We start from the raw sequence: 512,407 nt of genomic DNA, 5'->3' as shown, positions 1-512,407 counted from the left end.
TAAATCCAGGAGGACAGTGGGTACAAATGTGGCATCTGCCCAGGGAGTACGGCGAGACAGACCTCAACTCAAGCCAAGGAACTTTTTCTCAGTGAGAGCTAACTGGGGCTACTTTTGGAGGAGTGAGCTCCTTGTCGCTCCAAGGGGGCAGGTGGAGCTGGTTGGCAGTTGGTCAGAGGTGCTGGCCAAGGCCTCCCGCTGCATCTGGGGTATTAGATGAGACCATCTCTGCAATACTCTTTGGCCTCAAGATGCTACAGTAACAAGGACAATAACACACCTGCCGCCTTTTGAACTTTACTAGGTGCTGTCCCGCATGTTACATCATTCTACGCCTCTCAACTCAAAAGGTAGACAACAGGCACAGAGGAGATCAACCACATCTTCCCGGATGCATTCCATTTCAAAATTCTATCCTATGCAGATGGCTATCAGACCGGGTTCCCAACCTGGGATTCAGCTAACAGCACTCAGTAGTGTTTTCTCCCTCTCCCTCTCTCTCTCTGCGACCCAGATTCTCAAGGACAGGAAGGGACCAGGGAGTAAGGTCAAAGCACCATACTTCTCTAGCCTTGGTCAAGGTTATGAAGGAGGGACGGGAATCAAGGGGACTCTCCCCCAGGAGCAATGTCTGTATCCAGGCATCTGGAGACTTGGAAGGTCTCCACCTGGGCGTTGCCTTCCTAAGAGTTCCCAGGAAGAGCCAACCAGGGACAGATACCTTTATGTCCTCAGCCATAATCCCCCAGCCTGGTCTCTCTCTCTCTCTCTCTCTCTCTCTAAATCTCTCTCTCTCTGATTATCCCTCAAGCAGCTACCATCCCCTTTTGGGACCTGGAGTTGGAAGGTGGTGATCTGTAATCCTTGTTCCAATCTTCTTGCCCCATCCCTCTCCCAAGTGAGAAGTATACGGACAGGGATGACTTCCCTCACATCTCCTGTGAGATGCAGGTTGCTGTCCAGAGAAGAACTCCAGGCTCGGAACCAGAAGACCTGGAGTCCTGGCGCCGATGAGCACTCTTTGACCTCTCTGAACCCCTGTTTATTTAGCTAAAATGGGGATAATAGGCCAGCCTCAACACGCATTGGGACAGCTTAGGAGATAACGCACCTAACACATGGTAGTTTGTCTATAAATGTCTGCTTCCATTTCTCCTTCTCTCCTTTCATTTCCTTCCTTTTCCCTGGATTATTAGTTTCCATCTTGGTGATGAGGGATCCCCGGACCTTAGAAGAAGGCAGTCTGTGAAGATATTCCTAGAAATCCAGGGCAGAAGTTTCCAATATTTTCAAAGCTAAACAGAACCATCCCATTTACCCTAAGTAAGGTTCCCAAGGCTAAAATGTCAAGTTTCTTTGCTCTGGACAGAAATTATACCACATTGCTTACTTATCTCATGCTGATTAGAACTTCTTATGCCAGTTTTATGTTAGCTGTTGATTAATAACATAGAGGGATCCATTATTACTTAATATATGTGGTTTGCCAGATAGACATGTGTCTTTATATCTGATGGGTGCTCCTTTCTCTCTGAATTCCCCTTTTATGACATCAACCAGACAGAAGCATAACCGCCTGGAGATAAAAGTGGCCAGCATCCACTAGGGCATACCATGTGGCAAGCACTGGGCAAATCACTTTACCCTTGTAGTTACACATTTAATCTTTTTTTTAAGATTTTATTTATTTATTCATGAGAGACACAGAGAAAGAGGCAGAGACACAGGCAGAAGGAGAAGCGGGCTCCCTGTGGGGAGCCTGATGCGGGACCCGATCCCAGGACCCCAGGGTCATGCCCTGAGCCAAAAGCAGACGCTCAACCACTGAGACACCCAAGCACCCTGCATCTAATCTACTTAAGAACCTTATGGTGGGGAGTGGAGGTGGGAAATGTTGACAACTCATTTTATAGATGACTGAACCAAAGAGGTTAAATAACCAATCCAAGGTCAACTGAGCTAGTAAGCGATAAATCTGGAAAAGAGAACTAGTTTGTCTAAGTCCAATGTCCATGTGGGTAACTCCCATGTCATGTTGGCAACTAGCCATATGTCTCTTTCTCCCATTGGGAGAAGATGTCAACTCCCAGAAAATAGGGACAGGTTTGTTTGTTGTTGTTGTTGTTGCATTAAGTAGCCTCCACACCCAGCATGGAGCCCAATGCAGGGCTTGAGATCAAGATCTGAGCTGAGATCAAGAGTTGGACACTGAACCACTGAGCCCCCGGGGTGCCTGGGGACACAAACGTGTTAACATTATATGTCTAGTCCCCAGTGTAAGAAGCGCTTAGTAAATACTTATTAAATGAGTCAATGAATGAATGAATAAACAAATGAATAACACTAGGAATATATGGAGCAAATCATAAAGAATCTCTGGTGGTGAGAAGATGTACAACCTGCAAATTAAACCCGTGGGATTTGATTCGGTTTGGTCGCCATTCATTTGCTTCTAACTTCTCACTGGGTTACAAGCTATCATTTTAATCATTGCTACTAATAATACCCACCCCTTAGCTGAGCACCTACTATGTACTAAAGTTTTTTGTTTTGTTTTTTTTTACCTAGAGATATGTTATCTCTTCAATCCTCCTAAAAGCCCTCTGCTGTAGATTCCATTTGCTATCCCAGAGCTCAGAGAAGTTAAGTGATTTGCCCAAATCACACAGTGACTGGGAGAACCAGTATTCAAATCTGGAGTCTGTGACTACAAAGCGTATGCCTTTTTGCTGTATGCCTTTTTGGCGATGGCTAACTATGTCTGTCAGGTATCAGCAAATACCCCACACCGCTATGCCATTATCAACTACATTCATTTCTAGAATTGTTAGCAATACCTCCAAAAGTTACTTTACCTTTCATTTCTTGTCTTTTTTTCCAAATTACTCCAGTAAAATTCTAATCATACATTTTTAAAAATACAGATAAAGCAAAAGCACCCCCTCAATCTCTACTCCCTGCATCATGGGCACAATCCCACACTCCTCCCTGAGGCAAACTACTATTATGAGCTTTCTATGAATCCTTTTGGACATTTTTCTGCGCATTTATGGATATGCAGAAACATGCCTCTGTTTCATGTTATTCCCATAGATGAGATCACATTGTACATATGATTCTGAACTTGCCTCTCTCCTTACTCTTTTTAACTCTCACATAATTTTCCAGTTTGGTTAATCAGAATTTTTTCATTATGTACAAACATTGCTGCAAGGCACATGTGTGCCTATTTAGGCATTTATGTGAGTGATTTTCCTCACTCACATAAGGAGACTTACCTACCTACCTGGAATTACCAGATCAAAAGTCATGATGAACCCCTTTCGTCATAACAGATACTGACAAATTACCCTCAAAAAGTATCATGCCATTGTACTTTCCTACCGAAAGTGTGTGAATGTAGTCATTTCTGCATATCCTTGCCAATGCTGGCTTCCGTAAATCTTCATTATCTGCCAATCTTATGGGCAAAAGATTATATAATAATGTGGTTATAATAAGCCATTTCCCTGAATGTCAGTGAGGTTAGGGATATTTTCATATTCTTGTTGGCTGTTTGTATTCATCTACTGTGAATTTTATATATCCTTTGCCCATTTGTCATTGGCTGTTCACCTTTTTTTACTGATTTGGAGGAATTCTGAACATATTCTGGATATTTTTTTTCATATTCTGGATATTAATCTTTTGTGTGTTAGATACAGTGTCTTTTCTCCCAGTTTATTATTTGTCTTTTAATTTGAATAATAAAGTACTATTTATTCACAAGTGTTTTAAGTTTTAATCATCTGTCTTTTTACAGCTTCTGCATTTTTTTATCTTCTCCAAGAAAGGCCTTTGTCACCCCCAAATTCACTAATGCATTCTTAACAGTTTTTCCAAAATTCTCCCAATATTTTTACATTTTTGATTTCTCATGGTTTGCTTGTTAATCTAGTAGAAGTCACTTTTTTTGTATGGTATGAGGGAGGGATTTGAATTTATTTATTTTTTCAGATAGATAGGTAATTGTTCCCAAATCATGATTCCTCCATTTTTATGGTTGATAATTTTTATAAATATACTATTTTATGGATGATAAATTCCTATATACATTACCTAGAATTATTTTTGTTGCAAAATAATTTTTTTAATTTTTTTTTTATTTATTTATGATAGTCACACACAGAGAGAGAGAGAGAGAGAGAGAGAGAGAGAGAGAGAGAGGCAGAGACATAGGCAGAGGGAGAAGCAGGCTCCATGCACCGGGAGCCCGACGTGGGATTCGATCCCGGGTCTCCAGGATCGCGCCCTGGGCCAAAGGCAGGCGCTAAACCACTGCGCCACCCAGGGATCCCTGTTGCAAAATGATTTTTAAAAAAACCCTCAAATGGTTTTTTAAACAAAGAGGGGTGAATTCGTTCATATAACAGAGATGTCCAGAACAGCAACTGGTTTGGGGAGAGGCCTTGAATAAAATCAACTAGAGCAGTAGAGGATGGGGCGACTTTGGCAGAGACCCAAGTGGGAAGATACGGAGGGGAAGGATAGTCATGCAAAGAAAGGAGAAATGTGTAAAAATCCCAAGAGTGTAATAAGCCTGGCATGTTCAAGAGACCAAAGAAAGCCACAAGGACCAGCCGGGTAGGGAAAGAACTGGAGAGGTTGACAAGCCTCAACCCCCCTGAGACACGGAAGCCACACCAAGGAGCTCAATTATATGTTCTCTTTGATTCCCCCTGCTGTGGGAAGGATCTTATTTACACTTTTAAAGAGATCATCCTGGTCACTATTTTGAAAATGGGTTAGGGAGAAGGGAAGAGGTAAAGGCAGAAGACGGGAGGCCGAGGCCAATTGGGAGGTGCTGCCATCTTCAGGGAGATAAATGGTGGTGAATTGGTCTAGAGCTTTGTCAGAGGAGATACAGAAAAACAGTCAGGTGTTTGGATATAATTCATTGAGATGAAGTACTCAAGGGGGAAAATAAAGAATTCTGTTTTTCCCATGATAGACAAGACTGACTATTGGTTTTTTTTTAATTTTTATTTATTTATGATAGTCACACAGAGAGAGAGAGAGGCAGAGACACAGGCAGAGGGAGAAGCAGGCTCCATGCACCGGGAGCCCGACGTGGGATTCGATCCCGGGTCTCCAGGATCACGCCCTGGGTCAAAGGCAGGCGCCAAACTGCTGCGCCACCCAGGGATCCCCTATTGGTTTTTTTTTTTAAGTGAAATATCAAGTAAGTGGTTGGACATATGAATTTGGAGCTCAGCATGGGCATGTGATTTAGGAGTCACCAGTTTAGATGATATTTATAGTCAACAGCCAGAATGTATCAGAGAGCACTGTAAAAATCTAGAAGAACAAAGCCAAAAACCTGATAGAAAAACCTGAAAGAAATCACTTTAGTTCATTTTTTAAAAATCATCAAAAGTTTTTCAAACATATATAAAGATACTCAATTTCATGCAAATTAAAACCCCAAATGAAAATACACTGAGATACTGTGTATCAACCACTGATTGACAAAAACTCAAAAGCTTGAAAACCTACCCTGTTAATGAAGCTGTGAGAATAGGCACTTTTTTCATTGCTGTCAAAGGTACAAAAATGGAACAGATGCTATGGAAGGAACATCTGGTAATATTTAACAAAATTATGTATTAATATGGATTTACCTCTTGATCCAATAATCTGGGGAGGGGGGGTTGTTTTTTTTAAGATTTTATTTGTAAGTCATCTCTATACCCTGGGTGGGCCTCAAACTCACAACCCTGAGATTAAGAGTCGCACACTCCACTGAGCCGCCAGGCGCCCCAGATATAGTAATCTGTTTTATAGGAAGTTACCCTGTGGATACACCTGTAAAAAAGAAAGAAAGAAACAACAGGTTTATTAATTGTGGCACCATCTTTAATAGCAAAATATTAAAAACACAACCCAGATGCCACCTACATGAGAAAATTGTTGAGTTAAAGGTAGTACAGCTACATAATCAAGTACTATGTAGCCATAAAAGACAATGAAGAGGAGTACTGTGTACTGTTATGAAATGAATGCCAAGGTACATTGTTAAGTGGAAAAAAAGCAGAGGTCAAAAGAGTATACTGTGTGCTACATTTTTTAAAAAGATGTATTTATTCATGAGAGACACAGAGAGAGACAGAGGCAGAGGGAGAAGCAGGCTCCTTGCAGACAGCCCCATGTGGGACTCGATCCCAGACCCCGGGATCACACCCTGAGCCAAAGGCTCAACCACTGTGCTACCCAGGCATCCCCAGTGTGCTACATTTTATTTTAAAAATGGTGGAAGAAGCCTATATATTCTGTATTTCCTAATTTTTATTACAGTTTATTGAAATATAATCCATATAATATGAAACTCACCATTTTATTATTTTATTTTATTTTATTTTATTTTATTTTATTTTATTTATGAGAGAGAGCACACACAAGCAGGGAGTGGGGAGGGGCAGAGAGAAAAATCTGAAGCAGGCTCCATTCTCAGAGCAGAGCCCAATGTGGAGCTTGATCCCAAAACCCTGGGATCAACACCTGAGGTGAAATCAGGAGCTGGACACTTAACCAAAGTGAGCCACGCAGGCACCCCAAAAGTCACTGTTTTAAAGTATACACATCAGTGATGTGTAACATATTAAAGAAGATAGGCAACTGTCACCACAATCAATTTTAGAACATTTCATCATCGCCAGAAAAAAAACCCCATTCTCATTACAATCACAACCGATTCTCATCTTCCTCCAGCACCTGGCAACCACTTCTTTATTTTCCACATAGGTAGATTTTCCCCTTCCAGACATTTCATACAAATGGAACCATAAATATGTTATCTTTTGTGTCTGGCTTCCTTCACTAAGCATAAATTTTCCAAGAGTCATTTGTGTTGTAGCAGGTGTTGATATTTTGTCTCCTTTTGTGGCCAAATAAGATTTTCTTGTACAGATATGCCACATTTCATTTATTCATTCATCAGTTGAGGAATATTTGGGTTATTTCCATGTAAGACTGTTGTGAATATTCATGGACAAGTTGTATGGGCACATGTTTTCATTTCACTTGGATCTAGAACCATGAGGATAATTACTGGGTCACAGAGTAATTCTGGGGTTAGCACTTTGAGGAACTGCCAAACTGTTTTCTAAAGAGGTATACCATTTTACAATACTAGGGTGTATGAGGGTTCCAAATTCCCCACACCTTTGCCAGCATTTGTTATTTACTTTTTCTCTTTTTTTAAATCTTAGTCATCCTAGTATGTGTGAAGTGGTAGTGTATTGAGGCTTGCAGTTGCATTTCCCCAATGCCTAATGATGTCAGACATCTTTCCACGTGCTTACTGCCATTTGCATATCTTCTTTGGAGAAATGTCTGTTCAGATACTTTTGTCCATTTTTAAATTAGGTTATTTTTCTTTATATTGTTGAGTCATAAGAATCCTTTTTATATTCTGGATTCAGGTCCCTTATAATACATGTGATATTTTGGAATCAAGAAGTGTGAGGGGCAGCCCGGGTGGCGGTTTAGCGCCGCCTTCAGCCCAGGGTGTGATCCTGGAGACCCGGGATCAAGTCCCATGTGGGACTCCCTGCATGGAGCCTGCTTCTCCCTCTGCCTGTGTCTCTGCCTCTCTCTCTCTCTCTCTCTCTCTCTCTCTCTCTCTCTCTCTCTGTGTGTGTGTGTGTGTGTGTGTGTGTGTGTCTTTCATGAATAAATAAAATCTAAAAAAAAAAAAAAGTGTGAGGCTTCCAGCTTTATTCTTCTTGGTTAAGATTGTTTTGGCCACTCTGGATTCCTTGAATTCCTATATGAGTTTTAGGATCGGCTTGTCAATTTCTTCAAAGAAACCATCTGGGATATTAAAAGACATCATATTGAATCTTAGACCCTTCTGAAGAGAATTGCCACCTTAACCATATAATATCTTCCAATCCATGAATATGGTATGTTTTTCCATTTATTTGTCTTAAATTTGTTTCAACGATGTTTTACAGTTTTCAGAGCATAGATTTTGCTCTTCTTTTGTTAAATTTATCCCTCCGCATTTCATTGTTTTTGAGCTATTGTTCGTGGAATTGACTTTTTTTTATTTTATTCATTTATTCATGAGAGACACCCAGAGAGAGGCAGAGACATAGGCAGAGGGAGAAGCAGGCTCTATGCAGGAAGCCGGATGTGGGACTCGATCCTGGTCACTCCCTGAGCCAAAGGCAGACACTCAACCACGGAGCCACACAGGCATCCCATTAATTTCATTTGTAGATTTTTCATTGCTAGTGTATAGAAATACAACCGGGTTTTATCTATTAGTCTTGTATCCTGCATCCTTGCTGAACTCATTTATTAGTTCCAATGGTTTTTTGGTGGATTTTCTTTTTCTTTCTTTCTTTCTTTTTTTTTTTAGATTTTATTTATTTATTCATGAGAGACAGAGAGAGAGAGAGAGAGAAGCAAAGACACAGGCAGAGGGAGAAGCAGACTCCATGCAGGGAGCCCGATGTGGGACTCGATCCCGGGACTCTGGGATCACACCCTGGGCGGAAGGCAGACACACAACCACTGAGCCACCCAAGCATCCCATTTTTCTTAGGATTTTCTATATACAAGATCATGTCATCCGAGAATATAGTTGCACTTTCTTTCCGATCTGGATGTCTTTTGTTTCATTTTCTTGCCTAATTGCCCTGGATAAAAGTTCCAGTCTGATGGTGAATAGAAGTGATGAGACTGGACATCTTTGTATTACTCTTGATCTTTGAGGGAAAGCTTTCATTATTTTACAAAGTAGTACACCTACCATATACCACTAAACATAATGTCTTAGACATGTATCACTTAAGAAAGAACATGCAGTGTGAGCACTAAACACATATCTACAGACATATATCACTGAACACAATAGCATAGACACTATATACCACTTGCCTGGTGCATGTATCGCTAAACACAATAGCACACACACTGTGTGTGACGAAACAGTGTTTCATACAGTAAAACATGGATCATGCACCACTAAACACAGCATCTCATGCATACATTGCTAAACACAGCAGTCTATGCACCACACACCATTAAACTCAGAGTCTCATCCATATATCATTAAAATGTAGTTTTTCATAGATCTCTTTTATCAGGTTGAGGAAGTTCTTTGTATTCCTACTTTAACAGGCAGTTTTTTTTTTCCATGAGAGGGTGTTGGATTTCATCAAATGATCTCTCTATGTGTCTATTGAGATGATCCTGTGGTTTTTTTTTTTAATCTAATTGATATGGTGTATAATACTAATTGATTTTCAGGTGTTTAACCAGTATTGCATTCCTCGAATAAATGCCACTTTTTGTTTCGCTGAATTTGGTTTGCTAGTACTTTATTGATGATTTTTGCATCTATATTCATAGGAAAATTTGGTCGGTAGTTTTCTTTGTTGTGATATCTTCTTTTTGGTTTGGTAGCAGCCTTATAGAATGAGTGGGGCAGTACCCTCACCTATCTATTTTTTTAAAGAGCTTGTGAAGTATCAGTGTTAATTCTTCTTGAAACATTTAATAGAATTTATTAGTGGAGCTATCTGGCCCTAAGTTTTTCTTTCCAGGTAGTTTTTTCTTATTAATAATTCAACCCCATTGTTTGTTATAGATCTATTCATATTTTCTATTTCTTCATGAGTCAGTTTCAGCAGTCTGTATCTTTCTAGGAATTTGTTCATTTCATCTAAATTATCTAATTTATTGGCAAACAATTGTTCATAATATCATTTTATTATCCTAATATTTCCATAGGTTGGTAGTAATGTCCCCTGTTTATATTTTTTTAATGTATTTATTCATGAGAGACATAGAGAGAGAGGCAGAGACACAGGCAGAGGGAGAAGCAGGCTCCCTGTGGGGAGCCCAGTGCAGCACTCGATCCCAGAACCCCAGGATCCCAACCTGAGCCAAAGGCAGATGCTCAACCACTGAGCCACTCAGGTGCTCCCTTGTTTATATTTCTTAAACTCATTAAGGATTTGTCAATTTTGCTGATCTTTTCAAAGAACCAACTTTGGTTCTATTGATTTTCTCTATTGTTTTTCTATTCTCTGTTTCATTTATTTTCACTCTAATCTTCATTATTGTCTTCCTTCAAAGTGCTTTGGGTTTCATTCACTCCTATTTTTCTCATTTCCTAAGGTATAATTTTTGGTTATTGCCTTGAAATCTCTCTCTCTTTTATTTATTTATTTATTTATTTATTTATTTATTTATTTATCTTTAATTAATTATTTTTTTATGATAGTCACAGAGAGAGAGAGAGAGAGAGAGAGGCAGAGACATAGGCAGAGGGAGAAGCAGGCTCCATGCACCGGGAGCCCGACGTGGGATTCGATCCTGGGTCTCCAGGATCCTGCCCTGGGCCAAAGGCAGGCACTAAACCACTGCGCCACCCAAGGATCCCTCTCTCTCTTTTTTTTTAAATTTTTTATTTTTATTTATTTATGATAGTCACAGAGAGAGAGAGAGAGAGAGAGAGAGAGAGAGAGAGAGGCAGAGACCTAGGCAGAGAGAGAAGCAGGCTCCATGCACTGGGAGCCCGATGTGGGATTCGATCCCGGGTCTCCAGGATCGTGCCCTGGGCCAAAGGCAGGCGCTAAACCGCTGTGCCACCCAGGGATCCCCCCCCATCTCTTTTTTTAATACAGGCATCTAGAGCTATATATCCCTCTAATCACTCCTGTATCTGTAGTCCATAAATTTTGATATGTTGTATTTTCATCTTAACTCATTTCAAAGTAATTTCTAACATCCCTTGTGATTTCTTTTTTTGACCCATTGGTTATTTAGAAATGTATTGATTTCTGAATTTCTGATTTTTGTGAATTTCCCAAATATCCTTATGCTAATGAAGTCTAGTTTCATTCCATTGTGTCGGAGAACATACTATATGCAATTCCAATTCTTTCAAATTTACTGAGGATTATTTTATAGCCTAACACAATGTTATGGTCTAGAAAATGTTCTATGTAAACTTGAAAAGAATGTGCTTTTGTTGGGTGCTATTACATCTAATTGGTTTATGATGTTCAAGTCATATATTTCCTTGTTGATCTTTCTAGATGCTCTATAGATTACTGAAAATGGGGTATTGAAGCCAACTATTATTGTTCAATTGTCTCTGTCTTCCTTCAATTCTGTCTTTTTTGTTTCATTGGGTCTCTTTTATTAGGTACATATATATTTGTAATTAAAATGCAATTAACCTTGGGCAGCCCCGGTGGCCCAGCGGTTTGGTGCCACCTTCAGCCGGGGTGTGATCCTGGAGATCCGGGATCAAGTCCCACATCAGGCTCCCTGCATGCAGCCTGCTTCTCTCCCTCTGCCTGTGTCTCTGCCTCTCTCTCTATGTCTATCATGAATAGAAAAAAAATTAAAAATGTAATTAACCTTTTTATTATTATAAAATGCCCTTCTTTGTTGCTAGTGGCAATTTTTGTTTTAAGGTGTATTTCATACAGTATTAACACAGTCATCCTACTTCTCATTTGAATGCTATTTGTATGGACTACCTTTTCCACTCTTTGAATTTAAATGGCTCTTAAAACAGCATGCAGTTCACGATTTTTTCTTTTATCCATTGCCAATCTTGGTCTTTTGGTTGGACTATTTCATATATTTACATTTAATTAATTGCTCATAAAATGGAAGAGGAAATTAATACATCTATAAACACAGCTTTATAATTATTTATTCAGCTAGGACTTAAAAATTACAAACAAAAAATAAATATTTGCTTATACTTATGTAGTTACCTTTATTGGTATTCTTTATTTCTGTGTGGATTTGAGTTGCTGTATAATGTCTTTGCATTTCAGCCTGAAGGATTCCTTTTAGTATTGTCTGCAGGGAAGATATGCCAGCAACAAATGTTTTAGTTTTTGTTTATCTGAGAGTGTCTTAATTTCTCCTTCATTTTTGTGGGATTATTTTGCTGGATATGGAATTTTAACAATTTTTTAAAAAGATTTATGTATTTATTTATTCATGGTAGACAGAGAGAGAGAGAGAGAGAGAGACAGACTCCATGTCGGGAGCCTGACGCAGGAGCAGGACTCGATCCTGAGACTCCAGGATCTCGCCCTGGGCCAAAGGCAGGCACTAAACTGCTGAGCCACCCAGGGATCCCCTTTAACGATCTTTTTGCTTCGGCACTTTGAATATGTCATCCCACTGCTTTCTGGTCTCCAGTTTCTGATGAGAAGTCAGCTGTTAACATTTTTGAGGAATTCTGGTATGTGATTTTTCTCCTGCTGCTTTTGAGATTCTTTGGCTTTTGTTTTCATAAGTTTAACTGATGCAGCTAAGTATACATCATTTGAGTTTACCATACTTGGAATTAGTTGAGCATCCTGGATGTACAAATTAATGTATTTCATCAAATTTGGGAATTATCTGGCATTATTTCTTTAAATGTTCTTCTCTCTCCTTTCCTTCTGGAATTCCCATTATTCTGTGAAGTTGGCCTTACTGGTGTTCGGCTAATAAATGGACAGAGATTTCCTTAAATTTCTTGAAGCAGGGATCCCTGGGTGGCTCAGCGGTTTAGTGCCTGCCTTTGGCCCAGGGCACGATTCTGGAGTCCCAGGATCGAGTCCCACATTGGGCTCCCTGCATGGAGCCTGCTTCTCCTTCCTCCTGTGTCTCTGCTTCTCTCTCTCTCTTTCTCTCTCTCTCTCTCTGTCTAAAATAAATAAATAAATAAATAAATAAATAAATAAATAAATAAATAAATAACTCTTTAAAAAAAATTTCTTGAAGCACTAAGATTCCCAGCCTTTGACATGAGGTTATGTGTGTGTGTTCCGTCATGACTTCAATGCTACAACAGGTAGTTTATGACTCTGCTTTGCCCTTAGTTTCATGCTTGTACAAAGTCTCAAGGTCAGTCAGAAGTGAGAGATTGGTGGGGTACCTGGGTGGCTCAACAGTTGAGCATCTGCCTTTGGCTCAGGGTGTGATCCCAGGGTCCTGGGATGGAGTCCCACATCGGGCTCCCTGCAGGGAGTCTGCTTCTCCCTCTGCCTGGTCTCTGCCTCTCTGTGTGTCTCTCATGAATAAATAAATAAAATCTTTTAAAAAAAAGAAGTGAGAGTTTGGGGCCTCTCGGGTGTTTCTTAGACGTGTTCACAGCCCTGTACACGCAGGTGTCCTTCTGGAGTTCCAAGAATGAGTCAGAGAATATCAGAGCCCTCTGTGGACATCTCATTCCCTAGCTTTGCCTTTCAAGTTCTTTGGTCGGCTTCTGGTTAGCTCCAACTGGTATTACTACTTCTTGCAGCTATGATGTTGAACCATCACAACTGGTTTTTTTTCTTTCAACAAATGCCCCGGGGATAGCCTGTTTGCTTAGAATAAGCTCTGAGTCAGTTCAAATAAAAACAAACCCTAAGACTGGAGATTTTTAAGGAGCTACCAGACAGATCACATGGTGACAGTTTTCTGTATTGGGGATTTGGGGGCAAGTTCAACCCTATTCTAGCCCCTCTAATGGCTTATAGCCTGGTGGCTTTCATAGCTACTATAGTTTCAAGTCTACTACAAAGATAAAGAGAGGAGGGGTGAGAAGAGAGTAAGCTAAAAATGCCAGAAATCCTTCATTCTTACCTAGTTTCAGTCATTTTTCTACAATAAATCCTTTTAGCAAGACTTTGGTGAATTTCTAGAGTTCTAAAACAGTTTATTTTGACCATTTATTTGCCAGTGCTTTTGATGCTTTTACAGAGGAACAGATTTTCAGAGACCTTTACTCTGTCTATGGAAGTGCTTCTACCTGTATTCATTTTCCCAAAAAAGAAATCAGGATAAACCAGTCTAATAAAAATCGCAACACAGAGAGCAATTCTTAAACTATCTTGGGTAGATTATAGGGTAGAGTAAGTACACAAATATGTTGATTTTGTTGGGAACTAGGATTCTCACTGCAAAGAAAGGAAGGTACAAATACAGGAGGACAAAGGTGTAGCAGTATTGGATGAAGTTGGATTGGTCATATTAATAGTAGCATATGATCTCTAAAAATGTATATATTTTTTAAGAGTTCATGATTTTTGCTCTGTTCATCAGAAGGGCTTAGAAGCGATGATACACAGCAAACACAACTGGCACTCAGTTTATCTGAAATTCAATGCCCCATTAGAAAAAAAAAGAAAAAAAAAAGGAATATTTGGAGACATGGTTGATCCTGGGCAGAAAGGCAGGGAAAATAGAAGGTGAGCCTGAAACACATTTTGTGCCAAAAAGCAAAGAGGAGAAGACAAAGACTTGCAATGACATGGATGGGACTAGAGAGTATGATGCTGAATGAAGTAAGCCAGTCAGAGAAAGACAAATACCATATGATCTCACTCATATGTGGAATTTAAGAAACAAAACAAATGAAAAAAGAAAATAGAGACAAACCAAGAAAGAGGCTCTTCACCATAGAGAAAAAACTGATGGTCACCAGAGAGAAGGCTGGTGAGAGGATGGGGGAGACAAGTGATGGGGAGTCAGGATTGCACTTGTCCTGATGAGCACCAGGTGATGTAGGAAAGTGTTGAGTCACTATATTGTACACCTGAAACTAATACCACACTGCATGTTAACTACAGTGGAATTAAAATAAAAAATAAGAGAGACGCCTGGATGGGTCAGTGGTTGAGCATCTGCCTTCAGCTCAGGGAGTGACCCCAGGGTCCTGGGATCGAGTCCCACATCGGGCTCCCCGCAGGGAGCCTGCTTCTCCCTCTGCCTGTGTCTCTGCCTTTCTCTGTGTGTCTCTCATGAATAAATAAATAAATTTAAAAATAAATAAATAAAAACCTGATGAAAGTAATAGACACCTTCTTGAGAAAATACACATACACACATATCATTTTAAGGGGTTCATGGATGCCCTGAAATCCATTCATGCACCAAGTGTAGAGTGTCTAACTTACAGTCCAGATTGGAAAAATAAAGTTACGAAGTTAATTCAAATCATTTTGTAGATACAAATATGCTAGAAAACATTCATAGCAGCCAATTAAAAGAATAACGATTTGTTTCTTGTTTTAGCAGTCTGTGGCAAGGTTGGGATTGAAAGCCAAACAAACCTTGGATTCTAAAGCAGAGCAGCCACTACATGTTGGCAGCTTCTCTCCAATTGATCTGATCAGAAAATCTTGGGCAAATCGTGAATTCTTCAGGCTAACTGCCGTTTCTTCATCCACTTCAACAACTTCACCTTCCTGGATGGTAGCAGGGAAAAAAAAACACATATTAAGAAAAGCCACTTTAATCTCAATAAAGAAAAACATGCAAAGATTTTACTAAGGAGTGACATTTCTGGAGAAAAGGCTATGCCTTCTGATATGATATTCTCTTTTCTTTTTCTAAAAGATTTTATTTATTTATTCATGACAGTCACAGAGAGAGAGAGAGAGAGAGAGAGAGAGGCAGAGACACAGGCAGAGGGAGAAGCAGGCTCCATGCAGGGAACTTGATGTGGGACTCGATCCTAGGTCTCCAGGATCACACTCCGGGCGGAAGGCCTCACTAAACTGCTGAGCCACCAGGGCTGCCTGATATTCTCTCTCTCTCTCTTTTTGTCTTTAAGATTTTATTTATTTATAATCAGTTTTCTTCGGTGGCAAAGCAAAAAAAAAAAAAAAAGTCATACACAGGAGTGCCTGGGTGGCTCAGTTGGTTAAGCGGCTAACTCTTAATTTTGGCCCAGGTCATGATCACCGGGTTGTGAGTTCAAGCCCCATATTGGGGTTCCAAACTAGGTATGGAACCTACTAAGAAAAAAATAATAATAACACCACACATTATACTATAAATATATATATATATACACACACACCATACACACATATATGAAATTTGTGATAAAAGTGAGAAAGTATTTACCAATTAATAATTATGGGTTAATTTTGTGTCTGGAATGGGGATAGATGGAAAGAGAGGGTTTTGCTCTGCACTTGGCTCATTTCAACTAATCTATGTTAATAATAATATTAATAATGATGATAAAAGTGATAGGTCACATTTAAGGGGAGTCTACCATGTGCCAGATCCTAAGAACCAACAAAAAATTTTTTCGAAAGAAAGAAAGCTAAAAGATAAACGGAAATGTCACAAGGAAGCAGGAGGCAGCTTGCAGTGACTCGCGCTAGCCAACCAATGGCACCGTGGGCACCAAAATAAGCAATGATGGGGGCACCTGGCAGGTTCAGTCGGTGGAACATGCAAGTCTTGGTCTCAGGGTTGTGGGTTCAAGCCCCATGTTGGCTATAGAGATTACTTGCAAATAAAATCTTAAAAAAAAATAAAACACTGAAAAAAGGTGAACCTGGATCTAAATCATAAGTAAACAGTTAGGTACATGTAAATGGAGGATTCCTCCACCTTGGCACTGCTGATGTTTTGGGCTGGGTAATCCTTTGTTGTGGGGATACTTCCATGGACTGCAGGATGTTCAGAAGCCCATCTGGCCTCTCCGCATCACATGCCCAAGGTATGTGGCTACGGACTGAATACTGTGTCCCCCCAAAATCCTTATGTGGCTATCCTAATCCCCAAGCTGATGGCATCAGGAGGTGGGGGCATTTGGAGGTTATTAGGTCATGGGTGCAGTCCTCGTGAATGGGATTTTTGTCCTTTATAAAAGGGGCCCTACACAGCTCTCTTCATCTGAGTAACTATAGCAAAACGACAGGTGTCTGCACCAGGGAGCAAGCCCTTCACAGACACTGAGCACCTGCCAGCCACAGCCCGGAAGTCCCAGCCTCCAGGACTGTGAGAAACAAGTATCTGACCTTATGAGCCATGCAGCCCATGTTATTTTCCCGTCTCAATCCCAAAGGATTAACACGCGCTCCCTCAGCAGTGACATTACCAAATTTTCCCCTAGGGGGCCAAATTACACAAACTGAGAAATGCATTCTACAAGCCAGAGTGGGCCCTTTCAAAAAGTCAACGTTGCGTGAGCGGGGCGGGGAAACAAAAGCAGGGGAGGAGTTTTCTGTTTTACAGCAAGGGAGACTAGAGATACAAGGGCCAACTGTAGTTGATAAATCTTGATTGGATCTTGGATTTAAAAAAAAAAAACTTGGGGTGCCTGGGTGCCTCAGTCAATTAAGGGTCTGGCTCTTGACTTTGGCTCAGGTTATGATCTCAGGGTCTTGGGATCGTGCCCTGTAGCCTCTTCACTCAGTAGGGAGTCAGCCTGAGATTCTCCCTCTCCCTCTGCCCCTCCCCACTCTCTCTCTCTCAAATAAATAAATAAAACCTTTGAAAAAACTAAAAGAAAAACTTCTATAAAAGTCAGATGGTGGAGATTTGGGGAAATTTGAATATGCACTATATATATTAGTGATACTAAGTGATTATTCACTTTTTTAGATGTAATAATAGTATTGTAGTCACTCAGGAAAACCTTTATTCTGATCTTGGGACATACATGCTAAACTACTTAAGGGAGCAGTATCATGTTCATTGAAACTTGCTTCCAAATGGTTGGGCAGAAAGTAAAGTGTGTGGGGCAGGAGGACAGGTGAGGAAGAGAGAGACAGAGAGAGGGAGAGAGAAAGTCCAAATGTTGGCAAAATGCTGATGAGCTTCGTGAAGCCCATAGGGGTGTTCATAGTTAGTATTCACCCAACTTCTTGGTAAGCTTGAAACTTTTCAAAATAAGTCAAGGAAATACAATCAAAATATATAATATATGATAAAAATCATAGAGAAAAAAACATTAGACAAGGAGGCTGGAAATCACTGAGGGAGAGGAGGTCGTAGAGGAGAGAAGACCCCAGGGAAGTGAAATAGGTTGAGAAAAGTCAGGGAGTGTGAAGTCCCGGAACCTCCAGAAGAAGTTCTTTCAACAATACAAAGGGCTGCCGGGCAGCTCAGTAAGATGCCAACAGAAAATGCAACAAACATTGGCTTTGGCAAGACAGAGGTCTACGGTGACCTTGACGAAATGGGGAGGACAGGAGCTCGATTGATGTGGTTTGTGGGAAGGACAGCATTGAGCAAGGGGAGCACACAAATAGATGGTCCTAAAGAGGAGCTTTGTGTGGAGATGGGAACAGAAACGTGAGGCAATAGCCAGAATGGGAATGGCTAGGAGCATGTTCTTGCCCTGCTTGTGATTCTGGAGGGGAGTGATGGGAGGATGGGTCTCCGTGGTTGAGGGAAGGATTGAGTAGCCTGTGGGGGGTGGGGGTGGGGGACAGGGTGTGGACGCCACCCCTGAGGGGCTGAGGGGTGGTGGCATCCTCAGAGCAAGTGGAAGGGTGGCCTGGGTGGAATGAGGGGCTAGACTCCTCTGGATGCACCTGTCTTCTCCAGGGATCACCACCCAAGGCACCATGGGCTGAGGGGGGAGCTGCTGGAGGTCTAAGGAGGAGAGAGGTGAAGTCGAAGCTCAGCAGGTAGCAACCTGGGTTTGGAGGAAGGCACAGGATAGTCCGGCCATGTTGCCAGCTCAGTTGTGGACAATGAGCGGGTTCCATCAAAGTACAAGATCATTTCCTCCTACAACAAGTTACCGTTTGGGCGCCAGTGCAGAGTGAGAGGATAGCTGGGGTCTGCCAGGGGTGTCGGATTTCTTTCATCTTTATTGACAGCCCAGGATCCAAACCTCTTTCCTTTATTTCCTATGTGTGGATCCCCTTCCCCATTGTAACAGTCTCCCTGAAGAGCACGGCCCTCCTCCCACCAGACAAGCTCCCACCGCCAGATATTTGTTTCGCAGTGTCCCATGCAGACGGGAAGGAGCGTGTGACCCAGGGCAGCTAATCAAATGCACTGACTCAAGTTTGGGGTCAGGAGCCCAAGAAGACACAGAGTTGGGGGCTGCAGAATGGTGTCAGCGGTGGCAACCAGGCCAGTGGTCGCCTCCTGTGAGCAGTGAACCATGTCCCTGCAGCCTTTACCCTCCTGCCCCCCAGATAGTAGCAGAGACGTCTTCTCCAAGGTGGGTTCTATGCCAGACCTTTGCTTGTGGTTCTCACCCCGTAACCTCCAAGCTGGTTCTCCAGCTCTCCCAAAAACTCTGTGAGCCAACCAGCGTCTACGCAGCGCAGATGGCTACATTTATACAATGATATGTCTGTGATCATAAAACCGCGAGGTTCACCGACAGATTGAGCGAACAAGTTCAATTTCCTATAACTAGTGTGTTTTGCGGCCTAAATTAACAAACACGGCCTGCCGTGGTAATGATGTTTTACACGTTTTATGGGTATCCAAAGCCTTGTGGTGAAAGCTTACATTCCTGTGAGATTAGCCAGGAACAAAAAAACCTCTTGTATTCTAACAGATGGCTATCTCACAGAACCTCTTCGGTTCCTTCTCCAAGAATGCCAGTAAACACGCTGCGAGAAATTGCCATCGTGATGAAAAGGAAGCAGGCATGTATTGTCTAATCATAAATTAGATCTCCGCTGAACACCTGGCTGGTCTCCAAAACCCCTAACTCCTTCTTCCTTCTCTAAGATGACAATAGCCGGAACAACTCTCACGTCCTCACACAATTCTGGTAAGAATGTGTTTCCTTTATAGCCTTCTCATTAAATACTCTTGTGACCAATAGTTTCTTTTGATTTGATTTTTTTAAAAGATTTTATTTATGTATTCATGAGAGACAAAGGCAGAGGAAGAAGCAGGCTCCCTGTGGAGAGCCCAATGCAGGACTCGATCCCAGACCCCAGGATCACACCCTGAGCCAAAGGCAGATGCTCAACCACTGAGCCACCCAGGCGTCCCTTTCTTTTGATTTTAAAGGAAGCTGATTACTGAATATAAGCTGAATCTTATAATTTTGGGTCAACGTTACTAGCAATGGTCCCTTCTTTGCCATCTCTTCCCCCTTCTTTCTTTCCTTCATTATTGTCTCTTTACATTGGCTAGAACCTTCCGATCATCATTAAGTAGCAGGAGCAAGGGGCACCTGGGAGCTCAGTAGGTTGAGCATCTGACTCTCGATTTCGGCTCGGGTCATGATCTCAGGGAAATAAATAAATAAATAAATAAATAAATAAATAAATAAATAAATAAATAAATAAATAAATCTTCAAAGAAGTGAGACAAATGAAGAATGCCAGCCTCCCAAGAATTTGAAGATTGAGTCTGAGTCTGAAGCCGCACAGGTAATTCTTGAGAGCTAAGTTGGTGCTGGAGTTTTGATGGTAGCTAATCTAAAGCCTGTCTAGGGTATTCCACAGCTATTGAACTTTATGAGTTCCATTTTTGTAGTAATCTTTGAGGGTAGTAATGATATTTTTCTGTTTGTATAATGTCAATCATTTGGTCAATGAAGATGGACCTTAGATTACATTCAACAACATAAGTTTTAGTTAAGAAAAAATGTTTTAACTGAGTTTTAAAAAACTTTAATTTAAAAATTGAAGCTTTGGGGCAGCCCCGGTGGCGCAGCGGTTTAGCGCCACCTGCAGCCCGGGGTGTGATCATGGAGACCCAGGTTCGAGTCCCATATCGGGCTCCCTGCATGGAGCCTGCTTCTCCCTCTGCCCATGTCTCTGCTTCTCGTTCTCTCTCTCTGTATCAATGAATAAATAAATTTAAAAAAAATAAAAATAAAAAAATAAAAATTGAAGCTTTGTAAAATAACTTTTTCTCACTTATACAAAAATTATAGTTAACAGGGTGAGGGCAGAGAAGAGCATTCCGAATGGAGAAACCGGAGAGCCAAGGGGAGTAAGTGCCAGGTTTTTCTCTGGACTGGTTTTCTTCCAAAGGGCATTTCTGTCCAGGGTAATGTGACTGTGCTTGCTGGGCTCCAAGTAACCCACTTTATAGTTACAGGGCAGAGGACCAGAAGGAAACTAAGTGTGAACCTTAGATCTGCCCTCGCTTGTTGGGTTACTTTGGCTAAGTCACCAAGTGCCAGGAATGTTTCTTGTCATGGATCAGTCCATCCATCCATCATCCACCCATCCTTCATCCACCTGTCCTTCATCCACTCATCCTTCATTCATCCATCCATCCATCCATCCATCCTTCTCTCCATCCATCCATTCTTTTCTCCTTCTCTCCATCCATCCATCCATTCATCACCCACCCATCCCTCTATCCCTCCATTCATTCATCCATCCATCGTCCATCCAATATTTAAAGAGTGATTACTACCTACATACACTATTTTAGATACTGGGAATACCCGCATAAAGAGACAATGTTCCTGCTTACTATGTAGTGGAGAAATGTAATATGTAAGCAAATAAATAAATAAAAAGGCAATTTCACACTGTGATTGGTTCTATTTAACAAACCACGGTAGGGCAGGAACATGTGGCATGGTGAGGACATGGATGCAGGTGAGGATGCTCCTAGTTGAGGTGGTGGGGGAAAACTTCTCAGAGGAGGTGATGTGGGAACTCAGAATGAGCTCCCCGTGCTAATGAGAAGGAATCAGCCAGGTGAAAGGACGAAGAACAGTGTTGGGGGGACCAGAAAACCCTGAAAAGAAGAAAGTCACAGCATGGTACAGGCCAGAAGGAGGGACAGTGCACTGGAGCTTCAATGAAGGTGTGGGGAAGCTGTAGGGCATGGCATAGAGGAGCTTGGGGGGCATGTTTTCCAGTGGACTTTCTCCTTGGCTTTCCTGGAACTTGTCCAGTTTACACGACTGTGCAAGTCCTTTAAAATGGATCCTGCCTCTTTTCTTTTCAACGGTATTTGGGTTCAGACAGCAAATTATACAGTTGCCCTCCCTTTAGGGCCACAGCAAGGGCTTTGAGTATTTCCTCAGTGCAGGGAGATGCCACTGAAGGTTTTAGGCAGGAGAATCGAGGACCTCATATGGGTGCTTCCTGCAGCTACAGCAGAGTTTTCTCCACGTCTGAAATAAGACATAGCTGCTGCCATGGATCTGGCCTCTATTTCCAGGGATCTGCAAGATGATCCACATGGGTGTGATTTTGTATTAAATCTAAAATGGTTGAGGGGCACCTAGGGCTCAGTAGGCTAAGCAATCTGCTCTTGATTTCAGCTCAGGTCATGATCTCAGGGTAATGGGATCAAGCCCCACTGTCAGGCCCTGCAGTCAATGTGGAGTCTGCTTGAGATTCTCTCTCTCTCTCTCCCTCTGCCCCTCCCCCCCTGCTCGCTTGCTCTCTTTCAAAATAAAAATAAATAAATAAAATCTTTAAACCTACAATGGTTGAAACATGCCCCGCGTGGCTGATGTATGTTCCACGGATTGGTGGTAGCATGCGAGTGCAGAGGTCAGATCATAGCCAGTAGGGCTGGTGTACCAGGTGTCCTTCCAGAAGAGGGTAGAGGCCCACCTGCAGGAGCGGGGGCACGGGGGGGGGGTGCACAGCGGCTGCCGTGATCTTTGCCCCCAGTATATTGTGATGTACTGCAGCTACACTGGGCCCAAGTTACATGGGTTTTCTGTTTATAGCATCCAGTATAGAGACCGGAGCATGGGCTAGAAACCTATATCGTCTGAAGACATTTGAGTGGGGAGTATCCGTTTCCTGTCTCCTCCATGAGGAGGATAATTATGTGGCCTGGGGACTGCCGGGCAGATCAAATCCCACCTCATCCGTGTCCCAGACAGTCCCTTATGAGTGTCCCGCCTAGGGGGCCTCCTTGCTGGCCTCCCACCCCCAGCTCCCTAACATCCTGTTTACTCTCCATTCCACAGCTGACAGAGTCCAACATCGTGACCCCGTATGTTTACACATCACCAGACGATCTCCATGCTAAGTCTTGTCACCACCTGTCACCAACCTCACGGTATTACTGACCATGCTCCCTGTGCTCCACACTGCATCCCCATGACTTGTGTATTTTCTAACTAGCAGTTTGCACCTCTTGATTCGCTCTACCTCTGAACAGGTGGAGACATGGCAGGAAAAAAGGGATAAAACAATGTTTTGAATACACTGTGAGGGAGCAGGGGTGGCGGGCAGGGAGTGAAGGCAAGATGGTCGGCCAGGAGGCGTGGGTGAGGGCCCAGAGTTACAGGGAGGAGGGTGATACTATGGAAATGCATGGAATTCTCCCCTTTTTGATACCTGTGTCTGGCTGTAGGTAGTCCATTGGTCATTTAGGGCCTATGGCTACTTTGAGGTGTGTCACCTAATGTGCATGACCGATGGGTGGCCATGGGGTCACTGTGAGCGCTTTCTGCATTTCCCCGCAAGCCTGTTTGCAGATAAGTGGCCTCCAGGTCCCCTGCCCTCTGGCCCCCACCAGTTGGTCCTCTGGGGCTGTGAGTCTGTGTTTTGTTTTGTTTGTTCATGTGGCCACGCCCCCCAGCCAGGTGTACAAGGCCATCAGGACGAGGACGCTGCCACCACACAGAGCCCAGCCTCACCTCAGTGTCCAATATCCAAACCCCTCCAGTCCCCGAAGGCCAGCCAAGCCCATGGGTCCCACCCTGCCAACCTCTCCTGGGTCTTCCTGGCCCTGGGGACTTGCGCCTGGGTGGGAATCCGCCCAGCAAACCTTCCCTGCCGCCTCCCATCCCAGATCTGGGCTGAAGACCCCTGAGGGCCCTTGTCAAGGTATTTGTAGTTTCCGGGAAGATGTTCTGCTCTCCACGCCTTGAAAGCAGGATGTGGGTCTAAAACCAGAGCCTCGATGGCAAGTGATGCAGAGCATTTTCTCATGTGCATGTTGGCCATGTCTGTCTTCCTCTGTGAGATTTCTCTTCATGTCTTTTGCCCATTTCATGATTGGATTGTTTGTTTGTTTGGTGTTGAGTTTAATAAGTTCTTTATAGATCTTGGAAACTAGCCCTTTATCTGATACGTCATTTGCAAATATCTTCTCCCATTCTGTAGGTTGTCTTTTAGTTTTGTTGACTGTATCCTTTGCTCTGCAAAAGCTTCTTATCTTGATGAAGTCCCAATGAGATACCACCTCACACCAGTGAGAATGGGGAAAATTAACAAGGCAGGAAACAACAAATGTTGGAGAGGATGTGGAGAAAAGGGAACCCTCCTGCACTGTTGGTGGGAATGTGAACTGGTGCAGCCACCCTGGAAACTGTGTGGAGGTTCCTCAAAGAGTTAAAAATAGACCTGCCCTACGACCCAGCAATAGCACTGTTGGGGATTTACCCCAAAGATACAGATGCAATGAAACGCTGGGACACCTGCACACCCCAATGTTTCCAGCAGCAATGTCCACAATAGCCAAACTGTGGAAGGAGCCTCGGTGTCCATCGAAAGATGAATGGATAAAGAAGATGTGGTCTATGTATACAATGGAATATTCCTCAGCCATTAGAAACGATAAATACCCACCATTTGCTTCAACGTGGATGGAACTGGAGGGTATTATGCTGAGTGAAGTAAGTCAATCGGAGAAGGACAAACATTATATGGTCTCATTCATTTGGGGAATATAAATAATAGTGAAAGGGAATAGAAGGGAAGGGAGAAGAAATGTATGGGAAATATCAGAAAGGGATACAGAACATAAAGACTCCTAACTCTGGGAAACAAACTAGGGGTGGTGGAAGGGGAGGAGGGCGGGGCATGGGGGTGAATGGGTGACGGGCACTGAGGGGGGCACTTGACGGGATGAGCACTGGGTGTTATTCTGTAAGTTGGCAAATTGAACACCAATAAAAAATAAATTTATTATAAAAAAAAAACCAGAGCCTCGATGAAGAGACTTCCGGAAATGTTTGCTGCCTGAGTGAATAAAGGGATGGAAGAGTGGAAGACTTGGCCTGGGCCAGGTCCCTCAGGCCTCAGTTTATCGGGGTTAGGATGCACCTGATAGGAACCCAGTCCTTAGGGACGCTAGTCCTCTGCACAGCTCTCAGCCTCGCCTCTGGCTTGGGGTTTGGCCTCCTCTTCCTCTGGACCACTGGGCCTCCTAGTACACACACCTTCTCTCCCTCTGTCTGTCCTGGGGTGTCATCCTGCAGCCCGAGCACAGCACAGCTCTTGGTCTTTGGCCTGAGCCCACCTAGGAAGCCAGCCAGCCTGCCAGCCAGCCAGGTTATATTTAGATTTCTGCCACCACCTGACGGGGTCATCCGTGAGTCGGGGCACAGAGGTAGCTGTGGCATTTCAGGAGTAAGCCGAGGCAGGACCAGGGCAGCGAGGAAGTGGATGGGGAAGTGGGGGCTCATCTAAGTGAGTCACAGGGCAAGGATGAGAATGTGTGGCTTCCATGGAACCCAGGGAGAGGAGGTCAGACCCCAGGCTGCTGCTGGTTTGCAGTCTCCAGCAAAGCTGCCCCGGGCACAGGCACTCGAGTTGCAGACACCGTGACTCCATCGACAGCACCGCGGGCACCCACGGGTGCTCCCACACAAGTGCCGGCTTAACTTTTCCAGAAAGTCCCGAGCTATTTTCCAGAGGGCTCGCTCTGGTTTCTGTGCTTGCCGGGAGGGCGCGAGGGGGCTGCTCTGCTGCGTCCCACCAGCGTGTGCACAGCCAGGTGCCCTCCGCTCAGCCACTTGGCCACGGTGCAGATCCCTCACTGAGGGTCGCTTTGTATCCCTGTGGTCACTCAGGGTGGCGAGGGGATGCCATGGGCGTGTTTCTGGGTTGATGATATGTCCCTTCAAATATTTTTTCCATCTTGTTTTCTTATTGTGAAGTTATGTATGTATGTATGTATGTATGTATGTATTTATTTATTTATTTATTTGCAAAGAAGAGCTTGAGCAGGGGTGGGGGAAGAGGCAGATGGAGAGGAAGATGCAGACACCCTGCTGAGCAGGGAGCCCGATGCAGGGACTCAACCCCAGGACCCCGGGATCATGGCCCAAGTGGAAGGCAGACGCGTCAGCCACTGAGCCCCCTGGGCGCCCCTTAGAGTCTTTCAAATACTCCATACACAAAGCTTTATCCAATATCTGGCTTTCCAATATTCTCTTCCAATCTGTTGTCTATCTTTTCAATTCTCCTAACGGTGTCCTTGGAAGAGACGTTCTCATTCTGAGCAAGTCCAATGTATGGATTTGGTTTTCTACAGATAGCACAGGAGCCAAGAAATCTTTGCTGAACCAAAAGGTCACGAAGATTTTGCGCTAAGTTCATCAGTTTCATGTCCTACGTTTTAGTTCTGTGATCCATGTCGAGCACTTTGGTTTGGTTTTGTTTGTGTGGTTCTTGACGTCCTACAGTTTCCACGCTATTCGTTGAGAAGACCGTCCTTTCCTTCTGCACTGAATAACCTTCGCTCCTTTGCTGAAAACCAACCATCCACATGCGATCCATGTCCTGGGTCACGGGCCCTCAGCTTTCAAGTACCTGCATTCAAATCCCATCACTGTCACTTATTAGCCTAACCTCCCCTAGATACAGATATGCCACGCAGTGCCTCAGCCCTCTCATGTGTAACAGTGACTCGCTAATGATTCTTACTGGAAGCGTTGTGGGGGTGATTAAATGAGGTAATCACATTAAGTTTCTGGAATACTGAGTAGACACACAGTAAATACTAGCTGCAGTTTTTATCTCCACTTTTCAGGGGATGTGAGATGAGCTTCGAGTCGTAAATAGCTCTCCTAAGTGAGCGTTCAGAAGTGGTACGGGACATTTCCAGGTGACGCACCACAGGAGTCTGACCCCAGACCTCAGAGCCTCCATCACTCACATCATCTATCCTGTACATTTTTAAAAATATTTTTTCTGAAGAGTTTTGATCAGGAATGGATGCTGTATTTTGTCAAATGCTTTCTCTGCATCTAATGAGAGGATCATATGGTTCTTGGTTTTTCTCTTGCTGATATGATGAATCACATTGATTGTTTTACGAGTGTTGAACCAGCCTTGCATCCCGGGGATAAATCCTACTTGGTCATGGTGAATAATTTTCTTAATGTGTTGTTGGATCCTATTGGCTAGTATCTTGTTGAGAATTTTTGCATCCATGTTCATCAGGGATATTGGTCTGTAATTCTCCTTTTTGGTGGGGTCTTTGTCTGGTTTTGGAATTAAGGTGATGCTGGCCTCATAGAATGAATTTGGAAGTACTCCATCTCTTTCTATCTTTCCAAACAGCTTTAGTAGAATAGGTATGATTTCTTCTTTAAACGTTTGATAGAATTCCCCTGGGAAGCCATCTGGCCCTGGACTCTTGTGTCTTGGGAGGTTTTTGATGACTTCTTCAATTTCCTCCCTGGTTATTGGCCTGTTCAGGTTTTCTATTTCTTCCTGCTCCAGTTTTGGTAGTTTGTGGCTTTCCAGGAATGCGTCCATTTCTTCTAGATTGCCTAATTTATTGGCGTAGAGCTGTTCATAATATGTTTTTAAAATCGTTTGTATTTCCTTGGTGTTGGTAGTGATCTCTCCTTTCTCATTCATGATTTTATTAATTTGAGTCTTCTCTCTCTTCTTTTTAATAAGGTTGGCTAATGGTTTATCTATCTTATTAATTCTTTCAAAGAACCAACTCCTGGTTTTGTTGATGTGTTCCACAGTTCTTCTGGTTTCGATTTCATTGAGTTCTGCTCGAATCTTTATTAACTCTCTTCTTCTGGTGGGTGTAGGATCTATTTGCTGTTTTTTCTCAACAGACAACATTATTATTATTATTATTATTCTGTATGTTGGTAAATTGAACACCAATAAAAATTAATTTATAAAAAAAATAAAAAAATAAAAATAAAAATATTTTTTCAAAGATTCTACCTATTTATTCATAAGAGACACAGGGAGAGAGGCAGAGACACAGGCAGAGGGAGAACTAGGCTCCCTGCAGGGAACCCGATGTGGGACTGGATCCCAGGACCCCAGGATCACACCCTGAGCCGAAGGCAGATGATCAACCACTGAGCCCCCCAGGCATCCCTTGATACTGTGATTATGATGGAACTTGGTGGTTTTCTTCATGTTTCTTGTGTTTTGGGTTCATTGAGCTTTTGGGGCCTGTGAGTTTGTAGTTTTTATGAAATTTGTAAACTTGCATCCATTATTTCTTGGAATTTTTTTTTTTTTTTGGTGCCTCTTCCATTTGGGACTCCAGCACACATATCATAGGCTTCTCAGAGTTATCTCACTCTCGGCATTCATATATTTTCAGCCTTTACTTCTCTGTGTTCCGCTGTGGACAGTTCCTCTTACCATGTCAAGGTCACTAATTTTAGATAATTTTTGTGTTATCTAATCGAGGGATTCCATTCAGTGTTGTCATCTCTAGAGGCATGGCTTGGGTCATGGATGTGGGTTCTCCATATCTATTTAACATGCATTTGCCCCTAATTCCACCACTGCTGTCATTTCTGGGCCTGTTTCTGTCATTGGTTTGTGCCTCTTTCCCATGTTGATGTAAAATTAATTTTTTTTACATATTAAGGGAAATAACTCTTGTCACATAGCACAGATATTTCTCACAATTTTTTGTTTGTTTTTTCTGTTCCCTATCCCTGAAATGAAACTCACTCTTATTCTTGCTCCAATCTCCCTTTCCTGGCTCCATTTTCCTTCAATAATCCTTAGCACCACCCAACACGTTATATAATATCTGTGTTGTCTCCTCACTAAAAAACAAGCTGTATAAGGGTAGAGATTTATCTGTTTTATTTACTGCAATATCCCGCCGCCAAACATCAGGAGCAGAGCACATCCTAAGTGTCTCTAATAAATATATTTTGGGAGGAAAAAAAAAGTTAATCTTGTTTCCATTATTTTTGTTTTCATTAAAATCAGTCACCTTTAGAAAGTCTTGCTCATTTCAAGAATACTTGATTTAATTTTTACATTTAAATGTTAAAGCCTCTGATCCTTTTGTAGCTCATAAATGTGATGATTATGTGTTCACGCCACTGTGTGACATATGCCGCCCTCAAACCTTGTTACGACTGCGGCACATTACCCATTTGACGTGAAAAAATAATAAATAAATAAATAAATAAATAAATAAATAAATAAATAAATAAATAAAAAATATTAAAGCCTCTTTGATATGAATTTTGATGTGTGAAGCATGATTCTGGTTTTATTGGTGAATCTTCTTCCTTCTGCCTTGCTCCTGGCAGCCACCATTCTCCTTCCTGTCTCAACTAATTTGATTGCTCGAGGTTCTTTATAAAAGTGAAGTCACATGATATTGTCCTCTAGTGACTGGCTTAGTTCACTCGGCATAATGTCCTCAATGTTCATCTGCGTTGTAGCAGGTGTCGGAATGTCCTTCCTTTCTCAGGTGGAATAATATTCCACTCCGTGGATATAGGCCACATTCTGTTTACCTGCTCCTCCGTCGGTGGACACTTGGGTTGTTTCCATGTCAGGGCTGGGGTAAAGAATGCTGCTATGAACACAGGTGCATGAAAGTTTCTTGAGACCCTATTCTTTTTTTTAAAAGATTTTATTTATTTATTCAGAGAGACAGAGAGAGAGGCAGAGACACAGACAGAGGGACAAGCAGATTCCCTGCAGGGACTCCGATGTGGGACTTGATCCCAGGACCCGGGGTCACAACCTAAGCTGAAGGGAGATGCTCAACCACGAAGCCACCCAGGTGTCCCTGAGACCCTAGTCTTAATTCTTTGGGGTATATGCCTAGAATTATAATTGCTAGATAATGTGGTGGTTCTGTTTTTAATATTTGGAGGAACTGCCACACCGTTTTCCAGAGCAGCTGCATCACTGTACATGCCCACTCTCAGGACACAAGGATCCCAATTTCCTCACATCTTTTTTGACACATCATTTTCTGGGGGTTTTGTTTCATTTTGTTTTTTAAAATTTTTTTTTAATTTTTATTTATTTATGATAGTCACAGAGAGAGAGAGAGAGAGAGGCAGAGACACAGGCAGAGGGAGAAGCAGGCTCCATGCACCGGGAGCCCGACGTGGGATCCGACCCCGGGTCTCCAGGATCGCGCCCTGGGCCAAAGGCAGGCGCCAAACCGCTGCGCCACCCAGGGATCCCTCATTTTGTTTTTTAATAGTAACCATCCTAAATGGTGTGAAGGTATCTCACTGTGGTTTTTTGTTTTGTTGTTTTCTTTTTTAAAGATTTTATTTATTTATCCATGAGAGACACAGAGAGAGAGGCAGAGACACAGGCAGAGGGAGAAGCAGGCTCCATGCAGGGCGCCCAACGAGGGACTCGATCCTGGGTCTCCAGGATCACACCCTGGGCAGAAGGCAGCGCTAAACCACTGAGCCACCTGGGCTGCCCCTGTTTTGTTGTTTTTTTAAGTAGGCTCCATGCTGGGCACGGGGCCCAACACAGGACTCGAACTCAGGAACCCCCACCCCATCCCAAAATCAAGACTTGGATGCTCAACCGACTGACTAAGCCACCCAGGCGGCTTTGATTCTCATTTCCCTAAATGATCAATGGTGTCGAGAATCCTTTATGGGCTTGTTGGCCATGTGTGTATCTTCTTGGTAGAAATGCCTATTCAATCTTCTCTCCATTTACGAATTGGGTAATTTGGTGTTTTTTGCAGTAAAACCTATGAGTTTTTAGTGGTTGGAATTTCTATTATTGTGCCAAGTGGAGTGAAACAGTGGGAAGAATAAGCACCGTGCATGGTGAGGGGGAATGGAGAAAGGACTTCTGGCCAGCACCCCTTTCCTGGTCAGGGCTTTCAGCTCCCAGCTCCACCTGCTGTCTCCTGACCCTGCCCAACCCCCCCGGACCCCCTCCCCCCAGGCCGAAGTGTCCAAGGTTCCCGTGGTTCCTCTGGGGAACCCCAGGTCAGTGGGGGGCAGGCACCTGCCACAGTCCCTCGCAGGGGGGAGGGCGCCACCTACCGGGGAGACTGAGAATTTGTCATTTCCCTGAGAATCCAGGCACCAGCTGGCCAGAGAGAGAGGGAGAGGCAGGGTTTGGCCTCCACCTGCCCGGCTCGATGGTTTTGAGATGATCTTCAGCTCTGTGGGCACTGAAGTGCCTCCTCCCCGCTCTCAGCTTTGGGGGTTTCAGGGCGGAGATCACAGGGGGCCAGAATGTCCCCCAGGCAGGAATTCTCTCACAGGGTCCTTTCTGGCTCCAGGTCTGGTCCACTGGCTTGGCATTCAGGGCCTCCCTGCTGTGGGGATGGGGCAGCACCTGACTGAGAGGCCTTGCTGTCCACTCCAGCCCTGTGCCCTTGGAGGCTGCAGGGTCCAGCCTTGAATCCTGGCCTCACCTTCCCAGGCTGTCCCTGAAGCCAGCCCTGGGGTCTTCCACATCCAAGTTTCTCTGCAGAATTCAGCAGGGACTCAGGTCACGGGTAACAACTGAATCCTGAAGGCTCCAGCACCTCCTGGAAATGTGGGAGCCCTTCCCCTTGGTCTGGAACTACTCCTGATGCCCAGCCTCTCCCAGAGGCTCCATTCACCTGTTCTTCTCTCTGACCCCTTCGCCTCGGCCCTGCCTTCTCTCACGTCAAGAAAACTTTGTTTCAGGGGAGAATAATGCACTGTGGAAATCCTGGAGGACCCCCCCCCCCGCCCTCTGGGTTTTCTGGTCCCAGTTCCCTGTGAAGCACAGACACCTGGTGGCAACCCAAAAAGAATTATTGTCTGTAGAGATGGAAATGATGTCCTATGCTGTGCAGGGTGAATTGACTCTCTTCCTTGCCTCCCTAGCTCTGGGGAAAAACCAGTCTGCTGTACATTTGTGCATTCACTGCCATATTCCTCATCGATAAGTGTGTCTGTTCCTTGGATATGCTTCCTTTTCCTTTCTTTCTTTCTTTCTTTCTTTCTTTCTTTCTCTTTCTTTCTTTCTTTCTTTCTTTCTTTTTTTTAAATGACAGTATTATTGACTGTATTCCCTATGCTGTACTTTTCATCTCTGTAATGGGACTTTCTTTTCAACCTGTTAAACCATCTACTTGGTTCCCTCACTGATTAGCAAGTAGAATAAAATCCTCAACAGGCAGGGCTGCTGGAGAGCTCAGTGGGGTAAGCAACCAGCTCTTGGTTTTGGCTCAGGTCATGATCTCAGGGTTATGGGATTGAGCCCAACATGGGCTCTGCGCTCAGAGGGGAGTCTGCTTGAGATTCTGTCTCCCTCTCCCTCTCCCTCTGCTCTCTCTCTCTCTCTCAAACAAATAAATAAATCTAAAAAAAATCTATAACAGGTGCTCATTTTTGTGTCTGCATGAAATTCATGATTTTTGCCTTTTGTTGAAAATTAAACACTCAACTGGGTAGGTCCCTGCACCCAGAAAGCCCAGCCCTCCGGCACTGAGACCCCAAGGGTCACAGCTGGGGACCCGTGCCTCCCCTTTATGTGCCCCGTGGGCTCCAGGAGAGACATCCTCTCTGGTTCCTGGTCCCCACAGGCTGCAGCACAAGTGGCTGGTCAATAAGACCATGAAGGCGAAGCTGGGGTTTTTCTGGATGTTGGGGGAAGGGGCTTGCCCTGAAACTGACTGTTCTTCCCTAGAACGGCTCAAGGGCAGCTTGGCCATCCCTGCACTGGTCACGGGGTAAAATGGTTGGGTTTTCACGGTTTTGAAAATGCTTGAGCCTTTTCCAAGAAAAACGTTGCTGTGGGGGGAAGGGGAGAGTTTGTGTTTCGTGGGGACAGAGTTCTGGGGACAGTCAGTGGCGACAATGGCAGGACGGTGGGAATGTGTCAACACTCCTAAGCCACGTGCTTGCAGGAGTAAGAAGATAGATTTTACATCACGTGCATTTTACCATGATAAAAAAAAATGAGAGCAAAGTGCTCATTTCAATGCTTTTTTGGGTGGACTTCTGTGGAGAAAGCTGAAACGGGCAAGATTTCACAGCTTCTCAGAAATGGAGCTTCTTATGCAGGTGACGTTTAAAAATAAGCCTTCCTCCTCCATTTCCCCCCACCCCCAGCTTTCTACCCAACAGCACACAAGGACGTGGCCTACTATCTAGAAGGTTCCAGGGAGCAGCATGGAGGCAATGAGAGGGAGCGCCAGGGTGAGGGGACACCAGTCTGTCCACATGACACCTGCTGTTGTCATGAAAGGGTTGCTTCGATGACTGAGGACAGAAAACTTCATGAGCTGGCCAGCAGGCCAGAGGAAGGGAGGGCTGCGGGGTGTGGAGGGGGTGCTCAGTCCTGTTGCTGTGGTAGCTCTGGCTGTCAGAAGTCCAGAACAGGTCAGCAGGACCAGTTCCTCCTGAAGGCTCTAGGGGGGAATCAGCCGCTTCCTGCATCGTCCTGACCGCTCACTTCCCAGGTCACAGCTGCTGACTCTGACCTTCCCGCCTCCTTCTTGGGAGGGTGGGGACCCTGGCAGTCACCAAGGCCCCACTTGGGTCAGCCAGTACAGTCTCATGTCTCAAAGTCCTTAACATACACCTGCAAAGTCCCTTTACCCAAATAAGGTGACATTCTCATGGGCTCTGGGGTTTGGAGGCCTTCCTGTGAAATGTGGGGGTGAAGACAGGCCTGTTGGGACTCCCCATGCCCTCTCGTGGGGATCTTCACCTCCAGGAATGGGGACAGTGGATGGGGACCCACTCATCCGCAAGAGATGGCTGCCTCCTGCCCACCCACCCCCAAATACCCGCACACCAACCTTGCCTCTGGATTGGGGTGATCCCACGTCGGTGACCCCGGGGCAGGGGGCAGGAGGGCAAGGGGCCTGCCTGGCTGTGGTTGGGGATAGCAGAGCAACTCCAACAGGCTCAGTGAGGACCCCCAGTTCCCATGCGTGCTCTGGCCTCCCACAGCCGTCAGAGCTCTTTGGAGACATGTCCTTGGGGCACTTGGGACTCAGCCAGGTCCTGGGATCAAGTCCCACATTGGGCTCCCTGCCCATCATCCCTACTTGTCCTTCTCCCTCTGCAGCTCCCCCTGCTTGTGCTCTCTCTCTCTCTGTCAAATAAACAAACGTTGTTTAAAATAAATAAATAAAAACAAGTTCTTGTTTTTGTGATTTACAAACATGCCTGACATCCTCAGACAATTAAGAGAAAACAATTTAAGCCTCTAGAAAGCCCATCAACTCAGTGGCAACCACTGTGAACATAGCCACGTACATCCTTCTTGACAGATTTAAGTATGTGAGTTTGTAACATTATTATATGGGCAGCTTTATAATCTGCTTTACTCACTCAGTAATAGGTCGCAATCATTTTTCTACAGCCATAAGTGCAGAATTGCACATCTGTTTGTATCGGCATTGTAGTGCCGTGTAGAATAACATATTTACGGGGTCACACAGTTGACTGCTGAATTTCTCTATAACTTTTCACTATCATAAACAATACCTTTGTATTTGTTGGTTGAGGTATCTCCTTAGGGTAAATTTCTTGCCTTTTTTCCTTTTTTTTTTTTTTTTTTTTTTTTTTTAATTTTCAGAGAGCCAGGGGAAGGAAGGGCAGAAGGAAAGAGAGAATCTCAAGCAGACTCTGGACTGAGCGTAGAGCCCACTTGGGGCTCGATCCCAGGACCCCAAGATCATGACCTGAACCAAAATCAAGAGCAGGACACCTAACCAGCTGAGCTACCCAGGCATCGTCCTTACAGTAAATTTCTAAATGTGGGATTACTGAGCCAAAATATGCTCATTTTACATCTGGACACTCGTACCGGTTAAATTATACGCCCCACCCCCACCCACACACACAAAGATAGACTGAAGTTTCTAAGCCCTGGTACCTGTGAACGTGACTTTCTTTGGAAATATGGTCTTTTCGGATGATCAAGTTAGGGGATCCTTAGGATAGATCCCGATCCAGGAGGACCAGAGTCCTCCCATAAAGGAGGAACTTGGACACAGACTCGAACACATGGAGAGACGCGAGGACAACGTGAAGATGGCCACCTGCTGACAAAGGCACGCGTGATGCACTGCCAACCAAGGATGCCCAGACGCCTGTCCTCTCCAGAAGCTCAGAACAGGCTGGGGAGGAGTCTACCCAGAGTCACAGAGGGGGCGTGGTCCCACCCACACGTGGATTTTGTACAGCTAGACTCCAGAACTGTGAGGCAACGCATGTCTTTCAATCCGCCCAGTTCGTGGTGCTTTGTCGTAACAGCCCAAGGAAACTAGTACAGATGCTTGTGGCCAAACTTCCCTGCAGGAAAGCCTCATCATTAGGTTCTCATCAGAAGGAACCGTCAGCATACACGTTCCTTCCACCATTGGTGAGATGCAATCATTTTTCATATGTTCGCCCACTGTTTGTATTTCTTCCATGGATTGCCTGTCTGTACCCTTTGCCCATTTTCTTATTTTTTTTAAAAAGATACCACGCATTTATTCATGAGAGACACAGAGAGAGAAGCAGAGACACAGGCAGAGGGAGAAGCAGGCTCCACGCAGGGAGCCTGACGCAGGACTCAATCCCGGGATTCCAGGACCACGCCCTGCGCCGAAAGCAGGTGCCAAACCACAGAGCTACCCAGGGATCCCCTTTTGCCCATTTTCTATCAGGAAATTCCTTCTTCCTTCCTTTCCTTTCCTTTCCTTTCCTTTCCTTTCCTTTCCTTTCCTTTCCTTTCCTTTCCTTTCCTTTCCTTTCCTTTCCACCTTTCCTTTCCTTTCCTTTCCTTCTTTCCTTCTTTTCTTTCTTTCTCTTTTGACAGAGAGATGGCATGTGCTCCTGCATGGGGCCGAGGGCAAAAGGAGAGAGAGAATCTCAAGCAGACCCCCTGCTCAGGGAGGAGCCCAACATAGGACTCGATCCCAGGACCCCTGAGATCGTGACCTGAGTCAGATGCTTAGCCAACTGAGCCAGCCGGGCACCCTCCGTTTCATTTCTTCTTAGCTCATAAGAGATGTTTTCAAATCAGAAACACTGACGGTCTCCCCACTTTTCTTCCAATAACTGCTCCCCATCTAGACACCCATCTTCCAAAGATGCATCTGGCCTCTCATCCTTCAGAAAATTTAAAATCAAATGTTACTGATGCCTTTTCTGGTGACCTCTGGCTTTGCAGCACACCTTACAAGTCTTTCCCCCACCCAGGGTAATTTTAAGAAGAAAAAGTATCTGCATTTGCTTCTGGGATTTCTCTCATTTTGCGTCTTGAAGCTAGATCTTTGCTGGTCCCAGATGCGTTTTCCCAGGAGGCCAGGCTCCAGGGGGTGTTTCCTGGAAGCGGCCAGGCAGGGCTGCAAGGTGAGGAGCCCATGTCCTCCACGCTGACCTGGAGCACCACCAGGAGCACATCCTAGATCCCCAGGGCACGACCATCTATTTCTGGGCTCTGCTGTGATCGTTATCCCACTGTTGTAACCCACTTACTTGTCCTCCCCAGCCGACCGTGAGTCACTTGAAGACAGGGACTGGGTCCTACTCGGCCACCAGCACCCAGGGGGGCTCCCTGTAAATGACCGACCGCACAAGAGAGCACTAACATATGGTGCCGTGAGCACCACCGCCACCCTTTCCTGGGGTCCCCCCCCCCCCCCCCCCCGTCCAGACACACAGCTGCCTGTCACCTCCAGCTTGCCTTTCAGGCTGGGCAAGAGCACCCCCACCCCCGCCTCTGAGAAGTCCACCTGGGCACCCCGGCCCATCGGGCAAAGCCCTGGCAGGTCATCCAATCACTTCACGGGACAGACAATAATTCTAGGCCCCTGAAAAAACACCAAAATGGGAACTGTTGCGTTTGGTTTTGTTGTGTTTTTTTTATTCCTTCCAACTTACCGTGATTTGATACTTCGAACCACAGGTGACAGAGCAACGCACCGCATGGGAAGTGGCTCAGTGTGAGGCAAGAAGCAAGGATACAACAGGAGAGCATCCTCCCTGTCTCTGGGACCCGCAGCCTGCTGGGTGGGAAGGGATCTCAGTCCAGACTGTGCCGCATTGAGCGAGCGCCTTCCCCCACGTCCGGTTCCCCGCTGCCCCCTGAGCGGAGCTGGGACCTGCACCCTTCAGAGGTCACGCCCGCTCAGAGGGAGCGCCCGCCCGGCTTCCAGCGCTGGGTTAGGGAGCCTCCCTCCCCCGCCCCCCGCCCCCCACCTCGTCAGCAATTTGGAGACTAGAAGGAGCGAATCCCGGCCCTGGGAGCGTCGTTTCTGCCCCGGGGGCCCCACGCAGCCCTTCCTTCAATTGCTGAAGCAGCACGAGAGCAGCCCCTCGTTCTGCGCGGGACCGGGACGCCGTGTGCCACCTGGATGCTACGAGGACACGGAACCCTGGGCAGGGGGACTAGACTGCAGTCCCCCCCCGGTGCCCCTCCAGTCTGACGTCTCGGGTTCTGCGGCGTCCGAGGCCAAGGTCTCGGGTGTCCAGCATCCCCGCTCCCCCGCCCCCCCAGAGGGCCGGGCCTGGGCAGGTGGAACCCTGGGAGGCAGGCACCGCACGCGGCCGGCAGAGGGCGCCCCCTTCCTCGCCGAGCCCCGCGGCCTCCGCTCCCCCAGCCCCGCCTCTCCGCCGCCGCCGCCCTCCCCGCCCCAGGCCCGAGGAGGAGTGTGGGCAGCAGGAAAAGCCGCAGGTCCGCCGCGCAGGGCTGGGGCCCAGCGTTCCTCTCCGGCCTCCTGCTGCCTCCAAACACTCCAGCGGGTCTGCCCTGCTCCCGCCACTGCGTGACCTCCTGCCTACACACCGCCAAGGCCCAGGCCAGATGCCTCTGCGGGAGCTGTCAGCCCCGCCACGCCTGTGCTCCCACGGGGCCAGCACTCCTTGCTTTCAACAGGAATAACCGGTGTCCTTCTGTCCTGCAAAAACTGGGCTCCACGGCCACCGGCCAGACTGCGACTTGCCGGGCTCCGAGCTCGGACTTGTGAGTGCGCGGGCACCCAGTGACGGGCGTTGAACCCGGCCTGCGTCCGGTCATGCCCTCGCCGACCTCCCACGCGGGAGAGGCTTCCCTGAGGGCAGATGCCGGGTCTCAACCTCCCCCGGGGCTCCCGCCCCTTGCCGGGACCAAGTGCGTCATTTCTCTCCGTGGATGGCTTGGCTTCCTTTCTTGGTGGGCACACACCTGGGTGCCCTGTCCCCCCAGGCCAGCTGACTGTCACAGCACAGCCTCCACGGCCTAGTCCTAGGGACACCTTAGCATCACCAGGGAGCTCACTTCCCAAAAGCAAGGAAACTGAGGCTCAGGCAGGGGAGGGATGTACCCGGATCTCTGTGGGTAACTGCATGTAGGATCCTGACCCCTTGGACCCTCTCCAACGCCCCCTCCCCGGGGGCCGCAGCCTGTTGTGCTGGGTTCCCCTTGGCAGGCAGCAGGTATGCTGAGAATGCTGTCACCTAGCTGGGGCCAGCCCCAAGCGCTGCTGAAACCACATGGGATGCAGACCCAGAAGTCAGGCCTGGGTAGCACAGGCTGAGCTATTCCCATGGAAGCATGTGTTTACTTCTCCAACGATCACTTTAAATTCGCTTTTAGGGAGTGTTTGGAGCAGCTCAACGCTGGCTCGATCTGAAGAAAGAGCACAGGTTCTGCATGCTCATGGGCACACAGGGGCTTGGAGTCCTTCCCTGGCCCAGGAGCTGACTCCAGCTGTAACCCCCCGCTCAGGTGTGCTCGCCTGTACCATGGAGGTGATCACCCCCCAGGCCAGGGGAGATGCGGCCAGGCAGGGCACAGAAGGCGCTGCCACGGTGGGCGCAGTGCCTGCAGGTGCTGGGAGTTAGCGGCTGTAACCCCTGATGCAAACATGCTGCCCCCCCCCCCCCCCGCCGGGTGCAGGCCCAGCCTGCCACTGGCTCGAGATGGGCCACAGTGGCGCTGTCTGCATCGTGGAAATTTGCAAAGCCGGTCAGATCAGGAATCCTGTTTCCTGCAAGCCGGTGGGTAAGCATTTACCAGAAAGCCCAGGGCAGCATCATTACCCCTGAGACTCAAAATAACCTCTGTCCCCGGGGCAGAGGTGGTACACACCCATGTGGCTATTTTTACTGCCAGGCTGTTCCCTGAAGTCAGAACGGTCAATTCGACAAGACAAAACGATAAAACGACAAAATGGTTCACGGACGCCCCACCCTGGCCACCATGGTCTGCAGCCCCAGGGCGATGCTGGCGACTCTCTACCCCGTTTGGTGGAGACCCAGTCCTGCCAGAATGGCCGGGGCGGGGGGGGGGCGAGTGGATGGCTGGCCCAGTAGCCCCTAGGTGCCCAGGTTTCCTCCAGCGGCTCCCACAGGGATGCCCTGTCCCACCTGAGCCCGTGTCGTGCCCGGGTCTCTGGGTGGGAGCCAGCGTCCTCACTCTTTGGGAGCCCTATGGGGGCTGCTGCAGCCAAGGATGCCCACACAGGCTCATCTCAGGGACCCCACAGCACCCCGTCCACGCCGGTGATCCTGCCCCCCACCCCTGGATGGCTGTCTGCCGGGCCTCGTGGAAGGAGGGTCTGGGTCCTAAGAGCCTGGGGAGGCAGCTCCCCTGGAACAAGGACGGGCTGCTGTGCAGGCGCCTGGGCCTCCCCCCACCGGAGGGCTGAGCAGGAAGGGGAAGTGTGGTCTGGCTGGGCTCACTGCTCCGGGGTGGGCGGGAGGCCTGTGGGCGAGGAAGGTGTCCTGCCAGCTGCGCCGGAGCCACCACACTCGGGCCCCTGCCATACCCTCAGCTGCTCACGGATGGACACCCTTGCTACCCAGGTAAGCATCCGGGCCCGAGCCACCCGAGGGGTCACCCGTGGGTTGTAGCCCAATCTCTGGGTGGCCTTGGCGAGTCCACTCTGCCACCCACCAGCTGGGTGACCTCAGAATCACTGCACCCCTCTGGACCTCCATTCCCCAGCGTGTGTTGGGGGGATGAAGAAATCTGCGTCTCGGGTTGAAATGACACAATGACGGGCAGCGAGCTGTGTTACCTGTAGAGGGGTGGTTCGCCCTCTCTGGACTCTGATAGTGAGAGGACCCCGATGGGTGTGCACTGGGGGTAAGGGGGCGAGGCAGTGACAGTGCAAACTTTGGGCTGCGTCGTGGGGCCCGTGGAAAACACCCTAGGGGCCACACGCTATGGCGCCATCATGCGTGTGCATCTGCTGCATGGGGACTGGTAAGACATCCCGTGCTCCCACGGCCCTGGGGTCTAGCTATGCTGGGCTGGCCTCAGATCCCCGTCAGCCATCTGCTGCCACCCCGGGGGGAAATCACCGCAGAGGGGGCCTGGCTCCAGCCTGATGTTTCCAGTTCCACTTTGTCGCTCATCACTGGTCCCGAGGGCCACTGCCTTTCCTGGCCCCTCCGCCAGACCAAGCGTGCCAGCGTGTGAACCTCCCGGGGAGCTCTGGAGGTGGGACTCCCCGTGCCTGGTAAGGACAAGACCTGGCGGCTTCTCAGTATTTCTTAGGATCAATGAACATGAAAACTTCAGACAAACAAGGGGAAGGGATGAGCCCACATTCCACAACCTCGCAACAAACAACATAGAGTTTGGGTTTTTGCCTCCTGGTTTTTCGGCAGAGAGCGTAGCTATTTTGAGAAGGTAGCACTGTCTTGTTTTGATTAAACAAGTTCTAGAGGGGACCTACGGGCCTCAGCGGCTGTCACCAGGCATCCTCAGTGCCCCCCACCCTCGGATGATACAAGCACCGTGGCCAGAGAGCCACCCAGGGACAGGGCTCCCGGCACCAAAGCCAAACAAGAAAGGCCAGCAACAGTGGGAGACAATTTGACGGGACCCGAGGAAGGATTTATGGGTTGCAGAAATCCCGGGATAACTCAGTAGGAAGCTTGAGTCATCCGTAATTCCAAAAGATTCTGAGGAGGACATAGCCAACGCCGTGGAAACACCACAAAGGCCACCTGCTCAGGAGGGGCAAGCAGAGGCTCTTTTAAGATGTGATACCTGGAGTCTTGAAACCGTGTTGGGTTCATGCTTCATAGCGAGGCTGGCGGCAGAGCTAGAGAGGGGGATCGATCGTACTCCCGCACAGTGGAAGGTCTGCGTCCTGGGCTTTCTCCCCACAGGCCCTAGCCGCGCACCCAGGTGTCAAGGGGAGACATGGCACCGCATGGGCACGGGCCCTGCTCTGCTCCCTCAGGGTCTGGGGTTCCTGGAAGGTCACTGGGTTTCTTCTCATCTTCCTGCCACCCGATTGCTGCATGCGATCCACTGAGTGGCTCTTGCGCAACTCCCCCCATCGCCCAGTCCCACGCGACAGGTGGGATGGCTCCCTGCCTCTGTGTGTGCTCAAGTCAACACGGTTCTGCATCCAACTTTTACTTCCTTTGGATTCCTTCTCAGGCTGTTATCTCTAGAAACGATATTACGGGATCAGAGGCAATGACCTCTGTGTGTGATTACTCTTTGCTTCCCCGTCCCCCTGGCAAAAAAAAAAAAAAAAAAAAAAAAAAAAATTAAGTCTGTTTATTTATTTAAGCAATCTCCACAACCGGACACGGGGTGGGGCTCAAACTCACAACCCCCTTCTCAAAATCAAGAGTCGCATGCTGCACCAACTGAGCCAGCCAGTTGGTCCCAAGAATCTGAATGTGAGCAGAGGCACAAGAGAGAATAATTTCAATTGGAAAAATTAAAAGAGATAAAAAGCTGAAATTAATTTTAATAATACATTTAACTTAACTCAATATATCCGAAGTTATCCTTCCCGCATATAGGCCATATAAACATTTATTAATGAGCTTTTTTTTCCCGTTCTTCTCTCTGCACGAAGACTTAGAGACATAGCAGGTGCTGCCCCAGGCAGGGCAGGCCTCATTCAAGGGGATTTGTGTCCCAGGCCACGAAGCCCTAACGCAGAGGGCAGGTGAGGAGCGGGACCCCATCTTCCTTCCTCCCATGGAGGCTTTGTTGGAGGCCTCTTGCAACTCCCACTAGGACACCCCAACACACCTGCATTCTCTCTGAAAATTTTGGGCCTCGCAGCTGTCTCAAATCATTAATTTCTCTCAAGGGGAAAAAAAGCCAGCTGTTTCAATACCCAGGACTTGATCATTAGTGGCTCTGGAAAGAAACAGAGGGCCTCATGCTCCCTACTTTTTTTAACACACTCAGCTAGATGAGGCAGGAAAATGCTGCTGGGAAGACATGTCAGAAAGAAGGTTCATGAACTGTTTCACGTATGCCAGTGTTTATGAGTGTGTAGCCATCTGCCTACACTATACAACTTGGTTGTGTAGGGGTTTTTTGGCGTGCTTTATTTATTTATTTTTTTAAGATTTCTTATTTATTTATTCATGAGAGACACAGAGAAAGAGGCAGAGACACAGGCAGAGGGAGAAGCAGGCTCCCTGCAGGAAGCCTGATGCGGGACTCGATCCCAGGACCTTGGGGTCATGCCCTGGGCCGAAGGCAGATGCTAAAACTCTGAGCCACCCAGAGATCCCTGGTGTGTGTGTGTGTGTGTGTGTGTGTGTGTGTGTGTGTGTGTGTGTGTGTGTTTAAAGCAAGTGCTAAATAAACCCAGTCTCTGGAATTCCCGGTAAGGGGACAGTGTGACTTCTGTCACTGACTCCCCAGAAATGCCTTTTGGGGAAGTGAGAGCCAGGGCTGGGGCTGGGTCGGTGACTGTGCTCAGCCACCCACTGGCCCTGAGGCCACTCAGACTTGCAACATGCTCGCTGGGAGGGTGAGCATGTTGCTGGAGTGGAGGAGGAGAGACCTTTGGGAGGCTGGAGCTCCATCCCCAGGTTCCACAGGGCCTCTGTTTCCCTGCCGGCTGTTCAGTGCTTATAGCCGCCGCTGAGATGGTAGGTGGACAGCCAGGTGACAGGCCGGGCTGGGTCACTCTGGAATCAGGGTGCAGACTGTAGATCTAAACTGCCTGCCTGCCTGTATCCTCAGAGGGGAAGTCCAGCCACAGGTCAGGGGAGAGGCCTGTGGGTCATTCATTTGCATAATCCTAAATCCCTCTGGATTACTTACTGGATCCAGGTGAGGTCTGGGCTCTGCAGATAGCAGTAGAGAGCAGCCCTGCCCAGTGGAGCTGACTGGTCCGCATGGGTGACAGTGAACCAGTGAACCACAGGACGGACAGCAAGCCCCTAGGGCAGGGGCAGGGGCAGGGCAGGGTCAGAGAGTGTGGGCCCAGCTGGAGGAGGAACGCTTCCCTCCCAGCAGTGACAACTTGGGGTCTGCCTCCCACTCTGCCCGCCTAGCACCCGCCAACCTGGCTCCTACTTCAGAGAGAACAGGGGTGTTGGCTCTCCCTGCTTTCCACCCCCTGGGCCCCAGCATGCCCCTCTCCATCCTCCTTCCCTTCGGGCTGGGAAGAGGTCTCTCTTCTCTGTATTGCCTTCCTGTCTCCTGTCCCAACACCTTCATGGTTTAGAAGCACCTTGAAGCCCCTCGTATTCTCAGTGAACCATCTTTCCTCTGCCTTCACTTCCAACCGCTTTCACCTCTTGGGTCTCCATCACTCTGATGGTGGAGCCCCCATCAGGATCTCATCAGCCACAGAGGTCATGGGGTGCGTGAGATCCCAAGTCTGTCCTGAGGGCCGGATGAGCACTGAGAACCCCTGACCAGGGCTGGGCCTCTAGCAGGAGGATGAGCTACATAAGACAGTCTTTGCTCCTATGTCACATTCACTTATATCCTCTGGGGACTCTGGATACGATCCTAGGATGCTCCCCGCACTGGCCAACACCCTAGGGAATCCAAGGAAGCAGTCCTATCCCCTGAGGAGCCGAGAAGTCATTCGCACCCTAGTACTGATCAGGTTTTCTTCCTCAGAGTCTGGCACTCACCGGCAAATGAGTTTGAACGGACAGGAAGCAGGGGGCGGGGGTGGGTGGGGAGCATGGGACTTTTGCAGCAACTTGATGACACAATTTCAGGCATTGTGACAAGCAAACAGGAGAGGTGTTTGGTTCGAGGAGTCTTTTGGAGGGGCTTGCACTCCACCATGCCAGTGCTACGACTGCCCCTGACTGTGGGGTTGGAGGAGGCAGGGCAGGGTGTGCAGACAAGCCTCCCCTGGGCTCACCCGCCCCAGCTGTGGGCTCTGCTCCCTGGCCGGACACGTTCCTCCCTGGAACTGTGCTCATTAAAAGGACTAATTGCTGGGCAGCCCCAGCGGTGCAGCAGTTTGGTGCCGCCTGTAGCCTGGGGTGTGATCCTGGAGACCTGGGATTGAGTCCCACGTCGGGCTTCCTGTATGGAGCCTGCTTCTCCCTCTGCCTGTGTCTCTGCCCCCCACCCCCTCTCTCTCTATGAATAAATAAAATCTTTTAAAAAAATAAAAATAAAAGGACTAATTGCCGAGTCCCACCCTGGACCCACAGATAAGAACTGGGAAGGGGCCTGGGACCCTGGCATCTGCATTTTCATGCATCTCCCAAAGCCCCCCGTTCGGCAGTCACACATGAAAGCTCCACTGCTTTCAGGGAGACCTGGGGTGGGGGGTTGGCTTCTGAATTTTCCACTTGCTAGCTCTGCGACCCTGGGCCACTGACTCAGACCTAAGCCTCTGCTGTCTTCTCTGTAAATGGGCTTATAACCAGAAGCCGCTGTTGTGAGACAGAGCGTGCAGAGCACTTCTGGCCTGGGCTACGTCAGCACGCAGAGCGTGTTGCTTTTCTGAGACGCATTTTCATACTGCGGTTCTTGCTGTAGGGAACGAGACGTGGCCCACGACTGAGGCCCTGCTGGAATTGGAAGCCCTCGGGTGAGGGTTCTGCTTTCAGTTCTGTTGTGAAAAGAAAAGCATGCACCAGCTTGGTGTCCACCCCGCAGCCTAAGAGAAGCATGAACTCTGGTCCAATGGCACTGACCTGGAATCTTGGGTCAGTCAACTCCCAGCTGCGCTGCCTCTAGCAAATTGCTTCACCTCCTGGCGCCCCATTTCTACTGCGGGTGACAACAGCACCTCCATCGGGGAGGTTGTAATAGGAATTCAGAGACAAAGCGCACGTCACTCAGGGAGAATTTTATGAAAACAAACAAACAGCCACCTGGGTGGCTCAGCAGTTGAACATCTGCCTTTGGCTCAGGGCATGATCCCGGGGTCTTAGGATCGAGTCTTGCATTGGGTTCCCTGCGAGGAGACTGCTTCTCCCTCTGCCTGTGTCTCTGCCTCTCTCTCTATGCTTCTTGTAAATAAATAAATAAAATCTTAAAAAAAAAAAAAAAAAAGACAAACAAAACCACGGTGGCCAGGCCCCACCCCAGATCAGTTAGAGAGTTGGATGTAGAGCAGACAAGCAGCGGTCTTTCAGGCTCACTGAGTGATTCCAAGGTTCGGGCCGGGTGAGGGTTGGGAACCTCAATATCCTTTCAGTTTTTGCCCAGTGCCTGATACGTGCATCCAAGCTCCTCGACAACTAAAATCTGAGGGGCGCTCCCATGGTGCCTCTTCCCTTCCTTCCTCCAGGTGTGGTGTCCACCAGATGCTCCCCCAGGTGATGTCACCTGAGGTCCGGCCTGCAGCTCCTGATCTCCTCCCAGCAGCAGGGACCCTGGGTCTGCACACCTGTGCGCTTGGCCCCTCTTCCTTTGCTGTGCTCTGGGACTGCTGACCAGGGCCCACGATGATGATTCCTCTTCTGGTCTATACAGGGCCAAGGGTATCCCCCAGGGCCCTGCCTCACCTATGAGCCCCAGTCCTGCCTCAAGAACCTCCTCAGACTCTTGACAACAAAGATATTCCCTCCCGTGGGGCAGAGACATCTCCCAGAAATAGAGACCCATGTCTGACCCCAAGCCTCATGACAGGTCCCTACTGCTTCCTGATGAGGTCAGTGACCTTGGGCCCCAGGCCATGGACGTCTGTCAAAGATAGCAGAGCCCCTCCTCACTTTTCCTCCCTTTTCTTCCTGACTTTCTATTTTATTTTATTTATTTATTTATGACAGTCACAGAGAGAGAGAGAGAGGCAGAGACACAGGCAGAGGGAGAAGCAGGCTCCATGCACTGGGAGCCTGACGTGGGATTCGATCCCGGGTCTCCAGGATCGCGCCCCGGGCCAAAGACCGGCGCTAAACCACTGCGCCACCCAGGGATCCCTCTTCCTGACTTTCTAGTGGCAAAACACAAGCATGAGCCCATGGAAGCGCTTGTGCGGGCGTCTCATCCTGAGGTGAGAACCCGAGGTGGTCTGTGGGGTGACCCTACACGGCCCCAGCCTGTGATGGTGTCAGACCACAGCCAAGGGGGAAGTGATGGCGCAGGTGGAATTGAGGTGGCTGCTCAGCAGCCGGGGAGACAAGATCATCCTGGGTGGTCTGGGCAGGAGACAGAGTCCAAAGAGGAAGAGGAAGCAGACATGGCTACGGAGGGACTGCCAGGGACATGCCGCCCAGCTGGTTCCGGGCATAAGGAAGGGGCCATGGCCCAGGAACACAAGTGGTCTCTCGAAGCCAAACAGAACAGGGAGATGAATAATAAATAAATAAAATATTTTAAAAATAGTTTCTTTTGATTACTAAGCCGACTGAGTTCAGTTGGTAAAATTTGGCAATGCTCATTTTATTTTTTTAAGAAAAAAATAAAGAAAAAATAATAAAAAAAAAAAATAAAAGAGGGACAGAGGGAGAGGGAGGAACAGATCCCCCTGCTGATCTTGGAGCCCCATTCAGGGCTCGATCCCAGGACCTCGGGAAAATGACCCGAGCTGAAGGCAGATCCTTAACCAACTGAGTCACCCAGGCTTCCTTATGTGGCATTTCCTTAAGTCCAGTGCCCTGTGACCTCCCTGGACCCGGCAAAACCAAATTTCATGGGGCCCTCCTGAAAGCCAAGTTCCCAGTCTCCATGCTTCTCCTTTTTCCCCTCTGTTCTTCTTCCTCTATTGTTTTCATTGGCACATCCTGAAAAGGTGATTTACGATAAAACCTCTGCTCAGTGCCTGCCTGATGGTCAGGCTACCTGGTTAGCTGACAGTTCACCCCGTTAAGACTAAATCCCCAGCACACCCACAACGACCATGGATAAAAGGCAAAAGCATAATGCTTATTGAAAAGTTGAGCAAAAAATCTGCAGAACGATGCACGTACAAGACCACTAGTTACACACAATTGGTATGGCCAAAAGACGTTCTATTTGGTCAAGCCAAACCTTCACTAAAACAAACAAACAAAGTTTGGAACTGAAAACCCAAATTACAGTAGAAACAACATCAAACATCATAAATGAAGACACGATGCCGGTAATATAAACAGGTACTTAGAGAGTGAGCCAAGTCAGAAGTCTTTGTAGGAATCAGAGCCTTAGCTTACTTTACCCCCGTTTCCCTGACTGGGTCTCCGTTTATTTTATTTTTTTAAAAGATTTTATTTATTTATTTATTTATTTATTTATTTATTTATTTATTTTTATGTATGATAATCACAGTGAGAGAGAGAGAGAGGCAGAGACACAGGCAGAGGGAGAAGCAGGCTCCATGCACCGGGAGCCCGACGTGGGACTCGATCCTGGGTCTCCAGGATCACGCCCTGGGCCGAAGGCAGGCGCTAAACCACCGAACTACCCAGGGATCCCAAGATTTTATTTATTTATTCATGAAAGACACAGCGGGGAGAGAAAGAGAGAGAGAGAAAGAGAGAGAGGCAGAGACAGGCAGAGGGAGAAGCAGGCTCCATGCAGGGAGCCTGACATGGGACTCGATCCCGGGACTCCGGGATCACGCCCTGGGCCGAAGGCAGGCGCTAAACCACCGAACTACCCAGGGATCCCCTGGGTCCCCGTTTATATTGCTAATATTATTCAGAAGCATGAATTGGAAGTGGCTCTGTATGAACATGCATGAGTTTCCATTTAGGTAATACCAGGGATATGCCAGGCCTCAAGGATCTTTTTTTTTTCAAGATTGTATTTATTTATTCATGAGAGACACACAGGGAGAGGCAGAGACCTAAGCAGAGGGAGAAGCAACCTCCCTGGGGGGAGCCCGATGTAGGACTCGATCCCAGGACCCCGGGGTCATGCCTTGAGCCGAAGGCAGATGTTCAACCACTGACCCACCCAGGTGATCCAAGGATGATTTTTTTTATTTATTTATTTTTAATTTTTATTTTATTTTATTTTTTTAATTTTAATATCCAAATAGAGTGCTCACGCCCTGGATTAGGGGTGCCCCGTCCCTCCCCCGAGAGCTCCCTGCATTCCTATTCCTAGGAATCCCACCTGCAGGCTGCTCCCCACTGGCAGGGGCCTCACGGCTGCTGTTTTACCCACACATACATTACCCCTGGTTGGAAAACCACCACCCACATGTCATTACTCCCCGGGCTCCGTTCCTACAAACTTTTATTGTGCAATTTTACTGCAGATTTGATGGTGACAAAAGATTACAGCACAATATGACAGGGGGCAACAGCTTCAGACTGAACATTAGTCATCACTATCCTATGAGAGCGTTGGTCATCTTCCACCGCGGGGACCTTCCAACAATCCTCAAACCTTCTGCTCTCTTGTTTCCTTTTCTTATCTTTTTTCCCTCTTTTTCAGCCCAGCTTTACTGAGATATGATTGACTTCTAACATTGTGTGGGTTTAACATGTAGAGCGTCGCTGGCCGGCACCGCTGCCATGTTGTAGAGGAGGACACACCGATGCTCAGAGGGGCTTCAGGACCCTGTCTGAGGTCTCCCAGCTGCGCAGGGGGAGGGTTTGCCCCAGCCAGCGCCTGCCCAGCCCCTAAGCAGAGGTAGCCCCTCCACATGGTAGACAACAGCCCCTCCACATGGTAGACAACAGCCCCCCACCCCTCCCTGCCAGATGCTCTTGCTCCTGCATCATCCCTCTGTCTCCATTCTCCTCAGGGTCTCACTGCGATGGATTGGTGGAGGGACAATTTCTGGATCATCTTAGCTGTGGCCATCATTGTCGTCTCCACGGGCCTGGGCCTTATCCTGTACTGTGCCTGCAGGCAGCTGCTTAGACAGGGTAATGGTGGTATCCCCTGGGGCAGGTGGAGGGAGCAGATCTGGGGTCATATCCTTGTGCATCAGGGATAAGATGATTTGTTCTGGGCCTGTATCGGCTGAATTTTGGGTAAGCATCATGTGCTCTGGGTTTGAGTCCTAGCCCTCCCACTAGCTTACATCTCTGAGCCTTGGTGTCCCCATCTGCACAGCAAAGGGAGGGAGGGTAGCTCCTGTCCAGGAACTCCGCAGGCCCCCGCAGGGTTTGGGTAAGGGCAGAATCTGTTTCAAGGCACAGGATGCTCCAGCGCTTTCTCTCTCTGGTGTGGCTGCCGGTCTTACCTCCAGGACTTAGGAGATAGCTCAGACCCAAGGAATGTCAAAGGTTGTCTCAATTCCAAGCCCATCAAGTTGTACACATGTTAAATACATGGGAATATATACAGCTTTTTTGCAAGCCCATCATTCCTCAACAAAGTGAGTTTGTTTTTTTTTAATCATTTATTTATTTATTTATTTATTTATTTATTTATTTATTTATTTATTATTTATAAGAGACACAGAGAGAGTGGCAGAGACACAGGCAGAGGGAGAAGCAGGCTCCCTCTCGGGGAGCCTGATGCGGGACTCAATCCCAGGACCCCGGGATCACACCTTGAGCCGAAGGCAGACGCTCAATCCCTGAGCCACCCAGGGGCCCCCAAAGCAGGTTTTTTACAAAAAGACTGTCTTAATGCATGAAAAATGAGCTTAGTCCGTGACCAACACGTTGGCCACCCCAGTTGCCTTCTCTAAAGTCATACTCTGAATTTTCCAGAGTGCAAGCTGCCTTGGCCAGAGGTTGTTGGCATCCTCAGAATATAAACGAGCAGCTTCCTGAAGGCCCTACATGAACTTTAGAGGACCTACGCACAGGTTTCCACTTTGCTGTTCACGTCCCGAAACATGAAATCCTTGACTTGATTTGATGGTGTGTTTTCTTGAGACCCTACCCCTCTGTTGACCTGCAGAGGGTAAAGACAGTGAGAGGGGTGGCCAGCTCCCCTGGGGGGTCAGCCTGGACAGGGACCCCTCACTGCCCTGGGCCTGCCCTGAAAGGTTAGAGCCACACAAGGAGTGAGACCCTGTCATCCTCCTCAACCTCTTTTTGTAGATAAGCCAGTTAAGGTTCAGAGAGAAGCCAAGCCTCGATGAGGCCACAGGAGTTGGGGGCAGAGTGGGGACCAGAACTTGTATCCACCAGGCTGAACATTAGTCCCTTCACCCCTTGGCAGGAATTGGTTTTTTAAAGACAAAGCATATTCTGGGTCCTCTGGTCCTCTGTCCACCTGCCTTCTTAAACTGTTTCCTTTTTAGATACGGATGAAAGCATGACCCTAAAACAAAAACCTTACCCCATTCTCTTTTATCTCAACCCACTGTTCTTCACATGTATGTTATAATTAGCAGTAACGTGTAGGTCCAGCACACCACAGTTTATGAACGGCTTTTCTCATTCTTTCTTTCATTTCCCCCCCAACCACACTCTGGGTTGCTCATTCCACCACTATTTCTGGGCACTGAGGAAGCAAGCAGGGTCCACCCTCGTGAATTAGCCAAAGGCCGGGAGACTTAAAGTCAGTCTCCATCCCTTACCTGCTCCGTGTCCCCACAGTGGTTCTTCCCAACTCCACCCCAAAACACCCTGAACACACTCAGTGTCTGAGGGCCTCTGAACTCTAAAGTCACATCTTCTGCTAATTCCTCCCAAATGAAATATGCTTATTGGATTCATCTTAGGCAAGAAGTGGGAAATTGCCAAGCCCTTGGAAGAAAAGCGAAGAGATGATGAGAAGATGTATGAGTAAGTCAGGGGAACTGGTTGGTCTTTTCCATCTAGAGAGCCCCGCGCTCACACCCGCCCCTGCACCTGCACTTCTCCGCGGGATGCCCTTGACGCCTACTGCGCCTGAGCAGCCAGTGAGCAGTCACATGTGCCAAGTCCCCCTGCACCAAGGGGAAAAGGATTCGGGCTTTTGGGGCCTTGGGGCACCGTCTGGGGCTCCGCTCTCCATGTCGTCCTGGGCTCGTCTCATTTCGTAGAGGTCACAGGTCAAGCTCTGTGCGCTGGGCCCACCACTTAGGGTTAGGCCTACCCTCCTGTCCTTTTCAAAATTTTATTTTTAAGTCATCTCTACCCCCAAAGTGGGGCTGGAACTCACACCCCTCCTAGGTCAAGAGTTGCAGGCTTGCTCTACTGACTGAGCCAGCCTGGTGTCCCCACCCTCCTTTTCTTTAGATGGATCACAAGTGTAGTCTGTTTAAGGCTGGGTGCTTAAGGAAAATAGGTCCCTTGTTCTACTTCTGTATTTTGTGATATATTTGGGGCTTTTATGATTGCTATGCATTGGGCATAAACCCAGGTTCACCTTTAGGGTTGATGACTCTCTCGAGAAGGACTCACAGGACCCAGAAAAGCTACTGTAGTCACACTTACGGGTTATTGTAGTAAAAGGGCACAGAGTAAACTCCTCAAAGTGGAAAGTGTGTAGGGTAGAGCCCAGGAGAAATCAGGGGCAAGCTTCCAGGAGTCCTCTCCCAGTGTGATCTCACGGAGCAGGCTTTCTCCCAACGTGGGTGTGTGGCACCATGTGCAAAGCACGGCCAGCCAGATAGGCTCACGGAGCGTTGGTTCCAGCTGTAGAGTGGATAATTCACCATAGCCTCCAAAAGGGCTGGAGATGGAGTGTATACTATCCAGTGCCGCTTGGCTTCTTTGGTGAGCTGTGTTTTCTGAGTGTCATTGCGTGTGGTTGTAGGCAGCCCACCCTCGCTCCTATAGTCTTCCACGGTGGGAGTGCACCATGACGAATTTATCCACTCTGTGGCCAGTGCACACCTTAGCGGTGTGCAGTGTGGGGCTGTTGTGCATGGTGCTGGGATGGATATTCGGGCACACGTCTTCTGGCGAGCACACGCAAGCCTTTCAGCAGAGTGGGCCCGCGGGCGTGGACTGTGGTCACGCAGGTGGGCTGCGGTCACACACTGTGTGCACAGGTGGCTTCAGGAACTCTTGTGTTTCTGCAAATCAAAGCGCACCTGGTGCTTATTACCTCCCCTGCCTGAAGCTGCCTGGGAAGGCATGCTCCATGCTAAGTCCAGCTGGTCCCCGGGGACAGAGGCATCAGCTTCTTTACAAATGGTATACAAAACCTAGAAAAGGCGATGCCTCCTGCTTTCAGGGACCAGGGTCTGAATGTTCAGCGCTGTCCTTCTTCTTCTCATGCTGACCACCAGCATGGTCAGAACCACACCCTGATATCTCTCTCTCTCTCTCTCTCTCTCTCTCTCTCTCTCTCTCTCTCCAGGAATGTTCACAATGAACCGCTGGTTCAGTTGCCCCCTCTGCCACCCAGAGGTCTGCTTTTTCCAGAACACACATGTAAGTATCTGTCTCTGATCGCAGTTTCCTTCGGGGTAACAAATGTATCTGAATATCTCAGCTCAGGCTGCCCAGGTGATTTAAGCAATAGGAATTTTCTCGTGGTCCTGGAGGCTAGAAGTCCAAGACTGAGGTGCCAGCCAGTGTGGCTGGGGATGCTGGGGTGGGTAGGGAGAGAGGGAGGGAGGGAGAGAGACAGTGAGTGAGCTGGTGTTTCTTTTTATAAGGAGACGAAGCCTATGAGATCAGGGCCCCACCCTTGTGACGTCATTTAGCCTTCATTACCTCCATAGAGGTCCCGTCTCTGACACAGCCTCACTGGGGGCTGAGGACTTCAACATATGAATGTTGTAGGGATGCAAAACTCAGTCCAGAACCCTGGAATCTGCAGATGGTAGCATCCTTTTGGAAGGGACAGACAGGTCGGAAGGGGGGCGGGGTAAGCAGCAACGCTCCCAGCTGTCGCTGTGTAAATTCAAACCCCTGCTTGGAGCATGAGTCAAAAGGAACGTGGGGGTGTCACTGGGCCTCCTGCACTGGCCGCTGGAAAAACTCCACCTGGTCCCCTTGACTGGAATGTTCTTCTCTAAGCTACTTACATAGGGGCCTCACTTCATCCTTCACAAGTCAGCTCAAATGTCGGCATCTCGTGGCGCCTAGAGGGGCTGAGTCAGTTAGGTATCCAACTCTTGGTTTCGGCTTGGGTCACGATCTCAGGGTCCTGGGATCGAGTCCTACGTCTCCTGCTCCCTCTGCCTCTTCTCCTCCCCCTGTTCTCTCTTTCTCAAATAAATAGATAAAATATATATTTTTAAAATGTCAGCACCTCAAAGAGGCCACTACCGCCCACCCTCTGTAAAGCGAAGGCCATTATCCAAAATTGTCTCATTTCATTATTACTCAGTTGTTTACGACCCGTGGAACACAAAGCCCTGGGAAAACAGGAGCCTTTCTTATCTTGCTCACCATGCCTTAGCCACCGCTGAGAGCAGTGCCTGGAGCTTAAGAACTCATAAGAACATATTGCTCGCACAGATAAATCCTAATATGAGCCCACATTCATTGAGCAGCCCTGTGCGAGGCACCTTACGGACACCATCTCATGCCATGTGCTCAACAACATTATGAGGCAGGTTTGTGGTTATTCCCCTTTGGCAGATGAGGACATGGAGAAACAGAGATGTTCAGTGACTCACCCGGGGCCACACAGCATGTGACAGCTCGGGCCTGGGTAGGAACCAGGGGTCTGACTGCAGTGCCCTGCGGGAAATGAAGGGTGGTCCTCTCTCAGGCTCTCATGAGGAAGACGAGATTGTGGTAGAGCTGCTCTGGTCCCATCTGAGGAGAGCTGGCTGTCTTGCTTTCCTTCCCCGTGGCCACTTGGGTGCTTGTGCTACATACCTGTTCCCTAATTCCACGTTCTGCAAACACCACCATCCCCTTTCCTTCTGAACAGAGATCTGTGCCTAAGTAATTACGGGAAATTCTGGAAAACACTGTAAGTCACTGTGAGGGATGTGCCAGAGAGGAAATGTGGTTTGCATCACTTCCCCATGAGAATGAGGCTCCCACACAACTCTACTCATCTGGGTACTAGCTCAGGTCGGCGTGTTGTCTACACTTCTGTTTCATGGTTCCCATGTCATGTGTGTAGTGTGCAGGCAGAGGGACCCGGGAGCCAGGGTGTCTGACCCACATCTGCCTTTCACTCACTTGCGGGATCCCGAGGCTGGGTCATGTCTGCTCATCTACAACTCCCACAGATGGGGTCGGGTCCACCAGGGAGTGGGAAGGTCACCTGGACCCATGGAAATCACGCTGAGTCACTTAGTCAAAACCGCGTAAACACACAGTAGCTTTGCCTCTAAGGATTTATTTGCATGTTCTAGTCCCACAGGAACCCCCAAGTCAGCCGTCGAGCACATACTCACTGGTCAACAAAGTGAAAAACAAGAAGACGGTTTCCATCCCGAGCTACATTGAGCCTCTGGACGACTACGATGATGTTGAAATCCCCGCCAATATGGAAAAGCAGCGCTTCTGAGACAACCGTTCCTTCTTTTTTGACAAGCCCAAGGGGGTTCACCTGGCTTTTTAAACCAATCGAGAATGAGTGAACTGCCATAGGTCATGGGATCCTGAAAGCCGGTGCTCACATGGTGGAGCTCCTTTAAAATCAACACCTCCTGAAGCTCAGAGCATCGGCATCCAGCAGAACCCGCGCTGAGGATCTGCCCTACAGACCTGGAGGGCTCAGGCCTTGAACTCCTGTCCACTGGTTCCCTCAGGAGGACCTCTGGGGCCTGTGGCTCTCTGACCCCCTGAACCCATGAGAAATACTCCTCCCCCTTCCTCTCTCTTGTTTGGTTTTAAGTGATGCTACATTTTGGTGTCTGACTCCAGAGCCTTCAGGCTCCCACCCCCACCTTGGCCCCCCCGGGTCCTGCCCACCTCCTTGCAGCTTCTGCAAGAGTGAGTATGGCTCTTGCTTCATGTGAACCAGCCCCCCAACATGTACCCCAAACCCCAGTGCCTCCCCATGACCTTGGCCAGATGGACCTCAGAGATTCAGGTTCTCACCCATCTTTTCTTGTGCTTCCCACTTGTATCGTAACAATCAACGGGGACAGATGTGATCTTGGGGGGCCAAAGCACTCATGTTACATGCAGCTGTGTCATTTTGCACTATGTGTGGGGTGAGGGGGTACAGGAAAGGCAGGTTTCCCCAGGGAAAAACCATGGGGAAGAGGAAAGAAAGGGACAGTGAATGGGCAGATACATATGTGAGTCCCTTGGGTGACCTTCTGTGCAAACAGCAGCAAGGTCACCGCCCTGTCCTGCTGCGGAGTGCCTGTATCCTCTGGAACCCCATCAGTCCCCTAGCGCTGGCTGGCAGGGTCCCCGGGCTTGACGCGTCCTCAGTGGACCCGAGGCGCTGATGGCCAAGCCTTCCCCGGGGAACCCGGCACCGAGCAGGCTCGCGGGGAGAGCACTGAGGGCCTCGGGAAGGTGAGGAGGGCCCCCTGGGGCTGAGCCCCTCCTCAGAGACAGACATGTGTGCCTGCCGCTGCCAGCTGCTGGGATGGCCTCGCCGCTGCCTGCTGCCCTACCAGGGGGGACGGACAGTGGACACATGCGCTTCCTCTCACCTATATCCCAGGACGTGTGGATGTCCTGCCGCCCGGGGTCACCACCGCCTTGCTGTGGGGCATGGCCCTGTGGCCCCTGAACTCATGAGCCAGAGAGGACTCCCTCCCCAAGTTACAGGGGAAAGATTAATATGCCAAAGGACAGAAGAGTTTGGTCCGCGTGCTCTCCCTCTTACAGATGTTTGGCAAACCATCCACGTCTACGACGGGAGTTAAAAGCAAATACCAGGGACAGGTTACCTCCTACCTCCTCCCTCCTCCCTGGTGTCTGGGATGGCACCATCTCCTGTACTCCTGCCGCACCACCCCCCAGGCCATACCCAGATGGCTGCTCTTCCGCGGGCTCTTCCCAGTCTGTGCCCCAACCCTGCTAGAAGAAGGAGCAATGGGGCCACCTCTGTGGGCTCAGGGTCCCTCTGCTCATGACTCCAGCTATGCCTCATCCTGAGTCCCAGACCTGCTGCCCCAGGAACCCTCCCCCTCAAGTTCAACATATCCTGAAAGGAACCAGAGCCCACCCCCAATCCCAGACTCCTTCTGCTGTGCTACCTTCTCAATCCCTGGAGTCAGAATCTGGTCCAGGGTGTGGGGTCCTCTGCTCGGGGGTCCTCCAGCAGCCCTGCAGGCAGTCTCCTGCCCCTGGCATCTCAGCCTCCGGTCCCCTTTCTACACAGCAGCCAGTGGTTTTCCCAAGGGGACATCTGACCACCCCATTCCCTTGCCTAAAGCTCTTCTTCACCCATTGCCCTCAGAAGAACTCCGAACTCCTTCATATAGGTTATGAGATTTGTCAAGATTGGGTCCCCAGGTGTCTCCTGCAACCTTCTCCTCCCCACCCCCTTGCAACTTCCAAATTTTTGGCTCCAGTCATTTGAGATGACCTGGTCTGTAGTCCCTCTTGCCCCTATTGTTATGCGCAGCAACCTCCCACCTATCTAGAATGTTCTTCCCACCCTCTCATCCCATCTCTGCTTAGAGCCTTTCCTCTGAGGTGCTCTTCCCATAACATTAGCACCCTAGGATGATCTACTTACCCGTCCTTCTCCCCTACTACATTGACAGCAACGTGGGGACGGTGTTCTCTCCATCCATCCATCCATAGCACACTTCCCAGACACTTCATGGATACTCAATAAACACGGCAAATGAATGATCAATTGAATGAATGTATGAACTTGGCCTTTTGGGAGCACATCTCCCTCTGTATTACAATGGCCTGATCACTTCCCCACCCTTCTTTCTAATCCAGGGCTCCTCTGGGGTGGAACTTGGCTGGCTCACTGCCCCATCACTAGCACGGACTCTGGCACGTGGTGGGGCCCTTAGTAAACATTTATCAGATGTTGAACATTGGCCAGAAAAAACCTACCAATCAGTTTGATCAAAGCAAACAAGCAGTTTCTCTCTGAGCCTGTATGATTTAGGGGAGATGTTATACTGGGTACCTGTAATAAAGCCTTTTTTTTTTTTTAACCAGTTTGGTTAAAAAAAAGAAAGTTGTTGCCAGTTTGGTTGATAGCATTATCAAGATTTGACGGGGCCTTTTTGTGGATTCTAGCCCCCTAGGGGCCCCCAGGCCCAAACTCACCAATAAATAAAGGTAGAAATAAGACGGTTCCCATTCTGAGCATATGGAATCTAGAGGTGACCATGATGATGGCAAAATCCCCACAAATATGGAAGACCGCCATTTTAAAACACCCCTGTTCTGTCATCTTAACTCTTTTGGAACAGGTGGTTCACTCATATCACAAATAAGTGGGGGTAGTCCCGGTGTTGCAGCGGTTTAGCGCCGCCTGCAGCCCAGGGCGTGATCCTGGAGACCCTGGATCGAGTCCCGCGTTCGGCTCTCTGCATGGAGCCTGCTTCTCCCTCTGCCTGTGTCTCTGCCTCTCTCTCTCTGTCTCTATGAGTAAATAAATAAAATCTTTAAAAAAAAAAAAACAAATAAGTGGGCTATAGTTTTCTTTAAAACAGTTAAGTCAGGGATCCCTGGGTGGCTCAGTGGTTTAGCGCCTGCCTTCAGCCCAGGGCGTAATCCTGGAGTCCCGGGATCGAGTCCCACATCGGACTCCCCCACATGGAACCTGCTTCTCCCTCTGCCTGTGTCTCTGCCTCTCTCTCTCCGTGTCTCTCATGAATAAATAAATAAAAAAAAACACACAAAAAAACAGTTAAGTCTGATTTTTATGATACAAGAAAGATAGTTTTCAGGGAATGCTCAGGAATCACCAATCACAGAGTATGTGTATCAGTCAGTACGATGTGGACTGCAAGGAAAATGGCCCAACAACGAGGACTATTATGGCCTCACAAGACAACAAGCCTATAGGTAAACACTCCAGAATTCAGCAGGCTCCAAGACTCAGGAGCAGGGGCTGACTTTTCTTTGATTCTCTTAGGTGTACAATTCATGGTGCCAAGGCAGCTGCCACAGCTCTGGGCATCCATCACATCCCTCCACACGATAACATTTGAAGTTACAAAAGATCGGGGCAGTTCCTCCCAGATAGCTCTTTTAAGCAGAGAGGAAAGCTTTCTTAGAAGCCCCAGTGGCTTTCCCTGATGCATCATTGGCCTGGACTGGTTGGCACACACGCCTAGCTGTGAGAGATGCTGGGGAGTGAACCACGGGCGATTTTCAGCCTGTTCTTGCTGGAGCTGGGCTTTGCCATGAAGGGAAAAGGGGGCAGGCGTTGCTGGATGGGTGACCTTGGGTCAGTTCACTTTCGGCAAATGACACTATTCATTATTTGCTCTTGTTCCCGTTACCATGTTAGAGGCATTGGGGGTTCAGGGTTCCGGGGGTTCACCTTTTTTTAAAGATTTTTATTTAATTATTCATGAGAGACACACAGAGAAAGGCAGAGACACAGGCAGAGGGAGAAGCAGGCTCCCTGCAGAGAGCCTGATGTGGGACTTAATCCCCAGACCCCAGGGTCACGACCTGAACCTAAGGCAGACGCTCAACCACTGAGCCACCCAGGTGCCCCCAACCTAAGTACATTTTTAAAAAAATTTATTTAGCATGAGAGAGAGAGAGTTGAGGGAGGGACAAAGGAAAAGAGAGAGAGAGAGAGAGAGAGAGAGAGAGAGAGAGAGAATCTCAAGCAGACTCTCTGTGAGCACAGAGTCCACCATGGGGCTCAATACCAGGTCCCCAAGATCATGGCTGGGGCCGAAATGAAGAGTCTGACACTCAACTGACTGAGCCCCCCAGGCACCCTTCAACATAAGATAATTTTACCTCCAAAGAAAAACTGCCAGCAAATGCTGAGTTATGCTTCAGGATATGCACACAGCAGTATTTAGGGGAAGAAATACGGGTGTTTGTGATTCACCCGAAATGCATCCAAAGGCAGGGTGGCTGAAGAGGCCACAGGGGAGGCCTGAAATGAACGTGGACCTTCCTGCCACCACTCCAAGTGCAGACAGGTCTGGGTCCACCCACCTGCATCCCACCTGCTCACCCACTTCCTGGGAATCGGACATGGGGGAGTAGGTACGTGTGGGTCAGAGACTGAGGCTGTGGCCCGACTCTCTCTCCAGGCAAAATAAGTCCACCTACATGGTCAGCAAATGTCTCAGGCCCGCCACAATCCAAACCTCTCAACCAAGGACAACCTTTCCTGACCTTGCCGTGTGGACCTCTCCAGAGCTACAGGGACCAGAGTCAGAGTGTGGTCCTGGGGGGTGGGGGGCCCGGCCATGCTGCCAGGGTGGAGGACTCTTGTTCGCCTCCCCAGGATGCAGTCTGCTCCTCCCAGCAGAAGCCCAGGATTTCCCTGCGGGCTCCTCTTCTTCCTTTTCTCTCAGGTGGTACCACAAGTGTGGGGTCTCGCCCCACCCCCGCATACACACACCCCCACCTCGGGGCTCGAGCCTATGACCCAGCCTGGCCAACCAGAGGCTCTCGCTTCCTCGGCCCGGTGACTGGTTGATGCTGGGAGGACCAGGGCAGGTGTTCACTTGCTGTCAGAGTGGATTTTCTAGAACACCAGTTTGATTAGGTCAAGGCCCCGCTTAAAACTCTTCAGTGGGGTGCCTGGGTAGCTCGGCCTACTGGGCTTCTGGCTCTTGATTCCAGGGGGGTGGTGACCTCAGGGTCATGAGATGAGCCCTGCATAGGGCTCCAGGGTCAGCATGGAGTCTACTTGAGGTTCTCCCTCTCCCTCTGCCCCTCCTGCTCATGCTTTCTTTCTCTCTCTCAAATAAATATCTTTAAAAAAAATTTTTAAAAATCTTTCAGTGGCTCCCTTGTGCCTAGACAACCTCCAGACTCCTTAACATGCCTGATAACCTCTTCCCGCTGGCCTCATTTCAGCCTCCAGTCCTCTAACTTGCAGCACCCCCACCCCCCGACCCCTTCCCAGCATCAAAATGATGCCAAGGCTTTGCATATTCCTTCTTTCTGCTGGGACCATCCTCCTGCTTCCCTACCTGACACAGTGACTCAACCCTTAGCACCCAGCTGCAGCCGCACATTCTCGGGGAGGTGACCACCCCCTTCCACCGAGGCAGGCACACTCTTCCTCACCAGCCCTCTCACACTTCTCACAGTGCATAACTACCCCCACTCTCCACAGTTTACACAGCTTTCGTTCCCAGCACAGGCCAGGCCCCTCCAGGGTGAGGGTTACATCTTCAGACGAATCTCGATTCCAGTTCGCCCAGGATGGTTTTGGCTTTTGTGGGATGTCCCTGTGGGATAAATGGTGCCCTCTCCATTCTCCACGGCGTCCTGGTTTGCATGATAACTTATATGTTCACCGTACTTAAGCAGCATCTGCAAAGGTAGTTTTCCCGGGAATGCGTGAATAAGAGATCCTTCCTAGGGCTCATTTCTTCTACCAATTAAAGAGCTGAAGTAGATAACCTCTGACTTCTCCACTGCTCACATTGAATCAAGTAAATCAGGAATCTGAAAGGCTAAATCCAGCAGTTCTGATTCAGCGCTCCCTGGAAAAGGACCCTCTACATAGAATCAGAGAATTCTGCATTGCAACAACCTATTCACGCTTGCATCAGCACCCAAGAAACCTGGGGGCGCCTGGGGGGCTCAGTGGTTGAGCATCCGCCTTCAGCTCAGGGCGTGACCCCAGGGTCCTGGGATCAAGTCCTGTATCGGGCTCCCCACAGGGAGCCTGCTTCTCCCTCGGCCTGTGTCTCTGCTTCTCTCTCTCTCTCTCTGTGTGTGTGTGTGTGTGTGTGTGTGTTTCCCATGAATAAATCAGTAAAATCTTAAATTAAAAAAAAAAAAAGAAACCATTACCTGCTATGACCCCATAAATATGTTAGATCCTCCTCAAGACATTTCCCACAGTGACCCCACCAGTGGCTGCATGTGCTCCTAACAGAAGAAAACCAATTTTTGTGTGTTCTCAAGATGCATGTGGCATCAGTGGCATCGTTAGGGCCCAGACATGCATCCTGAGCTGTCAGGTGCTCCCATTCCTCACCTGTACCTTCCGCCCTCCCCAAGGGCACGTGCACCTCTGCCAATGCCACATGGGGAACCAAGCCGCCCCTAGGTCAAGGCCGGGCGGCCAGAAGCCCTCCACCACTGATACACAGGCAGCAAGTGGCAGCAGCCACATTTCATGTTGGTAGAGTAAGGTGTGCCAGTTACTCTGTGCCAAACCGTGGTAAGGAGCACACGATGGATACTGTGCCATCTCGATCCTCCAACTGTAAGACTCAGTGTCTTTACCCACACCTTATTGCCAAAACTCAGTGCAAAAAAAAAGACAAAACAAACAAAACTCAGTGCAGTTAGTGTTAGATCAGCCACAGTTGAAGAATTTAAATATTCCATAATCGGGAAATAATACTAAATTGCATAAAATACCCTTGGTCACTTATTAAGTGATCCTTACACTAATAGCCCGTGAATCTTTTTTTAAATTCGATGCCTTGGCCTTTTTTTTTTTTTTTTTACAATTGGGTATCAGTGGAACATGGCTTTGGTTTTAATAAAAGTTTCAGAGGGGCACCTTAGTGGCTCAGTTGGTTAAGTGCATGCCTTCAGCTGGGGTAGTGGACTCCAGGTCCTGGGATCGAGCCCCAAGTCAGGGCTCCCTGCTTGGCAGGAAATTTGCTTCTCTCTATCTCTCCCTTGGCCCCTCCTCACCGCTCATTCTCTCTCTTGCAAATAAGTAAACAAAACCTTTTTTTAAAAAACTTGCAGGAGGTGGCATTTACCAGAAATGAAATTTCCCTAATGGTTAAAAAAAAAAAAAAAAAGAAAGCTTATTTGCATAACTTGTACACTTCTACCTCCCATGAGACACCAAACAAAAATAAATTTTCCAATACATTTCATGTTAGCTCTCTACAATGCAAATCTCAGTGACCCAAGACAAACTTCCTCTGAGGACATTAAAAATAAATAGTACCTTGCCTTTCCCACTATTGCTTAGAAAAGATACTCAATCGACATCTCATAGATCAAATCTCTGGTGTCTCACTAACCTAGTTTAAAATAATTCCACAGTGATACCTGGGGGGCTCAGCGGTTGAGCATCTGCCTTCAGCTCAAGGCGTGACCCCGAGGTCCTGGGATCGAGTCCCTAATCAGGCTCCCCATAGGGAGCCTGCTTCTCCCTCTGCCTTAGTCTCTGCCTCTCTCTCTCTGTCTTTGGCTTGATAAATAAATAAAATCTTTTTTAAAATTAGGAAACATCTTCATATCTACTTCTGCAGTGAACCCAACATTGACATCATGTTACTACGCCAGGATCTGCCCATCCATAGGGAACCACGGGATCCACAGGCGCTGCACTACCGCTGCTTTGCTCATCACTGTTCTTTCACTGACTTAGAAAGCGTGGGCACATGGTGGGCATTCAATAAATATTTGTGGAAGTGAGAGAGGCAGTGAGGGAGAAAGGGCGGAAGTATAAATAGTGTCCTGAAACTCGCTTTAAAATGTAACTTGGTTTTATAGCCTTTTTTTTTTTCTCACAAGGTAGACTTTTAGGTCACAGGTGGGAAGGGCCAAGAGTCATGTCATTCTCGATATCTGGTAAGTTTATTTTCTGTCGTCTGAAAAGAAAAGATTTAAGACATTTTGAGCTATTAAGTCACTGCTGGCAACAAACCAGTGCCACCTAGTGGTCCACACAATTCTGGGCGAAATGGCCTCTGCTGTGAAGAAAAAAAATAACTGAATGTTTTGCCCGTGTTTGATTTGGGGGTTATTCAGAGAACTGAATCACTTACTAAAACACCTTTCTAGAAACAACATAACCATTGTTACCACTGTGATCTGATGTACATGAGAGGGTTTTCTGTGATCTGATGTACATGAGACAGTTTTGGTAAATTTGTTAATATTTCTCAGAGCAAGTGGTAAAACCAATGATTAAAAAAAGTAATAGGAGCAGCCCAGGCGGCTCAGCGGTTTAGTGCCACCTTCAGACCAGGACCTGATCCTGGAGACCCGGGATTGAGTCCCAAGTCAGGCTCCCTGCATGGACCCTGCTTCTCCCTCTGCCTGTGTCTCTGCCTCTCTTTCTTTCTGTGTCTCTCATGAGTAAATAAATAAAATCTTAAAAAAAAATAAAACAAAGTAATAGATCATATTCTTTGTTTAAAGATCATTTTAGGGACTCGTGGGTGTCTCAGTGGTTGAGCATCTGCCTTCGACTCAGATCATGACCCTGGGGTCCTGGGATTGAGTCCTGCATTGGGCTCCCCACAGGAAGCTGCCTGCTTCTCCCTCTGCCTGTGTCTCTGCCTCCCTCTGTGTCTCTCATGAATAAATAACATCTTTTTAAAAAAATCTCTTTCTTTCTCTCCTCTTTCCCTGACCTTGTCTGGTCTCTGATTTACATAGCGAGAGATTTTTAAAACTGCATGCAGTATGGGGCACCTGCGTGGCTTAGTCAGTGAGGCATCTGCCTTCACCTCAGATCCTGATCCCGGGGTCCTGGGATCGAGTCCTGCATGAGGCTCCCAGCTCACAGAGAATCTGCTTCTCCCTCTGCCTCTGTGTGCACTCTCTCTCTCAAATAAATAAATAAGATCTTAAAAAAAAACTGCATGCAGAAAAAGACAGGTGTGCATTGGAATTGCTCAATAAATGTTTGCTGCTGATACACATATAGAAGCCCAGTAAGTCTTGTGGAAGGGAAGGAGAGAGGATGGGGTGCCTCCCACCTCTATGATCCTAGAACATTAGAAGCCACAGTGAATCATGAAGATTTCAAAGGCCACCTAAAATCACTGCAGTAACAATGAAAATATTCGAGTGTCCTGAGCCTTCATCAGTAAGGAAACACTCCTGCCCTAAAGATGACTGCTGGGGCGGGGATGTCCTTGTTTTTTTAGATATTCATAATCTTTTTTTTAAGGTTATATTTATTTATTCCTGAGAGACTGAGAGACAGAGAGAGGCAGAGACACAGGCAAAGGGAGAAGCAGGCTCCCTGCAGGGAGCCCAATGTGGGACTCGATCCCAGGACCCTGGGATCACGCCCTGAGCTGAAGGCAGACGCTCAACCTCTGAGCCACCTGGGCATCCCCTAGATATTCATTATCTAAATCTCCACAATTATGAGTCTAGGTAGAAAAATGTCATCAAAATGTGAAAACCGTTAACCATCAACTAGCTTCCATTTAGTCCCCTTGTGAAAACTCCTTCCCACTTAACAATCACTCAGGTCTACCTCCACCTGTCACGCTGGCAGCTTGTCTCTCAGGGGATGTATGATGAAGTAAAAATACTGTCAACGGGGGATCCCTGGGTGGCGCAGCGGTTTGGCGCCTGCCTTTGGCCCAGGGCGCGATCCTGGAGACCCGGGATCGAATCCCACGTCGGGCTCCCAGTGCATGGAGCCTGCTTCTCCCTCTGCCTGTGTCTCTGCCTCTCTCTCTCTCACTGTGTGCCTATCATGAATAAATAAAAGTTAAAAAAAAAATAATAAAAAAAATACTGTCAACGACAATTTATCACAAATTAAAGTGCCGACTCTTCTGACAGAAGAAGAAATCCATCACCAAGTAGGTAAAAGTGATGGGAAAATGGCTTTAATCGTAAGTGAAGCCGTTGATGGACAGATGAGAATATGATGGAGCAAATGATGCTTCCATTTGGAAGCATCTGTTACCACATAATCAGTTACTCCCAAATTTACTGGCTGAAAACAGCAATCACTTTGCTAGCCCCTTCACGTCTACAGTCAGGAATTCGCAGGGAGCTGGGCTGGGCAGTGCTGGCTCGGTCTCAGGGTCTCAGGTGGCCACAGTGGGATACAGGCCCCCCTCCTCACACCCAGGTACTCCGCCCAGGTTAACCCCTGACAGGTGTCTGATGCCCTTGGGATAAAGCCAAAGAGCATGCATGCGCTCCACGCCGTCACCCACGCTGGCCCAGGGTGGACATCGGCCACTTTCCCTGTCCCAACAGCTGTCTCAATTTTCGGGAACCCAACACCTGCCTTGTCGTGTCATCACCTGAGAGGCCTCCTAGCAATGTGGCTCCCTTCCCCATCCCCGCGGGAATCCAAGCCCCCCCATCAGAGCACCTCCTCCGTGGGATACAGGGATTGCTAGGGGCTGGACGTGTGACCCACGCAGAGCCAATCAGCATCCTTTTCTGTGTAATTGCCACACACATTCTCCCACAAGCCTGAGCACTCAAATCTACCTCCGCAGACAGACTGTATGAAACCAACACAGAGACAACCAAAATAAAGAGCTGGAGAGAAAGAAGTCCTTATGGCTGGTTTAAACTCCTGAATTCTGGCCTTCCCAGAAGTCAGTCTACCCCTGGACTCGCTGTGTGTCCCAATGAGGTGTCTGTCCTCATCGGATGGGGGCCCCCAAATGTGAGGCGACCATCCTGTGAAGCTGGTGGTGCAGGAGGTCACAAGAATTCACCGGAGGCAGAAGAAAGGAGATAGGAGTTTACTGAATACACTGCGAGGGAGCAGGTGCAGAACAGCAGAGGAGAGGCTGCCTGCCAGGAGGCAGCGGGTGGGGGCCAGTTTGAAAGGGAGAAGGTAAAAAAAAAAAAAAGGGGGGGGGAGAAGGTGAGGTCTGGGGACAAATGGAATTTCCTTTTTTGGTAACTGTGCCTGGTTGTAAGGATCCCATTGGCCAGTTAGGGCTTTGGGCCATTTTGAGGTGGGTACCTTGACAGACAAGCCTGTGTTCAGCCAGGGGGTCACTGCGGGACCCTTTCTGGGTTCCATGGTTCAAGCCTGTTTACCTAAACAGGCAAAGCCTCTATATTCCCCCCTACTGGTTGATGATGATAAATTATCTGCAGTGGCTTCTTCCTGCTGAATGTGGGGTGTAGAGATGTCCCTCCTGAGCTTCTCAGTCCATAGAGGGGATGGTCCTGTGCAGTCATAGATCAGAGCATGGTATTACATTAACACGCCGCTAGGCCATTTGGGTGAAATTCCTTGGTGGTCAGGTCTATGGGTTTGGGGAGGGGACCCTCCTGGTACGGGCTGCAATCCCTGTTGAACCATCATTCGTATATGGAATTGCTGGATTCTAGGAGAGATAAGTTGCTTTTTATGATTTTATTTATTTGAGAGAGAGAGAATTTGTGCACAAGCAGGGGGAGTAGCAGGGAGAGGGAGAAGCAGGCTCTCCGCTGAGCAGGGAGCCCAACGCGGGACTCGATCCCAGGACCCTGAGCTCATGACCTAAGCCTAACACAGATGCTTTACCTACTGAGCCACCCAGGTACCCATAGAAGAGACAAGTTAAACAAAGAGATTAAAGAGAAGGGACCCCTGACCTCAGGGGTCCTAAGAAGGGAAGAAGCCAAGAGAGCCATGAACAGGTTTCTTTGCAGGAAACCCATCCTTGTGTCACATGGTCTGGAAGGAGGAAGCCCAAAGCTTACTATGAGAAAGACAAAGCTTGTCCCCCAAAGGGGTGATGATCATATCGTGACAGCAGGACACTGTGGGGGGCGGGGGTGCCAGGGTGTGGGGACAGCTCCTGGTAAGGTATGATTTCTGACCAAGTACATTCAGAGAGGTCACCCTGAAGGAAAAGTTCAAGAACGAAGTCTAGGAGAAATCGTGAGTTTCAGGAGGAAAATATTCAGGGAGTTTTTCTAAGATAAAAGAGAATAATGGACCGTGAGAAAGTAGGGACAGGGACAGGCCGGATGCATGGTCCCCTAGGCCTCTGGATGTGCATCACCCAAGTGTCATTTGAAGAACAGGTGTACATCTCCAACAGGCTAGCAACTGTGGCTTGGTGGAGGGCTCCTCATCTGCAGTCAGGGGGTTCTTGATTCTGGAAAGATGGCTCCAAAGGGACAAGCCGTGAAGTTTTACACCGCTGTTGGAGGGGTCAAGAGAACTTAGTATGGCCTGGCCCAGACAGCTTCAAGTGGCTTTTTGTCCTGCAAAGAGTCTTGAGGTCTATGCAATCCCCAGATGTAGGCTCTGGATGTAGGTTACCTGAGAAACACGGGTCAGGTTCTGGATCGTACTGGTTTTGGTGGTCGTTAATGGTGGAGACTATTCACCCCAGGGAGAGGACATTGACAGATGACAAAATCTTCTACTCCGAGAGGTGAACCAATCATTACAGGGAAGGGAGGGATTGGCTTAAACTGTCAATGTGAATATTCATGTTAGTTAGAAGCCCTGTACCATTTTTATGGAAATCTGGAGTCCATACACAACACTCTTGTTTTTAGAAAGCATAGGTTCCTCTGTGAGCTGCAGTCAGGATATTAAGGGCCATTCGGTTTTGGAGGGCCACCTTTTGAATTTGTGGGTGACCTTGAGATGGGTTTTATTAAAGGTGGCTGTCGTGTACTTGGCTAAAACTTCTAGTTGCAATTTTATGTCAACAGAGGTGGCTTCTAGGACAAACACAGCAAAGGGATGAAACCATCAGGAAGCTTCTTTGGGGCACCTGGTGGCTCAGCGGGTTAAGTGTCTGCCTTCAGCTCAGGTCATGATCCTGGGGTCCTGGTATCGAGCCCTATGTCAGGCTCCCTGCTCAGCAGAGAGCCTGCTTCCCCAACTCTGCCTGTCCCCTGGCTCCCCTCCATGCTCTCTCGCTTGCTCTCTCAAATAAATAAACCTTAAAAAAAAAAGCCCTCTTTGATGTTTAGCCATAACAATATCCTAATTACAAGGACTTGCTGGCAAGTGGGAGAAGACTTTTCTTTTTTCTTTTTTTTAAAATTTTTTTGGAGAAGACTTTTCTAGGGAGCTATGGGCATCCCCAGGTGCATCAGTCAATCCAATCACGAAGACAGTGGGGTTACCCTTATTTCCACAAGTCCGTAGTTAACTCCATAGAGCACGGTGCGCTCTGGCTTGTAAGGAGCAATTTTGTCATCCCAGCCATACAGAATTGGTCAAGGTGCTAGGTGAATTATACAGATTGTTGGAGAATCCATCCCATTTTCCAGCTGTTCAAATAATCATATCCCCATGGGGTCCTGTTATCCCCACAGAATAACAAGCATGAAGATAGTCTATACACGAGCTCCTGCGGCAATTTCTCTGAAGTTGACCTCAAGTTGTTGAGCTTTGGCAAACAACAAGCATTCGAAGACCATGAGAACTAGAATTTAACATCTGCAAAGGTGTGTTACTGAAACATAATTTTTCTCTCTAAAATTAAACCATTATTGGAGGCACCTGGGTGGTTCAGTTGGTTGGGCATCTGCCTTCAGCTCAGGTCATGATCCCAGGGACCCAGGATGGAACCTGATATCAGGTTCCCTGTCTACTTCTCCCTCTGCTCGTGCTCTCTCTCGAATAAGTAAAGTCTTTGGGACTAAAATCTACCATTATTTTCAGAGATAACCAAATCAAGACTAATTTGTCCAAAAAACAAGTACAATTTTAATAAACTTGGCCTAATTATTTGCACAGGCTCAGCAAGAACAGTGATTGCCTGTATAGATCTTTTATTTTATTTTTATTTTATTTTAATTTTATTTTTATTTGATTTTATTTTATTTGTATAGATCTTTTAGAATCTCCTTTGCCGGAACTTTTTATGAGGAATCTTTTTTTTTTTTAACGATTTATTTATTCATTCATGAAGAGAGAGCGAAGAGAGAGGCAGAGACACAGGCAGAGGGAGAAGCAGGCTCCATGCAGGAAGCCCGACGTGGGACTCGATCCCGGGTCTCCTGGATCACATCCCAGGCTGCAGGCAGCGCTAAACCACTGCGCCAGCAGCGCTAAACCACTGCGCCACCGGGGCTCCCCTTTATGAGGAATCTTGATCAAACTCTTAGTAGCCTCTCTAGGCCAGAAATCAAGCCAAGTCCTTGCCATCAGACATGATGCCAGCAGTACAGTACCTATAGATCTGGGTGAATTCCTCTTCCCAAGGTCCTCAAAATAACCTGAGGCTCCTCCACCTGCCAGGAAGTGACATCCTTTACTCACCTGGTGAGGCTGCTGGGAACTCTGTAACCAGGTATCAGGCCAACATTTTCAAGGGGTTTTATTGGCTTCATGTTTCATAAAGTCAACCTTACTTCTTAAAGGCTGTCTGGTCATAGCTCAGTCTGTGCATGTCTCTCTCAAACAGGATATTTCAGTGAAAGCCTTGGAAAAATAACCAATATTTCCAAGGTTGTCCTGTTTATAAGAAGACCAGATTCTTAGCAAACTTAGGCAAATGACAACAACTGCTAGGAAAGAACACCCCCAACCCCCACCCCGGAGACTGTGAATTTCAGAGTGTTCAGGTAAAGAGAAAAGTAAAATGCTTCAATTTGTTCATGAAATTAATACTTTATCACATTTTTGTAAGTCATAGCTATCTTAAGAGAAAGTTTTCTTAATCTGAAAGAGCAAATACTATTAGAGAGCCACCAAAATTTCAAGCAAGAGTCACAAAAACATAATCATCTTCCTCAATTTATTTAGTCCCATGTTACTAATTTTTATTCAGTTTGAATGTAATCTTTTAGTTAGTTCTGGAAATTCTTATCTATCTTAATTTTAATGGGTTTTTAAAAATATTATTTATTTGAGACAGTGAGCACAAGAGAGCATGCAGAGGGGCAGAGGGAGAGAGAATCCCAAGCAGATTCCGTGCTGAGCAGGGAACCCAACGCGGGCTCGATCCCAGAACTTCGGGAACATGAGCTGACCTGAAGGCAGATGCCCAACAAACCAAGCCACCAAACCTTAGAAAGTTTTAAAGCACATGCCTATGTAGGATTATAGCTCATGAAGGACAAAACAGAAACTTTGGGTTTCCTGGGCAAAGAGGAAAGAAAACAACTTTGTTTACATTTCCTTATCAAGAGCAGACCAATCATCCAAGAAAACTGTCTTTTGAACAGAGAGAAAGCAGAATTTCAATTGTACACCAGTGTACTTTTAAAATCCGCTCATTTTCAACCTTAGTCCATCTCCACCACATGTAAAATTCCTTTCCAAAGACTTCCCTTCACGAACCTTCTACAAACTTTCTTCTATAGTCTGATTTTGTCCCAAGCCATTACTCTGCAAACAACCTATCTCCTTTAGGACAAAATTACCTTCTTTTACCTTCAACAAAAACATATTCCCATTCCTCATACTTTTCTTACACATGCAGAGTTGCTTCCCTTATTCTCGTCAAAGTTAATTACATTCAGGAGAATTTTAACTTTTAGAAACCTTAGTCTCCCGTGGAAACTAAGTAGTAACCAACTGTGAGTCATTACGGCAGTACTCTTTAGATGGTACATTTATAAATCAATTAAGCCCAAAGCATGTTTTCCAATACTGACATATCCTGTTTCTCTGCAACAGGAAGCCAAAAGCACAAACCTGCGATCACTAATCGATGCTTTAGCACTCCATCCTATTTGAAAAAGACCTAAGTGTCCAACAAATTCAGTCCCAATTTTTCACTCAAGCAAGCCTTCAAGTTTCAGGTTGCCAAAGGCTCTAAAGGCTATCTTTTTTTTTTTTTTTTAAGATTTTGTTTATTTATTCATGATAGACACACACACACAGAGAGAGAGAGAGAGAGAAAGAGAGGCAGAGACACAGGCAGAGGGAGAAGCAGGCTCCATGCCGGGAGCCCGACGCGGGACTCCAGGGTCACGCCCCGGGCCAAAGGCAGGCGCTAAACCGCTGAGCCACCCAGGGATCCCCTCTGAAGGCTATCTTAACAATGACCCATGAGAATACTGAGAAAGACAAGATTCACCGTCATTTTAAGTCCCCTTTTTTGCTGACAAATTGTAACAGAGATCATGAGCTTAACTGACCGTCAGTAAACCTTGGTAGAATAAAATGTCTCATACTTAATGCTGATAACTCTAAAGATGGGTCTTAATTAAACCCAAATTATGTTTCACCTGGGTCCGCTTAAAATGCAATCAATTTGTTCCCCATTGTGAGTTTTCACCTGGGGCCCTGGTGGGGCAATCTGATGTGGGTGGTGCAAGTCCCAGGGGATGTTCTTCGCCCTTGACTGTGATGGGAGGAGCAGCTACCAATGGTGCTGGAAGCCCCAAGGATGCTCTAGGAGCCAGGGATGCAGGTGGCGTCCATGGTGGTGCAGACAGAGTGCGGGAGAGGCAGACGCTCAACCGCTGAGCCACCCAGGTGCCCCAAGGATGCCTGGTTTTATTTTTATTTATTTATTTATTTATTTTTATTTATGATAGTCACAGAGAGAGAGAGAGAGAGAGGCAGAGACACAGGCAGAGGGAGAAGCAGGCTCCATGCACCAGGAGCCCGATGTGGGATTCGATCCCGGGTCTCCAGGATCGTGCCCTGGGCCAAAGGCAGGCGCCAAACCGCTGCACCACCCAGGGATCCCCGGATGCCTGGTTTTAAACCTCATCGGCTCCAACAGAGGAGCAGACACCGTGTTTTCCCGCCAACAAGAGGGAATAAAACAGCGCAGGTTGGGCCGGCATAGACAGGGGACTTCCCCCAAACAAAAGGAGTTTCAGCAGCTACTCGGGAATGTTCCTTAAAGCTCCAGGCCCAAGGTAGACTAACCATAGTGGCCCCAATGATCACAGTCATGAATTAGGGAAACGAATGAGGGGGAAGCCCCTGCATCTATTAGGACGAGGAACAGCGAGCCAGCCACTGTCCAGTATGTAAGGAGAGGGGTGCGTATTTAGCCTGGTTGGCAGCCACACATATTCTGCAAGGGGCTCCTGAGTCAGGGTCCTGATTGACGACCAGGACTGCAATGAAACACCTATGCGGCTGCTGACCATGGGGAGGTGTTTCAGCGAAAGACCAGCCGGAGGACAGCGTGAGAAGACAGCCGGACCCGATAAAGGATCAGACCTATACAAGGCGACAGACTGTTGGGGCGTCGGCGTCCCATCCCCCAGAGGGATCATGTGATTCAAGGCGACTGACTTGTAGGGTGTCCCACAGCACTAGGGGGTCCCACAAGAAGAGGGCAGTGGCAAATGGCCTGGCGCTTCCCGTGGGGGCATCCCCTGGCAGCAGTGACAGCTAGACCCCCATGAGGCCCCGCCGGGTGGGAAAGAGGAGGGGGACTCACCCCTCAGCCTCGGGGGATCATGTTTGCCTGCAGACCAAGGTGGTGGCTGGAGCCAGTTGCGGGGTACTCTGGGAGCAGACCTTCTGTCGGAGTCAGAAAGCACAGGGCAGGGGCCCTTCATGCTCTGGGGTGCAGTCAATCTGACCTGTTCACCCTCAGACCACACCGGGGGGGGGCCTTGGCCTTTCTGTCCTTTGGGGGGCACTAGGGTGAGCCTCCTGAAGGGCCAAGAATAGCAAGTCCCTCTGAAGTGAAAAGGGGACATCCCTCACCCTCCTGGACCAGGGCAGTCTGGCTGGTTCCCGCCAGGGCTTTGGATCTTCACCCAGAAGTCACCGAGGCTGGAGGCCATCAGTCCCCCAGGGAGGACCAGAGCCGGTGCACAAGGGCAAGTCCGGAGAGACTCCCAGAGGACCCACAGAGAGCCCAGGACTGGCAAAGGCTCTGCATGTGGGGTTCCCCCAAATGTCAGGGGGCTGCAGTCTCCCTGTCTAGGCCACCAAATGTGGTACCTAAATGGGATGTTTCTCCATGGAATGGGGGCCCCCAAATGTGGGGCAACAATCGGGTGGAAGCCAGTACTTTGGGCAGGGAATGAATTCCTGGGAAGCAGAACAAAGGAGAAAGAAGTTTACTGAATACACCTCAAGGGAGCAGGTGCAAGACAGCAGAGAGGCGGCTGCCTGCCAGGAGGTGATGGGGGTGGGGGCTGCTTTTATTTTCATTTTTAAAAAAGATTTTATTTATTTATTCATGAAAGACACACACACACAGAGGCAGAGACACAGGCAGAGGGAGAAGCAGGCTCTATGCAGGGAGCCCAATGTAGGACTTGATTCTACCACCCTGGGATCATGCCCTGAGCCGAAGGCAGACGCTCAAACACTCAGCTATCCAGGTGCCCCAGATCTTGGTTCTTAACACTGAACAAAACCCTTCAAAATCAAACCCCCCGGGACACCTGGGTGGCTCAGGGGTTGAGCGTCTGCCTTTGGCTCAGGGCGTGATGCTGGAGACCCGGGATCAAGTCCCACATTGGGCTCCCTGCATGGAGCCTGCTTCTCCCTCTGCCTATGTCTCTGCCTCTCTCTCTCTGTATCTCTCATGAATAAATAAATAAATAAATAAATAAATAAATAAATAAATAAATAAATAAATCTTTTTAAAAAAATCAAACCTTTTATTTTGTTAACTTAAAAATAATGTAAGAAATATAAGAATATTTTCATGGTTACAATTTTTCTGGAAAAAAAAGGGGGAGGAGAGAGTAAACGGAGCGAGGACTCGTCCTACCAGACAGATTCTAACACACACTTAAAAGCTCCCAGTAACAGTTTATTATCAAAGAAGATGGAGATGACTGGAGCAAACCCCAAATACATAACCAAATACACGTGTACGCGAGTCAACGTCAAAGACGGCATTTATAACTAGCGAGGAGGGCGCCTGGGGGGCTCAGCAGTTGAGCCTCGGCCTTCCGCTCAGGGCGTGACCCCGGGTCCTGGGATCGAGTCCCGCATTGGGCTCCCCAAAAGGAGCCTACTTCTCCCTCTGCCTCTCTCTTTCATGAAAAAATAAAATCTCTTAAAAATATATTAGTGAGGAAAGGGGAACGACCCATCCATCAAATAGGACTCAGGTTAACCAGCTTGCCAGCGTCACACAGCCCCTAAGCAGTAGGAGACTGAGCCCGTCAGCTTTCTGAGCGTCTGGCCTTCTCACTTCAGAACCTGCCCTTTTAAACGTTACTGGTGCCTGTCCTTGTGCACCTGTGTCCCAAGCCTCTGACAGGACAATACAAACAGAAGGCATCCACGAATAAGACCACGCAGGCTTGCGGGATTGGCGGGGTGGGGGACACGACTAAAAAGAATTGGAACAAAAATGTAAAACCGCTTGCTGGGGTTGCCCACCCGGACCCACGGGGCGAAGCCCAGCCGCCGGCAGCTCACAGATCCCGCAGGACCAGCAGGTGCACCACCCTGTGCCGCCCGAAGCCCCCCGACCCCGGGAGCAGAATCGCGCGAGTCCCAGCGGGGACCGAGGGCCTGGCCCGAATCTGTGCAGAGGAAACCCCCCTCCAAAAGCGGACCTGGCCCGAGCCTGCGCAGAGGGGACCCACGAGCGGGCGCGAAGCGGCGCTGCGGGATCGCCATAGTCTCGCAGTGGAGGCACCCCCCCTCCCGCAGCGGGTCCGGCCGAGTCTGCGCAGAGCGGACAAGGTGGCGGGGGGCGGGGCCGCGGCGGAGGGGAGGCCCGCTGGGTGCGTAGAGCCAGGGGTTCGGCGCCCGTCCCACGCCGGGAAGCAGGGTGCAGGGCAGACTCTCAGGGGTCGGCCAATAGGGAGAGGCTGGGGTCTCGGGGAAGGCGGGGAGGCCCCCACCCACGGCTCCCCGCGCGCACCGCCACGACCCTCAGCTGCCGCTCCCCCCCACCCCTGTGGGGTTCCAGTTCCCTCCTAGGGGCCCGCGAGCTGCCTACCTCCAGCCCCTACCCCCCCCACCGGTGCAGACCACTCCTCTCTCTGCCCTGCTCTGTGCCTGGAGCCTTTGCAAAACACTTGGTTCCTGGGTTCGGGGGTTACCGAGGGCCCCGATGTGGGGGGGACACACGTGTTCTCACACTTGATTGAGATATTCCTGCCCTTGGAGTTCAGAAGAGGGGGGGAACGCTTAGGCCAGTAGCGTCCTAGTAAAGGTCTGCACATCCTTTTAGGAGTAGCTTCCAAAGCCCTTTCCTCTGAGAAGCCTTCCAGAGTTGCCTCCGAGCTTCTCTTGTCTAGCTTGCGGGGCTAGTGCTCACTCACACTAACTTGTTTCACGCGTTTCCTCAGTGGGTGCATCTCCAGGTCCCTCTAGACATGGTTCTGTCTTTGGCATCACCCAGCACATAAACATCAATGTGACTTTAACAGGATTGAAATGGTTAGAAGGTGCCAACAGGTAGGCCTGGAACCGTGGGGAGTGTCACAGGCTGAAGAAATGATGGCCCCTGGGCTGGGTAGGGCTGCAGACGTGTCTCCCCCCATTGCTCACACAGTTCGTTTTTATTTGAATCCGTGGCCAGTATTTTAAAATGTGGAAATGGCTTTCACATATACTCACACAAGGTGTAGATGTTAGTGTGTCTTGGAGGCTCAGACGTATCCACAGAGCCCACATGTCTACAGGTGCACGTAGCAGGAATTAGAGGAGCTCTGCTTTCAGACTCTGCATCGAATTCCCAGATCCCCAGTTCCCACCAATCTCCACTGTCTGCCTGGCATGGAAGCAAAGTATCCCTTTGTCGTGTACCATCTAGCTTCCGTCACTTGTTCTGATGAAGTGCCTGGCCTCTGGCAGGCATGTGAGTCCTTAGTTCTCAGTGTAGGTGGTGGACAGCAGGTGCCTGGGTGGCTCAGGTCGTGATCCCCGGGTCCTGGGATGGACTCCTGCATCGGGCTCCTCACAGGGAGCCTGCTTCTCCCTCTGCCTGTGTTTCTGCCTCTCTGTGTGTTTCTCGTGAATAAATAAATTAAATATTTTTAAAAATAGATGGTAGAGAGCTGGAGGGACATCAGGAGCAGAAGAGTCAGGGGCAAAGGGACAGCATGGGACGAGGCCTGGCACACAGGGAAGTTAGGGGAGACGCTGGAGCACAGGTTTGCTCTTAGGTGAACTGTACACTGGGGCTATTGGTACACACTGAATTGTGCCCCGCTCCCAAACTGTGTTCCTTCCGTATATTGAAGTCCTAACCCCAGTAGCTCAGAATGTGACCCTTTTGGAAGTAGGATCATTGTAGATATAATTAGTTAAGGGGAGGAAATCCTGGAGTAGAATGGGTTGCCAATTCAGTATGACTGGTGTCCCTGTAAGAATGGGGCCATGTAAAGAGACAAAAGCAGGGAGAAGCCATGTGGACAGGGAGGCCGAGCTTGTGGTCACGCGTTTACAAAGCAAGGGATATGAGGACTGCCCGCTGCCACCAGAGCCCACAGAGGGAAGCCACCTCCAAAACTGCGAGAGTGAATTTCTCTTGGAAGCCGCCCAATCCATGTACCTTGCTACAGCAGCCCTAGGGTACATGACACAGCTCTCAGGTCCAGAGAAGCTGTTATTTCCTTGAACAGATGACTTAAACTTCCACGGTGAGTTTTTTATCATTGTTGTTAGTGAAGGCAGGATTTGAGAAAAGTCCTCCATCCAACAGCATGGAGCCAGAAAACAGATTGATTAGATTTTCCAGCAATGCATACATGAGGTTCAAAGGTTCCAGATGAAGATGGGGATGGAGAGGGCCACAGGAGGAATCTTCAGGTTTCCCAGGTATGAATAGAGGGGGGTCTGAGATGATGAGGGCATTGCTGCTCCCCTGAGTCACCTGCAGGGCTGGGTAGGCACCAAATGCTGGGCCCCTAACACACAGCCTTGACTCAGTGGGCCTGGGATGATGCTTGAGAACTGGCATTTCTACTAAGCTCCTGGGTGAGACTGATGTATATGGTGTGTGTACCACATTTTAAGTGGCATATGCTCCTGTGGGTCTGGCCTAGAAACCTCTAGAACACAAGCCCCTATGAGGGCAGGGACTTTGTCTCGTGCACCAGGGTATTCCCACAGTGTAGAACGGTGCCTGAACACCGTAGGATCGCAATTCAGTATGTGTTCCATGAAAACTGGTCAGAAATGGATGGTAAGAAAGAAGAATAGCTATGAGATGATGAGTTCATCTTCATCCATCTGCTTCATGATCCAGCAGGACACAGAACTAGACATGTACTGTGATTACAGACTAAAGTGTGGGTGAGGAGCTGGAGTTCCAGATTCAGGATTCTGCCCAGATGAAGGTGATCACGGGAGCCAGAGGTGACGGAATCACTGAGATGTCCCAGAAAGATGGACAAGGGGCTGAGCTTCTGTAACATTCCCCAAAAAAAAGAAGAAATACAAGGAGAAATGGGTAAAGAAAGTACAGAGGTGGCCAGACCATCACACATTGTGGAAGTCAAGGGAGAAGAGAACTTCAGGGGTGATTTAGGGAAAGAGGGTCAACAGGTAACCTATTGGCTTATTCTATCATTTCTTTTTTTTTTTAATTTTTATTTATTTATTTATTATTATTATTTATGATAGTCACAGAGAGAGAGAGAGGCAGAGACACAGGCAGAGGGAGAAGCAGGCTCCATGCACCGGAAGCCCGACGTGGGATTCGATCCCGGGTCTCCAGGATCGCGCCCTGGGCCAAAGGCAGGCGCCAAACCGCTGCGCCACCCAGGGATCCCCTATTCTATCATTTCTTATTGAGCACCTGCTACATCCAGGGTATGGTTCCAAAGCCAAACAGACAGAGGCCCCTGGCCCCGTGGTGTTTCTTGGGAAGCTTACCCTGTGATGGTGTGCAGCTTTCCATCCGGCAGGGGGCTTCATCCCCACGGTAGCCCCTTCTGTGGGGCGCCTCAGGGAAGGATGGCCAAGGGAGATCAGGACGCCGGGATTCTGATCCAGTTTTACTCCCACAGCGCATGCCCAGGGCTCCGAACCGTAACCCATGGCGACGCTCTTCTGCCTTAGGTACGAGTGGCATGCTCGTGATTCTAGCATCTGTGCCTTGCGTTCCAGATGCTCCTCCTGGGCTCGTGACCTGCTGACCCATCACCAGCTCCCCGGACGCTGCTCCCGGAGGCCCCACAGGTGCCTCACACATGTGTAAGGTGATGTCCCCTTCACCCTGTCCTCACCTCCAACTGTGCAAATCAGACAGTTGCCCAAGCGAGAAGCATGGATGTCACCCTGACGCCTGTCCCCTTGCCCCCTCTTTTGAGGACAGCACCGGTTCCGCCCAGTTTTGCCTCTTTAACGTTCGGACTCGATCCATCTGTGCCCACTGCCCGAAGCCCACTGGGGCTGTCACCCACTCCAGGGCACATCACTGCTGGGGTCACCTGCCCCAAAACCCTACTCGCAGCCCTGACCCACCGCCCATCCTGCAGAAAATGATCCAGACGGTCTTCTAAGCACCTCACTGTGCTTACACCATTTTGTGTTAACCCCTTCACGGGCTCCCCTCGGCCTTCAGGAGGAAGTGCAAACCTCTTGGTCCTCTGTGAGGGGACCAGCACTTCCCAGTTTCCCAGTCTGCCTTCCTGCAGCCTGGGCTTGGTCACGGGGTGTGTGCGTGGACACCTGTGGCTCTACTTACCTCCTGTCCATGCTCATGCCGGAGCCTCGTGGAAAGTCTGGTTGTCTCTTGGGGCCTCTGAGGCCTCAGCTTAGAAACTTCGTCACCTGGGGGCACAGGTCCAGGTTTGCTCCCACCCTGGGGCACTGGGAGGTCATTAGTGCATTTCTACTCCTCCTCCTCCTCTGTCCTTCTCTGTCCTGCTTCTGTTACTGGATCCGCACCATTTCTCCTTTACCAGCAAGCACAGGGCTTAGATTTCGTCTGTGGACAGTGCTGGAGGGACAGCGGTTGCTGTGCTGCTTCGTGTTTTTTTTTTCTTTTAAAAACTATGTATTTATTTGAGCAAGCATGAGCCGGGGGAGGGGCAGAGGGAGAAGCAGACTCCCCGCTGAGCAGGGAGCCAAAGCGGGACTCAACCCCAGGACCCTGAGACCATGACCTGAGCTGAGGGCAGACACCCACTGAGACCTCCAGGCACCCCAAGGCCTTTCTCCATGCGCAACAGGCTCTCACGACCCTTGAGCCAGCCAGGTGCCCCCGATAACCTCATTTTAACCTAAGTGCCTCTTTAAAGACCCGCTCTCCAAATACAGTCACGTTCTGAGGGACCAGGAGTTAGGATGAAGGCAGATGAGTTTTGTGGGGGATACAGAGCAACCTTGAGAAGTCATTCAACCTGAGTCTCAGCTTTCTCCTCTGTGCAAAGGGGCTAAATCGTACCCGCACATGGGGGTGGGGGTGACCTCCCAGTAACATGCCTCGTCCATGGTGGGAGCAGGTAAGGACTTGATATCCGCCTATGTCACTGATTAGGACAGTGTCAAAAGGCAGCAGCATCTTCAATGTGACTGAATATCCCAGAATTTAAAAACCCACCCACGGAACAGGTTAAGCAGAGCAGGAAAAAATGTTTTGTAAACACCTCTATGTGCCAGGTTTTGGTATCCTGTCCATGTGGAAGCAGAGAGAGAAAGAAGTCCTTAGCACTGGGGTTGCTGGGTGCACCTCACAGGTCCCCAAGGCTGCCTGGAGCCCCCTGACCAAATCCCCACGGAGAGGCCAGGGGGAAGGGGTGGTGTGTTCATAGGCCTGGCCCCCTTGCTTCGGTGCCCCCAATGTCCCCAGGACGGATGCAGGCTCCTGCTGTAGCTGCTCCCAGCGAGGCCCATGGTATCTTTGCTCTACCGGGCAGTGTTCCCCAGGGCACCCCCAAATGGACTCCCACACATGCTCCATCTCAAGGGCTGTTTCCCAGGGACTGCAAGCTAAGAATACGAGGCATCAGAGAAGCAGAGTAAAGAAATAAAGAGATGTAAGGCATGGGAAGTGAATGAACACTGTTTGTTTAAGTCATCAATTCGTAAAGAAGCTGCAAATCCGGGATCCCTCGGTGGCGCAGCGGTTTGGTGCCTGCCTTTGGCCCAGGGCGCGATCCTGGAGACCCGGGATCGAATCCCACGTCAGGCTCCCGGTGCATGGAGCCTGCTTCTCCCTCTGCCTGTGTCTCTGCCTCTCTCTCTCTCTCTGTGACTATCATAAATAAATAAAAATTAAAAAAAAAATTATAAAAAAAAAAAATAAAAAAAAAGAAGCTGCAAATCCCCACCTGCCCAGCTCCTTCGCCTCGTGCATCTGGATGCATCAGTATGTTGATGTTTCCCTCCATCAAATTCCACATGGAGGTGGAGGTAGAGGTGGAGGAGCAAGGGACACGAGGTTACGTGCTGGGGTGCGTATCCTGGCAGGACGCTGCTGTGGGGGCACAGGGAACTGGAGGTGTAGCCCAGGCTTGGGCCTCAGGATATGGGGGGTCAGCAAGGAAGAGGGGGCAGGGAGGACAGAAGAAGGAAGGTCTCCACGCAGAATGTGCAGCGTGTGGGAAGGCCAGGAAAGGTGAGGGGGACAGTCTGTGTAAGGACTTTATGAGGGGTGCAGGGGGGCTCAATCGGTGAACCATCTGCCCTTGGCTCAGATCATGACCTCAGGGTCCTGGGGTCAAGTCCCACATCGTAGGGCTCCCTGCTCAGTGGGGGGTCTGTTTCTCCCTCTGCCCTCCCCCTGCTTGTGTGCTCTCTCAATTTCTCTCTCAAATAAATAAGTAAAATAAAATCTTAAAAAAAAAAAGATGTAAACTGAATTCTAGAATTAAAATTACAATGTCTGAGATGAAAAATGAGGATAGAACCTACCAAAGTGAAACAGATAAAAATACTTAGGAAAAAAAAAAAGGATGACAGGAGCATCAGTGAGCTGTGAGACCACTTCAATCAACCAAATATATGTGTGATTACAGTCTTGGGGGAAAAAAGAGGAAAGCAGAAAAATACTTGAAGCAATCGGTACTGATGGTTTTCTGAATCCGGTGAAAACAACAGGTAGAAAACACATGAAGAAAAATACACCAACGTGCTGATCAAAACCAGATTGGCTGAATCCAGTAATATGTACATGGGCAGCATAATTGGCTGCGACATGGAATTTCATTTTAGAAACGAGGACTAAGGACGCCTGGGTGGCCCAGCGGTTGAGCGTCTGCCTTTGGCCCAGGTCATAATCCCAGGTTCAGGGATGAGTCTCACATTGCGCTCCCTGCAGGGAGCCTGCTTCTCCCTCTGCCTGTGTCTCTGCCTCTCTCTGTGTCTCTCATGAATAAATAAATAAAATATTTTTTTTAAAAAAGAAAGAAACAGGGATCCCTGGGTGGCGCAGCGGTTTGGTGCCTGCCTTTGGCCCGGGGCGCAATCCTGGAGACCCGGGATTGAATCCCACATCGGGCTCCCGGTGCATGGAGCCTGCTTCCCTCTCTGCCTGTGTCTCTGCCTCTCTCTCTCTCTGTGACTATCATAAATAAATAAATAAAAATTAAAAAATATATTTAAAAAAAAAATAAAAAAAAATAAAAAAAATAAAAAAGAAAGAAACAACTAAAATTTAAAAGTAGAGGAAAGTATTGGATTTTCGGGAGATTGTGCAGAATAGAATCTGAGGGAAGAACTTTCTGTGATAGATCCCCGAACACATCGCATTCCACAACTTCATTGTAAACCCGCTAGTTAGACTTGACAAAGAAACAGCCTGGGAACAATAATTAGACCCCACATCCGCTTACACTGGCTCCTTAGCAGCACTAACATAGACGGAATAATAATAGTAATAACGTAGGCAGAAGGTTTAAGATAAAACACAGCCCGTAACGATCAGCGCAGAGGCTAAGATGCAATCTGTATTCTATGATGGCTCTGGAGCTTGCGAGAAAGCATCCCTAAGTCGGGGTGAATCGGAAGAAATGTAAAATGGGTGAAGAAGAAAAAGAAGCTGCACCTATTGGGCGCCTACCACATACAAAGCACTTTACCGAGGAGGACACAGAAACTCAAGGAGTGACCGAGATAATCTTGGGGTCCTGGGATCGAGTCCCACATCAGGTTCTCTGCTCAGCGGGGAGTCTGCTTCTCCCTCTCCCTCTGCACATCCCCCTCAAATAAATAAATAAAATCTTTAAATTAAAAAAAAAAAAAGGGGATCCCTGGGTGGCGCAGTGGTTTGGCGCCTGCCTTTGGCCCAGGGCGCGATCCTGGAGACCAGGGATCGAATCCCACGTCGGGCTACTGGTGCATGGAGCCTGCTTCTCCCTCTGCCTATGTCTCTGCCCCTCTCTCTCTCTCTATGTGACTATCATATAAAAAAAAAAAAAAAAAAAACCAGCAGCAGCAGCAGCCATTTCAGAGCTTATTTAGAGGATTCTCCTGAGCAGATGGACAAATCCATCCGAGGAGAGCACCAGCCCATGATGAGACGAAGCCGTCGCAACAAGAACATGGAGTCCCAGCAGATGTGTCTGAGACCAGCTCGCATGGAGGACAGACGTGTCCAAGAGCAGAATAATGTGTAAAAGAAGGAAGAAAAGAGATAAAGAAGCAAAGGTGGTAACAAGAGACTCTGAGGATGGCGCGAGGGAGCTATTACTGGATCTGTTCTCATCTCTTTCCTGGTGCTGGAAGTGGCAGGTGCCTCAGGTGCTCCACGGTAGCCCTCACCTGAGTACACGGCTGCTACTGCACAGAGACCTTTGGTTCACAGCTTCAACCTTTTCCCCATCCCCGTGTCACACAAGGGGATGCCACAGGTAACACACAACTTTCACACCACCGTCACCCTTTGAGGTGATCAAGGATCGGCAGAGAAAAGCCAAAGGCAGCTTTCGGTTCACTGAGTGTCCAGTTCATCACTCGTGGCCTCTTGCTCATGGAAACCATTTGTCTGCTAAACACTGAGCGGCTGACCCTGGGGTAGACGCCCTTCTACAAGGTCAGCCCCATCCCCGGGGAGCAAGACATAAGCAGGTGCCACAAAGGGTGTCTGAGGTCTCTTGACCCCGATGAGGAGGACAGAGGAAGGCTTTAGGTCACAATAAGAGTGCCTTGCACATAGTGGATGCTGTGATGCTGGAGGGGGTGAGGTCCCTCTGGTGCCACGTGTCTGTGGAGCCTCAACGTGGGAGTCCCACCCCAAGGTGGAATCATCACATTGGGAGGGTTGCTGCCCGGCATGAACATCTCTATGATGCAGAGTCTCTGGGCCCCGCTGAAGACCTCCAAGGTCACATGCAGTGCCCCCCCCCCCGAGGCTCCCCAACGTGGGAGTCAGTGGACTGGGATGTGGATTATAGTTCCACTCGGCCCAAAGCCCCTTCCTCTGCATCCTTGCCCCACAGTTTAAAGCCAGCAGGTCAAGGGTGTAGCAGTGCTCTGCTCCCTACTTGGTGATTTGTGGGGGATCTGCCCAGGAGCTGTCCCAGACTGTCCCCACTCTGAGGCATAACCAACCTCCTGTGCAAAAGGCCTCAAACGGTCAAGTCACCAGGCCAGCCCTCCTACCCCACAGCCTCGGAGGGCATCGCCTTCCCCACCTGAGTCCATCCATTCCCACCATAACTAAGTTAGAATTCAACAGCAAAGTATTCAGCAGCTGTCCGAACCGGCCAGGATGGCAGCTGGGAGTGCCTGTGGAGTGGTGGAAAGCAGCCTATCCTGGGTGTGGAAGGCAGACTCCTGAGCCTCTGGCTGGCTGTCGCTAGCCCCCCGACCCCTCCTTCCCCACAGGTCAAGGACCCCCACACCACGGGCTAGGGCCTTGCGTGGTGGGGCTCCTACCTTGTGGTCCGGAGGCAAGGCAGTTGCCGCAAGCAGGTAGCTATCTGGAGACATGGCGGGTGCCAGACGCCATAGGAGTTGGGTCCACGCTGCCTGCAAAGCGATTTACAAACAAGGACACATGAGTGTTCCAGCCGCACCGCTGCTGACACAGGGGCGGCTGGAGTGGCTGCAGAGTCCTCTGAGCAATCCTGGGGCTGGAGACGAAGATGTGGGAGGGAGTGGGGAGGGCCTAAGCCAGGTCTGGGGCTCACAGAGAGGCTTCACCTGCCCATGGGTTACCGCCCCCAGCCCTCCTCCTCTCTCGGAGCTCTGGGAGCCTTTGGGAGCACCGCCTACCATCAGATGCTCAGTTCTCACCAGCCTTCTGGGGCTCAGACCTGCTCCCTCCGTCCTGGGCCCCCTTGGGGCCCCCAGGGTCCGTGCACAGGTGCTAACACGTCACAGCGCTCAGCAAGTGGCAGGGCTCTGTGCATCCCCGGGCTCTCCTGGTGCTTCTCCTTCCCGGAGGCTCTTGGGTGCATGCCCAGGCAGATGGCTCCGACAGAGACTCACCCCAAATGTCGAGGCACGCCACAAGGGAGTGGTTATTGCTGCTTACCAGGTTAGTGTCTTTCCAAGGTCAAAGTTTGCTTTGAGAAGTGAGGGAGAGGACCACGGGGGTGGGGGGGTGGGGGGGTTCTGAGGACAGGGTTCAGGTGGCCTATGAGTTCCCCAAGGTCACGTGCATATTTTTCTAGGCAGAGCCTTCTTGAGTCTCGGGGATCCCTCACCTAACAAGCTTAGGAACCTGCCTTGGGGAAGCACTTGATGAATCTGAGGAGTAATGACAGTAAACACTAGCCCTGAAATCTCAGCAATAAGGGGGTCGGAAAAAACAAAACAAAACCAGACGTGTTAATGCACCAGGAAAACTGGGATGAGGAAAACGTGCACAGACAGAGCTACCAAAGTTCCCGAGGGCTTTCTCAGAGTCTTGAGGGAGGCCCTTGAGAGTGTGAGGTCTGGTTTTTGTAGCTCTAGACCTACAGGAATCCATAATTCTTTTCCTTGATGGAATTCTGCTTGCACAAACAAGTGACTAGTGCTCACGGTGACAGGCAGATTCTGACAGCCAGAGATGGAGGGGGGTCACGGAAGGAAAGCTCCAAGTCCCCTTGAGAAGAATGGGTGCAAGGTGGGGGAGGGGCAGGGGACGTGGTCACAGGGGGTGTGAACTGTGTGTCCAGTAGAGAGACTGTGTCATCCACCAGAGCACCAAGGGTGCATGTGGATATCACGCATGTGAACACGGGACTGGAAGTCGGAGGGACGGGTGACACCCAGGTTTTGTGTTGCAGAGGCACAGTCGGGCAGGTGAGCTTCAAGGTCAGCAACAAGCAAAAGCACGCCCTGCATGTGTCATCACCGTACGGGTGTGGGGGAACAGGGGGTTGAGAATCACCCCACCAGGGGCCTGAGTGCCAGACCAGAGCACAGATGGAAGGATGAGGCCTACCGCCAGGTGTTCACACAATGGCACTCCGCTCAGGCCCAGGCTCTGAACCCGGGGGAGCACAGTGGGCTTCAGAATAAACCCACTGAATGGGTTTGGCCATGAGAGGTTACATTTCAGAGGCCGTTATATGAATCTATTATAGTCAAATCCACGTAGTAAAAATAAAAGCTGTGTGCAGGGTACAGGTGGGGCAGCAGCAAATCTGCCTGTTGGGACCCAGCACGGGGCTGGGGCAGGCTGCAGGCCCTACCAGCTGTATGTGCACCAACAGGCGCCCCACCCACCCAGTCACCCCTACCTCCCCACCCCACCCACATGGTCACCCCACTGCCCCACCTCGCCCACGCGGTCACCACCACCACCCTAGTGGCACACCTCTGTCAGTCAAAAATCAATCAGCTGGGCACGTCAAACAGGTGGACTTTATGGTACATAAACAGTACCCCCCTTAAGCAGCTTATGCTCCTCGGCAAGGCTGTGAAACCCAACACGGAGACTGCATGGCCGCATGCCGGCACCTAGCACACACTCAGGGAACGCGAGGCACTGGTGACTGGTCAGAAAGGGACTGAGAGCAGAGTGCTCCAGGTGTGCCTGGCAGTCCAGGCCCATAGGGTTGCCTCAACCCCACAGCTCACGGAGTCCAAAACCCCTCCCTTCATGGTAAGAGCAGGCAGGGGCCCCCAGGTGCTAGCCGCCACTTGGCACCTCAGACACGTGGGCACATGGAGACCCCAGGATGTTTCCTCGGAGAAGCAGCAGCTTGTGGGAGAACACGGAACATATGGTAGAGACGACGAGGACCCCTGGGCTGCAGGCAAGCCAGGTGGAGGCTCTGGGTGGCGCAGCCTGAGCCCATGGGCAAGCCGGCCCAGCACAGGGGCCCCAGAGAGAGCAGCATCACGGCTCCCCCGCTCCCCTCACCCACAAGCCCCTCGGGGCTCTGAGGCCCCGCAGAGTCCTGGCCAGGGCCTGTCTGTCTCCTCCATCCTGCACCCTCTGCAGGAGAACGAGGCGGTCTGGCAGGACGGGGTATCCCCGGGACTTCCCACTCTTCAGCAACACCACCATCATCTAAGGAAACCCGGGAGCACGTCTGCAGGACTGTGAAGCTAGAAGGAGCCCATCGATGGATCCCAGGGCCACACAGTTAGGGAACAGGGGGCATCGCCTCCACCTCAACCTAACACCGCAGGGGCACACGTTCACGCATCTGCTGTGTCACCCTTGGGTGGCGTTGGGATCATGTGCCTGCACGTTTCCTGGAAAGTGACGATCTGGGCTACAAGGTGGCTACTGACCCCAGAGCGACGAGATCCACCCAGGGGGGCAGCAGGCAGGGAGCGCCAAGGGGTACAGAGGGAATATTAAGGCCTGAAACAGCTTTTACGATTTAACCCGGTACCGAAACTTCACCAATGACTCCTAAAAGCGTCCATCCTTTCCAGCCGCTGCATTACACACGGGGAGAAGGGGGTCTGTCCACGCATGGGATGTGCAAGCTATGGGCGCGGCAAGTCCGCACGGAGCCCCTCGCCGGCTGCCATCACTCTGCGCAGTGGACACTCTGGTGCCGGAGCAGGTGGGAGCTGCGGCTGAACGTCTTCCGGCACTGCTGACACTCGTACGGCTTCTCGCCCGTGTGGATTCGCTGGTGGAGGAGCAGCTGGGAGTGCTGGCTGAATGTCTTCTCACAGTCAGTACATTCATAAGGCTTCTCCCCAACATGGATCTTCTGGTGGAGCAGCAGCTCCGAGCTGTCCCAGAAGGTTCTCGCACATTCGCTGCACTGGTGGGGCTTCTCTCCGGTGTGGATCCTCTGGTGGACGGTGAGGTGTGAGGTCCGCCTAAACGCCTTTCCGCACTCGAAGCACTCGTAGGGTTTCTCCCCGGTATGGATCCGCTCGTGCCTCAGGAGCTCCGAGTTGCCCCGGAAGGCCTTCCCACACTCCTTACACACGTAGGGTTTCTCGCCAGTGTGAATGCGAATGTGCCTAATGATCTCGGAATTCTGGCCGAAAGTCTTGCCACACTCATTGCACTCGTAGGGTTTGTCCCCGGTGTGAATCCTCTGGTGCCGGATGAGCTCGGAGCTCTGCCCGAAGCCCTTCCCGCACTCGTTACACAGATAGGGCTTCTCCCCGGTGTGGATCTTCTGGTGCCTGATGAGGCCCGAGCTGTGCTTGAAGGCTTTGCCACACTCGGTGCACTCGTGGTACCTCTCCTCCGTGTGGATGCGCTGGTGCTGGATGAGCTGCGAGCTCACCCGGAAGGTCTTTCCGCACTCGTTGCACTCATAGGGCTTCTCGCCCGTGTGGATCCTCTGGTGCAGGATAAGCGCTGAGTTCTGGCTGAAGGCCTTGCCGCACTCCTCACACTTGTATGGCCTCTCCCCCGTGTGGATCCTGTGATGGTGGATGAGGTGCGAGCTCTGGATGAAGGCCTTGCCACACTCGCTACAGGCAAAGGGCTTCTCCCCCGCATGAATCCTCAGGTGCCGTCGCAGGCTGGAGTTGGTCCCAAACGTCTTTCCACACTCTTTGCACTCAAAGGGCTTCTCTCCGCTGTGAACCCTCAGGTGCTGAATCAGATGCGAGTTCTGGTTGAAGGCCTTGCCGCACTCTTTGCACCTGTGAGGCTTCTCACCCACAGGAGCTCTCTGCGTACGGGGAGACTCCACATTCTCCATGGGGTTGTGGTGGGAGGTGGTGAAGGCAGGGATGGCCTCAGCTGGGGGGTTGGCCTGAGGCGTGAGCAGGGGTGCCCCGAGGCTACAGGTGCGCTCCTGCTCCCCACGCTCCCCGTACTTCTCACCTGGGGGTGGCCTCTGAAAGACAATGGGCCCTGGTACAAGGCCCCTACCCCGAGGGGACAACTGCCCCGTGCTCCTTTCAGTGGACCTTCTCGAGTGCCTGTCCACCGTGTCTTCTGCGCAGGCCACTCCGAACTCCTGGCCCTGGCAAACCACCCAGGGAAGTGTCTCCAATCCTGTCGCACGTGGCTCAGGTTCCTCAGAAACTTCTTCCTTGGGGATTACCTCCGTGCTCTCGGTCCCCATGTCACAATCTGAAATGACAGAGGGCAGCGTGTGAAGTGGCTACATGGCACGTGACCAGAATAGAGCTAGGGCACTCTGCCCATCAGTCGCCTGCCCAAGCGGTCCCAGGGTCTGGTGAGATGACAGGATGCTGCCAAAGAAGGGACCTGGGGTGATGGCGGGCATGCCAGACAAAAGGCAGACCCCGACAAAGAAGGGTGACAGGATCATCGGAGGAAGAGACTTTTTTTTTAAGATTTTATTTATTTATTCATGGGAGATACACAGAGTGGCATAGACACAGGCAGAGGGAGAAGCAGGCTCCCTTTGGGGAGCCTGATGTGGGACTCGATCCCAGGACCCCAGGATCACGACCTGAGCTGAAAGCAGATGCTCAACCACTGAGCCCCCCAGGCGTCCCCAAAGGAAGATACTTAAGGAGGGAGATGGGATACGGATGGGGAGAGACACTGGTGAAAGTTGCAGAATACGGGTGATGAGCTGGCAGAGGGCCTGGGGTGGTAGAGAGCATGAATAGGGTGTGCACGGCCAGGACAGGCCCGGAGAAGAGGCAACACGACAAGCAGAGCAGTACCCAGGGTGGAGCGAGGAACCCCTACTACGCACAGCCCCGGGGCGCTCACCAGGCTATGGGCCAGGGCGCCGTATCCACAGGCCCGACGGTCCAAAGGTCCCCACAGTGGAGCCCAAGCAGAACCACATGTCAGGCCTCTGGGCTCCCCTCTGTGTGGGTGACACAGTGCCGGCCTCAGGGTGCCCCGGGTCCGCTCTACCCCCCACAGATGGAAGGGCTGCCCCCGCCCCGTGAGAAGCCCCAAGACTGGTCACTTTCCAGGCTCCCTTCAGTGCCGCTGACCTGCCTCCTCCTTCCCCAGGACCAACCCCTTAAAAAGTCCCGTGTGGGGCTAGCTCTTGCTCTGTCTCAGTACTTCCGGTCTGCGCTCACCTTTCTCCAAGTCAGTCCCAGCATCACCTTGTGAAACGTCCAAACGTATCCTGGTGTTTTCACGCCTGTCATGTCTCTGTACGCCTTTCCTCTTGGTTGACTTTTCTTACGTTTTCTAACCTGTAATTCTTATTATGTGGCAACAGGACTTATTTTTTACAGACTGGTTTTATAAACGATCTCTACAGAATTTTCTTCATCCTTTTTGGATCCCAAAGCCTACACTTTTTCTAAAATTCTGAAAGGCTGTGGCAAAAAGTCTTTTAGTTGTCACCGATGTCCTTTCTTCGACACCTCATTAGCAACAGAATAATTTATTTATTTAGTGTAACAAGGAGCCTAGCTAGAGAAATACATTCCTCAGCTTTCTCTGTGGCTGGCTTTGGCCACATGAGATGGTAAAGTGCAGATGAAAGAGCGTGGGACTTCTGGGAAGTCTCCTCAGGGGCGAGGAGATGCCTTGCTTCATTCTTTTCCACACTGTGCCCTGGGCGACAGGTGATGGGCAGAGTGCCACCTTGGACCGTGAGCACACAGGACACTCCAGACCCTACGATGGGGCCAGAGCTGGAAGGACCCTGATGACTCCACAGAGCTGCCATCCTGATCCTGGAATGCCTGCCTCTGGACACACACCTTTTTTTTTTAAGAATTTATATTTATTTATTCATGAAAGACACAGAGAAAAGCAGAGACACAGGCAGAGGGAGACGCAGGCTCCCTGCAGGGAGCTCAATGCGGGACTCAATCCCAGGACCCCAGGTCAAGGGCCTGAACCGAAGTCAGATATTTCATCAACTGAACCACCCAGGCACCTCTGGACTTTTTTTTTTTTTTAAGATTTTTATTTATTTATGAGAGAGAGAGAGACAGGCAGAGACACAGGCAGAGGGAGGAGCAGGCTCCATGCGAGCAGGCTCCATGCAGGGAGCCTGACGTGGGACTTGATCCTGGGTCTCCAGGATCAGGCCCTGGGCTGAAGGTGGCACTAAACCGCTGAGCCACCCAGGCTGCCCTGGCCTTTTTTTTTTTAATGTGAGAGAAATATGCTTTTGCCTTGCTTAAGCCATTGTGGTTTTTTGTCTTGTTTTTATGAAGCCAAACCGATTCCTAATTGGTACCCTGGCCCAGGGGTGCAGTGATCCCTGTCACAGAAGTGAGGTCCCAGCACTAGGACAATGAGCCTGGCCTCTGTCCAGGGAGTCCACAGCCAATCTGAGGAGTACAATCCTCTGCCAGTAAAGGGATTACTGTGGAAGGTGATTCTCAAGCGGGAATGGTCAGCCATGGGCCTATTTATCCCCAAGACAATGCAGAGTCGTGGAATGGTTTTGAAGCCAAGGAGTGACACAGCCCACGGTCAGGCACAGGCGCACTAATGGCCACTTCGTGGAACTACCCAGTAAGCGGCAGGCCAGGACCCAGGAGGTCAGCAAGGCAGTGGAGGCAGGCACAGGGCAAGGGGCATGAGCTCTAACCAGGGCGCCAACAGCAGAGGGGATGCAGAGAAGACAGCTGGAGAAAGAGTTCGGAGGTCAGATTCTGTGAGACGGGGCTGGAGGTGACTGCATGGGATACAAGGTAAGGAAGACAGAGGAGGGGTCACGACGCTACCCCGATCTCCCTGGAGATAAGAAGACAGGCTATCAGGGGCCAGCAGTGCCAGGGGCTAGGGATGCTGGTGCAGCTAGCTGAGAGAAGAGGACCCATGAACTCTGTGTCACATGAGAGAAGTTTCGAGATACCCACACAGAGTATCAGGGAACCAGCCCTAATGGTCTGAAACTTACACTGGTCAGGGCTCTGTGTGACAAGTGCCGGAGGCCAAGGACAAACACATAGGAAGCCAAAGTTAACGTGGATGAGCCCTCCTCTATCTTCCTCCGTTCCCTCCAGGTCTTCCCACCTTTCTCCACCCCACTCTGGGCCCCAGAACGCTAACCACGGCAGACAGCACCGGGCCCTCGGGCTTCCAGCTGCACTCCAGTGGTGGTGAGCCCCAGCAGCGGGAGACCAGAAGTAGGGTGAGGCCACCCTAGGCTGGTGGCATCCCTCCACCAAAGGTCATTACTCTGCTCGGGGAGTCTGTCCTACCCCTTGATTGTCTCAGGGCCTGGAGCCCAGCAGCCTCTCCCACCTCTCCCATCTCTTCAGGCCCGAGCTGGCAACCCCTCCAGTGTCATCGGCCCCGGGTTCCTCAACACCTCGCCCACACCCAGGTCATCTACAATTAACTCCTCTGCAAACAGACCTTCCTCAATCATCCCATTTTGAGTGAGCAGTTTCCTGTCTGGATCCTAGTACAAAGGAGGGGGGTGGAGGAAGAGAAGCCCACCAATGAGAGAAGGGATGGTCAGGGAAGGAGGAAAGAACCAGGTACCCCATCCCAGGCGTCACCAGGGCCGTGGCAGACAGAATTACGAAGGGCCACCTGGAAAATGTCTACCGGGACAATCAGGTGGCCCCGGGTGACCCGTGAGAACAGGCTCCATGGCCCAGGTGGCGGCAGACTGATGAACAAATTCGCTACTTCTCTCAGAATCTGGATGAAAGGTCAAAGCCTGAACATAATCCTACAAAGGGGGCATGGGGCAAGTGGAGAACCAGGTTTGGAGGGAAGGGGAGAGCAGTGATTTGGGGTGACCTCTGCCAACCTCTGGACACCCAGAGGACGGTGGTCAGCAGCACCACCAGCCTCACCAGTCGCCCTCTCAACACCTGGAAGGAACCTGATCTCCTAGAGGAACCCCAACATCCTGGAAGCTCTGGTGCTCCCCCGAAAATGACCTGTAATCTTCAACTCCCCACCCCACCCAGCAGGTGCCCTGGCTTTCCCACAGACTGAGGGCAGGTACCCAGAAGCTGGATTTCTCCTTTTTGTTGATTCTTTTGCAAATGACAGACGAGTATGTAGCTACACACAAGGATCCACTGCAGGGGCTTTACCTCTGCTCTTCACTCCTGGTACCACAGGAGCCGGGAAGTGCCATCCTACAAAAAACGTCTCCCTGATACTCAGCCCTGATCCAGATCCAGATCCACAGCTGGTACTATTCATTCCGTGTCTACTCCCCACCCCCTCCGGCCCCCTCCTCCCCGTCTCTCCCATAGTCACGGCCTTCCATTATCCAGTGCCTCACAAAGTCATAATTCACAGAACCCACATCTGTCCCCACCACCTAGAAAACCACCTGCCCATGGTATGAGGACACACGATGCAGAAGTCAGCATATGTCCACCCCCAACTTTGAGACCTAATTCAAAATTCAAATCCAGAAAGTCTCCCCCAACTGAATGTGACCCCCTCCAACCGCTCTTCCGCCAGGCATCCTGTCAGTGACACAATAATAATGTCACCTGTTGAATGATACTGCTTTATTCCTTCCTGGCACCTCCTCACAAGTGAATCAAAGCCAACATCCACTGGGTAGATTTTCCCAGAGGTTCAGCTACTCATCAGACCTCATGCTCCCGGGGAAACACTCCCCTACTCACAGCCTGAATTCAAATTTCCATCCATCGTTTCCTGTCTTTGTTTCTCACTTCATTCCCCTAAACCTGGAATTGGCTGTTTCTGGAGAGAGTGAGAAGACAGAAGTGCCCACCTGAGTGGGAGGGTGACCCCTCCTGGTCCTCAGTCTGGAGGTAACATGCAGACCACTCTGGGGTCACCACAGTTCACAACAGGGTCTTCAGCTTTGCAAACCCAGATGTTTTGGGAGTACCCCTCCCACAAAGTGCTGATGCCTACACCAGATGCCCACCAATTCATTAACAAGAACTAAAACTGAAAGGACCACACTGCCCAGATGAAAATCTACATGGGAAGCCACATAAACCCTGAGAACATGATGTGTCATAGGCTTGCAATCAGAGTAGAAAGACGGTTTTTTGTTTTGTTTTGTTTTTTAATGAAATGATTGTTAAATTTTAAGAATTCTTAGCCCAGAATGAGGCTGGATGCCCAAGAATCCACTGAGAAATGTACTGAAACTGCTAAATCCCAGGTCCCACCTCAGGCCTCCCAGAATCCCTGGGTGTGGGGCCCAGGGCACTGTGTCCTGAACAAGTGCCCCGGGTGGTCATAATGCCCCGGCAGGTTGGGAAGCCACCGGCACCACCGCCCCACATTCAGTCCAGGGCGCTCAGCTCGACCCAAGGGCTGGCCTGCCGGGACCACACACGTGTGAGGCAGCAGGACTGTAGATACAGGCTCCTGCCCTCCCTCTGGAGGGCACACCCTCCCCTGAACTCAGAGTACATATAATACAACAGACCAGGTCATCTTCTCGGAGTTAAAAACCACACTTCCCTTACGCTTCTCAGACTGTAGTTGCCGTGACTGGACCTGAGCTTGCCCTCAAGTATCTAAATCAGAGTTTACAGCAGTCTCTTGAGACAGCAATCTCACCCAATCCTTTGAGCTTATCTGCCAAAAACCCTGATGTGATCTGTAGCAAAGAACTATTAATCCATTAGCTGACAGTCTGGTTAGATCTAACAATACTGTTGAATGTGAAGGCTGGGACTGGAGGGACAAAAGGCCCAAGAATCACTTCCTTCCTCAACAGAGTCTCGCTGGGGCCTCACGCCAGAGGTTTTTCCAGCCCAGAATGATACACGGTAGTAAAACAATGGAGGGCCTGCATGGGAGGCAGCTCTCCCTCCCGTAAAGAAGAACGAGAACCAGGTGAAGGAGCCTGGAAGGGAAAGCTGCAGGCCATGGGGCCACGAGGCCACAGTTAGGCAGGCCAGATGGTGGAGGGAAAGGCAACCGCAGGCCCCATGCCCACAGACGTTATAGTTGCTGTTTTTGCACTACTCCACACGCCATGCCCCAGTGCTCAGGGCAGAGGATGAGGGAAGCAAGGCCTCAGAGGCCAGGAAGCACCGGGGTAAAGAGAAAGGGAACAGAAGGAACCTTCTGGCTTCCATGGGGCACATGGACAAGGAAGAAGAGAAGAAAGAGAGAGCACACTGGCATTCTGACGTGGGGTATGGAGGAGCGCTTACTGCGTACTGGGCACTACCTTGTGAAGCCCTCACAACCTCCCTGTGAGACAAGCATGCCCCCAGAGGGTCACTGTGAGGAGGAGGAGCCCGTCGGCATGCTTTCCCGACTCTCTCCAGTCCCAGAGCAGCTGGGAATCCGGGGACACAGGTGGTGGAAGAATGAGGGAGTGACCTGAGGACATCAGTGGAGACACACTTGAGATGGGTGAGCAGGATGGATGCAGATGGAGTTGGGGCAGGGAGGGAAGTGTGGGGCACTACGAGACTAGACGGGTTACAGAGAGGGCAGAGAATGTGGCGAGCACACGAAAGCTTGGGCAGGGATCCCAGAACGCCGCATGAGGTTTAATGTCGAAATGCCAAAGCTTATAATACATGCAAAACATCCTTTGCAACTACTCAGATTTATGATGAAACACTTTGGAAGTTGACTGACAAGTAGATACGAGGATACAAAGCTTCTCCAATTATTTTGTGGTGCATCTGACCAAAGAAGTGGGCAGTGGCCTTGCACGCTCTGCAGATGAGACCTCCTCTAAGTGTTCCAGGACCCAGAACGACCAAATCCCTCGCAAGCAACTGTTCACAACAGCAGGGACTGCCTCGGGAATGGATATGCCCTCATGTGGGTCAATGATATTCTAAGCAGGTTTGCTGGGAGCCTCTGGGAATAAAGCCAACCATCCTGAGAGCAGCACAAGAAAAGACTTGGAGATGTCGTTGCCTGGAACTGCTGCTGCTGCCGTTCCTCCCCCAGCTTGGATGAGGCAGAGAGAGCTAAAAACCGAGGCACAGTGGAGCCACCACGTTTGTCCTGACAGCACTTCACCACCTGACTTCCAATCATGAGAGCTTGCACACATGCACAAAGCCAGGCTGAGTTGCATCATGTTACTTGCAGACAAAAGCATCTTAAAGCTGACAGACTTCCCAGTAATGTCTGAAAGGCCAGGTCCCACCAAATATTCAGTATCTGGTACCAGGATCCCCTCCTACCCATCATCTGCACTCACACGTGCAGGAAGCAGGCACTCTCATGCTCCTCTTTTATTTTATTTTTTATTTATTCATGAGAGACATGGACAGAGAGGCAGAGACATAGAGGGAGAAGCAGGCTCCCTGTGGGGAGCCCGATGCAGGATTCGATTCCAGGACCCCAGGGTCAAGCCCTGAGCCAAAGGTAGACGCTCAACCAATGAGCCACCCAGGCGTCCCTCTCATGCTCCTTTCAACTGTACTGCCCTGACTTGTGCCATGTGGCTTCCCGATCACAGGTTCCCAAGGCCTACAGAATACAAACTCGTGCAGGTGGCTCAGGATGCCCCCCTGGTCAGGCCCTTTCCCGGGTTCCGCGTGGTCCCCAGGGAGGGTACTGCAGCACCCTCCCCTTTGGGAACAGTTTATACCCACTTGCTGGGATACTCCCGCCCACTGCTAGCACTTCAGGCACACAGTCCTCTCCTGTGTGTGCCCCTGAGGTCCCTCACCTAGGAGCAGCTGCTGCAGTGTATGGTCCGTGTCTGGCCAGCCTGTTCCCACCCAGCCTTCTTCGGCCCCTGGAGCAAGGATGGAGCTCCCTTCACCTTGCTGCTGGGGGGGGGGGGGGCTGCCACAGTCCGGGCACTCTTACACACCGCCTACGTGAATCCATCTACATAACAAGCCTAGGGAGCCAGTGAGGAATCACTGCACATGCATCCGTGTTCGGGTCCGAGGAGCCCAGCACGGTGCCCGGACACCGCAGATGCCCCTCACCGTCTGCAGACCGGAGCTCCCTCCTCCCGATCCCGAGGACCTGTCGTTTCCAGTGTCCCCCCCCCCCCCCCCGTCCACCGCGGTCCCGCCGCCACGACGGCTCCATTCCCTCCGCGCTCAGAGCAGGCTACCGTCCGTGACACACCCCCGGCCCCTCCCCAGGAGCCCGGGGTGCCGAGCTGGGGCGCCAGTGCCCGCCCTGGCGTCCCCGCCGCCCACTCGGGGCTGGGGGTCCCGGGGGACCCTGCGGGGCCCGCCTCCCTGAGCAGGTGGGGAAATGGAGGCGGGGGTGGGGGGGCAGCCAGTCCAAGGTCACAGCAGGGCTCGGCGCGACCGCCCGGCCCGCGGGCCGCAGCAGCCCCGGAGCCCCGCCCCGCCCCGCCGCGCCGCCCCGGAGGAGGTCTCACCGCCGCCACTCGCTCCCCGCGTTCCCAGCGTCGCGCTCCCCGCCGCCGAGCTCTCAGTCCCACAGGCGGCGGCGGCCCTGCTTCCACTTCCGGTGCGCTCGGCCAATCAGCGCGCGGCGGCCTCCGCGGAGGAACAGGTGGGCGGCCCGCCTGCCTGCGCCCCCCGGCCCGCCCCGCCTGCGCCCCCGGGCCCGCCCCGCCACCGCCCCTGGTGCCCGCCTCGCCGACCTCCCGCGGCGTCGGCTCCCGGGACGTCCGCCCCCCCGCGCCCTGTGGCGCCCGCGTAACCCCCGGATCATCGACTAGCCGGGTCCTCCAGGCGGCCTAGAACGGCCCCAGGGACGCACTTCCGCCGCTGGGCCGGCCGCTCTGCCCGCCGCTGTCGCTGCCCCTCGTCCACCTGCGCCCGAGCGGCGCTGGGCGCTCTGAGCTCGGCCCTCAGCCCGTCGCCCCCTTCCCGGAGCGCCGAACCCCGGGAGCCCAGGAGCGGGACGAGGAGAGGGAGACCGCTCGGAGGTCCGTGGGGCTTGCTGGAGGGGACGCCGCAGGGGACAGTGCTGGGCAGCGGGGACACCGCCTCCTCCGCGGGCCTTCTGATGTGTGACCAGCGCAGCTGGCTCCCCCCCCCCACCGTGCTCGGGCCCTCTGCCTGGTGGCCCCTGTGCCGTCCTTTGCACCACGGGCTTCTTGGTCTCAGGTCTCCGTTCTCAGGTCACGTCCCAGAGGGGCCCCGTCCCTTCCAGCGCAGCCCCGGCCGGCAGCACTCCTCCCAAATCCCGGTTCTCGGGCAAGGGCTGTGATTGGCTCCGGTCGGCCGGTTCTCAGCGTCAGTGTATTTGTGGGGCAGGAGAGTGAGCCCGGTTATCCGGTCAGGGCCACCTGTCTGCCCCAGCTAGGGCCCGGCACTCTAAGACAAAGGTACTGTGTTTATATCCAGTACACACACCGTCAGAAAGGAGAACTTTCTCTTGAGTTGGTCATTGGAATTAGGCCCAACCTTCCAGTCAAGCACCTCTGCCACCCACACCAATATCCTTAACTCCTTTGCCCTCCCATCTGCAACTACCCAAGATGTGTGTGAACCCTGGATTGGCTGAAATGTCCACTTCCCTTGCCTAGGCTACTAACAACTAGTGGGAAAAATACTCTTCAAAAAGAGCCCTAAGGTCCATGTATCATTTATCCTTCCCGGAGGCCTTTCCCTGCTTCCTAGAAGTCGTGGTCTGTTTCCTAGTCAGCTGGTCTGCCGGTTCCACGACCGCTCCTGCAGCATTCTTTGGTTTGCTCCAGCCTGTATCCACCCCCATCACAGGCATCGCTGGCAACATCCATCCCAAGGGAAGATGCCCAGACTACGAGGGTACCCGGCCTCAGAACCAAAGGTGGGAGATATTTACTTTCACTGACTTCTATCTAGGCCACCTGCATTAACAAGCATCTGCATCAAGAACCCAGATAAGGGATTCTCAACCTTGGCTGCACATTGGAATCATTGGGGTGGGGTGGGAATTCTTTAAAACTATTGACGCCTCGTGCCACACGCACAGATTCTGTTGAAACTGATTTGAGACAGGGACTGGGCATTTTTTTAAAGATTTTATGTATTTGAGAGAGAGCATGAGCAGAGGGCAGAGGCAGAGGGAGAAGCAGACACCCTGCTGAGCAGGGAACCCAATGTGGGACTCGATCCCAGGACCCTGAGATCATGACCTGAGCCGAAGGCAGACGTTTCACTGACTGAGCCACCCAGGTGTTTCAGTTTGGGCGTTGTGTGTGTGCACAGGCATGTGTACACTCACTTTGTGGTTTTTTTTAAGCTTTCCAAGTGATTCAAGCAGGCAGCCAACAAAGTTGAAAAACAGCAACCTAGGTCAATGACTCAAAATGTGGTCTGAATTGGCAGGATCAGCATCTCCTGGGAACTAGTTATAAATGCACATTCTCAGGCCCCATTGACACATCTTCTGCATGAGAAATTCTGGGATTAGGGAGGCACCTGGGTGGCTCAGTCACCTTCAGCTCAGGCCCAGCCCCTTGTTCAGGAGAAACCAGCTGCAAAACATTCAGGTCTCACCTACACACACCAAAGCCACAGCTAAAGCAGAGTCAGGACTCGATTACATCCTCACTGTTCCCCTCCCACATGCAGCCTTGAAGAAGCAACTGAAGGCATCAGAAGGGCAACCGTCTGACCCAACCGTCACCCCAGGAGCCCAGAGCAGCTGATTCTGAGCCTGACTTAGCAATGCCACTTTTTCAGCATGCTGGGATAGCAAGTCCTGCTCAGGCAAGTTCTCCATGCCTAAGAGGTGCTCCGGGGTCCTGTGGGGTCCACATCTCTCTCCAGGGAAACCGGGACCCCCTTCACGTGGAGTAAAGTGCAGCAGCGTCAGGGAAATTGGGCCTCCATGCTGGGTACCAGGGGCGGGGCAGAGGAGCTGGCACCCAGGGCCCCTCGCACACACATGGTCCCTTTGTTTCCGAGGCTTCATTTAGCTGCTAACACCCACAGATTCTGTCTCTAGACCCATTCTGGGCTTGGGGCCCTCCCCTCCCCTGCAGCATGAGTTGCTCCCATGATGATCCTTGACCTCGCACAACGTTCATGCCACGTAGGGAATGACAATAGCTAAGGCTTATCCAGGTGGGGGAAAACACAAGCTTTGAGGCAAGGTTTAAGAGAGCAAAAGCAACACGTCCGAGCCGTACAAATAGCTAACATACTTACGAAGCCCCCTTACCTACATGGGCCATGGTAAGAGCATCTGCAAGCTTCCTTAGGCTGCCTACAGTGAGTATAGACAAGGCTTCCACAGATGAGGGAGCCCAAAGAACTCACCGACTTGTCCAAATGTAATCGGGTCAGACGCAGGGAGGCGAGGATTAGCACCCAAGTCCCCAGACTCCTCCTCAGGCTCTTCTCACTGCAACCTGACTGTCTCCCCAAAGGCCCACAGGACACACAATCTGCCTCCACCCCTCAATGGGGTGGAGCAAGTTCTGCCACTCTGTTGACCATGAGTCAGCTCCAGAGAGGATATTTCAAATCCAACATTCACAAAATCCTCGCTTACCTAACATGCGTAAAGTATCTCCCATCTACCAAAGTAAAACCCTACACAGGGATGCCCAAGGGGCTCAGTGGGTGAGCATCTGCCTTCATCTCAGGGCGTAACCCCGGGGTCCTGGGATCGAGTCCCACATCAGATTCACCACAGGACCACAGGGAGCCTGCTTCTCCCTCTGCCTGTGTCTCTGCCTCTCTGTCTCTCATGAATAAATAAATAAAATCTATAACTAAAAGAAATTAAGATTTCTACGTGTATTTTTCAAGGCTAACATTGGTACCATTACCTAATGAATATAATGGTGTTATTATAGAAAGATTACAAAAACTGTATAAAAATATTTAAAACTGTAGCAATACATTTTACCATCTTGGTAATCCTTTGCTTTAAGTAAGCTTTTATTTTTTTATTTTATTTTATTTATTGTAACTCAGCTCTACACCCAACGTGGGGCTTGAATTCGTGACCCCGAGATCAAGAACCACATGCTCCTCCAACTGAGCCAGCCACATGCTCCTAAGTAAGCTTTTAATTTTAGAACAGTTTTGAATTTATAGAAAAGTTTCAAAGGCAGTACAGAGTTCCATGTCCCCACACCCAATTTCCCCCATCAGCATCTGACGTGAGTCTGAGACATGAGTCTGAGACGTTTGTTACAATTCGTGAACTAATCACACATTGTTATTAACTAAAGTCCATAACTCATCCAGATCTCCTTAGCCCTCACCGATGTCCTCTTCTTACCCCAGGATCCCATCCAGACACCACATTACGTTTGGTAATCATGTCTCTTCGGCTCCTCTCGTCTGTGACATAACCGTACATTTAAAAATAACAGCAGAATGCACACCATCACTGCAGGAGGTGCAGAAGCAAATCAAAACAGCTGCCAAGTCCACATAATACTCACACAAGACGCCAGCATCTGTTTACCAGCTCACCATGTGAATAATGCACAATTTCCTTCTCTCAGACTGCAATCGCCAGCTGATTCAGGTGCAGCAGGACACTGCAAAATCTAAAAGTCACCTCAACCCAAAGGAGAAAGCCTGTCAATTCAAATTCAGTATCCGCGTAACACGGCCAGAGAGGATGCTGAAACTCACACTTGAGAGAATTGATTATGAATATTCCAGAAAACAGGTGCCAAGATACAGATACACAGACATCCTCAAACCTCCGTGGAGGAGGTGCTCCAATAATTCCATTTTTAAATTAGTTACTGAAACCTAAAGGACATTTATTGATCCTTGGAACATTGTTATGAATACTGGACAAGTTCTAATAACCCACCAAAATGTATTCAACCAATAATACCAGTGAGACAGGATACCGTTGCGGTGAGCAATATAAAACAAATGCTACATCAAGAATAATCATAGGGGGGATCCCTGGATGACTCAGCAGTTTAGCACCTGCCCAGGGTGTGATCCTGTAGACCCGGAATCGAGCCCCGCATCAGGCTCCCTGCATGCAGCCTGCTTCTCCCTCTGCCTCTCTCTCTCAATCAATCAATCAATCAATCAATCAATAAAATCTTTTTTTAAAAAATGGGCAGAAGATGTTAAGAGACATTTCTCCAAAGACTTCCAGATGGCCAACAGACACACAAAAAGATGCTCAACATCACTCATCATCAGGGAAATGCAAATCAAAACCACAATAAGATGTCCCCTCACACCTGTCAGAACAGCAAAAAATCGAAAACACAAATACCAGGTGTTGGCAAGGCAGTGGAGAAAGGGGAACCATCCTGCCCTGTTGGTGGGAACACAAACTGGTGTGGCCACTCTGGAAAACAGTAGGAGCTTCCCCCCAAAAAAAATTTAAATAGAATTACCGTATGAGGGGGATCCCTGGGTGGCTCAGCAGTTTGGCGCCTGCCTTTGGCCCAGGGTGCGGTCCTGGAGTTCCGGGATCGAGTCCCACGTCCGGCTCCCGGCATGGAGCCTGCTTCTCCCTCCTCCTGTGTCTCTGCCTCTCTCTCTCTCTATCATAAATAAATAAATAAATCTTTAAAAAAAAAAAGAATTACCGTATGATCTGGTAATTTCGCTACTGGGTATTTATCCAAAGAAGGCAAAAACATTAATTTGAAAAGATATGTGCACCTCCCCTATGGTTATACCAGCATTATCTACAACAGCCAACGTATGAGAGCAGCAGAAGTGTCGATGTCATGTGATACACACACACACACACACACACACACACACACACACACACACACAGGAATATTACTCGGCCATGAAAAATAATGAAATCTTGCCATTTGCAACAACATGCATGGAGCTCAAGAGAATTATGCTAAGAGAAATCAGCCATTTGGAGAAAGACAAATACCATGTCATTTCACTTGTGTGGAATTTAAGAAACAAAATAAATGAACAAAGAAAAAAAGAGATACACACAAAAAAAACTCAGACTCTTAAATACAGAGAACACCCTGGTGCTTTCCAGAAAGAAGGTGGGTGGAAGATGAAGAATCCCTGTATCTTGATTAGCCCTGAGGAATGCACAAATTGTTGAATCACTGTACTGTGCACCCAAAACTAACACAGCAATGTATGTTAGTTGTACTGGAATTTACTTTTTTAAAAGATTTTATTTATTTATTCATGAGAGACACAGAGAGGGGCAAAGACACAGGTAAAAGGAGAAGCAGGCTCCCTGCAGGGAGCCCAATGCGGGACTCAATCCCAGGACCCCGGGGTCACACCCTGGGCCGAAGGGAGGCGCTCAACCACTGAGCCACTCAGGCGTCCCTGTACTGTAATTTATAAATCAATGAAAAAATGAAGGGAAAACAAATGAGAAATATTTTATTTGGAGTGCTGACATTGTATACGTAGAAGGAAATAAAGGAGAATGAGGGGCAGGTGGAGTCACCAAGGGAACGGCTGGAAGGGTACGAAGAATCCTGAGGCTTCCGCCGCAGCATCCAAGGCTGCCTTTCCACTGCGGGTTTTGTCCCCAGCTCCCCCACCAGAAGTAGTAGCACACAATGTGCCCTGATTGTCACCCTAGGCACCCCTGAGACTTACCCACAGAGCTAAGAACAATTAGACGTCTATGTCCAGGAGTCAGCTAGGGCTTCCTCCGCACAGCCCAGCTGCTTCGACATTAGAAAGGTGTCTTGTCAGGATGCCTGGGTGGCTCAGCGGTTAGGCATCTGCCTTTGGCTCAGGGTGTGACCCCAAGGTCCCAGGATGGAGTCCCGCATTGGGCTCCCTGCAGGGAGCCTACTTCTCCCTCTGCCTGTGTCTCTGCCTCTCTGTCTCTGTGTCTCTCAGGAATAAATAAATAAAATCAAGAAAGAAAGAAAGAAAGAAGAAAGAAAGAAAGAAAGAAAGAAAGAAAGAAAGAAAGAAAGAAAGAAAGAAAGAAAGAAAGAAAGAGAAAGAAAGAAAGAAAGAAAGAAAGAAAGAAAGAAAGAAAAGAAAGAAGGAAGGAAGGAAGGAAGGAAGGAAGGAAGAGAGAAAGAGAAAGAGAGAGAAAGGAAAAGAAAAGAAAAGAAAAAAAGAAAAGAAAAGAAAAGAAAAAAAGAAAAGAAAAAAAGAAAAGAAAAGAAAAGAAAAGAAAAGAAAAGAAAAGAAAAGAAAAGAAAAGAAAAGAGCCTTGTCATGGTTCTGGAGGCTGGGAGTCCTCCCTGGGGCTGGATGAAGTATGGGCTGGAGGACTTGCTGCCTCAGGGTCTCCCCTCACCTTGCAGGTGGCTGCCTCCCGCGGCCCTTTCTCTATGCAGATTCATCTTTGGTGTCTCTCCTTCTAAGGACACTAGTCCTATGGGATTAGGGCCCCACTCTTCCAACCCCACTAACTAATTACCCTGCTTAAAGACCCCATCTCCCAGTGCAGTCCTACTGGAGGTTAGGACCCCAGCACATGAATTTGGGTGAGACATGATTGGGTCCCTAACACCACATCTCCCCCACCCAGATGGATTAAATCAAAATTAGGGGAGGGGGTGAGGAGCTTTCCGGGGTTGAGGATGGCCCCGCGCTCCCGCTGGGTTCCTGCCACGTACTAGCTCTGCATACCTGGCAAGTCCACCTGAGCTTTGAGCCGCGCTGTCCTCTCTTGTTAAACGGAATCCTGTCAGAACACAGGACTCTTGTGAGACTCTACAGAGATGGTGCAGGAACAGCACTTCGCACATGCCCGGGCCAGAATGTAGGCGGTGACGGTTACCAGCAGGGAGAGGACCAATGTCCTCAAGGTACGAAGCGGGAGGTGGTAAAGCAGGGCAGGAGTGCGTAGGAAAGGTGTGAAAGGTGGTCTGAAGTGGGATGAAGTAGATGGAGATCTTGAGAGGCTGGGCGGGGATGGGGGGGAATCTCCGCCCACAAGGATTAAAACGCAGTGTCCTCGATGGGCGTCAGGGGGCGCCACGAGCTTGTGGACCAAGGTCCCACTGTGGCCGGGAAGGTAGGTGAGAAGGAAGGGAAAGGTTGATTCTTGCAGCGCTTTAAAGAGATGTTATTTATTCATGAGAGATCCAGAGAGAGAGAGAGGCAGAGACACAGGCAGAGGGAGAAGCAGGCTCCCTGCGGGGACCCCGATGTGGGATTCGACTCCAGGACCCAGGGATCACGCCCTGAGCCCAAGGCAGACGCTCAACCACTGAGCCACCCAGGCGTCCTTAAACTCAATTCTTTAAAAACAGAACTGGAGTTCTTTTTACATGGATTTGGCCATGAGTTACAAAGACCCAAAATAACGGTGGGGTGGCTTACACGTAATTCAAGTTAATTTTTCTCTCATGTGAAAGGCCTGAGGCAGACAATTCAGGATTTCAGTGGAGCCACCATTGTTTTTCAGGAAGAGGAGGAAGGCAAGTCCAGCGGAGGAGGACCAGGGGCAGGACCTGCCAGCTCCCGCCGTCCAAGGCCATCATTTTCTGAGGCAGAGAGAGTGATAAGCAGAGGTGAGGTGTAAGGTAGTAATCATGCAGTGAGTCATTGTGGAGTCACCACCACTGGGCACCTTCCTGGGAAACAGTTCACTTTCATCCTCACAGAGAGCTCCTCCTGGAATACAGAACACCTCTGTATGTAGGACTAGTCTCTCCCTCCAGGAAAAGGGATACTTTGTGGGTTAAAGTACCAGGAGCCCACAACATGGGAAAGGCACAGATGGCTTCCTCCACACCAGCCAACAATGCATGGCAAGGCCCTTGGCCTCGCCTCTGGTCTGCCAACCATAATGCACGTAAGCAATGTACAGATTGAGGATGTGCCCACAAGGATCAGTGAGCAGCTTTGCATCACAAAATAAACACGCTGCTACATTCCAGTCACTCGAGTTTCTAACATCTCTGCAACAAAGATGCTCAGCTGCAAGTCCAGCTGGAGATACGGTCACGTCCAGGACATTTACGGAATTCTTCCCCATGGAAGCTTCTTTGGTGCTATAAAATCCGACCAAGGCCAGAGAGCATCCCTGACCTGCACTGCTTTCAAGCAGGTCCTCTCCTGTAAGAATGATCCTCTGGGGCCAAATAAGGTGTGAAGTGTAAATGAAGGCCTCTCAGTGCCTGTGACTTCCGCAGGGCTTCTCTGCAGAACAGGTTCTTTGATATTGAATAAGACTCAGGCTTTGATTAAAGGTGTCCACACACCACCTAAATGACAGGGTTTCTCTCATGAGTAGACTCGGTGATGTGGATTGAGATGTGGGCTCTGAGGAAGGACTTCCCCCGAGTCATTACACCCCAGAGGCATCTCTTTGAGCAGGTGCCTCAAGATTTTATTATTTTTACATAATCTCTACACCCAACGTGGGGCTTAAGCTCACAACCCCAAGATCGAGAGTCTCACGCTCCCCTAACTGGGCCAGCCAGGCGCCGCAATTGTATTCATAAGTATTTTCCCCACTATGAGTTCATCAATATATTTTTAAAGATTTTTATTTATTTATTCATGAGAAATGCAGAGAGAGAGAGGCAGAGACACAGAGGGTAAAGCAGGCTCCCTGTGGGGAGCCCAATGCAGGACTCGATCCTGGGTCCCCAGGGTCACACCCTGAGCCAAAGGCAGATGCTCAACCACTGAACCACCCAGGCATCCCAATAAATAAAATCTTTAAAAAAAATTTTTTTATAAAAATATGTTGGGGCTGGTGGAGGGGAAATGGTCAATTGCTCATTGTTGGAGGAAGACAAATTGTTACAAATCCTGAGGAGGACAAATAGTTCCAAGTGAAAAACACATTTACCTTTTGACTGTATAATTTCACTTCTAAGAATGTATCCTACAGATACACTTTACTGTGTGTAAAATTATAAGCACACAAGGTTTTTTAGTGCAACATTGTTCATAATAGCAAATGGTTTGGGGCAGTCTAAATGTATCCATAGGAAGTGGTTAGGTAAATTATGATACATCTGAAAAATGAGATAGTTACCTTCATGACTAAGAATGAGGAAGCTCTTTGTATACAAATATGAAACGAGATTAAAAATAAAATCAGGGGCACCTGGGTGGCTCAGTGTTTGAGCATCTGCCTTGGGCTCAGGGCGTGATCCCGGGGTCCTGGGATTGAGTCCCACATTGGGCTCCCCACAGGGAGCCTGCTTCTCCCTCTGCCTGTGTCTCTGCCTCTCTCTGTGTGTTTCTCAAGAATAAATAATTAAATAAAAATAAATAAAAAATGACCATTACATTCCCTTTCAGGGGCACCTGGCTGGCTCAGTTGTGGGCGTGCAACTCTTGATCTCAGCATCATGGGTTTGAGCCCACAGTGAGTGAGTGTAGAGATCATTTGAAAATAATATCTTTTAAAAAAAAGAAATTCAGGGCACCTAAGTGGCACAGTTGGTTAAGCATCCGACTCTTGATTTCGGCTTGGGTCATGATTTCAGGGTTGTGGTATCGGCCTCACATCAGGGTCCCTGCTGGGTGTGTAGCCTGCTTAAGATTCTCTCTCTCTGAAATCCTACTCAGCCATCAAAAAGAAAAGAAATCTTACCATTTGCAATGACAAGGATGGAAGTAGAGGGTATTATCCTGAGCAAATTAAGTCAATCAGAGAAATAATTACCATATGATCTCACTTATATGTGGAATTTAAGAGACAAAACAGGATCACAGAGGAAGGGAGAGGAAAATAAAATAAGATGAAATCAGAGAGGGAGACAAACCATAAGAGGCTCTTAATCATAGGAAATAAACTGAGAGTCGCTGGAGGGGTAGGGGTAAGGGGATGGGGTCACTGGGGGATGGGCATGAAGGAGAGCATGTGGTGTCATGAGCACTGGGTGTTTTATGCAACTGATAATCACTGACTTCTACCTCTGAAGCCAATAATACATTATATGTTAATTAATTGAATTTAAAGTAAAAAAAGAGACTGAGAAAAAATAAACATAGAATGGCAAAGTGAGTTAAAAAATAAAGCCTATAAGAAAGAGAAAAAAATTCTCTCTCCCTCTGTGCCTCCCCACCACCCCACTGCTCACATGCTCTCTCTCTAAAATAATAATAATAGGGATCCCTGGGTGGCGCTAGTGGTTTGGCGCCGGTCTTTGGTCCAGGGCGCGATCCTGGAGACCCGGGATCGAATCCCACGTCAGGCTCCCGGTGCATGGAGCCTGCTTCTCCCTCTGCCTGTGTCTCTGCCTCTCTCTCTCTTTCTCTCTGTGACTATCATAAATAAATATTAAAAAAAAAAAAACAAAAAAAAATTTATAATAATAATAAATTTCCTTTTAAGTAAAATAACTGGGGGAAAAAGTAAGTGCAAGAGTGTTTTATATATACATATATATGTGTATATGCATGTGTCTGTAAAGGAAAAGTATTTTGTATGTAAATGAGTGTGTGTATAAATAGGTATGTGTTTGTATGTACATGGATATATGTGTGTATGTATATGGGTTATGTGTGTATATATATATATAGGTATGTGTGTGTATATATATGGATATGTGTGTGTATAGGCATGTGGGGGGTATATTTGCATATGTGTGTATACAGGCATGTGTGTGTGTATAAGTAAATGTGGTTATATACGGGTATGTGCATATGTATGTGGGTATATGTGTGTGTATATATAGGTATGTGTGTATACATACGGATATGTGTGTACGTATATGGGCAAATGTGTGTACAGGTATATTTGTGTGTATATGTATGTATGTATACAGGTGTGTGCATATGGGCATGTGTGTGTATATGGGTGTGTGTGTGTACATATGGGTAAATGTGTGTATATACAGGAATGTGTGTGTATATGTGTGTGTATATGGGTATATGTGTGCATGTATAAAAAGGTATGTGTGTGTACATATATGGGTGTATGAGTGTGTGTATGTGTATGTGTGTGTGCATATATGGGCATATGTGTGTATACAAGTGTGTGTATATATGGGCATATGTGCATATATACAGGTATGTGTGTATATGGGTGTGTATATGGGTACACATGTGTACACATAAAGAAAACAGGCGAATATGTGTATGTGACCACATGTATGTGCACACACATATATTCTGCATTTATAAGAATTGGTGATGGTGATGGTGACCGTCTCTGGGGGATTTATCCTGGGGTCCACCATAGTGCAGAGACCCACTTTCACTGCATATATATATTTTTTTTTCAGAACAATTGTTTTACTCTATTTCCCTTCATTTAATCTCTTTATTGATTGGACAGAGAGCATTCTCACCTCTCCATTCTTCCACCCATCTAAATAATAAAATAATAAAATAATGTCTAAACGGAGAAAAGAAAAGTCGGTGTGTATATCCATGGCCTACAGTGGCCAGTTGGACTCCTCTGTGTGGGCAGCTGGGTTCCAACCCCTTTCCCGTTTCCCAGCGCGTGGGATAACCCTGCTCCGGGTCCTGCTGTCACCTTCAGCTCCGACCCCCACTCATGTTCTGTCTTTTCATTTCTCACAGCGTTTTTAGGCGGTTTGGGTGTTTTCAAAAATTCATTTGACTTGTTATTTTTTTTTTTTTTTATTTATGATAGTCACACACACACACACAGAGAGAGAGAGAGGCAGAGACACAGCCAGAGGGAGAAGCAGGCCCCATGCACCAGGAGCCTGATGTGGGATTCGATCCCAGGTCTCCAGGATCGGGCCCTGGGCCAAAGGCAGGCGCCAAACCGCTGTGCCACCCAGGGATCCCCATTTGACTTGTTATTATTCGAATTTTCAAACATACAGCAAAGTCAAGAGGCTAATACAAGGGACCCCTGGGTATTCATCAGCCCCATCCAGCGACCATCAACTCGCGGCTTTTTTTTTTTTTTTAAGATTTTATGTATTTATTCATGAGAGAGAGAGAGAGAGAGGCAGAAGCACAGGCAGAGGGAGAAGCAGGCTCCCTGAGGGGAGCCCGATGCGGGACTCGATCCTAGGACCCCTGGGTCAGGCCCTGAGCCGAAGGCAGGTGCTCACCGGCTGAGCACCCCCCCCCCCCCGGGCACCCCTCACCGGCGGGTCTTATTTCGCTGCCAACCCAACCGCAACCCCAGTGGGGAGATTTTCCTGCCCGGCGAGAGCAGACTTGAAATCTGCTTTTCTTGGGGGAGGAACTTTTATTTCATAACTGTATTTAATAATTTTATTGACGTATCATCCACATCCCACAAAGTTCGCACCTTAAAATGTACAGTCCGGTGGTTTTGCCGCCATCACCGGATTTTAGAACACTGTCGTTTTCTGGAAAGGAAAGGAGCCCGTGGCAGCGCTCGCCCGCCACCCCCACCCGCCGCGGAGCACTGCGCCTGCTCTAAACAGGCCACGTCACCCCGACCCGTCCCGACGCGGGGAGAGCTTCCTTCAGGCCCTCGGAAACCCAGTGCCGGGACCATTGAGTCAAATGTCAGAGAAGCTCGAGGCTTCAAGAAAGTCTACGCTGTGCCCTTCCTGCCGCTGTGTTCACGCGCGGGCGCGGGGCGCTGTTCCCTGAACCCCCGCTCCCCGGGTCTAGGTGACGCTCCTGCAGGTGACAGCGGGACGTGGCCAGGTTCACTTAAGGGAACTACGAACCGGGATCCGGGAGGCAGCGACGAGGTTCCGCCAGCTTCCCTTTCCCTCCTCCTCCTCGTCCTCACCAGGCTGCTTGGAAGGCGAGAAGAGCCACCCCCTCCCACCTCCCCCCGCTCCAAACTCCTCCTTGGGCCCTCCAGGCCTCCGCGGAAAACCTCACTCTTTGTCAGAACCTACACAAGAGCGATGCCCTTAAAAGGAGAGGACCAAGGGCGCGGGGAGGTGGGGAGGCCGGGAGGGAGGAGCGTCCTCCCTAGGCAGCCTCCTCCTACCCGCCCCTGCTCGGGTCTGCACAGACAGGAGCGCACACCGGGGCCCTCGCTGGGAAAACTCGCAAGACGGGAGTCTGCCGTCTGTCTGTCCCTTCCTTGAAAGAAGGCAGGGTTTAGGGGGGCTCCCCGCCCCAGCGCACCTCCCTCGGGAGGCACCAGAGGCAGCGGCTGCGTAAAGAAGCCGGAGGGAGGGTTACGGGCGGGAATCAGAATCGGGTCAGTCTTCCTCCGCCGCTGACCTTAATCCTCTGCTGGAAACGAACTAGGGGTAGTGGAAGGGGGAGGTGGGCGGGGGGATGGGGAGACCGGGTGACGGGGACTGAGGGGGGCACTTGAGGGGATGAGCACTGGGTGTTATAGTATATGTTGGAAAATCGAACCCCAATAAAAAAAATGTACAAAAAAAAAAAAAGAAAGAAAAAAATTTTTAAAAGAGTAAAAAAAAAAAAAAAAAAAATCCCCTGCTCCTCCCTCAGCATCTCAACCCCTTTCAGGAAACACCTGTAGACCAAATGCCTTTGGTGCAGGAGGTGATGCTCAGAGAGGCAAAGACCCCCGGGGGGGGGGGGGCTCCTCATGAGCCTGTGCTTTTCCGAAGGATGGTTATTAATAAGGCGAAGAAACACATGCTGGAAGCCATAAAATATAAGTGAAATCTGTACTTCGTGTCCTGTGCTGGGAAAACTGTATGTCTATTTGTTTCCACTTTCGAGAAGCACTTAAGATCTTTTCATTAATGTCGGATGAATTATTTTCATAATTCTAAGACCTGTGATCTTTTTTAAGACCTGTGATCTTTTAAAGATTTTAAATTGTTTTAAAAGATTTTATTTATTCATGAGAGACACAGAGAGAGAGAGGCAGAGACACAGGCAGAGGGAGAAGCAGACTCCCTATGGGGAGCCTGATGCAGGACTCAATCTCAGGACCCTGGGGTCATGACCTGAGCCAAAGGCAGATGCTCAGCCACTGAGGCACCCAGGTGCCCCTTATTTTTTTTTTAATTTTTTTTTATTTTTTTATTTATTTATGATAGTCACAGAGAGAGAAAGACAGAGGCAGAGACATAGGCAGAGGGAGAAGCAGGCTCCATGCACCAGGAGCCTGACGTGGGACTCGATCCCGGGTCTCCAGGATCGCGCCCTGGGCCAAAGGCAGGCGCCAAACCGCTGCGCCACCCAGGGATCCCTTATTTTTATTTTTAAGTAAGCTCTACACCCAACATGGGGCTTTGAACTCACCACCCCAAGATCAAGAGTTGAAGGCTCTTCCCATGGAGCCAGCCGGGGACCCCACGTTTTGTTCATTTGTAACCTCCAGTCTATTATGAATGTTGTAGAAATTTATGTTTGTCTGAGCATCTAGTAGAGAAACCTTTGTTCATGTAGACTGTGAACTGTGATCCTAACATGATGACCATGGGGTGCCTGGGTCACTCAATTAGCTCATCGTCCGACTCTTGATTTGAGCTCAGGTCATGATCTCAGGGTCGTGGGATTGAGCCCCACATCAGGCTCCACACTCAGCACAGAGTCTGCTTGAGATTCTCCCCCTCTTCCTCTGCCCCTCACCCTGCTCTGTCTCAGATAAATAAATCTTTAAAAAAAGAAATATTAAGACACTGACCTGATCCAGCGTCATCATCAACGCTCTACGACATCAATATACAAGCCCCTGTGACCTCTCGGGAACCGATCTAAAGGCATACCTTCTTGGAAAAACAAATGCTAATATGTAAATCTCTAAGATTAACTAGAGAGTACAATACAGAATCTCAGTTTTCCAAACTCACCCGTAAAACCGTAGACCCAAACCAAGCAATTCACACAAATATTCGGGACAATAGAAGCTCTCCGGGAGGATTTCATGACTTACGGTGGTTCAGTGGTTCGGTCACAGTATATTTGGGGGCTGGGGAGGAAGCTGCTAAGTCAGGAAAAGAATCAGTCATACTACCTGATGGCGTTCCACGTGACACACGTCGAAGGAGCCATGGACTGGTCGCCAGCACTTCCAGTGAGCCGGGCACGGGGCTAAATGCCCACTGACTCAACAGCCTCGGGAGGCCACGTACTATTATTATTCCCATTTACTGTTGGAGAAACCGAGGCACAGAAAGGTCACATAACTCGCCCAAAGTCACACAGCTAGTGAGTGGCTCAGCATCCACATCACTGGCCAGAACATTTTATTGATAAAGGGAACTCAGTTCTTTCACTCAACAAACACATGAACCTCTACCATAAATTAGGTAACAAGGAAGGGGAAATTGGATGGGGGTAATTCAGGATGAGAAAGGAGAGAAGCATGCAAGTAAATAATACAGCAGAAGATGATTAGGTATCCCTAACGAGGTATATAAATCTTCCCTGTGTGTGGGGGGGGGGGGGCGGGATTCAGAGGAGAGAAGAGAAAGCCTCCCCTCGCAACTGATTGGTATGATGAGGAAGACATCACTCGGAAAGTAGGGTTTGAGGTGCCTTTAATTTTTTAGAGAGAGAGAGAGAGAGAAAGAAAGAAAGAAAGGAAGGAAGGAAGGAAGGAAGGAAGGAAGGAAGGAAGGAAGAAAGAAAGAAAGAAAGAAAGAAAGAAAGAAAGAAAGAAAGAAAGAAAGAAAGAGGGGTGCAAATCCCAAGCAGACTCTCCACTGAGTGCAGAGCCTGACTTGGGGCTCGACCCCATGACTGCGAGATCATGACTTGAGCTGAAACCAGGAGTTGGACACTCCACCATCTGAGCACCCCAAGGCGCCCCTAAATATCGTGAGGTTTTTTAAGATTTTATTTATTTTATTTATTTATCCATGAGAGACAAAGAGAGAGAGGCAGAGACACAAGCAGGCTCAATGCAGGGAGCCTGACGTGGGACTTGATCCTGCGTCTCCAGGATCACACCCTGGGCTGAAGGTGGCGCTAAACCGCTGAGCCACCCGGGCTGCCGTATTGTGAGTTTCTTTTTCTTTTTTTTTTTTTTTTTTAATTTTTTTTATGATAGTCACAGAGAGAGAGAGAGAGAGAGAGAGAGAGAGAGAGAGGCAGAGGCAGAGGCAGAGACACAGGCAGAGGGAGAAGCAGGCTCCATGCACCGGGAGCCCGATGTGGGATTCGATCCCGGGTCTCCAGGATCGCGCCCTGGGCCAAAGGCAGGCGCCAAACTGCTGCACCACCCAGGGATCCCCATATCGTGAGTTTCTAATGGGAGAGTACCAAGCCTCATCCATGGGGCTTATTTTCTAGAAAGTTTCCACCGCAGAGGTTATCTCTCTGGGGGAGAGGGAGTGCTGTTGACACTCACCTTAAAAGGAAGATATCCTGTCTGGCTGGCCTTGTTCTGCTCTGGGGTGAGCAGCCTGGATTGGAGACAGTCACGGGGAGGGTAACACCGTGGCCCTAAACAAGCACCTGCAGGGTGGGATCCCACACTGTGGGGCCGGGTTGGAGCAGAGGAATAAGATGAACCGGGTAAGGATTCAGGCTGACCAGGGTTCACCTGATGCCTGCCGTCCCAGGCCAGGGTCCCTGAGACAGAGGGCAGCATGGGGTCAGGGGGCTGCTGCCGGTGCTGGAAGACAGGATGACTCATCTGTGTGGGAGAAGTCTCTAGAACCATTGAGGGTTTCTGCTAGGTGTTCAGGGTGCCCACCCCACACCCAGGCCAGACAGGAACTCACAGGCTCCGAGGATTTCATGTCCACCCTCCCACCCAAGCCAACATTAGAATTCTGATGGCATTGTGAGGTCTTCACAATAGGACCCCCAGCCGTTGTCAAGGGCTCTGGGTACTTCCTGACCAACAAGTGTACAGATGAGGGAAAGTGATAAATCACTGGACACCAGGATCCATACTGCTCTCCCCATATTCCCGGTGGGGACAGTACGGAGAGTGAGGAGCCATCCTTCTTTGTTGACTGAGAGACGAGAACAGCCTTAGGGACCCCAAACTCCCTCGCTATGGCAGGGCTATTCCCCTAGGATGCCCATTCCCCCTGGAAGGGCACTGGGTGCTGTAGGGTTAGGGTGGGCTGACAGGTAGGAGCAGATAGGCAGGTAGGAGCCTTGGGGCTGTGACCCCACCTACTGAGAAGCAAGGAACTCTGCAGGTGGGAAGGGGAAGTCGTGCCCCTGCCCCCAGCCCCTCCCAGGGCCACCGCCCCTCTTCCTGGGGCACGTCCAAGGGTTGAGACCTTTCCAGGGGAGACCTACAGTGACCTGTCTGCCCATCCTCTCGCCCCTGGCAGGTGTAAGTGGGATCTGGGGACACAGCAGTGAGTGCCCCCCCCCCCACAATCCTCATTAAGCAAATGCTTCCACCTTCCGCTTGCGGGATCCACGCTCACTGGGCTCCTCACCCCGCCCCACAAAAGGCCTTTATATCAACCCCCTGCGGATCACACTTGGAGCAGTAGCGCACCTGCTCCCTGACCCCCTTCTGGGGATCTCGCCGGACACCGAACTCACCTCCCATCAAACTAATTCCAAGAGCGCGACCTGCGCTTCATTATTTTTCTTCCCCTTCCCTTAACGTCTAGGCTACGTTGATCCTAAGTCGTGGCGTCCCATCCACAAGCGGCAGCGGGGACAGGAGCCTCTGGCCTGGGGGTGAGGAATGGGGGCCCTAAGTTAGAACACGGACGCTCCCCGGGCCCGGATCCTGCCCCCCACCCGGAGCACAGCTCACAGCCACCCTCCTGGGCTGCTTGGAGGATGCCTCTTCTGCACCTGCTACAGGGTCCAGACTCTGTCCCCAGGGCTGCAGGTGCCCCGCCAACGTCCCTTCTGTCCCTCTCTTTGGAATGCAAGAGCATCCTCGACGGGGAAGAAATGCTAACTCTGAAGGGGGCCAGGTCATCCCTTCTGGAAATCCAAGCGGGAAACTGGTGGTCGCCACAGGTGCCCCCGCGTCTGACCCCCGAGAGCCTCCATCCTCCACCTTCCCGGGTCAGCCCCGCGGGATGCGCAGGCTTCTGCGCATGCGCGCCCCGCCCCGGAGATTCTCGCGGGGCCCCGCACGGCCGCGCTCTGGAGGCTCTGTGAACGCGCCCGCGGGAGGCCCGCGAGGCAGCCTGCGCCCTGGCGGCCAGCAGCGGAACTTCAGGGCTGGGGACGTCTTGCTGGGGGCGCAGGGATCCCCTCTGCGGAGGGCACAGATGGGAAAAAGAGCTTCAGCGTCATTCATCCCGGAGCTGACCTCGTGTGCGGCGCCTCCCTCCCTGCCAAGGCTTCCTTTCCAGTTCAGAACGCCAACCGCGCGCTGCCCATGTGTGCCAGGCCCTTTAAGTGTATTATTATCTCCTTAAATCTTCCCAAGAGTGTCACTGGGCTGTTGGTCCCGAGCACAGAGAAGAAACTGAGGCCCAGCACAGCTGATGATGAGAGACAGGGTCGTAATCCTGGTCAGTGTGCCCTGCCTGCTGGGGACCTGGCCCTAAGCTTGGAGAGAGGGGAGCTGCTTCTCTGCAGTTGAGAACCCTCTGCAAGAAGTGGAATGCTTATGCTTTCCATGCTCATTTCTTTCTTTCTTTTTTTTTTTTATGATAGTCAGAGAGAGAGAGAGAGAGAGAGAGAGAGAGAGAGAGAGAGGCAGAGACACAGGCAGAGGGAGAAGCAGGCTCCATGCACCGGGAGCCCGACGCGGGATTCGATCCCGGGTCTCCAGGATGCGCCCTGGGCCAAAGGCAGGCGCCAAACCACTGCGCCACCCAGGGATCCCCTCTTTTTTTTTTTAAGACTTATTTATTTATTCATGAGACACAGAGAGATAGAGAGGCAGAGACACAGGCAGAGGGAGAAGCAGGTTCCATGCAGGGAGCCCAATGCGGGACTCAATCCTGTACCCTCAGGATCACGCCCTGGGCGGAAGGCAGATGCCCAACCACTGAGCCACCCAGGCGTCCCATCCATGCTCATTTCTAAAGAACTTTTCATGCTGGTCTGTGTGCTGGGGGCGCAAGCTTGGGGCTCCAGGAGCTCAGGGCAAGACGTTCTCAGGTATCTGCACACATGCTCCAGGGATCCCAGGGGGCGGTGGGGGCGCCAAGGTGGACCTGCTCACTGAGGAGGCATCAGGGACACTACAGGTTAATGGCAGCTCCTGCAACCGTGGCATTGTTTTGGGATGAGAGAAGCAGTCTCTACAACACCCATCTGGTGACCAGACCTTTAGAGGAGACACACTATCCAGATGATGCCAGTCTCCTCTCCCCTTCCAAGAGAGATCAAAATGGGAACTTGGGAACTTGTTACAATAAGGTGAAACTGCTGGCCTTGGGCCTGGACAGAGGGAAACACTAAACCATCTTTAAGCAGTGGCCAGATATGTTAACGAAGTGGCTCAGAGTAGCAGGGCCATAGGGCCTGTGAGCCAGGTTAGGTTAGGTGGGATACTTAGAGCCAGCCTGCCTTTGGTGGCATCTGCTGAAAGTCTACTGTTAAGGAAAGCAGGACCCCGGAGACACCCAGGGTCTCAAAGTCTCCACATGGTGGTGCAAGCAGAGCTGGTGATACAGCAGGAATGGTGGGTCTCTGAGGACGGCAAGTAGAAGCCACCCAAGGTCTACCTGAACCAAAATGTCATCAAGTAGCTGGGGACATTAAATCTTTAAAAGGGAATAGAGCAACTTCAAACAAAGCCAAATTAGAAGCTAGGAATTACAGAAAGCTATGAAAAAGATGGTTTTTTATAAAGAAAGTTTGGGGATCCCCATATTTAAGATCTCAAAATTCCAGGTGGAAATAAAAAACCCAGAAAGTCCCAATGAATAAGCAATAAAGGAAAGAGGCCCCTCCAAGAGAGATATGAAGATGAGCAAATGGAATTTCCAAGGAAACCAGGGGTGAAATTGGAGAAATGTCCAAACTGAGTGGGAAAGAAAGCTGGCAGACTGGGTGGCTTCTCCCACGATTTGAGGGGGGCCACAAATACCAGCTCCCGTGTCTTTAGGCAGCAGCTTCGGGGGAGGCCAGAAGCAGAAGGCTGACTCAGGAAAACTGAGGTGAGAGTTTATGGTGGCTTCTAGAAGGAAAGGTGACATGTGACATCCTGGAGGCAGGAGGAGGGGGATCTGGACTCCAGTCAAATCACCAGGGGCCAAGCCCTAACTTTGTCTCTTAGGAACTGTAGGATCTAGGATCGGGCAATCCATTCATCTGTTTAGAGCTCAGTCCTCCCATCTGAAAAATGGGACACAAAGCAGACCGACTCTACAGGGTCATCTTAAGGACGACATGCATGTGGAGTGCGGGCACCGGCAGTGGGAAAGGTTGGGGGCACCTCTCTGAATAAAATCTAAAGTTCATCACATTTTGAAAGGTTGGTTTGGAAGGACAAAGTGGATCAATAAAATCGGTAGATACTACACATTTATATAAGGCAGTCTTCATGGCAGGGTAGGGAGAGGAGTAATCCAACTATATTTTATTTTTTAAAGATTTATTTATTTATTTATTTATGAGAAACACACACAGAGAGAGAGAGAGAGAGAGAGGCAGAGACACAGGCAGAGACACAGGCAGAGACACAGGCAGAGAGAGAAGTAGGCTCCATGCAAGGAGCCCGATGTGGGACTCGATTCCGGGTCTCCAGGATCACACCCTGGGCTGCAGGTGGCGCTAAACTGCTGTGCCACTGGGGCTGCCCCCAACTATATTTTATTTTATTTTATTTTATTTTTTAAAGATTTATTCATTCAGAGAGCGAGAGAGAGGCAGAGACACAGACAGAGGGAGAAGCAGGCCCTATGCAGAAAGTCCAATGAGGGACTCGATCCCGGGTCTCCAGGATCACACCCCGGGCTGCAGGTGGTGCTAAACTGCTGCGCCACCGGGGCTGCCCCCAACTATATTTTAAAATGAGCTCAGGGAGCCTGGGTGGCTCAGTGGGTTGAGCGTCTGACTTTGGCTCAGGTCATGATCTCAGGGTCATGAGATGGAGCCCCACAACCAGCTGTGCTCAGCGGGGAGTCAGCTTGAAGGTCTCTCTCCCTCTCCCTCTGCTCTCCCCCCCCACCCCGCTCTCATGCTCTCTCCCTCTAAAATAAATAAATAAGTCTGGGGGGGAGGGGAAGAGCTTTCCCATCCCAAGCCCCAAATTACTTGTCCATACCACTCAGCGCACTCCCACCTACAGGGAATGCTGTATTCTATCATTTTCTTGCTCACACTTTGTCTCCTTGGCCGGATTCTAAACTGCTCAAGTAAACAGCGTCGCCAAACTATCCATTACAATCCAGATCCTGGGTCGCTGCCCACAGGTCCCTGAAGACCTGGCAGTCAGAGCTGCCAAAATAAAGGTGGCCAGCATGAGGGTGTGAAACCAAGAGCAAACATATCGTACCCTCGCTCAGAGCGGTGGTTTGGCTGCAGGTTGGACAATGTCTATGGTTTCGGCTGCTAGTGACTCAACCCTAAGGAGCTGTGGGCAAACAGCTCACGTTTTCAAATGGGTGGAAGTGTTTTCCCAAGGACAGGAGGAAAACAGGAGGTTTGCAGATTGGGTGAGGCGCAGTCAGGGCAAGGATACAACTCAACCTCCGAAATCTTTACGACACAGAGTGTCACTGTGGGCCCTTCCCTGCAGGTCAGAGCATCAAAGGGAAGAGGCAGCATCTTTCTTGCACAGTCTTAATACAAAATGATACTCAGAATGCTGAACACATACCCCCAATAGGCAGGGTACTGAATGGGATGGAAATGATCAGATAGATGCCATAAGCTTGACCAACTGGATTGCAGCTAAACACCAACAGAATAGAAGCCAGGGAGATTCTGGCCACGGGGGAGACCTTCCAGAAGGTGAGGTGATTGGGTGGAGCTAAAGCCCACTTGGCCCCCAAATCCTCCATGTCCTGTTAGGAAGAGCCAGATGGGGGTGGGTCTCCCTCTCTCCTTCGTCTGGGACCATGGGCAGGGTTGGGGGCAGAGGTGAGAGTCACGATGTGGAACGTTCAAGAAACCAAGACAAGATGGAAGCAGTCTTAGATCTCCATCTGGGTGGTTGTGAGGGTGCACACCTATATAAAAATTCACTGAGGGGCACCCGGGTGGCTCAGTCGATTAAGCACCTGCCTTCCCTCAGGTCATGATCCCGGGGTCCTGAGAGAGAGCCCCACAGCAGGCTCCCTGCTCAGCAGGGAGTCTGTTTCTCCATCGCCCTCTGCCCCCTGCTTGTGCTTACTCGCTCTCTCTCCCCATGAAATAAATCTTTTAAAATATGAAAGTTTCCCAAAATCTAAAAAAAAAATAACGGAGCCACACGCTTAGGATCCGTGCATTTTACTTGTATGATCTACACCTGTTAAAACCCAAACCAAACCACCACCAGCAACAAGCTCCCTCTGTTTGCTATCCTTTATTGAAGGGCCTCACACCCACGTGAGACCCCAGACAAACCAGAATCCAGGTAGGTCCCCCAGATACAGCAGGAGGCCTGGGAGGGGAAGGTAATGACTTGCGATGCCGCCAGCCTCACCTCTGAGAAACAGAAGCCCACCACAGACAGGCAGACAGACAGGGGCCTGGAAGAGCACTCTCCTCGCCCTAAGTCCTCTCCCCTGTGCCCCACTTTAAAAGAAAGCCAAACACTGGCTATGCAGACCCCACCCCACCCCTAGCAGCATTTGTGGGACCCCCCACCCCCACGAGGGGCACCCCCAAGGCAGCTCCCATCCTCTTCCTTCACTTTGGTTTGCTCCTGGCAACTCCGTGCTCGCTTCCTTCCTGCAGCCTCCGGCCCAGCTTCTCCCACGCCGTCCAGCACCTACTCGGACCTTCTCGCCCACCTGTGGCCTTCTCGACCCGGGCTCCTGGGGCAGCTGCTCTGCCCCCGACTCGGCGCCCCCGACTCCCAGCCGGCTCGGGCTCACACAGCCGCCCCGCTCTCCTTGAGGTCGGGAGCCGAGCGCTGGCGCCTCATGCGCGGGGGAGTGGTGTACGGGGGGTAGCGGGGCCCCGGGGGCCGCTGCGCCGGGTACGGCTGGGGCTGCTGCGGGTAATAGTTGTGCTTTTTGGGCTGGAAGTGCTGGGGTTCGGGCTGCGCGGCCCCGCCCCCCCGGGACCGGCCGCCTCCGTCCAGGGAGTTCCTGCGGGGCCGGTGGGACCTCCGCGGACTCGGAGGCCGGCGCGCCGGGGCAGCTGGAGGGGGCGCGACCTCCTCAGGGGGCGGGGGCGCCGCGGGGGCCTCCCCAGCCGCCGCCCCCGGCCACGACTCCCGGTGCTGGGGGTTGCTCTTGAACGGGAAGCGCAGCTTGCAGTCGTGAGGGGGCACAAAGCGGGCGGGGGGCCTGCGCAGCCCCCCGCCCCGGCCCCCCGCGCCCTGCAGCCCCTGCAGCCGCAACTGCTCCTGCTTGAGCCAGCGCAGGCGGCCCCGGCGGAAGGCTGGGTCCTCCTCCATGAGCCGCGACACCCGCTCCCAGCTGGACAGGGGCGGCGACTGGGGCCGCACTGGGGCCAGGGGCGCGCGCTCGCCGGGGGCTTCCTCCTCTGCTGCCACGTCCGACCCGGGCGATGCAGCCCAGGCGGCCTCCGCAGCCTCTTCGTTGTCATCCTCGTGATCCTGCGGGGGAGAGGGCAACAGAGCAGGGCCGTGAGCAGAGCCAAGCGCTGAGCGGCAGGGCAAGGGGGCGCTGGGGCGTCTGAGCTGGATCCTGGCTGCTCCCTCCTGGCCCTGTGGTCTGCCGCCTGGCCTGAGGTCGTCACTGTGTCCAGGCTGCTGGGGCCAAAACACAGTACCTCTGGCACTGGGCAGGCGGAAGAATCAAGAGTTAACCGCGAAAGTGAGTAGCAGAGCCCCGCAGGTAGCAGGCTCTCTGTAAACCGTCATGAGTAAGTACTGAGCCCCGGGCATGGAACAGTAAGTGAGAAGGCAAGACAAACACCTGCCATCATTTAAAGGCAGATTCACAGCCGACAGGTGAATGAGAAAAATACATAGTCTGGTACAGTACTGTCTCTATGAAAAGTTAAATTTGAGTGCATACTTATATTCTTTAACACATTATTTACACCCCACAGAAGATCCGTACTGTATGACATGATGTGCATTATGGAAACATGTACATCCGGGTGAAAGGCAGAGCAGAGCAGGGGATGGGAGCCAGGGTGAAGGTGGCTGCCCTGAAGGCAAAGGGAGTGTCCACTACAGGAAACACCTGGAGGAAGAAGCGGGAGAAGCCTGGAGGCAGCAGGTGCCCCCAAGATCCAGGACCAACAAGGAAGCCAGGGCAGGATAAGGTAGGCTGTCAGGAACCTAGGCCCAGTCGTGGATGTGGCTCATCCACCAGGGAAGGGGGCGGAATGGGCGGATGGGGGACAGACGGGACACAACACGACAGACACAGCAGGAAGTGTCTGCTGCAGGGAACCGCGGTGTCCAGCGCACTGCCTGGCACACAGGAGGCGCTTGGATGTCTCCTTGTTCAGTGAATCCCTGCAAGCCAGAGTTGGGCGATCACAGGGCCCTCAAGGGCTGCTGTCACAGGGTGATATGATGGGACGCAGTAGGGGTGCTCCACATGCCAACTCTGGCAGGCAGCAGTCCCCACAGGAGGGGGGGTCCTGGGGTGCACATGAAACCATGTCGAGTAGCCATTTAAGAACTGTGTGTTTCCCATGGGGCTTCTCAAGCTCTGCGGACCTTGAAACACCTGGGTACTCCTTACAAATGCAGATTAGTCCCAAGATGCAGAGACTGAGCAGGTGTAGGGTGCAGCTCAGAGATGCTGGGGACAGCGCCCTGGGGACCACCTGGCCAGGACTCAGCTCACACCCAGAAAGGAAGCAGGAAGCAGGGAGGTCTTTGTGGGGAGGGGCCAAAGGAGGGAGGGGGATGAGGGAGCGGGCTATAGCCCTCCCCACCTGGGTCAGCGGGATGACCCTCTCCATGCGCAGCATGCGGTCCCTGAGGGCCTGCAGCTCGCGGTCCTTGCTGCTGTTCTGCAGTTTCACCTCCTGCAGAATCCCTGTCAGCTTGTCAATGTGCGCCCGCAGGTCCTCCACCTCCGCCCCGCGGGCACCCTCCTCGCCGCCGCCTCCACTGCTGCTGCCTTCCTCCTCGCCCACCGTGTCCCAGACATCCCGGGCCACGGCCCTCCAGGCGTCCCCAGGGCCCTCGGGCTTGCCGTAGGTGCGACACAGCTCTCGCATCTTGAGCGCAGCCAGGGCCTCGATCTCGGCACGGCCGTGGCGGAAGTCGGCCAGGGCCACCTCGTAGCAGATCTCCTTGACCGCCTGCATCTTCAAGTCAGCCATGGTGGCCCAGCGGGGGTCCTTGCCCTGCAGCCGCCGCCGCTGGGGGATCTGGTACACGCGCCGTGGGGCACGGCGCTTGCCGCTGCTGGGCAGGCCACAGCGCTTGACAATGGTCTGCACGGTAGTCGGGGGCAGCTGCTCCCTCAAGGAGGAGATGAGGCGCCAGCTCTCCTCGCAGGAGCGCTTGTCCGAGTCATCCCCGCTGTCAGAGTCTGCATACTGGGGCCAGAGAGAGTGGGGGAGTGGTAAGGACATCCTGGAGCACCCGGGCCTCACTACCCCAGACCTGCTGCCATCCACACAAGGGGAACCAACGGGTCTGTCACAACCACGCGGAGGATTCCTGTGTGCCAGGAGGCCACACAGCGGCTGGCAGAGCATGATCCACCAGCAGGAGCCACCACACTATGGGGTCTACGCGGCCCGCACCCAGATCAGTGCTCAGGACTGGATTACACATTCACGAGCGAATCCGCTTAAGAAACAATTGTAGGCAAATAATAGCACAGGCAGTACTCGGATTTGGTAAAAATCAGGGAGGTTGGATCCAGGAAGCCCTACTCAAGTGGGAGGGACTCCTGCACCCAGTTCGCTCCCTGTCACATTCCTGACGCATCTCCTCCTAAATGCCATAGCCACCCCTCAAGCCCATACCCGCTCCGCACACTGGCTCAGACAGCACGGAATCAAAGCAGTCGGGCTGAGCACTGCCAGCCCATCTCCCACCTCTACAGGCCTCTCTGGTCTGCATCACGCCCCTCTGCACACCCCCCCCACCAGTCCCCATGTGTGTAACCCCCATGCCCTTCCCCCTAGTCCAGTCCCTCTGTGCCTGAGCCCCGTGGGCCCCCCAGTCCCTCTGTACCCATGCCCCCTGGGCTCCCTCAGTCCCTCCTGTACCCCCCAGTCCCTCTGCGCCTATGCCCCTGGGCTCCCCCCCCAGTCCCCACCCCCCACCCCCATGCCTGCATCCCCCCCATGCCCTGCCCCACCCTCACCAGTCGCTGCTGCTCCAGCAGAAGGTCAGCCTCCTCCTTTTCCTTCCGGTACTGATTCTCCAGGTCCTGCAGCCTGGGGGTGGGACAGGAGGGAAGAGCTGCTTGGGGCTCTGGAGCCACTGCAGTGGGGAGGCCAACAACAGCGGCTGGGGGACAGTCGAGAGCGCACCCACGCCCCTACCTCTTCTCCATCTCCAGCTTGATGTCAATGCCTTGCTGCTCTAATAATTCCTTCTGAGCAAAGTTCCAGTCGACGGGCTCAGAGGGTGGGCCAGGGGGTGGGGGCACCCCTCGCTCCCGCTCTAGCCGTGCCTGCTCGGGGTGATTGAAGCGGAACACATGGTTCTTGCCCATCACAATCCTGTTCCCTGGAAAACCAAGCAGAGAAAGCTGGGTTCACTCCCCCAGAGCAGCAAGCCCACTCCATGCCCAAGGGTATAGGGCCCTGCCTACAAGCTCAGGACCCTAGCACCATCTCTCTCACTACCCAAAGTCTGAGGGCAGGGTCCCCTGCTGATTCTTTTCCTGCTAGTCACAGGGAATCGGGAAGTGTGGCCCCCTCCTCCTGCTTCCTCAGGGCCGCAGGAGACACTGAGAGCTGAGTCCCTCCCTCCTGCACATCCCCATACTGTCTCCTGCTTATTTCTGGGTCCTGCCCTGGGGACTCCCCTGGCTAGGCCTGCCCGGGGCCCTTCCTCTACCTGACTTCAGCACCAAGGGCTCAGTCACCAGTCTCCCATTGACATAGGTCTCAGCGCCTTCACAGGGCTCCAGGGTGACCACCACTGTGCAGAGGAAGAGGAAAAAGGGGACCATTAGACCCTTGAGGGGGATTATGGTCACAGACACCCATCTTTCAGTACCCCTGCAACACATGCATGCACCCCCAGGCCCACCCCCAGTACCTGTCAGGGGTGCCACGGCCCCTCTGGTGGCAGGCAGCACAGGAAAGGAAGAGCAGAAGGAGGATTAGAGCCCCAGCTACAATTCCAGAAGCCTTTGCAGGAGCTCCCTGGTGCCCACCCCCGCTCCTCCCCAGCATGGGCTCAGGAAAGCAGTAACTCTAAGAGGACTGGGTCTTTCGTGGCCGTCGCTTCTGCCTTCCAGACGTGCACTCCTTCCTTTTCAGAGAATGCTTTTCCTGGCCCAGCCTGGCTCCTGCCACAGGCTCCCAGCCCACTGCTGTCTGATGTACCCTGCAGACTGCCACCTGACTGCCCTGCTTGAGCCACAGCCAGCAGAGCGCCGTGTTCACTAAACAAGACAAGGCCAACCCGACTCAAAACATCTATCAGGGTGCTCCTCGGTCCTCTGCTGCTCACTGGGACCAGGGCATCAGCAGTTTCCCACCCTCAGGGAGTGGCATCCCACTGTCATGGAAGGACCGTGGTCAGCGCCTTAGCTGAGGGGCGCTGGGCAAGCTGGCTGGCCTCCATGGGTTCTACATACTGGGATGAGTAAGTCCCTCCTTACAGAATGCTTGAAAGGCTCAAATGAGGTGCTGTGTGAAGCTATTTAGAACACAAGGAATAAAGCAAGCAGGAGGAGCGGTGGCATAAGGCCAACGGGCCCGGGTGCTGTGTGAGACCAAGGCAAGCACAGAACCCCGCTGCAGGCGGAGAAGGAGGGCGCCGGGTAGTGGTAACCCGAGCGCAAGCTCCAAGGCGGACTCAAACCCCTCACTTCATCACTGCGGGTGCCGGGCAAGGGGAAAAAGATGGCACAGCAGAGGGTGTGGGGGGCTTGTGGGGGGTACCCAGCTTGCCCCCATCTTTCCCACCAGGCCCCCAAATGCCTTCACTGGCTCCGCAAGTACTTTGCACCCTCCTGTGTGCCAGGTGCTGCTTTAGGTCCTGGAAATACCCTGGAGATAAACCCCAAAGCCCAGCTCCCAGAGCTCACTGCCAGCTGCTTAGATGGGCAGCAAGTCAGTCAGATGATCGGGCAGTGGAGGGACAGGCGTTAGGGAGGGAAGGGGGCCTGGCGAGCAGAGGCCTGTGCTCCCGCTGGGCTGGGCTGGCGTGGCCTTTCCCATGTCCAGGCGTCCAAAGCCACCTGTGGGGGGGACAGCACTCAGAGCCCACCCCCCAGCTGGCCATGGGGCCACTGGGTCCCCCTCGTCAGTGCCCAGCTGCATGGTCTTGGGCCAACGCCCTAAGCGCCAGGAGCCTCGGGTCCCTCACCAGTGGCAGCCCTAGCCAGCAGGGCAGAAATGAGGATCCACCACGGCCCTCTCTGCAATCTGCTGCTCTGAGTCCCCAGTCCACGGTAAGAACCTGCTGCAGGGGCTGAGCCTTCACGGCCCCTCCCTCTAGGGCGCAAAAGTCGGGCTGCTCTCACTGCTGAGTAGCTGTGGTGTGCCTGCCTGTCATCTTTCCCAAGGCTGGGCTCCCCTGCGACCCTGGATGCTTCTGGTTGTCACCTAGCACGTGGCTTGGGTGACCTCGGAACAGGAACTCGGCTGGAGCCCACTGAGCTGACCTCATAGCTCGCAGCCTGTGATGCCAGAAGCATCTGCTGCCTCTGGGGACCTGAACGACCCTAGAACCAGCGCCTCCATCTCCTGACCCTGAACTACTCCAGAACCAGCACCTTCACCCCCTGACACTGAGCCACCCCAGAACCAGCACGTTCACCTCCTGACCCTGAGCTACCCCAGAACCAGCGTGTTCACCCCCTGACCTTGAACCACCCCAGAACCAGCGCATTTACCTCCTGACCCACCCCAGAACCAGCACATTCACCCCGACTCTGAGCCACCCCAGAACCAGCACATTTACCCCCTGACCCTGAACCACCCCAGAACCAGGGCCTTCACCCCCTCACCCTGAGCTACCCCAGAACCAGCGCCTTCACCCCCTCACTCTGAACCACACTGAAGCTGGATGGGCGGGCCTCCAATCTGAGCTGTAAGCCACACGACAGAGCCTTTCGTATCTTTAAAACGTGCTGACCACGGGTGCCCTATGTCCCTGTGTCCCCTGCAGACCCTGAAGCACATGCATGGGCTTAGCTGAGGCAGCGCTCCCGTGTACCACCTCCAGCCTCCCTCCCCTCCATGTTTCCCATGGCTCCATGCAACTTGGGCCTGAGTAAACCCAAATCATTCCATTTTTTAGAAGAATGACAGAGGTGAAGCTTGGGTGGCTGGCTCGGCATGCTCTGACAGCCTCTCAGGAGGCTGGCCCAGGCCCCTGCACCCACCCACTGTGCTGCCTGCTGTCGCTTAGCATTTGGGACTCCAGACCTGGCAGGGCCCCTGGAGGCCTGCTCCACTTGGCCTCACTCCAAAAGCCTCTTCCTGGGCAAAGGGTCACCCACCTACACCTCCTCCAGGGAGCCCCCCCCACAAGCCCCAGAACTAGGCACTTGCTGAGGATGCTCAGGGATGAAGGCCCCAGAAGGGATCCGCTCCCGTGTCAATCTCAAGAAACACCTGTGTTGAACCACCGCAAAGCTTGTGTTACGCACGTGTTGACTCTGGGTCAGAGACTTTCCAAACAAGTGAATCTGAGAAAAACAAAAACTGACTCGCGGGATTCTCCATCTAGGCGTGATGAACGTAAAGCACAAAACAAATACTGAATATACCGTCTTCGTGACCAAAATTATACCTCTCTAGCCCTAAAAGCCTGTGGACTTATCAAAATAATGGAAAAAACTATTCAAAAAGATTTCAAGTTGATTAGAGAACAGATGAGAACATTTAGATAAAAATGCTTCAGAGACGTCTTGGTGGTTCTGTGGTTGAGTGTCTGCCTTTGGCTCAGGTCATGACCCTGGGGTCCCAGGATGGAGTCCCACATCGGGCTCCCCGCAGGGAGCCTGCTTCTCCCTCTGCCTGTGTCTCTGCCTCTCTCTGTGTGTCTCTCAGGAATAAATAAATAACATCTTAAAAAAAAAAAAAAGGATGCTTCAGGCCTATCTCCCTGGTCAGTCTGTTTGCCACAAAGCAGTCACAGGGTTTCTTGGAAAACAAACCAGGGCCTGCCACGGTCTCTGCTCCCACTGTCCTACCCTCCTGAGGAGGCCAGAACCCGTGTTCGGATGCCCTCCCAGGTCCTCCCTGCCTCACAGCTCTCAGCCCAGCCAGGCTGGTTCCTTGTTCGTATGCCTAGTGCCTCAACCTTCCAGCCTTTGCACCTGCTGTCCCCCCCATACCCACATGGCACCCACCTTCTCTTCCTTTAGGCTTTCTTTTTTTTTGAGTGAGTGAGAGCACGAGCAGGGAAGAGAAGAAGTAGGCTCCCCCGGACTATGATCTGAGACAAAGGCAGATGCTTCTGAGACCCAAAGGTGTCCCAGAACATCTTTATTATCTGAAAGAACGGGCAGTGCTGGGGATCCCTGGGTGGCTCAGCGGTTTAGCGCCTGCCTTTGGCACAGAGCGTGATCCTGGAGTCCCAGGATCAAGTCCCACATTGGGCTCCCGGCATGGAGCCTGCTTCTCCCTCTGACTGTGTCTCTGCCTCTCTCTCTCTGTCTCTCATGAATAAATAAATAAAATCTTAAAAAAAAAAAAAAAAAAAAAAGAACGGGCAGTGCTCCCTTGAGTCTTACCTCCCAAATCCCCACCTCCTCCCAAGAGCTGGGGACCAACTAATCTACCTTCTATCTTCACAGATTTGCCTATTCTAGACACTCCGTATAAATGGAGTCATAAGCTATGTAGTCCTTTGGGATGGGCCTCTTTCAGCATGTTTTCAGGGCTCCTCCATCCCGTAGTGTGTATCAGTACCTCGTTCTTTTTATTGACAGATAAAATTTCATTGTAAACTACATAAAAAATAAATAATTAAATTTAAAGAATGACTGAACCAAGATACAATGATGACCTTAAAACAATACCCTGGGGATGGATGCCTGGGGGGCTCAGTTAGTTAAGCATCCAACTCTTGATTTTGGCTCAGGTCATGACCCCAGGGGGCCCATGTCGGGCTCCACTCTCCAGTGCACAGTCTGCTTGAGACCCCCTCCCTCAGCCCCTCTGACCCCCACCTGTGTGGGTGCATACATGCTCAAAAAATAATTATGCTAAAACACCCCAGAAAACAAAAACCACCTTGAACCACCCCAGTATCGTTTTGTTGACAGACTACTCCCTTCACACTTAAGTCCTGTGATTCCTAAAAGCTTCTGCCTCTACGGCCCAATCAGGGCTGAAAATCTATGAGAGTTTTGGAACCAGAGGGATACACAGGCCAGAAGCCACTGCAGTCATAGCGGGATGGACAGAAGCAGGTTTCGCAGAGATAAATTCAAATATCCCACTGAAACAAATACAGCTTTTCATAAAAAATAACTGGGGTGCTCTCTCACACTAAAAAAAAAAAAAACAAAAACAAGTTAGAGGGCAGGATGTCCTCCTCACTGAATCTTCCCCCACGTGTGCCACAGGGCTGCGTCAGCCTCAGGGACCTGCACTCCCCCACCACAGCAGATTGCATCTCCAGGGCAGGTGCAGACAGCCAGAGCTTGACCCAAGCTCAAAGGCCCTCGGAAGGCAGAGGCCCGTCCCCTCCTGCGCTGCACTCCCAGTGTGAGGACCCAAACCCGCGTCTCTATCCAGTGTGGGAGGAACTGCATGCCGTGGCCACTCTGTTCTCACCCCTCAAGCCTTACCTTCTCCATCCGGCTGAGGGATACTCCGGAACAGACAGTGTTGCTCCCGAATGAACTGCCCGGTCAGCTTGATGTCCACATCGACCTGGCCAACCCTGGAGAAGCAACGGTCGACATTTTCTGAGCATGCACCAGGCCTTTTATCAAGCCACTAATGAACACAGGATCACCCAACTCCGTAGGCCCAGCACAGTTATTCTCATTTCACGGATTAGGTAGGTCAAGGAATCTGCCCCAGGTCACACAGCCTGGCAGTGGTGGAGCTGGGATCTGAGCCTGGACCTGCCGGATTCCAAAGCCCGGTGCCCCCACTCACGGTTAAACAACGGAAATGTGGGGAGCCTGGGGTGGGATGGGCACTCTGCAGCACGGGCCTCCCCTGTCCCCAGGGATGACCACCCTGAGGACTCACTCCTTACCCAGGATCACCACCAAGGACAGCTGTACATGCTTATGGTGGCAGAAGGGGCCCCTCACCCCTTTGGCTCCAGGAGGTGACCTCAGGGGCCCCGCGCACCAGGGGTTCATTGGCATTAACCGGCAAAGCCACCTGCCATGTGGGCACTGCTCAACGTGAAGCTGGGCTTCATGCCTCCAAGGGACACCCAGGCAACGCCATGGTGACTAAGAATGTGGCAGTTTTAGTTTCCCACACGTTATTTTGCGCACATAAATCGGGGCGCTATCCCTATAAGCCAGGCTGGCTCCTGGCGGCATGTCATCCATCCCATTGCTGGGCAGAGGGCATGGCTGCTGAGCAGCTGGGCTCATGGCTTGTCAGGAAGCCCGGAGGGCGAGCCGGGCTGGGTGGGCAGCTGTCCTGAGCTCTGGAGTGTGTCCAGGAGGGTCATCAGAAAAGGGAGGCATCGCTGTGGCCACTTGTCTCCAGCCACACCCAAGGGGAGAGGCTGCCCCCCACCCCCAGCCACTGAGTAAACACTACCTGGTGATGCCATCCTTGATGTGATAGAGCAGGCATTCGGACATCAGGGGGTCTTCGTTCAGGTTCACCAGGTGGGGAGTCTGATGGCGGAGGGCAGAGATCAGGGGCGTTGCGGGAGGTGGGGGGAGCTATGCCCCCACCTCGGGGAGCTCTCCCACCCCCGTTTATACAGCACCCCGGGACAGCCTGCCCCACTCTCCGCATACACAGGGGTCTCCAGACCCACCCCCTCCCCCCCCACAGCCCCAAGTCACCCACCCACCCGAGTCCCTGACAGTGACCCCAGGATCCCCTGCCATCGTCTCTGCTTTCCGGGACCCCTCCGTCCCACCTCATCTTTCCCTTCAGCACGCCTCTTGCTGCCTGTGGAGAGTGCAAGCGGGCGCTAGGTGCGGGGAGCCGCACCTCCCACCTCTTTCCAGAGGGACTTTCTCAGGAACACAGGTGACATTAATAATTAAGAAACAGTGCCAGCTTGATGCAAAAGCAACTGAAACCAATGGCCTCATTGCTCATAGCAGGCTCCCCACTCTTTCCCGGCCACTGCAGCCCCAGGCCTGCTTCACCCAGGGCCTCCCTGGCTGAACCCATCCCATCAGGGAGCTGCTCTGCCACCCAAAACCCAGCTCAGGGCCCTCCCCAGAAGCACCTTTCCTGACTGCACTCCCTCTGCCCACACGCCCACCCTCTACAGGCAGGGAAACTTGGGCAGCCCGGAGAGCTGGCCTCGTCCCTCAACAACTCCTCATGGCACTGAGCCCAAGCCCAGAAAACCTCCCTTCCTTCCGCCCACTGCCCCCTTTGGCCCTCCCCGCCCCAGGCCTGCCTCCTGCCCACCCACCCCACTGCCCAGGCGGGCCCTCCACTCAGACCTCTCCGCCTGGCATCCTGTGGCCACCCAACTTGAGGAGCCTGCCCATGTTGGTACCCTCGGGCCTCCAGGGTAGGGCCTCCTGGTCAGAGCCACCAGGTCAGGGCCCCCACCTGTGTCCGAGCCCCGTCCAAAAGCCCCCTCCCCCTTCTGTGCTCCTGCCCTGTGGATTGCAGAGCATCCGCTCCAGAAGATGGCCTCTTGCACCCCTGACCACCCTCATGACCTGCTCCTAGGTACCCTGGCCTGGAACAGCCTCTCCCCACCCCCAAAATTGTTTACTTCCTGTCCCTCAAGGTCTGTCTCAAATGCCACTTCCTCCACGAAGCTTCCCTGAGCCTTCAAGCAAACACGAGATGCCCTGCCCACCTTCTATGAGGATTTACCGCGGCCTTTCTGTGTACAAGGCCCCAGGGCCCACGGACGAGCCCCGGTCATATGCTGCTGTCCCCGCAGTGGGGAAACCAGAGGCAACCTGGCTGTGGAACCCACGACAAGCGGGGGACGGATGTCCCACGGTGGTTTCTGGCCTCTTCATGCCCTCTGTTCGCTGTCCCTTCGTCCCCAGGGAGCTGAGCCACCACAGCAGGGACGCGCTCACGTGAAAGAGTGGAGACCGGAGCTCAGCGGCAGGAGGACAGCATGGTGGCCCATCCTTGAGGACGAGGACGCGGACAGTAGAGGAAGAGTCAGGACGGGAGGGCACAGGGTGGCAGGGAAACAGCCAGGGTCCAGGCCCACGGCACTCCGGGAGCACCCTGAACAGTGAGCCCACAGCAATGTCCGTGGTGGGTACAACAGATACGACGTGTGCCCCCGTGTCTGCCCCAAGCCAGGCACCCAACAATCATGGCCGCCACCCTCCCCTAGTCCCGAGGGGTGCTCTCAGCTTCCTGGCTGCAGCATCAGGCCTGCTCTGGGAACGGCAAACCCAGATGGGTTATGGAAGCAGAACGTGATCTGTCTCTCAGGAGAGGGAACATGATTTAGGGCAGTGCTTCCCGGTCTTCATTCAGCCTTGAAGCCCTTTGTGCGGATGAAACTGAACCTGGAAGCCTCCTTGTCACACAGATGAGCAGGGCGATGCTGGGGGCAGCGCTGGGGGCGGGAGACCCCGGGAGGGAAGCACCGAGCCAGGCTGGAAACCAGTGAATTCAGAAGGCTGTGGGCCCAGTGGTGGGAGTCCTGGGCCGGGGCGGGGGTTTTCCCTCAGGTTCTCTCTCGGAGACCAGTTGGCTTTCCCTTAGGACCCAGTCCCCGCCAGGGTGCTCCCAGGCTGGAGCCATCCCCACCACCCTTGAGGCCCAGCTCTTTCTTCTCCCCCCACAACCCGCACGCCGTTTCCCATGAGAAGGCATGCAGCCTCGCCACCCCAAGCACACACCTCCTTCACCAGTAAGACCAGCAAGACCAACAAGAGCCAACAGGCTGAAGCGGGTAAAGGAATGGGGGCTCTGCAGCTGTGCTCCGGGAGCATAAGTAGCACTGTTAAAATCTTTGGGGGGCGCTTTAGCAAAATACATCAAAAGTTCACGTCTCCCATTTGACCCTAAATCTCCACCTCTGGGCATTTGTTCCCCAAATGATAAACCTCTAAAGCCATGGACCAGAACACGAACGCGAAACCACCTGAGCGCCCGTCAGCAGGAGGCTGGTTAAACGCAATCCCATACCTACTCGAACATTCTGACACCATAGAACAGACGGAACCCTGATAGTGTCACCTGGAGAAGCAGGTAGAGAACCACCACTGGTCCAGAGACACGTGGACAAGTGTGTGTGGCACACACCAGACACACCTGTGTGCGCTCAGACCAGCCTTTGATGAACACGTCAGGGCCACATACAGGCCCCTGGGAGAGGAAGATCCTTCCTCCAAACTGACCTCTCATGCCATGGGCATGTTCCTCTTATGGGAACAATTCAAAACCAACCCAAACCAAACCCCGTCTACTGGTCCCTGACCTTAGGAGGCAGCATCCTTCCCCGGGGCAGCACGAAACGCGCCCGGGAAGGAAACATCCACCTCCTCATGGGTACCCAGCACCCCTGTGTGGCCACAGACCTTGCAGAAAGCCAGCCCTGCCCACCACTCCCCCCACCATCCCAGATGCAGACGACAGAGAGACCCCAAAGCCCTGAGTGCCCAGCGCCAGACCATGCCCCCGGGCCCCTCACCATGCCCTCTCCCTCCCTGGCCGTGCCCCAACCCAGGCAGGGCAAACCTCTCCTCCCCTGGGATCCCCATCCGATGACACCTACATGCTCCATTTCCCAGATGGCCCTGACCTAGAAGATGAGGAGGAACCTTGTTCCAGTAACCTGGCACCTCTACCAGGCAGCCCTGCCGGCTCTGAGCACAGTGCACCCGACGGGGCCCAATCCTGCAGCCTTCATGCTGTGGACCAGACAGGCGGGGCTGGCTCGCAGCAGGACTGGACACCCCGCTCTGCTTCCATGGACCCCAGGACACCCTCCAGCCACACACACTGCCATGAATGTGATGGTGGCCTACAGCCCACGTCCTCTGAGCAGCCTGGCCCTGCGCCACCGGTGGGGACCAAGGGCTCCCCTGAGCAGGTGTCACACGTACTGGGCACAAAATTCTACAACACAGACAGCACAAAGGGAGCACGTGGCCGCCCCAACCTGCCCCCAACCCCGCCCTCCTCCCCCACTCCCAGGGTGACCACCCAAACCCATTTCTTGTGACTCCAGAGACGAGTGCCACGTGAACTCATACTCACACACATAAATGCACGTGTGGGTTTATGTTCATTAACACGTGGACTACAAACAGCCCATGAACACCCACCCTGGGGAGCAGGGACCTGGCACCCATCTGCAGCCCCTAGAGCCCCTGCCATAGGCTGACTGTCCAATGGAGGCCAGACAACACGCAGGAGGTGACTGGTGCGGAACAAACGCACAGGTCAGAGTGGGGCTCATCCCATGCCCCCCTAACCCTCCACCTTGACCCTTTCAGGCTCTCCCAGGCCTCAGCAGACCCTCACTCACCTTCTTCGGAGAGAAGACGCCCACAGTTCCCCCGTCCTCCCGGACAGCCACCCCCATCTCAGCCAGCAGCGCTTCTCTGGAGGTGGAGAGACGAGGGGTCTCAGGGGCCCCATGGGCTCTTCCCCTGTAGGGCCCTAATGCCCTCCAGTCCCCCACCAGGGCCCCACCATCAGCCCTCCCCTCACACCTCTCCATCCTCAGCGCTTCCGTCTTGCGCAGCTTCTCCTCCCACGTCTCGTTCAGCTCGGCTATGATCTTCTCCGTCTCCTAGGCGCACAGGACAGGTGGGGGGCTTGGGGCGGCCCGGACCCCAGGGGCTATGCTGCTCCTGCCACCTTTCCTTCATCCTCAACTCTGGCCTTGTAGAACCCAACACCCGGCAGCCCCCCACCTCCCTCCCCTTGCCCGCTCCAGCTGCCTACCTGCAGCCTCTCCATGGCCTCCTCAGGCCCAATCTGGGGCTCGGCACTGGGGGAGAACGATGGCTCCAGCTCCCCATTGTGTGCGGGGGGATGTGAAGGGGACACTGGGGTTGGGGGGGATGACGTGGCTGGCAGGGCACCTCCGGGAGTCCCCTCGTCAACCTTCAGGCCTGCTGGGGAGAATGGGGTCAAGGAGGCTAAGGGAAGGTGGAACTCACGAGAGGCGGAGGAAAGACAGCAGGGGGACCAGCCTATAAGGACTCCGGAGACATCTGGTCTACCCTCCCCTAGTAGGGAACTTGTTAAGGCCTACTGTGGCCTTAACAAGTGGGCACCCAGTCTCCGCTGGTTCCCCTCCAGACACGGAGAGTTCATTAGTGAGCACAAGAGCTGATTCCTTCCACCACGAGGTGACTTGCACCATCAGAAAGTGCTCAGCTGTGGCATGCCCCATTCTGCCCCACATGACACCTATGCCTGTTTCTAGACCTGCCTCCTGGGATAAGAGAGGTTCTACTACTCTCCCGTTTGCAAGTCCACCCTCCAGATGCCAGAGGGAAACATTGTGTCTCCGTTACCCTGCTCCTCCGGAGAACGGACTCTCTTAGTCTCCCCACTGCACCCCTTGGCCCCGACTATCCGCAGTGGGAAGAATCCCAGGGCCAGAGGCAGAACCCGTGGGTTACACAGCCTCTAACCAGGACATCACCTGGTATTCATGAGGCTGAGTGTTACGTGGTAGAAACCACCCATCCCTCTGCTGACTGGCGTTGAGCCTATGGCCAGCTGAGCCTGACGGTCCACGAAAGCGTCTGTGGAGGCAGGTGCCCCATGCTCATCCTATGTGAGTGGCTGCTGGAGCTATAAGCGCAGGGCTTGCCCTCTCTCCCCACTCCCTCACTTCAGCAGCCTTCAAGGCCCTCAAGTCCTCGCTCCCCTGGATAATCGGTCCCCCCAGCTCTCTGGAGGTTGGAGGCGAGCGACAGCCCCCCTGCATGCCCGCGCCACTGGGCGTATGAAGAGCTCCGTGGGCGATGGGCCCTTTTCAGCCTCAGGACTGGACAAGGGCAGCTGAGGGCCGAGGCGGGAAGGGGCAGCCCTCCCTCAGAGCCCGACCTCCCAGAGCCGAGGCTGACAGCCCCTGTGCCAGCAGCAGTTCTCGCAACCGGGCCACCTCCTCCTGCAGCTCTCGGATCAGCCGGGCGTTGGGGTCCTCGTTGATGACGGCATTACATCGGATCTGTTTGGTGCGGTCGGCATACCTGGGGGGGAAGGTGAGGGGGTCGGGGTGGGTGTGGCCCAGGCACCCCGTGTCTATGGCCCATCTCACTCCATCCCCCAGACTGTCACACACCAGGTCCGGCTAAGGCTCAGCCTGTCTCACGGCCAGGGTGGCGAGCTACCAGCCTGTGAGCTCCTGGGTGCCCCCCTCTGCTGCCCGCTCCTGCGGGAGCCCCACCTGAGGGTGCTCAGAGTCTCCTCATAGTTGATGTCTGCAGGGCTCAGAGCTGCAATCATGGCTGTGCGTGAGTTCCCACCTGCAAGATGAGAGGGGAAGGCTTCAGGCATGCTAGGCCTTGAGAAAAGTCAGACTGGGTCTCGGGGTTGGGGGATGCCCTCAGGTCTCCAACAGGATCACCACCTGAAATGGGGTGAAACTACGAGTTGTAGAACTACCCACAGACTCTGGTGGTCAGAGGTGGGGAGTGGTGAGGTCAGGGACACCTGAAACGTCTTGGGGACAGAGACAAGGAGAAGGAGGAGGACGCAGCCAGCGGGAGCATGGGGTCAGAAAGGGCTGGCCTTAGCATCAGGACATCTTCTAAGAATGCCCTGAGTCAGGGGATGACAGGGAAGATTGAGGTTCTAGGGGCGGCAACGGGGCTCGTCAGACCTATCAAAGGAGTTGGTGGGAGAGCAGAAGGATCCCTAAAGAGAGAGCGGAACTCCTCACCCAAATTCTCCTTGAGCAGCCAGGTGAGTACAGAGTCCCTGTAAGGGATAAAATCCGACTTCCGCTTCTTTGATTGCTGGGGACGGAACGGGGAAGGGGTCAGGACACCGCCCCTCTGCCCCCTGTCCCGGAACCGCTTCTCTTCCCAGCCCCAGGTCTTACCAGATCTGCCAGGGCCGAGATCACCTTTCCAAGAGTTGTCAAGGATTTATTGATATTGGCACCTTCCTGGAAAGAGACGAGGAACATAGGGAATGGGGGCCCCTCCCCACCTCCAATTTGCCTCCCCACACACAGTGCCCAGCAGTGCCCTCAGCGCCCCCTGAGCCCCCTCACCTTCAGGCGCATACCCCGGGCCCCCGAAGAGTCAGCCCGCTCACTGCCAGCCAGGTCTACCAAGCTGATCTTACTGACCTGGGGTCAGGAGAGGGCAGGAGGTTACAGGACATGAGGGGGAGCGGGGAGGGGGACAACAGGAGGACGCTCGGCAGGGGAACGGGGCAGGTCATGAGGGATGAAGAACCCACCTTCTCAGAGTCCAGCCCCGTGAGCTGGTCATGGCAGCGCTGCGTGAAGACGATGGTAAAGACGGCATGTGAACGGCTGCTGGTCTCATTCATGTTGGTGGCAGCCACAGTCCTGGGGGAAGGGAGTGGTCACTGGATCCGGCCTCTCCCCTGCCCGGCCCCGGCTCCCTGTCCCTGCACTCCAGCCACCAGCCTCACCGAGCCTTATTTCCACAGTCCATGAGGTCAGCAATGTCTGCATAGGAGGTCACAGCCAACTTAGACAGGTCCTGCACGTAGGGGCCCAGGATGGGGTGCTCCCGGACTCGCAGAGAGCCCCGGCTCTTGGGGTTCAGGAGGTCTCGAACTCGCTCACAGTAGATCTCCATGTAGCTCACCTGAGCAGGAGAAACAAGGAAGAAGCAACAAATGTACTAGACATACCAAAAGCAACTGACCCTCAACTCCAAGGATGTGACACGGGGGGCAGCGCCTAGTGGACACTCATGATGCCTCAGGCACGGTGCTGAGCACTTCCCACATGCAGGCTCACTAAGCCAAAAGCCCTGAGAGGGGGGCCGCTCAGTCTCATTTCAGGGGTGAACAGAAAGACCCAGAAGTGGAAAGACGAGCTCGTTTGCCCAAAGCCTCTGTTGACCACGGGCGAGCATACCAAAGGCTGCCTGACTCCTGAGACAGCCCGGCCATGGCCCTGTCACTGCTGCCCCCGCCCCACCTGGGGGCCACCGTGCCCTCTCCCAGCCCCACCAAGACCCACGCTCACCTCCACAGAATAAGAAAGCTGAGCACTCTCATTCTTATTAACACGAGAGAAGAGATCTTCGCAGAGCTGCAAGTGGACAGAGAAGCAGCTGTTCATGACACACCTGCCAGGCCCTGGCCCCAGTGGCTCTCTCTCCCCCCAGCCCCGACCACAGCCCTGAGGGAGCAGATGTTCCCATTTTACAGAAGGGACAACCACCTCAGAGAGGTTCACACTGGCCTTGGGTCACCAACCAATATCCGGTGAGCCAGGAAGCATCCCAACATCAGAGCCCGTGGGCCAGACCATCATGTCGCATGGTCAGGGAGAATTACAGTCAACTTCTGGTTACCCACACCCAGCTTTCCCTACAGGTGACACCCTCACTACAATACACACATCTGCAAGAGAACCACACTCACACGCCAGCATGAGACCAGATAAGACAGCAGCCAGAAAAAGAACCAGGGTTCAAACCCAGGGTTCTCTGACAAGGCTTTGGCTCTTCTCACGATGCTTTGCTGCTTCTGGGAGGCGCAAAGACCCCTCCCCGTGGGACCCTGGGGGTCCTTGTAGTGGCCCACCCCATTCCCCCACCACAGCAGCCTGAGAAACCCAGGTCTCCGGTCCACAATCCTCAGGCCTTTTCTCCCCAGAGGCAGCTGAGGATGCGCTGCCCGGCCACCTTGCCAAGTCCCAGGCATATACCTGGGGCACGATGCCCTGCTGCCCTGGCTCCTGCCGCCCCATCATGGTGTAAGACTTCCCAGCCCCGGTCTGCCCATAGGCGAAGATGCACACGTTGTAGCCCTCGAAGGCGTGGAGCAACATCTCCTCCCCGATGTCCCGGTACACCTGCTGCTGAGAGGCAAACTGAGGGTCCTCAGCCTAGGGCAGCAGGGGTGGAGAGACACGGCAGGAGCCCTACATCACTCACTCCGTCCTTAGGGTCTAGGTCCCAAGGGCCTTGACCCCATTGCTGCTGATCACCTAGAGATCTATGGGACCCCAGCCAACCCGGTTCACAGTCCTATGCAGTCTCCTGCCAGACCCAATTATCCCCTGGGACTCCCCCTCCCCACCCTGGTCCTGGCCCTCCCATCCCAGTCCCAACCCATCCCCTGGAGGTCCTATTTCCAGCAGTGCCCCCTCCCCAGGACCTGAACCCCTGTCCCTCACCGCTCAGCTCTCCCCTCACCCCAGCAACCTCACCGAAGTGTGCGACCAGTATGAGTAGTCAAAGGTGAAGCTTTTGGGGGCATCCTTGCTCTGTTTGGGATTGATGATGGCTGACAGGACAGGAGAAGGAAAGACAGGATGGCCAAGGTCAGGCACTCGCCCATGCTGCAGGAATCCAGGCAGCCCACTCCCCACCTCTATCTTAAACATCTCACCCCTTTAATGTTCCCCACCCCCCTCCAGCCACCATGGCTAATTTTGGCTTCCCAGGACCCGCCCCCCAGCAGGCTGCCTCCCTGATTGGGCAATGGAGGGCTCCAGGCCAACATTCCCCCTCCCAGGGACTGGGAGCAGGGAAAGGCCAGCCTGCCCCCACCCCACCCCCACCCTTTGGACTAGCACCTGCTCATACCCAGCCCAGCCCTCCTCCCGGTTCGGCCCAGCCAGCCAGGCCAGCCAGGCTAGTGTGGTGGGCCTGGCTGCCCCGCCTGTGCCTGGCCAGGCCCCTGGGACTCACTCACAGGTGGTGCTGCCCTGCATGCTGACCACACACTTGGCATCCTGGCTGGTCTCACGGGCGTTGAAGGGCCGAACCCTCACTGCCACTTTCACTGAGGCGCCAGCCATGGTTCCCGATCCTCTCACCCTCCTCAGCTGGAGGACAGAGAGAGAAGAGGTGGTCAGAGACCCTGGGGCGACCCAGATGCCGCCTCCCCTCTTCCCCCAGGAACTAGCATCGCCACTCCCTTCCCCGGCTAGCCAGCCCCTCAAGGACCCTGCTCCTGGTCCTCTGGCCTTCCTCCCAAAAGTCATTGTCCGCAGGGCCTCCCAACGGTGTTCCTGCCTCTTTCCCCGGCCGTATCCCAGCTCTCAGGGACCTGCACCATCATCGCAGAGTTACCTGGTGTCCTGGCCCCACACCGGGGGGGCTGTATCAGCTCTGGCTGCCACTGGCCCTCGGAGGGGGAGCCCCATCCTACCCTTGGGGCCTGGCCACACCAGCTGGGGCTGTGGGGGAAACCCTGGTTGTAGGGGAAGAGTGGTTAGGAGGCACCTGTGGCTCCAGAGGTAGGTCAGGGGTTCCACGGCCGGAGGGCAGGGGCAGAGGGTCACATTAGGAAAGGTAAGGACAGCGGTCCCTCCCGAGTGGCCAAATGCAATGTGAACCCAAGGACAGGGACCGTGATATTTTTATTCCCCGTCACTCCAAATGTACTGGACGTCCAGATACACAAGAGAGAGAGAGAGAGACTGGACAGAGGGCAGCTCAGAGAGGGGGACGCAAAGGCAGAGACACTGAAGGTGGCAGCAAGAGGGGGCAGACGAGTGGCAGAAAATCACAGACACCAAGAAAGGGAAAAACACAAGACAGGACGCGAGATCGAGGTCACGCAACCCAGCAAATAATGGAAGAAGAAGAGAGGGAGCTGCAGAAGATGGCAAACACAGAAACATCAGGCAGGGAGGGCAGCTTTGGGGCCACAGCACTAAGTGGGGCCTGGGAGAGATAAGAGAGAAACCCCCTCATAAAACCTGCCCTAGAATTCCCCCACAGGGCCAGCCAAGAAGTAGGAACTAGCTCCCACCCAGAGCCCACAACCTCCACACAGAGAGTTACTGCCAGTGGGCAAAGTCCAAGGGCTGGGGATACAACCCGGGATGGGGATCCAGGGATGCGGGCCGGCCAGTGTTCCCCAAACTCCTCGCCCAGGCCCCAGCCCCAGCACTTCCTTCTCAGAATCCAGGACAATGGGCAGAGGAGGGTGGGGTCATCCTGTATCCATCATACCAACCCCCAGGGCTCCTCTGCTGGGGGATCCCCGAGAAATACTTGTGTCCCTACTGTGGGACCAGGAAGCACTGGGGGCTCCCCGAAAGGAAGCAGGCAGGTTCCAGCCCCAGCCTGGGGCCAGCGCTATTGCATCCAGCGCCCTGGGGAAGGTGCCAGGCTGGAGCCCAGGAATGTGGGTGCCCCAGTGCTCACACCCTGGAAGAAGAGGCTGAGCAGCCCACGCCCATGGGCAGGAGAAGGGTGGAGGTTGGCGAGGGCAGACGGGGATGCGGGGCCCTGGCTGCGGCCCCCCAGGCCCAAACCCCCTTCCTGCAGGTCTTGCCGGGGCCTCACCTCTGCAGCCTTCCTGGGCAGGGCACGGGAAGGGGGGTCGGGGCTGGTGTATCCCAGGACAGGAAGGGAGGAGCTCACATCACAGAGGCCGTGCCAGGAAGCACAGCCCTGACCCCCCAGACCCCGGCCGGGGCAGGGACGACGACGGGGACTGGGCAGGGGAGAGGGCGGCACAGGGGCCGGCCCCGGGGGGCACCTGCCGCAGCTCGCCCCGCAGGGCCCGGGTCCCGTCCTGTGCGGGCGGCCATGCGGACCCGGTGCTCCCCCTCAGCCCGCCGCCCGACGGCCGCCTCGGGCCTGGCACCTCCGTGCGCCTCCGCGGGACAAACAGCACATGACCCCGGCTCCAGCGGCCGCCCGGGACCCCGGCTCCCCGCCCCCAGCCCCGCACATTCCTCGGCGGGCGTCCCTTCCCCCTCCCTGCCCCCCCCACGCAGCGCTCACCTCGTCGCAGCGGGGCTCCCCGAGCGACTCGGCGGAGGGTACCGGGGCGACCTTCCCGGGGAAAGGGGTCGGAGAGGCCGTGAGACGGCGGCCGCAGATCCGGAGCGGGCTCGGGGCTGCCCCCGCCCCTCGCCGGGTCCCGGGGCGGAGGGCGGCGGACTCGCGCCCCGGGGGCGGCAGCAGCAGCGGCGGCGCCAGCGGCCGGCGCCCGCCCGGGCAGCGCGAGCTGGGGCGGGAGCGAGGGGCGGGGGACCGGCGGGCGCGCGCACGCGGGCGGACGGACGGGCGCGCGCGCAGTCCCGACTCGGGCCTGGGAGCGCCCCGGCTGCGGTGACAGGGGCGATGCCCCCGGGCTGTGGGGCCCACCGGGCGCGGACCGGCGCAGAGAGGCGCGCGGGACGCCCGCTCGCGGGAGGGTGATGGCGCCCGAGGAGCGGGCCCCGGGCGGCCGCAGAAGGGGGGGGTGAACGGGGGGCGGGGGGGCGGGCCCTGGAGGGGACCCGGGCCCCGGACCCGCGCACCGGACCCGCGCACGTCGCCGTCGTAGGAGGCGCGCCCAGGGGCGGAGCCGCACGTCGCGCCCCGCCCAGGAGGTGGCCCCGCCCCCGACCGCGCGGCGCGCCGGCCCTGCCCCTGGGCTCTCCTCTCCTCAGCAGCGCTCTCCTCAGCAGCGCTCTCCTCGGCGCCCGGCCGGGCTGGCGTTCTAGCACTCGCCGCGCCGCCGCCTCAGGTGCCGAGAGCCCGGCCCCGGCCCCGGCCCCGGCCCCGGCCCCGGCCCCGGCCCCGGCCCCGGCCCCGGCCCCGACCCGCAGGTGGCGCAGGCACCGCAGGCCGGCCGCCGCCTCAGCCGGTAGCCGGTACCGTCTCGGGCCCGCCTCCCCCACTCTCCGCCCAGCCTCAGGCCGGGCCTCCGCCTCGCCCGGTGCCGCCGTCCCGCTGCTGCTCCCGAGCCCCGGCGCGGCCTGCACCTGCCCGGGGCCTCGGCCTGCCCCCCGCCTGCGGCCGAGTGCCGCCCCTCTTAGCTGCGCCCCCCCCCCCCCCGAGAGCGAGGGCGCCCTAGAGCTCCTCACCGCGGGCTCCTCACCGCCCGCAGGCTCTCCTGACGCCCCTGGGGCGTCCTCTCCTGCCCTGCCCGCCCGGCCCGCCCGCCACCTCCCGCCCCCGAGTCTGGCTCCTTGCAGCCCACCTGCCTGCTCACCTTTACCTGTCCGCCCGCCGCCCCGGCCGCGCCCTCCCTCCTCTGAGTGGATCACTCTGCCCCCACGCGGCTTCCGGGAACCCTCACACCTGCTTTACTTAACCCCTTCGGATGTCTGGGTGCCCCCAGCCACCGATCCTGGTCCCACGACCCCAATACCTCTGCCCCATCTAGTCTCCACCTGTCCTGCCCTCCCGTCCTCGGAACTGTCATCTGTAGGTCTCCCTTACTCTGTACTTTTGGCTCCAGAAAATTAATGTCCTGATTTACGTTTGAATGCCCACCGCCCTGCGCTGGGGGACATCTTTAGCCTGTGTGCCTGTCCAGCTCATAGATGTGCCCAACACTGGAGATATCTGCTGAGCTCACTTCCCTTTCCCCCGAACCACAAACCCTCTTTCCAATCCCTAGATTTGAGCTGGTGGCATATCTACAGCTGTGATATGAGTGAATGTTTCATCTTCCATTATCCAGCGCCCCCCACCCCCCAGCACCAATGAGGAGACTTGGTCCAGCCACCCAGCCGGGCTCAGCTGTACAGGTACAGGAGGATGAAGACACACTCATGCCCTTTGCCAAGTGAGTCCTCCCCTCCCAGTGGGGATGGGATGGAGGGAAGACGCTTACCTGGCTTCTCCCCGCCCCTGCCATGGCCCCCTGCCCAACAGGAGTAGCAAATGAGGAAGAAGAGGTACAATGCCTGGTCCACAGGGGATCAATGATTCATTAATCTGTTCCACGAATACTTTTTTTTTTTTTTTGTCTAGAACTACAATGTTCTAGATGCTAGAGTAAGCACCAGGGATTCAAATAATTAGAAAGATAGGACTTACGTTTGGGAGAGTGGACACAGAACGTCCAAATGTAAATATAATTTCAATGAGTAAGAAATAGCATGAAAAAAAATTAAAAAGGAGTGTAATAAAATGGGAAACAGAATGTCCTGGAGGGATGCCTAAGTGGCTCAGTCGGCAGTGAAGCTGCTGCCTTCAGCTCAGGTCATGATCTCCGGGTCCTAGGACTGAGTCCCACATTGAGCTCCCTGCTCAACAGGGAGTCTGCTTCTCCCTCTCCTTCTGCCTGCCTCTCCACCTGCTCATGTTCTCTCTCTCTGTCACTCTATCAAATAAATCTTTAAAAAGTATGGAGGCACAAGTTTAGATACGGTGGTTGTGGAAGACTATTCTGGGAAGATGAGTTTGAATTGAGATCTGAAAGATGAGAAGCAGCCAGTCTGATAATAGTGGGGTAGGAGGGGTGAGGGGAGAAGAAGGAATAGGAGGAGGGAGAACCCCAAGAAAGAAAGAAATAGGGGCACCTGGTTGCCTCAGTCAGTTAGATATCTGCCTTTGGCTCAGGTCATGATCCCAGGGTCCTGGGTTTGAGCTCCACATCATCATCATCATCATCATCAGGCTTCCTTCTCAGTGGGGAGCCTGCTGCTCCCTCTCCCTCAGGTCCTTCCCCCCCCCCACCATGCTTTGCTTTCTCAAATAGATAAATCTTTTAAAAGAAAGGAAGAGAGGAAAAGAAAGAGAAGGAAAGAAAAAGAAAAGAAAAGAAAAGAAAAGAAAAGAAAAAAGAAAAGAAAAGAGGCTTAGTATCTTCTAGGACCAGGAAGCAGGCCCACGTGACGGAAACTTAGTGATCAAGGGGAAAGTAAAGAGTCAAGTCAGTCATGGAGAGGCCAGCTCATATAGGACCTCATAAACCATTGATAAGAATTTGGATTTTAGGGCAGCCCTAGTGGCTCAGTGGTTTAGAGCTACCTTTGGTCCAGGGTGTGGTTCTGGAGACCCGGGATCAAGTCCCACATGGGGCTCCCCGCAGGGAGCCTGCTTCTCCCTCTGCCTGTGTCTGTGCCTCTCTCTCTGTGTGTCTCTCATGAATGAATAGGTGGAATCTTTAAAAAAGGGGGGACAAAAAGAATTTGGATTTTATGCTAAGGACTGTAGAACATCAGTGGAAGGTTTTAGGCAGGGAAATGACATGAGCAGACTTTTTTTTTCTCTCCAATTTCTTTATGGTGAAAAATTTCAAATAAATACCAAAGTGGAGAAAATAATCATCATGCAGCCAGCGTACCCTTTTCAACCAGCTTCAAAAATGATCGTTCTACAGGTGATCCTTTCATCTGTACCACCACCCAGCCTCCTCCTACGGAGATTGTTTTGAAGTAAATCTCAAACTGTGTCTCATTTCACACGACCCTGTGTTTTTTTTTTTAAATTTTTATTTGTTTATGATAGTCACACAGAATGAGAGAGAGAGAGAGGCAGGCTCCATGCACCGGGAGCCCGATGTGGGATTCGATCCCGGGTCTCCAGGATCGTGCCCTGGGCCAAAGACAGGTGCTAAACTTCTGCGCCACCCAGGGATCCCGACCCTGTGTTTTTTAAAAGATTTTATTTATTTGTTTATGAGAGACACAGAGAGAGGCAGAGACTCAGGCAGAGGGAGAAGCAGGCTCCCTGCGGGGACCCTGATGTGGGACTCCATCCCAGGACCCCGGGATCACGCCCTGAGCTGAAGGCAGATGGATGGTCAACCACTGAGCCACTCAGGTGTCCCTCACATGACCCTGTTTAAAGGGTTAGTCACACTACTTTGGGCAGAAGAGATGATGGGGGGAAGGGGTAGAACGGAAGCAGGGAGAGCAGGAGGGGTCTATTGCAACAGTCTGGGCAGGAATAGTGGCGGTGGAAGTGGAAAGGTGAGGAGTGGTCAAATCAAGTATATTTTTTGAAGCTTTAAAAATTTAAGTGAAACTTTTTTTTTAACTTTATTTATTTGACAGAGAGTGCATGAGCAGGGGAGTGGCAGGCAGAGGGAGAGGGAAAAGCATGGAGCAGGGAGCCCAACACAAGGCTCGATCCTAGGACCCCAAGATCATGACCTGAGCTAAAGAGAGATGCTTAACCCACTTAGCCACCCAGAAGCCCCTAAGTGAAACTTCTTTTTAAATTAAAAAAATTTTTTTTAATGTAGGCTCCATGCCAGGTGTGGGGCTTGCACTCACAACCCCGAGATCAAGAGTCATATGATCCATCTATTGAGCCAGATAGGCACCACACACACCCCTTTTCTAAAATTTAAGTGAAAAAAATTTTTAAAAGATATTATTTATTTATTCATGAGAAACACAGAGAGAGAGAGAGAGGCAGAGACACAGGCAGAGGGAGAAGCAGGCTCCATGTGGGAAGCCCGATGCAGGACTCTATCCTGGGACTCCAGGACCATGCTCTGGGCTGAAGGCAGGTGCCAAACCACTGAGCCATCCAGGGATCCCCTAGGTGAAACTTTCTTAAGTTTTTTTATTTAAAGTAAAATCTGGGTATATCTTAGATGTACAATGACATGAGTTGCTGCTGGACTGGATGTGGGAGTTGAGGGAAAGAAAGTTGAGCGATACCAGATTTTTTTTTGCTCTAGCAACTGGGCATTTGGGGCATCTTCCCTGAGGTGGGGAAGGCGAGGGAGATGTGGAGTGGGTAGTTGAACATGCCCTGGAGTCCAGGGGAGGAGCTGAGGGTGTTGCTCAACACATGATAGTATATAAGTCAAGGGCCTGGATGAGATCACAGAAGGATAAATGGAGATGAGAAGAGAGGGCCCAGGTCCAGCCTTAGGACACTGCCCTGGGGAGCAGGAGAGCAGGTGGCATCCAGGGTAGGGCCTTTGGAAGTACTGAGCCCTGTTCTCAAACTGCTCTGCACATCCCTTGTTACCTAAAGGACAGTAGTTTCTCTGAGTTAGGGGAGACAAAGTAGGAGTCGACAGAGGTCCTGCTCTGCTGGGTCCTTGCACTGACAGGACGGAACGTGCCCGTGTGAGTGGCTGGGGCCTTCCTCTTTAATAACTGAATGTGATGTTCTCTGGGTGCGGGGCATAGAAGTGGGAGATTCGGTGAGATTTGAGGCTCAAATGACTGCCAGTCTCCCAGATCAGAGATCTCACCACCTCCTCTGCTGAAATGGTTGAGAGATCATGTGGGCCCACACAGAGGGGAACAGCTTGTCCCTGGAGGGAGGAGATACTGTGGGGGATGAGCCAGCTCCAAGCCGACTGTGTCCTCTTCTCAGGTGTTCCAGAGTCATCAGCCGATCCGCATCCCCCCGCCTGCCTCCCCAGCACCTCGGGCTGATGCCCCAGCGTTACAGAGACACCTTCTGGGAGAACCTTAGCCAGAGGCCCAGGTGGGTAGAGCACAGAAAAGGAGGGGGAAGAAATGCTGGATGGTTTTACACTGAGCCTTACAGCAACAAGCCCTCGTCTGGCCCAGCTGGCCCACTGACCAATGGACACCATAGCTCCTACTGCCAGACAGATGGGGGGATGGGAAGCGGTCAGAGACAAAGTACAGATGGGGGTGTCCTGTATACAAAGTTCTCCTTTTGTGCTTTACAGCCCCACCTGGACAGAGGAACAGTATGCCCCACCCCTGCTGGTATGACCAACTTTATGCCCTGGGGCACGTCTTGGGTAAACTGGTACCCACTGGCACGCTATCTTTAGCTGACCTTATTACCTCCTCCCTCTGGTGTCCCCCAACCCGTGCACTCACCACGCCTCCTTTCTTTGTATCAGTCACCCTGCTTTCACCATCTGAGCTTCCCAAGATCCCCGTGTCCCTGTTTCAGCCCAAGGCCTCCTGAGAGACCCCGTTCTGCCCTCTGACCCCTTTCACCCCATTCTGGGGCACAGAGAGTCCCTACTTGCTCCCAGCCTGGCCTGAACCCCCCTGAGGGGCTCCCACCCCCGGAGGTGCTTTGCAGAAGAAAGAGAAGGAGGACCCAGGTGGCGGGAATGCAGCAGGGACCTGGGTGCATCCCAGCCCGGGTGAGGGCTGTCGCATATCACCTGGAGGATCTGAGAAGGCGACAGAGGCTCATCAATGAGTAAGGAGAGAGACACCTGCACTCTGGGAGCCACGCAGGGTTTGAGGGCAGGAGGGTTTGAACTGAAGAAGGGGTGGAGGGCTTTGAAGGAGTTGGAGGCTGTACTCGGAGTGACCAGGGCAGGCCCTCCACCCTGAAGAGACTGGGAGGGAACCAAGGGTGGAGGATGAGCCACAGGAGCTGCAGGGAGCCGAAGTGCATCAGGGAAGACTTGAGAGCTATCCAGGGAACTGGAGGACAGCGGACAGGAGGGTCCTTCAGTCTGGGGGGAGCAGGAAGGGGGGGCGTGGAGGGCTGGACATCCAGTGATAACACCCCTGGGTCCCAGGGAGAGTCGGGAAGCTTGGCCTCCAGGCACTGGGTTTTAACCCTCAAGTCCCCACAGAGAGAAGAAGGCCCAGTGGGGCGGTTCTGGGGCTGCCTGTGAGCCCCTGGCACTCGCTGAGGGCAGCTACAGAGTCCCTGGCACCTCCAAATATCAGGATCTGGAAGAGGAGAGGGCTGCCTATCCACAGGAAGAGGGCCACCCTCTCGCCACTGGCAGGCCCCAGGTCTGGTGGAGGGACCTGGTGGGGTGTGGGGTGGGGGGGCTGGACTTGCCTGGAGAGACAGGGGAAGCTTGGAGCCAGGTTGGGGAGCTGGGCTGGTGAGGGACAAAACAGGCCGGCGGTGGCGGCCTGGGCCCCGGGCGGGGGGCTAGGAAACCCGGAGCGACGGCCTCTCCTGTTCTTCTCATCCTTACAGCTGGTCTGGTCACCCTGGAGCCCCCGGGGCCAGGGCGGGTCTTGCCTCCCGGGGCGGCTGGGCTCTCTGGCCTCCTGCACCGCTGTCACAGCCAGCAGGCAGCCCCTGTGCAACCCCTGGGGGACGGCGGTGCAGTCTGAGGAGTGAGGATGCCGCAGATGCCTCCGCGGCCCCCAGGCCCGCTCCTGGCTCGGTGCTCCGCCTTGAGTTCCGGTATTAAAAAGCAAGCAAGCCGAGCCCAGTGTGTCTTTCTACGGGTGTTGGAGAGGCTCGAGGGGAAGGAGGGCGCCGTCCCCTCCTCGGGGACCTGAAGTGAAGTCGGGCCGGGTCCCGCGGAGCCCAGGGTCCCCGGCGCTCGGGCCGCCGCGCCCCGCTCTCTGGGCCGGGGCTCTGGGCGGCGGCCGAGCCCCCGCCCCCACGACCCCAGAAGCCGGCCCCGGCCTACCCGGCGCCCCGCGCCCCCAGCCCGGCGGCCGCCACCCGGGGCTGCCCGGCCGCGCCCCCATCCCCTTAACGGGAGGCCCCGCCCCGTGCGCAGTGACGTCGGACGCCGCTGTCAGCGGGCGCCGGGGGGGGGGAATCGGTGTGGGGTAGAATGGCCGCTGCCGCCGTCACCCGCGGGACCCCGGGAGGTAAGACCCGGGGCCTCTCGCCCGCTTCTCCGCCCACGGGCCAGGGGGCGCAGCTCCGGGGCCAGGCCGCCGGGCGTGGCTCGGGGACCCCTGCCCCACCGCCACCCCGGCTCGCCCCCACGCCGGCTCCCGTCCTCCTCCCCCGCGCCAGGGGGCGCCGCTCCGCGCAGGGCCCCGCGGCCGACCTGCGGCGCCGGCACCCACGGGGGACCCCTAGTCCCGGTCCCCCGCCCGGCCTTGCCGCCGCGCGCCCTTGGGCTCTGCCCCACGGCGTCCCCGGGGCGCCCTGCGTGCAGGCGGGAGGCCGACCCTTGCACGTCGGGGCTTCTCCGGGGACCCCCGCCCCGGGCCGCTCCGCACCCTGGCAGGCTGCCTGGCCGGGACTGCGCACCTGCGCCTTGGGGCGGAGTCCTCACGCCGACCCGGCTGCCCTGCACACCGCTTGCGCGCACGGGCCTCCTCCCCTCTGCACCCCGGACACCTGGCGGAGCTCGTCGCCCGGAGCCCGCGCTGAGAGCATCCTCCAGCTCCCATCTGTTTCCTCGGGAGGGTGGGGGCTCGGGCTGGAGCCAGAGCGGCGGATGGGGTACGGGGGTGCTTGGCGTCCAGGGGAGGCAGAGGCGATGGGGGAGAGCGCTGGTGGGGGAGGGGAGGGCCGGGCCGGGCCGTCGGCCTCCTAGTGGAGGATGGGTTGTCTTGAGGGTGGAAATGGGGGCCTGGGTACCTGGCCCGATCTGACGATCTGACGGGGTCTGCCCAACCTGCCTGAGAGGGAGGAGGTTAGGATCAGTCGTCACATCTGCCCTTGCAAATCGCAAACCGAGAAGGAACTCAGGGTGTGCCCTGTATGGCCTAGCTCTTCAGTGGACTTGGGTCTCCTGCCCTCACCCCAGCACCCAGGCTCTCATCTGCCCAACCGAGCTCCTAGGACCAGGTGCCCGGCGTCCCAGCCCCCAGGGCCCTGACCCCACCGCAGTCCCAGCGTCTATGAGAGAGCCCCTGCCGTGGGCCCTCCCCCTCCCCCACCCCACTTGTGTCTTCTGATGACTCTGTCGGTGTGTCTCGTTCCCGCCCCCCAAGCAGGTTCCTGGCACCAGGTCTGGATTTTCCCTCAAGGGCCTTCCCAGCACTACCCTCACATGTCAGTGTGGCCCCTTCTCCTCCTGTCTTTCCTGGATCTCACCACCCAGTATCCTTCTCCCAGCTCATCCTCATCCTGTGTCAATCGGGAGTGGGGGTGGGGAGGTGGAGAGGGGGCTTCTGCCATGACTCTGTTCTCTCCCTTCCCAGCACAGACTCCCCCTCCCCCCGGCCCCTCAGGCCGGGGGTGACCTTGCCCCCTGGAGCCCTCACCATGAATACCAAGGATACCACCGAGGTTGCTGGTGAGTTCTCAGCCCAGGTTCCCAGCCCTTCTTTCTCCCGGCTGTGTTGACCCTCCACTTCTCATTCAGGGTGACCTCTGTTCTCCTCCTGGTCATGGTTCCAGTTCTCCCTAGCGCTTGGGATTCAGTCCCTTTGCCCCGGGCTGTCGGAGGTGTCCAAGGCGGCTCGGCTCGCTAAGCCCTCCCTTCTGATTCCCTCTAGAGAACAGCCACCACCTGAAGATCTTTCTCCCCAAGAAGCTGCTGGAGTGTCTTCCTCGCTGTCCACTGCTGCCTCCAGAGCGTCTACGGTGGAATACAAATGAGGTCTTCCATGGAGCCCTAGGGGAGTGGGGCCTGGCAGGATGGGCTGGGGGACTGTGAATGGGAGTCTTCTTGAGTGCAGAATATTGCTCTGAGGTCTTTGGGGGTTGCAGAGGAGGTATAAGGACCTGCATCCTGTGGGAGCTCACTGCTGGGCTTATCCACCTGGTTAAAGGCAACAGCAAGTGGCAGCAAAATATTTCTTACAAACTGGGTACTGTGCTAAGCACCTGAACTGAGTTGTCTCATTCTGTCCTTTAAGGACCCTGTAGAGCAAACACTTGTTCTCCTTGCACTGTGGAGGAGGAAACTGGTCTATCTTACGGAGTTTATTTAATTCCAGAGCCTCTGCCTTAACCACCACTGACGCTGGCTCTTGCTGGAGGCATCATTCTCGTGTTATCCACCTTACAAGCCCCCCACATACAATGTTTCGTGTGTACCCGGTGCTCGATCATCATCAGCTCCATGATTTCATTAGACGAGAGTGGTCAGCATGAGGCTATTCTGTGTGTGTTCTTGCCAAAAATGCAGTGGGGGGAGGCCAGGGCAGTGAGTGGGGCTTCGTGGAGATCTGGGAACAGATGTGGTCTCTGGGGTGACTAGGGTGTCCACACACAGAGAAATGTGTGTGTGGTATTTCAGGCCCATGGGATACTAACAATCAGGAGCTCACTGCTCAGGGCATATTCAGAGAAGAATCTGTGGCCTGGTCTGGCAGGAACAGTAGGTGGAATATAGGTAAATCATGGGAGTGGCAGTTTTATCCCTGGTCTGGGAGAACCGTGGAGTCAGGCTGAGGAATCCGGAATTCCTGGCAGCGTCAAGCCATTGAGGTTTTTGGAGCCAGGAATTGGCACCAAGATGGGATTTAGAAAGTAAAATCATATGTGGCACGAAGGACAGAGGAGGAAGAGTTTGGATTTGGCCCCAGGATAAAGACTCAAGCTGACAGGGAGGGAAGGAGAGATTAGACTCATCTCTCAGATGGGACCTGGGACTCTTAGGAGGGCAGTGGTCCTTGATGAGCCTCCACTAGCCACCAGAGCGCAGCAGAGAGGGAGAATGAGGGACCCATGTGGGAGGCTAGGCCCAGACTCTATGAGGGGACCCCCACCTGAGTGTCCCTTCTTTCACAGGAGATTGCATCCTACTTGATCACCTTTGAGAAGCATGATGAGTGGCTATCCTGTGCCCCGAAGACCAGGTGAGCGGGTGTGTGAAGATGGGAATGGCGGGGCTCTTGGATCCTGCCCACAGAACTCAGGGCCAGCCCTCCCCCCATCAGGCCTCAGAACGGCTCCATCATCCTCTACAACCGCAAGAAGGTGAAATACCGGAAGGACGGTTACCTGTGGAAGAAGCGGAAGGATGGGAAGACCACGAGAGAGGACCATATGAAGCTGAAGGTCCAGGGCATGGAGGTGAGGCAAGCGTCCAGCTGTGTGCCCTGGCCCACCCTCCTCTGTCTCCTGCGGGGCTCCCACCCTGCTGCCCACCCTTGCCTTCTGGCTCCTGTGGGTCAGTCCGTGGGGGCCTTAGCCCATGCACCACTTCCCATGTCCTTCTGTAATCCTGCTCTCCAGGACATAGGCTCCCCCGGAGGGCATCCCTCACCCCCACCGCCCCTTCCCCTCACTTGTCTCACATTCCACCAAGGGTCCACATCCTGAACTTCTGAGGTCTTTCTCCCCCGAATCACTGTTCCTCCTCTGAGACACGCTCTTGCCCTCGTCTCTGATTTTGAAACAGTCCCTCCTACACTTTGAGGCCCCAGCCCCACTCTTCCCTTCTCTCCACCTTCATCCACGGGGAACCAGGACCAGGAAGGTGTTTGTGGGGGTGGGTGGGGGTGGGCAAGGGCTGGTGGAAAGACTGGGATTCCTGCAAAGGGACTGAACAGAGGAAGAGTTGGGGAGCAGACTAGCCCTCCCCCCACCCCAGCCTGTCTCCTGGCAGTGTCTCTATGGCTGCTACGTTCACTCTTCCATCGTCCCCACATTCCATCGGCGCTGCTACTGGCTGCTCCAGGTAAGGGCAGCCAGAGGCTCCCTGGCTTTCAGAGGGACATGGGGTCTGGGACGATGGCTGGAAGGACCACTAGGGTCTGCGTGGGAGCAAGGGGCATGGGGGATGGGGGATCCGGAGTTCAGAGGTGGGGGTGCTGCCTGGGGAGAAAGGCACAAGGAGGCCGAGCCCCTGGGGACCCCACAGCCCTGTGTGTGCCCTTGTGCTCTCAGAACCCTGACATCGTGCTTGTACACTACCTGAACGTCCCTGCCCTGGAGGACTGTGGAAAAGGCTGCAGCCCCATCTTTTGTCCTGTCAGCAGCGACCGTCGCGAGTGGCTGAAGTGGTCCCGGGAGGAGCTGCTGGGGCAGCTGAGGCCCATGTGTAAGGCGGCGGGGTTAGGATGGCGCCCACAGGAGGAGTGAGACAGGGCATCCTGGAGGACCCGGGGTCTGCATCCATCAGTGTGGGGTGACTAGGTCCTTCCGGGCCTGGAGAGCACTTCCCTAAGAGGGTGCAAGGATGCCTGGGGTGTTCTGAGGTCTTGAAGTAATGGAGAAGGGGCTGAAGGACATTTGTGAGCTGCATCCTGGGGCTTGGGGGGCCATCATGGTGCCTTGGGGACTGTCCTCTGGAGGTCCCACAGCACCCCCCACCACACCATCACCACTCTTCCAGTTCATGGCATCAAGTGGAGCTGTGGGAACAGGACAGAGGAGTTCTCCGTGGAGCAGCTGGTGCAGCAGATCCTAGACACCCACCCGACCAAGCCCGCACCCCGAACCCATGCCTGCCTCTGCAGTGGGGGCCTCGGTGAGTGCCACCTGGCCCTGGAGCCCTCTTGGACCAGGGCACCTCGGTCTTGCTAGGATTTGCGTGCTGATTTGCACATCTTTTGCATATCCCAGAAAGATGGCCAGATGAACAGAGTTCTTCGTGCTTGGGGGCTCGTCTGGGGACTCCCTGACCCAGCTCAGGCTCTTGATCTGTCTGCTGCCCTCAGCAGCCCCGGGCCAGCCCAGCATGACCGTTTACACCCAGCCTTTGCTTTACTCCTAGTTCCTACCCCCTCGGTTGTGTTCTTATGTCCTTTCTGTATGCCTTTCCCTCTTCTCTCCAGGGTGCCCCCAGAGCCCCTCCAGGCCTGTTTAGTTTTGGGGGGAAGGGGACCACTCCTGCCTCCCAGTGGCCACAGCCAGTAGTGCAGCACTGTGATCTCCCTCCCCTTTTCCATGGCAGGTTCTGGGAGCCTCACCCACAAATGCAGCAGCACAAAACACCGCATCATCTCTCCCAAAGTGGAGCCCCGAGCTTTAACCCTGACCTCTGTGCCCCACCCACACCCCCCTGAGCCTCCTCCACTGATAGCCCCTCTTCCCCCAGAGCTCCCAAAGGCACATGCTTCCCCTTCCTCTTCCTCGTCCTCTTCTTCCTCTGGCTTTGCAGAACCCCTAGAGATTAGACCTAGCCCCCCCACCTCTCGAGGAGGTTCATCCAGAGGAGGCACCGCAATCCTCCTCCTGACGGGACTGGAGCAGCGTGCGGGGGGCTTGACGCCCACCAGGCACTTGGCTCCCCAGGCTGACCCTAGGCCTTCCATGAGCTTGGCTGTGGTTGTGGGCTCTGAGACCACTTCTCCACCGGCTCCTCCCAGCCCTGCCTTTGACCCAGATCGTTTTCTCAACAGCCCTCAGAGGGGTCAGACCTATGGAGGGGGCCAGGGGGTAAGCCCAGACTTCCCTGAGGCAGAGGCCGCCCACACCCCCTGCCCTGCCCTGGAGCCCGCTGCTGCCCTGGAGCCCCAGGCGGCTGCTCGGGGGCCCCCTCCTCTGCCAGGAGCAAGTGAGAGAAGAGGAAATCGCTTCTTCATTCAAGATGATGGCAGTGGGGAGGAGCTCAAGGCCCAGGGGGCTGCCCCACCTGCACCTTCACCTCATCCCTCGCCCCCACCTTCACCTGCCCCCTTGGAGCCACCAGGCCGGGGAGGAAGAGGGGAGGCCTTGTTTGGAGGAGCTGCAGGGGCCAGCGAACTGGAGCCCTTCGGTCTTGCGTCATTCCCTGACCTCATGGGAGAGCTCATCAGTGACGAGGCTCCAGGAGCCCCTGTCCCAACCGCCCAGCTCTCTCCGGCTCTTAGCACCATCACAGACTTCTCCCCGGAGTGGTCCTACCCAGAGGTGAGTCTTAGGCCTGTCCCTCCTCCATCCCACTCACCCAGCGCTGCCACCCACTTGATCTCCATCTGCATGGCTTCCCACCCCTCTCTGTACGCAGAGCATCAGAGAGTAGCTGCATCCCTGCTTCACTCCCTCCCTTCCCCTGAGTGCACCCCCAGGTGCCCTCAAGGACTCTCAGGGTGTGATTGCAGACTTTGGGAAGCTGAGGGTCTGTCCTCCACAGTGAAGTTCTGCTCTCTAGTGCCCCAGAGGGGGAAAGGAGGAACTTCTCTGGGAGGACCGTGGGAGCCCAAGGCAAGGGCTTCCGCCCCCATGACAGCTGTCTGCAAATGAGTGGGTAGCCTTGGGGGAACAGCGAGTTCCCCATTCCTGGCAGGAGTGTTGGGAGAAGGGACAGGCTAGCTGACCTTACCCCACTGGTCCTGCCCAACCCTTGTACCCCAGGATCTAGCACAGGGCCTGCTGGACTGTAGATGCTCCCTCAGGGTCTGAATTAATGATGAATGAGTGAGTCAATGTAAATTAATGATGAATGAGTGAGTGAATGAACGGCCAACAGAGTTCTAGTCACGTGATTCTGGGCTTTGTCTCTGCAGGGTGGGGTCAAGGTGCTCATCACAGGTCCCTGGACAGAGGCTGCGGAGCATTACTCCTGTGTTTTTGATCACATCGCTGTGCCAGCCTCTCTTGTCCAGCCTGGTGTCCTACGCTGCTACTGTCCTGGTATGGGGCAGTGGGGGAGAGGCCTGCATGTGGGCAGGTGGCTTCAGGACATACCTGGGAACCAGTGTGTTAGGTCCTGAGGCTGAACCTGGTGTTCCCCCAACGGGCAGATGAGTCTGGGCTCTGGGGTCAGGAATCTAGTCCTTAGCTGACTGGTCACCTTAGATGAGTCTGCTTCTTTCTCAGGTCCATGGCTTCCCCTCCACTGCCCCCTCCCCCACACCTTAAGGTCAGGTCTTGACCCAGTAGGTCCTCACTGTGCCTCCAGGGCCTCTGGCTTGGTTGGAGCTCCAATTCAGGGAGCTCTTAGGTGCATAAGAAGGAGATGTGGGTTTCCCTCAACCAGCTTTGGACCTAAAAGACATCGCTTTCTAAACCGGTGCTGTCCAGTACGGTAGCCTCATGGGCCTCCTTAAATTAACTAGAATTAAAATGGGAAAGTTGGCTCCTCCGTCACAGTAACCACCCGTCAAGTGTTGAGTAGGCACGTGTGGCTTTGTGCTACCCTGCTGGTACAGAACATTCCCGTCCCTGGCTTAGAGGTCATTGCCAAGGCTCGCCTCTGCTCTTCTGCCACTGGCTGTGCTCCTCATGCTGCACCCCACAGCCAGTGTGGCCCTGGGACCTCCGGGACCACCAGAGTGACAGGCTGACAGACTTGTCTGTGAGGGTGCTCTTCCCCAGCTCAGCAGCTGGCCCGGGGGGGGGGGCGCACAGGGACACCCAGGAGGCTGGGTGTTGGGATTAGTTCAGCTCGTAGTCTTGGGATCAGGGCCCGGTGGTCTCCTTCGAAAGGCCATAGACACAGAGCCCGGGTGGGACACAGGTCTCACTGTAGTGAGTGGTGATTTCTCCTTCCTCGACCTTAGTACGAGGCTCATGACCTCTGCACCCTGACCTTGGGAGTCGGGCTTCTTCATAAGCACGGGTATCTGTGGACTGGGAGCTTCCAAGCTCTGGAGCTGATTTAACCACGGGGTCTGCAATCCCAGGTGTCTCAGGCCCAGTCCATTGTGGGTATTAGGCAGTCGACTGAATGGAATTGGGGGCCCCCAGACTCCAGGAAGGGCATCAGGCAGCCAGCTGAGGAGTGGTTGTGTGTGGTTCTCACGTGGGACAGAGCCCATGTCGCTGACCCTGCCCTCCCCAGCCCATGAGGTTGGGCTGGTGTCTTTGCAGGTGGCGGGGCGGGAGGGCCCCCTTTCTGCCTCTGTGCTCTTTGAGTATCGAGCCCGCCGGTTCCTGTCATTGCCTAGTACTCAGCTTGACTGGTTGTCACTGGACGGTGAGTACCCTGCGTGGCGCCCAGCAGGGATATGCCCCTAGGCCCCTCAGGACTCAGGTGCCCACCACCCAGCTCCTCCTCCACAGGTCATCTGTAGAGGGGGCAGCGAGTGTCCATCACATTGTCTTCCCTGGAAGGCTTGAAGTGGGGCATCCCAGCTCTTGGCCCGTCCTCTCTGGGGAAGGAGGGATCTAGGAGGCGAGGCCAGCGGGTGGGAGCAAGGGAGGGTCTGGCGCACGTGTGTACTGATGCAAGTATGATGCATCTTCTCTACTTTCGATGATGGGTGCTTGCGGTCAGAAATTTGTCAACAACAAAGCAGAAAGTAGAAAAGTACTTGGATCACTTGTTGGTGACGTTCACCTTTAATACACCTGAACATCCGTCCCTGTACAACAGAGACTCAGGCACACGTGTATTCCTCTATGGGTTCTCCCTGCCGTAGCTCTCCTCCTGCCTCCCTCCATGGGGACTGTCTCCTCTCAGGGGCTGCCTTCCGCCTCACCCTCAGGGGCCCTCCCACAGCCTGTCTGGCTCCCTGTCAGCCTGCCCCACAGATTTTGCCCTGGGACTGTCCCGCCTGGGTCACTCTCCCCTCTTCCCCCATCTCCTGTCCCTCTGCCCACTCCTTCACCTTGTGCATCCTTCCTGCTCTTTCTGCTCCCCCAGCACTGTCCTCCCCACCATTGCCCTAGGCCTTCAGCACCTTCCATCCTGGTGTCTCAGGCAGGACATGCACAGCCTCCACCCTGTTTCTCTGCCTATTCTCCCACGGCTCTGATCCGCTCCTGCCTCCCCTCCTTGTCCTCGTGGGATCTCAGGAGGGGATGGTTATGGCTTGGGGTGTACGTGTGCATGTACACGTGTGTGTGTGTGTGTGCATGCATGCATGCATGCGCACGTGTGAGCATTCCTGTGCTAGGGGTGGGGGAAGAGGAGGAATGCACATGGCTGTCCATCTCTGTCACCTGCCAGCCCAGCCATCCTCCCTGGGGACAGCTGCGGGGGGGGGGGGGGAGGTGTGGAGGGTGGAGGAGGAGGAGTTGGGCTTTCTAGATCCCAGCTCCTGAGCTCCTGGGGCAGTGGTAACAGAGAGGGGCACCAGAGTCCTGCAGCCCCGCATGGGGGACAGAGGTAGGATGTAGCATCTGGGCCAGGAGCTGGCGAAGGGTTCACCTAGAAGGCTGGGGGCATATGCGGGATCTGGGGTAGCTTGGGGCCACAGGCTGGAATTCCTACCACGTCCAGGTCTTGAAGGATGTGGTTTTGGTTCTAGATGCTGGTCCCAGGTGGGTGGGGAGTGTTAAAGACCTAGTTTAAGGACTGTGTCCTGGGCAGGCTGTATTCAGGGTGGTGATAAAGGGACTGTTTGGGGAAGAGAGGAGAATGTAACTCTGTTGTATCGTCACCTCCCAGATGGTGGGACAGGTCCAGCTGTGGTGCCCGGGAGTCTCCCAGACCCCACCCGCCACTCAACCTCCTGTACCTCTTCCCCCTTAGACAACCAGTTTCGGATGTCCATCCTGGAACGGCTGGAGCAGATGGAGAAGCGCATGGCCGACATGGCAGCAGCTGGGCAGGCTCCCTGCCGCAGTCCCAATACACCTCCAATTCAGGTACCTCCACCAAGAGGAGGGTCTCCCCGGAGAAGCAGGCTCTGCTGTGTGACTGTCCTGTCCCTCCTATTCCCAGCCTCCTCCTCCCTGGCGTCCCCCACTCCCACTCCACCCCAAGGCAGGAGCGGTTATTCTGGGCACCCTCTTGGCATGAGAGGCTTCAGAGTATTTCTGATTTGAAGGGGATGGGGGTGAAGGCAAGTGGGGGTGGGGATCAGGAGAGCGTGGGTACTTGGCATGAGTCTCTGAGGCAGTGGACAGGGACAGGACTCTGGGCTCAGGGAGGGAGAAGCCACCTGTGGACATGACACTGATGGGAAAGACTGGGTGAGACCTGGCTGCCTGGGCAGCTAGAGGAAGTGAGCCATGCGAGCAGGGGACACCCAGGAGCCCAAACCAGGTCTGGGTGTTGGGAGCCTAGGGTGGTCAGGGCTGTCCCAAGCCAGGGCCCAGATGCTCAGGTCCCTGTGTAAGAGTGTCTGTTCCCCAGGATGAAGGCCAGGGGCCGGGGTTTGAGGCCCGAGTGGTGGTCTTGGTGGAAAACATGATCCCACGCTCGACCTGGAGGGGTCCTGAACGTCTGGTGCATGGAAGCCCCTTCCGGGGCATGAGCCTTCTGCACCTGGCCGCTGCCCAGGGCTACGCCCGCCTCATCGACACCCTGAGCCAGTGGCGGTGAGCAGGGCAGCGGGGAGGGGGGCAGAAGTGCCAGAGGATGAGGAGGAAGGAGAGGACCTGGAGCCCTGGTCACTGTGGGAGGAGGGGTTGGGAGAGGACTTGTGACACTGATCTCCTGACCCTAGTGCTTCCAGATGGCTTGCTCCCCAGTCCCTTTATTTCTGAGGCTCCCGGTTGGCCTGTTTTTACCCTGACTGGGCTCTGATGTCCCCATCCCAAACCCTCCAGGAGCATGGGGACAGTGAGCTTGGACTTAGAGCAAGAGGCTGACCCACTCAACGTGGACCACTTCTCTTGCACCCCACTGGTGAGTGTGTGGGAGAGTGCAGGGAAGAAGCGGACAGTGCAAGGTGGGGCCCCAGGCCTCACCTCCCCCCTCCCCACTGTCTCAGATGTGGGCTTGTGCCCTGGGGCACCTGGAGGCCGCTGTGCTCCTCTTCCGCTGGAACAGACAGGCGCTGAGCATTCCTGACTCTTTGGGCCGGCTGCCCCTGTCGGTGGCGCAGTCCCGGGGTCACGTGCGCCTGGCCCGCTGCCTCGAGGAACTGCAGAGACAGGAGGCTGCAGCCGAGCTTCCACTTGCCCTGTCACCACCCTCCTCCAGCCCAGACACAGGTGAGGGCTGTCCCCCATCTTTGCAAGGGGAGGCTGTGGTGGGGAGAGGAGGGGTAGCCAGGGCTCCGCTACCCTCACCCACCCCCCCTCGCAGGACTGAGCAGCGTCTCCTCACCCTCGGAGCTGTCGGATGGTACTTTCTCCGTCACGTCAGCCTACTCCAGCGCCCCAGATGGCAGTCCTCCCCCCGCCCCTGTGCTGGCCTCCGAGATGGCTATGGAAGAGACCATGCCAGGCCAGCTCTCCTCCGGTGCCCCTGAGGGCCCCCTATTTCTCATGGACTGTGAAGCCACCAACCCTCAAGAGCCGGTACCCTCACGGCCTCCTCTCCCCCCAGCCCCAGAGGGTGGGGCTGCCTCAGAGGAAGCAGACAGCCCCCCGGCTGTGGATGTGATCCCGGTAGGGCACCCTACACTGCTCTTGTGCGTGGAGCTGAGGGCCAGAGTGGGGGTGCGGGTGGGCAGAGACACCTATCATCCCACAAACCAGAACCAGACTCTGGCTTTGCTTTGCGAAGAAGGGACCATTTACCCTTCTCTGGGTAAAGGTAACCTTTTGCTTATGTCCTGTCAGAGCTTGTGACTCTAAAATCAGGAGGCATCCAAGGTTAAGCATCCTGGGGCACAGCCTCAGGCAGAGCCGGGTCTAGGGGTTACCATGGATCCCTGCAGACACAGGGCTCTTGGGGAGCCAGCGTGATGCAGGGAAGCAGGTGGAGCAAATTGCAGAGAGGCTGGCAGTGAGGAGGGCAGGGCGGAGGCCTGCACAGGGCAATAGTGAAGACTCAGGCCGGGAGGCAGTCTTCGAGCGTAGCAGCACGCCGCCCTGCTAAAACCTGGGGTGAGCATGCCTTAGAGAGGCGCCCCGGGGTGACTGGGTAGTTTATGTACAGCTTAGAGAACAGGGTGCTGCACGGGGCCGGCTAGGGGTGCTGTGTAAGCAGCAGGTGCCAGACTGGTTCCTGAGGAGCTCGAGGGGCCAGGGCTGTGAGCACGGCTGAGCCCATGGGGAGAACGTGCTGGTGGCTGGCATGGGGCAGGCCCCAGGGGGGCAGCGGGCAGTCAGCCTAGGAGGGCAAGTGCTCAGTTCCTCCATGCCCACTTGGAGCAGGTCTGTCCTGTTCTGCTTTCCACCTCTCAACACAGAGAGCTGTACATCCAAGTAGGAGCCCAGGGGCTATAAGTGCGAGACTCTGAGATGGTGGCCGAGGACGTCTGGGGAGCAGGGACAGCCATCCCTGAGGCCTCATCGTCTGGTGGCGAGGGGAGTGATGGGACAGGAGGGGGACTCTGGCTACAGCTCTGGCAGGAACACCAGCTCAGGGCTCACCCAGCTTCTCCTTCACCCAGGTGGACATGATCTCACTGGCCAAGCAGATCATCGAAGCCACACCAGAGCGGATTAAACGAGAGGACTTTGTGGGGCTGCCTGAGGCTGGAGCACCAATGAGGGAGCGGACAGGGGCCCTGGGGCTCAGCGAGACCATGTCCTGGCTGGCCAGCTACCTGGAGAATGTGGACCATTTCCCCAGCTCAGCCCCTCCCAGGTGAGCAGCTCAGGACGAAGCATCAGACCTATCAAAGCAAGATGGGAGCGGGAAGAGGGCTTTCCCACAGCCAAACTCCACTGCGGCTCAGGCCCTGGGGCCTTTGAGGAAAGGACTGGAATTGGCTGGGGACCCCTGAAGTCCCTCATCACACTCTGTTGCTGGAGGTCTGCCTTCACAGAGGTGCCCAGGTGAAAGAGGGGGGACTTCAGATGCCCCATGACCTCTCCTCCCTGTCCCCTACAGCGAACTACCCTTGGAGCGTGGGCGCCTGGCTGTCCCTCCAGCACCCTCCTGGGCAGAGTTTCTGTCCGCCTCTGCCAGCGGCAAGATGGAGAGTGACTTTGCCCTGCTGACGCTGTCGGATCATGAGCAGCGGGAACTGTACGAGGCAGCTCGAGTCATCCAGACAGCCTTCCGAAAGTACAAGGTCCGATGGCTGGGGGGCCCAGAGCATGAATCACAGCAGCTCAGGCCAGGGGAGATGGTGGGCTCCTGGCAAACCGAGGGACAGGTCAGATGGTGGCGGTTGGCAGTGTCCCAGTGGTGTGGGCCTCTGGGTGTTGACTTCCTTCTCTTGCCTCAGGGCCGGAGGCTGAAGGAACAGCAGGAGGTGGCAGCCGCTGTGATCCAGCGCTGCTACCGGAAGTACAAGCAGGTGAGCACTTTCTCCCTGGGAGGCACACCCACCAGTGTGTGCACACACTCACATCCACTGTGCCCAGCATCCAGAATGCTGCTGACGCCCTAACTCCCCTTCTCTCTCCACAAGCTGACCTGGATTGCACTGAAGGTATTAGGGCATGAGGTCTGGGTACAAGGTTGTCTGTAGGATTCAGCCTTTCCATGAGCCAAGAGCATGTGTATTACAGACTAGCACCAGCTGACTCAGGGGTGACCTGCAGGGGTCCGGGTCTCTGTTCTTCCACTTCAGCCCCTGTCCCTCCCCCCCCCACACCCCGTCTGCAGTTTGCACTCTACAAGAAGATGACCCAGGCGGCCATCCTGATCCAGAGCAAGTTCCGGAGCTACTACGAGCAGAAGCGGTTCCAGCAGAGCCGCCGCGCGGCGGTGCTCATCCAGCAGCACTACCGCTCCTATCGCCGCCGACCAGCGGGCACCCTGCCGGCCCGCAGCAAGTAGGCGGCCTGCAGTCCTCCGTGCCCGTGCCCCCCTGTCCGCAGACCAGCCCCAGCCCAGCTCCTGCCCCAGCCTGTCCCTGCAGGGACCCAGGGGCTGAGGGCAGGGGTTGCTGTGCCAGGGCCTCTCATCTTTTCCTCTTCCAGCAGAGGCTCCTTTCTCACCAAGAAACAGGACCAGGCAGCCCGGAAGATCATGCGCTTCCTGCGGCGCTGCCGACACAGGTGCTCCCTTCTCCGGCTGGGTCCCCGCCCCGCCCCCCCACACCCTCCCCCACAGCGGGCACCTGCGCCCCCCCCACACACACACACCGGGTCACATGGACAGGGCACTGACTCCCTCCCGGTCTCTCCACAGGATGAGGGAACTGAAGCAGAACCAGGAGCTGGAAGGGCTCCCCCAGCCCGGCCTGGCCACCTGACCTACGCCCCACCTTCCTCACCGCCCTGGGGGCCGCTTCTGGCAGTCTTAACCTGGAGAGGGCTCTCCGGGGGAGGGGAGACCCTGTCGGCAGCTGTTCCCACCCTCCACGCCCCCGCTCTTCGGCCCCCCCAGACCCGCCCTCTTCCTTGCATCTTCAGCCGTGACCTGCGGAGCCGTGCCTGCGCCCGCCTCAGCCCCCTCCTGACTTGCCTTATTTATTTGTTGGACGCGTCTCTGAATGTATCCGCCTCGGCCCCCACCTGACTCCGCATGTTGGCGTGTGTCCTCCCTCCCCCCGCGGCCCGCCTCCCCGACGCCCGCGGGCGGCCCCGGGCCGGGGAGGGGGTGCGGCGTGGGCGGGGTGGTCCCCGCGATGGGGGGGCCTGTACATACTGTAACATACAGAGTATAGTGAAGAATCTATTTACGGCGCCGCGGGGAGGGCCACGGCGCGGCGGGGGCCCCCGGCCGGCTCCACGAGCACTTTCTACTTGTGCATGGGCTTGGTTTCTACGAGTTGCCATTAAACATCGCTGCACCAGCCAGCCTCCGGCCTCTGTCTACGCGGGGCGGGGTGGGGCGCCGGGGCGGGGTGCTGGGTGGGGTGAGGTGGGGCGGGGCGGTTGCGGAGCTCAGCGCCTCCGACGTGTTTCCGGCCTTAAAGGCATTTCGCCCTTCCCTTTAAGACGCACCGCCCCTTCTCAGTCACTCCCAAGATGGCGGACCTACTGGGCTCCATCCTGAGCTCCATGGAGAAGCCACCCAGCCTCGGGGACCAGGAGTCTCGGCGCAAGGCCCGAGGTGAGGACCCTAAATTCACAACCGCCTTTCTTCGCCCGGTTCTCAGGACCGCACGCTTCCCTCCTTCGGACGGTGCCGCCGCCTCAACCTTGAAAGACCCCCCCCTCACAGGCCCCTACAGAGACCCCCAGAGTCCCTAAAAGGGCTGCCGGCCCGCCTGCTGTCCTGAGCGGCTCCTGATTGGCTGCCTGGAGCCCAGCGCCAGCCTCCCGCCTCTTTCCTACTGGCCTTCCGCAGTCCTTGCTTCCAGTTCGCCGGGGGGCCCGCCAGTCCGCCGCCGTCGTGCTCTGATTGGCTGGCTGCCTCCGTCCGCTCGGCTCTCCTCGCCTCCCCTCCGCCTAGGGCCGGCCTTGCGGGTCGGAGAGGGGCGTATCCGCCTCGCGAGTCCCCGCCCTCGTCCTCATTCCGATTGGGTGCGGGGCACGCCCGTCCGCTGATCCCTTCGCCCCTATTGGCTCCCTCCGCCTAGGGCTCTGCCTACGAAGTCTGGTCCGACCTTCCCCGGGCCCGCCCCACCTTCGGTGCTTCCGATTGGTGGCGGGGCCATCAGGGTGCTCGCGCCCCTCCTACTTGCTTTAACCCGGTCCCTTCCGTGTCCCCACCGTCCTTCCTCTTGGGCAACCCTGTCCCCGGCGGCCGATGGGAGGGACTGAGGGCGCCCTGGCCGTCCGATTGGTCGCCGGCCCCCCGCCCGGCTTCCCGAGCGGCCCCGGCGGGCTCAGGTCCCTGCGCGAACCGGGGCGCGCCGGGGCGGGGGGCGCGGAGCCCTCAGTCTGCGGCTTGCCTGCGTTGGTCACCCCAGGTTTGCGGGCCCTCTTAATGACGTGCCCCGGGAGGAGCTGTCAAGGGTCCTGGCCGGCCCCGCGCGGGGCTGGCAGCCGAAGAGGGACCAGTCAGCGAGGGGGCAGCCGCCGGCCCCCTAGGGCGCGGATCTGTGTTCTCCACCGACCCGGGACGGGGCACATGGACCGGGCCGTTGGAGACCACAGTTTCCTACTCCCCGCGGCAGAGGCTGGCCCAGGAAGCCGAGGTGCAGAGTTCAGGCACCTGCCCGAGGTCACGGTCTTACCAAGGGGGAGGGCTTTAAACCTGCCTGCGATTTTTCCTTTTTTGGCCTGCGTTCTTAACCTTCATCTTAAGGCACCTCCTCAGATGCAGAGGGAAGACCCAGACCAGTTAGAGAGCAGCCAGTGGTCAGGACGGTCAGGCCAGTCAGGTCTCTGGTGGAAAAGCCCCTGAGGTTAGAGAGGGGAGGCTGGCCAGCTGTCAGGCCCTGGAAGCTTAGAGTAACTGGGTGGGAGGTGAACAGGGACCCTACTGCAAGAAGCCCACCCCACAGTCTCGCCACGGTGGAGAAATTACATTCTGTGGTTCTCAGCACACACTAGAATGAGTACGTGAACCATTGAGCAACTCTTGACTCATGATGAGGCTTGGTGTGCAAGAGGAGGAAAAGCACTCCAGGCAGAAGGAACCACAGGTGCAAAGACGCTGAGTAGTTAGGGGAACAGGAAGTGGTCCAGGGCAGTTGGAGGGACTCTCACCTGTGGATAGGAGCAATTTGAGGTGGCAGGGGAGAGGGGACGGGGCATGAAGACCAGAGCTGGAGGAGCACTGTCTCAGCTCACCTTGGACACCTGCACTCCCAACGGGGCAGGTGCCAGACTCAGCACTTCAGCTTTGTCCTGTCTGCAGAAGTGAGAAGTGGGGGTGTTACCAAATATAGGAAGTTAAATAGTTTCCCCTTTCCTGTGTAGACAGCCTGACGGTAAGCTCTTGGAGGCCAGGGCTGACTATTCCCAGCTCACCAGCTGTCTCAGGTCTCAGACCCGCCCCCCCCCCCGGGGCGAGGGTGGGAAGGAGGGCCCAGCGTGATTCTCCTCATTGCTTCCAGTAAAGACTGAGGTCTTGATGGGCAAAACTTCGTGTCAGAGTTTGTGCCGCAGGGCCTGGCACTGCATGGGGCCCAGCCGCTCACCCTGCTCTCCTGTGGAGACCACCCCCAGGGGATGCAGGACCTCGACCCCTGTGACTCCGGCCTCATGCCGCCTTCTCTCCCCCCAGAGCAGGCTGCGCGCCTGAAGAAACTACAGGAGCAAGAGAAACAGCAGAAAGTGGAGTTTCGTAAACGGGTGAGCCCACGGGATGTGGCAGAGGGCAGCCTCACCCCGGACTCCCAGTGATTTAGAAGTGGAAGGTTGAGGACTCGGCTTGTCCCAAGTGTCTCCAGGGAGAAGCCTGGATGCCAGAGAAGGCGTGGGGGGCAAGGCCCGGTGCCCCAGGCTTGGGAGCTGGTGCAGTCACCTCATGTGTTCCTCTTCTGTCTCCCAAGATGGAGAAAGAGGTGTCAGATTTCATCCAAGACAGTGGGCAGATCAAGAAAAAGTTTCAGCCGATGAACAAGATAGAGAGGAGCATCCTGTGAGTGTCTCTGGGCTCCGGGAGGCGTGAGAGGGCCGGTGGCAGGGGACCTGGACCAGGGGCTGCTGGGCCCCTGGCGGCCCTACAGCCTCTCTCCTCCACCTCCCTTCCCAGACACGATGTTGTGGAAGTGGCCGGCCTAACGTCCTTCTCCTTCGGGGAAGATGATGAGTGTCGCTATGTAATGATCTTCAAAAAGGTGAAAGGCTCAAGCCCCCCCCGCCCCCACCCTCCCCTCTCTCCTTTGCAGCCTTCGCCTCCCATCCCTGGGTGGGGGGAGAGGCCTGGATGGGGTGGCATGCATGTGGAGCTTCCACCCCAAAGTGCCTTTATATGCAGGAGTTTGCACCATCAGATGAGGAGCTGGACTCCTACCGCCGGGGTGAGGAGTGGGACCCCCAGAAGGCTGAGGAAAAACGGAAGCTGAAGGTGAGCTCTGCAGGCAGCCCCACAGCCCCCCTCAGAGAGGTGGGGGCAGGCCCCTGAGCCCTGTGCCCCCACTCTGCACCCCCAGGAGTTGGCCCAGCGGCAGGAAGAGGAGGCGGCACAGCAGGGCCCGGTGGTGGTGAGCCCTGCTAGTGACTACAAAGACAAGTACAGCCACCTCATTGGCAAGGGGGCAGCCAAGGACGCCGCCCACATGTTGCAGGCCAACAAGACCTACGGCTGTGGTGAGGCACGGGTCAGGCGGGGGCGGGGAGGGGGTAGGGGGAGGCTGTGATCTAGGCTCCTAGCCCCCCCATGCTCCTCTCCCCCTGCTTGCCACCCCCAGTGCCCGTGGCCAACAAGAGGGATACGCGCTCCATCGAAGAGGCCATGAACGAGATCCGGGCCAAGAAGCGCCTGCGGCAGAGTGGGGAAGAGTTGCCACCCACATCCTAGGCACCACGGCCCCCAGGGGCAGGGTGGGGGGTGGGGGGATCGGCTGCTGCTACTAGAACCCATCCTGGAGCCCCAGCTCCACACCGCCCCGGACAGCCGTGTCTCTGGCTTGGGGGGTCCGGTGTGTGACGTGTCACTGCTGGAGCTTGGACGAGTGTACTGCATGTGTGAGTGCAAGTGTGTGAGTGTGCGAGTGTGCAGGTGGGTATTTAACATGTATTATTCTTTTTCCTTGGACTGTCTTCCCCATGAAAGGGGGCTGGGATGACTTCACATTCAATAAACACTGTTGGACCTGATGTCGGGGTTTGTGAGCAGAGATGGGTGGGCCCGGGGGAGGAAGAATGTGTTAGGCCCGACGGCGTAAGGTGGTTCTTGGAACGGCCCAGGGATGGCCAGCTGCCACGCTGTCCCCCAGGTTATGGGAGGAGGCATTCGCTGAGCACGATTGCTGGATGCCCAGCTTTGGCTCCGGGCTCCAGCACTTCTCCACTGTCACCTGAGGCACGGGGAACTTTCTGTGCCTTAGTTTCCTCACATGTAAGGTGGAGAGGAACAGTAACTGACGACGTGGTTTCAAAGATTACATGGGTCCACACATCAGGCATCTACAGGGGTCCCAGATCCCAAAAGCTCCGCAGCGGTGTGGGTGGCTCTGGTTCCCCGTCCTCCCCCACGGGCAGCTTCCTGAGCAGGAGCACACAGCCTTAGACCTGCAGCACTCACAGATGCATGGAGCTGATGCGGCCACCCCTCAAGAGGTGTGCACACCACTGGTCCCTGCCCTCCAGAGTGAACCCCACTTCCTCTGTGACCGGCCCGCCCCTTCTTCCGTGTCCCAGCAGGTTACTGTGTGTTCCCCTCCTGCCCCCACCTCTCCACCTCCTGTCTGGCCTGGCGGCCCGCACCCCCTCCATCCCACCAAGGAGCACACCAGCACACTGCTGCCTCAGTTGCCACCACTGTTTTATTTCCCAGGGAAGGGCTTGAGGGCCCAGATGGGTCCCATGGGGTCTTGGGGCGTCCAGCTTCTCACTTGGCCTTCGGGTTACGGAACTTGCGTCCAGCAAAGACAGCCTTGTCCCCGAGAGCCTCCTCAATCCTAGAAGGTGGACAAAGTCAGCTGTGCCTTCCAACCCACTAGTCCTGGGCTCTCTACCTCCAGGCCCACTGCACGCCCCATACCTCATGAGCTGGTTGTACTTGGCCAGCCGCTCCGAGCGGCAGGGAGCACCAGTCTTGATCTGGGGAGGATAGGGAGTTGTCAGGGTTGCCTGGGGCTGGTGGTGGGGGCGGCCTGGCCCTGAGGGAGCCTGCATGTGGTGGTGTCCCCCTTGGGGCCCCAAGCAGACTTGGTCAGGCCCTTGGAGCCCAGAGTACCTGCCCTGTGCAGAGCCCCACGACGAGGTCGGCGATAAACGTGTCCTCCGTCTCCCCGGAGCGGTGGCTCACCATCACCCCCCAGCCATTAGACTGAGCCAGTTTGCAGCTGGGAACAGGACACTCGATAAGGCCTCAGAGGGAGCACGTGGGGTGGGGGTGGGGCTTCTCCCTTGGGTTTGGGGCAAGAGGTCACATGGGAGGGGGGATGCCTAAGTCTTCCAGGAGGTGGGACAGAAGGGGAGAGCCTTGATTTTGGACGTGGGCTCCTGAGATGCCCACCAGAAGGAGAACACAATCAAGGAGAGAGCAACTGTGGGGGAGGGTAGAAGTGGGGCACAGCAGAGTCAAGGGGGCAAGGCCCAGGGGTTGGGGAGGGTGGTGAGGCTGAGCTGAGGAGGGGGGCACTCACGCCTGGATGGACTCAGTCACGGAGCCGATCTGGTTGACCTTCAGCAGCAGGCAGTTGCAGGCCTTCTTCTCCACGGCCTGGGCAATCCTCTTGGGGTTGGTGACTGTGAGGTCGTCCCCCACAATCTGGATGTTAACCCCCGAGAGGAATGAGGTCCAGGTGGCCCAGTCGTCCTGGTCAAATGGGTCCTCGATGGAGACCACTGAAGTGGGCGGCAGAGGAGTCAGGTTAGAGGGCTAAGGTGGGGGCCGAGGCAGTGGCTGTGGAGGCGTCACGTGTGGAACGGCCACCAGGGTCTGGGGCAAAAGACTGGGGCACCCGGGGGGCTCACCAGGGTAGTTCTTGATGAAGCTCTTATACAGCTCGCCCAGCTTCTCCCCACTGATGTGCCGAGCAGGGTCATCAGGTGACTTGAAGTCCAGGTCGTACTTCCCGTTGCGATAGAACTCAGATGCTGCCACGTCCATGCCAATCACCACCTTGTCTGGGTAGCCAGCGGCCTGGATGGCCGTCTTCAGCAGCTCCAGGGCTGGGAGGGGACAAGAGGGCACCTGAGGCTCTAGGGCACATGGTCCCTGCAGCCCAGCCTCCACAGGGACCCGGGCCTCCATGCTGCCCCGCGTGCTCGCACTGACCCTCATTGTTCTCCAGGATGTTGGGTGCGAAGCCGCCCTCGTCCCCCACGTTGGTGGCATCCTTCCCATACTTGGCCTTGATGACACCCTTGAGGTGGTGGTAGACCTCGGCGCCGATACGCATGGCTTCCCTGAAGGAGCTGGCTCCCACGGGCAAAATCATGAACTCCTGCATGGCCAGCTTGTTCCCGGCGTGGGAGCCCCCATTGATGACATTGAAGGCCTGGCAGGGGGAGAGGGATTGGGCTCAGACCCCCAGGCCCCAGGCCTGGGCCAGTGGGGAGGGTTCCGGTGGAACTCTGGCTTCCCAGATTGCCCACCGGATGGTCTAGGGTGAGTCCTCTTAGTCCCCAGAGTCTCTTTTCCCCATTTCTGTAAGACAGGGATACTGCCTGCTTATTCGCAGGCTCTCCTGCAGAGAATCTGAGGAACGGACAGTCTGGGCCTTAGCATGGCCTGGTCTGTAACAGCTGGTGACACTACCCTAGCCCCACTCTGAGGACCTTCCATGAGGTCTGTGAGCTTCCTCCCTGCTCCCTGCAACCCTGTTCCCTGGGGACGGTGACCATACCCGTTTTACAGACAAAGAAATGGAGACACACAGCAGTTATGTAGTCCCCTGAGGTCGGACAGGAGCAAACACGCAGGGCCAGCCACTCTCCAGAGCCCCTGCTCTCATCCCACCCGCCCAGTCAGGAGACATGCATTAATGTGACAGCTGACCGAAGATTCAAAGGGTCTCCATAAACAAGGCCCGGGTTGGACGAGGACCGAAGAGGACACTAAAGACGTGCCCAGCCCCCGGCACAAAGCAGTGCCCAACCTGACTCAGGAGCTGGGGCCCAGGCAGGACCAGCAGCTCGGTGATGCCTGAGTCTGGCCCTGGAATGTGATGGGACGGGCTTATGCCAAGGGGAGCTCGGATTGTGGGAAGGAGGGAGGGGCCAGAGCTGCAGGAGAGGTTCCATCTCAAGAAACCCTGTTTTTGGAGCTGGGTCTGAAGTGTAGACCTTCCTGGGGTTGCTCCACTGGCTCCCAGGAGGGGCACTCACAGGGACGGGCAGGACTAAGTCAGGGTTCCCGGCGAGGTCTGCGATGTGCCGGTAGAGTGGGACCCCTTTCTCTGCCGCTCCAGCCTTGCACACAGCCAGGGACACACCCAAGATGGCATTTGCCCCGAACTTGGCTAGGGGACACAAGCACAGAGAAAGTGTGAAGGCTTCTCCCCCAGGGCCTGGGGTCACCCCACAGAGGACCCGGAACACCACTGCCCTGAGCATGAGGGGGGCGTTGACGGGTCTCTCCCCAGCAGCCAGAGGGGCTCTGGGAGCCCCCTGCCCGGGGAAGGTGCCAGCTTCGCATCTGTGGCCACAGCCAGGCCTGGACAGCAGGCACCAGGAAATGCCTGTGCAATGAATAAAAAACCCAGCCAGCCACCATGTGCCCCAAAGCGCGGGCCAGGGAAATAATCCCGGGGTCACTCCCACCCCTGCCACAGCCCATCCCTTCCCCCGGCCCCAGCCCCCAACTCACACTTATTCTCTGTCCCATCCAGCTCAATCATGAATTTGTCAACTTTCTCTTGATCCACCACGCTGAGTTTCTGGAAAGAGAGGTTGGAGGGGGAGGGAAGAGCAGAGGTCACGTTGCTCAGGACTCAGGGCATGTGCCAGAGGAGGCACAGGTGCCTGGGGGGGGACAGGATGGCTGGGCAGCAGGGCTGCAGGGCAGGGAGGCAGGCTCCCTCTTGCCTTTTCCAGCAGAGCAGGGCCTAGGGTCTTGTTGATGTGTTCCACAGCCTTGAGGACACCTAGAGGAGCGGGGGGGGGGGGGGGGGGGGGGGGGGGGGTGTTGGCGGTCAGAAAGTCAGAAATCGGATTCCATCAGGCATCTTCCCGGGGCCCCTGCTCCTTGAGGGCTCTGGCTGGGAACACAGATCCCAACGCCCCCCATGTGCATAGGCTCCTCCCGCGGTGGTCCTCCCTCACCTTTCCCTAGGTAGCGGGACTTGTCTCCATCTCTCAGTTCCAGGGCTTCGTAGATACCAGTGGAGGCTCCGCTGGGCACAGCTGCTCGAAATCGGCCTGGGCGGGCAGAACAGGAACGTCATCCAGGGCCCCCGGTACCCCCACAGGGCCGAGGTGGGCTCTCTGCGTCCAGGGGCAGGGGGTCTCCTTGTCCCGGTCCAGGAGCCAGGCCTGAGGAGCAAGGCCTGGGGAGGACTCTGGGGAAGGGGACCCCAGAGAAAGGAGAGGGCATGGGGCCTGTGGGCTGGGGTTTCGCAGGGCAGAGCAATGCTGGGAACCATGATACCCTTGGCCGTGTGCAGGTCCACCTCTACCGTGGGGTTGCCCCTGGAGTCCAGGATCTCCCGGGCGAAGATTTTCTGCATGGCCATGGCTGCAGAAGAAGAGGTGTGACTGAGTGTGGATAGTTGATCCCTCAAGGAACCCGAAATCCCTTGCCCTTTAAGAGTCTTCCCTACCCCAAGAAGGCAGGTGCTGGAGCTAAAAATATCCCACAAAAAGGTCACAGCCTAAAGAGGCAGGCGCAGCCCCCTCCCCCACTCACAGCAGCTCCAGTTCCACCTCCATCCTCAGGGTCCGCAGCCTCTCCCCTAACTGGTTCCCACAGGTCTCTCTGGACCCCCATCACCCACAGAGTGCACTTAGGCCTCCTCCCTTTCAGGGAAGCACTCGGCTCTCCGTGGCTTGCCAGCCCCAGACCCTCTTCTCTCTTCTGGTTGTCATCTTCCTCCAAATCCACGGGGACCCCAAATCCCCCACTAGGCCCCAACTCCCTCCCCTCCTCCACCCACCTCTGCCTATGGCTCCTCATGGTCTTACACTCTCCTTCCCTGTCCTTGGTACCCCCATCCTGCTCACTCCCACCCTTCCAAGTCTCTCTCAAGCACCCCTGTCCTGGAAGGTAGAAAAAGCTGACACCTCTCCCAACTTTGTCCAAACCAGCACCCACCCTCACCCTTCACCACCCCATCCTCTGGGACTGGAAGACTCAGCAGACCTGGGATGTCTCCGCTGGGGGGGGGTCGAGGTGAGCTCTGAGCCTAGGTGGCAGCTGGGACAGTGTCAGCTCACCCCCTCAGGCCAGGCATTTATCTCCTAGCCACCCGACGCCCCGGCCAGCCCCGCCTCTCCCTCTCCTTCCTCCCCCTCCACACTGGGCTGGCCGCCAAGTGCCCACTGCAGCCTAATGCGGGAGCCTTTGGCCCTGACACCTGCCCCCTTCCCAAAGGTCAATGACGACCCCTCCTTCCTCTCTGCTCCCCAATAAAAGCCCCCACATTCAATTCCAGCTCTGGGGAGGGTCCTGGGAGGGCCTTCGGATTGGGGGTCTCTCCCCTGGCCAGGGTTATACGCCCCCTTTGCAAAGGTTAAAGTGGAACTTGTGCCTTTTAGCAAAGGCCAGCGGTAACCCGAGCCGGGCAGGGCATGGAAGAGGGGCTGTAGGATTGATGTCCATACATGCTTGGCTCCCTGGGCAGGCGCCCCCAGGAGGAGGAGGGCGGGGGATGGGGGCAGTGTGTGTGTCTGGGCAAGCGCTGAGGTCCACCTCGAATTCCCCATGCAGGGAGGCGAGAGAGTCTCACCTCTCAGGGTCCTCATGACGGCCTCCCGGGCCGCCGGCTCTCCCCAGCGCCCCGGGCCAGCAGGGGGTGGGGGAGGGGGCGGGGAGCCCGATTTAGACGGGCGCTCAGCCTTGGCGCGGCGCCCTGCCCGGGGCGCTGGGACAGCACTTGCCGCCCAGCTCATGGAGCGGCGGTCGGGAGCCCCTCTCCCAGCCGAGCGGGGGATTTGGCGACCCCGGCCCTACCCGTGGACGGTGCTCCTTGACCAGGGCTCAGAATGAATGGCGGGGCGGGACGGAACCGGAGGGGGTGGTCCCTGCGGTCTGAGCGGCGGGTCTGGGGGCGACGCGGGGTGCGCCCCGGCCCGGGACGCGTGGGCACCTCGGGGCTCCGGCCTTGCCCCCCCACGCCCGCCGGCTCCGGCCGCGCCCTCCCGGACTTTTCCACCCCGGGGTCGGGGGTGCGGCGGGCAGAGGTCAGCAGCCAGCGGGCGGGGAGCGCCGCCACGTGCCCGAGCGCGCCCCGCCCGAGCGGCCGGGTGACTCAGCGGCGCGGCTGTCGAGGAACGGGCTCGGGGGGCGTGGGGGGCCGGGGGCGGCCCTCCCCACGACCGGAAGCGGCCTAGACCCTCGGCAGCCCCACCAGGGCGGCCGCGGGACCCTGCCCTTCCCTCCCTTGCCCGCGGGGCGCCCGGCGAGAGCCACGCGCAAGGCTTCCGAGCACAAGTTTCCCCGAAAAGAAGAAGAAAGAGCCCGAGGGGCCCGAGCGGGAGGGGACTTTCCCCCTCTTGGAAAAGTTGCAAATCTGGCCACCTCCCCGTGTTCTTCCGCCCCGAGAAGTAGTCCCGCCCCTGCCTCCCTTCGCCCAGTGACCTCGGCCGCGCCGGGCCAAGGGGCACGGCCGGTGACCCGAAGTGCTGGCAGCGGGGGGCGGGAACGTGGGGCTTGGGCCTGCCTGGGGGGGGGGCTGCTCCTGCACGTGTCTGTCGGGCAGATACTGGAGACACTCGTGCCCCCCCTTCCCGGTGGACGCCTTGGACTCTGAGGGCGGCCGGGCCCGTCTGTCCCCGCGACCCGGGGCTCCCGCACGTCGTGACTGAATAAAATCGAGAGCGAGCCGCGTGCCCGCCCCTTCCGCCTCGCGGGAGACACGTCTCCGTCCCGCCCGCCTCTGGGGGGGTTGGGTGCCGCCGCGCGCACCCCGCTCCCGCGCCGCGGGCCGCCGGCCCCAACCGCCCCGCGCCCTCCCGCCCTCCCGCCCGGCCCGGCGCAGGCGCGGACGCACGCGCCGCCGCCGCCGCTCCTGCGCTCCCGCAGGGGTGGGGGAGGGGGAGCCGTTCCATTTAACCCTGAGCGCCCCGCACCCCCCGCCGGCCCGGCGCGCGGCTCGCCCGTCCGCCGGCTTTCGCATCCTTTCCTCCCTCCGGCTCGCTCCCTTCCCCGGCACCACAGTCCCGTTTGTATTCAAGGCGAAGCGGAGCGGGCCCTGACCCGAACTTCCCCTGCCACCCGCACTCCCCCCAACCACCATCACCCCACCCTCCATCCTTTTACAGAGCTTTCCACCCAACTCTGCAAATTTTGCAATAGGGGGAGGGATTTTTAAAATCGTCTTTTGCAAAGTTCGGTATCTGGGCAGGCGAGGGGGGAGGGAGGAAAGGGAGCAGGCCCCGCCCCTGCCGCCCTTTGCAAATAAAAATCTAGGGGGGGGGGGAGGAGCAGGAAGTGGCGGTGCGAGGGCTGCTGCACAGCGAGCAGAGCCGCGGTCCGGACGGCAGCGCGTGCCCCGAGCTCTCCGCCGCCCCCCGCCCGCCAGCCCGAGGCCCCGAGCCCAGTCCGTGGCCCCCGCAGCAGCCCCGCAGCAGCCCCGCAGCAGCCATGGCCGGCTGGAACGCCTACATCGACAACCTCATGGCGGACGGGACCTGTCAGGACGCGGCCATCGTGGGCTATAAGGACTCGCCCTCCGTGTGGGCCGCCGTCCCCGGGAAGACCTTCGTCAACATCACGGTAGTACCGGGCCCGCGCGCCCCCGGGGCACCGGCCGGCTCGGGGCGGGGGCGGTCGGGGCAGGGCGGCCGAGGGCCGCGACCGGGTCCTCGCCCGGAGGCGGCGGACGGCGAGCGCACTTGAACAGGCCCCCCGAGGTCCCCGGTCCTCGCTCCGGGCGGCGGCGGCGCCCATCCCTCCCGCCGCCCCTCTCTCCCCGCCGGGGCGTTACATCCGGGGCACAGGGCGGGGAGGGGCGCGCCGCCCGGTGCGGAGGCCCACTTCCGCCTGGTCCAGGGCGGGGCGGGCAGGCGCGGCGGGTTACGCCGGGGCCGGGCACCAGGCGGGAGCGGGGACCCCGGCCCCGCCACCATTGTTCCTTTTCGGTCTCCTCTCCCCGCCCCTCCCCGCGGGAGGCCGCCCGGCCGCCCCGGCCCCCGCCCCGCCCCGCCCGGCCCCGTTACGGAGGGCGAGGCCGCCCCACGCCCCCCCAAGTCGGCGCGCCGCGCGCGCCGCGCTCCCTGAGCCCCGGCCCGGAAGTCCCCTTGCCCTCCCTTCCCGCCATCCGGCGGGGCCCGGCGCGGGGGAACTTTGGGAGAAGTTGCAGGGCCGCGCGACTTGTGGAAGGAGGGATGCCTGCCGCCGTCCCCATCACCACCTCCCCTGTCCGCGCTGCCCGGAAGTGGGGAGGGGGAGCGGAAGTGCGGGAGGGGGGGGAAGGGGATTTCCGGGCGGGAGGGGACCGGATGTGGGGGTTTGGGGTGTTCGGGGGAGGGGAGAGGTTCCCTGGGGTCCGTGGACCCGGGTCTGGCCGGCCGCAGTCCCGCACCCCCGTGCCAACTTGGCCAACTTTCCCGGAGGGCCCCCGGGGTCGGCTCGCAGGTCTGGGGACCGCACCCCTGCCCTGGACTCGGCGCCCGGAGACCCAGGCGTCCGGGCCCCTTGCGGCTCCTGCAGAACCTTTGACCAAATAAGGACAAAGTTGCCTCCTGCTCCGCCCGCCCCCTCCCTTCCCCTCCACGCTTCTGCTTTTCCTGGAGGAGCGTGGTGCGCGTCCATGGGCTCCCCGGCTCTGCCATGCCACTGTCCGCTCTGGCTTCGCCCCCACCACCACCCCCCCCCCGCCCCGTTCCCTGGGATATGGTCTCCCGTGTCTCAGCAGTCTCTTAGGAGTTTGTCGGTTTCCACACGTGTGCACAAAGCAGACGGCATACACCCCATGTGGGGCGCGGTGCAGGGCAGGGGGAAACCCGGGAATCCTGACCCTGACGGCTGCTGCCTTCCCCTTGCAGCCAGCTGAGGTCGGTGTCCTGGTTGGCAAAGACCGGTCGAGTTTTTTCGTGAACGGGCTGACACTGGGAGGCCAGAAGTGTTCTGTGATCCGGGACTCGCTGCTGCAGGATGGGGAGTTTACTATGGACCTTCGTACCAAGAGCAGCGGTGGAGCGCCCACTTTCAACATCACTGTCACCATGACTGCCAAGAGTGAGTTTCTGTGACCCCTGACTGCCTCCCGGCCTCCGATGTCCCCTCATGAACCTGTTAGCCTCTGGGGTTTCCTTTGTGGCTCCCCAGTATGAGGAGATCACAGGGCCGCTGGGTGCTTCCTCCACTCCTCAGTTCCTCGTCTCCTAATAGAACTTGAACTGCATTACCTCTTCTGTTCCTTCCTGGCCTGAGCCTTCTGGGGGGCAGAAACCCTGATTTCTGGGAAAGGGTAGACTGATGGTCAGAAGACCGGGTGTCTTCTCAACTCTGTTAGGCCTTGGGGTAATAAGCCCCACTGTGCTTATTATTCCGAGCCTGAATCCCTGGTCCCTAAATTAGTTTCACCCGTTTCACCCTCTGGAGCCCTAAGCTTGATTCTCTCTCCTGAAAAGCCCCATTGTTTCAAAGTGACTGACAGCCTGCCTGTGTGTTGGGGGAGTTGGGAGAGAGGAGGTTGGGTTACAGCCCCCAGGGCTGGACAGCTGCTCAACAGCTGGCAGGGGGTGGGTTGTGACACCTGGGTCCTAGCCTCCATTCTCTTTCCTCCAGCGCTAGTCCTGCTGATGGGCAAAGAAGGTGTCCACGGTGGTATGATCAACAAGAAATGTTATGAAATGGCTTCCCACCTGCGGCGTTCCCAGTACTGACCTCGTCTGTCCCCGCCCCCTACCACTCCCCACTGCTTTTGCACCCCTCTCCTCCCCATACACACACATACACCATTTTTATTTTTTGGGCCATTACCCCACACCCCTTATTGCTGCCAAAACCACATGGGCTGGGGGCTGGGGCTGGATGGACAGACACCTCCCCCTACCCAAACCCCTCCTGTGTGTGGTTGGAAAACTTTTTTGTTTTTTGGGTTTTTTTTTTTTTTTTTTTTTTTCTGAATAAAAAAGATTCTACTAACAAGGTGCTGTGTGGTTTGGCCTGGGTGTCGGGGTGGACAGTTCCCATGACCTGCCACCGCTATCTTGGCTGCGGGTTAGGGAGTCAAGGGCACTCCAAAGTCTAGGCATTTGGGCTTCTTGAGTCCTGCCCAGGGGGTAAAGCAGCACCTGCCAGAGGCCCACCTGGTCAGGTGGCACAGCCCTAGGTCTTGGTAGATAATGGAAAAGAGCTGGACAAGAGAATGGGTCCAGGCCTGCGGGCAAGGCAGGACCAGTTGAGTCATCCCTGTGTGGGTGGGGCTCCCCCTCTCTGAGTCACAGTATATGCCTGCTAGGGCTGTCCCCATGGCTACAGGTTCTCTCCCAGCACTCCCCTGCCCCTTTGTGGCAAAAAGCGGGAGGGGGGGTGCACATTCCCCAAAAAGATAAGTAGTTCACCTGCCTGAAAATGATCTCACCCTTCCTTAGTTCACAAAAACAGTTTTATTTACTGAGTAAGTGAAGACCTCAGGCCCTTTACACCCCCAACCCCCTCAAAAGGATGGGGCTGGATAAAGGAGCAACCTGGGGCAGAAGGTCCCCTGTCCCTCAGCACAAGAGGAGAGGCTCAGGGGCTGTGCAAATAGGTCACAGGAGGTGTGGGGAGGGGATGAGGGGGGACATTAGACCAGGATGGCAGCTGAAGAAGATGGAGGGGAGGAAGGGGGATCTGTTGAAGACCCTGGGAAAACAAGAGCGGTAGGAGCTAGGGAGCCAAAGGAACTCGGAAGTGGGGGGCTAGAGCCCAGAAGTGGGGTCCGTTCTGAAGCAGGCTGGTCCCTCAGCTCCCCTTCCTCATCACCCTCTGGCCCCTGTGTCTCTTCCTCCTCTTCCTCATCCCCTGGGCCCCGGTGGACAGGCTGCTTGCAGATGGGACAGGTCTTCCGGGTCTGGGTGAGCCAGGGGTCCACACAGCGGCTGTGGTAGGCTGCAAGGGGCACACGGTGAAGCACCTGGCACCTGTGGAGGGGTGGGGGTGGCGGCGGTGGTAGCAGGAAGTGAGGGCCTCACCATGAGAACAGGGCAGTACTCGCAGCTTGTCCCCATCCTCATACTCATCCAGGCAGATGGCACACACATCATACTGGTCTCCTGGGGAGGAAAAAAAGCCCTTCACTGAGCCATCCCGGAACCCCAAATCACTCTGGGAGAGCTGAACCATACCAGGTACCCCCCCCCCCCCCCCGCTGCCCCTACAGAGCCCACAGAAGAGCTAAGAATGGGCAGGGTGAGGCCAGAATAGGACATGAAGAATCTGGGGTTAGAAGGGACCAGCAAAGGTAAGAAGGGAAGTGGGTTTCTTGTGGGGAGAAAGGGAGTGGGAGGAGCGGAAGTGGGGGGCAGGGTTTCTACTGTGGCCTTATATGGGCACTGAGGCTCCAGGGCCTGGACACCCCTCCCCTCCTCACCTGCTGCTTCCTTCTCACACCACCTCCTCCCCACCTTCCATGTGTCTGCTCTCTTCACCCCCTCCCTTAGGGGCAAGGTCAGTTCTCCAGCTTCCCACCCCCTCACTATTCTGTTACTCATCCGTGCTTTCCTCACCCTGTTCTGTTCCTGTCCTGTCCTCCCCAAGTGTATGAGTGAAGAGGAGGGAAGCTGGCACCCCAGGCCAACACCTTCTGCCATCCTCACCCCTGGTCCCCTGAGCTCAAAACTCCCTCAGAACCAGGCGAGCTGTGGGAAGGGCCCTGCCTCTCCCCACATCTCTCACCCTTCTGATAGTCATGTGTAGGAATCTGTTTCAGTTGCTCTTTGGACAGTCGATTCCGCTGGAGCCGCTTCCGGTGCTGGATACAACGAACTACCTGGGTAAAGGAGGTGTGGACAGATCTGATTTAGGGAACAAAACTGGGCAAACCCAGTATGGAGCCCTGCCCCCCTCCACCTCCCATGCATGGATTCAGTCTGGCTTTAAAAGGCCTCAGCTCTTCCCATCACTCTCTGAGCTACTCACCATCACCGCTCCCATGGCCAGAACGAGCAGTCCCACAATCCCTGTGAAGGGGATGAGGTAATACCCCAGAGGGAAGCTATTGTCTGGAACCAGAAGCACCCGAGCCCTGGGGAAAGAAGGCCAGGATCAGAGGAGCAGGAAAGGCAAAGGGACAGGGTGACTGGTGCTGGATGAGGCCCATGGGCAGGGGGTGGGGTGGGAGGAAAGTCTAGAGGCAGAGGATGAAGGCCTGGGGCTGGGTGGCCAGGGCTCCAGGCTGGCTGGGAAGGACTGAAGAAGGAAGAGTGGGAAGGAGGGTCCCGTCCTACCCCTTCTCGTAGACAAACAGGGCACGCAGGTACTCAGAGCTCCTCTCCCCGATAAACACAGACGGGATCCAGATCTGCTGCTGGATTTCCTCTGCGGGGATCAGGGCATGACGCTGTGGACCTGACCCCCCTACTCAACTCCTTCGCTAAGCCTGGCACTAGCTCTTTGGCTCCATCTCACCCAAAGGACTGACTTGTTTTCCCCAAGCTCTCAGCCACACCTCCATCCCCGGCCCCATCCCAGCCTGAGCTCTACGGAAATCCCAGCTGTCTGGATGCCCGCTCCCCCACACCTTACCACTATTCCACACCATGTTCAGAAGCTCGTTGGAGTTCACGTTGTGGACCACAGCTGCGCCATACCCGGCCTTCTGAGCATTCAGGACCTAGGGAGACGAGGCAGGAGATGAGGGGCCATTGTGGCCCTGGCCTCCCTGCATCCCGGTGCCTCAGGTCACCCTCAGCTTCCCAGCTCCCCCTCCATAGTCAGCAACCTTGAGGTCAAAGTTGCAGTCGAATCTTCGAAGCAGTGCAATAAACACTGACCCGTTGACCGGGGCTGGGGGTGGAGGGGCAATGGGGCTGCAGGCATTGGCTGGGTGAGCCTCCACAAGGAAGCCCTGGGGAAGAGAAACAAACAGCAGTTGGATTCCATGTCCGCAGGTTCCACTCCCCACAGGGGCCCACCTAACATACTGGCTCCCCCCCACTGCACATACTCTGCCCCTCACTCCTTCACCCTGGAGCATCCGGCCCCACTCAGAAGTCCACCTCCTGAAGATGCAAGTGCCTCAAACGATAGCCCTTGGCCAAACCCCCCATCACCCCTCTCCCTGTCCCACACTCCAAGCTAATTCAGATTCTTCGGCCTTCAGTTTCCCATGTTGTAAGCCAATTCTCTGCTCAGCCGGGTCGCTCCCTGGCAGGCTCTGTTCCCCGGGCCCCTCCCCAGCACACACTCCTACAGGACACACTCCCCTCTGTTAGGAATACAGCAAGAGCCCCCAAACGGAGTCACTTGTGCTAAGCCCCACAGCACCAAACTGAGACTTAAAAACCTAACTGAAGTACAGATTCGGCCTCCCCCAAGAACAGAATTGTAAACCAGCCCATCTGGAATCACCTGCTCAGATCTCGCGAGGTCAGCTGCCCAACAGATCCTTGCCATCCCTCTCAGGAAGACCATCTCGCTACGGTCAGTTCTACCACTAGCATAAACTTACTTGTCCTGCCACCTCGTGCCTACAAAAGTCTGTCATTTCCGTACAGCTCTTCGAAGCTCCTTTCTATCTGTTAGACAGGATGCTGCCCGATTCACGAACTGTTGACTAAAGCCAATAAGACCTTGAAAATTCCCACACTGGCAGTGTTCCTTTGTTTCTTTCTTTCCTACCACGTTCGATTGCTCAATCATCCAACCACCCTTCTTGCTAACAACTACACTAGTCAGTTGGGCACCTATGGCCCAACTGAGTTTTTGCTTTAACACAACAGACTTGATGCTGAAGTATTACAAAACCACTAAAATAACTTGATTCTTACAATAACCTCGAGAAAACCTCCCTCAACCCTATTTACAGTAACACATACCAGGCTGCAGAGAGGTCATAGAACCATATAACCCTAGAGCTGGCTCCAGAGATCCTGCTGACCCCATGCCCACCTGTCATCGTAGTCTATTTCCAGCGCCCCTCCACCAGGCTCACGGTTCCGGGGGGCAGACTGTCTTCTCCCACCAGATTCCGAATTCCATCCTACCTGCGCTCCTGCACCTGTACTTCCTACACTGCGTCAAGCCCCTGCGAGGGCAAAGGGCTGCCCTAATCCCCTTCCCCGCCCACAAGAGAGGATGTAGGGAAAAGGGTCAAAAGGAAAGCAATCACCTGAAGTCCCTCCTGGCTCAGGGCAGCCCCAAAGAGAGCTGGTAGGTCTGCAAAGTCCATGCTGGCATTGTGGTCGGAGGTCTGCGGACAGGAGAGCCCGTGTTCCGCCAGGAGTCTGCAGTCCCGCCCTCCGGCGCCCCCTCCCCGCGCGGGGGACGCCCCCCCTGCAGCCCCGCCCCCGGCGCCCCCTCCCCGCGCACCGGTCCCCAGACTCACCGCTCTGATGAGCGCCCGCGCGGGGGACGCTCCCCACAGCACGGCGGCCACGACCACAGGAAGCGGGAAGGCCGCGGGGAGCATGGCAGCGACGAGGGGATCCCGAGGACGCCGCGTCCCGGCAGCAGCGGCACAAGCGGGGTTCCGCGCCCTCTCCGTCCCCCTTCAGAATCCCAGGGGTCCGACCACCCCCAGGCCCCGCTTCCCAGCTACATGGGGGCGCGGGGGTCGAACCCTGGGTCCGGGAGCGGGGTCCCCAGCCCGGCCCGTGGAGCAGGGAAGGAGACACCAAACAGATCCTCCGCGGGCGCAGGGACAAACCCGGGAAGGGGGCCCGGAAGCCCGCACAGGTGACAGGAGAACTTCTGGCAGGGTGGGGAACCCCCGGGAGGCGGGACTTCCGGGCAGGTGAACTGTCTTCCTCGCGGCTGGAAAAGGGCTTCCGGGAAAGAAAGTCAGGCCGCCTCCGGCATTGGGCGCTCAAGAGGAAGGACTTCCGGTCCTGAAAGGCCTGTCAAAGGAAAGGTTGGGAGTGGAGGGAGGGTGGGTGGAGGGAGTGCCTCTGCAGATGCAGCGAGCGCCCAAGCCCCAGCAGACGACCTAGTCGTTCCCCCTCTGACGCCCGGGATCTCGGAGCGGTCCGATTTACAAACCTCTCCACCATCCCGGGCCCGCCGCCGCCGCGGCCGCGGTACCTTCCGGTCTCGCGAGAGTCCTCGCCACACTTTCCCTCCCACCCTCCGAATGCTCGCTGCGTGCTATCGCGAGAGACACCCTCTTTCCCCACCCCATACCCAGGCCAACCTCCACACCTCGCTCTGGCTTCCCAGGCTCACTCTGTCTCGCGAGATCTCCTGACACCCTCTTATTTTCCCGCGAGTCCAATCCCGTGAAAACTGCGTCTAAGCTCTGGCTTCCTGAGCCGGCCACACCCCTTCCCGCTCCCCTCCTGGAGGCCCCGCCTCCGGCTCCGCCTTTCTCCCGGCCGCCTTTGCGCCGCGCGCCTGCGCCTGCGCCGGCTTCCAGCTGGAGCTGGACCCGAGAGCCGGAGGGGCGTGCGCGCGCCCTCGGCCCTGTTGCGCGCGCGGTGTCACCTTGGGCGCGAGTGGGGCCGCGCGCGCACAGGACCCGGCGCCGAGGGCCACTGAGCGGCGATGGCGGCGACGGCGAGTCCTGGGGCCGGCGGGGTGGACGGGAAGCCCCGCACCTCCCCTAAGTCCGTCAAGTTCCTATTTGGGGGCCTGGCAGGGTAAGCTCGGGCCCCGGGGCCGGGAAGGGAGGAGGAAGGGCCGGTTGCAAGGAGTCGGGCCCGCTTGGGATTCGGGTGTGCGGCACGGGGTCAGCGCGGTCCCCAGCGCGTTGCCGAGGTTCTTGATGGCTGCCAGGACTTCTCACCCAATGCACGGCCCCCGCTGGGCTGCGTGCACCCTCCTTGCTCGCAGCCTCCTTGCTTGGCCCCCCGGCCTTCTCTGGAGTTTCGCACCCGCTGCTTGGCTTTCCCGGATCGTGTGCGGTTCCAGGTCATTGCATGGTACCTGTCGGACTGCGCGAAGCCGCAGGTCCTGAGTGCCCCCTCTCCTCTCTCTGGGTTGGACTGCAGGCAGTTTCAGGTCACCACTTGACCCCCTTGGAACTCCGTGGAACACTTTCACTATATGGCCCTCGCTGGACTGCTGGACTTTTCAGACCTGTGGCTGTTGGTCCACGCAGAGACCTACACACATAGCCACTAGCCTCCTGAACACTTAGTTAATCACGTGGCAAGCCCTGTACCTTGTGACATCTCGTTGCTAGGTTCCAGTGGGCATAGGACGGTAGTCAAGGGACACCTGGCTTTTGACCCTGCTTCTGTCTTCTTCCAGGATGGGAGCTACGGTGTTTGTGCAACCGCTGGATCTGGTGAAGAACCGGATGCAGCTGAGCGGAGAGGGAGCCAAGACACGAGAGTACAAAACTAGCTTCCATGCCCTCACCAGCATCCTGAGGGCAGAAGGGCTGAGGGGCATTTACACTGGGTACTGGGGCCAGAAGATGGGGGCGTAGGGTATGGGTTGGCAACTCCAGACCTGGGCCTGATGCACTGACCCCTTCACTCCCCAGGCTGTCAGCTGGCCTGCTGCGCCAGGCCACCTACACCACCACCCGCCTTGGCATCTATACGGTGCTGTTTGAGCGCCTGACGGGGGCTGATGGTACACCCCCTGGCTTTCTGCTGAAGGCCCTGATTGGCATGACGGCAGGTGCAACTGGTGCCTTTGTGGGAACGCCAGCTGAGGTGGCACTCATCCGCATGACCGCCGACGGCCGGTGAGTTCCAGGTCTGAGCCTGCCCTAGCTCTGTTCCCTGGAATCTAGACTCAGAACGGATTTCTTGGTCTGGAGCAGAGCACTAATGTGTCCTGACCTCCCTTTCTTTGCTCCTGTGGGGCAGAGTGGTGTATCCTGAGCTTGGCCTCTCCCCACCTTCCCACTAGGCTTCCACCTGACCAGCGCCGTGGCTACAAAAATGTGTTTAATGCCCTGATCCGAATCGCCCGGGAGGAGGGAGTCCCCACATTATGGAGGGTGAGTGAAGGGGATGGAGACTGGGTATCAGGAGGGGGCAGGTTTCAGCCGTTTCTGACACCACAACCTCACCCCCATCCCCGCTCCCAACAGGGCTGCATCCCTACCATGGCTCGTGCTGTTGTGGTCAATGCAGCCCAGCTCGCCTCCTACTCCCAATCCAAGCAGTTCTTACTGGACTCAGGTGAGACCCAGAGCTGGGCCCTCAGCCCCCGGCCTTGCCCCGGGCCAGCTCCACACTGACTGTCACCCCTGCCTCGCCTCCCCCAGGCTACTTCTCTGACAACATCCTGTGCCACTTCTGTGCCAGCATGATCAGTGGCTTGGTCACCACTGCTGCCTCCATGCCCGTGGACATCGTCAAGACCCGGTGAGTTGTGCAGGCTTGGTCCTGGAGCAGAATGGGAGGACCTGCTTTATGTTTCTCATACTTCTGTGTCCTCTTCTTTAGGATCCAGAATATGAGAATGATTGACGGGAAGCCAGAATACAAGAATGGGCTGGTGAGGAGGCAGAGGCGGGGCCGGGGGCTGGGGCAGGAGGGTGGGGAGGGCCATGGGTATAGGGATGCAGCCCTAGAAGCCAGATCCTAGCTCCAGCGCCCTGCCTGCCTGCCTGTTTAGGACGTGCTGGTGAAGGTTGTCCGCTATGAGGGCTTCTTCAGCCTGTGGAAGGGCTTTACACCGTACTATGCCCGCCTGGGCCCTCACACCGTCCTCACCTTCATCTTCCTGGAGCAGATGAACAAGGCCTACAAGCGTCTCTTCCTCAGCAGCTGAGGCGGGCAAGGGGCCTGGAGCCGGTGTGCTGGGGCTTCTGCTTACCCGCTACTCTCACCCGGGGGCCTGGACTCTGCCACCCTGGGCCCCTCTATTTATTTTCCCTCCACAGTGTGGTTCTGTCCTCTGCCGTAAAGGACTTGGGTCTGTCCTATCCCTGCTCCGCCTTGCTCTCCTGGTCCTGATCCTCATGACCTCTCTGCCCCTGGCTGTGCCTTGGGTGGGGGGAAGTTGGGAAACTCTGCAGGTTTCCAGGCCTCCTCTCGGGTGTTAGTTTCAGGGCATGTAGGATGGCAGAGACCCCCCCCCTTCTCGGTAAACCAAGGCAGGGCCAAGGGACAGGAGACAGTAGAAGCCATCAGGATGGTCAAGGTCTGCAGTGGAAGGACGTGACCCTTCCTCCACCTCACCGAGGACATGATCAATAAATTGGATTGATGACACCACCCCCCAGATCTGGATAGTTGTGGGGGTGGGAGGGGAGGAGGCTGCACGGAGCGGCTGAGGTGTCCAGAGAACAGGTACCACAGTCTTAAAAGGTGTTTGCTGGGTGTGTGCGAAGGCTACGTAAGTGGTAGTGGCACAGCACCTGCACACAGGTAAGGAAAACCCACACTCGGCCCCGCGTGGAGCTTCCCGGCTACTTGCCCAAGAACGTCAGAGGCATGGGTCATCTCACAAGGTGCCCAGGAAAGCCTGAAGAGGAGAGGAAGGCTGACCTCTGACCTGTGGGGGCTTGGGGGTGGTGGCCAGAGACTGGATTTGAGCCCCACCTCATGGAAAGTGAGTGCCCTATCCATTTCTTTAGTAGAAGATGTGTGATTCCCAGGCCCTGCCTCAAGGAGCCTAAATAATCTGGGGCGTAAAAGGTCACAAGAAGGTCAGTTGGAAGGAGGGCTAGACAACGTGAGGCCCGGAGTTTTCTGAGCCAGGCCAGGGGACAGGCAGGCAGCAGGTGGAAACTGTCCCCTTGGCAGAGCCTCCTCAGGAGAAGACGAGCTGGGCAGCCAGGCGCCCCTGCTGGGCCCTCCCGCCTCTGCCTCTCTTACCCACTCTTGGTGCGTGCTGGCCTGGGCCAGGGTGGCCTCTCCGAGACACTGGGAGCCCAGGCCGTGTCCCTAAGAGGTTCAAGTCCAGAGGGGAAGATGGCCCAGGGGCAGGTGGCATGGGGAGTGGAGCAGGAGACCCAGGGGGAAACACACCAGGTGTGTGTGGAGGGGGTGGCAGGTGATCTGAAAGCTTATAACAGCTGCAGCTCCAATAGTGGACCACCTGTTGCTAGAGGTCAGCTGGGGGCATAGAAGTCACGGAAGCCCTTGGTTGCCAAGCTCAGGACTTGTCCCGTGTCCAGGACGGTTCAGAACAGGAGAGGTGCCCTTGAGTTGCCAGGTTCATGCCACCTGGAGAAGGGAGCCTCAAGCCAGGTGGGTTCAGCTTCCATCCCCGTTCTCTGGGCCCTAAGTGTTGGTTCGGGCAGCCCCGCTTGGAGTTGTGAGGAATGGGGGAACCTAGGGGAGCAGGAGAGACGTGGCTTCCGATTAGCTGTGTTCCAGCATGTGAGCGGGACGCTCTACTGAGGCTGCTTGGTAACCCCCGCCAGGTGGCTGTCCCCACCAGGGCCACACCTGGCTGTATCGCTGCCTGGGCAGGGCGGGAGGCTGCAGGTGTCAGCAGGTGCCCACCTTGGCTCCCACCAGGGCTACAGGCAGGTATAACATCAGCAGTCACCGTTCCAGGGAGTCGCAGTGGGTTCTGAGCTGGAATTAGTGCCTGTGAGGGGACTGGTGTGTGGGCGCCACTGGAGGAGAGGAGGTGCCCCAAGCCGCTAGCTTCTGTGGCTCCCACTCCTGACCACAGGGGCCCTGGCCACTTTTCATCTCCAAAGGAAACTAAGCTTGCTTTTTTAAGTTACTTTTTTTTTTTAATTATTATACAAGTAACATATGATGGTGGAAAATGCTAAACAGGAAGAGGAAGAAAACCCCTAGGCTTGGGCTCCCCAGGGATGACAAGGGCTCTCGTTTTGGTGCATCTCTTCCCCAGTTCCCTTAGGTACCTGCATGTGAGAATCACGCTCTGTTTCATTTGCTTTTCCCTCAAGCGCCCCCCCCCCCCAAGGTAATGGTGATGTCCGAGTGGTCTGTGAACCCCTCCTGCAGCATAAGGAGCTCTGTTGGGTGGCCCGTCCGGCTCCCCTGCCCATGCTGCTTCACTGAGGTTGTGCATGCAATGCGGAGAGGAGGCTTCTGACCCAGAAAAGGTGTTTAAGGCCTCCCCCCAATCCTGTGCTCCCTGCCCACCCACCCCCAGCAAGATCCTGATAGGAGGGCCCATCACAGCCTCTCAAGGTCCCCAAACTGCCCACCGTCGCCTCAGAGGCTGTGGCTGGAGTACCTAACGCCCACCGTACCTAGCAGGTCCTGCCCACGACCCAGGCTCAGGGCAGAGGGCCGCCGTCCTGCCATCAGAGGCCCCACGTGGCTGTTAGCTCGGACCCACAGGAAGAGGCTGGAGCGGAAAGTGGGGAATGACCCTTGAAGAAAGAGCAGCCAGGCCCAGGGCACAGTCACCTGCTTTCCCCACTGCAGCTCCAGATGGGTGGTGTGTGTGGCCATGGCCAGGGCTTGGGGCTTCACGTGCTGGGCCCAGGTCAGCAGCAGGATGAGGACCACAGAGGCAAACAGAAGCCAGAGGAGACCCAAAATATAGAAGCCCAGGGGGAAGAGGCAGCAGAGGTCAGGGTTGAGCAAAGGATGGTTTCTGGAGCTATCTGAAGTTCCTCGAGCCACCTCATGGGCCTCTGGGAGGTGGACAAGGGAGGGGACTATTGGGTATTCTGAAGTAGTACAAGGTGAGGTTAATTCTGGGATGCCTAAGAAGGTGGTTGATTCGGAGAGAGTTAGGGTTGTGGTGGGGCTGGTTGGAGTTGTGGTGGGCTCCAAGGTGGTGGGAGGCATGGTGGCCTCTGGGGTGGTTGGGGGCATTGGGAGCTCCCGGATGGTTGGGGTTGTGGTGGGCTCCGGGGTGGTGGGGGTTGTGGCGGGCTCTGGGGTGGTGGGGGTTGTGGCGGGCTCCGGGGTGGTGGGGGTTGTGGCGGGCTCCGGGGTGGTGGGGGTTGTGGAGGGTGTGGTGGGCTCCAGAGTGGTTGAGGTTGTGGTGGGCTCCAGGGTGGTGGGGGGCATGGTGGGCTCTGGGGTGATTGGGGTTGTGGTGGGCTCCAGGGTGGTGGGGGTTGTGGTGGGCTCTGGGGTGGTTGGGGTTGTGGTGGGCTCCAGGGTGGTAGGGGGTGTGGTGGGCTCTGGGGTGGTTGGGGTTGTGGTGGGCTCCGGGGTGGTGGTGGGCATAATGGGCCCCAGGGTACTCGGGAACATGGTCTGTTTCTCAGTGAACTCCAGGGTGGAAGACAAGTAGGCCATTTGGTGGTCTGGATAAGCAAATGTTGGGTAGAGCAGGCCCCAGTGGGTTGTGTGGGCTTTGGTGTGGGTAGAGAAGCTGACCACAGCCCATGTGGCAGGCGCCTCAACCCCCAGGAGGTCCTCGTCCTCGTCGTCATAGTCGTCGTAGTCCATGTCATCCCCATCCACGGGTCTGGGGCAGTCCTTCCCCTGGTAGGTGCGCACGGGCACATTTTTCCAGTTGACACATCGCACGCTGTCCACGTTAGGCGTCGTGGCTTTGGCTTCCACACCCTCCTTCCACAAGTAGACGTTATTGCTGTTGTCCCGCAGCCAGCGAGCCAAGTAGAGGATCTCACAGTCACAAGACCAGGGGTTGCCATGGAGGAAAGTGAACGGCAGGAGGAGGTCCCCAAAGAAGCCTTTAGGTACGGTGCGCAGCCAGTTCCCTTGGAGGTAGAGGGTGTCCAGTTCCCCGAGCCCCTCCAGGAACCCCGGGGGCAGCTCAATCAACCTGTTGTCGGCCAGATTGAGCTTCCTCAGCTGGGCCGTGGGCGCTAGGAGCCTCGGGGGTAGTGTCTTCAGCTTGTTGCCGCGCAGGTAGAGCTCATGGAGGTGGCTCAGGCCATCGAGTGTGCCAGGGGACAGTGCCACCAGCTCATTGAAGGACGCGTCCAGGGTAGTGAGTGCTGGCAGGGCCTGTCCCAGCGACGGCAGGCTTTTCAGCCTGTTGTGGGACACGTCCAGGGTCTCCAGCCGCGGCAGCATCCCATCTACCTGCAGCTGGGTCAGCTGGCTTTGACGCAGGTGCAGCTGGGCCAGCCGGGTCAGAGGTCCCAGCGGGGCCGTGGAGAAGGCACCCAGGGGGTTCTCGGCCAGATGAAGGATGGCCGTGTCCCCTGGCAGGCCCGGGGGCAGTGCCTTCAGCCCCTTGTTGTCACAGTTCACCTCCACCTGGCTGGTCACCTTGGAGACCTCGCAGATGAACTGAGGGCGGCAGAGGCGGGCCAGCAGAAGCAACCACAGGAGCAGATGCATGAGGACCTGGGGGGGGGGGGGAGCTTGAGTGGGCACCTTGTGGGTCCTGGCTGCTAGCCCTTGCCCACACTGACCCCCCGCCTTCCAGCCTTGGTGGCCAGCGCCACTGCCTGTGTGCTGGCACCACCCCCCCTGCCCCACCTCTGCTTACCGGCAAACAGAGAGACCTCTGAGGGTGCAGAGCTTCCCGCAGGGTGTGACTGTCCTCTCCTCCAGCTCCAGGGAGGGCCTGGTCAGGGGCAGGAAGGGAACGGGGATGGGGAGGAAATGCCAGCCTGATAGGGACTCCTGTGACCCGGGAGTAGCGTCCCTGCCGGACACAGGCCCTTATCGCCTCCATTCACTGCTGCCCCCAGCCCTCCCTGTGGCTCTTGTCCTGCTGTCCGGCTGCACAGGGCAGATCGGGAGTAGACTCCGACCACCACCGGTCCCAGCTTCTCAGCTTCTCTGGCTGCCACTTGCTTCCCCTTCACAGTTGCCAGTTTTAACCCTCACCCCTCTTTGCCCTTTGCCCTCTCTGCCGTGGTTCCCTCCAACCCACTGGCTGCATTCGTGCCAAGATCACTGGTTCTCCCCGCACCCCCCCTGCCGCCGGCATCCACTGGACTCATCTCCATTATAACTTCGCTTGTTTTGTGCAGCACGCATACCTGTGGCCTCTCCCACCTTGGGCCCTGTGCCCCTTATTTTCTTCTTACTTCTCTGGCTGGTTATTTCTCAGTGTTTGTTGATTCCTCTTCCTCTGCCCTTCGTGAAAAGCAAGCCTGCCCCCAGAGTTTGGTCTCTGGCCCTCTCCTTTCTTTTGTGCTACACAAAACCCAACGTGATCCTCATTTGTTTCCATCTTTCAACCACCATCCACGCACCCCAGAGACTCAAATCTACCTCTAGGCCAGACCCCTCTCCAGACACCCGAACAGCTGGGTCCCCTGCCCTTTGGATTCCTTGTGTGTTCCACAGGCATTAAGACAATATGTCTAAAGCTAAGCTCGTCATCTCTCCAAATAGCTAACCCTCCTGTGTCATCCACCCATCCAGCCGCTCAGTCAGTGCAAACAATCCCTATCCATGACTGCCATCCTTAACATCCTTAACATCCTTCATCCCCCATCCAACCTGTTGCCAAGTCCTGCTGATTTTACCTCCTAATCTCTCCAGAATCCACTTCTTTCCATCCCTGCTGCCACCATTCCCAGTCCAGGACACCAGTTCTCTAGGGCCTCCCCACCACAGCTTCCCGGCCGGTCTCCTAACTCTGCAACCTCCCATCTCCCCATTAAATGTGGGAGTGGTCTTCTAGAACCACAGATCTGTTCGTATCCTTCTACTGCTTAGAACTCATCAGTGGCTCCTGACAGCTCTGAGATCCCTTACGTGGCCTGCAGGGTCCTGCATGGTCTGTTCCTTTCCTACCTGTCCAGCCCTGTCTCTTACCGCACCACCTTTCATTTTAGATCATACTCTCTTCTGCCTGGTCTGTCTTCTCACCCCCTTATCCCCTTATACGCAGTCCTTACTTATCTGGAAAGTCCCAGCCCACAAATTTCTTCCTTGTCGGAGAGGCTTTTAAGACTTCCCAAGACTTGGGGCGCCTGGCTGGCTCAGTTGGTGGAGTGTGGAATGCATGACTCTTGATCTTGGGGCATGAATTCAAGCCCCACGTTGGGTGTAGAGATTACTTTGAAACCAAACTTCCCAAGACTGACAAGTTGGGTGCCTATTTCAGACAGCCTGTCACCATGACTGTTGGTCCACTGGCCCTTCAAATGACTAACGTCCCAGCAGGGCGTCACACAGCCACACCAGTCTGCCCCGTCTGCTCACCTCACCACCATTAACACTTCGGCCAGAGGCAGTTAATCCATAGATTTGCCATTTATATTTATGTAATATGTGATATGCCCACGGCAAAAAGTACTTGGAAGCATGGGGGGTGGGGGGAATGAGGAATCAAGCTGCAAGAAGTGTGGGGAGAAGTTGCAGAGAGTGATGTGGAGTGGGGCCCCTGGAGCTGTTGACGATTGCTGTATTCGTATCACAGTTTTTAGTCGTGAGCAACAGAAAATGTTCCGGCTAATTGAGGATGAAAAGGGATTTGCTGGATGTACATTGGCCGCTCCACACACTTCCCAGTAAGGGCTGGAGAACCAGACCTGGAGCTACCCAGAGCAGACCCAGACTGCAGAACCAGTGTGGTGAACCAAGCTCTGCTCCTGCTCCGACACCAGGTCCCACTGGTCTTGCACAGCCCCAGCTGCTGAGCTGGAGACCCAGTGTTAACCACAACCGCCCCGCACACAGACACAATCCTGCACCGCCTCTGCTCCCTTGGGCTACCAGCTCCCAATTCCAATTCTGGGTGTGTCGGTTTGATCATCGGCCTGTGACCTAGCTGCCAAGGAGTGTGGGAGAACAGGTCCGGCGGTTTCAGCTTCTGTAATAGGAGGCTTCTTCAAACATTCCTAAACCGAAGGCCTTTGCAGACATGGAAAAGACATGCTTTGGAACCCACTGAAACGATCCTATGTTTTACTCTCTCCCTATGTTCATGCGCTGAACTTTTGTTCTAATTTCACATCTTTGAATGCTTGGGGTTAACCCTACTTGACTGTTATGAATTCTTTTAATATGATTCTAGATTGGTTTGCTCACATTGTATGTAGAACTTTTTATCTCTAAGAAAGTAGAAGTGGCCCGCAGATTTCTTCTGAGGGACATGGTCTTTTTCTGTGTGTTTTATTTTGTTATCAGAGTTGTACAGGCCTCATAAGTCAAGTTGGAAAATTTTATATTCTCTAGAAAAGTTTGAGATCACAGGAATTTTCCATTCCATGCAGGGTTGGTGGAAATCACCTATAAAACTATCTGGACTAGATGCCATTTGGAATTTAGCTTCTGGAATATCTTTCCTGTTTCTACTATAATTTCAGGTCTGTTGAGAGGTTCCTTGAGTCAATTTTGGTAATTGACAGCTCCCCATAAAATATCTATCTCGTGTGGCTATTCAAATTTATTTTTGCAGGTTTGAACACTTTAACACTTCTATCATTTATTTAAATCTCCATATCTGGAAGTATAACACTAATGTTTGTTTGTATCTCACTCTTTGTCTTTCTCTCTTTTTCTCCCTAGTCTCTCCTGTTTTCATTGGACTTGCCAAAGATTGTCTATTTTATTGGATTCGTCAAAGAAGCAGATTTATTAGTTTTACTAATCAATTGCTGGGTTTTTTTTTCCTCTTTGATGGTGAATGTCTGCTTCCACTTTTAATAACTTCATGCTTTGAGTTTATTTTCATGTTCTCTTCCTATCTTTAAAAAAAAATTTTAAAGACTTATTCATTTGAGAGAGAGAGAGATAATGAGCGGGAGAGGGAGGAGGGGGAGAGGCAGAGGGAGAAGCAGACTCCCTGCTGAGCAGGGAGCCCAATGCGGGACTCGATCCCAGGACCCTGGGGTCATGCCCTGAGCCCAAAGGCAGACGCTTTATCTACTGAGCCACCCAGGTACCCCTCTTCCTACCTTCTTGACTTGAAATCTTAGTTCACTTCAATCTTTCTTGCTTTTCAGGTAAATCCACTTTTAATTCACACTTTTCACCTGAGTACTGCTTTGTGCTATTTCACATGTATTATCATGTAATATCTAAGGATAATATATGAACTAAAAAAAATCCAGCATCCATTCCTCTCAGATAAGGGGACCCCGGTTCCCTTCCTCAGACAAGTACAGATTTGATAGGAGTCAAGAAGTAGGCACGCTGCCCTCTCACTTCGGAGACCCAAATGTCTCTGGAAGTTCCTTCCGTCGGATCCTTCCTGTCATGGCCTGAGTTTAGCCCAGGGGTGTAACCTAATCACGGGCAACTATTCTTGGCCTAGGATTTCAAATGGTGAATGTGTTGACAAGAAAGGAGAAAATAGACCTGGACAGCATTCACTTTGAGAAAGTGCTCAGGAAAAGCCATAGAGTGGTTCCTCCTACAAAGGCCACCAGAGCCACCTGATTCCTGAGCAGTCCTGGGTTGTCCATGTTCATTTGTACCCAGTGAGTCCAATATCTTTCCAGCAAGTCTCTGTTGCATTAAATTAGGCAGAATTGATCTCATCCAAAGAGCCCAATTCAGTCCGTTTGCTGTGGTTCCTTTTCAAAGAGTTCGTACAGGAGACATTAGTTGGTGGTCTACTCAAAATCCACTCAATTTTTAAAAAAGATTTTATTTATTCATGAGAGACACACAGAGAGAGGCAGAAACATAGGCAGAGGCACTCTCATTTCTCTCTCTTTTTAAGTGGAGTTGTTTGCAAAGGTATTTTTAAAATTTCGGGTGGATTTTTAAACATTAAGGTTTTTTTGAGATCATTACAGACCCACATGCAGTTGTAAGAAATAAGACAGAGACCCTGGTACCCTTTATCCAGTTCCCCCCATTAGTAACATCTTGCAAACCTACCACGCAATATCACAACCTGGATACTGACTCTGTGCTCCCCGTAAGGATCCCTTATGTGGCTCCTTTAGACCCACGCTCCTTTCCTACCCCCGACAACCACCGCTCTGTTCATTTCTGCTGTCTTGTCATGCCGAGAAGGTCACCTATGCATGATCACACAGTATAGGACTTTTCTGAGTTGGCTTTTTTCGCTTTGCACACTTCTGTGCAGTTTCATAGTTTGTAGGGTGCACAGGTAGCTCATTTATTTTTATTGCTGGGCGGTGTTCCACCGTGTGGATGTAGCATGGTTTAACCATTCACCAAGTGAAGGCCATCCAGGCTGATTCCAGTTGTTGGCCGTTATAAATAAATCTGCCATAAACATTAGCGTACAGACGTTTCTGTGAACACCAGTCTCCATTTTCCCAGGGAAATGCCTAGGACTGTGATATCTGGGTCATATTTCTGGGTTGTTGTGTGTTTATATGGGGGAGTTTATTTTTGGGTTATTTTTTTTTTTAAGATTTATTTATTTGAAAGAGCGTGAGCATGCATGAGCATGGGGAAGGGTAGAGAGAGACTCTCCAGCAGACTCCCCACTGTGCGGAGCCCACTGCAGGGCTCAATCCCAGGACCCTGAGATCCTGACCTCAGCTGAAATCAAGAGTCGGATGCTTAACTCACTGAGCCACCCTGGCGCCATCAACCCCTGCCCCCCTTAAGCCTGTTTTCTGTCTGTTGTTCGGAATGGGTGATTTCTGTACTTGTATCTTCCGGCTCACTGGTTCTTTTCTCTGTTGTCTCCATTGTGTTGCATGGCTCGCTCCCTGAGCTTTCATTTCAGCCGTCCTTTCAGCTTTACACTCTCCCTTCAGTGCTTCCTTAGATCCTTTGCGCCCTTGCTGACATTGAGTCTGCATGGGTTTCATGCATACCCGTAATTCCTTGTTAAAGCATTATTATCATGGCTGCCTTAAAATAATTACCCAGGCGTCCTCACTGAACCTCTGTCCTTTGGACGAGCTGTTGGTTACCCTTGTCATTCATTCCGAGCTCTTTGCAGTTCTTGGTATGATGAATGATTCTTTTTTGTGTGTGTGTGGAAACATGGCCACTATTGTATTATTTTACAGGAGTCTGGTGGGTTTTTTTTATTTTTTTATTTTTTATTTTTATTTTTTTTGTTTATTTATGATAGAGAGAGAGAGAGAGAGAGAGAGAGAGAGAGAGAGGCAGAGACACAGGCAGAGGGAGAAGCAGGCTCCATGCACCGGGAGCCCGACGTGGAATTCAATCCCGGGTCTCCAGGATCGCGCCCTGGGCCAAAGGCAGGCGCTAAACCACTGCGCCACCCAGGGATCCCTGGTGGGCTTTTTTTAAAGATTTTATTTATTTATTCATGAGAGATGTAGAGAGAGAGGCAGAGACACAGGCAGAGGGAGAAGCAGGCTCCCTGCATGGATCCCAATGCAGGACTCAATCCCAGGATCACACCCTGAGTGGAAGGCAGATGTTCCACCGTTGAGCCCCCCAGGCATCCCTATGAGAGTCTGTTTTAGCTGGCATTTTTTGACACCACTCTATTGAGGAAAGAAACGTGTTGCCAGGTGGAGGTACAAGTTTGAGCACCCCCTTCAGCTTCTGTTGACATCTGCAGGGGGCTTCTTACTGTGTGGGGGGGGGGTCCCCGCAGCCTCCAAGTGCTGAAATGAGCAACAGTCCTGACCCTCCTGGCCTCCCTGACGCCCTGCAGTGGGGAGGGGAAGCGGTGCCTCGTGACTGCCTGGGTTGGAAGTCCAGGCTCCCCCGTGGTTACCAGCTGGCTAGGGTGAAAGTTCTTGCTCCCCTACTCAGCCTTCCCAGGGGGACCCCACCCTGGCAGGGATGTTGGGGTGCCTCATTGCAAGCCCGGGGAGGGTGGAAATCCAGGCTCACCCTTTGGCCTTTGCAAGTATGGGTGCGGCCACAGTGTATCTGTGGGATTTGTCTGGAACAGAGGGGTGATTTCCCAGGTTCTGCCATGGTAGGCTACCCTCCCCTGGTCCTTTGGCTAGAGAGGGAAGGCTTTTGTTGGAGCTTTATTATTATTATTAAGATTTTATTTATTTCAGACAGAGAGAGAGAGATTGAGAGCATGAGCGGGGGGAGGGCCAGAGGGAGAAGGAGAAGCAGACACCCTGCTGAGCAGGGAGCCTGATTTGGGGATTGATCCCAGGACCCCAGGATCATGACCTGAGCCAAAGGCAGATACCCAACTGACTGAACCACCCAGGCACTATTATTATTATTATTATTATTATTATTTTATTTATTTTATTTTATTTTATTTTATTTTCTGTGCCTATTTCCAGGTTCGTGTTTATACGGAATATTCTAGGGTTTCATTGGACTTATGGGCTGAACAAGGGAAAAAGCACATCCACTCCATCTTCCCAGAAGCGGAAATCTCCCTGGTGGATTTTGCTATCTCTCTATTGCAAACTTCTCAGTGTCGCACAGTGGACGATAAACGTACCACAGGAGGGTGGATTTTATGTATTAACTTGGCCCAGATGCACCATTTGTTAACATTTTGTCCCATTTGCTTTATCACCCTTTCTCAAGTGAGTTTTCCTGAACTGACACGAAACTGGAGACACCATGTCCCTTTGCCGCTACCATTTCCATGTGTGTCTCCTAACAACAAAGACATTTTTCTTACCTCACTGCAGTGGGATCATTGATTTTGGGAAACTCAACACTGGTGCCCTACTGCCATCTAGTCTGGAGTTTGTATTCCCATTCAGCCAATTATCTAAAAAAACGTCCCTTATGGCTACCCCCCTCTGCCTGGGACCACAGCTCTTTGCTTTCCTATAGTTTCTTTTTTTAAAAAAAATTATTTTTATTTATTTATGACATAGAGAGACATAGAGACATAGAGAGAGAGAGAGAGAGAGAGAGAGAGAGAGGCAGAGACACGGGCAGAGGAGAGGGAGAAGCAGGCTCCATGCCGGGAGCCCGACGCAGGACTCGATCCCGGGACTCGATCCCGGGACTCGATCCGGGACTCCAGGATTGCGCCCTGGGCCAAAGGCAGGCGCAAAACTGCTGAGCCACCCAAGGAGCCCCTGCTTTCCTATAGTTTCTTAAACTGTCTTTATTTTTCGGACTTTGACATTTTTGAAAAACCACAGTCCAGTGATTACATAGAATGTCCCTCAATTATGTAGAATTTCCCTCCGTCTGCCTGATGTTTCCCGTGATTGGATATTGGGTGTGTTTCTCTGGCACAACTGTCACTGAAGTGATGTGGCTTTCTTGGGGCAATCGTATCAGGAAATACCTCGTGTCCATTTGACCTGTTTCTGATGATGTTGACTTTGATACGCAGTTAAGGTGGAATCCACCGAGCTTTTCCACTATTGAGTTCCTGTTTTTCCTTTGGTCACTCAGGAGGGCTTTCATGGGGAGGTATTTGATGCTATGTCAATACCCTGTTCCTAATTAAACTTTGGCCTGTAAACTGCAGCACCCAATTGCCTGAATTGATTATTGCCGGGAAGGTTAAAAAAAACACACACACACTTTTTTTTAGGTGATTTAAATTTGTTCCTTTTCCTTGTAAGCAGAGGAACCAGACTAAAACATAACATTAGGATCGGAGACGGGGTTTCATGGGGCCGGTGCCGAGTGCCATCAGATGGAATGGAATGTCTGTGCCCGGTGTTTGCACAGCAAGGCCGCTCACGGAGCCGTCTCCTGGGGTCGCTTGGGCTCTACCCGTGGGCCTCCGTCAGCCCCGCCGCAGTGGATTCGGTGGCTGCAGCTCCTCCGGAACCCCCAGGAGGGACGCCGGTCTTCAAGCTCTAGACTGGGCAAGTCCCTGCACCCTAAGTTCCCCCAGCCCTGCCACCAGGGCTGCTGTGGTGCTGCGTGTGGCCGCGTCTCCACCCCGCAGCGAGCAGACCTTGGGACACCGCTCGGCTGCGGGCCTCAGGGGACACCTGCTCGGTGCGGGGAGAGGAGCCAGCACACCAAACGGCAGCTGTCCCGTGGTTCTGGTCTGCGGCCACCCCACGCTCACGGCTCCTGCTTCCAGCCTCACCGGGAGGCTGCCCAGACCCCGTGGCCTGGGCATGTTGTTCACCGGGACAGCCCGGCCTGCAGGCCAATCGAGCCATGCAGAAATTCTCCCGTGTTATGGTTTGTGGTCATGGTATCTTGTTTAAGAAAATCCCACCAGGGACACCTGAGTGGCTCAGCGGTGAAGGCACTCAAGTGTCTGCCTTCAGCCCAGGTCATGATCACGGGGTCCTGGGATCGAGCCCCACATTGGGGTCCCCACAGGGAGCCTGCTTCTCCCTCTGCCTGTGTCTCTGCCTCTTTCTGTGTCTCTCATGAATAGATAAATAAAAATATTTTTAAAAATCTTTAATCCACCTGGAGTTTACTTTTGCATACCATGTGAAACAGGGATATAACTTTCCTTCTTTCCTTTTTGTTTTCTCCCCCACACAGTGAGGCAACCACCTACCCTGTCCGCTGGTCTAACCTGTCCTTCCTGATGTCACTGCACTGTTAGCCCACACCACGCTTCTGTGTGCACATGGGCAGCTCCTCTGCTCTTAGCCAGTTCTCTTCTTCTATTTATCAGCAGCTATGCAGTGGCAGTTGTTTCTTTTTTTTTAAGGTTTTTCTTTTCTTTTTTTTAGATTTTATTTATTTATTCATGAGACACACACACACACAGAGAGAGAGAGAGAGAGAGAGAGAGAGAGAGAGAGGCAGAGACACAGGCAGAGGGAGAAGCAGGCTTCATGCAGGGAGCCCAACCTGGGACTCGATCCCAGGTCCCCAGGATCAGGCTCTGGGCTGAAGGCGGCGCTAAACCACTGAGCCACCGGGGCGGCAGTTGGTTTTTGTGTATTTGTTTGTTGTTACTTGCTTGCTATAACTTCTGTGGTATGTTTTAATATCTGGCAGGGTGACTCCCTCCCCTTTTCTTTTTCACACCTGATGTGTCTATTCATGGACCATTAGACTGTCATAAACATCTTATCTTTTTTTTGAAAGACTTTATTTATTTATTCATGAGAGACAGAGAGACAGAGACATAGGCAGAGGGAGGAGAAGCCTGATGCGAGATTCTGTCCCAGGACCCCGGGATCATGACCTGAGCCGAAGGCAGACACTCAACCACTGAGCCACCCAGGTGCCTTGCATTTTCCTATTTCTAATTGTATAAGCATGGGATCTGTCTCCATGAGTCCACTAGTGCAGTTAATAATATTGGTAGATTTTTCTGGTGATAAACCATTTGAAATGGTTAAAAAAAATGGTCTCAGCAGCACGTAATAGAAAACCAGCAATGCCTTCTTAAAATCTTTTTTTAAGTAATTAATTAATTGAGAGAGAGAGAGAGAGAGAGAGAGAGAGAGAGAGAGGCAGAGACACAGGAGGAGGGAGAAGCAGGCTCCATGCTGGGAGTCTGACGTGGGACTCGATCCCGGGACTCCAGGATCACACTCTGGGCCAAAGGCAGGCACCAAACTGCTGAGCCACCCAGGGATCCCCTCCTTTCTTAAAATCTAAGGGCATTACCTTTTTTTTTTTTTTAAGTTCATTTATTTATTTAAGTAATCGCTATACTCAATGCGGGGCTCAAACTCACAACCCCAAGGTCAAGAGTGGCAGACACGCTGCTCCACGGATTCAACCAGCCAGTAAACTCCCCAGCCAGCAGTCTGGAGATGGGCCCCTCTCAGGTTGGCCTAGCAGCTTGATAGCATCATTCAGTAGCAAGAAGCTCATCCTTCTAGCATACCATCTTTGTCCTCTGTCCCAGTCACCTCATGGTCACAACATGGCTGCCACCCTCAAATGCATAAATCTGGTGGTGGAAGGGAAGGGGTGAGAGCAGAAGCACAAAACTGCTTTACTGTACGTGACACTCCTTTTACCAGCCAAGGACAACCTTTCCCAGCAGCCCTGTCCCCTGGCTGACTTCTAGTGACATTGGTCAGAGGTGGGTCATGGTGCTTCTTACTGCAAGAGAGGGTTGCCTTCTGAGTGTCTGGAGAAGATAGGCTTCAGTGACTAATCGTGGCCCATCCCTTGGGGGCTGGGCACAGGCTGCTGCTCTCAGCAAGATGGAGCTCTGTCCAGAGGAAAGAAGAGCATATCATCCTGGCATTTGTGGGATGCACTTGACTTAATCAGGTTGGATGGTGTCCTTTTCAATAAACCTTTGGATGTGGTTGGCCCATGTTTTATGTAGGATTTTCACATTTATGTTCCTAAGTGAATGAGGCTGGTGTTTTAATTTTCTTGTGGTGTCTTTAGGTGAAGTCAGAACTTCCTAAAATGAGATGGCTTGCCTTCTTTTTCTTTTTTATTTATTTGAGAGACAGAGAGCATGAGCAGGGGGAGCGGCAGAGGGAGAGGGAGAAGCAGACTCCCTGCTGAGCAGGGAGCCCAATTCGAGAGGCTCCACCCCAGGACCCCGGGACCATGACCTGAGCTGAAGGCAGACGCTTAACCAACCGAGCCGCCCGGAAATACTTTGCCTTCTTTATCTATTTTGGGGAAGAACTTGTGTAAAATCAGATGATCCATTCCTTGAAAGTTTGGTAGATCTCACCTATAAAGTCACTAGGGCGTCCCGGGGTGTTTGTTACCTGGCCGTCACTAGCTGATCTTTGTAGCTGCTTCTTTCTGCTTTTACTGATACCACTTGCTGCTTTTACATATGAAGTGGCACTTATTTTTAGTGATGAACGAATCAAATGAATAAAAAAACCCAGCCTTGGGCTAAAATGAAGAGAATTTCCTGTTTCAGATTCTTGCCCAACAAATCCTCTCCCTGTGTTGATAGGTTGTGGGCTGAAAAAGTCACAAATACTCTGCTCTCAGAACCCACAGAGAAAATCAATTTATTTTATTTTATTTTTTTAAAGATTTTATTTATTTATGCATTCATGAGAGACACAGAGAGAGAGGCAGAGACACAGGTAGAGGGAGAAGCAGGCTTGATGCAGGGAGCCTGATATGGGACTCAATCCTGGGACCCAGGGATCATACCCTGAGCCGAAGGCAGAAGCTCAACCGCTGGGCCACCCAGGCATCCCGAGAAAATCAATTTAACTTCGATCATCTCTTCCCTTTAAAAATCAGTTTTACATACGATTACATAGAAAGGATCAAATGAGGGGGCACCTGGCTGGCTCAGGCAGTGGAGCAAGTCACTCTTGATCTTGTGGTTATGAGTTCAAGCCCGTGTTGGGTATGGAGATTATTTAAAAATAAAACCCGGGATCCCTGGGTGGCGCAGTGGTTAGTGCCTGCCTTTGGCCCAGGGCGCGATCCTGGAGACCCAGGATCGAATCCCACATCGGGCTCCCGGTGCATGGAGCCTGCTTCTCCCTCTGCCTGTGTCTCTGCCCCCCCCCCCCCCGTGTGTGTGACTATCATAAAATAAATAAATAAATAAATAAATAAATAAATAAATAAATAACCCTTAGGGGTGTGTGGGTGGCTCGGTGAGTTAAGTGTCTGACTCTTGATTTCAGTTCAGGTCATGATCTGGGGGTCATGGGATCAAGCCCTGCGTTGGACTTGGCACTGAGCATGAAGCCTGCTTAAGATTCTCTCTCCTTCTATCTCTCTCTCTTAAAAAAAAAAAAAAAACTTATAAAAAAAGAAAGGATCAAGTGATCAGAAAAATAATTTTTTTAAAGATTTTATTTATTTATTCATGAGAGACACACAGAGACACAGGCAGAGGGAGAAGCAGGCTCCCTCTGGGGAGCTCGAGGTAGGACTCCATCCCAGGGTCCCAGGGTCACACCTTAAGCCGAAGGCAGACACTCAACCACTGAGCCACCCAGGCACCCGTGATCAGAAAAACAAACATCTTCTGTAAAAATTTGTGACATTTAATCAAAATGTGACCTGTCATATAATGTAATTACTATGAGGACAGCTTTCCAGGGCGTGACAGCGTTGTCAGCCCTGACAGGCGTGACTGTATCTGCCTTTGCGTTGCTTTGGCTCAAAAGACTAGAAATCAGGGACAGTAAACTGCACACCTGCATGTTGCCATCATCAACGCGGGATGGGGTGTCGGCGGGGGAGGCATTCGTGACAAATAGTTCTCTTCTGACAAAGAATATCCAAGGAAAGGTGTTTTTCATGAACTCATCATGGAACTAAGGGGACTTTGGGAAGGAAAATGCGGAGGGGCAGGAGGGTCATGGCAGTTTCACAGAGCATGACCCGTGTTAGAAAGTGTGTCTCCGTGATTATGAGGAAGAGAGGTCAAGGATGCTAACGTGGAAGGAAAGTGGGAATTGTGTTTTGTATTTTATGAATGTCATACTTTAGGAAAACGGACCTGACCATGGAAACATAACCCAGCGCATCTGAAAGCAAACGCTCCTTGGGATTATTTGAAAGGGCCTCTTGAGCGTTAGAACTCCAGGGTCTGGGCTCTGGGTGTGCTCATCAGTGGCACATTGAAACAGAGGGCTTATTTTTATTATTATTATTTTTTGAAGTTTTAGAAATTGAGAAATAGGGCAGCCCCGGTGGCGCAGCGGTTTGGCGCAGCCTGCAGCCCGGGGTGTGATCTTGGAGACCCTGGATCGAGTCCCACATTAGGCTCTCTGTATGATGCCTGCTTCTCTGCCTCTCTCTCTCTCTGTCTCTATGAATAAATACAAAAAATCTAAAAAAAAAAAAAAAAAAGAAAGAAAGAAATTGAGTAATAATTTATACACAGAGAATTACTCCCAACTTAGGTGTGCAGCCCCATGAGTTCTGACAAACATATACCCGGTGGAATCACCAAGATGATGGAGATTGAGAACCTTTTCGGGGAGCCTGGGGGCCCCATTGGTGAAACATCAGCCTTTGGCTCAGGGCATGACCCCGGGGTTCCTGGGATCAAGTCCCACATCAGGCTCCCTGCAGGGAGCCTGCTTCTCCCTCTGCCTGTGTCTCTGCCTCTCTCTGTGTCTCTCAAGAATAAAAAAATAAAATCTTAAAAAAAAAAAAGTTGAGTTCCACTTACTTGCACTATGAAGGGTACATATACTGTGTGTTAATAGGATGAGGCTCACCAGGCGAGGCGAGCTGGCTCTAACCTGTCTCCTTTGAGGATGGCTCCCTCTCAGGGCTGTTGAGGAACTGGAGTTCCCAGCCCTGGTGTCTGGCTCTGAATCCTCTTCTCCTGGGTTTCCAGAATCATCGGTGGAATCTGTGCGGGAGCACAGAGGCCTTCTCTCTCAGGACCCAGCCCCCAGCGTCCCTGGGATGCGCTGTGTGCTGGGGTGATGCTGGGAGCTGCCTCCCTGCGTCTCCTCTGTTCTCTAAGGAGAAGGAGGTTCCAGAGTTCCTTTAAGCAGGTGGCCAGAGTGGACTTCCATCTGTCTGTCCTGCATGGGGAAGTCCCAAGGACTTTAGTTTCCTTTTGCAGGCAGATGAGTGAAGAGGTCGCCTCCTGCGAAGGGTGCCTGCATCCTCCCAGGCCCAGGGGCACCCCTGGCTGTGTCTACGGCCCCAGATCCCCCCTTCCCTTCCCTCTCACCTCTCCCTCTCCTATCTCGGTCCCTCTCATTTCTACTCCTCCCCATTGAGCATTTTTGTTATGAGTCTTTTCATATCTTTCCTGGGGAACCGGTGGCCCTCCTGCTCTGGTCCGCGTTCGCCTCCAACACCAGGACTGCCAGTCCACCCCCTGGTCTCCTCCCGCTCCCCGGCGGTGCTGTGACACGTGGGGAGGCACCCACCCCCTCCTCAGCCTTGGGTGGCTTTCAGCCAGCTCCTTGGTCAGAGGAGATAAGCCGCTGCCTGCAGGCACTTTTACCCCATTTGTCACTTGCTTGCCTTTGGGTTTATGTGTTGTTGTTGTTTTTTTAAAGATTTTATGTATTTGGGGGGGTGGAGCACACAGAGGGTGAGGCAGAAGCAGGCTCTCTGCTGAGCCGGGAGCCCAATGCAGGGCCCATCCCAGGACCCTGAGATCACGACCTGAGCCAAAACCAAGAGTGGGAAGCTTAACCAACTGAGCCATGCAGGCGTCCCTGGATTTATGTTTTGGATCCTACAGAAATGTCTTGCATTTTTTGTCTTTTTATGGTCCTGGCCTGGAGCTGCAGGGGAGGGAGGCAAGGCCTTCTCCCCCCGAGATAAGGAAGGCCCTGGTGCTGGCTTTACTCCAGGACTTCCTTGCTTTCATTTCACATTCAGAGTATCCGACTCACTGAGCGGCAGTTGGGAGCTGAGGGGCTGGTGGTTGGTTATTTCAATGATGAGTTTTCTGGGTGCCCTACCAGGATCCATCTGCTTAAGTCATATTTTCTACATTAACGTGCTAGGTTATCTTCTTCTTCTTTTTTTTTCTTTTAAGATTTTATTTATTTATTTATTCATGAGACACAGAGAGGAGAGAGAGGAAGAGACACCGGCAGAGGGAGAGCAGGCTCCCACTGGAGTCTGATGTGGGACTCAATCCCGGGTCTCCAGGATCACCACCTGAGCCAAAGGCAGATGCTCAACCACTAAGCCACCCAGGTGTTCCAACGTGCTAGGTTATTTTTTTGTGTGTGTGTGCTAGGTTATTTTTGCTGTATGAAGGCTTCTCTCCTATGGGGATGAAGACAGCCCGAGCTTCCTTGTCAGCACATCACAGTGATGGGACAGCAGCTGTCACCTGTTAGTTTGGCAAAAATTTTCAAGCTTGATGCTCTTCTATCCTTGGGAGGGCATGAGCAAGACACGCGCTCTCGGACTCTGCTGGTGTGATTGGTGTACATGTTTTTTTTTGGAGAAAGGTTTGGCAAAAGGCATCAATGGTTTTGTTTTGGTTTTTGTGTGTATGTTTTTTAAGATTTTATTTATTCATGAGAGACACAGAGAGAGGCAGAGACACAGGCAGGGGGAGAAGCAGGCTCCCTCTGGGGAGCCGGATGTGGGACTCAATCCTGGGACCCCGGGGTCACGCCCTGAGCTGAAGGCAGATCTCAACCACTGAGCCACCCAGGTGCCTTCCCCCCTTTTTAAAAAAAGATTTTATTTGGTTGGCATGTTAAATATCTACCCGTCAGGACTGGATCTGTGCACCGGGAGCAGCTCTGGAGAACGAGCGGCCCGGGGGGTGTGGCCAGGCCCCACGACAGACCAGGCCAGATGTTGCAGAAAGTAAATGCGGATGCTTCTGTATGCATTAATACTTATGCACGTACACACATGTGCTGGACTTTGGTCTAGAAAGATGTACCTTGAACAGAAGATATTGATCTCTGGGGGGAGGGATTGGGAAGAAAGAGAAATGATGTTATTTTATTTATATATTTTTGGGGGGGTTGGACCCCAATGTTACATTAGTTTCAAGAGTACCGTCTAGTGATTTAACAAGAAAGGCTTGAGTTTCATTATATCTCTCTGGACTTTTCACTGTTTCTAGGAATAGCATGTGTTACTTTTCTGTTTTTTTTGTTGTTTGTTTTTTTGAACAGATGCATTATTCTTTCGTGACCAAATGTTCAAACACAGGGACAAGTAGGCCATGATGACTGGAAGGGAAACAGAATAACTGCATTTTCAGGATAAGGGTGGCAGGGGGATTCATGTAGGGCAGAGTGGGGGCACGCCAAGGGGCTTCCAGGGACAGGAAGAGGCTGTTTCTTGGCCTGGGTGGTGGGCACCTGAGTGTTTGTTTAGTTTATTATTGCTTTTTTAGCTGTACGGACGTTCCTATACCTACTCATATGTAAGATACACTTCATGATTTTAACAATAGGCACGTGTGGGACGCCTGGGTGGCCCAGAGGTTGAGCATCTGCCTTTGGCTTAGGGCGTGATCCTGGGGTCCTGGGATAGAGTCCCACATCGGGCTCCCTGCAGGGAGCCTGCTTCTCCCTCTGCCTGTGTCTCTGCCTCTCTCTGTGCATCTCTCATGAATAAATAAATAAAAATCTTTAAAAAAAGAAAACAATAGGCATGTGTTAGGTGGGGCAGTGGGTCCCCTATGGTTTTAGGTCGGCTTCACCTGAACTTGATGACGTGAATTTGCTCTTATATTTCAGACCTTCCCTTTCCACTCTTTATGCCTCTTTCCGTTTCTGGATTCCACGGTTTCCTTGCCTCTTCATGACAAGGCCACCCACCTAACAGTTGCCGCCCCTCCCCGGTCCTGCAGGGCAGGAAAACGCCATAGTCTGTGGGCAGAGGGCTCATACCCAGGCAATTACGGAATTAGGAATTAATGCATTACCTAAGCTCATTCTTATCAAAGTCGTGCTGTCCCCCAAGCTGCCTGCTAAGTTCTGGCAGCCAGGCCACTGCTGCCTGGAATAGTCTGGCCAGTGGTGATCAGGGGACAGTGGGTGTCAGGCAGCGGGGCTACCTGGGGGGGGGGGGTTCTCGGTTGGTGGTGGGGCAACAGGTAGAGTGGGTGTTGTGCATTTGTCATCTCTACATAGGAAGGACAGCATGCATCTATTTTTTATGGTCAGAAGGATTTTTCTGGGTATTGTGTTCGGGGCATTTTTGTTTTCTTTATATCAGTTTACTTTTTTTTCATGCTACTATTTTTTAAGTATTTTTAAGTCAAAGGGGGATTTATTGGAAAGATGCAGAGGTGCCTCAGTTGAAGGACGTGCTGGGCGCCAGCCTGCAGGAGGCTGTGAGCACAGCCGGCGGGGGCGGGGATGGCCCAGGCTTGCTGTGGTCTCCGCGTGTCCTTATGTGGCCCAGGTGGCATCCGGGCTTCTCTGCATGGCCAACAGGCTGCCCCCGGCCCTGTCCTGTGGCAGCTGGGTTCCTATGGGACATTCTTAGGGAGGGCGTCCTCCCCTGCGCCCAACAACCCTGGCCCGAGGCCGGGCGTCTCTAAGTACCTGGTGGTCCTCTGGGGTCCCAGGCTGGAGAAGAGAAGGGACGGGCACTGAGAAGACGACCCTTCATCTGCGCTTACTCGGCTCTATCCTTACCGGGCGCCTCTCGTGCAGGGGCCTGGGCTTCATGCCTTGAACATGTGACACCAGCAAGACCAGAGACTAGAGAACTTGGGCTCTCAGAGCCACCTGCCAGGAGCCCGTGGGGGCCACGCTCCCTGTGGGCAGAAGGAAGGGGAGCTTTCTGTAGCGGGCAGAAGGTGCCCTCCTCACACTCCACAGAGGGCTTGGGGTGTCGCCCACTGGGAGGGGACTCATGGCTAAGAAGCCAGACCTGGTGCCCGGGGGCTGCCACTGCTGGAATTGCCAGTTGCCTGGTAGGCTGGGATTTGGGGGTCCAGCCCGGAAGTCATGGTGTCCGCTGGGACAAAACTGTCGGGTTTGTAGGGTGTTATTGTAGAAACACAAAGCCCAGGCCTGAGTCTGATGCCTGGCCCCACACATGGGGCAGGAAGCTGTGTACCGGCACCTGCTCTGTCACCAGCATCAGGCACCTGTCCTGTTCTGGGAACCAGCAGAGACTGCCGCAGGGCTGGGGCAGGAGGGGGAGGGGCCCCTCCTGCTAGAGGCCTGTGTGTGGGCCTCAAGGGCCTGAGCACAACCTCCCCCCCAGTCACCCCACGAGCGGCTGGGGTCTCCCAAGCAAAGTGCTCTCCCGGAGAATGCCGGCCATTCGGAGCCAGTGACCGCAGCTGCGCCGCGAGGGCTTGGGAGTATTGGCACCGGCTCCCTCCACCCACACTCGACTCTCCATGTGGGCGGTGTCCCCAGGGGGCTTGGTCCGCCACCTCTTCTACCTCTACGGTTTGGGGTTTGGGGCGTGCTTGTGTGTAACATTCCTGCACCATGTGGCGGTGAGGGTCTGTCCCCCCCCAACTGTGTGCAGAATGAGTGGAAATCCCAGCTGGGCCCTGGGCCCTGGGGTAGAGCCAGTTCCAGGGGCCCCTACCCCAACCACTGTCATCAAGGCTCAGTCCTGTGGGGAAAGGTACCATTTCTCAGTTGTAGCCGAGGGATGGGAAGTGGGATGGGTGGGTAGGGGGTGGAAGGCTCTGGACGTGTGGTGGCACCCACCACCATGGGCAGTCATGGGCCAGTCCCCTGCCCCTTCTGTGCCCACACCCACCCTCCGCCTTGGGGCATCAGATAGGGGTGGGGTAGGCAGGCTGGTTGGGGCCAGAGAATCGGAGAGCAGAGCAGTGGGGTGGAAGGAGGGAGCGGTGGGCCCCTGGGTCCCTCTGGGCCTCTGACACAGTCACTCTGTCCCCGTCCATGTGGGTGCCCACAGGACACCTGGGTTGTGGAGCTGATTCTGGTCACATAGGGAAGCCAGTGACAGGGTACCCTCCCTCCCTCCCCTCGGACCTCGATGCTGTTGCTGTTTGTAGGCCACTCCCTCCTCCTTGCGGCTAGGGTGGTGACGGCTGGGCCAGTGCAGGGGACCTCATTCCAAATAAAGCTCTGCATTTGTCAGAATCCCTGGCCCAGGCCCTGAGCAGGGGCCATTAGGGTGTAGGCAGCTGCATGAAGCAGGTGAGCTTGGCCCAACAGATCCCAATAGATTCCCTCTGCGGGGCTGCAGCTGAGAGCCTGGAACGACAGCCTGTTGGCGGTGGAAGGAGCGGCCTCCAGGACATGTGGGAAATGGACCAGCTGCATGGACCCTCTGGTCTTTGGTGTCCTTGAGTGTGACATGGGGGCGAGGAGGAGGGACCTTCTGGGCAGAGTAAGGACCCCCCAAAATGACGGACCCCAAAGTGTTTTGTGAAGTGTACAAGGAACACAGGGGCACAGGATCAGTAAAGCAGACTGTAGAATCTCCGGCTTTCCTCAGTCTCTCTGTGTGAGTGTGGACCTGAGTCCTCTCTCATCCCTTTGGGACAATGCTAATCGCTTCCCCAGGGGGGACTGAGCCCCAACCCAGTGAGCACACACGGGGAGCTTCTTCCAAGAAAACCCAGATTCCTGACACCCCATCTCTGGCATCCTCCTAACCCAGGGTTCTTTAGGGGTGGAACCTAGGAACACAAATCTTCAGCAGGCACCTCAGAGGGTCAAGGCGGGTGGCTCAAGGAGACTTTATTTTTAAAGATTTTATTTTTTCATGAGAGACAGAGAGAGACAGAGACACAGGCAGAGGGAGAAGCAGGCTCCCCGCGGGGAGCCCGATGCGGGACTTGATCCCAGGACCCCGGGGTCACTCTTTGAGCCCAAGGCAGGCGTTCAGCCGCTGAGCCACCCAGGCGTCCCTCAAGGAGACTTTAGTGTAAAAACTTGAACCACCAGTTCGAGGGCGCTCATCTCGAAGGAAGCATTACCAGGTTTGGCCACAAGGTGGCAGCAGAGAGGCCAGGAGAACCGGGCGTGGGCGGCAGGTGCGGGAGGTGAGCTCACCTGGGCTCGGCCTGTGGAAGGGGGCGGCCCCCACGCCGCACGGCCTCCTTTGCTAGGTACCAGTTGTGCCCTGCAGCCGCCTCTCTCAGCCGCAGGCCTTCGTGGAGGAGACTGCCGAAGTCTGTGGGCAGCAGCCGCAGGCCGTGACCTTAGCTGGGCTGGGAGTGGTGATGAGTTCCACGTGAGTGACAGAAGACAAGGGACGTCACTTGCGCGGGGCAGCTCACGCAAAGGAAAACAGCGCAGGTTGGCAGCAGGGGTACCCCACCCGCCCGACAGGCTGGTAGGTCCAGGTGCTCATAAAGGACCCGCACCTGCAGGGTTGGCTCCAGTCCCCGGAGGGTCAGGCCGGGCCGGGGCGCCGGCCAGCAGCAGGCAGAGGATGCTGGGACGGGGCAGCTGCCTCCGGGAGCAGCCAGGACGTCTCTGGCTGCCACTGCAGGGGGAAGAGGATTAGATGACAGTCCCCTAACCCGGCCCGGAACTAACACCGCCCCCCCCCCCCGCCCCCTGCACACCCTAGCCTGTCCCCCTAAAGCTGCCAGAGCTCAGAATAACCCCGAGGACCAGACAGCGGGATGGCAGGGGCTCTGCTTGGTGTCCTGCTCCTCCTGCAGCTCCTGGGTACGCGCGTGCTCGGCCTCCTGCGGGCGCGACACTGACACGCAGGATGGGGCAGAGCCAGCAGGACGCAGGGTCTGGCTAGGGGCAGACACATGGAGCAGCGGGAGTCGCCCCCAGCCCCTCCTGGGCAGCGAGCCCACTGCCTCACCCCATCAGCAGGTGGAGCTGAGGCCAAGAACCAGGAGCTGCATCTGTACCACCATCTCTTCGACAACTACGACCCAGGAAGCCGGCCCGTGAAGGAGCCTGAAGACACGGTCACCATCACCCTCAAGGTCACCCTCACCAATCTTATCTCCCTGGTAAGATGCCCCCACCCGCACCCACTGTCCTGGGGGCTGGTTCGGACCTCCACCACCCTGACCCCGCTCGTCTGCAGAACGAGAAGGAGGAGACCCTGACCACCAGCGTGTGGATTGGAATCGTGAGTGAGAGCCGGGGAGCCGAGTGGGGGTCCTGCCCAGGTCTCCCCAACTCCTGCGGGCGCCAGGTGGAGACGCAGGGCACTGCCGGCCATCCCCACCCCTAGGACTGGCAGGATTACCGACTCAACTACAGCAAGGGCGACTTCGGGGGCGTGGAGACCTTGCGGGTCCCTTCAGAGCTCGTATGGCTCCCGGAGATTGTGCTGGAGAACAAGTGAGGCCGGCGGCCCTGCACCTGGCGGGCGGGGCTTGCCCTGGCGCGCGCGGGGCCGGGGTTGGGCCCGGGCAGACGCCGGCTCTCTCGCTCGCGGCGCCCACAGCATTGACGGCCAGTTCGGCGTGGCCTACGACGCCAACGTGCTGATCTACGAGGGCGGCTACGTGAGCTGGCTGCCCCCCGCCATCTACCGCAGCACCTGCGCCGTGGAGGTCACCTACTTCCCCTTCGACTGGCAGAACTGCTCGCTGGTCTTCCGGTGGGACAAGCTGCTCAGGGGCGGGGGGCAGGGAAGGGGCTGGGGGGCGGTGGCCAGGAGGGCAGGGGGCAGGGCGGGGCCGCCGGGGAATGGGATGTGGGGGTCCCGCCTCCGAGCTCCCGGGGCGCGCCGGGCCCTGGCTCCGCAGCTCGCAGACGTACAATGCCGAGGAGGTGGACTTCGTCTTCGCCGTGGACGACGACGGCGAGACCATCAGCAAAATCGACATCGACACGGAGGCCTACACGGGTGAGGCCCCCTCTGCTCCGAAAACCCGCCCCCGCACGGGCCCGGGGTGGGGGTGGGGTACTGGCCAGCTGGGGCGACCGCAGACCGTGGAGACCAGGGTGGACGCCGCCGCCGGCCCTGCTCGAAAGCACCCCCGACCGTCCCGGGCCCCGTCCCTCCCACCCCTTCCCGCCCCGCAGAGAACGGCGAGTGGGCCATCGACTTCTGCCCCGGGCTGATCCGTCGCCCCAACGGAGCCTCCGCTGGGGGCCCGGGGGTCGTCGACGTCATCTACACGCTCATCATCCGCCGGAAGCCGCTCTTCTACGTCATCAACATCATCGTGCCCTGCGTGCTCATCTCGGGCCTGGTGCTGCTCGCCTACTTCCTGCCGGCGCAGGGTAAGGGGCCGCGGGACCCTGAGCCCGGCTCGCTGCTGGCGGGGCGGCTCTCACCGGGCGCTCCCTCCAGCCGGCGGCCAGAAGTGCACCGTTTCCATCAACGTCCTGCTCGCCCAGACCGTCTTCCTGTTCCTGATCGCTCAGAAAATCCCCGAGACGTCGCTGAGCGTGCCGATGCTGGGCAGGTGACGGCAGAGGGTCCCGGGGCAACCCGGGGGGGACGCGGGGGCGGGGCCAGGCACACACGGAGGCGGAGTCAGGAGCACGCGAGAGGAGCCGGGCAGGCGACACCGGGAGCAGCTCGGGGGTCCGCGCCCTCCTGGGCTTTATTTGAGCGTGGGGTGGGACTGGGGCGGCGGTGGGTGCTCGGGTCCCCCGTCCTCCGCGCTGCTGCTGGACGCCACCTCGAGGCCTCCTGAGTATCTCTGTTGGGGATGGGCCGGCTCAACCCCTTCCCGCGAGCCCCGCCACCACCCCAGCCCCCCACTCCCCTCCCCCGGCCTCGAACTCCCCGGTGCCCCCATCCCGAACTCACCGGTCCTCCCTCGGTCCCGAGGCCCGGCGGGCGCCGCCAGTGCTGCAGGAGGGAGGAGGACCCCCGCAGGCCCCGCCCGCACAGGCACAGCCACGCCCCCTGCAGCACCAGCCGGGCGCTGGCGCCCACCGCGGCCCCCGCCTGCCGCACCCCGTGCCCCGCGGCCTGGGCTAGCCGGCTCAGCGCTGCGCCCGGGTCCCCCGCGCCCGGGGCTGGGCCCGGACAGCCGGCGCCGCCGTCCAGTCGCCGCGCCTCCTGCTGCAGCCACAGGGCTGAGATCTGCCGTGGGGGGTGCAGGGGTTGGGGGATGTGGGGGCCCGTGCCCCCGTGCCCCCTCCTTCCGCAGCCCCCCAGCCCCACCTCACACACTGTGGCGCCGAAGCTCACGACGCTGGCCGCGGCCTCTCTGAGCACCAGCCTCAGGGTGGGCGTCGGGGCGGGCGGCCCCTGCGGCTCCCGGTGGGACTCAAGCTCTTGGAACCTCTGCTCCAGATACTCGTGGGCTGAGGCCACGGCGAGTTCCAGGGAGGACAGCAGCGGGGGCTGCAGGGCCACCTGGACACGGAGCAGGGGGAGCGGGGACAGCGGGGCCGTCGGGGCCGGGGACAGTGCGCGGGGAGCGCGGGGCCGCGGGCGCAGCCTCACCTCCGTAGAGCTGTGGAAGTGGTACACCCACAGCAGGGTTTCCAGGGAGCTGGGGGTCCCCTTCATGGTTGCGGGCGGAAGAGGGAGCACCGAGCCGCGGGCGTCTGGCTCCGCTGGGGAGGAGCAGACTCGCCAGCGAGGCCGGTCGTTTGTGAGGTCACACGCCGCGGGCTCTGCAGGTACCTCATCTTTGTCATGGTGGTTGCCACGATCATCGTCATGAACTGTGTCATCGTGCTCAACGTGTCTCTGCGGACGCCCACCACACACGCCATGTCCCCGCGGCTGCGCCACGTGAGAGCCGCGAGGGGGACGGCTCCGGGGGCGGGGCGATGATCCGGACGGGGCGGGGCCTCGAGCTCGCTTCGCCCCGCCCCCAGGTCCTGCTGGAGCAGCTGCCCAGCCTCCTGGGCTCCAGCGCACCCCCCGAGGCTCCCCGGGCCGCCCCGCCGCCCAGGCGCGCGTCCTCGGTGGGCCTGCTGCTCCGTGCGGAGGAGCTGATCCTGAAAAAGCCGCGGAGCGAGCTCGTGTTCGAGGGGCAGAGGCACCGGCACGGGGCCTGGACTGGTGAGCTGAGGGGCGCGCGCGGGCCGGCGGGGGCGCTGGCGGCAGGGGCGTCCCGCAGTGACACTCCCCTCCCTCTCTCCCTCCCTCCCCGGCGCCCCAGCAGCTGCCCTCTGCCAGAGCCTGGGCGCCGCCGCCCCCGAGATCCGCTGCTGCGTGGAGGCTGTGAACTTCGTGGCCGAGAGCACGCGGAGCCAGGAGGCCTCCGGCGAGGTGGGGCAGCCCGGGGGGTGGGGGCGGGGGACGCCTGGAGGCTGGAGGCTGCCAGTCTCTGGCTCCGCCGGACACGCAGCTTTGTGTCCGCCCCTCCCCAGGAGGTGTCCGACTGGGTGCGCATGGGGAAGGCCCTGGATCACCTCTGCTTCTGGGCCGCCCTGGTGCTGTTCGGCGTGGGGTCCAGCGTCATTTTCCTTGGGGGCTACTTCAACCAAGTGCCTGAGCTGCCCTACCCACCGTGCATGTAGCCGGCTTCCCCACCCGGTTCCCGGGGCGGGGGGCTGCTGTACGGTGATCCTTTACCGACCTCACTTTTATCGACCGCCCGACCGCCCCTAATAAATCGGAGCTTTGCCAACCTCACAAGAGTTGTGTGTGCGTGCCGCATGTAGGTCTGGCCACCGCGGGGTCCGGAGCCGAGGGTTCTCGGGTGCCGGTCCCCCGGAAACCACTCGGTATCCCTCCTCAAGCCTTGCTGACCCCTCTAGCCCCGGGAGCTGTTATCGTCATCAGCGGATCGCCAAACTTAAAGGTCCCCTCCAGCCCACAGGGGAAGGCTGAAGGCACCCCTCCCCCTCCAGTCTTTCTTCCGGGTTTCTGGACCCAGCACCACCCCCTCCCTCCCAGTTCTGCTGGCTTACCCTGGCTGGTATCCAAGACTGGGAGAGAAAACGGAAAAAAAACAGGGTGAGCTGGTGGGAGCTGGTTGAATTGTCTTTATTAACAAACGGAAGATCCAAGGCCACTACATTGGGAGGGGGCGGGGCTACTTGCTGCTCACACTATATACAGAGGCAAGCAAGGGGGTGGGGGTGGGGGGACAGAGCTCCCTGTTCCCTCCCTCCACCAGGGAAGGTCCGAGGCTAGAAAGAACTGGGGCTGGAAAGGGGGAAATGTTTTGGCTGGCGGGGTCCCCCCTCCATTCCCTGGGGTTTGGGGAGAGGGGAATCATTAAAGTGCTTTCAGAAAATGAGGAAATGGTCCCTGCCCCTGGAGTGGCAGGCGACACCCCCCCCACACACCTAGGGCCCAGTGACCCCCCCCAGGGTCTGGTACATTCAAGGGGGGAGCCGGCTCCCCTGACGTGCAAATGAAGGGGCCCAGGGCCCTGCCCGGTCAGCAGGTCAGCAGCAGTGGGGTACGGGGTGCATGCCCCAGCACTCTCCTCAAGTGGAGAAAAGGGAGTGGGGCTCAGTCCACTTGGTTCCTGTAAGGGGAAGCTGTGCCTCTCCCCAGAACCAGGACAGGCACAGTTTTGGGGGGAGAAGTATTGTGGGGAGGGAAATAGGATGGTCACGTGATCACAAAAGCATCAGGGGTCAGAGGTCACGTTCCCAGCAGGCTCCAGTGAATCAATCCAGTCGAAAGCAAAAGCCCAGGGAGGGGAAAGGAGGGCGGCCTGGGGAGTCTGGCTGTGGGGTGAGCTGGCTCTGTCACCAGTTCATGATGCAGTTTCGGTTCAGCGTCATGAAGTAAACTTGGCTGCTGCCCCCAGAGCGGACTGAGGCGAAAAACACCTGGGCGGGGAGGAGAAGGGATTGGGGAGGGAGTCTCAGTTAACTGGAGAGAGAGAAGCTCCAGGATTTAGTCTCTTAGGGCACCCCCCACCCTGGAGGCAGAGGTAAGGGGAGAGGGCAGCTGGCAGACGCTACATGAAGGAGTCAGAAACTGCAGGTGACAAAAGGCAGGCAGGGACCCCAGGACCCCTTCCCAGGAAGACCCCATGGCCATCCCCTCTGCCAGGGGGCTGAGGGGCATAGGGGAAGGGGACCCCACCTTGTCATTCCGCTCACACAGGAACTTGAGCCTCTGGGCTCGTTTGTGCATGAAGACACCGTCCAGGTGGCCTGTCTCTACCGAGCGGATCTCAATGGCTTTCTCACCCCAGCCCATGATCTGGTTGGAGCAGATGTAGGCTGGGGGGGAAGGGGAGGAGGGGCTGTGAGTGGGGGCCAGGCAGGTAGCTGGGGGCAGGGGGCGCTCCAGGTGGGCCCCTCACTTACCCACAGAAGTGGGCATCTCTCCCCACTGCAGCACCACGTCCTTAATGATCCGCCCATATGTGTTGACGTAGACGCCTTCGTCCTCATAGCACAGCAGCATCTCCATGCCGTCAGTGTTGGGGAGGAAGATGATGGCATGGGGCGTGATCTGGCTCTGGATCTGGGGATGAGAGGATGGACTGCAGGCAGTGCACCCTGAGCCGGGGCTTGTGGCTGTGCTCTACCCAAAGCCCTGCCGAGCTTACGTGCACAGGGATGTAGATGTCATAGCTGTTCCCCGAGTCCACGTCCACAGCATGGAAGCCGGCACTGGAGCCATAGATGACCTTGAGCCGCTGACCCTCCTCCACAGTCAGGTCAACCAGCAGAGGGCGGTGAGGGAGATCTGCAAAGGACTGAGGAGGGGAGGGGACTCAGGGGGGATGGCCAGGGTAGGAGGGGGTGCAGAGGGGAGAAGGGGCTCAGGGGGCATGTCTAGGGCAGTGGGGGGTATGGGGGCAGAGGGGGGCCCCTGAGGCTACCTTGAAGGCCATGAACTTGTGGTAGGGTTTGGGGGCCCAGGCGTACACCTCCACGGAGCTCTTTAGCGCGATGACCAGGAACTTAATGCGCTCGTACTTCACTGGGGAGGCAGGCAAGCAAGGAGAGGGGTGTCATCCAGGAAGCCCAGGCCCCGATCCCTCTTCTCGGAAACATGCCCCTGGCACCCCACGGTGCCCTCCTCACCCACGCGGTAGTGCCCGCAGCCCTCCATGTCGCCCACAGTGGTCCAGCCCTGCTTCTTCTCCACGTCTGGGTCATTGTGCAGAATCTTGTTCCGGAGCCAGGACAGGTAGTACACCCGCAGTTTATTCCTTTTCCCTGAGGAGGACATGTGGCCCCTCACCAGAGGTCAGCGGGGCAGAGTGGGGCGGGGCGGGGTGCACCCCACAGGGGTTGGGGACACGAGGCCACCCTCTTGGCCCTCCTCCCAGGCTACAGGCGGCGGACTGAGCATCTGGGGTCCCCAGCCTGCGCCCCGCGCACCTGAGATGGTGATGAGCAAGTTGAGCCCTTCTAGGACATCCATTTGCTGGAAGCGCCGCCGCCCGATGAGCCCGTACACCTTGCCCTGCCCACTCCGGTCCAGTAGCATCAGGCCATTTTCTGTGCCCACCAGCAGGTTGACACCTGCAGCGGGAGCCCCTGGGCGGGTCACTGGCGGCCAGCCCTCGCCCGACTGGGGGCCCAGGGGCACCAGCAGACCCTGCTCTCCCTCCCTGACCCTGGCTCACCCCAAAGAGCTGCACAGAGGATCTCTGAATTGAACCGCTTCTTGTACTTGCGAATCTCGGGGGTCTCGCTGTGGGCACGGGTGTTGGTGGGGTTCACGTTGACCACGGAGCCTTTACGCACGTCGTACTGGAGCTGATCCAGCCGGCCGCCCTCTCCCCCCACCAAGGCTGCCAGAAAGAGGAGAGGGAGAGGGGGAGGAGGGCTGCAGCCCCCCCTCCCCTCACCCCTGCACCGGGCAGGGGGTGAGGGGGTGGGGGTGGGTGGGCGGGCCTCCTCTTAATCCTCAGGGGGACAGGGGAAAGGTGGAGAAAGGAGAAGAAGATGCAGGGGGCATGGAAATGGGGCGCAAGGCCTGGCAAAATCCTCCTGTCACTCAAGGGCCTCAGGGCCGGTCTCAGGCCCAAGAAGAGGCCGCGACCCCTGGTAAGGCTGTGTCCCAGAGACCCCCTGTGCCCTTCCCCAGGCCCCATGGCACCCTGTCCTCCTGTCCTCACCTGTGATGGGGATGGTATCCCCACTGCCTCCAGGCTGGTAGATCCCTAAGTCCACAAACATCGTGAATGAGCTCTTGCCAGGGGCCTTTACCAGCCCACGAGACTGGTACTGTGGGGGTGGGGCAGCAGTCAGGCAAACCCCGAGACCCAGCTGCGGGCCGCCCACTCCTCCCCAAACCCTGGCCACCTCGACCCTGCTGTGCGTCCCCAGCACCCCTGCCCGCTGCCCCACACATCAGGGTCTGCACTGTCCACTTACATCACTACCTCCATCCTTCGAGGGGGGGCTTTGACCTTTGCTGCTCTCGGTGGGCGAGTGGCTGGGCTGGACAACATCTGGCAGGTTTGTGTAGCCATTGCTGTCTGCGTGCAGCAGGCTGCGCTCCTCTTCAGGAGTCTAAGGGAACAGAGAGAGAGGAGCCGGTGCCGGGCAAGGAGGGGGCACAGCAGGTGCTTGGAAGAAGGTGGGGGCACTCACGCGCTGGACTACCATGGTGCCACCCCCATAGGGGGTCTGGGTCCCAGCTATCTCTTCCACGTCGTGGACCACCATGGTGCTGACGCTGTCCGTGTCCCCATCGCTGCCACGGGAGAGGGGGTGGCTGTCAGTCTCAAGCCCTGCTTGTCAGCCCTTGGCAGACACAGGGAGGACCAGTGCTCTCCCCTCCACTTGGCACAGGCCCCTCTAGCTGACAAGGCCGTGGGAGACAGATGGGGCCACCAACCCAGACCCCCTTCTCTAAAGAAGGGGAAGGGAAACCGACCAACAGCAATAGCCAGGGACCCCAGCCTAGGAGAGGGGGAGCCCTGCCCATCCCCAGGTGCCCCCATACCGGGCCCCAGGGGGGTCTCTGCTCCCCTCTGAGGGCTCGCCATTGCTTTCGTCCTCATCTTCACTGCTCTCCACCTCCTCACTGGAGGACGAGTAGTCCATGGCCTTCTTGGGTGGCCGTGGGGCATCGTCCAGGGCTCGCTCCTTCAACAGCACAAAATCCTGTGGGGAGGGGGTAGGGAGGGAGGCATGAGAAAGGGGGAAGGGAAGGAGGAGCAAGTATGATGGGTGCCAGAGGAGAAAGGGCAAGCGACAGGGGACTCCCAGGCAGGCCTTCTCACTGACCTCACCGATGGCACGCTTATAGCTCTGGGAGGGGCCGCAGGGGTGGAAGGGCAGCCAAGAGAAGCAGGAGAGAGGTGAAGAAAGGTCAGTAGCCCAAAAGTGCAGCCTGCAACCCCTTCGCACAAGGATGGAGGGGGCCCTCCCAGCACCGCCCTGGGCTCCTGGGGGCTCTGAGGCCCCAAGCCCCCACCCAGGGGCAGGCAGGGCCAAAGCTGCTACCGATGACTTACTGCAGGCCGGCCTGGCCGTGAGCGGTGGTCATCAGGCTTGGCTTTGTTCCCAGGGGAGAGCACTGGGGAGCTATCCAGTTTGGAGGAGGCTGGATCGGGGAGGGTGGGAGAAGGGCGGTCATTGAGTCCCAGTCACCACTGTGAGCCCTAGCCAGCTGCCCCCAGGGAAGGGTCCATCGACTGAGATAGGGCTGGAGACCAGCTGAGCAGGCTGTGGCATACCTCCTACACGGTTCCGCTCCAGCGAGCCAGCCTGGGGCAGGTGCCCGTGAGCGGGGAGGGCACCTTCCGGCCGCTCCCAGCTGGGGTCGCTCCTCCTGAGGTCGGGGTTGCTGCAGGAGAGCAGAGGCAGGTCAGAACAGGGGCTCCTGTCGGGGCCTGAGCCGCACTGCAGAGGGGGACACCACCAGGGGCAGCAGGTGGCAGGAGTGAGGGTGGGCGTGAGTGGGGGGCAACTCCATTACCTACAGGCGTTGGGCGGGCCAGGGGGCTGAGCGGGGGGCCCTGGAGACTTGGGGGTGCCCCGCTCTGCCCGCCTTTGCAGATAGATTTGCCAGGCGGAGTTGCTGCGAGGTCTGTGGAGGGAGCACAGGGGTGCCGGGGGGGCGGGGCAGGGGGCACTGAGGTGATGGGCGTGGGGCTGGCCCACCCCTAAGCGGGTATACCTGGCGACCTCCCCTGTGCACCCCCGCTCCCCACCCCAGGGCCACCATGCAGCTCCATCCGGGCGCTACCTGGCGCGGACAGCCTGAGTGGGCCGGGCCCCTCCGGCCCCACTGGTGTTGAGCGCGGCAGCAATGGAGGAGGTCCTCTGAGGCACCTGTGGGGGGAGGAGGGGTCAGCACTGCCCCCCCCCCCCCCCCCCGGGCACTCCTCACATGTGCGCATCCTGGCCTCCACCCTGGCAAGTATTTTCCTGGCTCTCTCAGACAAGCAGAATGAAGTTAGGGAAGCTCACGAGTTTTCCAGAGTCATGAAGCTGGGATGCCAACCCAACAAGTCTGGGGCTTCCAACACCTGGCCGCATCTGCTCCCTCCCTTGCCCCCAACAGCAGGGACAAGGTCCCAGGGCAGGCAGCCCACCCTCCCGCCCTCCCACCAGAGTGGAAGCAGAACAGGGCCCAGGGCAGAACAGGGCCTCCCCCCCCATCTCCACCTTTTCCTACCCACTTCTCACCTCTCTCCTGGTTCTGCACAGGGCCCTTACCTTGGGGGGGGCCTCAGTATCCGGTCGGACCCAGGCTGGGGGGTTTGGGCCGGGGCCAGGCCCTTCAGAGGTGGGATCTGAATTCTGGCGGATGACGGCTCCTCGGGCGCTGGGCGTGGTGGTGGGCGTGGGGACAGCCGGGTCAGGCTCATGGGAGGCTGGGAAGGCAGCCAGGTTTCGGGTGGGCTGGTCCTGCAGGGACTGGGATCGGGGTACAGGCGCTGCATATGGCTTCAGTGGGACCCGGTGTGCCACCAGGCTCTGCAGGGAAAGACCAGGGAGGGTGGGCTGCCTGCTTTGTGGCACATCCCCACCCGGGAGCGGGGGCCTGGCTGGGAGGAAGGGGCAAGGGAGGCCTCTGGCTTCCAACTGTCCATCAGGAAGGGGCTCTGGCAGCCTGAGTACAGGTGAGACCTCACCAGACGCATGCAGTGGCCTGCAGGTGCTATCTGCCCCCGTAACCCGAGATCCACGATTCCCGGTTGAGGGATGCACGTGTGTGCGTATACACAGCCAACAGCCATGCTGCAGCCATGCAGAGAGAAGCTCCCGCGTCAGTGTGTTAACATGGGAACGGGGAGAGGCTCACCTTGTGTGGTCCCTCCTGGGGCTCCACCGGCCTCTGCATAGGCGGAGTTTGGGAAAGGGGGCCCGGAGGCCCGGGGGCGGCCTGGGGAAGGGGGGGCTCAGGCCCTGTGCTGCTTGGCTTGGTCTTGGCCAAGGGGGAGTTCTGCTGCTTGTTCATCCTCGTCCTCTCCTCAACCTGTGGCATGACAGGGTGCCCAATAGGCCAGCTGTGCTTCCCCATGCTCAGAGCACGCCTCCCCCATCCTGCACGCTCTGCCCATGGCCCATGCCAGGTTCCCCCTTCCCGGGTCTGCCAGGGCTCCATGCCCCCCCATCCTGCACGCTCTGCCCTCAGGCCCATGGCCCATGGCCCATGCCAGGTTCCCCCTTCCTGGTCCTGGTCCTGAGAGGAAGGGAGGAGCCAGGGAGGAGCCAGCCTACCTCTCGTGCCCAGGCAGGCTTGTCAGCAGGACTGCTGCCCCGGCCGTAGTGGTATAGCGGCTTCCTATCGGTGGGCAAGCCCGGCTGCTGCTGCTTCTGCTGCTGCTGCTGCTGCTGCTGCTGCTGCAGGGACTTGAGGTAGGCGTGCTCCTGCTGCAGCTGCCTCTGGAGCCGCTCAGACTGCCGCTGCTCCTCCAGCTGCTTCCGCTTGTACTCCTGGGCCCAAGGGTAGGGAGAGCGGGCTCAGCGGAGCCCAGAGCCGGAGCAGGAGGGCCCTCTGTCCAGCTGCCCGTGGCATAGGGCTCTGCCCCAGACGCCTGGCCGGACCCCCTTCCCACTCCAGCACAGAGGCTCGGAATCCGCTTCTTCCCAGAGGAGGTCGGGGACCCCGTTACCAGCAGCAGGGCCTGTTCCTGGAGCAGCTGTTGCTGGAGGATCTCGAGCTGCCGCTGCTCCTCCTCTAGCCTGTGACGAATATACTCCTGGGGGGCAGGGGGGGCAGAGGGCAGGGGGAAAGGCGGGCAGGGGGGGGATGCGGCGGCGTGGGCAGGACAGGAGCAGTTGGGAGAGGATGAAGAGGAGAGCGGGGAGAATCAGAGAGGACAGGTGGGGTGGGATGAGCCCCCAGAGGGCAAGTGATGAGGAGGGGGCCCAGGTGTAGGGCCCGAGAGGGAAGGGGCGGGCAGAGGAGTCAAGGCCAGGCAGAGAGATGGGGAATGAAGGCACAGAGACAGGAGGGTAGGAGCCAGGGTGGGGGTGAGGGTGGGGAAAAAACAGAGAGAGAGTGAAGCTGGAAAGATAGGAGGAATCTCGGGGAAGGGAAGACAGGGAAGGGCGTGGGGTGCAGGAGAGGCAGGCGGCAGGAGCAGAGGGGAGGCGGGCTGGGAAGGGGTGAGCCCGGTGAGCGCTGGGGGCGCTGTACCTGCTCCCGCTCGGCCTGCCGCCTCTCCTCCTCCCGCCGCAGGGCCTGCCGGTCCTCCAGGCGCTGCTGCTCCTTCTCCTGCAGCTTCCGCTGCTCCCGCTCCCGCCGCTGTTGCTGTGGGGGAGAAGACAGCTCCCTCTCAGCGCCAACGCCAGCACAGCCGGCCTCTGGCACCCGCGGTGAGGGGAGCCCTACTGGACGGCGGGGGCGGCCCCTCCCACCACAGCGGCTCTCCCCGACCCGCGGCAGCTGTGCACGGGACCCCCGCCTGGGGCCCCTGCTGCCCCTGGGGGGCCACCTCGGCGCCTCCCAACCGTGAGCTCCTCCACCAAGCAAGCGACCCAGGCCGCCACCGGGCGCGCCGCGGGCCGCAGGGACGCCATCCGGCCACAAGAGGGCAGCAGGCCCCCGCACAGAAGCCATCCAGGCCGGGCCTGGCCAGAGTGTGCCCGACCGAGAGGGGAAGAGAGGGGTGAAGGGCAAGAGGGACAGGGGGCTGGCTCACGGAGCCCTGCCTGTCCCCGCGAGGAGGGCCGGGCAGGCCTGCTCCCCGGGACACGGTGGCACATGGCCTCTGTGCCTGGCTCTTGGGCAGGGCAGCCTCGGCTCTGCAGGGAGTACGGGGCTGCCTGGACGGGCAGCACACCGGGATCTCCAGTGCCTGAGCCAATTTTCTTTTCCTTTTTAAGATTTTATTCACTCATGAGAGACACAGAGAGAGGCGGAGACACAGGCAGAGGGAGAAGCAGACTCCTTGGAAGGAGTCCGACGGGGGACTCCATCATCATGCCCTGAGCTGAAGGCAGATGCTCAACTGCTGAGCCACTCAGGCATCCCTGAGCGATTTGAAGTCTGGCTCTCCTTGAACTTTGAAATCATGTCATTGTTTCAACAAAAGCCCCAACATTTAAGGCCATTTTCATACCCTCTCCTCCCTCACCATGTCCCTCCTGAGGAACAAATGCATCTCAGTACCTATGGATACAGATGCATGCTTTCTACAGTGGTGATTTAGTTAACAACCCTGGTATTTAAAAGATTCTCTATTATTTGAAAGGTACTTCTCCCACCCACCTCTAATTGGGCCAGGGACCAGACTATTTTCCAGCTAATCTAAGCCCAAGCCACTGGAAATAAAAGCAGGATCTTTAGAAGGAGCTTCCCAATGGGACCAGACCGCTGCTGGGGGCAAAAGCATGGGCTCTGGAGTGTGTGCGGAGCCCTAGCTCCCTGACCCCTGAGGTAACTGCCTACAGGACAGACAGGAGTGGGGGGCTCCGTGCAGGGCAGGGACCATCCTCTATGTGGGGAAGGCGGCCCCTGTGTGGAGGGCTGACACCACCCACACAGGGTTGGCCAGAGGGCTGAGAGGCTGGGGAGCCTGCGCATGCTCCCTCTGTTTGGGCAGCCAAGGGAACCAATGACAGGGCCAGGACAGGGTGGTGGAAGGGCGAGTGGCCCAGGCCCCCCCAGGGCAACCCCACCTCCTCCACACGCCGCCGCTCCTCCTTCTGCTCCTCGATGCGGCGCTGGCGCTGGTGCAGGAGATGCTTGATGTGTGCCTCAGGGTCTCGTTGCTGCTGCTGCTGCAGCTGCTGCTGCTGCTTCAAAGCCTCAGAGTTGCTCTTGTTCTCCTGCTGCAGCCGCAGGAACTCCCGGCGCAGTGTGGATTCCCCCGGCACGTTCATGATAGAGCTGTGCCCAGTGGGCAGCACAACGCAGGGCAGGTCAAGGCCTGGTCCACCCCTGCAGGTCTGCCCCACCACCACCACCGGGCACTCGGGGGTGGTTCTGCACAGCCCTGTGCCCACCACCCAGCCCCAGGGCCCACCTGGGCTCGCCCTCCTCTCCATGGCTGTCATCCTCCTCCTCACTGCCGCTGTACTCGTACTCCGTCTCCTCTGTAGGGGGAGGTCACTGCTGTTCCTTCCCCAGTGCCCCAGAGCCCACCCGGGCTAGGGAAGCTTCCACGTGGATAACCCACCCAGCCTGGCCCCTCCACCCTTGGAACATGGGCTGAGACAGCCAGGGGCCAGACCCCACAGCAGGCAAGGCATGGCAGACCACGCACAAGCACTACGCCGGGCCCCCGGCTCACCATGGAGCTTGTCAGGAGGGAAGGGGGGGACCTTCACTGGACAGGCTGCCTGGGATGGTGGGGGCGTGGAGGGGAAGCAGCCCCAGAGCCAAGGCAGGTGGGGGGTGGGGGAAGGAGCCGGGCAGAGGTACCACCTCAGAGCCCTGCCACCTTGCTCTGGCTCCTGCTTCTGCTCCGCACCAACCTTTCTCGCCTCGCTTCTTGCGGGAGCGGTCAATGTGGTCCTTGAGCTGGATGCGGACCTGCCGCTCTGTGGGCTGGTCCCTGATGAAGGGGAACTTGAGCAGCTGCTCTGTGGGTGGGCGGCTCAAGTAGGTCTTGATAAGACACGTGTCAATGAAGTCAGTGAACTTCTTAGACCTGGAAGTGAAGGGGGCTCACGCTGGGAGGGTCCGGGGGGGGGGGGGGGGGCGGGGTCACAGGCGCGAGACGGGGATCACCCATCTGAGAGCCATCTCCACATCCCACCACCGGCCAGCCCCTACCCCTCGGTGGCACAGACCGTTGGACACAGGGGTTAAGGCGGGAGGCCTGGTCCGAAGACCTTCCTTTCTAGACATGAAACCCCCAGAGACCTACCATTTCTTGGACTTGAGTCTGGGGGGTGGGTTCCGTGGGATGAGGAAGAGGGCTCGCATGGGGTGCATGTCACACAGAGCTGGCACACGGGAGGGACACCATGAGTCCCTCTCGCAGCCACAGAGTCTGAAGGAGCCCTGCCCACTGTGACCTCCCCAGACCCACACCCGCCCCCCACAGCCCCTCTGGGGCTCCCTCCATGCCCAGACTCCTCACTTACGGGGGGCCCCCTCTGCCATCTCGATGGCTGTGATTCCTAGAGACCAAATGTCACTCTGCAGAGGGGGGGGGGGAAGGAGGGACAGGGGCATGTTCCTGACAGCCCTCCTCACCCCACCCCCTGGGCTTCTTCAGGGATGCCCCCCCACCCCACCCCACTCCATCCCTCACTCCATACCCTGTAGTCATAGGTGGCATCAGGGTTCTCATCACAGGCGATGACCTCTGGGGCCATCCAGTAGGGGGTCCCGATGAAAGTGTTCCGCCTGCCCACGGTGCGGTCCAGCTGAGCACTCACCCCAAAGTCCACTGGGAAGACAGAGGGAGGGGTCCTAACAGAGGGCCGCATCTGTTCTGTTCTGGCCCCCACCTGCATGTGCCCCAAGGGCAGCACCCAGACTTTCCCTGGCACCCCTTCCACGCCATCAGCATCCCGAAGAGCCTCACCTAATCTCCCTGTGTCTTGGGGGAAAACCAATGGGCGAGGGCCAAGGGGACAGGCAGGAGGGGCCAAAACGTCCCACCTCCCCAGAGGTATCTGGGTCATGCAGGGAGCAAAGGAAACTTCTGGAGTGATTTCCAGCAAGGGGCAAGGCCTCTCAGGGCAGGAGCAAGACTCCCAGCCTCCAGGCAGGTGACATGAGCCAGCAGGGGGAATGAGGGGCCTCACACTCAGTCCTGGAGGTCAGAGGCCCCACGTGCGTACCTAGCTTGACCTCCGCGTTCTCTGTCAGCAGCACGTTCTGCCCTTTGATGTCTCGATGGATCACCTTGTGGGCATGGAGATGGGCCAGACCCTGGGGCAGGAGGGCACGGGAGTGTGTGGACATGAGCCACGAAGAGGGGCCGACCAGGCTGGGCCGAAGAGGCGGCCCCTCCCCATCCAGGAGCCCAGGCACAGGCTGCATCCAAGGGGACTGTCCTGAGAGCAGCAGTCCCTGGAGGTCTCCTTGTGCCGGCAGGGCAGCTGTGAGGCAGCGGAGGCGCCATGATGGTTCTCCAGAGCTGGGACTCCGTGTCTACCCTACCCGCCCAGCGCCGCTGATGCCTGCGAAGATATGGCTGCGGCCTCCCTCCCGCGGGCAGGCCTGGCCTGGAGCAGGGGGAGGTGGGCGCTCACCCGGAGAATCTCCCTGCAAATGTAGGCGATACAGTCCTCCTTCAGGGCATTCCCCTTTGTGTTCTTCACTAGGTCTGTCACGGAGCCAGCCCCACAGAACTCCATCACCAGCTACGGCACCAGGGAAAGAAAGGGGAGCATCCATCAGGCAAGGCCTTCCGCCCCTGCCAGCCACCGCCCCCCCGTAGGAGGGCACAAATGGTGTGCAGACCAGGGGACGCTCCTTGTGGAAGCCAAGGAGCTCCCTGAGCCAGGGAGAGGAGGCCATGCAGCGGCAACAGGGCAGGCAGGGCTGACGGATCCCAAGAAGGCGCCCTGGGAACCCTGGAAACTGTAGCCAGAATGATGGGCATGCACGCATTTCCTTCGGGGGGGGGGGCATGCTTTTGTCAGGTCCCCCTGGGCACCCTTCACCCTGAAACAAGAACTGCCGCCCTGGAGTGTGGGTTGGCAAACTTTGGCCAGGGAACTAATAAATGTGTTTTTTACATTTTTAAATGGTTGAAAAAAATCAAAATATGGATCATAAAAATTTCAAGTCTCAGAGTCCTAAACAAAGGCTTCTGGGGACATAGTGACATTCCTATCCCCGTTCATGTATGCAGGGCCTATGGCTGCTCTCATGGCTCAGCAGCCAGGGTGAGGAGCTGTGGCAGAGACTATAGGGTCTACAGACCCCCGACACCTACCACCAGGCCCTTCACAGCAAAGAAGTTGGCAAAGGCCTAGCCCAGAGGCAAGAAAGAGGCTAAGAACCGGCAACTCTCCAGGCCTGCTGTAGGAAAAGCAGCGTGCCTGGCCAGGGGGCTACAGGAGGGAACCTGTGGAGATCCCAGTGGGACCTGCGGAGGCTGTGGCCACGTCAGCGCCCCGGGGATTGGGAGGCCCGTCCAGGTGTTTCACTGCACAAAAGCCACATCTGATGCAGAAAAAGGCTGGAGGGGATGTGTGTACATTCAACAAGTGATATGGGGAGACTGCCTGTTGTGCATCTATGCCCAGGGCTCTCCCTCCAACAAGCCCAGGAGAGGGGGTGGAGGGAAGGACAGGTGCCCAGTGGAGCAGCTAGCCTCTGGTCCCTGTGATCGCCCACTCGCACACAGCTGGCAGGTAGACCCCAGTGGAGTGTTGCCCCCTTGCTTTGGGTATAGTGTGTGTGAATGCCTTGGAAGCAGGGTACACAGAAGGCACTCAGTAAGTACCTGTCTGGCAACTGGTAGGAGGGAAGTCCTAGAATGAGCCCCAAGCCCACCACCACGGCCACCACGCACCCTAAGCTCTCTTCCTGGGGGCTGGGGGCTGGGCTGTGTAGCAGAAGGGGCGAGGCTGGGAACGAGCCCAGGCCTGGGAGGGCAAGGTCTCTCAGGAATGTTCTGGGCCAGGAGAGAATCTGGGGGAGGCCCAAAGGAGCCACAGTGAGTTTGGGTTAGATGGATTATCTGGAAGGGTGTGCACTCCACCAGGAGCCTCCGAGCCCTGCCACCACCATGCACAGGTATTTGGGGACATGGCTCCCCCGCGGTCGTGCGTGAAGGCAGGACCAAGGGGCTCACTACCTTTCCCAGCACGTGCGAGGGTTATGCTGTCACTCACTGTGTGTCACGCACGGTGTAAGCTCCTGGTCAGGACAGAGGCGTGGGCAAAGCCCAGGCCACCCAAACAGAGGCCACAGCATGTGGGCACTCCACGTGAGTCAGGAGACGCTGTGCATCCAGAGGCAGGGGACTTGTGAGGGAGCCTGGACACAGGGAAGTGGGGACCACTCACCCAGAGCTGGTCATCATTCCCAGGGGGGCTCTTCTTTATGAAGGCCCCATAGTAGGTGGCGATGTTACGGTGGTGAGAATATTTCTTCAACATGTTGATCTCCTGTTTGATCTCTTCCTCCTCATCCTGGGGGCATGGGAGGGGTGAGCCCAAGAGCCCCCAGCCCTCCTCAGGGCCCTGCCCTGCCCTCTGCCCTCATTGCTCCCTACCTCCGTGACATCCATGACCTTGATGGCAGCCAGCTGCCCAGTCTTGACATGCCGACCCTGCAGGACAGAGAGCCAGGTGTGGAGGGTCTGAGTCCACAACCAGGGATGGCTTGATTCTGAGGCAGGACACACCTTCTGGCTCTTCTCTGTCTTAGAAAGTGTCCCTGTGGCGACTGGACACTTCACTTATGGGTCAGGCACAGGGACGGGCACAGGCTTCCAAGAACAACTATAGAGCCTGGAGTCCAAGTGCTAAGCTGAATAAAGATGAAGGGTTTCTGGGATGCCTGGGTGGCTCAGTAGTTGAGCATCTGCCTTCAGCTCAGGGCGTGACCCCAGGGTCCTGGGATAGAGTCCTGCCTTGGGTTCCCCGCAGGGAGCCTGCTTCTCTCTCTGCTTGTATCTTTGTCTCTCATGAATAAAAAAACAAAATACTAAAAAAAAAAAAAAAAAAAAAAAAAAAAAGACGAAGGGTCTCCTCCCCTAAAACACCTTAGGGACACACGGCAGAGTCACTTTTGTTCTGGACTTCCCACAGTTTGGAAGCTGAGAAGGAAGTGAAGGAGATCCCTCCCCACTGGAGGGAGCTGGGAGCAGCTGGAGGAGGGGCTCTGCCTCTCTGGCACCTTCTATGCCAGACAAACTGCCTCCTGCATTCCGGCCCGGCCTGCCCCAGTCAGGAAGCCTTTTCCAGAACTGTCCCCCTCCAAGGCTTTCTTTTTTTTTTTTTTTTTTTTTTTAAATTTATTTATGATAGGCACACAGTGAGAGAGAGAGAGAGGCAGAGACACAGGCAGAGGGAGAAGCAGGCTCCATGCACCGGGAGCCCGACGTGGGACTCGATCCGGGGTCTCCAGGATCGCGCCCCGGGCCAAAGGCAGGCGCTAAACCGCTGCGCCACCCAGGGATCCCCCTCCAAGGCTTTCTATTATCATTGGCAGGACAGAATAAAGATAGAGTTGGTATTTTAGGGACCTCCGGGAAACACAGAAGGCTGACTGGCCTGGCAATGCCCCATCCCCCGTGCTAACGGGAAGTTAACTTCTAGGGTACGTCCCTGCCATCCCTCGTCCACCCCCTATCCTTCTGACATTCCTCCAGGAACCATCCCAGCCCTGGTCAAGGAAGTCCAGGCTTCCTGGGGGAGAGCAGAAGGGGAGCAGAGATCCCGAATCATTATCCTCAGCAGTCACTTGAGACCCCAAGCCCAGAGAAGCAGGAGAACAGAGCTACTATTTCCATGGCAACGACCAGGCTGGTGATGGGTGAATGGGGGAGGGGATGCCTGTCCCCCAGAGCTTACATGGGGGTCCCAGTGACCCAGGAAGCAGCCCCTGAGATTGCAGAGACTTATGGAAAACCTTAGCATCAAGTTGGGAGACCAAGAGGGCAGGTGTGCCCTGGGGCCCTCCAGCTCTGGGGCAGCATGTACTTGGAACATCTCTCTGCCCCCTCTCTGCCCAGCTGCCTCCCTCTCCAAGTGTGACCTGTGGTCGGGCTGGGCTGGCCAGGGTACAGCGACAAGCATTGGGGAAGTGCTCCTGTGGGGAGGAGAGGGGTAGCCCCCAGAGCAAGGCCTGCTGGAGGCCAGCAGTGGGAGTTCTAGAAAACCACTTCCCCTCTGCAAGAGGTCCTGGGACTCCACCAACCTGAGGCTGGGTCTCACTGTGGTCTTGGAAGGAGCCAAAGCTGAACCGGGGCCTGAGCTCTGCTCTGAACTCTCAGGTGAGCCCGACACATGCATGTAAACATGCACACACACACACACACACACACACACACACACACACACACCACAACACCGCCCCCTGCGCTCCTCCCCACACCCACCAGGCCCCAGGCCTACACCTGCTGCACTCAGGACTCATTGAGACTTAGCACACAGGCCAGCAAGAACACCCCACTTCTTGGGCCTCCTTCTTGCATTGCTTTTACCCTCCCTCCCCCTCTCCCAGCACCCCTCAAAGTCCCCAGACCTAGGGCCCACTCCAGCCACCCATGTCCCATGTCCTAAGGGGCCCCAGGGAGGAGCGCCACGCTCCTGCACCATTAGCGCCTCACCTTGTACACCTGTCCGTAAGTTCCATTGCCGACCACTTCCACCAGCTCGAAGATTCCAGCAGGGTCCTGCGGGGAGGGAAGGGGCAGGAGGGAGAAAGAACAAGGTGTCAGGGCTGGAGAACAGGACAATGTGACCAGGGAGTGGAGAGAGGGATGCAGTCAGATGAGTGAGCACAGGCGTATCACAAGGGGGCTGCGGGGAACCAGACGGCCAGCTGTGCTTCTGGAGAAGTCAGAAGAAGGGGAAGAGATGACAGCGGCCAGAGCCTAGCTGGCCTTCCACACGTGCCCCTGATCCCATATGCCGAACCCTGAACGGCTACACCCTCATCTGCAAAATGGGGGTGTCCAGTGCATGCCTCTGGAGCTGGGGTCAACTGTAAATGACGCGATAGCCATAATGAGCTCCAGGCGGTGCCTGGCATAGAGAGTGTGTAATAAAAGGTAATCATCACTGTGATGGTTTTTTAAAAGCAGGGGTGAGGAAAGCTAGCAGGTCAGAAATCCAGAAGCGCCCTCCACCTGGCCCTTTCCTGCTTCTTCCCCAATCCTCCTGAGACCCAGGGCAGGAGAGCAGGGGACAGAGAGAGGGCCTCTGGGGGTGGGGGTGGAGCCCTTGTAAGTGCCTGCTCTCTGGAGCCAGGAGGTGCCAGGAAGAGACTCGAAGGAGCAGACAAAGCCTCCACAGAGGCTCACTGCCTGCTGGACCGAGGGCAGGGCAGCAGGTGCAGCTGCAGGGAGGCCACCCACACTCTCTGGGCAGGCCTTCCTTCAGCCACCTGCAGGCTGGACATGTGGGACCCATAGTTAGGACGTCACCAAAAACAATTCTGGGCCAATCATCTGAGAAGTACCTAAACTGAAACTCCTTTCTCCCTGGTTCTGAAAACCAGGATAGAATTTCTGGAAAACAGAAGAACCCTTCTCCACTCCTCGGTCACCACCAGCGAAGGGAAGCTGCTGTGAACAAGTTGGATGGCGGGGAGACAGTGGCGAGGCCTCTGAAGATGGTATCTATGCCCACTTCTCAGCAAGGGCAATGAAGGCCGGACCACGCCCTGCTCCCTGCACAGCCCCCTGGGCACATGTTACTGCGCACCCCAACTGGGCACTTGGGTGGGTGTCAGCTCCCGGAGGGACAGGGCGAGCCTCCTGGTGCTGGGCTTGCTCACTCAGTTCCGGCTAAGGCTGCCCCCAAACCGAAACATGATGACATAACCACCTTACCCGGGGCTGAGAACACAGCAGGCCCCAGGGGAAAGGGAGAAACTGTCACTGCAGGGGGACGGCACGACCAGGGGCCTGCACAGGCTCTCATCTGCACCCCCCTAGAAGGGCTCATCTGCTCGGGGGGGGGGCCTCTGAACTCAGTCTGTTGCGAAGTCCCTCCTTATATCTACTGAGCTTTCCCAGGGGGTCGGAGACAGAACGGGGACTCATGGCTGGGATCTCAGGACGTTTCTGCCCAAATGGGGAAGCAGGATGGACTGGAGAGGCCTAACCTCGCACGTGGGCGGGCCTAGTTCTGTGACCTCACACCCAATCGGATCAGGCCTCCTCCTCAGAGGCGAGGGGAGAGCCTCGAGGAGTGAGGAGTGCCTGGCAAAGCAGGCCTCAGGTCAGACTCCATTTCCGGGGCAGCTCTGTGGTGGTGCCAAGCCTGTTTCCTGACCCACAAACCAGTGCCTCCGGGGAAGGGCCTCCAGGGAAGGGCGATGGGGGGGGACAAAGCCGCAAACCCTCGGGCAAACCTGTGACGGCATCGTGGGGCCCAGCCCCTGGCACAGAGCAGCTCCAGAGGACTCCCCACCCTGGGCCAATGCAGGACCTGCTCCCCACCTATCGCTACCCCTCCTCCCCTCCAAACATCCCCGTTCCTGCTGTCTTCCTCTAAATGCTGGGCAGCCCCTCCTCAGTCCTCACCCCTCCTCAGTCCTCACCGTTCTTCCTTCTCACTCCTCCTCGTTGTCCTCATCCCTCCTCAGTCCTCATCCCTCCTCATCCTCACCCCTCCTAGGTCCTCGCCCCTCCTCCGTCTGTGGCCCAGGTTCACCCTCCTGCCCTTTCTCCTGTGTACAAGCCGGCAGGGCCCTGTGGCTCTCAGAAGAGACCCAACACCTCAGTGTCTGGTATTCAAAGTTGCCTCATCATTAACCACCCAATAAATACTTTCTGAGTGAGTGTCTACACCCACCTAGGGCCAGCCTAGGCCCTAATCAGGGGAGATCTGTCAGGCAACTTTCTCTTCCTTCATTAACTGTTAAACATTTATTGAGCACCAGCTGGGTGACAACTCCCCAATTAGGCGCAAAGGGAGCTCAGTGACACATGAGAAACACGGAAGGTCCAGGATAGACCTTGAGACTTACAGGCCAAGTACCCCAATGAGGACAGGCAGCCGTCAAGGATTTTGTGCCAGAGTAGGCAAGCACCAGAAGGCTGCCCGGCAGAGCCTAGGGGGTCTTGGGCATCAGCTGTGTCCTGAGTGAACAGCTAACTGCCTGGGGCCTTTCTGGTGCACAGAGCGGGGGCTGCACTGGGTGAGGGGTCCATTGCACGGCTTCAGGGACAGAACTAAAGCCGGGCAGGGCACGTAAGGCCAGCTCCTGGAGAAGACAGTGCAGGATGGAGGGGCGCTCTGGAGGCTGCATCCGAGGTCAGCTGGCCACAGGAAAGCGAGAGCTTGTGTGTGTGTGTTGGGGGGGGGGGTGGCCGACAAGCTGGGTGGGGCCAGGCCGGGGACAACACTGTGGTCTGGTCACTGACTTTGCGATGTTGGGAGACATCAGGAGGTTAGAAACGAGAGTCTAGAGACAAAGACAGAGTGGACAACCAGGCTGAGCTATAGGGACGGATAAACAGAAGAGCCCAGTGCTCAACACTGGATGGCAGGACAGATGGGCACACAGGCCCGAGGAAAGCCCCTCCGGCCCCCAGCTTGGGGCAGCACTGGGAACCGATGTGGGAACCAGGGGCCAGTGCAGTTGGGGGCCAAGGGGCAGAAGGCCAGTGACTGGGTGGGCGGGGGGTGTACAGGCGAGGAGGAAGGGGAGCCTACGGGCACAGCACCCTGTGCCGAAGCCTGGCCAGGTGCAACGGGAAACAGATGACATGGCAGCAGGGTCGGACAAAGGGTTTTCAAAACGGGAAGCTCTCTCATGCCTGTGGAAGGGAAGAAGAGACGACAAGGACTGGGGAAGCTTGCCGGATAGATTTCTTGGCCTCAAGTATACACATGTGCATACGTCCCCCGTGGGGTTTCCAGCCGTGCTGCTGCTGCTACGGTCCCGGTTGGGTTTCTCCCCTACAGGCCTGAGCATTCACAGGGCCTGATTCAGGTGGGATTTGTGCACGGATCTGGCTTCACATGTCCGTGAGCTCAGCCATTCTCTTACCAGGGGTGTGCAGGCGCCTCTGGAGGCAGTCCTGGCTCCCCTGACCCACCCTGCATGCGGGCCCAGCTCCTTGATCATGCTGCAGAAGTGGTCTCCAACTCTTCCTCTGGGTGCTCAAACTCTGTTGTCAGCAGCTTGGTTCTTGTCCAGCCAGATGCTGGGAGGTGGGGAGGGCCAGGGACAAGGGTACAGATAACTAACAAGAGGAGGGAAAGAGGAAAGGAGGGGTTGAACATGAACACTGTTGGAATAAGTTAAAGACCCAAGTAAACAGAAAGATTTCCCATGTTCATGGATGGATCAGAAGGCTTAATACTGTTAAAAGCTACAGATTTGCACTTCTATCAAAATCCCAGCATTTTTACAAAAGTTAACAAGTTTATCCTAATGTCATATGGAAATGCAAGGGATCCCACAGAGACAGTCTTGAAAAAGAAGAACAAAGTTGGAGGATTCACACTTTCTGACGTCAAACTTACAACAAAGCTACAGTCATCAAGACAGATACAGCGTAATGACAGACACACAGATCAATGGACTAGAATTGAGAATCTAAAATTTAACTCTTTTTTTAAAATTTTTATTTATTTATGATAGTCACACACACACAGAGAGAGAGAGAGAGAGAGAGAGAGAGAGAGAGAGGAAGAGACATAGGCAGAGGGAGAAGCAGGCTCCATGCACCAGGAGCCCGATGTGGGATTCGATCCTGGGTCTCCAGAATTGCGCCCTGGGCCAAAGGCAGGCGCCAAACCGCTGCGCCACCCAGGGATCCCTAAAATTTAACTCTTAAACTTGTGGTCAAGTGATTTTCAACAAGACTATCAAGGCACTCAATAGTCTTTTCTTCTTTATTTTTTTAAGACTATTTATTTGAAAGAGAGAGAGAGAGAAGAGAGAACATGAGCAGGGTGAGAAACACACTACCTGCCAAGCAGGGAGTCCCATGTGGGGCTCAATCCCAGGACCCTGAGATCATGACCTGAGCCCAAGGCAGACACTTCACTAACTGAGCCACCAACATGCGCTGCAATAGTCTTCAAAAAATGGTGCTGGGACAACTTGAGCATCCACATGCAAAAGAATGAAGCTGGATTCCTACCTGATACCATAAAAGTTTTAACTTAAAATGAATCACAGACCTAAAAATGTAAGCTCTAAAATGATAGAAATATTTTTTCTCCTGCCCCCTAAAGCCATGGAAATCTTAAAACACAGGAGTAAATCTTCACTACCTTGGATCAGGCAATGGTTCCTTCCTTCCTTTCTTTCTTTCTTTCTTTCTTTCTTTCTTTCTTTCTTTCTTTCTTTCTCTTTCTTTCTTTTCTTTCTTTCTTTCTTTCTTTCTTTCAAGATTTTACCCATTTATTCATGACAGACACAGAGAGTGACAGAGAGAGAGAAGCAGAGACACAGGCAGAGGGAGAAGCAGGCTCCATGCAGGGACCCGATGTGGGACTTGATCCCGGGTCTCCAGGATCACGCCCCAGGCTGAAGGCGGTGCTAAACCACTGGGCCACCAGGGCTGCCCCAGGCAATGGTTTCTTACAAATAACACCAAAAGCATACGCCAAAAAAGAAAAAAAAAACCACATAAGTTGGATTTCCTAAAAATTTAAAACTTTTGTGCTTCGGAGGACACCAGCAGGAAAGTGAAAAGGCCACATAATAAGAAAAAAATATTTTATGTTATATATCAGATAAGGGAGTTCTATCCGGAAAGGGACTTGTATCCAGAATATAAAAAGGACTCCCTAAGAATGACAATAAAAGGACAAATAAGCCAATTAAAAAATGGGCAAAGGATCTGAATAGACATTTCTCCAAGGATATATAGTGCCCAAGAAGCACACGAAAAGACTGACTTCAGTCACAAGAGACATTCGAACCCAAACCACACAAGATAGCACTTCACAGCTGCTGAGACGGCTACGATCACAAGGACAGACAACAACAGGTACTGGCAGGGACATGGAACCCTCATATGCTGCTGGTGGGAAAGTAAAATGGTGCGGCCACTCTGGGAAACAGCGTGGCAGTTCCTCAAAATGTAAACAAAGAGTTATCACATGACCCCACAAGTACTCGACCAGGAGGACTGAAAGCACATGTGCACAAAAGAAATCCGTACGTGCAGCGTTCACAGCAGCTTTACTCACGACAGCTGGAGTAGCAGTAACCCCAACGTCCACCAACTGATGGACGGATAAATGTGATGTATCCATATGACAGTATTATTTGGCAATGAAAGAACAGGGAGCACTGACACTCACTACAACACAGATGAATCTGGAAAACATGGGAAGTGAAAGAAGCTGATCAAAAGGCCACATGGGGATGCCTGGGTGGCTCTGTGGGTGACTGTGCACCTTGGGCTCAGGTCGTGATCCTGGGTCTTGGAATTGAGTATCGCACTGGGATCCCTGCAGGGAGCCTGCTTCTCCCTCTGCCTGTGTCTCTGCCTCTCTGTGTGTGTCTCGTGAATAAACAAAATCTCTCAAATAAATAAATTTTAGGGATCCCTGGGTGGCGCAGTGGTTTGGCGCCTGCCTTTGGCCCAGGGCGCGATCCTGGAGACCCGGGATCGAATCCCACGTCGGGCTCCCGGTGCACGGCGCCTGCTTCTCCCTCTGCCTGTGTCTCTGCCTCTCTCTCTCTCTCTGTGACTATCATAAATAAATAAAAATTTAAAAAAAAAGAAGCTTCAAATAAATAAATTTTAAAAATTTAAAAACCAGAAAAATGTAAAAAAGAAAAATAAGCCTAAGAGAACTTCCCACAGCACTTAATAAATTACTCTGATTAGTGACAGTCTCCGTGCTAGGCAAGCGACCCTAGGAACATGGAAGGGAACCCTCAGAGTGCTTTCGGTCTATTAACACATTTCAAAGAGTCCTGAGCCAAACAAAGAAAATTATAAAATATAACACTTGAGTGATTAAGAGTTAGGGAACTTGGGTTCCACCTCCTGGCTCTGTGGCTAACAGGCTGTGTGTTTGGGAACAAGTCACTTAATTTCTCCGGGTTCCCTTTCAACAAGGTAAGAAAACCTCCCCAGCGCTCACCCCATGCCTGCAAATGCTGCAGGCCACACCCTAGGCAGCTGCCACCTAAGGGCCGCGTGCTCCCACCCCACGTTACGCCAGGGGCCATGAAGCTCAGGACACGGCAGTGAATCACAGTGTAGGAACGCAGCCACCCCTCTGCTTGTGCTCCGGGGGTGTGCAGTCAGTGGCTGCTGCAGCTAGGCTCTCAGGGAGGAGTTGCCTACAGGCTTCTGACCGGGTGGGGCACGCGTGCCCCCAACACCGTGGTGGTTAAGGGTCAACTGTACTTTTGTGGTGCAGGGAAAGGGACTGTCCATACTGCTGTGTCACTCCCGAGAGCCTCTGTACCTAAGCACTTCTTACGCCCCCATTCCCCATACATTCCAACCTCACAGAGCTTTCAGTGCACAGGGAAGCAGTGGAGGGCATCATAAAAGCGCTGGAATCTGTGACTGATGCACAGGATGGGAGATAGGCACCCGACGCCTTGGGGAGGTCGCTGCCTCAGGGAGGTCACTGTGGCACAGCCAGGGTATGGGGTGCTGTGCCCCGCCCCCGCCACTTCATGGGGACTGCACCCAGGCACTGCTGCCACCTGCACACTCAGGACACCACTCCCCAGGGACCACGGCCCCTTGACCTGTTTCCTTCCAGCACCAGGCCCATGTGAGTGCATGGGAGCGACTTGGATGCTGGTGACCTAACGCGTGACCGGCAGGCCAGATGCAGCAAGGGAAGCTTCATGCCAGAGGCCCAGGGATAAAGCGCTTGAGGCAGAAGAGGCAGCAGCCCGGCCCGGGGGCACCCAAGGGCACAGAACTGAGGGGGCGGTCCCATCACACTCTCTTCCTCTGTCTTAAAACCTGGCTTTTCTCTCTTCTTTTTTTTTCCTTGAAAGAGAGAGCACCTACAGCAGGGGTGTAGGGGCAGAGGGAGAGAGAGAGATTCTCCAGCAGAGTACCCACTGAGTGTGGAGCAGGACCCAAGGCTCCATCCAGGACCTTGACATCATGACCTGAGCCGAAATCAAGAGTCCAATGCTCAAATGACAGAGCCACCCAGGTGCCCCTTACATCCCCCTTTAAAGAGATCACCAGAGTCAGTGACCCCAGCAAGGCCCCACATGCCCTGGAAGCACTGCCTTTGGCTCTAGGACCCTCCCACCCCCACTCTCCCACCCCACCCCCACCCACCCCCCGCCCAGCACTGGGCACAGGCCGGGGGCCCGACAAACATCAGTAAGCTACAGTGGAGCCCGGTGCCTGGATCTTTCTCAGGGTACCCACTCATCCCTTTGTACCCACTCAGCTGGCCAGGACAGACCTGGGTGCACAATGGCCTTGGCTCCTTGTCCCCTGCGCTGTGGGCTCTCCAGGGGCACCCCAGGCTCGCCCAAGCTCCTAAATCAGGACCGAATGGAACTCTGATAACCAGCAAGGCCACCAGTCGGGGCCTGGGGGCCCAGCACCAGCTGGCACTTTCCTTCCTGTCCCCCAGAACCTAGAGCCGTTTCATGCAGCGGTGGGACAAACGTTAGGTTCTGTATGTATGAAGGCTGGGACCACCTCCCAAAAGAAACACACTGGGGGAGTTCACCATCCGACCCAGAGACTGCGATGTGGTCGGGGGCAGGGGCAGTCACGGAAGACTGGGTTCAAGGAACAGAGGGCCAGGGTGGGGGTAAGTGACAGGGGTAGGGACCTAGAAATGGACAGGAGGCTCCACAGTCCCAGAGTGGTCTAGGGGAAGAGGGGCAGGTGACTGAACAGGCAAAGGGCTGCCAGCACCCTAGGGTGGGAGTGACAATTCTTGTAAGAGGCCCAGACCTGGCAGAGTTGATGCTGGTGTCCGGGCCTGTCCTCCAGTGGCCTTCAGATCGCCGTGCCCAAAGGTGGACGCCACTTCCTTGGCATCCACTCTGCCTGCAGACAAAACCCGTGAGCCATAGGGGGTCCATGAAGGGCTTTAAGGACACACAGTTGCTAACAATATTAGCCACAGCTGTTTTAAGTGCCTGTCAAACAATGCCTCTCTAAACCTGGCTCTGCCTTCTAGGAGCTTCTAAGTGAGACACCAACACGGAGAGGAGAGAACGAACATGTGGACGAGTCACCCGTGCTGCAACGTGAGGCATCAGGCCGCGGCGGGACAAGAAGGCAGGATGGGACAACGCACCCCCTCCTCTTCTGCTGACCCATGGGTCTTTTTTAAGATTTTACTTTTTAAAAGTAAGCTCTATGCCCAACATGAGGCTTCAACTCACAACCTCAGATCAAGAGTCACATGCTCCTCCAACTGAGCCAAAGCAGGAAGGGTCCATCCACTCAGAATTCCCAAGCAACTCTAGGAGGCTTTCCAGCGGCAGAAAGAAAGAGAACCGTAAGGCCTGGCGAAGGGCTGCAAGTCCCTGGGAAAGAGATGGGGGAGGGCTGGTCTGTCCTGTGCAGCAGGCCCAGCTCTGATTATTCACTGGGATGCGTCCTGGCAGGTCCCTCGGCCATAACCTGGGCTCAGATGTGCCCTCCAGCCCTGGACAGGAGGCGGGGCCTTGGGGGTGAGGGGGCCACGTCCCCACTGCCAGGAGACAGGTTCACCAGGTAACCTGTGGGAGACACACAGACAGGGAAGGGGCTCTAGGGGCAGAGGGAGGACCTGTGGTCCACAGAGGGACTCAATGAGAGCTGCACACCTCTCGGGCCAGGAAGAACGGGCTGCCAGGGCCCGGGGAGCCTCTGTTCACCTGGGGCTGAGACTGGGCCAGGTGCTGCGGCCTCCCAGAGAAAGACAAGAGGCCTGTTAGCCCGAGCTCTTCCTGTGACTCCACAGGCCCACCCAGAGAGGAAGAGGGGCAAAGGCCCTGTGGCACCCCAGGACCCAGGCTGGGGAGGAGCCCTCACTCCCAGGAGCTGGGCAATGGTCACAGAGCCACCCCCACAGCCCTGGCACCTAAGTGCTAAAACAGAGGCACATGCAGCTTCAGATCTGCCCTCAGCCCCAGTGCCAACCCCAGGACTACAGGGAGACCAGAGCAGTGGAAAGGGCTGTGGGGCGGGGCTGCCCACAGGGACACAGGGCACCTTGGTGCCAGCAGAGCCATGGAGAGGGCAGTCCTCTGACAGAGGCATGCCACCCCATCCTCCACTGAGCTGGGAGCAGGAGCAGGCCAACGCCATGTGCATGTGCAAGCCCAAGAGAAGCATGGGGTGGGGTATCTGTGGGAAAGAGTGCGTGTGCGTGAGGAAGATGGGAGTGCATGTGGGCTGGTGGGTGGCAGGAGTCTCCTCACATCACCTCCTCCTCCCAGCCCAGCAGAGACTAGATGCCCTCCCAGGGAAGCCAGTCTGGGGGGTTGGCATCCCTAGTTCCTATCCCAGGAAGCGGGCTCAAAGCCAAAGCCCATAACAGAGAGACAGGGGACAGGCTCCCAGTGGGGAAGGAAGCCCACCCAGGAGAGGAGCCAGCAAAACCTGAGGGAGAAGGAAGGAAAAGAGGTGAGGCCCTCACCACCCCCTCAGCTGCCCCACCCAGTAGTAAACAAAACCTGCACAAACTCCCTCCTCATATTCACCACCCTCCAAGACCAACCCTCCATCCCCAGTCTCTGTTCCCCAGGGAGGCTGAGCCCTCAGGTCTCTGAACCGGACAACCCGGATGGTTTCTGAGCTGGGGGCGGGAGCTTCAAGTCCCTCCTCCTGGGTCTCTGCTGCAGAAGCACACTCACGTGACCTGGACCTGCACGCATACCGAGGCAGACACAGGTCCAGACACGACGCATGCACAAGCACAGACACCACTACTGGGGAGGCAGCGAGGGAAGCAAGGAGGCGGAAGCAGCTCCCTGCCGCCTGCATGCTCAGCTCCCATGGACACAGGGTAGCCTCGGTGGCCTCGAGGGAGCAGAGGGGAGGCCCCCAGGAGCTGGAGGGCAGTGCAGGGAAGTCAGGGAGGGCGGGAGGGGCCAGAACGCCAGCAGTGATGCCGGTTCTAAAATGGCCACAGGCAAGGCAGGGGACAGATGGTCCCTTTCTGCCGTGGCACTGGAGAAGAGGGGAAAGGGAAAAGAAAAAATAAATATCATCACAGTCAGAAAATTAAAAATAGACCCCAAACCCTAAACGATGAACAGCTTGCTTCTGAGGTTCCACCTGCCTCCAGAGCATTCTGGGGAGAGGAGGGTGAGGCCTGGAGGGCACCCCCTGCCCAGAGCCGCCTCCCCAGCTTTCCCTCTGGGCCCCGGCTGCCGGGGCACCTTGACCTTGGCCCTGACACAGAAGCGCTTTTGTCCGTGACCAGCAGAACCCCTTCTGTCACCTCATACCCGAGGGCAGCGCAGCCACCACCCCAACCTCTGGTACCCCACAGTCACCATGTCAGGTACACCTCAGACTTGCAGGGGGCCAGGCACGACTATCACCCCATTTCACAGACGAGGAAATCAAGGGTCCAAGGACTCTCATATTTGCTGCAGTGCAGCTGGTGGCAAATCCAAGGGGGCATCTTGCGGCCAAGTTGCACCTGGGTCCCCAGGGCTCTGTCCGCCCCCCTCAGATGAACACACGCCGTGGGCGGGCCAAAGAGGCCCTTAGGCTCAGATCTGACCGCCTAAGTCCAATCTCCCAGGCATGGCTCATCTGGAGCCTCGCCAACCCCACTTCAACTCCACCTTGGGGTCATCTGTTTCCTGCTGGTGTGGGGGCAAGGCAGAGGGGCAGGCGCCCTGCACACCTCAGGACTTCTCTGGGTTCTTCTATACCGCTGCGCCCTTGCTCACTGCTCACTCCCTTAAGCACAGCACTTCGCCCTGCCCTGCAGCTGCGTGCCCTGCCCATCCTCCAGGATGCTTCCCACTGACCACCTGCTTCCACGGGGCCCTGTGGTGCCACCAATTATATTCTTGTGATTACGTTTCTGTCTGTCTCCTGTGCTAGGCCCTTCTTAGGAGTCAGGGCCACATTCAAAACCTGCCTGTTAAAAAAAAAAAAAAACCTGCCTGTTAAATGAATATAGAAATAAAAGAAAGCTGGTGTTCCCTAGAAAGGCCTTCCTTCCTCCTTAGAGCAATCAATGGTTTCTAACACTAGTTTTGGGTCTATCTCCATTCTTCCAAAACTAATCCATGAATATTCACTTAAAAGCAATGCACTAGGGCAGCTGCTAAAAGCAAATCTTTTTGTCATGGGGATCAGCACCCTATAATTTATATGCATAATAAAGATGTGTCACTAGAAAGTAGACTTTCTTAAAACAACAAACTCCTATATAGTTGGCAAAACCCAAACAAGAACATGATTCTTTTTTTTTAAGTAGGCTCTGTGCCCAACATGGGGCTTGAACACGTCATCTTGACATTAAGAGCTGCACACTCGCTCTAGCGACTGACCCAGCCAGGCACCCCTGAACAAGAACATCAGTAAGGATCCAAAGACTGTGTATGGGATCCCTGGGTGGCGCAGTGGTTTGGCGCCTGCCTTTGGCCCAGGGCGCGATTCTGGAGACCCCGGATCGAATCCCACGTCGGGCTCCCGGTGCATGGAGCCTGCTTCTCCCTCTGCCTATGTCTCTGCCTCTTTCTCTCTCTGTGTGACTATCATAAAATAAATAAAAATTAAAAAAACATATAAAAAAAAAAAAAAAACAAAGACTGTGTATGGCCACTAGGCAAGGAGAGTTCAAGGGGAAGCATCCTGGAGGAGAAAGAGGCAGGCAGAGGCTGGGTTGGGTGAGAGGGGCCAAGGTCCTCCCCACCCAGAAGACAGTTCCTGGCTCCAGGGAGGGTTAGAGGTGCAGGAGGGTGGGGGGTGGAGGCCGCAGCCCCAGGGAGCAGCAAAGCAGGCAGGGGAGTAAGCACAGCAGGCAGTGTGTAAACCGGAAGCCTGGGACTCCTGGGTGGCTCAGTGGTTGAGCACCTGCCTTCAGCCCAAGACGTGATCCTGGAGTCCTGGGATCAAGTCCCACATAGGACTCCCTGCATGGAGCCTGCTTCTTCCTTTGCCTGTGTCTCTGCCTCTTTCTCTGTGTGTGTGTGTGTGTGTGTGTGTGTCTCATAAATAAATAAATAAAATCTTTAAAAAAATAAATAAATAAACCGGAGGCCTGGCCCGGGTTCTGATGCCACCACGTAACAGAACTCACCTCCAAGAGCCTCTCCTTGTCTACCCAGTTCTAACACACAAGCATTTTTGGATGTGAGGACATTCTGAAATCCACCAAGCGCTACACATTTGCACAGAATCGTTCTGAAGAGACTGCGCCCAGAGAACCAGGGGAAACTGGGTCAAAAGGTGACTTAGTAACACTGTCAGTGGCCCCAGGATATAGGGTGAAGAGCAGCAGCGCAGAAGAGAACCCTGATAAAAAGCAGAACTGACCGTAGGACAGTTAAGGGGCGGGGGTGGGGTGGGAGGGGAGGTAGATCCATGACCCTGGAGGGAGGGCTGACCCGGTGGGCCAACAGGAGGAGGGTCATCTCTATGGAGGGGGGAGGGGAAGGAAGAAGAAGAGGAGGGGGAGGGGAGATGGGGAAGAAGGGGGAGGAAGAAGAAAGGGGAGGAGAAGGGGGAAGGGAAGAAGAAGGAAAGGAGGGAAAGGAGAATGGGGGAGAGGAGGAGGAGAGGAGGAGGGGGAGGAGGCGATGGCAGAGGGCTGGCAGGGGCAGGAGGGGACCACATGCCCATTCCCCATTCCCAGTGTGAGCCAAGTGGTGGAGGGGGGCTGACAGAGAAGGACCTCAGCAACCTGGCCGGGGTAACAAGGCTTCTCACTGTAGCACAAACAAATCATTATCCCTCACTGCCAACCTCCTCCTGAGGGAATCAGGTGTCTGCATGCCTCTGAGGGAAGGGACAAGGAAACCTGCGGCCTAGCTGCGGGGGCGGGGGGTGGTGCTGGCTGGCTGAGCAGCAGGGCCACTCTTGAATCTCAGGGTCGTGAGTTCTGGCCCCAGGTGCGCAGAGATGACTTTAAAACATAATAAATAAATAAGTAAGTAAGTAAATAAAAATGGTTGTAGACAGGAGGCCAACCAGGTGTGGTGAGGGCCCTGGGGATAGAACCACCAGGACTCAGGAGGAAGGGCAGGAAGGGTGGGAAGGGCAGAGGACGGAATGCTGAGTCAGGCAGCACAGCAGGTGCAGGGTGAGGTAGGCAGGGAGGGGAGGAGGGTGGCCCGAATCAGCCCAGGAAAACCAGGGCTATCCTCCCAAGGGTGGAGACCAGCCTCTCCCTGGCCCCACCAAGGGCCAGCTCACAGAGTGGATCACAGCCCGGGGACATGCAGAAGGCAGCAGGACTTCCTGACCAGCAGGATGGAGCCCACATGTCCCTACCTCTCCCACCTGCTCAGCACCTTCCCTGGCCAACTTCCCACCAGGCCAGGCATTCCTGGGCCTAGACAACCCAGACAACCAGAGACCAAAGCCCCATGATGAATGGACCAGAGTGCTGCCCTCCTTGGTGGGGCGTGCCTGCACAGTACCCCTGTGGGCACCAAGCCGAAGCCCCAGTGGCCTGGAGCAGGGAGGCCCTCTGTCTCCAGGCCCGGGGAACCTAGCAGCCCCAGCCCCCAGCCTGCAATCTACAGTCAAGCCTTTCAATAAGCACTTTGCTCCCTTCTATACCGGGGGCCTGGGTCTCAGACCCTAACAGAGCCAAGCATCCCCCTCAGGGCACCCGGATGACGCCTAGGCTCCCCCCCACACGCCCAGTGCTTCTTCTGGGTGGCTGGGAGCTTCTGTGCAGAGGGCAGGGCGCAGGCCTTTGTCTCAGGGGAAGGACAGACAGGAGTTTCAAGTTCAGATCGTGGATCCTGAAGCTGCTCTGTCTTCCAGGGGAGCGGGGCTTGGTGGAGGGCTCTAGGGCAGAGGGAAAAGGCAGCCAGCCGCGCTCCCAACTGGGGGGCCTGGTGACTCAGCCATCCACAGCTGAGGACAACAGGCATGTCCACAGACCCCAAGAGATATCCTTGCTGAGCCTTTCTTTCATAAGAGTGACCAGGTGGCTCCCACCTCCAGCGAGCAGTCACCCACACGTCAGCCACACTTCTGTTTCACCATCATAGCGGCCCCATGAGGGGGTCTGGCCACCCTCATGTGACAGATGACAAAAATGAGGCAAAGGAGTAAAGACGGCCTTGACAACAGTCACCCCGTCAGTGATGAAGCAGGGTGTGAATTCAACTCTGTCTCCCGGGCCCGTGCTCTAGTCCAGACTCTTCCTGTGCCCCAGGTCAGTCCTCACTGGTGTGGCCGCTCTGCCCTGGGCGCCAGTAGGCTCGAGGACTAGTTCCTAGAGTATGTGGGCCCTGAGGTCTGCTTTGGACAGGCCTGGAGACCTGCTGAACCCTCCTTTAGCATCTGCTGCGTCCTTCCCAGATATGCAGCCCAAGCCCACACCCCAACCTCACCCACAGGGGTCTCTGCAGTAGGTGCTGGTATCCCCCAGACAAGCTGGGCTGTCATCCTGGGCTATCCCACCCTGGCCTCTCTCTCAGCTCCCTCTTGCCCAGCTTCACACACACAACAGCGTGGAGTGAGCATGCCTTGTGTGTTTACAGTGCCGAGAACAAAGAGCACACCACCTAGGCAGCACTCCCAGACTTCCAGAAAGAAAGAGGGAAGTAGGGAGGGGAGCCCGGATCTGGAGGACCCTGGGGATCACCTGGTCCAGCAGGCCTGGGAGCCCACATGCATCAGATTACCTGGGTGAACACACCCGGGCTCTGTGGGGTGCAGGGGCCGTCCCAGGGGCAGGGCCTGGGCACTTGAAGGATAAAAACATTTCCCAGGTGACTCTGACCACCTGATTAGACCCCCTGCTCTCATCCCCTCGTTCTGTGAGCAAGGAAACCATATCCCAAAGAGATGACACTCACCCTGGAAACGAGAAACAGACCTGAAACCAGAACCAGGGCTCCTGGCTCCTGAGGCCGCTTTCACTCTGGGTGTCATGCTGCCCACGGCCTTGCAGGGCAGCTCTCCGGAGACGTCAGCTCGGCCCCATCTGAGAAGGTCGCGAGGCCAGGGCAGGGGCTGGGATGGCAGCAGGAATGTCATTGCCCCCTTGTGAGACACACGTGACCTGCTCAGAACATACCCTCGACCCTAGGCTGCCCAAACACCCAGAAGCCTGTAGGTCCTCCTGCGGCCATGTCGCACAGCAGGGTGCTGGGCACGCGAGTCCTGGCAGTCGGGTTGGAGAGGCTCCACAGCGGACCTCCACCGGCACCTTGGAGATGTACCCAGCCCTCACGAGCTCACTCCACACAGGCACCACAGCTACGTCCCCCTTTCCTTAGCGAGCAGCGGTGCTGACCACACCCAGGCAGTGGGTGAGGCCCCCAGGGACAGCGCGAGGGCCCCCCGAGGATGGCGGGGCTCCTAGGGCTGAGTGAGCACCAGCCAAGGAGAACCACAGTTCCTGATTCACACCTGGCTCAATGTGAGGAAAAAGCAGAGATGGCCCTGAGCAGGGTTGAGGGGAGAAGAGCCTGGAAGCCCGGCGAATATGTGCAGCCCCCTCCAGGCTGTGCACACGAGGCAGAGGAAAAGTCCTCGGGTTTGGGAGCCAGCACACAGACTGGTGACCCAGGGACAAAGCCTCAAGAGCGTACTCTAAGTCCCAGTGCCGACGCCATGAGCTGTGGCCCTGAGGCCTAGATTCTGACCTGTAAGGCAGACCCCCTGCAGCACCAGTTCTCCTGCCCTCCCCTCTTTCCCCTCGAAGGTCAATGAAGAAACTGCAAATGGGGTGGACAGAGGAGAGCCAAGAGGCAGGACAGGCCACTGCACCAGCCACCTCTAGTCTAAGAAACCCAACACGACTGTGGGTCATGCTGGGGATCTGTCCAGGGCTTGGGCCCCAGGGAGGGACGCAGGCTGACCAGCTCCAAACCACACAGGCCTGGAGGTCCAAGAGGGGCATGAGAGGGGCCTGCAGGGCTATGCAATTGCCCCAAAACACCTTCAGCAGGGAGCCACCCCTCCCCCAAGTATGTCACCCCCAGGAGAGCCGCAGGGCCCTGCACGACCCAACCCTAAACATCTCCCTCCTGCACAGGATGTTATCCAGGTCTGAGTTTCCAGCACCCAGAAGGGTTCCCATCAAAACACAAGCATGCACTAGTGGAGCACAGCTTCCAGCCAGAGATGTGCCCCGCACCCCTGGGGAAAGGTGGGACCAGGAGGGACAGAGCTGTCGACCGGTCCACGGCACTCATCACAGGTGGTTTCCTTCCCTTTCTGGACAAACTCCCATCGACGTGGGTGCCCCTCACATGCAAGTGCAGACAGGCTGCTGCACTTGGTTACCCTCGCTCCTCAAGTGACCGTTCCAACCCCCTCCAGCGGACCCCTGGACCCCCAGGATGAGACGTCAGAGCAGAGACAAGCATGGTGTTGCAAGCAGGCACAAGAGAACCAGAGACAGGAGGGGGCCGGAGGGCCTGACCATGGAAGAGAAGCCCCCCAACTTCTGCTGCAGGGTCTGCTTGTGGTTCCCGCAGCCACAGCCCCTTCATTTAACCTCCCTTGGGCTGCAGGCTCTGGGGCAGGGGCGGCTTGAGGGCTGGCTGAAGACACGCCAACATCTGGGAACTCCCAGGAACCTCTGCCACGATGTCACCTCAGCCCACTCCACAGGTGTTAAGCACCTGCTGTGTCAGGCCCTCTCCTCAACTCCACGGGGAGTGGGCTAGGGCTGGGAGGGAGGACGGGCATGCAGCTGGAATGACAAACAGAGCTGTAGCTGGAATGACACGGAGGATAAAAACATTTCCCAGGTGACTTCAACCACGGAGCTGCAGCTGGAATGACAAACAGGCTGTGGGCTGGGTCATGCACCGGCATGAGGGTTTTCAGTGCCTTCACATCGCACCCTTAACGTGGCTAAGACCCTCAGATTTTAGGTATCTATAACTGCAGTAAAAAACGCTGTTTCCAAGGGAGGAAGGAGACTGTCTTCCTTTCTTCCTGCCAAAGAATAGGCCTCTTTTCTGAATCATTCAGCTCTTACTTCTAAACTAAATCTTCCAGATTCTTTTTAACATTATTTGATAGAAAGAGAGAGAGAGAGCATGTGCACACAAACAGGGCGCGGAGGAAGGGCAGAGGCAGAGAGGGAACCCCAAGCAGACTCCAAGCTCACTGTGGAGTCCGACCTGGGGCTCCATCTCATGACCCCGAGATCACAACCTGAACTGAATGAAACCAAGAGTCGATGCCCGACCACCCGAGCCACCCAGGCGCCCCAGCCTCCTAGATACTTGTGCGCAGCTTTCCCTCCTGTCACAGTGCCCAGTCGGCAGCCCATCACCCCAACATCTTTCAGCAGTCCCAGGCCTGGCCCCCTGAGCTTCTGTGTTCCTGGCACCACCACATGTGCCCACCACCGCAACCCACCTGCAGTCCCCAGAGACTCAGACATTAGCCTCACACCCACTTCCCAAACATGTCCCACGTTTGTGAACAAAGTCTGTCCCCTACCCAGGCAGATTGGGACAGCGGGCTCCTCGAGGGCAGCAGCCTCTGTCATACAGGCTGTGTCAGTCCATAAGACAGGCCTCAGTCCTGAAGGCCCTAGACAACGTGACCGCGGGAACATGGACAGTGCTGCATCCCCACGCAAGCCCACAAGGCCTGCCCACCACGGGCACACATGTGCAACGAAAGCAAGGGGCGGATGGCACTGCTCACAGCCCATGGTGTAGGATGGGGCGGACGGCACTGCTCACAGCCCATGGTGTAGGATGGGGGGCCCGCAGTGCCGTCTCCTCACAGGTGCCCGCGCACGCCTTGCCCCTGGGAGTAGGCCGGCCATACAGGCGCCAACACGCTCAGGCTCTGCACTGAGTCACACCTGAGTCTGACTCAGGCGCTGCCACTTGCTGGCTGTCCAACCCTCCATGAGGGCCTAGGGCTCCCCAAGTGCTGGGGGCCTTGGTGTCTCCACCCTGAACATGAGGAGACCGCTCACTCTGCAGGGCTGGCAGGAGGGCTGGCAGGAGGACATGAGGACAGAACCCATCACATGGTTGTGACCTCAGGACCCCTTGTGCAGTGAAGCCACATGAAATCAAAAATAACCTGGGTCAGAGCAATCTCTGCTCTGGACCGAAGGGAGACAAAGGGGTCACCGGGAGTCTCACAGCAGAGGAACTGATAAACAGCAGAGCCACATGCTGCCTGTCCCCCAGCTGGGTGCTGTTGCCCCTGTCCCACCATGTCCCACCCTGTTCCAAGGTGCTTTCCAGAGGGAAGAGGGGCCTTGTTCAGACAGACTCTGAGCCCTGGCAAGCCGAGACCAGGAGCCCGCCCAGCTCTGTGCTCCTCAGCCAGGTTCAGGGGCATGGCAAGTGGACAGCAGCACCATCTCTGGGCCCCACCCACCTGTCCCCACTGTGGCCCTGACCCCCGCCCCTCGCCACCCCTAGAGCGCATCCTAGGGAGGATGCCTGCCTCTCCATGCAATCTGAGTCATGCTGCCCGCTCGCCACACCTGTCTCCCAGGGGACACCCTGACAGTGAAAAGCCTAGGAGCAGCAGAGCGCACTCACCTCATCTCCCAGATCCTGGGTGCGCCCTCCACTCCTGCCTGTTTTCCCAAAGACTCTTACCCGAGCCACTCCAAGCTAAGGACCAAGTACTACATGCTTCAGCCACCTTCTCAAAAATGTGCCTTGAAAGAAAGAGTGGGTGGGTGGTAAAGAAGGAACATGAAAATTTCCTTCCCTCCAGCCTGGCTTGGAGTCAGCCCATTGCACCTTCCGAGGTGTGCCGGCAACGCATGAAAGCTGTCGGGAAAGACAGGAGCTGCGCAGAGTCACTTCCGGCCCACATTCCTCTGCGCACCCAGAGAGCAGTAACAGGGGACTTCATGGGCAATCCTGCCCCAGCCTTCCCCCGGCCTCCCCAAGTTGACACTGAGTTTGCAACAGGCACCGCTGGCATCCCGGGTGGAAAAACAATTCTTCGACCAGCTGCCAACACTTGGAGCGGGTAACAACCCTGGTCCCCACATACTGAAAGCCATCAGTGCTTCCCAGACACAGGACACCTAGGGCTCCCTTCCCAGCATCTCCAGACGCCCCTGGAGTGCCCCTGGAGTGCTGTGTCGCCGGGCTGAGGACCACCGGGTAGGAACGTGTGCCGGGCTGCGCCGCTCGGGGGCCCAGGACATGTGAGGAGTGCTTTGCTGCTTGTGGATCAAACAGAGGGAAAGGACAAGCCACGGGAATAGTGGAGCAGAGTCTTCAAAAGTGAGCGATTACTGAACCCCAACTCTGAGCTCAGCTTTCTCATGGGCACCGTGAGGGGTCAGCAGGATGTGAGGATCACGGTCCCTGGACAGGAGAACACGGTGGGCCATAAAGTGACATACCGTACAGAGTTATAGGTGTTCAAGGACTGAATTATGGGGTCTGTGAGGAGGAGGAGGTGACCAGCAAGGGCGGGTGTGGTCAGGAGAGGCTTCAGGGACAGATCATAAGTGGAGGTGGCTTGGAGAAGGAGCCCTTCCTGCCTCAGCCCTGCTGGTCCTCCATCTGTCCCTGCAAGGCCCACTGGTCAGGGAAACTTCTCCAAACCTGGCTTCCAGGAGCAGTCAGCAAGGCAAGCCCTTCCAATCTTCTCCTCAAACGGTTCCTGGAGGAAAAGGGTGCGAAGATCCCCTCTCTCCCCAAGAACACCAGCTCGGCTCAGGCCTGCGTTGAGGAGGCCCACAGGCCAGGAGGTACAGCTGCTCCCCTGCAGTCCAGACTCCGGGATACTGGGTGCTCTGGGTGCTCCAGGGTGCTGGGGCTTTGGATGAGGGGGCTCTGGGTGCTCTGGGTGCTCTGGGTGCTGGGGCTCTGGGTGCTCCAGAGTGCTGGGTGCTCCAGGTTGCTGGAGGCTCTGGATAATGGGGCTCTGGATACTCCAGGGTGCTGGGGCTCTGGGTGCTCTGGGTACTGGGACTTTGGGTGCTGGGGCTCTGGATGCTAGGGCTCTGGATGCTAGGTGATCTGAATGCTGGGGCTCTGGGTGCTCCAGGTGTTGGGTGTTCCAGGGTGCTGGTGGCTCTGGGGTAGGCCTGCAGACTCTCCTGCTGTGGGGAACGCCCTTTCCAGCTGAGTCTGAGGTTTAACCACCTCCACTGTCCAAGGTCTCTGGCTTCCTCCCTGCCTCCCCACCCCAGCCACCCCCTACTTCCTCAGAGAGTCCCCTCCTTGTCCCTCCTCATTCATCCCTCTGGGGCCACTATTGGTTCCTCCCACAGGCTGTGCCACCAACAGCTCTATAGCCTTCTACCAGCTTCTGTGCTGCCACCCTCCCGAACCAAAGCTTTTCCTGGAGTCTGGATCCTCCAAGAAGCCCAAGACTGTGGCTTCCCCAGCCCTGCTTCATTTCAAACATGCAAAATCAGGAGCAGTCCCCCTGCACACCCCACTCATCCCTTACTGGCACACAACATAAATTGAGACTCTCATTTATTTATACACGGCATCTACCTAAACGTTGGTTAGAATCCCACTTTGCACAGACCGTGCGAACAGGCACAAGGCCCAGGGCTGGGCCCACTTGTGCTTATTTCTGGGAGACTTATCTACCTTCCAACCCCAGGCACCACTCAGGCACACAGCACCCCCACCACCACCCACACACAGGTGCCTACGTGAGCAGATGGGAATGTGCATTTGCTGGACCATAGCGATTACTGCGCTGTGTACACGGACATCCAAACGTCGTGTCATACACCTTCCATACACACGCCTTTCTTACAAATCTAAAACAACACATCAAGTGATGAACTTCTTCCTCATATACCTGCTCTCGACGAGAAGTCACCCACCCTCTGCAGGGTGACACATAGTTCATGCAGACCCAGTACCAAGACCCTCTCCCCAACAAGCAAAAACGAGGGTCCTTGGAGTCACACGCCCTTCCCACATACATGCCCTACCCTCCAACACAAACTTTTTTTTCCCTCCCACAGGAAGGTTCAGAGGACATCATTCTGGACTGTTAAGCCTGGAGCTTCCACCCAATCCCCAGGCCTTGGTTGTTGACCTAATGCTCCACTTAAGAATGGCCCCATTCTAGGGTCTCCCAGTTGCAGCCATCACCAGAGTCTCCCTGCTGGTTCGCCTCTCCTGCTCTTTCTGTGCCAATGACAGCTTGGGTTTCCGGCCTGTAAACTGTTTCTCTCTATCGATCAAGCAAATATTTTTGTCTTATAAAAAGTAAGAAGGATCCTTTTTACACACTCTCATGGCACGCTGAAGTCTGCCGTGGTCTGTATCTGGCCTGCGGTTACGTGTGTACCTATAGGATTATTTTGCCAGCGTCCCTCTGCAGTCCAGGCTACAGGAACACCAAGTCTATCTTGTTCATCAATGTGCCCCTCGGTGCCTAGTTCCAGAACTTTCCTCAAACAAACAGGAAGCCTAGCCACAATTAACAAGTACTTCCTCAGGCCATCTGGCCACTCGAATGGAATCTCCAGGGCTCCTGGGTCATTGTAGTTCCATCCCCTTCTTCTCCCCTCCTTGTACCATCCCCTTCCCTGAGAAAGAACAAAAAGCCTCAAGCACCTTCTCAACTAGCCTCTAGAGGAGCTTCCTGTGGATGGAAGAACCCCAGACTCCAGTCAAGGCCTGGCTGGTGAGGAGACCGGCAGGAAGAACAGGAGCAGGGAGAAGGAACGTGGGTGTGGCCCCAGCCCACGTCTGCTAGCAAGTAAGGACTATATCTCCCTCTCTTCTGTGGGCACTCAGGAAACATTCTGAAAGTTGACTTATTAACCTGATTACTTTTTGTTCTATTTCCAACCCAGGAAAGACAGAGGATGCTCGGGAAGGAGAAAGGACTGGGCATCAGATTTCGAGACGACTGAAGACAGGGCAATAGAAAACCAGTATTATTCATGGGAATCGGACTGAATGAAACCTTGCCAACCCTGAGGAGCCCAGGGGATTGAGGAGAGGGGCAACAGTTAGGGAAGGGGGAACCAGAGCAGTGGAAGCATGTCTTAGGTGAATGCCCCCAGGTCCTGGTTCCAGCCTAGTGCAGGACTGAGCCCAACGTGACACCCAGAGCCTGCCCACAGCCCACAGCCCCCAGGGCCTGGTTCCACGACCCACAGCCCCCAGGGCCTGGTTCCAGCCTAGTGCAAGACCAAGCCCGACATGATACTCCGGGCCTACCCATGGCCCACAGCCCCCAGGGCCTGGTATGCACACAGCCACCTGCCCGTGCCTGGCACTGATGCAGGAAGGGATGTCTCTGAAAACCTCGTCTGGCACTGATGCAGGAAGGGATGTCTCTGAAAACCTCGTCCAATAGGACTTGTCTAGAGCCAGCAAGGTCTATGGGGCTGACTCCTGGACAGCTTCTGGAGACGCTGCCTGGTCCCAGGACTATCTCTAGGTTGAGAGGCTACCTCCACAGTCCTCACGTCTAGACCGAGGCCCGAGTTCGAGCTTGTAAAGAGCAGCCACGCACTTCCTGCCATCCTGTCCCCACACCGGTAGGAGGGGACGCTACGTGTCCAAGCCATATCAGCTGCCCTGTCGGAGGCACCAGGAGGCACCAGAGCCAAAACCGAGAGGAACGGAGGCCAGGCCTGAAATGGGGAAATCTGCGGGGCACAGTGGTAACAGCTCTGTGGGCAAGTGTGACAGGTGGGCCAGCTGGCTCCCTTGCTGACCCTTCTTCCTGTCATCTTAACTGTCAAAACCTCATCTTCCCACAGACCTTCCCCTCCACGTATCACCAAGGGCCATGGCAAGCTGTCCTGCCCGGCGGTGGCCAGGACGGCATCATCACTCCCCTCGTTTGGCAGGGAATGGCTGAACACCTCACTCTGGGGAAGTTCTCTAGCACCTTCCTTCCATCGTTGTGCTGGAGCAGGCCTGCACTTCACTGCCCCCCACCCCGTACCCCAAACAGCCCCAGCTTCCCTCTGCAGCTGTCTAGGGGAAAGTCACTTCCAGGCACCGCTCCTCCTGCAGCAGGAGACCTGGCTTCCCACCGCCCTGTCTGAAGCATCTGCCACCAGTATCTGGACAGCTAGCGCACCAGAACCTGGTGTTTGGCAGCCCAGAACCGCCAGCTTTCCGGGGGATGCTGGCCCCGTAGCCTCGTGCAGAGAGAAGAAAGGGGAAGAGGTTTCTCTAAAGCAGACACAACAACACAAATTCATTTGACAAGGAGCACCTGTCAGTACCACCGCCTAGCAACCAGTCCCTCCTGCTTGGGCACCACAGTACGACTTGAACATGGTGACACTGAGCCTCTAGCTCCACAGTTTCAAGGACACTGCAGTCTGAAACTTCCAACTGCTCAGACAGTAGGGAGAAGCGGTTTGATCTATGAAGTGGGTCAACCAAAAAGGAGCGACGCAAAAGGAAAGAGGTCAGCCTGGGGTCTGCTCCCACCTCATCCCATCCATTTTGCTGATCCTTATTCCTTTGTGGGAAGCCAAGAGCCACAAGCCAGAAGACTCTTCTGGAACATCACCAAGCTTGGACGCAGAGAAGGTCTGAAACAAGAGGCCCTATTTTCTCTTGGATGACCCTAAGTTTACTTCAAGTGCATCACACTCAGATGAAGGTTTCCAGAACTCTGTTTACCACCAGACAAGGTCTGATTCCAAAAACAACTCAGATAAAATATTCTTAATTGTGTGTCCATAAAAGAGGGGCAAAAGCGGGATCCCTGGGTGGCGCAGCGGTTTAGCGCCTGCCTTTGGCCCAGGGCGCGATCCTGGAGACCTGGGATCGAATCCCATGTCGGGCTCCCGGTGCATGGAGCCTGCTTTTCCCTCTGCCTGTGTCTCTGCCCCCCTCTCTCTCTCTATCATAAATAAATAAAAATTTAAAAAAAATAAAAAAAAAGAGGGGCAAAAGCAAGCCCAACAAACATGACATTTACTGAGTGCCTTCTCTGAGCAAGCATTGTGCTGAGAGCTCTCCCTTGTTCTGATATGCATTTATTCAACAAACACTGAGGCCCCATGATGTGCAAAACACTGATGCAGGCACTGGTGTGCAGAACAGTCAGAGCCCTAGCTTCCCCAGACCTTACATTTTAGTCGAGGTGGCTAAAAACAAAAACCTCTGTCGGATGGTGATAAATACCATGAAGTAAAATAAAGCAGACTAAGGGAATGCTATATAAAAGTGACATAAAAATAACGCAGGAGAAGCAGCACTTTTTCAGATACAGCTGTGCTGGAAGGCTTCTCTGATTGCCATCCGATGACAGGAGCAGCAATAAGCCCCTACGTGCCAGGCCCGGGACTGAGGACTCAACAGGCAAGACTTGGGGAGTCCATGGCAGCTCTGAGTTGGGCACCACTGCTCTCCCCACACCGAGCTGGGAGGAAAGGCTCTCGGTAGCATCTGGCAAGGCTGCACAGTGACAGAGCCGGGACTTGAACTCAGGAAGACAGCCCCATCCCCATGCCACTCTGTGGGGGAAACAGAGCCTCAGGGGTCAAGTGTGCCCCTGGCCGCGAAGCGGCAGGTGCACCGGCCTTGCCATGCAGGGCTGGGGTTCAGTGCCATTCAATCTGGCCCCTGTCAGACTGTTCCTCTCATCACTGGCTGAAAACCAAACCTTATCTTGAAACAAGAGGAGAAAGACAACGTAGGCTCTCCCAGGCCGGCTACTAAGTGAACATGTTCCCCGCTCTCCGCCCCCAGCACAAAACACGGACGAAAGGGAAACAGGCTTCGCTGCTAATTCTGCAGGCTGCCGTTTCCCACTGAAAGACAGGGATAGAAGAGATGAGCCAGCCCGCTGCTCACAGGACCACAGCAGCTCCGGAGGTAGAGCAAGGGGACAGGCACTAAGGAAAGGTCAGCAGCAAGGAGGAAGGAGCCCTCTCTCCCTTTGGCCCTCCAGGAGTGGGGTGGCAGTAGAGGCAGTGGTGGCAGGATGAGGAGCAGGGGGGATAGAAACCCTGGGGTCAGGTCCAAGGCCTTTCCTGAGGGGAATGAGAGGAAAAGGAGGCAGGAGGCTAACAGTGCTTCTGGCTGAGAAGTCCAGAAAGGAAATGCCACAGGCAAGGTCAGAGGGCATTTGCAGGATGGCTGCAAACCCCAGGTAGCGGGGGTCCGGGCAAAAGTGGAGGTTTATAGGAACAGAGAAGCCCTAGCAGAATTCCACAGGGTTTCAACCACAGGTCATGGTTTAGACCCTCCCGTTTATTGTATGTAACCCTGTAGCCAGAGTTAATCAACAACCAAGATGGGAAGGGAAGATGGGGTTCATCCCAGAGCACATTAAGGGCAGCTGGGAATTCCATCGTATGATACCCCAACAGGCCCTGCCCTGCAACACACGCAAGCACACACGGAATGAAAGCCAATGCTTAGTCTCCCTCCTCAGCAACTTATCACCTTGTCTCCAGCAAGGCAGGTCTCCTGGCCCAACACTGCACCAAACAAATTGTGACCTGAATGGCAAGAAAAACTGTGTCACCTAGAGAAACCCAATTAACAACATGACTCTGCTCTCCTCAATTCCCCTCTCCCCTCCAGGCATATCCGGGGCACCTGCGTGGCTGACCGCCTTTTCCCACCACTGGCCACGTTCCCTGGCTAACAACAGCCAGACTGGTTTGAACGAGGGGCCTCCGGAGAAGCCAACCCTGACTCGACTGGGGAAATCCTGCTGCCCCCTACACCGTGGCCTGGTAGAGGAAGGCCGAAGGACACAGGATAAACGCAGCCCCTGCGTGGACAGTCTGGAGTGTTCACCTTGAAACCAAGTTGCTTCTTAAGTGCGCGCTTCTGGCTGAAGAGGAACACAAATGCTCCTGAGAGCTCCCAAATGGGGGCGTGCACGTGCCCCCAAAGGGACAATAAACAGGTATATCTAAGAAATTCCTGCTGTGGTTGACTCCTGTAATCCCTTTCCTCAGGAGGCCCTGCCCTGCGACGCCCCCATCATCTTCCTGCTGCCTGCCCACCAACCCCATGCAGCACGTCCACACACATAAACATCCTCCCGCCGGCCCTGCCTGCCACTGCCACGAGCCAGGGCTTCTGGAGAGAAGCAGCGACCCCCCCACCTCCCCCCCCCCAGCACTGGTCTCCGCTCCGGCGCGGGGCCGTAGCTGCAGGGTTGGTAATGCAATAGGCAGGGACCCCGAGACCGGATATGCCTGGTTCTGGACTGCTGTACTTGAAACAGGAGAGGAGGCAGAGGGAGCGCTGAGCACACGAGGACCAGGGGGACGAGGGCGTCTGCGGGGTGCAAACGGGAAGGCCGAAATTCCGGCCGGGAGGGAGAGCTAGGCCATCCAGGGGGTGGGCGAGGCGGCGGTGTGTGTGTGGGGGCTGCTGTCAAGGCAGTGACAAAGTCAAAATTCGAGGCGCCGAGCGAGGGGAGGAGGAAAAGGAGGAGGTGGAGGAGGAGGAAGGAGACACAAGTAAGGGCACGGCTGGAAAGAGGCCAGGGAGGGGGCCGGCCGGCAGGACCGCGCAGGTGACAGGGCTGGGGCTGCGGGAAGCGCGGGGGTGGGGCTGGGGAAGGGGGGTCAGCGGCGCCGGCAGAGGGGGCAGGGGTGTGGGGGCGGGGCAGCGCAGGGCGGGGACCGACCCGGCTCCGGGAAGCTGCGGCGTGTGCCCCGAGAAGGGGAGCCGAGGGCGAGGGTGAGGGCGAGGGCTGGGGGCCCGCAGCGGGGGGCAGGGGGCACCCGGGGGACAGCGGGCACGTGAGGCGGGCGGCCGCGCCGCTGCCCCGCGGCGGCGGCGGGGCAGGAGCCGGGGCGAGGCTGGGGGCGGCGCGCTCACCCGCAGGGCGGACAGGTCGATGTCGTCCAGGCTGCGGGCGGGGGCTGGGTCGCCCATGGCCTCCGCGGGCGGCCGGGCCCCGGGGCCGCTCACGCTCCGGCTCGGTTATTCCGCTGCCGCCGTCGCCGCTTCTCCCCCATCGGGGGATCCCGGGGGCGGACTCCGCCGCGCCTCCCCCGGAGGAGCGCGGAGGGGGAGGGCCGGCGGGAGGACCGACCCACCGACTGACAGGAGCAGGCGCCGGGAGCCCGCACCCCGAGTCTCCCGCCTCTCCTGCGCAGGCGCCGAGTGACCGCGCGCCGGGAGGGAGGGCGAGGAACGTGACGCGAGCGCGCCGGGCGCCCCTCCCCCTAGGCGCCGACACCTGCGCGCAGGCGCAGGAGAGAGCGCGAGCGCGAACAGCGCGCGCGAGAACCCACAGAAGTGGGCGGTGGCCGGGCGGCTGCGGAGCGCGCCCACCGGCCGGCGCGCCTGCGCACTCGCGCTTCCTCCCCTCCGCCTGGTTTTGCCCTCTCTCTCCCTCATTTCCTTCTCCGCTCCGCTTTGACGCTTTTCCTTCCCTTTCCCTCCTCCTCTTTCGTGTGCCCAGCTGCCAATCAAGCCACCCACATCTATTTGCGGGGGAAGGGGGCGGGGTCCAGCCCCCCTATTACTAGGGGGTTGTTATGGTAACACCCCACGCGAGGGCTGGGTGGCCTCTAGATAGGATGGGCTGTCCACCCACCTCATTGCCATGGCAACAGTGGAGCCGCCGAGGGAGGGGCCTGGGGTGAGAATGTGGCTCGAGAACCCACGTGGGAGGGAGGCTGGGGGCTCAGGGGGTGCCCTGCACCCCCCACCTTGGCCGGAGTCGGGGGTGTTGAGGAGGGGACCCGCAACCGCAGGACGGGGAAATCCTCCCGGACACCTTGTTCTGCACGAGGAAGCTGCTTCAACAATTATTCGCTGACCAATCCCTGGAGCCGCGTGTAGTGGAAGGTGGGGCAGGGAGACGCTGAGGACCCTCCGTCCAACCTCTTCGGATCGTGCTTGGGTCACTTAGGTCTGGGGTTGGCACAGCAGCCCCAACCATTACCCCACTGGAGGCTGGATGATGCTATGACAAGAACCAGGAGTTATGTTCTGCCGTTGCTGTGCTGTGCGACCTTAAACCCATTGCTTTGCTTCTCTGGGCTTTTCTTTGCCTGCGAAGTTGATGAAGAAGGCTGTTTGCTCCCTGAGGTCACTTCCAGTGGCGACAGTGTCTCTGATCAGGAGACCCCACCACCAGTCTCCATGCACACACCACTTAGGAGAGTTTGCACGGAAAGTCCTTGAAAGGGGTGGACACCCCCCTTTCTGAGTTCTTCTCTTTGGCGCATTTGGATGCACGTCCACTTTTGCCCGCACCCCTCCTGTTCATTATGACATTGTCCTTGTCCGGAGCACAATCGCCCCTTGACCTCCATTGCTCTTTATCAGCCACCTGCCTGGTCTGCCTGCCGGGACTCCCTTAAGCCAGTTCTCCATGCCCACAGCGGTTTTTAAAATTCAGACCCGGGCATCCCTGGGTGGCGCAGCGGTTTGGCGCTTGCCTTTGGCCCAGGGCGCGATCCTGGAGACCCGGGATCGAATCCCACGTCAGGCTCCCAGTGCCTTGAGCCTGCTTCTCCCTCTGCCTGTGTCTCTGCCTCTCTCTCTCTCACTGTGTGACTATCATAAATAAATAAAAATTTAAAAAAAATTTAAAAAAAAATAAAATAAATTTCAGACCCGGTGTCACCCCTGTTTGAGAGCTTCCACTGCGACCCCAGTTTTGAATAAAGTATGGCGTCAAAGACCCTTCAAGATTCCACCTGCTTCTCCTGCCTTGTTTTTCAACACCGTGCGGTTCAATCTCACATGTTCCAGGCATCCTGAAATTGTCTCCTCACTGTGGCCAGAACCCCAAAAACCCTCCCCCAGCCTGTGCATCTGCTATGTCCTCTCCCTGGAATATTCTGACCATGCCCATTCTGACTGCCCCTTGCTTTGTCCTACATGTCTGAATCAACTCCTCCACGAAGCCTTCCTTGACTCACTAAAGCTGAATATTGTTTTAACCACCTGGCCTAAACTGATGAGAACACTCACTTTGAATTCTAAATGTCTGCCGCATCCCCATAAAGGCAGGAATCAAGACAGCCTTGTTCAGTGCAGTTCTTGGCACCCATTAGAGGTTCAGTAACACGCTAAGTGAACGAAGGCCTCTGTCATCTGGGCAGGCCCTGTGATATATGCTAACACAAGATCAACACCATGGGATGGGGCACCTGGGGGGCTCAGCGGTTGAGCGTCTGCCTTCGGCTCAGAGTGTCACCCCAGGGTCCTGGGATCGGGTCCTGCATCAGGCTCCCCACAGGGAGCCTGCTTCTCCCTCTGCCTGTGTCTCTCATGAGTAAATAAATAAAATATTTTTTTAAAAAGACCATGGGATTGTATGAAAAAACAGAATTTGAACTTAGTCCTTCGGGCAAGTCATTAATCAGGTTCAATTCTATCATCGATAAAATAGAGATAATAGAAAGATTAGGATATAATAAAACTAGATATGTAGATTGGCATAGTAGATCCTTGACAAATTTGCTTATTACTGACTCACAGTCAATGTTTAATAAAGAGATACAGAAACAGTGAGTGAGCAGGTGAGGATTACAGGGGTAGGCTGGCCAAGAGGCAGTGCAATCCAGAAAGTAGGAAGAGCAGAGAAACCAGCCTGACCTCATGTTCGTAATTATCAAAGTTGGACTATGGACACTTGGATGCATGACAGTTCATATTGTCTTTTATGTTTGTATATATGAAGTTGTCCGTAATAAAAACTTAGAATTGATGTGGTAGGGCAGCCCAGGGTGGCTCAGCGGTTTAGCGCCACCTTTAGCCCAGGTTGTGATCCTGGAGACCCAGGGTCGAGTCCCACATCAGGCTCCCGGCATGGAGCCTGCTTCTCCCTCTGCCTGTGTCTCTGCCTCTCTCTCCGGTCTCTCATGAATAAATAAATAAAAATCTTAAAAAAAAAAAAAGAATTGATGTGGTAGAGAAAGTCCCAGATTGGGCATCAAGGAAAGTTGAAATATATATTTTTAATTTATTGTTTAAAATATATTTTAAGGGATCCCTGGGTGGCACAGCGGTTTGGCGCCTGCCTTTGGCCCAGGGCGCGATCCTGGAGACCCGGGATCGAGTCCCACGTCGGGCTCCCGGTGCATGGAGCCTGCTTCTCCCTCTGCCTGTGTCTCTGCCTCTCTCTCTCTCTCTCTCTGTGACTATCATAAATAAATAAAAATTTAAAAAAAGATTTAAAATATATTTTAAAATACATTGTTTAAAAACATTTTTATTATTTGAAATATGTTTTTTAAATTTCTTGTTTAGAAGTCAGAGGAGGAGCAGAGGGAGAGGGAGAGAATCTCAAGCAGACTGTCTGCTGAGCACAGAGCCTAACAGGGGACTCAATGTCATGACCCTGAGATGATAACCTGAGCCGGTATCCAGAGTCGGATGCTCAACCGACTCAGCCACCCAGGCGCCCCAAGGAAAGTTAAAATATTAAAAATAAGACAAATTTATGATCCCCAGGGTCCTGGAATTGAGTCCCGCATCGGGCTCCCCACAGGGAGCCTGCTTCTCCCTCTGCCTGTGTCTCTGCCTCTCTCCTTGTGTCTCTCATGAATAAATAAATAAAACCTTGAGGGATCCCTGGGTGGTGCAGCGGTTTGGCGCCTGCCTTTGGCCCAGGGCGCAATCCTGGAGACCCGGGATCGAATCCCACGTCGGGCTCCCGGTGCATGGAGCCTGCTTCTCCCTCTGCCTGTGTCTCTGCCTCTCTGTGTGTGTGTGTGTGACTATCATAAATAAATAAAAATTTAAAAAAAATAAAGTATTAAAACCTTGAAAGAAGAAAGAAGAAAGAAAGAAAGAAGAAAAGAAAGTCTAGGATTAATTGGGGTGGGGGTTGCAGATAGATCAAGAGACAGCGTGAAGCAGAGGCCCACCTAGCCGGCTCCAGATGGCTGCCACCTCCACCTCCTCCCCAACCTCCACCCCCCCCTCGCAGTTAATGAGGAACCGGTCCCTTAGGGAAAGAGGCACTTACTGCTGACAATGAGGCTAATTAGCAGGATGCCAATTAGTACCAGGGGACCACTGTATGTGGGAGGGGAGGATTTCTTGTGTGCAAGTGGCTTCTTCAGAGGGAAGGAGGGCTGGACTCGTGGGATGGCAGCAGGACCAACTGCATCCCCCCTCTCCACACTGCCACCCGCCTGCACACCCAGCTTCCAGAAAGTCCTCCTCAGCTCCTCCATCTGTTCCTCTCCCTTTCTTCCTGCTCCTGGGGTCAATTCTCAGCCTGGGAAGCAAGGCTGAGGGAATGATGGGCAAAGGCAGGACCTATGCTAAGCTTTTTTCTGATTGCAAAATATTTCAGATACATAGAAAGATATCTACCCACTGCTCAGCTTAAGAAATAAATGCTCCTGGGCCACCTGGGTGGCTCAGTTGGTTAGGCACCTGCCTTTAGCTCAGGTCAGATCTCAGGGTCCGGGGTTCAAGCCCCATGTGCTGTGGGGCTCCCTGCTTAGTGGGGACTCTGCTTCTCCCTCTCCCTTTGCCCCTCCCCCCGCTTGTCCCTCCCCTTGCTCTTTCTCAAATAAATAAATAAAATCTAAAAAAGAGAGAGAAAGAAAGAAATGCCACCAATTTCCGTGAAGAGCCCTCTCTGTATACCCCTCTGTTATGCTCTTCACTCCACCTGCTCCAGGAGGTCACCCTCCTGAATCCAGTGTGTGCAATGCTCTCTTCCAATCCATATCGTTTACAGGTACACCTAGCTGTATTGTATTTTTTACAAATGGAAGGTTTGTGGCAACCCAGTGTCAGGCGAGTCTGTGGGTGCTGTTTTTCCAACAGTACCTGCCCACTTCGTGTCTCTCTGCCACATTTTGGTAATTCTCCCAATATTTCAGAATTTTTCATTATTATTATATGTGCTGTGGGGATCTGTGGTCAGTGATTATGACTCACTGAAAGCTCAAATGATGTTTAGCATTTTTAAGCAATATATATATTTTAAAGTTTATTTATTTAAGTGATCTCTGCATCCAGCGTGGGGCTCGAACCCACAACCTTGAGATCAAGAGTCACAGGCTCCTCTGACTGAACCAGCCAGGTGCTCCAGCAATATTTTTAAATGAAGGTATATACATTTTTTTAAACATAATGTTATTGCACACTAAATAGAGTGCGGTATCGTGTAACAATTTTGAAAATGATGTTAGTATGTCATGGCATGTATGTGTCTTTTTATTTTTTAGATTTTTAAATTTTTTAAATGTTTTGTTTATTTTTTTTTAATTTTTTTTTTTTAATTTATGATAGTCACAGAGAGAGAGAGAGGCAGAGACACAGGCAGAGGGAGAAGCAGGCTCCATGCACCGGGAGCCCGATGTGGGATTCGATCCCGGGTCTCCAGGATCGCGCCCTGGGCCAAAGGCAGGCGCCAAACCGCTGCGCCACCCAGGGATCCCTGTTTTGTTTATTTTAGAGAGAGAGTGTGTGTGAATAGGGGCAGAGGAAGAGCAGAGAGAGAAAGAGAGAGAGAGAGAGAGAGAACCTCAAGCTGACCCCACGCTGGACATGGAACCCAGTGCGAGCTCAATCTCCTGACCTGAATGAAGATCATGACCTGAGCTGAAACCAAGTCAGTCCTTAACCCACTGAGCCACCCAGGAGCTCCTGTATGTCTGTTTTATTATTTTTTAAAAGATTTTATTTATTTATTCATGAGAGACAGAGAGAGAGGCAGAGACACAGGCATCAGGAGAAGTCCTGATGCAGGACTCAATCCCAGGACCTTGGGGTCACACCCTGAGCCTCAGGCAGATGCTCAACCGCTGAGCCGCCCAGGTGCCCCTCCCGTGGGTCTATTTTAATACCAAGCCAGACAACAACATGGGTGCAGCAATGTTTACCTAATGGAAAACTGCTTCTTAGCACATGAAAGTAAAATTGATAAAGAGTGTGAACACAACAGGCCCTGGGAAGACAAGAACTTTCACATGACTCACTTTGCTGCCGGGCTGGCTTCCCGGCGGTGGTCTTTTTTTTTTTTTAATTTTTTTTTAAATTTACTTATGATAGTCACAGAGAGAGAGAGAGAGAGAGAGGCAGAGACACAGGCAGAGGGAGAAGCAGGCTCCACGCACCGGGAGCCCGACATGGGATTCAATCCCGTGTCTCCAGGATCGCGCCCTGGGCCAAAGGCAGGCGCCAAACCGCTGCGCCACCCAGGGATCCCTCCGGCGGTGGTCTTGAACCCGACCCGCAGTGTCTCTTCCCCCTGGAGTGGCCCTGGCCAGCAGAACTTTGTGCGGTCATGGGAGGCGCCTCTGTCGGCACTGTTCCATTTGCTAACCCCTACCTGCAAGTGGCTACAGAGCACTTGCCCGTGTTGGGCAAATAGTAGATGCTCAATAAATACTTAAATCAGGGACTACATGTTCACAGCAAGCCATTTATGTGAAATACTATTCCCATTTTCCTGGTAGGACCCCTGAGCCTGGGAGATGATATGACTTGACAAGGTCAGCTAGGTCACACATGACAAGCCCAAGATACGGGGCCCAGTCCTTCCTGCCCTCAAGCCGTTCCCAAAGGGCCCTCCCTGAGCCTCTTCCCAGCTGCCACTGGAGGACCAAGACCCAGCCCCTCCAGCCCCTCTCTGAGCATCTTCATCTTCCGCTTGTGCAGGTGAGCACCAGCTCCCAGGTCCCAGCAGCTGGGGGGGGGGGCAAGCTCCTGAAACTACGGACACAAGTACAGGGGAGACAAAGCAGCAGAGGAAGAGACAAGAGCTGGACAGGAGAGAAGGTGCACAGCTGCAGGTCTCCAGGTGCATGGGAGGTGGGAGGTAAACCCTCACTTCCCAGTTTGGCTGAGGGAGAGGCGGGGGACCTGTTCTATGCCTTTATTTCTGAAATGTTTATCGAATGGATACAAAGCTAGTGATCTGTCAGGTGGAGGGGCAGGGAGTTAGTGTGTGCCCCACCCCACCCTCCCCACGGATGGGGCTGAAGCCAGGAGAGGCTCCATGCTTCCCTCTACCCCTGGAGCTGTGGGTGTGGCAGGGAGGGGTTTGAGGGAAGGGGAGGAAGGGACAGATGGGGAGGCCCGGGCCCCAGCCTGCTGCCCCTACAGTGACAGGCTCCCCAGGCATGCAGCCTGGGCAGGAGGTTGGCTTCTCCTCCAGGACCATGGTTTCAATGGGGCAGCAGCAGGATGGACTTCCCTAGGACTCTCTCCTGCCTCTCCGGCCCAGGCTAGGGAGTGTCCTCTTCCGGCTGCTTCTCAAGGGAGGGTCTGCTGTGACTTCTCTGGTCCCCTTCAGGCCTGCCTGCCCACCCCGGGTGTCAAAGGACACAGCCCTCAGTCCTGAGGGTTGGAGGCAGGGAGCCACCTCGGGGGAGCGCAGCCACTGGTGAGTTGTCTCCGGCTGGAGCCTCAGCTATGTCCACACTTCCAGGGGCATCACACCTTCCTTGCTCCCCAGTGGGGGCAGCAAAGACTCATCCTCCAGGAACTTGAGGGGAAAGTGCACCAGGTGGCCCTGGACCTGGGTGAGCTCTGACGTGGCCAGAGGTGGGCTGACCGTGGCCAGGGACTCCACGGCCACATACTCGCGGAGTGCCCTCAGGGAGCGGGTGGCATTGGATGGCAGGCAGCGGAAGATCTGGGGGTCAGTGGGGCACAGAAGCCAATGAGGCCTGGAGAGACCCTGCCAAGGGTCCAAGCCCACCTGGGCCGGACGCCCCCAGTCCCCACACCACATACCCTGAGCCACTGAATCCTGTGACATGCCCCCCGCCCGCAAGCCCTCATCCCCTTCCTGAGACTGGCTGGGGGCGGGGCTCTCTCCATTCCACTCTGAACACGATAATTCCTGGATTTCGGCTCAGCCAGCCCCCCGCCCCCTGCCCAGTGCCCACCTGCTCATAGATGTTGGCATTGCTCTCAGCTGTGTTTTGCCACAGCTGGAAGAAGTCATCACACACAGGGTCTCGTAGATCCAGGTCTGGCCGGGCATCTGCCCCCAGAATCACACTACGGGAAAGGGTCCCCACAAGGTCAGAGGAAGACCCTTGGAGAGCCTGGATGCTAGAAAAGTTCTGTGGTGTGGTGCCCGCCCAGGTGATTCAAAATAAACACACTGTTAAACAATAAAATAAGTGTAAACAAGTCCAGTAGAACTTTTTAGTCCCTGGCCATTACTTTGACGCTTAAAAAAAATTATCTTCTCTCTCTCTCTCTCTCTCTCTTTTTTTAGACCTACTTTGCTGGTACCCTAAACCAGCGGGGGGGCCTCCATACTACCTGTAAGCCATCCTCATACCTACTCAGAAGGCAGACTGCCCCCTCCCGGCTTGCACCGCCCACAGCACCACATGCCCATAGCACCACATGCCCACAGCACCACATGCCGTTCTACCTGAAGCAATGCTTCCGCAAGCTCAAGGCAAACCTGCCCGCCTGATATTCTGCACCGTCCATGAGAGAAGGCTCCATCTCTGTGTCCTCGATCAGCACGGCCAGTTCACTGTCCCGCTTCCCCAGCAAGCTCCGATCATTGATGTTGGCAGAGCCTGGGATGGGCACAGGACACACTGCGTCTGCCTGAGCCCAGGGCGGCCCCTGCCCCATCACCTCTACCAGAGGACTAGCCAGTCTCCATCGCCCCTTTACCCTGGAGGGCCCTGCTCCACCTCTCCCCACCCTCCTCTAGTCCCTGTCAGGGGTCCAGATGCAGGACTGACCAATGATGACGGTCCGGTCATCTGCGATGAGCATCTTGCTGTGGATGTAGATAAGCTCCGAGACTGGGTGCCCGCCCAGCTCTCCGTGTGTGCGAAGCCCACAGATGGACATGTAGTCCCGCCACGCTGTCCCCACTGTGAGAAAGATGGGGGGATGCTGAGACGTGCCCTCATGCGCAGGTGGAACCCCGTCCCAGCTACCTCCCCGTTTCTCCCTACAAGTCAAATGCTACCTGTGGTCTCAGAGCAGCAGCCCCAGAACCTTGCAAGAACAGGAGGCCCCTCCGCGCCCAGGGGTCCAGGGCTTGAACCCCCCGCCCCGCCGCCCCCCAGCACTCACTGGCTGCTTTGAGGCGATGGAGGATCGAATATTCCCCACGGCATAGGGTCCTGAGGGAAAAGAGAGGGTGAGAGAGGTGGAGGCTGCGCGGGGGGGGGGGGGCGCGATGGTGGATGGGTTATGTCAGGAGAAGGGTGGACCTCAACAGTCCAGCAAAAGGGATCGGGGCAGAGTCGGGGCAGGGCGCACGGCCACGGAGAGGCAGTCACCTGTAAGTGAAGTGCAGAATGGCCTGGATGGAGTTCCCACCACCTGTAGTGATGTCACCTTCAAACCCGGGCAGCAGCGGCAGAAGCACATAGACACGAAAACACTGCCCCAGTCTGTGGGAGGGGGCGGGGTCAGAGGCGGGACCAGACCAAGCCACGCCCACAGCCCATCCTCCCGCCGAGTCCACCTTACTTGTGGGCCTTCAGGATTCTGTCCACAATCTCATCGCCCACTTTGTTCAGAACTGTCCGCCCATCGGAGCAGCTGATGAAGAACTGATTCTGGGGCAGGGAGCAAAGGCAGGCGTCCGCTGCGGGGCCACTACCCCAGCCCCAGGCTCCCGCCACACCAGCTACTCCCCGCCAACTCCCCTCGCCTCCCAGGACTGACTCCACAGCTAGCCTCGTCCCTTTCCTCGGACACCCCCTTCCTTCTCTGCCCCCAACCCCCACTCCCGTCACACCTCGATGTACAGAAAGTGCTGGCTCTCCCTGATGGTGTGTAGGTAGGCATTGAGGATAGAACTCTCCAAAGTCCCCGCTGACCAGCGGTCCACTGACCGCAAGACCTGGAGGGGACAGAGAATATGATGTGGCTCCCGACCCCAGGGGGGAGCACTCAGGTCCCGGAGAATGGGTGGGGGCACTGGGCTGAAGGGGAGGGAGGGGTGAGGACGGGTTGAAACAGGGAGCCTCACCTGCACGGTGGCGCACTGCCCCCCTGGGAGCGTGAAGGGGAGCTGGTCTGCAGTGCTGGTGGATTTGGGCAGCAGGTAGGGATACATGGGTATCTTGTACTTGGCCTTGGTAGTCTTGGGTGGAGGGATGGCAGTCAGTGGGGGCGTGAGTCTTTCCCAGAACCAGCCCCCCAGGAGGGAGAGAGCACCTTGGTGAAGTTCCAGCGCTGGATGAAGTGCCGGGCCAGGTCCCGGGCAGGGAGACCATGGACAGCCACCCCAATGTCCCGCCATGGCATCCGGGGGGTAGTCTCCCTGTCAATGAAATCTGGGGGTCCCGGAAGAATCAGGGGCAAGGTCGGAGATGGTCTCTTGGAGACCATCAGGGCAGGGAGGATGAGGAGCCTTGACCCAGCTCATCCTGTTCAGTCCCAGCCCCAATGTCTGCCCCTAGTCCCAGCTCTTGGGAGCTTTGGAGGAGGGGGACCCTCACCCTCAAAAGGCCGATCCAGTTGCACCCAGTCTTTAACGATAAGATTGCTGTAGTCTTTGCCCAGCCAGAAGAATCGGTTTTGCGAGAGGTCTGGGGTGCCAGGACAGTCCAAGCCCAGGGTGGGAGGCTGTAGGGGGACATACCCAGGCCAGAGGCAAGGAGAGATCATGGGGGCCACACAGAGCCCGGGCCAGAGAGAAGGGAGGAGCACCAAGAGACAGAGAGACAGAGAGAGTGGGACCAGGCCCCCCTTCAGCTGCATTCACTACCCTAGAGGAGCTTGGAGGGGTCATGGGGGTCAGGCAGGACTGGGTCTACTTCGAATCACCTTCCTGGAGTCCCAGGAAGAGCAACCCAACATGGGCAGCACTTGGAATGACTGGAGGGGGACGAGGTGTGCATCAAGGCTGTGTTTGGTAGGGGTGGGGTGCATAGGAAGGCCTAGAGGGTTACCTGTGTGGCAGCAGGTTCAGAGGGGTCCCCGAGGTCAGTGAGTCGGTAGTGTAGGTCATCCCAGCGGCCGTAGGCGAGGTCCAGCCCCCCAAGAAGGCCACTACTTGGTCCACGACCAGGAGCTTTTCATGATGGGCCCACAGTGTCACCTGGTCCGGGTGGCGCATTACCTGGAGCAGATGTGGGGGAGTTCATGACATGAGGGTGGGCCAAGATGAGAGGAGACAGGAGGCGTCAGGAGGGAGAACAGGATGATGGAAGGATGGGATGTTCAAGGAAAGGAAAGGCTGAGGGGACACAGGAGCCTGGCAAGGAGGGCTGTACTTTGGGGGGGTTCTCTGAGCCCCGAAGGTCACCTTTATGTTAGGGTGGAGCAGCATCAGAGCCCTCTTGCTATAGCCACTGTTAATGCCCAAGGCCAGTTCCACTTCCTTAAACAGCAGGACGGACACACGGACACCCTCCTCCTGGTGGCAAGTGGAAGGGGGGATCAGATCCTAATGCCTCTCTCACAATGGCCCCTTTCCATCCTCACAAGCCCTGCCCTGTGCTCGGGGTTCCCGTATGTCCCTCCCTGCTCATACCCTGCTTTGAAGGCTCACAGCAAACTTAGCAATGGGGGCTGAGTGACCCGCTGACCCCCTGACCTGCTCACCCATCCATACAGCTCCTCACCTGCCTCTCATGATCTCGCCACCCATCTTCCCAACCATTTACTCACCCCTTTGTGTACCACCCATCATCCATCTACCCGCCCCAGTCCTGTTGACCGCCCCCTCCCCCTCCTCTCATCCTTCCATCCATCTCCCCCTCATCACCCATCCATCCATCCCCCAGCCCCCACTCGCTATCCTCCTTCTGTCCGGCCATTAACATCCACGGATGTCCCCCAAATGGCAGACATCGTGCCTTGGACTGAATCTAGTGATATTAGTGCAGTGAGGAAGGCAGATATGAACACCCCTAGCTAATGCAACAGAGTATAATACGTCCTGGGAGAGAAGTCTATACCAGGTAGAGGAAGAACGTGAAGAGGGAGGCGTACGTGCTCCTCAGGGAGGAAAAAGAGGTGATACATGCTAGACACCGAGCCAGGAGAGACATGTATCCTCCCGCGAAGCCTCAGACTCCCGACCTTCTCCCACGCTGCAGTCCCTTCTAACCCACCTCCACCCAAGGGCACCCCCCACACGCCTCCTCTCCAGCCTGACTCCTCTCCTCACCGCCTTCTTCTTGAGCATAATGTCCAGTCTCCAGTCATCAGAATGGGCAGGACGCTTCAGGTAAATCTCAGGACTCAACCTGGGATCCAGAGCAGAGGGCAAGGGGCAGGCTAAGCCCCAGCAAGCAGCCACTCCACCCGGTCCCCTCCCTTTGCAGGCCTTATCCTGCCCCTTCCTGTTGGAGCTTTTCCCTTACTCACCACCAATCTGTGATGAAAATCTCCTCTTGAGCTTGCAAGATGGCATCTGCCACAGCAGCAAAGTAACCTGCCCCATTCACAAACCTGGGGGGAGGCCAAGCCAAGGAGGTCAGGGGAGTCAGAAGCCAGAATGCTCTGGATAGTGAAGACTAGAGGACAGCCATGGATCAGAGGTGACAGCAGGATCAAAGACCAAGAGTGATCGGAGAAGTCAGGTGGTATTGGATGTATCAAGGTACAACAGATTTGCCAGAATAAGCTAAATGAAGTTAAAAATTACAAAAGACACAATAAGCTAAAGAATATGACTAAAGATCATACATCATACATAAAGAGTTCCAACCAGTCAATAAGGAAAAGACATCCGAGCAAACTGAAAAGTGAGCAAAGAATACGAATTGCCGGTTCACAGAGGAAATTAAAATGGTCAGCCATAGGAAAAGATGTTCAATCTCATTAGTAAGGAAGGAAATTGATAATAAGAGGAAATAACATGTCTTTAATCCACAATATTAGCACAGAGTTCAATATTAGCATGTGGAATAGTGAGTGTTCTCATAGACTATGGGAATATACCTTGGTTATAGCCTTTTTAGAGGACCCTTTGGCGGTCTCTCAGAATATCAAACACACATACCCTTTAATACCATTGCACACAGTCGTTCTATTTCTGGGAATGCATCCTAATAAATGCTTAGACAAAGATTGTGTTCACTGCAGCATTGTTTAAAATGAGAAATAAGGGACGCCTGGGGGCTCAAGGGTTGAGCATCTGCCTTCTGCTCAGGGCATGATCCTAGGATCTTGGGATCAGGTACCACATTGGGCTCCCCAAAGGGAGCCTGCTTCTCCCTCTACTTGTGTTTCTGCCTCTCTGTGTGTGTGTCTCTCACAAATAAATAAAATCTTAAAAAAAATAAAAATAAAATGATAAATAACCAGGCTGCCTGAGTGGCTGAGTCAGTGACGCATCTGCCTTCAGCTCAGGTCCTGGGATTGAGTCCTGTGTGGAGGACCTCTGCCCAATGGAGAGTCTGCTTCTCCCTCTGCCTCTGTTCTTGCCCCGCTCGTGCTCGCTCTCTCTCGAATAAAAAAATAATAATTAAAAAAATCTTCAAAATAAAATGAGAAATAACCTAAATGCCTAACCTCTAACACACAAATGGAAAAAAAAAAGAAAAAAAAGCTCCACATAAGCAAGTGCGTGATCTTATTTACAGTAAAACAAAAAGTAACATGCATGGATAAGCCCATGCAGGCAAAGAGCTGAGAAGATAAATACGAGACTACCGTGAGGGTTACTTCTGGAGAGAGAAATGGGTTGTTGGGGACGCGTAGGGAGAAGTGGCTGGGCCATATCAGTTGTTCAATCAACAGGATCTTAAATGTTTTAATTAATATGCTTCCATGTTGTTTGACTTTTTATTTCATTTTTGTATTTTTTTTCATTTTTATATTTTTTAAGGATTTTCTCTTTTGAAGCAATCTCTACACCCAGTGTGGGGCTCGAACTCTTGACTGTGAGAGCAGGAGTCACACGCTCCACCAACTGAGCCAGCCGGGTGCCCCCCTGTTTGGTTTTTTAAGAACTAGTAGTCTAGTGTGATGGTGACAAGCAGGGTCGTGGCTGGGACTGCCTGGATTTGAACCCCAGTTCCACAGTTCACGAGGTGAAGTTCCTTAAGGGCAAGCTCCTGAACTTCTCCTTGCCTCCATGTTCCCATCTGTAGAATGGAGGTAACAATTGTACGTGCCTCACTCACGGGGTTCAAGTGAGGATTTAATAATACACGTAAAACACCCAGAACACTTCCCAGCACACGGTAAGGGCATCATAAGTTAAGTATCCGCTGTTAGTTCTTGTGTTAAAAAATAAATGTCAGAAAAAATAAAAATAAAAATAAATGTCAGGGGGGTGTCTGGGGGACTCAGTGCCGTTACATGTCTGCCTTCGGCTCAGGTCATGATCCTGGGGTCCTGGGATTGAGTCTCACATCATCGGGCACCCTGCTCGGTGGGGAGTCTGCTTCTTCCTCTCCCTCTCCCCCCGCTCGTGCTCTTGCTCTCTTTTACTCGCTCTCAAATAAATAAATCTAACTAAATGTCAATACCACGTCCAGGAGAAAATGCTTCCCTGACTCCCTTCTGCTCGTGAGGAAGCTCAGTTACCTCAGCTCAGCAACCCCTGCCCTAGCTCCGCTCTCCCCCTGTGGGAATAGGGGTTCCCCTCTATGCTCAGTGTCCTGCATCTACCTCCAGAATGGCAACTTTCCAGTGTTTCATGTTGAATCACCTAGTGGGGAGTCTTATTCCTGCCACCGGGCCTGGCACATAGTAGGTGCTTAGAAAATGTTTATTGAATGAATGAATGAGTTTTGGAGGGATCATAAGGCACAGAGAGAGACTGTGGCACAAAGGTGGTAAAAAGGGGCACAGGAGGGATGCCTGGGGGGCTCAGCAGTGGAGCGTCTGCCTTTGGCTCAGGTCGTGATCCCGGGGTCCTGGGATTGAGTGCCGCATCGGGCTCCCTACATGGAGCCTGCTTCTCCTTCTGCCTGTGTCTCTGCATCTCTCTGTGTGTGTCTCTCATGAATAAATAAGTAAAATCTTTTTAAAAAATAAAATAAATAAGGTCACAGGAGGGATGCCTGGGTGGCTCAGTGGTTGAGCATCTGCCTTTGGCTCAGGTTGTGATCCCAGGGTCCCAGGATCAAGTCCCACATCGGGTTCCCTGCTCTGCAGGTAATATGCTTCTCCCTTGTCTCCCCACTCATGCTCTCTCTTGCTGTCTCTCTTTCTCAGATAAATAATTTTTTTAAAGGGTCACAGGAGGTCAGAGAAGTCAGGATCACAAGAGATTACCGAGTATGGGGGTCAGAGAGACTGGAGGGAAATGAGATTGCAGTGTGGTCAGAGGTCAAATGGAGGTCAGAGGAGATGAAAGAGGACCAAGGACTCAGAAAACAGCAAGTAAGTCCAGAAGCCCACAGGGAAGCTCCGAGGATGTCAGTGTCTCACCACCGGGCCAAGGTCGCAGGCCGGGGTGGGGCATAGCTGTCATGCCGGTGTAGCTGTATGAAGTCTCTGCCCGGGCCCTGGGCCAACTCCGTGATCTCCTGGCCCCACCACCGGGCCTGCCGGTAGCTGCCACACTTGAGAATCAGAGACCTGAGCAGAAAGATGGAGATGGACCCCAGTCCTTAATGCCCCTGGCCCTCCCAGGGAGACACCTGCCATTTTGGGCTGTCCCCTCTTTCCCATTCCTCCTGGAATCCCTCGTTCACAACTCTACCTGGACAAGGCATGTCTCTGCCTTATACACAGCTGGGTCGCTGGCATGGACTGAGATTTGCACCCGGCACTTGGGTTTGTTGAATGAATGAATAAATGGAGTCCCTCTTCTTTTGCATCAAGAGTCTCTCTGGGAAGGCCAGCATTTATACTCAACCCCCTCTCTCTGAGCCCCTGGCTCACAAGAGCAGTCCCAGGCATGTGGCCAGACCAGTTCCTTGGTTACAAATCAGGGCCAGCTCCATGGGTGGAAACCCTTCCTTCCTTCCCTTCCACTCACTGCCCCCCTCCACCAGGGCTGTTTGCTCATCAGGTGTCCGCGCACACTGGGAGGCCTTACCTGTGGGAGGTGTCAATTCTGACCCCGTAGCGCGCCTCTGTGCTCCTTTTCCCCACCTGGACCTCAAAGCCGGGGTCGAAGAGCTGAACAAAGGAGATGCTGCCCGTCTCGAGGCACATATACAGCAGAAAGGAGTCCTTCACCACCAGCCACCTGGAGCGGAAGGGCTCCATCCGTTCCTCCCGGCCCCAGGGCTCTCCTTCCTCACCCCTCCCACTGCCCAGGGGCTCCACTCTGGGACCCACCTCTTGGACCAGCGATAACAAACTTGGTCTCGGCCACAGCACGTGAGGCCAGGAACTCGGTGGCCACCTGAGCGCTTCCGGATCACTCCCTCCCTGTGGGGAAAATCAGGAGGAGATGCTGCCCCAAAATCAGGAGGAGATGTGCCCAGAAAAGGAATCCAGAGCCCTGCTACCACCCCTCTACCCCCTACCCTGCAATTCTTTCCCCATCCTCAGGCAGGCAGGGATCCACAGGGTTCAGGGGGTGGGGTGAGGGGTGTCGGACACTCACAGTCCCTTGGAGCCAAGGTCTGGGATAAAGGACAGCCGACTGACTTCTAGGAATTCTGTCTGCAGAGGAAGACAGAGGTTCAGAGGAGAGACTCTGGGGCTCAGCTCTGCAGACCCCACAGCCCGGGGTCCTCTGTCCCTTCCCTGCGGAGGTCTGCTTTTACCGCTCCCCCTTAAAAAGCACAAGTACCCGCCCCCCGGGGCCTTACCATGGCATGGTAGTTGCGGTAGAAAGACATGGTCAGGAGGCGGTTGAGATAATTCTCCAGGTATTTCTGAAGCAGGAGTGAGAGACAGACAGATGCAACCAGAACCATTTGCACACCAAATGCCTTCCCAGAGGACCTGGCATCTGATTGCACCTGTTTGCTGGACGCATGTCTGGTGGAGCCCTCAGGACCTACTCTTGGCAGAGAGGGTATCTCTCGGTCGGCTGCTGCCTCCCGGGCAGGAGGATGGGCCACGCCAAAGCTGTGGGTGACATGGTGGGGGAGGTGTCAAGGAGGAGTGGGACAGTTGGGAGCCTGTATTTCTGAAGCCCTAGAGATCCAGGGGGAGGCCCAGAGGCTGCCAGAAGGCCCCCTTCCTGAGAACAGAGACAAGAAAAGGAGGGAGTCTGCCAAGGGCATTTTGGGCACCCAGCCCGTCTGAGATATTGGCACAGCATCATGGGCAGGGAGAGCTGGGCTGGGAAGGTTTCCTGGTAACTGAGGGGCAGGGGAAGGGGCGGGGTGGCCTGATGGGGGAATTAAGTAGCTGGGGCGGGGCAGTTGAGGCCTGGGGGTGCGACAGGCAGAAAGCAGGGGCGGGGGGCACCTGCCTTTGCCAGGAAGCAGGCCGGTCCCCTTACCGCGCCAGAGGGAGCAGCGTCATCAAGACTTTGTGTCTCAGAAGGTCCCGATGCAGCTCCTGGAAATGACGGAACTTCTTTTTGGTGGTCCAGGTAAAGGCGCCATGAGTCAGGCGGACAGAATACAGAGTGCAGGTTCCCACCTGGGGGGAGGGACAACCTGAGTGGTGGGCCCGGGCCTGGGTGGCGGCCCCCCTCCTCTGGCCAGCCCCCTCATTCCCAGCCCCCCCCCCCCATTCCCAGCCCGGACACCTTGGATCCGCTGGTGTATCTTTCAGTGCCGACCACCTGGGCCGTGATGGGGACCCCAGGGGCGAACACCAGCGGGTGCATTTTCAGAGGCTGCAGGTCATAGATGGCCAGAAAAGGGTGCATCCGGTCAGCTAGGAGACAAAGTGCAGGAGTGTAGACCCCGGGAGATCTGTCTCAGCCCTCCCGTCCCCATGCCGTGCCCCCCACCCACCGCGTACCGGGGTCCTCGCCCTCTCTCAGCGTGTCCACTTCATCCGGCTCCATTTGCAACTGGCTGGAGTCCAGGTCGCCCCCGGAGGGGAAGAGGCTGTCGGGGGTGGCTGCCATCCTAGGAGCGTGGGGAGGCCTCAGGGGGCCCATCAGCCCTGCAGCCCCGCCTCCGCCCCCCCAGCCCCGCTTGCTAGTCGGGGTGCAGCGCCCCGCCAACCCGCCTCTGATCTCCACCCGGCACCCGGTTCCCGCATCCAGAACCGCTCCGCCCCGCCTCCCGGCCCGGACCCGGCGCTCCCTGGAACTCCCACCAGGCCCGCGGGGCGCCCCCCACCCCCGAACCGGAGCAGAGCAGAACCCAAGGCCAAGGGGTCGCCGGGGGCCCGGGGCCGCGGGGGGCCAGATCGGGCTGGGCCGGGCGGGCAGCAAGAGGGGTCCGGGGGCAAGGAGGAAGTTCCGTGCGCCCCGCCCGGGAGGGAAACCCCGAAATCTCGGCGTGCGGCTGAGTCCGCAGCCCCGCGCCCCCCCCCCCCGGCGCCCGCCTCCCCCGCCACCACGGGCCCCTCCCCCGCCCTCACCGGTAGCCCGAGCGGGTGCCGGCGCGGGTCCGCCAGCCGAGGGAGCGGCGCGGCCAGCGGGGCCCACACCCCGCGGCGGGGCGGGGCGGGGCGGGCGCTCAGGGCCGGCCCCCGGGGGCGGATCGCCCGCCTCACCTCCGCGCCCGCCCCGTCGGCCCCGCCGCCCCGCCGCCCCGCCGCCCGCTCCGGCCCGGCCCAGCCCCTGGGGCGGACAAGGGGGTTCACGGGGGGTGACAGAGCAGGGGTGCCGCGGGGCGGGAGGGCTGGCAGCCCCGGGTCCGGCGGTGCGCGCCCGCCTGCGTGCGTCTCCTGTGCCCTCGGCCGGTGCCGGACCCCGCGCGGGCCTCCGGGCCCAGACCGCCGCCCCGCCGGCTCCCGGGCCGACGCTCCGGGGGCAGACCCGAGGCTCTCGGGTCCTGAAAGACAAGATCTACCGTCTTTTTAAGAATGCAGGTCTCCTTGTCTCCCGGTTTGATGGACATCCGGGTTGTTTCTCGGATGTTTCGATAAAACTCCCATTAACATTCCTGTGTACGTCTTGGGTAACTATGCGTTTTTTCTTTTCTTTTCTTTTCTTTTCTTTTCTTTTCTTTTCTTTTCTTTTCTTTTCTTTTCTTGTCTTGTCTTGTCTTGTCTTTTCTTTTTTCTTTTCTTTCTTTTCTTTTCTTTTAATAATAAATTTATTTTTTATTGGTGTTCAATTTGCCAACATACAGAATAACACCCAGTGCTCATCCCGTCAAGTGCCCCCCTCCCAGTATATTCCTCAGCCATTAGAAACGACAAATACCCACCATTTGCTTCGACGTGGATGGAACTGGAGGGTATTATGCTGAGTGAAGTAAGTCAATCGGAGAAGGACAAACATTATATGTTCTCATTCATTTGGGGAATATAAATAATAGTGAAAGGGAATATAAGGGAAGGGAGAAGAAATGTGTGGGAAATATCAGAAAGGGAGACAGAACATGAAGACTCCTAACTTTGGGGGTGAATGGGTAACTATGCGTTTTCGTTTCTAGGAGTGGAGCTGCCGGGTGGTGTAGTACGTGTATTTGGGGTTTGAGTGTAAAGTAGAAAATCACTGTGGTTTTATCTGCATTCCTTGGATGCTCAGTTGATGCTAACCATGTTTCCTGTGCATATTGGCCATTCGTGTATCCTCTTTTGCCCAGTGTCTGTTCCAGTCTTTTGGCTAATATTTTTAAAAACCACGTTGTCTTATCATTGAATTATGAGTTCTTTACGCATTTTGTATTTTTTTCTTTATTTTCTTATTTTTTTAGGTGGGCTCCATGTCCAACATGGGCCTTGAACTCAGGATCCTGAGACCAAGAGTCAAAGGCTCTACCAACTGAGCCAGCCAGGCACCCCTATATTTTCTATTCATATCCTTTATCAGATATGGGTGTTGTAAACACTTCTTCACAGGATGTGGCTTCTATGTTTAAAATAATGGTGCTGAGGATCTGTGGGTGGCTCCAGGGTTTAGCGCCTGCCTGAGGCCCCGGGTGTGATCCTGGAGCTGCGGGATCGAGTACCACATCAGGCTCCCTGCATGGAGCCTGCTTCTCCCTCTGCCTGTGTCTCTGCCTCTCTCTGTCTCTCACAAATAAATAGATAAAATCTTTAAAAAAATAAAATAATGGTGCTTTTTAAAGAGAAGAAGTTTTTAATTATGATTAATTTGTGGTAATATACTATGACTCATTTATGAAAGCAAATAAAGTATAAAATGGTACAGCCACCTTGGAAGACAGTTCCTCAGATGTTAAGCATTGAGTGCTATATAATCCAAACAGTATGGCACTAGCACAAAAAATAGACATGGAGGTCAATGGAACAGAATAGAAAGCCCAGAAATAAACCCACACCTATGTGGTGAATTAATCTGTGACAAAGGATGCAAGAATATCTGATGGGAAAAAGATAGTTCTTCAATAAATGGTGCTAGGAAAACAGGACCACTTTCTCACACCATACACAAAAAATATACTCAACTGGATGAAGGGCCTAAATGTGAGGCCTGAAACCATAAAACCCTTAAGAGAACACAGGCAGTAATTTCTCTGACATCAGCTGTAGCATATCTTCTAGATATGTCTCCTGAGGCAAGAGAAACAAAAGTAAAGATACACTATTGGGATTTTGTCAAAATGAGAAGCACAGGAAACAAGCAACACAACTGAAAGACAACCTACTGAACAGGAGAGAAGATACTTGTGAATGACATATCCAATAAAGGGTTAGTAACCAAAATATATAAAGAACTTATACAGGCGCCTGGTGGCTCAGTTCGTTAAGCATCTGAGTCTTGATTTCAGCTCAGGTCTTGATCTCGGGGTCTCCAGTTCAACCCCCAAGTCGGCCTCCATGCCAGGCCAACAACTTTTACAACTCAACACCAAGAAACATAATCTGATTTAAACATGGGCAGAGGACCTGAATAGACATTTTCCCAAAGAAGACATACAAATAGTCAAGAGACACATGGAAAGATAGATGTTCGCCATCACTCATCATCAGGAAATGCAGATCAAAACCACAATGAGATACCACCTCACACCTGTCAGAATGGCTAAAATAAAAAAGATAAGAAATAACAGGTGTTGGTGAGGATGTGGAGTAAAAGGAACCTGCATGCACTGTTGGTGGGAATGTAAATTGCTGCGGCTACTGGGGAATAATACGGAGAGGGTCCTCAAAAAATTAAAAGTAGAGCTACCATATGACATGATCCAGTAATTTCACTACTGAGTATTTATCCATAGAAATGAAAACAGGGATCCCTGGGTGGCGCAGCAGTTTGGCGCCTGCCTTTGGCCCAGGGCGCGATCCTGGAGACCTGGGATCGAGTCCCACGTCGGGCTCCCGGTGCATGGAGCCTGCTTCTCCCTCTGCCTGTGTCTCTGCCTCTCTCTCTCTCTGTGTGACTATCATAAATAAATAAAATTTAAAAAAAAGAAAAAAAGAAATGAAAACACTAGGGGAGCCTGGAGGTCTCCATCGGTGAAGCACCTGCCTTGGGCTCAGGTCATGATCCCAGAGTCCTGTGATCCAGCCACACATGGACCCCTGCATAGAGCTTTCTGCTCAGCAGAGAATCTGCTGCTCCCTCTCCCTGTGCCATTCCCCCTGCTTATGCTTTCTGTCAAATAAATAAAATATTTTTTAAAAAAAGAAGAACACTAATTTGAAAAGAGATATGCACCCTCATGTTTATAGCAGCATTTTTTACAACCTAAAAGTCCTTGGATTGATGAATGTATAAAGAAGATGTGGAATACACACACACACACACACACGCACACCGGAATATTAACCATGAAAAAGAATGAGATCTTGCCACTTGTAACAACGTGGATGGATCTAGAGGTTATGATGCTAAGTGAAATAAGACAGAAAGCCAAATATCATATGATTTCACTTATATGCAGAATCTAAAAAACAAAATGAACATACATATCCGTGTGGCTCAATCGGTTGAAAGTCTGACTCTTGATTTCAGCTCAGATCATGATCTCAGAGCCCTGAGATTGAACTCTGTTCAGCACAGGGGGTATACTCAGTTGAGCATCTGCCTTGGGCTCAGGGTGTGACCCCGGGGTCCTGGGATCGAGTCCCACATTGGGCTTCCCACAGGGTGCCTGCTTCTCTCTCTGCTTGTGTCTCTGCCTCTCTGTGTCTCTCATTAATAAATAAATAAAATCTTAAAAAAAAAAAAACCACAATGCTAAGTGAAAGGAGTCAGACACAAAGGACCACATACCGTATGATTTCATTTCTACGAAATCTGTAGAGACAGAAGGTATTTTAGAGTTTGCCACCCGCTGGGGAGAAAGAACAGGGGAGTGACTCGCAGTGGGCATAGGGTTTCTCTCGAAGGTGATGAAAATGTCACACAATTAGTTGTGATGTTTGCACAGCCGTGAATCCAGTAAAAACCACTGACTCCTATACCTTAAATGGATGAATTTTACGGCATGCCATTATATCAATAAAACTAATATTACAAGAAACACAAGTAAACTGCAAATACTTCCAATTTGGGTGAACTTCCAGGCCGTTATGCTGAAGGAAGCCAGACAAAAAAACATAATACAATATGAATCATCTATATAAAGTTCTGTAATGGGCAAAACCAATCTACACTGATCGAACTGGGATCAGTAGGTGCTTGTGGCAGGAGGTGGGGAGGAGGTTGATAGTGAGACACACGAGGGACATTGGTGACAAGACTAGTATCTTGATTGGGGCAGTTATGCCCTGGGACTCAGAGAACTGTACATAGATGAGTGTGTATTCAACTGCGTGGAAATTTTCACTTCAAATTGTTTTAGAAATAAGAAATGGACACCTGGGGTGCTCAGCAGTTGAGCGTCTCCCTTCCGCTCAGGGGTGATCCTGGGGTCCTGAGACCAAGTCCTGTATCGGGCTCCCCCCAGGGACCCTGCTTCTCCCTCTGCTTGAGTCTCTGCTTCTCTCATGAATAAATAAATACAATCTTTAAATTTTTTATTTTATTTTTTTTACAACTTGGGCATTCTGAATTCTCATTCGAGAACACAGATGACTCCCAGGCAGCGTCCAGGTGGGCACCGAGTCATCAGACATGGCTACAGTGGATTTCCTCTGCATCTGTGTGTCTGTCCGTCCATCTGTCGCTTCCATCCCCCTTCCGGCGTCCTCCTGCTTCTCCCTGGAGATCAGAGAGTGCCCGCAAATGAAGGGGGCACAAAAGGATAGGTGTTTGAACGGGGTGTCTGTCCACCTCTTCTGTCCTCCCTCTCCTCCTCCTTCTACCCCCTGGCGCCTATAATCACCAGGCGGTCTGAGGCTAAGTGGTAGTTTGGCCCACAGTGCGGGGGGGGCGGGGGGGGGCTTGGAAACCACACCCCTCCCCCTGGGGCCCTCCTGGCCATTGCCAACATCCCGGGTCTCCTCCACTGTTGAGATGGGTCTCAAGTGGGCATGGTGCTTCCCATGGTGTGGGTGCCGGAGACAGCAGGGGACTCAAAGAAGAGCAGGTATGGGGGGGACTGGGGAGAACGGGGGCTCTCTCTGTCTGGGGAGAAAGGTAAATGTTTAAACTAGTGAAGGGAAAAGGATCATTTGTTTCCCTGGGGGGAGGTGGACTTTCCCATGGGACTGCCTAAATACCCTGCAGGGCCCAGCGCAAAATGAGGAGGTGAAGCCCCTGGTTAAAAAATATATATATATTAACACCTTCAAGACAGTGACAGCAGCGCATCGGGGGCCCTTCGGCGTGAGTACATAGGTCAGAGGCCGGTGAAAGCAGCCCTGCTGTCTCAACATCCCCACTCCTTGCCCCAGGACCACCTGGCCTCTTCCCTCCTCACTGCGGAAGGAAGGACACTGACCCACGACACCCTTCTTCCCCTTCCAATCTCCCTTTCAGGCCTGGATCCCGCTGTCCCTCCAGACCCAAATCCCAGCCCGGCTCCTGCCCCCACTGTGGCCAAGGGAGGGACTCCATCCTTAGGGTCTGGCGCCTACTTCACCAGGAAAGCCCGACTCTCCTTCCGCCACCAGCTGCATGACCTAGCATCTGCCAACGACTCTACCATCTGATGGGGACAAGCAGGCACCTTGCAACCCTGCCTCCCCAGGCTTCTCCATGATCCGTGTGGCCCCAGGTTCCCCGTGACATTGTCATTAAATGTACCCAGAGTTACCAAGTATTGTGTGCACGTGAGCGTACTAGGGTGTGGGGAGTGGCTGCAGCCTGAGGCCCTGGGGCTGGGTCGCAGTGCTGAGCTGGGGGTGCGGCACCCACGGGAGGGGATGCAGTGGGGAGTAAACATGACGCAGCTCATGTAACACGGGGCCCAGGTGGAGCTGGCTGAAACGGGTGTGCCAAAATTGAGCCCAGGGTTAAAAGTGGTGAGCAGTGCGGAAAGGCTGGAGCCCCGCAGGCAATGAAGCTGCCTCAGTGGACTAGGCAGGGAGCCTCCTCTTCTCAGACAGTAAATAAACACACGAGCCGGGAGAGAGAACAGTAAATGCTAGGAAGCAAATTACACGGTGCTGGGAGGGCAGGAGGAGGGGATGCTTCTGAACCCCAGGTAGTCGAGAAGGAACTTTCTGATAAGGGGGTCATTTGAGCTGAGACCTGAATGGTAAGGAGCCCCTGAAAATTGGGAAGCCCTGCGTCGTGCGGATTTGCTGTAATGGCTGCAATGCGGTGGTTCAGGATGGCAACAGCGATAGTGACAGTGACAGGTGGCGGGGGGGGGGGGTTGGGGGATAGCTAGCTGAGCGTGAAGGCAGGCTTCGGCGGGCGGGTAACCTCTGCTCGGTTTTGCTGTCAACCTAAAACTGCTCTTAAAGTTTATTTTATGGGGTGCCTGGCGGGCTCCGTCGGTGGAGCATGTGACTCTTGATCTCGAGTTGTGAGTTCAAGTTGTGAGTGGAGAGATGAACATAAAAAAAAAAAGTTTATTAAAAAAAAAATCAGGACACCTGGGTGGCTCAGTGGTCCTAGGATCAAGTCCCACATCGGGCTTCCCACAGGGAGCCTGCTTCTCCCTCTTGCCTTTCTCTGTGTGTCTCTCATGAACAGATAAGTAAATAAAATCTTTAAGAAAATAAAATAAAATCACGGAAGAGTCCTGGGCAGGAAAAACAGGAAATGTAAGTGCAAAACCCCTGAGGTCCTAGGGAAGAGGAAAAAAAGACAGTGACCAGAGCGTCAACACTGGGGGAAACTGCTGGATCAGCAGGGCCATGGTAAGGACCTAAAATATGATCCTAGATCCCAGATGGGATGGGAAGACACCGAGGAAGATCAAGCAGGGGGCGACAGGTTCTGACTTACATCTAAAGATCCCTCCGGTAGTTCTATGTGAAAAGGTTGCTGAAGGGCAGATGCAGGAGCGGCAAGGTCATGGAGGGGGCTGTTGCCATCCTGCAGGCAAGCCCTGATGGCGGCTTGGGTCAAGACAGGGGTGTGGAGTGAGCACAGTAACGCAGTTTAGGATCACTATGTTGCACACCTGAAATTATGTAGCATCACTTATGGAAGAATGACGTGCAGAAGGCGAGAAGTGGGTAGAGTTTGAGGGACCAACTGTTGGGCTCAACGCAGAGCTGGGGGTGGGGGGGGAAGAATCAAAGATACCTACCTTGAGGGACAGCTGGGTGAACAGGTTTTACAGAAAAATCAAAGGTTTTCTCTTCTCTCTATGGGTTATTTACTTATTTATTTAAGAGATCTATTTATTTTTGAGAGAGGGAAAGAGAACAAGGGAGCAAGCATGGGCATGTGGCGGGGGGGGATTGGTGGCAAGAGGGAGAGAGAAGTCGACACCCCACCCCCACCCCGTTCAGAAGGGAGCCTGATGTGGGGCTTGATCCCATGACTCTGAGATCATAACCCGAGCCTCAATCCAGAAGACACTTAACTGACTGAGCCACCCCGGTGCCCCTCTCTACGGTTATACAGTTAAGGTTGAGGTACATGTTTGGGATCAGACACCCTCTATTTTTTTTTTCGCTTAATCCAGAACCCCTCACCTCCTCAGGAAGCTTCTCTTGTAACCTTGAAAATCCTCCAGAGCTGGATCACATTCTAGAACAGTTTTCTTTTTTTTTTTTTTTTAATTTATTTATTTATGATAGTCACAGAGAGAGAGAGAGAGAGAGGGAGAGAGAGAGAGAGAGAGAGAGAGAGAGAGAGAGGCAGAGACATAGGCAGAGGGAGAAGCAGATTCCATGCACCGGGAGCCCGATATGGGACTCGATCCCGGGTCTCCAGGATCGCGCCCTGGGCAAAGGCAGGCGCCAAACCGCTGCGCCACCCAGGGATCCCTAGAACAAAGTTTTCAAATGTGGTTGTACAGTTCCCTTATCCATGGAGTGGAGGAAAAACAGGGGAGACCGAGAACACCGAGCACCGTGAATGAACACTGCTAGCTCCTAGCTCCTCTAGGTCCCCGGCTTGAATGCAGACAGCCTTGGGGGGCCAGAGTCTACTCGCAGCCCCCGTCGTAGGGGCTGAAGACTGGTTCACCATCACATTGCCAAGGGAATGACAGCTTTCAGGGCCCCCTCCCCACCTGACATTCACCTTGGACTCTATTTGCAAACAAAGTCCACCTTTCCCCTCAAAGCCAACATAGTCACACTGCTGCTCCTGACAAGATGAGGTGACAGAGAGTAAGTGTGGGCAGAGGGGACTGTGAACCTGTGCTGGACATCTGGTGTCCTCTGGCCTTGGGGTCAGGAGCCACCCATGATGACAAGCAGGAGGCAGGCCTAGGGGAAGTGCCCTCGGTCTCGGTCAGGATTCTGAGATCACCCCTGGGATGGAGCAGGGAAGGGGATGGGAGCTCTTATTTCAACCACACCTTGGTATCCTAAGGACCTGGCTATGGTGAAGAAAAGCGAGTGGGGAGAAAGGTGGTCTGGAAAAGGAGGCTGGAAAATCACTCTTGCAAAGGCTTGTCTCCAACTGCCTCCCAGCTCAGAGCAGAGGTTCATATACACCAGTGTGGGCCAAACAAGTGCAGGCTTGAGGTGAAGAAAAGATCCTCAAAGCAAATTCTTTTAGACAAACTGTTTATTGAATTTTACGTCACTATGGGGTATCTCTTACTGTAGCCTAGGATTCCAGGAATCAGGGAGGTGGCAAAGTGGCGATGGTGAATTTGGGAATCTGGTCTCCCAAAAGTACCTGCCGCTCTACCCCTGATTCTGCAATGGCCGCCAGGCGGATCACCCCTCCACTGGAGCCGTCCCGTTCCATGGCCAAAGCGAGCGCTGTGAACAAAAGAAGAAATCTACAGTCAGACTCAGACGCTGGCATCGCTATAAGGAATGAGGAATATTAGCCTGGTTTGGACATGAGGGTTGGAGTTCACAGGTCCAAAATCCCAAGTTCTCACCATTAGCAGTGAACTGCAGACACTCCTCCTTGGTCATGCCTTCCCGGTAGGTAGCATCGACATAGCCATATATGTAGGAGCTCCCAGAGCCCCCAATGGCAAAGGACTGCCTTACCATCATACCCCCCATGGGCACCGAGTACACCTGCCGGATGGAAGGAGGACAGAGTCACCAGTTGTACCCTCTGCAACACATGTACATACAGTAGTCCATGTGGGATTGGTCTGGGGGGGCAGTTTTTTTTTTTAATTTATTTATTTGTTTTTTATTTATTTATGATAGTTACACACAGAGAGAGAGAGAGAGAGAGAGGCAGAGACATAGGCAGAGGGAGAAGCAGGCTCCATGCACCGGGAGCCCGACGTGGGATTCGATCCCGGGTCTCCAGGATTGCACCCTGGGCCAAAGGCAGGCGCCAAACCGCTGCGCCACCCAGGGATCCCTGGGGGGGCAGTTAAGAGTAAATGAGGTAGAGACTGGGAAGAAAACCTAAATGGGGCAGCCCGGGTGGCTCAGTAGTTTAGCGCTGCCTTCAGGGCATGATCCTGGGGACTCGGGATTGCGTCCTGCATTGGGGGACGCATGGAGCCTGCTTCTCCCTCTGCCTGTGCCTCTGCCTCTCCCTCTCTGTGTCTTTCATGAATAAATAAATAAATAAAGTCTTATAAAAAAAAAAGAAAGAAAGAAAAAATAAAACGGAAATGACTGGAGTGGGGAAAGGATCAAAGGCATGGGTCCAGTGCTCTGGTGGGGGTAGGGTTTCTTACCTGCCCTCCCTCTTGGGGGTCCCAGCCTGCAATGATGATTCCTGCCATCAGGTCCTCCCGGTATCGGTAACACATCTCCTTAAAGAGGCTGGCTGCTGTGTGTACCAGCGGAGGCTCATTTAGCTCAATGCTAGGGGGTGAGGATAGTGACACAGAAGGCAGCATCAGGACCTGGGAGTCAGACCATTCAGCCCCTCAGGTCCCCACTCTCGGCACATACTGGCTCCTCCCCTGCCCACAAGTACCTGTGGAAACCAAGCTGATAAGTGACCGCATCAGCTACGGCCTGGGTGTCAGCTGCTGAGCCTGAGCGGCAGCAGAAAATCCGGTCATGAATAGGGGTCAGCTTGTCTGTCACTCGATTGGCAATGTAGGACCTGCAGGATGGCAGGACAGTGAGGAAGCGATCCCCCTTGTCTCCCACCTCCATCCAGCTTCTACCTACTCCAGGAGCTCTGGAGTCGAAATTCCAGCATTTGCCATTAGCTTCCAGCCAAATTGAAGCCAGATGGACGGCAGACGGCAGACTTTTACAAAAGTTTCACCAGAGGGTGAGTGGGGGCCTGAAAAAGTAGTAGGAGCTGGAATACATCCACAAGTCCAAGGAGGGGAGAACCCTCCCTTCCCACAGGGGGCTGTGCAGGGTAAGGATGGACTGCTAGGCGAAGAAGGAAGGGAAAGACGGGGTGACCTGCCGATTTGCGTCCAGAGCTCACCCAGTGGTCGTTCTGGAGTCGGCTCCCAGAACCACGCCCCCTTCAAATTGCACGGCCATGATGGTGGTCTGGGAGAAAGAAGAAAGGGGTGACGGTGGGCCCCTTCCCATTCTCCAGCACACACCCCTCCAATGACCCCTCAATGCAGCCTCCGGCGCACGCTATCCAATCTCCTGGGGGACCCCCAAAACCCCAAGAATACCACAACGCCCATCCTCAAATCCCCAGGGGCCCCTCCCGGCCTTAAACCCTCGTCCCGCAAGGCCCAGGATTCCGCGCTCCCGCCTCCCTCCCACCTCCCGCCCCTAAGGTACCACACTCGTCTCCGGCATCCACAGGATACGTCGTCCCTGCTCCCGCACATCAGACCTTCTCCCCCGCCCCCGCCCTCCAGCTCTCCAACCCTCTCAGGCCTCCGCCTTCCCTCGCCTCACGCCTTGCGCGCATCTCCTGGACCCCGAGTGCCTCCTCACCCCTGTGGAGACTTCCCGAGTCTCCCAGTCCGGGGTGATGGCCTCGGCACCCCAGGCCGGCGCGGACCCCGCTCCTCGAGCAGTTAGCAAGGTGGCCGCCATCTTCCTCTCCCGGCAGTGCCACAAAGCAACTGTCGTAAAGGGCCCTGTCACTGTTCAGTCCCGCGGGGAAGCAGTCTGTGGACGCAGCTAAGTCACGCTTGACGGCGGGAGGAAAAAGTATCGTACTGGTGAGGTTCTTTTGCGACAGTGAGCGCTTGATGGCATTGTGGACAGCCTACAAACCCGAAAAGTTCCCGGGACCGTGTGCGCGGCCTACGCTTCCCATAGAGCATCGCGGGGTTTACGTAACCTGATGGGAGTTGTAGTTCAGAGTCTGGGGACGCCCTGAGCGTCTCTGAATGCCAATGACTGCGCACCTCTGCTTTCTCTTAGGTGTATACCTAGCTCTGTAAGCGAGGAGTACAACTGCTGGGTCGTGTAGGGACTCTATACTTTGCATCTATACTTTGTATTTTTTTTTGCATAGCAACTGCCCCGTGGGATGGCCCGCCAACCCAGTGTGCGTGCATGAGCATTCCCATTTCTCCACATCTCTCATGGTCACTGTGAATTAATTTTAGCCATCCTTGTGGGCGTGAAATGCCATCTTGGATAGCTTCCCCACCCGTTTCCTTAATGATTAGTGAGGTTGAGCATATTTTCATATGCTAATTGACTATTCGTATATCTTCTTTGGAGAAATATCTATTCAAATCCTTAGCTTATTTTATTTTATTTATTTTAGATTTTATTTATTGATGAGAGACACACAGAGACAGGCAGAGACATAGGCAGGCGGAGAAGCAGGCTCCTGCAGGGAGCCAGATGCGGGATTCATCCCAGGACCCCAAGATCATGACCTAAGTCAAAGACACCCAACCACTGAGCCGCCCAGGTGCCCTATATTATTTTATTTTAAAGTAATCTCTACACTCAAGGCGGGGCTCTGACTCTCGACCTGGAGATCAAGCATCGCATGCTCCAGCGACTGAGCCAGCCAGGCACCCCAAAATTGGGTTATCTTTTTATTGTTCAATCATAAGTGTTCTTTTTTATATTGTAGATACAAAGCCTTTATCAGGCAGGATCTGCAAATATTTTCTCCCATCTATAGATTGTCTTTTCACTTCCTCATACCCCTGAACAACCAGTGGGTCAAAGGAGAAATCACAAGGCAAATATTTTAAGATGAGTGATCATGAAAATAAAACATATCAAGACTTAGAGGTGCAGCATAAGCAGTACTCAGATGGAAACTTGTCGCTCTGAAGGCCTATTTTAAAATCCTTAAGATACTATAAAAAGAACAAACTAAAACTTTAAAGAAAAGCAGGAGGAAAGAAATAATAAAGATCAGAGTGGAAATAGATGAAATAGAAGGCAGACAAACAATGGAACCAATTAAAACAGAAGTTGGGGGCGGCCCCAGTGGCTCAGTGGTTTAGTGCAGCCTTCAGCCTAGAGTGTGATCCTGGAGACCTGGGGTCGAGTCCCATGTCATGCTCCCTGCATGAAGCCTGCTTCTCCCTCTGCCTGTGTCTCTGCCTCTCTCTCTGTCTCTGTGTCCCTCATGAATAAGTAAATAACATTTTTTTAAATAAAATAAAACAGAAGTTGAAGTTGGTTCTTTGAAAAGATCAGGAGTATGTTGTTTCTTTTCCACATTATATGTGAATTTCTCAAATCCCTTCCTGTTACTGATTTCTACTTTCGTTTCATTTCAGTTATTGTGACTTCAATCTTTTAAAATTCATTTTTTATTTTTATTTTTTTTAATTTATTTATTTATGATAGTCACAGAGAGAGAGAGAGAGAGAGGCAGAGACACAGGCAGAGGGAGAAGCAGGCTCCATGCACCGGGAGCCCGATATGGGATTCGATCCCGGGTCTCCAGGATCGCGCCCTGAGCCAAAGGCAGGCGCCAAACCGCTGCGCCACCCAGGGATCCCTAAAATTCATTTTTTAAAAAGATTTATTTTTTTGAGGGTGCCTGGGTGAGGTGTCTGCCTTCCGCTCAGGTCATAATCTCAGGGTCCTAGGATTGAGCCCTGCATCGGGCTCCCTGCTCAGTGTGGAGCCTGCTTCTTCCTCTGCCTCTGCCCCTTCCCTCTGGATGTGCTCTCTCTCTGTGTCAAACAAATAAAATCTTTATTAAAAATTGTGAAAAGAGAGAGAGAGAGGATCGCAAATAAACTCCCCACTGAGTGCAGAGGCAAACACACAGCTTGATCTCAGAACCCTGAGCTGAAATCGAGTCGGATGCTTAACTGAGTGAATCACTGAGGCCTCCCTAATCTTTTAAAATTGAGACTTTCTTGAGGCCTGACATATGGTCACTCTTGGAGGATATCATGTGCACTTGAGAAGAATGTGTATTTTGCTGTTCTTGTGTTAAGCGGTCTTCCCATGAATCTACAATAGTCTTCTAATACCACATAACACCCTCGTTGAAATGGCTCCTGACCAACTGTCCAGAATCACATTTCCTCTTTACTTTTAAATTTTTTATTGTAGTAAAATATAAATAACATATACCATTTTGCATCTTAACCATTTCTGAAGTCTGATTCAGCAGCATTAAGTACATTTGCATCATTGTGCAATCTCCTTTTTTCTTTTTGACTCTTGGCTCCAGCCATCAGAACCATTTTGAATGTTCATAGATTCATTTAACAAAAAGCTATTGAATGTCTACTAGGTGGCAGGCACTGTTTGAAGCAATGGAGGAACAAAATGGACAGAAGTTCTCAGCTCCATGCAGCTTACATTTCTTAATGGAGACAAAACAAAGAAGTACAATATACAGCATGTTATTACATAGTGACTCATATTAATAAAAAAAAAGTAGAGAAGGGAAACAGGAAGTGTGTGTGTGTGTGTGTGTGTGTGTGTGTGTGTGTGTGTGTGTGGAAATTTTAGAAAGAATAACAAGGGAAGGTCTCCCTGAGGAGTCACTTGAGTAAAATCCAGAAGGATATAAGGAGAGAAGTAATTTCTCTATTTGGGGGAAAAGCATTCTAGACAGAGGGAAGAGCAAGTACAAAGATCTTGAGGCAGGATCTTGCCTGAGAAATTGAAGGAAATTCGGAAGAGTTCAACTCAGCTCGTACAGAGTCAGATCATGCAGGACTTTTATGAAGCTTTTCATCATTCTCAATTGAAAATATGAGCCAGAAAATTTCCTGCTTAAATTAAAAAAAATTTTTTTTTTCATCTCAGTGCAATAGGAAGCCACTGGAAGGTTTTGAGCTGGGAAGTGATGTGATAGGATCTATATTTTAAGATTACTTTGGCTGTTATTTTGAAAATACGCAATAGGGGAATCAAGTGTGGGGCAGAGAGTCCATTAGGAGACTACTGTAATAATCCAGGCAATAAAGTTGGCTTGGCAAGGGTGATGGCAGCGGAGATCGTGGGAAATGGTGGGATTCTGACAGATTAGATGAGGGTGTGATGCAAGAGAAACAGAAGTCAGAATGACTACAAAGTTTTTGGCTTAAGGACCTCGAAGAATGGAATGAATCGTCATTTACTGAGTTGGCAAAGACTCCCCGAAGGAAGTATTTGGGGAGTGGGGGTGGGGAGGAAAGGGTATGCGCAGCTCAGTCTTGGACATGTTAGGCTTGTTATGTCTAGCAGAAATCCAGGCGAAGGTATCTAATCAGGAGGTGCATGTATAGGATTCTGGGGTGCAGGGGAAAGTGGGCTGGACTCCCAACTTGAGAGCTCTCATCGTGTGACACGGCCATCTGCTTTCATGCTCACTCTCGTGGGCGTGCCCAAGGACGTGTTTTCGTGAACACACGTTATGAGCTGAGCACTTGCTCTGCCTGCTCCGGTGTGAGGCCTGACGCACAGGTGTGTTAGGCTTGGGTAGCAGACAGGGGAGGGTGCTAGTGATGGGCAGGGACGGGGGACACACGCAGAGGTGCAGGGCTTGGACGTGCCGCACCTGCGGCGTCTATGGAGGCGTCCAGGAAGGAGCCGGCTGGACGCGGCCGGGGGCTCAGGGCGCAGGTCTGGGCCGGAGACTTGGCACGCAGTGGGGAGCGGTAGCCTTGGGAGTGGCTGGGAGCGGCCCCGGGGCGGGGGGGGGGGGGTGGCGTGAGTCGCTCGGCTGCCGGGAACAGGGATGACACATCTTCCCACATTCATTGTTTTCTATTTCCCTTAAGCGCCTGCAGTCATCACACAAGACGCCCTAAATCCACCACCGCTCGCTACTAACGCTCTTTATTCCGCGCGGCACCTCCCCGGGCCCCACGCCTGCGCAGAGCGGGAGGGGCGGGCCCTCCAGGCGGTGGCGTCACAGGGAGGCGTGGCTTCGGCGGCCCCGCCCCTGGCCCGCCTCCCGGGCAGTGGCGGGCTGGACGCGCGGCACTTGGGGCTCCGGGGGCCTCAGGCCAGCTGCAGCAGGTCGAGTTTGGCCAGCAAGCCTTGCGTGCGGTTGTAGACGTCCCCCAGGGTGCCCGCCGCCCGGGCCAGCGCGGCCCGCGCCTCCGCCTCCCCGGCGCCCGGGCACGCCAGCTCTAGCCAGTGGCCGCGGCCCGGGAAGGCGAGGAAGGCGAGGCGGACGGCCTGACGGGTCAGCCAGGGGTGGTGCGGGGCCAGCGCCGTGCGGTACGCGTCGCTGCATTGCGCGCCGGCGTCCGGCCCGCCCCGCGTCCCGGTGGCCACCCGGTGGAGGCAGAGTTGGGACCAGCGCAGCGCTCGGTGCAGCAGGAGCAGTGTGCGTGAGCCCGAGGAGCCGGCGGGGTCTCGAGGGGCGACCCCGTGCCGCTCCAGCAGGCCAGCCCGCCGCTCCCAGGCCGCCATGGCCGCCAGCGACGAGTAGTGCGCCGCCTCCGGGCCGTGCACCCGCGCCTCGAGGGCCATCACTTTGGCAGAGGCCTCGCTCGTGGCGAAGGCGAAGATGGAGCCGAGGGGAGTTAGGAACCTGTGTGTTCGGGGGCAGGCAGAGCGTGGTCGGAGAGCGGGCGGGGGAGGCCCCGGGAGGCGGGCCCCGGGGTGGAGGACCCAAGGCCACTCACCTAACTAGCGCCCTCCATCCCGCGAGGTACTGCGGCAACGCCACATCGCCTTCGGGGTGCAGGCTGGCTCGGAACGGCCCTACCACGCGGCCCAGCGCTCCCTGGGGGCCCGCGCACTGAGGCTCTTCCCACTCGGGGGCCTCCGGGGGGCCCGATTGCCGCGGGACCTTGGGGGCAGACACGGGTGGGAGGGGGCGGGAGCAGAACCCCTGGCCTGCGGGGCCTCCTGCGCGGAGCAGCCCGGGCGCGCCCTGCAGACGTGACTCCTAAAGTCGGCCTGGTGTCTCTCCTGCTGCTGACGGGAAAGGGGACACCGGGAGCAGGACAGCCCCCCTCCCTGGATCCTAGACCTGGCCGGGCTCCCCGCGATCCGGGTCCCACCCCCGTCCCCAGCATACCTGGGCCGGCGGTGGGCCCTGGGGAACACACGACTGTGCCCCGGATCTGCAGCCCGGGAGGACCTCTGGGGAGGGCCGAGGCCGAGCAGTGAGGAGGGGGCTCGGGGCGCCCGCGCGGAGCTTCCCGGTTCCTCCCAGGGCAGCCGAGGGCAGGGGACACTCACGCACGCTCCAGGCACAGACATAGAGCAGCAGCAGCAGGAGGACCGCGAGGGGAATCGCGTGGCGGAACCAGCACCGCGAGACAAGCGGCAGCAGCGCGACCCCAGTGCCTGCTGCTGGCGCCATCGCCCCTCACCGGCCCCCAGCCAGCCCTTGTCCCTCCGTCTCCTCGGGAGAAGCCCGAGGTACGCTGAGGTGCTAAGGGTTAATTAATAATTAACCTACCAAGTCCCCTTCCCTGGCGCCCTTTGCCCCAGAGGGCAGCATCCCAGCGATGAAGGACCGGATGGAGAGGATTTGGGGGGATTCACGGAATGGAGAGGATTGGGTGGGGATTCAGCACCAACCACACATCTCTGCGTTTGCCTTCCGTGTAGGGCCAGGTTGTAGGAAGAAGGAAGAGAGGCCCCGAGAACCAGTTTCCCCACTGAGCAATGGTGGGGGCTCGACATTAATTCTGGGCTTGAATTCTGGCCACTGTAAACTGAGGACAATAATAGGTACTTTGTCGATCTCATCTGAGGATTAAATGATAACGTATGTGCCAACACTGTAAATGCAAAAGTTTACCACAATTGCTCCATAAATCTTAACGTGTTAGGTTCAAACATAGGGCACCTGGGATTCCAGGGAGCGCCCACTTCTAAATTCACTCTTCCGTGTTCAAGAGACCTATCTCCATCTGGATGCTTTAGACTTTAGGCTTTATTTATTTGTTTTTATTCATGAGAGACTCAGAGAGAGGCAGAGACATAGGCAGAGGGAGAAGCAGGACTCCATCCGGGTACTCCAGGATCACGCCCTGAGCTGAAAGCAGATGTGCCCAACCCCCGAGTCACCCAGGCATCCCTACTTTAGGCTTTGAATGTTTATATTTTTTGTGGCTTCATTTTTTTTTTTAAACTCCAGATTGCTTCTGGTTCTTCAGTTATTCATCTCGTGTGTGTGTGTGTGTGTGTGTGTGTGTTTTAAAGAATCTCTTTGCCTGATGTGGGGCTTGAACTCATGACCCCCAGATAAAGAGTTGCATATTCTGGGCAAGCATGCCACCCACATTATTCTTCAAACCAAACCTTATGAACTATTTTTGCATCCATGCCCTGTACTAGTTCTCAAGAAGACAAAAGAGCCCTCACAGAGCTCAAGGTCCATTGGAAAATGTATCATCTGTTTCCCCCACGTTGATGTGGGCTCCCATGAAGATAGGAGAGTGTGAAGAGCAGGCAAATCGGGTTCACCCCTTGACAAATTCAGGTCTTTTTTTTTTCCTTCCCAAATTAGGATTCCACCTGGTGGTCATAGCTAGGAAAACATTCAGGGAGAGAACATGGAAGTGATGGAAGAAACAGCATCTTTTGCTCTTAGGCGTTCTCCATCCCCTCCCTGTAAACTTCCTAGAATTGTTTCTGTGTGTATTTTCTTTTTGGGGGAAGGGGTGCCCTGGATTCTCTGGGAGTCAGGGCCCCAATTACTAAGAAGATGTTTTCTACCTCCCCCAGTTCCTGGATTCTTGTCCCATCTCTCCCTCTAACGCTCTTTCAAATTCTGGAGTCCTTGAGGTTGCTTCTGACCAAACCTGTCCATCATTTCTCTCCCTGGACTTTAGCTCCCGCTTCCTAGTGTGGGAGCGGTTCCAGGCTTGTTTACCTCAACCACAGGCAAGTCGCTTGCCATTTCTAAGCCCCAGTCCCATCATCTGCGGAATAGAAAGTGGGAGTCTGCAGGGTTCCTGGAATGGATTAGTTTCGGGTGTCACTTAATCCAGGAGGCCCTTCCGTAATCAGAGTCTTCGGACAGTGGTGCTATAAATGCACACAAGGAGCTGAGCTCACCGAGACCACAGGATGGAGAGGGGGGCCGCAGCCAAGCTGCTGTTGCTTGTGCTGCTGTGGGGCACCTGCTGCGGACATGCACAAGCTGACCACCTGAGCGACTACACGTCGGTCATCGAGGTGACCAATGGGGGACCTTGGGGCGACTGGGCCTGGCCGGAGATGTGTCCTGATGGATTCTTCGCCAGCGGGTTCTCACTCAAGGTAGGGGCTCAGGCCTAGGTCTTGGAGTGGGGAGGAGACGCAGGACCCTGTGCACGCGTGCACAAGAACAGAGGATGGCAATCTTTTCACGGGTCCTTACCCCTCCGTTTCCCCCCCTCCCTGCTTTGCCCAGGAAGAGCCCCCCCAAGGCATTTCCAGAGATGACACGGCTTTGAACGGGATCCGACTGCACTGCTCACGGGGGAACGCAGAGCGCAACACGCAGGTGGTGGAGTCCCAGTCTGGAAGGTGTGGGGCCAGGGCCAAGGACCCCAGAATATGTGGATAAACCCCTTCCTCTCTGTTACACACACATCCTCCTAGCTAACAGGCTAAAAGGTCAGGGCTGCGGGGCAGTTGAGACCTCCGAGGAGTGGGTGGGAGTCCTCTCCCCTGCACCTTGCTGGAGGTCAGGTGAGGAAACCCACCCCCCTACCCCCCGTGGTGCAGCCCCCCGCTGAGAAGCCCCCAGGGCGAGTCGGGATGGAGGTGCTGATGGAGGGGCGGGGTAGGGGACTTCAGACGCTGTGCTTCTCCCCTTGCCCTGTAGGTGGGGCTCATGGAGTGAGCCCCTGTGGTGCCCTGGCGGTGGCTTTCTGGTGGCTTTCTCGCTGAGCGTGGAGGCGCGCCAGACCCTCGGGGACAACACGGCTGCCAACAACGTACGCTTCCGCTGCTCCGACAGCACGGAGCTGGAGAGGCCTGGCCTGGCCTGGGGTGACTTTGGGAAATGGAGTAAGCCCTGCGCCAAAGGCGTGTGCGGTCTGCAGACCAAGGTGGAGCCACCGATGGGCCTCCAGGATGACACCGCCCTCAATGACGTGCGCTTCTTCTGCTGCCGCAGTTAAGGAGGTCGCCCGCCCCCGCCAGTCCCACCGCGCTCGCTCGCTATTACAGCTTCTCTGTCTCTGCTGTGGTCTCGCTTGTTTTAGGGGTAGGAAGCTGCGTCTCCTTGTCTTCCTCTTAGCCCGACATTGGGTCAGGCCTTAATTTGGGTTTGGGCTCAGGAGGCCAGGCAGGCCCCTGAAAGTCACGGACTCTTCACCCAGAAAAGTGCCCTTGAGGGCAGCCTAGGTGGCTCAGCACTTTGGCGCCTGCCTTTTGCCCAGGGTGTGATCCTGGAGACACAGGATTGAGTTCGCCTAGGGCTCCCTGCATGGAGCCTACCTCTCCCTCTGCTTGTGTCTCTGCCTCTCTCGGTCTCTCATTAATAAATAAAAATCTTAAAAAAAAAAAGTGCCCTTGAACACAATTTTGCGTCTGACGGTGGTGTCTGCAGACATATTGTCCTCGTTAAGAGCTCAGGGTCTGGGATCTCTGGGTGGCGCAGTGGTTTGGCGCCTGCCTTTGGCCCAGGGCACGATCCTGGAGACCCAGGATCGAATCCCACGTCAGGCTCCCGGTGCATGGAGCCTGCTTCTCCCTCTGCCTGTGTCTCTGCCTCTCTCTCTCTCTGTGACTATCATTAAAAAAAAAAAAAAAAAAAAAAAAAAAAGAGCTCAGGGCCTTTCCTTTCTGAACCACCAGTGACCTCAGGTTGAGAAATGTCTACCAAATTAGGAGCCAGCAACATTAGAATACCCTAAGCTTTCATTTTCTAGAGTTTAGACTAATTTGTCTTTTTCACCGTTTCCTTTTCTTTCCTACAAAAGTTAAAGAATGGCTCTTCTGGGGCAGCTGGGGGGCTCCCATGGTTACACATCTGCCTTCAGCTCAGGTTACATCTCTGGGTCCTGGGATCAAGCCCCACAACAGGCTCCTGGCTTAGTGAGGAGCCTGCTTCTCCCTCTCTCCCTGCTCCTGCTCTTTCTCTCTATCTCTGTTTCAAATTAATAAATAAAAAGTATTTTTTAAAAAAATGAAAGTGGCTTTTCCATGTACGGATTTCTGCCTGGGACCTCTGTCCTTGCTGGTCTCCACCTGTAACCCCCCAGCTACCTGGATGGCTTGTCCATTCACCAGACTTCGGCTCTGATTTCACTTTCTTGGACTTTATTTTATTTTAAAAAGTCCCTCCATCAGCCAATACCTATCCCATCACCAGCGTGTTTTTTTAAAAGTGAAGTAATCTATTGGCTGTCAAAAAAATGTGTACCCATCTTACGCCCCTGGGTTGTTAAATTCTTTGGGCGTATGGAACTTGCCTGTCTTGTTTAGCACTGTATGTGAGCGCATTCTAACAGGCCAAATAACTACTTGTTAAGGACACTTGCGGGAGGGGGCGGGTCCCAAACAGGAGCACCCGGAGGCCCTGTGTGGCTGGAGGCCTTGGGGCCCTCCATGCACAGAGGGCATCATCTGAGACCCGAACAGAGAGTTCAAAAGTTTATTCCAGGTTCAGGTGGGCCAGTCGGGCATCCAGGAGGGAGCACAACGTCAGTGGAACTTCATTGAAGGGTGCCCTGCGGAAAAGAGAAAGTGAGGACGCAGCCAGGGAGCAAGGGGGTTTTCGCTCCAGCTCCACCCCCACCGTGCCCCACCTCCTTCTTCCTGCAATCGCCGCAGAAGACACCGAGGGTGGCGTTCACCAGCTGTATCCCGCACAGCACGACCTCCAGACACGAGGCGGCCACCAGCAGGGAGAAGAGAGTCACATTCCAGGAGACCACGCCCGGTGGCTCCACGCACAAGTCCCACAAAGTCCGGTTGAGCAGGTAAGAGCCTCTGCGGGGTGGGGGTGAGGGGGGGCAGGGTCACATGAGAGGGTGTGCCCTCCCTGCAGCCCCGTGCAGGTGTCCAGGGAGGTTTGCTCATGTGGCCCACGTGGAGGAGGCCCTGGCCAGGTGCATCCCCCCCACCGCAGGTTGGGTATCCAGGTGGGAAAGGTGGGGCGGAGAGGGGCAAGCGAAGCCTTACTCGGTGTCTTTGAAGTGATATTCCCAGTGGCCGTTCATTAAGCAATTGGGTCCGATTCGGAGCCCGGCTCCCGACACTGACAGGCAGTAGATGGCACCCAGCACCCCGAAGGCCGAGGAGAAGATGGAGCGCAGCATCTGGATGTGCCATGGAAGGAGAAGTGAGCAGGCCGCCCCTCCCACGCGTGCACCTTACCTCCCGGGGCTCCCGGCGCATGCAAAATACATCTCCCTGGGCATCTGGGGAGCTCAGTCCGTTAAGCATCTGCTTTCGACTGGGATCATGGTCGTGGGGTCCTGGGGTCGAGCTCCCAGTGGTGCTTCCTGCTGAGCGAGGAGCCCGCTTCTCCCTCTCCATCTGCCCCCTTTCGTGCTCCCGTGCTCGCTCTCTCTCTCTCTCTCTCTCAAATAAATGAATAAAATCTTAAAAAAACAAAACAAAACAAAACAAAAAACCCTCCCTGCAAACCCGGGGGCTGGGCCTTAGCTGCTCCTGGAACCAGAGGCTGCGGAGGTCGGAGGTTGTAGCGTCCCTCTGTACGCCCACTGAGGCCAAGTGCAGGGGCGTAGCTGGGACTCTGAGGAGGAGGAGCTCCCGCACCTGGCGGGGGACCGTGGCCACAGGTGTGACTCTGCAAAGATCCATGCGGAGGGTCTTCCCAATCCCGCCCTCGTTTGAATCTTACCCTGCAGCGATTTCCGCAGCAGCCCACGCCGCAGCAGCCCTTGCCCCCTGCCCGAACCGCCGCGATGCCGGGACATAGCACCTGTAGAGGAGGATCAGTATGACAGCCAGTCCTCCCGCCACTCCCCACATCCTCCACACCTTACTGCAGGGGAGTCGCGGGCCGCTAGTCTCCCCCTGGAGCTGCCTGGGATGCCATCAGCCCTTTGGACTGTAGGAAGGCTTATCTCCCTGACTCCTGGAGCGCGCTTCCCTCCCGCCTTTACTTATATCATCATTGACGTGCCTACTTATCTGCAGCCTCCAAGAGGGTAGGGCCCAATGTCACGATATCCTCCATAGATCTTGGCGCCTGGTAGGTGCCCAGCTGAACCGTAGTCAGAGGGCCTGGGGTCAATTAATGCCAACCCTGTGCTCACTTCACACTCTAGGGATGGCCTCATCTCTCTGGGTCTTCAAGACCCACCTCACAGGGCTGTTCTCAGGATTTAATGAAATGCCAGATCGACCTTAGGTCAAGACTGGCTCAGTACATGCTCAATAACAATAAATCTCCATGGCAGAAAGGAATAGTGGTGTTGGAGTGTCTGGTGAGCTGGGATTATGTGGAGTGGATGGGGAGAATGTTGGTGAATGCCCTGATGGGCAGTGCAGGGACCCCCAACCTAAAATCTTGGTCCTTTTTTTAAAAAAAATTATTTATTTATTCATGAGAGACACAGAGAGGCAGAGACACAGGCTGGCTCCATGTGGGGAGCCCACAATGGGGCTCGATGCCAGGACCCTGGGATCATGCCTTGAGCCTAAAGCAGATGCTCAACCACTGAGCCCCCCAGGTGCCCCTCAAGTTTTCCTTTAATGATTCTTGAACCTGTCTGGACGATCAATCCCCCACCACCTCCCAGAAGGATGACATTCTCTCCACCTTTCTGCGAGATGTCTAAATCTCTTGCTCCCGTGCTGCCGCACACTCCATCCTACGTTGCTACCACCAGAATGAACTTAGCTTTCAACTGGTCTCTTCTCTGCCCAAATCCTTCAGGATCTCCTCAGGGAGTAGCCCATCAAGTCTGAATTCTAGGAGGGGGCACCTGGGGGGCTGAGTTGGTTGAGACTCGATTCTTGGTTTCGGTTCAAGTCATGATCCCAGCCAGGGTCATGGGATCCAGCCCCATGTCCAGTTCCTTCCTCAGTGCTGAGTCTGCTTGAGATTCTCCCTCTACTTCTCCATGTCCCTCCCCCCACTCTTGCACACGCTGTCTCTCTTTCTAAAATAATAAATAAATAAAATATTTAAAAGAGAAAAAGAAGGACGCCTGGGTGGCTCAATGGTTGCCTTTGGCTCAGGTCGTGACCCCAGGGTCCTGGGATTGAGTCCCTCATTGGGCTCCCTGCAGGTGGCCTGCTATCTCCCTCTGCCTGTATCCCTGAGTCTCTCAGGAATAAATAAATAAATAAAATCTTAAAGAGAGAAAGAGAGAGATTGAGCTTGGGGAAGGCGTTTGAGGCTGCTCACTTTGGCTCTGGCCTTATCTTGTTGCACCACACCAGGCTCTTTGCCTATTGCCCATCTCTGGAATTCCACAGCTGTCTTGATCTTTGCCTCTCTATGCCTTGTGTAGCACACAGTGTACCAGGCATCATTTCATTCCTCTCTACGGGTGGGGCCGAGGGTTTAATTCTGTCATCTCATTCCTCGTGACGTCATAGAAACACCTGCCAAAGTGAGTAGAATTCTTCCAGATACTCCCTGTCCGCTCTTCCATGTCTCCCAGCAGAACCAGCAGTGGCCCTCTGGGTGGGATGCTTAACTGGGAAGCCTACAGATCCAAAGACACCTAGAATTGCTTTTGGGGTTTACCAATTTCCATTGACCTACCTCTTTGATATTTCTGTTTTCTTAGCCAAAGTGTTTAGTTATTTTTTTAAAAAAAAGATTTTTTAAAAATTTTTATTTATTTATGATAGTCACAGAGAGAGAGAGAGAGAGAGAGAGAGAGAGGAGAGAGAGAGAGGCAGAGACACAGGCAGAGGGAGAAGCAGGCTCCATGCACCAGGAGCCCGATGTGGGATTCGATCCCGGGTCTCCAGGATCGCGCCCTGGGCCAAAGGCAGGCGCCAAACCACTGCGCCACCCAGGGATCCCTAAAAAAAGATTTTTATTTATTTATTCATGAGAGACACAGGCAGGGGGAGAAGCAGGCTCCCTGCGAGGATCCAAGGCAGCCACTCAACCGCTGAGCCACCCAGGCATCCCAAGTGTTCGATTCCTATTGTTCTCCAAGCTCCTCTGACTCACTCTGTGCCAAGAGAAGGGTCACTGTAAGCGCAGAAGGAGACACTGAGTTTGTAGCTCGAGTCTGCTTCCTTGGCCCCTGGCCCACACTCAGCCACTCAGCTCTCCTGGCCAACCACAGTTGTCTCCCATCACCCGCTCACCTCTACCCTTACTCTGCACACCAGCTGGTGGGACCCAAACCCAGAAGTGTCTGGAGCAACTAAAATGCTCCTGTTTTGCTGATGTGCGAAGGAAACCAGTATAAGAACTTCAGAAAACTCGGGGATCCCTGGGTAGCTCAGTGGTTGAGCGTCTGCCTTCGTCTGCCTTCGGCCCAGGGCGTGATCCTGGAGTTCCGGGATTGAGTTCTACATCGGGTTTCCCGCATGGAGCTGCTTCTCCCTCTGCCTGTGTCTCTGCCTCTCTCTCTGAATGAATAAATAAATAAATCTTTAAAAAAAAGAAAAAAAAAGCTTTTATTTATTTATTCATGCGAGACACACAGAGAGAGAGAGAGAGAGGCAGAGACCCAGGCTGAGGGAGAAGCAGGCTCCATGCAGGGAGCCCGACATGGGACTCGATCTTGGGTCTCCAGGATCACACCCTGGGCTGCAGGCGGTGCTAAACCGCTGTGCCACTGGTGCTGCCCAAAAATATTTAAAGAAAAAAAAAGAACTTCAGAAAACCCTTTGGCAATATCCATGAGCACTGAATGCCTGCACGCACCTTAAGAATCAGCCATTTCGGGAATCCCTGGGTGGCTCAGTGTTTTAGCGCCTGCCTTTGGCCCAGGGTGTGATCCTGGGGTCCTGGGATTGAGTCCCGCATCGGGCTCCCTGCATGGAGCCTGCTTCTCTCTCTGCCTGTGTGTCTGCCTCTCTCTCCTCTGTGTCTTTCATGAATAAATAAATAAAATCTTAAAAAAAAAAAGAAAGGAATCAGCCATTTCACTCCTAAGTATCCATCCAACAGTCATGCAAACAGAAGTTCGCCTAAAAACATCTGTGGGAATGTCCATAGCACCATTATTTGCAATAAACCCAAGTTGGGGCCTATGCAAACACCCATCAATGGTAGGATGTTTAAATTAATTGCAGTGTATGCACACCCTGGAACGTGCAAGAAATAACAGACTACGCCTCTGCATAATGACACGGATGAACCTCACACACATATGTTGAGCTGGAGAAGCCAGACACAAAATTGCTACCCTGCAGGATTCCATTCATATAAAGCGCTGAACGGGCAAGACTAGCCCATGGGGTTAGAAATCAGGGTGGTGGGGACTCTGGTGGGGGTCGTGCCTGGCATGGGAGGCACGTCTGGGATTCTGGTAATGAGCTGTGTCTTGGTCTGAGTGCTGGGTGCATGGGGGTTCCGCTTTGTAAAAATCTGCTGGGCTGTCTGTTAAGGATCTGGGTGCTCGTCCGTATGACTTTAAAAAAAGTTCAGGGGATCCCTGGGTAGCTCAGCGATTTAGCGCCTGCCTTTGGCCCAGGGCACAATCCTGGAACCCCGGGATTGGGTCCCACATCGGGCTACTGGCGTGGAGCCTGCTTCTCCTTCTGCCTGTGTCTCTGCCTCTCTCTCTCTCTCTCTCTCTCTGTCTATCGTAAATAAATAAATAAATCTTAAAAAAAAAAAAAAAAAACAAAGTTCGAAAGCTGGCAGCCTGATTGGCTCAGCGGTTTAGCACCGTCTTCAGCCCAGGGCGTGATCCTGGAGACTTGGGTTCAAGTCCTGCATTGGGCTCCCTGCATGGTGCCTGGTTCTCCCTCTGCCTGTGTCTCTGCCTGTCTCTCTCTCTCTCTGTGTCTCTCATGAATAAAGAAATAAAATCTTTTTTAAAAAAGTTCAAAAGCCCAAAACAAGGTAAAAGTTCCTTCTATAGTTTCTTGTTGTACTTTTTTTTTTTTTTTTAATTTATTTGAGACACAGAGAGAGGGAGCACCAACAGGGGGAGAAGCATACTCCCCGCGGAGCAGGGAGCCCGATGCAGAACTCAATCCCAGGGCGCTGGGATCATGACCTGAGCAGAAGGCAGATGCTTCCCAGACTGAGCGCCCCCCCCCCCGCCCCGGGGCACCTTTCCTGTTACAGTTATAATAAAATCCCCATTCTTCACAAGGGTCTACATGCTCTGGCCCGTGTCTGCTTCAGGGCTCATCTCATTAAACCCCTACTGCCCCGGCTGCCCACACGATCCTCAGATGTGCCAGCTTAGGCTGTGTACTTGCTAGCCACCCGCCCACCCTCGGCTGTGGTGTAGCTTCCTTCATTTTGTCTTGTGGGGTCCAGTTCAGATGTCACCTCACTGAGGCCTTCCTTGAAGATGCTGTAAACTGGGGCACCTGGCCAGCTCGGTGGGTACAGCACTCCACTTTTGGTCCTGGGGTTATGACTTTGAGCTCCATGTGTGGCATAGAGTTTACTTAAAAAAAATTAAAAGCATATTCTTGGGGTGCCTGGGTGGCTCAGTCGGTAAAGCATCTGCCTCTTGATTTGGGCTCAGGTCGTGATCTCAGGGTTATGGGACTGAGCCCCACGTTGGGGTGGGTGGGAGTGGGGGTGGTGTGCTTAGGATTCTCCCTCTCCATCTCCCCCTGCCCCTCCCCTGGCCCCTCCCCTCCTCTCTTTGGAAAAAAGTTTTAAAATTTTCAAAAATATATACTCTTGGGGTGCCAGGGTGACTCAGTGGTTGAGCATCTCCCTTCCACTCAGGGTGTGATCCTGGGATTGAGTCCCATGTCTGGCTACCCAAAGGGATCTGCTTCTCCCTCTGCCTGTGTCTCTGCCTCTCACTCTGTGTCTCTCAGGAATAAAAAATAAAATCTGAAAAAGAAAAAAAAAAAAAGCATTCTCTTGCCTAGAAATGAAATTCAGAAATTCAAAGGGATAGAAAGTGATGTTTAAAAAAAAGAAAGAAAGAAAGAAAGAAAATGCTATGAACACTGCCCCCCCCACCCCACGCCCACCCCTCTTGCCCTAGGAAGGAGCTCTTTGCCATTGCACCTGCTTGGTCTCCTGGGGGTGGGGAGGGCCTGTCTTGCCTGAAATCATCTTACTCCTTTGTGTATTGCTCACAGGTTATTAACCGAGTGTCTGTCAAGTACAGGACCGGGCAGCCACGGGGCTTGCATTCCCGCTCTCTGGATGCTGTATGTGTCCTAGAGGGAGTGCCAGCTCCAGGGAGAGCAGGGCCGTGGCCCTAGTCCCCGCGGTGCCTAAGGGACTCTGCGAACACAGGCGGGAAAGTCTCCTTAAGAGCAGCTGGGACGTGGAGGTGGGAAGAGAGGGGCCAGGAATGTCCTGGGTAGGGGTGCCGGCAGCGTGGGGGGTCTCCCCTGAGGCAGGCCGGTTAGACTGTTAGACCGGGGAGGTACGGGTGGCCAGGGCTGGAGAAGGGGCACAGTGTGGCGCTGAGTGAGGGTGCAGGGAGGACAGTCACTGTGTCCAGAGAGGCCCAGGGGTGCCCTGCCTGGGGAGTTTCACCCGTGAGCCCTCTGAGGAGTGAGGAGCCAAGCTGGGGACATCCCATGGCCATGTTAACCTACCCTGAAGTTCCCCCAAATGTCAGGGTGGGGATGAAGAGGTCTCTGAGGTGTGTGTCCCCTCCGCCAACCCCACTCCTGACAGATCTGAGTCTCCAGGAAGCCGGGGGCAGGGTCACCCTCCCCACCATGCACACCTGAGCTCTGAGTCGAAGCAGCCCCAGGATGGAGGGGGGCATCCGGAAGTGTGAGCGGAGAGTGGAGGGACGATGGGGAGGTGGAACAGGCAGGATGAACAGAGCTGTGATCCTGTTCCTGGTTCCAGGTGCTCACACCCAGCCTCCATGCCCGTTATCATCCAGCACTGATCACCACCCACAGGGCCAGCTGTTCCCTCTGGCCTCAGAGGGAGAGGGAGGGATGCACTATAGCATCTGCTGCCGGCCCCCCCCCCCCCGCCCCCGCAGGGCAGGGAGGGACAGGGAGTGGGGGCTCCTTCCTCCCTCCCTTCCTTCCTTCCTTCCTTCCTTCCTTTCTTCCTTCCTTCCTTCCCTTTACCCTTGGATGTTTGGATGTTCAGCTCAGGCCCCTGGGCCTCCCCCAGGACTCACAGGCCCTCGGTGTCTGAGGGCGGTGGGAGGACCCAGGTCCCTCCAGACTGCCATCCCCACCTCCCACCCCACCCCACTCGAGCTCAGGACCCCGCAGCGGGGCGCCCACCCGCTCACCATCAGGCCCCCGCCGATGAAGCCAGCCATGAGCCACACTTGCAAACTGAGGTTGCTGACGTTCGTCCAGTTGGTCTTGCCCTGAGGCACCAGCAGGAGGGCATTGGCCACCATGCAGACCAGGGACAGGGGGATGAGGGAGAGCCCCACGAAGCGGGAGCACTTCCCAGTGCACATGGTGAGGCAGCCACCCCTACGAGTCCTGAGTGAAAGTGAGCCCCGATCCAGGTCCAGAAGAAAAACAAGCCTGGAGCAAGGTACAAAGGTTGGAGAGGAGTGGCAGCATCAGGCAGGGAGAGATAAGGGAGAGACAGGCAGGAGCACCGCAAAGAGGAGGTGGAGGGGCCGCTGCCCTCGAGCTGGGGGGGGGGGGGGTGGAGGCGAGGAGCTTGACATGCAGGAAGTGGCCTGAGGTTGGGGTGCTCTTTCTCCCTTCCTGCCGCACCTGCACCTGCCCCTGCGGCCATCCCCCAAGGGCTGCTCGCCTGCTTTGTGCCTCAGCCGAGCCTGACGCCTGTAAGTCCCCGCTGCCTCGCGGGCACCAGAGCTGTAATGACTCCCCTTCCCTGGTGGCAGGTGGTGGGGACAACCTGGGCCCGTGTGAGGAGCAGTTAGTGAGCTGGAGTGCCCTGTCCTTCCCAGGGGTCCCAGGCCGAGGGGCTCTTCTGGAAGGAAACTAAAAGGAGGGTGGCGAACCCTCATTGTGCTCTCATTTCTTCTGTCATTACTGGTTTAAAGATCCCTCCTCCTGGGGCGCCCAGGGTGAGGTTCAGTGGATGAAGCATCTGCCTTGGCTCAGGTCATGATCCCAGGGTCCTGGAATCAAGTTGTGCGTCAAGCTCCCTGCTCAGTGGGGAGCCGGCTTCTCCCCTACTTAATGCTCTCTCTCTTTCTCTCAAATAAATATACAATCTTAAACAATAATCAATAAATAAAAACAAAAAGCCCCCTGTGAGTCAGAGGCGGGCCTAGGTGCCAGGATGAAGGTGAAGGCCCTTGTAGGGTGCAGAGGCCAGGGGGTGGTGTGCAGCCAGGGACCCCAGCAGCCCCCTGAAACCATGGTGGAAATGCTGACAGTGGAGAAGTCCTTTCACTCAAGAAGAATGAAGAATCGGGGAGGCCTCCCCCCATTGACAACACAGCTGGATTCAGCATCGCCTACAAGGGCTTTGCCACTGGAACCAGAGGATGCCTGGAACAGGACATTTCTCTGAACCTCCCGGAACTCTGTGGTGCAGGACCTGTGGATGATAATTGTGATTATTGTGACAACTGGTATTCAGTTTTGCTGAACGCTTTATTTTTTTTATTTTTATTTATTTATGATAGTCACACACAGAGAGAGAGAGAGAGAGGCAGAGACATAGGCAGAGGGAGAAGCAGGCTCCATGCACCGGGAGCCCGACGTGGGACTCGATCCCGGGTCTCCAGGATCGCACCCTGGGCCAAAGGCAGGCGCCAAACCACTGCGCCACCCAGGGATCCCTGCCGAACGCTTTAAAAACACTCCCATGTTGTTTCTGATGTGTCTTTTCATTGATTTTTCTGTCTCTTTTCATTAATTTATTTTTCTAATTTTTATTTTATTTATTTTTTTACACTCTCGTGTTTTTTTTTTTTAAGATTATTTATTTATTTATTCATGAGAGCCACAGAGAGAGACAGAGACACAGACATGGGTAGAGGGAGAAGCAGGCTCCAATGCAGAGAGCCCGACGTGGGACTAGATCCTGGGTCTTCAGGATCTGGCCCTGGGTTAAAGGCAGTGTTAAACTGCTGAGCCACCCGGGCGGCCCCTTCTCTCGTGTTTTATTTTATTTAAAAAAAATTTTTTTTATTTATCTACAATAGTCACACACACAGAGAGAGAGGCAGAGACACAGGCAGAGGGAGAAGCAGGCTCCCTGCACTGGAAGCCCAATGTGGGATTCGATCCCAGGTCTCCAGGATCGCACCCTGGGCCAAAGGCAGGCGCCAAACCGCTGCGCCACCCAGGGATCTCTTCTCTCGTGTTTTAGAAGGTGGATCCTAAATCCTGTGAGCTTTGCAGGAGTGTCCTTTCACTTGTCACCTGTCTCCTTCTGAGAAGCCTTGGGCTGCCTTCCATCCCTGCAAGGCCCTCCGAGGGGGTTCGGTGCACACAGTTTCCCATGCTGGGCTTTATAGCTCACAGAAGAAGAGATGGTCACTGTCAGAGCGACGTCAGGTCCCACTGATGGCCCCGAGAGGGGACTCAACCCCATCCCGGTGGGCAGAGCGGGATGCAGAGTCTGAGTGGTGCTGTTGCGTTTTAGGCGAGTAAAGAGACAAAGAAGTATGTGTGGGGTGGGCCACAGGTGTTCCTTATGTTGCATTTATACAATTGGATGTGCCTGAAATAATGAGGGGGTACCTGGCTGAGGCAGCCTGGGGAGCACATGACTCTTGGTCTCAGGGTTGTGAGTTTAAGCTCCATGCTGGCTCAGAGGTTACTAAAAAATAATAATAATAAACTTTAGGGGTGCCCAGGTGGCTCAGTCAGTTGAGTGTCTGACTCTTGTGTTTCAGCTCAGGTTGTGATCTCACAGGTCATGAGATCGAGCCCCGCATTGTGCTCCATACTCAGTGGGGAATCTGCTTGAGATCTTCTCCTTCTGCCCCTCCGCCTACTTGGGCTCTTTCTCTCTCTCAAATAAATAAATAAAATCTTTACAAAATAATAAACTAAAAAATAATCAACTAAAAAATAAACATTAAAAATTTTTAATTATAAACTTAAAAGCACAATTATTTAAAAAATAATACACTTTAGAAAAAAACAGGGCAGCCTGGGTGGCTCAGCAGTTTAGCACTGCCTTCAGCCCAGGGCCTGATCCTGGGGACCCGGGATCAAGTCCTACATCAGGCTCCTTGCGTGGAGCCTGCTTCTCTCTCTGCCTGTGTCTCTCATGAATAAATAAATAAAATCTTTTTTAAAAAATTAATTAATTAAAAAAAATCATAGGGATTTGGAAAGTTTTCTGCAAACCGAGAGAAAGGGCTCATCATCTTGAAGATGGAGAGAAGGAAACGCATGCTGGAGAAATAGGGACAGTAGGATTTGGGTAGGATCTTCAGGAAGATTTTCACTAGAATCTCCTGGAAGTAGGAGCAGAGGATTGTAAGAAAGGAAGAAAGGGCCATCATGTATTTGGGGGAGAAAAAAGAAGAATTGCACAGAACCTCAAAATGCACAGAGGGGAATCGGGGAGAATGGGGCTGCCAGGGGGCTGAGGGTGAGAGAAGAGTGTAGGGGGATGAGCCCCAGAAATCCCTCATAGGCAGGAAAGGTCTAAAGGTTGGGAGAAAGGAGCAGCCATGGGGAAGAGGGTGGAATTGCGATGCCACATAAGGAGCCAGGTGGCGGAGATGCCACGGTCCATAGTCTGCGGTGGGCGCTCCTGCCTCTGCTGGTTGAAAGGCACACCACATCCCAGGTAAAATGTCAAAAAGCAAACTGAACCTAGATTCATCCTGAAGAGCCGTCATTCCACGATACGTCTATGCAGAAGTAAAGGTCACCTAGAGAGGAACAAAAGTCGGTCCATCTCCAAGATTTCTCTGTGGCATTCAGAGCAGCATCTGTGGTTCTGACAGCCAAACAAACAAACAAACAAACAAACAAAAAACCCACCCCCCCAAAAAAAAACCCACCCCAAAACCAAAAAACCAAAAACAAGCACCATATCCTGATTTTTTTTTTAAGATTTTATTTATTTATTCATAGAGACATAGAGAGAGAGGCAGAGGGAGAAGCAGGCCCCATGCAGGGAACCCTACGCGGGACCCAATCCTGGGTATCCAGGATCACATCCCTGGCTGCAGGCAGCGCTAAACCGCTGCGCCACCGGGGCTGCCCCATATCCCGATTATTGTATGAGTCTGAGGTGTTTTTTTCGCATGTGTAAAGGGCAAAAGAATTACATTTCTGAGAATGCTTGGGTTTGAAATACCATGGTGTCTCTCTTCTTCTCCTTCTAAAAATCTTTCTAAAAATATTTTATGTCATTAAGAGATGTAGTGAAGGAAAAAGCTCCAAATGGGGAAGTCTAGACATAACTCTAATTTTTGTAAATTTAGTCATGAAATTGAACGTCAGTTTCAAAATCAAAAGCCTTTTTTTTAAAGAGTCTATTTATTTATTTGAGAGAGAGAGAGAGAGCATGGGCAGGGCTGACAAGCAGAGGGAGAGGGAGACGCAGACTCCTCCACTGAACAGGGAGCCCAATGTGGGGCTCGATCCTGGGACCCTGAGATCATTACCTGAGCCAAAGGCAGACGCTTAATGGTCTGAACACCCAGGCGCCCAAAAAAGCCTTTTAGAGAGAAATTCTAAAAATTACTCTGACAGTAGTAAAAACGTCCATTGTTTATTGTCTACTCTGTCCAGAGTTTTATTTTGAGGAAATAAATATGAAGTAACAGAAAACCCAACTCTACTGAAGTCAAAAGGGAATTTATTGGTTCAGGTAATCAAAACGTCCAAAGGTGGAACTAATTTTCAAGCATGATTCATAGAGAAGTAATTGATAGGCTGGACTTCATTAATGTGAAAATCTTGTGGTCTGCAGGAGACACCGCCAGGAGAATGAGAAGATAAAGCCATGGATTGGGAGAAAATATTTGTAGAAGACACATCTGAGGGGCACCTGGGTGGCTCAACAGTTGAGCATCTGCCTTCAGCTCAGGGTGTGACCCCGGGGTCCTGGGATCGAGTCCTGCATTGGGCTCCCCATGGGGAGCCTGCTTCTCCCATTGCCTGTGTCTTTGCCTCTCTCTCTGTGTTTCTCATGAACAAATAAATAAAATCTTTAAAAAATAAAAAATGAAAACCAGACTTCTTTTCTGGACCAGTTTTAGGGTCACTAAATTGAGTGGAAAGTATAAAGTGTTGCCATACACCACCAGGGCCTCCCCCACTGTTTACACTATCCACAGCAGAGTGATACACGTGTTACAATCAGCGAACCCACAAAACCTGTCATTATCACCCCAGGCCGTAGTTCACTGCGGGGTTTACTCTAGAGTTTTGACAAATGTGAATCGTGACATGGATCCGCCGTGAGAGCATCACACAGGATAATTTCGCTGCCCCAAATACCCATTCTTCTCAGTCCATCCATCCCTCTCCCCTCCCCTGACCCCCCAGCACACATAGCCCTTTTTACAGCCCCAGAGTCTTACCTTTTCCAATCCATCCCGGGGCTGGAGTCACGGAGTGCGTGGCCTTTTCAGTTTGGCTTCTTTCGCATAGCATCACGCAGATCAGTCCCACGTGCATCTTTTTGTGGGTTGAAAGCTCATTTCTTTTTAGTCCTAAACATTGTCTGGATGGACCATGGCTTATTTATCCACGCACTTGCTACGGGGCATCCTGGGCGCCACCGAATTTTGGCCACCCATGAACCTCCACGTGCTTGGACCTATGTTTTCTTTCTTTTTTTTTTATTTCTATTTTTTTAAAGATTTTATTTATTTATTCATACACACACACACACACACACACACACACAGAGGCAGAGACACAGGCAGAGGGAGAAGCAGGCTCCATGCAGGGAACCAGACGCGGGACTCGATCCCGGGACTCCAGGATCATGCCCTGGGCCAAAGGCAGGCGCTAAACCGCTGAGCCACCCAGGGTCTCAATTCTATTTATTTTTAAAGAGACCATTTCAGTGGTGTCCTGAGCACAGATTGTCGAGGGGAAGGTGCATGCAGCGAGACCAGGTGTCGGGAGGCTGTCACAGTCCAGGTAAGAAATGACACAGTGCATGAGTACATATTTTCTGTATTCTACACTGTATTCTTACAAGAAAGTAAGAGAACGCATGATTAAGAAAACCATAAGAAAAATACGCTCTGTACTGTATTTATTGAAAAAAAAACGCGTATAAATGGGGCTGCGTAGACCTTTGTATCTTCATTTCGGGGTCACTCCTGGCTCAGTGTCATCTGAGGGGGAGTGGATCCCATCCCAACGGGGGGGCCACCGAGCAGCTGGAAGAGCTGCCAGCAGGTGGCAGCCCAGCTGGGAAGGCAGGACACTCAGGCCCCTCCTGGGGGTCCCCTCTGGCTGGTTGTTCCGGGCCACATACTCATCCACGGGGGCCACCCTAACAAAATACCCCGGATTTGAGGGCTTCAACAGCAGAAATTTACTCTCACTGCTCTGGAGGCCCGAAGGCCGGCGTCGAGAGGGGTCAGCAGGGCTGGTTTCCTCTGAGTCTTCTTCTTCTGGGGTCCTTCTCCCGTGTCTTTGAGTGATCTTTCCTCTGTACGTGTCTGTGTCCAAATTCCCTCTTTGTACGAGTACATCAGTCACTGTGGATGAGTGACCTCTATCTTGGGTAAAAACCCCACCTCTGGATACGGCCACGTTTTGAGGTCCTAGGGGCTGGGACTTTCACATTCCACTTCTCAGAAGTCGCAGTTGGGCCCTCACAGGTGTGAAAACCTTCCTGCCAACTGTGGGGCTGCATTCGAAATAATAATGGCCACATGCATCTGAATTTTATCAACATTATCTGGGGAGAGCAGGAAGACAATATGTTTAATTTCTTGATTTTGTAATTGGGGAGACTCATGGCGCATTATTTTATTCTTAACTTTGCACCAAGAGATATGTTAAAAATGCTCTTAAGGGGACACCTGGGGGGCTCAGTGGGTTGAGTGTCTGTCTTTGGCTCAGGTCATGATCTCAGGGTCCTGGGATCGAGCCCCATTGTGAGCTCCCTGTTCAGCAGGGAACCTGCTTCTCCCTCTCCCTCTGCCCCTCTCCTTGCTCATGCGCGCTCTCTCTCTCTCTCTCAAATAAAAAAATAAAATCTTTAAAAAATGCTTTTAAAATTTTAAAGGAAAACATTAGAGAAACACGAAATGGGGTGTGCGCCTTCCAGAGCACCGGAGGAGATGGAAGCAAAGCAAACTCAATTCACGGAGAAGATAAAGCACAGGGGAAAAACAGAAAGCATAAAACAAGGTCACTTGTTATGTGAAACACATAGGTCAAAACAATCTCTATAAGTATTCTTTTTTTAAAGATTTTATTTATTCATTCATGAGAGAGAGAGAGAGACAGAGACACAGGCAGAGGGAAAAGCAGGATCCATGCAGGGAGCTCGATGTGGGACTTTATCCCAGGACCTCAGGACCACACACTGGGAGGGCTGAAGGCAGGCGCTAAACCACTGAGCCACCCAGGGATCTCCTCCCTGTAAGTATTTTAAATTCCTCCATAAAAAAGAAATTTAACATTCTCATATGGAGGGATCCCTGGGTGGTGCAGCAGTTTGGCGCCTGCCTTTGGCTCAGGGCACGATCCTGGAGGCCCCGGGATCGAATCCCATATCGGGCTCCCGGTGCATGGAGCCTGCTTCTCCCTCTGCCTATGTCTCTGCCTCTCTCTCTCTCTCTGTGACTATCATAAATAAATAAATTAAAAAAAAACATTTTCATATGGAACTAATTGGCCAAATTGTGTTAGTGGCATTGGCCTGGGGGAGGGGCAGGGTGATGGGACAGGAGAGGGGAAGGGGACTCACTCTTTGCCTTCCTTGAAAAGGCTCTTTTTCTACCTTTTGGATTTTTATTACTGTGTTGTTACTTCAAAATAACAAATGCATAACAGAATGGCTTTTTTTTTTTTAAAGATTTTGTTTATTTATTCATGAGAGACACAGAGAGGCAGAGAGACACAGGCAGAAGGAGAAGGAGGCTCCCTGGGGGAAGCCTGATGTGGGACTTGATCCCAGGACCCCGGGGTCATGCCCTGACCCTGAGCCGAAGGCAGACACTCAACCACTGAGCTCCCCAAGCGTCCCTGTGTAACAAAATTAAACCATATTGTACAGATAGTGTTTTATCAAAGGGTCTTTTTAAGTCGGGATGGGGCATATTCACAATTATTATGTCATAGCCCTAAGGCTTCAGGCACAGGTCATATTGTAGGAAACATATAAAGACATATACAGCCAAAATAGTTAGAGATGACCTGGGAAGCTGTCAGAAATATAATAGGATGGGGAACTGTGGGTGTAACTCAGCAGCCTTTAGTGGAGAAAGTAGGAAAAAGATACGCAAAGGTACAAAGGTATTGAGGATCTAAGTGATAATAGGGTTGATTTATTAATTAGCCACTCATTCGACAAATATTTATTGAATGTGTATGATGTGCCCCAGGCCTGCTGCCGGATCCTGGGAAGATAGCAGCGAACCTCGAGGCTTCATCCTGGAGCTTGTATGCAGCTGATATTTATTGACCTTTGTATCTCATAAATGGAGACCACACCCTCTTCAATGGCAATGAATCAGTAACAAATATGGGTCAAATATTAGGCTCTGAAAGAAATACCAAGTTCCTCAAACCTGAAATCGTACTGGCCACATTCTCCTATCTACAGTGCAAGAAACCTGAAACTCCCAAATGTTTAAGTAACAAAACCCAAGCCTTTAAGAACCCCAAAACAGGGGCCTGGGGGCTCAGTGGGTGAAGCATCTGCCTTCGGCTCAGGTCATGATCCTGAGGTCCTGGGATTGAGCTCCCACATTGGGCTCCCTGCTTAGTGGGAAGCCTGCTTCTCCCTCTCCCTCTGCCCCTGCTCATCTGCTCTCTCCTCTCTATCATTCACTCTATCTTATATAAATAAACAAACTCTTAAAAATAAGAACCCCCAAACGGTCCTAAATACTTTTAAAAAGTTGTTTATTATTATTATTATTATTATTATTATTATTATTTTAGTAATCTCTACATACAACACGGTGCTCAAACCACGACTCCGAGATCAAGAGTCGCTCGCTCTTCTGACTGAGCCAGCCAGGTGCCCCCTTACCGAGTCCTAAATAATTTTTTGTTCAATGAGAAAATCCCAATTGTAAACTCAGATGATTATAAACAGACAGTGAGCATAGGTCACGGCAAAACATGAAGCACAAATACCACCCGATTGAGCACTTAGGATCGGTCAGGGTTGGGGCCACAGACTTGTCATAGTTTGTCTTGTATAACCCTCATGGGGGGCACGGCAGGGCACCTCCATTGTAAGGCGGGCACTCTGCAAGGGTTGGCGGAATGAGTGTGAATGGCTCAGAGAGACCAAGTAACTTGCTTGAGACCACGCAGCTGGGACTGGTACTTAGTTAGGCCTGGCACACTCTAGTTCTCATACTTGCCGCTGTCGAGTGGTCTCGCCACCAGTACTGGTGAAGCTTGTGGAGGGGAAGAGCCGAGGGGCAAGCTGGCTTCATCCAAGGCCAGCTTTTTTTTTTTTTTTTAAGATTTTATTTATTTATTCCGGAGAGACACACACACACAGAGGCAGAGACACAGGCAGAAGGAGAAGTAGGCTTCCTGCAGGGAGCCTGATGTGGGACTCGATCCCAGGGCCCCGGGATCACACTCTGAGCCAAAGGCAGACACCCAACCACTGAGCCACCCAGGCGTCCTAGAATCTGCAACTTTTCAGCATCACGTAAACTGTGGAACAACTTTCCAGTGACTTCTCCATGTCTTCCTGGCCTCCCTCCAAGCCTGTGACTTTTAGATGTTTTGACCGTGGTCTACGGTAAGGGATACTGTAGATGCAGCGTGCGCGCGCACACATATGTTTACAAACATATATGGTAGATATAAGTGAACCAATTGTCTCACAAAATAGTACTGACTGTTATGACATGTGATATCCCTAATATTTTTAATCTATTCTATTTCATTGAAAAAAGAATGTTTAGGGCCATCTGGGTGGCTCAGTAGTTGAGCATCTGCCTTCGGCTCAAGGCATGACCCTGGGGTCCTGGGATGGAGTCCTGATTCAGGCTCCCTGCTCAACAGGGGGTCTGCTTCTCTCTCTGCTCCCCACCCCCACTCGTGATCTCTCTCTCTCAAATAAATAAGATAAAATCTTAAAAAAAAAAAAAAAGAGAGAGAGAGAGAAATAAACTCTTGCCCTAACCAGAGGTCAGAGTACTTACTTTCTACCAAGAGCCTGTTAGCAGATATATTTCAGGCTTTGCAGGGCCCTATGGTTTCTGTTATGAGCACACTATTCAGAACCCTGCTGTTTGTATCATGAAAGTAGCCACAGACAATACATAAATAAACAGCTGTGGGCCTATTTCAATGTAAATTTATGGACACCACCATTTGAATTTCATGTCATTCTCGCATCACATCTTCTCCTTTTGGTCTTGGCTTGCTGTGCTGGGGAAAACAGAAAACAGGTGGTGGGCTGGTTTTGGCTGGAGGTCACAGTGTATTGACCCCTCCTCGGGGCAGACTGTAAGTCTGTTTTCCCCCATCACATCTTGAAAGTACTACCCAGAGCCTTACTGGCATCCAAGCAATAGTTCGTAAGTGAATTATTAGAGACAGCAGTTTGTAAATTAAACATTCTTCTTACACAAGTGCTGCATCCTCATAGCAGCCAAACGAGCAACCCCACTAGACCAAGTGAGCACGCGAATCCTCAAGTGTGCCTGCGGTTCACAGATAACCATATCCTTTCCTACTTTGAATGAGGCAGATGCCAGGAATTCAGGGAAAGGTTATTTTCTGGCCAAGGGAGTGGTAAAAAGTGCTATTTCCCCTTAATTCGCGGGGAACCTGGGCTTCCCTTTTATGGCCTTGGGGTCTTAGGAGGCTCCTCCGGTGGGGGTGGGGGCCAGTCCCTCCTTATCAGGGAGTCAGGGAGCTTCTCCTTTCCTAAGGAAGTGATGTGTAGGCTGAAGAGGCGTCATTGGTGGTTGAGCAAGAAAATGGGGAAGTTTCATGATGAGAGAGAACAGCGTCTGTTTGGAGGCATCTGGCTGGAGGGTAGAAAGGAGGTGGAAAGTAGCATGAGACCAGCCCCCCCGCGGCCGAGGCGGGCACAGGCCACCGCAGAAGGGCCTGCCCAGCGACATGTAACCGCCGGCTTACAGGAACCAAGGAAGATAAACGAGGACATTCGGGGGAAAAAACATCCCCAGGAAGCCTTGGCCAGATCCAGAATGAGGAAGATGCTACAAGAGGAAGATGCCATTTGTCATCCAATCAGGGGCGTGACAACAAAAAAAGAAAGAAAAGGGAGGAAATTCTATCACAGAATAAAAAACAAAAAAACCCTGAAGGGACACAGCGGCCAAAGCCAAGTGAGGACCTTGTTTATTCCTTGAAATAAATCAGCTGTAAAAGCCGTCATTGAGATTATCAAAGAAATTGGACTGTGAACTGGGTATTTTATTTATTTACTTCCTAATTTTGTTGGACATGATATTGGCATGGTGGTTACCTTTTTTACGAGCCCTTAATAGTCATAGACGCACAGGAGGGAGATGCCCAACGTTCCGCTATGTACTCTTTCTTTCTTTCTTTCTTTCTTTCTTTCTTTTTTTTTTTTATTTATGATAGTCACACAGAGAGAGAAAGAGAAGCAGAGACATAGGCAGAGGGAGAAGCAGGCTCCATGCACCTGGAGCCTGACGTGGGATTCGATCCCGGGTCTCCAGGATCGCGCCCTGGGCCAAAGGCAGGCGCCAAACCGCTGCGCCACCCAGGGATCCCCCGCTATGTGCTCTTGAACCCTCCAGAAAAAAGCTGTGGGTGTGATCTTGTGACACAATAATATGTATTTGCTCTTTGTCCCCGTTCTGGGCGGTGCTTCTCAACATTTTGGAATTTCCCGTGTGATAGGGAGAGAAGAGGGTCTTAGGTTATTCACATCAGGCTTTTTCAACTGAGTGTGTGCTAATGAGGTGACTCTTGGTGGCCTCTGGATGGCTTCAGTGTTATTCCCTAGGAATAACATCCTGTATGGCTGGATTGTTGTTGTTTAAGAGGGAGCTGTGGGTCCTTCCTCAACCCAGACATGCTCTCCGACCCTGCAGCATTTAATGCCAAGGATGTTGCCCTTAAATTAGTCGCTCTTACCGTCTTTTTTTCTTTTTCTTTAAGATTTTATTTATTTATTCATGAGAGACACAGACAGAGAGGCAGAGACACAGGCAGAGGGAGAAGCAGGCTCCCTGTGGGGAGACCGATGTGGGACTTGATTCTGGAACCCCAAGATCACACCCTGAGCCCAAGGCAGACGCTCAACCGCTAAGCCTCTAGGCGTCCCCAGAATTTCTTTTAAATTTTAAGTTTCAGGCAGCCCCGGTGGTGCAGCGGTTTAGCGCCGCCTGCAGCCCGGGGTGTGATCCTGGAGACCTGGGATCCACTCCCACGTGGGGCTCCCTGCATGGAGCCTGCTTCTCCCTCTGCCTCTCTCTATATCTCTCATGAATAAATAAATAAAATCTCTAAAAAAAAAAAAGTTTTAAATTTCATTTTAGCTATGAGGGACCATAACCAACGGATGGGATGTTTTTCCCTTTTTTCTTATTAGTTTGCATTTCCTTGCACAGTCAGGGGACCAGCTCCCTGGGAGTTGGGTCCGGTTCTGAATTCCATGGGTGACTTTAGCTTTTCTAAGTGGGTTAAATGCGAGGTACCGCTGCTGTTCACACCAGGAGTGACATGGGCCGCCCAGAAAGGAAAGGTCCCTCATTCTCTACCCTTCCTCCTGTCTCTTCCCAAACCACATCTTTGTGTGAGTCAGCATAGACACTTCTGACCCATACTTTAGCTGTTATTACTCTGAGCACTTCTGACACCAAAGGTGTGTGTGTGTGTGTGTGTGTGTGTGTGTGTATTTCCGCACACCAACAGGTGCTCCAACTGGCCAGATACTTGGGTGGAGTGGTGGGAGGATGGGGGGATGGGCTGGGAAATTGCTTTGCCAGTGGAGCTTTTCACTCTGTGTCCTACTCTCTACAAGTCTGGCACCAAGTCCCTGGAGGGAGCTTAATCTCCCCAGGGCCACCCCCACTTCAGAAGCCAGTCATGAGCCCTGGGGCCTCCCGTACTTCTGACCAACTGACTATAAATTGAGGCTTCCCACAATCCCCTCCTCAGGTTCAATAATTTGCCAGAACAGCTCATGGGACTCGGGAAAACAGTTTCCTATTACTGATTGATTACAAGCGGTGCAACTCAGGGACAGGCAGATGGAAGAGATGCACGTGGCAAAGGCGTGAGGGGTAGGCAGGGGGAGCCCCCATGCCATCTGGCCGTACCCCCCAAGCACTACCTCAGTAGGCTCCCCAGCACAGGCATGCTCTGAACCCCATTGGTTAGGGGTTTTTGTGGAGGTTCTGTTATGTAGGAGTGATTGATTAAATCCTGGTGATTAACTTGGTCACCAGCTCCCCTGGCCCCTCTCCAGGGGCTGCTGGGTGGGGTGAGGGTTCCAGCACTCTACTCATACCATTACTAGCCAACAGCCCCTATCATCAAGTTAAATAGGGATCCACCTAGGGTGACCTCACTGGCATCAACTCAGATAAGGTTGGAAGGGCTTATGATTAATAACCCAAGACATTCTCCCATTATCCTTTTCACTAAGGAGATTCTTCTATTTGAGAAAGAGAGAGAGAGAAAGAGAAAGAGCATGAACAAGAAGATGGGCAGAGCGAGAGGGAGAAACAGACTCCCCTTGACGTGGGACTTGATGCCAGGACCCTGGGATCACACCCTGAGCCAAAGGCAGTTACTCAACCAGGGAGCCACCCAGGTGCCCTGAAATAGTTTTATTTTATTATTATTATTATTATTTTTTATGATAGTCACACAGAGAGAGAGAGAGAGGCAGAGACATAGGCAGAGGCAGAAGCAGGCTCCATGCACCAGGAGCTTGACGTGGGACTCGATACCGGGTCTCCAGGATCGCACCCTGGGCCAAAGGCAGGCGCCAAACCGCTGCGCCACCCAGGGATCCCCGGAAATAGTTTTAGATTCGTAGTCAAGTTACACAGTATGCCCATATACCCTTCCCCCAACTTCTTCTAACGCTGCATCTTTATCAAAACGAAGACATTAACATCGACACAATAACGTCAGCTAAACTCTGTAGATTTTTTTTTAATTTTTATTTATTTATGATAGTCACACACACAGAGAGAGAGAGGCAGAGACACAGGCAGAGGGAGAAGCGGGCTCCATGCACCGGGAGCCCGACGTGGGATTCGATCCCGGGTCTCCAGGATCTCGCCCTGGGCCAAAGGCAGGCGCCAAACCGCTGCGCCACCCAGGGATCCCAACTCTGTAGATTTTATTTGGATTCCTCCAAGTTTTTCTACGAATGTCCTTTTCCTGCCCCAGGATCCAATCCAGGAGTCCACCACCTCACAGGTGTCCTGTCTCCGGAGCCCTTCTAGTCTGTCACAATTTCTTGGTCTTTTTTTGCCTTCTGTGACTTTGACACTTCGGAAGAAGCACCGGAAGAAGCACCGTAGACTGTCCCACAGTAGGGACTTATCGGATGTGTCCTCACGATCACACCGAGGTTATGGATTTGGGGGAAGAATACAAGGGTGACGCGGCTTTCTCATCACCACGCATCAGAGAGTGCATGATGTCAACCTGACTTAATCTCATTAACCTTGATCCTTTGGGTAAGGTGGTGTCTGCCAAGTTTCTCCACTGCTTTTCCGTTTCTAGACTTAGCTAACTGAGTCACTTATGCCCAGCCCATACTCGGGATTTTAAGAGTGGAACAAAATAACCCGAGGGATTTAGGCAGGACGGCAATGTGGTAGAAGGAATTCTCTGCCTGAAATGGAGAGTGGGCAGTGAGAGTGGAAATGAACTGGCGGATCCAAGTGACTTGAGCAGCATGACTCAGCAGAAGTATGAGAAACGAGAGGTGGAAGGTGGAGACAAGGATGGCCCACGGTTGGGTGGCTTGGGCCCCCTAAACCATGGTTTGTGCATCCCTAGGAGCTTGTGTGCATCCTCTGCCCCGGAAGGAGAAGCCTCTCTGCCTCGGGTCTTGCTTTGCCTTGGCGTGGGTCCATGAGGGTTACTGGGGCCTCCAGTTCTTATTTTTAAAGTTTTTATTTACTTATTTGACAGAGAGAGAGAGAGAGAGAGTGAGAGTGAGCGCTCACAAGCAGGCTGAGCCAGGAACCGGAGGCGGGGCTCCATCCCAGGACCCCGGGTTTCATGACCTGAGCCACCCAGGCTGCCCTACTGAGGCCTACGATGACTTACACACATGCACCAGGAGTTTAGGGTCATCAGAGAGGGTCGGAGCCGCACGGAAGACAGGGGACAGCCGGGGAGGGGCTGACAGGAGCTGGAGGAAAATGAGTCAGCCCCAAATCCTCCTCTCCGCTCCACGTTTAATGACCCGGGTACGGGCGTATAACCAGAGGGCTCGTGACTCAGTGGTTTCAAACAAGTACTTTTATTTACCTCTGCGAGTTCCGCCAACCCGCCTCCCCCTGGCCCTTCGCGTTTCAGTTCTCCCTCCGAGGGCGTGCTGGGGAGGGCTGGGCGGCCACCCTGGGCCCTCATCTGCGCCGGCGGGACCCCCGCCCGGGTTTCTTTTCCCCGCGGCGCCGGCGGGCGGGGGCGGGGGGCACGGCGGGGGTCGGGGCCGGGGGCGCGGGGCCGGGCGCCGGGCGGGCTCCGCTGCCCTGCGGGGGCTTGTACACCAGGTGGAAGATGAAGGCGTTGCAGTACCTGAGGAGGCGGGGCGTCGTCAGGGGCGGGGCCTGGGGGGCGGGGCCTGATTGGGGGGGGCTCGGCGGGGGCCGGCCAGCCCGGGTCCCGGGAGTGGATCCCGTCGGCTGTGTGTGCGCGCGTTCGAGGCCCGCGGAGGGGGGCAAGGGGTCGCCGGAGTGAGGGGGCTACCCGGAGGGCGGAGGACCCCGCGCGGGCCCCGGGCCTTACCAGGGCATGCAGTTGTCGGCCGCTCGGAGGCGAAAGGGGGAGCGGAAGGGGTTGGGCCGCGGGGGGCTGGTGCCCCCGCCCGTGGCCACCGCCATGGTCTGGTCGTCCATCACACAGCCGTACTCGCTGCTCTCGGTGAAGAAGGCCGGCACTCGGAGGGACTGCAGCGGGCGGGGCCTCTGACTCTCCGCCCAGCCCCTCCCCAGGGGCCAGGGGCGCAGACTGACACACCGGGTCTGGGGGGCCCCCGGGGCACGGCCCGGGTCTGGAGCAGAGGATGGGATGCAGGGGGCAAAGCAGGTGGTTCGGGGCAGGAGGGGAGAACGGGTCCCTTTTGGGCCATCCCCCACCTGCAGCCGGGGCAGCGAGCTCAGCCAAGTGTCCTTGAGACCGAAGCCGGAGTTAAATCCTGCAGACAGAGGGGGAGTGGACAGAAGGTCGCCGGTGGCCTTGTCCCAGTCCCCACACTCCTACCCCCCAACTCTTACCGATGACCAGGTCAGGCTTGGGCCCCTGGAGCAGGTGGTAGGGCCTTGCGGACACCTTGATCTGCAGGTCCCTGCGGCCCCCCTTCTCCTTAGTCCCGGAGCTGAGCCGTGCAGACACTCCGGAACCAGGACGGACAGAAACCTCTGGGCCATCCTGGGAAGCCAGGAGCAGAGCGGAGAGATGGCTGGAAGTTAGGGGACTGGGCCATGCGGAAGGCAAGACAGGGGAGAGCAGGAGGTAGGAGAGCAGCCCCCAGCCCTCACCCTTTGCAGGGTAAAATGCTGCTGGTCACTGTCAAGGGGCAGGCCGTCACCCACAAACTGCAGCTCCAGGGCCATGTGCGGGAGCAAGACCAGGAGCTCCTGAAGGACAGAGAGGACAGCTCAGGTCCCCCCCCCCCCCCCCCCCCCGGACACGTCCATCTCCACACCCAAGTGCCGCTTCTGTCCTGGAGGGACTTACCCAAAACACCATGACTAGATCAAACTCCTTCCCGGCCTCCACCACGTGGATTTTTAGTGACTGCTTGTTCTGGATGTTGAGCTCAGGGACTGGGTGAGAAGCTGGCCACTTAAGAAGAGGGCCTCCCCTCCTTCCTCTTATCCCCCTGTAGCCCCCCGCCCACCTCCCGCCACTATGTCCCCAGCACATCTCCCCCTGCTCTTCTCTCCTTACAGGACTGGGGCACCAGGTGAGTGATGACGTAGTACACGGTCAATGGGTAGGTGAGAAGCACAGCCATGGGGGAGTCCAAGCTGAGGCCTCTCCACGTGTAGTAATCCTGCCACGAGCCTGGGGAGAGTGGGTTACTGGGGGACTGAGCCGGCCTGGATCTCAGCCCTGTCCTGTCTAATAGCATCCCTTCTTCACAGCCATTCAGACTGCTGGCCCTCCAGCCCTGTCTGCTAGCTCCTGAAGGGCCCCTCCAGCTCACCAAAGAGGCCCCTGGGTGGATCTGGGGGCACAGGAGGCATGAGGGCAGGCCCATCCCCCTGGAGAAGCTGATAGGGATCTCCTGAAAAGATGAAAGAAGAGGATCATGGTGTCAGGGAGGCCCCTACCCGACCCAACCTCCTCTTCCTCCCAAAGGAGCTGTATTCCCTGGAGCTACAGCAAGAGGAATGGGAGGTTCCCTGTGGATGGGGCTTTTGGACGGGGTGGGCAGGGGTGACTTCTTTGAGAACTGGGGCAAGGCCTGAAATGGCTCTGGTGGTGGTGGTGGTAGAGTTGGGTGTATAGGGTGGAGGTGTGACCTAGGACCCAGACAACTGTTTTCTCCCCCATCCTTCTCTCTAGGCTGAGGGGCCCATGCCTGAAGAGAGGCCCCACAAACCACTGAGAAGAAGGCTGAGGGCTGGTGTGCTGGCCCGGGGGTGCCTGGGGGTGCCAGGGCCTGGAATCAGCATGCTGAGCTGGGTCCAGTAGCCACGAGTGAGGCCCCGTGAGGCCAGAAAGGCCTCCTTGTTGAAGCTTTCACTGGTCACCTCTGGGGAAGGAGGAAGGGAGGGTTTGAGGAGGGTCTGGGGGCTAGGACCCCAGATATAGATCATCTCAGTTTCTCTCATGGCCCCTGGGTCTGAACCTGATTCTAGGCCTGGAGAGAATGAATATTTCTGAGTGTCTACAGTGTAGCGGGCACTGAGTCCACAGAATCTTTGTAACAATTCATGTTTTGTCTGGTCACCAGTTCCTGGTGCAGCTGGGCAGCAAGTGCCTGCACCCCTGCTCCCGCACCCCCTGGGCTCTTTCAGGGGCGCAGACATGCACTCCTCAGCTCCAGATCCGGTGTGCAGCCCCAGGACTTGGGCCCCCAGCCCTAAATCCCCAGCATCCAGGCATTACACCTGGGATCCAGCCCCAGACATGTCTCCTGCAGGCCCAGAACCTGGCCTGCAGCCCCCAACACCTGGTTTCACTTTCTCCCCCATTCCCATCTCCTGTGGTACCTGCAGTGTAGGTAAAAGGCAGGGTTGCCAGTTCTCCAGCCCGCTCCATGAAGGCTGCAAGCCTTGGACACCAAAATTGATGGCTCACATCATCTGGGCATCGCCGCCAGTCGGCCCGGAGACAGGCCTCTCCACAGTACAAGACGGCACTACACTGGGGGCTGGGATCACAGGGGTGGTGGGCACCCAGGATTAATCTCTGTAGGTCTTCCATCTGCTGTTTTTCTGCCCCGCCACTGCCCATGTATCGTTCGGTCTGTTTTTCTCTATACTCTGCTCCTAACAGCTTGCTTTCTTCCTCCTCTGACCCCCAGGTCTCTAACACCTGTCTGGTAGCCCCACCCCACCCCACCCACCTTCACTGGGCAGCTTTCTCAGCTTGCCCTGACTGTTGGGGTCTCCTTCCTTCTCCCCCCACCACCTTTCAGGCAGCTCACCAAGGTGTCAGCTTCACTTCAAAGCTGTGCCTGTGACAAACATGGCAGGTTTGAGCCTGGAGGGAAGCAAATGTGAAGCCCGGCCGGGGACCCCACGTCCGCATAGGTGTCTTGGCTAACTTCACTCCCAGCCTTGGGACCAGACTCTCCAACTCTCTGAATGGGGGTGGAGGCAGTGTCAGTCTGGTGGGCTCTGGAGTCCAGACCCCTAGGTGTCCCCAACCTCAGATACCAGATTTCTGTACCGATGCAGTTGGGCGTCTCCCACAGTAAGCTGTCGGGGTTTTCGAGGGTCTCCGGAGCCCATGGGGCAGGCCATGCTGTGGCAGAGGAGGGCATAGGCGCGAGGGGCCAGGTTCTCTGTCCCTGAGCCCTTGCTTGCACTCCTCTGGGTTCCATCCATTAGCAGGTCAATGCCCAAGATGGTGCCATGTTCATCCGTCACCAATAAGAGGCAGGAAAGGTGCAGGGGGGCAGCCTCTGGGGAAGGAAAGTCAGAGGTGGGGAGTGGCAAAGATGGGCAGAGTCAAAGGTATGAAAATCATGCCTACAGGAGTTAGGCGGGTCAACTAAATGAACAGAGGGGACCGGGTAGAGAGGGGATGCCTCATGGAAAGAGGACACTTGCTACACCGTGCTGCCACCTGCGGCCACACAGAAGTGTTGGCCTGCTGCTGGAACTTGAAAGTTTTCCTTTGACTTCTGGAATCTTTTTTTTTTTCTTTCATTGTATAAATGTTGGCTCAAAGTTTGAAAAGCAAAAACCACTGTGAGTCAATGAAAACATCTTTTTGGGCCAGCTTGGCCAGCAGGCCACCCACTGGTGACTCCTGGCCAGGCTGCATGGTAGAGGAGGTCTTCCAAAGGGGAGAATGTCTAGGCAGGGGTCAGACAGGGCAGCCCCAGGATCTTACCGCTTCTCCGCCCCTTCCTCCTGTCAGGGCCCACTTCTTCCTCAGCCTTGTCCTCTCGGCAGCCTTCCTCGCCGCCTCTGCCTCCTGCCTCCTGCTCAGCCTCCTCGGTTTCCCCTGGAGGGTTTGCTTCCTGGGGGGACTCCCTGCTGGTGGGGCCTGGCTCCCCATCCTCCTCCGGATCTACCTTCTCCACACCTGTACCCTCCTCCTCTCTATTCTCTTCCTCTTCCTCCTCCTCCTCTGCTTCCTCCCCTTCCTCCAGGCTGACAAAGCTGACATAGGGGCTTAGGTCTCGCAGGTGCAGTGGGGGCTCGTCTCCCAGGAAGCAGGCAGCCCCCAGGCCTGGTGCAGGGCCTGGCTCTGCCCCTTGCCCCAGGCTGATGCCCACACTACGGTTGGGCAATACATGGAGCACCCAAAGGGCAGGGTCCTGGGGCAGTCTTCTGATCTGAGCCTCCAGCTGGCGCCAGCGGCTCTCAAGGCTGGCCCCCACAGCCCCGCGCTCTGCAGCGAACTTTCGGAACCAGCCAAACAGGAGGGCAGCGAAATCAAGGAACTCATCTCTGTATCCAGACACAAACTCCATGTCTTCAGGGGCACGGGGTCTGGGCCCAGACTAAGCAGAGGAAGGGGTGTATGGTAAGGCAGAGGGTAATGGGGGGGTTCAGGGCTGGGTCACCAAATGGGGAGGGTGTGGGTTTGAGGTTCACTAACGTGGGGCCTCTGGATGAGTGTGAGGAGCTGAGACTACTTTTCGGGGCTCAGGGTGGGAGTTCAGGGTGAGAACTGGGGCCAGGCATGGAAGTGGGCGAGCAGGGTTTCAGATGAGTAGTCAGGAGTGAGATGGTATTTGGGGCTCAGAATCCGAGGCTCAAACCCTCAAGAGTAAGGTCTGAATTGTGGATAGATTTGGAGGGCTAATCCCACGGGGAAGGGTTTGGCGAGCGGGGATTACTTTGGATCCGTCTGCGGGATGTGCGAGGAGGGAACCGGAGCGGGGGCATCCCCTCGCCTTGGACCGGTTCGGCAGGGAGTCCCCGTGGACCCAGTCCCTCCCGGCCGCTCCGCCTCTCCGGTACCTGCAGCCGCCACCACTTTTCGAAGGTAAATACCTCGGGGCTCCGGGGGGGATGGGGGTGGGTGGGCGTGACGTCAGGGCCGCGGGAGCCCGCGCCCCCCCCCCCCGAGACCCCGCCCCCGTCGGGAGCTCACGGATTTTCCCGCGGTCCTCACCGGGCATGTGACCCAGTGCCGGTGCCCGGCGGGGAAGCGAAAGCGCCCTGGGAGGTGGTGGCGGCGGAGGACGGGAGGAGCGGTGGCGGCGGGCGCGCCGCCTGACCTGGGGCGGCTGGGCGGGCATCCCCCAGCGGGGCCCAGCTCGTGTTGCCTTTGCGCGCTCCTTCCCGGCCGCTCCCTCGGCGCGGGGGCGCGCGGCGCGGGGGCGCGGGGGACGGGGGCGCGGGGCCCCGCCTCCGGGACTTTCCCCGCGGCGGTGGCGGTGGGGGGCAGCTGCCGCGAGGCCCGCAGTACCGACCGCGCTGTCGGTTCGGACGGTGGGAGCTCGGGAGGAGGGCGCCGCCAGCTCGCGCCGCACCCCCCACCCTCGCACCCCGACGGCCGCGGCTGCCCGGCGTCCCGGCGGGCCCGGGAGGGAGCAGCTGGACGCGGCGCTGCGGTCCGGCCTGGCCCCCGACATGGGGGCCGGGCCCCTCGTGCTGCTTGCGGCGCTGGCGCTGCTGCCTCGGCCAGGTTCGTCCAGGGCCCCAGTCGGGGAGTGGAATGGGGGACCGGGGCGCCGAGGGCCGCGGGGTACTGTGGAGCAGGGGGCGGAGCCGGGGTCCCCCCGGGGTGGGGGACAGGCTGGGGGCACCCGGGTCCGGGCGTGTGTGAGGGAGCGCCCTGCGGGTCTGGGGGTCAGATCTGGGATCCGAGGAGGAGGCGCGGTGACCCTGGGGAGCCCCTCGAGCTGGGATCTGGCGCTGACCGCCGGTACCCTTGCCAGGCGATGGCAACGAGGGCAGCGTCACTGGCAGTTGTTACTGCGACAAAGCGATTTCTTCCGGCTCCCCTCCGACGGCGGAGCTCATGGCCCATCTTCGAAAACATCTGCGAGTCTATCAGCGCTGTAATTCCTACGTCAGGTGAGCTCACGGAGCACCGGGAGGGCGGCGCTGCTGGGGCCTCCAGGACCTCACTGGTTCACCCGGAGCTCCTGGGGGCACCTGGCCCCCTCTCAGGGTTACCTTCCCCTTAATTCTCCATGTCCTTGTTTCCCTGTCCGAACCACCTGGGAATTCCCCAGTCTGGGCAGAAAGGGCCCTGCTTGCTTTTGGCAGTGACTTCAGGTCTTTGGAATGAGGAAAGAGTTAAAATCCCAAGTCTTCCTTCTTAGGTTTCAGCTACGAATGCGGAGCGTGTGTGGCGGCAGCAAGGATCCGTGGGTTCAACAGTTGATGAGCTGCTTGGATCGCAAAGGTACTGGCTTTCCCGCTCCTGCCTGAGGTCTGTCTCCAGGGCAGGGGCCCCCTCCCAATGACACCTGGAATTCCTCTTGTAGCTGGTGCCAGCCAAAGCCCCTTAGGTCCCTGTTGGCCCCGTGTCATTCACCATCACTGTCATGATTTTGGCCAATTCATCCTGTTACCTGTGCTCTTATTTCCTTAATATTTTTCGTGAAACCAAGGCACTGCTTTTGTTTTCTGGTGTTTGGCTGTGGTGATCTAAAGACATACACAAAAGTTGAAAGACCAGTGCAGTGAACATCTGTAGGCCCACCACCTAGATTCCACGCTTTTTGGCTTTTTAATGTTTATATTTTATGTAATGTGTGTGGTAGGCAGAGAACACAGCAAATGCGTGTGTTTTACAATATCAAGTTTACAGCATGCTGACTATATTTGTTTTAGTTCACGCCCATCTATGTTTCTATCCATCATCAATCCACCTTCTTTTTTTAAAAAAAGATTTTATTTATTTGAGAGAGAGAGAAGAGTGCATGAGAAGGGGGAAGAGCAGAGGGAGGGGGAGAAGTAGTAGACTCACTGCTGAGCAGGGAGCCCGATGTGGGGCTGGATCCCAGAACCCTCAGATCAGGGCACCCCCACCTTATTTTCTGATGTATTTCCAAATTAGTTGCAGGCTCGACCATACTTCATCCTCACACATCTCAGGCTGTGTATTGTTAAGTAGAAATCAGCACTTTATTGTTGATTTTTCTCTTTTGAGGTAAAATTTACGTGCAGTGAAACGAGTTAAGTTCTTATGTGTACACAAGCCAGTTTTGGAAAAACGTAACTAGCAGCTTGTCCTAAGCAATAACATCTATGAAGCCACAGATTTGAGGCACCGGCTGTATTTTTCTCCTAAAATAAATACACAACCGTTAAAACACAAAATGTTCTAACGCGTTGCAGCTGAAGTTGTCTTGTCGGAGCATCCCTGGTGTGCATACTGTTCCAAGGGCTACAGAAAGGCCTGCCTACAGGATTGCACTCCATCCTTCTAGCTACTGTGGCCCTTGGTACTAAAATCCTGCTTTATAGCTGAAAGCAAAGTGTCTCAGGGAGTGGGGTCAAGAGACAAGGGACAAGGTTGTGCATGAGGCTGCTTGGAAGCAGAGCCAGCTCTGGACACAAGCCTATCCCAGCACTTCCCTGTCGAATTCAGCTTACTTCCTTTTCCACCTCCCACCCCTGTGTCTGCCTTCCTTTTCAGGGCCTTAAGCTGTGACCTAGATCCACTACCCTTCAACTACTTTTTCACTTTGTATCCTCAGCTCTTTTTTTTTTGAAGATTTTATTTATTCATGAGAGACAGAGAGAGAGAGGCAGAGACACAGGCAGAGGGAGAAGCAAGCTCCATGAAGGGAGCCCGATGTGGGACTTGATCCCTGGACTCCAGCATCACGCCCTGGGCTGGGCCCAAGGCAGGTGCTAAACCACTGAGCCACCCAGGGATCCCCTGTATCCTCAGCTCTTAGCTCTGATTCCTTACTTCTTGTCTCTCCAGAATGTGGCTCTGCTGATTCCAGAAGTGTGGCCCCCCAGGAGCAGTTACCTCCCCTCAGCACCCAGGTTCCTGAGCCCACAGAAAGGGCTCCTTTAGACATGGGCTCCCCTGCTCAGACATATCTGCCACCCACCTGGCGGTCTACATACCTGCCAACTGCCTTGCAGTCCACCAGGCAGCCCGCGCTTCCAGCAGGGACACTATCTTTGGACAAAAAGCGCACCCATACCAGTGAAATCGCTACATCTACTGTGGGCCACAGTCTTGGGACTGGGTCTGAGGCTGGGGAGAGCCAGAAGCAGCAGATTAAAAGAGTGGAGCCTACAGCTGGGACATCAGCCATGGTGCCTGTGCTGTCCCTCCTGGGCATCATTTTCATTCTCACTGGAGTCCTCCTATATGTTCTTTGCAAGAGGAGGGAGCAGTCACTGCAGCACACTCCAGGTGAGCTGGGCCTCTGGGCCCCTCTCCCTCAGGGACCATAGCCTCCTTGGCAGGAATCCTGCCCCCAGTAGCTCCCGAGTGTCTGGAAACCTACCCCAGACAGACAAATATGAAGGTGGTCTGCACCGTGGGCCATAGACAATAAGAGTCAGTTAGAGACATTTACAGAATAGGGAAGGAGGGAGGGAAGCCATCTCAGGCCCAGGGACCTGTCCTTGACCTTCAAAGCTGGGCAGGGCTTGGAGCAACATTAGGATGGCAGCTGGGGTAGGCTAGTGGGAGATGAACCAAAGGAGGATGGTGGGGGCCATTCATTTATTTCACAAATCTGTATTGAGCACCTAATGTCCTAAGTCCTATGGTTAATGTTTTGGGGTCTAATTCCTCAGTTCAAGCTATTCCCCCAGCTTTCCTTAATCTCAGAGCTGGTATATTAATTTCCATATCTTTTTTCAGATCTGCACCTTCATTATACACCCGTGGCATCAGACTCCAATGTGTGAGCTAAGAGCGGAAGCCTGTCAGGGTACACATTGTGATTTATTCAGTCCTGTATAATTTAGAATAATCTCTGGCACTTAATAGGCACTCTGTAGCTATCTGATGTTTAACATACAAATAACCAGCCACTGCCCTCTTGTGGAGCTTTCCTGGTTTTTTATTTTCTATGCTATCCTGTAAAGTCTACCTTTTAATGTAATACCTTAGAGGAATTCTTTACGTGTGTTTTATTACTAAAGATTATTTTTATAATTATTGGCTCTTTTTTCTGCAGACATTGCCCTCATGCCCTTGCCCCTTACCATGGTTCCTGGCTTCAGCTTCTCTGCTGAGGATCCCACTGCTCCCTAGTCCCAGTCTCTCATCACACACCAGCTGTTCCTCCCCAGCCTCAGGCCTCTCCTGCTTCCTCCTTCCACCCCCAGTGCGGGGGCCTTCCCACCGTTCCTCCTCAGCAGGTGCCATGCACTTGGGTTTTATTTCCTCAATCCCTGTCCATATCACCCACATATGTTCCAGTGAGAGTCTGAGCTCCTTGCTTTCATTGCTGTTGTTTTTATTATTAAAGCCCCTAGTTCTTGTTTTGTCTCTTTCAATGAAGAAGAACGTGCCTCCATTGGTCCAGTCTGAAAAAGTCTGGGGTAGGGACATGAAGGGTTTGAGGAAGTAAGTGTGGTGTCTGAATCTCCCCTCTGCCTGAAGTTGTCAGCAGTTTTGTGGCGGGCAGAGCACCCTGCTGGAGGAGCCAGGGCATCACTGTGGGCAGGCCTGGTCTCACAAGATTCTCCGTTCCCACTTTCTGCCACTCAGCCCTTGCATACTCAGTCCAGTAGGACACGTGTGTGGCAGCCCCTAATGCCCACTGTACAGGTCTCCAGGTTTTTCCAGAGTGCCGGTGGTAGTCTCCAAGTTCTTGCTAGGTTGGCCTAGTTTTCCAGCATCTGCTCACAGGTTCGGGCCACATCACTGAGCTTGAGGCGAGCATAGTCCACTCGCTTCAGGGCCATCTGACAGTCCTTTCTGGAAGAGTAGCTGGAGCCCTCGTGGGGCTGCCCTGTGGCCACCTACAGGATATTCAAATGGATCAGTGAGGCACCCCTTCCCTTCCCCATCTCCCCAGCCAAGTAGCGGTTTTCCCGTCTCGTTTCTTCCCTGGGTGTGAAGCCTTTAAGGCTGGAGAGGTGGCTGGCTGACCTAGAGTAAATCACTTCACTTGTTAACCTCATCTATCAAGTGTGGGCAACAGTAACTACTTCCTAGACTTGTTGCAATTTCTGACACATTGTAAAAACTTAATGTTATAAAAAAAAGACTCCAGAACCCTCTGAACCTTGTCCCTTTTCTTAGGGCGTTGCCACTTCAGGGCCCCAAGGTCAGGTCAAGTGTGTTGAGTGCAAACTCTTGTGGCTTTGGCATGGTTCACAGGTTCTTTCCCAGGGCTTCCCTGTCCAGCGGCTCACGTAGCGCTTACCAGTGAATTGGGCAGGGCCACCTTTAAGTATTTCCTTCAGGAAGGAGAAGCTGGGTCTGGAAGGGTCACCCAGTCCCGGGGCTGGCTGGCTGGCTGGCTGGGAGGGGGGTGGGATGGGGGGATGGGATAGAGGGTGGGGTCTGGGGTGCCCGCGGTGTCGGCGGCGAGGGCTGGGGCGGAGAGCGGGAGGGGGCCAGCACCCCACCACGTACACACCTGGGTGAGGTAGCGGATCTGAGCCGACAGCTCCGCCTCCACGTGCTGCACAGACGCCGTGAAGGCCGCCGCCTGCCGGTCCAGGAGCCGCTCGTTGGTCTTCTCCTTGGACAGCTCCAGGATCACGGTCCCTGCGGGGGAGGAGACAGGGCCGGCGCTAGCCGGAGCGGGCCGTGCTGCCACCTGGGGGAGTCCCTCTGGGGGGGGGGCCCTCTCATCCCCGCAGAGGGGCGGCGGCAGGCACAGGTGCAGCCCTGCCCCGCCTCGCTCCCCGCCGCCAGCCGTCGCGTCCCGAACCTGCGTTCTGCAGAATGGCGCCAATTTCCCGTTCGATGTCCTCCAGGGCGCGGAGCCTCTCGTTCGCCAGGCTGTAGGTAGCCATTATCGCTTGGTGAGCCCTCCACGGGCTTTTCTCCTCGGCGAGACGCGACGCGGGAGCCCGGAAACGGCTGTCGGTGTGCGCCTGCGCAGGGCGTGCTCGGGCTGCGACTACAATTCCCAGGATGCTCGGCGCGGTCTCGCCTGGCGGGGGGGCGGGGGGACTACAAACTCCCAGGGTGTCGTGCGCACTCCCGGGTTTGCGCCGCCACTGCCACCGCCACCGCCACCGCCACCTCGCGACCAACTGTGGTAAGAGGCGGTCGTGAAGCCTGGCTTCCCCGCCCGAGGTCCCTCAGCCGGCCGCCTTCGCGACATTCCCGGAGCGGGGGTGGCGGGTGGGGGCGCGTCTGTATTTGGTTTCTTCTACGAGAAGCGCCCGCGCGGCTGCTGGTGCTGGGGGATGATGGTGTGAGCTCTGGGATGCTCTGCTTGCCCGGCCCGCTCCGCCGTCCGTCGGGGCCTGGGGAGGCCTGACCCGGTGAGTGTCGCCTTGTTCATCGCCCCAGCGATTCCCCCCGCGGGCGGGAGCCCCGCTGACACCCAGGCTTTGCAGCTTGTTCACAGGAGCTGGCTCCTTTCAGCCTTCCCCTTTCCCTTTCTGGTTGCCTGGTACAGGTGGGGTCTGGGACTGCGGGATGAATGGGATGGACTGTCACGTGACAGCGAGGTGGCCCTCCGGGAGCCCAGAGAGAGGATTGGAGCGGGGGTGGAGGGGGTAAGCGTTGCTGGCGACGAGCTTAGGGATCATAAAGTGGACGAGAGGCTGCAGTGGAAGAGGGGGTCGGCCCCAGCGGGTGCATGGTGCTGAGGAAGGGGTGCCTGGTGCAGCGCCGGTGCAGCCAGGGAGCCAGTTTGACTGGAGCCGCCAGTGCAATGTGGCGGCGGCTTGATGGAGTTGGAGCCAGATCAGCAAGGGGCTTCCCAGCTAAGTCATTTGGACTTTGCTCCCGAAGCCCTTGGGAACCCTTGAAAGATCTTCATAACAAGAAGTGTGTTATGGCCAGGTGTACCTTTGGCGGGGGAGGGGGACAGCCTCTGGAAGATTGGGAATGAAGCTAGTTGGCTCAGGGATAGCAGATGAATGGAGACTTTGAGTTCAGTGTGAGGGACCTCGCATGGAACTTCACTCCTTTTTAAAATCCTAATAAAATAACAGCAAGGGAATTTTTATTAAGGAGTCAGAGAGAGAGGGGAATTTTTAAAAAAATATTTTATTTATTTATCTATGAGAGACACAGAAAGAGAGGCGGAGACACACAGGCAGAGGGAGGAGAAGCAGGCCCCCTGCAAGGAGCCGGATGTGGGACTCCATCTCCAGTCCTGGGATCACAACCTGAGCCAAAGGCAGATGGTCAACCACTGAGCAACCCAGGTGTTCCAGGGATAGGAATTAATAGCAAAATTAAGTAGAAGCTGGAAGACAGAGGGAAAGTGGTGACTGATTTAGCAGTGAAGTGGTCATTAAGCCAGCAGTAGAGAAAGCTTCAAAGCAACATGATTTACTCTTAAATTAGTGGCATCGTGTACAACTGGGATGTAGGTGATACTAAAATGAGGAGGATTATTTGAAATAGATATCCCTTCCCCAGATTTTCTCCTTTGCTGTATATATCTCTGTACAACCACTCAGCTCCAACCCATCAAATACTGGAGGTTTTTTTTTTTTGTTGTTGTTGAAGGTGGAAAACAGGGCCTTTGGCATGGTAGGCCCTCCCCACCTGCCCCTGCCCCACTGGGCACAGTTGTATTGAAAACAGAGATTAGGGGTACCTGGCTGGCCCAGTCAGAAGGGCATGTGATTCTTGATCTCCGGGTAGTGAGTTCAAGCCCCATGTTGGGTGTAGAGATTACTTAAATTAATTAAAAAAAAAAAAAAAAAAAAAGCTTAGAACTAAAACGAGAAAATAGGGATTAAATGAAAGTTTATTTACGAAGTTCTAATCTGGAATTCTATACTCCAGTGGTGCTAGGATGAAGGCTAAAAATGCAACGATTCAATAACATAGAACTTAATTTTTTTTTCCCCAAAAAACAGCGCAGCGTGGGTAGTTCAGCATGTTCCACAGGTCATACGAAGATCAAGGCTAAAAGTGCAGCTTTGCCAGCCTTTAGGGTCTTGTACTCAAGAGTGTGGTCTGCAGGCCAGCAGCATTGACATTACCTAGAAGCTCACTAGAACTACAGAGTCGCAGGCCCCAAGCACATCTTCTGAATCAGTATCTGTGTTTGAAGATCCTCAGGTGATCTGTCTGCACAGTGAAATCTGAAGACTGCTGCTCTGGGGCAGTGCTGTCCGTCCTGTCAAAACTGGGTTGCTACCATCCCTGGGTCAGAGGCAGGCGGTGGCAAGGACGAAGAGGAAATGTGGAGGAGGCTCACCTGCTCAGGTGACCAGGAAGTGGCCCAGATAATTTTTTTTTTTTTTTTTAAAGATTTTATTTATTTATTCATGAGAGACACAGAAGAGAGAGGCAGAGATGTAGGCAGAGGGAGAAGCAGGCTCCAAGCAGGAAGCCTGATGTGGGACTCGATTCTGAGACTGCAGGATCACACCCTGAGCCAAAGGCAGGTGCTCAACCACTGAGCCACCCAGGTGTCCCCCAGATAATTTCTACTCTCATTCCATGGAAGGAAACAGTCATATGGTCTCACCCAACTCTGGGGTTCCAGGAAACCCAGTCTTTACCTAGGTGGCCAGCTCCTGGTCTTGCGGAAGAAGAGATTTTAGGGGAGACGTGGACTCTCACAACAGCTAAGATGGAGGTGGGATAAAGACATTTTGATATGTACAGAGGTCTCAGATTTTTCTCTCAAGTTCCCTTTCTCAGGAGGTTACTAGGAGTAGACCCAGAAGAGGAAGATGTAGGATCCAGAATCTGAGTAAGGCCTTCAACACTGCAAGGGGCGAATGAGAGAACACCGGGTGAAGGCCGCGCCAGTGTGGCAGGCAGGAGGAGCACCCAGTTCAGAATGGGGTGGTTCTAGGAGGCTTCTGGAGAGATTGCTTCACAGAGACGTAAGTGATGAACATCTGTTTCGTTTTGAGGGTATAGAGAGGATATATAGACTTTCAGAGAAGAGTACAGGGCAGAATTGTGAGCAACTCAGGGAATAAGCAGATTCCTAAAATGACAGCTATTCAGGGAAGATGGCCTTGTGCAAGAGGTCATCCATATACCGCGTGACAACTGGATATGTCATGTGTAGGCAGCAAAGTGCAAATATTGAATATTGACCTCACCCCCATTGATACAACTTTCTTGGGAGCATGGGATGCTGGGGCAGGATGGTGTGTGTTCCACTGTGGCGGAGAGGGGCAGAAGGGACTCAGTCTTCAGCTTGAATGGTGGGGCGCTGGGGATGCTTAGAACAAAAATCTGGAACATCGTTGTTCAGGGGCATGGAGGTAAATACCAGAAGAAGCATCTGAAGGAGGTGAAAATGGTTGCCTCTACGGAGAAGTGAGCTGGAGAGGGATAGGCTATAGGCCTTGTGACTGTACCTGGCTCCTTCAACTCTGTGTGTAGACAACTCTGAAACGGTGAAACGGTGGAGAAGAAATGGATAGAGATTTACTTCATGAGGAAGAGGCCCGAGAGTGGAGGAGTGTCTTCTGTTTGGTTTCCTTCCTTCCTTGGACAGAAGAGACTTGCGTGGGTTTCACATGCTGTGGAGGAAGAACCAGTAGAGAGAAGGAGGTAGAGGTCAAAGTCGGGGGCGTGGTTTGATGAATTGAGGTCTCAGAGGAGGTAGGAGGGGAGAGGTCTGAGCCGAGGTGGAGGAGGGAGCTCTGAACAGGAGAAGGCGGCTTGGCCTTGGTTGTAGAGAACCCAGATCCATGCAGGTGTTTGTACATCACCATCCCTGGCAGCCTGATCTCTGTGAGGCTCAGAAGTCACCGTGAGTGTGAGGAAGGTTGGGAATATGTAGTGAGGGAGGTGACCAGGAGCGTAGGGAGGGACAGAGGCTCATTGGGGAATCAAGGGCCCAGCTGACTGTATGTTGGCAGTGGCCCCAAACGCGTCCCCAAGTGCCCAGCACAGGGTTAGCACCTCAGATGTATCAAGAAGTATTTGTTGAGTGAACTAATGTGTGCTATGTGCAGTTGCATTCTGTGATTTTAGTCTGGCGGCACTCGCTAGCCCTGTGCTGGAGCTGCATGGGCTGGGGGCGGTGGGACGGAGCCTGGGCTGGGGGTTGACAGCAGGTGTTTGTTAGGAGGAGCAGTTGAGCTAGCGGATGGGGTTGCATTGGGTAGGGCGGGCTCCAAGTTCAGTCTGGAAGGAAAAAGAAGCGCCAGATTGCGAGGGAACAGAAGGGCCAAGAGCTTGGAGAAAAAAAATATCCCAAGAAGCCGTTAAAAGAGTGATTGTGATTGTCTACCTTAAAACTTAAAAAGTGAATTATGAAAAATATCAGGAGCAGAGGTACCTGGGTCGATTAAGCGTCTCCCTTTGCCTCAGGTCATGATCCAGGGGTCTTGGGATCAAGTCCTGCATTGGACTCCCTGCTCAGTGGGGAGCCTGTTTCTCCCTCTCCCTCTGCTCTTCCCCCTGCTTGTGCGTCCTCTCTCTCAAATAAATAAAATCTTAAAAAAAAACTTTGAAAAAAGTGACTGTGATTGTGTACCTTAAAGTTTAAAAAGTGAATTATTAAAAATATCAGAAACGGGGCACCTGGGTTGGTTAAGCATCTGCCTTCAGCTCAGGTGATGATCCCCGGGTCCTGGGATCGAGTCCTATGTCAGGCTCCCTGTTTAGTGGGGATCTGCTTCTCCCTCTCCCTCTATCCCTCCCCCTGCTTGTGTGCTCGCTCTCTCTTTCAAATAAATAAATAGTCTTTAAAAAAATATCAAGAGCAAAATGCTTTGCAACTAGAGGTGATGGCCTAGCAAAATTGTGGATGTATTAAATGCCATTAAACTACTAAACTGTACAGTTTAAAATGGTTAATTTTATGTTATGTGAATTTTACCTCCATATTAAACCAAAAAAAAAAAAAAACCCAAAAATACAAACCTAGAAACAAATTCAAAAGACAATGACAAACCAGGAAAAATATTTGCAAAATATATGACAAAGAGCTCATTTCTTTAGTGTATAAAGAGCCTTGAGAGTACATTAAAAAAAAGGTACCCCGATAAATCAGGTTTGTTTTTTTTTAAGATTTATTTATTAAAAAAAACAAAAACAAAAACAAAAACAATTTATTTATTCATGAGAGACACACAGAGAGAGGCAGAGACTCAGACAGAGGGAGAAGCAGGCTCCCTGGGAGGAGCCCGATGTGGGACTCGACCCCAGGACCCCAGGATCATGATCTGAGCCAAAGGCACGATCTTAGCCAAAGTGCTCAACCACTGAGCCACCCAGGTGTCCCTCCTTTTTTTTTTTTTGATAAATCAGGTTTTATTTTCACTTATAATCAAATGCAAATTAAAACTCAGATGATACCATATTTCACCTGCTTGATTGGCAGGATCCTAAAGATTCTGTCTCACTGTCTGACCCAGCAAGTCTGCTTGTAAGAGATTGTCCTATATACCCAGCTCACGTGTGCAAAAAAGACCTATCTTGGGGGATCCTTATTGTACTGGTGCCTGCATTCATGGAAGAGTGGACCTCCTTCACTTCGTGTGTGTCGGCAGGAGACTGGTAAAAATAAATGACATCCAGGGACCCCTGGGTGGCTCAGCGGGTGAGCATCTGCCTTCGGCTCAGGACCCCGGGATCCTGGGATTGAGTCCCTCATCGGGCTCCCCACAGGGAGCCTGCTTCTCCCTCTGTCTGTGTCTCTGCGTCTCTCTCTCTGCGTCTCTCATGAATAAATAAATAAAATTTTAAAAATAAACAATATCTTTGGAAGACTACTCCAGGGATTGCTGATAGTGGTTGCCTCTGGGAATGACGAATGGGAGGCAAGAGGGAGCCTTCTTTTCACTGTTTATTGTAGGCAGTTTGGATTTCTTTCTTCATGCCCTGTGCATGTTTGACCTTCATAAAAACATTAAAAGCATAAAAAGCTAAAAAAAAAAAAAAGACATTGTTTCTCAAGTTGTGTGCTAATTCGAGGTGCCGACTGGTGGATCTTCCTGACCCCGGGGGATCGGAAGGAGGTAGAGCTTGGGCTGTGCGTCTTTATGGTGTCTCCCTGAGGGTTCACCCAAAGCAGTGCTGAGCTCCAGGGGCTGGGAGTGCAGAGGTCAAGGAGCAGGCTCACGGGAATTACTGCAATGCTGGTAGTGCCCAGAATGTTCCAACCTGTGCCCGTCTGCCAGTTCTCTGTGCAAAGGGTGCTCCCTCCCTCTGGGGAGATCCTTCCCAAACCCCAAACTCCAGTAGGTCGTGCATTCTCATTGCTCCTGCATGTCCCCTCTGGAGCATGGATCCTGTAATTAAGTCACTAGAGAAGGGTGGTGAATGGTGGCTTTGGTCACCACTACATATCCCTCTGCTGTGCCTGGTACATCACAGGGACTCGGCAGCGAGGCTGTTGGCAGAGTGGCTGAATGAGCCTTAGGAGAATCAGGAGAGAAAGGCTGGGAGGGGGGAGAGGGGGTGGGTTGGGGGGGTGAGCAGGGCAGTGGGGTGTTGCTCACCCTCTTGGCCCAGCCTGGGGTTTTGGGAGTGCCTGAGGAATGTCAGGGGAGGGTGGTAGGGTGTTGCTTCTGGGACTTGCTCTCAGTGGTGTGACTCCCTGGGGCTGCCCAGAGCCTGGGCTGCTGCTGCTGCTTTTTTTTTTTTTTTTTTTAATATTTTATTTATTTAAGAGAGAGGGAGAGCAGGAGAGCACAAGTGCTGAAGAGGGAGAAGCAGGCTGCCCATCCAGTGGGGAGTCCGATGTGGGGCTCGATCCCAGGACCCTGGCTCATGACCTGAGCCAACGGCAGCTGTTTCACAGACTGAGCACCCCCAGGCGCCCCAAGCCTTGGCTTCCATGGCAGAAATGATGACACCAGGCCCCACAGGATGTCACGCAGGTTCCATCCAGTAAGCCCCGGGATCGGGTGGCCGGAGCATCCATAAGGCACTGTGGACACAGGCACACGGCCATGGCAGGTCACCACCGGGTCACATGTGTCTGCCCTGCCCAGCTCCCAGGGACAGTGCTGTGCCTTCCTGTTTCCCCTGCAAACGCACACGGGGACGCCGTGGCTTTAGCAGGCCACACCCTGGAGCGTGGACTGGGCGAACTCCATTTCCGGGTTCCCCTAGACCACACAGACAGCCCGTGCGTTGGGATACCAACGGCCAGCCTGTGGGCCCGGTGGCCCACTGTCCTTCCCCCTGCCGGGCACTCAGCCCCAAGGGAACAGCCGCAGATGAGCAACTGTCCGCTCCTCAAGCACCGCACAGGAGACATGGATGCGCGTGCCTATTCCAAGGTTTATTTTCTTCTTTATGCTCAGAAACAAAGAAGTGGCCTTGCCCCCCCCCAGAAGGGTGTCCTCTGGAAGGGAAGGGAAGCTGTTGCTGTGATGGTGCACATGGGGCTTCCTTCTCCCCACCTTCCCTCCTGTCTCTTTCGCAGCCCCCTCCACAAACGTAGGTGTGAACACAGCCTGCCACCCACTGGGGGGTTGGTTAGTTGGGGAGGCACAACTGGAGTTGAAAAAATAATGCCCATGTTCCACGGAGATGGGTCCAGTGCATGTCTGGGGGCGGCTGGGGGGGTGGGGAGGCTGCTGCGTGGAGGGAGGGCAGAGGCGGGGACCCCCCTCTCCCAGCAGCACCTGAGCCCTCCTCCTAGCAGAACTGGTCCTCGTAGTCCTCATCCTTCATCCCCTTTAGCCGAAGCCGGGCAAAGTCCTCGAACACGATATCATCGTCTGTGGCGTAGCTTGACATTGGGCGGACAGGAGGGAATAAGTGAGGGCTCCAGAACCCCTCTGGGCGCCCTGCGCCCCTCCCCGGAGCCAGGGGGGGTCAGCAGCCTGGCTGGGTGCGGGGGCAAGAAGGTACAGGACAGGCAGCCTCCTGAGGGATGCTAATGGTCTGGATCTGGTGCCCCGGGGGAGGAGAGGGGGGTAAGGGCAGGTGTGAGGGCTGAGGGGAGTCCGTGTCCAGAGCTCAAAGGTCACAAAGTGTGGGGGGGGAGTCTCTTACTTGGTATCAAATTCAATGAGGTTGGTGTCCACAGGGGCGTCTGTGTCAGGAGCAGCTGAGGTGAGGAGAGGGAAGGGGTGGGTGGGTGCTGGAAGGACCAGCTGTGCTCCCCCAGCTGGGGGGGTGCTCCTCTGGCTGGGGGTGGGGAGGCGCCGTGCTTACCTGTCTGGGGCCTGGGGAGGGTGATGTGGTCGTGGGGCTTGGGGTGCATGAGGACAAATGGCAGCTCTACAGAGACGTCCCTGGAGGGGGGGAACAGCATGAAGGGCCAACACTCCCACGCCCCGGGCAGGCCACCACACCCCCCACAGTTCCCCCACCACACTCACCCGCCGCGAGACACCACCAGCTTCACCTTGACCCTGTAGGACACTAGGATACCCAGCACCTCCTTGTTGGCCCCCTCCTTCACGCTGCAATCAGGGGAGGAGCTAGACCGCAGCCCACTGCCTGTGCCCTCGCCCACCCCTGAGGGCTCCTGCCAGGTTCTGGGTGGCTGACCCTTGACCCCCGACCCCCAACCCCAGTGCTCCAGCCAGCAGCGCAGGCTATGCTGTTCTCCTGGCCGAGCACCCCAGCGCGCCTCTCCGCAGGACCAGCTTATGGCTTCTCATGTCTCATAAAAGCAGACAACCTTGTGACCCCAGGGCCCTGCACCCTCTTGCTTTCAACTCCCCCAGCCACACCCCCTGCTGCTTCCTGGAGGTTGGGCCTCCCCGTGGGCCTCGGGCCTGCTGTATGCCTGTATGCACTCTGCTGTGTGCACTGTGCATGATGGCGCCAGTGGGGGTGGGGGGGCCCAGGCCTGACACTCCTGCTCACAGGCACACTGGCACCATGCCTCCTCCACTTGGCTGGGCCTGGGCCACCTCTAAGTCTCTGTGCTTGCAGATCCCTCTGCCCACAATGAGCTTTCCTTGTGTGTCCACGTGACCTACTTACTCTGGGTCCCCACTCAGAATTCATGCCTCCCCCAGCCACTTTATTTATAGTGGCTGCACCCTGCCCGCTCCCTGCCACTACTATCTCCCATCTCTAACCTGCTGCTTCTCAGCACTCGTCCCTTATCTGTTTTCCCTGCCTAGAAACTCCACCTGCTCTGTTTCCTGATCAAGCCCCGACACCCAGGACACAGCCTGACATGCAGCCGGCCCTGAAGGGGCATGTGCGCCCTAGGCTGCGGGGGCGGGGGGGGGGAGAGAATGCCCCAAACCCCACCCACACCCCCGCCCCCACCCAGCCTGGTCTCACATGGTGCTGGAGGCCAAGTTGGTGTCTTCATGCTTGAGCTTCCCGTCCAGGGCAAGACCACGCTTCTCCCGGTTGTCACTGAGCAGCGGGGTGATGGTGTATACCTTGCAGAACGTGGAACTGGGTGACACCTGGTCACTGGGGGGTGGGGGCAAGAGAACGGGGGTCTGGGAGGGGCCAGATGCCCACCCCCAGTGGCTTCTCCACTACCACCCACCCTTTTGTGTTTGGGCTGCAGGTATGAGGAGTAGGATGTGCTCAGAGCCACCTGCTGATGGAGGGAATGCCCTTCCTTGTAGGTAGAATGGGTTCATTCCATCCTCACCCCATCACCCCATCACCCCCCACCCCTGCCTATGGTCCTGCCCTAAGGTGGGGCCCTGGCCGTCCTGCTACTCACTCTTGTTCGATCTGAGCCACAGGACACTTATATTGGGCAGTGCTGAAGAGGCAGATGTCAGCGTACTGTCTCACTGTGGGGTGAGGGGGTGGTGAAGCAGCCGTGCAGGAAGCTCAGGCTGCTGCCCCGCTGGGACCCCCCCACCCCCCGGGGCTGCATCTTATTCTGGGGTGTGTCCCTGGGGCCAACATGACCAGGAGCCACATGGGCACCCCCCAAACCCCCCTCAATTCCCCTTCTATCACCCTGCTTACCAGAGACTTTGATTTTCTTGATGGTCTTGGTGGAGTTGTTGGTGACGTGGACGTTGACGTTGAGGGGCTCCCCGTGGTAGTACAGCTTTTGAGGGGAGGGGTCCAGTTAGTGCTGTCTGCTGGCACCAGCCTCATGATCAGCGTTCCTCCCACCTGCCCCACACACAGACACCCGGGGTCCTGGCAGCCAGCTTCAGGCCTTGGCCAGGGGGCTGTGCGCGCTGCGGCACCTGTGCCACCCTCCTGCACCCCACCTCTTTGTCCAGGGAAGCCTCTAGATGCAGGGACCGGTCAGACATGAGGAAGTGGCGTGTGGTTTCTGCTGATGGCTGGGGGCCGGGTTTCTCCGGGGCAAATTGCACCTTTCGGATCACCAGCCGCACAGAGTTCCTGGGGGTGGGGAGGAGGGGAGGGAGGGGCCGGTCCTTAGATACCCAGACCCCCACTGCTGGTCTGATGGAGGGGCGGGGGTGCCTGGGGCTCCGGGGAGTGGGGAGGGAAGGGTCAGACCACAGGGGAGCTCACATCCCCTCACCTTTTGTGGCTTTTCTCTTCTAGAGATTTGGCACAGAAGGCTCGGATCTCAAAGTCTACTCCACAGGCCTGGGAGGGAGAAAAGGTCACATCTTACACAAGGCTCCTGACACCACCACACCCTTCCTTCCCTCTTCCCTCGCCTTGGCCTTGGGGGTGGGGGTGGGGGGCTCTTGCCCCATTGCTGTCTGGTGTGAGGCACACAGGGCTGGGGGCTCCGTCCTCTGCCCCTGCCCCCGACACCCAGTCTATTGGGCAGGGCACTGTTCCTGTCTGTGCAAGGTCACCCCCAGCCCCAGGGTCCAGGATCCCCTGTCCTGCCCAGGCTGCTCCCCAACAGCCCCCTCCCGGGGCACCCCCAGCTCCCGCTGGGTCCTGTGCTGTCCGGAGCCCTCAGAGCCATCCCTGCCCTACCTTCCCCGTGTCCTCTGGGCCTGGCTGCAGGGTGACAGAGCAGGGCAGGTTCTGGGGTATCTGTGGCGGAGGCAAGGGGAGGCTTCAGTTCTTCCCAAGAGCCCCCCCCCACCAAAATTTCTCCCAATCCCAACTAAAAGTCTGGAAAAGGAGGTGGGGGGGGGGTGAGAGAGGAAGAAGGAGGGGGGGACCCCAGGGAGGATGCAGAGACAAGGGTGCTGGGTGACCCTGAAGTGACAGGGCAGGGGGGTCCTCATGTTTCTTCCAGATCCATCTGTGACAGATGCCCACCCCCCAAGCTCAGTCCTAGACCCCTTGCCCTGCACAGAGAGGGGCATCCTCACTGTGAAGAAAAATGGGTGGGCATGCTGGCCCAGCTTCCTCAGCAGCCGGTCCTGCAGGCGAGTGGGGGGCTGGGGTGGGTTGGGCCCGGGGGGGAAGGCCTGGTAGGTGGCAATGAACAGGTCTTTGCGGAAGGACAGGCCCAGCACATCCAGGTCCTCGCGGCCATAGCGGAAGGCGCAGGTGAGGGTCACAAACACTAAGAGGGAGGGCAAGGGGGGGGCGGTCAGGACCCCTAGCCCCAGCCCCCCGGCCCCTAGCAGCATCAAAGCTGCCCAAACCCACTTTCCCTTCTGTCCCTGCCCTCCGTGTCCCTGGGGTCGGCTCTCCATGTGTGGGATTGGCCCTCCATGTCCCTGGGGTCGTGTCAGTGCCAGCCCACCCCACCTCCCCAGGCCCCCTCCACCTGGCCAGTACCTTTGCGATCCTTCAAGTAGTCTGGGTCCACGAGCACCACGCCATCTGGGAGGGGGACACACGAGCTCGTTTCCTGCCAGGGCCTCCCCACCATCCCTGGGCCCAGGAGCCTCTCCCCCTCCCAGGGCACCTGCTGCCGCTTTCTGGGCACACTTACCCACAGGATCTACTTTGTCCAGGTGATCCACAAAGTCCCGCTTGCCCAAGTACACAGTGAGCTAAGGGAAGAGGGGCACAGGGAAGATAGGGTGGGAGGTTGGGGGGCATCAGAGCCCTTCAGGGTGCCCGCCCTGCCCCTAGTCCTTCCAGGCTGAAGTATCCTTGGGGTCTCCTCCCAGCGGGCTCAGAAGGGCAGAATAGTGGAGTTTCCCAGGGTCCCCAACCTTGAAGCTCTTCACACCTCTGCCCATAAGTCAGGCAAGTGTGAAGTGTGTATGAGTGGTGGGGCGGGGTAGTGGTGGGACAGGCCACAGGCAGGTCAGCTAGAGAGCAGGGTATGGCCTTGCTGGCTCCCCTCCAGGGGCTCTGGGAGATGCAGGCCATAGCCTGGGGAGCTGCTGACCCTTCCCAGCCCTGGGAAAGCTGGCTCCTCAGAGGGGTACAGCCTAGGGCTCCTGGCTCCTCCCCCTGCATCTTGCGAGGGACACAGACCTTCCCCACCCAGCCCCATGGCTGGCTCAGGTTGAGCGGCCTTTGTGGCAAGGGGCTTCAGGAGGGAAGGAAGTCAGCTCTTAGCTGTCACAGGAAGTGGGGAGCCAGGGGTTGGGGATTGGCTAGGGGCAGGCTGGGCCTTGCAGGGGCCCAGAGAGGAAAAGCAGCCTGGGAGACTCACCTTGCAGTTAGGGCTTGACTTCTTGAAGACCCTAACAAAACAGAAAGGGAAACCCCACTGCATCCCTCAGACTTGGCAGGGACCCCCACACCGGGGACCCCCGTGCTGCCCTGAATGGCAGGGCTCACCCGGGGTTCTGTCTGCAGCCTGTGGGGCCTTGCCAGCCCTACCCCTCCCACTTCTTCCCAGAGGAAGGACACCACAGGTCCTCAATATTCCCAACACAGCAAGGGCACCCCTGCCCCTTGGTTCCACCCTTACTAGCTCCCCTCCTCCTACGGCAATGGCAGGAACCACCCAGGCTCTTCTCTTCTCAGAGTGCAACCCCCCCCCCAGGGGGCCTGAATAGGCAGGTTGTAGGAGTGTCTGTCTCAGACCTGGCCCTGCTTCCATCTTCTCCGGTCTCCAGCTCCAAAGACGGTCTCCAGCTCCAAAGATGGCTGGAGTACCCAGAAGGGCAATGGCCCTGCTTTTGCCCCTAAAATGGTTTCTACTTGTACGCACTACTTACGTGTGACCCTACTCCATTAACCTCCAACTGTCCCCATCCCTGATCCCAGCGGCTTCAGAGCCTCCTTGTCTTTGAAGGCTGAGCTCAGATATCAACTCCTTTAGAAAGCAAATCCAGCCCGGACCCTGGTTACTCCTTTTTTGGGGGAGGAAGGGATGTTCCTGTTACACTGCCTTGTGTTTTCCTGGTGGTGTGACAGCATGCACAGGCTGTGAGCTGTGGATCATCTGAACATCTGCCTCACTAGGTAGACGATGCTTCATTGGAAGCTTTATTCAGTTAAGCACCCCCAGCACGCTGCCTGGAGGCGGGCTGCCACTGACACTGACATGCAACTGGACGATAGAGATGATGACATTGGCTGGCATTTGTTGGGTGAATGCCCCGTGCTCAGCACTGTTTCAAGAGCTTCGTGTGTATTATCTCATTTAATATTCTTAGCAACCCAATGACGGAGGTCCCAATGTTCCTAGTTTCCAAGTGAGGGAACCAAGGCATGAAGGACTGAAGGATTGAGCCTAAGACCCCAGAGGGTGTAAATGGTGGGACTCAGATGACCAGAGGCAATGTGGCTCTGAGCCCATGCTCTCTATTGCTAAAACTTCATATTCTCCTGTCTCTGCAATCGGCATTAAACTTGTTTAATTGCCAGAGCTCCCTGCCCCCACTCCCTGCCCCAACACCCAGCCCTGGAGCTAAAACAATCTCAGCTTGGGCTCTACCCACTGCTGAGAGGGTAGGCAAGTGTCTGGCGACCCCTATGTTCTGGCCACCTGCAGGTTGGACCTTCCCCATCCCAATCCGCTATACCTCAGTGGCCATCACTGGGCAGAGTCATCGGATAGTAGACAGTGAGGTCCTGCCAACTAGGCCATCCTTCCTCCATCCCTCCCCCCACCCCCCCCCACCAGTTCTGCTCTAACAACTTCACTTGCTGCTTCTTCCCAGAAGGCCAGGCTGTCCAAAGGTCATGAGGCAAAGGGTATGGGGGTCCCCAGGTATCGCGACCTAATGAAGCAGAGTAAACGTTGATAATGATGGTAGCTACAATGAGCACCACCTCTTGTCCCAAGCTGGGGGCGGACAGCTATGGCTTCATCCAGCTCTCTTTCCCTTTTGCTTCTAGTTTTCCTTTTTTCCCAGGGTTTCTCCTATTAGGAAGAAAGCCACTGGACTATAGTTTTGGGGTAACTGCCCCGGAGCAGCTGCAGGGTGACCTGCCCTTAGGAGCCTCAGCTGGCCAAGGAGGCAGAGTGTGGGGGTGCCCAGAGGTGCCTAGTGAAGGGGCTGGAAGCAGCAGACGTTCTCTCCATTTCCTGTGGCCCAGAATTAGATGGGGGTGGCAGGAATTATGCCAAGTCAGCAGTACCCTTCTGGTCCATCCATCCTCCTCCCTGAACCACATAACGGAAATTGGGGGCCTCCCTCAACTCAGCAACTTCCCCTTTCTTGGGGGTGTTATAAGCCCTAATCCAGGCCAGCAGTCCTGCCTCTGATCATCTCTTTCTATTATGACTCGACTTGAGGCTCAGAAACCTGGGTTCTCCTATTCTGGGGAGCGGTGGGGCTGATAGGATAATGTTTTGCAGAAAAAGAGGCATCTGGGGACCAGGGCCCAGTTCCTGATCCCTTCTGGATAGAGGCATAGTGCCCCAATCTTTTCCTCCTTTGCTCCTGCTCCCCAGGGACTCAGGCATTCACCCACTATCCCCCTGGGGGTGTTGGCCCACAACAGGAAGTGGATTTTGCTAGAGACCAAAAAAGAGAACTCAGGGTATCAGTGGAAGGAAGGAGCCTCGATTGCACAGAAAACATCCGGGGAGTGGATGGCAGATACTGTCTCCCCTCACCTCCGGGAAGAGGGGTAAGGCCCCGAATGGAAGTGGGGGGTCGTCATGCACTCTGCTCCCCCAAGATGAAGCTGTCGCTCCTAGCAACCTGGGGGAAGGCAGAAGTTTGGAAGCAGAGCCACCTGGCCCTTGGGACAGCCCGACCGCCTGTGGGGTATTGGCCAGGAGGCTCTCCCGCAGCTCGGCACGAGTCTAGGGGGATCCCCTCCCAGCATCCAGCCTTCCCATACCCGACCCCTAGGGGCGGCCACCTGCTCCTCCCTCCGCCCCTGCATCGCAGCCTACACCGGAGAACCCGGTCGTCCGGCCCCCACATCCCTGCGGGAACCCAGATGCCGCTTTCCTGCTCCCCTCCCGCCCTCGCCGTCTGCAAGGGCCCCACATGCGTCCCCCTCATTATCCTCGAGGACCGACGCGCGCGGCCCCAGATGGCTGTCCCCCCGGGGACCCGGCCCCCCGGTCCTCTCCCCCGGTGTCCTCGTCCCAAGACCGCCCCGGCCCCCGCCCCGCCGCCCACGTCCCGCCGCGGGGCCCCACCTCCCTTACCTGGTGCCCGGTTTCTCCCCCATGGTGCGCGCGCCCGCCCGGTTCGCGGCTGCTCGCAGCCTCCCCGCCTGCCGCCGGGTGCCTGCTCCTCCCCGCGCCACTGCGCACGCGCGCCCTCCGCGCTCGCTCCCTCCTCCGCCCCTCGAGCCCCCTCCGATCCGGGGGAACCGGGGCCAGAAGCGTCAGCCCCGACCGCGCGCGCCGCGCCGACTGGCTCCGCCCCCGTGCCCGCCCCGCCGCGGCCCCGCCCCGCGCTCCCAAGGGGTCCCTCCGGCGCGCGCGGTCCCCGGGGCCTGCTCTGCCCGCCCATCTCTCCGCCCCTCCGCGCCCCCGGCGGGAACCGATTGGGCTCCCCGGAACCGAGGTGCCCGCCCGCCGGGAGGCGAGGGCCCGGTGATTGGCTCCCTGCGGCCAGGGCGCCTCGGGGGTACCCTCCCCTTTGTTTGCTTTTTCGGAGGCGGTGGGGGCTACGCGGGCGGTGGAAGCGGAGGAAGGAGCCCCGGCGCGGTGTGGGGAGGATGCGGGGATGCACACGTGGGGGAGGAGCCCCAGCTGCGTGCTCGCTCCGGCTCGCGCGCCGCTCACCACAGGGCTCTCAGCCTCCGTCGGCTCGTCCGTCCGCTTCCTTACTGTGGTGTGTCAGCTCCCTCTGCTGTCTGTCCCACATCTGCAGGGTTGCTTGCCTGGGTTCTCTGACTATCCATCTCTTCCATCTGCTCTCATCACAGCCGGCATCCGTCCATGCATGCGTGCATCCGTCCATGCACCTATGCTCCCGTCTATGCATGCATCCGTCCATCTATCCATGCATCCATGCCTATTTCGTGTTAGTCACTGTTCTAGGCGATAGGGACACAGACACGAATTCCCAGGGCCCCTGCTTTCTAGGACACTTTGGGAGACACATAAAACAGGTCTTATGATCCCAAGAATACTAAAGTGGAGGTATAACCCAGAAGGCAAAGCAACTACCAGCGCTTAACTGGGGCAAGGGCGGAGGGAGGGTACGCAGTCCAGAAGAGGAGACATTTGAGGACAATATTTCTAAGGGTGGCCAGAGGTTGAGAAAAGGTATTGCAAAGCCAGAGAAAGGCAAGTCGCGTCCTCTTCCGAAGAGTTTGTGGGGTTCCACCGCAGGAGAGGTGAGGTGGAGAGGGGGGCTGGAACAGTGTGAAGGATTTCGCATAGCAGGTGAAGGGACAAGGTCTTCTGCGGAGCAGGATGTGTGAATCCAGTTAAAGAATGGCACGGTGAGATTTCTCCTTCAGGAGGATAATCCTGGGCAATGTGGATGGTGGAGAGAGTGGGGCGAGGCTGTCGAGGCTAAAACTAAAGAGGAGAAGAGAGGCCAGGCGAAGGAGCCATTTCTAGGGCAGAGTGGATGGGATGGGGAGAGGATGATGGGTGCCTGACATTTCTGAACTTAAGGAGCTAAGGTATTTCTCCTTCTTGCACGTCTTTTCCCATCCTCCCCGTCTTTCCCACCCAAATGAACTAACTTCACATTTATCCCCCCACTGTTCCATTTGCCAAAAAATGACAGTCTCTGGGATAATCTTTAACGTTCAAACAGAGGCAGTTCTGTCACCACCTCTTAAGCTCACCCTTCATCCCTTTCAAGCTTTTGATCATGCATTTCTTTTAGACTCATGAATCACGATGTCAAAGGGTCATGACCAGAAGGTAATGAGATACACCTTGCTACATATCTAATGTGATTTTGGAACTGAAAGGTAGTGATCTGTGTGGCATGAATGCTATGTGTTAAAAGAAGCTAATATAAAGACAATTTTAGGAATATGTTGAAGAAGGCTAGAAAGAATGAAAGAGGTACACCAAATACTAGGTGGGAAAAACCATCATTATAAAGATGTCGTTTCAGGCGCCTGGGGGCTCAGTTGGTTAAGCATCTGCCTTCGGCTCAGGTCATGATCTCAGAGTCCTGGGATCAAGTCCTACATTGGGCTCCCTAGTCCACGGGGAGCCTGCTTCTCCCTCTCCCTCTGCCTGCTGCTTCCCCTGTGTGCACATTCTCTCTCTCTCTCTAATAAATAAATACAATCTTTAAAACAAATTAAGATGTTATTTCTCTGCAAATTGTCTATAATTTTAGCACCATATCAAAGTAGCAATGGGAGGCTGGTCCAAGGTAGTAGGTTATCTCAAGTGATAGTTCACAGTTACAGATCGAACTCCTTTCTACTCTTTCCCCCATCCTCACTACTGCACCTGACTAGTCCTTAAAAATAAATAACAATGGGACTTTTTTTTGGGGAGAGGAATTTGATTCTAACCAATCAGAAGAATCAACTTACAAGGATAGCCAGAAAAATTCTGATAAATAAGAATAAAGTAAGCATTTGTCTTAACTGATAATTTATGTTACACTAATTAAAATTATGTTATTGGTGAGATAATACTAGATAGAGCAGTGAAATAGGGAGTCCAGATATAGACTCACAGTATAGCATTTCAAGTCAATGAAGGAAGAATGGCATATTCACTAAATTGGGGTGAGACAGCTGGCTATTCATTTGGGAGAAAAAAGTTATGTTTCCATATCTTATGCCTTAAAATAAATTCCAGATGGGTTAAGGATCTAAACGCATGGAATACAACGATAAAAGCATTAGGAAAAAAAAAAAACAGGAAAAACAAAACAAAACAAAAAACAAAACAAAACAAAAAAAAAAGGAAAAAAAAACAGGAAAATATTTTTATAATCCTGGAGGTTAGGAAAAGCCTCCTAAGACATCAAATGCCAGGGTTTGCACTTTAGAGTATTTACCATGTGCCAAACATTGCTCCGGGCACTTTACAAATACAAATTAACTTAATACAGCTCTATGCATTAAGGTTTTATGATTATCCCTTTTTTTAAAAAATTTTTTATTTATTTATGAAAGAGAGAGAGGCAGAGACACAGGCAGAGGGAAAAGCCGGCTCCATGCAGGGAGCCCGACACGGGCCGAAGGTGGCGCTAAACCGCTGAGCCACCCGGGCTGCCCATAAGGAGCCCTCTTAAAGGATGGGAAGAGGGTATTAATCACAGAGAATAAAAGAATAATGTCTCCAGGCAGAAGTAGCAGCGTATGCAAAGGTTCTGCGGTAGGAATGGGCTTGCTGTTGGATAGAAAGAAGGCTATTTTGGCTCAAGGACAGGGAAAGACAAGGAACCTGAGAGAACATGTCCAGGTCGGAGAGCTGCCTATTGTTAGATCACCCGGATCCTAACAGCCAAGGCAAAAAGGTGGGACTTCATTCACATATTTGGAGGCCACTGAAAGGCTTTAAGCGAGTGACAAGAAGTGACTTACACTTGTAAAGACCACTTTGGTTGCTTTGCAGAGAAGGGACGACACAAGGCCAAGAGGGAAGCCATATGAAGAGGCCATTATAAGGGGCCAGAAGCGAGAATGCTGGCCAGGACCACAGGGTCATGGGAAATGGAGAAAAAAATAGCCTTACGGGGTTAACGCCTTTAGGACTTGAAGACGGACTAGACAGAGGGGTAGGCAGAGAGGCATAGACGGGGGTGACCCTCAGACTGGACTTTCCTCCAGCTCAAATGATCAAATCATCCCTGTGCACCGAGGTACGCAGAGCGCGGTGCTGGAGGTCAGTCCAGGTTATGTGATCCAGTGGAGCAGCCGCAGGCGTGCAGCGTGCTTGCACCGCGCGGGCTGCAACTTCCAAGAGGAGCGCGGAGACGCGGCGGTGCACAGGCCGGAGCAGCGCCCGCCCCCATCCCACGTGCCCGCGGGTGTGTGCACAGCCCCGGCGGGAGAGACGGCCCCGCGCCGGGGGAGAGCTGGGGAGCACAGGCCGGGCTGTCCGGGCCGAGCAGCCGGTCTTCACGCACACGCCGCCCGAAGCGCGGACGCGAGACGGATTCCGCCGCTGAGGGCGCCTTTTGTCCGTCCCACGTGGTGCACCGCCCGCCAGCGCATGCTCCTTCCCGCCCGCGCCCGGAGCCCCGCCTCCCGCCTCCCAGTGCGCAGGGCCGAGGCCCCCTCCTCACGCCCCCTCCCCAGCAGGCGCCGGTCGCCGTGCGTTTGCGTCATCGCGCCACGCCGCTGCCGGAGCCCGGGTGAAGATGGCGGCAGCCGTTCTGAGTGGGTCCTCGGCGGGCTCCGCGGCTGGGGTTCCCGGCGGGGCCGGGGGTCTGTCGGCGGTGGGCTCGGGCCCGCGTCTCCGCCTGCTGCTGCTGGAGAGCGTGTCCGGGTTGCTGCAGCCGCGCGCGGGGAGCGCCGCGGCGCCCCTGCATCCCCCGGTGCGCTCAGCCCCGCACTTGCCCGGGCTCATGTGCCTCCTGCGGCTGCATGGGACGGTGGGCGGGGCCCAGGTGAGTGCGGCCGGTGTGCCCTGGGCTGTGCGGGGAGGGCGGGGGGCGGGGTCGTGGGGCGGGGAGAGCAGGGGCTTCCCCCGGACCCCGTGTGGGTCTGGACCCCATTCATCGCGCCGGCGGAAACCCAGGGCGGGGGGGGAGGTGCTAGTTGCTCGGCCGCCAGGCTCTTGGTAGTCACGCAGGAGTGGGTTCGAGTCCAGGCCCCGCCGCTCCCTGGGTGGACGGTCCCCCCTCCCCTCCCCCACCTCGCGTGTCCGCTGTGGGGATTGTTTCGACTGAGTGGATGGACGTAGGCGACAACTACTGGCTGAGCTGTTACCGAGGCTCATCCCCGGGCGCTCCGCTCACGATTCCGATGGCGGTGAGCGCGATGTCTTGAAACACTGAGAATCGCGCCGTAGGGACGCCAGACCTGACCTGAGGATTGCAGAGGTCTTCTTGCACTGGAGATGAAGCTGAGACACACCCGCCCCTCCTCGCCCCCACTTTCTCCGGGCGGGTAAGGGTTGGCTAGGGAGGGAAACGGGACAAGCTCATGTGAGAAGGGTCTGTGGTAGGAAGGAACTGACAAGAAGGGCATTGCGTGTGGGGCTCAGACGTGGCGAGGCTGCTGGGGTGGGCGCGCGGTGCACCGTCATGCACGGCTTCGTAGACTGGCTTAGGAGGGGCCGTTTGGGTTATATGCTGGGAGAAGAATCCAGCATCCCTTCAGTTGTGCAAACTAGAAACCCAGATGTCATCTTTTTATTTATTTATTTATTTATTTATTTATTTATTTATTTATTTATTTATTTATTTATTTATAGAGATGCTGTTTAGTTAGAGAACGGGCAGTGGGGAGGGGCAGAGGGAGAGGGAGAGGAAGAAGCAGACTCCCCGCTGAGCAGGGAGCCCGATGCAGGACTTGATCCCAGGACCCTGGGATCATGACCTGAGCTGAAGGCAGATGCTCAACCTACTGAGCCACTGGGCTCTCCTCAGATGTCATCCTAAACATGTTCTTGCTCTCCTATGCCCTGTTGATTTTATCGTCCGTGTAGCTTTCAGATCTGCCTGCCCCTTTTCCATATCCTTCCCCCCCTCCCCCGCTCCCAGGGGAAATCACTGATTGTAAGAACACATGGCCAGTGCCACATTATGTTGTCTAAGGGTGGGTGCTCTTGTAATAGCTCCTCTCTGCTTCCTCTCCTAACCCCCCAATCTTACCCAATCCTTCAATATCCATATACATGAGATCTTTGTCCAGTTCTTGTTACCGGGACCTTCCCAGTGTTGTGCTTCCTTCTGGGAAGAGGGTTGTCCCAACCTGCTGTGCGATTCTCTGATCTTAGCCCCAGATTTATCAGGGACAGTCTCATGGTTGATACTGACATTACTTCTCACTATTGAGGGTGATGGAATGGTACCTCTGCTATCTCAGCCCATTTTGGGAAGCGGGAGCTGATTATGCATTTTTTTTTTTCCTAATCCTCCTCTCTTAATGCACATGGGTTTAGGTATTTCTGAAGTACTGTCTATTCTGCCCGTACTGGTGTGGTTTCTCTCATCCCTTTCAAGTTTTCCCTCTTTCCTCAAGGCAAGCTCATGAACTTAATGTCTTAGTTTTTTCCTTCAAGTGCCTAAGCCTAGTAGAATTCTGAGCAAAGCTAAAGGTGATGTGGGAAACTAGACTCCCCCTTTAATATTGCCTGTGCCACATTTTGGGGGCATATCCTTTTTAAAAAATATTTTATTTATTTATTAGAGAGTGAGAGAGAGCACAGGCAGGGGGGGACAGCAGGTGGAGGGAGAGGGAGAAATAGACTTCCTTTTGAGCAGGGAGCTCAATGTGGGGCTCAATCCCATGACTCTGAGATCATGACCTGAGCCAAAGGCAGATGCTCACCTAGCCACCCAGGTGCCCCATCCTCCCTTTTTTCTTGCTAGTGTTTCTCATATTGGATCCTTTGTACATGGTACCGTCTGGAGAGCTTTCTTAGCTTCTCCAAACATTTCATTCAAACACTTGTTGAGTGTCTGTTGTGCATTAGCTGTTGTGTCTCGCCTCTAGGTAGATACTAAGGCATAGTCTTTTTTCCCTTGGAGAATTTCTGGGCTAGTGGAGATGAGGAATGAAAGTAAGTAAATAGGCTTGGAGCTTATTGGAAACACAAATAGATCCGTTGATTAGGCTGCCTGTTTAGGCTGAATCACCAACTTGCTTTCCTGCAGGTACTGTAAGCTCTAATTCCACTGTGAGACTGGATCCATTCACAGTTTCTGGCGTGGGCTATAGCAGGTCTCCTGACTTGTCTCCCGGTTCTGGCACAGCAGCTGGAGTAAGCTTTTTAAAGTAAAATTCTATTCCGTTTGCTGTCTTTTAAAAATCCTTCAGTAGCTGGGCTTTCTTGGTTTCAGGCCTTTACACTTACTGTTTTCTCTTTGGGATCCTTCCCTGTACTGCTTCCTTGCTTCTCACAAAAATCTTTTCAGTTCTGTGCTTATTTGTTACCGCCTTTGGGAAACCTTTCCAAACCACCTATGATTAGCTGTCCTTCCTTTCTTTCCCTTTTTTTTTTTTTTTTAACCCTTTAAAGATTTTATTTGACAGAGACCGCACCAGCAGGGAGAGTGGGAGCAGGGGAGGGAGAAGCAGGGCTCCATGATGCTGTGCAGGGCTTGATGTGGGGCTCAATCCCAGGACCCCGAGAGCATGACCTGAGCCGAAGGCAGAAGGCTTCACTGACTGAGCCACCCAGACGCCCCTCGCTGCCCTTTCTTATACCATATTCAAATGATGTATTTATTTGTTTCAGGTAGATATGTATATATGTACAATCTCCTTCCCTCACACCTATACAGCTAGGCTCTGATTTAAATCTTGGAATTGTCTTTGCCTCTTCTCTGGAATTCCCCGCCATGTTCTGTTTATTACCACATCCCGTGGGCTGTACCTTCAGGACAGATCCTGAATTTGATGCTCTGTGTGACCAACATCACCACGCAGGTGAAGCAGTACCCATCCCCTGGCTTCCTCCTGGCTGCATCCACCTCCCAGCAAGCGGCTCAAGTGTTGTGGGTGAATTTAAAACAATTTAAGTTAGATAATATCACTTCTCTGCCCAGTTCTCTTTCCTCCATGGCCTTTATCTTATAAAGAGTACAAGTCACCCGTTGCTCACACGACTCTGAGGGCTCTGGCCTTGTGCTTGGGACCTCCCTCGGCCTCTCGCTTCTTCTTCTCTAGCGATGGTTTGCCTCCTTGCTGTTCTTTAGCATATCTGCAGAGTAGTGCAACTGTCACTATGACCAATCTGGCTTATCTTTATTATTAGTATTTTTAAAGTTTTTTTTTTCTTTTTAAATTATGAAAGAGACACACAGAGAGAGAGGGAGAGACACAGGCAGAGGGAGAAGCAGGCTTCCTGTGGGGAGCCCAATGTGGGACTCGACCCCAGGGCCCCGGGGTCACACCCTGAGCTGAAGACAGACGCTCAACCACTGAGCCACCCAAGCAAGCGCCCTTAAAGAGTTTTTTTTTTAAAAGATCCTATCTATTTGACAGAGAGAGCACAAGTAGGCAGAGTGGCAGGTGGCTGGAGAAGTGGGCTCCCTGCTGAGCAGGGAGCCTGATGTGGGGGCTCAATCCCAGGACCCTGGGATCATGACCTGAGTGGAAGGCAGACGCTTCACCCACTGAACCCTTCCCCATGTGCCCTTGTATTTTGTTTTTCATTCACCAGTTGGTGGTGGGTACTCAGATTGTTTCTACGTTTTGGCTGTTGGGGATAATGCCGTGAAGCTCCTTGTATGTCCTTGTGAGAACACAGATTTTCAGTTCTCTTGGGCGTGTATTCAGGAGTGGAAGCACTGGGTCGTGTGGTGACCGGATGACTTTTGGGGGAGCTGCCAGACCATTCCATGGTGGCTGTGCCGTCTTACATTCCCATCGACAGGGCATGCAGAGAGGAATGTGTCTTGCTGTCACTGCTCAAATGGCCCTTCAAGGGAGGGCTTTGGTGGCTTTTCCCCATGAAATACAACCTCCCTCCTTTCCTTCGTGAGTTTGCTTTAGTCCACCCCGTGGCACTTAGCACTGTGCAACGTACTGTGTGTTTGGCCCTTTGTTTATTGTCTGTCTCCTTTACGTAGAATGCAGGCTCCCTGGCACCTAAAACAATGTCCCATGTGAAGTAGATGCTGAATAAACATTGAATCAGTGGATAAATGTTTCTCTTCACGAGAGCAGGGATCTTTTTATTTTATCCAGCTCTGGGTTCCTTCATTTGACCCCGTGCATAATGTGTTTGTTGGGAGAAGGAGTGATGAGCACGTTTAGGGAGGTCCAGGGGCCATGGGAGGATGTGGCCTCTCGGGGGATGGAGGGCTCCCTCGTGGGAGGGTCGAGGAGAGGAGGAAACCTGTGCCGGGGCTCCCAGATTGGGAGGGGAGGAGGCTCTGGCTGACTGGGGCTGTATTGGCATTGACTGGAGCTCTCAGGAAGCCATGAACAGGACGAGGAGGGTCTGGGGGTGAAGGAAGAGGGTGACAGGTAAGGTCTGCGTCTGTCCAGTGAGCACGTATGCTATCTGCTCTGTGTGTTGGGCGCTCTCTGGCCGCTGGGATGAGTTGGGCTGTCCTCCAGGTGGCACTAACTTGGTGGGTGGAAGGTGGGCTGAAGGGTCAGGAGGATGGGCCTGGAGGAAAGCCTGAGGCACATGTCAGCTGCTGAAAACAGAGCCTCAGGCCCCACGGGGGGTGTTACTCCAGCAGAGGCTTCAGGGAATGGCCCTTCCTTAGATCCTAGTCCTGACCCGACTCCTTCCCTGTCTTTTCCATCAGAACCTGTCTGCCGTCGGAGCGTTGGTGGGGCTCAGCAATGCGCGGCTCGGTTCCATCAAAACTCGGTGAGTCTTGAAGCTTCTTTTTTCTCCAGGAGGAAGTTTCCTTAAGAAGTGGGCTGTCCCTCTGTCCATCCATCCATCCATGTCAGCACCCCAGGCACTCGAGAGACTTCTTGGTTCAGGGGTTGGACGGTTTTGTTTCCATGGGGTGTGTTGGGGTGAGCCCTTGAGTTGTCCCACTTGGGATCACCCCTTTCCTTGCTGCCCACACCTCACGCCGAGCCCTCCAGGCACTTTGGGCGTTAGAACACACTGAGGATGTGGAGGTAGCCTCTGCTCCCATCCAGAGAGAGTACCAGAGCAGTGTCCAGCTTTCTCTGGAGCAGGGCTGCCACTGTGCCATCACTTGCTGCTCTCTTGTCAGGTTTGAGGGCCTGTGTCTGCTGTCCCTGCTGGTGGGGGAGAGCCCCACGGAGATGTTCCAGCAGCACTGTGTCTCCTGGCTTCGGAGCATTCAGCAGGTCCTGCAGGTAGGGCTTAGGGCTTCTTGCCTTGCCCCCACACCCCGGCTTGTCCTGGATGTTCCGGACATGGAGTTCTGAGGACAGGGTCATGAGAGGCCACGTCCTGACCACAGGGAACGTGAGCTTCAGATGCAAACATTGTTTTAAACTTCTTGATATTTTTATCCTGAGGGTTATTTGACCTTTCTCATACTGCAACCACTGACTGATTTCACTTCCTTGCTAGCTTTTTTGAACAAGCAACATCTCAAAAGTTCCTTTTTTCAGGTGCTTATATTTATTATCTTTTTTTGCCATTTCTTTCTTTTTCTTTTAACGTTTTCGTGTTTTTGTTTTTGTTTTTTTTTTAAACTCTTAAATCCTCTGGTGACCTCCCCACTTAGTTCTTCAGCAAGAATGTTCTGAGCTATCAGGGGAACAATGGTCAAGGGGCTGTGGACCCTGCTCATATGGTGCTGAGCGCATGGGTTGGGGAACTTTACATGAAGTAAATGTTTGCAGGTAGCAAATTAGAAACCAACAATTTTATTCAGAAGATACATCACATAAACCATTCCCTAGTGGTTTATTCCAGGTAGCTGGTATTCCTATTTTCAGAAGACATTCAGAGCTGATCAATGAATCATACTTATGTGGCAGCAGGTTGTATAAAGTTGTTTTTCTTTAGTAGTTTCTTTGTAATAGAGCTTCTGTTTCCGTTTCCCTGCAATTGGAGCATTATAATTATCCATGTTGCTCTTGCAGTTTCTTGTCCTTTATTCACATACGTTAACAGCTCTCAGCCAGTTTTAGTCAGCCTCTGAATTTTTGAGCTACTGAAAACTTACCCAGATGGTTACACTGAGTAGGTACCCAGGGCCTCAATGTGATCAGAATTCTGTCTATTCAGAAATTCCCTAAATTATGCTGCTGATGGTGAGTTATTTTGCGTGTCATCTCCATATGGCTCCTTTTATTTCCTCGTCAAGATAATCGAAGGTAGTTTTCTATCCTGTCTTTTTATTGTTGAAGTGCAGTTGACAACGCAGTGTTTTGTTAGCGTCAGGTGTCCAGCAGCTCCAGGGTTCAGTGGGTCCAGCTTGGGGATGCAGATAGGTAATGTTTTAGGCTTTGCAAACCATGTATGGTTTCTGTTGCATTTTGTTTCTTTTTTTTTCTTTTCCAGCCTTTTAAAAATATAAACCTCATTTCTAGCTTGTGGGCCATGCAAAAACAGGCACCCACAGACTATACAGTTTGCTGATCAAACTAGTGGAAGAGACTTGGCTTGAATGATTGTATGATGAGGCACCTGGCCCGGCTCAGGCTGTAGAGCGTGTGCCTCGCAACCTGAGTCGTGAGTTCCAGCCCCAGGCTGGGCATGGAGCCTCTTTACAAATAGAATAAGAATGCACAGTGAGTGTGAGATGCCCTGCAGCCAGTATTGTGAAGGTAAAGGACACTGTTCTCAGAACATGTCCCAGAGAATGGGAGCCATGCTGGGCTGTTGTGGGCAGTTTTATGAGCAGAGCCGGTGGTTCAGGCTTTTCAGGGTAGATTGGGCTAAGGACGTGTTCTAAGTGTGCAAAAGCCCTGAGAGGAGTTTGCCCCATTCGGAGAATTATAAGCAAGCTGGTGTGGCTAGGTGGGGTTAATGAGATGTGACTGGAGGGGGAGGGCAGAGGTGGGGACCAAACCATGTGTGGCGTGTGAAGGAGCTTGGTTTTTATTCTTGGAACACAGAATTCATAGAAGGTGGCTCTTTTTTTGTTTTTGTTTTTGTTTTTAAAGATTTTCTTGATTTATTTATTCATAAGAGGCACAGAGAGAGGAGCAGAGACACAGGCAGAAGGAGAAGCAGGCTCCCCGTGGGAAGCCGGATGAGGGACTTGATCCTAGGACCCCAGGATCACGACCTGACCCAAAGGCAGATGCTTAACTCCTGAGCCACTCAGGTGTCTCTTCTTTGAAGATTTTAATCATTCACTTGAGAATGAGTGCTCAAGCAGGGGATCCGTAGGGAGAGAGCTAAGGTGGGGTTCCAGACTGGGCCGGGACCCTTGCCTGTCCCTGGGCTTCCAGTGTATGTGTGTGTGTGTGTGTGTGTGTGTGTGTGTGTGTGAGTGACAGTGGCCGCGGTGGAGGAGGTGTGAGTGGAGGGGCCCGCCCCTCCACTGACTGCACATGGATGTGGTGGGGATCCTGGGCAGTTTCTCACTTTCTTGCTCGTTTCATCACCACACAGCCTCTGGTCCAGCAGGAGGTATGTGCCGACTGTTTTCTGTAGTACGTGGCGATTTTCCAGGGACCTCGGATTTCTAAGTCCAAATCGTATTTTTCTCCGTGAGTCCAGGGTGGGTCTGACGCGGGCAGAGGTCAGCTTGGTGACCTGGGCAGTTGCATTGTGGCTGAGGCTTTTTCAGGGTGAGAAGTGCTATTCTACATTCCTCCAGGGGCCACGGCACGGGAGCATCAGGGGCTTGACATCCTCTGAGTAGTCAGATAGTCATATCTGAAAGGCATGGCTTTGTTTCTTTCCTTTCTGAACAGATTTCAGGACACCCAAGTACCTGTGATACTGAGATATAGACACATGTTCTTTGTGTCCACAGACATGCTTCTTTAGGCACCCAGCCTGGCTGGTGCACTTTGCTTAGTGGATTTGTGGGCAGCGGTGACATGAACTGTGGTGTTTCTCAAAAGCCCCATGTGGCTCTGTGTCTTGTGCTGCCTTCTCTTGGTGACCCCAGAGGCGAGGTTGGCCTCACAGGTGTTGTTTCAGTCCCAGGACCCACCCCCCACAATGGAGCTGGCCGTGGCCGTGCTCAGAGACTTGCTCCGGTATGCAGCCCAGCTGCCTACGCTCTTCCGGGACATCTCCATGAATCACCTCCCCGGCCTTCTTACCTCCCTGCTGGGCCTCAGGCCAGAGGTGAGACTCTCCTGGGCCCCCAGTGCTTCCCCTCTGTTGGACCGGGGCAGGGGGAGGGCCGAGGGATGGTGGGGGTAGGGGCTCTCCGTCTCGGCCTTGGTGCTGTGGCCTTACCCTCTGCTTGGCCCATAGTGTGAGCTGTCGGCGCTGGAGGGAATGAAGGCCTGCATGACCTACTTTCCTCGGGCTTGTGGGTCTCTCAAGGTAAGTGTTCACAGGATCTCCTCCTCCTGGTGGGGGCGGGGGCCTTGGTAGCTGTCTTACCTCTGACCCCGTGGGCGCCCCCCCCCCCCAGCAGCCCTCTGCCGAGCACACAGCCACCTGTTTGCGTGGGTGTGATAGTGCCACCTTGTTGTAGCACTTACACGCACCCTCACTTCATGCTCACCAATAAATAAAAGGACTTACCTGAGATCGGTGAAGTTTGGAACCTATGTGCAATGCCAAAGCTTGGGCTTTTAACCCAGGACCCCTTCCCTTTCTGCCCGTTTGCCTTCCGTCCTTGTCCTGCTTTAACTCTGTTTCTAAAGCCCTCGTAGTTTCCTCCAGGAAGCCTTCTTAACTTACTTCTTCCCTGTCAGTGTGTATTCCTGACTAGACTCTGTCCGTCATAACCCACACAAGGTGGCTGTACCGAGAAGCTGTCTCCGGTCAGCATGGGCAGGGTGCGGGTGGTCAGGCTAGAGGGGAGGTCAGCAAGGGGGGTAGAGCTTCTTGTTCCAGGACGTGTAGTCACAGAGAGCCCTTGGGAACCGGCGCATTGTTGGCGGTGTAACTGGGTGCCAGTGAGGACCTGCGAACCCTGGGGTTCTGTAGGTGATCGTTGCTGTTTGACAGACCATTGGGCTGGGCTGGGAGCACCGAAGCTGTGGAGGGTGGGAATCTGTGGCAAATCTGCAACCTCTTGTGTCTGCTGGCGACTGTCAGAACGACGATTTAAAGGGGAGCTTGCCATCCCAGGTGTGTGGAAAGTAGGTCACGGTTCTGTGATCAAGTCAAGACAGTAGATGAAAGGGAAAGAGAACGATGGTCAGGAGGGACCCACTGTGTGCCCAGGCACCGAGCCGAGGGTCTCAGACCCGGCATCTCACGTTATTGTCATGGGGGTTCTGGGGACTTGATGTCAGTGAACTAAGGAGGACACAGGCCCAGAGCAGCGTCACTCCCTTCACCCCAGCTCACAGACCCAGTGGTTCTAAAGCCACGACGTGGCCTGGGTCTGTTCGCCCCTCAAGCCTGTGTTCCTCCCACTAAACCGGACTCCCTAGAATCTCTTAAGAATGTAGCCTGGATGAGCCAAAGGGCTAGCACATGGATGCCACGCAGATGCCATGCGGATGTCACACGGTTGCCGCACAGATGCTGGTTCTGATCGCTTGTCTTTGGCCAGAGGAGTGAGAGCCAGACATGGAGCCCCACGGGCGGGCGTGCTGGGACCTGGGAGGCATGTCTGCGGGGACTTGAGTGGTGGGTCCCGCAGATACTAGAACAGCCTGGAGTGCACGCTATTCCTTGGTGGACATGGGGTCGGGTCCTTGTTGGTCTGTGTAGTCACCAGAATATGTAAACGACGGGTAGTAGAACCTTCAGGTTCAGGGCAAGGTTTTGTCAAGGAGGCCATTGGAACAACTCAGATTTTACTCCAGTTGAGTAAGGGTATGGTTTTAAGTGCAGGGTTTAAGTTTTAGTAAGTTTAGTAGAATCCACTGTTCTTCTCAAACCAGTGAGCTGCTGGGGCTACACAGACTGCATCTCTGTCCCTGAGCCGTCTGTGGTCAGAGGAAGAGGTCTTCCTGCAGGGCTCTGCGTTGGCTCAGGTCCCCGTGGGCTTCTCTGTGTCTGCCCACACTCCCTAGTCCCTGCCTGTGAGGCACAGGGGGAAATGGTGTCACGGCCTGGGCAGGATTTGGAGAGTCGAGGACACTGAGGTGCCCAGTGAGCGCTGAGGGGAATCCATCTGAGTCACCGCCTCTGCCCAGACTGGGGCTTCGTGAAGTTTGGGCCAGAATTTTGAGGGCCCTTCCAAGGCTGACAGCAGGACTTGGAGGTGTTGGTGCAGGGCACACATGCCTTTTCCTTGCTGAGAATAGAGCATTCTCTGGAGGGCTTCGCTCCGTCCGCTGCTTGGGCTTTGTCGGCTGCCAGCATGTTGGTGCAAATCCGTACAGGCTCTGGGGTGGCGCGGATCTGGTGGATTGTGCAGCCGGGACTGAGGAAACTGCTAGGTGTCACCTGCAGTGTCTGTGTGGCTTGTCCCTGAAGCTTCGGGACAATGGTGGTCTTCCTCCTCTCGAATGATGTGCTGCAGAGCTCCAGGGCTATGAAGTCAGTCCTGCAGAGGCTCCACCCTTGCCGAGTGGACGAGAAACTCCACGGAGCAAGACGCTGTGGCCATGTGGGTGTGCATGTGTTTGCATGCATGAGCCCTTGCTTTGGGGTGCCTTGTGGGGCCCTGGGGGCAGACCTATGCTCCAGGCCATGCTCAAGTTTGCGCTGCAGACTTCGGGGAGCGGGAGCAGAAGGGGACCTTGTACTTGGGCCTTAGGCGGCTCTCTAGGAGAAGTCTTCCTCAGGGAAGCAGGTGATCAGGACACCTGTGGGCCGCGACTGTTTTTGGGTTGAGGTGTTCCGAACACTTGCACGTTGGACTTGAAAGTGCCCTCCTGGTCCTCTGGGGAGTGGTCCCCCCCCCTTGCACCCTGGGATTGGCTAGATTGTCACTTGGCTGGGGGGTCAGCGATCCTCAAGGGTGATGTGGGAAACCCCACGCATTTCCCCCCACAGGACAGGTGGGAGGGAGGCCCGGGAGCTTCTCTGGAAGCACCTGTCATGGGCCTGATGCCTCGGCCTATGGTCCCTCTGCAAGTTCACCCCTGCATGTGAGATGCCTCCACGAGTCACTGCTTTCTGGGCTGGGACTGCAGAGGCCTCTGTGTGCTCCTGACGGTGTGGGTCCCCACCCTCAGCCCTGCTATGCCGCCCACCCTGCCTCCCACCCAGAAGCACCCTCTCTGGCTCACTTCCCACGTCCCTCGATGCACTCCTACATCCCCTGGAGCTGGGGTCCTGTCCACTCTTCCTTTGCCTCCCCTTCAGCCTTCTGACATGCGTCAGTCCAGCGGGCTCCTTCCTAGAGTGCTTTTGGGTCCACAAAATGGGATTGCAAGGGAAACTGATGCTGCTTGCAGTGTATGTTCAAATGGTTGTGGAGCTGCACGTGCTCCATGGTAACGCAGCAGGCGACAAGGTTGTGTGTGCAGTGGCTCCTGGAGTTTCAGGTCGGTGCTGTGTGAGGCCCATGCTTCGGGATACCTGTTAAAACTAATGAGTTGCAAATATGTGGTTTCTCCCGGTGGCTGGCAGGGAGGCTGGCACTACTGCTGTGGCCTCTGTCTCGTTTATAGTCCAGAGAGACGCCGTGTTTCCCTTCCAGATTAGTGAAGCGCTAGAACCATTTCTTTCCCTGCCATGTTCACGGGCCCCTCTCATTCTAGCCCCACATGACCCGTGGCTCCGCCAAGTGTGTGTTTGCCCATGGACAGGCTGGTGCTCTGATCTGTGGTGACCTGGTCCTGCCCTCGCATCCCTGTCTGGTGCCTCACTTCCTGCTCAGACCTTCGGCCCGTCGAAGCCGGCCGGGTTGCGATGAGGGGGATGGTTGCTGCTTTCCAGTGTTCTGTCCTCCTGGCTGCAGAGAGAGGACTGTTATTTTGCAGAATTGGGCAGGAGGGAGCCCAGCGTCTTTGGGGCCGAACGGGGAAGCGGGCTGAGGCTGAGGGCTGGTGTGCAGCCTGTGTGCTCCTGGGCCTGGAGCCCCTTGGGGGCCATGCCTACTGCATCCACAGGAAGAGAAGGGCCACAGCAGCAGAAGCCTGGAGAGCTGGGTTTCTGCTGCTGTCCGCAGACAGGGCTGTTCTTCTCTGGCCCCTGCGGCCGACCCACAGCTCCTTCCCCTCTTTTTCCTGACTCAGGGCAAGCTGGCCTCGTTTTTCCTGTCCCGGGTGGATGCCCTGAGCCCTCAGCTCCAGCAGGTAAAGGGAAAAGGGAGGTGGAGAGTCTGGGGGTCTGAGCTGGTGCTTCTGTTCTGTGTTCCCACTTCCTCCCGTTTTCATGCCAAGATCCACACAGCATGACTCCTGCCTCCAGCTCCCGTCTGTCCTTCTGCCGTGCTTTCCTTTCTGCTCCCCTTTGAGCTCTCTTTCTTGGTGCGTGGGCACATGGGACGGGGGGAGCCCAGGGGCTGTACTGGAGTCCTGTCTGACCAGTGGGGACCATTATTCTACAGTTGGCCTGCGAGTGTTACTCCAGGCTGCCGTCTTTAGGGGCCGGCTTCTCCCAGGGTCTGAAGCACACGGAGAGCTGGGAGCAGGAGCTGCACAGCCTGCTGGCCTCTCTGCACAGCCTCCTGGGTGCCCTGTACGAGGGAGCAGAGACAGGTAGGAGCTGGGCCAGCAGGCAGTGGGTGGGAGGGGGTCCTGGGGGGGTCCCTTCCCACAAGGAAGAAGAAGGGGGTGGATGAAGGGCCTGGGAGTACCACGTGTCTGTGTTTACATGCAGCCCCTGTGCAGTACGAGGGTCCTGGGGTGGAGGTGCTGCTTACACCTTCAGAGGATGGGGACACCCATGTCCTTCTCCGGCTCCGGCAGCGGTTCTCTGGACTGGCCCGCTGCCTGGGGCTCATGCTCAGGTGTGTGAGTGAATGCCAAAGGGAGCGGAGGGCCTATGGCAGGGGAGGATGGGCTTAGGGTGTCCTCCTCATTGGGCAGGAGCCAGGGGGCTGTGGGGTCACATCAGGGAGCCTGTGCTGACGGTCTCTTTGCTCTTCTTCTCTAGCTCTGAGTTTGGGGCTCCCGTGTCTGTCCCCGTGCAGGAAATCCTGGATGTCATCTGCCGGACCCTCAGCATCAGCGCCAAGAACATTGTAAGTGGCACTTGTGCTCTGTTCTCTGCCCCTTCTCAGACCCTTGGGGGGCAGGAGAGCAGTGTGGGAGATACAGGGTCCCCCCCGAGGCTGTCCTGGGGCTCCCTGAGGCTGTCCCAACGCATGTGCCCCTGGGAGCAGATTTGCTCATGGTGTTCTAAAGCACACCTGGCAGATGCTTCCCCAGGGGAGGGGGGACCTGGGGCCTAGCTGGGTTGCTGCTGCGGCGTTCGGCTGTGTTTCCCATTATCCTCCCCAGGGTCCGTGATGGAAGATGGGGTCTGGTCTGGTTGGTTGTCGGGCCATCTGAGCGTATGTGTGTTTGATCTCATACACCTGCTCCGTGTCCGTGTCCGTCCATGGCTCCTTTTCTTCCCCATCCCTTATTCCCACTATGTCTTCCTGCAGAGCTTGCTTGGAGATGGTCCCCTGCGGCTGCTGCTTCTGCCGTCCATCCACCTTGATGCCTTGGACCTGCTCTCCGCGCTCATCCTTGCGTGAGTAAGAGGGGGCAGGGTGGAGTGAAGGGACGAGGATGTGCCGGGAGTGGGGGTCACTGTTCTGTCTTCTCCCCCCCAGGTGTCGAGGCCGCCTCTTGCGCTTTGGGGCCTTGATCAGCCGCCTGCTTCCCCAGGTCCTTAATGCCTGGAACCTTGGCAGGGACACCCTCGCTCCAGGCCAGGAGAGGCCTTACAGGTGACTGTGATGGAGGGTAGATTGGGGGCCCTGAGGAGGACCCAGCCTGCAGCACCCCCCTGATGGGCTGCTCTCTGCCTGTCCCGTCCCCCACAGCACTGTGCGGACCAAGGTATATGCTGTGTTGGAGCTGTGGGTGCAGGTGTGCGGGGCCTCGGCCGGAATGCTTCAGGGGGGGTCCTCGGGTGAGGCACTGCTCTCCCACCTGCTCAGTGATATCTCCCCGCCGGCTGACACTCTGAAGGTGAGTGCTCCTGGCCCAGGACTTGTCCCCCAGCAACCCTCGCTGGAGCAGGCCTGCTGCCCCGCCACCACCGACCTCTGTATCTGTCCTCGTCACTCACATTTCCCTCTGCCACCAGCTGCGCAGCCCACGGGGGAGCCCGGACGGGGGTCTGCAGACAGGGAAGCCCAGCGCTCCCAAGAAGCTGAAGCTAGATGTCGGGGAGGCCATGGCCCCACCCAGCCACCGGAAAGGAGACAGTAACGCCAACAGTGATGTGTGCACAGCTGCACTGAGAGGTGGGAGCGGCCCCAGGTGTAGTTGAGGGGGAGCTGAGCCCTGGGCCTGGGGAGTGGGGGTCCTGCCTTCAGCGGGGTTCCAGGCTCTTCCGCTGGCTCTGCAGGGTCCTGTTCAGCTTGGCCTGTGTCGTCTGTGTGTTGTCTGCGTTTCCTGTGTGCGTGGCAGCTGGGGACAGCGGGGGCTGCCCGGTGGAGTGTCTGTTCTCCCATTGTGGCCGCTTGTGGGGCCTCCTCCGAGGTCAGGAGAGTCAGCTCCTGTGCCTTCCTTCCTCAAGCGCTTTCCTTTTGGCTCTTGTGGGTTTCATGGTCTGCCCCCATCCCTGAATCCATAGGGCACATGTACAGTGTGTTTTCTCATCTTGTCTCACATTGGGCCGCGGCCGCGGGCGCGAGAGGTGCTCCCGTGGTCCCTGTTCCGTATGGTGGAGTCTGGGGACTTTCCTGGGTCTGGTGGAGCTGAGGCCCAGCCTGAGGTGTGAGCTCCCAAGCTCTGTCTGCCTGCCGTTCAGACACTCCTCTCTTTCCCCAGGACTCAGCCGGACCATCCTCATGTGTGGGCCTCTCATCAAGGAGGAGACTCACAGGGTCAGTGGAGATGGGGCACTGCTCTACGTGGGGGCCGCCCCCAGAGAGGGGGCATTCGGTCCTGGGAGCTGGTCCTGCAGGAGGGTCTGGTCATCCAGGCGATGTCTCTAGGTGTGCACACCATGTCCTTTACAGAGGCTGCATGACCTGGTGCTGCCCCTGGTCATGGGGGTCCAGCAGGGCGAGGTCCTAGGCAGCTCCCCGTATACCAGCTCGCGCTGTCGCCAGGAGCTCTACCGCCTGCTGCTGGCTCTGCTGCTGGCACCTTCCCCCCGCTGCCCGCCTCCCCTCGCCTGTGCCCTGCAAGCCTTCTCCCTCGGCCAGCGAGAGGACAGCCTCGAGGTAACTGCTCCCTGGGCCTACGCCCACCTCTGGAGTCTGCAGTCCCTCATGTCTGACACTCACACTTGCCCTTGTGTTTGCCTTAGGTGTCGTCCTTCTGCTCAGAAGCACTGGTGACCTGTGCTGCCCTGACCCACCCCCGGGTTCCTTCCCTGCGCTCCATGGGCCCCGCCTGCCCCACGCCTGCCCCAGCTCCCCCTCCTGAGGCCCCATCTTCATTCAGGGCCCCTCCCTTCCATCCCCCCGGCCCCATGCCCTCCGTGGGCCCCATGCCCTCGGTGGGCCCCATGCCCTCGGTGGGGCCCATGCCCCCAGCAGGCCCCATGCCCCCAGCAGGCCCCATGGCCCCGACACGCCCTGGACCTCCAGCCACAGCCAACCACTTGGGCCTCTCTGTCCCGGGCCTGGTGTCTGTACCCCCCCGGCTCATCCCTGGCCCTGAGAACCACCGGGCAGGCTCAAATGAGGACCCTGTCCTTGCACCTAGTGGCACTCCTCCCCCCGCTATCCCTCCAGATGAAACTTTTGGGGGCAGAGTGCCCAGGCCAGCCTTCGTCCACTACGATAAGGAGGAGGCATCTGATGTGGAGATCTCCTTGGAAAGCGACTCTGATGACAGTGTGGTGATCGTGCCCGAGGGGCTGCCGCCCCTGCCACCCCCACTGCCCTCAGGCACCACGCCACCCCCCGTGGCTCCAGCCGGGCCACCAGCGGCCTCCCCTCCTGTGCCAGCCAAGGAGGAGCCTGAGGAGCTTCCTGTGGCCCCGGGGCCCCTCCCCCCCCCGCCCCCGCCCCCCGTGCCGGGCCCTGTGGCCCTGCCGCCGCCCCAGTTGATACCCGAGGCGACTCCTGGTGGAGGAGGACCCCCTGCCCTGGAGGAAGACCTGACGGTTATTAACATCAACAGCAGTGATGAGGAGGAGGAGGAGGAGGAGGAGGAAGAGGAGGAGGAGGAGGAGGAAGAAGAGGAGGAGGAAGATTTTGAGGAAGAAGAGGAGGAGGAAGAGTATTTTGAGGAGGAAGAGGAGGAAGAAGAGGAGTTTGAGGAGGAGTTTGAGGAAGAGGAAGGGGAGCTGGAGGAGGAGGATGAGGAGGAGGAGGAGGAGGAGGAAGAAGAGCTGGATGAGCTGGAGGAGGTGGCATTTGGTCCGGCAGCAGGGGCAGCAGAGGAAGGCGGGCCTCCACCCCCAAGCCCGCCCCCTGCCCTGCCCCCCGCCCAGTCCCCCAAGATGCAGCCTGAGCCCCAAGGGGAGACCGGGCTGCTGCTGGAGGTGGAGGAGCAGGCAGTGGAGGAAGAGCCCGGGGCCGAGGCCGCCCCCACGCTGGCCCCCGAGGTCCTCCCCCCCCAGGGGGAGGGGCCGCGGGAGGTGGGGAGCCCCCCAGCCGTTCCGCCACCTCAGGAGCTTATTGAAGAAGAGCCCCCAGCTCCCCCAACTCTGCTGGAAGAGGGGACTGAGAGTGGGGGGGACAAAGTGCTGGTCCCCCAGGAGACGCCTGCGGCAGAAGACGTGGAGGCCGAGGTGGAGGCAGAGACGGCAGCCCTGCAGGAGAAGGTGGGGGGACAGGGGGTGCAGCTTGGGTGGGAAGGCAGGGTGGACTGCAGCTGCCAAGCTGTCCCCAGCCTGCCTGTCCTGTGCGTGTGCCTGTTTCCAACCTTACGTCTTTGTCTCTGAAAGGAGCAGGATGACACGGCTGCCATGCTGGCTGACTTCATCGATTGTCCCCCTGATGACGACAAGCCACCACCGGCCACAGAGCCTGATTCCTAGTCCTCTCCGGCGCCCCCCCTCCCGGTTTCCAATAAAGTTATGTCCTGGGATAACACCTGCTGCTTCTGCCTTTTGCACAAGTGCGTCCCTGGCCAGAAGCCCTGCCAGCTGCCGGGCTTTACAAGGTACCCATGGTGCTCCCCGTGTGTGTGCATGGCATCCTGGGGTCTCCGTCATCCACAAGGGGATCTGCTCACTAGGGGTGGCAGACTGCACCCTCGCTCTGCAGGCTCAGGCCAGGCTTTCCCTCTGTGGGCTGTCTGCTCTTGCTGGTGCTCCACGTGCCAGGCTGCTTGGGTGGTGAAGACAGCAAGGAAGGCCTTTTGGTGCCACTTGTCAGGGTGTGGTCCATGTGTGGGAATGTGAGAGGTCAGAGTGCCGCGTGTACCAGTGAGTGAGGGTGTACACGTGTGTGCTTATGCACACACACCGACCCCCTTGGTCCAGGAGCTCAGGCTGGTTGTGATGGAATTTAGAGAAACGTGAAAGATATGGAGGAGCCTGGTTCTTGACCTCTGTGAATTTGCGCCCTCTTCCAGGGCTGGGCCTTCCAGTGACCGTGTCCACACCTTGCAGGAGCTTGAGAAGCTCACCTGGGCTCTCCTCCCCACACTGAGATGTGGCTGAGGCCCAACCAGTCTGGTCCCCGTGAACACATTTACCCTCAGCCTTGTCGTGCAGTTTGTGTGTGCGGGGCCCGGGGGTGCGTGTGTGGGGAGGGCGTCGGCGCCGCGGGATGTTGCACTCCGGCTGCAGTAGTCAAGTGCCTTGGAATTGCAGAAAGGGCAGCACTGTTTCCCAGGTGTGTGTATCCTGAAGGGCCTCTTTAGTGACATTGGAGCGACTTTTTGGCAACTTACTTGAGTTTAAAAAAACCTCTCTGCCGACTTGGTATCTTGAGAAACTCCAAACCTGCAGAAAGGCTGGAAGAAGAGTGTGTGACCTTTGGGTAGACTCAACAGTTGCAAACGTTTTTCCTTCTTGGTGTTTATCTCTGTGTAACTGTCATGTTTATTTTTTTATTTTTATTTTTTTAAAATTTTTATTTATTTATGATAGTCACACACAGAGAGAGAGAGAGAGAGAGAGAGAGAGAGAGAGAGAGAGAGAGAGAGAGGCAGAGACATAGGCAGAGGGAGAAGCAGACTCCATGCACCGGGAGCCTGACGTGGGATTCAATCCCGGGTCTCCAGGATCACATCCTGGGCCAAAGGCAGGCGCTAAACCTCTGCGCCACCCAGGGATCCCCTACTGTCATGTTTAGACACGTGCATTTGTACGCGCACCTGCATCTCTGCCTGTAATCAGCATGTTCGTGCCTGTCCACATTTGTTCTTTTGTGGGATCATGTAAGAGTCCGCTACAGACCTGGCCTTTCCCCTCTGAATCCTTCAACGTCATCTCCTGAGATTAAGAACGTTTTTCTACACAATCACCGTACCACCATCAAACCTAAGAAAAGCATGTCAGTAATAGTATGTATAGACTGTGATGTTCAAATTTCCCTACCTATTCTTCAGATGTCTTTAGTAGCTGTTTATCTTACTATTACTATTTTTTGATTTGTGTTCAAGAGTTATTTCAGATGCAGAGGGCCCCTTGTGGCTTCAGGACCCCTTTGCGGGGGGAAGGCCCCCTCACAGTGGCTTAGTGGTTGAGCATCTGCCCTCCGCTCAGGGCCTGACCCCAGGGTCCTGGGATCAAGTCCCCCATTGGGCTCCCCGCAGGGAGCCTGCTTCTCCTTCTGCCTGTGTCTCTGCCTCTCTATGTCTCTTGTGAATAAATAAATAAAATCTTAACAACAATAAAAAGGACCACTAGAGGGACAAAGGTGCAGCCTAAATTCTAGAAAGTATATGTGGATAGAGTTGGCGCTGATCCTGAGGAAGCGGCTGGGACAGAAACTGCATGATTGCCTTGTGTTTTGCGTAGATAACACAGCCACATGGTTCAGCACTAAGCAGGGCAAGGGGTTGGTTGGAAAGCCTTCCCGCCCCTGTGTGTCTGCCAGTGTGCAGCGTGGAGGCCTCCGCAGGGAGGCGGTGCCCGTATGACCTGGGCGTTCACACAGATGGTGGTGCGCTGTCACTTAGGATGAGTCCACTTTGCCAAGTCACAGGATTTGCTTGTTGGTCAGACGCTGCACACTGGTGGCCTGGTACACCCTGTGCTCTCCTTAGTGTGCATTTTGGAAGTGCTACTGCTAGGTCACAGGACAGGATGGAGGGCCTACAGAGGGAGCGAGGGCGGCCCCCGTTTCCCCCCATGGTTGCCTCTGCGCAGTTAGGGCACAATGTCGAGACCAGGGTTTGGTGCTGGTACCTTGATAGCAGTTTTCATGAGCTGGAGGTAGAACAGTGAACAAATCTCAGACCTCTCATCCCCTGTCCCCCCAGTGGGGCTTTGGTTCTAGGTGCTGTGGGGCAGGGGACAGACAGTAAACTGGCACAATGTGAGCTGGTGCCAAGTGCGAGTATGGGGCGGGGGGCAAGGAGAATAGGTGTGTGTGGGTGTGTTCCCAATGCTCGATGGGAATTTTCAGACCATGAAAGTGGAAGGACTTCCGTAAAGCGCGCCCACATGCCTACCATGTGACCGCATCCATGTGCGCATGTGTTTTATAAGTAGGATGGTTGAGGGCGTCTCCCCAAGGAGGTGACACTGAGTAAGGGCCTGAAGGAGGTGACAGAAGGGTCTGCAGGGGGAGTTTCCCAGGCAGTGGTGCAGCAGGAAGGAGGTATTGATGTGGGGGGCGCATCCTTGGGGTGTGGAAGGAGCCAGCGGGGAGGCTGTGGGGTGGAAAAGGGTGGGGTCAGAGGTGGAAGGAGGAAGGCTGGGGCAGGAGCGGGGCAGTGAGGGGGGCGGCCCAGAGGGTTGGAGCAGACCACATTACAGGAGTTTTGGGGGGTTTGTTTAATTTTTATTTTAAGTTCAGTTTAACTAACAATATATAGTGTATTACTGGTTTCAGAGGTAGAGGTCAGTGATGATTCATCAGTCTTATGTGACTCCTAGTACTCGTTGCATCACGTGCCCTCCTTCATGCCCATCCCTAGTGGCCCCGTCCCCCCATCACCTCCCTTCCAGCGACCCTCAGTTTGCTTACTATGATTAAGAGTCTTTAATGGTTTGTCTCCCTCTCTGACTTCGTCCTGTTTTATTTTTCCCTCTCTTCTGTGATCTCTGTTTTGTTTAAGTTCTGCACATGTGTGAGATCATATGATAATTGTCCTTCTCTGATGGACATATTTTGCTCAGCATAATACCTTCTGGTTCCATCCACATCATTGCAAATGGCAAGATTTCATTCTTTCTGGTGACTGGGTACAATTCCGTTGTGTATTATAGGTATGTAGCATTTATTCATCATCTGTCGATGGACATCGTGGCTCCTCCCACGGTCTGGCTATTGTGGACACGGCTGCTGTGAACACTGGGGTGCAGGTTCCCCTTCAGATCCCTACATCTGTATGTTTGGGGTAAATACCCAGTAGTGCAATGGCTGGATCACAGGGTAGCTCTACTTTCAGCTTTCCAGAGTGGCGGCACCAGCTTGTGTTCCCAGCAGCTATGCATGGGGGCTCCCCTTTGGTAGGAGTTCTGTTTGACCAGCATCTGACCATTCTGGGGAAGTGGCTGCCAGGGAGGGTCAGGCGGGGAGCAGCAACGCCAGGCTATGGGGGCGGGCAGCACAGAAGTAGTTGAAATCTGGGTGCTGTTTGAGGGTAGAGTCCACAGAGTTTGCAGGTGATTCTGTATTGGGTCAGAGTCTCCTGGCGCTGCCTGTGGGGGGCATGCACCATCCTGTCTGTAACCGGTCCCTGGCTGATGAATCTCCAGGTCCGTTCCCTAGCTTTTGCTGCCACAAAACAAGGAGGCGGGTACATGTTTACAGATGACGTGTGCACACAAGTATTTGCCAGTGGGATCAATGGCTGGAAACAGAGTCTACGAGTCCTCACTTGGAGTGTTGTCTCAGAGTTCGCTCCAGACCTGCCCCCACATGTGCTCTGCGTTGACATTTCTCTTAGGAGAAAGTGTGAGCCTCCATCCAGGGACTCCGGTCTCTGGATTTCCTGTTCTCGGCCACGTCCGTGTGCTGGGCTGGGTAAGCTGTTGTGTCCTAGCTCATATGTCAGGAGGTTTTCCCTGTGTCTCCAAGACTTGCAGTTCCTTCCTGGCAGTTTGTTTCTGTCTTTATCCTCATTTAGTAGCTCCTGCCATGCTGGAGACAGAGAGACAGAGTGAGAGAGGATGAGGATGGGGGAGAGGGAGAAGCAGGCTCCCTGTTCCACAGGGACTTGATCCCAGGACCCCATGTGAGATCATGATCTGAGCCGAAGGCAGACAGCCAACCAACTGAACCCCGCAGGCACCTCTTCATGGGTTTGTTTGTTTGTTCGTTCGTTCATTCATTCATTCATTCATTCATGAGAGACAGAGAGAGGCAGAGACACAGGGAGAGGGAGAAGCAGGTTCGATGCGGGACTTGATGTGGGATTCAATCCCGGAACTCCGGGGGTCACGCCCTGAACCAAAGGCAGAGGATCACCCACTGAGCCACCCAGGCATCCCCTTTTTTTTTTTCTTCATGGTTTTAGTTTTATACGTGAGTCTTTAACTGTTTAGAATTTTTCCTGACATAAAGCATGAGATACAGATTTGACTTTACTGTTTTGTCCAAATGTCATTTGTTTTTATTTTTTTAAAAAGAGTTTATTTATAAGAGACACAGAGAGAGTGAGAGAGGCAGAGACACAGGCAGAAGGAGAAGCAGATTCCATGCAGGGAGCCCGATGTGGGACTTGATCCCGGGTCTCCAGGATCACGCCCTGAGCCATCCAGGCTGCCCTCCAAATATCATGTATTAAAGAACCCATCTTTTCCTGATTTGAAGTACCAGCTTTGTTCCATTCTGAATTTCTGAGTGTGTTTGGGTCTGTTTCTCGACCTCATGTTCTCTTCCGCTGACCTGCCCGTGCGCACTTCCTTATTGTGGTCATGGTATGTTCCAGGGTCTGGTTGGAAGAGTGGGTGATGAGAGCATGTTTTGGCCTGAACCTGAGACAGGTCATTGGTAGGAGCCAGAACGGGTTCACAGTTCCAGACAGGGCCGTGCAGACCAGCCCCTCTGGGTTTCTGGATTGCTAGCTGTGCAGATGGGGTGGGGAGCACCTGAACTCAGCGAGCTCTTCAGCAGTCAAGGTAGAGTGTTGACCAGGTGTCAGGACAGTTGGTTAAATTCTCCAAGGAGTTGATAATCCTTCCCCAGGGGGTGATGATCAGTATTATTGTGGAAAAGATTGGGATATGCTCCAGACATTGTTGAAGATCCCTGTAAGCAGCTTGAGGCTAGACATGTATTACATTTTTTTGTTGGTTTGTTTTAAGGATTTTATTTATTTGAGAGAGATTGAGAGAGAGCGCGCATGCATGCACACTATCAGGGAGAAGCAGACTCCTCGCTGAGCAGGGAGCTTGATGTGGGACTCGATCCCAGGACCCGGGATCATGACCTGAGCCAAAGGCAGACTCTTCACCGACAGAGCCCCCCCCCCCTCCCCGGGTGCCCCGTGTATTACGTTTTTGCAGGACACAGAGCTGGAGGGCTAGCATGTACTTGCATGGGGGTGTTTCATAGGGATCAAGAGATGGTTGTCCTTGGGCTCCTGTGTGGCAGAGAAAGTGTGGCTCAACAGATAGGGTGGTTGCAACTCCAGGAGAGCCTGGCTCTGCAGATGACTTCAGTCCAGGGCTGGAACTGGGGCGGGTGTGGCCCCAAGCAGGAGGTCCGCGGGGTGCCGGGAGGCTGCGCTCAGGAGTTTGGGTTTTGTTCTCCAGGTGACAAGGGTCCCTTTAAATTTGAGCCTCGTGGAGAGAAGTGACTGGCTCTGTCTTCCATGGGCTTGGCAGGAGGAGAGCTGGAGCCTGAGGGACAGTACAGGAAATGTGCAGTGGTCTAGGTGGAGAGTGATGAGGGTGACTGTGTGCAATAGCCGTGGGTGGGGTGGGAGGTCAGGCTGCCCTGATTTCTGGGAATGCCCTTTGGTCTGCTGTCCAGGCCTGGGCTGCCAGGTAGTTGTGAATGCTTCGTTTTCGGGGCCCCTTGCCCAAAGGCTGGCGGGGCCTCGCCGGGGAGCAGCCTCTGAGTCTGCTTTTCCCCAGGAATGGCTGGCTGCCTGGCCCAGGCCATGACCTCCTGTCACTGTCCTTACCGCTTGCTGTTCTCTGGAGGTGGGGCTTTGGTTGAGCTGAGAGCTGGGAACTGTAGATAATCCCCCAAATGGCAGGGCCTGTTGCCAAGAGAGGAGTCATTTGAGGTTTATTAAATGCTTACGTTGGAGAAGCAAAATAGCAGGCATTGGGGAAATAACCCATTATTTGAGGTGTTTCTTTAAAGGAATTCACGGTCTGGTAAATACTGGAATGTTGAATGAGGAGTGCCTGTAAGAGGGCAAGCAGCTGGATGCCTGGGGCTGGAGCTCACGGTCCAGGGCTAGAGAGATTCAGGTGGGCGGGGGCGCCCAGGGATGGACGTGGCTGCAGGGAGAGAAGTGGGGAGAGCAGGGAGCCCTGGCGAGGAGCCCTTAACGGAAGGAGAAGAAACCACAGAAGGGTGACATTCCAGAGGATGAGAAGAAATTGAAACAGGAGGGGAAAACCATGCTGTTGGGAAATGTTCAGGGGATTTGTCCACCAGCAGTGGGTTCAGGGCACCCGGTCTCAGAAGGCTGGTGGGGGCCCTGCTACCCAGAGAGGCGTGGAGGAGCAAGGTCCTGCATGGGACCAGGTGGCGTAGTGAGGGCCCCTGGCTTTGCACTAGCCTAGCTTCCTTTCCGCCCAGGAACTGTGACCAACCAGCTGCCCCTGTGTCCACCTGCCCCTTGGCCACCCAGCTGCCCCTTGTGACCACCCAGCTGCCCCTATGTTCACCTGCACCTGTGACCACCCCAGCTGCCCTTTTATCCAACTACCCCTGTGACCACCCAGCAGCCCCTGTGGCCCCTTGTCCCTGACCTGCTCATGTTTTCACAGTTCCTGTCTGCCAGGGATGGGCGGCCTCTCAGCCTCATGTATGGTCCCCCTTACGACCTCCAGGAAGAGACAGAACTCGCGCTCTGGGCCCTGGCCAGTGCTAATGGTCAGGGCGCTGATCTGTCTTCCAAGGCATGGGGAATCCTGTCTGACAGCTCCCCTCCTGGCCTCATGTCTCTCCATCAGGCCTGCCCTGCTCCCCACCTCACCCCACTTTGTAGGCTCACCAGCAGCTTCTCCGTGCTGGTCGGCATGACTATTTGCAGTTTGTCTCCTCTCGGTAGAATAGAACATAAGCACCTCGAGAGCAGGTACTGCTGCTGCTGGTCCATCCACTGCTGAACATCCAGCCCCACAGCTGTGCTTTGCAGCAGGGGCTCAGTAATGTTTCCTGGAGGAACGAATGACTGGAGTGAGGGACTGGGCAGAGCTGAGGGGGAACCCCTGCGGGGCCCTGGGAAGGGTCTCAACACAGGCCCAGCCCCCCAAGGAGCCCCAAGTAGGAGAGGAGCAGACCTGACCTCCCATGTGATCAGTTCCCTCAGAGGTGGGCAGCCCTGCGCCAGCCCGTGATGTGCATGGAGGAAGGGGACTTAGAAACAGCTCTCACAGACTGTGGCCAGCCTGCCGATGTCACCAAGCTGTCCTTCCTTAGCCATCGGAATGGGTCAGCCATGTGTGCCCCGCCACATGTGCCCCGCCTGGGGGCTGCCCAGAGGCCAACCCCTCCTCAGAGGCCAAATGGAACAACCCAAGAATGGCCTGGGACTGGTGGGTGTCCCTGGAGCTGCCCTGCCCCTGTGCCCCACTGGGGGTCCCCGTGGTCTCCAGCCAGAGTGCCTGGTTCACTCTCCCCTTCCTTCTCTGCCTCCCTGGCCCCGGTAGGAAGTCTATTTTCACGTCCTGGATGAGTCCAGGACCTCCCTGGACCTCCCTGCAACCTGCCCTGTGATTTGCCTGAAGAGTTGCCCACTCACGGCCTCCTCTGCATGGGGGTCGTGTGCGAGGCACTCGTCTGTGGTCCCTGCGGTCACCGTGGCCCCTAGCAGGGTGCTCGACCCAGAGAGTTACCCAAATGGTAAGTGTGGGGGGAGTTCCAGGGGAAGCCCCTGCCTTACAGTCCTTCGGGGGTCCCCACGGTCTCCCTGACCTCAGGGTGTTAGCGTCTTTCCCAGGACATCACCTCTGCTCTGCCCCGCGCCTCCTCGCCTCCCCGATCCCTTCCAGGGTGCTCTGTGCTTCGTCTCTAGCTCCCGGTGGCAGCTCCCATGCTGAAGCCACATTTTGGGGTCCCAGACAGAATCTAGCCCACGGCCATGCCACCCTGAACGTGCGGGATCCGATCTCATCTGACTGCAGCAGCTAAGCAGGGTTGGGCCTGGTTAGTACTTGGATGGGACACAGCAAGAACTTAAATGCATTTACACGTGGACCACTCTGGTCCCTGTCACCCAGCCAGGAGGTCCCTTGGTCTCATGAGTCCTGGTCCTCCTGCCATCTGTCCGTCCACCCAGTGAGCCACAAATCACCGATTCTGCAATGTGGGAATGGCCCCATGCTCCGCCAGGCGCTGGGGGTACTGGAGACATGGCTACAGTCCCTCCAAGCAGAGCCCCGAGGGGAGCAGTGCTGGGGTCTTGGGAGGGGGTAGGGGTGGTGGGGAGACAAAGGTACCAGAGGGTGCTGGGGAGCAGTCCCCGCTGTGCCAGCATCTGAGGGGCAGGCGTTCGGGGCAGGAGAAGGTTGCTTCGGGGCAGGAGAAGGTGGCGGATTCAAACCCACCCAGGTGACCCGAGGGAGCCCTTAGAAGCAGGACATTCTGTCTTTGCACTTGGATTGTTTGTAGCAAACAAAGCACTTCCATTACAAAGAATTGTTGAAACTTTGTAACTTGAATTTTGAAAAATGTAGAAGCTTTAAGAGTTATGGGTAAAATGCCTTTGCCTTTTTTATAAATATATTAAGATTTTTATTTTATTTATTCATGAGAGACACAGAGAGAGAGAGAGGCAGAGACACAGGCAGAGGGAGAAGCAGGCTCCATGCAGGGAGCCCGACGTGGGACTCGATCCCTTGACTCCAGGATGGCGCCCCGGGCCGAAGGCAGGCACCAAACCACTGAGCCACCCAGGGATCCCATAAATAAAATCTTAAAAAAAAAAAAAAAAAAGAGACCCCATTACTAAGGGAACAGCTTTAGGTCTCAGCATTCCGTACCCCAACAGTTTAACTGTCTTTTGGTCTTGAAAGATTCGGAGCGAGAAATATCCTGAATTTCAAACAATAAATGCATTCTCCAGCCACAAAGAGACAGAAAAGAAGTCAGTAACTGAGCTGTAAATGTACTTCCTAGCCACAAAAAAGAGAAGAAGAGGTCAATAACTGAGGTATCATTAAGTATTTATTCGTTCATCTGCCTATAGGGTCCTTTGTCCTCCAAGGGAGTTTGTGAGACCTTCCTGCTGCAAGGTCTGCCTTCGTTCTTGTCTGCAGGTTTTCTCCTACTTCCTGTTCCGAGCTTCTGCACGTCCCCAAGCTTCTGCATGTCTCTTCCAACCGTCTCTTGTTGCATAATGATTCATCTCTGACCTCAGAGACTGCAAACCCCGATAGTCATTTTCCTCTTATCTTCTGCAGCTCTGGTGTTCGATGAGGCTTGGAGCCACCTCGGAAGCTTCCTCATTTGCCATTTCTGGTGGTTGATAGCTGGCTGCTGACTGGCACCTCGAATGAGGGTTGTTGGCCAGAGCGTCTACGTGTGGCCCAGATTCTAAGAGCAGGGCTCTCGAGATAACCCAGTATCAGGAAGAGTGTGGCCTTAGGCCTAGTCTTGGAAGTGACAGTGTATCACTTCCATCATATTCTTGTGGTTGAGGCACTCACAGAGGTCCATCAGATGCACAAGAAGGGGAGCTAGATGCCGCCATTCAGCTAGAAGGGTATCGGTATGAGTGAGGAGCCCGTGGGATGTTACATAGGGTTGTGGAAATGGTTGGAAAAACACGGCCTCTCACAGTCCACCCCCTGAGTGCAAGCCACAGCCCTACCACATGCAAGGTCCCCTCATTCTTTTCCCGGAGGGGCTTCCCATTCGGGAATCAGCTTACAGCCCAGGGTCTTATCTGAGTGGATGGTCTCAGGTGTGGCTCCTGGATGAGGGCTCAGGTTTATTGCCCTCGAGCTCACCTTGGCTCTTGCCTTTCCTCTTCTAAGCCATCTTTCCTTTTCCACAAATAGCAGCCTGTGTTTGTAGGTGAGTCCTTTTCTCAGGCTGATTCTTGCCTAGAGACATTTGTGGGTCCAATGTTTTCTGTTTGTACTGTTTCTGTTCTTTTCAGTTCAAGCTTGTGTAATTAAAAAATAATGAAAAACCTTGTGGGTGTCATAAGAATCGATTATAATCCCGTCTAGTAGACAAAGCCCATAGGCAGACCTCTTTGTGATGACCTTTTCTCTAGCTTGGCCTCCTTGCCCTTAATATTCTTTTTTTTTTTTTTTTAAAGATTTTATTTATTTATTCATGATAGACCTAGAGAGAGAGAGAGGCAGAGACACAGGCAGAGGGAGAAGCAGGCTCCATGCAGGGAGCCCGACGTGGGACTCGATCCCTTGACTCCAGGATGGCGCCCCGGGCCGAAGGCAGGCACCAAACCACTGAGCCACCCAGGGATCCCATAAATAAAATCTTAAAAAAAAAAAAAAAAAAGAGACCCCATTACTAAGGGAACAGCTTTAGGTCTCAGCATTCCGTACCCCAACAGTTTAACTGTCTTTTGGTCTTGAAAGATTCGGAGCGAGAAATATCCTGAATTTCAAACAATAAATGCATTCTCCAGCCACAAAGAGACAGAAAAGAAGTCAGTAACTGAGCTGTAAATGTACTTCCTAGCCACAAAAAAGAGAAGAAGAGGTCAATAACTGAGGTATCATTAAGTATTTATTCGTTCATCTGCCTATAGGGTCCTTTGTCCTCCAAGGGAGTTTGTGAGACCTTCCTGCTGCAAGGTCTGCCTTCGTTCTTGTCTGCAGGTTTTCTCCTACTTCCTGTTCCGAGCTTCTGCACGTCCCCAAGCTTCTGCATGTCTCTTCCAACCGTCTCTTGTTGCATAATGATTCATCTCTGACCTCAGAGACTGCAAACCCCGGTAGTCATTTTCCTCTTATCTTCTGCAGCTCTGGTGTTCGATGAGGCTTGGAGCCACCTCGGAAGCTTCCTCATTTGCCATTTCTGGTGGTTGATAGCTGGCTGCTGACTGGCACCTCGAATGAGGGTTGTTGGCCAGAGCGTCTACGTGTGGCCCAGATTCTAAGAGCAGGGCTCTCGAGATAACCCAGTATCAGGAAGAGTGTGGCCTTAGGCCTAGTCTTGGAAGTGACAGTGTATCACTTCCATCATATTCTTGTGGTTGAGGCACTCACAGAGGTCCATCAGATGCACAAGAAGGGGAGCTAGATGCCGCCATTCAGCTAGAAGGGTATCGGTATGAGTGAGGAGCCCGTGGGATGTTACATAGGGTTGTGGAAATGGTTGGAAAAACACGGCCTCTCACAGTCCACCCCCTGAGTGCAAGCCACAGCCCTACCACATGCAAGGTCCCCTCATTCTTTTCCCGGAGGGGCTTCCCATTCGGGAATCAGCTTACAGCCCAGGGTCTTATCTGAGTGGATGGTCTCAGGTGTGGCTCCTGGATGAGGGCTCAGGTTTATTGCCCTCGAGCTCACCTTGGCTCTTGCCTTTCCTCTTCTAAGCCATCTTTCCTTTTCCACAAATAGCAGCCTGTGTTTGTAGGTGAGTCCTTTTCTCAGGCTGATTCTTGCCTAGAGACATTTGTGGGTCCAATGTTTTCTGTTTGTACTGTTTCTGTTCTTTTCAGTTCAAGCTTGTGTAATTAAAAAATAATGAAAAACCTTGTGGGTGTCATAAGAATCGATTATAATCCCGTCTAGTAGACAAAGCCCATAGGCAGACCTCTTTGTGATGACCTTTTCTCTAGCTTGGCCTCCTTGCCCTTAATATTCTTTTTTTTTTTTTTTTAAAGATTTTATTTATTTATTCATGATAGACCTAGAGAGAGAGAGAGGCAGAGACACAGGCAGAGGGAGAAGCAGGCTCCATGCAGGGAGCCCGACGTGGGACTCGATCCCTTGACTCCAGGATGGCGCCCCGGGCCGAAGGCAGGCACCAAACCACTGAGCCACCCAGGGATCCCATAAATAAAATCTTAAAAAAAAAAAAAAAAAAGAGACCCCATTACTAAGGGAACAGCTTTAGGTCTCAGCATTCCGTACCCCAACAGTTTAACTGTCTTTTGGTCTTGAAAGATTCGGAGCGAGAAATATCCTGAATTTCAAACAATAAATGCATTCTCCAGCCACAAAGAGACAGAAAAGAAGTCAGTAACTGAGCTGTAAATGTACTTCCTAGCCACAAAAAAGAGAAGAAGAGGTCAATAACTGAGGTATCATTAAGTATTTATTCGTTCATCTGCCTATAGGGTCCTTTGTCCTCCAAGGGAGTTTGTGAGACCTTCCTGCTGCAAGGTCTGCCTTCGTTCTTGTCTGCAGGTTTTCTCCTACTTCCTGTTCCGAGCTTCTGCACGTCCCCAAGCTTCTGCATGTCTCTTCCAACCGTCTCTTGTTGCATAATGATTCATCTCTGACCTCAGAGACTGCAAACCCCGGTAGTCATTTTCCTCTTATCTTCTGCAGCTCTGGTGTTCGATGAGGCTTGGAGCCACCTCGGAAGCTTCCTCATTTGCCATTTCTGGTGGTTGATAGCTGGCTGCTGACTGGCACCTCGAATGAGGGTTGTTGGCTAGAGCGTCTACGTGTGGCCCAGATTCTAAGAGCAGGGCTCTCGAGATAACCCAGTATCAGGAAGAGTGTGGCCTTAGGCCTAGTCTTGGAAGTGACAGTGTATCACTTCCATCATATTCTTGTGGTTGAGGCACTCACAGAGGTCCATCAGATGCACAAGAAGGGGAGCTAGATGCCGCCATTCAGCTAGAAGGGTATCGGTATGAGTGAGGAGCCCGTGGGATGTTACATAGGGTTGTGGAAATGGTTGGAAAAACATGGCCTCGTGTTTTCACGGACTTGATTCCGTGACTCCAGGATGACGCCCCGGGCCAAAGGCAGGCGCTAAACCACTGAGCCACCCAGGGATCCCCGCCCTTAAGATTCTTAAAAGCTCTATTATTTTGTTTTATTATTTTATTTTTTTGGTAAAGATTTCATTTATTTATTCGAGAGACAGAGTGAACAAGAGGGCTTGCACACAAGCAGGAGAAGAGGCAGAGAGAGAAGCAGAGTCCCCGCTGAGCCAGGACCCTGATGTGGGGCTTGACCCCAGGATCATGACCTGAGCTGAGGGCAGATGCTTCACCAGCTGCGCCCCCCCCACCCCCGAAGCCCCTATTACATTTCATCTTTTTTTTTTTAATTTTTTTAAAATTTATTTATGATAGTCACACACACACAGAGAGAGAGAGAGGCAGAGACACAGGCAGAGGGAGAAGCAGGCTCCATGCACCGGGAGCCCGACGCGGGATTTGATCCCGGGTCTCCAGGATCGCGCCCTGGGCCAAAGGCAGGCGCCAAACCGCTGTGCCACCCAGGGATCCCTACATTTCATCTTTAACTTACCTCTCTCCTTCTGCATTTCATCATAGGCAGCGAGAAGTCAGGTGGTACTTGCAGTACTTTGTCTAGAGGTCTCCTCACATCACAGAGTATATTAGAGACAGCGCTCACTCTCCAAATTATTGCAGGGGACAGAGTTCCCACTATTATGTAGTGATACTACATGCATGACAAGACTCCCCCTACTCCCGGAAGTCCTTTCTGAAGTTTCCGATGACACTTCCCTGACATTCCTTCATGTCCACCAACAGCCTCCTTGAGGGCTTTAGGCTCCTGCCTAACACCTGGTCCTACAGCCAATGCCACATGTCTTGGGTCTTTGTTTCAACAGAATCCCACTCTTCGTACCAAAATATGTTCTGAAAAAAAAAATGTTGTGGGTACCTGTTGCTCGTAACAAATCACCCCCACACGTGGAGACTTAAAATACTGACAATAATGGTTTTGGGGGTTACCTGTGCCAGGTGGCTCTTACTTGGAACCTCTCCCATGGTTAGAGTCAGGCTGTGACTGGACCTGGGATCATCTCGAAGGCTTCCTTACCCATACGGTGGTTGAAGCTGATTGTTAGCGGGCCACCAATATGGGGTTTCGCCACATGGGTTGTGCTTCCCCATGTGGCTTGGGCTTCCCCACAGCATGGTGGCTGGGTTCCAAAGGAACCAGGGGGGAGGGAGTGCCCGAGAAATTTTTATGATCTAGCCTTGTAAGTCACAGAATAGCATTTCTTTTGTACCCTATTGGCTGAGGCGGTGCCAAGGGTCGACTCAAGAGCAAGGAGATTGAACAGAATGCATCACTCGGAGGAAAGTCAATGCAGCAGCCATGCTTGGACTCTGCCTGTCCTGGCATCCGAGGGACAGTTGTGATCACAGGTACCCTCCTTGCTACAGTCAAAACCAAGGAAGGGGCAGCTGTGTGTCTTGTTCATTTGACATCAAAAGGGCATCACTTTTAGGGGCACCTGAGAGGCTCAGTGGTTGAGCATCTACCTTTGGCTCAGGTTATGACCCCAGGGTCCTGGGATCGAGTCCTACATCAAGCTCCCCACAGGGAGCCTGCTTCTCCCTCAGCCTGTGTCTCTGTCTCTCTCTGTGTCTCTCATGAATAAATAAATAAAAATCTTTAAAACAAACAAACTCCAAAACCACAGCTCACAGAAGGCGAAGAAGAACCTGATGTCTGAAACTAACCAGCTCAATTGTCTGCTTAAGTCAAAACAAACAAATAAATATCCACATTTTCCAGAGGATTTTTACAGGATGTAGAGTCTCACAATGTCTAGTGAACAATCCAAAGTCCCAGAAAAAGAGGAGAGAAGAAATGTGGTGCAGAAAAAATATATTTGAATAATGGATGAAAGCTCCAAATTTAGTGTATGACGAACATTGACAGATTCAAAAAGCTCAGCAAACCCTGAATAGGTTGAACTCAATAAAACCGTATCTGGACAACAAACTATTGAAAATCAAAGATGGGAGGTCTAGGGGAGGGGGAAGCTGCTCTTTAAAGTTTCCAGAGAACAAGGACTCAGAGCAACAATTCAAAAGACTGTGGGTTTCTCAGTAGAATCTAGCAAAGAAGCCACAAGACCGTTGAAAGAATCCTTTATCTGTTTAAAGGAAAGGACCTATCAACCCAGAATTCTATTTCCAGTGAAAAATCCTTCAGGAATAAATGCAAAATGAAGGCATTTTAATTTATTTATATTTTTAAGGAAATACTTTTTTTTTTTAAAGATTTTATTGATTTATTCATGAGAGACACACAGAGAGAGGCAGAGACACAGGCAGAGGGAGAAGCAGGCTCCCTGCGGGGAGCCCGATGCAGGACTTGATCAGGACCCTGGGATCACGACCCTGAGATTGTGACCTGAGCAGAAACCAAGAGTTGGACATTGGACCGTCTGAGCCACCCAGATGCCCCTAAACATTTTTATTTTTAAGTCATCTCCACACCCAATGTGGAGCTCAAACTCATGACCCTGAGATCAAGAGTTGCGTGCTTCCCAGCTGAGTCAGCCAGGAGCCCCAGAATGAATACATTTTTAGCTGAAGGAAAATGATGAGAATTTATTGGCATAAGACCTGTTCTACAAGGAAAAGTAATGGAAGTTTCTTAAGGCTGCAGAAAAATGACACTAGAGGGAAACTTATAACTTCAGGAATGCAGGAGGAGCAACAGCAATGGTACATATCTAGGTAGTATATTTAACTGTTTTCTTTGTCTTCAGTTATTTAAAAGATATATTGGTCATTCAAAGCAAAAATTAGTGCATTGACTGGTGGGGGGGGTGCATGTATGTAGATGCAGTATATACAAGTATAACATAAAAGGGGATGAAGGGACTCACATAGTTGTAAGGCTTCGATTTTTACTTCAAGTGGTAAAAATATCAGCTGTAAGTAGGATGTGAAAGGTTAGGGATATCTATCATAATTCCTACGGTAGTTTTCTACTGGTAGAAAAAAAATAGTGACTATATTAATATCGGAAAAAAACAAGACTTTCTGATAAATACATTTAGTAAAGTGGCAGGGTATAAAATCAATATACAGAAATCTGTTGCATTTCTAGACATGAATAATGAAGCAGCAGAAAGAGAAATTGAGAAAATCCCATTTACAACAATAATAAAAGTAAAAATAATAAATACGATAATAAATATAACAAAATATATTTTATTATAAATATAATAAATAAAATAATAAAATAGGAATAAACTTAACCAAAGAAATGGAAGAGCTGTACTCTGAAAACTGTAAAACACGGATGAAAGAAATTGAATATGACACAAATGGACATACATTCCATGCTCATCGGTTGCAAGAACAAATATTGTTAAAATGTCCATATTACCCAAAACAATCTCCAGATTTAATATAATCCTTATCAATATACCACCAGCATTTTTCAAGGAATTAGAACAAACAATTCTAAAATCTGTATGGGACCATGAAGGACTCTGAATAGCCAAAGCAATCTTGAAAAGGCTAAGCACAGCTAGAGGCATCACAATCCCAGATTTCATGTTATACTACAAAGCTGTAGTGATTTTTTTTTGTTTTTTGTTTTTTATTATTTATTTATGATAGGCACACAGTGAGAGAGAGAGAGGCAGAGACACAGGCAGAGGGAGAAGCAGGCTCCATGCACCGGGAGCCCGATGTGGGATTCGATCCCGGGTCTCCAGGATCGCGCCCTGGGCCAAAGGCAGGTGCCAAACTGCTGCGCCACCCAGGGATCCCTGTAGTGATTTTTTTATGTGGTGATTGGTTTTACCAATAGGCAGAAATCAGCAAAGTAAAAATAAATAAATAAATAAAAAATAAAAGAAACTCAGAGAAACTAACAGCTGGTTCTTGGAAAAGATCAATAAAATCAATAAACCTGTAGTGAGGACCTAGGAAACAAGAGACAAGTGACAGGTTAGCAATATCGGAACTGATAATAGAGATGTCGCATTGAAATATCAGCTTTGGGGCACCTGGCTGGTTTAGTCCAGGGGGAGCACGTGACTCTTGATCTTGGGATTGTGAGCCCAAGCACCACACTGGGTGTACAGATGACTTTAAAAAAAAATCAATTTTAGGGCACCTGGGTGGCTCAGTTAGTTGAGCATCCAACTCGGTTTCAGTTCAGGTCATGATCTCAGGGTCGTGGGATTGAGCCCCACATCAGGCTCCATGCTCGGCTCAGAGTCTGCTTGGGATTTTTTTTCTCCCCCTCTGCCCTTCCCTATGCAGCAATTTTTCTCTCTAAAATCAATCAATCAATCAATCAATCAATCAATCAATGTTAAAAAAAACAAACCTACTTTGACCGATTCCTCATACCTCATACAAAAGTTAACTCAGGGTGAATCACAGCCCTAGATATAAAATCTAAACTATGAAACAAGAGAACTTCTAGACATAAGAGAGAGTTTTTTGGCCTTTTGTGAGGCAAAGGCAAGCATGACGCACAAAAGGAAAAGATTGATAGAGTGTATGTCCTCATAATTAAAACTATAATTAAATAATAAATAACCATAGCTCTGCTAATGGCACTGTAAAGATGAAAAAGCATCCTTGCTTCCTGAGACAGTTCTTGTGGGGAGAAAATATTTGCAAACCAGGCTTCTTATGAAAGACTCAGGGCACCTGGGTGGCTCGGCAGATTGAGCATCTGCCTTTGGCTCAGGTGATGATCCCTGGGTCCTGGGATCGAGCCCTGCATTGGGCTCCCTGCTCAGTGGGGAGCCTGCTTCTCCCTCTGTCTCTCCCTTGTCCCTCCCCATGTTTGTGCTTTCTCTCTTTCTCAAATAAATAAATAAAATCTTTAAAAAATAAGACTGACATCTAGGATATATAACTAACTCTTGAGAATCAGCAATAAAACAAACAGCTCAAAACAAAACAAAACAAAACAAAACAAAACAAAAAACCAGCTCAACAAAACCCGGACCACAGTTTAATGGGAACTTAACCAAAAAAGACAAGTGTCAGATACAAGGGCATGAAAAGATGCTCAGTATAGTGAGTCATTAGAAGGGTGTAAATGCACAGTAAACTGTGCTGCTGTTGGACAAAACCTGGCACAAACTACTCCATATCCGCCCACCTGATAACACCAAGTGTTGGTGAGGGTGCAAAGCCACCGGAATTCTCACACCGTGCTAGTGAGAGATGGTCTACCAAAGGACAATGGCTAGCATGACATAAGAGGATAGAATGTGGCCTACAACCCATGAAGCAACCAGTCCAGGAAGCCAAACCACAACCTCTGAGCAACTGGCCCCAAGACTTGGTCTGTAACTGCCAGCTTCTCTAGGTTTTGCCCCTGCTTCCTATTAAACACCAACTGGAGAAAGACAAACGTTCTCCCCTAACCAATCCCATAGGATGCCCCGTTTCTGGTTAGTCTGCCTACAACTTTCTTTCTCGTGCCAGCTGCCTCCCATCCGAAGAGAGCTGGAACCTTCCCTTTCTTTGACCATAAAGCTTCCCAACCACCCCACCTGCCTTTGAGTCTCTGCCAACCACAAATGATGGTGGCCTGCCCTATTGCAATACAGCAAGCGCTGAATAAATAGCCTCTGTTTCTTCTCATCTGGGTGATGTTTGTTTCTTCTATGCTGCTGTTGGAAACGCAAAATGGTACCACCACTGTGGAAAACTGGCGGTTTCTTACGAAGTTAAGCATACACTTACCCTATGATCCAGCGATCCCCAAGAGAAGTGAATACTTAATTTTACACAGCAAGGCTCTTTATAACACCTTTATGTATAATTGCCAAAAAAATATGAACAACCGAGTGTCCTTCAACTGGACCGTGAAATCTTGTTTCAGCAGAAGGAACAGAGTGGAGGTAGATCAATTTTAAGCATGGCGTAAATGCTTCCTGAAAAAAAAGTCCACTCTCTTAAGGAATGGGATATCTACAGAGGCTGGGAAATACCGGGTGTTGAGGTCTTTGGCCACATGTTACTTCACCAGAGAATTTCTTAGGCTCAGGAGCTCTAAGTTCACACAATGGTGTGTACACCGCTTACTGCTGGGACAGTCAGTTTGAGATTGTGCACCCATTCCCTCAAAGCAGGGCTATATGGCTGATTTCAGGGCAGTTACACAACTTCCCCTTGTCTTTGAAGTGGGTTTCCTAGGACTATAGAGGCTTATGTGGCATAAGCATCAACACCCTGGCATCAGTAACCTAAGATTTGGCAGTAGTATGTGTGTGTAGGGTGCACTCCCAGCCCAGGACCGACATGGAGCTGGCTACACTGCCTTCATTCAAACTATCCTGAATGGGACCCCAAAAATGTAGCATGGTGGCCAATTAGGGACATCCCTGTCCTTTACATTCCAAGGAAAATTTTCTTATTCTGCCCTCCTCCCAAGTTTCATGGCCTAGAGAAATCCAAAAGGTTCCCCCAAATTTCTGTGGGAGTCCTCAGACTAATAGCCTTGATATACTTGCCTCTAATCCCATCACCCAATGTGGCATCTCTCTGTGGCCTTTCAGTGAACTTAGATGCTAAAGTCAGTTCCTTCACTCAAAGTCACATCCCATCAAGCATTTCACAGAATTTATGCAAAGTCCAGAGGTTTATCGGAAGAACTGCATGATGCAGCACAGAGCCTTTGGCAATCTCTCTGCCTTCCCAAATCCCTCCACCTTTCTCCGTGACTGTTGGGAGCAATATTTATAACCCATTAAATGACATTGCTGGGCCCCATTCGGATGAAATCATACTTGCCAAATACATTAATATACGTGTTTTTATGGTCCCGGCACTTCCTGCCACAGTTTCAGCAGGGCCTACTGTTTTTGAGTCTGGGTTTTGGATTTCTGAGTCTCAAAAGCCGGATGCAAAGGGATTGAGAAGGGCTCCCATGCATAGGTGATGGCTGTGGGGGAAAAGTAATGCATGAGAAGTGGGAGGGGCCACAGAGAGGAGTAGGGTCAGCATCCAAGGTCCCCTCTGCCCTTAATTTGAGGGCACCATCTCTAGTCACTTGGGGACACACAGAAAGGACCAGTGGTCATCACCTGCATGGAAAAGCTTTGCGGGGTGTCCATGCCTGTCCCTTTGATTGAGCTGATGTGCCACTTACTCACTGGGTGCTCAAAAACCCTAGTCAGCCCCTGTCTGAATTATCCCGGGTAGGTGGCCCCTCTTCCAACATCAACATTGTTTATCAATGGCTTTGCTGATAGATCAGTTTTCTAGAAGTGCTTGCATGGACTTGGTGAACTCTGTCTTCCTCAACACTTGGAGTTTCACAGAGAGCTGGTTGGATGGGCAAGGTTTGTGGCTGGTGCTAATAAGGGAGGAACGCCTGAGCGAGGACTAATTTTGTAGATGGTAAGATCCTCATAATGTTTTCTGACTTATAGAAGCTTATGAGTTTGAGGGTTCAGAAATTAGGTATGTGGGCCCTGTTAGTTATTTGTTGCTGCAATACCATTACCTCAAAACTCAGTAGCTTGGAGCAATGAACATTTATTGTCTCACACAGTCTCTGAGAGTCTCTCTTGGTTCCAGTTCAGGTCTCTCTGCTGAGTTATAGTCAAGATGTTGGCTGGGGCTGTGGTCATCTGAGGCTTGACCTTGGCTGGTGGAACTGCTTCCTAGACGGCTCCCTCACTCAGCTGTTGGTGGGAGGCCTCAGTTCCTCACTGGCTTGGGGCAGGGGGGTTCAGAACCTTGCCATGAGGACCTTTCCATGGAGTTTCTGGATTTTCCTTATGACATGGCAGCTGACTCTGTCCAGAAAAACAGTTGAAGAGACAGAGAGACAGGGAAGAGAGGGGGAGTGATTGAAAGAGAGCAAGCTGTCTTTCAGGACCTAGCTTCAGGAGTCATATACCATTACGTCCACCATATTCTGTTGGTTGTGCAGACCAACCCCAATATACTTGGGGAGGGTGTGCGTACCGTGAGGTGTGGATCACTGGCGGCTACTCTCAAGACTGGCTACCACTGGATGCCCTCTAGCCCCCAGTGACACATATTCCTCCCAGATCCACCTCCTCTCCAGGCACCCCAAAGTCTAATCTAAGCATTGATGTGAAGGCCAGAATTTTATCTTCTAAATCAGGCCCTGGGATGGGTAGGGTTTCTCAGGAATGTTTCCTCAAGTATAGCATCTCAAGTGACATTCTTCTCCTTCTGAAGACCCGTGAGCTAAAGAGAAAATCAACTTCAACTGTACTCTGTCCTCACCATGTGATGGTGGCCAGGCAAAGGATAACCTCCATAGATACTGCTGTTCCACAAGGTGGGGAGATGGCCTGGGTTTCACCCCTCAAGGTCCTAACCACAGCAAAATATAACCTCAAGTTGTTGCCTCTGGGTTTCTTTGCAACACTTCAAGCACATATTTTTTTTTTTACTTTTTTTTTTTTAAGTAAGTTCTACCCCCAATGTGGGGCTTGAACTCACAACCCTAAGATCAAGAGTTATACGCTCTATGGACTGAGCCTGCCAGGCCCCCCCAACCTCATTTTTAATTTGTAAGAAAATCATTAGGTTTGTGCCATTTCCACAGATGATGGGCTTCATTCTGTTACATTTAGATTTTTCTGAATTGTATGTATAAAAGAAAATTAAATATCAGTTTCAGGGGTTCCCTTTAGGGCCATGCTTGATTATAGTTGGTGCTTTTAAGATAGTATCTTATAGCCTTGGATTTTGTTCAATATTAAATTGTTGAGATTACAAAAATGACTCATGCTTTTGCAAAAACTTTAAAAAATTCCAAGGGATGTAAAAAATGTAAGTTCCTTCCCCACCTTCTCCTACTCCCTAGTAATAATTGTTGCTAATGCTTTGGTGTACACTTATTTTTTTTAAATGCTTATTGTTCGACAGGGTTTATGCTCACTGTTGATAGGGTTTCCAAAGTTTGAGGATTTTTTTTTTTTGCCTATGGAGAGAACCCTCCTACATGTGTATTTTACTTAATCTCAACTTTATTCAACATAATCTATAAACAAAACACTGAAATATAAATGCTAAATCTGAACGTTGGTTACAAACCTAAATTTCCTTAAACAATGTAAACTGCAGTGACAGATTTAACAATGAAAGGCAGTGATTGAAGACTTATTGTCATTACCTTTACCTCTGTTTTAAATACACCAACATCACAGATTTACTTCATTACTTCATTGCCTCCTACTCATTCTTGTTTTTCTCTGGGAATAAGATACATTCTTAAAGTTGATAAAATACTTCTTTTGATGTTTTCTTGATGATTCCGTATTACTGGAATCTTGTTAGATACTCCCCCCACCCCAGTCCTGCCCCGCCACCCCATACAAAAGGATATTGTCTCAGACCCTCATGTGCACCGAGGGTCTCAGCAGATTGAGCTGAGGCTCTGAGGCTTATCTTCCCCATAAATGTTAGCTTATTTGATCTATCTTTCCTCCCTGAAATGATGTATGCCTTTAGTTTCATTTGGCCAGACTTACGGAACCCTTGTTCTACCATTATGATGATCCACTGACTTGCTTTGTTAGTATGATTTATAAAAATATGCATGCACTATCAATGTCTTGCAGTAGTTGAGGGGGTACCTAGTGGATTCATCTTCTAGGAGAGGGGAGGGTTGTGTTTGCACATTAAGGCTCCTCTTTGGGACTTTAGCTAACTCAGCATCTCAAGACTCCGTTTCTTCCTGGCCGTGGAGCATGAGCGTTAGAGCTGGTTGACGAGTTGGACCTCCTTCTGCGGGGTTGTCATGGGTAGTCACACGTGCCGATCAGTCCTTTCTGTTCTTGGAATGGCTCCTATTTTTTCCCAAGACTATTTGGCCCACGCACAGTTGTCTGTTTTTATCCTCTTCAATGTACTAGTGGGATGAACATATATCTCTATTCACTATAAACAGAAGTATATGTAGGAGAAGCACATTCATATATAGTGACATTCCCTTTCTTATTAAAACCTATAAAAATGTCAAAAATCCCAATGTAAGCCCTCTCCTCTGTATTATACTGTTTGGCAACAGTTCATGGTGACTTTTCTCTTTTTAATGTCATTATGCATTTAGGTGTTTCCCAAACTAATTGCAGCATACCCCTTTGGGTCCCTACTCCCTAATCCATTATCTCTGTTTATTTGCTGGTGGGGCCTACATATATTTGTGTGTCCACCCATCCCTGTGTGGCACAGGGAAATCCTGATAAGGCTGAGGGGATCACGTGGTTCCATCTCCCCTGCCAGCTTGAAGGATTTGGGTTTGGTGCCCAGTTTTGGACAAAATAGATAAGGAGAGGCTGATGGATGGTTTCTGGGAAAGCTTCCCCCCTACTTTGCTTTTTTTTTTAACTTGGCATTTTAATTATGTGTATAAATAACAACACGAGGACGTGGAGGTCTAAGGGTGGACATTATCTCTAGGGGAAAGGGTTTCTCATCAGTCCACTTGTAGTATAGCATCACCCGGGATTACAAAGCAGTCTAATACAGTTTTTCCTGAAGAAAAAAGCCAATTTACTACATTCAGTACGGACTTCTCTAAATGGATAAATGTGGTGTCTCTAGATTGGATGGGGGCCCCCAAATGTGGAGTGGAAGCCAGTATGTGGGGGAGGGAATGAATTCATCAGAGGCAGAAGAAAGGAGATAGGAGTTTACTGAATACACCTCGAGGGAGCAGGTGCAGGACAGCAGAGGAGAGGCTGCCTGCCAGGAGGTGGCGGGAGGGGGCTGGTTTGAAGGGGAGAAGGTGAGGAGGTCTGCGGACGAGTGGAATTCTCCCCCTTTTTGGTAACTGTGCCTGGTTGTAAGGAGCCCACTGGTCAGTTAGGGCTTATGGCTCTTTTGAGGTGGGTCCCCTGATGGAGGTGACTGTGTTCAGCCAGGGGGTTGCTCAGGCCCCTGTTTGTGTCCATCATGCAAGCCTGTTTGCATAAAAGTGGCCTTGACACTCTCTGCAATTTTTCTGTAGAATTACTGGTTTACTCCATGGAGTTTCCAATCTTTACCTGTAACTGATTCAAATGAGCAGAGCATGGAGCATTTTATTTATTTCCAGGTGATTTCCTCACATTTCCTGGCTCCTGAAAGTTCTCCTTCCACAAATCATCTATGACTGTGGATCCTCGTAAACCCCATTCAAACAATGTCTCCCCCACTGACCTGGACCAATACAATGGCTTATTGAGGATGATGAAAAGAGACAGCTCATCCCATGACCCCAGCTGGATACACCAGCTTCTTCATTTCTGAACCTCTAGCCAAAAGAAGTCCAACAATTTCTCTTGGTGTTACCAAGTCTCAGAGAAAAATCCAGGAGGTACATTTTGGAGATATTCATAGTGGTCTACCCCCATTGAACCAAGCTCTTGGGCTTAGTTTGTGAGTATATTCTCTGACGCCAACCTGTAGATGGCTCACAATAATGTCGGAGATGTGAGATGCTCTCTTCAAGCTGGGTCCTTGGCTCCTCTACAAATTTAGATTGACCCCCGGGGACAGAGGAGAGTGAAAGCTCATTAACCTTCACAGAAGTTTTGTGAGGTGAGTCCTTTTCAGGTGATGCATAGTAGGGAATGAGTCCCAGAGCTTGGCACAGGGAAGGCTGGCAAGTGTTCCAAGCGATTGACTTAATTCAATGGCCTTGATGTACCTCACTCACAAGCTCCTGAGGAGCAGCTCTCCTTTACCTCTTCACCCTCCCCTGCAACCCTAAGCATGACCCTTGCAGGGGTGAGCCACTTGGTGTGGCCAGGGCACCAGCGCTTGTGTTTGGTTGGAGAGGCCTTCCCAGCCGCCTGCTGACATCCATCTGCTCCAGTCCTGCAGGTGGAGACCTGTCCTGCAGGTTTTCTGCCCCAACCCTCATCTGCTTCCCCTTTGCTCCTTCTCCATCCGCCGGGACACAGGGCGCATCCCCGGTCCCCGCCAGGCCCGCCTCCTTGGGCTTGGACTGAGCTCTGGGGTGCGCGGGGGTTGGTCGGAGACCCGGGAACCACCACACCCTGGACCGCTAGGCTTCAGAGGGGCGGGGTCCTAGGCTCTTTATTGGCGTGTCCAGTCCTCTTCCTCCGCAGACGGCGCGTTCGTCTTCAGGCAGGATGGGTCTCTACCGCATCCGCGTGTCCACCGGCTCCTCGCTGTGCGCGGGCTCCCAAAACCAGGTGCAGCTGTGGCTCGTGGGCCAGCACGGGGAAGCGGAGATCCAGAAGCGCCTGCGGCCGGCGCGGGGCCAGGTGAGCCGCGCGCGGGGCCAGGGGAGCCTCCAGCCGGGACGCCGCGCACAGGGCGCGCTCAGGACGTGTTCCCGCGCCCGGCCTTTCCTTGGACCTGCCGTCCGTCCTCCGGTGCCTTCTATTCTCAAAAGCTGCCGTTTCAAGCCTTCTCCGCGGTTGCTGGGGGTCCGACTTGGGGGCTTTCTCTGCCGCATGGGGTGGTAATGGGGGCGCCGGCGGAGATGAGAACACCGAATATCCGACCCGCGTCCCCGGTCCCATCACATCCACCTGAGACTCGCCTCGGCCCCGACACCCCAATTCTCATCGCCTGTCCCGCTCTCTCCAAGCCCCCAGATCCGGCTGCCCCATGGACGCTTCTCGGCCCTCCGCCCGCCCCTAGCGCCCCCCACCCCCGGCGGTAGCTCGCGCCTCCCCCTCTCCGCCTCTAACCCGGAATCCGGCGCGGTCTGCTGGGTCTCCTGGCCCCTCGGGTCTCCGCGGCCCGAGCTCCGCCTCCCACCCCCACGCCCGCCAGGGCGCCCTTGAACCCGGTCACCTCCACCCACCCTCTCCACTGCCTCGCCGCTTCTGGGCCGCCCTTCCCAGCCCTTCTGCAGCCGAGCGCTTTGTCGCAAACATTCCCACTTTGCAACGGGCCCCGGCGTGGAACCTGTGAGCGGCTTCTGCGTGTTCCCAGGACCCATCCAAGACCCTGGACACGCCAATAAAGAGCCCAGCCTGGGGATCCCTGGGTGGCGCAGCGGTTTGGCGCCTGTCTTTGGCCCAGGGCGCGATCCTGGAGACCCGGGATCGAGTCGGGCTCCCGGTGCATGGAGCCTGCTTCTCCCTCTGCCTGTGTCTCTGCACCTCCCCCCGCCCCCCTGTGTGACTATCATTTAAAAAAAAAAAAAAAGAGCCCAGCCTGGGGGACGCGGGGGAGGGCGCCGCCGCCGCCGCAGCTGGAGCAGCCGCCTCAGCCCAGTGTCTCACGCGCACCGGTGCGCTCCTTCCGGGCTCGGGGCTTGGCGCAGGCGAGGTCCACAGGGAGGAAATAGAGAAGGAAGGAGTGCACCTCCCCACGTTCCCCCTGCGTCGCCCCGACCCACCCGCCCCGTGCGTGTCCCCTTCTCTTTCTGGCTCCCTCCGCGCGCCGTTTCCGAAGCTCACGGAAGGGCGTCCAGCCCGAGCCAGGCTCAGTCCAAGGGCCCCTTCCCGCGGACGCTGAGCCCCTTCTGCCGTCGCAGGAGACGGAATTCAAGGTGGACGTGGAGGAGCACCTGGGGCCGCTGCTGTTCGTGAAACTGCAGAAATGGCACTTCCTTCAGGACGACGCCTGGTTCTGCAACTGGATCTCCGTTCAGGGCCCCGGGGCTAGCGGGGAAGAGTTCACGTTCCCGTGCTACCGCTGGGTGGAAGGCAGTGGCATCCTGAGCCTCCCCGAGGGCACCGGTGAGCGCGGGGCTGGAGTGCGAGGCCTGCGGGCGGTGGGTGGGGGGTGCGGAGTAGGGCAGGGAGGCAGGGCACGGGGAGCTGGGACCTGGGGCGCGGGGTTGGGGAGAGGGCTGCGCGCGCCCCCCACTCGCCTCCAGCGCCTGGAGGTTGGAGGAGGAAGTGATGCTGAAGGCCCAGGGCCGGCGGGAAGGGAGGGCTGACGAGGCGCCCTCGGCGGGACCCGGGACCAGGAGGGTCTCACGGCCCAAGCTCTCCTCCCCATGTCTAGGCCGGACGGTGGTGGACGACCATCAAGGCTTGTTCAAGGACTACAGGGAAAAGGAGCTGGAAAAGAAGAGGAAGCTGTACCGGTCAGCGCTACTCCCGCGCCCCACACTCCTCCCAACCCCACCCCGCCCCCGGGGAGCTGTTGACCACCCCCCCCCCCACTACCAACATCTGCTTTCACTTTTCCCGGGCAGGTGGGATAACTGGAAGGATGGATTAATCCTGAATGTCGCTGGGGCCACGATCTCTGACCTCCCTGCAGATGAGCGATTTCTGGAAGATAAGAGAATTGATTTTGAGGCTTCGCTGGCAAAGGGGTGAGAACAGGGGGGCTGGATGCCAGGGAGGCCGAAGGGCTGAGGACTGCACAGGGCTGGGCCAGCCTCAGGTGGGTGCCTGTCCTTATGTGTTTGATCCTGAGCATCACTCTCAAACTCTGCTTCTCTTTCCCTGAAGGCTGGCAGACCTAGCCATCAAAGACTCTTTAAATGTCTTCACTTGCTGGAATGATCTGGATGACTTCAACCGAATTTTCTGGTGTGACCAGAGCAAGTTGGCTAGTTAGTACCTCACCCCAGGGCTTCTCCCAGGGCTCTTATCTCGGACCCAACCCAACCCAGGCACCCAGGGCTGGGAGACCAGAGGCGGGGGCCCCTGTGGTAGGCTGGGGTCAACTGGGGATGGTTTGGTGGGGGCGCTCAGATCCCTATGACTGTCACCCCCAGAGAAGGTGCGGGACTCCTGGAAGGAAGACGCCTTGTTTGGGTACCAGTTTCTCAACGGTGCTAACCCCATGATACTGAGGCGCTCCAGGCAGCTGCCGGCACGCCTGAAGTTCCCTCCGGGGATGGAGGAGCTGCAGATCCAGCTGGAGCAGGAGCTCCAGGTACGCACAGAAGAGCCCTAAAGAGGTCATGCACTGAAATGGCAGTGTGGTTGGTGTTTGTGCTTTGGGGTCCACTTGTGGGGGCAGCTTCCTGCTGGATGGCAAGAAGGGATTTGGCAGGAGAAATCGGGAATGACCCCTGAGACATGTGACTCTGCCTCCTCCCTGAGTGAGAACAGCGATGGAGGGAGGAAGAGTGGTTGGCAGAGACAGTCACAAGGACAGCAGCCCTCACCCGCTACCCCCACACAGGGAGGCAGGCTGTTCGAGGCAGACTTCGCGCTGCTGGACGGGATCAAGGCCAATGTCATCTTGTGCAGCCAGCAGTACCTGGCCGCCCCTCTGGTCATGCTGAAACTGCAGCCTGATGGGAAACTCTTGCCCATGGTCATCCAGGTGAGAGGACCCAGGAGTGTTGCTCCCCAGTAGTGCTTGTCCTCCTGCTCAGACCCTCATGCAAATTCACGGAGTCCCCACTCCCTGCAAAGGCCTATGGCACAGGAAAGGGCCAGGCTGCCGGAGAGACTGGCTGGGTGAGTCTGAAGAGGCTTCAGGGCTGAGGAAGTCACTGAGGACAGAGCAGTCTGGGGATGTCCTTCGGAGGTGATGTGAGCCTTGGAGGAGGCTCGGGACTTAGACCCTCAGGCAGGACCCCACCGAGGTGAGGGTCAGGTGACTCCCCAGGGACTCTCAGGGGCCAGCTGGCCTGGGGTGCTGGGGAGCAGTGTGAGGCAGAGGGGCCACACCCTGTGGGCTGTGGGGGCCCAGCTGGGGTGCAGGAGCACAGGAAGCCGAGGCAGGGTGCTGTGGCCGGCGCCTGTGTTCAGGCTGGGGCCCAGGAGGGGGATGCCAGACCCTAGGATTTGGGCAATGGGTTCAGCGACTGTCCAAGGCAGAGGGTCTGGGCTCAGATGTGGGGATCAGCTGTGTGATGCTGAGGAGGATCAAACTGGCCTGGGTTCAGGGAGAGAGGAGGAGGAGAAGGAGTTGGGCAAGGCTCCTGCAGAAGTCAAGAGGAAAGGACAAGTCAAGAGGAAAATCAAGAGCCCAACTTTGAGGAAACAGGGGGACATCCAGATTGTAACGTGTGGCCAGTGACAGTTCAGGACTGCGGGCGGAGCCAGCTGTGTGCAGGCGGTATCACTCCTACTGCAAGCCGAAGGGGAAGTGAGGTCAGAGGAGGCCAGTGGGAGAGCGGAGAGAGAACCATTTCTGCAGAAGGCACCCAGCTGAGGGCTGCGGGGCAGGAAGCGCAGGCAAGTGTGGGCAGAGCTAAGCCAGCAGGGAGGGAGCCTCAGGGGAGAGGCGCAGTGTGTGTGTGGGGTATCCCAATCCCTGTCCCTGCTCCAGCTCCAGCTGCCACGTGTGGGATGCCCTCCACCACTGCTTTTCCTGCCCACGGATCCCCCGATGGTCTGGCTCCTGGCCAAGTGCTGGGTCCGTAGCTCTGACTTCCAGATCCACGAGCTGCAGTCTCACCTTCTGCGGGGACACTTGATGGCAGAGGTCATCACCGTGGCCACCATGAGGTGCCTTCCATCCATACACCCCATCTTCAAGGTAGCACCTTACTCGCCTCGCTCCAGCCTGCCCCTTTCTCCAGGCCCCATGGCACCCTCCCTGGGGGGGCTCTCAGGGTGGGGAGAGCCAACCAAGAAAGACAAGTGAGCCAGGAGCAGGAGCACAGCCTGCTGTGCCTTCTGAATGGGGTGGCATGTCCTCCCGGGGAGGCAAAAAGGAGCCATGGTGGGGGGAGGTGCAGGGTGAGCAGTCCTACCCGTTTCATGTATAAACCACAGATATCCACCCACTATTATAGGAAGGGTACACACAAACGACTGAGGAGTCCAACAAGAGAGGATCATACAAATAGCAAAAAGTATTTTTTCAGCCAGTTTTGAAGAATCCTAAAGTAGTAACACATAGGCTATTAAGAGGGACTCAGGACAACACTGGCAGCCGGTTCATTGTGGACAATTAGCACAGACTGTCCACCCATTCACTTGTTTTCTTGGGGGTGCATCTCACGGGGCATGAGCCATTCTGGATGCCAGTGAGAGGCAAGATAGGCAAGGTCCTGAAAATGGGGATTTTCATTTCCATTAAGGGCTAGCAGACAATACAGACTGTATGGGAACCTATGAGCTGTGATAAGTACAATGTGGAGAACCAGAGCAGGGTGGGTAGGCCCGGTGGTCAGGAAAGGTTCATTTGATCAAAGGTCCTTCTGGGAAATGAACTAGGGGTGGTGGAAGGGGAGGAGGGCGGGGGGTGGGGGTGAATGGGTGACGGGCACGGAGGGGGACACTTGACGGGATGAGCACTGGGTGTTATTCTGTATGTTGGTAAATTGAACACCAATAAAAATTAATTCAAAGCCAATAAAAAAAAAAAAAAGGTCCTGTGGCAGGAACAAGGCTGGGATGTTTGAGGGACAGAAAGAAGGTGAGTAGAATGGACAAAGGGAAAAAAGAATAAAATCTTGGGAAAAAAAAAGGCAATAAAAAAACCAGTAGATTCAGAATGGACAAAGGGGAGAGGGTAGGAGATGATGTTCCAGAGGCAGGCAGGTTAGGCCATGCATTCTCAAGTGGGGGGCTGTTATGCCCCCCAGATGGGTGAAAGTGCTTCTGGGGAGGCAAAAAACTTACTATTTTTATGTATAAAACACATATATGCATATAGTACATAACAGATACAGTATATCTAGCTTTAAAATTTCTTTTTTTTAAAAAAGATTCTATTTATTTATTAATGAGAGACACAGACAGAGAGGCAGAGACACAGGCAGAGGGAGAAGCAGGCTCCCTGCGGGGAGCCCGATGTGGGACTCGATCCCAGGACCCGGGGTCACGCCCTGAGCTGAAGGCAGGCGCTAAACTGCTGAGCCACCCAGGGATCCCTAGCATGAAAATTTCACAGGGGGAGAAATTTTATGTAATTTTGTCTATGTATGTATCATGTATCCATATAGAAATATTGTCTCCATATCATGTATCAATATATAAATACTATATATACATATATATACACACACAGCTTCTCATCCCCCATCTGCGCTACACCTTGGAAATTAACGTTCGGGCCAGGACGGGGCTCATCTCTGACAAGGGCGTTTTTGACCAGGTAGGAGGAAGGCAGGGGCATTCTGGAGCCCACTCTCCCCTTGGCTCTGGGTTCCACACCCCCCCCCACCCTAGGGCTGGCTGATTTGCCTGACGCCACCTGGCCCTCGCTCCTCAGGTGGTGAGCACAGGTGGCGGAGGCCATGTGGAGCTGCTCCAGCGAGCCAGAGCCTTCCTAACCTACCGCTCCTTCTGTCCCCCACTGACCTGGCCGACCGGGGGCTCCTGGGAGTCGAGTCTTCCTTCTATGTGCAGGATGCTCTGAGGCTTTGGGAAATCCTCTACCGGTGAGGAGGGGCGAGGCAGGGGTGGGTGGGGAGGACTCAGGACAGCCTGTGTCTCAGCTGGGGGGCTGGGGCCCCTGACCCAGGCAGGTGAGGGGGGAGGAGCCCAGGGCCGGAGGCTCTTGGCAAGCTGCAGCCCTCCTGACCCCCACCCTGGGGCGCAGCTACGTGCAGGGCATCGTGTATCTCCACTACAAGACGAACGAGGCTGTGAGAGATGATCTGGAGCTGCAGACTTGGTGTCGAGAGATCACTGAGGTCGGGTTGCGGGGGGCTCAGGACCAAGGTAAGGCTAGCCCCCGCCTGGGACCTCCAACGCCACATAGTTCCCTTGGGAACCTCCCCAGAATCCTATTTCTGTGGAATCTTCCAGAAGCATTTCCAACCCAGTGAAAATGCCCAAAGGCCCTCCCAGATTCCTTTTCTACCAGCTAGAGACAGGTCCCATCATATCCCCTGGGAACTCCTCTAGGTCCTAGCTGCCTCAAGACCCATGGCTGTTTGTAAATGTTTAACAGCCAGCTCCCTGGGGCGGGCGGGGGTGGGGGGGGAGGCGCGTAGGGGGGCGGTGGGAAAGGGGAGCCCTGATTTGTAGCATTTGCTCATTTTCGTGCTGTGAATATTTCCACTGTGGTTACCAATGTGATGGTAGCCAGCTTGCTAAACACCTGACCGGTAATGGGCCAGCAGGAGCCACCCAGCAGATCCCCCCACCCCCATTCCAACCCAGCTTGCCATCAGCGCCCAGGGACCCTGAGAGGACCGAGTGCCCTTCCTCACCCCTGTGGTCTCCCCTCCCTGCCCTGTGTCTGAGCTGTGCTTCTGTTCCTCCCCTGAACCCCCTGCAGGGTTCCCCAACTCCTTACAGTCCCGCGACCAGATGTGTCACTTTCTCACCATGTGTATATTCACCTGTACTGGCCAGCACTCGTCCACCCACCTGGGCCAGGTACGGACCATAGTGGGCAGCTGGGAGTTTGCACCTGGAGTGGTGCAGAGGGCTGTGTGCAGGTGGGCTGAGGGGCTTCTGTGCTTAGCAGGCACTGACTCTAGACATCTGCCTCTCCCTCCCTAGCTGGACTGGTACACTTGGGTCCCTAACGCGCCCTGCACCATGCGGCTGCCGCCTCCTACCACCAAGGACGTGACACTGGAGACAGTTATGGCAACACTGCCCAACTTCCATCAGGCCTCGCTGCAGATGTCCATCACCTGGCAGCTGGGCCGCCGCCAGCCTGTGATGGTGCTGGCAGTGGGGCGCCCCTGGGGGCCGGGGGGGGGGGGGGCGGGCAGGTGAGGGAGGCAGCACACCCTCCACGCTGAGTGCGGGTCGCAGGCTCTCAGCTGCCTTCCTCTCTCCACCAGGTGGCTCTGGGCCAGCACCAGGAGGAGTATTTTTCAGGCCCTGGACCCAAGGACGTGCTGAAGAGGTTTAGGGAGGAGCTGGCTGTTTTGGAGAAGGAAATTGAGACCCGGAATGCAAAGCTGGACATGCCCTACCAGTACCTGCAGCCCAGCCTGGTGGAAAACAGTGTGGCCATCTGAGTGCTGCCTTCTGCGGAGCCGCGCCCACCCCCAGCGCTTCCAGTCCCACCCCCGCAGCCCCAGCCCCCCCACCAAGGGTCACCTTTCCATGTTCTGTGCCCTTGGCAGACACTTTTATTCTAGACGGGCCCCCTAAGGGCCTCTTCCCGCTGCCTCCCTCATCCTTTGGGTCTCCCTGGGGCAGGGAAGAGCCAGGTTCCAAGAGCAGGAGAGGATGTCCCTACCTATTGCTCCACACCTTTTATGAGCCACATACGATTTTGAACCGAGTTTGATTTAATGGCAATGAACAGAGATTTTAGACAACAAAAGGAAAGAAGTTAGAGCAAACTGTTCTAAAGCAAATATTGGCCAGGGGCACCCGGGTGGGTCAGTCTGTTGAGTGTCTGCCTTGGGTTGGGGTCATGATCCCAGGGTCCTAGGATCTATCGAGTCCCAGGTTGGGCTTGCTGCTCAGAGGGGGCATCTGCTTCCCCCTCTGCCTCTGCCTGTTGCTCCCCCTGCTTGTGCTCTCTGCCATCTTTCAAATAAAAAAAATTAAAAAATATGTATGAACACCTTTCTAACTGGACAGACTTTATTACAGATCCTGAAGCCAGACACAGTAAAAAGCAAACCATTCACAGCAATTCTCAAGATTTTTGTCTCATGGCTCACTTAGAAGATGATAAATGGAAGAAAACTGGGCGGGGTGTGTGTGTGTGTGTGTCCAAGTCTTTAACCATTTGCAGTTCCCCTGTCGGAAAGCTAAAATAAGAAACTAGAAAAATACTTTTAAAACCCTCATTATTGGGCTGCCCGGGTGGCTCAGTGGTTTACAGCCTTCGGCCTGGGGCCTGATCCTGAAGACCCGGGATCAAGTCCCACGTCGGGCTCCCTGCATGGAGCCTGCTTCTCCCTCTGCCTGTGTCTCTGCCTCTCTCTCTCTCTCTCTCTCTCTCTCTCTCTCTGTGTGTGTCTCTCATGAATTAATAAATAAAATCTTTAGAAAAACCCCTCATTATTGTAACGAGTGACAACAAAAGAATCAATAAGATCCAGCTTCTGTATCTGATGAAAACTTTGGAAAAATAAGCTTAGACATTTTGTTTGTTAATATGACCATCTGTGGGTATTGATTTTTTGTAGATATTTTATTTTTAAAGATTTTTATTTATTCATGAGAGACACACAGAGAGAGGCACAGAGAGGAGTTCAATGCTGGGTTCTGGGGGCAGAGCGTGGCCTGGTCTGGGCACCAGACAGGAACACTGCAGCTGGGGAGGCTGTGCAGGGGGGCAGTGGGAGCAACTGGGGCTAGAAGACAGGTGAAGGTGGTGCCAGGAAATTAGTCTTTTTTTTTTTTTTTCAGGAAATTAGTCTTGACCTTTAGGAAACAGTTATTGAAGGATTCTAGGTAATGATGTGACAGGGTCCTGGTCCTGGGGGTCAAACCCAGAGGCACCCCTTCTCTTTGGAGACCATGCCCCCTTTTCTTGGGGATCACCCCCCTTCACTATCATCATTGGTTCCTTGTCAGATACTTTCATTCTGACAGGTTTCCCCCCTACTCCCTTACAGAGAACACTTCAAATCCCATTGCTTTCTGGAAATAACTCTTTTTTTAAAAGTAAGCTAGAGGCCCAATATGGGGCTTGAAATCAGAACCCCAAGATCAAGAATTGCATGGTCTGCCAACCGCACTAGGCAGGAGTCCCTGCCACTGTTTTGTTTTTGTTTTCGTTTTTTTTCAAACAGGCTGGTGGAGAGAAAAGCAAGACACATGGTTTGAATGTTCTCTAAGACACAAAATCATGCCCCTTCAGGTCCAGTGAAGTCACAGAATAAAAAGTCATAGTGACTTTTAGGTAGATGTCAAATATCCAGTTTATATGGTAATTCCATGTTTAGTGTTCCCCAGAGCTGCCACCTTACTCTCAAAAAGAGGCAGTACTGATGCCAGGGACTTATTCAGTATGGACATAAATAAGATGTCAGAACTAGAGTTCAGAATAATGGTTAAATGATACTAGCAGGGGGGACACCTGGGTGGCTCGGTGGTTGAGCATCTGCCTTTGGCTCAGGTTGTGATCCTGGGGTCCTGGCTTTGAATCCCACATTGGGCTCTTTGCAGGGAGTCTGCTTCTCCCTCTGCCTGTGTCTCTGCCTCTCTCTGTGCCTCTCATGAATAAATAAACACAATCTTTTAAAAAGAGATACTAGCAGGCCTTGAAAAAAGCATAGAAGACACTAGAGAATCCCTTTCTGGAGAAATAAAAGAACTGAAATCTAATCAAGTGGAAATAAAAAAGGCTATTAATGAGATGCAAAAATAAATGGAGGCTCTAACTGCTAGTATAAATGAGGCAGAAGAGAGAATTAGTGATCTGGAAGACAATATGATGGAGAATAAAGGAGCTGAGAAAAAGAGAGATAGACAACTAGTGGATCATGAGGGGAGAATTTGAGAGATAAGTCATCCACAAAGCAACACAATATTACTATAGTTGGGATTTCAGAAGAAGAAAAAAGAGAGAAGGGGGCAGAATTGAAGCAAATTATAGCCAAGAACTTCCCTAATCTGGGGAAGGAAATAGGCATCCAAATCCAAGAGGCATAGAGAACCCTCCTCAAAATTAATTAAAATAGGTCAATATCCCAACAAACAATAGTGAAGCTTACAAATCTCAGAGACAAAGAGAAAATCCTGAAAGCAGGTTGGGACAAGAGATCCATAACCTATAAGGGTAGACACATCAGCCTGTCAGGAGACCTGTCCACAGAGACCTGGCAGGCCAGAAAAGACTGGCATGATATATTCAGAGTGCTAAGTGAGAAAAATACGTAGCCAAGAATACTTTATCCAGCTAGGAGGTCATTCACAATAGAAGGATAGACAAAAAGCTTCCAGAAGAAACAGAAACTTAAAGAATTTGTGATCACCAAGCCAGCCCTAAAAGAAATATTAAAAGAGACACTTTAAGTGAAGAGAGAGTCCAAAAAGTAACATAGACCAGAGAGGAACAGAGACAATATACAGAAACAGTAACTTTACTGGTAATACAATGGCACTAAATAAATTCATATCTTTTTATAGTTATTCTTAATGTAAATGGGCTAAATGCTCCAATCAAAAGACACGGGGTATCAGATTGGATGAAAAAGCAAGACCCATCAATATGCTGTCTGCAAGAGGCTCATTTTAGACCCAAAGACACCGCCAGATTGAAAGTAAGCAGATGGAAAACCATTTACCATGCTAATGATATCAAGAGAAAGCTGGGGCGGCGATCCTTGTATCAAATTAGATTTTAAACCAAAAACTGTAATAAGAGATGAGGAAGGACACTATATCATAAATAAAAGGGTCTATCCAACAAGAAGATCTAACAATTGTAAATACCTATGCCTCTAACATGGGAGCAGCCAGTTATATAAGCCAATGAATAACAAAATTAAAGAAACACATAGATAATAATACAACAATGGAAGGGGACTTTAACACCCCACTCACTGCAATGGACAGATTATCTAAGCAGAAGATCAATAAGGAAACAGGGGCTTTGAATGACACACTGCACCAGATGGACTTCATAGATATATATTCAGAACATTCCATCCTAAAGTAACAAAATACATATTCCTTTCATGTGGACGTGGAACATTCTCCAGAATAAGATCACATACTGGGTCACAAATCAGGTCTCAGCCAGTACTAAAAGACTGAGGTCATTCCCTGCATAGTTTCACACCACAATGCTTTGAAACTGGAACTCAATCACAAGAGGAAATTTGGAAAGAACTCAAGTACATGGAGGGTAAAGAGAATCTACTAAAGAATGAACGAGACAACCAGGAAATTAGGGGATCCCTGGGTGGCTCAGTGGTTTAGTGCCTGCCTTCGGCCCTGGGCGTGATCCTGGAATCCCAGGATCGAGTCCCAGATCAGGCTCCCCTGCATGGAGCCTGCTTCTCCCTCTGCCTGTGTCTCTTCCTCTCTCTCTCTCTCTCTCTCTCTCTCTCTCTCAATCTGTGTCTCTCATGAATAAATAACAAAACCCCCAGGAAATTAAAGAAGAATTTAAAAACTTCATGGAAACAAAGAAAATGAAAGCACAACTGATCTATCTTCCTCTTATCTACATTTCTTACATATAATGGTTTTATCCTATATTTTGATATATTTTTTTCAAAGTTTTCTTGGATAATCTTAAATGTCTTGTCTTTCATGTAATCTTTATAATCAGTTTATAGGTAGTCCTTTCAAATCCCGGGACTCCTGGGTGCCTCAGTGGCGGAGCTTCTGCCTTTCTCTCAGGTAGTGATCCTGGGGTCCTGGGATTGAGTTCTGCAATGGGCTCCCCGCAGGGAGCCTGCTTCTCCCTCTGCCTGTGTCTCTGCCTCTGTGTGTGTGTGTGTGTGTGTGTGTGTGTGATGAATAAATAAATAAAATATTTTAAAAATCCTTCCAAATCTCCTTTACTGTAGCAACTTCATGCCAATTATTAATATGTAGATGTAAAATATTACATGCTTTGTATTTTATTTGCTAATGACCCTATTCTATCTTCTTTTCCTCCCTATTGTAAATTCTGGGCATCTCAGGGCAGATTTCCTAATGGAATTTCCCTGCTTGGCCTTGAAACTCTAGGCTCTTCTAACTACCAGTGCAAGAACTCTCTGCAAGATAAGAGAAAATGTTGCATCTTCCCCTACAACTGCAGAGAAAAGTAGGTGGCATTCTGTCTGGTGAAGCTATTCTTATAGACTCTCCTCAGTTAAATAGTCTTGTAAATCACCAGAACTTAGATATTTTTGTTACCTGTGAAAGTATTCCACAACTTCTAAGAAGGCTGTCATTCTGATTGGCCCATTTTGATTAATAATGTATTGTTCTACAGACATTTTTAATGGACATTTATGTTTTTAAAAAAGTATAAATACTTGTGAACTTCCTTTATTTATGCAGAAAGGATCTTTGGCACTTCCTCATCCTCCATGCATAAAACATAAAACAACAATTATTCTAGATTTTTTTTCAATTCTTCTAGATTAAAAAAAAAGATTTAGTTACTTATTTGAGATAGATAGAGAGAGAGAGCTCACAGAGGGAGAGGGAGACGCAGACTCCCCGCTGAGCAGGGAGCCCAATTTGGGGCTGGATCCCAGGACCCTGGGATCATGACCTGAGCCTAAGGCAGAGACTTAACCAACTGAGCCATACAGGTGCCCCTATAATTCTTTTAGGTTTTTATTTCAGCAAAGATTTAAAAATTTTCATCTTATCTAAATAAACCAATGGTGCTGTGATGCAATTTTGATGAACTGAACACAAAGTGGTGCCCTGGGAACAACGTGAGCCGATGCACTAGCCAAGGAAAGCAAGTGAAGTTTAACTGTTGGTAGTCTACTGTGGAGTCCCTTGGCTTCTACCCACCGTCTCCAACCAGTGGAAACAATGCTGAAATGCTATCTTGCTTAGAAAATCAATGGGGACATTGCATATTAGGGTAGATTATAGTTATGATGAAGAGACCCCAAATATGCAGTGGCTAAGATAGGATCGCATTTCTCCTCATTGTACCAATCAGGCTGTCATTTTGAGTGAGTTAGGGAGTCTCTACTCAATTCAAGAGTCCAGTTTTCTTCATCTTGTTTTTCTTCCATTCCATAGGATATGATACTCCATGTGATTGAGGTTGGGTTGTAACCAGTAGGAATGAGGGAGAGAATATGACAGCATATTCTCTGTCGACAACAGTTAATAAAGCTGTATTACATACTTGAAATTTACTAAGATTTGATCTTAATGGTTCTCCTTTTAAAAGAAGGTAACTGCCTGACTTTGACAGCATCAACATTTTTTCCAGATAAGTCTCCTGAGGCAAGGGAAATAATAGCAAAAATAAACTATTGGGACCACATCAAAATAAAAAGCTTCTGCACAGCAAAGGAAACAATCAACAAAGCTAAAAGGCAACCCATAGAATAGGAGAAGATATTTGCAAATGACATAGCTGATAAAGGGCTAGTCTCTAAAATCTATAAAGAACTGATACAACTCAACATCTCCCAACACAAATAATCCAATTAAAAATGGGCGGAAGACATGAACAGACATTTCTCCAGAGAAGACGTCCACTTGGCCAATGGACACATGAAACGATGCTCAACATCACTCATCATCAGGGAAATGCAAATCAAAGCCACAATGGGATATCACCTCACACTTGTCACAATGGCTAAAATCAAAACCAGAAGAAACAGCAAGTGTTGGTGAGGATGTGGAGAGAAAGGAACCCTCTTGCACTGTTAGAAGGAATGCAAACTGGTGCAGCCACTGTGGAAAATGTATGGAGGTTCCTCAAAAAGTTAAAAATAGAACTACCCTACTACCTAGCAATTATACTTCTGGGTATCAACCCAAGAAATACAAAAACAGTAATTCAAAGGGATACATGCACCCTATGTTTGCTGCAGCATTATCTACAATAGGTAAATTATGGGAGTAGCCCAAATGTTCATCAATAGATGAATAGATAAAAAAAAGAAGTGGTATATAAATATAATGGAATATTATTCAGCTGTAAAGAAGTGTAAAATCTTGCCATTTGTAAGACATGGATGGATCTAGAGAGTGTAATACCAAGTGAAATAAGTCAGTCAGGGAAAGACAAACACTATATGAGCAAAGGGGAAAAAGAGAGGGAGGCAAACCAAGAACCAGACTCTTAACGATTGAGAAGAAACTAATGGTCATTAGAATGGGTTAAACAGGGATCCCTGGGTGGCTCAGTGGTTGAGCACTCGGCTCAGGTCATGATTCTGGGGTCCTGGGATGGAGTCCCACATCGGCCTGCAAGGAACCTTCCTCTCTCTGTGTCTATGTCTCTGCCTCTCTCTCTGTGTCTCTCATGAATAAATAAATAAAAGGTTTAAAAAATACAATGGGTTAAACAGGTGTCAGGGATTAAGGAGGGCACTTGTGATGAGCACCAGGTGTTGTATGGATGTGTTGAATCACTATATTGTATGCCTAAGACTAACATTACACTGCATGTCAACTACCCTGGAATTAAAATAAAAATTTAAAAAACCCATTTCTGGGGATCTTTGGGTGGCTCAGTGGTAGCACCTGCCTTTGGCCCAGGGCGTGATCCTGGAGTCCCGGGAATCTAGACCCTCGTCAGGCTTCCTGCATGGAGCCTGCTTCTCCCTCTGCCTGTGTCTCTGCATCTCTCTCTCTCTCTTTCTCTTTGAGTCTCTCATGAATAAATAAATAACATCTTTAAAAAAATTTAAAAACCCATTTCTAACGGGAAAAAAATAAAATACAAACAGGTAACTGGGAGACAATAGATATGTTCATTAGCTGGATTGTGGAATCACTTTTACCATGTGTACCTGTATCAAAACACTGCATTGTGCACTTTAAACATATACAATGTTTGTCAGTTATGCCTCAGTAAAGTGGGGAGAAGAAAAAGAAAGAGAATATTGAGGAGATGGGGTCTAATCTTGAGATGTTCCCCCGGGATTAGCTGACATCACACCTGCTTGCATTTGGTGGGAGAGGACTAAGTCACGTGACCATACCAAACTGCAGAGGAGGCTGGAAACTTCAGGTAGTTGGCTAGCCAGGAGGTAGGCTGCACTGTGAGTTGGATTGAATAAGGACAGACAGGACACTGAGGACAGGTGGCGACCGACATCGCACCTTGGAAAGGGCAAGAATTAGGTCTGCTGTCTTGCTGTTTTCTGTTGTTGTGGATCATTGTTTCTAATGTTTTTCTTTTGACAGATGGCATTGGGTGTGTGTCCGTGGAATACAGGTGACGTTTGATCCGTGAATCAGTAGCAGAGCTCAGAGGAAGAATTGCCTTTCTTGGAAAGAGTGTTTCTAGATACAAAAGTTGGGTTTCCTTTGTTTGGGAACATTAAGACTCAACTGAGTGAGTTTTCTTGAGATGCTACTGGACCAGGCATAGAGTATGTAGTCTCCAAGATGGAAAGCGGGAACCTGAAAAAATGGCCTTTTCTCAAAATAGCTGCCTTCTAGGAGTATAGATAGAGGTGAAGTTTTGGGTCAGAGCTGTGCTTTCTATTCTGAATGCATGTGTTTTCCCCTTTTCTTTCCGTAAAGTAAGACATTCCACACAGTCTGCACTTGTAGTGGAATTTATTTCTCACATTGTTTGAATATGAGATATTATGACTCAAGATATAGCCTTGAGTCAAAATCCATGTGAATTGAGGATTAAGAAGTGAAGATTGCAGGAAAATTCAACGACTCTAGTGGACACTAGATTTTCTAGTGTTAAAACAGTATGTTTGTCAAAGCTGTCAATTCCCCAAGGATTGGTACTATATAGACTCATGAATAAGAAAAAGATAACTTCCTTCAGGAAGTTATTTCCTTTAAATAGAAGCATTAGAAAATAAATATAATAAAATTCTTAAAATTAAAGAGCTTCTGTTTTGTTTAATTATAAGAAATTAATAAGTGCCTATAAAAACCTAAAATAAGAAATCCCAGAGTGGCCAGGCTGTGAGAAAATAGAAATAAAGCCAAAATTGACAACGTTTTAAATATGACAGTCTTCTAAGAAAGATTCTCTTTAGGCTAGAAGTAAGAGACATACTGTCAGAAAAAAATGACATCTTAAAACTTCTCAGTCCTTGGAAAGAGAGCCAAGTCATTAATCACATTTATTACCTTCCACAAATACATTGACCCTGTTGGTTACATTAGTCTCAGAGGGATAAAATTTTATGGCTTTTGTGTTGTAAAAGCATATTTTTAAGTGAAAAATATTAATCAAATGATAAAATATTTAGTGAAAAGAATAATATTTCACACTGATGAGAAAAAATAAAATCTACATGTTAACTGCGCAGAACAACTGTAATCAACAAAATTTTAATCAGTATTCTTATTTAAACACATTTTTTCTATCTCTCAAGTTTCTGGATGAGTAAAAGGAACACTTTTACTCATCCCTGCTGAGTGGTAAGCCAAAGGGGGAAAAAATGTGTGAGTTTCTATCACACCAACTATTAGCAGTCATAAAAAGCTTTAAAGAACACTTTATTTTTTTTTTTAAAAAAAGATTGTATTTATTTATTCATGAGAGACACAGAGAGAGGCAGAGACACAGGCAGAGGGAGAAGCAGGGTCTCTGTGGGGACCCCGATGTGAGACTTGATCCCAGGACCCTGGGATCATGACTTGAGCCGAAGGCAGACACTCAACCCCTTAGCCCCTCAGGTGTCTTAAGAACACTCTATATGGAGATTTTTATTTATGTATTTATTTACTCATTAAAAATTTGTAAAAATGTAAGTATAGTTGACACAATGTTACATTACCTGCAGGTGTATAGCACAGCGATTTGACATCTCTATGTGTTATGCTGTGCTCACCGCAGGGGTAGCTACCGCCTGTCACCACACTGTGCTATTACAGTATGTGGACTAGATTCCATAAGGAATCTTTTTATTCTTATAACTGACTCCGTAACTGGAAGCCTGGACCTCCTGTTCCCCTTCACCCATCTTACCCACCCTTCACCCCACTTTCCTTTTCCTCAGGCCATCATTGATTTGTTCTCTGTATTTATAGGTCTGATTCTACTTTTTGTTTATTCCTTTGTTTTCTTAGATTCCATATATGAGTGGAAGCATATGGTATTTGAGTTTCTCAGTCTGACTCACTTCACTCAGCATTGTACTCTTTAGATCCATTCATGTTGTCCCGATGGCAGGAGCTCATCCTTTTTTTTATGCTGAGCAATGTTGATATATGTGTGTGTATTGATATATGTGTGTGTATATATTTATAAATATAAATATATACACACACATATATCACATCTTCTTTTTTTAAAAAAGATTTTATTTATTTATTTATTCGTGAGAGACCCAGAGAGAGAGGCAGGGACACAGGCAGAGGGAGAAGCAGGCTCCCTGTGGGGAGCCCGATGCGGAACTCGATCCCAGGACCCCGAGGTCACGCCCTGAGCCAAAGGTAGAGTTTCAAACACTGAGCCCCCCAGGCAGTTTAATATGCAAACTTTCTCTTTTGGAACCGGATTTCATGTTTAGACGTCTTGTACACCTAATTGTTTGCTGTATCTGAGCATGCACACCACTGCATGCTGGGATCCCCATTCTCACTCCCGGCTGAGAGGAGGAGTGGGGCTCCAGGGGGGCATTGTTTGCTTTTCTTGCAGGAGGATCTTCCTCCAGTGCCCAGGTCTAAGCTGGGGGAGGTAGTTTCTCCAGGATGGTGACTCCCTTTCCTGGATGAACTTTGGAATTTCCCCTGATGGGATAGTCAGAAAATAAAATTCTATGAACCACCACCTCACCCCCCGCTGCCTGTCTCTGCCTCTCTCTCTGTGTCTCTCATGAATAAATAAATAAAATATTTTTTAAAAATGAAAGAACTGGGGAGCTGCACTACGCATCCCTTTTTCAGACTTTCCCTCGGTCACCCCGCTGCCTGTGGGGCGAAAGCTCTGCACTTACCCCCTGCTCGGTGTTCACCTGACTGAACCAGTGCCTTGGCTTTGGAGCTGTGGAGCAGTTTGCAGCCTGCACGGAGCCCGCACAGCGTCCGCTCCAGGGAGGGCCAGCGGGAGATGCTTCAGAGGAAGTTTGGGGGGGTTTCCAAGTTTTATATAATTTTCCCAGATAACCCATCCCAATGCTCGTTTCTTCATCAATACCCTCAGTCCTCTGTGATGGGACTTGATAATATGCATCCAACTAACTGATTCTGCACCCCACAGACTCTCTAGTCTTTTTTGAAGGCAACTCAGGAGTTAGAAAAGAAGACAAATTCTTTTAGAAGTGGTCATGAAATGTGTTTTACTCTGTGTTGAAAACCGGGATATAGGGGATCCCTGGGTGGCGCAGTGGTTTGGCGCCTGCCTTTGGCCCAGGGCGCAATCCTGGAGACCCGGGATCGAATCCCACATCGGGCTTCCGGTGCATGGAGCCTGCTTCTCCCTCTGCCTGTGTCTCTGCCTCTCTCTCTCTCTCTCTCTCTCTCTCTGTGACTATCATAAAAAAAAAAAAAAAAAAAAAAAAAAAAAAAAACCGGGATATAGACCCAGTGAGGTCTTTTTGCCTTCAAAGCCCTGGGCGTAGATTGCAGAGCTGAGGTTTACCACATGACAGAATGTGAAAGCTCAGGGAACACCTATCTTTTTTTTTTTTTTAATTTTCTTTTCTCTTCTCTTTTTTCCTTTCCTTTTCTCTTATTAATTTAATTTTAACTCCAGTGAGTTAATGCACAGTGTAACATTAGTTTCAAGTGTACAATACAGTGATCCAAAGATTCTATACATCACTCAGTGCTCCTCACAAGTGCCCTCCTTCATCCATCACTCCATCCCCTCCCCTTCAGTTTGTTCTCTCGAGTTAAGAGTTGGCTTCTTGATTTGCCTCTCTTCTTTATCCATTGCTTGTTTGTTTTGTTTCTTAAATTCCACATATGAGTGAAATCATGCGGTGTTTGTCTTTCTCTGACTGACTTATTTCACTTAGCACTGTGCCCTCTAGCTCCACCCAGATTGTTGCAAATGGCAAGATTTCATTCTTTTTGATGGCTGGGTCATATTCCATTGTATATATACAGCACATCTTTATCCGTTCATCAGTCGATGGACACTTGGGCTGTTTCCCTATTTTGGCTGTTGTTGTTGTTGTTGTTTTTTTTAAATTTATTTATTTTATGATAGTCACAGAGAGAGAGAGAGAGAGGCAGAGACACAGGCAGAGGGAGAAGCAGGCTCCATGCACCGGGAGCCCGACGTGGGATTCGATCCCGGGTCTCCAGGATCGCGCCCTGAGCCAAAGGCAGGCGCCAAACCGCTGCGCCACCCAGGGATCCCAATTTTGGCTGTTGCTGATAATGCTGCAGAAACACCATATTTTAAAGGATAGGTCAGAAGGGGAAATGAGCAAAGGGGACAAGGGACAGAACAGAAAGAGAAGACTAAGGAAGGGAGGTGTCTGAAAGCCATGGGTGGGTGTCAGAGTGCAGTAAACCTTGTGCATTATTAAATATGCTATGCAAAAAACATCTACTCAAGAGGCAAGAATTAAGCAAAGAAAACCTTTCTGATTTAACTAGTTTGCTGTGCGCGCTTTGAATTGTTTTAACTTAAAAACATCAGATGAGCTCAGAGGGGCTCAGAGGACATGAGCAGAGCTCACACAGTGTTGGCTGCAAGTCACAGACATACCTCCACCCACCCACAGGGCCCCCTCACCGACCCTCCCCTCCCTCGGGGGAGCAGGAGACCAGAGGCTCACTCTCTAGAGAAGGTGGGCTCTGGGCTCACCGACACCTGTGCGTAGCTGAGGATGGGAGGAGATGTAGTCCTAAAAACAGGGGATTGCATGAAAATCTAAAAGATGACCTCTGAGGTCCCCCAATTTCTTTCTCACACCAAATGCTGGTGGCCTTTTCCCCGGAAATTCCTATCAGATGAGTCTGATGGTCTTGAGGCAAGTACGGACAACTGGGTTCTCCTAAGGACAGAGGAGGCTGGCAGCTGGCAGCTGGCAGCTGCAGGGAGGTCTGCCCTAGGGCGGGCCTCCCCCAGGCCCCAGGAGCTTCCCACCCTCTCCTCAGCGACCCACTTTCTGGAAGGACCTCCCGAAGGAAACCAGTCTCTGCTCTTCCTCCCTCCCTGACCGCTCCGCCTGGGCCTTCTTTGCTAACACCCACTTGTGTCTAACTCAGCCGGAGTACTGGCGGAGGTCGGGTCCCTCCCCCGGGGAAGCCGGCACAGCAGGGGACGGCATGCTGTTGACACCAGCCCTCGAGACGCCGTGAGGGACCAGGATGGATACACAAGAAGACCCGCGGTGATGCTGATGGCGCAGGGAGGCCGGGGGGGGGGGGGGGGGGGGGGGGGGGGGGGGGGGGGGGGGGGAGGCTGGTCCTTCAAGCTTCTCTGAACGCGTGCAAAGCTTGCCCTCCCACACTGACCCTGGTCTGATGTGGGTTAGGTGTGCTCCACGTGGGGAGGGTTTCTGGGCAGCGTGTCAGCCCTGCGGGGGCAGGTGGGGAACGCAAGGCAGCTCCGCTCCGAGCACTGCAGCTCGAGCACTGGGTCTCCTGCTCTCACCCCCTCGCGACCTCGTGCCGCCTCGTGCAAGCCTGGAGCTCCGCCTGCCTGCGCTGTCGGCAGCATCTCAGGAGCCCCGACTTCTGCTCCCATCTCGCTCCCCTCTCCGCAGGCTGTCAACAACCGCCCCCCCCGCCCCCCCCCACTCTGCTCCTGGGGCGCCTCTCCGTCAGCGTCAGCGCCCAGCGCCTTCCACCTGATTCCGAGTGAAAAGTGAGGACGCCGTGGTTCTCCCCACGGCCCGACCCATCGGGCGCCCCATTTCCTCTCTGAACTCATGCTCTGCCTCGCTTTCCCCTGCTGACTCGGCTCTAGCTACAGGGCTTCTGTTCTCTTCCTCAAACATGCCAGGCACGCTCTCACTTTAGGATTTTTTTTTAACCCTTTACTTGCTGTTCTCTCAACAGCAAATGCTTTCCTTCTAGAAGTATCCATGGCTCACACTCCCTTAAGGATTTTCCTTAGAGGTCGCCTTCTTAGCCGGGGCTTCCCTGGACACCTGTAACCCTCCTCCGCCACTGCCACACCTGCTCTTCTATTCCTCCATGGCACTCAGCAGTTTTGGGGGGCATATTATGTGCTTTACTTATTTATTTACCTATTGTTTGTCTTCTTGTACTAAAATCTCTGGGCTCTGTGAGGCTGAAAATTTTCCTTCTTTGTGTTTTGTTGACAGATTTATCCTCAAGTGGGGTGCCAAGGATGCTGTTCAAATTTGGGGCTCCTGTTGGTGTTTAAAATGTATACATCTGGGGATCCCTGGGTGGCGCAGCGGTTTGGCGCCTGCCTTTGGCTCAGGGCGGGATCCTGGAGACCCGGGATGGAATCCCACGTCGGGCTCCCGGTGCATGGAGCCTGCTTCTCCCTCTGCCTATGTCTCTGCCTCTTCTCTCTCTCTCTCTGTGTGACTATCATAAATAAATTTTAAAAAATTAAAATGCATACATCCAAAGCACTGTAAGAATGGTGAAATGTGGGCCCCCAGGGAGCTCGGTGGGGGAGCGTCTGCCTTCGGCTAAGGACCTGACCCTGGGGTCCTGGGATGAGTCCTGCATGGGGCTCCCACAAGGAGCCTGCTTCTCCCTCTGCCTGTGTCTCTGCCTCTCTATGTGTCTCTCGTGAATAAATAAATAAAATCTCTAAAAAACAAAAAAGAATGGTGAAATGCATGCCTACATTTTTGGCAAGAAAAAAATTACTACATGTGTGATATATTTGACAGACTTTGAAAACCATCTGTAAAATTAAAGCTTGATCTTTTGTTACTTGCCTTAAAACTTAAACCGCCATAAAAACAATGACTGCCGTTAATGAGTGCATGGCTTTACTGGAAACTTCATCTCATAGAGGAGGGCAGCTGTGAGAAAATAACCCATTCCATGTGTCAGCTTTGCTGAGTATGTCACTTTGCTGAGTTCTCAGAGCTTGGAACAGTGCTTGGGACAGACAGCATGCCCAGTATTTGTTGGGTGGAAGGATGAGTTGGGGAGCAGGAGATCTTTCAGAGGAGAGAGGAAGTGGATTTCCCAGATAGTGAAGAATTCACAAATGATAAGTGTGCCGCTGGTCCAGCGGGATGTGAGCCCGGTGGCAGGAGGAGCACGGAGGGCTCCTATAGAAATGATTCCAATCAGAAAATGAATTGCTAGCTTAACTTGTGTGTCTAGAAGTATTGGGAAGACATTTACCATCTTAGTAAGAGTTTGGAGATGAATTAATGATAAGCATATAGGAAACTAAGTCAATGAAAAAAATTTGGGCTATTATTAATTCCTAGAAAACATTTTTTTTTTGTAAGAAAAAAATACAAGAGCACCTGGCTCGGTCGGCTAAGCATCCAGCTCTTGATTTTGGCTCAGGTCATGATCTCAGGATCCTGGGATCCGAGTCCCGCATTGGGCTCCCTGCTCAGCGGGGAGTCTGCTTCTCCCTCTCCCTCTGCAGCTCCCCTTGCTCATACTCCCTCTCTCTCAAATAAAAAGTAAAATCTTTGAAAAAGAAAAAAGAAAAGGAAAATAATGACTCTTCTTGATTTCTTATTTAAGCAAAGAGCATGGAAGTCTTGCTTCATTAAAATTAAGAAAGAAATGGTGCCATTATGTGGTTTGGCTGAACTGAGCAGAAAGTGGTGGATTGAAGGCTGTACCCACACCACTGCCAACCTGAGGCCTCGAAAGAAAAGTAAGATTAGCCTCTGTTCTGCCCTGAAAGTTTGTGCCTCCCCCAAATTGGTATGTTGACACCCTCATCCCCAGTGTGATAGTGTTTAGCATGGGGTGTTTTGGAGGTCATTAGGTCATGGGGCTGGAGGCACCATGAATGGGGTTAGTGTCCTTGTAAGAAGAAGCAAGGGAGAGCCTGCTTCGTCTCCTCTGCCCCCCGCCACGTGTAGGAACAATGGCATGATGACCAAGTGACGACCTGGAAGAGGGCTCCCACCGGGCACCGGACCTTGGAGGAACGGCCCCTGTTGGGTCCTGGTGAGGCCTGCCCGCTCCACCATCTGTCTAACCAATGGTAAACGATGCCGCTGAAGAGCTACCATGTGAAAACATCTACAGCTATGAGTATTGATCAGGGTGGGTTGAGATCAATAGCTCCAGGAAATAGAACTTTATTTCTCTCTAAAGGAACAGCCCAGGGCAGGTGCTCCAGGTAACCTGGAAGCTCTACTCCATAGATCAAGGGCCTGGGTTTTTGCAGCCAGGGGTTTTTTATTTCCTGATCAAAGCTGAGTTGTGGTCAGCAGGCAGTGGAACACCATCTGGTCTTAGGGTGTGCCACTGGAGGCATGAGAATGGCCAGGCCACCTGTAGGGTCCAGCTCCCCTATAATTTCATCATTCCTGAGTCTTGAGGGAATGGGTGACCTCCACTCTCCTACTTCCTTCTGAAAAAGGGTACTGTGTTGGGGATTTGGGGAACGAAACAACCCTGGCACTTGGCTTGACATGTGCAGTCTGTATGACTCAAACCTTAGCTGTCTCTTTGGTTCTTCTGGGGGAAGCATGGAAAAGCACATTCTTAAAAAATTACATGTCCAACTAATGAGATGCAGAGTACAAATAACCCAAACCTTAGCATTCCTTGTGACATTGATCTAATCCCTTCAAGAATCCTGGAAAAGAGTCCAGTAAACCAATCAGTTCCTGCAGGCATCTCTGGGGAAATCTGCCACAGCCAACTGGCTTGCTTTCTGATTTTAACTAATGAATTTTCACTTCTGCAGAACTGTTGATATAAACATAGTAAATTGTGTTAGCAAGGACAATGCACTCCACCCTGTTCTGCAAGAAAATAGTCCCAAGCAATTAAATTATCAAGCACTACTTCGGCTAATGAACTTCTTTCCTTTTGTGGCACAACAAGGCCAAGAGTAGTTTCTGTGGGCCACAGCTTCATGAGTGGTTTCTGCCACTCCTTGGAAAGGGAGAAAATTAGTTTTGCTTTCTGCTAGGTTTTTCTTCTCTTCTGTTTGTTATCTTATATATTTTTGCTGGATGACACAGGGCATGTATTCATGAAATACAGATGACATTTATTTATGAGTTGAGGCAAGTGGATATTTTCTCTTTGAGAAAATTGCAGCCCCTATGAATGAGTTTTATACTCTGCTGCTGGACTGTTGTGGGGTCCTGAATCTCAAAGAAGGAGAATCAGTGACCTAAGAAGGCTTCTTGTTCTCGATGACAGGAGCCTATCATCTTCTGAGTCCAGCTGAAGCTCAGGGCTGAGTTGTGTTTTCTGATTGCATATATTTTCCCCCCTTCTTATCCTTGGAAGAAAAGAGATTGTATAAATACCCAAAGTTGCTCATCTCAATTCAGTAGTTTTTTCCCATTGTTCATATAAGGAATGTTTTTCCCTGCATGAAAACCTATATTAATTGAGAGATGAATGATGGAGTATTGTTGATAATTCTGGGATTCTAACGGACTCTGGTTTTTCTGATGATGAAGAAATACATTTGAGGAAGCTGTATGTTCTTTAGTTTTTAAAAATATTTATTTATTTATTTGAGAGAGAGAGAGAGAGAGAGAGAGCATGTGCAAGCAAGTGCATGTGAGTCGGGGAAGGACAAAGAGAGAGAGAATCTCAAGCAAACTCTCCACTGAATGTGGAGCCTGACTGGGTGATCCATCCCAAGACCCTGAGATCATGACCTGAGCTGAACCAAGACTGGGACGATCACCAGACTGAGCAACCCTGGTGTCCCTAAGCTGTATGTTCTTTAAAAAGTATTGGCATAAAAAAAAAGTATTGGCATAGGGACATCTGGGTGGCTCAGTGGTTGGGTGTCTGCCTTCAGTTTGGAGCATGATGCTGGTACAGAGATTGAGGCCCACATCGGGCTCCCTATGGGGAGCCTACTTCTCCCTCTGCCTATGTCTTGGCTCACTCTCTGTGTCTCTCATTAATAATAATAATAATAATAATAATAATAAAGAACTGGCACAATATTAGCAAACCAAATCTAACAATACATCAAAAAAAATCATTCACTACAGTCAATTGGGATTTATTCCTGGGATGCAGGAGTGGTTTGGTCTTCACAAATCAACCAATGTGATGCATCATATCAACGAGAGAAAAAAATGGGAACTGTAAGAACATTTCAATAGATACAGAAAAAGCATTCAACAAAGTATATCACCCCTTCATGATAAAAATGCTCAATAACTGGGCATTGTATGTAAATGATGAATCACTAGAGTCTACTCCTGAAACTAATATTACACTACATGTTAACTAATTAGAATTTTTTTAACTAATTAGAATTTAAATAAAAATTTGGAGAGAAAAATCCAGATTAAGCAGACTGCAAAGCAAGACGAATATGAATATCAGCAGAAAGAGCTGGAGAAAGTCTATAATTCCATCATTACCAATATGTAACAGAGTGCAGGAGGTGTGCCAGGAGGAATGTCTGAGGGCTTCCCTCATGGTGGAGCTCTTCCATCTGGTAGTTCTTCCTCTGGGTCCACCATTGAAGATGTTCATTAAGCCAGCCTGAGCATAGATTTAGCATTGTTCCACAAAACATCAGATGACTCAAATTTGTAGTAAATTCCATGGCATTTTAAAAGTTGAGGTTCTATAGTAAATAACTGGGCATTCTTAATACTTGAATGTGGAATATATGTACAGAGAAAGGAAATAACATTACACTTTATAAGTACTGTAGGTGAAAATGCAATGTCTTAAAAGTATATTTAAAATTGGCACCAAAACAAACAAAAAATCCCAAAAAACCCTACAAAAAATGCTTAACCAAGTAAACTTAGAAGGAATATACCTTAATGTAATAAAGGCAACATATGAAAACCCCACAGCTAACATCATACTCAATCGTGAAAAACTAAGAGCTTTTCCCCTAAGATCTGGAACAAGACAAGGATGTCCACTCTCATCACTTTTATTCAACATGGTACTAGCAGTCCTATCCACAGCAATCAGACAAGAAAAAAGGAATAAAAGACATCCAAATTGATAAGGAAGAAATAAAACTTTCACTATTTGCAGATAATATGATTCTATACATAGAAAACCCTAAAGACTCCCCCCAAAAGCTACCAGAACTTATAACTGAATTCAGTAAGGCCCCAGGATACAAAATGAATATACAGAAATTTGTGGCATTTCTACACACTAATAATGAAGTATCAGAAAGAGAAATTGAGAAAACAATCCCATTTACAGTTTCACCAAAAAAGAATAAGATACCTAGGAATAACCTTGACCAAGGAGGTAAAAGATTGGTACTCTGAAAACTATAAAAACATTGATGAATGAAATTGAAAATGACACAAACAAATGGAAAGACATTTCATGCTCATGGATTGGAAGAACAAATATTGTTAAAATGTCCATACTACAGATTTATTGCAACCTACAGAATTAATGCAATACTTACCAAAATACCAACAGCTTTTTTTCACAAACTATCCTAAATTGTATATGGAACCACAAAAGACCCTAAATAGCCAAAGCAACCTTGAAAATGAAAAACAAAACTGGAGGAGTCACCATCCCAGAGATCAAGTTATACTACAAAGCTGTAGTAATCAAAACACTATGGTACTGGCATAAAAACAGACACATAGATCAACAAAACAGAATAGAAAGCCCAGAACTAAACCCAAACCTATATGGTCAATTAACTTTCAACAAAGGAGGCAAAAATATACAATGGGAAAAAGATGGTCTCTTCAATAAATGGTGCTCAAAAACTGGACAGCTACATGCAAAAGAATGAAAACAGGCCACTTTCTTACACCATACACAAAAATAAAATGGATTAAAGACCCAAATGTGAGGACTGAAACCATAAAAATCCTAGAAAAGAGCACAGGCAGTAAGGTCTCTGACATCAGCCATAACAACTTCTTTCTAGATATGTCTCCTGAGTCATGGAAAAAATTGGCTATTGGGACCACATCAAAATAAAAAGCTTCTGCACAGCAAAGGAAACAATCAACAAAACTACAAGGCAACCTACAGGATAGAAGATACTTGCAAATGACAGATCCAAAAAAGGATGAGTATCCAAAATCTATAAAGAACTTACACAACTCGGGATCCCTGGGTGGCGCAGCGGTTTAGCGCCTGCCTTTGGCCCAGGGCGCGATCCTGGAGACCCGGGATCGAATCCCACATCGGGCTCCCGGTGCATGGAGCCTGCTTCTGTCTCTGCCTGTGTCTCTGCCTCTCTCTCTCTCTCTGTGACTATCATAAATAAATAAATTAAAAAAAAAAAAAAAGAACTTATACAACTCAATACCACCCCCCCAAACATACAATTGAAAGATGGGCAGAAGACATGAAGATATGTCTTCTCCAAAGAAGACATCCAGATGGCCAACATTATTCATCATCAGGGAAATGCAAATCAAAACCACAGTCTGTTAGAACAACTAATATCAAAAAGATGAGAAATAACAAGTGTTGGCAAGGATGTGGAGAAAAAGGAACCCTCGTGCACTGGGTCGGTGGGAGTGCAAACTGGTGCAGCCACTATGGAAATCAGTAGGGGAATTCCTCAAAATATTAAAAATAGAAATACCATATAATCTAGCAATTCTACTGCTGGATATTTACCCAAAGAACATGAAAACACCACTTTGAAAGGACATGCGCACCCCTATGTTTATCGCGGCATTATTTACAATAGCAAAATCATGGAAGCAGCCCACATGTTCACTGATGGAGGAAAGGATAAAGAAGATGTGGTATGTGCACACACATACACACACTGGAATATGACTCAGCCATATAAAAGAATGGAATCTTGCCACTTGCAACAATGTGGATGGATTCAGAGGATATCATGCTGAGCCCAAATAAGCCGGTCAGAGAAAGACAAATACCATATGATCTCACTCATGTGTGGAATCTAAGAAACAAAGCAAACAAAGAAAAAAAGAGACAAATCAAGAAACAGACTCTTAACTCTAGAGAAGAAACTGATGGCCACCAGAGGGGAGGTGGGTGGGAGGATGAGGGAGACAGGTGATGGGGACTAAGGAAGGCACTTGTCCTGATGAGTGCCGGGTGATGAGTGGAAGAGTTGAATCACCGTAATGTACACCTGAAATGCATACGATGCAGTATGTTAACTATCCTGGAAAGTTTTAAAAAGCACTGACATAGATACTACAGATATGAGGAAGGAAAGTAATTTCCTTAGAGAGCACTTCATTAATGATATGGGATGACCCATTTCTGGAGGTCACTTGAAAATAAAGAGTGCAAAGTCAAATTCAGCAGAGCTTCTATTTTATTAGTTATGAGACATCTCCAAGTGTTGATCATCACCTCGGGAACCTCAGACTCCAGTGCTCTGAGAAAGTCTTGGACAAGCCGAGGAGCCACAGGACAGAAATTCCCCAGTGAAGGAGTCTTGCTGCAGACAGAAATGGCCCAGCGGCTCTCCGGGGCTGGGGGGCATCCTGGGGAAAGCCCAGCCCAGGTGGGAGTGCGGCAGTGATTGCTGGGGACGTGTGACAGCTAGAGGCTGTGTCCCCCCCACCCCACACACACATTCCCTGCAGCAGACTCTCTTGAAGGGATCTCTGAGAGTCTCACCTCCATGGCCACTCTGGGGAGAGAATCTTATCCTTCCTCTTCTAGTTGTGAAAGGGAGTTTTTGAGTGAAAAAATTCACTCGCGTTATGAAATATTTGGTTAGAAGATAAATTTGATATGCTTGTGGGGATATAAGGAAATCCATGGAAGTAATCATGCACAAATTTTACTAATAAAAACTAAACTAATGTCTACTGAGTTAGCAGGTAAAGAGGAAATGTGTCAACTCTACTTCAATTTTAAAAATCTTTCCTTACACACAAATATCAAAAGAATGAACAGTTGACCATCAAAAAATACTAGTAGATGTAATCTTAGAATAAAGAGCAGCTGTTTATATTAAATAAATCTAGTCTTATCAAGATTTTTTTTAAAAAAATAAGAACAAATATATAAATTTGTATCAGGCTAAACTATTAATTAAAAGACTTTTAAGAAACTTTAAAAAATGATTTTATTTTTAAGTAGTCTCTACACCCAATATGGGTCTCGAACCTACAACTTCTAGATGAAGAGTCCCATACTCCACTAACTGAGACAGCCAGGGGCGCCTAAGAAACTCTTCTATTAATTTTTTAAAAATATTTAATTAATTTATTTATTTGAGGGAGAGAGCGAGAGAGCACAGGAGCAGTGAGGAGGGACAGAGGGAGATGAGGAAGCAGGCTCACCGCTGAGCAGGGACCCTGATCTGGGACTCGATTCCAGGACCCTGAGATCATGACCTGAACCCTAGGCAGATGCTTAACCCACTGAACCATCCAGGTGCCCCAGAAACTCATTTCTATTGGTACTTTTAATTATAATATAGATGGTTTTAATATTACCTTGCAAAAGCAAAATGAGGCAATTATATACATATAATGGAGCCCTATGTGGGCCCGACCTCAGGACCCTGAGGTCATAACCAAGAGTCCGTTGCATAACTGATTGAGCCACTCAGGCATCCCTAGGGAATTACATTTTAATTCAGATTCATCTAATTGTTCTCATCAAGACAATCCTTTTGCAAAATTAAATGACTGTAAATTTTGGAGTTAAGGAATGGCTGTACATCATCTTTTGATTTTTTCCATAGTAGGAAATAAAAATGCCAAATTGCTACTTAAGTTTGCTCAAGACTTTAGATCTTTTTAGAATATTGTTGTGGCCTTTCCTAAAATCTTTACACTTACTATATAGGTCAGATAAATCCCTATATACACATTAGTACTTAAAAGTATGTGAATAGGTACATGACTTTAATCAAAATTTTTACAATTCAATAATTAATAACTTTATAAACTGCTTCTTATAAATGTCAGATAATATTGCAGTATATGTGGATTGACAGACTTACTCCATTCATTTGGATAGGAATTTTTTTTGAAAGACTTATCTATTCATGAGACACACACAGGGAGGCAGAGACACAGGCAGAGGGAGAAACAGGCTTCCTGTGGGGAGCCGGATGTGGGACTCCATCTCAGGACTCCGGGGTCATGCCCTGAGCCGAAGGGAGATGCTCAACTGCTGAGCCTCCCAGGTGCCCTGGATTGGGAATTTTTAAGATGCATCTCTCTGACAAATACTTAAAATCATGAATTGTTGTGTGGTGTTATGATGTCACTTAAATGTACTTTATCCAATCCCTAGTTGGGATGGCTCCCTGGGCTAATGCAAAATTCAGGTAATTACTGAGTGATCTTAATTTATCTAGAAATTTGTCTTGAATTAAAATTCACAGGCACAGACAATCCCCAGTTTGTATGTGTGTGTGTATGTGTGTGAGTGTAAATATACTAGTTGTTTTTATTGAACACTCAGTAAATCTCACTTAGAGGATATTGCCTCTTCAACTCTGGTAAAGAACAATCTTTTAGGTCCTCCCAGGGGATGTAGTGTGAGTTCGGGCGGGTGGGACATTTGTGATGGAACTAACCCAGCATTTTTCTGTCCCAGATCTTTGAAGCCCTTCTGCAACATGTCAAGAGTTTTATAGCATCTGAACTTCCTTTGCGTCATCGGACGGATCTGACGACGTGTCATCCAACAGAACCAAGTGTGAGAATCTCACCCACACGTGCAAATGCAGAATCTCTGTTAAGTCCACACACTGCGGGGGTGTCTGGGGGGCTCAGGGGTTGAGCATCTGCCTTCAGCTCAGGGCGTGACCCCGGGGTTCCTGGGATCGAGTCCCGTATCGGAGTCCCCACAGGGAGCCTGCTTCTCCCTCTGCCTGTGTCTCTGCCTCCCTCTGTGTCTGTCAGGAATAAATAAATAAAATCTTAATAAAAAAAAAAAGTCCACATACGCAGATAGATTCAGCCTGACGTCATGTTTCTCTTCCATTGATTGATCATCCTCAAAAATTTCCATAAGCAGTCTGTAGATTATTCCTTATATAAATACACAAATTCTGAATCCCATCAGCAGGTAAGGTTTCTCTTTCAGAGTCCGATTTTACACCTTACACCTGGACCCCTGGGATGCCACCCTGATTCCCAGCTTGTGGTGGATGGGGATTGGGTATGAGGGAAATTGCTATTATTATTATTCTTTGCATGGAGCCTTCCTCTGGCGAGGCAGTGACAGCACCTCTAAGCCAGGGAGGAGCAGCTCCTCAGCATCTCTAATGGATGGATGCCAGGAGCATGACTGTGCTTCTAGGGAATCTGCTTAACTCTGGAATTTCACCTAATAGGGCTAGTCAGAAGATAGTGTTCTATGAACTTTCTTTTTCAGGCAACAGCCCAACTGTCTAAATAAGACATATGCCATGATACTTAACAGTTCTGTGTGGGACCCAGGAAATTTAACAAAAATCCCCTACCCCTGGACAAGCAGAGCAGGACTGATTCCATTTTCCCTGGACAAGCAGAGCAGGACTGATTCCATTTTGTGCTACACCTGCCACCTCCTGTATGACCCCCACATGACCTGCTTATTGCTTAAGGCGCTGCCCCCCCCCCCCCAGTTAAGCCGCTGGGCACACCCTAATCGGAAATCGGCTCATAACACTGTAACCCTGCTTTGTGCCTGCCAAAACTGCGCGCCGATTCTGACCACAGTACTAGGCCAGCTCAAGTGGATACTGGAGGGTAAGGTGTAACTCAATCGGCCACCTGCGTGTGGACCGACGTGACTGTGCAACTTTCTGCGTATCCCATGGGCCACTGGCCCCTAGAAAGCTGCTACGCCTCTTAGTCTCGGGGTCCAAGTCCCTGCTCCGCTGTGTCGGGTACACTTGGACCCAAGCTCGAGCTTGTAAATAAACCCTCGCATATTTGCATCGGTGTCGGCTCCTTGGTGGTTTCTCGGATTCGTAATCTTGGGCACAACATTCTGGTACAAATAAAACAATTTATTATGTAAGAGCTTTTTAAAAATTTTTTTTGTTTTATTTATTTATGATAGGCACACAGTGAGAGAGAGAGAGAGGCAGAGACACAGGGAGAGGGAGAAGCAGGCTCCATACACCGGGAGCCTGACGTGGGATTCGATCCCGGGTCTCCAGGATCGCGCCCTGGGCCAAAGGCAGGTGCCAACCGCTGCGCCACCCAGGGATCCCATGTAAGAGCTTTTGATAACAGAGGGCTGACCAAGAGAAGTCAAGCATTTGGAGCCAGACTAGTGGCTTCTAAAATGGAATATGAGGCTCCGGGCAGCTCCAAAACAGCAGGACGGAGACAGTGCTGGTTCCCTGCACTTGGGGGGACCCCACTTTGTAGGGTCTACTGAGTAAGTTACTGCCAAATGTTTTTGCAAACGTTCCATTGGTGGCTTCCCGACCAACACAGTAGATCTCCAGGTTTCTACCCTTGAGTAAATGTTGGTTTGACTGAACATCTTTGTCTCTGTGTTTTTGTTTTCAAGCAGGATACACAGCCGTGGTTGGGTCTGGCATAGGGAGGCTAAGTCCGGAGCATGTCAGGAGGGTTTGGGTCTACCTGCAGCCTGCAAATGCTCCCTGATCTCCTATTTGAATGAGTTGAGTCCCAGTTGCTCCCAACCTGTGGCTTTCTTCAGTTCACAAAATCACATGGAACCTTCCTTTTTGTGTCCAGGTGGATGCTTTACGAAAGGTAAGGGACTCTGACCCGGCCACAGAAAGTCTCTGAGTTGGGATACCTGAGTGGCTCAGCTGTTGAGCGCCTGCCTTCAGTCCAGGTCGTGATCCCGGAGTCCTGGGATCCAGTCCCACGTTGGGCCCCTGCGTGGAGCCTGCTTCTCCCTCTGCCTGTGTCTCTGCCTCTCTCTCTCCATGTCTCTCATGAATAAATAAATAAATTCTTAAAAAAAAAAAAAAGAAAGTCTCTGAATTGCAGTTACCTTGAAGCAATACATTAAGGATCTGAACTTGACGTCCTTGTTCAGTTTTCCATGGGCATCAGCAACAGTCCTTGTGCCGTCCCCACAGTTCTGGAATTCCTAGTACTTTCCATGTCGCTATGTAGAAGAGGCGACCCTGATGCACACAGTCCTGGCCTTTCTGACATGCCAGCTTCCAGGTGACCGCAGCAAGAACTTCGTCGTTCCATCACCAGATCCCAAGAACTCCTAGGGTCCCAGGCATTAGAATATTAACAAGAACTTCATCATCTGCTTCATCACCACCAGGTCCCTGAATCCAAACACCCCGTATTTCCCTGAGGTTCTGGGGTTTGCAATGTACTCTTTCTTCCCTCTTAATTTCTATCCTAGTCAACATTTTTTAAAATTTGTTTTCAAGCAAAGATATCAGTTCCTGTCAACTCAAGCAAGTCTACAGTATATTCTCGATGCAATACCCAGAGAGGTGCCATTTAACATTTAAACATTAGCCTGGTGGTGTCACTTCTCTGCCCAAGACTTCAACGTCTCCTGCCTCATTCAGTGTAAAGCCAAAGTTCCCACTGGAGCTCATTAGGTCCTCTACCATGTGGTTCTTATTCCTTCTTCGGCTTCACCCATTGACCCATTTTCCTCTTCTTCACTCATTGTTACCCACAACTAGGCCACACGTGCTCCCACCTTGGGACATTTTTACTTATTTTTTCCTCTACTTTTTTTTCCCTACTCCCCAAGCTGTAGGTATATCTCATGCCTTCCTCCTTCAAGGCCTTGCTGAAATGTCACCTTCTCCCTGAGGTCTCCTCTGAAGACTTTATTTATTTTATTTTATTTTATTTTATTTTAATAAATTAATTTTTATTGGTGTTCAATTTACCAACATACAGAATAACACCCAGTGCTCATCCCGTCAAGTGTCCCCCTCAGTGCCCGTCACCCATTCACCCCCACCCCCCGCCCTCCTCCCCCTCCACCACCCCTAGTTCATTTCCCAGAGTTAGAAGTCTTTATGTTCTGTCTCCCTTTCTGATATTTCCCACACATTTCTTCTCCCTTCCCTTATATTCCCTTTCACTATTATTCATATTCCTGAAGACTTTATTTAAAATTATAGGGGCACTTGGGTGGCTCAGTCTGTTAGGTGTCTGCCCTTGGCTCAGGTTATGATCTCAGGGTCCTGGGATTGAGCTCTGAGTTGGGCTTCCTGCTCAACGTGGAGCCTGCTTCTCCCTCTGCCCCTCCCCTGTGCTCATGCTCTGTCTCACTCTCTTGCTCTCAAATAAATAAAATATTTAAAAAATCATAACCCTCCTATGAGTCTTCTTCTCCCCCTCTTTGTCCTTTCTCCATCTCTCTAGCCTGTATCACCATCTGACATATCATATATTTTACTTCATTAGGTCTCGTCTCTATAAGGACGATCTCCGGGGATCCCTGGGTGGCGCAGTGGTTTGGCGCCTGCCTTTGGCCCAGGGCGCGATCCTGGAGACCTGGGATCGAATCCCACGTCAGGCTCCCGGTGCATGGAGCCTGCTTCTCCCTCTGCATATGTCTCTGCCTCTGCCTCTCTCTCTCTCTCTCTCTATGACTATCATAAATAAATAATAAAAAAAATTAAAAAAAAAAGGATGATCTCCCTGCTCCTGTTTCGCTCACTGATGTAACCTTAGTTCCCAGAACAGTGCTGCTGTGCTCAGCATACTAATGCCCTTTGTTTAATGTTTTTGATTCTTTCTCTACTTCTATGTGGCTGTCGTCTGTAGAACTGTCTCAGGTTTATTAACACAGTTTTCTGCTGTATTTTTCTGCTGTCTATCCACTGACTGAAATCATATCTCAGCTACTGCAATGCACAGTGCTACTGTTTCAATTAGACTTATTTCTTTATGGGTCTGTGGTGAACTTTTTAAACCCTTTTGCTTATTTTCCTAAACTTTCTCTCCACTCCTGCAATAATTTGTTATCTTACAGATTCTGTTTTGTTAACTTTAATCTGTATCATTTGTGATTTTTTTCCCCTTTGGCTTTTTTTCCTTTGCATTTCTGTCTATGATCCTGTCTCTTGGCTGGACTAGTGCTTTTTGATTGAATGCTGGAAAAAGTACGTAAAAATTGCAGAAACTCCAGCTGTCTTCCTCTAAAGAATTCTTGCCTTCTGCTCGTTAGATCGCTCCAAACTGTATTCTAAACTATGTGATAATCATATAGTTTGAATTCAGTCAAGTGGCCCTTATCACTACTCTTTCAAGAGTAGCTGTAAGAATCCGTAATGTTGCAGATGCAATTTCTGTAAAAGTCTCTTCATTAGTGTTCATGGCCATTTTAGCTTTTGGGAGGCTTGGATCCTGCCTCGCACGACACCTATCCAGAAATAAATCCTTACATCATGAGAATTTTGACCTGTTTGAAAAGCACTAGATCACCTACTTCATCTTGAGTGGACCACCTCTCATGGTTCTGGAGGAGGAGAGAGAATTTGAAGGCTATTATAGTGTGTGTGGTGGGGGAGGAGCCTTTGCCTGTGAGGATGCCTCCCATCTTTAAGCATTTTGTCAACCCTGGTGTTGAATAGCCACCTGCTGGTTATGACTTAGATACTTCTTAGTGGTTTATAGTTTATGTGTGTGTTTGTATTAGTAAGATGATACTTTGTTTAAAAAAAATATCCCAACTTGGGGCCCTTGGGTGGCTCAGCAATTGGGTGTCTGCCTTTGGCTCAGGTCACAACCCTGGGGTCCTGGGATCGAGTTCCGCATTGGGTTCCCCACAGGGAGCCTGCTTCTCCCTCTGGCTACGTCTCTGCCTCTCTCTGTGTCTCTCATGAATCAATAAATAAAATCTTAAAAAAAGAAAAAAAAAAAAGAAAAAGAAAAACAGGATCCTGGGTTCCTCAGTCAGTTAAGTGCCTGCCTTTGGTTCAGGTCATGATCTTCAGGCCTTGGGATTGAGCTCCTTGTCAGGTTTCCTGCTCAACGAGGAGTCTGCTTCTTCCTCTGCCCCTAACCCCACTTATTGCTCTCTCTCTCTCTCTCTCCCTCAAATAAATAAATACAATCTTAAAAAAAAGAATGTTGGAAAACTTGTATCTGTCTTCCTAGTAAGATTTTAGATTAAAGGAAAAAATAAATTTCAAAGCTAATATTATTTCTCAGTTCCTCTGTACAAGAAGCAGTTGGGCTTTTTTTTTTTCTTTTAGAAAGAGAGGACTCCCCCCCCCCCAATATCAAAATAATACCAATAGAAGTAATATTTTACTCTCCTCTTCATGGACATTAAGGAGCCTCTGGTAGTTATTTCAGATTCACGATGCTTAAAGATGTGTATCAGTAAATATAAAACACCCAACAGTAGGCTTATTCAGCTGTTCTTAAAGGAGCTCTGTTTGTATTCAAATCTTGTAACAGCCCAGTTTGTCTTGAAGATTTAAGATGAACAACTCAAAATTCATCCTCCTCCTTCAGTAGAAATAAAAGTGACTCTGATGGTGCTGAAAGCATAAACACAGTGCATAAGCTTGTTTGCTTAATTAACAACTGTGCCAGAGACACCCCTCCACCCCTCCTAACCTTTGCCTTCCCCAATTGGTGCGCCCTTGAGGCTCTTTCTCTCAGTGGATCTCCCTGGGCAGTGCTCAGCAGACCCTCAAAGCTCCCCTGGGGTGGGTGGGTTTCACCTAACTTTAGCATTGCTAAAGAGGCAATACCTGCTGGGGGGTTAGCGCGCCTGGATCAGCACACCTAAGGTCCCTGGTTACATGGGGTAGGAGCTTCAATCTGCCCTCCACTGGCAATTAATATGAGGAAACAGAAGGTGACTGGGAGTTCACAGTGCTCCTGTGTGCAGTAGGGTGCTCTGAGATAAAGCTGGACCATTCTGGAGTCCGGCTGGTGCTTCCCTGAGGGTGAGCAGTTGTCAAGGTGTGTGGAGGGAGCTTCAGATATTCCTTCTCCCACCCAGGATCTGGCCGCTTGACCTAAACTGGTTAGAGCCCACGTTGAAGACGCAGGCAAAAATCCACCGGTCATCGTGATCCAGTTCTTTTTTTTTTTTAATTTTTATTTATTTATGATAGTCACACACACAGAGAGAGAGAGGCAGAGACACAGGCAGAGGGAGAAGCAGGCTCCATGCACCGGGAGCCCGATGTGGGATTCGATCCCGGGTCTCCAGGATCGCGCCCTGGGCCAAAGGCAGGCTCCAAACCGCTGCGCCACCCAGGGATCCCTCGTGGTCCAGTTCTACTGGTGGCCCAGGAAGGGTGCTGGCACTCTGGGGACCCACCTGCCTAAGGGTTCCTTAGGAAGGACGACCTCTTGGTAACAGTGGCAGAGATGCAGCTATCCTGAGAAGGAAGGTCAGAAGCAGAGGCTAGGAGCCCAAAATGTGGTGCTGCCCCAAGGTGGGGGTGGGGGGAGGGAGGGAGAGAGAGAGAGAGAGAGAGAGAGAGAGAGAGAGAGAGAGAGAGAGAGAAAGAGAGAGGAAGCCACTGGCCTCGTCCAGAGACATAGCCGCAAAGTGCACAATGTCAGTCTCTATCCAGGCACTTCCATCCTTAACCAGGGAGCTGAAGAGACGCATATGTGACCTGCAGGGAATAATAAGGTAAGGAAAGGGGGGAAGTCCCCTCTGCCCAATAGATCCTGCTCACCCTGGCCTTGGGCCACAGACACACTCCTGAGGCTTGAGCTTCCATGGTTGCCTGGACCTGCATCTCTTCTCGTGAAGAAGAGGACCCCTGGGGAGCCAGGTCCTCAGGCAGCACCTCTGGACTGTGAGCCTCTTGGGTCGTTCACCTGGCTACCCTTGCATCACCTGTCCTCTCCCACCCTCCCCCTCCAGCAAACAGTTTCCAGGATTCTTGCCTTTGTACCTGCTGTTCTCTCTGCCTCTGGGAACAAAAACAGGCTGGGGCTCTTCTGCATGTGCAACATCCTCTGGACTCCACTAAAGGCAGAAGTGACCCAAACCTCCTCCTCTTCCTCCTCTTCCTCTTCCATACCTGGGCCTGGCTTTTGTGAGTGTTTGAAGCTGACTTTCTCCCATCCTTGTCAGCACCCCTCCTACTGTGAACTCCATGAGGTCAGAGGTCATATCTTACTCACTTTTTTCTTTGGATATCTCCTCCCCCATTCCTCCACCCCAAACAGGCTTTGCAAAGGGCCCCCGCAAACAGTAGGTACTCAATTAATACTTAGTGAGCCAAAGCAGGAAGGCAAGGACGTTCTTCTCCGAGAGTTTGGATGATGTCCAGCGGCCCCCTTACCCTTGCTCCCCAGGTCTCCAGGTGCAGGTGGCTGTGTGCGGGGCAAGGCCCCTCTGTGTCCCCAGGGAGAAAGCCCCCCTCCCCCAAGGTGAGAGAAGGGTGTGGGATGCAAGGCATGCTCTCAGCTGGGCTGTGGCCGCTGCCCTAGCAGGCTTTGCTCCTAGCCCAGCTGGAGAACTGCCAGTCTGCCTGCACCCGGAGCCCCCATAGGGGTGGGGGTTGGGGGAGCACTCTGCTGGCCCGGAGGTGTGGCATTCAGCGGCTGCACCCCAGCATCCTCTCCCATCGGATCTCAGCCTTGGATTCTGGAGGCTGCCCTGCAGCTCCGTCCACGTTGCCCTCCGGCCTCAGAAGGGGCTCGGGGCGCCCCTAACACCGGGGCAGGCTTCACCCGCTTAAAAATAGCAGAACTTTCTTCAGCCGAAGAGGGTTTGCACTCCAGGATTCCGCCTCCAAGACCTGACCCTCCGGACCTAGTAGTGATGGAGGGGAGGGAGGGAGCTGGAAGCGGGCAGGAGTGGAAAGGAACCCTTTTGTTTTGCCGGGGAGCTCTCAACGCCCCCCCCCCCGCCCCCCCCCCAGCCCTGAAGCCCATTCTGAGCTTTGGGCGCCACCTGCTGGCCGCCTGGCAGGACTGGACGGAGAGGACCTGCCTGCGCCCAGAGAGCCCCGGAGAAGGCCCCCCCCCAACCCCCCCCCCCCCCCCCCCCCCCCCGCTGGCCTAGGAGCTGCGGCCACTTCCGCCCAGGGGATCCTGGTGCTGGATGCCCCTTGGGCGCCATCGGGTCCACGTCCTTAGCGGACAGGACAGACAGTCGCTAAGTCCAGCTCATCTTGTGTTTCTCATTTGCAGACTGTCTTCTGTCCCTGTCTAGACCCTCTGCACAGCCATCCTCCGCCTTCAGCAAAGACCTCATGCAGCATCTCCATGAGCTAAGTACTCTCCAGTACGTGATGTCGCTAACATCCTCAAGACACAGTCGCGAGGAAGGTGGTGAGGTTTGTTTCGCAAGTAGGGGCGGGCTGGGAAGGAGGCTGCCCCTTACCTCAAGGCAGGTTTACTCTTTACAAAGCCTGGAGGTCTGCCATCCTCCTTCCTGCAAGGCAAAGTCACAGATCCAGCCCATAAACCGTTAAACGAAATACTTTATTCTATCTTGACAGATATTTCTTCGCGTGGCCGGAATGAAAACCCGAGAAAACCAGTGGGAAAGGAGATGGTCTGCAACATACGAGAGGCGATTGGATTTAACTACGATTGAGACCACAGGACGAGATCCTGACCCTTGGGCTGGCAATGTCTGCATCGGTAATAAAATTAAGACACCCTTAAGAACTAAATTATTAGGGGGGTGGAGCAAGATGGTGGAGGAGTAAGGTCCCCAAGTCACCTGTCCCCACCAACTACCTAGATAACTTTCAGATCATCCTGAAAACCTACGAATTCGACTTGAGATTTAAAGAGAGAACAGCTGGAACGCAACAGAGAGAAGAGTTTGCGCTTCTCACAAGTACAACTCGTTTCTGGCCACTCTGCACTGAGCAAAATGACTAGAAAGAAGAACTCACCACAAAAGAAAGAATCAGAAACAGTACCCTCTGGCACAGAATTACAGAATTTGGATAACAATTCAATGTGAGAAAACCAATTTAGAAGCACAATTATAAAGCTACTGGTGGCTCTGGAAAAAAGCATAAAGGATTCAAGGGACTTAATGACTGCAGAATTTAGATCTACTCAGGCCAAAATTAAAAATCAATTAAATGAGATGCAATCCAAACTGGAGGTCCTAACGACGAGGGTTAATGAGGTAGAAGAAAGAGTGAGTGACATAGAAGACAAGTTGGTGGCAAGGAAGGAAGCTCAGGAAAAAAGAGAAAAACAATTAAAAGACCATGAAGGAAAGGTTAAGAAAAATAAATGACAGCCTCAGAAAGAAAAACCTGCATTTAATTGGGGTTTTAGAGGGCGCAGAGGACCAGAAGGCATATTTGAACAAATCATAGCTGAGAACTTCCCTAATTTGGGGAGGGAAACAGGCATTCAGATCCAGGAGATAGAGAGATTCCCCCTAAATTCAACACCTTGACATTTAGTAGTGAAACTTGCAAATTCCAAAGATTAAGAGAAAATCCTTAAAGCAGCAAGAGACAAGAGATCCCTAACTTGTATGGGGAGAACTATTAGATTAACAGCAGACCTGTCCACAAGACCTGGCCGGCCAGAAAGGGCTGGCAGGATATATTCAGGGTCCTAAATGAGAAGAACATGCAGCCAACAATATTCTATCCAGGAAGGCTCTCGTTCAGAAATAGAAGGAGACATAAAGAGCTTCCAAGATAGGCAGAAACTGAAAGAATAGGTGACCACCAAACCAGCTCTGCAAGAAATATTAACAGGGACCCTGTAAAAGAAAGAGGAAGCCCAAAGAAATAAGCCACAAAAACAGGGACTGTATTATGATACTAAATTCATATCTTTCAATAGTAACTCTGAACGTGAATGGGCTTAATGACCCCATCAAAAGACGCAGGGTTTCAGACGGGATAAAAAAGCAAGACCCATCTATTTATTGTCTACAATAGACTCATTTTATTTTATTTTTTTAGAATTTATTTATTTATTCATGAGACACACACACAGAGAGAGAGAGAGAGAGAGAGAGAGAGAGAGAGAGAGAGAGGCAGAGACAAAGGCAGAGGGAGAAGCAGACTCCATGCAGGAAGCCTGATGTGGGACCTGATCCCGAGACTCCAGGATCACGCCTGAGCCAAAGACGCCCAACCACTGAGCCACCCAGGCATCCTAAGAGACTCATTTTAGACCTAAGGACACCTACAGCCTGAAAATGAAAGGTTGGAGAACCATTTACCATTCAAATGGTCCTCGAAAGAAAGCAGGGGTAGCCATCCTCATATCAGATAAATTAAAGTTTATCCCAAAGACTGTAGTAAGAGATGAAGAAGGACACTATATCATACTTAAAGGGCCTATCCAACAAGAGGACTTAACAATCATGAATATTTATGCCCGTAATGTGGGAGCTGCCAAGTATATCAATCAATTAATAACCAAAATAAACACAAAGTTAGATAATAATACACTAATACTGGGATACTTCAGCATGGTGCTTTCTACAAATGACAGATCTTCTAAGCACAACATCTCCAAAGAAACAAGAGCTTTAAATGATACACTGGACCAAATGGATTTCACAGATATTTACAGAACTTTACATCCAAATGCAACTGAATACACGTTCTTCTCAAGTGCATATGGAACTTTCTCCTGAGTAGACCACATACTGGGTCACAAATCAGGTCTTAACCGATACCAAAAGATTGGGATTGTCCCCTGCATATTTTCAGACCATAATGCTTTGAAACTAGAACTAAATCACAAGAAGAAATTTGGAAGAAATTCAAACACGTGGATGTTAAAGACCATCCTGCTAAAAGATGAAAGGGTCAACTAGGTAATTAGAGAAGAATTAAAAAGATTCTTGGAAACTAATGAAAATGAAGATACAACTGTTCAAAATCTTTGGGATACAGCAAAAGCAGTTCTGAGAAGGAAATACATCGCAATACAAGCATCCCTCAAAAAACTGGAAAAAGCTCAAATACACAAGCTAACCTTGCACCTAAAGGAACTGGAGAAAGAACAGCAAATAAAACCTACACCCAGCAGAAGAAGAGAGTTAATAAAGATTCAAGCAGAACTCAATGAAATAGAGACCAGAAGAACTGTGGACCAGATCAACAAAACCAGGAGTTGGTTCTTTGAAAGAATTAATATGATAAATAAACCATTAGCCAGCCTTATTAAAAACAAAAGAGAAAAAACTCAAATTAATAAAATCACGAATGAAAAGGGAGAGATCACAAGCAATACCAAGGAAATACAAACGATTTTAAAAACATATTACGAGCAGCTATACACCAATAAATTAGGCAATCTAGAAGAAATGGATGCATTTCTGGAAAATCACAAACTACCAAAACTGGAGCAGGAAGAAATAGAAAACCTGAACAGGCCGATAACCAGGGAGGAAATTAAAGCAGTCATCAAAAACCTCCCAAGACACAAAAGTCCAGGGCCAGATGACTTCCCTGGGGAATTCTATCAAACATTTAAAGAAGAAGCCATACCTATTCTACTAAAGCTGTTCCAAAAGATAGAAAGAGATGAAATACTTCCAAACTTGTTCTATGAGGCCAGCATCACCTTAATTCCAAAACCAAAGACCCCACCAAAAAGGAGAATTATAGACCAATATCCCTGATGAACATGGATGCAAAAATTCTCAACAAGATACTAGCTAATAGGATCCAACAGTACATTAAGAAGATTATTCACAATGACCAAGTGGGATTTATCCCCGGGATGCAAGGCTGGTTCAACAGTCGTAAAGCAATCAACGTGATAGATCATATCAACAAGAGAAAAACCAAAAACCATATGATCCTCTCAATAGATGCAGAGAAAGCATTTGACAAAATACAGCATCCATTCCTGATCAAAACTCTTCAGAGTGTAGGAATAGAGGGAACATTCCTCAGCATCTTAGAAGCCATCTACCAAAAGCCCACAGCAAATATCATTCTCAATGGGGAAGCACTGGGAGCCTTTCCCCTAAGATCAGGAACAAGACAGGGATGTCCACTCTCACCACTGCTATTCAACATAGTACTGGAAGTTCTAGCCTCAACAGTCAGACAACAGAAAGAAATAAAAGGCATTCAAATAGGCAAAGAAGAAGTCAAACTTTCCCTCTTTGCAGATGATGATACTGTACATAGAAAACCCAAAAGCCTCCACCCCAAGATTGCTAGAACTCATACAGCAATTTGGCAGTGTGGCAGGATACAAAATCAATGCCCAGAAGTTCAGTGGCATTTCTATACACTAACAATGAGACTGAAGAAAGAGAAATTAAGGAGTCAATCCCATTTATAATTGCACCCCAAAGCATAAGATACCTAGGGAATAAACCTAACCAAAGAGGTAAAGGACCTATACCCTAAAAACTATAGAACACTTCTGAAAGAAATTGAGGAAGACACAAAGAGATGGAAAAGTATTCCGTGCTCATGGATTGGAAGAATTAATATTGTGAAATATCAATGTTACCCAGGGCAATTTACACATTTAATGCAATCCCTATCAAAATACCATGGACTTTTTTCAGAGAGTTGGATCAAATCATCTTAAGACTTGTGTGGAATCCGAAAAGAACCCCAAATAGCCAGTGGAATATTGAAAAAGAAAACCAGAGCTGGGGGCATCACAATGCCAGATTTCAGGTTGTACTACAAAGCTGTGGTCATCAAGACAGTGTGGTACGGGCACAAAAACAGACACACAGATCAATGGAACAGAATAGAGAACCCAGAAGTGGACCCTGAACTTTATGGTCAACTAATATTCGATAAAGGAGGAAAGACTATCCACTGGAAAGAAGGCAGTCTCTTCAATAAATGGTGCTGGGGAAATTGGACAGCCACGTGCAGAAGAACGAAACTAGACCATTCTCTTACATCAGACACAAAGATAAACTCAAAATGGATGAAAGATCTAAATGTGAGACAAGATTCCATCAAAATCCTAGAGGAGAACACAGGCAACACCCTTTGTGAACTTGGCCACAGCAACTTCTTGCAAGATACATCCATGAAGGCAAGGGAAACAAAAGCAAAAAGGAATTATTGGGACTTCATCAAGATCAAAAGCTTCTGCACAGCAAAAGAAGCAGTCAACAAAACTCAAAGACAACCTACAGAATGGGGGAAGATATTTGCAAATGACGTATCAGATAAAGGGCTAGTTTCCAAGATCTAAAACAAACTTATTAAACTCAACAGCAAAGAAACAAACAATCCAATCATGAACTGGGCAAAAGACATGAAGAGAAATCTCACAGAGGAAGACCTAGACATGGCCAACATGCACATGAGAAAATGCTCCACATCACGTGCCATCAGGGAACTACAAATCCAAACCACAATGAGATACCACCTCACACCAGTGAGAATGGGGAAAATTAACAAGGCAGGAAACAACAAATGTTCGAGAGGATGTGGAGAAAAGGGAACCCTCTTGCACTGGGGGTGGGAATGTGAACTGGTGCAGCCACTCTGGAAACTGTGTGGAGGTCCTCAAAGAGTTAAAAATAGACCTGCCCTACGACCCAGCAATTGCACTGCTGGGGATTTACCCCAAAGATACAGATGCAGTGAAACGCTGGGACACCTGCACCCCGATGTTTCTAGCAGCAATGTCCACAATAGCCAAACTGTGGAAGGAGCCTCGGTGTCCATCGAAAGATGAATGGATAAAGAAGCTGTGGTCTATGTATACAATGGAATATTCCTCAGCCATTAGAAACGACAAATACCCACCATTTGCTTCAACGTGGATGGAACTGGAGGGTATTATGCTGAGTGAAGTAGGTCAATCGGAGAAGGACAAACATTATATGGTCTCATTCATTTGGGGAATACAAAAAATAGTGAAAGGGGTTAAAGGGGAAAGGAGAGAAAATAGGTGGGAAATATCAGAGAGGGAGACAGAACATGAGAAACTCCTAACTCTGGAAATGAACAAGAGGTGGTGGAAAGGGAGGTGGGCAGGGGGTTGGGGTGACTGGGTGACGGGCACTGAGGGGGTACTTGATGGGATGAGCACTCAGTGTTGTGCTGTATGTTGGCAAATTGAACTCCAATAAAAAATATACAAAAAAAGAACTAAATTATTACAAATTTATGTCATGTAATTTGTTTTTCTTGTTTTCAGAAAAGTGGTCAAATATGGTTTTTATGATCAGGATTTCACGACATTCGTCACCTACTAAGTGACAGCCCTGCCACATAGACAATCTTTGTTGGTCCAACTGAGTCATTGCAGTTCTTGGGATAATTTTGGAGAAACTTTACTTTGTTGATGCAGTTATAACTGGAAGGATCAATTCTTCAGGGAATAATGAGATTCATGAATAAGCCATGAATCTGACATCTTCACGTAATTTCACATATAGCCATGTGAGCTCATCCAAGACCATACTCCTCAAGCCCAGACAGGGGTACAAACCCGGATGCTTCGCCTTCAGATGGAAGCCCTTCATTCCATTTTCCTGGCACCAACGCGTGCTGTCCACACCCCCACCAGAACGATCGTCCTTAACCAATGTGTTCACCATCCCCGGTCTCTGCCTGGCTTCTCTCGGGAGTAGTTTAGGCTGGCTGTCCACTCCATCCGACCCATCTTGACATCTCAGCTGTGCTAACCTTCTCCCTCCCTCATCTTGAGCTTCCTATCCTTACATTTTCTTCTTCTCAATGTGTTATTTTACTTTGTCATGGTCGACGAAACTTTCTCAGCAGGCCCGAGTCCTTTTTAGTGTGAGACATGGTGTGAACAAACAGTCTAGGTCTACTCTCAGCTCCATGTAGAAGGCTCTCCACCAACTCAAATCCCTCACCTCATCCATGGGGTTTTTTCATTGTTCTTGTTTGTTTGGACTTTGGTTTTGCCACCGACCTCCTACCTGAAATGCTGACTCTGCAGATCTTCAGACACCCCATGCATTACTGTGCTTGCAAAGCCAGGTCAAAAATCACCTTCTCCAGGGACACCTGGATGGTTCAGCAGTTGAGCGTCTGTCCTTGGCTCAGGACGTGACCTCAGGGTCCTGGGATTGAGTCCCTCATCGGGCTCCCTGCAGGGAGCCTGCTTCTCCCTCTGCCTGTGTCTCTGCTTCTCTGTCTCTCATGAATAAATATATAAAATCTTTTTTTTTTTTAAGTCACCTTCTCCAGAAAGGCTTCTCTGGTTTCACTAAACTCCTTCTGGCTCTCTTCTGGCTCTTCCTGAACTCCACATCCCCTTAGCACCGCACACCAGCTGGGACCAAGGTACACTGAGCTTGAGTGGACATGTTCCTGGAGGAGCTCAGTTGCTAGAATGAATGTCTGTGCATTAAGTCTCATTTTTCAATTTCCTTTTATTACAAAACTGGAGAAGAATTCCTTTTGTCATAAATACTTTGGTGGGGGAGAGAGCACTTTCACCACCAGGAAGATACTGGTGATGTTTAACCATCTCTTGCCACCTCTGCCCTCTCAAAAATCTCTCTCTCGGGATCCCTGGGTGGTGCAGCGGTTTGGGGCCTGCCTTTGGCCCAGGGCGCGATCCTGGAGACCCGGGATCGAATCCCACGTCGGGCTCCCGGTGCATGGAGCCTGCTTCTCTCTCTGCCTATGTCTCTGCCTCTCTCTCTCTCTCTCTCTCTCTCTCTCTCTCTCTCTCTCTCTCTCACACACACACACACACACACACACACACTTGTACATCATCAAAATTCAGCCAATCACAGATTTCCATCTTGACGAAATGGGTAGATGGTAAATGTATGGGTTAAAGAAATGAGTAAGACTGGCTGTTTTCAGCAGTTAGTGTGGATCAGATTTTCTGATACTGGGTTGTAATAGTTCTTTATATATTTTGGATATTAACCCCTTATCAAGTAGATAATTTGCAAATATCTTCTCCCATTCAGTAGGTTGGTTTTGTTTTGTTTTGTTGATGGTTTCCTTCATTGTGTGAAAGGTTTTTACTTGGTGTAGTCCCGACTATTTACTTATTTATTTATTTTGTTTCCCTCGCCATAGGAGACACATCTAGAAATATGTTGCTATGGCTGATGTCAGAGACTTTACTGCTTGTATTCTCTTCTAGGAATTTTATGGTTTCAGGGCTCACATGTTGGTTTTTAATCCATTTTGAGTTTATTTTTGTGTATGATATGACAAAGTGGTTTCATTGTATTGCATGTAGCTGTCCAGTTTTTCCAACACTATTTGTTGAAGAGACTATCTTTTCATCATTGTATATTCTTGCCTCCTTTGTTATAGATTAATTGACCATTTAAATGTTGGTTTATTTCTGGACTCTCTATTATGTTCCATTGATCTGTGTGTCTATTTTTGTGCAAGTACCATATTATTTTGATTATTACCACTTTGTAGTAAATCTTGAAGTCTGGAGTTGTGATACTTCCAGCTTTGTTTTTCTTTCTAAAGAAAAGATTGCTTTGACCATTTGGGGTCTTGTGTGGTTCCACACAAATTTAGTTTTATTTGTTCTATCTCTGTGAAGAATGCTGCTGGTATTCTAATAGGGATTGCATTGAATCTGTAGACTGCTTTGGATAGTATAGATGTTTTTACAATATTAATTCTTCCAATGCATAAGCATGAGATCTCTTTCCCTTTGTTTGCATCATCTTCAATTTATTTCATCAGTATTTTATGGTTTTCCGAGTGTAGGTTTATAGTACAGGAGGTTTCACCTCCTCGGTTAAATTTATTCCTCGGTATTTTATTATTTTTGGTGCTATTGTAAATTGGATTATTTTCTTAATTTTTCCTTCTGCTGCTTGGTTATTAGTGTATAAAAATGCTAAAGATTTCTAAGTATTAACTTTGTATCCTGCAACATTACTGAAATTATTACTTTTAATAGATTTTTGGTGGAGTCTTTAGGATTTCCTACATATAGTATCATGTCATCTGCAAATGGAAACAGTTTAACTTCTTTACCATTATAAATGCCCTTTATTTCATTTTCTTGAATTGCTATGGTCAGGGCTTGAAGTACAATGTTGAACAAAAGTGGTGAGAGTGGACTTCCTTTTCTTGTTCCTGATCTTAGAGGAAAAGGTCTCAGTTTTTCATGATTGAATATGATGTTAGCTGTGGGTTTTTCATGTATGGCCTTTATTATGCTGAGCTATGTTCCCTCTAAACCCTCTTTGTTGAGAATTTTTTATCATAAATGGGTGTTGAATTTTCTCAAATGCGTTTTCTGTATCTATTGAGATGATGAAGACATCATCTTCATTTTTTGTTGATGTGATGTATCACATTGATTTGCAAATATTTAGCCATCCTTGAAACTTCTGTATAAATTCCACTTGATCGTGGTGAATGATCCTTTTAATGTATTGTTGAATACAGTTTGCTAATATTTTGGTGAGGATTTTTGTGTCTATGTCTGTCAGGGATACTGGCCTGTAGTTTTCTTTCTCTGTGGTGTCTTTGTCTGGTTTTGGTATTAGGGTAATGCTGGTCTCACAGAATGTATTTGGAAGCTTTCCTTCCTCTTCTATTTTTTGGAATAGTTTGAGGAATAATAGGTATTAACTCTTCTTTAAATGTTTGGGAGAATTCACCTGTGAATCCATCTGGTCCTGGACTTTAATTTTTTGGTAGTTTTTTTTCCTAACAGATTCATTTTGTTACTAGTAATTGGTTGTTTCAGATTTTTTTTTAATTTTTTTTAATTTATTTATGACAGTCACAGAGAGAGAGAGAGAGGCAGAGACACAGGCAGAGGGAGAAGCAGGCTCCATGCACCGGGAGCCTGACGTGGGATTCGATCCCGGGTCTCCAGGATCGCGCCCTGGGCCAAAGACCGGCGCTAAACCACTGCGCCACCCAGGGATCCCTGTTTCAGATTTTCTATTTCTTTTTGGTTCAATTTTACAGGATTGTATGTTTCTAGGAATTAATCCATTCTTTCTAGGTTGTCTCTTGTTATGGGCAGTTTCAAGATCTACTCTCTTAACAGCTTTCAAATATGCAATAAGGTTTTATTAACTACAGTCACCATGCTGCACATTAGACCCTCATTCCTTATTTATTTTATAACTCGAAGTGTGTACATTTTGACTCCTTTCACCCATTTGGCCCACCTCCACCCCTGCCTCTGGAAGCCACCAAACCATTCTCTTTATCTATGAGCTTGGTTTCTCTTTTCCTTTTCCTTTCCTTCCTCCTCCTCCTCTCCCTCTTTCTTCCCCTCCTCCACTTCTTTCTCCTCCTTTTCTTCCTCCTCCTCCTTCTTTTTAAGACTCTACATATAAGTGAGGTCATATAGAATTTGTCTTTCTCGGTCTGACTTCTTCCACTTAGCATAAGTCCATTCATGTTCTTGCAAGTGGCAAGATTTCCTACTTTTTATGGATGAATAATATTCCATTATGTATATACACCACATTTACTTTATCTGTTCATCCATCAATGGACACTTCGGCTGTTCCCATACCTTGGCTATTGTAAATAAAGCTGCAATGAACAGGGTGGTGCAGATACCATTTTTGGGTTAGTGTTTTCATTTTCTTCAGATAAATACCCGGAAATGGAATTACTGGATCATATGATATTGCCATTTAAAAAAATTTCTTGAAGAAACTCCATACTATTTTCCACAGTGGCTGTACTGATTTGCATTCCCACCAACAGTGCACAAAGTTCCATTTTCTCCACATCTTTGCCAACACTTGTTATTTTTTGTCTTTTTGAAATAGCATATCTAACAGGTGTGAGATGATATCTTGTTGTGGTTTTGACTTGCCATTTGGTCTGTTTTTATGTGAGTATCTGTCTGTTTTAATGTGAGGATTTTCTCTGTCCTGTTTCTGTGTGAATGTTTAGGAAGATCCAAAAACTATGCCACCTCTACTGCTGCCATCTTTCTAGAATCTCTATATATTACTTCTTATAGTAAAAAAACGCTGAGGTATGGGAAGATGACTCTGTGCATTGAATTTGGAAGATTGCTATGGCAGGAAGCCAATGTTGATTCTGAGTTATGGGAGTGTCATCAGACCGGCTCATGTGAAAGATTAACTTGGCAGAGGTTTAGCGATTAAAGATAGTGGAGAAGACCAATTATGACAGTACCTCAGTAATCCAAATAGGAGATGATACTGAGGGAGGGATGAGTGGGAATGGCAAGGAGCAGATGGGTGTGAGAAATACAGTGGAGGCTAGATCAAGTGGTTTGGTGATGGGGGCGCGGTGAAGAAGGAGAGCTGGGGAGGTGTCAGAGTCAACTGGAAACTTCCAGGATGAATGTCTGGGAAATGACACTGTTCCCAAACATCAGTAGGGATGAGGGCGGTGATGGCGACAGTGAGAGTGGGGGGTTTAGGGAGAAGTGTGACTACGTTTTTGAAAACGAGTTTGGTGAGTTAGGGGTACCAGCATGGAGATATGTATGTATGTATGTATGTATGTATGTATATATGTATGTATGTAGCTCAGGGAAAGACCTAGGCCGGACACACAGATTTGGGGGCGTGTCTGTGTTCTGCACCCCAGGGACAAATGGCACCAAAAAATATTCGCAGAAAACTGAGAAAAACTATTTGTGAGATGAAGGAAGATAGTGTTTGTTTGATAAGGTTCACAGTGCTTCAAGGTAACAGTAATTAAAGGATCAAGACCAAGAACCATATGTCTACATTAGCAACGAAAAGGAAGAACTGAAGCTTTATCCATGGCTCTCTCTCTGGTGGTATTTATGGGGGAATTTCTAAATGTCAGTATTTGGAGATATGTTGTCTAGGGCCATTTGGGTTTTCCATGAAGAATTGTCCAATTCCTCGAATTTGGGGCACACACATGGCTCCTGGTGTTCTGGGAGCAGGGTGAGGGAAAAGGCATTGGTTCCCACCATTCATTGTGCAGACTTTCCCATTACACCCCCTTTTGAGCTTTGCACCCCACCCCAGCTGATCTCTGTGTTTAGTGACTCGAGTTCAGATCCTCTTGATCTCAATTTTTCTGGAGAATAAAACCATGACAGAGGCGAGGTTTAGCTGTGCAAAGTGGGGAATGCCTTGTGGGAAGCGACACCTATGTGCCTCTATATGGAGAGACTCTGAGCTAAGCCCTTGTGTTACTCAGTTACACGTATTAGAGGGTAAATGGTACCCCCAAGGCTTGGATCTCTGAGTGGTTCTCAGGGGGCTCTTCAGTCCATTACTTACTGCTATTCTCCCCCCTTTTTTAAATTTTTATTTATTTATGATAGTCACAGAGAGAGAGAGAGAGAGAGAGAGAGAGAGAGAGAGAGAGGCAGAGACACAGGCAGAGGGAGAAGCAGGCTCCATGCCCCAGGAGCCCGACGTGGGATTCGATCCCGGGTCTCCAGGATCGTGCCCTGGGCCAAAGGCAGGCACCAAACCGCTGCGCGACCCAGGGATCCCCTGCTATTCCCCCTTAATGCACTTTACAGCGTCTAGGATGTAAAGTTGGAGCCAATTTCTCTACCTGCACTCAATCTTTCACAAATAGGTTGGAATCTGTAATGTAGACAGTCTTCCCTCTCCTGCGCTTCTTGTCTGTGCTCACTTATGTGTAAAGTAAACTTCCTTTCTATCTGTTGGTGGGAGGGTCAGAACATAACATGTGGTCAGTTAGTTGGCCATGTTCACACAGTCTGCCAGTCACCAGGCCCACTGAGGCATGGAGAGCTACCTGTGCTGTGTCTCTCACTCAGGGTTTGAGGGAAGCATTTACAACAGTAGATGCATGTTCAGTTGCAAGTAATGACATTATCCCCGGGAACAAAAACAAGCCTGTGTTAAACTGGCTTACATAATAAGGGGATTCACCAGTTTACACAATAAAATTCAACAGCCATGGCAGCTTTAGGATGAGTTTGATTCAGTGTTTTCAAAGTTGCAGTTTCTCTGGATCTTTCTTGGCCTGACCAGCCTGGAGTGGGGGTTCTATCTACCTGGGAGGGAGAAAGGAGTGAGCAGATCTTGGTTTAAGGGCCACAGACCCTCACTTATTAGAAAAAAAACAAGTTTTAGCATATATTCTTTTAAAAAAAGATTTTTATTAGAACCATGGGTTTTGGACTAATAAACATATTTCCCATTAGGTTTTAAAAAAATTGTTCATGAGAGACAGAGAGAGAACCAGAGACACAGGAAGAGGGAGAAGCCGGCTCCCTGTGGGGAGCCTGATGCAGTACTGGATACCAGGACCCCGGGGTCATGCCTCGAGCTGAAGGCAGATGCTCAACCACTGAACCACCCAGGTGCCCCTAGCAGATATTCTTGAATAAATGTTTCTTCATTTGCTGTATGCCCATAGGACCGTATCTGGAGATTTGAAACAGTTCCTTTTTAATCATCCCCCCTTTTTTTTTGAAGGAGAGAGGGAGAGAGAGAGAAAGAGAAAACATAAGCATGCTTGAGCATGGTGTTGGTGGGGAAGGAGAGCTCTGGAGAGAGAATCTCAAACAGGCTCCACACTCAGCTCAAAGCTGATGGGGGCTCAATCTCATGACCCCGAGATCATGACCTGAGTTGAAATCAAGAGTGGGAGTCTCAACAGACTGAGCCACCCAGGTGCCCCCCAAAGGAAGAGTTCTGATCTGATATAGGGGATTGGCTTCTTTTCTCTGTTTCCTTCTAAGATGCCATAACCATGACTGTGAACAAAGGACCCACTGTGAGAGAACTGGAACAGAGCTGAAGTGAATGGAAAATGTCAATAGATATTTAGAAGCTGACGCAGGGAGCTGAGTACCTGAGGAAGCCTCGGGCCCAGAAAGGGGGAAGTGGTTTGCATTTGGGAAGGAGCGGACTTTCTTTCAGATCCTTAGATGGGGTCATGGATTTCAGACATAAGGTGAGATGAAAGAGAATTGGGAAGAGATAGATTTAAAAAGATATGAAAGACTGCGGACAGAAGACTTGATTCCTCCTCCTCCCCCCACAGAAGACCCAGCAGCCAGATGTTCACTTGTTTGGCGAAAACCCCAAAGGGCTCTTCTCTACCGGAAGTAAACAGTCTGGAAAGTACCTGAGAAAGTGGAGGTGTTGTTGCGCCTGGCACAGGGCTCCCTGTATCAAGGTGTTTCTGTCCTCGGTGGAGGCTGCCCTCCTATACCCACTGTCCTCTTTGAGTGAGAACCCAGCTCTGCAGAGAAACTGCTAGGTGCTGTGGAGAGAAGACGCAAAGCAGAGTCCTCATGCACCCATGCGGGAGCTGAAACTGGCATAGCCACCTTGGAAAACTTTTTGGCAATATTTGCAAAGAATGAGCATATGCATACCCCAAGGTCCAATAACTCACTCCCAATTATCCACCCAACAGATGTGATAATATACGTTTGCTAAAAGAGATGAACTGGAAGGTTCATAGCCCTACTGTTCATAATATCCTCCAACTGGAGACTATAATTAGGAGTGGGATGAGCACATTAATTATGGCAAATTCAATGCACAAAAGGACTCCATGCAGTCACGACAAGGAAAGGACAACTAACAAGCATCCATGCGGATGGATTCCACAGACATGTTGTTGAACAAAAGAAGCCAGACACCAAAGAGTACTATGAAGCAACTTTATTTATACAAAGTACAGAAATGGGCAAAAAGAATCCATGATGCCAGAGGTCAGGATGGTGGTTACTCTTTGGAGGAGGGAACTGACTGGAAGGGGTCATGAGAGAAGCTTCTGGGTGGTTGTTTTTTCCTCTTATCTAGGCATTGATTATATGAGTATGTTCAGTTTGGAAAAGCCATCAAGCTGTACACTGGTAACAGTGCACTTCTCTGGAACTGTAAGTATGGTGGTGATATGGTCAAAGCTTGGAGCAAAAAAACAAGCAAGCAACCAATGAAACTAAACCCTGGGAGCAGAAAGTATCTTTTCTTGAGGTTGGCTGGAAGGGGTATTCCCTGATACAGGAAAGTCTATTATTTTTCTGACCATGAGCCCTCTGCATTTAATGTGTGTGTGGGGGGGATGGGCTGTAGACCCCCTGGCGCATAACTGTCTAGATGCATAGTTGAATCTCCCCAGTGAAGGCAAACAGGTATCAGAAATCACTGAAGACCTCAAGGTGGAAGCACGAGTCAGTAGCGGTGAAGTAACTGGTATTGGGGGGTATTGAAGTGAGGATGGTATGAGGGCTTGAAACTAGAGGGAATCTAGGCTTCATTTATTTACGGCCCATGGTTTTAGACTAATAAACATATTTCCCATTAGGTTTTTAAAAAATTAATAGACTTTGTTTTTCTTATTATTTTTTGTTTACATTTAATTTAGTTAACATACAGGGTAGTTGTAGTTTCAGGAGCAGAATTTAGGGATTCATCAGTTGCATACAACACCCATTGCTCATTATGTCACCCAATTACCCCATTACCCTCCATCTCCCCTCCAGCAGCCCCGTTTGTTTCCTAGAGTTTAGAGTCTCTTATGGTTTCTCTCTTTCTGTTTTTATTTTATTTTTCCTTCCCTTCCCCTATGTCCATCTGTTTTGCTCCTTAAATTCCACAGATGAGTGAAATCATGTGGTATTTGGCTTGGAGGAAGGGGAACCCCCTTACGCTGCTGATGGGAATGCACACTGGTGCAGCCACTCTGGAAGACAGTGTGGAGTTTCTTTAAAAAGTCAGAAATAGAATCACCCTACAACCCAGCAATTACACTGCTAGGTATTTATCCAAAGTATACAAAAAATAGTCATTTGAGGGGGCACATGCACCCCAATATTTATAGCAGCAATGCTCACAATATGGAAAGAGCCCAGATGTCCATTGACAGATGAATAGATAGACTTTATTTTTTAAAAACAGCATGAGACTTACAGAAAACTCAAATTGATAGTACTGAGAGTTCCCACATATCCCTGTCCCCCATCTTGTGCATAGTTTTTTCCTATCAATGTTATGTTTTAATAACAGTAACAATATATAATGCATCTTGCATTAATATTATACGTTTGTTACAATTTTGAACCTGTACTGAAAAAGAGGGACGCCTGGGGGGCTCAGTGGTTGTGCCTCTGCCTCTGGCTCAGGGCGTGATCTGGGGTCCTGGGATCAAGTACTACATCGGGCTCCCCATAGGGAGCCTGCTTCTCCTTCTCCCTCTGCCTGTGTCTCTGCCTCTCTCTGTGTCTCTCATGAATAAATAAACACAATCTTTTTTAAAAATTGTATTCTTTTTTTAAATAATAAATTTATTTTTTATTGGTGTTCAATTTGCCAACATACAGAATAACACCCAGTGCTCATCCCGACAAGTGCCCCCCTCAGTGCCCGTCACCCATTCACCCCCACCCCCCGCCCTCCTCCCCTTCCACCACCTAGTTCGTTTCCCAGAGTTAGGAGTCTCTCATGTTCCGTCACCCTCACTGATATTTTCACTCATTTTCTCTCCTTTCCTTTTATTTCCTTTCACTAATTTTTATATTCCCCAAATGAATGAGACCATATAACGTTTGTCCTTCTCCCATTGACTTATTTCACTCAGCATAATACCCTCCAGGTCCATCCACGTTGAAGCAAATGGTGGGTATTTGTCGTTTCTAATGGCTGAGGAATATTCCATTGTATACATAGACCACATCTTCTTTATCCATTCATCTTTCGATGGACACCGAGGCTCCTTCCACAGTTTGGCTATTGTGGACATTGCTGCTAGAAACATCGGGGTGCAGGTGTCCCGGCGTTTCATTGCATCTGTACTATTCTTAATGGGGGTAAACACCATAACATAAAACGTAACCATCTTAGCCATTTTTAAGTGCACTTAATGTGCTGAACTCTGTATCTGTGAAACAAATACCTCTTCCTCCAGGACCGCCACGCCCACCCTAGCCTCTTGAGACCACCATTTTAGTCCCATCTCTCTAAATCTCACGACTCCAGGTACTCCGTAGAAGTGGAATCACACGTATTTGTCTATGTTTGCCCATTTGTAAGACTTTGTTTCCTGATTGTTGAGTTCTTTGTATGCTTTGGAAACAAGTCTCTTATCAGATACCTGTTTTGCAAATGCCTTCCCCTGGTCTCTCACTCTTCAGAGAATCCTTGAATACTAGATCTGAGACATCCAACTGCTTTAGGTTTTAAAGGATACTAGGATGATCCAGGCAGGGATGTGTGGTGTCTGTTTCCACTTTTAAGGGCTCTGATTCCCAGATATGTCCCATGTCTGTTGATCTTATAGCCAGAAAGGACTTAGGAATGTGAGTGGGCACGTTTCAAATGAGAGACTGTCAAAGGACCTGGGAAGTGCTAGAGGATAGATGCCCATTGACCCGAATTATTATTTCAACCAGTATGTTTAAGGGTATCTGGGGAAGATAGGAGCAGATTCCTCAGAGTGGAGTCACTGATACTCTGACATCTGTTTGATGATTCTTCTTTGTCTTTGTCTTCTTCTCTTTTCCCTCCCCCCTCCTCTTCTCCTTCTTCTCTTTCCTCCTCCTTTTCTTCTTCTTCTTCTTCTTCTTCTTCTTCTTCTTCTTCTTCTTCTTCTTCTTCTGCTTCTGTTCCTTCTGCTTCTGTTTCTCCTCCTCCTCCTCCATCTCCTCCTCCTCCTCTTCCTCTTCCTCCTTCTTCGGGCCACTTTCAACTACTATCTCATTTCTGGCAATATTGACTGGTGTCCCAGCATATTCAAGGTTGCAGGGAAGTCAAGGGTGGGGATCACATTAATTACTAATTAATATTAATAATTAATTAATGATTAATAATAATTACATAATTATATATTGTGCATAATCGGTATTGACAGAGACTGATGTTTTGTGGTCTGCACCCTTGAATCTTTGACAAATCCATTTTATTTTTTTTAAGATTTATTTATTCATTCAGAGAGAGCGAAGAGAGAGGCAGAGACACAGGCAGAAGGAGAAGCAGGCTCCACGCAGGAAGCCCGATATGGGGCTCCATCCCGGGTCTCTGAGATCACATCCCGGGCTGCAGGCGGCGCTAAACCGCTGCGCCACCGGGGCTGCCCGACAAATAAATTTTAGATGGAAGTCCATGGGAGTAAACCTAAGGCTTTCCTCCCCACTGTCCAGGTCCATGACAGGTCCCAGTCTATCTTGGTTTAACTGTACATCTTTATTAATTTTGGTCTTCTCAAACCACAGGGAGACATCTCTGGGTCCTACAAGAAACTGCACTATCGATAAAGATCTGAAAGCCCTGGAGAATAGGACCCTAAAATTAACCTAAATAGTGCAGAAAATCCCTGCCTTCAAAATAGTTTAACTTTCAGGTATTCACACAGCCACAGCATGATTTGCAATTTCAAACCACTGCAATTAATGACTTCAGCTTGGTCCAATTGTGCCCAAGTATGAGTCTTCTTATGTTTCAGTCACATGCTCTGCTTCCTTTTAAATCTTGGGGTTTCCTTGTGCATAATAATCATCTCTACCATTTGTTGAATGCTTATTAAATATTGTATATTGTGTTAAGAGCAGAGTTCATTGTAACTTTTAATGTCTAAGCAGCTCTATGATGTGTTATTATTTTTATTTTGTAGGTGAGGACGCAGGGACTCTGAGAAGCTCAGTAATGTATCACAGATACAAGTTAGAGGCAGGATTGGACTCAAATGTGGCTGGCTCAAAAGCTTGTGCCTTTAACCACTACTCCAGACTTCCTCCGTCATCTCACACTCTGAGATTCTTCCCTTGATATGGTCTCAAATCTTCAGGTCTCACTCACAGCAGATGACTTTGTTTGAATATGACTTAACCTTGTTTTGACTTGGGGGATTTTCCCATCGCCTAAAGGTTGTGCAGTAGTGAGGAAAGGGTAGAACTTCCCAAAGTCACCTCAGCAAGTTTAATATTATTTTTTTGATTCACGTTTCCTAATTTGGGATAATGGATATAAATAATTTGTAGTTTTCCTCCTAAAGGGGATATTTGCTGAAGGCATAGTACCATGGCCATCTCTTGGCAGTCATACTCACTTTCCTATGTTGTAGAGGAAAAAAAATTCTATATTCTCTCCCTCTCTGTATAGATATCTATAGATCTATATCTATAGAAGTAGATCTATATCCATCTAATTATATTTAACTATATCAATATATCTTTAACCATCTCCCCTATGATTCCTGTCTCTGAGAAAGAAATTCACGTAGAAATCTGCATAGAGGGCAGCCCAGGTGGCTCAGCGGTTTAGTGCCGCCTTCAGCTCAGGGCGTAATTCTGGAGACCTGGGATTGAGTCCTGCATCGGGCTCCCGACATGGAGCCTGCCTCTCCCTTTGCCTGTGTCTCTGCCTCTCTCTCTCTCTCTCTCATGAATAAATAAATACAACCTTTTTTAAAAAAGAAATCTGCATAGAAGTTTATTTTTTATTTTTTATTTTTTGCATAGAAGTTTAGCATAACTATTTGGTGCAAGGCTAATCGTTAGAAACTTAATGGCCACGTGGAGTTTAAGTGTCTTGGCAGTGAGCCTAAAACTTCCACGTATCTCTGCTGACCTCTTGCCTTGACTTGGGGGCACAGATGGGCAGTGCAGAGCAGCATGGAAATCCAGCTCTTAAACGTTACCATCCCCCTGCTCACATGCTGGATTCACATAATAATGGTGGAAATCACCTAACAGTGAAATATTATAATACCTTTGATCATAAGTGGACCAATCCTTAATGGATTGGTGAGGCCTGTGGAGAGAGCTCCCTAAAGTCTCTTGTTCTACCTAGGTATCTCCTTCAGTTAGATTCTCTACTTTCATGGATATTAATACCAACTCTGCTGTTAGGAACCAGGTGCTGAGATGATTTGGAAGTCATTATTCATTAAGACTCACAATCAATTTCTTTTGGTACCCATTGTCTCAAATCCCTGACTATGATCAAAAAGTGTGCCCTCACAGAGTTATGTAAGTATTCTGCTTTTCCATCTGCCTTCAGAGGGGAAGGTGTCAAATGAAATTTGTCTCTCCTGCTGCATCATAGAGTCACAAGAGTGCTATTCTTAGATTTGGCTATGACGTCCCCCAAAGCCTTGCCCTTAGTGGTCATACAGTATGAGCCCCAGAAGACAACTGGCCATTGCTTAGCCAAGTGTTTTTCTGCTGCCTATTTCCCATCCCAGGATGGCAGACCCTCATTGGCCCCCCATTCCATCTCAATTTCTCCACCCCATGCAGAGCTTACTGAAGGCATCAGTTCAAAAATGATTCTGGTATCAACCACCTTATTCTGGTCAATATAAAAAGGGCCAGAACAAGTCACCAGTGTTCATGGAGTTTAGTGCTTCGAAGGGAAATTTCCTGCCTTCCTACCATCATGAGAGAGGGGCAGGGTTGTTTTTTTTATTTGATTTTTTAAAAATACTTTTATTCATGAGAGGCACACAGAAAGAGAAAGAGAGACACAGGCAGAGAGGGAGAAGCAGGCTCCATGCAGGGAGACTAACGTGGGACTTGATCCCAGGTCCCCAGGATCACACCCTGGGCTGCAGGCAGCACTAAACCACTGCGCCACCCCGGCTGCCCTGATTCTTTTCTCTTTAAAGCCAAGAGTGGAGGGAGGGTGCAAGAGAAGTTCTCATAAAGACTGAGGATGTCTGGGAATGTTCTGGATAAATTCCTTTTGGGTCTCTAAATCCATTTTGTACTCTTATGCACTGTTCTGTTTGACCTGGGAAAATGATCTTAGGGGATATATATTAAAATATATTTTAAAAATATATTATTAAATTCAATATACTTTCAAATATATATTTTAAATTTAATATACTTTAAAATATTTTTAAATTTAAATAAATTATTTAATTTTTGTCAGTTAGCATTAGTGCAATATTGGCTTCTGGAGTAGAATTTAGTGATTCATCACTTACATACAACACCCAGTGCTCATCACAACAAGTGCCCTCTTTAATAACCATCCCTCACACCCCTCCCTCCATCAACCCTTAATTTGTTCTCTGTTGTAAGAGTCTTTTATGATTTGTTTCCATCCCTCCTTCTTTTTCTTTCCCCCTCTTCCCCTGTGTTCATCTGTTTTCTTAAATTCTACATATGAGTGAAATCATGTGATATTTGTCTTTCTCTGACTGGCTTATTTCACTCAGCATAATACACTCTAGTTCTCTCCACGTTGTTACAAATGGCAAGATTTCATTCTTTTTAATGGCTGAAAACTGTTCTGTTGTATATACGTACCACATCTTTATCTATTCATTAGTTGATGGACATTTGGGCTTTGCCATAGTTTGTCTATTGTCAATAATGCTGCATAAACATCGGGGAGCATGTACCCCTTCAAATCAATATTTTTGTAGCCTTTGGGTAAATACCTAGTAGTGCAATGGCTGGATTGTAGGGTAGTTCTATTTTTAACTTTTTGAGGACCCTTCATACTGTTCTCTAGAGTGGCTGTACCAGGTTGTATTCCCACCAACAGTGCAAAAGGGCTCCCTTTCTCCACATCCTCGCCTACACCTGTTATTTCTTATGTTGTTAATTTTTGCCGTTCTGACAGGTGTGAGGGGACATCTCATTGTGGTTCTGATTTGCATTTCCCTGATGATGAGTGATGTTGAGCATTTTTCATGTGTCTGTTGGCCATCTGGATGTTGTCTTTGGAAAAATGTCTATTCATGTCTTCTGCTCATTTCTCAACTGGATTATTTGTTTTGGGGGTGTTGAGTTTGGTAAGTTCTTTATCAATTTTTGGATACTTATCCTTTATCAGATATGTGGTTTGCAAATATCTTCTCCCATTCCATAGACTGCCTTTTAGTTTTGTTGATTGTTTACTTTGCTGTGCATAAGCTTTTTATGGGTTGTATTAATGGGCTTTCATACCCCCTTCGTTTCTAGCTAGATTTGTCCAATGGAGAGCTTCCATAGGAGGTCAAAGGGAAGGAGGAGCATGAGGTCAGCATGTTTATTCCCTGGGTCCCTCCCTAAAAGTTCATTTTAGGCTATGTGACTTGACAAAAGGACACTGCACCTTTCAAGGAAGCCTTCCTTAGAAAGCTTTCTCTTTCTAGGTTTTAGTAATCTTTTCCTCGGCCCATGGGTGGTGACAGCTTTAGAGCTGATGGACTCAGGATCTTGTATTCCTTTGTAGTTCTCTCATACCCTACCCCTTCTTTATGAATTGTCTCCTCCAATTATCCTATTTTAAATGTGTCATCTATCTTCTATTGAGTCCTTGGCTGATGCAGGAAATCAGCAGAATGTGAATCTCCCAGGGCCATCACTGGCATGTAGGACAGTGAAATAAAAGTTAGTCTAAGGGTTCTGATGCCCCAGGAGTATGAAGGATTGCCATTTCAGAAGCACAGGGAATGATTTGTCTTCTGAATTTGGAGACATACTTTAATGGTTTTTTTTTAAATTTTTTATTTATTTATGATAGTCACAGAGAGAGAGAGAGAGAGAGGCAGAGACACAGGCAGAGGGAGAAGCAGGCTCCATGCACCGGGAGCCCGACGTGGGATTCGATCCCGGGTCTCCAGGATCGCGCCCTGGGCCAAAGGCAGGCGCTAAACCACTGCGCCACCCAGGGATCCCTGGAGACATACTTTAAAATAGAAACTTGTGTTTGCTACTGGTCTGGAGGCTTTGGAATGAAGGAATCTTATTGGGGAGTTTTGAATCAAGTAAAGAGTTCCAAGAAGGCCTGAAAGAATCTTAATATATTTTGCCCTGGGTCCATTGTCAACTCATCCTACTTCTCTGCAGTCTTTAAGGTGTACAGAGGAGGGTATCAGTGATTCCTGTGGCTCCATGTGAATGGGCAGAAGCCAAGGGACTGCAGGTTTTTCCAGGCCAAACAATGGGACATCTAGCCTGAACGTGGCATTGGAATATTGCACTGAAGAAACCTGGCTCCTGCTTTAGGAGTTGTTTCGATAGGAAGGATAAGCATGAAGCTAAATGCTGCTCCAAGGACCAAACATTACTTGTATAGACCATCATATCCACACAAGCAACCAGTGGTGGATGGCAGACATACCTCTGATGAGCGACGTCAGTGAGATTTTTCTATGGTCTCCTTCGAAGGATGTAAGAGAGCACAAAATTCAAAGACAGAGAAATAAACCACAGTAAGAGCGACATACTGCAGGTGGGTTTTTTTTTAAGATTTTATTTATTTATTCATGAGAGAACCGGGGAGAGAGAGAGAGAGACAGAGAGAGAGAGAGAGAGAGTGAGAGAGAGAAAGAGGCAGAGGGAGAAGCAGGCTCCATGCAGGGAGCCCTATGTGGGACTTGATCCCTGGTCTCCAAGATCCTGCCCTGGGCTGAAGGCGGCGCTAAACCACCGAGCCACCCGGGCTGCCCTGCAGGTGGGTTTTAAGTGATAATAAATGGTGTGTAAATTGTGATCAGATTGGCAGGCAACTGAAATGTGAAATGTAGGATCTGGGGGCTGAGTCAGTGGAGAGAGTGTCAGAAGGTTCTTCCTTAAGTAGAATTTGAGGCTCTGGAGGACAATGGTAGTTTATAGAGTAGAGGTGATGTCTGTCAGGGGTTGGAGTCAATGTGAAGAAGAGGAGAATGCCTCTAATTTGGGGGGAGGAAGAAAACAGGGTTTACTGGCAACGGTGTGAGTGGTGCAGAAGAGAGTCCCTGAGAGATGGCAGTAACACTGCTCTGTGGGTGTGTTGTTTGGTGAGCATTGAGGTTGCTCATGGTCCCTGATTCTTGAGGATTAGGAGAGGTGGCTTCAGTGGACATGGTAGCATCTGAGAATGAGTCGATTTTACAACGAAGCTTCCAAATCACCTATATTGAACCATCTTATCAGGTAATAGACACTGAGCATCTCTCCAATGAACACCGACAGGCCCACAGTGTGCCAGAAGCACACGGCTAGTGGACTCATTCCTGCCATACCTGTCACCTGATGCCCACCCCTGGAGGCCTTCTGTTTATCACGAATAGTGTGTACACCCCCTAGACTGTCAATGTGTCTCATACTTGTTATTGTAACTATGCAATTTACAAATTGATGGAAAGAGTAAACAGAAAGGCATTGTTTTTATTAAAACCAAGTTGAAAAAAAAAACAAGTTGACTGCTTTACGACTGTGAACAGGGATCGTTTTAAAAAAAATCACTGCCAATGCATAGGAATAGACAAGACAGCTGTAAATGGTTTGAGGAAAACTGGACAGATCTGAAAAGATATTGAATGTAGTCTTTCCTCCACAAGAATCTTTAGGTTTGAGCTCCTTTTTAAATAATGTCAACTCACCTGGGTGTAGTTTACACAAGAAAGACCCAGGGAAGCTCTTATTGTGGATTCATGCTCAGAAAACATTTGAGCGTGACTGTTCATTTTTGGTTCTGTTTTATTTTTTTAAAGATTTTATTTATTTATCCATGACAGACACAGAGAGAGAGGGAGTGACACAGGCAGAGGGAGAAGCAGGCTCCCTGCGGGGAGCCCGATGCGGGACTCAGTCCTGGGACCCCAGGATCACTCCCTGAGCTGAAGGCAGACGTTCAACCACTGACCCCTTTGGTTCTGCTTTAAAGCAAAAATGTTTAAGATTTGTGTGTCTACTTTTTGAGTCCCTCTTGATCCAGCTATTTTGACTAACCAATTATAAGTCAATATGCAGAACTAGAAGCAACGTTCGAGCAGAAGGCTGTGGATTCAAGGCCTTCTGTTCGCAACAGAACAGGAGGTTCAGGCAGGAGGCAAGCCCACGATGCGCAGGAGCGCTGGGGAGGGATGGATAGAAATGAGTATCTGAAGAAGGAATCTGGGAGGGATTTGTGCCTGGCACAGCAACTGTCCCTAAGGAGGACAGGGAGAACCAAAGATCAGGAGGTAGCAGGGGGAAGAACTGATCCTGATGGGACCCTTTACAGGTGCTCAGCTGAGATGCTGGCTCCACAGAGCCTGTTTCAGGAAAGCCCCATGGAAGCTTCATGATTGTTTTGAAGAGGAATTCCCAACTCCCCCTCTTGACTCCACTCAGGACAACAAGCCCGACTCCTCCACCTGTCCAGCAGTATCTCATACTTGTCCTCAACAACAAGCCCTGGATCCTTGTCAAGATGGTTTACTCACTTTCCACTGAAAAAAACACCCCCGCACTTCAAACCTCCCACGGCTCCACTGTTGTCACCTCATTCATATATTCATTTATTCACTATTTGGGGGGTGGCTCGTGGGCCAGTCTGAACGCCCCTGTGTGTAGTTGGCTACTGGGTGTGGACCTGACATCAGGGAACGTTTCCAAATGGATCCGTGTGGGTTGTCCCTTCAGGAGCTGCCGTGAGAATCCTCGGGTGTGGACGGTGGTAGGGACACAGGTGTCTGGGTGGAGCGGACCTGTGGGTGGGAGGCAGGGACCTTGGGAGCCGAGGCTGCAGGGACACTGGTCTGGGGCGGCCTCCCGGGGAGGGGGGGCAAGAGGGCTGGGCCTCGCACTGGTTAAATTGCTCACCTTCCCCAGCCCCGCTCCAAGTCCGAGCGGCTCCAAGCCTGAGCGCGATGGGCAAGTACACGATCCGCGTGGTCACCGGGGACTCGCTCCTGGCGGGTTCCTGCAACCAGGTGCAGCTGTGGCTGGTCGGCGAGCACTGGGAGGCCGACCTGGGGAAGAAGCTGAGGCCCGTGCGCCGCGGGGTCAGTGCGCAGCCGGCGGGGTGCGGGGCTCCGGGTGGGGGACGGGCGGGGCCGCGGGGCTGCCTCACCTTCAGGCGGACTCGGGTCTCTCCGGGGACGACTCCGAGGGGAAGGGGGCTCTCTGAAGGGGCGTCCCCCCCACCCCGTCTGACCTCGCTCCCCGCCCCACCGACAGACCGAGTTCAAAGTCGGCGTCCCCCTCCACCTGGGCCGCCTCCTGCTGGTGAAGCTGCGCAAGGACGAACACTTGGGGGACTTCGACTGGTTCTGCAAGTGGATCTCCGTGCGCCGCCCCGGGACCAACGGCGAGGCCCTATTCCCCTGCTACAGCTGGGTGCAGGGCTCTGGGATCGTCTGTCTGCCCGAGGGCACCGGTGAGGGCGGCGGGGCAACGCGGGGGGCGGCGGGGGGGACGCCGGAGGAAGAGGGGTGGGGGGATGCTGTGATGTAAGAGGGGAACACGTGAGGCAGGACAGGTTGTGCAGGGTGAAAGGGTGGGCCCCGTGTCCCCTTCCCCAGCCCGGACCCGTGAGCGACGACCAGAGCCTGTTTAAGACGCACGGAGAGCAGGAAATCCAGAAAAGAAAGAGGATGTACCGGTGAGTCCAAGCAAGCCTCTGATCCCCCACCAGATCCCAAGAAACCCACCGTCCCACTCATCCCCGATTCCGTGTTCTCCCTCCAGGTGGGGGTCCTGGAAAGATGGGTTAATCCTGCCTGTAGTAGGGAGAACACCGTGGGACCTCCCCAAGAATGAGAGATTCCGGGAGGATAAGGATTTTGACTTCTCTTTCTCGCTGGCAAAAGCGTATGTGCCAGGTTGGGTTGGCACCTGCACCCCAGCATGCAAAGTAGGGTCCTTTCTTGATCTCCTAGCATTGCCATTCTTTCCGCAGGTTGGAGGGCTTGGTCCTCAGGGGACACTGGAGCTCACAAATCCAGTTAAAAGACTGGAAGATTTCAAAAGAATATTCCCAAGTGCGAAGACTGCGCTGGCTGGTCAGTTACTACAATCTCCCCAAATCTATGTACATATTTCCAATGCAAGGCTTTGTGGGGTTTTTTTAATAAGATTTTATTTATTTGTTCATGAGAGACACACAAAGTGAGGCAGAGACTCAGGCAGAGGGAGAAAAGCAGGCTCACTGCAGGGAGCACGATGGGGGATTTGATCCCAGGACCCTGGGATCACAACCTGAGCCAAAGGCAGACGCTCAACCTCTGAGCCACCCAGGCATCTCTCCAATGCAGGGCTTTGACAGAAGAGGGGGAGAGGGTAGGGAGAGCGATCTGTTAGTAGGATCAGAGGCACAGAACTTAGAGCATGCTCCCCACCTGATGTCTTTAGAGAAGGTTCGAAATTCCTGGAAGGATGATGCCCTCTTCGGGTACCAGTTCCTCAGTGGTGCAAACCCCATGCTCCTGAGGTGCTCGAGCAGCCTCCCAGCCCGGCTGGTGCTGCCTCCAGGGATGGAAGACTTGAAGACCCAGTTGGAGAAAGAACTCCAGGTGCTGTGCTCTCTCTTGTTCATCCACAACTCCAGCCATGCTGCCTCCTTCTCTTACCCATCCCTCCTCATTTCCTCCATCAAATACTTTAATCTACACCCTCCTTCATCTGCACTTAGGGTTTCTCAACATTGACAGCCGAGATTTAGGGACAGATAACTGTCGTGGGGGCTGTGCTGTGCGTTGTAGGATGCTTAGTGGTACGAGATGCTAGCAACACCACCCTCATCGTGACAACCAGAAATGCCTCCAGACATTGCACAATGTCCTCTGCGTAGGGCAAAGATCACCCCGAGTTGGTGGAGGACCACTGAATTAACCATCTGCTCCTATTATCCCTCTTTTCTTCCCCCTCTTCCTCCTTTGTAAGAAGCATTCCAGCCTTTGGGAAAAGCTCAGGCTTCTGGAAGGAAAGAAGAAGAGAGATTGAACAAAGCCTCAAAGAGCTGAAACTATGGGGGTTTTTTTGAGGAGAGGATACAGGAACTCCTGTGTGCTATGTTTAGCTAAAGCCTGAGGGGGGATGACTTTGGTTGTGGGGGTTGAGGGCATGGTGGAGAACCAGGAAGTTCACCTCAAGAAGCTCCAAGTCTGATGGAAGATACTGGGCGTGGAAACCTCGCATTCGGGGCTTGGGTTAAGGGAAAACAGATTGATGTTGAAAGGAAAGATTTTTTTTTTTTATTTATGATAGTCACACAGAGAGAGAGGCAGAGACACAGGCAGAGGGAGAAGCAGGCTCCATGCACCGGGAGCCTGACGTGGGATTCGATTCCGGGTCTCCAGGATCGCGCCCTGGGCCAAAGGCAGGCGCCAAACCTCTGCGCCACCCAGGGATCCCGAAAGGAAAGATTTAAAAAAAAGAGAGAGAGAGAGAGAGAGAGAGACTTGATGGGCAGAGGAAGGGACCAGCCTCCCAAATGAAATGGGAGGGTCCAGAATGACCTCATTATCTACCCCTGCTCCTCACCCTCCAGGCTGGATCTCTATTTGAAGCTGATTTCTCCTGCTAGATGGGGTCAAGCTTAATGTAATCATTTTAAAACAATAATATGTAGCCAGCCCTCTGGTTATGCTGAAGCTGCAGCCTGATGGGAAGCTCTTACCCATGGTCATCCAGGTAAGAGGCCCCAGGTATCTTTTGCACAGACACGGATCCCCTTAGAGACTGGGGCACACAGGTCCTGACCCCTCCCCTCTCTCCTGCTCCAGCTGCAGCCTCCTCATCACGGCTGCCCCACACCCATGCTGCCCTCCAACCCCCCTATGGCCTGGCTGCTGGCCAAGACCTGGGTCCGTAGCTCTGACTTCCAGATGCACCAGCTACAGTCACATCTCCTGCGGGGACACCTGATGGCTGAGGTTATTTCTGTGGCCACGATGAGGACCCTGCCCAGCCTGCATCCCATCTACAAGGTATGTCAGCGTCTCTTCTGTATTTGACTGCACTTTGTGTCACACACCCTTTGAAGCCTCGGGAAGCACCTCCACAGAGTCTGACCTTGTACTAGAGGAAGTCGTCTGGGATTTGTAGCTACAGCGGAGGATTTGGCCTAGAACATAACAGTAGGTAGGATGTGCCCGGCCTTTATAAACTGTGAGTGAGGAGTGAAGGAAGACACGGAGCAAGACAAGGGACATCCACTGAGGTGGGAGGGAAACAAAAGGCTTGGTGTTGTGGAGGCCAAGGAGAGAAAGCACTTGAAGAGGGAGGCATGGTTATCCGTGTGACATGCTGCCAAGAAGCCAGCGACATCACAGCCAGAGGAGCCACATCTGGACGTCAGTGTGGAGGCCATTGGTTAATCCACTGACGAGTGATGTCTGGGGGAGTGGAGGTGGCGGCAGGTGACGCAGGTGAAGGGGGAGAGATGGGGCAGAGGGAGCCTTTTGAGAAGACTTGCTGTGGAAGGGAAGCAAGAAGTGAGGAGGCTGCTGGGAAGGCATGCATGCGGGGAGAAGCTAGGATTTTCTGTGCCAAGGTATCCAGGATGAGGCGTGTGTGTGTGTGTGTGTGTGTGTGTGTGTGTGTGTGTGAAAGAGAGGGAGACAGAGAGAGGGACAGGAGGGGGGGGAGGGAGAGGGGTGGAGAGAGGGGGAGGAGGAGCGAGGAGGAGAGGAAGGAGAGATTGCCAGGGGTGACATCCCAGGGAAAGCACAAGAGGACAGGAGACATTTGCCTTTGCAGGGAGCAGAGATTCTTCTTCTTCTTTTCTTCTTCTTTCTTCTTCTTCTTTCTTCTTCTTTCTTCTTCTTCTTCTTCTTCTTCTTCTTCTTCTTCTTTTCTTCTTCTTCTTTCTTCTTCTTCTTCTGTCTTCTTCTTCTTTTAGATTTAATTAATTAATTTATTTAAGAGAGAGAGAGAGAGAGAGCATAAACAGGGGGATGGGCAGAGGGAGAAGCATACGCCCCATGGAGTAGGGAACCCAATGCAGGACTCAATCCCAGGACCCTGGAATCATGACCTGAGCTGAAGGCAGAAGCTTCACCGACAGAGCCCCCCAACCCTGGCGCCCCCCACAGATACTTCCTTGAGGGGAATAAGACACAGGCATGAGATAGTTTCACATGTGGGACCTTTGCTAGGTTTTGTGGTGCGAGACCAGAGAGTCCTGGGATTCTTAGAGATCATGTGAGACTGTACACTCCTCAACCTGGGGAGACCTTGGGAAGACCTTTCCCCATCTGTCTTCTCCCACATCTTACCCTGACCCACTCCAGTCCAGTGGGACGTCTGTCATTCTCGTGGAGACCTGCCCTCTGCCTTCTTCTCTGTCCTTGCTCCTTAAATTTCCACTCCCCTCCTGGACCCCAGGATCCCCCCCTTACCAGTCCTGTTCCTTTCTCCCACAATCAGCTCCTGATCCCACACTTCCGCCACACCATGGAGATCAACATCCCTGCCCGGAGCAATCTTGTCTCCAGATGGGGAATTTTTGACCTGGTACGGAGTAGGATGGGTAAGGAGGGCAGAGGGCTCAACAGTGAAAGCATCGGGGATCCCTGGGTGGCTCAGCGGTTTGGTGCCTGCCTTTGGCCCAGGGTGTGATCCTGGAGTCCTGGGATGGAATCCCACGTCGGGCTCCCAGCATGGAGCCTGCTTCTCCCTCTGCCTGTGTCTCTGCCTCTCTCTCTATCATAAGTAAATAAATAAATCTTAAAAAAAAATAAAACATTAAAAAAAAACAGTGAAAGCATCCCGATGGGTGTTTGGCTGGCCCCACCACCCCCAGCCCTGCATCCCCCATGAAGGCATCTCCCTGATTCCCTCACACCCGGGGAGGGACCTGAGAGGGAGGGACCATTGACTAGAATCTGACCCTGAAACCGGCCCCCCACCTCCACCCCCTGGTGGCTGATCCTGGTATCTGCGGTGGGGTCGTCCTCAGGGGGTGAGCACCAGTAGCGGAGGCCATGTGGACATTCTCTAGAGAGCCACAGCTTGCTTGACCTATCATTCCCTCTGCCCTCTGGCCGACCTGGCTGACCATGGGCTCTTGGATTTGAAGGCTTCTCTCTACGGCCAAGATGCCCTCAGGCTGTGGGGGATCATCAGCTGGTGAGGGTGACGCAGAGAGGGCGACCCAGCGGGCTTGCTGGAGAGAAGGAGGAGGGGGTGGGCCACAGGTCCAGCTGGCCCCGCGGTCGGCCGCCTGGGACCAAGGGCTTTCTTGCCGGGGAGCAGGTACGTGGAGGGGATGGTCAGTCTTTTCTACATGACTGATGAAGCTGTGAGGGATGATCCAGAGCTGCAGGCCTGGTCCAGAGAGATCACCGAGACGGGGCTGCAGGGTGCCCGGGACCGGGGATAAGTGCGAGCCCCTCCCCACGACCCGTGTCACCTCACCCGTCCATCAACAGTGCACACTCACAGTGTCGTAAGCCCCCTACCGTGGGTGCCCTGAGCACCCCGGGGGGCTCACCGGAGCATCCTCCAGAAATCCTCCTGCCCTCGTGCACCCAGAGCTCCCTCCGCAACCAGACCCTTTTCTCCCGAGTATTTTCCATCCTCTCTGTAGCACCTGACGGTGCCTTTCACTGACATGATGCTTCTGTTATGTCCTGGTCTCAAAGTCGCTGCTTCCCTTCTGGTCACCCAGGTTCCCTGTCTCCTTAGACACCCGGTTCAGCTCTGCCACTTTGTCACCATGTGTATCTTCACATGCCCAGGTCAGCATGCCTCTGTCCACCTGGGCCAGGTAGGCAGCTGCGATAAGCCCTAGGGGCTCCCGGGATGGAGTCGGCGGGAGGTCGAGTGCTCTGTGGTCAGCCTGGGTTCCTGAGGCTCCTGCACCTGAAGCTGGACTGGTACTCCTGGATCCCCAATGGCCCGTGCACCATGTGGAAGCCCCCGCCTGTCTCCAAGGATGTGACAGAGAAGGATATAGTGGACTCGCTGCCCACGGCCCACGAGGCCCACATGCAGAAGACCTTCACAAAGTTCCTTAGCAGATTCCAGCCCATCATGGTAGAGACCGATGCCGGGGCCCTGGGGGCTAGCGGGGAGAGGAGGCGGCTTAGGAGGGGTGGTATTCTTGGCCGAGGGGCCCAGGGCTGAGCTGTTTTGTTCTCCCCTTCTCAGGGGCCTTGGGGCAGCACAAGGAGAGATATTTCTCAGGCCCTCGACCCCAGGCCGTGGCTGCCGTGGACCAGGAGATAGAGGCTCGCAATGCAGGCCTGCAGCTGCCCTACGAGTACCTTCGACCCAGCATGGTGGAGAACAGCGTGACCATATGAGAGGGGTCACCCCGGAGCTCTGGCCTCCCCAAGTGCCTCTGAGCACCCTCCACGTTCCTTGGCCACATCTTCTTGTGACCAGACTGACCCCCCCACCCCCATGCTGTGTCGTCCAGGCGCCCAAGGCTGCTGCCTCAAACAGCTCCAGGGGACTCACAGGGAGGGGTTCCTGTCAACTTCTGGAGCCCAGCATCCCCTGTGCCCACCCTACCTTAATGTCCAGCCTGTCCTGCACTTCGGCCCTCTCCTTTTCCCCAGAGGATCTGGCTTACCCATCAGTAAAGAAAGACCTGATTAAATAATAAAGTTGGTTTTGTGAGGTCTGTTGCCCTGCCCTCATTCAGATTTCAAGGAAGAAAAATAAGTGCTGTCCTGGAGTAAAAAGGTCTTCCCGCAATGAGTGTTCCCTTCAAGGGCTTCCTTCCGTCCACCGACAGAAGTTTTGAGCGGCTTCTTGGAACCCGGCTGCGGACAGTAGCTCTTGCCTTGATGCTTCTTGGAGTCCTCACCCACCACGTCCCATAGGCTGCCTCCAAAGGTCTCCAGCGTGACCCCTAGCCCCGCCTTCCCTCCATCGTATTCCTTTCCTGGGTATCCCCCAAGTCCCTCTCCAGGACTCCAGATAAACCCTCCCCTCGTTTCTGCTTCTTCCTCCCTCCGGCCATCCAAATGTACATGGTAGCCCACAGTCTGAGACACTGCAAACAGACAAATAAGGAACTAGCTAGAGCAAGTACCAAGGGGTTTCAAATACATGATCTCAATTTATCTACATTGTACTGATGATGATGATGATGATGATGATTATTTTGCCCAGGCACTTCTGCGTACAGCAGGCGTACTGTTGCCTCATGAGAGTACCATGGTTGCTCATCTCCAGCTCAGGAAATGCACTAAATCACATGCCTGGTTGGACCTGCATTCTGGTGCTGTTTTGTGCTATTTTACCAGAATGATGGTGTTATCTGGAATTTTGCAGCACAGCAGCCGTATGTGGGGGGCGGGGGGAATGAATGTGTGCAAGCCTCCTGAGTTCTTGAGCTCCCCCCCACCATTCCATTAGGCTGGGCACCCTGTTCCAAGCTCGTCTCTTCATCTCTGTCACATCCTATTCTGTGGTAATGTAACAGCAGGTCCTCCATATTCGTTTCTGGCCCATAGAGGGATTTCGATTCAAATATCACAGGATTGTCCAAAAAAAATTTATATCATCTATCTATCTATCTATCTATCTATCTATCTATCTACCTATCATCTATCTATCATAGAATTGTCTCCAAGCCTCTACCAGGCTGCCAAGCGGCCTTAGTATGCTTCCTTCTTTGGAGCATTTGCATTGTTCCCCCCCCTTCCCTTGTTTTGAAATAAGCCAAAAGCAACCTAACAAAACCAATCTCCTATTATTTACAAAGAGAATAGTTAATGGTTGGACATGAAAGGATAAAGGGCCACAGCATTTGGCCAGTGTGGACTAAGTACTTTGGACAAAGCAGTTCTATTATGTCTGGGTTTTAAGTCTGCTAGTGTAGATTCTAACCAGATTTTTAGTTTCTAGTCATTCTAACTAGATTTATCTGCCTTTGAGTAGGATGCTAGGCTTGAGGGGTACTAGTGATGGATCGCAGATCTCCTTAATCCCATCAGGGGCTAAGTTTATTGGATGTCGGGCTTCCATCCTATGAGGCCAGAATGTCTAGCCCACTCCTCGGGTGGCCGATCTTTCAGGTCCCAACCAAAAGTGAGACAGAGGGGGCACCTGGGTGGCTCAGTCAGGGAAGCATCTGCCTTGGGCTCAGGTCATGATCTCAGGGTCCCGGGATCGAGCCCCCACGTTGGGCTCCCCACTGAGCAGAGAGTCTGCTTCTCCCTCTCCCTCTCCCTCTGCCCCTCCCCACTCACTCACTCACTCACTCACTCACTCACTCTCTCTCATACATAAATAACATTTTTAAAAAGAGTGAGAAAGAGTGATCAACAGATATGGTGAACAATTAATCACACACATCAATAGCCACAGATTAAAATACCCCTAGAAGCCCCAAACAGGACACAAAAAAAAAAACAAAACAAAACCACACTTCTTCCTAAATAAAGGGGGAAAAAAAGCAAGGAAAGAAATGTAAAAATGCTGAAAACCAAAGATGGAAGAAAAACTTTACAAGTAGCCAGAGGGAAGAAAAATCCCCTTAACTTCAAAAGGACATCAAGAAGAGTGTTTTCCTTCTTTCTTTTCTTTTCTTTTCTTTTTTCTTCTTTTCTTTTCTTTTTTCTTCTTTTCTTTTCTTTCTTTCTTTCTTTTTCTCTTTTTCTTTCTTTCTTTCTTTCTTTCTTTCTTTCTTTCTTTCTTTTTCTTTTCTTTTTTTTTTTTTTCAAATGAAACACTTGGAACGACACGCCGGGTGCTGGAAGACAGAGGGATATCTTCCGAGTGGTAAAAGAACACTGCAGGCTAGAATAAATGAGGAATTTCTACAAATCAATAAGAAAAGGCAGGCAACCCCGTATAGGAATGAACAGAAGACTTATGGCCCTCAAGGGGACACCCAAAGGGCAGCAAATAGACGGAAGGGGTTATACTCATTGATTGTGTCAATTCTGCATCACTTTAACACGTCTGAGGTACCTGGAGGCAGGTGCAGCCTGAGCTTCCCAGGGGCTTCTCCGATCGACTTTGAGGACCACCCATTTCACGGCCACTGAGTGATGGTTAGTGCGGGCTTTTTTTTTTTTTTTAAATTGAAGGATAACTGACATACAATATTGTATTCATTCCAAGCATACAGCATGGTGATTTGATATTTATATACATTACAAAACAGTCACCACGATGAGTCTAGTTACCGTCTGTCACAAAACAGAGTTGTTTTAATATTATTGTCTAGACTCTCTATGCTGTGACTACATCCTGGTGTCTTAATTATTTTATATCTGGAAGTCTGTACTTCTAAATCTCCTTTCCCTATTTTTAAAAAAGATGTTATTTATTTATTCATTAGAGACACATGGAGAGAGGCAGATACACAGGCAGAGGGAGAAGCAGGCTCCCTGTGAGGAGCCCGATGCGGGACTTGATCCTAGGACCCCGGGATCATGCCCTGAGCCAAAGGCAGACACTTAACTGATGAGCCACCCAGGTGTACCACTTATTTTATTTTCAGAAGGAACCTACTAGAAGATTTCAGCATCTAACATAACACTTTTTACTGGGAGAGGCAATCTGCTCTGGACCCTGAGTACCTCTGAGTACCTGATTGCTCTTGAGCTATTTCTCGGTGTTGTTTTCACAACAAGTAACCATAACAAGGTAATATTACCCAGAGACAAAGAACAGAGTTGAATCCACTCATTATAAAAATGTTGTTTTCCCCCCAAACCAGTGGTCTCTCCTATCATGCAACCTGTTTGTGCGGTCATCCATCTAGACCCGCTGTACCTCACTCATGGGTCATGGGAGGGTGTGAGGGACTCATGCCAACATGGGCTCTTCTATTGCTCTTCCTCTGAGTAACCATGTTCTTTGTCTCCAAAGTGGGAAGCTTGAGTCTTCTGTAAACCCCCCAAGAGTAGCAGGCTAGCTGGCTAGTCTTTTTATTATTATTATTCATGAGACACATACACACAGAGAGAGAGAGAGAGGCAGAGACACGGGCAGAGGAAGAAGCAGGCTCCATGCAGGAAGCCTGACATGGGATTCGATCCCAGGTCTCCAGGATCACGCCCTGGGCTGAAGGTGGCACCAAACCTACGAGCCACCCAAGCTGGCTAGTTTTGAGTGGGCTAAAGTCTCTGACCCTTCACAGTTCTTGACACAGTTATCCACTGGCAAAAATTAAAAAGTGACAACATTCTGTTCTGGTGGGGGTGTAAAGAAAAAGGCACCCGAATACTATCCTACAGGCTTTCTGGATAGCAACTTGTTAATATCTAATATACTTTGAAGTATGTGTGTCCCCAGATTCACTGAATTTATATATTAATTATGCAGAGCTTTTTACATGTCAGTCGTTTGACAATGACTCCCATGCAGATGAATCAAGATAGTGCAAAAGTGGCAGCAGTGACTCAGCCTCATGATGTTAACATCTCCTTTTGAATAGTCATCCCAGTTGCTAACAAATGGAACCTGCTTTCACTCTTTCTGGGGTGACATGGCTTCAGGAATCATTCCTGGTGATCCCCCTTGTTTGTACAAATACAAAAGCTCCCCCTGGGGTGGACTCTGTGTATAGCTTACCAAGGAGCGGGCCCACTTTGGTTTGGTAAACACTAGGAGCAATGATCTTACTTGTCTCTGTTTGCAATGTCAAGCATGGTGTCTTACGTGTGATTGAGGTCAGCCAATGCTTAATTCCTGTTCACTGCAGATCCAGCATCCCTCACCTCGCCGCTGTTCCTGCCCTCAGACCCCCACTTGCCTGGCTTCTGGCAAAGGCCTGGATTTCCAGCTGTACCAGCTCCAGTAGCATTTGCTGAACACTCATCTGGTGGCCAAGGTCATGACTGTGGCCACCATGAGGCACCTCCCAGGGCTGCACCCTATCTTCAAGGTACGTCCTCTAGCCTCCACATCCCATTTCTCTTCCATATCAGAGAAAGCAAGCAACCTAACAGCTGACTAGATTTAAAAAGCCCAAGCCATCTGGCTGGGAACACATCAACAAAGCTGCTTGGAATTCAGCAGGCATCTGTATGTTATTGGAGCAAAGAATCTTTGTAACAATTTGTGAATGGGGGACAAGAGAAGGATAACTCATCAAGATCTTGAGCCTTGTAGCTTTATTTCTAAAGTTTACATTCTTTTTTTATTTTGAGATAATTATACATTTTCTAACCATTTTAAGAAATAGTACAGAGGGATCCCATCAACTCTATTAAAATAATCACTTAGCATTTATTCAGCACATGCTGTAAGGCAGCTCTGAAATTCTCCAGTGATGGGTAGGAATATGATTGGATATACAGAAGAAGTGTGGCTCTACTTTGGGAGAGTTAGCATGTAGCTGAGAAGACAAATGGTATACATAAGAAACCACCAGAGGACGATATTTGGAGATTGAAATCAGGAGAGAAAGCAATAAACACTACATTATTGATGGAGAATGTTCTAACACAATTTAGAAGCCATTAAGTAGAAGATTAAAGGGTAAAGGGAGCAGCCTCACGGGGGCACTTTTGCTACTTAAGGAGAGAGATGCAGTACCTGGTGGTTAGAGGAATAGAAGGAAAATGGAAAGACTGCGGAGAAGCAGGACTTGCAGCATGCCTGGATGCAAGGCTGGAGAGAAGGATCTGAATAAAGTCCAAGCGGCTGCCACGCCCAGAGCCCCTCAGGGTGGCTGATGTTGTAGTGATCCAGAAATCTTGTGATTTGTAAAGCAGCTGAATCCAGTGGCTATTACTAGGTAGAAGCCAGGAAAAATAGTCTTGTGCTTGCTTTAAAAATGTCTTTGAAATCGTGATGCCACTTTGCATATAGTAGAAAGGGCAAAAAAATGACACAAGCTTATGAACCAGAGCAAGGGTCAGAAATAGTGAAGTTAGAAGAAGCCAATTAGGCGTCAAAGATGTGTTCAGTTAGGACATGGAGTCTGAAGTGTTAGCAAGATATGGGAGCGACTACTTGCTAGGCAAAACATCTGAGTTGTGTTTCTTCTAGGGTTCTCCACTTGCACCCTCAATCTGTCCATTAGTTAACAATAGCTCTTCAGGATTCTACAGTAACACAGACAAGATAGACACTAACAGAATTCATGCAGTCTTGGATTTGATTGACTTTATGATGTCTCTGCATCACCATCTTCTTCGTACCTTCATGGCTAAGCTTATTTTTACACCTCACAATCCCCCTTTGCTAGCTCTGTCCCTCCAAGCAGTGTCTCATGACCATAACAAGGTCATCCCTTGGCAAACCACTGAGTTGCTGTCAGGACACCCAGTGGAGCTGAGCCTGCACACTTTCATAAAGATTACATGTGCAGGCTCTGGATTCAGACTGCCCGGGGCCTAAGTTTTGAGTCCTGGCCTTACTTTCCAGATGCATACGCAGTGTCCTCACCTCTAACTGGGATGACAGGTGCTCCCTAATGGAGTTGGTGAGGGCTACGAACAGTGTGACACACGCCAATGCTACAAAAATATTAGTTCTTGTTCTTGTTATGATTAGTTCTTTGTCCTCAGGTATCTCCTTTTCTCATGTGGACTTCAGGCTTTCTATGACACTCAGAGACTGATCCAGAATAGATCACATATTAGGTCACAAATCAGGCCTTGATAAATACAAAAAGGTTGAAGTCATACCATGTGCCTTTTCTGACCACAACACTATGAAACCATAAGAAAAAATTGTGTTGACCACAAATACATGGAGGTCAAACAACATGCTATCAAACAATGAATGGGTCAACCACGAAATCAAAGAAGAACTAAAAAAAAAGATATAAGAAACAAATGAAAATGAAAACACAGTTGTCCCAAACCTTTAGGATGCAGCAAAAGTGGTCCCAAGAGGGAAGTATGTAGCAGTACAGGCCAACATTAAGAAGCAAGAAAAATCTCAGATAAACAACCTAACTTCCACCTAAAGGAGCTACAAAAAGAACAACAAATCTCCACATAGTGTCAACCGATTCTCAACAAGGGTGCCAAGACCATCTGTGGACGGATGGGGGCGAAGAGGGGGAAAGAAGGTCTTTTCAACAAACGGTGCTGTCTAGGAAAACTGGATGTCCTCATGCAAAAGAATGAAGTTGGAGCCTTACATTACACATTTACCAAGGTTAACTCTAAATGGATCAGAGACCTAAATTTAATATCTAAAGCTATAAAATTCTTAGAAGAAAATCTGAGGGAAAATCTTCATGACCTTAGATTTGTCAATGGCTTTAAAAATACGATATTAAATGTGCAGGGAACAAAAGAAAAATTAGATAAAATAGATTACATCAAATTAAAAAAAACCTTTTGAAAAAAAAAAACTTTTGTGCTCCAAAGGCCACTATCAAGAAAAAGACATCCCATGTAATGGGAGTAAATACTTGTAAATCATATATATGCTAAGAAATTAATATTCAGAATACATAAAGTTGAGTTATTCATACAACTCAAAACAACAATATAACTCAACTAAAAAACTGGCAGATGACCCCAAAGAAAATACACACAAAGCCAACAAGCACATGAAAATATAATTCAGCATCGTTAATCACTATGGAAATGAAAATAAAAACCACAATAAAACTATCACCTTAACACCCACTAGGATGGTCACAATTTCAAAATAAATAACAGAAAACGATAAATGTGGAGAATGCAGAGAAATTGAAACCTTGTACATTCTGATGGGAATGTAAAATGGGGCAGCTGCTGGGGAAAACGGTTTGGCAATTTCTCAGAAAGTTATACATACAGTTACCATACAATCCAGCAATTCCACTCTTAGGTATATACTCAAAAGAATTGAAATCACAGGTTCAAACAGATACTTGTACATCAACATGCACAACAGAATTGTTCATGGTGGCCCAAAGACGGAAACAACCCAAGTGTCCATACACAGATAAATGGACTTTTTAAAATGTGATATAAAATAAATAAATAAATAAATAATAAATAATTTTAAATGTGGTATATATACACAATGAAATAGTGTTGAGCCATAAAAAGGAAGTTCTGATACATGCTACAACATGAGAAAACCTTGAAAACCTTCTGCTAAGTGAGTTAAGCTAGATGCAAAAGGACAAATGTTGTACGATTCTACTTCTATGCTGTGCCCGGAACAGGCAAATTCATAAAGTCCGTACCATAGAGGTTACCATGGGCTGGGGGAAAGGGAAATGGGGAGTTATAGCTTAATGGATATAAAGTTTCTGTTTGGATGATGAAAAAGTTGTGAAAATAGCAGTGGTGACTACACATCATCATGTCTTCCTAATGCCACTCAACGGTACGCTTAAAATAATTAGAATATTAAATCTTTATGTATATATTTTAGTAGACTTTGTTTTTTTAGAGAGAGAGAGAGAGCGGAGTTGAGGAGAGGGAGAGAGAGAATCTCAAGCAGGCTGCAAACCCAGTGCAGAGCCCGATGTGAGGCTCAATCTCACTACCCTGAGATCATAACCTGAGCTGAAATCAAGAGTTGGACGCCTAACCGACTGAGCCACCCAGGCACCCCAGAATAGACTTTATTTTTTAAAGCAATTTTAGGTTTTCAGCAAAACTGAGCAGAAAAATACAGAGAACTCCCCAATTCCCCCTACTTCCATACCTCCTCCCCCACCACCAATACCCCCGCACCAAAGCGGCACATTTGTTGCAATTGATAAACCTTCATTAACACATTATTATCACCCAAAGCCTATCATTGACATTAGGGTTCACTCTTGATTTTGTACAGTTTATGGGCTTTGACAAATGTGTAAAAATAGGTATCAGCCATCATAGCATCACACAGAATAGTTGCATTGCCCTCAAAATCCTCTGGTTCCCCCCCTTCCATTCCTCCCTCCTAATGCCTGGCAACCACTGACCTTTTCACTGTCCCTCATAATTTTGCCTTTTTCAGAACATTATTGTCTTAGTCATTTGGGGCTTCTATAACAGGAATACCATTGACAAGGTGGCTTAAATAACCAACATTTATTTCCCCCAGTTCTGGAGGCTGGGAAGTCTGCGATGAAGGCAGTTGGGTGTTTAGTGAGAACCTGGTTCCTAGATGGCTGTCTTCTCATAGTGTCCTCACCCTGCAGACAGCTAGGGGTCTGGGGTCTCTTTCCTCAGGGCACTTAATTCCATTCAAGAGGGCTCCACCTGCATGGCCTAATTACTTCTCAAACATCCCACGTCCTAATAGCATAATATCAAGGGGATCAGGATTTCACATAGGAACTTTGGGGGTAATGCAAACCTTCAGTCCATAACTATTATGCAGTTGGAATAACTCAGTACTTGGCCTTTTCAGACTGGCCCCTTGTACTTAGTGGGATGCATTTAAGGCTCCCACATGTTTTCTCATAGTTTGATAGCGCATTTCATCTTAGCGAAACATTGAATAATGTTTCATTCCCAGCATGTACTACAGTCTCTTCCTTCTCTGTATATCTACCTTTCTGGCTTTGACATCCTTTTTGCTGTCTGGGCTCTGGTCTCTCCGCCTCAAACTCTTCTGATTTTACCCAGTGTCCACATCTCCTTAGAGTGTCCCCAGCTCAGCCGTGATGCCTCCATGTGCATCTTCGTATGGGCTGCTCCACGTGCTTCTGCCAACCCAAGCCAGGTCACATGTCCTGGGGGGGGTGGCAGTGGGAGGAGAGAATGCATGGGTGGGTCAGCAGCCTGGGTGGGCACTCATGCTGCATCCCCAGGGAGCCCTTTCCACCGCAGCTGGGCGACACGGTGGCCACCGAAACGGGAGGAGCGAGGCCCGAGAGTTCGGATGCCGGGCCTGCCAGGCCGTCCCTTTAGGCGAAAGCTCTGGGCTGCAGCCCCCCAGCGGGGCCGGCCTCCCGGGCTCCCGCACCCCGACAGCAGTCTCTGCAGCGCCTGCCCTTCCGTCGCTGGCCCCCAGAGGGCGCGCCTTTTAAACCGCGGGCGACAAACCCAGGAATTTTTTTTTGTGTGTGAAATTTTTTATTGGAGTTCGATTTGCCAACATACAGCACAACACCCAGTGCTCATCCCGTCAAGTGCCCCCCTCAGTGCCTGTCACCCAGTCACTCCAACCCCCCACCCACCTCCCCTTCCACCACCCCTTGTTCGTTTCCCAGAGTTAGGAGCCTCTCATGTTCTGTCTCCCTCTCTGATATTTCCCACCTATTTTCTCTCCTTTCCCCTTTAACCCCTTTCACTATGTTTTGTATTCCCCAAGTGAATGAGACCATATAATGTTTGTCCTTCTCCGATTGACTTACTTCACTCAGCATAATACCCTTCAGTTACATCCACATCGAAGCAAATGGTGGGTATTTGTCGTTTCTAATGGCTGAGTAATATTCCATCGTATACATAGACCACATCTTCTTTATCCATTCATCTTTTGATGGACACCGAGGCTCCTTCCACAGTTTGGCTATTGTGGACATTGCTGCTAGAAACATTGGGGTATCTCGGTCTTTCACTGCATCACAAAGCCAGGAATTAAAATCTGTGGTGGGGGTGCTCACCTGCAGACCAGGTGGGTCACCTTTCCCACCCTCTGAGTGGGCTGGACTCAAAGCAAGAAGCCAGGTCTTTAAAAAGAGAACAGCTGGCACTTTGAACGGAAAGGAGGAAATGGGACAGCATGAACCCTGCAGGTGTTGATAATGAGGAGGGTCACACAGTAGGTTCTGAAAATTAGGGATTCCCAGGGTGCTCCCTCTTTTCTATCCCTGCTGCCGAGGATCTTACAATGATTTTTTTTAAACCTATGCTGTATAAGAATTAATATTGTGAAAATGTCAATGTTACCCAGGGCAATTTACACGTATAATGCAATCCCTATCAAAATACCATGGACTTTCTTCAGAGACTTAGAACAAATTATTTTAAGATTAGTGTGGAATCAGAAAAGACCCCAAACAGCCAGGGGAATTTTAAAAAAGAAAACCATATCTGGGGGCATCACAATGCCAGATTTCAGGTTGTACTACAAAGCTGTGTTCATCAAGACAGTGTGGTACTGGCACAAAAACAGACATATAGATCAATGGAACAGAACAGAGAACCCAGAAGTGGACCCTGAACTTTATGGTCAACTAATATACGATAAAGGAGGAAAGACGATCCACTGGAAGAAAGACAGTCTCTTCAATAAATGGTGCTGGGAAAATTGGACATCCACATGCAGAAGAATGAAACTGGACCACTCTCTTGCACCATACACAAAGATAAACTCAAAATAGATGAAAGATCTAAATGTGAGACAAGATTCCATCAAAATCCCAGAGGAGAACTCAGGCAACACCCCTTTTGAACTTGGCCACAGTAACCGGAGAAGGACAAACAGTGTATGTTCTCATTCATTTGGGGAATATGAATAATAGTGAAAGGGAATATAAGGGAAGGGAGAAGAAATGTGTGAGAAATATCAGAAAGGGAGACAGAACATAAAGACTTCTAACTCTGGGAAATGAGCTAGGGGTGGTGGAGGGGGAGGAGGGCGGGGGGTGGGGGTGAATGGGTGACGGGCACTGAGGGGTACACTTGACGGGATGAGCACTGGGTGTTATTCTGTATGTTGGTAAATTGAACGCCAATAAAAATTAATTTATAAAAATAAAAAAAAAGGAAAAAAAAACCTATGCTGTATAAGAAGTATTTCCTTTTTTCCTTCTTAATACAGTTTAGTTTTGCATGAAAATAAAGCTTGAGATTTGCTTATTTTATCGGTTTTATTTTAAATGTTTTCCATGTATTCTTGTTTCTCAGTTTCCTAGATGATTAAGTTCTGGCATTTGCTTCCTCCCACCCCTTTTTAATGTTGAAATTATGCTTCCTTTTCTACTTTTATTTCTTTTATTTTTGTATTTTATTTTAATTCAATCTGCCAACATGTAACACCCAGTGTTGATCTCATCACCTGTCTTTCTTATTGCTCATCACCCAGTTATCCCATGTCCCCCACCCACCTCCCCTCTGCAACCCTTTGGGTTTTTTTCCCAGAGTTAGGAGTCTCTCATGGTTTGTCTTCCTCTTTAATTTTTCCCCACACAGTTTCACTCCTTTCCCTTATGGTCCCTTTCATTATTTCTTATATTTCATGTATGAGTGAAACCACATGATAATTGTCTTTTATACTTTTAAATAATCGAATCCTTAAATCATTAGCCGAGGTGGCAGTCAGCTTCAAGGGAGAAAGGCTCCAGTAAGTAAGTGGCATATTTTTTCGCATATAAGGCCTGGGTAACAGGCTATCCATGGCTGATGTCATTTGTGGCTTTCATCTTTGTGATCACAAATGGCTTCTGAATCTGCAGGCATCTTGTTCATATTCCAGGCAGCCAGAAAGAGTAAAGGGAGGAGACATCTGTTGTTTGATCTTATTTCTTTTGGGGGCACTAGGTTTGTCAAGCAGCTAGTCTCTGATGACTCCTGTCACTTCTTGGTAAAAATCTTCCTGCTCTATAATGTGCAGAAAAAGCACACAGATCACAAGTGCCCAGGTCAGTGAATTATCCCAGGGTGAACACACCCATATGGAACTAATATTTATTAAAGAAATGAAAACTTCCAGCAACCCAAAAGTCCCCTCGTGGCATCTTCTCCAATCACATCTCTTCCCTACCTCCCCCAAAGGTAACTGTCGGTTTTACTTTTAATATCCTAGATAATCTTGTATTAATGGGACCAGACAGTATATCTTCTTTTGGTCCAGCTTTTCTTTTTGCTTGACATTTGTACGATCCATCTATGTTGCATATGCCAATAATATGCTTACTTTCATCACTATATACATTTTGCCTGGCTGGTATAAATTTTACCATTATTTAAAATGACAAACTCTTGCTTTAAGTATTTTTTTGTTTGAGTTTGTTTCTATTTTATTAATTTCAGGTCATTACTATTTGCTATCTTTTTTACTTTCTTTGAGTTTATTTGGTATTATTTTTCTAACGTCACAAGATGATACTGAAATGGCTGCTATTTAGCCTGGACTTTTTTTTTCTATTTTCATTTAATGTTATAAATCTTCCTTTAAACATGGTTCTAGGGATGCCCGAGTGGCTCAGTGGTTGAGCACCTGCCTTCAGCTCAGGGCATGACCCTGGGGTCCTAGGATCAGTCCCACATTAGGCTCCCCACAGGGAGCCTGCTTCTCCCTCAGCCTGTTTCTCTGCCTCTCTCTCTGTCACTCATGAATAAATAAATAAAATCTCTTTAAAAACCCAGCATTACTCCTAACTGCATGTTTTGACGTCTATTTTCATTTATATTTAGTTAAAATGCTTTTCTAATTTTCAGTATTATTTCTTTATAAACCCATGGTTTCTTGATGCTTTTTTTCCCCCTTGAGCATACTGCTTCATTTCCCTATATTTGAGATTTTCTAATTATCTTTGTATAATTTTATTCTAAACGATTCAATTGTGGTCAGGAAAGTTACTCTGCATGACTTAAAGTCCTTTGAAATTTATTGCGGTTTATTTTATGCCCCTATTTGATCAATTATTGGAAATGTTCCACGTGCACTTGGATATCATGTGTTTTAGGTCAAATTGGTTAATTACATTTTTCAGATTTTCTATGACCTCACTGATTTTCTGTCTACTCATTGCATTAGTTACAGAGATAGGTGTGATATACATCCTTTCTAAAACTGAGGGTGTGGGATCCCTGGGTGGCGCAGCGGTTTGGCGCCTGCCTTTGGCCCAGAGCGCGATCCTGGAGACCCTGGATCGAATCCCACATCGGGCTCCCCGTGCATGGAGCCTGCTTCTCCCTCTGCCTATGTCTCTGCCTCTCTCTCTTTCTCTCTCTGTGACTATCATAAATAAATAAAAAAAAATTAAAAAAAAAATAAAACTGAGGGTGTGTATATTTATCACAGTTATGCCAATTTTCACATTATCTATTCTCGTACTATGTTATTAGGTACAAAGCACATTTAGAATCATCGTATCCTCCTGGTGGGTCTTCAGGCTAGATCAGCCTTTTGTTGTTGTTAATGTCTAATGTATTTTTCCATGTTTTTACTTTTGGCATTTCCATATCCATAAGCCAACCCCCTGTTGAAGTGTATTTGGCTTTCCTCTGAGTCTTCTGCTATTACGAGGAGTGCTACAATTAAGAGTTTTATGCTAAAAAAAAAAAAAAGAGTTTTATGCTTACGTCACTTCTCCCTTTTTGTCTATGTACTTTGGGGGTAGATATTCCTACAAGTGGGATTTCTGTTTCAAAAGGCAAATTCATGTATGACTTTGCTACACATTGCCAAATTCCCATTTTGCATTCGCACCAACATGCATGAGTGTCTGTTTCCCTACCATCTTGCCAACAGAAGGTTGCCAAGCCTTTGGATCTTTGCAAATCTGAGAAGAGAGAAATGACACTTTGGTATGAATCTAATTTTCATTTCCCTTATTATGAGCAAAATTGAAATTTTTTTCATATGTCTAAGGGTCATTTAAATTTCTGTATATATAAATAAACTGTATATATATTTCACTCATTTTTTTCTAAGGGGTCACTGTTCTTTTTCTTCTCAAATTGTATAAGTTCAGTCTATATTAAAGATAATAGCCTTTGTGGTACAAGTTACTTAATCATTTCCTACTTTACCATTTGGCTTATTATGTCATTTGTATGGTTTTGCTGTGCAAAAGGTTGGTTTTATTTGTTTTGTATTTACAGAGTCAAGTTCATCTTCCTCCCTTATGGCTGTTGGAATTTTGATCATGGTTACAAAAGTTTTCCCACTGCCAGATTCTGCAAGAATTCACCCATACTTTCTACTACCACTTAAGGAGGGGAGTGTTTGTTTGTTATTGTTTTTTTCACATTTAGTTACTTGGCTCATTTTGAAATTTCCTTGCTTTATGGTTTGAAAAAAGGTTCCAATTTCCCTTTCTCCATATGGCTATGCAATTGTCTCAACATCACTTATTTAAAAGTCTTTTTCCACAACAAGGGTAGATGATATATTTAATATATATAATTTTTCTTATGCATTTTTTAAAAAAGATTTTATTTATTTACTCATGAGACACACACACACACACACACACACACAGACAGACAGAGAGAGGCCGAGACACAGACAGAGGGAGAAGCAGGCTCCATGTAGGGAACCCAATGTGGGACTCGATCCCGGGTCTCCAGGATCACGCCCTGGGCTGAAGGCGTTGCTAAACCGCTGAGCCACCCGGGCTGCCCTAATTTTTCTTATGCTCTTATATCAATTTCTGTACTTGTACAATGTCTCGATCTATTTACATGTGCACAAACACCACAGTCTTGATGATGGAGAATTAACGAAGTATTTAGTATTGGACTAGGCTCTGACTATGGCCCCACTGCCTTCTTTCTCAGAGATTTCCTGGCTATTTTTGCTACTTTATTCTACAGGCGGGGGGGGGGGGGGTTTATTTTCATTCTTTTAGGTATAGAACATAAGTTAGCTGTATATTTATTAGGACTGCATTACCTTTTAAAATTAACTTAGGGAGAATCAACAGGGTGTTGAGTCTTTCTGTTCATAAACATAACATGTCTTTCCACATGTGGTCAAGCCTGACTTTTGTCTTTGGAGAACATTTTATAATTTTCTCATGTTGGTTTTGTAAGTTTCTCATTAAGTATATACCTAGTCATTTTTCTTTCTTTATTGGTATTGTAAATGTGGTCTCTCATTGTTTTTTCCTACTAGTTGTTGTTTTCTCTATGAAGAATTCTGATTTCTGTATTTAATATTGTATTGGGCTACTTTACTAAATTTCCACTTTGTGTTTGGTAGTTTTCCATTTACTTTTTTTTTAAATTTTCCTAATATATATGCCATAATCTGCAAATAAAGATAAATTTACTTCTTCCTACCTTTAAATTTCTCTGTCACTCCTCCCTACCTGCCATGCTGGCTAACCTCTCTAACACACTGTTAAATTATAGTGACAGAATGATAGTGAACAATTTTGCCTTTTCTCTGACTAGTAGGAATGCCTCTCTTTTTTTAACCCATAAGAAAGATGTTGGCTCTGTATTTATATATTTTTTCCATGTTAAAGAGATATCAACTCCTATGTTGTGTTTTTTTTGTCCGTGCAAAACAATTTTTTAAAGATTTTACTTATTTATTCATGAGAGACACAGAGAGAGGCAGAGACACAGGCAGAGGGAGAAGCAGACTCCCTGCAGGGAGTCCGATGCGGGACTCGATCCCAGGACCTAGGATCACGCCCTGAGACGAAGGCAGATGCTCAACCACTGGACCACCTAGGTGCTCCCCAAAAGGTCTTTTTTATTAAAGCAGAGGGACAAGATCCGTGGGCAGAAAGAGCTGGCCCAGGATTGTGAGGAGTAACTGACTATATACTTTTTTAGTTAGTTGGGGTTATGGATAGTGTAAGTCTCTAAGGAATGTTTGCCTGTTTAAAGCAAGGTCTCCAGGACCTTGGAGGACTAGCGATTTTTCAGATGAGGTCTTTTTTTTTTTTTTTTTTTTTTTTTTTTTACTTTTAAGTCTGCTTTAACCTAACAGATTCTCAAAGAGGTATGCCTAAATTCTCCCCCAGAGATTAAGGATTTACCCATTTATCTTTCCAATTTTGTTAGTGTTTGCCTTATATATTTCGAGTCTTAAGACTATAAGTTTATAGTTGTATTATTTTGGTGACTGTTCCCTTTGGCATTACACAGTATCTCTCCTTGTTAGTGCTTTCTTGCCTTCTACTTTGCATGATATCAAAATCGTTATAACAGATTTTTTTTTGTTAGTATTTACAAGGCATATCTTTTGCCTTTTTTTTTCAGTATTCCAGTGTGCTTTTGTTCCAGATAGCTCTCCTAAATAGCACACATATAGATTTTATTTTTATAATCCAATATGACATCTCTAACTTTTTGCAGGTAATTTTATATGTATTGGAAATATTGATGTATTTGGACTTATTTCTCCATCTTACGAGTGTAATGTTTTGCCACCTTTTATTTGTTTTTTTTTATTCTGTTTTCTGTTTAATGGGTGATGGTTTTATATTATCCTTTTCCCCTTCTTCTGAATTAGAAACCATCAATTGTATCTCTTTCTGTGTATTTACCTTGACTTTTAAAAATGAAAAATCTTTTTAAAAAGGTTTTATTTATTTATTTGAGAGAGTGTGCGCAGCATGGGGAAGGGCAGAAGGAGAGGAAGAAGAAGATTCCCCACTGAGCAGGAAGATTGACTCAGGGCTCCATCCCAGGACCCTGGGATCATGACCTGAGACAAAAGTAGACACTTACCTGACTCAAAAATCTAACCATAAAATTTCCCATGAAATCTAAAAACACTTAAGATGTATATAAAATTCTCTCACCAAACCAGAAAATGACTTTTTTTTTAAGCCTAAAGTTTTAAGTAGCATTTTTACTTGTTCAACATCACTCATCATCAGGGAAATACAAATCAAAACCATGATGAGATACCACCTCACACCTGTCAGAATGGCTAAAAATTAACACAGGAAACATCAGATGTTGGTGAGGATGCAGAGACATGGAGCCCTCCTGCCCTGTTGGTGGGAATGCAAACTGGTGCAGCCACTTTGGAAAACAGTATGGAGGCTCCTCAAAAAGTTAAAAATACAACTATCCTACATATTTATTTAAATATAGAAAAAATAGGGTCACCTGAGTGGCTCAGTGGTTGACCGTCTGCCTTTGGCTCAGATTGTGATCCCAGGGTCCTGGAATGGAGTCCCACATTGGGCTCCCTGCAGGGAGCCTGCTTCTCCCTCTGCCTGTGTCTCTGCCTCTCTCTGTGTGTCTCTCATGAATAAATAAATAAGTAAATTTAGAAAAAATAGTTACGGTTGTTTCCTTCAAGTCAGTAGTCAATAAAAATCCTTTAAGTAAAGAAATTAGTTACATTGGACAACATATTTATATCTTTCAGTGTTCCTGGCATTCCATGCCTTACTTCTGGGATCCTATTTCTTCTCAATGAAATACATCTTTCATTAGTTCTTTTTTTTTTTTTTTCAAGAGAGCGAGTGAGCACATGGTGGGGGTGGGGGCAGACGGAGAGAAACTTAAGCAATGTCTGTGTTCAACACAGTGCCCCACACAGGGCTTCATCTCACAAGCAAGGGGAGGGGTAGAGGGAGAAGCAAACTCCCCACTGAGCAGGGAGCTGGATGTGGGACTCCATCCCAGGACCTTGGGATCATGACCTGAGCCGAACATAGAGGCCTAATGGACTGAGCCACCTAAACGCCCCTCATGTTTAGCTTAGTATAGATACTTCTATAGAAGTAACCGTTAAAAAATAAATAAATAAAAAGAAAGAAAGAAAGAAAGAAAGAAAGAAAGAAAGAAAGAAGAAGTAACCGTTAAGGGCAGCCCCGGTGGTGCAGTGGTTCAGTGCCGCATGCAGCCTGGGGTGTGATCCTGGAGACCTGGGATCGAGTCCCACCTCTGGCTCCCTGCATGGAGCCTGCTCCTCCCTCTGTCTGTGTCTCTTCCTCTCTCTCTGAATAAATAAAAAATAAAATCTTAAAAAAAAGAAGTAGTTTTGGATACCTTATACATATTTATTATGTATTTTTTTATACATTATATATATTATACATCTATAATGACTGGTGATAAGCATTGAATATTTATATACTGTAAAACTAAGATAAAACAATGGTGGGAATAAAGGCCACATAACAGAATGTAAATACTTTGCTTTTATAATGTGGAAATTCTATATTTTATATAAATACATTTTTATATATAAATAAAATACACACACACACACCCATTGCACGAACAGCTGAGAGGAACTAGAAGCAGTGACACTCCAGGAGCAACATGCGCAGACCTTGGATTTAAATGCCATTCTCCAATAAAAAGAATTATGGGAGGTGGCTGATTCTAGGACAGAACAGAAACTATATAACACTAGCTTGGAGTATCTTGTCAGAAAGTAAGGAAATGCTCACATACACCACACACACACACACACACACACACACACCCACAAACACAATGATGGGGGTATATTTAAGAGAACATAAGAACCTACTGAAAATGTTCCCAATGGCTAAAGCTGGAGCAATTTGAGCAATAAAATAAATAAAGCAGTATTGGATTATAACTCAAATTATAAAATAAATATCCATGATTCCATACTCATACTCAATAAATGATCAAATACCTAAAGAAGAAAATACAAATCTTCTATATAGAAGAATTCCAAATAATTTATGTAGATACTCTGTTCTGAAGAAGGGAGAGCATAACTCCCCATCCCTAAGTGTGGACTATACATTGTAACTTCCTTCCAATGAGTACAATACAGAAAGAGGGGAAAAGAATAATTTTACAGTAGAGAAACCTAACAAAACTATTTCAGCCAGATGATTGATCAATAGTGATAAGTCATATTGATAGTATATACCCTTGATATGATAAGAATAGCACTTTACCTCTGTGAGCTTCCTCCTCTAATCTCATAACCTCCATCTAATCATGAGAAAAAAAATCAGACAAATCCCAACAATATATACCAGCACTTTTCAAAATTGTTAGGGTCTGGATAGATCATCCCAACAGAAAATCAACAAGGAAACAATGGCTTTGAATAACACATCGGGCCAGATGGATCTAATAGATATAGTTAGAAGACTTAGAATATTCTGTCTGGAAACAGCAAAATACACATTATTTTCAAGTCCATATAGAACGTTCTCCAGAATAAATCACATATTAGGCCACAAAACAACAAATTCAAAAAGACTGAAGTCACACCGTTCATCTTTTCTGATCACAATGCTACAAAAGTAAAAATCAACCATAAGAAAAAATCTGGAAAGAACACAAATCCATGGAGGCTAAATAACATGCTCCTAAACAATAAATGGGCCAACCAAGAAGTCAAAGAGGAAATTTAAGAAACACATGGAGACAAATGAAAATGAAAACATAATGATCCAAAATCTTTAGGATGAAGCAAAAACCATTCCAAGAGGGAAGTTTATAGTAGCACAAGCCCACCTCAAGAAGCAAGAAAAGAAATCGAAGATTTTATTTATTTATTTGAGAGACAGAGAGCACAAGTAGAGGGAGCTGCAGAAGGAGAGGGGGAGGCAGGCTCCCCTTTAAGCAGGGAGCATCATGTGGGGTTTGATCCCAGGACCCTGAGATCATGACCTAAGCCGAAGGCAGATGCTTAACTGACTAAACCACCCAGGTGCCCTGAAGCAAGAAGAAGTTTAAATCAACCACCTAACCTTATACCTAAAAGAGCTAGAAAAAGAACAAACAAGACCCCAAACCAGTAAAAGGAAGAAAATAATGAAAATTAGAACAGAAATAAATGAAATAGAAATAAATAAATAAATAAATAAATAAATAAATAAATAAATAAATAAAACAAATCAATGAAACCAGGAGCTGGTTCCTTGAAAAGATCAACAAAACTGATAAACCTTTAGCCAGACTCATTAAAAAAAAAAAGGTAAAGAACTCAAACAAAATCAGAAATGGAAAAGGAGAAATAACAACCAACACTACAGAAATACAAAGACTTATAAAAGAATATTATGAAAAATTGTATGCCAACAAATTGGATAACCTAAAAGAAATGGGAAAATTCCTAGAAACATAAAACCTCCCAAAACTGAATCAGGAAGAAATAGAAAATTTGAGCAGGCTGATTACCAGCAATGAAATTGAATCAGTAATCAAAAAACTCCCAATAAATAAAAGTGCAAGACCAGATAGCTTCACAGGTGAATTCTGCCAAACATTGAAAAAAGAGTTAATACCCATTCTTCTCAAACTATTTCAAAAAATAAAAAAAATAAGGAAAGCTTCCTGATTTATTCTATGAGGCCAGCATTACCCTGATACCAAAACCAATATCCCTGATGAACACAGATGCAAAAATCCTCAACAGAATATATTAGCAAACTGAATTGAACAATACATTTAAAAAAATCATTCATCACAATGCATGGGTGGTTCAATATTCGTAAATCAATCAACGTGATACATCACATTAACAAGAGAAAGGATAAAACCATATGATCACTTCAATAAGTGCATTTAGTAAACCACAACCTCCATTCATGATAAAAACCTTTTTCTTTAATTTTAAAAAAAGTTTTTTTTAATTTTTAAATTTTATTTATTTATTCACGAGAGACACATAGAGAGAGAGAGAGGCAGAGACACAGGCAGAGAGAGAAGCAGGCTCCATGCAGAAGCCTAACGTGGAACTTGATCCCGGAACTCCAGGATCATGCTCTGGGCTGAAGGCAGGTGCTAAACTGCTGTGACCCAAGGATCCCTAAAATCTTCTTCTTCTTCTTTTTTTTTTTTTTTAAGGAGAACAATAGTTAAATTATTTAGGCTAGAACAAAAAAGAAGTACAGGAAAGTCATGGAGATGGGATTGGAAAGATAATTTGGTGCCAGACTATGAGAAGTCTAATCGCCAGGTTGAGGAATTAGGACAGTGGCGGGTAAGCAAGAAACCAAGGATTCCTAGGTTGAGGAATAACAGAGGATTCAGATTTAAGTCGTGATTATAAAGCTTGGCAGGGCAAACAAATGTCTTTTAAACATATAAAAAGAGTTTTCAACCTCATTCACAACAGGACAAAAGCAAATGAAAAGACACCAAGATACCATTTCTTTTACTAATCAGGTTGGGGGAAAAAAAAACCTAAAAATAACAATAATAAAAGTAATTAACATTCTCTTGCTATGTCCCATTCTTTTGTTCTAAGTGTTTTAGACACATTAATTCATGTGTTTAATAGCACACTTGTACATGCGTAATAGGATAATAGGGTAGTCACAGTCTCATACAGTGCTGGCGGGTTGCTTATTGAATAGAACTCCTAAGGAGGGCAATTCGGTAATATCTAACAAGATCACAAATGTTTATCTCCTTTGAGCCAGCAATAATGTTTCTGAAATGTCAGTATTCAAACACACTTGCACGCAGGTGAAAAGATGTGACTAGAGGGTTAATCGCGGCCTCATTTTCTGCTTTAGTAAAAGATTGGGAAAACATCTAAATGGCCATCAACAGATGACTGGCTAAATAGGTTATAGTGAATTCATACAATGGAATATTTTGCAGCTGTGAAAAGAATGAGGAAGTTCTTTGTGCTGATATACAAGGATATCCAAAATATACACAAAAACAGCAAGATTAAGAACAGTGTTTTAGTATGCTCTCTTTTGCAAGCATTCATTTTGCTGGGTTTGTTCATAAAGAAATTCTAAAAGAATATACAAAAAACTAGTACCACAGTCTCCAGGAAGAAGGCATGTGGGAATTAGAAAGACAGGGACAGGACAACTTTTCATTCTATACCAAAATGAAATAGCTCTTCTATATAGCTCTTCTATTATTCATTCTAAAAATCGAAGGGGAACTAGTGCATTTATAAATTCTTGGAGGCGGTATGCATTAGTACTATAATATGGAAATGATTTGCCTCTGAGTTTCTTTTTTTTAAGATTTTATTTATTTATTCATGAGAGACACAGAGAGAGAAAGAGAGAGAGAGAGAGGCAGAGACAAGGCAGAAGGAGAAGCAGGCTCCATGCAGGGAGCCCAATACGGGACTTGATCCCCGGTCTCCAGGATCAGGCCCTGGACTGAAGGTGGCGCGAAACCGCTGAGCCACCAGGCTGCCCTGCCTCTGAGTTTCTAGAGACATAAAAATATACATGATCTTTCCCCATTAATTCTTTTTTTTAAGGATTTTATTTTTAAAAAAAAGATTTTATTTATTTATTTGTGAGTGACACAGGGAGAGAGAGAGGGAGAGACACAGGTAGAGGGAGAAGCAGGCTCCATGCAGGGAACTGGATGTGGGACTTGATTCCGGGTCTCCAGGATCACACCCCGGTCTGAAGGTGGCGCTAAGCTGCTGAGCCACCTGGGTTGCCCTAAAGATATTTATTTATTTATTCATTCATTCATTCATTCATTCATTCATTCATGAGAGACACAGAGAGAGGCAAGACACAGGCAGAAGGAGAAGCAGGCTCCCTCAGGGGAGCCCGGTGTGGGACTTGATCCCGGGACCCCAGGATCATGCCCTGAGCAGATGCTCAACCACTGAGCCACGCAGGTGTCCCTAAAAGATTTTAAGTAATCTCTACACCCAATGTGGGGCTCAAACCCACAACCCTGAGATCAAGAGAAGATCAAGAGATGATTGTTTGACCACTGAGCCAGCCTTCCCCATTAATTCTTCTCCTGGAAACTTACTCTACTCCCCAGAAAAATCCATTTTATTTTCCCAGGAAAATTTGCAAAATGGTTTATCAACATGAAAAATCATTATTCCTAAACTTAAAATTCGGAATGGCTGAATCAACCATTGTCATCTACTAAATGGAATAAACAGGTCAAAGCAATAGTTATAAAAACCAGGTTGCCTAATACCATCCTCCAATCCAAGACTCTCTAGGGCTGGGGCAGAGAAAATGTTAAGATGAGCCTGGAGCATCTCAGAGTGCCGTAAGGAAGTGCTAAAAATTAAAAATAAATGAAGGGATGGAGCATGTCATGGGGAACCCAGGGACCAATCCGCAAGAGCCACCAATGGCCAAAGCTGGAACAATATTGACAACAAAGTGAGTAATAAAGTATTAAATTATAACCCACAGTATACTTCCTGATATAAAAATATAACCGAGGAGAAGAAATAAGCGTTCCTTACAGAATTCCAAATAAGTTATGAAGATACTACCTCCTCCAGGAAAAGGAGCATGATTTCCTTCACCTCTTCGGAGTGTGGGCTGGACCTAGTGACTCGCTTCCACAGAACAGTCAGAAGGGGGAAAACAGTGACCAAAGAGCAACCTTACAGTAGAGAAACCTGGCCAGTGCTGCCTTAGCCAAGTGGCCAAGGTCACACCACTAGGAATGTCACACGGATATTGTGTGCCCTCTGATATAATGTGATGAGAAGGGCATGTCACCTCTGTGGTAGTCTCTCCAAAAACACACAACCGCATTCTAATCATGAGAACATATCAGACACACCCACTCTGAGAGACAATCTACAAATACTTGAAAACAGTCCTTCCCCCAAGCTCTCAAGGTCATGAAACATCAGGAATGGCTGACAAACTGTCGCAGGGATGAGGAGACACAACAAGTACATAAAATGTGGCTGTCTTGGGTTGGATCCTGAATTTACAAAGGATATTAAAGTCCATACAAATTCTAGAGTTCGGTTCATCGTAAGGTACCAATGGCAATTCCTTAGTCTTGACAAGTGGACCACCGTAAGGTACGGTGATGACGTTGGGAGAAACACCCAGTGAGGGACCTATGAGAAGTCTCTTGAATGTCTCTGCAGATCCTTTCTAATCAAAGTAGATTCCACACTACAACGTTTATTAAGAGAACTCTTGACAATGTGGAAAATGCATAATTATGACGCCATATTAATGAAGAGGGATGATGAAGACAAGAGGAAGTGAAAGTTGGCTCTCTCCAGCCTGTCCCACCTGGTCTCGGCCCCCCACTTCCATGCAGCCACCCAACACTCAGAGGAGTATCTGCCCTCTTCTCTCCTGCCAGCCCAAATCCTCTTCCACCCTCCCCATGAACGAAGCTCCAGGGCACTTGTTGCTGTGGCTCCTTCCCTTTGTGCCAAAGTCTCTCTGCCTGTGGTATTCTGCACCCAAGACACATCTTGATTTTGGTGTAAGACAGGTCACACACTCCTTCCCAAGAGCTTGACATGGCTTTGCTTCTGCTTCCTCCTCAACAGAAATAACGCTTTAACTCGATTTGGATTTCATTTCAAACTTTTAGGGCAGGGGCTGCTGTGTAAAGGCCGTGTGAAGCAGCGCAGCAGGTGCAAATACAATTGACTAGGCTGGTTTAGGTCCACTAAGGGCTGGATGCCCATGTGGATCCTCTTTCCTACCCTCCTATTTTCTGAGGCCTGTGCACCTGCAGAAGTGAGTCCCAGGCTGGTCCCTTTGAGCCCTGGGAATCCCAAAATGAGACCACAAGGAGGCGGGAGTGAGGCCAAGGCTCAACAGAGAGTAAGCTCAGTGTGTGTGGGAATCCCTGGATCTCTGTGCATCTAGGTGTGGAGAGGAACACTGTACCCTAGGCCAGGATCCCTCCTTATCCATCTTTCAAAGCCCCTGATGGCAGACCAGCTCTCCCCAAACATCCCAGCTCAGTTTCCCTTCCCCAGGAGACACTGTCTTACAAAGTCTACGTCCCAGTTCTCCTTGTTCAACTTTCTCCAGCTCTAGAGTAGAGACACAGGATGTAGGGGAGACGGGCTAGAAGATGGAGGGGGCATTACTGACCCCAGACATCAAGACCATATGGGCAGTGTGAGCTGAGAGCTGGAATCTGGCTCTCTCAGAAGGAGGCAGCTCCAGAGAACATGGAGGACTGGGGCTGGAAGCTTCTAGGAGCTTGAGATCCCTCTTCTCTGCTTCCCACGTGGTACTGGCAGTGAGTTGAGGAATATTTCTCACTAGCCTGTGCTGAAGTGGAACTGCCTGCCCTGAATAGTGGTTAGAGTCCAGGACCTGGGTGCTGGACCTGTACTGAGTGCCCCCCGCTAGCCCCAAAGCCCACAGCTTACGTTCTGGCTCACTCTTGCTGTTGTGCATTCAATGGGTCTGGGCAAATATATAAAGACAGGTATCCACCATTATGATATCATAGAGTATTTTCACTCCCTGGAAGTCCTCCTCCTCTGCTTGTCCATCCCTCCACCTCCCCCACCCCCAACCCCTGGCAACCACTCATGTTTTCCTGTCTGCACAGCTTTGCCTCTTTCAGAATGTCATATAGTTGGAATCGTACAGTATGGAGCCTGTAGACTGGCTCCTTTTGCTCAGTGATCTGCATTTAAGGTTCTCCATGTCTTTTCATGCCTTCAGAGCGCATTAAGTTTTAGTGCTGAACAATATTCCATTGTCTTGCCGAACCAGTTTATTTGTACATTCACATACTGGAGGACATCTGGGTTACTTACAACTTTTGGCAATTGTGAACAAAGCTGCTTTAAACATGGGTGGGCAGGTTTTCATGTGGACATAAGCTTTCAATTCCTCTGGATAAATACCAAGGAGCATGACTGCTGGATCATATGGAAAGAGTATGTTTAGTTTTGGGTTTCTTTTTTCAAGTTTTAATTTAAATTCCTGTTAGTTAACATACAATGTAATATCCGTTTCAGGTGTACAATATGGTGATTCAACGCTTATATACAATACCCGGTCCTCATTACAAGAAACACACTTCTTCATCCCATCCCCTATTTCACCCATCCCTCTACCCACCCTCTGGTGACCATCAGTTTGTTCTACAGAGTTAAGAGTGTCTTTTCTGGTTTGCCCCTCTTTTTTTTTTTACCCCCATGTTCACCTATTCTGTTTCTTAAATTCTACAATGAGTGAATTCATTCATGTCTGGTATTGTCTTTCTGACTGACTTATTTCACTCAGCATAATACACTCTAGTTCTAGCCACGTCGTTGTAAATAGCAAGATTTCATTCTTTTTTATGGCTGAGTAATATCGCATTATATATATACACACATATATACACACCACATCTTCTTTATCTGTTCATCAGTTGATGGACATCTGGGTTCTTTCCATAGTTTGGCTATTGTTGATAATGCTGCTATAAACATTGGGGTGCATGTACCCCTTTGTATCTGTATTTTAATATCCTTTGGGTAAATACATATTTACCCGAGTATATTTAGTTTTGAAAGAAGCCACCAGACTGTCTTCCAAAGTGGTTGCACCATTTTGCATTCCCACCAATAATGAACGAGAGGTCCAGTCGCTCCACATCCTCACAGCATTTGCTATCGTCAGTGTTCTGAAGTTTAGTCATTCTAACAGGTGTATAATGGTACATCATCATTGCTTTAATTTGCATTTCTATAATGACACATGCTAGGGAGCATCACTTCACATGCCAATTGCCAGCTGTATATCTTTATTGGTAAGGTGGCTATTAAAGTCTTCAGTACATGTTTTATTTATTTTATTTTATTTTTAAGAAGATTTTATTTATTTATTCATGAGAGACACACAAAGAGAGGCAGAGACACACAGGCAGAGGATGACATGGCCTCTTTGAGGTGCTTGTTGACTGGGAATAAAGCAGAGAGGGATTTGTTAGCAATCTCTTAAAGATGGTTTGCCTGGGCCTGAAGGTTCTATGGATGGCCACACCTAACAGCAGGTGTAAATGATTCCTTATTTGGACTATCCATTCCAGTATTCCCAAAGATTTTGCAGAATATTGTTCCAAATTGCAATTTGTTCTGATTGTCTAAGAAAGCGTAAAGAGATAGGCCTAATCTACAGATGTCATGCAACCTTGTAGATTTGAAAGGGACCATGTCGAACAAATAGAACATGTTTAAAAATACAACACTATGTTAAGACTCAATGAGTAGGTTTGACAGGTTAGACACACTTTGGGAGAGGATTAGTAAATGATAAAACATTAGGAACTACTCAAAATGCAAATAGGAGGGGTGCGTGGATGGCTCAGTTGGTTAAGCATCTGCCTTCAGCTCAGGTCATGATCGCAGGGTCCTGGGATCAAATCCTGCATCAGGTTGCCTGCCCAGTGGAGAACTTGCTTCTCCCTTTCCTCTGACCCTCCTCCCTGCTCATGCTCTGTCTCTCTCCATCTCAAATAAATAAATAAAATCTTTTTAAAAATGCAAATAGGAAACAAAGACATGGAAAATGTGAGATAAAAGTTGAGAGATGAGCAGTAAGCGGAGTGAATATATTTCTAATTAATTTTAGGGCAGGAAATACTCTGGGGACATCATGGACAAGAAAATTTCAGAACTGAAGAAAGATATATATCCACACTTTCAAAAATCCCAGAAACTCTCTGGCAGAAAGGTTTTAAAAGTTTGGGAGAAATCCACACTTAGACACACCATAATGAAATGTAGAACATCCAAGACAAAGAGAAGTTCTTAACATGTGGTCACAGAACATGTTCAATGTGCTATGAGAATGCAGTGTTGGGGCAGCACCATGGGAAAAACACTTGGTTTGCTCAACAAATAATTAGAAAAAAAGAGGAAAAAAGTAAAGGAATATAGGGATCAAAAGAATCTAACAAATGGAAAAATTACTAGGAACGTGTATATCTTATTCAAGCTTAAAAAATCACTTATGAGACAATTGGAAATTTGAACATTGACTAGATAGTTGATAATACTAATAAATTATTGTTAATTTTTAGAAACAATACTAATATTACAGTTATGTTTCTTTTAAGGGAAATCCCTTATCGTCAGGTTCATATACTGAAATATTTATCTATGAAATACTGTGTCTTCTATTTGCTTCCAAATAAAACAGGTGGATGGGAAGTGGGTAGGAGTACAGATGAAACAAAACTGGCCGTAAGTTTGTAATTATCAAAGTTGAATCATGAGCAAATAGGAATTACTATACTATTTGCCCACTTCTTCATATAAATAGTTTTGTTTTTTAAAAAAGATTTTATTTATTTATTCATGAGAGACACACAGAGAGAGGCAGAGACACACAGGCAGAGGGAGAAGCAGGCTCCATGCAGGGAGCCCGGTGTGGGACTCCATCCCAGGACCCTGGGATCACAACCTGAACTGAAGGCAGACATTCAACCACTGAGCCTCCCAAGCTTCCCATAAATAGTTGTTAAAAGAAAGAAACAACCAGACTATTTACAAAGTAGCAATCACTGGACTCACAGTTGATATCTCAGGAAAGCAGAACACAGTGAAATGAGACCCTCTAGGACAAATGCAAAGGCACTTCAACATGCCTCCATTTTGCTACCAGTAATCCCTCAATCATGAAGATTCTAAATGACACCCTTCTGGGAAAAAGAAAATGGTCCTTAATGGAAAGTCAGAATTTTGAGAATGAATAAAGAACACAGAAAATTATAAACATGTGAGTAAATGTAAGTGAAAATGGATTCTATAAAATATTGGTGTTAAGGGGGATTTTTAACTGCTCAAAAGTTTTATGTTAAACTTTATCATTTTTTAAATAGCTCTATATATTTTTGAGTAGAGTTGACACACTACATTAGTTTCAGGTGTACAACATGGAAGGAGGGTGTTTTGTTTTTTTTTAGATTTTATTTATTTATTTGAGAGAGGGAGGGAGCACAAGCAGGGGAGAGGGACAGAGGGAAAGGGAGAAGCAGACTCTCCACTGAGGAAGAAGCCCGATGCAGCACTTGATCCTAGGACCCTGGGATAATGACCTGAGCCAGAGGCAGACGCTTAACCCACTGAGCCACCCAGGGACCCTAAAGGATAATTTTTATTTATTTATTTATTTTAGATAATTTTTTAAAAAAATTTTATTTATTTATGATAGTCACACAGAGATAGAGAGAGGCAGAGACACAGGCAGAGGGAGAAGCAGGCTCCACGCACCAGGAGCCCGACGTGGGATTCGATCCCGGGTCTCCAGGATCGCGCCCCGGGCCAAAGGCAGGCGCCAAACCGCTGCGCCACCCAGGGATCCCTATTTTAGATAATTTTTTAAATGAAAACACTCAATAATAACATAAAAGTCTGAAAAAGGAATAAATATAATTTAAAAATATTCTAAGGTTTGTGATTGTCTGGTATGAGGGTAAGGGCATTAATTAAATTAGGTTTTGATACATCGATAGCACATGTTGTAACTTCCAGGTAAGAACTAAAAGAAAGTGAAACAGTGCAGATCTTCCAAACAACTGATAGAGGGGTTGGAATGATTTAATCATCAATCCAAAAGAAACTAAAAACAGGTGAAAAGCACATAGAACAGGCAGGACAAATTGAAAGCATAAAATTAGAATATATATAAATATAAACAATTCCAGTAAATGTAGATGGTTAAGATGCTCCAGCTGAAACCAAAGATAGGTTGGTTTCTGAGAGAAACATAGCAATTTTTAGAAGGGGTGAAAATTTTTAATTGGAAATATTATATTAAAAATGTGTATGTGTGTACACCCATAAGAATTAAAAGCAGACCCTCAAACACATTACTATTACAATTACACCAGCATTATAGTATCATTGTTCACAATAGCCAAAGGATGGAAGCCACCCAAGTGTCCATCAACAGATGGATGGATAGACAAAATGTGGTGTAGGCAAACAATGGAGCTCTATTAAACCATAAAAAGGAATGAAATTCTGCTACATGCTACAACATGGTCGAACCTTATGCAAAATGAAAGAAGCTAGGCACAAAAGAACAAATACTGTATGATTCCATTGATAGGAGGTTCCTACAAGAGGTAATGGGAATTCCCTCCAGAGTAGGGGATGGGGGAATTACTGTTTAATGGGTACAGAGTTTCTCTTTGGAATGATATAAATTTCTGGAAATGGATGGTGGTGATGGTTGCACAACAATGTGAATATCCTTAATGCCACTAAATAGTACACTTAGAATGGTTAAAATGGTAAATTTTATATTATACATATTTTACCACAATACAAATGTGTGTATACATATATGTACATATATTTGTCACTATTAATTGCAGAAACAAAAAATTGAAGGCAAGCAGCATTTGAAGAGTTACACAGGTTTACTTCATATTAATAAAACAAATGCTCAGTTCACCAGGAAGATATAACGATTTTAAATATGTATGAACCTCATAACATCATCTCAAAATACATGAAATAAAAATTGACCCAACTACGTGGAGAAACAGACAAGTCCGCAATCATACTGTGGATATTTTAATACACCTCTCTTGGTCATTGATAGAACAAACAGATGAAAAATCAATAAGAATGTAGATTCACAACTGAAAAAAGAATGGAAATAAACAAAAAAAAAAGAATATAGGTTTGAACAACACAGTTGAACTTGGCCAACTAGGCATTTGTAGAATAGCATACCCAACGTTGCATAACATATCCTCTTTTCAAGAACACACAGGGCCTTTATAGAAATGGCCCACATTGGACAATAAATCAAGTCTGAACAAAAGATGGCAATCAGGTAAGCTATATTATGACTATGATCAGCAATCAAGCCAGACCCCAACAGCAACAGCCTGCTTATGAAGACAGCTGAGTACTAGCAGGAGAACTGATAGGCACAACCACTAGAGTGGAATGGAGATCCCAGAAACACTTAGGCACACCTGCCATTTTTGACAGAGGTGATAGTCTAGGACAAGTGGGGAAGGACAGGCTGCTTCATAAATGGTGCTGGGACAGGTAGGTATCCATACCACAAAAAACTGCATGTTTTTTCTTATTGTACATAAATCAGCTTCAAGTAGCTGAAAGGTCTGAATGTAAAAGATAACACTATAAATCTTTCAAAAGAAAACATAGGAGACTACTTTCAACACCTGAGGGTAAGATTCTTTTTTAAAAAGATTTCTTAAATAAGATACAAATAGTACTGACTCTGGATAAAGAGCCCGACAAAGTGGCCCACACAAAAATTAAGAACTTCTGCTCATCAAACAGCACTATACGATTGTTGAAATGGGTGACTGGAGTGGAGGGGTTTATTATATTTTCTATTTTTTGTATATACTTGAAATGACAAGTAAAAAGCTCTCTTATGCAAGTCCCATAAAGAAAGTTGTAAGAGATGATGCAAGAGAGGATATTTGTGGCACATTTATCCCCCTGAAATGTGTTAGTATCTAGAACACAACAAGAACTCCAATAAATCAATAAGTAAGAGACAACCTTATAATAACTAGACAAAACATGGGGGCGCCTGGGTGGCTAAGTCAGTTTAGCATTTGACTCTTGATCTCAGCTCGGGTCTTCATCTCAGAATCATGAGTTCAAGTCCTGAATTGGGCTCCACGCCTACTTAAAAGCAAAACAACAGCAAAAAAAAACTTAGCCATTTGTAAAAATAATAAACAAACATTTGAGCAGGAACTTCACAGAAGAGGAGGTCCAAATGGTCAATAAGCATATTTTAAAATTCTCAACCTCATTAGTAATTTAAAAAAATCAAATTAAAACTTCAATGAGATACAACTACATACTTCCAGAATCGCCAAAATAAAAACACTCATAATGCCAAGGATTAGCAAGGATGTGGGACAATTCTCATCAGTGGCTCATGACAGCTTCTATTCCTTAGAGCCACTTTGGAAAGTCAGGACCATTTTCCAACAAAGTTGAATTTGTTCACACCCCCACAAACTAGCTATTCCAATTCTAGGCACATACTCTTGAGAAATTCTAGTCCATATGCACCATATGCATGAAAGAGATTACATTACTCTTAGCAGCTACTAATAGGAAACCAACAACTGTCCGTCAACAGGGAAATGGATGATTGTGGTAGATTCATACAAAGCAGTGGAAATGCATGAGGCACAGCTCCAGACAGCAATGTGAATTAACATTGCAAACATGATATTGAGCTGAAGAAGCAAGATAATAAATATTTTAGTATGATTCCAATTATATAAAGTTCAAGAACAGACAACTGAATAATGCATGTTTACGAGGAAAAGCTGTAAAGATGGGCAAGGAAATTGTCACCACAGGTTAGAAGAATGGATACTTCTGGGGGAGTTTTTAAGGGGGTGTAAATAATGAGATGCTGGCAATATTCTAATTTTAGATTGCTTCAGTTTTTTCTTTAAATTCCATATTTATATGTGTTCTTTTGTCTGTTTAGTCAGTGCACACTAAAAAGTGGGGGGAGTCTTTCTTAAGAAAAGAAAAACTCAGTACACCCATGTGGCTCAGTGGTTGAATGTCTGCCTTTGGCTCAGGGCATGATCCCAGGGTCCTGGGATTGAGTTCCACGTCGGGCTCCCTGCAGGGAGCCTGCTTCTCTGTGTCTGTCTGTGTGTCTCCCATGAATAAATAAACAAAATCTTAAAAAAAGAAAGTCATGACATATTTAAAGACAACCACCACCCTAACAGCTAACTTAAAGCTCACATGAAAGATTTGTATTTTATTTTATTTTTTATTTTATTTTATTTTATTTATCTGAGAGAGAGAGAAAGAGCATGAGTGGAGGGTAGGGGCAGAGGGAGAAGAAGCAGCAGATTCCACTGGACAGGGAGACCTACATGGGGCTCGATCTCAGGACCCCAAGATCACAATCTGAGTAGAAGTCAGACACTCAACTGACTGAGCCACCCAGGTTCTCCACCTGAAGGATTTTAAAAAGTACCCAGAAATTGGCCATCCACATAGAAAAATGTATAATCAAAAAGTGGGATGCCTGGTTGCCTCAGTCGGAAGAGTGTGTGACTCTTAATATCAAGGTTGTGAGTTCAAATCCCACATTGGGTGAAGAGAGTACTTTAAAACAACAACAACAACAACCCAGGAGTAAGAGGGAGACGCAGAGAGCATGGTACCGTTGAGGTCTGGATAAAAGCAATTCATACTCTACTGTCAGCAGTAAAACAAGAAGTACTATATATCAAGTTAGAGCAAATAAAGACAGAACAGAGGCTCTCAGCCTTTTGAGGGCATCGAGTCCTGCAGAATCTGATGAAAGTGGGGAACTCATTCTCCTGGAAAATCACATTTATAGGGAATTAGTGTGCAATTTCGAGAAATTCACAAACCCACCAAAACTTGGTGGTCAACAGGAGGGCATTTGCAGCCCAGTGCAAGAACCTCCCTGTAGAATCTTAGGTCCCCCCACTCCTGTTGACAACTTCCCCAGAACTCAGGGCTGGAAACCAACGGTCAGAGAGTTTTCCTCGCAGGACCCAGGTGGTTCACACAGTAGCTTCCTGGGCTGTGCATCTCCGTGAGCAATCCATGCCCTGAAACCAGAAGTGGCAGAGGAGTGACCTGGGCCACCTCAGAAACCTTCCCGAAGGTGGCGAACAGAGAGCAGCTCGCAAATCATCTTCGAGAAACTAGGTAGTAAAGGAAATTGTGCTTATGAGTTTGGAAAGGGTAAATGAAATCCTCCAACCAGCCCCTGGGGATGGTTGCCAAGCCGTTGGGTTGCTCCTTGGTGAGCTCCAAGGAGCTGTGGGTGCTGTGGCGTTGGAAGGCCCCAGGGTGGGTAACGATGGTGTACACAGCCCCTGTCCATCACCAGGAGGAGGAATGCTGAGCTCAGGGTAGGGCAGGTCCTAGACTGAGTTCTGACAATGCCCAAGGGACTATGGCCATTTTTGGAGATGTATGAAAATGGCAGAGCAAAAGATACAAGGTACGGAATCTGCGACTCACAGCTTTGTGATTTATTTTTATTTTATTTTTAGAGATTATTTATTCGTGAGAGACCCAGAGAGAGAGAGAGGTAGAGACACAGGCAGAGGGAGAAGCAGGCTCCCTGCGGGGAGCCCAATGCAGAACTTGATCCCGGAACCCTGGGATCACGCCCTGAGCTGAAGGCAGATGCTCAACCACTGAGCCACCCAGGTGCCCCAGTGATAACATTTCTGATCTTAATTCTTAGAAACTAAACTAGATCTGTCTTCAGATAGAATGTAAGGACACCTAACTCATGAAGTGTGTGCTTCTTAACATGAAGATGAATTGCTAGTCCTGGTTAGAAAAATCAAGAGAGGTTCAGCTGAGTGAGTATAAAAAAAAAAGAAAAAGATTCTTTAAGAGGTGTGCTTTCTGAGGATGCTTGAAAGTGACTGAAATGCCTAACAATGAGGGGACGTGGTGATGTTTCACTGCTGAGGGAGCAGGGTTGCTCTAAAAATATTTCCGCTTTTACATAATTACACGCTCTAAATGGAAACAGTTTGGAGTGTTGACTAGGAGTGTGATTACCCTAGGGAGGGTTATGGGCATACACGGCTGTTGTATTTTTTTAATTTTTTTTTTGAAGTAAGCTCTACATGCAAAGTGGGGCTTGAACTCATGACCCTGGGCCAACAGTTGCATGCTCTATCGAATGAGCCCACCAGGTGCCCCTCAGCTGTTGTATTTTTGACAGAACTGTGAGTCAATAGCCTTCAAAAGGGTCCCACCATGCACCAGCCCCAGTTCAGATGCATTTTCCATTCAGATGCCTGTTTGCTACCTTGGGGCCTTAGATATTTTCCAGAAATGACAGTTGTCCTGAATATTTCCAAGAGTGCCAGTTGCCATGCTCAGAATGGTGCCAAACTTCTCCTCTGTATTACCCACGACTAAAAATCCAATGCTGGTTGTTGCTTTGGCATGCCTCTGGCAATGTGGAAGATGATCGTGATCCAGGGTGTCCACAAACAGAGAAGGAATTCCTTAAAAGAAAAAGCCTGCACCGCACAGTTAATGAACACGCAATCTGTGTTCACACTTGGGTCGCCGTAGGCGTCCTGAGAAAGTCTGAGTTTTCACCTTCTCAACCAGGTTGCTCAGATTTTCCTGATGTGTCGGGAGGATGTCACTGCAGCCAAGCCACTTCTGTGAAGTCTCCCTTCAAGTAGTAGATGTGGTTCTCGTGAGGCATTCACTCAGGATGGAAGTTGGGAGATTAAAGGAAAAGATAATGAAACAATTCATCAAGAGATCTCGGCCAAGATCCACACCAGGACCTGTCAAGCATTTGCAGCCTGCGGCCCACATCATGTTCTCCCCCAAAAGGCTCAAGAAATAGCAATGGAAAGATTAATTAGGACTCGAGGTGGAAGCAACACCGCATCAAGGAAGACAGGAACCATTGGGGAGAAAATGAACCACTGGAAATGGGAAGAGCAAAATAAAATAAAATAATAAATAAAATAAATTAGAATAGATTAAAATACAGGGTCTACCGAGGAGAAGCCCTCCCAGAGACAGAGACATTTCCTCAATATTCATTCCGTTCTCGGTTATCTTTTTAAGATTTTATTTATTTATTTGAGAGAGAGGGGGAGAGAAAGAGAGAGCACTTGAACAGAGGGAGAGTCAGAGGAGGAAGGAGAAGCAGGAGGGAGAAGCAGGCGGGAGCCAGACTTGGGCCTGATGCCAGGGCCCTGGGATCATGACCTGAGCTGAAGGCATACGCTACACCAACAGAGCCCCCCATGTGTGGGGCAGCATTATTAACAATCCTGCTCTCCTCACATACAGCATCTTGGGAGTCCAGTGAGCAGGCTCTTGAAACAGCTGTAATTAGACTGTGACTAAGTACAGGCGTAGGCACGCAGATGCACGTTGAAGTCCAAAGTCTGTTGCTGTGACTCACTGATGGTCACAGTTAAACATCTAGGAAAATGCCTTCTTTTGATTTCTCCACTTTGCACTGGACTGCATTGGGTTACATGGAAAGCAGAAGCAAGTTTTGCCATGTTCTTACTTGCGATGCATATTTTCTATGCGAGGCTCTGCTGTGGAAAATGTTTGTCGACTAGTCTGGTCCAGTACTAGCTGATTAGCCCTGTATTTTCTTTATGTTATTTTTATTTTATTATTTTATTTTATTTATTTTACTATTATTATTTTTTCTCTTCCCATTTCCAATGGTTCATTTTCTCCCCACTGGTTTCTGTCTTCCTTGATGCAGTGTTGCTTCCGCCTCAAGTCCTATTTAATCTTTCCACTGCTATTTCTTGAGCTTTTTTACTCAGGTTCTCCAATTTCTAACCCATGCCTCAACTGTTTTATTTTTTTTATTTTTTATTTTTTTAAGATTTTATTTATTCATGAGAGACACACACAGAGAGAGAGAGAGGCAGAAACATAGGCAGAGGGAGAAGCAGGCTCCCTACCAGGGGCCCGATGTGGGACTTGATCCCAGGAACCCGGGATCACGACCTGAGCCGAAGGCAGATGCTCAACCACTGAGCCACCCAGGCGTCCCCCTCAGCTGTTTTAATATCCATTTGCATCCTTCAGCCTCTCAGTTATACTTTTTCCAAAACCCCTTAGATGATTTGATTAAGAAAACACCAAAACATGCCTCCAATTCTTACAAACAACCACACAAGTCGCCTGTTAAATATAAACCTATCCATATGAACCAGCAAGATTTCCTCCCCTCACTAGAGACTTGCTCATTTGTGGGTCTGCATGATTCTGTGAAAATCACCCCCAACAACGAGCTGTTTCCCCCTTTTATGATTATAGCACCAGATTTTTCAAATTATTCAATTACATTATGAACTACACCAGATAAGCAAAAGAGCATAAGCATCTTTTGTACATCTCACAAGAGAAATCTCATTACTCTCGTATCTTATACTGAATGACTTTTTTTTTTTTTTAAGATGTAGGGAGGGAGGCAGAGAAAGACAAATATTGCTTGACTTCACTTATATGTAAAATCTAAAAAGAAATTTTTTTTTAAGTGGCACACACAAAAACAGAGAATAGAATGGTGGCCAGGTGCTGGGTGTTGGGACAAATGGGGACAGGTTGGTAAAGGGGACATACTTTCCATTATAAGATGAATAAGGTCTGAAGATCTATAACCACCACGTATAACATAGTGACTAGAGTTGACAGCACTGCACTTTACAACTGAAATTTGCTAAGAGAGTAGAGCTTAAGTGTATGCCAAAACAAATAGGTAAATGAAGGTAAGTACGCAAGGAGCACCTGGGTGGCTCAGGGGTTGAGCGGCTGCCTTTGGCTCAGGTCATGACCCTGGGGTCCTGGGATGGAGTCCCGCATTGGGCTCCCTGCAGGGAAACAGCTTCTCCCTCTGCCTGAGTCTCTGCCTCTCTCTGTGTGTCTCCCATGAATAAATAAATAAATAAAATCTTAAAAAAAAAAAGGTAAGTACATGGGCTGATGGATGCGTTCATTAACTCGATTGTAGGAATCCTTTCACCCTGTGAAAATGTATCAGGTCATTACTGTGTACACTTTAGATCTATCAAAGTTTTATTTGTCAACCATAGCTCAATAAAGTGGGAGAAAAAAGCTTGGGGACCAAAGTGATTTTATGGGGGTTAGCTGCTTCCATATTCTCTGATGCATCTTATTGTGCACACATGATGATCATCCCTTCTCACTTGTTTCCTAAACGTGGCATGCCGGCAATTTCTTCTTCATGCCTGAACAATCCATGTCCACTGTTGTAGAAATTGTAGATAATTTGGGGGGTGCCTCAGTGGCTCAGTCAGTTAAGTATCTGACTTTTGGTTTTGGCGCAGGTATTGATCTCAAGGTTGTGAGATCAAGCATTAGCTCTATGCTCAGCACAGAGTCTGTCCCTTTCCCTCTGCTCCTTTCCCTGCTTGCTCAAACACACACACACACATACACACTCAAATAAATACTTAAATAAAATTTTGAAGAAAGAGAAAAGGAAATTTAGGTAATTTGGATAAACAAAAAAAGAAGAAAAAATAATATAAAATCATCTAAAATTCTACCTAAGAGATGTTATCTTTGTGCACAACCCTTTCCTGTATAAGCAGGGAGGAGCTACAGTGCTTATTTCTCCTTGTGAAGGAATCTTCCCTCTTGGAGCCCCTAGGGCCAATGCTGCCTTAGCTGATAACATGTTACCCCATTCCACACGTTGCTCGGATTAGACCAAGGATGAGCACCCTATCTGTATTAGTCAGGGTGTAGTCAGGAAAACAGACGCCACCCTGGGCCCTTCAAGCCAAATAAAGAAAATTGGTTACACAGGAAATGGAAAAGCTGAGAGGCCAACCACAGGATGGTGAGGCAAGGGAGAGGTTAACAACAGCTGGAACCCACTGCTACCCTAGCGCTGAAGAGGCAACAGGAGAGGGAGGTTTTTTTAGATTAGGGAGGTTGGGGCCAGCCAGGAACCAGAACCAAGGAGAGGGATTTCCAGGGAGCTGGAACCACAGAGGGAGGTGTCTGTTTGGAGGGAGAAGGACATTCGTAGGAGAGAAGGAGTCACAGTCAAGGACCTCACAGGAATAGAAAAATAGAGGAGAAATAGCCCACTCTTTCCCCTTCTACTCTCCAATCATCTGCCACTGCCAAAGTCACTAAACCACTGAGCCACCTGGGCTGCCCTGTTTTGTTTTGGGTTTTTTTGTTTTGTTTTGTTTTTAATGGTTTGTTGTGAAATGCATTGTGCAAATAGAAGGGGGAATAAAATCATTTGTGCATTTAATAATAAAATATTAATTATTTAAATATAATAATAGGGTAAACAATCATCTGGCCAGTTTGAGATATAAAACATTGGCTGGTTCACTCAGAGCCTATGTCTACCCTTCCTCAATTGTAGTCTCTTCTCTACCTTCAGCAGTGACCACTGTGGTGACTTTTTTTTTTTGTCAATCATTCCCATTTTCCCTTTTAGTTTTCTACCTACATATGCATCCCTAAATATTACCAAGTTTAAAAAAAACTGTGCAGCAAGCAGCAATCAAGGACTATAATGAAAGTCTGATGCTGCCACTGTTGAAGGGACGCTCATGCAGGGGAGGGTCGGGAGAAGGGAGAAGCTAAGCTGAATGGTCTCTGGGCCACTGTCTAGCTTCAGCTTCCCTGAGCATTTATAAGAGCCCTTGACGGGAAAATCATTGAATAGAGAATTGAGTAAAACCAGGCATCAGACTCAGCACAGTTGAGACATGTAGCAGCATCTTGGCATGGACCAGGTTTTAAGTGTTTGGCCAGAGGGGGAGGCTGTGCTGTATTTTCAGTTCACCATGATTTCCCTGCCAACATTTCTAGATGACATTTACAGCACAGCAAGGCGGTGGGGCATGCAGAAATGAGCCGGAACTTCATCAACATGTGGTCAAATAAGATAAGTACAGAAAAAAAAAAAAACTTGGGCCAGACTCTCCGGTCATTTCATCCTTGGTTTAAAGTTAGTGTGGATGGTAGCAGGTGATAGTTCTCTCCATGTCTCTTTGTGGTCTGAATGGTTACCTTCTGCATCTAGTACACGGCTGTCCCCCCTGGATTCTCCTATCACCCTCACTCTGAGGATCCCCTCCATCTCTCCCCTGGGTCAGACTTCTCTCTGAGGTGTCCCATGTCTTCTTGTTTCAAGAAATACAGCCTCCAGTAGCTTCTTCAGAAGGGATGCATGAAGGAAACACTTTGAAATCTTGCAGGTCAGAAAATGTCTGTGCTTACCCTCATAATTCATTGATAATCCAGCTGGGTGAAGAATTCGAGGGCGGAAATCACTCTTCCTCGGAATTTTGAAGGTGTTGCTCGGTTGTCTTCTTGCTCCCAGTGTTGTTCGTTGGACCACGCAAAGCCAAATCTGATTGCCCATCCTCTGTATACGATGTTTATGTTTCTCTCTCTTCTCCCTCCCCCCTCAGATTTTAAGATCTCTTTTCCCCCAATGTTCTGAAATTTCATGATGATGCATCTTGGTGGGTCTCTTTTCATCCTTTTTTTTCTGAGCATTTGAAGGGCGCTTCCAATCTGGAACCTCAGGTCCTTCAGTTCTGGTAAATGTTTCTGTATTGTTTCACTGCCTCCCCTAAATGTTCTCTGTTCTTTCTAGAACTCTGTTACTCAGATATTGAACCTCCCAGGGTTACCTTTTCTCTCCTATTTTCCATCTCTTTGTCTCCTTCAGGGGTTTCCTCAGATTGATCTTCCAACTGATAGTACATTTTCAGGTCTACTCTCCTGCTTTAACTTTTTTTTTTTCTCCTGCTTTAACTTTTAAGGGCTCTTTTTCTCTTAAATTTATGAACACATCACCTCTTCTTATAACACAAGTGCAATATATTCTTATGCCTTTATGAGTATATTAGTGATAGAATTACTGAATTTTCAAATCACTGTATTCTGTGGGGTTATTTGCTTTTGTTTTGGGCTATCTTTGATGTTGGAAGAAGCCTCTGAGGGATCCCTGGGTGGCGCAGCGGTTTGGCGCCTGCCTTTGGCCCAGGGTGTGATCCTGGAGACCTGGGATCGAGTCCCATGTCGGGCTCCCGGTGTGTGGAGCCTGCTTCTCCATCTGCCTGTGTCTCTGCCTCTCTCTCTCTCTGTGACTATCATAAATAAATAAAAAAAATTTTTTAAAAAAGGAAGAAGCCTCTGATTACTAGGGGAACTGCTTCCTCCCATATTCTCAATCCATGTGAATGAGTTCACCATTTGCTAATTCTTTTGTTGTGTATAATATGTTTAACCTACCTGAGCCTTAGTTTTCTCCTCTGTAAAATGAGGACAGAATCTATTTCAGTAGGGTTGTTATGAGGAGTAAGTGAAATGATACTGAGGATATGGATTATGTGTCTTTTTCAGGCATGGGGAGACTGAACTGCCCAAGATTACACATCTAATCATAGAACTCAAACTCAGATTCCTAATCTGACATTTAATTAGAACTCAATAAATTTTAGCTGTTGTCATTATTACATAATTCATGTGGGACCCACACCATCTCTCAGCTGGAGAGGAGTAAATGACCCAGGCCTGGTCAAAGAAATTTAGCACTGGGATTTTGGCTGGAATGATTTGGAAGAAAAGACTCTTTTTCTGTAGCATAACCCCAGAGCCGCTTTTAGGCCCTCTGTGATGGTTAATTTTATATGTCAACTTGACTGGGCCACAGGATGCCTAGATAGCTGGTTAAACATAATTTCTGGGTGTGTCTGTGAGGGTGTTTCCAGAAGAGATCAGCATTTTAATGGGTGGATTGAGCAAAGAAGATGACCCTCCCCAATGTGGATGGACCTCATCCAACCTACTGAGGGCCTCAATAGAACAAAAAGGTGGAGAAAAGGTTGAATTCACTACCTGCCTGACTACTTAAACTGGAACATTCATCTTCTCCTGACCTCAGCACTCCTGGTTTTCAGCCCTTCAGAACCAGCCTGGAATCTACACCATCAGCTCTCAGGCTCTGAAGCCTTTGAACCACACCCCTGGGCTTGCCTGGGTCTCCTTGCCTCTGTTTCTCTGGAGAACTCTAAAACACCCTGTTTAAAAACACTTGTGGAAGGTGTACCTGAAAGTACAACTAACATAAAATAAAGCTGAATTAAGAAATGGAAGCACATTATTAATGATGATCCTTGGGCACCTGGGTCTGGCCTGCCTGAAGGCATTATGCTCCCTGACTTTCTGGGATTAGGATCCATGACTTTCCAGGATTATGAATCAATACATTCTTTTGCTTTCTCTTGTCACTTTTAATTGAGTTTTTGTAACAAAAAGAATCCTTTATAATACAAAAACTTGAGAACATACTGTTTCAAACCCATGATTTCACTTTGCATATCATTATATTTTCATGGTGTTATTTTTCAACATAATTTTATGTCTGATTTATATCTCCTATCAAGCCCATATTAGTGGGCAGATAAATTCTTATCAATTTTTCAATACTATAAATAACAATGAGATGAATGTCCTTATGCCAAATTTCTGCATATATCACAATTATTTCCTGAAAATAAATTCCTTGTTATTCTGTATGTTGGTAAATTGAACACCAATAAAAATTAATTTATTAAAAAAAAAGAAAATAAATTCCTAGAAGGGGGGCTTCTAGGTCAAAAGTTATGTATGATTGTAAGACTTCTGCCACATATAGTACAAGTGACCTCTTGAAAGGTGACACCAATTTACACTAGAAATGGGAGAATGAAAAAAAAAAAAAAGAAATGGGAGAATGCCTATGTCCTCTACCACTGCCTGCAATGGCTAGTATCTTTCTTAACATCCCTGCCAAGTTCATCACACACACACAGACAGACAAAAGTAGTATCTCATGTTACTTGGCATTTCTTTACTGAGTTGTCTGTCATGTGTAGATTTTTCAATATTGTGCTGGATTCCATTTGTTAACATTTTATATGTAGGAATTTGTTAACATTCCATTTGTTAACATTTATAGATGTAGGAATCCTACATCTATATTCTGAAGTTAGTTCTTCTGGTAATCCTATGTTCTCAGGTTTACTAGTCCTTATTCTAACTTCATTAAATAAACTAATCAATGTAGAGGTTTGAGGATGGACAAATCTGAGTTTGGGTCTGAATTCCATGATTAGATGGTCAATTTAATCTTCCTAACCCTGAAGAGGGGTGCCCTCTGGGAAGGGGGACAATTAAACCCCACAGAATCTGGGAAGGCTCAGCCCTTGGAGAGTCAAGACACCACAAAAGCTGTGGGTGAGACATGAGGCCAAGATGAGGGGGTGCTTCAAAGTGTGGTACTGAAGGATCAGATCACCAAATTCTTCCCTATCTCACATACACCTGCTACCACCCTTTCCCACTGGAAAATGAGAGGTTTATCTTTTGAAAGAAGTGAGATGCTCTTGCCTTGTGGAGACCAGATATGGTAGAGGGAATGAGGTGAGGTATGGGACTTGAAGGGGTTCAGGACAAGTCTCCCCAAAATGTGCCACTTTGGCATGTGGACTATTTTGAGCTGAAGGCAATCAAGATCCTGTGGGTCCAAGAGAAACTTTCACCCCTTAACTAGCTAGGAGAATCTAAATTAGGGGTCTTTCCCAGAATAAGAGCTATCACTAGAGATAAACTTTATCTGAATGACCCATCCAATAGCAGGGTAGATATCTAATCACCAAGCATCTGCTTTTCCTCTTATTGCCCTAGGAATAGATTTCCTCCTCTTTGAACCCCAGGCCTCTATCCCATTCCTTAGTTCAGGATGGCATATATACCTCACTTTACCTATCTGTGTACCTCTCATATATGTGAGGTTCCTGTACATAGAAACTTAAATTTGATTTTCTCCTGTTAATCTGTCTTATGTCAATTTAATTCTTAGACTGGCTGGAAGGATCTTTGAAGGGTATAGGAAAATTTTTCCTCTCCAAGAGCCTGAAAATGGGGAGATTAAGTGACATTTAGCACTGAATGATGGGGACCTCAGTCCCTCCTCAAACTGCTCCTAGATTTGCAAGTAGCTTACACTACCAAAGCAGGAGACAGGGGGGCACTTCTTATCTGCAGAATTAAACTATTCCAGAGAAAAGACCTCCCTGTTCTAAAACAAAACAAAACAACACACACACACACACACACAAACCCCCCCCCACAAAAACCTCCCTGTTCTAATTAACCTTTGGAGGTATGCTCAAAGACAGCCCCTTAACCTCCTAGTTTCCCTATGAGAGACCCACACATCTGCAAACCCTGCTTACATATTCAGAGCTTCCAGTCAGCTTTGTAATGCCTCACAGTTGTGTGAAAAGATATTCAAGGAACAAAACATTGGAAAGAATCACCAAAATGAAAGAGAACAAAACAACAAAAACAATCAAATAAAAGAATTTTTATTCTTTTACTATAACATTTTTATTGTATATCATATTGTATGTAATTATATGCATAAATTTGTTAAAACTTTTTATCATAACTTATTATCTTGATTTTACTATAATTTCTATCATTACACTATAACAAAACAAAAAGAAATAAAAGAGTACACTGAAATAATTGGGGAGGAAAGGAATGCAGAATAAACCTTTTAAAATATGCTACTTGACAGAGATGAACACTCATGTTCTTCTGATGTTTCTTTAATGAGAAGCAAGCTTAGTTCCTGTAAGGTTCCAGGTCTCAGGATGACAGAAAGCCATATCTCATCGGTAATTATGGGAAGAATAAAATGGGAATGTATGACTTGACCTCTCCATTTGTTTTCTTCTTAGGAGCCAGCATGCTGACAGAGACCATAAGTACTGTACTCAATTACTGCCCTTCAACCTTTCAGTTGTAAGAGAGGGGTAGGAAGGCTCAGTGTGGGACTGTATTCTCATTACTTTGGTTTAAATGAATGCATAAGTTAACCCAAAATACAAAGGCTTCAAATAAACATTTTCTTTTGCTCACAGATTCTGTGGGTCTGGAATTCAGGTGGGGACACAGCAGATAAGGCCTATCTCTGCTCCATGACCTGTGGGGCATCAGGTGGGAAGGCACCGCAGTTGGAAGACCTGACTACAAGAGGCTGGATTTGCATGAAGGTGCCTTCACTCCCATGTCCAGCATTTGACACAGGCTCTATACTGAGACCTTTGCTGGAGCTACTGACTGTAGCACCGAAACATGGCCTCTCCCTACAGTCTGGGCTCAGACTTCTTACCCTGCAGCTCAGGGATCCCAAAAACAGCATTCAGCAAATAAAGGAGGCAGCTGCAACATCTTTTCTGACCTGGCCTCAGAATTCAAACATCATTTCCATCACTCTATTGGTTACATGTTGAATTACAAACCCACTCAGGTTCACAGTGAGGGTGGAAAGACCCCACCTTTCCATGGATTGAATATCAAAGGATTTGTGGACATGTTCTAAAAACACCCCAGGAGAGTCTTAAAGACCCTAAGATCTGGGATCCCTGGGTGGCGCAGCGGTTTGGCGCCTGCCTTTGGCCCAGGGCACGATCCTGGAGACCCGGGATCGAATCCCACGTCGGGCTCCCGGTGCATGGAGCCTGCTTCTCCCTCTGCCTGTGTCTCTGCCTCTCTCTCTCATTCTGTGTGACTATCATAAATAAATAAAAATTAAAAAAAATTAAAAAAAAAAAGACCCTAAGATCTGATGCAAGGGACAAGACACCCAGAAACAGACAAGGAGTAGCACTGCAGAGTTCTCAGGCTTCTCCCAGCTGTACCTCCAGGCAACTGCGCTGCAACAGAAGGGAACTCAATCATCTCCACGGCAACCACCTCCTGAAGGAAGGAGGCAAGAGGGGGGACAGAGGCAGACTCTCCTAGCCCTCCCCCATCCTTCTGATACTACCTTCTTGGCCCTGAGAGCTAGTCCCACAACCAACCCCTACCCCAGTTTCGTTTAGGACTTTGCCCAAACTAAGAAAACCTTTCTTCCTGAGCTGGACCTTTCTCAGAGAAGGTGTGGGACACAGAAAATCCCCTTCACCTCATCAGTCTGAGCTGATGTCTGTCAGCCTTCCTTCCAGATTCCTGGGAATGATTGGTCAAATCCTGGTCAGGTACTTATCTCTGGACCAATCAGCTGCACTCAGGAACAGGGTGTGAACCTGGTTCATTTCTCGGTTCACCTGTGAATGAGGAGAGGTAAGATTCCCAGAAACCTGGGGAAGGGAACAACCCAATAGATAAGCATTCTCTCCGGGTGACTCTGAGCCCTCAAGCTTCACAGAAATAAAACTTAGAGGAAAGAAAAAGTGGGAAATGGGCAGACTTCTGGATTTGGCCGTATATTCCGGACACTCCCCTTGGGGTGGATGAGATTGGATTATGTCCTAAGAGCAACAGGCATCCCGGCTATTTCTCTACCTAGCAGCCAGGTGCAGCTAGTGAGGTGGTCTTCTCATCACATAACCATCCTTGCTGAGGTTCATCTTTCCCAATGCCTTCCAATACTATCTATGTGGGCAGGAGGGTCAATCATCTAGCAGGGTGTACTGGGAGGTGCCACCTGAGCAAACTTCCTTCCCTGAGAATGGATCCAGCCACAAGAATTCTGAAGGATTCAGATTGATTGGCTTTAATGTGGTAAGTGAACTGGATGCAGGTTGTAGTGGGCAAAGGTGGTAGACCAGTTAGGATCCTGCAGCGGGAGCCCAGGCAGCTTCAGCCGCGGTGAAGACTGTGAACATATAGAGAAGCTGAAGGACTTGAGACTTTTAACAGATAAGAGCAGCATGCTTGGCAAAGGGAGGAGGCAAGAGTGACTCCCAGATACTGGCCTGCACAACTGAATGTGTGATGGATATGATCCACAGGGACTAGCAACACTGGATTAGGGCCAGGTTTGGGGAGGAAGATCATGAGTTCAGTTTGGACATATTGAGGTTGAGGTGCTTCTCAATGTCTGGAAGTTGATACACAGCAGCAGGCAGTTGGGTATGGGCACCCTCAGAGGAGAGGGTGGGCTGGAGGTGTGTGAGCTAACTCCCACCCCACGCAGTGCTCCCACCCAACCAGAATTTGTGTCACAGCCTCTTGACTGCCCTGCTGAACTCCAATGGCCTCCTCCATTCCGCTGACACACCAACTGCAGGGAATGTTCCAAAATGGCACTCCCCAGATTGAAACCTTTCATTGATCTTATGATAAAAATTTCCCAGCAAGGTATATGTACCTGGTGTTCCCCTGGCTACATGTTGTGTGGACACAACAGAAGGCCAGATAATAACCTGCCGCTGGCATAAATGAGCAGGACTCAGTAGGGCACCATTCTAAAATCTCTATTCTTAACTCGCCACCTGCCGCAAACCTGCTGTGTAAGATCTTCCTTCTGTACGTCTGGATTATATTACAATCTGTAGATTTCTTTTACATTTTCATTGAAATTGAAGATGCATATAGAAAAGTACACATAGTAGTATACGCTCAGTGAATTTTCACAAACTGAATATATCTGCATAATTAGCATCTAAGATCCTATAGGTTTCTGTGTCACTTTGGCTGTTAGAACAATGATAATTTTAGATATTAAGAGATCTAACCTAGGATCAAATGTCCATTTCTCATCCAGTTCAAATTTTACTCTTTCCCCCAACTGAGGCCCAACTAAGACTCAGAAACTCGGTAAACTTCTTGTCCCAAGAAGCCTCCTACCATGCTTCCTGACCAACACAGGGCAGGCTTGATTCTGTTGCTCCATCAGTGTGTAACTGAAGGAGAGGCTGGCCCCTCCTTCTGGAGAAGTGCCCCAAGTCTTTACAAATGGTTCTTTCAAAATCACCTAACTGGGCCACACGGGGCCACCAACTCCTCAAAAAAAAAAAAAATGACTGTACAGTTTCTTCCCAGATGATCCTTTCCTTCTGTTAAATGTATACCAGAAGAGAAGAACTAAGACTGATAAATGCAAAAGAAATGCCAGAATTAAAATATCACCATTTTGGAATCCCTAATAAAATAATGGCTCCAGGTGGTGACCATGGCCAGCAAGGAAAGTCATTGGGTGAGGGGCCAGTGGGATACACTCCGGCAGAGGGATCAAGCTGGTCACAGCCGAACCCAGTGATGATGAATCTCAGCATCGTCCAAAGTGATTCAACCAAATACTATGTTCCTTCTGATATGATGCGAGAGAAAAACCACAGCACCATCTGTAAGCATTCTTATCAAAAAATAGAAAAAGAAAATTGGACTCAAATCTAACCAAACCTCAGATCTACTACCAGCTTACAGACACACACTAAACCACATTGTAAGAACACCATCTGCCTAATCCAGTTTGTGGGAAATTATACAGAACAGATGACTCAATTTCCCAAGAAATATAAAGGCACAAGAGGTGTGATTTAAAAGGGATGGTGACAGAGAGCTTTTTTGGGTCGGGAGTGGGGGTGAAGAAATTGTTCTATAACCTGATTGTGGTAGGAATCACATGAATCTACACATGTGTGAAAACAGAATTGCACACCAAAAAAATCAATTTTACCATATGATAATTTACTTTTTAAAAGATTATTTATTTATTTGAGAGAGAGCAAGCAAGCAGGGGGAGGAAGAGGGACAAGCAGACTCCATGCTGAGCGTGAAGCCCGAAGCAGGGTTCAATCTCACTAGCCCGAGATCATGGCCTGAGCCAAAACTAAGAGTTAGACACTTCACTGACTGAGCCACCTAGGTGCCCCTACCCCATATGATAATTTTTTTAAAAAATCAGTAATATGAAAGGTTACAAAAGAGACTATGGAGAACTACTAGAGATTAACAGGAGAGAGAGGTCAACTGAATACAATGTGATTCAAAGAAACCAACTTTTAAAAAGACCTTTTTAAAAACTGGGGAAAACGTGAATGTGTACTGACTAGTAAAGATTATGATGCTATTATATGGCACATTGTGATCAATGAGATGCTGATAATAATATGGCAGCTGTTTTCTAAAGTATTTATCAGTAAGAGAGATGTACTAAAATATTTAAAGGTGAACTGATATGATGTCTGAGATATGCCTTAAAATATTCCAGAAAAAATACATATAATATAGTAAATAAATAGTGGATGACAGAGTAAGAGGGGGTTTTGTCTCTTGTTCACTCTGTTCCCTCAGACATCTACCTATTGGGATGTGTGGCACATAGTGGATACTTAGCCAGCATTAGCTGAATGGATGAATAGCCCATTTGAATCATCACTCCTGTCACTGCCTGTTCTCCAAACTGCCACCACGCACACCTCTGCTGATGCTTCTACCTCTTAGCTCTCCTGTCACCCCTAATTCCTCTGGTACACAGCTCTGCCACTTGTTGGTGAACCCATGTCTAAAGCCATGCTCAGATAGAAGAAAAAAAGAAAAAACTCATTGTCTTCACTGGTATCATCTCCTCCCAAAGTCCAGTGTTCAAGTTCAATACAAGTTTTGCCTTTTTATTTTTTAAGATTTTATTTATTTGAGAGAGAGAGCAAGTGAGAGAGAAATACAGAGAGAGCGAGAGAGTGGGAGAGCATGAGCAGGGGTGGGGAGGGGCAGAGGCAGGAGCAGACTGCCCACTAAGCAGGGAGCCTGACATGACGTGAGCCAAAGGCAGATGCTTAAGCAACTAAGCCACCTGGTGCCCCCTAAACTCCCCTCTTTAGACTCCCCTGACTCTTCCATCTTTGTACTGTGAGACCTCAATTAGAATTCTTCTGCATTTTATTTTTGTTGTCACTACAGGGCTGCTACCCCCAGTAGACAATGGGTCATGACAATAATAGTACCATTACACACTAATCCAATAGTCACTAGTCCAGTCATTTCACATATACTGACCTTTAATCCTCAAAAAAATCATTGTGTAGGTATATTATTTTTCCAGTTTGACAAAGGAAGAAATTGAAGCACAAAGGAGATGAAATAACTTACCTAAAGTCACACATCTAGTAATGGTAGAACAAAAGCAGGTGGTCTGGATCCAGTCTGCATTTTTTTTATAACTATCCCAAGATTGCTCTTTAGTACAATTTTCTCCAAACTGCTTTTTGTGATGTAATTGTTTCAAATCCAAGTCCCTATACATCCCTTTATTATGTTTTTTGTAAATTTTTAAAAGTAATCTCTACACCCGATGTGGGGCTCAAATTTACAACCCTGAGATCAAGAGTCACATGTTCTACTGACTGAGCCAGCCAGGTGCCCCTCTTGTCATCTGCTGATTGACGTGTGTCCCTGGTGTGGAGGCAGTCATAGTCCACCCTGTCTTACGTGGCTATCTTCTGCCACCAGAAGACCAGTGCTCACACCTGCATGTTCCTTTATCCTAAAGGACTCTGTAATGGCCAATGACACTGTAAGAAATATGTAGTGAATAATCTCTGATCCCATTAAATACTTTTATCTCCTACATCAAGGTAGCATCTGCTTCTCTCCAACCTGAAACTCTCCCTAAACTGCAGCCTTGTATCTCCAACTGCCTACTTGACATTTACATTTGGATCTCAAAACAACAGTTGTTGATGATCCCCCCCAAAATGTGATCAGAGAGGGGCACCTGCGTGGCTCAGCCAGTTAAGTGGCTAATTCCTGAATTCAGCTCAGGTCACCATCTCATAGAATTTCTTTGACTACTGTTTAAAATTGCTGCCCTGTTCTTTGAAACTTTGCTATCCCTTTCCCTTCTCTATGTCTCTCCATACTATGCATTTCATATTTTATCATTTGTTAACGTCTTTCTCTCCTCACCAATGTAAGAGCTCCATATAGCAGGGACTTAGTCTTGTTTTTACTGCTATATCCTCAGTGTGTAAAATAGG

At 51.8% G+C, this 512,407-nt stretch overlaps 26 protein-coding genes, 4 long non-coding RNA genes, 1 other non-coding gene and 1 pseudogene across 90 annotated transcripts; 16 read left to right on the top strand and 16 right to left on the bottom strand.

Annotated features, from left to right (window-relative positions):
* The first annotated feature begins 28,724 nt into the window (after positions 1-28,724).
* Positions 28,725-28,828, top strand: LOC129497997 (small nucleolar RNA U13). Its single transcript, XR_008662040.1, has one exon. It is a non-coding gene; the product is annotated as a small nucleolar RNA U13 (small nucleolar RNA).
* Positions 28,829-39,333: 10,505 nt separating this feature from the next.
* On the top strand, positions 39,334-57,038 carry SCIMP (SLP adaptor and CSK interacting membrane protein). The gene is made up of 5 exons (XM_055306269.1): positions 39,334-39,436; positions 48,508-48,631; positions 50,389-50,452; positions 51,957-52,030; positions 53,920-57,038. The coding sequence occupies exons 1-5, from the start codon at positions 39,416-39,418 to the stop codon at positions 54,072-54,074; spliced, it is 438 nt and encodes a 145-aa protein (XP_055162244.1). The 5' UTR covers positions 39,334-39,415; the 3' UTR covers positions 54,075-57,038.
* Positions 57,039-72,828: 15,790 nt separating this feature from the next.
* LOC129497403 (uncharacterized) lies at positions 72,829-84,744 on the bottom strand. Of its 2 annotated transcripts, none has more exons than XR_008661932.1 (3): positions 82,980-84,744; positions 77,031-79,356; positions 72,829-76,561 (listed from the first exon to the last, which is right to left on the bottom strand). It is a non-coding gene; the product is annotated as an uncharacterized LOC129497403 (long non-coding RNA). The 2 variants fall into 2 exon arrangements; XR_008661931.1 differs by having other exon boundaries at positions 72,829-77,211; positions 77,845-79,356.
* A 136-nt stretch (positions 84,745-84,880) lies between these two features.
* On the bottom strand, positions 84,881-108,902 carry ZFP3 (ZFP3 zinc finger protein). 3 transcript variants are annotated; one of them, XM_055306447.1, is made up of 2 exons: positions 108,731-108,902; positions 84,881-87,543 (listed from the first exon to the last, which is right to left on the bottom strand). In XM_055306447.1, exon 2 carries the CDS (start codon positions 87,533-87,535, stop codon positions 86,024-86,026), a length of 1,512 nt encoding a protein of 503 aa, XP_055162422.1. In that variant the 5' UTR covers positions 87,536-87,543; positions 108,731-108,902; the 3' UTR covers positions 84,881-86,023. The 3 variants fall into 3 exon arrangements, with proteins under 3 accessions (XP_055162422.1, XP_055162421.1, XP_055162420.1); XM_055306446.1 differs by lacking the exon at positions 108,731-108,902 and adding an exon at positions 98,496-99,121; XM_055306445.1 differs by lacking the exon at positions 108,731-108,902 and adding an exon at positions 95,657-95,731.
* Positions 96,028-100,555, top strand: LOC129497521 (uncharacterized). 2 transcript variants are annotated; one of them, XR_008661953.1, is made up of 4 exons: positions 96,028-96,172; positions 96,851-97,038; positions 99,159-99,244; positions 99,474-100,555. It is a non-coding gene; the product is annotated as an uncharacterized LOC129497521 (long non-coding RNA). The 2 variants fall into 2 exon arrangements; XR_008661952.1 differs by lacking the exon at positions 96,028-96,172 and having other exon boundaries at positions 96,182-97,038.
* A 9,353-nt stretch (positions 108,903-118,255) lies between the features above and the next one.
* Positions 118,256-140,325, bottom strand: KIF1C (kinesin family member 1C). Of its 6 annotated transcripts, none has more exons than XM_055305472.1 (23): positions 140,090-140,325; positions 138,422-138,542; positions 138,038-138,174; positions 137,554-137,630; positions 137,050-137,229; positions 136,363-136,428; positions 135,798-135,976; positions 135,600-135,711; positions 135,409-135,486; positions 135,235-135,300; positions 135,073-135,148; positions 134,578-134,656; positions 134,235-134,380; positions 133,119-133,291; positions 132,884-132,963; positions 132,697-132,772; positions 128,808-128,887; positions 127,865-127,959; positions 122,944-123,027; positions 122,424-122,610; positions 122,243-122,315; positions 120,852-121,463; positions 118,256-119,550 (listed from the first exon to the last, which is right to left on the bottom strand). In XM_055305472.1, the coding sequence occupies exons 3-23, from the start codon at positions 138,078-138,080 to the stop codon at positions 118,858-118,860; spliced, it is 3,255 nt and encodes a 1,084-aa protein (XP_055161447.1). In that variant the 5' UTR covers positions 138,081-138,174; positions 138,422-138,542; positions 140,090-140,325; the 3' UTR covers positions 118,256-118,857. The 6 variants fall into 6 exon arrangements, with proteins under 6 accessions (XP_055161447.1, XP_055161443.1, XP_055161444.1 ...); XM_055305468.1 differs by having other exon boundaries at positions 138,042-138,174; XM_055305469.1 differs by having other exon boundaries at positions 138,042-138,174; positions 138,422-138,528.
* Positions 140,326-140,640: 315 nt separating this feature from the next.
* Positions 140,641-147,433, top strand: INCA1 (inhibitor of CDK, cyclin A1 interacting protein 1). 6 transcript variants are annotated; one of them, XM_055305868.1, is made up of 7 exons: positions 140,647-140,819; positions 141,762-141,866; positions 145,370-145,483; positions 145,695-145,734; positions 145,992-146,185; positions 146,562-146,736; positions 146,930-147,433. In XM_055305868.1, exons 2-7 carry the CDS (start codon positions 141,784-141,786, stop codon positions 147,074-147,076), a joined length of 753 nt encoding a protein of 250 aa, XP_055161843.1. In that variant the 5' UTR covers positions 140,647-140,819; positions 141,762-141,783; the 3' UTR covers positions 147,077-147,433. The 6 variants fall into 6 exon arrangements, 5 of the variants coding, with proteins under 5 accessions (XP_055161843.1, XP_055161839.1, XP_055161842.1 ...); XM_055305864.1 differs by having other exon boundaries at positions 141,699-141,866; XM_055305867.1 differs by having other exon boundaries at positions 140,648-140,819; positions 141,699-141,866; positions 146,013-146,185.
* A 52-nt stretch (positions 147,434-147,485) lies between these two features.
* Positions 147,486-162,007, top strand: CAMTA2 (calmodulin binding transcription activator 2). 11 transcript variants are annotated; one of them, XM_055305859.1, is made up of 23 exons: positions 147,486-147,561; positions 148,852-148,946; positions 149,149-149,252; positions 150,389-150,456; positions 150,538-150,673; positions 151,194-151,280; positions 151,490-151,643; positions 151,938-152,072; positions 152,499-153,436; positions 154,033-154,159; positions 155,310-155,444; positions 156,945-157,060; positions 157,551-157,735; positions 157,967-158,045; positions 158,131-158,353; positions 158,448-158,752; positions 159,703-159,899; positions 160,146-160,329; positions 160,486-160,557; positions 160,672-160,692; positions 160,869-161,038; positions 161,186-161,263; positions 161,397-162,007. In XM_055305859.1, exons 2-23 carry the CDS (start codon positions 148,916-148,918, stop codon positions 161,458-161,460), a joined length of 3,609 nt encoding a protein of 1,202 aa, XP_055161834.1. In that variant the 5' UTR covers positions 147,486-147,561; positions 148,852-148,915; the 3' UTR covers positions 161,461-162,007. The 11 variants fall into 11 exon arrangements, with proteins under 11 accessions (XP_055161834.1, XP_055161828.1, XP_055161827.1 ...); XM_055305853.1 differs by lacking the exon at positions 147,486-147,561 and adding an exon at positions 147,580-148,147 and having other exon boundaries at positions 161,189-161,263; XM_055305852.1 differs by lacking the exon at positions 147,486-147,561 and adding an exon at positions 147,580-148,147.
* A 98-nt stretch (positions 162,008-162,105) lies between these two features.
* Positions 162,106-165,865, top strand: SPAG7 (sperm associated antigen 7). 11 transcript variants are annotated; one of them, XM_055305997.1, is made up of 7 exons: positions 162,106-162,263; positions 164,328-164,395; positions 164,596-164,684; positions 164,799-164,883; positions 165,024-165,113; positions 165,199-165,355; positions 165,457-165,865. In XM_055305997.1, exons 1-7 carry the CDS (start codon positions 162,179-162,181, stop codon positions 165,564-165,566), a joined length of 684 nt encoding a protein of 227 aa, XP_055161972.1. In that variant the 5' UTR covers positions 162,106-162,178; the 3' UTR covers positions 165,567-165,865. The 11 variants fall into 11 exon arrangements, with proteins under 11 accessions (XP_055161972.1, XP_055161968.1, XP_055161965.1 ...); XM_055305993.1 differs by having other exon boundaries at positions 164,485-164,684; XM_055305990.1 differs by lacking the exon at positions 162,106-162,263 and adding an exon at positions 162,743-163,065 and having other exon boundaries at positions 164,485-164,684.
* Positions 165,866-166,514: 649 nt separating this feature from the next.
* On the bottom strand, positions 166,515-171,109 carry ENO3 (enolase 3). Its single transcript, XM_055307199.1, has 12 exons — positions 171,018-171,109; positions 170,307-170,393; positions 169,982-170,077; positions 169,745-169,803; positions 169,527-169,596; positions 169,046-169,179; positions 167,994-168,216; positions 167,690-167,887; positions 167,359-167,560; positions 166,947-167,055; positions 166,752-166,810; positions 166,515-166,668 (listed from the first exon to the last, which is right to left on the bottom strand). Exons 2-12 carry the CDS (start codon positions 170,389-170,391, stop codon positions 166,599-166,601), a joined length of 1,305 nt encoding a protein of 434 aa, XP_055163174.1. The 5' UTR covers positions 170,392-170,393; positions 171,018-171,109; the 3' UTR covers positions 166,515-166,598.
* A 2,190-nt stretch (positions 171,110-173,299) lies between these two features.
* PFN1 (profilin 1) lies at positions 173,300-175,944 on the top strand. Its single transcript, XM_055306043.1, has 3 exons — positions 173,300-173,591; positions 174,863-175,055; positions 175,608-175,944. Exons 1-3 carry the CDS (start codon positions 173,460-173,462, stop codon positions 175,703-175,705), a joined length of 423 nt encoding a protein of 140 aa, XP_055162018.1. The 5' UTR covers positions 173,300-173,459; the 3' UTR covers positions 175,706-175,944.
* Positions 175,945-176,412: 468 nt separating this feature from the next.
* On the bottom strand, positions 176,413-180,587 carry RNF167 (ring finger protein 167). 2 transcript variants are annotated; one of them, XM_055305843.1, is made up of 9 exons: positions 180,352-180,587; positions 180,136-180,216; positions 178,747-178,872; positions 178,551-178,638; positions 178,253-178,343; positions 177,945-178,050; positions 177,702-177,795; positions 176,999-177,079; positions 176,413-176,915 (listed from the first exon to the last, which is right to left on the bottom strand). In XM_055305843.1, the coding sequence occupies exons 1-9, from the start codon at positions 180,433-180,435 to the stop codon at positions 176,611-176,613; spliced, it is 1,056 nt and encodes a 351-aa protein (XP_055161818.1). In that variant the 5' UTR covers positions 180,436-180,587; the 3' UTR covers positions 176,413-176,610. The 2 variants fall into 2 exon arrangements, with proteins under 2 accessions (XP_055161818.1, XP_055161819.1); XM_055305844.1 differs by lacking the exon at positions 180,352-180,587 and adding an exon at positions 179,476-179,580.
* A 753-nt stretch (positions 180,588-181,340) lies between these two features.
* Positions 181,341-184,141, top strand: SLC25A11 (solute carrier family 25 member 11). The gene is made up of 8 exons (XM_055305845.1): positions 181,341-181,600; positions 182,214-182,366; positions 182,452-182,658; positions 182,826-182,916; positions 183,010-183,100; positions 183,187-183,286; positions 183,368-183,419; positions 183,540-184,141. The coding sequence occupies exons 1-8, from the start codon at positions 181,506-181,508 to the stop codon at positions 183,693-183,695; spliced, it is 945 nt and encodes a 314-aa protein (XP_055161820.1). The 5' UTR covers positions 181,341-181,505; the 3' UTR covers positions 183,696-184,141.
* Positions 184,142-185,964: 1,823 nt separating this feature from the next.
* On the bottom strand, positions 185,965-194,830 carry GP1BA (glycoprotein Ib platelet subunit alpha). The gene has a single exon (XM_055305841.1). The coding sequence runs from the start codon at positions 188,126-188,128 to the stop codon at positions 186,068-186,070; it is 2,061 nt and encodes a 686-aa protein (XP_055161816.1). The 5' UTR covers positions 188,129-194,830; the 3' UTR covers positions 185,965-186,067.
* Positions 194,831-208,023: 13,193 nt separating this feature from the next.
* Positions 208,024-212,494, top strand: CHRNE (cholinergic receptor nicotinic epsilon subunit). Of its 9 annotated transcripts, none has more exons than XM_055304624.1 (12): positions 208,428-208,518; positions 208,675-208,820; positions 208,898-208,942; positions 209,048-209,157; positions 209,264-209,419; positions 209,568-209,668; positions 209,848-210,048; positions 210,119-210,233; positions 211,408-211,522; positions 211,609-211,795; positions 211,899-212,005; positions 212,107-212,494. In XM_055304624.1, exons 1-12 carry the CDS (start codon positions 208,473-208,475, stop codon positions 212,254-212,256), a joined length of 1,479 nt encoding a protein of 492 aa, XP_055160599.1. In that variant the 5' UTR covers positions 208,428-208,472; the 3' UTR covers positions 212,257-212,494. The 9 variants fall into 9 exon arrangements, with proteins under 9 accessions (XP_055160597.1, XP_055160596.1, XP_055160595.1 ...); XM_055304623.1 differs by having other exon boundaries at positions 211,896-212,005; XM_055304618.1 differs by having other exon boundaries at positions 209,848-210,233.
* On the bottom strand, positions 210,246-211,399 carry CUNH17orf107 (chromosome unknown C17orf107 homolog). The gene is made up of 2 exons (XM_055304625.1): positions 210,584-211,399; positions 210,246-210,473 (listed from the first exon to the last, which is right to left on the bottom strand). The coding sequence occupies exons 1-2, from the start codon at positions 211,292-211,294 to the stop codon at positions 210,375-210,377; spliced, it is 810 nt and encodes a 269-aa protein (XP_055160600.1). The 5' UTR covers positions 211,295-211,399; the 3' UTR covers positions 210,246-210,374.
* A 215-nt stretch (positions 212,495-212,709) lies between the features above and the next one.
* Positions 212,710-255,821, bottom strand: MINK1 (misshapen like kinase 1). 5 transcript variants are annotated; one of them, XM_055304675.1, is made up of 33 exons: positions 255,533-255,821; positions 228,318-228,383; positions 226,257-226,313; positions 226,048-226,173; positions 224,281-224,391; positions 223,867-223,957; positions 223,339-223,469; positions 223,162-223,216; positions 222,942-223,020; positions 222,547-222,722; positions 222,096-222,165; positions 221,749-221,959; positions 220,265-220,378; positions 219,343-219,558; positions 218,924-219,097; positions 218,335-218,595; positions 217,862-217,947; positions 217,592-217,702; positions 217,350-217,459; positions 217,128-217,216; positions 216,898-216,921; positions 216,614-216,774; positions 216,259-216,361; positions 216,040-216,177; positions 215,781-215,889; positions 215,286-215,453; positions 215,038-215,181; positions 214,738-214,872; positions 214,533-214,633; positions 214,257-214,406; positions 214,012-214,171; positions 213,785-213,924; positions 212,710-213,525 (listed from the first exon to the last, which is right to left on the bottom strand). In XM_055304675.1, exons 1-33 carry the CDS (start codon positions 255,587-255,589, stop codon positions 213,442-213,444), a joined length of 4,008 nt encoding a protein of 1,335 aa, XP_055160650.1. In that variant the 5' UTR covers positions 255,590-255,821; the 3' UTR covers positions 212,710-213,441. The 5 variants fall into 5 exon arrangements, with proteins under 5 accessions (XP_055160650.1, XP_055160654.1, XP_055160652.1 ...); XM_055304679.1 differs by lacking the exon at positions 217,592-217,702; XM_055304677.1 differs by lacking the exon at positions 216,898-216,921 and having other exon boundaries at positions 255,533-255,820.
* A 6,682-nt stretch (positions 255,822-262,503) lies between these two features.
* Positions 262,504-274,071, bottom strand: PLD2 (phospholipase D2). The gene is given in 26 exon segments (XM_055306497.1): positions 262,504-263,279; positions 263,536-263,650; positions 264,036-264,189; positions 264,361-264,495; positions 264,701-264,750; positions 264,910-265,023; positions 265,103-265,191; positions 265,374-265,478; positions 265,608-265,721; positions 265,796-265,914; positions 266,080-266,206; positions 266,533-266,624; positions 266,627-266,702; positions 266,889-266,999; positions 267,756-267,834; positions 267,956-268,039; positions 270,974-271,123; positions 271,587-271,739; positions 271,832-271,924; positions 272,103-272,161; positions 272,311-272,376; positions 272,464-272,572; positions 272,952-273,094; positions 273,204-273,334; positions 273,422-273,531; positions 273,992-274,071. Coding segments are annotated over 25 exon segments (2,802 nt in total). The 5' UTR covers position 273,531; positions 273,992-274,071; the 3' UTR covers positions 262,504-263,054.
* An 84-nt stretch (positions 274,072-274,155) lies between these two features.
* LOC129497556 (uncharacterized) lies at positions 274,156-275,650 on the top strand. 2 transcript variants are annotated; one of them, XR_008661962.1, is made up of 3 exons: positions 274,156-274,522; positions 274,708-274,832; positions 275,278-275,650. It is a non-coding gene; the product is annotated as an uncharacterized LOC129497556 (long non-coding RNA). The 2 variants fall into 2 exon arrangements; XR_008661961.1 differs by having other exon boundaries at positions 274,156-274,533.
* Positions 275,651-282,554: 6,904 nt separating this feature from the next.
* On the bottom strand, positions 282,555-285,005 carry PSMB6 (proteasome 20S subunit beta 6). The gene is made up of 6 exons (XM_055306165.1): positions 284,855-285,005; positions 284,382-284,449; positions 283,911-284,042; positions 283,666-283,795; positions 282,898-283,042; positions 282,555-282,772 (listed from the first exon to the last, which is right to left on the bottom strand). The coding sequence occupies exons 1-6, from the start codon at positions 284,954-284,956 to the stop codon at positions 282,630-282,632; spliced, it is 720 nt and encodes a 239-aa protein (XP_055162140.1). The 5' UTR covers positions 284,957-285,005; the 3' UTR covers positions 282,555-282,629.
* Positions 285,006-287,385: 2,380 nt separating this feature from the next.
* GLTPD2 (glycolipid transfer protein domain containing 2) lies at positions 287,386-290,625 on the bottom strand. 2 transcript variants are annotated; one of them, XM_055307187.1, is made up of 4 exons: positions 290,489-290,625; positions 290,325-290,389; positions 289,927-290,093; positions 287,386-289,832 (listed from the first exon to the last, which is right to left on the bottom strand). In XM_055307187.1, the coding sequence occupies exons 1-4, from the start codon at positions 290,610-290,612 to the stop codon at positions 289,295-289,297; spliced, it is 894 nt and encodes a 297-aa protein (XP_055163162.1). In that variant the 5' UTR covers positions 290,613-290,625; the 3' UTR covers positions 287,386-289,294. The 2 variants fall into 2 exon arrangements, with proteins under 2 accessions (XP_055163162.1, XP_055163160.1); XM_055307185.1 differs by having other exon boundaries at positions 290,325-290,612.
* A 1,702-nt stretch (positions 290,626-292,327) lies between these two features.
* On the top strand, positions 292,328-293,747 carry VMO1 (vitelline membrane outer layer 1 homolog). The gene is made up of 3 exons (XM_055307188.1): positions 292,328-292,522; positions 292,656-292,771; positions 293,073-293,747. The coding sequence occupies exons 1-3, from the start codon at positions 292,331-292,333 to the stop codon at positions 293,368-293,370; spliced, it is 606 nt and encodes a 201-aa protein (XP_055163163.1). The 5' UTR covers positions 292,328-292,330; the 3' UTR covers positions 293,371-293,747.
* A 787-nt stretch (positions 293,748-294,534) lies between these two features.
* TM4SF5 (transmembrane 4 L six family member 5) lies at positions 294,535-302,776 on the bottom strand. Its single transcript, XM_055306529.1, has 5 exons — positions 302,560-302,776; positions 296,064-296,144; positions 295,379-295,515; positions 295,003-295,186; positions 294,535-294,924 (listed from the first exon to the last, which is right to left on the bottom strand). Exons 1-5 carry the CDS (start codon positions 302,734-302,736, stop codon positions 294,910-294,912), a joined length of 594 nt encoding a protein of 197 aa, XP_055162504.1. The 5' UTR covers positions 302,737-302,776; the 3' UTR covers positions 294,535-294,909.
* A 15,080-nt stretch (positions 302,777-317,856) lies between these two features.
* On the bottom strand, positions 317,857-322,700 carry ZMYND15 (zinc finger MYND-type containing 15). 3 transcript variants are annotated; one of them, XM_055307025.1, is made up of 13 exons: positions 322,115-322,700; positions 321,446-321,680; positions 321,201-321,356; positions 320,764-320,924; positions 320,151-320,303; positions 319,752-319,832; positions 319,493-319,609; positions 319,280-319,368; positions 319,081-319,179; positions 318,817-318,970; positions 318,679-318,737; positions 318,329-318,489; positions 317,857-318,118 (listed from the first exon to the last, which is right to left on the bottom strand). In XM_055307025.1, exons 1-13 carry the CDS (start codon positions 322,698-322,700, stop codon positions 317,947-317,949), a joined length of 2,223 nt encoding a protein of 740 aa, XP_055163000.1. In that variant the 3' UTR covers positions 317,857-317,946. The 3 variants fall into 3 exon arrangements, with proteins under 3 accessions (XP_055163000.1, XP_055162999.1, XP_055163001.1); XM_055307024.1 differs by having other exon boundaries at positions 318,679-318,765; positions 318,821-318,970; XM_055307026.1 differs by lacking the exon at positions 319,493-319,609.
* CXCL16 (C-X-C motif chemokine ligand 16) lies at positions 322,642-327,648 on the top strand. 2 transcript variants are annotated; one of them, XM_055307027.1, is made up of 6 exons: positions 322,642-322,753; positions 323,022-323,863; positions 324,117-324,255; positions 324,507-324,589; positions 326,123-326,566; positions 327,023-327,319. In XM_055307027.1, exons 2-6 carry the CDS (start codon positions 323,809-323,811, stop codon positions 327,067-327,069), a joined length of 768 nt encoding a protein of 255 aa, XP_055163002.1. In that variant the 5' UTR covers positions 322,642-322,753; positions 323,022-323,808; the 3' UTR covers positions 327,070-327,319. The 2 variants fall into 2 exon arrangements, with proteins under 2 accessions (XP_055163002.1, XP_055163003.1); XM_055307028.1 differs by lacking the exon at positions 322,642-322,753 and adding an exon at positions 327,342-327,648 and having other exon boundaries at positions 322,853-323,863; positions 327,023-327,092.
* A 142-nt stretch (positions 327,649-327,790) lies between these two features.
* On the bottom strand, positions 327,791-329,210 carry MED11 (mediator complex subunit 11). Its single transcript, XM_055307030.1, has 3 exons — positions 329,052-329,210; positions 328,755-328,885; positions 327,791-328,131 (listed from the first exon to the last, which is right to left on the bottom strand). The coding sequence occupies exons 1-3, from the start codon at positions 329,134-329,136 to the stop codon at positions 327,994-327,996; spliced, it is 354 nt and encodes a 117-aa protein (XP_055163005.1). The 5' UTR covers positions 329,137-329,210; the 3' UTR covers positions 327,791-327,993.
* Positions 329,211-329,334: 124 nt separating this feature from the next.
* On the top strand, positions 329,335-366,087 carry PELP1 (proline, glutamate and leucine rich protein 1). Of its 5 annotated transcripts, none has more exons than XM_055305749.1 (17): positions 329,335-329,384; positions 353,761-353,825; positions 354,187-354,292; positions 357,048-357,197; positions 357,330-357,401; positions 361,169-361,228; positions 361,483-361,633; positions 361,755-361,884; positions 362,031-362,118; positions 362,527-362,615; positions 362,698-362,814; positions 362,911-363,058; positions 363,177-363,336; positions 363,866-363,921; positions 364,057-364,263; positions 364,350-365,816; positions 365,940-366,087. In XM_055305749.1, the coding sequence occupies exons 3-17, from the start codon at positions 354,239-354,241 to the stop codon at positions 366,030-366,032; spliced, it is 3,042 nt and encodes a 1,013-aa protein (XP_055161724.1). In that variant the 5' UTR covers positions 329,335-329,384; positions 353,761-353,825; positions 354,187-354,238; the 3' UTR covers positions 366,033-366,087. The 5 variants fall into 5 exon arrangements, with proteins under 5 accessions (XP_055161724.1, XP_055161722.1, XP_055161721.1 ...); XM_055305747.1 differs by lacking the exon at positions 329,335-329,384 and adding an exon at positions 348,612-348,936 and having other exon boundaries at positions 365,946-366,087; XM_055305746.1 differs by lacking the exon at positions 329,335-329,384 and adding an exon at positions 348,613-348,936.
* Positions 335,899-344,747, bottom strand: ARRB2 (arrestin beta 2). Of its 4 annotated transcripts, none has more exons than XM_055305754.1 (17): positions 344,592-344,746; positions 344,046-344,133; positions 341,685-341,715; positions 341,010-341,070; positions 340,853-340,897; positions 340,438-340,634; positions 340,094-340,153; positions 339,681-339,748; positions 339,400-339,535; positions 339,146-339,230; positions 338,892-338,964; positions 338,492-338,629; positions 337,570-337,653; positions 337,403-337,482; positions 337,241-337,295; positions 336,868-336,974; positions 335,899-336,262 (listed from the first exon to the last, which is right to left on the bottom strand). In XM_055305754.1, the coding sequence occupies exons 2-16, from the start codon at positions 344,090-344,092 to the stop codon at positions 336,881-336,883; spliced, it is 1,254 nt and encodes a 417-aa protein (XP_055161729.1). In that variant the 5' UTR covers positions 344,093-344,133; positions 344,592-344,746; the 3' UTR covers positions 335,899-336,262; positions 336,868-336,880. The 4 variants fall into 4 exon arrangements, with proteins under 4 accessions (XP_055161729.1, XP_055161727.1, XP_055161726.1 ...); XM_055305752.1 differs by having other exon boundaries at positions 335,901-336,164; XM_055305751.1 differs by lacking the exon at positions 335,899-336,262 and having other exon boundaries at positions 336,501-336,974; positions 344,592-344,744.
* A 24,141-nt stretch (positions 366,088-390,228) lies between the features above and the next one.
* Positions 390,229-390,903, bottom strand: LOC129496904 (MICOS complex subunit MIC26-like; annotated as a pseudogene).
* A 370-nt stretch (positions 390,904-391,273) lies between these two features.
* On the top strand, positions 391,274-399,507 carry ALOX15 (arachidonate 15-lipoxygenase). The gene is given in 15 exon segments (XM_055306051.1): positions 391,274-391,419; positions 392,646-392,850; positions 393,122-393,203; positions 393,315-393,437; positions 393,577-393,680; positions 393,846-394,006; positions 394,259-394,402; positions 395,357-395,566; positions 397,046-397,132; positions 397,250-397,331; positions 397,334-397,418; positions 397,580-397,701; positions 398,264-398,364; positions 398,491-398,658; positions 398,781-399,507. Coding segments are annotated over 15 exon segments (1,989 nt in total). The 5' UTR covers positions 391,274-391,284; the 3' UTR covers positions 398,961-399,507.
* Positions 399,508-411,901: 12,394 nt separating this feature from the next.
* On the top strand, positions 411,902-413,026 carry LOC129497436 (uncharacterized). The gene is made up of 2 exons (XR_008661942.1): positions 411,902-412,297; positions 412,761-413,026. It is a non-coding gene; the product is annotated as an uncharacterized LOC129497436 (long non-coding RNA).
* Positions 413,027-455,716: 42,690 nt separating this feature from the next.
* Positions 455,717-462,546, top strand: LOC129497891 (polyunsaturated fatty acid (12S)/(13S)-lipoxygenase, epidermal-type-like). Its single transcript, XM_055307116.1, is given in 11 exon segments — positions 455,717-455,977; positions 456,153-456,370; positions 456,511-456,576; positions 456,663-456,828; positions 456,895-456,976; positions 457,326-457,486; positions 458,464-458,488; positions 458,491-458,606; positions 458,699-458,902; positions 460,344-461,954; positions 462,069-462,546. Coding segments are annotated over 10 exon segments (1,365 nt in total). The 5' UTR covers positions 455,717-455,842; the 3' UTR covers positions 460,536-461,954; positions 462,069-462,546.
* Positions 462,547-512,407: the final 49,861 nt, after the last annotated feature.

Source organism: Nyctereutes procyonoides, unplaced genomic scaffold (assembly GCF_905146905.1).
Source record: "Nyctereutes procyonoides isolate TBG_1078 unplaced genomic scaffold, NYPRO_anot_genome, whole genome shotgun sequence".
Classification (NCBI taxonomy): domain Eukaryota; kingdom Metazoa; phylum Chordata; class Mammalia; order Carnivora; family Canidae; genus Nyctereutes; species Nyctereutes procyonoides.
Note: the sequence above shows the minus strand (reverse complement) of the source record. Positions and strands in the feature narration are given on the sequence as shown.

Coding starts and splice junctions, on each gene's coding strand:
- SCIMP (XM_055306269.1), top strand. CDS start 39,416: ATGGACACCCTTGCTACCCAG. Junction 39,437..48,507: donor TGGACACCCTTGCTACCCAG/GTAAGCATCCGG, acceptor CATTCTCCTCAG/GGTCTCACTGCGATGGATTG. Junction 50,453..51,956: donor GATGATGAGAAGATGTATGA/GTAAGTCAGGGG, acceptor CTCTCTCTCCAG/GAATGTTCACAATGAACCGC.
- INCA1 (XM_055305864.1), top strand. CDS start 141,739: ATGTTTCATCTTCCATTATCCAGCGCCCCCCACCCCCCAGCACCAATG. Junction 145,735..145,991: donor AGTATGCCCCACCCCTGCTG/GTATGACCAACT, acceptor TCTGGGGCACAG/AGAGTCCCTACTTGCTCCCA. Junction 146,737..146,929: donor TCGCCACTGGCAGGCCCCAG/GTCTGGTGGAGG, acceptor TCATCCTTACAG/CTGGTCTGGTCACCCTGGAG.
- ZFP3 (XM_055306447.1), bottom strand. CDS start 87,535: ATGGGGACCGAGAGCACGGAGGTAATCCCCAAGGAAGAAGTTTCTGAG.
- RNF167 (XM_055305843.1), bottom strand. CDS start 180,435: ATGCTCCCCGCGGCCTTCCCGCTTCCTGTGGTCGTGGCCGCCGTGCTG. Junction 178,344..178,550: donor GAACATGGTGTGGAATAGTG/GTAAGGTGTGGG, acceptor TGATCCCCGCAG/AGGAAATCCAGCAGCAGATC. Junction 178,051..178,252: donor CTGTTTGTCTACGAGAAGGG/GTAGGACGGGAC, acceptor TTCTTTCCCCAG/GGCTCGGGTGCTTCTGGTTC.
- PSMB6 (XM_055306165.1), bottom strand. CDS start 284,956: ATGGCGGCCACCTTGCTAACTGCTCGAGGAGCGGGGTCCGCGCCGGCC. Junction 284,450..284,854: donor CTCGGGAAGTCTCCACAGGG/GTGAGGAGGCAC, acceptor TCTTTCTCCCAG/ACCACCATCATGGCCGTGCA. Junction 283,796..283,910: donor TATCAGCTTGGTTTCCACAG/GTACTTGTGGGC, acceptor CTCACCCCCTAG/CATTGAGCTAAATGAGCCTC.
- MED11 (XM_055307030.1), bottom strand. CDS start 329,136: ATGGCTACCTACAGCCTGGCGAACGAGAGGCTCCGCGCCCTGGAGGAC. Junction 328,886..329,051: donor CGCCATTCTGCAGAACGCAG/GTTCGGGACGCG, acceptor CCTCCCCCGCAG/GGACCGTGATCCTGGAGCTG. Junction 328,132..328,754: donor AGATCCGCTACCTCACCCAG/GTGTGTACGTGG, acceptor AATATCCTGTAG/GTGGCCACAGGGCAGCCCCA.
- CAMTA2 (XM_055305852.1), top strand. Junction 148,947..149,148: donor GGATACCACCGAGGTTGCTG/GTGAGTTCTCAG, acceptor GATTCCCTCTAG/AGAACAGCCACCACCTGAAG. Junction 159,900..160,145: donor CCCAGCTCAGCCCCTCCCAG/GTGAGCAGCTCA, acceptor TGTCCCCTACAG/CGAACTACCCTTGGAGCGTG.
- GLTPD2 (XM_055307185.1), bottom strand. CDS start 290,612: ATGGCGCCAGCAGCAGGCACTGGGGTCGCGCTGCTGCCGCTTGTCTCG. Junction 290,094..290,324: donor AGGGCCCACCGCCGGCCCAG/GTATGCTGGGGA, acceptor TCTGCCCCCAAG/GTCCCGCGGCAATCGGGCCC. Junction 289,833..289,926: donor GGATGGAGGGCGCTAGTTAG/GTGAGTGGCCTT, acceptor CCGAACACACAG/GTTCCTAACTCCCCTCGGCT.
- VMO1 (XM_055307188.1), top strand. CDS start 292,331: ATGGAGAGGGGGGCCGCAGCCAAGCTGCTGTTGCTTGTGCTGCTGTGG. Junction 292,523..292,655: donor CCAGCGGGTTCTCACTCAAG/GTAGGGGCTCAG, acceptor TGCTTTGCCCAG/GAAGAGCCCCCCCAAGGCAT. Junction 292,772..293,072: donor GTGGAGTCCCAGTCTGGAAG/GTGTGGGGCCAG, acceptor CTTGCCCTGTAG/GTGGGGCTCATGGAGTGAGC.
- SLC25A11 (XM_055305845.1), top strand. CDS start 181,506: ATGGCGGCGACGGCGAGTCCTGGGGCCGGCGGGGTGGACGGGAAGCCC. Junction 182,659..182,825: donor CGCATGACCGCCGACGGCCG/GTGAGTTCCAGG, acceptor CCTTCCCACTAG/GCTTCCACCTGACCAGCGCC. Junction 182,917..183,009: donor GAGTCCCCACATTATGGAGG/GTGAGTGAAGGG, acceptor CGCTCCCAACAG/GGCTGCATCCCTACCATGGC.
- CHRNE (XM_055304615.1), top strand. CDS start 208,473: ATGGCAGGGGCTCTGCTTGGTGTCCTGCTCCTCCTGCAGCTCCTGG. Junction 211,796..211,895: donor CCGGCACGGGGCCTGGACTG/GTGAGCTGAGGG, acceptor CCGGCGCCCCAG/CAGCTGCCCTCTGCCAGAGC. Junction 212,006..212,106: donor GCCAGGAGGCCTCCGGCGAG/GTGGGGCAGCCC, acceptor GCCCCTCCCCAG/GAGGTGTCCGACTGGGTGCG.
- KIF1C (XM_055305468.1), bottom strand. CDS start 138,147: ATGGCTGGCGCCTCAGTGAAAGTGGCAGTGAGGGTTCGGCCCTTCAAC. Junction 137,631..138,041: donor CATGCAGGGCAGCACCACCT/GTGAGTGAGTCC, acceptor CTGTCCTGTCAG/CCATCATCAATCCCAAACAG. Junction 135,712..135,797: donor GACTGTGGAAATAAGGCTCG/GTGAGGCTGGTG, acceptor CCCTTCCCCCAG/GACTGTGGCTGCCACCAACA.
- ZMYND15 (XM_055307024.1), bottom strand. CDS start 322,700: ATGGAGTTTGTGTCTGGATACAGAGATGAGTTCCTTGATTTCGCTGCC. Junction 321,681..322,114: donor GAGGAAGGGGCGGAGAAGCG/GTAAGATCCTGG, acceptor TTCCTTCCCCAG/AGGCTGCCCCCCTGCACCTT. Junction 318,971..319,080: donor AGCATTTTACCCTGCAAAGG/GTGAGGGCTGGG, acceptor CTGGCTTCCCAG/GATGGCCCAGAGGTTTCTGT.
- SPAG7 (XM_055305988.1), top strand. CDS start 163,083: ATGACGTGCCCCGGGAGGAGCTGTCAAGGGTCCTGGCCGGCCCCGCGC. Junction 163,320..164,332: donor AGTTCAGGCACCTGCCCGAG/GTCACGGTCTTA, acceptor CCCCCAGAGCAG/GCTGCGCGCCTGAAGAAACT. Junction 165,114..165,198: donor AGGAAAAACGGAAGCTGAAG/GTGAGCTCTGCA, acceptor CTGCACCCCCAG/GAGTTGGCCCAGCGGCAGGA.
- MINK1 (XM_055304675.1), bottom strand. CDS start 255,589: ATGGGCGACCCAGCCCCCGCCCGCAGCCTGGACGACATCGACCTGTCC. Junction 216,775..216,897: donor ATAAGCGTGCCATCGGTGAG/GTCAGTGAGAAG, acceptor CCCTCCCCACAG/GATTTTGTGCTGTTGAAGGA. Junction 215,890..216,039: donor CGAAGGATGGAGGTAGTGAT/GTAAGTGGACAG, acceptor CCACCCCCACAG/TACCAGTCTCGTGGGCTGGT.
- TM4SF5 (XM_055306529.1), bottom strand. CDS start 302,736: ATGTGCACTGGGAAGTGCTCCCGCTTCGTGGGGCTCTCCCTCATCCCC. Junction 296,145..302,559: donor TCATCGGCGGGGGCCTGATG/GTGAGCGGGTGG, acceptor CCTCCTCTACAG/GTGCTATGTCCCGGCATCGC. Junction 295,187..295,378: donor TATCACTTCAAAGACACCGA/GTAAGGCTTCGC, acceptor CCCACCCCGCAG/AGGCTCTTACCTGCTCAACC.
- GP1BA (XM_055305841.1), bottom strand. CDS start 188,128: ATGCATCTGCTCCTGTGGTTGCTTCTGCTGGCCCGCCTCTGCCGCCCT.
- CXCL16 (XM_055307028.1), top strand. CDS start 323,809: ATGGGGGCCGGGCCCCTCGTGCTGCTTGCGGCGCTGGCGCTGCTGCCT. Junction 323,864..324,116: donor GGCGCTGCTGCCTCGGCCAG/GTTCGTCCAGGG, acceptor TACCCTTGCCAG/GCGATGGCAACGAGGGCAGC. Junction 324,256..324,506: donor CGCTGTAATTCCTACGTCAG/GTGAGCTCACGG, acceptor CTTCCTTCTTAG/GTTTCAGCTACGAATGCGGA.
- CUNH17orf107 (XM_055304625.1), bottom strand. CDS start 211,294: ATGAAGGGGACCCCCAGCTCCCTGGAAACCCTGCTGTGGGTGTACCAC. Junction 210,474..210,583: donor TCGGGACCGAGGGAGGACCG/GTGAGTTCGGGA, acceptor CATCCCCAACAG/AGATACTCAGGAGGCCTCGA.
- ENO3 (XM_055307199.1), bottom strand. CDS start 170,391: ATGGCCATGCAGAAAATCTTCGCCCGGGAGATCCTGGACTCCAGGGGC. Junction 167,561..167,689: donor CTTCATCAAGAACTACCCTG/GTGAGCCCCCCG, acceptor CGCCCACTTCAG/TGGTCTCCATCGAGGACCCA. Junction 167,056..167,358: donor GTGACTGAGTCCATCCAGGC/GTGAGTGCCCCC, acceptor TCCTGTTCCCAG/CTGCAAACTGGCTCAGTCTA.
- PELP1 (XM_055305746.1), top strand. CDS start 348,688: ATGGCGGCAGCCGTTCTGAGTGGGTCCTCGGCGGGCTCCGCGGCTGGG. Junction 362,815..362,910: donor GGCCAGGAGAGGCCTTACAG/GTGACTGTGATG, acceptor CGTCCCCCACAG/CACTGTGCGGACCAAGGTAT. Junction 365,817..365,939: donor CGGCAGCCCTGCAGGAGAAG/GTGGGGGGACAG, acceptor TGTCTCTGAAAG/GAGCAGGATGACACGGCTGC.
- PFN1 (XM_055306043.1), top strand. CDS start 173,460: ATGGCCGGCTGGAACGCCTACATCGACAACCTCATGGCGGACGGGACC. Junction 173,592..174,862: donor AGACCTTCGTCAACATCACG/GTAGTACCGGGC, acceptor TTCCCCTTGCAG/CCAGCTGAGGTCGGTGTCCT. Junction 175,056..175,607: donor TGTCACCATGACTGCCAAGA/GTGAGTTTCTGT, acceptor TCTTTCCTCCAG/CGCTAGTCCTGCTGATGGGC.
- ARRB2 (XM_055305754.1), bottom strand. CDS start 344,092: ATGACGACCCCCCACTTCCATTCGGGGCCTTACCCCTCTTCCCGGAG. Junction 340,898..341,009: donor GGACAAAGTAGATCCTGTGG/GTAAGTGTGCCC, acceptor TCCCCCTCCCAG/ATGGCGTGGTGCTCGTGGAC. Junction 339,231..339,399: donor AGGCTTCCCTGGACAAAGAG/GTGGGGTGCAGG, acceptor TCCCCTCAAAAG/CTGTACTACCACGGGGAGCC.